The 460,014-nt window shown below is 40.6% G+C and overlaps 2 protein-coding genes and 1 long non-coding RNA gene across 5 annotated transcripts; 2 read left to right on the top strand and 1 right to left on the bottom strand.

The window, feature by feature from the left end:
* The first annotated feature begins 5,764 nt into the window (after window positions 1-5,764).
* On the top strand, window positions 5,765-458,275 carry RELN (reelin). 2 transcript variants are annotated; one of them, XM_008172472.4, is made up of 64 exons: window positions 5,765-6,277; window positions 75,729-75,839; window positions 124,885-125,020; window positions 195,946-196,016; window positions 203,093-203,125; window positions 205,562-205,640; window positions 219,273-219,369; window positions 226,671-226,722; window positions 249,438-249,534; window positions 264,200-264,440; window positions 283,690-283,835; window positions 295,936-296,087; window positions 301,871-301,983; window positions 303,920-304,128; window positions 308,723-308,851; window positions 311,257-311,366; window positions 316,360-316,426; window positions 317,370-317,603; window positions 318,199-318,360; window positions 324,754-324,990; window positions 328,954-329,146; window positions 331,788-331,900; window positions 345,783-345,920; window positions 347,450-347,636; window positions 355,293-355,498; window positions 359,716-359,887; window positions 360,152-360,352; window positions 363,773-364,008; window positions 367,163-367,320; window positions 368,452-368,659; window positions 373,102-373,178; window positions 377,429-377,587; window positions 378,670-378,858; window positions 379,091-379,364; window positions 381,520-381,660; window positions 381,760-381,937; window positions 389,369-389,453; window positions 394,748-394,930; window positions 397,778-397,949; window positions 398,046-398,148; window positions 400,789-401,018; window positions 403,413-403,633; window positions 405,580-405,727; window positions 408,613-408,871; window positions 411,649-411,898; window positions 413,924-414,092; window positions 418,162-418,302; window positions 420,117-420,294; window positions 422,698-422,891; window positions 424,282-424,538; window positions 425,620-425,774; window positions 426,953-427,167; window positions 429,058-429,235; window positions 431,611-431,786; window positions 433,550-433,653; window positions 434,056-434,298; window positions 434,785-434,960; window positions 437,650-437,723; window positions 438,410-438,571; window positions 440,190-440,347; window positions 441,355-441,574; window positions 442,587-442,784; window positions 443,215-443,313; window positions 457,152-458,275. In XM_008172472.4, the coding sequence occupies exons 1-64, from the start codon at window positions 6,034-6,036 to the stop codon at window positions 457,246-457,248; spliced, it is 10,395 nt and encodes a 3,464-aa protein (XP_008170694.3). In that variant the 5' UTR covers window positions 5,765-6,033; the 3' UTR covers window positions 457,249-458,275. The 2 variants fall into 2 exon arrangements, with proteins under 2 accessions (XP_008170694.3, XP_065413799.1); XM_065557727.1 differs by having other exon boundaries at window positions 5,924-6,277; window positions 434,788-434,960.
* Window positions 96,190-96,555, top strand: LOC101940861 (small nuclear ribonucleoprotein F-like). Its single transcript, XM_005305801.3, has one exon. The coding sequence runs from the start codon at window positions 96,205-96,207 to the stop codon at window positions 96,520-96,522; it is 318 nt and encodes a 105-aa protein (XP_005305858.2). The 5' UTR covers window positions 96,190-96,204; the 3' UTR covers window positions 96,523-96,555.
* On the bottom strand, window positions 216,550-243,927 carry LOC135973741 (uncharacterized). 2 transcript variants are annotated; one of them, XR_010590757.1, is made up of 3 exons: window positions 243,806-243,927; window positions 243,312-243,394; window positions 216,550-216,683 (listed from the first exon to the last, which is right to left on the bottom strand). It is a non-coding gene; the product is annotated as an uncharacterized LOC135973741 (long non-coding RNA). The 2 variants fall into 2 exon arrangements; XR_010590766.1 differs by lacking the exon at window positions 216,550-216,683 and adding an exon at window positions 224,878-225,001.
* Window positions 458,276-460,014: the final 1,739 nt, after the last annotated feature.

Here is a 460,014-nt window from a genome sequence, read left to right as displayed (position 1 = left end):
TATATTCATAGGGAGCATCAATGCACTGGATCAGAAACAGAGAAGAATCTATTCTTATGCCTATATATAGTCTCCAGACCATGCACTGAAGGAAATAAAATCTATGAGTTCTCTGAAGTAATTAAAACTACAGAGAACTCAGATCCCAGATTGTTGTGTGTTTGTCTGATGTGCACATCTGCATATACAAGAAATAGTCAGACAGTTTAAAATAAGTTTTAAGGTCAGAATCACACAAAGTACCATTGGTTTGTTTTCTAAACTAAACAGAGGTCGCTTGTAGTAGATTTGAATACTGAACAATATATAGTAGAAAAAAGCAGAATTCAAAACAATATGGCAAAACATAAAAGTTTCATGCACATTAAAATGGTAATGCCTAACATTGCCATTATTAAATCACATAGAGGAATGTTGCTGATGTTATTTTGCTGATTTGAAGGCATTTTTAAATCTTTTTTTGTAAATGGCTACAAGATCAGTGACAAATGTATGGAAGTGGGCTCCAAACTGACCAATTTTGTAACATTAACAGAGTTTGTCACATTAGGAAGATGCGCCAGGTTGTTGTTAAAAGAGAGACTTTATCAATATTCTTTTTTATATTCACAATTCATTAATGTTAACAATTATCAATAAGGAAATGTTCATTTAAAATAATTTGAAGGAAATGCAATGTAAAGGAGAGAGAAGGAGAACATATGATGGTAAATGTTATATTTTCAGATGAAATGGTGAGATTCAGAGCTGCCAGAAAACAAAATACATATTATACCACTCCACTGGAAAATGAAGCAGCCAAACAATTCCCATTGTTCCCATCACAGAAAAATTAAAATCTCGTAATAACTTAGGCATGAAAGTTGCCTACAGTTTCACTTTTAAGGCTTTGTTTAGAAATGACTTGTGCCCCACTTAAGATCAAAGTTCATGTAACTGGCAAGAAAAAATTGCATTGCTGTAGGACCATGACAAGTACCATGCACAGAAAAGGAATTCATCCAGAAGGATTGTTAGGCATGGCAAAGATGCCCCAGCCCTTTCTGGTAAGTAATTGAGGCAGTTGTTGCATAAGTAGGAACAGAGAATAGAAGAATTAATAAACAAAATACTTTGTTTTGAAAGGGAAGGCAAGTTTGACTAGCTACTAACTATTCCTAATGTGCACAGACAGCACTCATATGATAGACACCTCAGCTGAACTTTACAGCAGAAAGGAACAAATTTTGATCTTGTTTAAGACAGCAACAGAATTCCCATTGACCTCAATTAATGGGATCATGATTTGACCCTGTAAGAAGGGGGTAGCTGGAGAAGAACTTGGCTACTTGGAATAGAACTGTCTTGATTGTCCCTAATTTGTATTCTGCAGTGTCGGGATCTCCGTTTTTCATATTTTCTCAGCTGCATTGCTGAGGCAAGAATGGGTGGGATGGAAAATATATTCTGAGTGACTTGATATGACTGTGTCCTGCAATTACAATGGAATTATTTGCTGAATACCTTGTATCCCAATATCTAGACCATCGACTGGTGTGCAGTTAAAAACCAGCCCTACTGTCTGAGCTTAATAACATGCCTGAGCTACAGCTCATGTTAAGCCCAGGGGTAAAACTACCTCTAATAATGTGGTAATATTTTTTCAAGGATGAAGTGTTCATGAGCAATTTTGCCATTGTATCAGGTACAAAGATGGTTTCTCATGAAACCATTTATCTGTATCAAACACACCATTCTTCCTTATCCATCAGTGATTTATCTTCAATGAAACCGTTAAAGAAGTAAGAAGTACAGATGCAGCATATGCACTTGTGCAGTGGTCATGGGTGGAATACATGCATAGAAAATGTAGTTTGTTTGCATTGCTGAGTTTTAAATAGAAATATCCAGTGGAAAGAAGATTTTTCACTTTTAACTTTTCACGCTGTGTCTCCATCTTAAAATCCTTATCAGCTGTGGTGAAATAGAAAGTGTTTCAACTTCCTGTCTTGTTTTTGATTCTCCTTAAAGACTTTGAGTGCTGTGGAACAATGAATGAATGGATCTTTGACATCACTAGTTCCAAACAACACAAGACAGATGTGTAGTCATGTTGTTTAATGCACTGCTGCAAGGCACTTGGATACTATGGTGAGAATATTTCTGTGATTTTCATCTGCATATGTAAAAGTCTAGTCAGTTCCTTTATCTTGGTGCTAGCCGTAAAGAATGTGGAGACGGGATCAGCATCAGAATCATCCAGATGATCAAAATGGCAAAACAGCTCTCTCCTACTCTATTCCATGAAACCGTTTATCTGTATCCAATATGTTCTAATGTTGGTTCTTTCTTTATAGGTCAGTAGTGTTCAACATATACAGCCTACATTGCACCTTGCAAAACCACATACCATAGCCAAATTAATAAAGACACTGCTGTTTACATGCCGTTCAATTTAGCTTTCACAAGTCAGTATGGACTGCAGCCATGCTGTGTTGTGATCTCCCCAATCCTTTACCATATATCACAATGATGCTGGGGTTTTGTGTGGCTTTATTAGATGGCTCATGAGGATCCTTTGATCAAAGACCCTATAAAAATGTAAATTATTTATTACAGCTTTTGTTTTCATTTTGAGATGCACAGGTTGATCTTTAGTCACTTTTCCTATATAAACTGGAGTAATAATAATCTCTCTACTATTAATAAATAGCAGAGGGGTGAATGGAAAATACTGGCCAAAGACATTGGGGCAAACGCATGCTCTTACAAAATGAATCATGGGAGTGTAACTGTCTACACCAGTCAAGGAGTCACTGCACTGGTTGGTAAAATCTCATATGAAAGATTCAACACCCTCACTTTTCTGAAAGCAGACTGCATAAAACACAATGTTTCTAACCTGGAAGGGTGAAGGATGGTTGAGTCCAGTGGTGCTGCTCCTCCTAACCACACAGCTGCAGCTCCCACTGAGTGGAACCAGGTCTGTAAGGCACTCTACTTCCAACATACCCCATGGTCTCTGAGGTCTAACAGGATGCCAAGGTAAAATGCTTTATGCCAACACTCCTGCTAGAGTCTCAGCTAGGTTACTCCAGCCATATCCTGGATCAACCTAGCTGAGACCTAGAGCCAAGGGATGTTTGTAGGTAGAGTCTTCTTGTTTCCCTGGGAAATTCAAACTCCCATTCAGGAACTTATGGAGCACTACCAAAATCAGGAAATTTGATAGGCATGATTATTGAGACATGTGAGAACGCAGAGGAAATGTGCGTGGAAGAGGAAGGAGATGCTGCACTTCAAAGAAAGTAGAGGTGAGAAGACAAGAAAGAGGAATAAGAAATAAAGGAGGAGCTGTGAGATGGAGACAGACAGGTAGGATGGATTGGACATGGGAGGAGAGAATAAAGGATAAAGAAATGGAGGAAGGAAATAAGCAAGGAGAGACACCCAGCTTCTAGGTTAGTACATATAATTTGCTTGCATTCCTTTACCTTATTTCACTTACCTGGTAGGTCTCTGTAAGTTTAGGAAGAAAATGATGGGATGGGCTTTTTTGAGAACCTGCATTAATATTGTTAGCTACAGTGGATTCTAAGCACATGGAAACAAAGAGAAAATGACCTAAAATTTCAAGGATTTTGGTGGCACCTTAAAGACTAACAGATTTATTTGGGCATAAGCTTTCATGGGTAAAAACCTCACTTCTTCAGATGCATAGCTATGCACCAGACTCCTTGTTGTTTTTGTAGATACAGACTAACACGGCTACCCCCTGATACTTGACCTAAAATTTGTGAGAATGGGCCCTATCCAACTCCCAATGAAATCTGTGGAAGTACTCCCATTGACATCAGTGGGAATTAGATCAGGCCCCAAATGCCTCTGGCAGATTACCTACCCACGTTTATTTGGAGAATTGTCCTTTGAAAAAAATTCAGTGTTGGCAACTATACCTACATCCCAGTAGAAACAGCTGAGCTCCACTTTTCCTGCTGCAGTGGAAGCAAGTGATGGCCCAAAGATTCCCTCTTCTCTACCCCTGCCTGTTTTTTAATACATAAAGAAAGTCAGTTATGTTTGGTAACACCCCAAAATGAATTTGTTGGCTCCCCCCAAAATTGTAAATCCAATCTTGCACAAAACTGTACAGCCATGACCACAGTGGTGAAGAGTTAAGTGTGAATATGTTTGGGGAATGGCTCAGATAAGGGGCCTAAATCATTCAACGTTCACTTCATAAAATCACCTTGCATTATTTGGCACAGTTTGGCAATGTTGGAAATCTCTTCCTAGGAAAAAGTGCATATTCCATAGCAAGACTTTGAATGTATTGTATTGGCAGAGGTTTGTGAGAGAGCTTGCAGAGCATTTGCCTCCACAGTGCTTGGCTGTACCAAAAGATATTATTAGCCTATCACTTTCATGAGCACTGAAATTCATGGAGACTCACAAATGTAAAATAAATACATAGATTTTAAAAGGAAGATACAGAGCCAGCTTGAGTCTCATCTGAGACCATCAAGAGGTTCAGTGTCCAAGGCAGTGGCCCAGAATATTAGGCCAGTTGGAATGGGGTTGCAGATTGTCTTCTCCCTTTCATCAAAGGCTACCAATTGTACCCTCTCTTTATGAGGAGTCTCCATGGGAATGAGTGTTTTCATGGTCTGATCCAGGCTTGTCAAAAACAATAATAAAAGTTCCCTCTGCTAGTGAATAGGACTGAATAAAATAAAAAATTGTAACGAAATTTTGCTAGTAGTGGGTTTGCTTCAGTTTGGTGTAGAGCTGGCAGTGCAGCCAGGTACAGCAGATGGTGATGACCTCCCTTGGGTCTAGTATGTAGAATCTACATCAGATGCATGGAGGTGGGCCAGGGAAGCAGGCTGTATGAGGGGAGGAAAGGATGTAGGACAGATGCAAGATATGTTCCATTCTACTTGTTCTTCCTTGAAGGGGGAACCTTTCCCTCTGGCAATGAAATTAATCCAGCAGGGACCCCCTGGACTGTCCCATTTTTGCACTTCAAAAATGCTGGCAGGTACGCTCTTCTTTCCAATTACATCATGTCACTAATGCTCACAGTGGCTGTATCTGGCCATTGGTTGGGATCCAACTGTGGCGTGGGAAGATGCATTAAAGCCTGGCAGGTCTGCTCCCATCTCCTGATGCTGTGGTCCTTCTGCCAACCCATCCTCTGTTAAAAATGTATGTTTTTATGCATTATTCCTGCAGCCAGCGCTTCATGTTCAGCGGCTCATTTTCCCCTGCAGTCCCTGTTGCACTTTCTCCTTTGGCCAGGGCTCCCTCTTTCCTTTCCATTACCTAGGTCAGGGCTGAAATAGACATTAAAACCCAAATGTATCATCCCCATAAACGCTTCTGCTCACAAGAAACGGCTCTTTCCCGCAGATCACAAACTCTCCTTTCTGGGTGATAGTACCAAGGTGCCAACCCCACTTTTTTTTTTTAAATAATTTTAGCAAAGATCACAAGCCCAGGGAACCAGGAGGAGGGAGCAGCCAATACAGACAAAGACAGAGCAAACGGGCTCTGCCTAACTCTCCCAACCAGCCCCCTGCCCGTCTCCTCTTCATTTGCAACAACAACAAAAAGGGGGAGGGATTTCCCCCCTCCCTTCTACCCAGCCACCCGGGGAAATAAATTATTTCCAGCCCGTGCGTTTTCTGCCTCGTCTCCCCCCCTCCCCTGTCACTGACACCCTGAGGGGCAGCCGAGGCAGGCGCTCGCCCGGCTCCCACCAGGTTGCCCTAGAGCGCGAGAGCGGGCAGGGAGCGGCGCGGCGCGGAGAAGGTGTGGAGACTGAGGCGGCGGGCAGAGCGGGGCTGCTTCCCCACCCCTGGCCAAGGGGGAGTCCGCGTAGCTGCCCAGCCGGCCGGCGGCTCCTCCCCAGCTGCCAAACTTCCCGGGCGGCCGCCTCGCAAACTTTTTTTTTTTTGCCGGCTGGGTTTTGGGTCGGCTGCTCCCCGCCTTCGCCGGCTCTGCCCTGCAGGAGCGTGCGGGGCTGGCAGCGGCAGCAGCAGCAGCGGCAGCATGGAGCGGAGGCAGCCGCCGCCGCCGAGTTTCCCTCGCGGGTGGACTGTGCTGGTGGCGGTGCTGGGGCTGATGCTCCCCGGGCGCCAGGGGGCGGCGGGCTACTACCCCCGCTTCTCGCCCTTCTTTTTCCTCTGCACCCACCACGGGGAGCTGGCCGGGGATGGGGAGCAGGGAGAGGTGCTCATGTCCCTCCAGCTCGCGGGGAACCCGACCTTCTACGTACCTGGCCAGGAATATCACGGTAGGTGCCCGCGCCTGTTCCCGCTCCCCCACTCGCCTTCTCCGCTGGGCCGGGGGGCTCCGGGCCCCTGGGGCGGTGGGGGAAAGTTAGGGACTTGTGGCTAGCGAGGGAGCCCGCTGTGCGACTCGCCTCGTCCGCGAAGTTCTCTACGCCCCTGGGCGGGGTGTGTGGGTGAAAGTTGGTTGAAATGTGAATAAGGAATGACTGATTTGGGTTGGGGAAGCCAAAGGAATCTCCTTTCTCCCCACAGATTATCTGCTTCCACCTCTAAATGCTCATTGCTTTTCCCAGACAGATCAAATATATCACCCCCCCCCCCCAGTTCTCTGTTATCTATCAGCTGATAATATTGGGATAGGCTATTTACCTAGCAGAGCTTTTGTGTGGATAGGAATCTCTTTAGAACATCACTGGGACACTTTACATACTTCGTCCTTGAATTTGTAAACTTGCTGTCTTATTTATTTATTTATTTTTTAATATAGTGTTGCTTGCAGGTCCAGCTGCCTGCAATTTCATGGCTTGCTGGAAAAGTTCACATTGTTGAATGACCCACAGTGGTCTCACATTTTCATGCAATATTAGCCCCTCCTATCATAATACTCCTGATGTTCAGTGCTGTTAAACAACTCCATGTACCTATTGGAAAATTGCACTGTTTTCTTGTAGAGATTTATTTTCAAATGTTACTATTTTTTTAGATGTTAACATCAGAACTGTACATTCTATGTTAGACCAAGATGAAATCTTGCAACAGTGTGCTACAGACAAACAAACAAAAAATTAGCTGGTGCCTATATTTCAAACTATCAACCTATTAATTTAATAAAACTGAAAATGTGGGCAGAGGTTATGTATTTTATAGGACATATGTATAAAGACAGAGCCTGCTGGCTAGTTCCCTGCCATAGAGATTTAAGTACTTAACACTAAGCTATTTCATTGATTTAATTAGGACTTCAAGAACATCAAAATATTCTAGACCTATCCTGATAATTTAGTAGGGCCTGCAGGTGTTTTCAGTCTTTGCTATTTGTACTAACTGTGACATAAAAGGAAAATAAGCGATTACTTATAGAGTTTGTATGTCATTTCTGATGTAAATTATGAAGACAAATTAATCCTCGAGGGCTCCCTTCTACTTTGTTCCATTGTCAAAAATATAGTAGCCTAAAGAAGTGAATTTTAGTTTATCTGTATTTGAATACAACTTCTCTGGATTACATCTGGGTTGTAAAACTGCTGGGCTTTCTGGTCCCCATCTCTTAGGAAACACAGCTGCTTTTTAATGGAAATTCTGATTCTGAACATTGATTTAGGTCCTGATCCAGAGCTCTCTGGAATCAGTGAAAGTCTTTCCATTGACTCAAGTGGCCTTTGTGTCAGACCTCTCCTGAACAGAGCTGACACTAGGCATAAGCATGCTGAACAATTGCTTAGGCCCCGAGCATTTCAAGGGGCCCCTCTCCTCTATTCACTTTTTTAGTATGTGTTGGGGGGGGGAGGAGGGACCCCAAAAATATCCCTGCTTAGGGCCTGCAATGGGCTAGAATGATCTCTGCTCCTGAGTAAACTGTAGTCCCTTTTCTTGATATACGTGCACTGAAAGAGCTGATAGGTGCCATTTGGAGGTCACGAGTATCTTTCATCAATTGATCAGCCAATATGATTGTGACACAGGCTTGACATGAGGGGTGATTGAGCTTTGTCACTCAATATGACCCCAGGAAGAGGATTTATCTATAAGAGCCAAAAGTGAGAGTGTTAGGTCAAATGTTCACAGCTTGTCTTGAAGATGGAGCAATCAAGTTTTATTGGGAAATCATGCACTGTAATGATGAATAACTTTATTTTTCTAGCTATCCAAACTGAAGAGAGTTAATACTTAGACTTAAGTAAATTATCCATTAATGCAAAATCTTTACTTCCCTGATTTAATGGATTATGTGTTTATCACCTTGCTGATTTCCCCACCACATATACATGTGTTTTAGCTCCTGTGAAATAGTTTACATGTTTTTGGTTTTGCCCATAAAGTGCCTATGTAAACCAGTAATGGTATAATTTAATGGTATTATAATAATTTCTTTATACAGGAGGCCTGTATGTGTAGAACCTTTATAATCCATAGTCACTGTACATTATTTAAGAGGCACTCACTAAATCTCCTTCTCTCTCTTTGTTTCCTTACCTAGTATTTCACAACTTCAGAACAAAAGCTAATTTTAGAATACATTTTAAAAAGTGAGGAAATTAAAAGTAAAAATTTAAACCACCATATAAAGAAAAAGATATAACAGCACTTGATTAAAGATGGAATTAAACTCTTAACTTTGAATTATCTGATTATTATTCTATCTCAAAAATTTTGTTTTATGTAAGCACTTTTGTCTCAATGTTCTTGGTTTTTTTAAAAACTGGATTAAAAGATGTTATAATTTTTTTTACTTTATTAATTATTAAACCTCCAAGGTAGTTCCAATTTTGCTGTCTATACTTTTTAAGATAGACAATGTACTTTTGATCCAATTGCTAAAAATTTTAGCGCTTTCTTTAAAAAATAGTTTGAGGCCCACATATAGTAAACTGCACGTGTAAAAGATGTAACTTAACCATATTTATATTTTCTCCACAATCTCCAATCTATATTATATATTAAAAATCCAATTTTAGTTTTTAAACATTAATGATAAAACTAGGAGGAAAAAAGCTTAAAAGAACGCATTTGTTTTGGAAACTCTTAAATACTGTTTGCTTTTCTTTCCCCCCCAAAATATATATAATAAAAACTTCTTGTTTCATGGCTAACACCTTATTTTCCAGGTCTCAGCCTGAAGTCAATGTTTAGACCCAAGCATATAACCTTTGAAAAATGTAGTTTATCCTAGACGTGGTGAAAGAGTATGACTGCCTGTTGTGTGGATTCCAAGGCATTAGGTGAACTGGGATTGGATGTGTTATGGAGCTGACAGTTTTAGTCTCCCAGAAAGAGACTTAGGGGAGGTGCGAATTTTGTGCTGCTTTGCTCATGCTCTCTCCATAGATGTCAGTGTAGAGCAGCATCAAAGCCTCAGAGGAGAATGTTAGAAGAACAGGAGGACTTGTGGCACCTTAGAGACTAATGTTGTATCTCTTGCCTTTGGGGCTTGTGCTGCTGTTATTTGTGGTTTGGATTGCTAAAGGACGGGAGAAATTATCATCCAGGAACGAAAAAATCCAAATCAGAGGAGGGTCCTTAAATTAGGCCAGGATGGCTTTGCCTTTGCTGTTTTGAATTAGAAACAATGTAATCTTTATCAACTGCTATAACTGCTTTCTGAACACACCCTTACATGTCATTTTTGCATACCCAGTTTCAGATGTTGCCAAGCTCCCATGAATTTTGGACAATGGCCTGTATTTATCCTGATGAGTGATTGCAGGGACTCAGGAGATGTGTAAGCATTAGATCCTGACCAAAAATAATGCTGTTGGTTCTGATTCTCAACTGCCTTGCACGTTGTGTAGTCATTTGTGTCCAGACTTTCAAAAGTGCTCAGCATCCACAACCAGGGCCCAGTTATCACCAAACACCAATATAAGTGGCTAGATTTTCAACATAGCTCAGTAAGTTATGTGCTTATCCCTTTGAAAACCTGGACGTAGGTGTCACAGTGGGAGCTGCTGGGTGCTGAGCAATTTTGAAAATCTGGCTCTTGCAGTCTGATCCAAAGGCCATTGAAGTCAGTGGGAAGACTCAGATCCGGCCCTTATATATGTGCAGAGGGGATATAAAAGGCTGCTAAATAGGGTTGCCAACCCTCCAGGATTGTCCTGGAGCCCCCAGGAATTAAAATGAACCTTTAATTAAAGATTATGTCATGTGATGAAATCTCCAGGAATACATCCAACCAAAATTGACAACCCTAAATCAGAATGATAATGTTTTACAGTTGCTTTGAACAAGACAATGAGAGTCAGCTCATTGAATATGCCTTTTGTTAGGCCCACTTCAGTTGTATCATCACACATAATTTATTAACTCTGGCTTTATTCTCAATATTTTGATTGAACTGTAAATTGTAGGTTGACTCATTGGATCATATTCAGACCGAGCACAAGCAACTGCTGCTCCTTCTAAGTCAGTCCTTAAAGTTGAAATTTGGTGCAATAATTTTAAATTCACAAAGTATTTTAAAGTATCTTTTTATACTATCATAGTATTGAACAATACATGAATCAGTATTCTAAGAGCTAATCCTATTCTAATGAGTACAGAACAAAGTACATTAAAATGATCTTGAATAAATCATTGGTTTATATAGCAATAGTTCTGAGAAAATTACACCTTTTTGTAAAATTATCTTATACAATATTTCCAACTTGTACAGCTTGGTTTTTCATTTTCGGTACACTAATTCAGTGCTCACTGTTAGGAAAAGAAAGGGAAAGGTACTAATTGCTTTACTATATGTGGTCCCTGTATCACATCTGAAACACTTTTGTGTTATACACAACACATACAAAGACCATTATTTTAATTAATTCTTTTAACAAACACAATACATTAAGAAAATAAATTCATACAATCTGAAGAAATCACGTGGGGCAATTCTGTTTTTAAACAATATGGTTTAATGTTACTGTAAAATGCAAATACGCTGTGGTTCATCATTTGTAATGTAAAAAATATCCTTTAAAAGTTTTCTTGTAAGGAAACAAAAATAGTGAATTTTCAGATGCAGTACTGATGTACAATAAAAAGGGAGTTTTAAATATGTGGCAATTATTAAGTGCAGGTGAATAAAAATAGTTTACTAAAATATCACAAATATGGTAGGCCAAATTCAGAGAGGAGTGTAATCTGGTAAAACCCACATGCCAAGTGACTGGAAGAGAGGAATGTAGCAGGAGAAGCAAGTAATAAAGGGTGTAAGAAAGGGTGTATTTATTAAAGTGACCCATTCTTTTACTTATAGTTCATACTCTTACTGCTTGCTCTGGCTCTTCAGTATGTAAGTAATACCAACTTAGAGTCATGTAGATTCATATACACCTCTACCCCGATACGACGCGACCCGATATAACACGAATTCGGATATAACGCAGTAAAGCAGTACTCTGGGGGAGGGGGCGGGGGGCTGCACACTCCGGTGGATCAAAGCAAGTTCAATATAACGCGGTTTCACCTATAACGCGGTAAGATTTTTTGTCTCCCGAGGACAGTGTTATATCAAGGTAGAGGTGTACCTGCTTTCACCCATTTGCCCATCTCACACCACCTTAAGCATCAAGAGAGGAAAAACAGTCTTGTGATTAAAAAAATGAACTGGCAATCAGGCAATTACAACTGCAGACACAGGCTTCCTGTGTGACCTTGTGGAAATCGCTTGATCACTCTGTGCCTCTGTATCTCATCTGTAAAATGGGAGACAATAATACCTTTCTATCTCACAGGGATGTTTTGAAGCTAAATTCTTTAATGTTTGTGATCTGCTCAGATACTCTGATGATGAGCACTATACAAAAATGCCTCAAAATACATGATTAAAAATCCCTAAAACCCACCTCTGAATATGGCCCTGTCTCAATAAATATATTTTTTAAAGTAATTACTTATTGAATAAAGAAAACTTTAGAATATCTCCTGTTCTTATATGTGATTAAATTTATTTGCTTTGACAGATATTTTTTTCTTTCTTTAGCTTATTTTATGCTTAATTAAGGCCTTGAATTGGCAAGGCACTTAAGCATGTATTTAAGTCCATCCCTACTCAGTAAACCTTGTATGTACTTGCTTAACTTTAAGCACATGCTTACTTCCTTTTGAAACACTGGCACTTAAACATGTGCTTACGTGCTTTGCTGAACCAGGCCCAACTGGCGTGTTGGTAAATGATACTGATCTTTCTTTATATAATTTATATTCCTCATGGGCCTTCCAATGTCATCTGCAAAATGGGATAATATTTCTTCAGCATCTTATTCCGAACATTTAACTTAAATTTAGATCTCTATGGCAGTTCCTATTACCAGTCTATCATATAGTCAATTTCCATTCATCATCATACCAATTTTTGCGCAATTGTATAATGGTGATAGGCAGATGGGTGGAAATACATATATACAATCTGTACCTAAGATAGTTTAATACAATCTTGTTAGCATTATTTATAAAATTACCACTATAAATGTTCATTTTTAGATTTTGTATCTTTAAAAACATTTAATATAATTGTGCAATGAAAGTAACTCTTATTTTTTCACTTGTCAACCAATTTTTTTTGCTGCCCTTATTTTCCCCAATGTTTGCTTCATCTTTAGATCTCTTAAAAGCAGCTTCCAACTGTTTTCCCATGAGTGATGTCAAACTGACATGTGCAAGCTCTAATTCTACTCCTAAATAGTTTTCTTTAATGAGACTTACGTTTCTATTTCACTTTCTATAGTTATTTTTTTTCCAGAGCTGGTCAAACTTCTGAAAATCTCATCTAATGTTATCAGTTTCCATCAATGACTGTTGCTATTCTTAGATGTACTATATATTGTCACGAACTATTCCTTTGATAGGTACTGAAAAACTATGTCCAGTAATAGGTAAGTTCTTATAAAATGTTCCTGAAAATCTGCCCCCTTTCCCCTTCATTGGTCAACCACATTACTTGTAAAAATAAATAATGTGGTTTAGTATCTCTTTATTTCAGCACTCGTTTTATTCTTAAGGGGAATAGATTACCCATTTTGTATAGCGCCTATTCTTATATTAAATTCTTATTTATGTATTTATTTTTGAGATGGGTATAAAAAAGCAAAAATAATATGATGGACTCCATAGCGAGAGGGTAACAGAAAGAAAATGATTGTGGGGAAACAGAGCTATATGAGGTACAAGGGTGTAACAGTGTTACACAGTATCAGTTACAACCACTGTTTTCTATAAGCATATTCAATTATTCAAATGATCTAAAGTGCTCATTGGAAATATCCAGGAATAAAGTGTGAGGTGCAATATCAGTGGGTTTGTTTTGGTGAAAGTGAGGACAGATTTGCTTCCATGTTTTCAAATTTTGACTGTTCTCTTGAGAGCTTCCATTTCACTCACTCGTTTATACCAGTGTTTGGTCTGAGAAAGACTGGAGAGTTCCACCTTTTGGAAGTATCAGTTTCTTCTCAGTGAAAGAGGCATGTAGAATCTATTGGTGTCAGGAGTCCAGTTAGGCACAGGGATGCAAGGGCTAGAGGGTGGTGGCAGAGAAGAGAGAAGTATTAAGAATAAGGAAAATGTTAGTGCTCAGATCTCTTCTCTCTTCCCTACTTTAAAAAAACTCCACAGTAGTGGGACACTTCCACAGGACATATAAAAGGAATTCTTCTGAGCTCAGCATCGGCAAAATACATCCGATTCACCAATGTTCACAGAATGCATCCTCCGAGATTCCATTGTAGTCAGAATATATTCTCTTGAATAAACTGGATATGGCGATATAAAATGATTTCTTAATATTCTGCTCTATTCTCTATATAGTCTATATTATGAGTTTGTCATATTTTAGCTTCAGGACATAGTGTAAGGCCCATCCCTTCTCTTAAGTTTGTGCCTGATTGGGTTGCTATGGTCTTAGTATATAGCTGAATGATGTGTGTCTTTTAATTTTGAAATTATTGTATAACTCCAAGACCAAATGATGGGAGCGTTTTTAAATTAAAAATAAAGATCTGCTTTTGAGATCCAGATGCCAAAATTGAACTTATTTCTATGAAGTTCGTAAGAAAAGCCTAGACAGCATTATTGCTGACAGCCTTTTACAGGCAGTGTTTCACTAGAGGAGATTTAAAACTGTAAGGAGTTCAGCTACCATCATATTTAATTCTGGGTCCAAATATGTGGTCAGCAGATGGCTCAGTTATAGATATTGTCAGACTTGGGTTTCATGGAAGGAGGTTCATGGTCCAAACAGACCCAAGTGATTCATTCTTACAAATTTGCAAGAGAGGCATAATACCCTTTAAATCCTTTCCTCCCATCATCAGAGGGTTGCCTACTCCTGTAAGGAAGGCTGCATTGTCCCACATTACAGAAATCAGAATCAGCATATAGAAATGGATTGTGTATTAAAGCTGGGGTGCCAGAATTATTGCAGGAGAGGAGAATTATTATTGTTTGCATTAAGATAGTGCTTAGTATATACTAGGCACAGTATACACAGAGAGGAAAATATTAGCCTGCCTCAAGGCACTTAGTCAAAGACCCAGATCATGCACTGAGGTTTGTGTGGCTGCAAAGGCCCTCCCACATAGAACTCATTGCATTATTGAAACCTGACACACACCGAAGTGTAGGCGGTGCGACCTAGTGGTCAGAGCAAGAGTCTTACCTGGTGGTAGAAGCAGAATCAGAGGACAGAACTGGAGGTGTGGTCAGTAGGCAAAGCCAATGGTCAGAGCATGGGGAGTCAGGAACCAGAATAGAACCAAAGGGCAGAGCTGGAGTTGTGGTCAGGAGACAAGTCAGTGGTCAGAACTAGGAGTTAGGAATCAGGAGTTCAGAGGTAGGCAGAGATAGGGCTGGAGTGCAGCAGGCGAGGAGGGTGGAGAAAGGGTTGGGCAGTGGAACTCTGGGCATAGAACGTGTTGAACAGCCACCCTGCTGCTCTAGCTACGGGGCTTAAATGGGGACCTGTTGGCCCTTCTGACCAATCAGGGAGCACAGTCAGTTAGTGAGGGTTTATTGGGCTCTACCAAGTTCACTGCGTTGCTAGGCAACGAAGCCCACAGACAGCTGAGTTCTTGATGGTACCTCCCTGCTCCAGGGCTCCTCCCAGGAAACCTCAGTTGAGGAAGGAGTTGTCAATGAGTGGGTTAAGGAGAGAAACATGAAAGATGGGGCACATCTTGAGAGATTCTGGGAGCTGAAGCTTGCAGGCCACTGGGTATATTTGTTCAGTGATCTGAAAAGACCCAGGTATTGGTGGTCAGGTTTGGCTGAAGGATGGTCTGTTCTCTGTTTTTAAGTCAAAAGCCAAACCTTATCCCCAGCTGAAAGGATTGGGGCGACTTGTCACTTTTGATCGGTGTAGTGCTTATGTGGTTGTTGTTGTTTTTTAGCAGCAAGTAAATGTTCTTTGAGTTCCTGGTGTGTTTCCTGAAAATGGTTGACCAGGTTTCTTCATACAGGCACAGAAGTCACATGACCCAACATAGTTTTTAATATGGCCACCAGAAGTACCTAACAATCAGTGTCCAGGTTTTAAATTGGCTGAAATGTCCCACTATGGGCATGTCATGGCACAACCGTAGCGCCTGAAGCTGCCCTTGGAAATGTAGAGATGATCCCCGTGATAAAGGATGTCTTGTTGTAGATGAAACTTTAAATCTGGGGAAGCACTGTTGGCTCTTAGAGTTTGGGGTCAGTGTATATTTGGTGATGTATCTGACATCCTGCTGGAGGGTGCAGAAAGCAACTTCTGCAGAATGTTCTCAATTAGGGCCATCAAAAATGCTTGCGGTTGTCCATACAAAGCTCTTGAAATGTTCAAGGAGAGGACTGGACCATTTAGGAGCAAGGAGGCCCACTTGAGGACCTCTCTGGTGAGTAGGCTAAGTACTTATCCCACTCAGGACTGATCCATGGGGTAAGACTGTGGCTACAACATGAACTGGAGATGACATTGGTTAAGAAAACCATAAAATATGGCATGATCCCCATCAATTTATTGGGTAGGGCCAGCTTGGGTTCACAGACAGTAGATGTGAGAGTTGGGGGGACAGAAGATGCTGTCTGGGCTTGTACCTGGGCCTGGAGTGCTGCATTCTGCTCATGTAGACGTTCCTGCAGGACCTCAGCACTGTCTGAGAAGGTGGGTTGGGCTCCTGGTGGGGCTGTTCTGGAAGGGAGCTCCAGGGCATGGGCAAAGTCCCTACTATCTTCTAGTGGGCTGCTCACACTGTCACACATAAGCTAGTGGTTGTCCTAGTGGTTGGAGCAGAATCAGAGGACAGAACCAGAGGCATAGTCAGGAGGCAAGCCAATGGCTGGAGCCAGGGGGACTGAGCCTGGAGGTAGCTGAGTTTCTGACAAAATCTAGGAAGACATGCAACATTTAAAGGATGGTAGAGAAGGATATAATTAAAATACCCATGCAATTCTTATGTATTTGTTTTTAATATAAATATTTACATACATTTTGTACATCAGATCTATATATTTCAAATTGATAAAAGAACAGATTTTTACACAACATAATTTATCTATGGAACTCATTGCCAGAAGATATCAATGGGACTGAAAGTTTAGCAGGATTAAGAAAGAATCAGACAATTATAAGGATAATGAAAATTGTTACAGTTATGTTAGATACCATAGGATAAAAATATACATATTTAACATGATATAAACCCTTGTGCTTCGGGGCATAAGCCAACTGCTGACTGTCTTGTGGGCAGGTTGTTCTATTATGGTGGTTTTCTTTTTTTTTCTTGTACTTTCCTCTGCAGCATTGTGCATTCTTGGAGACAGTATAACAGACTAGATGGACTACTGGACTGATTTGGTATAGCAAGTCCTATGTTCCTATTATTGTTAGATTTTTGGAAATAAATTGTAGCTATTTATCTCTTTCCCCTTATTTTGTGAAGACTGCTTTATTAATATGCTAGCACTGGGGTAGGCAACCTATGGCATGTGTGCCGAAGGCAGCACACAAGCTGATTTTCATTGGCACTCACACTGCCAGGGTTCTGGCCACCAGTCATAGAATCATAGAATCATAGAATATCAGGGTTGGAAGGGACCTCAGGAGGTCATCTAGTCCCACCCCCTGCTCAAAGCAGGACCAATTCCCAACTAAATCATCCCAGCCAGGGCTTTGTCAAGCCGGGCCTTAAAAACCTCCAAGGAAGGAGACTCCACCACCTCCCTAGGTAACGCATTCCAGTGCTTCACCACCCTCCTAGTGAAATAGTGTTTCCTAATATCCAACCTAGACTTCCCCCACTGCAACTTGAGACCATTGCTCCTTGTTCTGTCATCTGCCACCACTGAGAACAGCCGAGCTCCATCCTCCTTGGAACCCACCTTCAGGTAGTTGAAGGCTGCTATCAAATCCCCCCTCATTCTTCTCTTCTGGAGACTAAACAATCCCAGTTCCCTGAGCCTCTCCTCATAAGTCATATGCTCAGACCCCTAATCATTTTTGTTGCCCTCCGCTCGATAAGTTTATGGAGGGAATGGTTTGATGGGATAACGTGATTTTAGTCAATCAATCAACTGCGTGCCATCATGGGTAAATAGTATCAATGGTCAAAGAGGGTCTGGCTGGAGAATCTTGCCTACATGCTCGGGGTTCTACTGATCGCCATATTTGGGGTCGGGAAGGAATTTTCCTCCAGGGTAGATTGGCAGAGGCCCTGGAGGTTTTTCGCCTTCCTCCGCAGCATGGGGCGGGGGTCGCTAGCTGGAGGATTCTCTGCGACTTGAAGTCCTTAAATCACAGGATTTGAGGACTTCAGCAGCTGAGTCAAGGGAAAGGGGTTGGGTCAGCTTTTGTGGCCTGCATCATTCGGGAGGTCAGACTAGATGATCATACTGGTCCCTTCTGACCTTAAAGTCTATGAGTCTATGACTCTTTCCAATTTTTCCACATCCTTCTTGTAGTGTGGGGCCCAAAACTGGACACAGTACTCCAGATGAGGCCTCACCAATGTCGAATAAAGGGGAACGATCACGTTCCTCGATCTACTGGCAATGCCCCTACTTATACAGCCCAAAATGCCGTTAGCCTTCTTGGCAACAAGAGCACACTGTTGACTCATATCCAGCTTCTCGTCCACTGTGATCCCTAGATTCTTGTCTGCAGAACTGCTACCTAGCCATTCGGTCCCTAGTCTGTAGCAGTGCATGGGATTCTTCCGTCCTAAGTGCAGGACTCTGCACTTGTCCTTGTTGAACCTCATCAGGGTTTTTTTGGCCCAATCCTCTAATTTGTCTAGGTCCCTCTGTATCCGATCCCTACCCTCTAGTGTATCTACCACGCCTCCTAGTTTAGTGTCATCTGCAAACTTGCTGAGAGTGCAGTCCACACCATCTTCCAGATCATTAATAAAGATATTAAACAAAACCGGCCCCAAGACCGACCCTTGGGGCACTCCGCTTGAAACCGGCTGCCAACTAGACATGGAGCCATTGATCACTACCCGTTGAGCCCGATGATCTAGCCAGCTTTCTATCCACCTTACAGTCCATTCATCCAGCCCATACTTCTTTAACTTGCTGGCAAGAATACTGTGGGAGACCGTATCAAAAGCTTTGCTAAAGTCAAGGAATAACACATCCACTGCTTTCCCCTCATCCACAGAGCCAGTTATCTCATCATAGAAGGCAATTAGGTTAGTCAGGCACGACTTCCCTTTGGTGAATCCATGCTGACTGTTCCTGATCACTTTCCTCTCCTCTATGTGCTTCATAATTGATTCCTTGAGGACCTGCTCCATGATTTTTCCAGGGATTGAGGTGAGGCTGACTGGCCTGTAGTTCCCCGGATCCTCCTTCTTCCCTTTTTTAAAGATGGGCACTACATTAGCCTTTTTCCAGTCATCCGGGACCTCCCCCGATTGCCATGAGTTTTCAAAAATAATGGCCAATGGCTCTGCAATCTCACCCGCCAACTCCTTTAGCACCCTCGGATGCAGTGCATCCGGCCCCATGGACTTATGCACGTCCAGTTTTTCTAAATAGTCCCGAACCACTTCTTTCTCCACAGAGGGCTGGTCACCTTCTCCCCATACTGTGCTGCCCAGTGCAGCAGTCTGGGAGCTGACCTTGTTCGCGAAGACAGAGGCAAAAAAATCATTGAGTACATTAGCTTTTTCCACATCCTCGGTCACTAGGTTGCCTCCCTCATTCAGTAAGGGGCCCACGCTTTCCTTGACTTTCTTCTTGTTGCTAGCATACCTGAAGAAACCCTTCTTGTTACTCTTAACATCTCTTGCTAGCTGCAACTCCAAGTGTGATTTGGCCTTCCTGATTTCACTCCTGCATGCCTGAGCAATATTTTTATACTCCTCCCTAGTCATTTGTCCAATCTTTCACTTCTTGTAAGCTTCTTTTTTGCGTTTAAGATCAGCAAGGATTTCACTGTTTAGCCAACCTGGTCGCCTGCCATATTTACTATTCTTTTTACACATGGGGATGGTTTGTTCCTGCAACCGCAATAAGGATTCTTTAATCCAGGGGATTCTGTATTTTAATTTAATTTTAAATGAATTCTTAAACATTTTAAAAACCTTATTTACTTTACATACAACAATAGTTTAGTTATATATTATAGACTTATAGAAAGAGACCTTCTAAAAACATTAAAATGTATTACTGGCACGCGAAACTTTAAATGAGAGTGAATAAATGAAGACTCGGCACACCACCTCTGAAAGGTTGAAAGGTGGCCAACCCCTGTGCTAGCATGTAGAATAGCATCTAATGTGACCACCTTTGAAACACACTAAGTAGTCTAAGGGTTTGTCTACATGGACTAGCAATCCACACTAGGGCTGTGATTTCTAAAGCACACTAACAGGTCATGCTCAGAGTGGTCCATGTAGACTCTGTTAATGTGCAATAAAAGTTCTCTAGTGAGTACCAGCCGGGGCTACATGGACCAAATAATACCAACACATTAATGTGCTTTAGAAACCAAACCCCTGTAATGTACATTATCTCACTATGTAGACAAGCCCTAAGAGGAATCCAAAGACGTGATGCCTACTCCTGAAACACTTTCAGGATTAATTTAGTGGCAGCAAAATCCTAATTTATTTCACCCCCTATTGAAACAGATTCACCAAATTAAGCAGGGATCAGCCGTTGTCAGAATGCCATGTAACTTTCTGTATTTGATCATGTACTTCCTCAGTCTGCATTTTTAAATGCCATGGTTTTGAAATACTGTGTCATTATTTGCATATCACTTATTATCAAATCACTTTAATTCTGAGGTCAAAAATGAGGGATGCTCCCACATTTATCTTTTATTTATTATGTCTGGGTCATGCCCTAGGACTGACCACCAGATTTGTTGTGGCACTGTTAGTTATATAACCAGGAAAGGAAACAATACTATCTTACCTTCTAGAACATACAATCTTCCTTAATGATCCTAGAGTTGCTATGAGAATTTCAATAGCCTCTCATGAAAGTTTCAATCTTTTTTAAATGCTTCCTTTCTTTTGTTAACGTTTCCTGCTTTCTCATAATGCATAAAGGTGTACAGTGTATAAATGTGTATCTGGAATATTTATTTTATTCCAACTTTTTTCAGTTTTCCCTAGCCAGTGGTCTAGGCACATGACAGACACTTACAATGCAACATTTAAAATCTATATAATCACAAAGAATAGACTGCCTGTGAATGAGACCTTCCCAGCCTCCAGGAAGACTCCCTCTCATCAATCCCTCCTCCTGTCCTTTGTCTCCAACCCTTTCCTAGAAAAATCCTAGAAGAACGGGGAAATCTTATAAAGCATCCTGAAGGTCACCAAATCCAGTCTCCTTATAGTAATATCAGTCACCCCTGAATATAGAGAGAATAATATCTCTGAGTCCATAGTTTTCATTTTCCTTAATCATTATCTTCTCCCAGTCTTTTAAAACAGGAACCTATGATGGAGCAGGTCCTTAGCTGGTGTAAACTGGCATAGCAATCATGGGAACTGAAGATCTGGCCCATGATATTTCTGAACAAAAGGAGCCTAATAAATCCATCTGATCCATTCTTCCTCTGAGATAGTAGCTTTACCCTATAATGTTTTTTTCTTAACAGTTGTTTAGCTCCTATATGAAAAATATATTTGCACTACTTCTTTCTATCTCAACTGTATTAATTCAATAGCTCTTACCATCATTTTTTATTTCCTAAAATAATGTCTGTCAAGGTATTTATCACTGATCTTCTTTTAGTGACTCTATGTAGTGTATTCTTAACTCAATTTTAATGTTCTAGGAATTACCCTGTTCTCTACAGATCTGTTACAATGGATAGGTATGTCAGCGGTTTAAAGCTTGGAGTCAGAACCAGACCTGGCAGTAGGAGAATGCCTCCCTCCTCCCTCCAGAATTCCCTTCTGTGTATCTCTGTGCAGCAGAACTTTTCTGAGAGAAATTCCAAACTTTGATTTCAAAATTCTGACAAACAGTTCAGCTCAATGTGTCTGTCCAATTCCCGGCTATTTATTCCTACTCTTTATTTCCTATCCTTTAAACAGTTACTGAACAATAAGAGGACCTTCTTTCTTGTCCCATGACTGACTATTTTACTTAAGAGCCGTTGGTCTGTCAAAGACTTTCTGAAAGTCCAAGTACACTATATCCATTGGATCACCCTTGTCCACCTGTTTGTTGAGCCCATTAAAGAATTCTAGTAGATTGATAAGTCATGATTTCCCTTTACAAAACCATGTTGGCTCTTCCCAACATTGTGTTAATCAATGTCTGAAAATTCTGTTCTTTACTGTAGTTTAAACCAGTTTGCCTGCTACTGAAGTTAGGCTTACCAGCCTGTAGTTGCCAGGATCGCCTCTGGAGCCTTTTTTAAAAATAGGCGTCACATTAGTTATCTGCTAATCATCTGGTACAGAGGCTGATTTAAGTGGCAGATTACATACCATAGTTTGTGGTTCTTCAATTTCATATTTAAGTTCCTTCGGAACTCTTGAGTGAATGCCATCAGGTCCAGGGGACTTATTACTGGTAGTTTATCAATTTGTTCCAAAAACCTCCTCTGTTGACACCTCAATCTGGGACACTTCCTCAGATTTGTCATCTAAAAAGAATGGTTCGGGGGTGGGAAGCTCCCTCACATCCTCAGCATTGAAGACGCAAGCAAAGAATTCATTTAGCTTCTTTTCCACAGCCTTGTCTTCCTTGGGTGCCCCTTTAGCACCTTGATCATCCAGTGGCCCCACCTATCATTTGGCAGACTTCCTGCTTCTGATGAAAATCCAGTGGGATTCCACTGGGGTCAATCCTGGGTCTGGTATGATTCTGTATTTTAATTAATGACTTGGATAATGGAGTGGAGATTATGTTTATAAAATTTGCAGATAACACCAAATTGAAAGGGGTTGCAAGCACTTTGGAGGACAGGATTAGAATTCAAAATGACCTTGACAAATTGGCAAATTGGTCTGAATTCAACAAGATGAAAGTCAATAAAAATAAATGCAAGGTACTTCACTGAGGTAGGAAAAATCAAATATTAAAAAAAAAATATTAATGAAGATATCCCATCTCCTAGAACTAGAAGGGACCTTGTAAGGTCATTGAATCCAGCCCCCTGCCTTCACTAGCAGGACCAAGTACTGATTTTGCCCCAGATCCCTAAGTGGCCCCCTCAAGGATTGAACTCACAACCCTGGGTTTAGCAGGCCAATGCTCAAACCACTGAGCTATCTCTCCCCTGCAAATGCACAACTATAAAATGGGAAATAACTAGGTAGGTGGTAGTGCTGCTGAAAAGGATCTTGGGGTTATAGTGGATCCCAATTGAATATGAGTCAACAATGTGATGCACTTGCAAAAAAGTATATCACTCTGGGGTGCATTAACAGGATTGCCATATGTAAAACATGGGAGGTAATTGTCCCACTGTACTCAGCACTGGTGAGGCCTCAGCTGGAGCACTGTGACCAATTCTGGACACCACACTGTAGTAAAGATGTGGAGAAATAGGAGAGAGTCCAGAGGAGAGCAACAAAAATGATATATGGTTTAGAAAATCTGACCTATGAGAAAAGATTAATAAAACTGGGCATGTTTAGTCCTGAGAAATAAAGACTGAGGGGGAACATGAAAACAGTCTTCAAATACATTAAGGTCTGTTATAAAGAGGACGGTGATGAATTGTTTTCCATGTCCACTGAAGGTAGGACAAAAAGTAATGGGTTTAATCTGCAGCAAGGGAGATTTAGGTTAGATATTAGGAAAAGTTTTCTAACTATAAATGTCGTTAAGCTCTGGAATAGGCCTTCAAGGGAGATTGTGGAATCCCCATCATTGGAGGGTTTAAGAACAGGTTGGACAAACACATGTCAGGGGTGGTCTAAATGAACTTGGTGCTGCCACAGTGCAGGGGGGCTGGACTTGATGTTTTCTCCAGGTCCCTTCCAGCCCTACATTTCTGTATTTTTATGAAATAATGAAAGTATAATTTGACTCCATCTACATGCTTTCACAAGCAATGCTAACATGGGTGGACGCTATTGTAACCCTGAGCCCTCTCAATCCCATATCCAAAAGTTTCTCTCTGAAAAAGGTAGCGACACACAAATCTGTTTCATGCAGGTATATGTGGCACTCATCACTGAGATTAGACACACAGGCAAATCAGTCCTCAGCTTTCTTAGTACTATTGTGGGAAACTTTATGGAAAGCTGAAGCTATTCACGGAGTCACTGGAATAGTAGATTTGCAATACTGGCTCCTGCCAGACCCTATAGAAAGGAAGACAAATCAGATGGGAAGTTGAGACAGTGAAGCAGTCCCTGAAGTACAAGAGAGAATTCCACTTTGCAAATGGAAGTGGAACAAATCCAGGGCACTGAGGTAAGATCAGCAACTTGGCCTCAGTTGCCTCAGAGCTATCTATATGACTCCAAACCAGCCATACCTAGGGTTAACCCCCAATAGGTGCCAGTGTTTCAGTTTGGAAGAAAATGGCTACCTAGAGCATTAGTCAAACTGAGGTGACTGGACATTGGCCAGAGGCGGTACTCTACAGTGCTGTGCAAGAATCCCAGGGACAGTTTTGTCCTATTTCCAGTCTCAAACAGCCCATGGAAATGCCAGTACATAAACGAAACCTACATCATCTACTTCACGTCACAGTGATATAACCCATTTCCTATCAAAGACTCAGAGAATGAGAAACAAACAGAGCAGGGCTCCATTTGAAACATCTGAACACATTCCTAAAGGAAGCTTATCTTCGCATTCCTGTTTTACTATTCCACAGGCCATTTCTCCACTTTGCATAAGTATGGTGGAGTCGTTGTCCTCCCCCCCCCCAATTCTGATCACTACTTTTTGATCTGACAAGTGCTCCCAGGGTCTCTTCCAGCAGAACCTTGGCATTATTAATATTGGCTTTAAGGAAGAAGTACAGATGAAGTGAAAGAGGGTTTAGCTGCAATGAAGAAAGGGAAGGTGGCTGATGGAGATGGTATTCCACCCACCCCCCACCAAATTTCTTCATCATCTGGGCCCCAGGGAACTCCAATAGCTGGTGAAACTGTACACCAAAACCTAGAACCCAGAGGCATCCCAAAAGCCTGGTGGGAGGCGATAGTCGTTGCCATACTCAAACCGGGAAAGCCGACAGATGACCCAGGAAGTTATTATCCGATATCATTCCTGTGCACTACCTAAAAACTCCTGGAACGTATCATTCTCTGGAGAATCAGTCCTCTTGTTGAGTCAGTGATCCCCAAAGAACCATCGGTATTCCAGCCTAAACGCAGTTGGAGTGACCAAGTTTTGGCCCTTGTAACACATATTGAGGCCGGATTCCAGAAGAAATTTTAGACTGGTGCAGCCTTTGTAGACCTGTCATCAGCCTACAATCCAATCTGGATTAAAGGCCTGATGCTGAAGATCACAAGGATCATCCCCTGCCACAAAAGACTATGCCTGCTATGGATGATGCTGAGCAATAGGCAGCTACGTGTCCACTTGGGCAATGAACTCAGTTCGCCCCAGTTCCTTCCAACGGACTGCCACAAGGCTCAGTACTCATGCCAATGCTTGTCAACGAAGTCATGCAAATTTGCATATGTGAATGACCTTGCCCTGGCAACGCAAGCAGCCACCTTCAGCGACATCAAGTCCAAATTGAACAGGGACCTAAACACTGTGGAGGAATATTTCCAGAAATCCTCATAAAGCCAAATCCTCATAAAATAGTCACTGCATTCCATCTTGATAACAGGAATGCTAAGCACACCCTGAAAGTGACCTTCTGCAGCAACACTGTGCGACATGACCCCACTCGATCTATCTTGGAGTGAAGCTGGATCTTACGCTAACCTGCCACAACCCTCTGAAGAAGGTAGCTGCCAAGATGAAGACAAGGGTCAACCTGGTCCAGAAACTGGCAAGCACAAACTGGAGAGCATCAGCATCAGTGTTACAGACATCAGCAGTGGCCCTTGTGTACCCCATAGCTGAGTACTGTGTATGGAACAGAAGTAGCCATACTCGACTTGTTGATGTCCAACCAAACACTGCAATGTGCAGCATCATTGGAACCCGCAAGCTGACCCGAGCACCTTGACTACCAGTGCTGTTGCATACTGCTCCCCCATCCATTCGCTGCCACACTTCAGGAATTCCAGAGGGTCATGGAAAATGAACATCTTCCCATCCACCAAGACCGTAACAATGTCCCTCACCACCACTTGAAGTCACGTAAGCCCTTTTGGACCCACGCATTTAACCTTTAACAATGCAATTTCAACCTTGGAAAGCTAAATGGAGTTCACAAGAAGTAACAAACACACACCTTGTGAAAGATCCAATGCAGAAGATCCCTGGCTTTGATCTCCCATGATGCTCATGGGCCACCCTAAATTGTATCTGCATAAACCATGGGAGATGTGGATCCTTGCTGCACAAATGGAAAATTAAAGTCTCTCCACTATGTGAGTGTGCTCATCCAGAACAGACCATGGAACATATAACAACTCAGTGCCTGATTCACAAATACGAAGGAGACATCACAGCAAATACACTCAGCTACCCCAGACGCAATTATCTGGCTTAACCATCTAAATGTAAAATTATAGTTGTTGCTGTACATTTACATCAGCCATATGAAAAAGAAGGAGGAAGAAGAAAATTGTTTCCTTAAAAATTCTGCTGATCAGGGCTCTGTACATAGATAGAGAGCTGAAGCAAGCTCACAGAGTGATACAGTTTCTGGAGTATCTTTGAACCATGATAGACAGATATATAGTATCAGGGAAGTCCATCTTAGATCTGAGCTGAAGATGAATCCTACTGGGTACAAGGTGTCATCTCGGAAGAATGGTAACAGAAGATGAAGATGGCCACAAAGGAAAACAAGTGGTATGACAGAAACAAAATTCCAGTTCTTAGTGAAATCTGCTGGAAATGCTGATTTAATAAACAGATGTCCTTCAGTGAATTAGAGTTTACACGAGATCAATCCAGTAAATCCTGTTATCCCCACCACATCTCACCCTATCACATTGTTTGGCAGAGGTCAAGGTCCCATTGTCTATTGTCACCTTCTGCAGCTGGTGGATGCAGAAAATCAGATTTTTCAGAGGGATTCATCCATTAGTAAACCAGCTAGAATGAGTCTTATGACAGAAACTAGTTGGTAATAATGAAGGGGACTCATTCAGGTCCCACTTCTGTCCAGGGTATGGATGCTAGTAGGAGAGAGAGCACAGTACCCACTGGGTAGAATACTGTGATTCATTGAGGTTTTGGAGCACTCTTCTTTCTATGGATAACAGACTTGCTCTAGTCATGACAGTCAACATGCCTGATAAGATTTCCCTAAATGTAGGAAGAACACATTCAGCCCAATCTAGAGAGAAACTTGACTTCTGTCTAGGCAAAGTAAAGTTGGCTATCTGTCTGTGCACTGCTCCTTAAGAGGAAGATGAACACTGAATGCTGCATGATGGAAGTTGGATTAAGCAGAGTGAAACTTGCACCGAGAACTATCCTCACTGTGAATTTGATGTTCTTATGATTGACCTCTTTGCACCTGGAAACAGCAGTAAAGCACCCATGTGTCAGGACTGGGGATGCAAGGTAATATATAGTTTCTCATAAATCTGGACAAGGTCTCTGGTATATGCCTTCCCAGATTTCCCACTGCTCCCCAGGACCATACAGAGATAGGAACGAGAGAGCACCAGTGATATTCTTTGTCTTTTTGGCTGAAGAGGCGATGACTCTCAGTCCAGATTAACTTAATTTTGACTCTTCTGATGTGTATATCTCACAGGGGAAGCCTGCTATTACAAAAACCAATCCTCATCCAGCAATAAACAGGTTCAAAATGGATTCTTGGATGAAGTGATTATTATTGTTATGTACCCCAGAAGGAAGTCAACAAATAGAACTGCTTCTACTGACTGAAGCAAAGTCCATGGTTTAACTACCAAATTAATCAAGTGAAATTTAGGGCAAGCCTACACTACAAACTTTTGCTGAGGCAGTTAATAGATCACTTGTGTGTCTTCACACTTGGCTCTTTGCTTCGGTGCTGTGTGTACTCACCAGGAGTGGTTGTTTCGATGCACATTGCGGTGCACTGTTAGATAGTCTAGCAGTAAAAGCTTCTAACAGGTGCTAACTATGTTAACATTTGAAATGGTCATACTTAATTTGAGTTGGCATAAATTCATCTTTTTCTTTGTGCTTTTGTCTAGGTCAAGAATACTGTGCATTAGTGTAACCTGTGATAGTTAACTTTGCAATTAGCTGAAGTAGTATTTTAGAGCCTGATTCCACTGCCTTGTACTTTGTGTAGTCATTTACACCTGGACACACTATGTGCAAAGTGGATGAGAAATGCTACCAAATAAAAATTCATTGGAACAAGCACTCATGGTGTGTACACACAGTACCAAAGCAAAGAGCCAAGCGTGCATACGCATGAGCTCTATACTAACTGCACACATTTTACAACTACTTTGCACAACTGTAAAGGCTACCCAGAGTGTCTTAATTATACATTTAGGGCTAGATTCTGATAACTTTACTCTCATACTTGACTAGCGCTTTGCTCCATGAGCGCTCTTATTGAAGATAATGGGTAATTGTTGAAGTAAACTGCTATTCATTGTGAACAAGGGTGTCAGAAACTAGTCCTTTGATTCTGAAGAGCATATTAAAAAGGAGAGGTACAACAATGGAGTCCTGGTCTATGACTAGGGCTCCTAGGTGCTATGGTAATTTAAATAATAATAAATGGCAATTAGGTGCTTAATTTCCATTAAAAGTCAATAGAAGTTGGCTGCTTAACTGCCATTTGTGCCTTTGAAAATCTCCCCATAATATCTGGGAGGAACACCAGATTTCTATGGATTAGAGTTGGATTTCTGTTACAGATTTGTAGTCTTTTTTGCTGAGGTATATTGATATGCATACAGGAAGATTAAGAAACATTGGGAAAACACACATTATGCTTTTAAAATAATAGTAAAAAAAATCCTGTAATATGCTTCAATATAAAATTACTTAAATTTATCCAAATGACCAAGTATGTAACTCTTAAGGGAAAACTCTATTTTATTTGGGTTTTTTTCCTGGCATGGATATAAAGATATTGAGGGATGTAAACATTGTAATTTAAACATCTGTCATTTGTTCAAAGAGGGAGTATCTTTTGTTGAGCTTATATAGCCTATAAAATATTGTATTAATTAAAAACCTACAAACTGGCATTTTTTCCTGGGAATATGGTAGGGAGGGTAAAAGTGTTTCTCTAAATGAAAGGAGGGTTTTTACATAATAACTATAAATGTCTTGAAAATGTATGATTTGCTTTTAAATAAAGCGGCTTGCTGTTTCTGCAGAAATGAATTGGAGAAAGGGATTTATCCAGAGTAATTCAGTCAGATGAATGGAGAGATATGTCCATCACCACTATAATAATGGTTATTCCTTCTAAATATAAACTGATAATATTATATATTAGAGGCTTGATTATACCGTTAAGAAGATTAGTATATTTAAACTGAAAATAAAGGCTCATGTGCCCTAAATTTGAAACTAAAATGGATGATCTTAGAATATAGTTGTAACACAATATTCAACCCTTTTGAACAAGGTATTTTCCCCTCAAAAATATGTGTGAGGAATAATCAATATATATTGTACCTGTGACTCCACAGGCAGCTGTAAAACTGACCTCTCAAACTGTGATTTAAACAATCTCAAAGTTATTGCAGATATATTTTGTTAAGGAGTCCAAACAATTGCAATATCATGGCCATATAGGGAATTCTGAGATTCATCCATGTTTTCTGTAGTCATCTAGGGACATATTTGTTATTAATCGCACAAAATCTGGAAGGCATGTAAACAAGATGGTGAAAAAGACAGACAAAGATGATGATGATGTTTCTGTGAATAGATCCATAACTGCTATTGAGATATTTCATAACTGCTACCGACTTTGAGGTCTTACAATGCTAAGCTTGACTACTACAGCACAAACTCTAATAAGAACATGATAGTTTGAATCTTTTCATGGTATTGAATTTATGACATTGAGTTTAGGACTTTGTGCTCATATCATGAGGCTTGTTAGGTGGTGTTTAACATGTAGTCTTTTTCACTTTTATTTTTTGAAAGTCTTTATGTCAGGTTATTTCTCATCAATAAAAGATTTTTATTATAGGCATGGGTGGACAGTTGCTTATTTTACAGGCACCTTTTTGATATATAGCACTTTTTGATTTCTCTGTTTTTCTCATTAGACAGTCTACCTAATTCACAGCATCACTTTACTGTCTTTATCTTTTCAATTTATAATCATGATAGTTTTACCCCATCTCAGAGTAGATCCCAGGATATCCTATCTCAGAGGGCTTATCTTCACTGCATAGTTAACTTGAGTTGTAACACTGCTCTACAGCCAAAATGCTTCTGAAATAAATGTAGTCAAACTTTACTAATTCTGGGTCACTGAGAATGAAAATGATGCTTAAAATTGTTGATTGGCTCTAGTTTTCAAGATATGCTATTGGGTCAGTATATACGACCCTTGACTTGGGAATGGCGGCAGGTAAGTGAGTTATAAAGGGAAGGGATCTCAATTTAAACCAGAAATGACTAAAATACATCTTTGACTGGATCTATGAATAAATCTATGACTGGGTTTGGACAGTACTTGCTTTTTAGGTAAAACAATGAATGATGCAATCTGAAGCTGGTATTGCATCATACATGATATGAATTGCATCATGTTATTCCTAGAAGTCATGGATGATGCAATCATAACAAAGCTTACATCACTCTGCTGAGCAAATTGCCCTATATCAGCTCTAGAAATCATACAGTGTCGTGCTCTCTTATTTGTCAGTGTTTGATTTTGCAAAGGGACACATTTCTGTTTAGCCAAAGTGAGCAGAGATGCCTCGTACTTGTGTGAACAGTGCAGATAACTTCTGCTATGTTTGTGGTGAAGTGACTTTTGCATCACAAAAGCGCAGTATAACCACTATGGTTAAGAAAGCCTATCACCTTTATTTTGGCTGCAAAATTGGAGATCAGGACAAGAGGTGGGCCCCACACATATGCTGCAACACTTGTGCAACAAATCTTCGCCAGTGGTTGAACAGGAAAAGGAAATCTATGCCTTTTGCAGTGCCAATGATTTGGAGAGAGCCAACAGATCATACCAGCAATTGTTACTTCTGCATGGTGCCTCCAGTTGGGAAAGGTGTGTCAAAGAAGAAAAAGTGGACTGTGCATTATCCAAACATTCCATCAGCTATACGCCCAGTACCCCTCGGAGAAGGACTGTCGGTTCCTGATGCACCAGAATCATTCTCACTTGAGTCAGATGAGGAAGAGGATGAAACTTCTGGTCCTGAACCATCAATGTCACAGGACCCACATTTTCTCCGGTCCTCCTCCTCTGAACCACACCTCATAACACAAGGTGAACTGAGTGACCTTGTCAGGGATTTGGAACTACCCAAGAGTAAGGCAGAGCTGTAGGGCTCCAGACTACAGCAGTGGAATCTCCTGGCAGGTGATTTTAGGGTTTCCATGTTCCGTGACCATCAAAAGGATCTTGTCCCATTCTTCTTCATGGAAGGTGATCTTGTAGCCTGCAACAACATCGATGGTGTGATGGCAGCCCTCAACATCGTTCACGATCCAGATGAGTGGAGACCGTTCATTGATTCATCGAAGACTAGTCTTAAAGCTGTTTTACTGCATAATGGCAATGTTTTGCCATCAATTCCAGTTGGTCATGCAGTCCATATGAAGGAAACCTATGACAACATGAAACAACTTTTGAGGTGCATAAACTATAACCAACATCAGTGGCAGCTTTGTGGCGATTTGAAGGTTGTTGCTCTCTTGCTTGGTCTGCAGACAGGATACACAAAGTACTGCTGTTTTCTCTGTGAATCGGATAGTCGTGCAAGAGATTCCCACTACATCAAGAAAGATTGGCCACTCCGACAGTCATTGGAGCCTGGGAGGAAAAGTGTTCAGCATCCACCACTTGTTGAATCAAGGAAGATTTTGTTACCACCCTTACACATCAAGCTGGGTCTGATGAAGAACTTTGTCAAGGCCATTGACAAAACACAAGCAGCTTTCAAGTACCTCCGTGGAAAATTTCCAAGGTTAAGTGAAGCTAAGATAAAAGAAGGTGTCTTTGTTGGTCCTCAGATTCGTGAACTTCTTCGAGATGATGCATTTGACCATGCACTGTGTGGCAAGGAAAAGACGGCATGGAAAGCCTTCCAGTTAGTGGCAATAAATTTTCTTGGCAACAACAAGGCAGACAACTACAGGTTGCTGGTGGGAAACCTCCTCAAGGCATACAAAAGCCTTGGTTGCAACATGTCACTAAAGATACATTTTTTGCACTCTCATCTAGATTTTTTTACCACTGAACTGCGGAGCAGTGAGCGACGAGCACGGCGAGCGATTTCACCAGGACATTGCAACAATAGAGAAACGCTATCAGGGCAAATGGAGCCCATCAATGCTTGCAGACTATTGCTGGACAGTGACAAGAGATGCTCCATTTAATGAATACAAGAGACAAGCCAAGAAGCACCGAGTAGACACTGAATAGGACTAAACTATGTGCATAATAGTTTTTTGCCTTTTGTTTCATAATAAATTTTATTTATATAACCCTTTTGCTGATTTTTAAAGTGTTACATAAACAGGACAGGTGAAATATTATCATGTAAAGCAACCATAAACACATGAAAATACCTAGGTTTACAATTTATGATTAAAACTCTACTATCTACACAATATACATAGACATAAAATGTAAAAACTTAAATATCTTAGAAACAGTAGCCAATCAGTTGCTTTAATTGTCATATTTGAATTCAGCACATCAAAATACATAATAAATAGCACATTTTATCTCTGAAGCAGACGACTTCTCAAAAATTGTAGACCAGTGTAATTCAATGTTACCTCCAATTCATGTCCCATCTACACACAAAACCCCTTAACTCAAGGACAGTGGTGATTTTAACTCAAGTTGGCTGGGCTATCAGAGGTTGTAGGCAACAGCACAACTGGTGAGCTGCTAACATGACCACTCTGTAGTATGGATGCAGACTAGCTCCACTCACGTGTGGAGCCATCCCATAATTTCCCATCTGACCAAAAAGGCCAGAAAAGTTCTCCCCCAATTCCCTGTGAAAGAATTAAGTAGCTCAGCATACTGCAGTGTAAAGAACCATGGGATATGCCTTCAGAAGACTCAGAGCCACACATGAGTAACTAGCCACAGCAACTTGAGTGTAATTTCACACTGTGGCCACTCTCAAGTTAGGCTAGCTTTTCTCAAGCCTCTCAAGTTAGGCTGCACTGAAGAACTTAATTCATTGTAGCCTGGTGGACCTGGAAAGTCAGCCTGGGACAAATGATTAGTCAGGCCCAGTTCAGTTTCTAATCCTTGCTTCCAAGCTCTATTTAGTCTTTGTTTTTGTTTTTTTTCCTCAAAAGGCGGAAACGGGAAGCTACAGTCCTGTTCTCAACTGGGATTGTGGGGTCTTCTTGTCTCCAGTAGCGTAATAGCCTGGACCTTCCCTAGCCTCAGGGATCCACAGTGGCTTTTTGTCCTGAAGCCACAGGAAAGCATACTCTTGGCCCTCTCCTCATCCCAGGCTCTCTCCTGGACCTATTGCCCTCATTTATATGCCCCAGCTAGGAAGCATCAGACTCAATCACGAGATGCTATCAAGCTATGTTGGATGATTCTCAGCACCTTCCTGCTGGACTCCTCTCCATAACAGGGCTGGCTGCTCCCCAGCCCTTAAAGGGTCAGACTGCCCTATTACACTCAGATACAGTCAAATAATTTTGAACTCTTCTCACTAGTCTGCTGTAAACAGTATTCTTAAAAAAATGGCCCTTGCTGACTATTACTTGCCTGCTATGGCTCCAATCCTGCAAACATTTAAGCATGTGCTTAATTTTACTCATGTGAATAATCCCATTCCCTTGTAATGACCATAATGTTAAAACCCATTGTGTGCATTTAATGCTTGTTTTCCTGTTATCCTAATGCTTCTTTCATTGGCACATGGAGACATTTTAGATGCTTACCATGAATGTCCTTCAGGTTCCTGTGTTGTGGTTTTCTTACACTGAATGTTTTGTGCTTGAGTCTATATTTTCCAGTAGTTTTTCTAGTTAGGTGCCTCGGAGCACTTTTTGAGCAAGGCACCTATTTTTTAAAAATACCTGTCGATAAGGTCATATACTATAGTTCAGTCATTCTGGCAAGTAGGAAGAAAGCAAGGAGAGTGAATAACACAGAGGAGGAGCAATGGGGAAAACCGAGAGAATGAACTTAAAAGAATGGAGAGGAGAGGAGCAGAATCTGGCCCTGTGTCTAGACTTACCGTGTAAATGTGAAAGGAGAATTTTGCACTTTGGTACCATGTCTGTCATTGCCTACCTTTTTACTACACCTTTTTCTCCTGCTTTGTGGAGAAAGTATACTTCACCGAGAAGTCAGATTTTGGGAAGCTCAGAGAGCTGATAGGTAAGGTCCCATGGGACTCAAGACTGAGGGGAAAAACAACTGAGGAGAGTTGGCAGTTTTTCAAAGGGACACTATTAAGGGCCCAAAAGCAAGCTATTCCGCTGGTTAGGAAAGATAGAAAATGTGGCAAAAGACCACCTTGGCTTAACCACGAGATCTTGCACGATCTAAAAAATAAAAAGGAGTCATATAAAAAATGGAAACTAGGACAGATTACAAAGGATGAATATAGGCAAACAACACAGGAATGCAGGGGCAAGATTAGAAAGGCAAAGGCACAAAATGAGCTCAAACTAGCTACGGGAATACAAGGAAACAAGAAGACTTTTTATCAATACATTAGAAGCAAGAGGAAGACCAAAGACAGGGTAGGCCCACTGCTTAGTGAAGAGGGAGAAACAGTAACAGGAAACTTGGAAATGGCAGAGATGCTTAATGACTTCTTTGTTTCGGTCTTCACCGAGAAGTCTGAAGCAATGCCTAACATAGTGAATGCTAATGGGAAGGGGGTAGGTTTAGCGGATAAAATAAAAAAAGAACAAGTTAAAAATCACTTAGAAAAGTTAGATGCCTGCAAGTCACCCGGGCCTGATGAAATGCATCCTAGAATACTCAAGGAGCTAATAGAGGAGGTATCTGAGCCTCTAGCTATTATCTTTGGAAAGTCATGGGAGACGGGAGAGATTCCAGAAGACTGGAAAAGGGCAAATATAGTGCCCATCTATAAAAAGGGAAATAAAAACAACCCAGGTAACTACAGACCAGTTAGTTTAACTTCTGTGCCAGGGAAGATAATGGAGCAAGTAATTAAGGAAATCATCTGCAAACACTTGGAAGGTGGTAAGGTGATAGGGAACAGCCAGCATGGATTTGTGAAGAACAAATCATGTCAAACCAATCTGATAGCTTTCTTTGATAGAATAACGAGCCTTGTGGATAAGGGTGAAGCGGTGGATGTGGTATACCTAGACTTTAGTAAGGCATTTGATACGGTCTCGCATGATATTCTTATCGATAAACTAGGCAAATACAAATTAGATGGGGCTACTATAAGGTGGGTGCATAACTGGCTGGATAACCATACTCAGAGAGTTGTTATTAATGGTTCCCAATCCTGCTGGAAAGGCGTAACGAGTGGGGTTCCGCAGGGGTCTGTTTTGGGACCGGCTCTGTTCAATATCTTCATCAACGACTTAGATATTGGCATAGAAAGTACGCTTATTAAGTTTGCGGATGATACCAAACTGGGAGGGATTGCAACTACTTTGGAGGACAGGGTCATAATTCAAAATGATCTGGACAAATTGGAGAAATGATCTGAGTTAAACAGGATGAAGTTTAACAAAGACAAATGCAAAGTGCTCCACTTAGGAAGGAAAAATCAATTTCACACATACAGAATGGGAAAAGACTGTCTAGGAAGGAGTACGGCAGAAAGGGATCTAGGGGTTATAGTGGACCACAAGCTAAATATGAGTCAACAGTGTGATGCTGTTGCAAAAAAAGCAAACATGATTCTGGGATGCATTAACAGGTGTGTTGTGAGCAAGACATGAGAAGTCATTCTTCCGCTCTACTCTGCTCTGGTTAGGCCTCAGCTGGAGTATTGTGTCCAGTTCTGGGCGCCGCATTTTAAAAAAGATGTGGAGAAATTGGAAAGGGTCCAAAGAAGGGCAACAAGAATGATTAAAGGTCTTGAGAACATGACCTATGAAGGAAGGCTGAAAGAACTGGGTTTGTTTAGTTTGGAGAAGAGAAGACTGAGAGGGGACATGATAGCAGTTTTCAGGTATCTAAAAGGGTGTCATGAGGAGGAGGGAGAGAACTTGTTCATCTTAGCCTCTAAGGATAGAACCAGAAACAATGGGTTTAAACTGCAGCAAGGGAGGTCTAGGTTGGACATTAGGAAAAAGTTCCTAACTGTCAGGGTGGTTAAACACTGGAACAAATTGCCTAGGGAGGTTGTGGAATCTCCGTCTCTGGAGATATTTAAGAGTAGGTTAGATAAATGTCTATCAGGGATGGTCTAGACAGTAATTGGTCCTGCCATGCGGGCAGGGGACTGGACTCGATGACCTCTCGAGGTCCCTTCCAGTCCTATAATCTATGATTCTATGATTCTATACTCTGATTTTGCAATAACTTATTCTATTTCTTTATTTGACCATTCTCCAGGTTACATTTATCCTTTTATGTATTCCTTAATTTGTTTATTGCTATTTAATGTAGCTCTTCTTTACACTGTCACAGTCTAGTTCAATAACTTACACATTATCAGCTTTTTCCAGTTTGCTGTGGACCTTCTGTAATTTCCTACGTTTGTTTCTCTATGTCTTCAGTGGTATGAACATCTGCATAATGTTTTTAGCAGCCATTCATCTGTCCTGTACACTTACTGAGAAGTACTTCTACTGGATAAAAACATTCTCAGTTAATGTTGCATTATGGATTTAGTTTTCTTAATAATGCTGCTCAGTCATTTTGGATCTCAAACAGTAGATTGTTGGCTTCATAAGTTGATTTAAAGAGACTATTTAAATTCTTGTTAATCCATTTGTTGTTGCAGATGGAACTCGATGTGTTGGGAATAATCTGTCAAACCCTAAATGTCTGTTGACCCATTTATCTATAAAACCACTTCTCCCCTTATGTCCTGTCATGACATTTGTCTCTATCTGGAATATTTCTGCTGCCTGTCTATAAAGCTGAATTTCTGAGGGTAGGCTGTAGGCATTCATTGAGGCAGAGGGCTCCTGGTTCTGGAATTTGTCCCTTACAGCAGTCCTCAGTAGGGAACAATATGGCCCCTGGAACACAGCTCTGATTAAAGGAAGGACATGTTGGGTGATATTCCATACTTGACAGAAGTCTGTAGCCAAAACGTAGACTTTTTTCTCTGTTTGCTTACAAAAATTACAGTAAGTTCAGTTTATTTTGTGCAGCGACTGTCAAGCCAACTGTGTCAAACTATTTTACAGAGTTTAATATTAATAATTGTATTTATTATTTGTATTACCATAGAGCCTGGGAGCCCTAGTCATGGACCAGGATCCCATTGTGCTAGGCACTGTACACAGCTGCAAAGTTAAAATACAGAATAACAGAGGGAGAGAAATTGTGACATATAGGCAAAAGAATAGAGGTGTTTTTAGATGAAAGCTGACAATAGAAAAAGAGATAGGGGAAGAGTGTTTTAAACAACCAGAACTGCAGAGGAGAAGGCTCTCACAGCAAGAGTGGCCAAACAGTGTGAAGAAATAAAGAAGAGGCCAATACTAAACAAACACAGGGAGGAAATATGGATATTGAGAGAGACAAGGTCAGTGAATCAGGATGGAGCTACCCAATTTAGAGTTATAAGAAGGGGAAAAAAGCACTTTCCAAACTGGCGCATGAAGTGTGTGGGATGTCAGTGGAATTGTTTGAGAAAAGGTGACAGTAATGTGCTTCTTCAAAATAATTGTGCCTCAGTTGATGATACATGCGACATTCCCTTGGTAGTATGCTCTTTCCCTCCCTCCAATTGTATCCATCCATGCCATCCCCACTAAAAATATTGATCTTGCAGATACTCTACCCCCCATAATCATACATTCCATACCCTTCTACCTCCCCAAATCTATCAGTTTTTCCAACACTACCCTCCCAGATCCATCAGTCCTTCCTTCTCCTCTGTCTCCACCATATTTTCCCTTCGTAGCACTGCCTGGTAGCTCCTCAGATGGCTGTACTATCTGGCAGCCATCCCTCATAACTATAGTGGTGGTGGCAGCCATGTTGTTTTGTGATTTCCATTAGCAGCAGTGGTGGCTGGTAAGTTATCCTGAGGCCTCTGGCTGTGGGGTGATTGGTCAGATGGGGATTGGTCCCCTCTGGTGTTTGGCTGGGTGTGTGATTGGGGAATTGGATCCCCTTTGGTTCTAGAGTTGGGTGAATCTCCCTAGATTGCTGATGAGGGTTGGAGGGGGGGATGCAGAAGGGGAATTCCCCTTTACTAGGTGCCCAGGCTGCAAGCAATGTTGGGCATACCAGTGGCGTAACAGTGTGCAGCACCTATTCAGTCCAAGCTTAAAGGTGGCTGAAAGTCTTACAAAGCACAGTGGAGCTTTGCATTTTTAGATATGTCTGTGAAACAATGTTTTGCTGACCTCTCAGAAATGTAACTGATTCTTTTCCACCCTGATCAAACCATTCACATACAGTGCTGGTCTGAAGATTTTGAGGTGGGCTGGTGAGATGATTCTTTGAAATACAATCCACATGTACCTAACTTATTTTACATCTAAAAAGTGTGTGTGTCAGAGGGGCATCTTTAGGTCACATCCCAGCTTCTGGCTTCAGAATTGGACCCCGACTGCTTGCTCCTTTCAATCCTGAAGATCATTTTACAACTGTTTATGTTTTCCAGGCTTATTTTAAGGAAAAGGGCTAGAAATTTTTCTCTTAAAATGAAAACTAAAATTCTCTTTTGTGGGAGCACAAAAGTCAGTTCTCTTAATAAGGAGCTTTCCTATATCCTCACAAGTTTCCTCCATCTTGTCTGTGGAAGGTGAGCTTTCAATACATAGTGGATCTGGAGACCTGGGCCTTGAGGAGGACATAGAGAAGGGCGTCAGGATGAGAAGCGATGAAGGGTGATCTCAGCAGAGGTGCAGTAGAGGCAGTGACAAACATGAACATGTTGCAGAGATGGTAAGGACAGTTTTCATCAGAGAAGTAGGAAGGGATTGAGGGTTTTTTGTTTGTTTTGTGCCCACATGTGTGCTAGGTGCCACTTAAAACAAATATTGAGGCAATGTCCCTTCCCTAAAGAGCTTACATTTTTGTTCAGGGACAAGAGTCACACTAAGATTATGGAGTGTGGGTAAATAGGAAGTCTGAGTCAAAAAAGGAACTAGAGGAGATGGAGTTAAATATGTTTTTCTCTTTAGCAAGTAAGTGAATCTAGACGAGTCTGAGCACTTGATTTTTGTGTGAGCATTTTAATAGTTTTAGTTTTAGATGTGCAAGTTTTTGTAATGACTTTAGGGGGCTGGGGCACATGACTTATAAGGAGAGGTTGAGGGAACTGGGCTTATTTAGTCTGCAAGAAGAGAAGAGTGAGGGGGGATTTGATAGCAGCCTTCAACTACCTGAAGAAGGGTTCCAAAGAGGATGGAGCTCGGCTGTTCTCAATGGTGGCAGATGATAGAACAAGGAGTAATGGTCTCAAGTTTCAGTGGGGGAGGTCTAGGTTGGATATTAGGAAACACTATTTCACTAGGAGGGTGGTGAAGCACTGGAATGGGTTACCTAAGGAGGTGGTGGAATCTCCATCTTTAGAGGTTTTAAGACCTGGCTTGACAAAGCCCTGGCTGGGATGATTTAGTTGGGGTTGGTCCTACTTTGAGCATGGGGTTGGACTAGATGACCTCTTGAGGTCTCTTTCAACCCTAATCTACTATGATTCTATGATTCATCCTTCTCCCATTTTTATGCCATTTAACTTTTTTCCTGCCTCACAGCCATGCCCTGCCTGAGTCTCTTATTGCTCTTATTTAATCGGCCTGAGTCTCATATCATTTTTTCTCATCACTGTGCTGCTTTCTGTTCTACTCCTGCGATGACTTAGCCTCTCCTTGCTGCTCAGAACAATTCTGCTATCCTTATGAGCCTAATTGTTTAAGATAGTACCTTAAAATACTCTTTTTCAAAAGAGACACTCTTGGAAAGAGCCCAGAGCTAGTCTGAGTAAAACAGAAAAAATTGAGCTGTAGGTCTAGGCTGGGAGAGAATACACAGCATATATTCAGCAGTGGGTGAAAATTAGTTGGTGGCAATGTGAGATGAGACTCTTCAATTTAATTTTCTTTTTAAAATTTTTATGTACATTTGTCTTTATTGCAGAGGGTCTTTATGAGGATAGTTCAGCTGAAACTGTGTATTTTATGTCTTTTTGTTTTTTAAGCTTTAAAAATAGTTTCCCCAAAATTTCTATAGCAATTTAGAGTAAAAATTGATGGAATCATCAGCACTCTCTTTCAAAGTAATATTAGGTTGCTGATGACCTTAGCACTCGTTAAAATAATTCTTTGAACAAGTCCCTGTGTAATCCAGCAATTTTCTCAGAGTGTATGAGAGTGAAGGGATATAGCCTGATACTCTCTTTTGTCTGTGGAGTCCCACAGAAGCAGATTTGTTCAGCCACTTCCACCTGGTCATTGGCAACCAGAAGTTTCTGTGTCCTTGCTCAGATTCTCATTGTCCTTTCTTTCAGATACTACAGGCCCCAATATTTATTTTGTAACACTGTGGCAACACCTGCTTTAGACCTACACTCCACTCCACTTCTCTCACACCAGTGTAAATAGGAGGCAACTCTACTGGAGTTACACCAGTGCAAATGATAAGAGAATCAGTTCACAAGTCTTTCAATTCCATTGTGCCATGCTACTTGCAGTTATTATTTTTCAGCTTTTAAGACATGTCCCAAAGGCTTTCACAAGGACTTCAGAAATCCCAGTAAATACTGCAGTCCCTGCACTACAGTGCTGTATATTAAAGGTGACTTCTTGCAGTAGAGAAACGGAACCTCTAATTTATATGAGAAATTGCATTAATAAAATAGGAATCCTTTAGTATCTCTTGGGATTTTATTTATTTATTTATTTTAGAAAAACTGGGATAGACTTCTTCACATCCTGTTCTAAATTGTAATGTAATGCCATATGCACTGTAAAATAGTTACCATACTCTACCTTAGTATTTGCATTTCAGTGTCAGGTGATTCATTCATATATCTTTACCTACCTCATGTGAGTGTTGTAAGGACTTACATAACATGTAAAATGCTTTGCGGTTTTCAGATTAGAAAAAGATCTATTAAACTGAAAAGTATTATTATTGTTTCTGACTATGGTTGTTAATATGCTCAAGTATCCTCTGAGTTAAATGAAATGTATCAAGTGAACAAATACTTTATATCTTGCTGGTTTCCGAGATAAAAAGAAAAAAATTAGGCCAAAATTAGGCTATTAGATTTACACACATGCAGAAACTATTTGGAAGCAGGGGGGAGGGAGGCAGAGGGGGAGAGGAGAGCACTGCTTGGCAAATTCATCAGCTGCTGTAATGAGGAGGTGCAGACAACATTGAATCTATTCCAATTCTGAAGCTGGAAGTAGCAGCTCTAATTTCACTCCAGGACCTGGAGGGAGAACTTCTTCACTCCAGTACTGAAGGAGATCCCCCAGCACACAGCTCAGCTACTAGGGCAAGTAAAATGATTAGACGATTTGGAGCCAATAGCTCAAAAATAGCTATGCAAACCTCCAACATGGCATGTGACTTGTTCTCATTGAGGACTGGTTGCTTTGCCAAATTCAATTTTTGTTTTTAAAACAAGGGTTTTAAAAATCCTTCCAAAGTATGCTCAATAACAAAGGTGTTAGCAATCTACAAAGGATTCTCTGATGCACCTATGTGTCTATGACGGTTGGTTCTCCAATATGGTTGCAGTTGCTCAGTGTCTCCTCCTCTGCATTCACCAGCTCAGCTGTTTGTCTGGGAGTGAACATCACTTCTGCTTCCTGCTGGACAGTCATGGCTGGTGAATTTGAAGTGTTGCAGCAGTATTGGAGTTCCGATTGTCTTGGTTGGGATTTGCTCAGCTTCCCCTAGCCAGGCTAATGGGCATGTTTCTTAATGCCTCTTAATGGTTGGGTCAGGAGGAGGGACTAGGAAAAGAGTATCAGGTTGAGAAGAAGGAAGGGAGTCTGGAAAAAGAGATGCTGAGAAGAGAGGAAGATTTTGATTTTTTCTTTCTTCTTTTCTACTTCCTTTGAAAAAAAAAAGCAAAAGTAAATTAAATGCAAAAGCAAAGCCAACAAAACAAACCCATTAATGCAATGCTAAGTTTACAGGTCTAGGACCTGAGTCTGTGATATTTACTCACACAAGGAATCTTTACTTGAGTAGTCTTGTGGATTTCCCTGTAACTATTTGAGGGAAAAGGATTACATGCATGAGTAAGAGTTCATAGAATCAGCACTTGAAACACAAAAAATGCCAGTAAATGCAAAAGTTAAGATTCCCATATGTCTGTAATTATTAATGGTTACACTACTAAATGTATAATGGTTATACAGTATGTGGGCAAGTTAATGTCAATAGGATATTCTTAACTATTGCATTTCCATACATTTGCAATTAAATTTGTAACCTTAATTTTACATTAAAGTAACATTTTTTCATTTAATATAGCACCTATTAATAAAGATAACCCTATACAGGTTATGTTCAGTAACTATCAATTATATATCAAAGATATTTCCCAGAACCCACAGGAAGAAAAAATAAAACTGAGAAAGATGATAGAAACAGTAGATATGAGGATGAGAGGAATCATCAAGTAAAATCATCTATATTTCTATGCGTGTGTCTACAAATTAAATACATTTTAAATATCTTCCTATCTTTTTCCATTTTTTTCTATGTTCTCCTCCTCCAGGTCTGCCAATTCCCTCAATATAAGGTACCTGGGCAGGAAATAATCGTGATGACTATTTGAGTTGGAAGTTAAATTCATCCTTCTTCATGTTCACATTCTATGTTTGCATATATTAAACATCTCTTCGTGATCTTATTCTTCTTTTCCATTGCTTTGTTCTTAGTGTGGGAAATGGTCAGTTGATGTCCTGAGATCAGGCAGTCTTCTCTAGACTGGTCTAAAAACATGGCTTTAAAATTAGTTTTTGGCTCTTGTGCTTATGCTTGGAGTATCTCTCAAAATTCACACAGGATCTTCCAGTCCTTTTAACACAGATAACCACCTGTGTAGCACACTACATTCACTTTCATCAAAACCAAAAACCAAACAATCAACATCAACTTTCTGGGTGATCAAGCCTCCAGACCCTCTAAAATTTACTATTGTCATCAATTTATGGCAGGGGAAACATATGCTATACCAGCACATAAAATGCTCAGATAGATGCTTTGGAGATTTTTTTTTTAAAAAATCCATGCTCACCAACCAAACTATTTATAGCTTCAGACTTAGAGTAGTTTAGTAACTTAAACTCAGTTGTATAAAGAGAAGTGTGATGCATTGGTTAGCAGTAGAGCACTGGGACCCAGAAGCTCCTTAGTTCTAATACTGGCTCTATAGGGTTTGGGCAAACTATTAAACAGAGCAGTCTGGAGGATGACAATTCTGTTTTTCGTCAGCTTTTGAGGTTTCCAAATGTGTTTTTGTTCCACACTGGAACAAAATCAAAACCTTTTGAAAGTTTTCATGAAACGGAATTGTGTTGAAACATCCATTTCCTGATTGAAGTGGTTAGGTTTTCGATTTGGGTCGCCCTCTCTGTTTAGAAGTGTCCAGTGAGCCCTGGAACTCAGAAACCTTCATGTCAAAAACTTCTTGGAAACCAACACATCTCCACAAAACATTTCAGCTTTGATTAAACTGCTTATTTTGATGAAAATACATTTATTTGAAAATGTTCTGACCAGCTCTATTGTTTAACCTCTCTGCCTGTTACCCCATCTTGAAGGGACATTTTGAGAATTAATCAGATAATGTTTGAAAAGCAATATTAAATGTGAAGTATCATAAGCATTAATACCAAGTGGTGTAGATATCTGAAGGCATGTTTTTTAAAGGGTGGTTTTGCAAGCACAAATTGCAACCACAAAATCTGAGCCTGCAAAATTAATTGCAGGTGCAAATCAAAGTACTTACCCTGCTGCTTCATTCCTCAAATCAAGAAATTAGAAGTGCAGATATGTGCCCACAATTCACTTTGAAGACACAAATTTTGCAGCTGCAATTTGTGACCATAAATATGAAACCATCCTTTTGAAAATCTGTCCCTAATTAGTATTCCAAAGTTGTTTGGTTTGGCACTTCTGGGATGCATTTAATAGGTTTAAAATGATGAGAATGCTCAAATAGGAGAATATGATATTATGTATGTGCCTAATATGGTTACATATTAAAAGTTACCATTCAGATCATTCAGTTTTCCCTGTCCCCACACTTGTCCTTGCGTGGGCTCCTTGTGGGACTGCCTGGGGTGGAAAGATCGTAGCCTTCTTTGCTCATGGCTTTATACCTGTGCAGTTACCCACTCTGGATTTTGACTTGCATAGGGTCATTGTTTAATTTCTGTTCAAGGTGCTGTACATTAATTTTTCCCAATAAGACTTTCCAAGACCCAGTCAGCTTATCTTAAATAAAAATAGATTGACTGGCAAATTGCAACAATAGAGAGAAAATAGAGAAATAAAAGATAACTGGAAATAAATACATCTATTCAATAATATTTTTTATTGCAGCAGTGCCCAAAGACTCCAGTCAGGATAGCCATTTGATTGTGCTAGATCAGGGGAGGGCAAACTACGGCCTGCAGGGCTTTCAATCCGGCCCGTGGGATTGCCAGCCCAGTGACACAGCAGAAAGTGGCCGGTACCATGACCCTGGGGGATGGGGCGGCAAAGGACTCCGTGCACTGCCCTCGCCTGCAGGCACTGCCCCCTGTAGCTCCCATTGGCCGGGAATGGAGAACCGTGGCCAATGGGAGCTTCGGGGGTAGTACCCATAGGCAAGGGCAGTGCACCCCACCCCCAGGAGCCACTGCCGGACATGCTGGCCACTTCTGGGAGCGGCGCGGGGCCAGGGCAGGCAGGGAGTCTGCCTTAGCCCCGCTGTGTGCTGCTACCACCCCGGAGCTGCTCGAGGTAAGTGGCGCCGAACCCCTCCTGCACCCCAACCCCTTGACCTGAGCCCCTTTCTGCACACCGCACCCCCTCACTGCACCCCATCCCGCACCCCAACCCCCTGCCCCAGCCCTACATTCATGGCCCTGCATACAATTTCCCCACCCAGATGTGACCCTCGGGCCAAAAAGTTTGCTCACCCCTGTGCTAGATAGTGTACAAACACAAAAGAAGATACTCTCTCCACCTCAAAGAACATACAGTCTAACCTGAAAAGCATTGTTTGGTGAGCACAAAAATTGCCTACAAAATGGCAGAACTGTTTCCACTCTTAGCCACAGCATAAAAGCTCTCTGTCCCAAATTTTCAATTCCATGCCAACCTTGGGTGCTTCATTTTTTGAGTGTCCAACTCTGGACACGTATGTCTGATTTTTAAAGGTATGGAGCACCCAGAACTCCAGTTGAAGTTGATGGGAGATATGGGCGCTCAGCACCTTTGGAAATTCAGACCTTATGTGTATCATGTTGTGGACTCAAAAATCCCAAGTTATTAGACAGTTTACAAAAACTAACTGGTTATATTTCAGTGTTCCTCTCTAATATGCACCATTAAAGTATTTATAACCAAAGCTCTTTCCTTCCCTGTATAAAACCACTTTTCCACTGCTATGACATTTCATGAAAATGACTATAAAGTATGCCCTGTAGTCAGTTTTCATGTTTTTTGTAAAGATAGTAATTCTCCATTCACTTAAATGGGGTTTTTCTACATCTCAGTGGTTTCATAACTATATTATTGCAAGTCTGTGGTGTCTTTTTTCTTAACAATGTCAAGATTATAGCAGAAAGATGTATAGTACATTGAAATTCAAGTCTTGTAGAAATATTACAATGTCAAAAGGAACAAAACGGTGTCACCACAAGTCCGTAGAGATTTTGTTATAATGTCAAAATTAAATTAAAGCACGTTATACTACTGGTTAAAAACCAAAGAAATGAAGCACAAAAAATTTAAAATGAGACAAATCAACCCTAAAAAGATAGGCTACAGTCATGGGTTAGCGTTACTGTACCAGGAATTGCAGTGCCTGTAATAGAGGTCCAGAACACTGAATGATAATTACCATATATACTCATTCATAAGCTGAATTTTTTTAGTAAAAAAGGGAAGCACCAGAGACGGGGGTCGACTTATGAACGGGTATAGAGAGGGAGAGGTGGGGCACAGCTCCTCCCCCGAACAAAGGGAGCAAGGAGAGGCAGCACAGCCAGCAGAGCCAGAAGGGAAGAGGTGGGGCCAGAGTCTCTCCGCTTCTGGCCATGCTGCTCTCCCCCCAGCCTCCGAAGCACCTGCAGCTCAAGGGCTGGCAGGCTGCAGCCGTGCCGCTCAGCCCTGCCCCTCAGAGCAGGCTGTGGCCACGCTGCTCAGTCTGCCGGAGCACACTGCGGCCGTGCCACTCGGCCTAGCCCACTGGAACATGCTGCGGCCGCGCCGCCCGGTCTGGCACGCCGGAGCAGGCTGCGACCGCGCTGCCCAGCCTGCTGAGGCAGCTCCAGCCAGGCCAGAGACATCCTCCCCTGACCCTCCCCAGATAAGGTGGGAAGGGATGGGATGGGGAGAGTGTGGGGGTCCTGGGCTAGGGGTGGGGTCATGTGGGGGCTGGTCAGAGGGGTTACTCCACTGAATCCCAGCTTCTCCCACGCAAAAAAATTTCACCACCAGTTGCTGTCCTGGCCCGTCAGGGTAAGTAGCTGGCGCACCGGGACACTTTGTTTACTTAGGTTTACCTCCGTGCCTGCGGATGCTCGAGGTAAACAAACCATCTCGGCCCACCAGCGGCTTATCCTGATGGCCCGGGAGCCAAAGTTTGCTGACCCCTGAATTATAGGGCCGGTTTATGAACAGGTGATAAATTGTTTCCATTTTTACGTATCCATCTGGGGGGTGGGGGTGGGGGGAGGAGTTGGCTTATCACCGAACTGGCTTATGATCAAGTATATATGGTAAATAGATCTGTGAAAACATTTATTTCACCAATTTGGCCTATGTACTCTACTTCCACTTTCACTGCAATCCGTTTCTAAGGAACCATTTGGGTTATGTAACATCACCTAGAACAGGGGTTCTCAAACTGGGGGTCGGGACCCCTCAGGAGGTCACGAGGTTATTACGTGGGGGGTCGCGAGCTGTCAGACTCCACCCCAACCCTGCTTTGCATCCAGCATTTATAATGGTGTTAAATATATAAAAAAGTGTTTTTAATTTATACGGTCACACTCAGAGGCTTGCTATATGAAAGGGGTCACCAGTACAAAAGTTTGAGAACTACTGACCTAGAATTTGGATGATTTAACTAAACAATAAAGACTCTCTTAATCAGAAATATTTCACTTGAAGTGAGGGATTATAGTAAAGGGAGAGCATAAGTCCCCATCCTCTGTCAAAGGCTTAGGGAGCACTCTCCCCTCCCCCTTATCCAGGGTGACAGAGAGTTCTCCTCTTCTTTCACTGGTTGACTGATAACTTGGCAGGAAGAGGAATGTGACATGGGAGCAGCAGGAAAAGTTCATTCCTGGTTGAGGAATTTCTGGGGCTCCTAGCATTCCCATCAGTGACGGAAGCACCATCAGCATCTGATGAAGGAGAAATCATAGACTGCACTGAGCCCCCAACCCCCTGCCCGAAGCCCCCTGCCACACCCCATACCCCTCCTGCACCCCAACCCCTTGCCCTGAGCCCCTTTCTGCACACCGCACCCCTTCACTGCACCCCGCACTCCCTCCCGCACCCCAACTCCCTGCCCCTACATTCATGGCCCTACATATCCCCGCCCAGATGTGGCCCTTGGACCAAAAAGTTTGCCCATCCCTGTCTAGGGTGCCAGTAGTGTGTCAGGTGCACCATGACTCAGGCAAGTACTGTAGGTGCTTCAGCAACTAAACCTTGTAGGTTCTAGCCCTGGTGGAGCCCAATAACTACTTAGACACATGGCTAAGGGAATGGTTATTTTAATAGGGCTGGCAGGAATGGGGAAGGTTGAAAATGCTCTAGGTACACAAGCGTAACCAGTTACAGTTCAAAATGCGTGACAGTGGTAAATGTTTGGGTCTCTGTCTCTCCAGCCCACAGTGAGGGATCTTCAGGCCCAAGGTTCTTGGGGTGCCCTGTACAATCCAGTCTCTATTCAAGCAAAGAGGGGCTTACATATTGTGACTGGGTGCCTGGGATGGACCACACTGAGAATGCCACACTCAGGGCAGATTGCAAGAAATAGGACAGACAATCCCCCAAACTGGTGGTTTATTCTATAATTAGATTAACGAAGCAGTAAAAAAAGAGCAGTACCACACTGGTTAACCAGAAGCCAAACACAGTCCCCTTTAGGCATTCCAGTCCTTGGTTCCCATTTAGACAAATAGGTGTAATATAATGAGTGGTTATTGAAAACCCATTTCACCATATGTGTGGTTCTTACTAATCCCAAAAGATCACTCACTTACCCCCAGATCAATATGTATCTCAGGGCTGGTCTTCACTACGGAGAGATCGATGCTGCTGCAACTGATACAGCAGGGATCAATTTAGCAGGTCTTCACTAGATGTAAAAGTGAAGACCCGCTAAATCAACGGCAGAGCACTCTCCGATGAACCCAGTACTCCAGCTCTCTGAGAAGAGTAAGGGAAGTCGACCGGAAAGCATCTCCTGTCAACACAGCACAGTGAAGACAGAGGGGTAAGTCGACCTAAGCTACGTTGACTCCAGCTACGTTATTCACGTAGCTGGAGTAGTGTAACATAGGTCGACTTACCCCCGTAGTGAAGACAAGCCCTCAGATCTTACCCAAATACCACCCTATCAGCCAATCTTCAGTAAACTAACTAAAGATTTATTAATAAAAGAAAAGAAGAGAGTTATAAATGGCTAATCGATCATATAATTACAAATGATTGCAAAGTCCTTATATCAGGTTTGTAGTAGTGATGGAATAGACTGCTGGCTTGCAAAAGTCTCTCTGGTAACTTCCAAAAGATTGGATGGTCCTCAGTCCATAGTTCAAAATACTCCTTTTAGTTGTAAATCCACTGTCCAGAGAATTAGAGCAAGTAAGAGGCACAGTGCAGGTTCCTCAGGTGTTTGTTATATCCTTTGCCATGTGCATGGAAATTTAGTGTCCCAAACAAAGCCCACGGTCCCTGTATGTGGAAAGTTACTGGCCCAATTGGAGTTCACATGTGAGAATATCACATGCCCCTACATGTTTTGCTGAATCATAAGGGGTGGTCATTGGTTCCTCCCTGTCTGAGGCATCCATAGGAAAACCTACTGGGAGAGATGAGATTCTTCAATGGCTCATTGTAAGAGCTGAGTGTCCTTAATGGGCCATCAACACACAGCTGGCTAGCCCTGGTGTAAATCTATCTGAGGGGTATCACCCAGGCATACAACACTGGTTTGAGACAATATTCATAACTTCAGATACAAAGATGATACATGTATATAAAAAGGACAATCACACTTAGCAAATCATAACTTTCCTATTAATATCTTACATGACATACTTTGTACAAGACTTATGGAAATTGCGTAATAGTGGTAACAATAGTGATATAAATGTCACTTTTCTTATACACAGCATCACACAGGTTCCAGGCAAGGCTCAGTTAGTGTCTTTCATTGAAGCCCCTCTGTACTGGCTACTGCTACTTCCTCATAAGTTTTGCACAGACTTGCACCCAGCTGCAATGTCCAGCACTCATAGCTTGTTCCACACGGAATTCTGCATCCATTCCTGCCTTCAGCTTCTCTCTAGCTTTCTGCTTGTCACCTGGCCACTGCTTTAGTTTTCCTGCAGCTCCTCACTTCCCTACAGTCGCTGCTCCCAAACAGACCCCAGACATCTCTTCTGGCATGGGAAAAAAGAAGTATAGTGGGAGGGGCTGAAGGCTGAAGTCCTCTGCTTTCCAGATTCCTTACTATAGGTACATTTTGCATAAAAGCTCTTTGAAATACCAATAGTCTTGTAAAATGCAGGGAAATATGAGGGGAAAGATCTGTCTAGATTCTCTGTTATTCTCTGCTTTTACATCAGTACAAAGTCTCCATCCTGGAGAAGTCTAAATGTTGGTGTTTATAAAAGTGAGGATAGCTAGTACCAGGGATGTGCCCCTAACCAGTTTCACACACCCACTAGTTTGTCTGGCTGTGGGCCTGATTGTGACATAAAGTTCTTTCACGTATTTTTCTTTTGTTTCCATTCTCATCCTTTTGCTATAAACCATCACCCCAACATGAGGCAATCCTAATTCATAACATGCCTAGCATTATAGTCACTTATGGATATCTTTACCTAAAGTCTCAGCTAGTGACCTGCCCTTGTCCAAGCAGACCATACTAATACAGATTCAGACACTGAAACACTCTGTTGGTGATAAGTTGATGTCCTTCAATATAATCTGAAACCTGATGGAGAATGGAGCTTCCCAGCTCCATTCCAGGGGGAGACCAACATTTACAAAAGCAATTGATTAAAACTAAGTGTTGTATATTGTTAACAGCAAGGAAAACAGTACACAATCACCAAATAATAATAATAATAATTAATAATAATCTAAACATTGTTTGCTCACTTTCCCTTAAATTCAAGAAAACAGAATATGAGACAAAGAGTGGTTATCAGATTTAAGAAGAATTGCACATGGTTAGATAAATAAAATAGAGTTTGCACATATATGTATGTCTTCTGATGTGATACACAGGAGGCTAATATAAGGCACACACAAGGGAGGAACATAATGTGTGAATTATTGTGAGGCCAATTTTTTTTAAATAAATGAATAGATATTAAAGAAGTTAATGAAAATCTTTGTGTTCAGGATTGTAATATTTACACTGATAATTTGTGCATCTCACAGGAGGAAACTGATTGAATTTGCTGGTATTGCTAAGTAGGCAGATGTCTTGAGAGTATAAAAGGAATAGTAAAGCCAGCTTTGCAAAATTGCCATGAAGATTTACCAGCTCAGGTACAAAATCTGCTTGCCTGCTCTTTACTGTTCTGACTTGAGATAATGAAAAACCTAATAATATTTTACTCAACCATCAAATGCCCCGGGCAAGTGGGCAAGTAGAATTTTACAAGACTAAGTGAAGCATATTGAAAAGGAACTGCTTTCTCATATGAGAAGCAGAACTGTAGTGTTTTTTTTAAAAAGAGAGAGAGAACCTTGGCCATATAAATGGACTGTATATATTTAAATGTGTTTTTTTAGAATGCTATATTTATAGTAATTGTGATTTTACAATATTTTGAGTGAGGCATATGATACTCCTAATATTTGTTGATGGGTTTTTTTAGGATACCTTTTCAAGTCTTAGAAAATGTTTTCCCAACAATGTTTGGATAAACTGTAAATCATTCCTCTGTCTATCAAAACATTCTTTCAATTAATATATTGATGAAACTTTCAAAATGCAGTTTGTTTTTTAAAGTGTCATCAAAATATGTCCACTTGTCTGTCTGTAAAGACATTTCATCCTTAGAAGTAGCTAAACTAATAGCTAGTTAACTGCAGGTGGTTTCATTTACTAATCAGATGGATAATTGTTATACACTGGTAAAAAAGAAGACAGCTGCAATTACTATAGAAGATTGTTAGGAGTTTCTTAGCATAACAATGAACAGCAGCACCTGCCTTTCCAATATGCTTTACAATTGTGCTAGTGGTACTATTTTCATGACCCCCCCACAACACAGAAAGATGCATGTAATACTATAGCTATCTCTGAGAGACATTATCATTTTAAATGTATTTTCATTTGCTTATAACTTTCTGATAATCTACTTTTCAGAAGACTATTGTTTAATATTTCTTTTTTTCAACAACGTGGTGAATTGTTTTGGGGAGTTTTGGAAGTTTCTACTGTAATTTTATATGGCCATTTTAAAGTTATTGGTGAATTTAAAACAAACAAACAATTTTTAATCTGATAAGTGAAAACAATCTGTTTTTTCTCCCTCTTTCAAATAGTTTTCAAATGGTTTAATTTTAAAATGTCAAGCTTGATATAGTCTTTGGACTCAATTCTGCAGTCTTGAAATATGTAGAACTCCTCCTGAAGTCTGCAGTTTCACTCTTGCTCCTTACAGGGCCGGCTCTAGGTTTTTTGCCGTGCCAAGCAAAAAAATTTTTGGATGCCCCCACCCCAGCCCCGGGCTTTCACCGCCCCCTGCCGCCCCAGCTCTGGGCTCTCTTTCCCCCCCCCCCACACCCCCCGCCGCTCCAGCTCTGGGCTCTCTCCCCCCTCCCCGCACTCCCTGCTGCCCCAGCACTGGGCTCTCCCCCCCCACTCCACCCCGCCCCACCCCTTGCCACCCCAGCCCTGGGCTCCCCCCCACCAGTGCTGACTCCGCCCACTCCCCCTCGCCTCCAGCCGGTCCGGCGCTGGCATGGTCGGGATAAGCAGCGGGGCTCCCATTGCCGTGCCTCAGCCCAGGGTTCCTCCAGCCAAGGCTCCTGCCTCCAGGACTGGCCGGGACCTGGGAGGGCAGAGCCAGTGGACCGCCCCGGCAGGGGGCTGAGGAGACAGGGCAGGGTAGCCCCAGAGGGAGCGGAGCCCCGGAGAATGGGACGCGGGCCCCACATGGCAGCGCCCTGCCCTCTATGGCCCTGCTGCTGCTTCTAGCCGCCCTGCCGCAGTCCCTGGGTGGCTCAGGCCGCTTCGCCCAGCCCCGGCTGCGGCACTGGGGGGTGGCTGCCCTGCGGCACCTGCAGGCGGCTCTGTGTGCCCCACGGGGCAGCCCCCAGCCCAAGTGTCCCACGCTCGGAGCCTGCCCGGCTCAGCCACAAGGTGCGGGTGCTGCTCCCCCGCGGTGCAAACCGCAGCGGCCCCAGGGCACCCCCCACACGACTGTGCTGCTGCTGCCAGGGCTGGCTTTAGGCTTCTGCCGCCCAAAGCAAAAAAAAAAAAAAAAAAAAATGGCCGGAATGCTGCCCCTGAAAATGTGCTACCCCAAGCGCGTGCTTGGTTTGCTGGTGCCTAGAGCCGGCCCTGGGCTCCTTAATACATCTTTTGATGTATTTGAAGAAATTTGGTTTACTAGTTAAAAAAAAGTCTTATTTGTCATATTTGTGCATTTATATATCCAGTGTGCTACACATATAGCATTTATTTCAACTGGTGATCATATAAACACATAAGCAATCACTTTTTGTTTTTGATGTTATTGTTTTTTGTTTTAAAACAGAAATTGAATTCCAAAAGCTACTACAAGTGAATGCAATGCTATGGCTGAGAATTTAAATGCACAGAAGTCAGGAAATTCAGAATTATGGTGTACACAGCAATTGTAACTTGGTTATGTTGCACAAAGCTATTAAGACATAAAACTATATAGCAGATGAAATAACAATGCTATGGAATAATTGCACAAAGTGGTCAGCTAACTATTGCTAAGACCATCCTAACTTTACATTTTGTATCACAGATGGGAGGCATTATGGTCTAATGGTTAAGGCTCCAATTCAGCAAACTTCTTAAACATGTGCATAAGGTTAAGCACTTTAAGCACATGAGTAGTGCCACAGAAGGACTTGGAAGTCAGAGTATCTAGGTGCTATTCCTGGGTCTGCCACTTAATCATTTTCAGATACTGGACAAGTCCTTTATCTCTTCTCTGTCTCAGTTTCCCCACCTGTAAAACGAGGAGTGTTTGCTACTTTTATAAAGTGTTTCACAATCATTGGAATGAAAACTAAAAAATAAGTCTTTAAGTGCAAAGTATTTTTTGTTTCAGTTATCAACAATAGCATTGCATTAACAGGGTTGGTTTTTTTTGTTTATTTTGGGTTTTTCATTCAAAAAAGCCTATGCATTTCCAGACAAGATTTTGGTTAAGATACATTTAATACTCACAAAAATATCAGTTAAATTAAACCAATATGATTGGAACATTGTACTATAGCGATTTAAACAAAAAAACACATGGAAAAACCAAATGGTCTTAGCAATTCACTGTCTGGTTTTCAAAAAGAGTGTTTTGAGGTCTGCATGTATTGTAGCCTGCTGGCTCGTTACTGGTACAAAGACAATGGGCCTAGTTTTTAAAAAAGGCCTTTACTTGGCCCATGCTTTTGCACCGACATGTAATTGTGGATGCAGTTTTGTAGGCTCTGGTGAAGACAGAAAAACCTATAACCACCTGTTTTACAGGTTTGTTCATGTAGTTGTATTTCTACGTGCCCTCCTTTAAAATGTCTCTCTCTCTCTTTTTTTTTTTTTTTTAAAGAAGGAGGCAGGCATTGGTTTCTTGTAGGCCTGTGTTAGACAACTACTTTAATAATTCTTATAATTTGTATTGTAAAGTACCAATATTGCCAATAATGCAAAAAGCTTCAGAGATGTTTACTCTTAGCAATGAAAGAATTTGTTAACAGATATTTTTTATTTCCACAGCTGGTGTTTTGGAGAAGATTTACTATACTAACACACTAACACTAATACTCTGTGATATGCAAAATGCCTTTAGCATTCCATTTACACTCATCTAAGAGATTTAATGAAAGCATGATTTTTAGTAAGCCTTCATAAGTAATCCATCATGCATGGGAGACTTAATCAAATACCAGATGTACTTACCTTTCGTTTAACATTGTTATTTTCATTGTTATCCCTATCTCATCTGTGGTGAAAGTGTTGAGAATTTTGGTTGCAGCTGAATACATTATAATTATGCCTTCCACAAAATACAGCCCAGCACAAAATCTATAACCACAATTCAAATATTATGTATGGTAAATCCTCTTGTTATTCATTTTATAAGGGACATACTAAAGTTTAATATTTCTACAGGACTGTAGAAGTAGTATCATTAAATATTAAACATTTAAATATGCAGTTGCTGATTAATTCAGAATATTTCTGAGCATCTCATGAATGTTTAATATCTGTATTTTGCCTGATTGGATATAATTTAAGCTGTGTGTTTCATCTAGTGCTGTTGGTCCAGGTACTCATCTTTTATTTCTTCGTCCAGTTTAAAACATTATCTCTCTTATTGTAGGTTAATATTAATGTTTGAAGCTTTCACTGTTATTGTTCATTGTTTCACAATATCTTTGCAGAATTAATAATTAAAGTCTAGCTGACAGCTGCTGCTTAAAATCCTTTTAAAGTATAACTTCCTTAAAAAAAGTCAAGCTTAAATTTGCACAGACTTAGTATGCCAAAAATTAAGAAGCTGTGATTTACCTTTACTGACATTCTTAGTTATTCTGATCTGTTTATCGTTCACATGATAAATGTGCCTGAACTGAGTCAATGCTGAAATTATACTAGGATTAAGCCCCAGAAGATCATGGAAGAGCCTCTCTATTTCACAATGCACAATGTGGCCTAGGGATTGTCTAGATGGTGAATTGGTATGACTACAGGACACTAGCTTGCTGTGCATTAACTTGCCATGTGGACCCTGCTACAGTACACTAAAAGTGTTCTGAGAGCATCAAAGTGCAGAATGGCATTTTTAGTGCTCTGTGGCAAACTAGTGAGCTGTAGAATCACACCCTGGCTTGTTGCTCAGTAACTTGCCTTGTAGACAAGCCCTAAATGAAAAAGCTCAAGAAGTAGATGAGGTACCTCTCAGGATGGGAGACCAGGACAAATGCAAGGGGGTCTGAGCTAGTTCTGGTGCTGAATTTCAATGCTGAAGTGAGTTCTAAAATGGACTATAATACTGTGGTAGCAGGACTATAGTTATGGCTGGGAAGCACTTTTCTGCTTATAAAATGTTCACAACTTTCTGAAAAGTGACCCTTTTTATGTGGTTACTGTCATCCCAAAGGTGAATATTTTGGAAAGTTTGAAATTGATGCTTTCAGAGTTTCAGGATATTTACATGAAGAGAATCTGTGACCCCAAATAAATAAGAGCCACCTTCAGTGACACAAGAAGCCTATCTTATCAATACTTTGAGAGCAGTACTGGGCCTCCTCCATAGCTTGGGGGGTTAGTGCAGTGGTCTCAGAATGCAGGCGTCGCAGGTTCAAATCTCTTTATTTAGTCTTGCCATGAGTGCAGGGGACGGGGCTAGATGACCTCTTGAGGTGCCTTTCAGTCCTATGATTCTATGATATGGAATTCAGTGTTGGTTTTAACCTTATACAGTTGTAAATAGTTTGCTATCCAGTTCCCTGAAAGGCTGCCACTCTCTCAATACATGCTGCCTTAATTAAAATCAGCAGAGGTGTTGGAGCGCCCTTGATTAAATGAAGGGGCTGCTGGCAGGGAGATCATTGTCAGGGGTCCTCAGTTCTGGAATTTACTTCCCTTCTTCAACTACCTTAGCCTGGATTTATTAACTTCTTCCAATTGTTCCATACTGCATGTTGCATTTGTAAGATTTCTTCAGCAGTGTCATTTTGTCTGCCTACAAAAAATACCTGTTTTCTCAGGAAAAAAGCCTCCTTGGAAGGCTGGCAGCCCAGACAAGCCCACACTCAGCTCTGACTTATAGCATACTCCAAAGAGGAAGGAGAGATAACAATAATTAATCATAATAATGTCATTATTTACTATTTGTACTGCAGTAGTACCCAAAGCAGCAACAGAGGTCCATTGCACTAGGATTTGTACAAACACCTAGTAAGAGCTAGTGCCTGCCCCAAAGAACTTACAGTCTAAGAAGATAAAAAACAGATGGAGGAAAAGGAAGTGGGATATGGCATATCAACAAAGTTGCCAGGGTGATGGTAGCAACATGTCTTGTTAGTTCATTCAGAACAACTGCAAACAGTCCAGTTAGCATACTATGCCGACAACTTATTATTTTCCTGGTTAGCATACTTTAAATTCTATTAATTGCTTTCAGTGCCAAAACATGAGCCCTCTGAGGCCTTTTCTACATTACCGTTTAAGTCGATGAAAGTTACGTTGCTTGGGCGTATGAAAAAAATCACCCCCCCCCCCCCGAGTGACATAACTGACATTGACTTAATGCGGTGTCTACTCTGCGCTGTGTCAGCGGGAGACACTGTCCTGTCTACATAGCTTTTGCCTCTCGTTGAGGTGGATTAAGTACATTGATGGGAAAGTGCTCTCTTGTCGATTTATCATGTCTTCATCAGACCTGCTAAATTGATGCCGCTGCATTGATTGCAGCAGCGCTGATTCAGCGTGGAAGTTGAGACAAGGCCTGAATTTATTGGCCAAAGCCCCACTGATTGCAGCAAGAGTGGTCCTTTAAAAGTGTCTCACATATAATAATAGACTAGCAGATCAATTTACTGTAGTCCAAGGTAGAAATCTTATTCTGGTACAGTTTATGCATTTCCCGAGTGCCCTCTGTCCCTGCTTATCTCTAGTCTTGTCTACACTGCAATTAGATACCCGTGGCTGGTCTGTGCCAGCTGACTTGGGCTTGCAGGGCTCAGGCTGCGGGGCTGTTTAATTGCAGTGCAGATGTTAGGGCTCGGGCTGCAGCTGAGCTCTGGGACCCTCCCACCTCACAGGGTCCTAGAACCTGGGCTCCAGCCCGAGCCTGGAAGTCTACAATACAATTAAACAACCCCTTAGCCCAAGCCCCTTAGCCCACATCAGCTGGCATGGGCCAGCTGTGGGTTTTTAATTGCAGTGTAGACATACGCTCTGACATACTACAAGAGCCTCTGTTTGCCTGTATTAGGCAGTATCTTAGGATCAGTGGCATTATAGGGGGGAAGGCTGAGCACAAAAAATACTGTAGGTTGGTGCTTTTTTATTTTTCCATCCAATAATGTCAGTCCTACTACTTCTTATTTGAATTACAGCCTTTGAGCTCTTACTAAGTTACTTTCTGGGATAGTTAGATAGAATCCGGATTCATTGGCCTATATTTCTTCTTGGCCATTTCAGGGGTGGATAGGGAGGGGGAAGAGAGAGAACCAGGCACCTCTTCTTACACACCCCATGCAAGAACTAGGAACGATCACAGTTCCAGCACTTGGGAGCTGGCCATGTGTGCCTGGAGGAGAAGGCTGTACTATCTAAAGCCTGGTGCAGCTCGCATACTGCTCCAGTGTACCAGGGACCCCAGGGAGAGACTGTTACTCCTTGAACTCCCCACTGGAACCCTGGGGCTTCACACCATCTCTATGCAAGGATGTGGCTAAATAACACAATCTAGCTTTCTATTAGACTGGGTTCTTCTGGATCTGAGTAAATGCCAGGCTCTCACTGTCTTCCTAAGGGGTAATATACACATTATCCAAATGAATATATTGCCTAGACTGCTTTATGTGCTGAACTGGCTCTCAGTTTGATGCTCTTTGTAGGATAATACTGCTTAGTAATGTTTCTTTGGAGGTAAAATATCTCTTGAAAAAATGTATTTTCCTAAGAAAGTTTTAGATTACCTTGCCCCCAAAATATTCTAACATACTGGCTACAAAGTATGTGTGCCATCCTGTACTGGATGAAATCAGAACTGCTCAGCGGTGTGCTACGGACCCTGAACATTACTGCTAGAGCTGGCCAGGAGTGACTTTTTGACAGAAAATGCCATTTCTACAAAATCAGATTTTTCATGGGAAAATTATATTTCAACTTTTCATCCCAATTTGGAATGAAAACAGAAGTAAAATATAATTTCCTGCAGGATAGAAATTCTTAGCTCAGCTCTAATTACTGATTCTTCTTCAGCTCAAGTGTGAGGCCTGGGCTTTTTGAGTAAAAAGGGTCATGGTTTAAGACACAGCCAAAATAGTGAAGTCCTATGCGGCCACTATTTTACTGCAATATATTCTTTTACCTTTATGTTGAGCCAAGAACTCTTTCTAAGTACAGTACTCGTGCAAGTGTGCTGCACTCTACATCGCAGGGGATGTACAGATAGAGCTTATTAACACCCAGTTGTTTCAGCGTATACTAACCTTTGCTACTTATAGGCTGTCGTGATCCTCCCTCCTGTAATGCTGTATGGTGACATTTGGGAGAATTAGACCTCATAGATTCACTCTTTCATTATGATGAATTGATATTATGGGGCAGCCCATAATTTCAGAGCGAAGGGAAGTTGATGATAGTGTACAAGAAAGAATGACTGTATAAAGGGTTTCCAAATTGCACGCCCATGGTATTATTGCCCTTCTCTCATGGAGAGAGCTTCATACAATATCAGCTGCTATAACTAATTTTGGTGTTTTACCATATGTTAATTAGCTTATTTGGATTGGGCAACATTTGATAGTTGCTTCTGAGGGTCCCCTATTGATTATCTTTGTCAAAAAGAATGACTCCTCTAGGGAAGCCATCTTCAGACTATACTGAGACCAGTAAGGACCTACTCAGACTGAATATCAGGTGCTCCTTTTCCAATCTCAAGTTCAGACTTATAACAAAGAAAAAACCTTTTAGTTATACCGGATCCCAGCCAGACTGCTCAGAATTTGCTTCAAAAAATATAGATGCCTGCTGGTGGAGTAGACAAACATCCGAGATCTCTTTAGTCCATATCCTATGGAAATGCTCTGTGGTCTGAGGACTTGGGAACCATGTGTGCATCAAAATTAATCTTCAACTTCAGGTGACTATTCCACCTTCACCTAGTTTAGTAGAATCCCAAAATGAAAGATGAAGTGGCAGTTTGTGATTTTTTTTTTTTTATGCATCTGAGCTGAAGGCTGAAAAAGGAACATCAAAATTCACTCTCAAGTCCTGGCCTCTTGATCAGCTAGAATATTAGTGTTAGTATCCCATACTACATCATTTAGGATTGCCCAATAGCTCTAGAAGGCTTCTTTGGTAGCCCAATATTTATTCAAAGTTGGAAAGTGATATTTCCAAGAATAGAAAGGTGCAACATAATTGGTGATACGGTAACTGGAGAGCTTTGCATATGGTATAAATGACTGGACAGACTCTATATGACTTAATTGAAATTTTCCACATTATGTTGCGTATGTCTGATTATTAATGTTCTCCCTGTATAATCTTTGCTAAGTTTGTCACATTTCGCTTCTTTCTGTTTTTTGTTCTTTATCTCTCATTTACTTTGGTCTGACTCAGGGTCTACACTTAAAAATTTTACCAGCATAGCTATGCCAGCAAAATTGTAGATGCACTTATACCAGAAAAAAAAAGTCATTTTGCCAGTATATGGTATAAACTAATTGTTTGGCGGTATAAGCTACATCTCCACTAGGAGGATTCACTGATATAGCTATAGGCCTTATTCTGTTATGGGAAAGAAACCCCCTCACTTAACATAACTGTATTTTATGCTTTATTTATTTTCACCTGAAGCAATAGAAACCTTTACCATAAATAAGCATTAGTTAATGTAGTTATAGAACTATAGAATATTTGGTATACCTCCAATTTACAACAGCTGCATAGAGCGAACATATCACTCCTCTTCAAGCTCTCTGCCACCCAAGAACATTGCCATTTCTCACACACACTCCTACCTAATCACATAGTCCTTAAGAATGAGGCATGCTGTATTTTCATTCCATCCAGTTTATTCAATGTCTGTGTCTCAGACACACCTGTTTATCGCTGCATAACTACCATAGGAAGGAAAGTTGCACAGCTGACCACCATGACCAACGTGAAAATGATATAGCTTGTGTAGCAGCAAATAACTATCCTGTTCTCTACCCCTGCTGCCATCTTGTAATACATGTTGGCATGCTGAATGTCACCTTCTACTCTGCAAGGTACTTCTTCATATTAATTGTCTCCTGTGGGATATGGAAGACCTCTATGACACAAAGCAGCTGAGCGTAAACTGATGAACTATAGGCATTTTGGAAGTCTAGCCAAACCACTGCAGTATTTTCTTTTCACAGATCCAATGACTGTAACTGTTCTAACAAGCTGTGATTCATACTATGGACATGGCTGGATAGAAACAGTTTTAGTTAGCAGTGAGGAAAGAGGGCATAAAGTACCTGATTAATATGTCAAAGATTTCTTGGTTTTTGTCTTTATTTTTTGCACCATTATTTTAGTTCATAATAGTGAAAGGAGCCATCCTGTTGTCCAGATATTTTGAAGGGGAACATATAAGTAGTGGGAAAAAAAAGACAGTTTAGGAGTGTCCTTTATGTCTCTACATGTAAGACAAAATAAGTAAAATTATGGATTTTTCAAAATTTTAAAACAAAGTTTCTTAGTATTGTGGCTTACTTTCTCTGTATACTATATACATGCTTGTTTGCTTTTTTCTGAATTTTGGGCCTCGTTGAGAGGTGACCTTCCATTCTGAACCAGCCATTTTGCATTGCACAAATAATTGAGGGCATAATTTTGCACCAGAAATCATTTGTGGGCTCAACTGATGTTATTTATATGTCTACTTACCTGATTAGTCCAACAAATCACGTAGTTAGATATCTTAATTGCAACTAATAGGATTGCTAACCCTCCCGGTTTTGCCAGGAGTCTCCCAGAATCAGGCCCTATCTCCCAGAGGCTACTGAAGCCAAACCGGGAGATTTTAGGCACTGAAAGTCGGCGGCACAGCGGGACTAAGACAGGCTCCCTGCCTGCCCTGGCTTCGCGCAGCTCCCAGAAGCAGCCGGCATGTTCCTGTGGCCCCGGGAGGGGGGAGGGAAAGGGGTTTTGCGTGCTGCCCACACCCCCAGCGCCGACTCCGCAGTTCCCATTGGCTGGGAACTGTGGCCAATGGGAGCTGCAGGGGCGGTGCTTGTGGGCTTGAGCAGTGCGCAGAACCCCCTGCCCTCACCATGGGTCCCAGGGATGTGCTGGCCACTTTCAGGAGCTGCGCGGAGCTAGGGCAGGCAGGGAGCCTGTCTTAGCCCCACTGCACCGTCAACCGGGAGCCGCCTGAGGTAAGTGCTGCCCCGCCAGTGCAGCAGGTAAGTGCTGTCCTGCACCCCTCCTGCACCCCAATCCCCTACCCCAACCTGGAGCCCCTTCCTGCACCCAAACTCCCTCCCAGAGCCCACATCCCTCACCCGCACCCCAACCCCCTGCCCTGACCCTGAGCCCCCTCCCACACCCAAACTCCCTCCCATAGCCTGCACCCCGCACCCGCTCTTGCATCCCTACCCCAGCCCAGAGCCCCTTCCTGCACCCAAACTCCCTCCCAGAGCCTGCAAACCTCATGCCTCCTGCACCCAATGCTCTGCCCCAGCCCTGAGCCCCTTTCAGCACCCAAACTGCTTCCCAGAGCTTTCATCCTGCACCCCAACACCCGGCCCCAGGCTCAACCCAGAGCCACCTCCCACACTCCAAACCCCTTAGCCCCATCCCCCAGCCCAGAGCCCGCACCCCTTTCCACACCCCTGCCCCAGCCCCAGCCCAGTGAAAGAGAGTGAAGGTGGGAGAGAGCAAGCAACAGAGGGAGGGGGGATGGAGTGAGTGGGGCGGGGCCTCAGAGAAGGGGTGGGGCGGGGCAAAGGTGTTTGGGTTTGTGTGATTAGACAGTTGGTAACCCTAGCAACTATAGATAACTGCAAAAGTAAAATTGCATCTGGAGCTGCTGGAAGCGGCGCGGGCCGAGGGATGTACTGGCTGCCGCTTCCAGCAGCTCCCATTGGCCTGGAGCAGCAAACCACGGCCAGTGGGAGCCGCGATCGGCCGGACCTGCTGACACTGCAGGTAAACAAACCGGCCCGGCCCGCCAGGGGCTTTCCCTGCACAAGCGGCGTACCAAGTTTGGGAAACACTGCTGTAGGTGAATTTAGTTTTTGTTAATGTGAAAGACTAATACTATCAGATAGAAGCAAGCAAAGTGTGGAGTAGGCACTGTGCAAACATTCACCCGAGCCATGCCAAATCTTCCTTAATCCTGGCCTGCAGTACACCTGCTGCTCTAGTTCTCAGCCTCTCATGCAGACCCTGGCCAAACTGCACTATATTTTTCTGATGTAGATAGATATCTGCTAATGAGTATGATGAGACCATCAAACTCATTTTAAATTAGACTTAATCCAGGATTTGAAACCAGAAAACAAATTTAACACTGTCATAAAGTGATATAGCTACAGTGGTATTGCAGTGCTAATGCCAGCAGTGAATTTGGCCCCAGGTCTCTGAATGAGATGGGTTAGTTTATTAATTCCCTGAGCCACCTTATCTCTACAATCATGCTGTAAAATTAAAATGATGAACATATATACTGTATTTACTATGATTATCTATGCCTCAGAATCATTTAGTAATGTATTTCCTTATAGACACAAGAGACATAGGCACACTTAAGCTGTAATCTCTCATTTTAGAAGTTTTGTTGTTAAAACATATTATTTTGCTTAGTTTCCTTTAAAGATATTAAAAATATCAAAATAATAAAATGAATATCTTTTTGATTCCTTGCCATCTGTTTATGCTCTGACCACTACTACTTTAACAAATTGTTCAGTACTGCACTGAATTGAAGCTTTGATCCATATTTTTTTTCATCGATCAGGACTGAGAATAGATGTGTAATATTAATATACTGTATTATGGTCAAAAGATTAAATATGCTTTTATCCACTATTCAGCTGTTGCACGGATGGCTAAAAATCTGTATAATCACAAATGTATTTCCTTATGGTTATATTGGAGTTTTTTTCTATGTAAATCCACACTTGCTTGCCCCAACCAGCGTGTAAATATTTACAGGGCCAGTTTCTAGGCTATTTTGTAGTACAGTCCCGTGTTATAGACAGAGATGTTTCCCATTTAACTAAAATGGAAAACATAGGTGGTCCTTGTAGTTTGTTGTTACAAATCGCCTGGTGGATTAACTGAGCAACCACTGTGTGCTTTTGGTAGAATTATTTTGTTTATGAATCACACATACAGTTTGCCCTAGGAAAACTGATTGTCATATGCACTTATACAGTGTTTTGCCCTGTTCCTATAATCATTAGCTTCAGATGTGCTAGTCCTGTGCCTTCTGTTCAAGGTTCTCAGTAACTCCCATCTCATTGCAATCTCCACTGTCCTGGCCAGATTACCCACTTCCTTCTCTTTGCTCTCACCTCATTTAGGTTATTCTGCCTCATTCTGGCCCATACTTTCTATTCAGTGTATACCAAGAGACCTCCCAAAAAGAGCTGAAATGGTGTTTTCTCTTCCCTCAAATATTTTCAAGAGTTCAATTTTTTTCCTATTTTTAATTGTGAGAAAAAGTAAAAATCTCAAAAATGTTCACAAAAGGAAAAACTAATTTTTTTTTGGTTAGGGTGAATTTACATGTTTTGTTTTTAAAATTTTGAAATGTTTTGTTTTGATTTCAAACTTTTTCTTGTCTAACCTTTTTTGTCTACTTAGCTTAAATTTCTAAACAAAATTGTTTCAAATCAGAAATTTTTAAACTTTTTTTTAATGTATTTTTGAGTCTGGAGATTTGTCAGAATTGTCCCTGATTTGTCAACAGTTTTGGATTTGATGAATTGGCTTTTTTTTTTTCTCTTCAAAAAACCTTCAGTCGAAAATTTCCAACCAGCTGTACTTCCAAGGTAGCTCTTGGCCCATTGTATTTTAAAAAATACGAAAAAAAGAATTGTAGGACAAAGCTGCAAAGAGTTTCTTTTCCAACTTGTAAATAAGAAAATATACTGTAGAAAAGATAGCACTATTATGTTTATTTGGGGCTATGCCTCATGTTATATATTTTAATTGGTAAATGTTTCCTTATTCTCCAATGTCACTAGAACTCATGCACTCCACTCTATTTGCTTATCATAATCACAGTTCATGTGTCTTTAAGAGGATTTGTATTCTTTTAGCTTGAGATAAACATATTCAAGAGCCTGTGCTTAGCTGACATGCTCTCCTAAGCTAAAAACAAGACCAAAAAAATTCTTGCAAACATTTTGAGATTACAGGGTTATAATAAATTTCCAGCAGACAAGAATATTTATTCTCTTCTAAATTGTCTTTATTTTTTTTAAAGATACTATTATTAGTTATGTAGACAATAGCCGCTTATCTTTTGAGAACAGGAGAATAAAGGGATTTACCACTCTGCTGAAAATCTGAACACTACACTCATATTCATATCTATTTAATAATTTATTGAGAGCATGGCCAACACTATGAAATTTTCATGTATGGGTATCAAGCAACCAACCTCACATAAACTTGAAAGGCTTAAAACACAGAGGTCAGTAACTTTGCACTATTGTTCCTGGGTTTACAGTAATTAAAAGTTAATCACAATAATGATTGATTTTTTTCAAAGAAAAATCAATTTTTTTCATTTAATGGAATCATGGCAAAATTCAAATTTCAGATTCAAACTTAGTATGATATTGGTATTTGCTGGGTACACACACCACCATCACCACCACAAGGTGGAATATAAATAAAGTTTACACACTGAGACTAATTTGCAGTATAAGCATTTTTTGAATCTGACTGTCTGTAAAGCTGCAAGTGTTATCACTTCCAACAGATGTGTCTTGATTAGGGTAGACAGTTGTTATATGCCTGGATACAGCACCAAAATAAATTTCTTGGATTTCAGTACTGCTGTTCCTGCTGTTATCATTAAGGTTCTGTTGGAGTGCCTGTTAGAAATTGTTATTCAAGTATTTATGTGGCTGCCCAAAAATTCATTTTAGATTGAAAACTGGCCAGGTTTCAATATAGGAACATGTTTTTTAAAAAAACAATTTGATTTAAAGTGGTTTAGCTGCCTTTAAATTTTAGGAGAAATAAAATAGAATTTTTCGGAGGGTTTTAGAACACATTATTTTCATTCTGCTAGTGTCCAATCTGAGCTTGTCACTTTGTGTAGTAAAATGAATGTATTAAAATGGTTGTAATACTGAGAATTTTAAAAACAGATAAAGTACCTAAACATTATGGGCCTGATCCACAGCTCCTTGAAGTCACTGATAGTCTTTCCAATGACTTTATGGGGCTTTGGATAAGAGACTATATTATGTGGACAACTTGCTCTGGCTACGTCTTCACTACCCGCCTGAATCGGCGGGTAGAAATCAATCTCTCGGGGATCGAATTATCGCTTCTCGTCGGGACGTAACAATCGATCCCTGAATCGACGCTTGTACTCCACCAGCGCAGGTAGGAGTAAGCGCTGTTGACGGGGGAGCCGTGGAGGTCGATTTGCTGCCGTCCTCACAGCGGGGTAAGTCGGCTCGGATACATCGAATTCAGCTACGCTATTTGCGTAGCTGAATTTGCGTATCTTAAATCGACACCCTCGCCCCCCCCCCCCCCCAGTGAGGACGTAGCCTATGATTGGAAAAGTCTCTTTCTCAATAATCAGTTGATTTGAGATTGTACGTTAGGTCACTTGGAGCTATAGTACAGGCTAATGTCTCGTAGGTGATGTCAATAATTCTCATTAATGGTGTCTGCTAAACTTCTGCTTGGGTATTTTGTCTTCCCTTGGTGGGGTTTAATAAGTGGTATAACATTTTTTGTAATGTACTATCAAAGTGGCTGATTTTAGTATTTTTTGCACTCTATAAATACAAATAATCATTCCACTAATTATTATAGCAAGCAGTATTTCAGTGGTCACTGTTTTGGTTTCAGTATGCAATACAGTTGAATATTTCAATTTTGACTCTTGACAACATCTGCTAGTGGCCATTTGATTTCAGGGCAGCTATTGTTGGATATTTTTGTTGACTAAATTTTGTTTCATGCCCATAGTAATTTGTTTATTCCTCATGCTATTTATAATTTTCAGGGTTCAAAAAGCTGTGAAGGAGCTACAAAATCAAGATCCAGACATTTCGCAACATTCTGTGGAACTTTTCAGGAAATGACGTTATTGTATATAATTTATTAAGCACCGATAATGTTCCTGGCACTGTACAGGACACAAAATAAAGATTGCCCGTGCTCCTAAACCCATTTACTCTGAATAAGATTTACACAGAGCATATATGACGCACTGGAAGGCCTAGAGCAGTGGTTCTCAACCTATTTATCGGCCCACAAAGTGTTACCTGGGCCGCAGTTTGAGAACCATAGTGTCCCCCACGTAACCCTCCCCACAAACCCCTATGCCCAGCGCCCTCCACCCAGAGACCCCTCCACAGAGTGGGGCCAGGAGTGGAGAGCTGGGTGTGGGGAAGGAGACAGGGACCCCAGAACACACTGTGTGAGGCCTAGGACCAGGGGCAGTCAGGACCCCAATCCTAAACCCCACCGCAACCCCAGACGCTGTTGTGCGGGGCCGGGCAGCAGCCAGGACCCCGGACCCTGCTGTGCGGGGCCACGCGGCAGCCCAGACCCTGAGCCTGCCATGCAGGGCAGTGTGGCAGCCAGCAGCCTAGAGCCTGCAGACTTTAGCACACTGCTGGGCTGGGCTGTAGCTGTGTGCTAATTGGGCCGCATGCGGGCTGTGGGTTGAGAACCTCTTCCTAGAGGAAGGAAATTACTGGGTTTTTGTTTTCTTTTTTAACAAATTAATTCTATTTTTCACTAGCTTCTTGTTGGCATCATGGAAATAGAGAGTCTTTGGAAGGTTTTGAATACTAAGGGGATACTGCCTTGGCAAACTGGATCAGGTAGGGAGGTTCCATATATAAGGAGGATTGGGAAAAGGCCTAGATACATTTGTGGAAGAAATGAACAGGGAGGGGGCGTCAAGACTGGTAACAGTGGAGTGGAGGTGATACATGAAGGCCTAATCCAAAGCCCATCAGAGTCAATGGAAAGACTCGCATTTACTTCAGTTGGCTTTGGATCAGGAGAGATTTAGAATTAAGAATTTACAGTCTGAAGTATTCATTAAATTTGTTTTCTAGACAAAGCTTACCAGTCATGTTACTACTGTGCCTGCCTTCAGTCTGGACATTTTTTCCATACGTAACAACGTTGCAATATTTTTTCCTCTGCTTTTTCTTCATCAAACTGGGGAGAATACATACCCAGTATGACTAAGACTCCTCCTATGTTTATTGCTTTTATTTTTGTTGGATGGGTTAGAGGGTTGTGATTCAGACTATCCTTAGGAAGGATCTAGAATTTATATTTGGAATTGATGCATCATGATGGGTTCCTATGTTTTTGGTTTCTCCTGAAAGCAAAATCATTTCTATATGCAGTCAGGTTTAGTTTGCTGTTAGCATATGTGCCACTATTTGTTTTTAAATAACTTTTCCTACAAATGTGGTACTGACTGCAACTACATTTATAGGGCACCTGGGATTCTTCTAACTGCACACACATCACTTTAATTATAAATATTTTAATATCATTTTTATTTGCAGTATTCACGCATGCCTTTAAAACAGAGGTTCTCAAACCAGGGGGCAGGCCCCCCTGAGAGGGCATGGAATATTTTTGGGATGTGTGTGTGTGAGAAGCTTTAGGGAAAAAAACGTACTGCGCACATTTTACCCACAGCAATGAATAACTAGCAAAGCTAATTCCTCCAGACATATCAGGTCCTCAGATGGCGCTGTGCATTTGACTCTAGATGGCACTGTGCATTTTGATGGATTTCTGTTAAGCTTGCATAAGATTATACAAAGTCATTGCTATCTGTACATTAATCCGTTTGCTATGATGCGGTGTGCACATTTAATTGTAAGCATAGACCACACTTGCTGTTTTGCTTTTGCCCTTATTGCAATGAATCGTTGGCTCTGCTTGAATCAATGTCTTACTGTTTTTAATATTTTAGAGAGAGTTGCATGTTGATTATTTTTTTTTATTGGTATATGTTCTTGTGTAGTGAGGTGTGGTGTGAACTACTACAGACACAAAGAAGGGGACGTGGTCAAAGAAGGTCTTTAATCAGGAAGAGAGTCTAAAATGCGGCTGCCCTAGTTCTAACACAAAGGTGTGCCATTTTTCAGTAAGAGATTCTAGTTCTGAAGAGATCGCCTCGGTTATGCCAAATATAGTTTTTACTTGCTCCATGGTATATGAATGTACAGTTCTAGTACTAAGGCAATGTGACTTGATAAACAGTGTATAAGACTTCAAGGACTATTGCCTTGATTAATTCATACTTGAATCCAGTAAAATTTCAGCTCATGTTGTTTTATATGTCAAAGCCTTGTCTCTGCATATAGTCCTTTTTAGTGCCTCAGAGGTTTGTGAAACAATTCTGCCAGACTGTGATCTCTTTTATATCCAAACCAGTGGTGAAATTCAGTAAAATCTTCATATATTTCAATTTGGCTATTGAAGTTATCTCATTCTGCACACATACACCTCCCCACCAGTGTGAATGTTTCTTTGTGCTACACTACAAGGTTGTCAAGTGTCATTCATTTTGCATTACATGCACTTGGCAGCTCTGGCACAGTTTTTTTGCAGTACAGCTGGATTCAAACACATCCAGCCAGGCAGCAGGCAAAAGCTCCTCCTCCTAGAGACCACTGTGGTGCCCAGCTAGCATGAAGCCCTGGGGCAAAGGCAGCAGCAGTAGCAACAGGCAAGGACGGGAAGCAGAATGGAGAAGAGGTGAAGGGGAGAGAATAAGGCAAGGTCTGAAATGCCACGGGATTGGTGTGGGATGGGGGAAGAATGGAGGAGGCTGCCACATCCCTGTCATGTGGGCAGGGATGAGGAACAGATGGAGTCCTGAGTCTGCATTGCGCTAAGCTGGTATGGCGGGGGAAGAATCTGTTGACCAAGGGCTGTTTGTAAATGAGTTCTCTCCAGGAACAAGGGGGAAATCAGTGAACTGTGACTCTCTCAGTCACGGTTCATCTGATCTCTTCCTCGACCACAGCAGGTTGGAATGTTACAAGCTAGTCCATAATAAGTATCCTAGATGAGCTTGATCCTGTGGGATGCTGAATAAGGGTGCTCAAATAATTTGTTGCAGTTCTAGAGGTCAGTGATTCCTGGTAACTGCTGCTGAAAATCTACTGATTTCAGTGACAGCGAAGAGTACTACGTGACTCCCAAAATCATTGGACCCAAAGGGTATCTCAGGCTGCAAAAACAAAATAAAACAAAACAAAACCACCACCACCACAACAGTGAGTTTCAGGACTTGGGTCAACTGACTTGGGCTCATGTTATGGGGCTAAAAATAGCAGTGTAGACAGAGCTCGGGATCTGAAACCCAGTGAGGAGGATGGGTCTCAGGGCCCAGGCTCTGCTATTTTTAACCCCAAAACACAAGCCTGAGTGAGTTGATCCAGGTTCTAAGACTTGCTGCTATGTGTTTTTGTAGTGTAGACACCCAAAGTCATCTCTGTCTTTTGCCTTCAATGTCTAGATTCACTGACTCAGCAATATATTGAATATTACCCAATATACAGTTCTTTTTTAAACAATCAACTCTTTAAAGAAGAATTAAAGGCATGCCTTATCTTTTTCCTTAATTAAATATTGGAAATGCAGATGAAGCATAGCTCCAGTACTACAGTGAGGAGTGCCTTAGAAATGCCTATGAGTAAATACAATTTGAAAATCTGATCTATCTTTTGTGTGATACTATTACATCCAGATGCAGTCTGCTTTCAGGCAGCTTCTTGGCCATCTGATTGTCCCTTGAGATACAACAGTTGCAAGCATTGCTTGAGCTTTCTAGTTGTTAATCCCAAAGGAGACACCAAATTTAGGTCTGATTCCATAAAGCCCAATCATGAGAAGTCATCTTCTAAGCATTTTGAGAGAAGCTGTCAAAAACCCTCTGCTTCCCATTAAGTGTACTCAGCAGCTCTCTAAGGATGTCCAGCATCTTGCAGGATCAGACCTATATGTATACATTTTATTATTTAGTAGATGTTTATTACATGTTTTGAAGATGTAGAGCTCTGCTTAAATGCTGACCATTAGTGTTTGTTTCCTGAACATTCAGATTGCAGGACTCTTTATCAGAAATTTGAACTAATATATTGTATTTACTATAATCCTTTGGAAAAATAGTATGTGATCATGTAATTCTGGCATTTTCTACCTCTTCAAATACTTGACCATACAACCTTAATGTTCATCTAACATTGTTTTTTGTGTGTAACTTCCTAGGTTTTAAAAAAAAGCAAACTGAAAAAACAAATTCAATTGTGTGGCATCATAGTGACACCCATGTGAGTCATCGGCAAGATTGGAACTTTTATATCCACTACACGGAACTCTGGCATTTGAACTAATAGAGTAACTGTTTGCTGTAGTAGGTTGTCTTCCTCTACATGGACTGACACTAGTGGGGATGAGGTACATGCTTTGCCAGTGGGTTTCATGGCTATTTGCTGACAGTAGAGGAATTGGGGAAACTCGGGGATCTTGGGCTAAATGGTTAAAATTTGGCAAAGTTATAGGCAACTGAATACAGGATGTTTGGGAAGTGTAGGGCAACCTTAATAAGCAGCAATTTTACCACTCCTATCTATAATCCTGGCAAACACTATTGCCCTTCCTATGGTCTCTTCAAGATAACTGGGTCAGAGTCATAGGTGCCAACTCTGTGGGTGCTCCAGCCCTGAAGCACCCATGGAAAAAAATTAGTGGGTGCTTAGCACCCACCGGCCACCAGCTCCCCACCTCCCCCCAGCACCTCCCGTTCGTCTGCGGCCCCACTGATCAACTCTTCCCTCTCCCTCCCAGAGCCTCCCGCCCACCATGATCAGCTGTTGCGTGTCGTGCAGGAGGCTCTGGGGGGAGGGGGAGGAGCAGGGACGGGGTATGCTCAGGGGAGGGGGCGGAACTGGGCAGGAAAAGGCAGGGCGGGGCGGGAGTGGGGACAGGAAGAGATGGGGTGGGGATTTAGGAGAAGGAGTGGGGTGGGGGTTGTGGTGGGGCCTGGGTCAGAGTGGGGCAAGAAGAGGCGAGGCGGGAGTGAGGGCTTGAGAGAAGGGGGCAGGTGGATGGAGGAGTTTGGCACCCCTGGAGCCTGGAGGAAGCTGGCACCTCTGGTCAGATTCTCAGGGAAAGATATCCTGATCTCAGTCTGTCACTCCTTTTTTGGTCACTAGGCTATCTGAGGGTAGGTGGGGGCTTCCTGTGTGGAGCTATGGCCTGTTTGCCTATGAGCTTCCTTCTTCCAATGACTTTCTCACATGACTCTCCACATTGCCCTGGTGATCTCTGTGTGTGAAGAGGGAATCAAACCAGCTTCCTGCTCTAGCCCCTGCTGACCTCTGTTTCCCTTCCAGGCAGGCTGCCAGCGGCTTTTGGCAGCCTGTCCGCATTCTCAGTGGCAGCATGTGGTGGCATCCTGCCACTCAGCTGGATTGGTGCCTGCAGCACAGTTCTTGGAAGCAGCCCAGTGGGTCCCCATTCCCCAGCTGCAGATCCATGGCTCCTCACAAAAACAACAAGGAGTCTGGTGGCACCTTAAAGACTAACAGATTTATTTGGGCATAAGCTTTCGTGAGTAAAAACCTCACTTCTTCGGATGCATAGAGTAATGTGGCCAGGGAAGTGAGAGGTACATTTCTTGCTCCCCTGGTTATCCTATGAGGAAGAGTATTTGGGGTGGAAGAGGGGATAAAGTCGAGAGTGAAGTGATTTCGTACACTCTTTGCTAGGTACTCACAATCCCTCTCGTGCCACTGTCTCACAAAACAGCTGCAGCAGTGAGACAGCCACCACTTGCAGGGCTGAGGCCACTCCCTACCTCCACGTAGGCCTTGGTCTAGGCCAGGGGTAGTCAATTATTTTTTGTCAAGGTCCAAATTTCTTGGTCACGATATGATCAAAGTCCAGACTTCAGAGACAATAATAATACTACCTCCCCAAACAATAATGATAATAATAAGTAAATAAAAGATTTTTGGGGTCTGTTTAAAAAATATCTGATGGTTCAAATTTGGCTTGCGGTTTTCCTATTGACTACTCCTGGCCTAGGCTTTAATTCCCACTCCACCCTCCTCCAGGCTGCAAATACATGCTGTTGCCTGTTTAACAAGAAAGCCACTATATGGGCTGAAACAAATGACTGCCAAATGATTATTTTGCTGCTGTTCTGGAGCACAGAAGGAAAAATAACATGTAATAACAAGTCCCTGTCCCTGATATAAAATCATAATCCTGTACTTTGGGCTGTCTTCATGATTGTTAGTACTAATATGTAATACAACATACCTTCTTTCATTTGAAATAAACTATTTGATGTCTTCCCCATTGGCCTGAGATAAGTCCTAAAAGAATGTCACTCTTCTTTTTTTTGTGTGTGTGTGTCATTCACACCTTCTGAGAATGTCACTCTTCTTTTTTTCTCTTATAGAACTAATTCTGAAATTATTCTACAATGTATTGCAAATGTATAACAACAATTTAGTGCTCCATTAAAAAGTGCTTCAAGGCAATCTGCAGTTTCCCACGGGCTTAATGGGGAAACCATACTGTGTTGGATACTATTCAGCAATGAAAATTGATCCATTACATGTACATGTAAATTGGGGATTGGTGATCAAACAGATATGTCCAAAACCAAGTACTGGCATTGTAAAATATCCCTTCTGTCCCAGAGAGAGTGCTCACCGTTTATTCAAGAAAGAATAAGGCTACCCCACAGCGAAACAAAATGGCAGCAGAGAACTGGCCCAGTGCCCTTACTCAATCAATGCTTTTCACCCACTGTTTTTTCTAGTCTTCAAAAATAAAGCTTAAGCATAATTTAGAACATACATTTTCCTTTTTCCAGACTAAAAAGTACAAAGGAAAGAATAAACCCTGCAAAATTCACTAGTTCAACATCAGATGAAGGGAGCATTCATTGTTTTATTTTATTTTCAAAATAATTATTGTACTTTATTGAAGTCTTGTCGCTTTTGTGGTCTGCTTCTCATTTGTTTTTGTTTGTTTGTTTGACATGTATGTTATGAGGGGATGCATTCCAAAATGGAGATTAGGGTTCTGAACTTGCTCTCTTTGCTCAGATGAAACTCCTGTTAAACTTCATGGGAGTTTTTCTTTGTCCTGGAATTATTCATTGTACTATATATTAGATAATTTAAATGTAAATTATTGAGGAGTAAATTAAACATACTGGATGTTAATCCTCTAGTTAAAAACCAAAAAATCCCTTCTCCCTGTTGTTTTTACAGGTCCTATTACTATACAATACTACTAATAACACACCTGTGCCCCTCCCCCCCCAAAAAAACTTGATTGAATGTGTACCACAGATTAACCACTGAATGACTGATGATGGTACAGCCAGAACAACAGACTAGTCCTGCTGCTGAATGTATTAGGAATGTCCTGTCATGGCACTGATTTAAATGGTAACTGGACAGAACCCTGAACCAACACCTCACTGCTTCAGTTACTGAGTCATCCACAGCACATGACATTTCTAGCAGGAGTAAGAGAGGAATAGAGTGGGGTGGAGAGTATGTTTGTCCTATGTGGCCAGATATTTAGAACCAAAAAAAGTTTGGAGGACAAGGGTGTGACGTTGTGCAGTCTATATGGTTTTATAAAAACTTGATAATAAGTGAATATAACGTAACTGGGATATGCTTCATGCAAAAGGTCTCTTGTAAGATATCATTACAAAGCTTATAATCTAGTGAGTGTGATCATCCGATTTGTAGAAATGTACCACTCTTGTATCTAAAACTAGAAATATAAAATATAACTCTGAGGGCCTATTGTAATTATGTAAAGTGTGGGCCATTAATGATGGTTTGGAATCTTGATGACTCCCATTGTCTGCAGATGGCTGTACTTACCTGTGAGTCTTCCTGTATATGTGTGTGCTGGCAAGTGAGTAATGAAGTCTTGCAGTGACATGTGGTCATGTCACCTGAACTGGAATCCATCTTTAACCTGGTGCTTTTCCAGTGAGGGGGGGTGGAAACCCAGAGGGACAAAGGGTTCCCGCCTTATGCAAAAGATATATAAAGGGGTGGAAGAGAACAAAGGAGGGAGAGGAGCCATCATGAAGAATCCCCTAGTTATCACCTGAGCTGGAACAAGAGCTTTACCAGGGGAAAGAATTGTGCCCAGGCCTGGAAGATAGAACATTCAAGCAGATTGTACATAGGGTTTTCTGTTTAAACTGATAACATCTGATAAGACATCGAAGCAAAAAACTGAGGATGAATGTTTACAGAATAAACTGCAAAAATTGTGAATTGTTGGTGTTTTTTCAGTGTTCAATGCCTTCCTAAATAATGTGCATTTTCAGCTGAAAATTGCAAGTGTCAAGAAAATCGGGACAATGGTTTAACTGATATAGCTAAGAATATTTTTTAAAAGTATCCAATGGATTATTTTAATACACTTGGTCTGTAATGACCTATGTGCGCATATGACTTAACTGCTTAATACACTAAAGTGTATTACTATTGTCATGTAGCACACATTTGAAATCCAGAAAGAGCGATACTATAAACCTTAATTCTTTTATTGCTATGTCATTTATTCTGTGGTCTTGACAGCCAGTTGTAAACCACATGTTCTACTGACAGTGATGTTGAAATTTTCTAAAAACCAGTTCATTTAGTTACAGTATAATGGGTTTTTTTGCCTTCTAGGAAAAGGAGCTTATCGGATAGAGATGAGTGACCTTTCCAATGTTAATTTCAAATCCTGGTGCTGTAATTCTCAATTGTGTCCATTTCATGCAACAGATTATTTATGATAAATGATTTATGATTAATTTAGGAGTAAAAAAGTAACAAACACCAATTGTTTTCTTCTAAATACAGTCTCTTTGCTAAAAATAAATCCTAAAAAATATTAAAAATAAATTCCAAAATCAGGAAGCCTGATTAGATATTGAGCAATGATGTTTGTGAAATTTACATTTGCAAACTAATTTACAGTCACTAAATCAATTTATATATTGTGAAAGTATTATTTCAGGACAGTTTCTTACACAGAATTGAAGTTCATTATTTGAGCTCCAAAAGTCTGCTACTCTTATTTATTCAAAGTTGCTCTACTCCATGAGAAGAACCATTATGCGTGCGTGTGTGTGCATGCGTGTGCGTGTGTGTGTGTGTGTGTGTGTGTGTGTGTAGCAAAGTTTTTAGTCAATGAAGTAAGGATGGCAGAATCTTGCCCATAGAATGAGTACAGAACTCAACACACAGTTGAGTGGTACTTACAGAATTTTTATCTTTCATTTCAGTGACTATTTCGACAAGTACATTCTTCGATGGCTTACTGGTAACGGGACTCTATACATCTACCAGCGTTCAGGCTTCACAAAGTATTGGTGGCTCTAGCGCTTTTGGATTTGGTAAGTCTAATGTGATTAACAAACCTAGATGTGTATTTGTTCTATTTCAAAATATTCTGCAACTCAAGATAACAAATAGTTTTGTAGAGAAATTAAGGTCTATTATTTAATTAAATTGAATTGAACACTATTATTTAAATAAATTGATTTTATATTGATGCTGGGACCTGATCCCAAACCTATAGGAGTCAATAACTTCCATGAGCTTTGGATCAGCTCCTTAAACAGTTTAAAAAAAAAAAGGGAAAAACTAATCAGAAAGTCTCCATCCCAAAGACATGCCTCAGATGCACAGAATTGCATGCATTCCAGAGAGAGCCAGTTCCCACAAGAAGACCCTGATTCTCTCACACACATGATACTACAAGAGTGATCACCTTTCCCTTACTGGAAAGTTGACCGGATACTCCTTCCCTCTGGAAATATTGAGTTGCTCTAGAGAGGGAATGATCTCTCCTCTGCTGTCACTGTTTTCACAAACAAACAAATACACACACACACACACACACACAAAAGTGATACATAGCAATGTGATGCATACAAAGCTTGAACCTTAGGAAATGATCGATGGGTTGCCCATGCAACCTTAACTTGGCATTCATGTGCATCCAACCTGTGCACTGAAGGAAGCCAAGATCCTGTTGGAAAAAATCATATGTGATCATGTAATTAAAGACTGTATCATAGAGCCTATGTACAATGGGACAAAATTAAAATAGCATGGGAAGCATGAAGCTAGCATTTCTTAATATTTGAGTGCTTGACTCTGCAACCTAAATAATATTCTTTTAATGTAGCTTTTTATGTAATTTTCTAGGGTTTTGTTACAGGAAAAATGCAGATCAAACTTTTCTTTGCAATTGTAAAAACGTTCCTCCATTGTATATCATCTGCAGAGTTTGAAGTATGAGTCGTCAGCATTGTAGCAAAGACTTTTCCCACTTGAGACATAGGACTAATTACGTTAGCTGGTGGTGGCAAATTAGGCTGCTACCCCAGGCAGGAGAAAACCAGGCTCTGGCACCATGTGCTACATTCATTGGGTAGCCATCCAGGGATTATCCTGGATTTGTTCTTTTTCCCTTGCACCCCACCCGCTAGATGTGGGGGACTCATGCCTCCAGAGTGGGGAATGGGCTGCTGGCACCATGTTTGGGTCCAGGGGAGGGAGTTATGGAGGAAACACAATATTTTTCCCTCCCCGCACCATGAGTTGTAAGAGCTCCTGCCCTATTAGGTGCCCCCCAGAGTTGGGGCCATACATTAGGACCAGGAGATTGCCTGGGGGAGCCCAACTCTTTCCCTGTTTCATTCTCCCCCAGCTGCTCTAGGTTCTCCCAGTGCTGCTGCAGTTTTGGAAGCAGCATGGACCCAGTGTTAGAATTTTTGTGGTCAGTTACTATTTTGGCATGCTACCCGAGGAAGGCAAGTGAAAAAAGGGAAATGGTGATATTTTTAACAGTTTTTATCTCAACAAGGTTTCAGGAGAAATTCGTGAGCCAAAGAAAAGGCACTTTTTTAGCTGGAGGATGTTCTTATGGGTGAATTTTAAAGGCCTGCTGCAAACTATGGAGGTCTGAGAGTTCTTCAAAGAAAAGGTTGCAAGAGTTGTTTGTAATGGAAAGTGTTAGGCAACCTGAATAGAGAAGTCACTAACAGCTGCTCCATTCATATAAAAATAATTTACTTACACACCCACATACCCCAAAATGTGTTCCGAATAAAAACAGTTTTTAGTGATTATTATTGTATCCATGATAATACAAAAGAGACAGGACCGAGTTGTCGTGAATAAAAAGGTTATTCTGTAGTCGGGCCGTTGATACAGCTAGTTGCCAGTCTAGTTATCCATAGCTTTGTAGCTCAAATATTAATTAAATACACTGTCTGCTGCTAATCAACACATCCATTTCTCGTAAGTCCTGGCCTGGAAGGGACTGGTGATTACACTACAAATGTGAGGGATAACTGTAAAAAGTGAACAGTTTTCACATACACTTCACATATGTTTATCTAAGGTGGATGCTTCTATTACTGCTGGAGCAATTCTACTGAATTCTAATGAAATTCTAGCACTTCTAATGAAAGAGAAGCCTCAGCAGAGTAACTGAAGGAAAACAGTCATTTCTATATGGTATAATGTGCAGTATAACTGGAAGCATTTAATTCATAAAGAAACAGATTGGAAAACCAACTCCACTGGGCAATAATGTCAACCACTTTTTCCAATGACTGAACAATAGCCTTCTATTTAAACCAAAACTCCATTCAATATATATTATATGACCGATTGATTATTTTTGTCCAGAGTTTTAGTAAAAGATCGAGGAGGATTTTCAAATGTTCTGAAGGCTTTATCATTGAATTCATTGGTAAAAGTTAGGCCAATGGTAGAAGTAGGCCAACGCAGAGCACTTTTGAAAATCCCACCCTAAGTGCATATGAATAATTTGCAGCCACCTGTTTTTGAAGTTCAACTTTCGGAAGCATCTTCTGCATTAATATAAATTAGATTCTATAAGGAGACTAGGTGAAAATTACAAAGATGTCATATGCAGAGTTGGGAGAAACCCACTACTGGTAAATCCAGTTTGCATGGTTTCATCTCCTGCTGCCAAAATTTTTCACAATACAAGTCCTTTACCTTTGTTTCTTTGTCCGTTTTACAACTTTTATAAACGGCATGTAATACATAAACTCTCGACATTTGTTCAAGACTTGGTGATTTAAAAAAAAAAAAAGAACACTTACTTATTCTCAGATAACAGATGTCTCTGCAGTCATTAACTCCAACCAAGAACATTTTGTACAAAATAGAATGGACATTTTGGGTACTATGATGATTTGTGACCTTTAACTTTATCTGTTCATTGAGATGTAGCTGTTGCATCCAATCTTCTACTTATCTTGATGGTCTTTTACTGACACAGTTTTCTGTAACACTTAACTTTATTATGACCCTTGCTTCTGAAAACAAATAATTGGGGCTAAATTTCCTAAAACAGATGTAAAAGAAGTGCCTGCAGTATAAATATATCTCTGATCCGCTAAATGGGTAATTATGCTGCAGCATATCTGAATGAGAGAAAAATACACATTTTGCATTTGCACTAATCTGTTTGTATGTTTGTGTACATTTTATAGCTAAACTGTAAACACCTTGTTTTTAAGAATCTTTAAATAATGAGAAGGATGTAACACTCTCTGTTACAATGCACATTATTAACATTACTCTTATAACTTCTTTGTAACTTTCATATAGCAAACATACACAGTAGGTTATTATCATTCTTAAACAAAATCATTGAGCCTATGACTTATCTGTTTCACCTCCAAAACATAAAATAATCCAATTTAAAAAAAGGTTTTCACTGATGGTACCTACCAAACAGCACCATTTTCACCCATCCCAACTCCGGTTAGCTTGTGTGGCTTCTTGCTCTGCATAAGAACCATTCAGAGGGAAGCAAAATGCACATATTGCAGGTACTTCCTATGGTGTCTGAAACAGCATGGGAATCACGTACCAAACTCACCAACAGCATGAGCCACTGGAATCTATTTTTGCTGGAAGAAGAAGAAAAGGAGCTTCCCCCATCACTAGTGATACCCAGAAAGGGCTTAGAGGGTAGGATGGAGTGAAAGAGAAAGGAAACAACCTTTCCTTTCAATGGGGAAGGAACATGGCCCCTCCCTGTCAGGGTCCAGAAAAGAAGAGATGGAGGTGAAGAACAATTTCATTGTTTAGAAGAATTGCAGAGCTGAAACCATTGCAAATTGAAGTTAGGGCACAACTAATTTGTATGATGGCTCTTCAGCTCTTGGAGGTTGAGTACCATTGTTGTATAGTATTTTTATACATCCGGATCCATGGTGTGGATGAGTTACCTTCATATTTGATTTAAAAACTGTAAATGATAGGAATTGTACAGGGTTTATGTACATATCTCAAATTTCTGGAATGGCCAATTTACTGTAAGACTATAATCTTTCAGTATGAAATGTTAAGTAGTTTAAATCAAACATCAAAGAATATTAATAATTTCCTAACAACTCAAAAAAGTAAACGGTAAATATTATGTTTAACTAGGTCTAACTAAGAATGATGGTTAAGTAAGATATTTAATATGATCTAAGCAGGATTGGTCATTTACAAAAAAAGCAAACATATTTTCCCCTAAGTTTCTTCATTGGCATTATCGTCCATAAAATGTGTGTGTTATGTTGTGCTCCTCACTGTGCCCAGTATTTATAGAACATACACAACAAAACAAAACATGATCTCTTCTTTATTTGTCAGATATCATTTTCTAAACCTAACTCTTTAAGTGTTAACATATTCTTGGAATAGTAGATGAAAAGACTCAACAACAAGACTTTCTAAAATGTGTGCACTCCTGACCAAAAAGATCTCAAAGCCTAAAGGCCAGAAAAAAATTAAAGCAGAAGATATGCAAAATCAGTCATGCATAGTTTGAAATATCTCATTTTTCTTGTTGATATGAATACTGAAACACGATGCCCTAAGGAAGTCTACTGTTTAATTATGAATATCCCTTTACGCGTTGCAGAAAAAATGTTTCCATCTCTGACCTGTCTTTTGAGCTGTAGCTTAACCATGCAAACTGTAGGGCTCATTGTGTTATCTGAGCAGAGTTGTTTAAATGGCATTTTAGATAAAATCTCATTTAATTTTTAATTGCTGTTTTTCTTTGCTTGCTCTTAAGTTTAAGTATAAATTCAAGAAAGTCATTTGGATGATCATGAAGACCAGATGCTATTGTGCTCTCTCCTAACACTGGCAGTAAAAAAGAACCATGAGAGGAATGGTGATAACAGCTTTTAGTTTTTAGGCTCATTTGGGAACTTACCCTGTGAAGTGGTGAAGGCCTCCCAGATAGCAATCAGTACACTATAGGATCAGATCCTAGAGGAATTAGGTAGTTTTAAAAATGTATTAGCCACAATGTTTAATATATTTCAGGGTCATTGGAAGCAAAGTAACAATAGAGACAATGGCATGCTTTTACTTTTTGAAAGAAACATAAAGAACATTGCTAGGAAGGCTAATAACATTCTGTTTCATTTTTCTTTTTGTTATCAGAGAAGCAGATCCACCTATCTATCAGTCATATGTGGGTGGGATTGTCATAGTACATACAGAACTGAACTTAAAAAAATTGGCTGAAATTGTGTGAGGCCTAAAAACATCAATTTGGACACTTGTGTGGCATTTTGTGGAGAAGAAACTTGACAGAAGTTGGCCCTTACAAGAACTGGAGGGATGAAAATTAGGACACTGGGCTTGGTAGTGTTTATCTGTGTAGTAGGAAAGAATAATTCTCTCTAGTGCATAAATTACTGGGGGAATTTTATGTAGGGGGTCAGACTAGACTATCTTAATGGTCCTGTCTGGCGATAAAATCTATTAAATTTTTCCAATAGATCTATCTTTCATGCTGTCATGATAATTATTTTTTAACTACCTAACTTAGAAAAACATTTGATAGAGACCCAAATGCTGTTAGTTCTTCTCTGCAATAGTTAGCTGAAGTTACTACACTCATGTCACTCCGTTCGAGCTAGCCTAGTTTGAATGAGAGTGACCACACTTCAAGACAACACTGTAGATACACAGAATGACTGGATTAGCAGCTGATGGGTGGTGTAACTCAAGCTGCTGCAACCCCACTGCATTACTGGCTCCAGCATCAGCAGCAGTGGTGCTTCAGCCCATAGCAGCTGACAGGCCAGTTAGCTCAAGCTTAAAGCACCACTTAAAACTAGAGATTTTTGTGTGTGATCAGGTTAGGATCAAAACTCAGGTTGTAGCTCAAGATGGCAATGCAGTGAAGAGAAGCCCTTAGTTAGTTTCCTCTGTTTGGAATCATTATGGGGGGGGGGGGGAAAGATTTATCCTGATAGATTTATTCCAAAGGGGTTAGGTTTCTTTATGTTTATAGGCATAAAAACATATATTCTCTGGCCAAGAGAATGAGTCACTTCTGTTTTCCTGTAGGGACTTTACCATCTTATCAAAATATTAATTTGAATATTCATCTAACAATCGTGTTAGGAAGGAATGAGTGAACTGATTTGGGTAAATTTAATGTAGATCCTAAATATTTGTCCATTGACCCAAACAGAACCTTTGGTCAGACTTAGTTAAACATGAACTGCAAATCTAAAATCAGAACTGAGAGAAGACAGAAATATGTGCTGTATGCCTGACTAACCAGGCTATGAGAATCTTTCAGCACAGAAATAAGCTTTAAACCTTCTTTTTAATATGAATTATTTTCTCCTTGTGAGATCTCCTGGCATATACTAGTTCACTAAAGATATCTCAAACTCCATCTTTCTGGATCATCACTTATTCCATTAGTCCTGTTTGTGTTTCTGGGCTCAGCTCAATTTTCATTTTAGTATTGTATTTATTTTCAAGTCTCCACTCTCCTTCCTTGTCCTTCCCAGGATTCCCTCCTTGTCCCACTCCTCCTCTAGTCCCCAAATACCCTTCCCTATGGACCCATCTTCATCCCTGATTATATTCCTTACCCCCCACTCTACTGCTATCCCTCTCCCCACGTAAAATGAGGACCCAACTGACAATTTTCAAATCAAGGTTGGATGTTTTTCTAAAAGAGATGCCCTAGGAACTATTTTGGGGAAGTTCTACAGCCTGTTATGCAAGGGGTCAGACTAGACCAGTGGTTCTCCAAGTTTTGTACTGGTGACCCCTTTCACATAGCAAGCCTCTGAGTGCGACCCCTCTTAAAAATTAAAAACATTGATTTATATATTTAACGCCATTATAAATGCTGGAGGCAAAGCGGGGTTTGGGATGGAGGCTGATAGCTTGTGACCCCCTATGCAATAACCTTGCGACCTCCTGAGGGATCCTGACCCCCAGTTTGAGAACCCCTGGACTAGATGATCACAATGTTGCCTTCTGGCCTTGGAATCCATGAACAGGCTGATGGCCTCACTGCTACATCTTAATATGTTTGCTTATTGCACCCTTCAGTTTTATGGTTACTTGTACCCCAGGACTGCACACCTCATGCAAAGCAGTAAAGCAGAAAATCCCTCGTTCTGACATTTCCCTTCAAAGAGGTGTTGCACTTTGAGAAGCAAAGAACTGGAAGGCTCCAGCATGCAATGAGTGGCCCTATTGGGAAGCTACAAGACCTTCTGCACTCCTTTTTAAAAGAGAAGGAGGGAGACAGCAAGAGGGGTGAAAATTACAGGTAGGAAGCTGGAGATTTGATGTGGGGTTTGGTGAGAGTGAGGGACTGGGAATTGGACTCAAGTTATATGAGGAACGGGGGGGTGGGGAGTGAGAGGAGGAAGAGAGTGCAGTGCATGAGGTATCTGGAGTGCATGCTGCACCCTGTAAGAGCATGCAGTTGGAGTCATTCTGACTTGTGCTCCCTATAGCCATCATAAGAATTGGGCCCATTTCAATCACAATGCATCTGATACTCCTGAGGGAATTCTGCACCAAAAAAGAAAATATTCTGCGCCAAAAAATTAAATATTCTGCACACATTTTAAAATTCTGCATATTTTATTTGTCAAAATAACACAATATAATCACACCATTTTCAATTATTTGCTGATAAGTATTTTGAAATAAATTACCAAAATAATTGAAAACGGTGTGATTATATTGTTGTTGTGTTTCTGTGTTATTTTGACAATTAAAATATTCAGAACTTTGCAGAATTTAAAATGTTTAAATTTTTCAGTGCAGAATTCCCTCAAGAGTTCCAGGGTTCTGTGTGGCGCAATTAGGGTGACCAGACGTCCCGATAAAATCGGGACCGTCCCGATATTTAGGCATTTGTCCCGCGTCCCGATTGATCTTCGGTCGGGACGCTGCACTCCGCTTTTTTTTTTTTTTTTTTTCTCTGCCGGGCTGCCGGCAGCACTCAGCTGTTCTCGGCTTTTTTTTTTCTTCTCCTCTGACTGCCGGCAGCACTCAGCTGTTCTCTGTTGGTTTCTCTCCCCCCCCCCACTCCTAAAAACCAGAGGCTGAAGGTATGCATACCTAAGAAAGGGTGCATAATCTCCTTTGACTGCCCGCAGCCCTGGGCTGTTCTCAGCTCCCGCCCCCGACTGCCAGCAGCACTGGGTCACAGTAGGGAATTGGGAGAGGGAGCTGTTTGTGTCATTACACCGGCAGCACTCAGTTTTTTGTTTTTTTTTGCTCCGCCAGTGACCCCCCCCTCCCCCCCCCTTGTGTCCCGATATTTTCTTCCTGTCATCTGGTCACCCTAGGCGCAATCTGGGTGTGGGCAGCTCGGGAGGGCTCCATGGGGGTTCTGGGTGTGGCGGGCTCCTGATACAGATGGGGGCTTGGTGGTGGTGGGGTTACAGGTGCGCATGTGGGGGGAGGGATCACTGTACAGGGAGCTGCTCCCTCTGTCCGCCCAACCGCGGTGCATCTGGACCCTCCTTCGTACCAACCCTCCCCCCCCGCTGAGCCTCACCCACCCGCACCTGGAACTCCCCCAAGCTTCAACCGCCCCGCATGCAGACATCCCCTCCCCCTGCGGCGCAGAGCTTCCTGCAGCTAGGGGAAGTTTCTGGGGCTTGATCTGACCCAGCCCCGGCTGCACTATGCAGGGAAGTGGAAGGGGGAAGTCGGTCTCTGTCGCCCTCCCCCCTCCAAAGCTGGGACTGATGACCCTGGGTGGCCAGGGCATCCCCATCCTCCGCCCCCCACAGTGATTTACCTCTCTCCCCCTTACCCCCGGCTGCCAGATCAGATGCCTCTGAGCTGCTGAGCTGCCGGGGAGCCTGAGTGAGTACTGGTGCAGCATTTTCTGCAAGGAAGCAAAGGGATTCTGCAGGGGGGGGGCATTTTTCTACACTGAGCTGTGTATTAGGAGCACTACCTACTTATACTCAAATATAGGTATTTGTGGAGTAATGTTTTAGCTTACAGATCTAGATAAAGGAAAAACATCTCCCGTTACTTTTATAAGAGATGGAAAAAAGCCAGCTGTTGAATTTTATTCATAGGTGAGCCTATGAAGTTTTTTTTCCAGTGGCTATACTCACAGCTTTAAAAAGTAGGGAATATTCTGTGAAATGTTATTAAACTTTTTAACTTTTTAAAAAAGTTTTCAGCTATGCACATAACATTGCTCTTGACGGGCTGCTTTGTAAACTACTGAACTTGCTTCAGATCCCTGGTTTACTTTGTGACAAGCCAAATGGGCTCCAGGACCCTCCCTTCACACCAGAAGTACATGCCAGAAACCAAACAGATGGTAAACTAGGAAGAAATTACCCTCGGCATTCTCATTAGAACAGTTGGGGAAATTTTAATAGGTCCCCATTTGCCTTGTGCTGTATCTAATACCCTTTGAACTGCCACTTTTTTTTTTGTTACAAGTCAACTACTGCCATGTATATTTTAATAGGGATTATCAAACACAATTTGCCCAGAAGATGTACCAGCCGTCCACTGCTAATTAGCCAACTTTAAATAATCACTGAGTTCTGGAATAATTGGAAAGAAACACTGTTTTTCCTGCCAATGCATAATTACTAATTAACAGGAAGAAAAAATATCTGTATAGCAGTCATATCTGGAAGAATCTGTTAACAGTTAATTAAATTGTGAGTTGATGCCAATCTGACATTGGTCAAGAAAGTTTAAATTTGAGTATAGTTTTAAGATTCCCCTCATTGTCAACATTCTGTACCAGAACCATAATGACAGTGAAATCTTTAAAGATAAAATGTCATGGCGTTGTCAATTCCTATTTATTGTACTTATAGCCAGAAGTTGACCCTTCCTACGAAAAGTGCCTGTCTCCTGTCATACGCATTACATATAGAATTTGATTTTTTTTAATCCAGTATATTTTCATAATCATAAAATTGACAATACTTGCCTGGGTTTACCTCATCAGAAATGTACTTTTCTATAGTTTTTATATATCTGCGACTATATCCTTTAATATGTCTTAAGGTAGTGACATCAAAGACAGCAAAATCCTTTCTCAAAATGAGGAATGCATAAAATTGTGTTTATTTGTGATCTTTGTTGTGTTACAGAGTAGCAGGTAAGAGATTAATAGCATCAAGCAACACGTAATGTTTTACAGATAATTTGATCAGCTGGTTGGACAAGTGGGAAGGAGGCAGACTATTTTGTGGGATGATACAGTGTTTATAAAGGAGCCCTAGGGTTTTCAATTGAGAAAGCGTTTACAAGCAGTTTACATAGCCAAAACCAAAGTGGTAAACATTTGTACTGGGGCCAATCCTGGGTCAATTTGGCATGCAAGTTTATTAGATAGTGGTGCTTCTCCAACTATTTGATACATCTGTTGTTCTCCCTGGGGATGCCCAGAATATATTAAGGTGAAAACATAGAGCATTTTTGAAGTTTTATTGCATTTTATTTTTTAATAAAAGCATTTAATAAAGCACTGCTTTAACATTTGGAATGACTGGATAATTCCTTTTGCTGTTATACATCTTGTAAAATGATTACAATAAATTGAGGAATTCAGTAACAGAGGTATTTTACAGTGCTTCATTGTAATGGGTTTGTGACAATGTCATGTTTTGGGGTGCAATCCAGATCAGTAAGCGGCTGTGTCACTGCCTACCCTTTAACCCTGGGTGCCTTTAATGCTCTGCTACTGTGGCTCACAGCATGGACACCAACAGCCAGCAGACTAGCATGCAGTTCCCTGAGTCTGTGTGCTGTCCAGCCATGGTTCAGCACTCTGATCCCAGCAGCCTGCCTGTAACACAGCAGTTCCATCCTGGTTTCCACCAGCTTCTGGTTACTACTTGTAGAGGTGACCCCAAGACACCACTAGTCCCAAACTTCCCCAAAGCCATCTGCCCTGAAGGGTCCCACCCTTTCCTGGAATACTCAGAGAAATAGCAAGGGCCACTTGCTCCTTTAAAAAGACAAAAGCACATTACAGTTTATTAACTTAACTGGGGTAAATACACCCTTCCCTTCAAGCACAGCACTGAATTAGTATATTGTAAAAATAAAACAAGTTTATTAACAAAAGGACATAGGTTAAGTGATACCAAGTAGAAAGAATAAAGTTAGAAAGTTTACAAACAAACAGAAGTAAAAGTATGCTTTCTAGTGGCTAAGACTTGACTCAACAAACTACAGCCTTGGTTCAAGGTAGAGTTCTTACCGGTCTTTTTCTTTCTGGCCATGGCTGATGTTCTCTCAGTCAGGACCTTCCACAGAAGTACAAGGTGCTGGTTTCCATTGTCTTCCTAAGTGAAAGATTCTTGCCTAAGCAGGTTTCTCACATATATTCAGTTCCCAGAGACTTCAACCCTGTTGGTTGAATGACCCATCTTTCTCAGCTTGCAAGAGCTCTGGCCCCTGGCGTCTGTCCAAAGATGGATGCCAAGATGGCTTCTTCTCTCTCCTTATTATAAGATTATTATTATCTTCCCAAACTCACTGTTATGTCCCCAGAGTCAGGATGACCTCATATCGTTCTTACCTTTCTCTTCCTCATGCTGGACTTCTCATTCCCTGCTGATTCATATGTAAATAGGGCTTCAGTTGTTTTGGTTCCACAGTGCTACCTTTCTTCCTGTGTGTGTGTGTGTGTGGGGGGGGTACCTGTTTTTCTCTGTGTTTGGTCACAGACTTTAAAGCATAATACCATTGAGTATCCATATTTCATCATATAGTGTTTATACGTAAATTTCACAATCATTTTCATCACCAGTGTGCCATTAGCTTTCATAAGGTCTTACCTGATATACTTTTATAATACAGTAATATTTTATACAGTCAGTTGATTCAATTACTTATCATTTAAAGTTCAGATCTTATGTTTTTATAGCCCAGATAAAGTTTCTGTCTCCTGCTGAGGTGGAGACACTATGTTAGCTTTGTTTATCTTATGTGCAAATGGCCTTTTGTGGGCTCTGGCTGATGATCAGGCTGTACAGACAAACAAATGTACATTCCTTTGTCTAAGGCACACGGTGCTTATACATTGCTTGCCAAACACATTTTAATAACATAATTCTAGCACATATCCATAACTATTTATACACACCCCATATATGCATCACACAAGTATATTAATAATAAGTTAATTTTCCAGTGATATATTACATGTCACCTTTTGGGTATGTATCATGACAACAGAGTGTTAAGTGTAGTGAGTATGTCAGGCCTGACAAGGGTTGCTGACACAGAGTAGTGAACCATCAATAGGCCTCTGTCACAGATAATGACAAATGGTAGTAGTTAGTTCATTAATCATATGCAACATTATGATTAATGTAAATTATGTAAAAATAAAGAAATCCTGATTTAATAAAAAAGACTTTGTTGTTTAAATGTGTAGTTTACAGTATAATAGCTAGTATAGATGACCAGTATAGATGGCTAGTGTAATGGCTAGTATAGATGACCTGTAGAGACTACTGATAGCTGTTTCACTTTATTGTTTCAGACTGATATATATATATGACACACAACTATGTTAGTAGAATATTAAGGCTGCCAATTCAAGAACTCAAAAGTTAGGAAACACTAGTATTAAGGTTGCCTGCACAACCCTAATTCACACCCTTGTGCATATGCATTATCATGCATTCTTTAATTACATAATCACATACTACTTTTTTCCACAGCAACCTTGCCTCATTCAGTGCACAGAATGGGCAGCATTTACTTAATGAGCAGTTATTCAATATTTTATTTTATCCTCATTGTTAATGTGATAAGCCTTGTTTACTGCATGTTATTCAATAATTCTGCCTTCAGAGCAAAATTTAATTTCCTCCTGGGCTTTTCTGTGCTGCTCATCACTATAATATCCAAATACTTCACAAATATTAATTAATTTATCTTTCTCACACTGATGTGAGGTGAGCCGGTGGTATTATCCCCATTTTTCAGAGTTGAGGTGCAGAAGGATTGAGAAAAAATATTCACTAATTTGGGTGCCCAGTTTTACCAATATATAGCACTTTGTATGTTCAAAGTGCAGTTCCCATTGACTTCAGTTGCAGCTGTAACTGTTTAGTACGTTTGCAAATCACACTCCAGGCTATGAAGTTGGCCATCCGGAAAATGAGGAAGACACAGTTAGTGACCACATGTGAAAAGTATGGTTTAAGTGACTTGCCTAGCATCACACAGGAACGCTGTGGTAGAGGCAGTGATAGAATCCATTCTTTAGGGCAGCATTCAACTGCCTTAACCATAAAACTATCCTTTTTCTTCCTGCAATAGTCCACCTCATTCAATACATACCTTCTAATTTCTGCAACAAATGAGGCATGGATCCAACAGGCAACAGCCTCTTTGGCTGTACAACTCTCATTCATCCCTAGATTAAGACTATCCTGTGCACTGAATGAAGTAGGGGTTCTGGGGAAAATATAGGATGTGATCAGGTAATTAAAGTATGTTTCATTGTGTTTATGCACAAGGGAGCAGAATTAATGTTGGCTTTGGCTGCTTAACTTTGCAACCTGAATGTTCAGTCAATTAATTTCTGCATAATTACCTATCTTTTTTAAAAAAAGCAAATTTAAAAAACAGAAATTCCATCATGTGGCATCAGACTACTATCCCCACGGTTCATCAGCAGAGTTGGAACTCTTAGATCCACTACACAGACCTCTGGCACTTGAACTAACAGAGTAACTGACAGCAATAGTAGGTTGCATCCTCTAGAAGGGGATGAGATACACACTTTGCCAGTGGTTTTCATAGGTATTTGCTGACTGCAGAGGAATGGTGAGTCTCAGGAATCTTGGGTTCTGTTCCATGTTCTGGAGGAGAGCGTGCTGTAGTAGGCACAGACGCTCATGCCTTTTTTCCCCATAAGATTGATCCCTTCTGCCAGATCCCCTCCGAACTGTGTGTGGGCATATCAGGGACACAGCTTGGCTATTCTGAAGATAGTAGTTTACTTAGATCAAGTTCCTGCACTTGCAAATGTAGGCACCCTCAAATATTTTATGGATAGAAGTATGCATTGCAAACAGGCACATGTGCGTATGTAACCCTTCTTCCAGGAGAGAAGGACAGCAACAAGAGCCAGGTTCAGTCTGTTAAGGGGTCAAGTCCAGTCCCACATTTGAACAAAACTTTTAGGAATCTGTCAGGTGTGTTTGCTGGTGTTACTGCACCAAAAGCATATACAGCATTGCCAGGGCCGGCTCCAGCATTTCTGCTGCCCCAAGCAAAAAAAGCAATCGGCGGCGGCAATTGGAAAAAAAAAAAGTCGCGATCGGCAGCGGCAGTTCAATGGCAGGTCCTTCGCTCCTAGAGGGAGTGGGGGACCTGCTGCCCTTGAATTGCCGCAGGTGCCGCCCCTCTCCCTGGGCCGCCCCAAGCACCTGCTTGTTAAGCTGGTGCCTGGAGCCGGCCCTGAGCATTGCAGGGTTACAAGTGGAAGCTGGCATGAGGAAGATCCAGCCGCTATGTTTTTAAAACATAAAAAGTTGCCAAGACTTAAAGTGGGAATGTTGTTCAGTTTATAGTTTATTAGAAATTATAGTAATGTTCATCCTGCTATTTCCTATTCTTGTTAAATCCTTTTTCATAGCCCGTAAACTAAAATTTATTATTACTATATGGCTGTGCATAGTGCTTGTGAAAAGAACAATTGACTACATAGCTTGATGACTCTTAATAAATTGGAGGAGGAAAAACTTGAGTAATAATTTAAGGTATAATTTTTCAACACTATTTTATGCTTAATTTACAAGTTGGTATATAAGAAAGCTGCACTGTAGTTTCTTTAATGTGACAAGGAATATCTTTGTGTAAACCCTTCCTAGAATTTAGTTTTCATTTCCTGTTGAGTAACTGCTGTTGCCAAAGCAGGGCAAGGAACATGAAATCTTTTATTTTAAAACTAATACTTCTCAGCTTTGGAATCAATATATACATATTTTTCATATATTTTAAATGTATGCTGAAATTTGAGAATAGATGAATGAAAAAATATGCTCAAAGATGAAAATAAGAGGTATAAAAATCCAGCTGTCTAGTGGATAAATCTGAAGGTAATCTATATGTCAAAGGCTATTGAATTTATTCAGTGCATGGAATAAACCATATTAGAAATTTTCTTAAATAAAACATTTTTTACTTTTAAAAAATTGATATTAAAATATAAATTTACTTAAAAGATAGGGATTTATGAAACTCAAACCAGGCACCATACTGTAATCCCCATCTGACTTTCAGCAGCAGTGAAAAGTAATGCAGTTATTAAAACCGAAGATGGCCTGTAGCCAAACCGTCTATCTCATGAGTTCATCAGGCTTGGGCTAGGTTAGTGCTTAGACAAGAGAAATCAAGGTGATACAGGAAATCCAATAGTGTTCATTCATCCCAGAAGAGTTGATAAACATACTCCAGTTTTGATCCCTGAAGGAGCACTGTGTCTTGATGGTTGGAGTTATTTTTCAGATGTGATGTAAAACTGAGGACTCAATCCTATTAAGTACCATGAGTATCAAAAGACAGTGGGTGCTGGGCATGGTGTCCTTGCAAAATTCTAACGTGAGTAATTTCACTTGGGTAACTGCTTGCCTAAATCCCCCCCTGTAATTACAACAGTAAAACTTATTCAATTAGAATATCTAGTGAACTAGTGATGGTGGGGAAATTGTTCTTATATCTAGTTTAAAGCTTTTAGATGATTTTGGAACCTTTATAGTGAAAGGTACTATGCAAATGTAAGCAGTTATTAGTAATAGTTTACTAGGAATGGTGGAAAATATAAATAGCATTCTCCAAGACAATAACATTGTATCAGACATATAATATAGGGAGTAATGAAACATTTGACATAACAGATTACTAATAAAGTCAATAGTCTGCTTTTTAAACATACTCATGCTCTTTATATATCTGTCTTTGAATGACTAGCAGACACAAATGTATTGTGACATTACAGACATACTGCAATCAGATGGCATCACGGTCACCTTGACATTCTTTGACTTACTACGAGGGCAGTGTAATTATCAGTAAAATGAATCAATAAATACTGACACTAGCTGCTGGATGAAGACTATAAGTGGTAATGAAGTGTAGGTTAGAAAAGAGCCCGGTCAGCCTTGAGCTAGTGGAGCTGCTCCTTTAGCAAAATGGACAGAAATCGTAGGCCTTGTCTACATGGGTATTTTTTGGGGGGTGGGGGGAGGTAGGGTGGGGTGATAAATTGCCTTTTGTCCACACACAAGTTTTTTTTAAATTATCTGGCATTTTATATCATATTAATTAATCTGCTTTGGGAGTAAAATAATTCTATACTGGAATGAGTTTTTGGGGGGATAATGTTCATATGGATGCATATAGCCGCTGAAATATTTTAGATGAACTGTTTGGCTTCTGGGAATCCTTCCACTGCTACCCCATAATGCATAGCTTCTCATCTGGATCGGCCTGTGTACCTGTTTGCCCTCTATTGTTACAGTGTCATCTTCAACAGATGTCACCTCCCCGTTTAAATGCTGGCATGAAGCCATGTGCGCATCTTTGTGATTCTAGCTCATGGCAAGTATACAGCCATTAGAGCAGCCATGCCCCATGCTGCCACATGAACCTGTAGAACAATGGGTGTAGTGGTTAGAGCAATGGGGCTTGGAATCGGGACAATCATGATAGTTGATCTGTCAGCACCAAACTCGTTAGCTATTGACCGGTAGTAATCAGTGGTGGTAATCTTCCAGTGATGGAAGATGGTGATGGCTGCATTTATCTCCCTTTTGAGAGGCACCCTCATGTTGGATGTTCTATCACGGCAGCACTGGGATGAATTCTGCAGACTTCTAGGAAAGTAGCCTTTGTCCTCCTGAAGCTCTGCCACCACAACTGGTCATTCTAGGTCTGCAGCACTATCCTTTCCCACCAGGCAGTACTTGTTTGCTGAACCCAGAAGCAGCTTTGCATTGAGTGAAGCCGCACCAAGAAAATGGCCTGCAGAAGTAACTGCTTGATTTCATCCCCATCTCCTCCTCTACTCAAATCATCACAGCATTATGGTGGCTGTCTCCTAACCTGCTGGAATTAGTGTCATGGTAATACCCTGCATGAATAATAATGTAATCATAAATTCCTTTATTAAATCCAAAGGCTGAATGGTATTATGCAGTTGCTCTGAACATGCTTAAAAAGCCTAAGTAAGCAATTTACTATAACCAAAGAGTGACAAAACATTTATATGCATTTGATCAAAATACTTACAAATGGGCTAAACCCAGGGTACTTAGGCCCATATTGGTCGGCTCCAACTTGATCAGGCAGGTATTAGCAATGAACCTTTTAAGAGTTTACTTTTTTATACCCTTTAACAAACAAATTATGTCATTGCCAATTATCCAACCTTAGCTAAGGCCAGAGGAAGCAGTTTCTTATATAGCCAATTATTTACTACATCTGGTACCCAATTAACTGTGTTTTATTTCTGTTACTTCAACCCAAATCTTAAATGAGGTAACACTGATATTTCAAAGGGTCACTGCACGTTTAACACCACAACCGCTCTTCTTTCTCATGATCTCATTCTTTTTGGTCACATGTTTTGGGCCTATTGCTCATGAAATATCCCCACACAATTTAATACCAAAGTTCACCAATATCTAATGTGGCCTATTTTCCTCCACAACCCATCCAAAGTCATCCAGCTGCATGAACACTAATGCATGTGGAGGAGCCTATTCATATTAACTATGGTCAGGATCGTGGTGCTCAGCTGTATGGTCTCTATGCTGCGTGACAGCAGTTCAAAAATGGCAATGACTTACAAAACACAGATAAATTATGGAATGCCAGGAGAGGAATCGTGGGAGTAGTTTAATTTGACCCCAAATCCCCGAATTCAAGTCGATTCAGGTAGGCATCTCCCAATGCACTGTGAGAAAAATCCAAGAGTGCACAGAGCCTAGCAGTAGAAAATTGCATCATGTGATATCTGCCTAGAATGCTGGGCAGATGTTTTGAAAAAGTACAGAGCTGTGTGGACGCTATGACTCACAAGCTTAAAGCAGAACAAACAAAGCCTGTGGATGCGCTCTTTTGCCATAGATACTCTGTGTTTGCAGCAGAAAAAAAACATTCAAAAAAGACATTTCCATGTCGACTAGTTAAAAAACAGATCTAAATTTTAAATACTAATTCATATTCAAATGGTAAATATAAAGTATTCCATCTGTGCACTCAGCATATTCAAGTCAGTACTTTACAAGAGGAACGTCATTCTCCCTAGATTCCCCTTAATAGTCTTGGATGGAATTTCTCTGTCAATTACTTTCTTAATTTTATCACTGAACGTGTAACAGTAATATCAGAGCACTCGTAACCAACTAATAGTAATAATTCACTTGTGTGGGACCTTTGGGATACACTTTACTTAAGAAGGGCAAAGATCTAATAAACTCTTACGAAAATCTTCAGTCTTAAGCTGCTAGAGTTCACTTCAACTAAATTTGAATGTACTAAAATGCATGAAAGTTGCTTTCGCTGCAATTTTCTCAACGAATATCAAAGAAATGAAACAGCACTCTGGCGTCTAATTGAAGTTTGGCTAAGGATTTAATTTAAATAGAAATCTCAGATCTGGACCTGGGAATTTGTTTTTTTGTTTTCAAAGCTGACCGTGGGTGGTTCAGCCGTTTGGAAAATTCAGCCTTTGCTCTGGGTGCCCTAGCTTCCTGGATCTTCTGCATAGTCAACTACAGGACTTTTCAAAAGGTAGCTGTTGCATTCAGTTATGATACCCAGCTACATCTGTGTCCAGTTGCTGGTAAATACAAAAAGATTGAGAATATCTTATTGCCATTATATGAATCCATGGTACGCCCACATCTTGAATACTGCATACAGATGTGGTCTCCTCATTTCAAAAAAGGTATACTGGCATTAGAAAAGGTTCAGAGAAGGGCAACTAAAATGATTAGGGGTTTGGAACGGGTCCCATATGAGGAGAGATTAAAGAGGCTAGGACTTTTCAGCTTGGAAAAGAGGAGACTAAGGGGGGCTATGAAAGGGGTATATAAAATCATGAGGGGTGTGGAGAAAGTGAATAAGGAAAAGTTATTTACTTGTTCCCATAATATAATAACTAGGGGCCACCAAATGAAATTAATGGGCAGCAGGTTTAAAACAAATGAAAGGAAGTTCTTCTTCACACAGCGCACAGTCAACTTGTGGAATTCCTTGCCTGAGGAGGTTGTGAAGGCTAAGACTATAACAGGGTTTAAAAGACAACCTCTATGAATTTATCTAGTTAAGTCCATTAATGGCTATTAGCGAGGATGGGTAAGGAATGGTGTCCCTACCCCATGTTTGTCAGAGGGTGGAGATGGATGGCAGGAGAGAGATCACTTGATCATTACCTGTTAGGTTCACTCCCTCTGGGGCACCTGGCATTGGCCACTGTTGGCAGACAGGATACTGGGCTGGATGGACCTTTGATCTGACCCAATATGGCTGTTCTTATGTTCACTATTTTTAGACCTAGCACCTAGCAGGGCTCCACAAAGGCTCTATGTTGTGGTTATTGAGTAATATGAAGAATCATTGGAGGGTCCTGGAACACACAAGATATCAGAACTGCAAGTACTGCTAGGATTAGTATGGACAATTAATCACATCAGTCATTTCCCATCTGAAACTAGTTGCCAGAGACATTTTGCAGAAAAGGAAAGTTACGTTGACAAGGGTAGCAGGAGAAGCAACTAGTAGAGAGGGCATGTTAAAAATGAACGAGAGATATACTGTACTTAACAACAAAGAACATAGTAATGTGTTACTGATCACCACAACTATATAAATAGTTGGGTTAAACTGGATAGCCCATGAGGTTTCATAAGCTTGTGTTCTCATGGCCATGCTTGTTGGGATTCCCTCTGAGACCTCTTTGCCCTAGGTTACCCAAGGACTCAGTTCAACTCCATATTTCATCACTCAGGTAAGTTTATTTGGCATACAGCAAAGCTAGGCTAAGTTGACCAGACTGAAACATAGCGGGTGGGTACATACAAGGTGTACCACACATCCAGCATTACACAGAAAATGTTTTCCTTTATATATATTTACACATTGCATTGCATTTACTATACATTGCATCACACATTTTGGAACTGGCTTGGTTACTTAGTAGGAACCAATCCCTGTACAGCATGCTCCGTCCATGCACTGTTCATGCATAATATGACCTCTACCTAGTATTACATTTAGGCTTGTTTACTAATACCAGGATGCTCCTGCTGATCTTAGCTAGCCATCCTCACTCCATCATACTGCTTGTTATGATAATCTTCCATTCACCTTCCTCATCATGCCTTTCTCTTAGACTCCAGCGGGCGCATGTGCGGCACTGCAAGTAATTTTTTATTTTACCACTGCCTTGTGCCAGGCCGCATTACCCCGAGCTTGCCTCTGAATCCCAAGCCCTTCCTGAACGGGCTGACAGGGAAGCTGGTGATGGTGAAGCTGAAGTGGGGGATGGAGTACAAGGGCTACCTGGTGTCTGTCGACGGCTACATGAACATGCTGCTTGCAAACACAGAAGAATACATAAATGGTGCATTGTCAGGGCACCTTGGTGAAGTTTTGATAAGATGTAACAACGTCCTGTACATCAGAGGAGTAGAAGATGAAGAAGATGGAGAAATGAGAGAATAAGTTTGTATATTTCTGGAAAATAAAGATCAGTTTTTCACAAAAAAAAAAAAAAAGGAAAGAAAGAAAGAGAGAAAAAGAAATTAAACAAGTTACTTATATCAAGCCAGGCCTAGAATGTTTAACTTAAGAAATGTTTCTTAGAACCTACAATCACTAATTTGTACTTAATGAAAATTAGCTAGATCTGATAAACTTTCAGGGATGGACCAGACTGACTGACTAGACTTCTTAAAGTACAATATTGACATGTAGCATTTTGCTTTAATAACAAGCAAGGCAGATGTATACATCTGAGATATTTCACAGACAATTAACCTTTCTTAGTGCTCAAGTCTCAAATGTAGTAATAAGAAACATACGTATCTTGTTACAAATAGTATCTGAAAATAAAGCCTGGAACGAAAAGTCACTCCTTCCTTTTAACAGGTTAGAAGTACACAAAAGATATAAATATAGGCTATGGCACTGTCTCCTCTGTGAAACTACATAGGATTACCTCTATATCTTTCCTAGCAAATTTACTTGTATGCACATCTAAATCTTGAATATACAGGTCAACCAGAAGAGGTGGAATAGTACACTTGTACTTTGAGTAAAAATGTAAAGAAGTTCTTAGAGGCTGAAAAGCCACATCATGTTCTATCCCCAAAGATCATTTTAAAGGCAGTCTGTTTATAGTTGGTTAATTTGCTCTGTTAGTTAACTTTTCATGTGGACTAGCCTTGCTACACTGAATTTTGGTTGTAAAATTTGGCAATTGGTGCTGTATATGTGCAGTGATATTGTAGGTGTTTTGGCATCGTCAAAGCTGAAAGCAGTTTGAATGTAAGCCAAAGATTCAAACACATTTCTAATTCACAAAAGGAAGACTGACTAGCAAAACAATTTCCTGTCCTGTTTGGCTTTGGATTCAAATTGCAGGGGCTCTTCATGGTGAACAAGTCCATTTAGTTGAACTATGAGGCCATGACACTTGTTACAGACTGTGCAGAAGTGTCAGAGTTTTACTGTGATGATGTATTTGCTTAAAAATAGATTGTTTTGAAAAGGATTAAGATTTAATTCAGTCATATTTCCCTCTCCAGTAACATCTGGTGAATAATGCATTAGGGTGTAGGTGGGTCCTTAATTTTGCATGTTTGTTTCAATGGTACAAGGGGTGGGTGAGTCTTGAAAAAAATCACCAAAAAGTGTTATGTAGTTTATAGACAGTCCCTACTATAATTTTTAATAGCCTTTTACATTTGAACTTTGCTTTGCAGTATATCAACTGTTCCATATACAAAAACTATCCCAGTACTTTATCATCCCCCTACCTGGGCTATTCCTGCATAAGGGACATAGAGAACTGCAAGTTTGCACTCTTGGGCTACCTCTTTACTGCAGTGTTAACTTATCTTATCTACACTTGAGTTAATTCCTCTAAAGTGAGAGTGGCTATGCTTCAAAACAACATATGAGCTGCACAGAGTGATTATATTAGTTGCACAGAATGATTGTTATCAGCTGATAAGTTGTGCTAACTCAAGCTGTCGCCCATGCCCCCGATGGGACAGCCAGCTTGAATTAAAAGCACCACTGCTGTTGAGTTGTGTTGCCCCTAACTCAGATGCTGTCCAAACACAACAGCCTTAAGTTACAACTCAAGGTAACTCTGCAGTGAGGACAAGCCCTCAGAATTGCCTTTATTTTTCTCCTGGAGATTTGAGGAGGCTCCATACGACCAAATGTACTACACTCACAGACAGAAGCAGAGAATTTGCTATGGTGCTGATTGTCTTGATTCCTGTGATATGATCATTATTTAATTACATTGTATATGAATAAGGTATCAGATACCAACATGGGAAAAATTTACCTGCTATGAATCAATTTTTTTCTGCAGTTCTATGTTATTCTGCTAGGTCCATTTATTTCTTGTAAGCAGAAATTGGGGTTTTAAGCTAATACTACAGCAATTTCTTTTAATGTACAGTAAGTAATATGTAATTTGATTAACTGAGAGTTCTCCTATTAGTCAGTTGCTTGTGACCAAGAACTAGTCCTTAGTCCTAGCTGTTATATGGTGTTTATGTGATTTTCTCAGGGCTTCCCTGTCATGATTCTCTCACAGAAGATAAATACTGCTCCTTTCCATATGAGAATGCTCTTTCACAAGACTCTAGAGATGTTACAAATGTCAATTAGCTGCTTTGGATTTTGAGAAACATAAACAGCATTATCTATTTCCTATGATGAAACCGAGTATATACATGTCTTTGGAATAACTATCAATTTATGTACTACAACTGTTTTCTTTCAACAAATTACTTATTTTTTCATAATAATATTGCAGAAGTTAGACCTATTCAGTGAATCTCTGTTCAATTAATTTGTTTGAAGAGTTCTTGATGATGCATGACTAGAAAAAAAAGAAGTAGCTATTCTTAAGGTACTGTAGGTTGTTTTAGTATGTGTTGTGGAAATTCACGCTACCTGAAAGCCTCTGAAATGCTCAGGAGGAATGAATCTCAAAATAAAAAGTGGCTTTTCATGTGTTGCCTTATTGAGTTACATTAGGTAGTTTCCCATATGTACTCAAAGGCTGAATTCCACCCTATAGTATGTCTCTAGTGAATGACTCAGAAAGCATTTTATTTTGAATTGGTTCATTTACAATGTCCCACTGCGACTTCAGTTGGGTCAATCGTGAGAGATGGTTTGAGGCTCTTCAGCTTCATTTACCGTAATCTTTCACAAATCCTCACCAATTTTGCAGGAAACACAAGCCTACTACAATTCTCCTTTATTATTGTAATTTAAGGATCTATGCACTCAAGATTGCAACTTGTATAATATTTTGGAGACAATTCCACTGATTTGCTGAGAGTTTACAGAATAATATCTACACTTGTGTTCCTAAAGTTGTGTGCCATAATTAATCTACATGAAAGAGACATCAATTTAACACTTGTATGTATTGGACAATGTCTCAGATATATACAGCCTGCTAACCCTGAGCACACAGTGATGGAAGATGGAGCATGCTGATTCGTTGGTTAGTATTTGAATGGATAATGTTCTGGCCAAAGGCAGGTTGGTAGAAAATACTAATAATTACCGTATGGGCTTTAAAAGAACAATGTTTACTATTTAAGTCCCACAAACATATCCCAACATTTAAGAAATCAATTTAACAAGGGGGTCTTTTTTGTAAATCACTACATAGTATTGTGAACTGTAACAAAATATTCTGCTCTGTTTTGCTGATTTTCATTGTTTAATTGACACTTTCCTGCATGATTTACTAATAAAACAAAATGTGCTCTGGTGTACTTGTCACAGTACAAAACCTCCTGGAGGCAAACAAAGGCACCAGGGAAGAAATATGTCAAATCTGGAGTAGTGCCCCTGATAAAAATGAGATATTGCCCACTGGTAGCATTTCAGAGGTAACAATGCTGAGACATAAGTAAGGTTTTATGTCTTCCACAAACCATAAACAAAGATCAGAGATGTAGTGTTTTTCAAGCACTTAATATAATTTCTAAGTCTAGAAAAATTTGCACTTTAATACATTAAATCTCAGTCCAGTTTATTTGCAAGTTAATTTTCTTAGGGTACTCACTGTTAAAATTTACAATTTGGTCTTGTGTTTTTAACTGTGTTACCATTACGAGGGACTACTTTATTAGAGCAGGTGAATCATTTAGGAAGGCAAGTGTCAACAGTGCAGTAGGTTGTAAATAAGATAGAAATTACAGTCATCAAGACAAAGTAACATGGGTTCTTCACAGACATTGTTTGTATTTTTGTGCCCTAAGGACAAATAACAAATCCCCTAGCTTTTCAGGAAGGCAGTGTAATGAAGTAATTTTTCTTAAAAGTTAAGATTTTTTTTTAAATGGTCAAACTGGGAAATATAACTGGACAGGAAAATAGTGTTATCCTCCTAATGAAGGAGACACATCACTGCATTATATTCAGCAAGAAAGCATCACGAAGAAACATTTATTTCATAAGATCAAATTAGACAATATTTAGGAGAATTATTGTTAATAAGTGTTGTCATTTTGTGGCTGTTGCAATTATATTTGCTTTCCCTCCGTCCCCCCATCAATTATATTCAGACTTAACAATAAAATATACTTTCAGTTCTAAAATAGTTCTTATTTTTGGCTAGTGGTACTTTATATACATATATTAAACATCTGTTGTACAACCCATGTTAACTCTGACATTCTTTGCAGAATTTGAGCTTTTTGTTGGGGAAAAAAAAGTTTTAAGGCCCATGTGATCACAGTGGAAACCTTCTGAATATGAATGGATGACATCTGGATCAACACAGAGCCTGAAACGATAACTCTGAGAGGTGTAAACTAACCCTATTCCTCCTAATGAGGTATTAATGCTGAATCCTGATCATCATTGTTAGCTAGCTGACTGCTGCTAATTTTAACAGACATATCTAGCTAAAATGCAAGTCGGGTATGATTAGTTATCATGGGCCCAACAGATGTACATTTCCTGGGTCAGTATTAGAAAAAGCTATACCCTTGTCACAGGGCTTAGCGATCTACTGATACTACTGCTCTAGTGGCTATTTTGACATCCACTCTGGTGGGAGGCCCCTCTTCCCTGAGCCACGTGAGCTGGGGGAAGAAGAGTTCCAGAGATGAGCCAGGCCTTTGTGCCAAGGAAACCAAAGTTAGCAGAAGAACACAGAAGTAGCAGTTCTGCAGCAAGGACTGATGATGTCAGAGCATTTTCTATGTTTTGATTCTGGACATTTGCGTTCTCTTCCCTGCAATGATTGACTGTTAGCTACAACCTTCTCCAACCCCCTCCCTCACAGTCTCTTCATCTTACCCTCACTCAACCTGCTCTCCATGCTCCTTGACCATCCTTCCCTCCCTCTCTTCTTCCCTATCCTGTCCTCCTCACCCTTCTTTCCTTCAGTGTCCCCTCCCCTTCCTTTGCCTTTCCATTTAGCTAATTCTCTGCTGTAGCCATTTACTGATCACCTGTTCATAGCTAGAGGTCACTTTTCAGGCACCCTGCCCCTTACACAATCTCTCTTATGGCTAACAGCATCCCCACCTAGGGATGGTTTAATAACAGAAATTATTCAAACAGTCCTCAGGGTCCCCAAATAAAGTCCATATCCGTAACACAAACATTCATATTCAGCCCTGGTTCTTCTGCCACACTTGGAACTCTTCCTCTGACCCAGTCTGGTCCACCCAGAACCACCAGTCCCCATCCTTTCTGGCTGGAGCTCTGGGCATAGCTTCCTTTTCCTGTCAGTCACACCCTCCAGCTTCCAAGACTTCCCTGCACGAGCCTTTCTTATGTCCTGCAGTTTCCTGAGCTTTCCTCCTTCACTGCAGCCACCTGTTGCCCTTTATAGGTAATTACCTGATCCAATCCAGTAATCAGGCCCTCCAGCCCCTAAGGGGAAAGTCACTCCTAACAAAACCCAACCTAATTTTATTTTGCTTGGTTGGTTTGTTTTGTTATGTTCCTTTCTTCTCCCCTCTGCCTTGTCTGTCTACATTGTAAGAACTTGGGGACAGGAAGTGTCTACTACTCTGTTGGACAGAGCCTAGCATAGCGGGGTCCCATTTTCACTCAGTCCTTAGGTACTTATTCACTGTAATCAAGACACCTGTCAATCTTCTTTTGATAATCTAAACAGGTTGAGCTCTTTAAGTCTCTCACCATAAGGCATTTTCTCCCACCCTCAAATCATATTTGTGGCTCTTTTCTGTACCCTCTTCAGTTTGTCAACATACTTTGTAAAATATGGCCTTTGGAACTATACACAGTATTCCAGTTTCAGTCTCACCACTGCCATGTACACCGCTACCTCGATATAACGTGACCCGATATAACACAAATTCGGATATAATGCGGTAAAGCAGTGCTCCAGGGGGAGGCGGGGCTGTGCACTCCGGCAGATCAAAGCAAGTTCAATATAATGCAGTTTCACCTATAATGCGCTAAGATTTTTTGGCTCCCGAGGACAGCGTTATATCAAGGTAGAGGTGTATATAAGTAAAATCACCTCCCTGTTCCTACTTACTATTCCTCTGTTTATACATCCAAGGATCGCATTAGCCCTTTTTGCCACCTATTGCACTGGGAGCTCATGTTGAGTTGCTTGTGTACTATGACCCCCAAATCCTTTTCTAAGTTTTGTTTTCCAGGATACAGTTTCCCCATTCTGTAGGTATTGCCTGCATTCCTTGTTCCTAGATATACCACTTTGCATGTGGCTGTACTAAAACACATTTTGTTTGAATGGGCTCAGCTTACCAATCATTCCAGATCACTCTGCATGACTGCCCTACCCTCATCATTATTTATCACTTCTCCAATCTTTGTGCCATCTGCAAATTTTATCAGCAGTGATTTTGTCAGCAGTGACTTCCAGATCATGGATGAAAATGTTGAATAGGATTGGGCCTAGTACCTGTGGAAGCCCAGAAACACCCCTATTCAATGATGGTGCTCTATGGTCAGCTACTTTTTGAGTTCTGTCAGTTAGACATTCCTTAACCCATTTACATTGAACTTTACTGATTTTGTATAGTGCTAATTTTTAATCAGAATATTGTGCAGTACTGATTCAAGTGCCTTGCAAAAGTCTAAAAGGATGATATGGAGCTAAATGAATAGAAATCAAAAGGCAAGAATCAAGACTTTCAGGAGCTGTTGTGCACAGAAGTGTAGTATATCTTGGAAAACAGAGGTTCTGTCACTTTTCTGCTATGTTAAGTAGCGATGGGAAAACAAAAAATGAAGAGTGACTATAATATGAAACAGCCAATGCAGTGAGTATCAAGGTGATTAACACAACTGGAAAAGTGTCTCTCTTATTCACATGCTGTCTTCTTAATAGAATCTGTTAAGAAGGTCAACAGTCAAACCGAAATTGCTACATAGGCCAGTTATGAAACTGCTTAGGTTCAAATTATGGGGATTTCATGAAGCAATGCCCCTCAACTGTTGTCATGATTCAGCTTGGAAGTCTGAAAATTTGACTCTCATTCAAATGTCTGTACAATGTAGAGAAACCGAATTATCTGACATCACATTATACCTCAACAGTATTATCATTATCTATTATTTGTTCTAGTGTAACGTATTTGCCTGGCATATTACTGACATTCATAGAAAAGTTCTTGCTCTAGAGAGCGTACCTGTCTGAAGAGAAAAATTGGGATCCAAGGCTATTTTGCAGGGGACAGCAAAAAGCAATCGGATTAAGCATGTATATTTGTCAGGCATCTTCAGAGTTCTGCTTCTTTTTGAGGAGGATGGAGAAGGTATTAAAATGGTTTGCTCTTCTTTCTTGAAAGGACTAGTGTTTGTAGTCTCATGGAAGAAATGTGCTTTGAGGAGGAACATAAAGGAATATAGAGTTTAGTGGAACAAGTTAGGAAGGGGAAGTTACAGATTCATGGAGGAAGATAAAGTCAAGAGGAAGAGAATGGGGCAAAGAAAGCTGTTAGAGGTGCAGCTTGGGTGAAGTGAAGGCAATGAGGCAGGGAGTAATAAAAATTAGAGCAGAGAAGCTGGATGGAGCTAAATTGTGCAGGATCATGAAAAATAAATTGCTAGTCTTCTTATGACCATTGAATATGCTGATTCTACCAAGAACTTAAATGTTAATTTTTTATTTGTGGGATAACAGAATGTTTATGTACTTCATGAAAGGTTATGGCCTGACCTCAATTTAAGGCCAAAAGCCTGTCAAGAATGTGATGCAAGATGTGATATCTCTGCATTAGCTAAATTTGCTGGCATCGCAACCTCTTGGTGCTTCTTCAGCAGAAGAAGTGAAGAATGGCATGGTTTGCCTTTCTTGGTAGTTGTGAAGAAAAATTAATTCAGTACCACTATAACAGACCTTAGCAAAAGCTGTATGGGAAGGATTTAAATGGCCATCCTTGAAATTAGATCACATGGCCAGAACCACTGCTAGGTAAGGCTTTGTGTGAGGAAATTCTAGCGGAATACAGCTGAATGGCTGTAAGGTTTGATGGCTCAGCAGATGAAAGGTTGTGTAAGATTTGATGAACTTCCAAGATCTGATCCACATACAGTTTTTGTACTGGTATTAATTATTTCGACTTGTGAAAATAGCTATACTGGTACAGTTTCATGTGGATGAAGTTATATGAATATAAAAGTGCCTTATACTGGTATAACTTCCTGTTCTGTGATAGCTATATGGGTATAAAGCATCTTATAGCCATATAACTATGTCCATGCTTGGGGGGTTGTACTGCTTTAGCAGTTGTAGTGGTACAACGTTGTGTGTGTAGACAAGACAGGGCCGGCTCTACTGTTTTTGCCGCCCCAAGCAGCGCGCCGAATTGCCGCCGCAGATGGCGGGGGCAGTCCATGTGCCGTTAGGGCAGCACGCGCGTTTCTGCGGCAGCGGCAATTCGGCGGCAGCTTCTGTCTTCTGCCACCAAATTGCCGCCACGGGACAGCTGAACAGAGAAGCTGCCTCTGAATTGCCGCCGCCACAGAAACGCACGTGCCGCCCTAATGGCACACGGACTGCCCCCGCCGTCTGCGGCGGCAATTTGGTGCGCTGCTTGGGGGCAAAAACACATGGACTGCCACCCCTTGCAGATTGCCCCCCAAGCACCTGATTGGAAGGCTGGTGCCTGGAGCCGGCCTTGGACAAGACACAAGTAAGCCCCTTCTAACTGAAAAGCGTTGATCAGTTGGTATAGCTGAAGACTACAAGAGGCTCAGTGATCTTGCATTTCTGATGGACATCACCTCACAGTGAAATGATTCAAATCACAGCTTTAGAACAAGAATCCACCAGTTAAGATACCTTTCAAGAAAAATTAACAGTCCTCCAAAGAAAGCTGAAATTTATTCATGGACATCTAGGGTTGCCAGGTGTCCGGTTTTCGAACGGAATGCCCTGTCGAAAAGGAACTCTGGCGTCTCTGGTAAGCAGTGCTGACCGGGCTGTTAAAAGTCTGGTTGGTGGTGCAGCTGGACTAAGGCAGGCTCCCTGCCTGCCCTACCTCCGTGAAGCTCCCTGCTTGACCCCTTCTGGCTCCTGTGTGTAAGGGCAGCCAGGGGGCTCCGCATGCTGTCCCCGCCCCAACCGCTAGTTCCGCAGCTCCCATTGGCTGGGAACTGCATCCAATGGGAGCTGCAGAGGTGGCACCTGAGGACAGGGCAGCTCACAGTGCTGCCTGGACACATCACCATGTAGGAGCCAGAGGCGGGAGATGCCGCTACTTCCAGGAGCTGCTTGAGGTAAGCGCCACTCTGAGCTTGCACCGCTGGCCCCCTCCCATGCCCCAGCCCGGAGCCCCTCCTGTACCCCAAATCCCTGATCCCCAGCCCCACACCAGAACCTGCACCCCCAGCTGGAGCCCTCATCCCCCACACAGCCCAACCCCCTGCCCCAGCCATGATTCCCCCTCCCACTCTCTGAACCCCTGTGTCCCAGTCCGGAGCACCCTCTGTAGCAATGCAGCAACTCACCGGTGCGGTGCCTCCTGCTGGTTGTCTCAGGAATTAGCTCCCCAGCCTAAGGAGCTTCCTCTGCAGGCCGGTGTCCCGCTTGCCACTGGCTCCGTGTCCCTCCCAGATCCCAGTGCCCCTTAACCTTGGGTGCTGCCCCCTGGCAGTACCCTCACAGATCTGGGTCTCCCCTCCCCGGGGAACCCCCAACCCTCTATCCCCACCTTGCCTCAGTCTAGGGCTACTGCCAGTCTCCATCTAGCCCCCGCTCACTGGGGCAGACTGCAATGTACAAGCCATTCATCATTGGCAAAGGGGTGTTTCGACCTGCTGCCTTTGCCTAACCATGGGCTGCACCTCTGCAACCCCAGTACCCCTCCCAGCCTTCAGCAAGGCCTGCAGCCTGGGGGTTTTCCAGGCTGAAGCTCCCCAGGCCTTCCCCCAGCCCTGCTCCACTCCAGGTACCCTTTTCTCCCAGGCAGTCAGGTCCTTCTCTCTCCAGCAAGAGAGAGGCTCTGCCTGAGCTCCTGCCCCACTGCCTTTTATAAGGCCAGCTGGGGCCTGATTGGGGCATGGCCCCAGCTGAGGCTGTTTCCCCAATCAGCCCAGCCTTTGGCTCGTACCTCCAGCCCTCTCCCAGGGCTGGTTGTAATCCTTTCAGGCTCGGAGCGGGTGACCATCCCGCTACACCCTCCTAGACCCCAAACCCCTCATCCCTGGCTCCACCCCAGAGCCTGCACCCCCAACCCTCTGAGCCAGCCCGGTGAAAATGACCGAGTGAGGGAGGATGGAGAGTGCGAGCAACAAAGGGAGGTAGGGATGGAGTGAGCAGGGGGCGGGGCCTCTGAGAAGTGGTAGAGCCTTGGAGTGATATGGCAGGGTGCAGGGCAAGGGTGTTTGGTTTTGTGCGAGTAGAAAATTGGCAACCCTATGGACAGCTCATGTGGAATGACATAGCCAGCTTTCCAATTTGCCAACAAATGGTGAAGAAATAGGAGCGTTTAAAGTATCATATTAAGTTCATGAGTTGGACAAAGTTCAGGTTGTTTGCAGACCTGTTTTCAGCAAAACCCAAAGAAGCTGAGGCCAAAGTTCAGAGACAAGTTATTGACTAGGAATTTTCAGATCGACTTTGTTCCAAGTTTCATGTGGGAAACTTATCGAAACTGTTTGTTTTGAAGTTTTAAATCAGTTTTATTTGAAGTCCCCATTGTTAAAAGTGAGGCTCGTAGTGATAGCTGGGAGAGCTGGTAGTTAAGTTTGCCTAACACTTTCTATTATAAGACCTGTTTTCAGTTGCCTATAACCTTACCTAACTTGAACTGTTCAAGCTGAAATTAATCCTCCCCCACCCAATCATCAGTTTGAGAAGCAGAGATTTGAAATTTGAGGGATAGTTCTAGGGTTTGGGGGACGCCTTTTGCTGTCCTCATGAAAACCCACCCAGATATGTCTGTTACAAGTCTCTGAAAATTGCCATTTACACATGTTCATTTTAGGCTAGCTGCTAAATTCTCTGAGCATTCAATCTGCAGTGAGTGTACTCCAGCCTCGTGGAGCTTTTACATGCCAACTGCACAGAGCATGCTCCCATGGCCCAAAATCCCCAAATTCCTGGGACTCTCTAATTTATGGGAGAGGCCTAACTTTTAGATGCAGTTGTGGGGTGAGCTGCCATCTCATATGTACTGATCAGTAGTCACCTAGCTGTGCCTTGTATTTAGAAGAGTATAGGTCAATGAGTTCTGATGGCCCGCTGTTGCAAAGGTCTGTTCCCTCAAGCTTTATTCCTTCTTACAATAAGGATGAGGAAGAAAGATCCATCCTCTCAGTGATGGAACTGGATGTATTCTGCAATAATTTATGAATATTGTATGTTGACAATTGGGATGTTTACGGTGTGAATATATTGGTTTAGTTTAATAGAAGCTTTACGGAAAAACAATCAGGAAGGGAAAAGAACGGCTCAAGTTGAAGCCAGTTGAAGGTTAAGAGACAAGAAATTCCAAGCTTTTTGATCACTATATACACCACTGGTCAGACTCCCGAAGAAAAGAACGGCAGGTGTTGAACACAGTCAGACCTGCTGATTAAGCATGGTTGATATACAGGGTACTATAACCCAGTGCCTGAGTTGGGTGGAAGAGCTGAAGCATTCCAACCCAGAAGAGGGAAATGCATGAGATCTGACACTTGTGGGGGTGCACTCAGAGAGACTAGCAAGGAGATGGATATGCAGCTAGCCCTGTTAAGTGTGACTCTCTCATAACCAGGAGGTGGGATATGTTTGAAACCCCATAGCTAGAAGAATTTTAAACTAGTTTGGATGAAACACTCAAAAATATAATGCCTAAAAATCCTAAACATGTTGGCCATGGAATGGACCTAGCCCACCAAGTCTAATTCTTAAGATTCAGTCATAAAGTGTGCTTTGGAGCACAAAGCTTTCCATTAACAATGGACTTCTTTTTAAATCACTGCCTATACTGTACGATCGTTTACAAAAGGATGTCTGTTCCTGAGAGTTTTATTTTATTTTCCCTTCCCATATCTGATCTGGAATTGCTTTTGCATATTTGGGATTGCTGGTATTAAGTCTTAATATGTTTCTAGCAGAGGTATGAAATGCAGCATGACTTTATTTTCTGCCCTCTTGTTTTCCTTAACTGATTGTGTGCTATGCTGGATGGAAATAGCAGCGTAATACACCTCTACCCCGATATAACGTGACCCGATATAACACGAATTCGGATATAACGCGGTTTCACCTATAATACAGTAAGATTTTTTGGCTCCCGAGGACAGCGTTATATTGTGGTAGAGGTGTACTAAGGTTTTCTGTTTGTAGTAAATGTCCCTTAATATAGATAATACAACCAAAAAGACATTATAGCAGATATATATAGTATTCCTTACTAAGAGAACGTTAGCATCAGTGCTGTGAAATGATGAGGATTTGATTGTTTTTCTACTGGGTTTTGTTTGTTTTTGCTTCCTTTGGTGTGAAGATTTTGTTATTACTTTCAAGTGAGGGGGCGGGAGGTGTCCTATTCTGTGGGTTTTCTCCTTAGTGTTTACTGTTCTATTTTCAGTGATCTGAAAGCCAATCTGATAAGTACCTCAGTATGCATAACCAGTATTCAAACACGGTTTCCTCCAGTAAACTGCTAATTTAAATACTAACAAATACCTAATGCATTATTGATTAATAAAAGTAATACAGTTCAAAGTTAATAAAAGTGTCAGACTTCCAGCTGTGGGTAACCAGAATGCACTGAACTCTGGCCACTCCTCCTTTGGCCCTCCCACATCTTCTGCCCAGTGTGAAAGTCGGAGAGGATAGGTCCACACTGCAATTAGACACACACGGCTGGGTGTCCTAGAGCCTGGGCTTCAGCTCAAGCCTGAACATCTATGTCACAATTCAACAGCCCCTTAGCCCAAGCCCGAGTCAGCTGGCACCAGTCACAGGTTTTTAATTGCAGTGTAGACATACCCCTACAGACTTGAGGAAGGTTTCTGCTCCCACTGTACTGCCTGAGCAATGGAAAATTTGTTGATCAGAGCAGAAAATTACTACATAAACACTGTGAATTTTATAGATTCTCAGTTACAGATAGGGTGACCAGATCACCCAAGTCAAATTATTGGGACGGCGCGGGGGGGGCAAAAAAAAAAATAACACCCTTCCTTCAGAAGCGCTGGAGGGAGGCCCGGGAGACGCAGGGGAAGCGGGGGGCCAGGGTGAGTGAGAGCCGATGGCCAAGCTCGGCGGCTGCGGCTCTGGCGCCGGGGCCCAAACCCCCCGAGCCTGGGCCTGCTGCAGGGACCCAGCAGTGCACACGCTGCGCCCAGCTCCTGGTCAGTCGCATCTGGGTTGCTGCCCAGCTGGTGCTCTCCCGCGGCGGACCCGGGGCGGAGGCATCGGCAGCCCAGGCCCATTCGTTCCCCTGTGGGACCCGAGCAGGACGGGGGGGCTGGGGCCTGCTGCCCCCACTCCAGGGCCGCTGCGGGAGAGCACCAGCTGGGCAGCAGCCCAGACGCGACTGGCCAGGGGCTGGGTGCAGCATGCGCGCTGCTGGGTCCCCGCAGCAGGCCCGGGTTTGTGGGGTTCGGGCACCAGAGCCGCAGCCGCCGAGCTTGGCCATCGGCCGCTTCCTCCCCCCGTGGCAGTGGGAGCTGCAGCAGCAGCTGCTCCCGAGTCCCGCTGCCCAGGGGGGGAGAACAGCCACCGCCTGGCCCCGCGGGCCGCCCCCCTACTCTCCCTACTGCCCGACTGAGTCCTGCCTGCTCGGGGCCAGGCCGGACTCTCACTCACCCCGGCCCCGTGCTCCTCCTGCGTCTCCCGGGCCTCCCTCCAGCACTTGTGGAGGGAGGAGGAATGGTGAGCCTGGGGAAGAGGCAGGGATTCGGGGAGGGAGCCAATGGGGGGGGAGGGGGCGGAGTCGGGGCGGGGCGCGAGCACTTCCGGGCTCCGGAGCATTTCCTTGTTTGACCAGTGTCCCGACCGCACATCGGTCGGGATGCGGGACAAACAAAGAAATATTGGGACAGTCCCGATAAAGTCGGGACGTCTGGTCACCCTAGTTACAGATGGAAAAAAACCAACAATATATTTTAGGCTTATTAAGGCAGAGTAATTACGGCACTTTCACACTGTGTTCTGATCTCTGCTCATCTACAGTAGTTCATGTGAACTGGGCAGTGAAATTGTTTTCTCAACCCATGCTTTGAGGAAGAGAACTCCTGAAAACTGTCAGTTTCAATAGAAGATGCTCCATTGAACCAACCAATACATATTTTCGCTCCACTCTTCCCCCCATCTTTTCCCCCCGCTTTGTCTTAAATACATGGGACCAGATTCACATCTAGAGTAAAGCAGCATGGCAATTTCCCCTCACTGAGAATCTGGTCCTTTGCTGCCAATAGTGGTGCAGATTCAACAGGTTTTCTTTTGGTTTTTAATTTCAATTTTATAAATGTTTGGGAACTTTTAAATATTTTCCCTTTTCTCACAAGGGGAAAAATGTCATATTCATTATTAAACTACACCAGTGTCCATCTTTCAACTGAATTGATGTGAACTACTGTGTAAACTCCTTCTTTTCAGTATGCTTTATGCTATCATGTTAAATCCTTTGTCTTTGAGAATAATCTTATAGAAGTGGTGAACTGTATTTGTGAACTGACCTCGATGTATCTGTAACATATTTGAAGGTACAAAGGATACGGTAGACAAAACTAGAACTCATTTACTGCTAGTAGTAGTCCTGATCCAGCAAGTACTTATATTTAAGCTCTTACACAGCTTTTTTCACCTGTAGATCTCAAACATTAGTAATCTTTACTCATGTGAGTGGTACATTATCTTCAATAGGGCTACTTCTGTGACTAAAGATTACTCACATAAATAAGACTTGTAGGATCAGTCCCAAAATAAATGTTAAATGTTTTCAGCTATCAGCACTGATTTAATTAAAATTATCTTTCAATCACATATTTCAAGTTCTACACTATGTGTTTTGTAAGATTTCGGTCAGGGACAAGGAACACCTTGAAAAGAATAATTTAATTGGAAACAACCAGTGTTGATTTAGGAGAGAGAAGTTCATCTTGGTAACTCTCTAAAGTTCTTTGAAGATATTATTGTGTTAGTAGGTGAGGGATCTGCTGTGGGTATTATATACAGTACATATTTTCAAATTGACTTTTAGACAGGTTGTGATAAGGAATCATGGAATAAGGATAAAGTAACTTGTTGAACAGAAAACTAGCTGCAAAACAAGAAACAAGGAGTGGCTGTAAATGATAAATTCTCTAGTTGGAAAGAGGTTGCCAGAGGGGTACCCCAGGGATTGCTTTTAGGACCTTTTTGTTATAGTGTACATAGTTCATTTAGATGAGAATATTAAAACATCAAAATTAGTGGATTTTATCAAATTTAGAATTATAATAAGGAACAATGCAAGCTCATAAAAGATCACAGTCCCCTCTTAAGCCAGTAATGGTAATGTAGGCAAATACAAAACGTGTCTGTTGGCAAAGGACCAAAATAGAGATGTTACCAGGGGAAACTGCTGCCAGTAACTATTATATTCATTTAAAATAAATTAAAAAGAGACTTAGGGTTTTGTAGGTAAAACCTCGGAGCCATCATCCCAGTTAGTAAGACAAGGCTACATAAAGGGCAAACAGAATAATGGGCTATATCAACAAACAAAATACAACCCAAGAAGTGGTAGTTGCCCTAGTGTTGTGTAGAGAGTAGAGCACAACTAGAATACTGGGTTAAGTTGTGATCATCTTTTTGTAGGATATTATTGCTGTAGCACAAATCAGGATGATTGTAGGGTTTAAGAATACTTGCCATGTGAAAAGGTTAGTGACACTTATCCTCACTGAGGAAAGAAGATTTCCAGCGATTCTCTGCTTACAGCAAAGCAGAAGTTTATTTGGGGTTACTTACTATCAATGTACTGAAAGGTTTGGTTAGATGATTCCCATGCTTAACTGGTGTGGGTCAGTATGATAATGTTAGCCAAGACTACGAGCTGGGGCATAATCTCACTTCGATTAAGATAAATTCAGGGTAAATACACTGGTTTGAATTGAGTTACTTGGATTTACACTAAAGTAAGAAGCAGCAGAATCTGGCTATACTTGCTACTGAGAATGAACCTGCTAGGGGCTTGGCGCATCTGACAGTATAGAGGTTCTTTGTCAAACCTGTCACTGACACAATAACTACCAAATAATATGTCTGATATTTGAGCTTCCAGGAGAAGCTTTAAAACTTACGAAAGGAAAAGATTTAAGCTAATGCTAAGTTTTGAAAAAATTGCACAAAAGCTATTTACACCGATGAAGGGCTTAGGAGCCAGTTACCATAATTATATAAATGGAGAAATTAATATAAACCAGAGATATAATATAAAACAGCCATTTTCCCAAAAGAGAATATACCACTAAGTAAGGCCTGTGAAACCAGCAGTGCAGAATGAAGGTGTCAGTCTAACAGATTTTTATAAAGCGAAAGATATAGTAAAAGCATTAGAAAGCCGGTATGCTAAAGAGAGTAAGGATGCATTTAAAAATAGATAGTGGGTGTAGGGCGGAAAAAATGCAGAAATTGGGCTTGTTTTGGGCTTAATTGGCTTGTGAGTTGCTTGTTGGCTAGTTTTTGGCTTGTAGCTTGTTGCTTGTTTAGCTTGTTGCTTCTTTTTTTTTTATCCCAGCAAGCAGGGGCAAGGGGGGGCAAGCAGGGGCAAGGCGGAGAGAGTCAGGGATGCACAGCGGACCCACCACAGTCCCAGACTGCATGCCGGAGGGACCTAGTTGGGGTTCTTAGAGCTTGGCTTGTTTTGGCCTTGTTTTGAAATAGGATTAACTTGATTTTTGGCTTATTGTGGAAGTCGGGGTGCTTATTTACCGCGTGAAAGTTGGCAACTGTGGTGAAGGGACCTGGGGAAGTCTTTGAAAAGTGAATTTTCTCTTTTATGACTTCAGTAGTAAGGTAGCTTATTAACATTTTCTATTTATATTAACTCCTGGTCTCTGTTTACTGTTGTTAAATCCATTTGCCTTAGAGCATTTTATGTCATATTGTTCTCTAAGGAGCACTTACACATCAGCTGTAAATAATTCTCTCATCCTCAGTGACAGTAAGCACCCTTAAACTGCCAATACATTATGTATCAGCATCCCCACAACCCCATCCTTCAACTCACACAGACATCACACATTACACAACGGATCTCATTTGGTGTTTTGGGGAATTATGCAGATTAGAGGGTATATTCACTTCCCAGTGCACTGGAATTTCTAAATGTGTAACTTCTGTTAAGTTTATCGGGCCTTCTATTCATAAATCTGTGAAATGAAAATAGTACCCTCGAGCAGATTCTAACAATAGGCCCCTGAGAAAATTTTTAACAATCCTTTAAAAGTAGGACATTAAAAAAAGAGATTAAGTAGAATTTTCAAGGTTTTAGAATAAATTTGTTAAATCTGTATATTATGGGCTCATTCTTGCAAACCCTTCCAAGCAAAATTGCTTACTACTGTAGTCAGTGTGCATGGTCATAAAGCACTACATTTGTAAGTGTATTCACAATCTGGCCCAGTCTAGTTCATGTCTGAATCCCAAATCATGTAATGGATCGGGAGCTGAACTCGTAATAAATTATTGTTTTTATATATATTAAAATAATGTTTATAATTTTATATCCAGTAAAAGACTATAAAATAGATATTAAAATTCCTGCAACCTGATTCACATGGATGTAATGGTCCACCTACTGTAGGTTCAGTTACTCTGTCTAGGCCCTGGTTTGTTTCTGGATACCAGAATAGTTAAATGTTTTACTTACAGAGTCAATTAAACTGTTGTCCACTTATTCATCTCTTTCATAAAGTTCATGTTAGCTTATGGGCAATATTTTCCACATTACCACGTGCACTGAAAGGCTTTATTGTTTAATAATGGAGGAGTAATAATAACAGTAAAACAATCCCAAGGCTTCAATGTAAAGCTTGTGTATTGATGGGTAGAAGACTGCATCTGCCAGAATTACTAGTCTATTCTTTTTTCATAATATTTAATAATTTATCAAGTCATGCTGACCCTTAGCTGATTGCAAGAGCCAGGAAGTGCTTTAGAAGTCTGTTACATTCTATCAAACTAGATGTGTGTTTTTTCCCATGAAGCAGCATGTAACCATCCCGAAAAAATCAATCAGCAGCAATGTATTTTAGGTATGAGGGTGCAGTTCACTTAGGGCTGGTCCTGTAACCCTTATTCACTCTGAGTAGCACTTAAGTGAGTAGTTCCATTGATTTTAATGAAAGTACTCACATGCAGAAGGAGGCCCTTATTGTACATTTGGATGTAGTTTTTTAAAAAAATAGTTTTTAATAGTTTAAATGTTTTTTAAAAAAGGCAACTAAATGTTGATGTTTCCTTACACACATCAGTCCTTTTAGTGAGAACTTTATTAACACTGAATTCTTACATTCTTTTTTTAAATGCATATTTATGTAACAAAAAATTACTCAGGAAGGATTTTAATTTCCTTCCTACTGCTTTATAGAATTATAAAGCAAAGGTTTCTGAATCATGAAAAATGGTTGATAATGATCCAAGGTAATGGGCTGAAATAGTCTTCAGTTGCAGTAATAAACTGGAAATAAAACATTACTTCTTCCATCATAGATAAACAGAGGTTGTATTCAATGAAAAGACATATTTTGTAATAAATACTGTTTCTATGCACTTTGTGTGTACGTTTAAATCTACAATGTCTGATTTTCAATAAATAATTTCCAAAAGAGCCAGGAGAGATTTTGAAGAGCAAGACACGTACAGCATCATTTTTCGATATTTTATAGAATTTTTCATTTTTGTGCCTTTGGCTCCCAAATATGTAATTGAGAAGGAGCACATATACCTGATGCCCAAGGTTCCCAGCTCAGAAGTAACAAGAACACCTAGAGTCTTTCGTTTTACATTCTTATCTAATATTAACCTTTTCATTCATTGTCATATTTAGTTTAAATAAAACCAAGTCCTAAGCTTTCTGCTATCTGGTGTAGCATATAAAATGCTATTACAATTTTGATTTATATCTTCAAAATGTTTGGGGAATATGCCAGAAATCTAGGTTTCCAAAGAAATATTTTTTAAAAAATTTGCTTTTTAGAACTTCGTTTCCAATTGATCAGCATTACATAGTTGACACATATGACTCATGACTAATACAAAGACTTTCCTATGACTTTGTAAATTGTGGTAGAAGTGCATGTGAATCTCTGTGGGCTCATTAGTGCTCTTTAGGTACTCCCCAAACTTCTCAGGTCACCAGGGCTTTACTCCTTTATACAGGTCAGCATCCTTCTCCATGTGGGCCACTTGAGGGATTGGGATCCACGCCCTCACTTCCTGCCTTCCCTTTCCTGTTCCTATTAGAATGCTACATAGAGCAGGTCAGAAATGTTCACCAAGCTGTATTGGAAAATGGCAAATCACTGGAGCTAAACGTTTTGACAAAGTGCTCACTTCTAGGATCAATAGCTCTGCATTCAAGAGCCTTGCAGCCCCTGGATCCATATCTACAGCTGGGTTTCTGGGGACTGCTAGACGTGCAGCTTTGCAGCAGGGAACTTGCCAGCCCCCAGAGTCCTGGCTAGAGCTGGGTGGTTGGGGATTGCTAGATTCCCAGCTTTGCAGCAGGGAGCCTGACAGTCCCTGGCGGGGAGGGGGGTAGGGCAGGCTGTTAAGCAATGGTGTAGCTACAAAGGTGGAAGTGGTGCAGTCACACCAGGACCAAAGGTGGAAGTGGTGCAGTCCCCAACCAGCAGAGGATGCTTTACCTGTAGGCAGACTAGCAGCCCCCAGCTGGGCTGCCAGGGAAGTGTTCCCAGCCTCTCCCTTGCGCCAGCAATGGTAAGATCATGGCTATGGCTCAGGCACTAAGAGGCTTGGGGCTGCTCCTGGCCATTGCTGGTGCTTTGGGTCCTGTGTGCCCTGCTGGCCGGACAGCTGTTGGCCCGTGCCCTGGCCATCACCACCACCCTGGACTTGCCTTGCTTCAACAGTGAGAAGCTCATCCAGAAAGGTGTGGGAAAGAGATGCACTGGGGTTTGTGATGTATGCTGGGGGCCGGGCAGTGGGGCCGCGTCGGGGGTACAGAGTGCGGGAAGCCAGGCAGGCAGGGGGTGTCTGGTTGCCACTGTGGTTGAGCTGAGTGGCTCCCAAGGAAGATTGCCGGGGCAAATTGGGTTCAGGTCCCCAGCCCTGGGGGGTGGAGGATAAGGATGCTGGAGGGGGGAGGACCCCAACTTATTCTACCAGGGCCCTTTGGGGCCTTTTTATACCACTGCGATAAGCTCCCAGTCCTGTGGCACAGAGCCTGCCAGTCTGTGGAGCACTGTCTGAAACCAGGGCTTTGTGGGCTGTTAGGCTGCCCGCTCCATGGCAGGGACCAAGCCAGCCCCAGGACTCTCTGCTGGATTCATACTCTCCTTGTCATGATGCTGGAGCCTGGAAGTCCTGGGACTGGCTCACAAAGGTCTGCTGTTCCAGGGCGGACCCTTCAGACTGACTGCCCTGGGACCAGGAACCCCACAGCTTCCAGACTCCCAGGTCGGCTAGCTCCCGGGCTTGCCTGCTCAGGGGAGAAGCTCAGGGAGCTAGCTGGTCCAGGAGTTTGGAAGTCCTGGGGTTCCCAGCCTTGGGACAGTCTGGATGGCAGGGCTGCTTTGGAGCCACAGGCCCTGGGAGCCCTGGCAGCAGCTCAGTGAGACTGACTGGAATGTCAGTTTCACATTTTGTTTCAGAAGCAGCATGTTTCAGCGTTTCCAAAACAACATTTTGGATTCACTGAGAAATTTTGGCAAATTTGGTTTCATTCCACTGTGGAACAAACCAAAATGTCAAAAACCTGAAATTTCCTGTAGGCTGAAAAATGTACATTTTGGCCTGTTGTAATACTATATGCTCCTGGGGCACAGGGAGGAACGCAGGCACTGCAGTTATGCTTGGCCCTTATGTGAACCATCTAAGTAGGGAAAAGAGTCTTTGCATCTTGCTCCTTCCTCCTCCTCTCCCTCCACACCTCCATGCCCATACGTAAAAGTCAGGCACAATATATCAGCTTCTTAAATCCTCGTAAGGGTTTGGATTACAAAGAAGAGAAAATTCCTGATTAAAAAAAGTCAAAGGATCTTCTTTTCATATGACTTTTTAAAAAAGTCTTCTACCTGCTAAGTTGGATTTCTTACTGCATCCCTCTTCTATGTGTCTGCCTTTTAGGATATCAGCTCTTTTGTGCAGTGACTGTATTTTTGTGCATTATACAGGGCCAAGCATACAGTTGGCACAAAATAAATATTTTTTAAAATGAGGGAAATTTATACAGGAAAAACAGCTGTTGGGGCTAGAGGGGTTGAGCACCTGCAGCTCCTATTGATGGCAATGGCAGTTACAGGTGCTAAGCACTGCTGGGATTTGTCCTATTATATTTTGAAGACAATCAAAACTCAGATAAATCTAGAGAGGGGAGAGGGGAACTGGACTGTGGTAGTGTATGAAAATCCTCAACGAAGATTGAGCACACACTGTAACGCAGAAGAGAAAGGGACTTCAGAGAGATGCTAATGACTTTCATGGAAGCAGTACATGTCTTAGAGCTGTGGATGCACAACTGCCACAAACCTTTGAACATTCTTTGATAAACTAGATTCCCTAGGAAACACCTGGTTATTTACAATTCTGGCTGTACAGATTTATACAAGATGGGTGAGGTGACCTGAAGAAGAACTCTGTGAAGCTTGGAAGCTTGTCTCTTCCATCACCAGAAGTTGGTCCTCATTCAGCTTGTTGCTCTCATATCCTGGAACCAACACAGCTACAACACTGCAAACAGATTTATACAGATGGACATACAGATCTTCAACTATTATCTGATGGCTTTTACCTCCTTTGACAATTTTTTTTGGATGGACGGATTTTTGCATCTCAGATACATTCTAGCTGGCCAATAGGACATGCTGAGAATATGGTGAATACACGGTGCTTTGGATCAGAGCCAAACACCTTAAAATAAGGAGTGTTCTGTGTCAGAAGTTGTTTGTGGGATGCATAGAGCCATTCAGTGTTTTTTGAGAACGGTTGTATAAGTTATTTTTATTTCTAATTTATTGTTTGCAGTGGAAGCCTCCTTTATATTTGTGCTTGTTTATTTTCACCCACTGAGCCAGCATTCTGTTTGGGAAGAGGGTTTCCCATCAGGAGGTGAAATGCTGTTGCTTTTCATAGCAGAGGAACACAAGAACATTGGAGGCAAGTGGGAAATATTCACTGTGCCTTTATTTTCATGAATGTTTAAAATATTTTTTCCAATCCTTTCCACCCCATGTTCATTATTTTCACCACAGTGATTTGTTGTTAAGCTGCAGTAAGACATTTAAGGTTTATATATCATTTTGCTAAAGCTGCAACATACTGGTTTTTTTTTTAATGTTCTGAGGATGCTGATCTCCCTAATGGAGTTAATCACAGCACAGATACTGTAAGTAAATAGAATTGGCAATTTATAGAAAGTAGTAGAAATGCTAAAGAATGAATAAAAAATTTTCTGTGGAAAAATTTAATGAGTTGCTTTTTCATTGTTAAGAATTTTTCCAAGTCACTTCAAAGTGGTTCCTTTTAAAAAGAATAAACATAAACTCTGAGGATGTTGTGTGTGCTTGGTGTACTCTGTGCTTTTCCTGACGGCCAAGTGTCTAAAACCCAGGGTCGTCAGTAACCTTCAGGAAGCGTCTACAGAAGGAAAGAAGGGACAGGAGCAGGTTCCCCAAACTGCTGCTCCTCCCCAACTTGTTGAAGGCTGTGCGGTGTTAGATCTTTGTCCTCTCCCACTTTCTGATTGGCTTTCCGGGGTTGCAAGTTTGCTATATGGGGGGGGGGAGATCATGAGCTGTCAGCCTCTGTGCCCAACCCCAGCTTTGCCTCCAGCATTTATAATTTATTTATAATAGTGTTAAATATAAAACAATGTTTTTAATTTCTAAGGGGAGTTACACTCAAAGGTTTGCTGTGTGAAAGGGGTCACCAATACAAAAGTTTGAGAACCAGTGGTCTATAGCTTACTGCCAGTCAGCCAGTAGAGATCTGCTCTACTTCCAACTGTGCAGTCACGGATCACTGTGCATGTGTGCTACCACCTCCCTAACATCAACTCTAAGGGCCCAATCCTGCACCACTGAAGTTAGTGGGAATTTTAACATGGACTTCATGAGAACAGAAGTTGACCCAAAGAGTGTGGGAATGGGTCAGAGACATGGACTCCCACCCCTGGGCAGGAGGCAAGTAGTTGCATGTGCACAACACAGCCACCCCTAGGGGAAGTTGTCCTCTCAGTGCACCTGTAGCACTCTGCCATTACAGATTCAAACTGGGTCCGGTGGCTGAAGTTGGAATTGAGTTAAGCCTAATGCCAATGAAAACCATAACTTCTTATGTGGCACAGATCCTGTTTTAATTAAAAATTGAATTACTCTGGTGGTCAATTTCAGATTCACATATTAAAAACATCTATAGAGAAGAAAGGAAAAACTCCACACAAGGGCCAGGTACTTTTAACGAAGTTTAACCACAAATGTATAAGAGCAAGCGTATGCAGAAAGCTCTAACAGCCTGGATATCTCATCAGTAGTGTAACTGTTCGAAAGAATGAGAGACAAGTTCAAAACTGCCAACCAGACTTTCTTTGAAGCTGCCATCTAGTCAGGGGAAAATGTCTCTCACAGCTTGACATCTAGGCTCCAAGAATGTCCACTAAGGCATGGTCTACATCTAAAACTTTGGTTGACCTAGCTACGTCGCTCAGGGGTGTGAAAAATTCATTGTTGGCTATCCCTTGATACAAGGATGAAGTCTGCCAGAGGGGAAAAGGTCATTGATGAGATTTAAGATGGCTGAGGAGCCCAATCCGTGCTCTATAGGTTTTTCCACATATATGACAGGTGGTTGCTTGGAGAAAGCACAATGCTATCTGGGATGTTGTACGCTTTCCTTCCTCCTCTGCCATTTCTCAGCCTTTAGAGCAAGGCGATTCCCTTCAAAATGAGCTGAGGCTTCATGTATGATGTGATGCCATTGCAGTCTATTGCCAGCCAGCTCTTCCCAATTCGTGGGGTCAGTGCCCCAAAATTCAAACCCCTGAGTGATGTACGTAAGCCATCCTAAGCCTCAATATAGATATCGCAAGGTTGACAGAAGACTTCTTCTGTCAACCTAGCTACCACCACTTGAGGGGTGGATTTACTACAGTGACAGAAAAACCCCTTCCATTCCTCAGTAGCAAGTGTATGTCACAGCACTACAGGTGTATAGCTGCAGCACTGCAGGTGTACCACTGTAGTATCTGTAGTGTAGACATAGCCTCAGAGGATAAGGAGGGCTAGGAAACTGAAATGATGTAATTGGCCCCTCACCAACTTTTAATTACTGGGAGAGAAGTCCAAAGATAACATTTCAAAGAAACCTTTGTTTTGAAAGATGCTTTTATCAAGGTCAGTATGGTGAGGGAGATTTTAATGTAAACAGGAAAGGATTGGGGGAAGGTTAAGTGAGAGGGAGGAGCACAAGACTCCTCCAAAAGTGGATAAAACCATAAAGTCTTTCTATCAAAAAGTGTAATTAGCACTTCTTAAAAATTTTGAGAAAATTGCCCAGGGGTCAAAGCGTGCATGGTGTGTGTGTGTGTGTGTGTGTGTGTGTGTGTGTGTGTGTGTGTGTGTGTGCACAAAAGTGCTAGAATTCTACAGCAAGCCCCATTCATCATACCATTTAACTGAAGATGATCGGAAGTGAATTAAAACCAAATTAGAGCTCAAAAATAATTGTAAATGGGAAATCATCCAATGGAGATTTTTCTAGTGGGATCTCAGAGATCAGTTAAATGTATTTAGCAATGATCGGGAAGAAAAATGTTGCTGGTAAAATTTGCAGATAACACAATTGGTGGAGTGGTAAATAACAATAAAGACAGGTCAGTCCTACAATACAATCTGGGTCATTTGGTAAGCTGAGCTCACTTGAACAGGATGCACTTTAATATAGCCAAATGCAAGATCTTACTTCTAGGAACAAAGAAATTAGGTCACACTTACAGAATGGGAGACTGTATTTTGGAAAGCAATGACTCTGACAGAGATTTAGGGGTCATTGTGGGTAAACCAACTGGATGTGCGCTGCCAGTGCCATGTGGTAGCTAAAAACTAATATGGTCCTTGTGTGAATAAGCAGGGATGGAAATAGGGAGGTGTTATTATCACTGTATACCGCATTAGCAAGATCCATATTGGAATACCATGTCCAGTTCTTGTGTCAACACTTTAAAAGGATGTTTTCAAATTAGAAAGCTCTTAGAAAAGAGCTACAATAATAATTTGAGGTCTGGAAAATCTTTTGTTCAGTGAAAGACTAAAGAAGCTCATTTATTTAGTTTATGTAACAGGTAACCTGATGGTATATAAAGTACCTACCTGGGGAGAAGATTTCTGATAGTTGAGGGTAGAGCTGGTTGAACAACAGATTTTTTGGTTTGCTGGCAGTTCCAAAAAATAAAAATAAAAAATCTGTTCGAGTCTACTCAAAACCAGATTTTTCAAAATTTTCAGTGAATTGAAAAGTAAAAAACAATTTTAAATATTTTGTTCAAACCAAAATGAAAACTTTCATTTAAATTAAAATTCTTATATGTTATTAGATTAAAAAAAAATAAAATGTAAACAACATTTCAAAATAAAAAGCCTTTTCAAATAGACAAAAATGTTTTGTTTAGAAAATGTCTAAATGAAACATTTTTGGTTTTGTTAGAATTTTTATTTGACGGGCAGTTTGTAGGGTTTTCTTTAACTGAAATAATTCAGTGACACTGACACGAATTTGCAAAATGTTCTGATGTCATTAAATCTTCATTTCTTGCCAAAAAAGTTTTGGTTCAAAAATGTCATCCAGCTCTAGTTAAAGGGCTCTTTAACCTTGCAGACAAAGGCACAACAAAATCCAGTGGCTGGAGTCTGAAGTTATAGAAGCTATAGAAGTTCAGGTTGGAAATAAGGTGCACATTTTTAACAGTGAGAATAATTAACCAATGGAACAATTTATATATGTGGATTTTCCATCATTTGAAGTCAGTAGTGGATGTCTCTTTCTAAAAAATATGCTCTAGTTCAACCAGAAGTTATAGGGCTGATTAGGATTTACTGGGTGAAATTCTGTGCCACTTATGGGTAGACTGGATGATTATAATGATGCCTTCTGGCCTTAAAATCTGTGAATCTATGATATGTCAAGCATAATCTGTGCCTCTGTGATTGAGGGTGTGTGTTGAGTATTTAATACTCATGTTCACAATCTGGCAGCCTGGTCAATTCCCTGCTGCTTTTAGATGTTGCAATAATGGCCTAAACGATATGTCCCCCTCATCTGTTTCTGGGTAGAAGGTTGTGATGATTTGTTATGGATATACACTTCACTATGATCATCCATGCCTTAGTGTCACCTCTAGATTACTATTCACGGGTTTATTCCTTGAATTTATCTAGAATTTGAAGCTGGTGCAGAATTTGTCAGCCCACTTGTTAAGCTGTGTATCTCACCCTGAGTCATTGTCCATGATCAGCACTAGCTGCCTGTTGCCTCCTGAGTGGATTTTAAGGTGTTGGTTTTGATGTACAAAGCCCTAAATGATTTACTTGAGAGACCACTTTTCTCTCCGAACAGTAGTTGCAATCTCTGAAGATAGTCAGGTTGGAGCTTCCTTGGTTTAATAAAGACAACGAGGAGTCCGTTGGCACCTTAAAGACTAACAGAGTTATTTGGGCATAAGCTTTCATGGGTAAAAAACTTAGTGGTTTTTTTACCCACGAAAGCTTATGTCCAAATAAATCTGTTAGTCTTTAAAGTGCCACCAGACTCCCAGTTGTTTTTGTGTATACAGACTAACACGGCTACCCCCCTGATACTTGGTTTAATAGAGAGGATGCTGCTGGGTAGTCTTCACCAAGGTCTTCAGCTTTAAAAATTACTCCAACTCTGGTCCCACATAGCTGGAATCGGTAGGGTATGTTGCAAAGGTCATCTGTTTGCTTTTGAGGAAGATCTAGAATTCTCAGGAAAATGGCAGGGGGGATGTTTGTTTATTTTCTATGCTTGGTCATTGTTGGTTGGGTGAGTAAGAGGTTAAGCATAATTGCTAGAGTTGCATTTCATAAGAATTGTACTTCAAAACATTTGTCAAGGAGCCTAGAGCCAGTGGTATCTATTCTTATCAGAACTGAAATAAATAGAACTAAGAATAAATACCAGCTCAGTATAAAAATTTTGAAGTATAATCACGTAAGATCTAACATGAACATTTTTATACATGAATGTACTGCTGCCATTTGCTTTCCTTTTTAATCAGACTCACAATATGCTTAGTCAATGTGACTGTTTTCTGAGTTGAAGGGTCAATATTTGAAGAAAGTAATGAGAAACAAGGTATTTACTTTTGATAACTACATTATAAAGGACAGTTTAAACATTTACTGTTTAATGTACCATGTAGAAAAGATTAAAGATGTAGTAATTCAATTGAATACGAATGCCTTCAGTTTCAGGGCACAATTCCAGTGACTTCAGATAGCAAGCCCAAAGGTGTTAAAAATAATGGAACTGTGCACTAATTTGTAAGCAACAATAAAAGGGATCTGAGTAGAAAAAAGGTTGCTGTCTGCTAGTGCTGTTGCTTTATTTTAGTGATACAATTCTTTTATCTAACGACAAACTACAGTGAATTCCAAAGAGTTATTTATGTAAGACATCCACATTCAAAAATACATAAAAAGTTTTTGCAACAAAATGAAAATGAATTTAAAGGGATAGAACTCTTATAAAAAGTGTTAAATTTGTTGGTAGAGTTTTTTCCATTCTTTCAAAGATTATGGGCCAGATCCTTAATTTGTGCAAATCTGTGAAGATAATGTGCAACATCGATTTATACCATCTAAAGATCTGGCCTCCTCCTTTTGGGGAAAAAAAAAACAAACCAAATTCAGATAGTGTTACAGGGTCATGAAAAATAATGATTGCAAATTGTTTGGGCCACATTCAACGTTGGTGAAAGCAGAGGGCATCTCCATTGACACTAGTGGAGTTAACTTTGACTATACCATGGCCTTTTGGTCTTGATTTCCATATTGCCATTCATGAAAGCAAAATGTTGTAGATGTAGATACAGTACATAACACTATTAAAACATTGCAATGAGTCATTGAAATATGCTGCTTTTTATCATACCTTTTTATCATACCATGTCTTTCTCTTAGGAATTATGTCCGATCGCCAGTTTGGAAATCAGTTTATGTGCAGTGTGGTTGCATCTCATGTGAGTCATCTACCAACGACAAATCTCAGTTTCGTTTGGATTGCTCCACCTGCAGGAACAGGCTGTGTGAATTTCATGTAAGTTCGTGGAACAATTATCAAAAACAATACGGTTGTTTTATTGTTGAGTGGCTAAATAAATATAATAAATACTAGTTCAGTATAAACATTTTGAAGTATAATCACATAAATCTACCATGAACATTTTTATACATGAATATACTATGCTGCCATTCGCTTTCTTTTTAATCAGACTAACAATATGTTTAGTCAATGTGACTGTTGTTTGCAAATAGTTAAACTGTTCAAACTGTCTGCACTATAAACTTGCAAATATAAGGATTATGGGCTCAGTCCTGCAAAGTGTTGAATTCAACAGGAATTAAGAGCACTCAGCATCTTGGAGTTGACCAGCACCTGGCAGAATCAGGCCCTTATTCTTTAAGGACTGAAAGAATTAGGTAAACGTTTTCTCACTTCACTTTTCGATGCCTTTTTCTATGTACACATGGTTGGAGGTACCCACTGTTCTTCACCATTCTTTCCAGTCCATAGCGGCTTTGTAGGTCTTGGGGTTCCGGTCCTTTTCTCTTCTAACTTCTCTTGACAGAGTCTTTCCATCATATCCTCAGTCTTCCACATCCTTTCTTGTTGTTGTCTTTTCCCCACGCTTTCTTTGCTTGTCATTCTTTTCCCATTTATATCACATATGCAGCCCACCTCAAATGTGCACTGTCCAGCCTATCTATCTCTGAGACTCCCAAGTCCATCTTCTCTCTAATTTTTTCCATGCACACTCTGTTTACCCTCCACTTGCCTGCAGTTCTCCTGAGTATATTACGCCTGGAAGAATTCTGTGCCACATGTAGAATTCATTTCCCCCCTGCAGAAAATACATTCTGCCCAAGAAGTGCTGCAATTCTGCCTTTTGCCCACCAGAAGCTGCTATGGCATCAGCAGCATGAATGCAGACGGCTGTTCTGGCACCACAGCAGCCTCTGGTGGGCAAAAGGTGGAACTGCAGCATTTCTGGGGCCAAATGTATTTTCTGAGGAGAAAAAAAAAATTCTGTGCATGTGCAGAATTCTCCCAGGAGTTGAAGTTCATCACAGCACCCTGCCCACAGACACAGGTTAAGACAGCCACAGTGGATCATATGGGGCTGCTGGGCGGGGAGACCACGAGATGCAAAATCTGTGTGGAAGGATGTTCCCTGCTTGATTTTTTCACCTGTGTATGCTCACATGCAGGTTTCCTGTTGTTTCCTTCCTTCCCCTTTCTGCTTGATGACTCTGTTTACTGCGTAAATACAAATTAATGCAAACACACTCCCCTTTGTTAAGAACAAGCCTGTTTGACCGGTTTGGTGCTACATGAGTTTTGAAAATACACTTTTAACGTCATATGGGGGAACTTCACACACAGTGTTGCTATGTATATTTCACCATGATAAGATTGACCAGCAAGTTATGAGTTTTCAAATGATACCTCACAAGGCATACATTCTACAAAGATGAGTATAATAGTGTGTATTGTGCGAATACAAGGATGCATTCTGTCACAAGCATATCATCAGCATACATCAGTTTTCTCTGTCTCCATAGCCTAAGTTATCTTACTGATTAACTCCATAGGTAGGATGAAGAGAAGTGGACTCTGCATACTGCCTTGTCTCAATCTCACGGTCACCTCAAAACTCTCTGAAATTTCATGTATTGTTACCATCTTAGCTCTTGACCCTCAATACAGCTCCTCCATCATCTCCATTTCTTGCAGTCCCTCTCCCATCCAATTCAGTACTCCAGACACCAGCTCATGTAGAACCAAGTCATGCTTTCTCAAGAGCAGTTATGTGCAGTGTAGTTGTAGCTATGTCGGCCCTTGGATATTAGAGAGACAAGCAGGGCCGGCTTTAGGCCGATTCAGCCGATTCGGCTGAATTGGGCCCCGCGCCAAGAGGGCCCCGCGCTGCAGCTATCAACCCCGCCCCCAGCTCACTTCCCCGGCCCCTCCTCCCCTCCCCTGAACGCTCCGCCCCCTCCCCTGCTTCCCGCAAATCAGAGATTCGCGGGAAGTCTGAGACGAAGCAGGGGCGGGCCAGCAACACGAGGTAAGCTGGGGGGGGGGGCGGGAGAAGGGCTTGGGGAGGCACGGCCCATTCCTGCAGGCCCCAGCGGCTCTGGCCCGGCTTGGCTCCAGCCCGGCCCCCGCGGCCCGGCTCCGGCCCGGCTTGGCTCCAGCGCGGCCCGGCTCCGGCCCGGCCCGGTCCCCGTGGCTTGGGTCCCCCCCCCCGCGGCTCGGGTCCCCCCCCCCCATGGCGCGGCTCGGGTCCCCCCGTCCCCGTCCCCCCTGCGGCGCGGCTCGGGTCCCCCCGTCCCCCCCGCGGCGCGGCTCGGGTCCCCCCGTCCCCCCCGCGGCGTGGCTCGGGTCCCGCTCTTGCTAAAGCCGGCCCTGGAGACAAGGTAGGTGAGGTAATATCTTTTATTGGATGAACTTCTGTTGGTGAGAGACAAGCTTTTGCGCCGTAGAGAGCTCTTCTTCAGATCCTGGAGAGATACTCCTATGTATCTCCTAGAACTGGAAGGGATCCCGAAAGGTCATTGAGTCCAGCCCCCTGCCTTTACTAGCAGGACCAAGTACTGATTTTGCCCCAGATCCCTAGGTAGCCCCCTCAAGGACTGAACTCACAACCCTGGGTTTAGCAGGCCAATGCTCAAACCATTGAGCTATCCCTCCCTGCTAGCATCACAGCAAAATGCAAGGTGGAACAGATTGTTTAGCATAAGTAGTTAGCACATATTATAAGGGGACCATTCAAGGTAGAGTGGCCCGTTAATACCTCTGCAGTGAAAGCACAAAAAGAGGGGGTGAGTGGTTATAGATTGTTGTAATAAGCCATAAATCCAGTGTCTCTGTTCAGGCCATGATTTTTAGTGACTAGCAAAGTAATGAATTTAAGCTTCCAGGCTCATCTTTTGAAAGTGTGCAGGTTTCCTTTCAGGATGAGGACTGATAGGTCAGATATAGAGTGATTGCTTTGTGCAAAGTGTTCACCCCTGGGTGATAGGGTGTTATGCTCTCCATTTATCATTCTTTCAAACTTCTATCTTACTGCAAATATTGCATGTATAGTACCCTTCCCTTCTTAAAGCCATGTTGTCCTTTCATATATTTTCCTCCACCTTGCACCTTAACCCTTACCTCCAAAACTCTCTCAAGAACTTTAAGAGGCTGATTTAGCAGGATGATGCCCTGATAGATGCTATGATTCTTTGCACAGCCCTTAATCTTTCAAAGAGGGACCATCAGTCCTGTTCTCCAATCATCTGGTATTGTGATGATCCCAGGAAATGCATAAGTGTCTGTGAAGTCACTTTATTCCAGTATTTCCAACTGCCCTGATCATATCAGCAGTTATCTCATCTTCACCAACTGCTTTACCATTCTTCATCTTATTAAGTGCTTTTTCTACCTCCTATACAGAGATCAATACCATTTGAGGCTTCTCCATAATTGTCGGTGATGCTTGCACTCACAACTCTCTCTTCTTATTTAACAGCCTTTGGAAATACTTTTTCTATACCTCTACCATCTTTTTAGGGTTCATCACCACAGAGTTCCCATCTTCCAGACCTAAAAATTTCTCCATATCTTGTGTTTTGTTGTTCTGTTTTTTTGTCTACCCAAAAACCAATATCCTGTCATCTTTCTCCAGGTAACATTTTCCAGTGAAACAAAAATGGGGTGGGGTTCAATTTGTAGGTTCATCCAGGTTTTTGAAAGCCTGGCATTTGAGTAGGAACTGAGTTCTTCTAGCCATCGATCATATTGTGGATGTAAATGATCAACTGATAATTAGTTATCCAGTGACTGTGTATATCACTTTCATATTTCCACTCACTTTGTGTCTTCTTCTTTGTGTCCTAGGTATTTAGTAAATGACAGTTCTATTTTGATATTGTCCAGATTCCAAGTCTTGACATAAAACAGAATAAACCTATCATACTGAGATATCAGAAAATCTTAATAGCCAACAACTTTATATATTTTTTTCTTTTGGGTAATCCAGTTTGCTTACTACATGCAAAAATCCAGGATATTAATTCTCCAACTGATTCTCTCTGATAATTTTGTTTTAAAAGCCTGAATCATCATTAGGTTATATTGTGCCATATTAAGTGCTGTCAGAGTTGCAAAGCATAACATATCCTCGTATTCTAGCAATGTAATATAATTTTTGTACGTCACCTAAAAAAAATTAGAAAAAGCAATTTCCATTCATCCAGCCTAAAGTTTTGGTAAATTAGGTCTCTGAAGGGAAACACACCTACAGTAGGGTTGGAAATGGAAATATTTCAGGCCTGACTCATTCATAAATCAAATTAAAGCCAGACTGTGCCATAATTATATAGGTGAACAATTCAAACAGTTTGAGGTTTCTAAGGCTTTCTACGTGTATGTCTCTTGTCACTCAGAATAGTGGAATCTGTTATGCTAGTCAAAATGAATTGTGCTGTCTGTGTTTTAGATGAGGATTTTTTTCCTTTCCACCACCATTGACAAGCTGCGGGTATCAAAGTTCCACATACTCTTACTGAAATCTTAAGTTGTTCTTATATTTAAAAAAGTGGGTGGGTTGGTTGTTTGGGAACATAAGTCCAAGTGGGTAATGTAATGACTACTGATAGGCTGCTTTTAAAAGTTTAGCCTTTAATACTATCCTGTACTAACAATGTGGCATTCTTTCTATTCTTAGGGCACAGTGATCATAGATTGGATGTTAATATATCACAAACTGCAGTGACAGTGAAGATATATATCCCTATCCTATTTGTTTAACCTCAAATAGTAAATTGGAATCAGAAAGTAGTTAAGATTAATGATGGTGGCCTTTTTGGAATATATACATGCCTCTTTATTTTCATGATTCAACCAGAGATGTTTCCTATAGCACATAGCATTGCACAGCAGTTGTGCATAGTGACTCAAAGGAAATTTACTTTTACGGTATCATAAGTTATTATTATTATTTATTATTCGTATTATCACAGCTCTTAGGAGCCCTAGTCGTGGATGTGGACCCCATTGTGCGAGGCACTGTACAAACAGAACAAAGAGACAGTCCCTGCCTCAAAGAGTTTATAACCTAAATAGACAAGACAGATGCAGGGTGGGGGAAGGGATAGAACACACAGACAAAGTGAACCAATGTCATCTTAATGTCACAGTTTTATTTATTTTTAATTTCTTTGGTTGGATTTAGTTAGCAGGGGATTGGCTAAATGGAAAAAAAATGAAGGGAAGAGAATGAGGGGGACAGGTGCGGAGTGAAGCTGAGGTGAAGAGACTGTGGAGAAAGGGAGGAGTAGGGGAGGGTTGAAGCAGGCAGCTAATCAGCACAGGGCAGAGAAAGTCCTGTCAAAACTTCAGAAAGATATCCAAGAACCAAAGATTCCAGCTTTGGGTGCTTCTGTCCTAGTGGCTGGAGATGCTGGCTGACTGGCTGGCTGGCTCATCTTTGCAGTTTATGCCCAAGCCCATGTGGCAGGGCAGGGGAGGGGGAGGCACTGCCTGGGTCCTGGTGCCCCCAGAGTAGGGGGTTTCCTCTGTAAGGTTCTGGGTCTGGCAGGGTGCTAGCAGGAGAGGTGGCCTTGACTGGGCCCCATTTTCCTCACTTTTCCCTATTGCAGCAGTCCCTGCTTTGGCTGCTTCTCCCCAACTGGCTAAAGATTCTGGCTACCATTGACAAAATATTGTCACTGCAGTTTTTTGCATTTGTTTAATTTCCATGTTCTGAAAAGTTAACTTAATAAAACACTTCATAACTAACATAACTTTCATAATAGCTGCAGTATTTGTATTGGCCTCACACACATTCTGCAGGTTCTGTAACAAACACAAAGCAAAAAGTAGTAAGTGGGACATACCATGGTTGCTGTGTCTAGCTTTACTGGAGTACTGTACCACAAAATAATAGCTCCTAAAGAATGGCATGATTTTGCTGCTAGTTGCTACCCTGAAAGATACAGTAACAACAAAATGATTCATTTTTCCTTATTTCTCCTCCTCTCTCTTTAAAAAAATTTAAAAGATCAAGTGTTGCAGAAATAAGAACTGAAAATGTTACATCAAATTTTATGACACTCTTGACAAAATAAATAGATGTCAGTATTTACTCAGTTGCAGAAAAGAGTATAAACTCAGATGGCCATATTCAGACAGACATAAGTGAATATGGAACTCTACTGAAATCAATGGATTGCACCCTCTTACACCATATCGGATTTGAAACTAGCTGTGTGAATAATGGATTTTTTTGGTTTACTGGCAATTAAACATAAAAATATTTGGGTCAAAATTTTCAGTGAAACAAAAAGTAAAACATTGTGTTTGATCAGAAAAAAAACACATTTCATTTCAATTTCCAGCATATTTTAAAATAAAAAAAATGTAAAAAAAAGTTTAAGGAAACTTAAAAAGCTATTTTGAATTGAAAAATTAAAATCTTTCTTTTTGAAAATTTCAAAATGAATTTTTTATTATGAATTTTGTCCCCCGCCCTCCAACTGAAATAATTTGGCAAATAGAAAGAAATTGTCAAAATATTTCATTGTCACCGAATCTGCACTTTTCTGTCAAAAAAAAGTTTTGGTCCAAAAATTTACATTTGGAGAGAGATAAGTGGAGGTGGAAAGTTCTATTTTCCAATTCAAAACAACCTTTTGTTTTGAAGGTTCCCTTTGTATAATGATTCCTCCTCCCAGCTAACTGAAAGTATAGAAACTCTTAATCCAGCTCTAGTCCATGCTGGTGTCTATACTTTGAGTTAGCTGGGAGGAAGAGTCATTATACAAAGAAATCCAGAGCAGGATAAGAAGACGTTTTTTCTTCTTTCTACCCCTATTTTATTTTCTTTCCTTCTCAGATGTTTGTTTCTCTTCTTTTAAAGGATTGCTCATGAAATAATTGTTGGTCCTACCCAAGTCTGGGATTTTCAGGTCATTTATAGGAGTGGTGACTTTCCAAAACATGTTTTTGCTAGCATTTTACATTGAATTCCTTTATTCCTGAACCAGTATTTTGTATAATTTTCACTTTCAAGGACAGCTGGAGGACAGGTCTGTGAAAAACTAAAAGTTGCTATAACTGCAGATTTACATTTAAACAAATTTACGGTGGGTTTTCAAAAGCCCTCAGTGCTGGCATAAAACTGTTCCCACTGATACCAATGGGAGTTTTCCCATTGACTTTAATGGGAGCACAGTTAGGCCATCAATGATCACTACTGGAAACCCTACCTTTAATTGTTTATATAAACAGTTAATGTACACACTAGGGAAGGCACCTGTCCAAGGAAAATGTAAGCAATTTATGTTTCTGAATCATCATCAAACATCCATAGTCTACTGAGCACCACGGCACCAGCCAGACCTACGTCGTGTAGTGAAGTTTCCGGATCTGGCTCAACCCTGTGAATCCACGAATCTCTGGGTCAGCCCTATGGACAGCAACATATAGGAACAGTGCATGCACCCCTTTACCTGTTGATGGAGAGCTTGAGAGCATGGTGTATTGGGGCATTTTTGTCCATCCTTGTGACATGGCTGAAGAGCTTACAATGCTGCTTTTTTAATATAATGAGCGATTGAAGGAAGGCCAGATCTCTGCAAGATTATTACATTTCTCGCAAAGTCAAACCGCTGTATGCTCAGGATTTGGTGTTGACCGCACGTATGGAATGTCTCTAACCACTCCAAGTCTGCTTGTAAAAGGGTCCTGGTTTTTGACCAGTATAATGATAGAGATAGTATATAGGTTTGATAGATCTGGAGCTTTGGTTCAGCAAGAAGACATTTGTGCATCCATAAGTGAGATATGGACTTCATGCAAAGGGTGGTAAGATCTATTTGTCAAAGGAAGTCCAGTTTGCTGCAACCACTTGAGCTGTGCTTGGGTTCTGGTGGCCCAACTCTGACATTTTGCACCTTGATCGTCTGCCATGAGATGTTCAATCCCATAGTGTGGGCAATGTCTTAGAGACCTTGGAGGATGCGGATGAAATTCTCTGACTTCTCCACAAGCAAGGTAGTATCACTGGCATAGTCTTGGTTGGTGAACACTTCTTGACCAACCTTGATTCCAAGGTGTGAAGCAGCAAATCCTAATATCCAGTCAATAGCTCAGCAAAATAGTGCCAGGGCAAGAATGCAACTCTGCTGTACATGTGAGGCTGTGCAGAAATGTGGTGAAAGCTGTGATCCAACACACACTCTCACACCATTACCGGTATGAAGATTACGCACCATGCCACTGCTGAAACAATCAGCTTCGGGTGGTCTCTCAAGAAACCTTGGCCTTCTGAAGAGTTCTTGCTATATTAGCAAAAAAGGCAGAAGCACACAAACAGGGAGTTGTCCAAGACCATAAACAGCTGAAAGGCATATTCCAGGCCACGGCAAAACGTGACCATGAGATCTACATCAACTAACTGGCTGACAAAGCCTAAAGTACAACAACCTGCTTCCTGCCTGAATCAATACATACCTGCCTGGTAGCCATAAACAGCCTTCTAACATCCCCCTCACAAAACCAGACAGCTCTCTTTGCTCATCGACAGACGAGGTCCTGAACTGATAGGAAACACATTATGAAAGCTCACTGAACTACACACCTGCTGACAACTGTCCAGAGCTACATGAACCACATGGCTGCAGACCCATGTATAAGCACCGATTCTCTGTCACGTGAGGAATATGCAAGACCATCTAAAAGTTATGAAATGGACATGCTGCTGAACCTGATAGTATTCCACCTCAGCTGCTCAAAGGTGTCTTGGAACCAGTGAACAACTGTTCTTAAAAGAGTGGGCTTCAGGCAAAGTACCAGCATCATATGTCCATGTAAAAGGGCAACTACAAGCTGATCTCATTGCTCTTCGTCATTGTTCTGCTTGGTAGGATGTAGCTGCTCCTTAACAGACATCTTGACAAAATTAACTTTTAAATAACACATGCCACCACCTTTCACTACTAATCTAGTTTAAAAATTAGTGTGAATTTAATACTTATGAAAGATGCCAGAATGAGTTCCCAGGAGACTGTTTATCAACAGAACAGGAACAGCACAGACAGCAGTAATGCAAGCCTCTTCATGCTGTTGCCAGTATGTCTGTCTCAATTCAGCCTCTATAGCCATTCAGTCCTTGACCTCTGCTGAGACTGATAACAAAGTTGCTAATTAGTGCCAGTTATGGGGGTGGATTTTTTGTAATGTTGATACTTCTGCCCTGAGAACTTGACAGAAACCACCAAACCAATCTCTCACAGGCCACCTAATAGCTATCCTATAGTAACTTTTAAACACTACTGACCTGGGGTGGAGTTCACCAGATGTATAGGTGTAGGAAAACAAAAAACACCATGAATTCAAGTTAGTAGCATCCACACTTAGACTGACATGATTTAAAATATTGTAATGTATTTATTTAGAAACAGTTGATAAAGGACTTCAGGAGTGGAATATAGAATTAAATAATCTCCAGTTTAAGATTGAATTTCAACTCATAATTATGTTCTGAATTTTGATCATTCTATTAATCCTACACTCTCTATTATTCATTGGAGCATGGTCTCTCATTTACACTGCCTACCTTCACCTAAAGGTCATCATCCTTTCAATTTAGGACCAATATTGTATCTCTTTGTAGCTCTTAATCTTCTCCATGTTTTACAGTAACCATCATCCCTTAACCCCAGCCAGGCAGGTATGTGAGGAGTATCTTCATTACTGATATGCTTAAATGCCAAGGGCTGGGGAATGGGAATACCAAGGTCATTTCTGAATGTTAGGGACAGATCCACCTCTTACTTAAACTCATGTTCATCAGAAGTAACTTGATTGAAGTCACTGGAGGTATACTATTGTAAAATCAGTGAGAGGAGAACCCAGGCCCTTATAATCAGGACCGGCTCCAGGCACCAGCTGAGCAAGGGGAAGGGGTGGTACGTCAGGCTCTTCGGCGGCAATTTGGCGGAGGGTCCCTGTCCCTCTCGGAGGGAAGGACTGCCGCCGAATTGCCGCCGAAGAAGAAAGCGGCGCAGTGGAGCTGCCGCTGATCGCGAAAGCTTGGAGTCGGCCCTGCTTATAGTGAAATCTTGTCCCTACTGAAGTCCATGGCAAAACTCCCATGGACTTTAGTAGCACCAGGATTTCACCCTTGGTCTCTCTATGCTCTGTTAGAGCTCAATCCTAAAAGGGACTGAGCACACTCAACTCTCATTGCGGTCAACCAGTTGTTCTTTTCTCTTCTTTTCTCAGCCCAGTTCTGTTTATAATTGTATGTAGTCTGATTATTCATATTATGTATGGGATCATGTGAATACACACTTATACTGCAAGTCACATAGGGCTAGATTCTGATACCTTTATTCATGCTCTCTCTTGACTCATGCTTTACTCTCTTTACACTTTATTCCATAGGTAGTCCCATTGAAGTCAGTGGGTATATATATCATGAGTAAAGGTATCAGAATCTGGGCCATAGTGATGACATGCATCAATTTTACAAGATCTGTTCTGTCTCTGTGCAATATCAGATAATGAACTATACTTAGATTGGCAGCATTTGAGCTATTGTTTATTCTTGTTGTCTAAATATCTCAATCAATCAACAATAAATACATAGTGGCACCCTTTTAGAAATACATTGTTTATGAAAATGAAAAGTACAGATATTTCAAAGCAGTAGAAATCTTCTGATAGCTTAATATGATACATTTGAATAGTTCCCTGTCTTCCCACCAGAGATATTTAAAGATGAACTCTGGCAATGTAAATTTAAAAAATATTGAATGTCGAGTAGAGTAGTTTTGTCGGCAAAATTTGGGACTGAGCCTAAGATGTGCTGAGCACCTGTGACTCCCAACCAATGGGAGTTGTAAACGCTGATTACCTTTCAAAATCAGGACCTTTATTTGGCCAATAAGTCATTTTACTGTTTGTATGGAAATTTGCATAACATAATATCTTTCTATTAAAATTTGCTGTTACAATTTGTTCTTTGAGCTCACACTAACCTAGTTAAGCTCCTGCTTGTATTGGCTTGACTCCTTTGCAAGGTGATACATAACATTATAGCTTAGATTGTTAAGACGAGTGCTTTTATAGATAGCTTCACTTACCAGTTTGTGAAAGTGATAAGGATGACCTCAATTGCAAAAGCAATTTGTGCTTTAATCGCTGGAATAATTTACTACAGAAGTCTCTAAATACAATATTATAGAGCGATATTCGGTGTGTTATAGAAAAAATATTCTTTTCTATGTGTTTAGAAGTATATATGTGTCATAGATTTTTATTTTTAATTAGTCACTGAAGAAAATATCATTTTGATTGCTTCTATGAACACATTGCACGTAACTTGTATGCTAACCTGGAGATTAAACCAGTGTATTAACCACCCATCCTGTGGGCTGTTACTGCCTATTTAAGTATTTATCAAGCATCTGTGACAGATTCTGATCGCAAAATGTAAGCTATTATTAACCCCCCCCCCATATTTTTAGACCTTGTGGCCATAAAAAATTCCTTTCAAATATGAACTGAATTTGTTAACTTATACAGAGTTGTTTTCCTGAATCTGTAGGTAGCATATAACAGTGGATCTAAGAGATTTGAACTGCCCCATTCATCTTGATGCATTGTAAATTAAGTCTAATGAAATACTAAAATACTCTTATTTTCTAATACCTTTGTCACCTAATTCGCATAGTTAGTGGAATTGTATGTACATACTGGGTACTTGCATGTGCAAGTGGCCAAAAAAGGCCATAGAAATAGCTGTGGTCCTACAAGTTCCTTACCTCATTTTTTCCTCTAAGTAAAGCTGAATGTAACAGTAACTTACTAAGGGATGGAGCAGCACCCTTATATTCAACCCTGAGGTACATATTGTCTGAGGCAGCATGTAGTAGCATTGCCCAGCAAAAGTGGGGACTGAATAAAAGTGCAGACAACCATACTGTTGAAGGAGAGTAGAATATGACCCTAATTTTGTAATAGACCCAGTCCAAAGGCCATAAATTAAAATGTAATTTGGCTCTCTCCAGAGAAGACGTTTGGCACCCCTGGTTTAAAGTGAAGTTACAGGAAATCAAATATGCTTTTTCCATGTGGTCATGTTACTATAATCCCCTAATAATACAACTCCCTTCTGGGAAATTTTAAGTAATCTCTTCCAGAAATAAAATTTGCATGTCTATGTGTCTGGGACACATGTTGGCAACTATGTTAATACATGAACCTGAAATACATAAAATAAAGGCTGTGATTTAAAAGCCTCGTTACCTATTTAAAACATTTATAGAAACCATGATGAAAATTGTGGAAATATTGAACAAACAGCCAAGAAGATTACCCAGTCTGCTATATTACTCCTTTAACCATGGTGGAAAAGTGACATACTGTCTGAGCGAACCACAATCTTCTGGTAAACCACTTAGCTAAACTGTCATTTAAGATAGTCTGTTTACTAACTTTTTAGTTTGTTAAAAATAATTGACTAAAAGAAATACAGGAAAATACTTTCAAAGTTAAATATGTGATTGTATTTATTGCACACACAAAATAACAACAGAAGAACATTAAAGTAGCAAAGTCAAGTTCTCAAACGGTTGCCCAGGCAAGCTAAATTCAGCCCCCTGGGTATGTAGATATGCATTATAATAGAGTCTTTAATTACATGATCACATACTATTTTTTCCATAGGATCCCTGACTAATTCAATACACAGAATGGATGATACTTAAAGCTACGTTTTAGTCACAGGTATTTTTAGTAAAGGTCATAGACAGGTCACAGGCAGTAAACAAAAATTCATGGCTGGTGACAGGTCCATTTATATATCCCTGACTAAATCTTGGGTGCTGGGAGGGGGCCGTCCCGGGGCACTGTGGGTTCTCTGTGGGCGGCCCGAGGGTGCAGCATGTGCTGTGGGGGTGGCGCTCGGGTGTTTGGGGGGGGGCAATGGTGTGCTGCTTGGAACCCCCACCAGTGCTGGGGAGGTAGGGTCTAGCAGCAGCAGGCAGAGGTCGTGGCAGCCTTGGAGCCAGCCGCACCAGCCACCACAGAAGTCACAGAGGTCCCAGTAAGAATCCGTGACTTCCATGATCTCTGTGACAGACTCACAGCCTTAATGATACTTTGGGGACTGGATCAGAGTTGTGTGTGGAAAAAAGGCTGTTGTCTGTAGGTCCCCTGCCTCAGTTTTTGTTGTGACGTGTGATCATATAATTATAGACTGTATCATAATGCATATGCATAACCTTAAGTCACAAACAATCTTAATTCTGGCATATTCTAACTTTTGGTGCTTGACTTTGCAACTTTACCATTATTTTAATATATTTTAGTGGGTTATTATTTTCTAAGTTTTAAAAAAGCAAACTGAAAACACATTTCAATCATGTTGAATCATTTTGACATGTACATAAAGCATCAATGGGATTGGAACCTTTAGATTCAGAGCACCTATGAGCTAATGGACTAACGGATAGCAGTAGTAGTAGGTTGTCATCCTCTATGTGAAATGACCATTAAAGGGAGATGAAACAAGAATGTTGCCAATGGTTTCAGAACTATTTTTTGATGGCAGAGGAATTCTGAGATTCAGGAAACTTGCGTTCATAGTTTCATAGAGTGTAAAGGCAGAAAGAACCATTAGATCACGTAATCTGATCTCCTGTAGATCACAAGCCATTGAATTTCACCCAGTTTACCTCTATGTTGAGCCCAGTAACTTAGGTTAGATTAAAGCATTTCTGTCCTCAGGAGACTAAACTGTTGTGTGCCACAGGCAGAGAATAGAGGAGACTGGCACCTGTCACAGTTCAGGGCAACTGCACTGGTATTCTCCCTCCATGATCCCATTTGCTTTTATATTCTTGAAATAAGAGAAGAGAAGAACTCAGCTTGATTCCAGAGCCCTGGGTGAGTTTCCAAGACTGGCAGTTAGAAAAAATAGCATTTGACTTATAAACTGAGACTATATTTGGTCTGAACTTATTTAGATACAATGAACATGGCACCCAATGATGCCATTTTTACAGCATCACCATTCAGAGTACAACTACACATCCTTTAGCGTGTCTGCTGTATTGTCAGCTGAGAAATTTCGGTATGTCTACCAGCATGGTTAGACGTTTTTCTCCATGGTTGCCACTAGTCAAACAACCGAGTAGGATAATTCTTATGATCAACAACAGGATATTGGCAGAGTTGGAAAGAGAATTCAGGTTTCCTTAGTCCTACTGCATTTCCCTGTCCACTGGAGGGCACCATGTTGCCTCCTTGAAAAACAAAGGGTTATCAATTCTGGAAATTCTCACCAGCCTTAATTTGTATGAGATGAGAAAGGGCCACTCAGAGTTGGGAGTTTTCCCATATTTTCTCTAGTTTATTTTTCAACAGCTGGGTACATGTTATTACTTGGACTAAGGCTGCGTTTTCAGCACTCACTTTCTTGTTAGAAATTACACAAGGTTACAGGATCGGAAGATGTGTTCCACTATTGTCCATATAGAAAAGTACTCTTTCCACCATTGTTGTGCCGGTTGTATGCAACAATAGCTGCTTTCTGATCAACAATATATTAAATGATGTAGTACATAGAATTCTGGCTCTTCATATCTGGAATGAGCTACTGCAGTATGTATTTTTTCAAGGAAGAGTCTCGTGGTCTTTCAGTAAATAGATAAAGTTGATGCAAATTTTGTGTGGTACACTGTCCAGCTAACACAATCCTTGCCCACAGTTGTTCATCACTGACAAAATGCAGCACGGTAACTGCAGAATTACATTTAAAACATTTGGTGAAACACCAGACATGAATGAACCCAGAATACCTTTCCTTCTGCTGCTGTTTGCAATTAAGAACCATGTGCTAGATCCCAATATTCCGGTTGTTTTATTTTTCTATGTTTTTGATAACATGCTTTTTTTTAAAAATCATGCCTGTTTGCTCCTTCTAGCATTTAAGTTTAGTGGAACTGTGATGAGTCTGATACAAAGCATTCCCCCTTCCCTAGACTCTTCTCTTGAAACAAGCTTTGTTATGCTGCCAATCAACATTATGTGAAGCATTTTTGAAAAAAGCACAGGCCAATAGTTGATTAGGAACTTGGCTCTAAACAGGTCTCACTGTGATGTGGTGCCCAGATTATTTCCTTTATCTTCATTGTTTGTGCATTTTTCAGTGAGCAGTAACTACTAACTACCATACATGCTATTATTATGGCTCTATTGAATATGATCCCCAAACAGCTTAGACCTCGCTGATTCTGCAGAAATTGATCTTGCGTCTCTGGTCCACCAAGGATGCTTATTTTACACTGCCTGAAAACAACTGGAAATGACCAGTGGAGAATTTCCCCAGTCTAGGGCAGTGGTGCCCAAACTTTTCCTGTTGTGCCCCCCTTACCAGAAATGGAATCTGTTCACGTCCCCCCTTCATTACTGCACAGTTGACTCAGCAGATTAGCTTGGGCTGAAGGTGGAGCTGGGGACTGAACTGGGGATGGAGGGAGGAGCTGGGGCTAGAGGCAGAGCTGGCTTGGGGACAGAAAGGGAATGAGGGAAGAGCTAGGCTGGGGGCAGAGCAGGGGATGGAGTGGAGCTGTGGCCGGAATGGAGCTGTGACTGGGGCCAGAGCTGGGCTTGGGGCAGAGCAGGTCTGGGTGGCACTCTCTGACTGCCTCCCATGGGGTCTGACCCAGGCCCTGCTGCACACACCCCCGAATGTTCCTCTGCGCCCACCTATGGGGGGCATGCCCCACAATTTGCAGACCACTGGGGAACTCTGCTAGTGGACATCTTGCATATGAGGAGGGAAGAGCCATATTGGGATGTTCTGAGAGTGCGGTGTGGATGAGATAGGGGTGGGAGGGAACATGGCAAAGCTCCACTACTCCTGATCTTCCACTCGCATAAGGGACCTTATGCCAGTGATGAGAGTTAGGGCTGCTTAGTAGAGGCAAGGTGGCTCAGAATCACGGGAGCTGGCACAGGCTGTGTTCAGCACACCTCCTCAGATGGAGTGGTGAATCAAGCCCATAGACTATGACAATCTAATTTGTGTATAGTCCTGTAAGGTGATAGCAATTCTGGTGCTGACAGAGCATGTGGAAGGGATCTACATGTTTGAATTTTGAGAATCAAAACTTTGGCTTTGTTTGGATCCCTTTCTCTAGATGGTTTTAGCAGTTTGTTTTGCTGATTTGTGGAGCTACTAGGCAACATCAGTATGGAATTCACCACCACTACAGGGCTATTATACAGGCCACATCATCGTCCAGGGCCAACAGCTTCTAAATGAGCAGAGCAGTTGGCAGTTGCAAGCAATAAAGCAGGGCTGGCTGGGAAAACAAGGATTCCATTTTGTGAAAAATGATGAGGTTTCGCCATTTCGTTTCAGACATATTGGGATGAAACCGAGACCTTATGAGACGTTTCATGAAAAAAGAGAGAGACCCAGTGGCGCTGTAACAGTTTTTATAGTGGGGATGCTGAGAGCCATTGAACAAAACTGTAAATCCTGTGTATGATGGAAACCACTTTAAGCCAAGGGGTGCAGGAGCACCCCCAGCACCCTAGTTCCAGCACCCCCGGAGAGACCCCAGAATAGCCTGGGATGTGGGAGACTGAGGTTCAGGCCCCTACTGTGTCTGACTCAGTGCCCTAACCCTGAGCTATAGTCAGTCTCCCTCTGGCCCAATGACTATTTCATTATTTATAAAGTGTAACAGCTTCAACAGAAGAGACTGAGAAGAACCTATCCCAGAATAGCCTGGTGGTCAGGAGACTTACTGGGGATGTGGGAGAGTCAGGTTCAAAGCTCCAAATCAAGCCGAGCAGAGACTCACACATACATGCCAGTTGACAGCTCTAATCACTGAGCTATTGGCTGTTTTTCTCTCACTCTGATGTTTTGACCAACTGTTCTGTTCTGGACCTGAGAAATCTTTCCCAACGGAAGAGTCATCAGAACCGATACATTTCTGTGAAAACTTTCAGTTTGGAAGAATCCACATTTTCCAATTAAAAAATGTCGTCAAAAAATTCCTGATTAGCTCTATGATAAAGGACTGCAAATAAAGGGAAGAGTTGTATGACATCTTACAGCTTATTTTGCCTTTTCTCCTGAGAAAGGAAACTATTCATTTAAGAGTTCACTCTGAGGAGAGGAGGATTGTCCGGTAATTTAATTCTTTCTCAAAGGTCTCACACAAAAAAAGGCCATTTCGTACCATGAAGTGCCTGGTGCTGTCTTGTTTTGGGGGACTGCAGAGTCTGCCAAGTACCTGACGTGACCCAACATGCTCACATCAGCACAAATCAGGAAGAGTGAGCATGTGAAAAATGATTTAAAAGAAAAGGACACGCCAGTTCTTCCAAAAGGTTGTTTGGATTCAGTTCAAATGATAGGCATAAGTTTTCCCTGTCTCTACTGGTAGCAAAGGATAAATTCCTCCTTTCAATTGAGTCACGTAATGCCAAAAATTGTAATTGCAAAAATGTCATGACAATGTTAGCATTACTCTGTTTCCCTCCTCTCTCCTTTGTACAGCTACAACTTTTGTATATAACATACTTGTATTGTACAGTAGCAGGAGGCTATTGTTTAGTGTTGCCTTTGAATGTTTTGTTAAAATTTTGGAATATTTCCATATTGGACCTTGGCACCTTCTGCATGAGAGAAAATGGAAGCTGATCATTTTCTGCTAGTAGAGTCTAAATAATAAATTACTTGCAATGAGAATACTTCCCTTCTCACAAATGTTCATTTGGGAATTTTAGAAGCTGAGATTAGATTTTAATTTCTTCCCCATTGAGAAATGTACCCATTACTTGGGTGGAATATGGTTTGATTGATAATTAGGCTTTGAAGATGAGCCCCTGGAAGAATTATGCTCATTGAGATGGACATGAAGTGGAAATTGCTTGAACTGTTGTGGAAATGCTTGGTGTTTCTAAACAGTGAGGTTTGAACATTGAGTGAGTTGTACTGTGAAATCAGAGAGATGAATAATATATAAAACTATGGTCTGTTCCCTTCCTTCCCCATGACACACACACACACACACACACACACACACACACACAGCCTCAGTTCTACAAAAAAATTTCCACAGCCCGATAGAATGTCTGCACCGAACTCTTTTATAAGGTCTCAGCTTTGGGATGCACCTATAGTCAGTCAAGTGAGTCAGATAATTTTAATGCAATCTCTGGAATGGAGAATACAGCAAATGTTTAATGGATGGATGAGTTTCAGATAAGAGCATTCTGTGTATGCATCTGTGGGAGGCACTGGACTTCTTGCAAGAGAATTTTGTGAAGTACTTTGTTTTTATAGAATTAATATCGTTAGGGGCTCTACCCTGCAAGGTGCTGCAGAGTTTCAATCCAGCAAAGCACTTAAATATGTGATGGTCCTGGTGTAGACACAGACTACCATTTTTTGTGTGTGTTTTTAAAGCTTCAGTTTAGTTTTGTTTGAAATTTGTTTAAACAGTCAGTAGAAAACACATTAGGATGCTCTGTTCCTACTCTTGATGTACACCAGCAAAACTGAATGATATTTCCCTCTCCCTTCTTCTTTGGATGAAGTACAGCAGAGATTAATTTCAAATGTAGTATTCAGCAGGACTTCTTATGTGTGTCTGAGGGCTGGGGACTTTGTGGGAAGCAAGTAATGCTAGTCCAACACAAACAAGAAAATTTGTTTCACCTCAGTCTCTGTTAAAAGGGCATTTCTTTGAAGTTTATGTCCCCCAAATGTCAAGGAATGAAATATAGGCCCCATTGAAGTTAGTGGCAAAACTTAAATTAGCACCAGCTGCATTGGTTCTCCAATCATTGAACCTCTGCCATGTTTCTCATAGACTCATAGACTCATAGACTTTAAGGTCAGAAGGGACCATTATGATCATCTGGTCTGACCCCCTGCATGATGCAGGCCACAAAGCCGTCCCTACCCTTTCCCTTGACTCTGCTGTTGAAGTCCCAAATCCTGTGGCTTAGAGACTTCAATTGGCAGAGAATCCTCCTGCCAGCGATCCCTGCCCCATGCTGCGGAGGAAGGCGAAAAACCTCCAGGGCCTCTGCCAATCTACCCTGGAGGAAAATTCCTTCCCGACCCCAAATATGGCGATCAGTAAAACCCCTAGCATGTAGGCAAGAGTCTCCAGCCTGCCCCTTGTTCGTCATTATACTATTTACCTGCCATGGCACGGTATTCCTTTGACTAAAATCATGTTTTTCCATTAAACCATTCCAACCATAAACTTATCTAGCTTAATCTTAAAACCAGACAGGTCCTTCGCCCCCACCGTTTCCCTCGGAAGGCTGTTCCAATATTTCACCCCTCTGACGGTCAGAAACCTTCGTCTAATTTCAAGCCTAAACTTCCCCATGGCCAGTTTATATCCATTCGTTCTCGTGTCCACATTAGTACTAAGCTGGAATAATTCCTCTCCCTCCCTGGTATTTATCCCTCTGATATATTTAAAGAGAGCAATCATATCCCCCCTCAGCCTTCGTTTGGTCAGGCTAAACAACCCGAGCTCCTCTAGTCTCCTTTCATACGACAGGTTTTCCATTCCTCTGATCATCCTAGTGGCCCTTCTCTGTACCCGTTCCAGTTTGAGTTCATCTTTTTTAAACATGGGAGACCAGAACTGCACACAGTACTCCAAATGAGGTCTCACCAGCGCCTTATACAACGGAAGCAGCACCTCTTTATCCCTACTAGATATACCTTGCCTAATGCATCCCAAGACCGCATTGGCTTTTTTCACCGCCACGTCACATTGTCGACTCATAGTCATCCTGCGGTCTACAAGGACCCTACGGTCTTTCTCCTCCTCAGTTACTTCTAACCGATGCGTCCCCAGCTTGTAACTAAAATTGTTGTTAGTCATCCCTAAATGCATCACCTTACACTTTTCACTATTAAATTTCATCCTATTTCTGATACTCCAATTCACAAGGTCATTCAAGTCTTCCTGCAGAATATCCCTATCCTCCTCCGAATTGGCAATACCACCCAGCTTTGTGTCATCCGCAAACTTTATCAGCCCACTCCTACAATCGGTTCCGAGGTCAGTAATAAATAGATTAAATAAAATGGGTCCCAAAACTGAACCTTGAGGAACTCCACTGGTGACCTCCCTCCAACCTGACAGTTCACCCTTCAATACGACCCGCTGCATTCTCCCCATTAACCAGTTCCTTATCCATCTCTGGATTTTCATATCGATCCCTATCTTTTCCAGTTTAACCAACAATTCCTCATGCGGTACTGTATCAAATGCTTTACTGAAATCAAGGTATATTAGGTCCACCGCATTTCCCTTATCTAATAAGTCCGTTACTTTCTCAAAGCAGGAGATCAGATTGGTTTGGCACGATCTGCCCTTCGTAAAACCATGTTGTAATTTGTCGCAATTGCCATTGACCTCAAGTTCCTCAACTACTTTTTCTTTCAGAATTTTCTCCAGGACCTTGAACACTACAGATGTTAAACTAACAGGCCTGTAGTTACCCGGGTCACTTTTTTTCCCTTTCTTGAAAATAGGAACCACATTTGCTATTCTCCAGTCTAACGGAACCACCCCCGAGTTTACAGATTCATTAAAAATTATCGCTAAGGGGCCTGCTATTTCCCGTGCCAATTCCTTCAATATTCTCGGATGAAGATCATCCGGTCCGCCCGACTTAGTCCCATTAAGGTGTTCAAGTTTGGTTTCTACCTCTGATAATCCCCCCTCCTGTATCCCCCTCTGTCACGCTGTTAGTATTCCTAGTCCCTTCATTGGCTTCATTAAACACCGATGCAAAATATTCGTTAAGATATTGTGCCATGCCTAGATTATCCTTAATCTCCTCTCCAGCTATAGTCTTCAGCGGTCCCACTTCTTCTTTCTTTGCTTTCTTCCTATTTATGTGGCTGTAAAACCTCTTACTATTGCTTTTAATTCCCCTCGCAAGGTCCAACTCTACACGGCTTTTGGCCTTTCTCACTCTATCTCTACATGCTCTGACTTCACTAAGGTAAGTTTCCTTACTGATCCCTCCCCTCTTCCACTCTTTGTACGCTTTTTGTTTTTTCCTAATCGCCCCTTTGAGATGGTCGCTCATCCAACTCGGTCTAAATCTCTTGCTTACTAACCTTTTTTCCTTTTTCGGGATACAGGCCTCCGACAGCTCATGTAGCTTTAACTTAAAGTAATCCCAGGCATCGTCTGCCTTTAGATCCATTAATATGTTTGCCCAATCCACTTCTCTCACCAGTCCTCTTAATTTGTTAAAATTAGCCTTTTTAAAATTATAAACCCTAGTCTTTGATTTAATTCTGTTACTCCTTCCATTTAGTTTAAGCCGAATTAGCTCATGATCACTGGAGCCCAAGTTGTCCCCTACAACCACTTCCTCAACGAGGTCCTCACTACTCACCAAAACCAAATCCAAAATGGCCTCCCCCCTCGTCGGTTCAGCTACTACTTGATGAAGGAATTGATCAGCAAGCACATCTAGGAACATCTGAGCCCTATTATTGCTACTAGCATTTGTTCCCCAATCTATATCTGGAAAGTTAAAGTCCCCCATAATTACACAGTTCCTATTAGTATTTACTTCCTTAAACACATTAAATAGTTCTTTATCCATATCCTGGGTCGATCCCGGCGGTCTATAGCACACCCCAAGCACTATCCCTGGAGAGGCTCTAGTAGTTCTTTTACCCAGTGTGAGTATTGCCCAGACGGACTCTGTCTTGTCTATTCCATCAACTATTATTTCTTTACAGCTTATCTCATTATTGACATACAATGCCACCCCCCCACCTTTACCTTTGTTCCGGTCTTTCCTAAACAGCGCATACCCTTCCATACCTGTATTCCAGTCGTGACTGCCGTTCCACCACGTTTCAGTTATTCCTACGATATCCGGTTTCAATTCTCGGACCAAGAGTTCCAATTCCTCCATTTTGTTACCTAGGCTTCTCACATTGGTGTATAAACATCCTAATGTATGTCGTTTAGCCTGTCTCCCCTTAGTAACGCAATATGTTACAGACCTCTGTGTGTTCGTCCCCCCTCTCCTTCTTATGTCCAATCCCATCTCCCCTGCTATATCTCCTCTTATCTCATCACTCGCCTTTTCAATGTTGGAATCTGGCGTGGAGATTAACTGTACATCTCCCAACCATCTCCCCCAACTTCCTAGTTTAAAGCTCTTTTGATAAGATGAGCCAGCCTCCCTCCCAGAAGTCTATTTCCTTCCCTACTCAGGTGAAGTCCATCCCGTGAGAACAGCTGTCTGTCCCCGAAAGCCTCCCAGTGGCCATACATCCCAAAGCCCTCCTTATAGCACCACTCTCTTAGCCAACTATTTATTCTCACAATCCTATCAGCCCTTTGCTGCCCTTCTCTAGGAACAGGCAGAATCCCACTAAAGATAATCTGAGCCTCTATTTCCTTGAGCGTCTTACCCAGCCTGGCATAATCTCCCTTGATTCTCTCTAACGAGAACCTAGCCGTGTCATTCGTTCCTACATGAAGGATTATCAAGGGGTTCTTACCTGCTCCTTTTAGGATCCTTTTCAACTGCAGGTCCACATCGCGTATCTTTGCGCCCGGTAGACAGCACACCCTTCTGTTCTCCAGGTCTGCCCTGGTCACAGGCCTGTCTAATCTCCTCAGTAAAGAATCCCCAATCACATACACCTGCCGTCGCCTGGCAACAGTGCGATCTACTAATCTAGTCTCTGATCCCTCTAGTCCTAACCTGTGTCTGTTCCTATCTTCTCTCATACTCCCCCTTGTGCCTTCCTGAATCCTCCGGGGGCCCAGAATTGGTGCTGTCTCCATCAACTCCTCCCCTCTCTCTATTGGACTAGCTGCTCTTCTCTTCTTCCTCACTCTCCCACCTTCAGTCACCACCTCCTGCCCCCCCTCCTCGTTATCCAAACACCCAAACCTGTTCCTGAGTTCTATTTCCCCCTCACTAGCCCTCCTTTTCCTTGGCCTGCTTCTCACGGTCACATGCTTCCACTGCCCTTGTTCTCCCTCTAACGTTCCCCCCTCACTGTCCTCTACCTCTGCTTCCACCTGCACCCCTAAGCATTCCCCTTCAGTCCCTCCTTGCCTGTCCTCCATCAGCTGCTCAACCCCCCGTCTAAACTCCACCAGGGTATCTACCTGCATCTGCAACCCCCTAATCTTTTCTTCCAGTAACGCTATAAGGCGGCACTTCATGCAAACTCTAGGACTATATACATACCACAGCTTCCGCAGGCAGCCATCTGCATTCCGTTTGCTGCTGCTTGGCTCATGGCTGCTGCAGTCTCTGCCCACAGCACCTGCGGACACAGAGCACACAACACGCCGCGCCCTCCTGCCTCCCCTTCCACCTCCCCCTGCAAACTCCCACTCAAACTCCCCTGTTAGCCGCCCTGTTTGCTGCCTCCTGTGCCGCTGCCTGGCTGGGCGGCCGCTTTTATGGGCCCCCTACTCAGCCAAGCCCCGCCCCCTCATCAGGGCTCGGCGTCCCTCCCAGCACCCTGCCCCTACAGGCCTCTACAAACACACAAGGACAACAAAGACAGACACAAGTACAGATACCTTCTCCTCCAATGAGAACTCCCTCTCAAACTCCCCTGTTAGCCGCCCTGTTTGCTGCCTCCTGTGCCGCTGCTCGCAGCTGTGCTGCTGCCTGGCTGGGCGGCCGCTATCCTCTTCCCTGAAAAATTGGCTTTGACCCTCCCCTGGGTGACCCTACACTAGCACAGTGGGGGGTGGGGGGAAATGTCAAGAACAATATGGGAAGTATATCCCATCACATGCTTCCTAATTGTTTTTCAAACTGTATGAAGCTCTGAGGTTTGTTCTTCCCATCTCAATTAAGTTTATTTAAAAAAAAAATCTATTATTATTTTAAATAATTCTAACCAATAAAAAATGAAATGTTAGCTAATCTGTTTTGCTGCCTACTATGTAGCTACATTCTGCTACAATCTACATTCTGCCACTATTAATATGTCACCAAAATGGTGTGGTTTCATAATCAAAATAACTGACTGGAGGATTAATTTCAGGGAAAGTCATAAAGTTGTACTGTTGTTAATACTTCTAGCAGAGTGCCAAATCCTAGAGTCCTTAATCAGGGCTTGTCTACATGGAAACTGGAACTCAAATAACTAAATTGGTTGTTAATCACATCTTTAGCTATTTCAGTGCAAGTCTGTATGTGGACACTCTGTTCTGGAATAAGAGCGCTCTATTTCCATATAACTTAAGCTGGTCAATGAGCTATTTCAATATATGACTTAAGGTAAGTTATATCTAAAAAGAGCACTATTATTCCAAATCAAAGAGTGTTCACACACGGACTTGCATCGAAACAGTTAACAGTGTGAATTACAACTATTTTAGTTTTTTCTTTCTAGTTTCCATGTACACAGTTCCTTTGCTCAGTCTTTATTTTGACCAAACCTTCTAGTTATTTCAATGGGATTTTTGACTGAGAAAGATCTGTATAGAAAATGTGCAAAGTCTTTGAGACTTGTCCCAGGATGAACACTATTATTGATATTTGTCATTCACTTGAATAGTTTTCAGTCACCAAGAATGTTAAATTCTTCTGAGACCATTTACAATGCCCTTTTTCATGTATTTCTTCTAGCCAGCTTGTGACATGTACATCCGCACAAATGCTATGGTCCTGATTCAAAGCCCACTAAAATCAATAGAAAAGACTCCATTCTATTAACTGGGCTTTGGATCAGGTCCTAGAAACTGGTTCCAGTCTTGCCCACAGTGGTGACTATAAAAAAAAAGTCATCATTTACCAACAGTGACCATACTAATATCTGAGGCATCACAATATTACCTTATCACTTAGTATTGCTTACTTAGATTGTAAGCTCTTTGGGACAGGAACCATCAGTTGTTCTCTGTTTGCACAGCACGTAGCACAATGGGGTCTTGGCCCATGACTAGGACGCCGACATGCTATAGTGATACAAATAATAAATTATAGTATTTATAAGAAAAAATCAATGCAGTGTCTCCAACACCACTTTGTAGCTACTGTTGATAAGTGCTGATGTCCTAATGGCAACTGCTGTAACAAGTATTTTACAGATACTGTAACAATGTAAGATAATTTTTTCAAACATACTATTACTGTTGGCTGACTTGGATCTTCTACTCCTTAGTGATGCAAAAATCTAACATGGTATGTATAGTCTTCTAAATAGCCAACTTAACTCAGCATAATTCAGTTGAACCAAGTTATAAGATATACGTTATTTAATATATTTTTTGTGAAATACATTTATAATCTCTTGAAAACAAGCAGGTCTCTATTAATCTGTGTTATTTCCCACATAGGCAGGGGAGGGTTTAAAACAATAAGTAGGAAGACATGAATAATACAAGACAGTCAGTCTTCCTTTTCAATGTTTTACTAATTTGAGGTCAAATTTTGGCTACATACAACCCGGGAGTCTTAATCTGGAACCAAAAATGTGCTTCATAAAGCTCACCCAGCACTTATCAGCATTAGTGTTTATGGAAAGGATTATAAGTTATGTGAACAAATTACTTAGCAGAACCTACTTACAGATTTCAAAGAGCAATGTCCTAAGTGTCCTAAAATAGTATACAAAAGATAAACTGGAAAAATGTTTCCAGTTAATGTTGCAGACTATTTTGCAAAGCAGTGAAGATGTTAGGACCATAATTTGAACTATGGCTTTAATTTAAGCAAATATATAGAGAACATGAATGACAACTTAAACTGTATAAAGCCTTTCTTCCAAATCCACATGTAGGCATTAACTCTCATATTTGAGATGGCGTGCTTATTTGCTAAGCGCAAAGATAGTTACAAAAAAGCTTTCCTGACTGAGGATAAAAGCTGAAGTACTCTTTAATTTTGGTTACTGCCAGGCTCATTTCAGCAGCCACAATAGTTATTTGGCTCCATACCAAGAAGTGGCAATGCAGTACTTACATGTCTATGGATCAAAATTAGATGAAAAATTGCTGTTTCTCATCTCCAAAGCCATTTGCTGCACATTTTATAGGCCTCAAGATGCCTTTTGTAATATGTGATAACAGAGCCAACTGAAGCATCTGCCTGGAAAGAGATTACTTTAATTATGGACTCAATGTCCTATTTTCTGCAAGTGATCCCCAGAGAGTATCTTACTGCAGGATGAGAAGTGTTATGATGCACATTAAAACCTACACGTCAAAAACAAAGAGGTTGTAAAAGTGAGACAAGGACACCTATAAACTCTCCATTATTTGGCTGGTTGCTAAAAAACAAACAAACAAACAAACAAATCCCTGAACCCTACAGTAATCACTTTTTAATTATTATAACACCTGTTATAATGAACTTCTATTTATAAAGGGAAAAATGAACCTTTAAAACGAATAAAACCTTATAGTTGTTCCTGATCATTACATATATTGTGAAGACTTATTTTTAAAACACTCATGCTTTTCTCTTAAGTTTTTGAATATATTAATAGTTAGCAATGTAACAGAATAAGGAAGGTGTCTCTAAGTGGCTTTCTTGTCAGTTCCTGTTCTTGGTAACACACAAAGTTTCTCATCATTAAGAATTAATTTGTGATTCACTGTAATAGCACAGATCATAATGAATTCATTTAATATTAATGTGACTATCATGTATGTTTCCATTGAAATTCTGTGTAAATCTGGATTGATTTAGCATTATTTAATGATACTTAAAATGTTTTACCCTGTCCTTATTCATTAAAAAACTAGAGTTGCTTATTAGCAGTTGTTGAGCTGATGAGCTAGAAGTTGTTTACCTGTCATAAAATATGATGGAGCATTTTTTAAAAATGGCTTAAAAGATATCTCCATGGCATGAGAATTTCCCCAAAATGTGCAAGATCACAATTTGGCAAAATGTAAAAAGCAAAATAATACCCTCTGAAGATATGAAAGTTTAAAACAACAATAGCCATGGAAGCGTATTTTAAATCTCAAAAAGTCAAAAGTCTAGACTTTCTAAATCTCATTGTATTTGGCAGTATTGTCTGTGTGATCCAGTATTTTTAGTAGAAAAATGTATTTTCTTCAGATAATGTCGTGAATGTGATGTTCATCCTCTGTAAATATTATCAGCTAGCATTAGTGTTTTGTAAAGTTGATAAATTTATTGTAATTCTCTTTGCTAAAGCAAAAAAGGGGGGGCAGAGAGAGAGAGAGAGAGAAAGTAATATTAAGATGTAAATAATCTAAATGGAGCATGGGGTTTTAATAGCACATAAACCTCTAGCCCCTTATCCAGAGGTAGGGAGCAGGGCTCCACACAGATACTTTGTGATTACTGTTCCAGTCTAACTTTAACCCCTGCACATCAGTGTGTAGAGGCTTAGGGCCCCTGGGTCAGCACAGTATTGTTGTGTGTTATCTATATGGTGATAGCACCTAAAATGTGCTAGTCACTCTGATACTTTGGAGTTCAACTCAGACCAGTAAGAGGTTGTGTCACTGCCTGCCCTGCAATTCTGGGTGCCTTAAATGCGATGCCCCTGTGGCTCTCAGCCCTGACATCAACAGCCAGCATACAAGCATGCAGGCTACACCTGGCTTCTACTGCCCAGTTATCCACTGGCATGGATAGAAATTCCATTCCTGAAAAATAAGAGTATAGTAGTGGGAATATAGTATCAACCACCTGATCAGGATGGTTACAGTGATTGTGAAATGCTTAGTGAGATTAGAGAGGCTACAAAGGCAGAAAACTCAATAATAATGGGGAATTTCAGCTATCCTCATATTAACTGGGTACATGTCACCTCAGGAAGGGATGTAGAGAGAAAATTTCTAGATCCATTAAATGACTGCTTCTTGAAGCAGTTAGTCCTTGAACACACAAGTGAGAGGCAGTTCTTGATTTAGTCCTAAGTGGAACTTAGAGGTGAGAATAGTTGAAGCACTAGGTAATAGAGACCATAATGTAATTAAATTTAAGATACTTGGGGGTGGGAGGAATGCCAAAGAAACCCACCACAGTAGCATTCAACTTCAAACTTCAAAAATGAGGAAGCAAGTTAAATGGAAATGAAAAGGAACAGTCACAAGAGTGAAAACAAAAATGCCACAATGGCTAAGCAGCAGAGTAAAGGAGGTGGATGGAGGCAAAAAGGCATCCTTTAGGAATTGGAAGTCAAATCCTATTGCGGAAAATAGAAAGGAGCATAAATTCTGGCAAGTCAAGTGTAAAAGTGTAGTAAGGCAGGTCAAAAAAGAATTTGAAGAGCAACTATCCAAGGATGCAAAAACTAATAACAAAATTTTTTTAAGTACATCAGAAGCAGGAAGCCTGCCAAACAGTCAGCGGGGCTACTGAACAATTGAGGTGCCAAAGGAGCTCTCATCAAAGACAAGGCAATTGCAGAGAAGCTAAATACATTCTTTGCATTGATCTTCACTGTGGAGGATATGGGGAGATCCCAACACCCAAGTCATTCTTTTTAGGTGACAAATCTGAGAAATTGTCCAGATAGAAGTGTCAATAGAGGAGGTTTTGAAACAAATTGATAATTAAACAGTAATTAGTCACCTGCACCAGATGGTATCCACCCAAGAGTTCTGAAGGAACTCAAATATGAAATGGCAGAACCACTAACTGTGGTATGTTACCTATTGCTTAATCTGTACCAGATGACTGGAGGATAGTTAATGCAATGCCTATTTCTGTAAAAGGCTCAGAAGTGATACTGGCAATTACAAACTAATAAGCCTAACTTCAGTACCAGGAAAATTGGTTGAAACTATAGTAAAGAATAGGATTATCTGACACACAGATAAATATATGTTGGGGAAGAATCAACACAGCTTTTGTAAAGGGGAATCATGCCTCACTAAGCTATTAGAATTCTCTGGGGGAATCAACAAGCATGTGGACAAGGGTTATGCAGTGGATATAGTGTATTGGACTTTCAGAAAGCCTTTGATAAGGTCATTCACCGAAAGCTTTTAAGCAAACTCAGCAGTCACAAGATAAAAGGGAACGTTCTCTCAGGGATCACTAACTGTTAAAAGTTAGGGAAACAAAGGGTAGGAATATATTGTCAGTTTTCACAATGAAGAGAGGTAAATAGCGGGGGTCCCCCACTGTTTGGGACCAGTGGTGTTCAACATATTCATAAATTATCTGGAAAAAGGGGTAAACAGTGAGGTGGCAAAATTTGCTGGGGATATAGAATTACTCAAGGTAGTTAAGTCCAAAGTTGACTGTGAAGAGTTACAAAGGGATCTCACTAAACTGGGTGACTGGAAGACAAAATGGCAGATGAAATTCGATATTGGAAAGTGCAAAGTAATGCACAATGGAAAAAATCACAACTATACATTCAAAATGTTGTGGTCTAAATTAGCTGTTACCATTCTTGGAATCTTTGTGGATAGTTCTCTGAAAACATCTCTTTAATGTGCAGCAACAGTCAAAATACTTAGCAGAATATTAGGAGCCATTAGGAAAGGGACAGAAAATATTATAATGCCACTAAATAAATCTATGGTATGCTCACACCTTAAATATTGCATGCTGTTATGGTTGCCTCATCTCCAAAGAGATATATTAGAATTGGAAAAGGTTCACAGAAGGATATGGAATAGCTTCCATATGAGGAGAGATTAAAAAGACTGGGACTGCTCATCTTAGAAAAGAGACAACTAAGGTGGGGGCTACGATAGAGGTCTATACATCATGAATGGTGTGGAAAAAGTAAATAAGGAAGTGTCGTTTACCCCTTCACATAACACGAAAACTAGGGGTCGCTGGCTTAAATTAATAGGCAGCAGCAAGGAAGTACTTCTTCACACAATGCACAATCAGCCTGTGGAACTCATTGCCAGGGGATGTTGTGAAGGCCAAAAGTATAACTGTGATCAAGAAAGAATTAGATAAGTTAATGGAGGATAGGTCCATTAGTGGCTATTAGATGTCCCCCAACCTCCACCTGCCAGAAGCTGGGACTGGAGAACAGGGGATGTATCACTCTAGTTTACCCTATTTGTTTCATTCCCTCTGAATCATCTGATGCTGGGCACTGTCAGAGACAGGATATTGGGCTAGATGAATCACTGATCTGATCCAGTAGGCCATTCTTATGTCCTTTTTTCAAGGTGACACCAAACCTCTCCCATCCCCAATTTCCCCCAAACGGCCCTCCCTGTAGTCTCCAGCCCTCTCGCTGAATGCTTGCAGATGTTATTAAGTTCCCTGCTCTCTTAAAGAGACAGTACTAACAGCTTATTACCTTAAACAGGGTTACAAACACTGTATTTCAGTCACTGAACTGATTTATAGTAAAAGTAAAACAAGTTTAAGTCATACCAAGTATAAGGAATAAAGATAGAACATGTTATAAACAAACAAAGGTAAAATATGCTTCTAAGACTAAAACTTAATTTCAGCAAGTTACAGTCTTTGTCTACACAAGTTTTTCACCTAAACTCAGTTCCCAGAGACTTCAACCCCCTTGGTTGAAGGATCCAGAGTTCTCTGGTTTCAGGAGCTGCGGCCTCTTTAGTCCCTCAAATCTTGGATGCTAAAATTGATTATTTCCTCTCTCCTTATATCTTCCCAAAGTTCTTTGCCCCTGCTTCAAGAGGCAGGAAAACTTCCCCTCAGCATTGTTAAGTAGTGATCTCTCTCCGCTTGCTCTTCTGGTGGCTTTGTTTACCTTGCATGTAAATGTGCTTTTCATTGCCTTTCGTCACAACTTGCTTAATTTACATTGGAGACACATTCCAGCAGACAGAATCTCATTCCTTGTTCTGGCTTAGGCACTCTTTGCCAAATACATTTTAAAAACATTTCTCCAGCACATATATGTAGTCTTTTGTGGCTTTACCGCACATACATCATGCAAGAATATTAATAATCAGCAAGTTATTAATTTTCCAATGATCTATTACATGCCAACTTTTTGGGTATATATCATGACAACAGTGTGCCAATTGGAATTGAAGTGTTCTTAGGGTCACACACTGTACAGACATATAGAAAGACAAATAGCTCCTCCTCAGAAGTTGAACCTCCAGCCTAAAGTTGAACTAGCATGATTTTAAGGGCAGCCACTGAAACTGTTTTAGGGCCCAATTCTGAGAAGTGCCAAGCACCTTCAACGGCCCTTTAAGCACTAGATTGTTGTGTTTATGCCTGTATGGGAGGCAGTGCAAAGCCACACTACCCAAGGAGAGATTGTGCCTTGGTGAGGCACTATCTGTCACAGTCTGCTCATTGAGCATGGAGATATGCTCTCTGCTCCATCCCTTAGGATAGAGCAGATTGTTTTTCTTGGAGCACCATTCCTTTTCCTCCCCACCGCTACTCAGGTGAGTAGGTTCCTGGGTTGGAGCAGAAGCAAGCTGTGTTTTCCAAAGCAAAAGAACTGCTATGGCAGAAGGCCTTTCTGTGGCAATGCCAATGGAAGAGGCTTCTTTTGCAAGCCTTCATCCACATACACCTCCTCCCTACCACGCACTGCCTGGCTGCTCAAGAGCCATCACAGTCTGGTCCTAAGTCAACAAGAGTTGCAATACTCAGCACCTCTCAAAAGGCATTCAGCGCCTCACAGAATCAGACCCTTAGAGTCACTGTGTTGGATTTTACGCCAGCTGGAGCAGTGAGGCCACTGGCGCTGCAAGGTCTATAATAGATCATGGAGGGATATGCTGATGAATAGTCGTAACTCGTCAGTCATCACCGAACCGGGCAGTTGAAAGGATGTGGAACACCACATGGGAAGAATAGCAGAAGGGGAGCATCCTGCTTGCTTTGTAAGAAAATAGCACTTGGGAATACTATGCCTTGCAGGTGACTATCTATTAGAGGAACTTCTTCCCTACTGGAGTCTGGTGATTAGGGGAGTCCAACCCTCTCTACCTTCCTATGCACACAGTAAACCAGCAACTCACCATGGGAGGCAGAAGGGTCCAAAACAAATCCATGTACTGTACCATTGTTATTGCTGTTTTAGTCCGTTCTTTTAAAGGCTGGGCCCAGACTGAGTCCTCTGATCTTTTCTGAGGTGAAGGGTGGGTGGGGAGTCTCTAGGGCCATTATAATTTCCATGCACTAGTTAGCCCTGTTGGAGAGATGAATGATTGTTTTATCTTGCCCACCACCCTTGCCAGGGAAGTTCTGCCATCCAGGCTGTGGAGCTGGAGACTTGAGGGATTTCCTGCCCTCCATGTGTGGAGTGGCCTGCTTAGGAGCTAGTGTCTCTAGCCTTCCAGGGCTGGCACTGCTGAAAGGTCACTGATATTTTTAGCCAGACCTTTTATTGTGTTTGAAATAGTACAGACTATTAGATCATATTATTACTATCCACTTGTAAATTGTCTTCTATTTTGTTTTAACAAATTAAAGCAATTTTTGAGTGATTCTAGAACAAAAAAATTTCAAACCAGTAAACTCTCAGTATAAGGTAACATTGTGCAGCTATCATTGCATCACACAGTAGTGCTATGTCTGACAATGACCTACAAAATTAGATCGACCTAGCTTTGTCACTCAGGGGGGTGAAAAATTCACTCCCCTGAGTGATGTAGTGAAGCCACCTAAGCCCAAGTGTAGACACCGCTAGGTCAATGGAGTAGTTTCTCTGTCCACCTAGCTACTGCCTCTCAGAGAGGTGAATTTATTACAGAATTTATTACTACATCACTGTAGTAAGTGTCTATACTACAGAGCTACAGCAGCTGCAGCTGTGCCACTGTAGCATTTCTTCGGCAGACATACCCTTTGAGGAGGAACATTGTCACTACATGGAGTTCAGTAGCAGTCCTTAATTTTCTTTTGTTTGATTTGATCTCAGTATAGAAGGGTAAAAGAGCAATCAGGGTCGGAGGTTCTTTCTGAACCTGATTCTGACTGGTACTTTACACTAAGTGTTATACATAAGTTGGTGAGAAATGCAACTTCCTCCCATTTGCTGTTCATTTGAATAATGGGACTTAGAAAAGGATAGATTGTGAGACCAGAGTGAGTAGCGGCATGTAGGTGTGCTGTTGCAGGAGCAAACTGGGCGGGCACTGAATTGTAAGTCACAGTCAGAATTCAGTGCCTGTTTCCCCCTTGCTGTAGGCTTACAACTGGTGCAGCTTACTTTCCTCTCCCTGCCAGCTCAGCTGCAATGGCTGGCACATTGGAGAGTAGAGCCACGGCTCCTCCCATTCCCCCACCTATATCAAAGCTGTAATGCTGAGTCTATGGTGATTGCTCTCTTGCCTGTGCACAGACCAATAATTAAGATAGCCTGTATAAGGGAGCTAAAGGGCACCTAATTCCCTTTCCTCCCCTGCATAAAGCATTTCTTGATTAAGGCCCAATTTTTTAACACAGTAAACATTTGTCCCCGTTGAAAGAAGCCCACGAGTCTCAAGGGATTTCTGTGTCACTTTTGTTTTATGACAAAAAGAGAAGTTCTTCTGAAGACAAAGATGACATTTTATCTTGATTCTGAAGAAAAGATGCAGCTAGCTTTCACATTTCTGGCCCAGACAAGGACTTCAGAGAATGTTTTCAGGATACAATAGTATGTTTTTGCCAACATATTTTTCTTTACAGTTGAGCAGAATTTTTCCTAATATGTTTCTCCATTTTATGTTCATTGAATAATCCAGTTAGAACAGTTTCTATCGTGGCCTTTCCCTTCATTTTGTTAAGGAGTTCAATTGTGGCTCTCAAGCAAAAGCCACACACTGGGAATGATGAGGAATTTCACAGTCCTGGCTGGATTGCAGGAGGCCAGAGGCACAATGCCTCTTGGAGCTTTAGGAACACAGCCATTGTACCAAACTTTCGAAAGGTGCAACATTCACTCCCTATACACACATACTGGGCCGATTCTCCTGACTATTGGCTGGGACTTGGTTCTGTGTATTTTTCATCCCCATAGTGCTCTCTGAGTGCACAAAAGGGTGGGGGAGGAGAGGTTCTCTCTGCTTCCTCCGCTCTGCTCCAGCGTTCCACATCCACACAGTGTGCAGTTGAGTCTGAATGTTTAGCATGCAAAAGTTTACTGCTGCATTCGCTGGTCTTTGTCTCTAAATATTTCCTGTTTAATATAATTTAGACATATGTATTCCTGTTTTCAAATCTGATTCCTCAGGTCTAATTGTAGTAGCAAATGTATATGAATGACTTCTTTCTCCTTTTACACTCCTGTTATAATAAAGAGCCCTAGTTCAGCTACCTTCCCAAGAAACTGATGTATTCGTTATAAATAAGTTACATTTTAGTAATTAATTTTCTATTTTTTTTCTGATTTTATCCTTGAAAATGAATACAGTCCTAGCATATCTACTGAACAAATTGTACATTTATTTGTTTATATAATACCTTTAAGGATATCATTAATACCTTAACATGATATTGAGGCCATTGGTCAAATATTAGGACTTAGGGAAAATTTTACTTCAGCCCATAAGAGTCTAGGAGTTTGCATTTTAATTTGTTAGACTTATACAGAAGATAAGCAGAACTGTATGAAACCCATTAGTTTTAGTAGTTACAAATTACTCTTGGCCTTTTTTCATTATTAAGTTTTTAGAAGTTTATTTTTTAGTACTTTGTAATGATGTACAGACCTTAAGCATTTTCATTTTATGAGCATTTGTAGGGTAATTTTGGGCTTTCCTTGGCTACCAATCTGAAGCCTGACTAATAGCTGAGTAACCTCTTGCCACTGCAGTCAAAGGATTCTGGGATGTTTTGGGCCAAAGAGCACAATGAACTGGAAAGGAAAAGTGAGAACAAGTGGTTTCCTATTACTGTTTCTGCAGGATTTTATGTATTTAGGGGCCACAGTCCATATAAACCAGCCCCTGAAAGATGTCAGAAGGGGTGAATTGCCACTCAGCACCCCAGATGATTTGTGGAAGGACCCAATGAGCCCTCTTCAGTATCATTAGATTGAGGGACTGCAGGAACTGAGTCTCCCCAAACTTCAGAAGTAAGGAGGAGTGTTCCAGGATATGTGTGGGAAAGAGAGAGCTAATAGAGGGAGTGGAGGAGGCTTTCAAAGCAGTATGAAACCCAAAGCTTAGGCCAAGTTAGTGACATTTTGTTGATCTTCATTAGAATTTCAGGTTTAGTAACAACACCCTAAGGTGAGTGAGGCTTTGGAAGTTTTGCAGTGCCTTAATGAATAGTGTTTTGCTAATTCCTTTACATTTTCTTTGAAAAATTAATAAATATAATTTTAATGAGCTTTGTTGCTTTTTTGTTTTGAACTGGCAAAATAATAATGTTATTAGGACTTCTTTTCTGTGTAAGAAGTTTCCCCCCGGAATACATTTCACGGTTGATTTATGAATCCCTTGAAAATAAGATTTATAATGAAATTCTGACAGATCCTTAACTAAATTAGCATAATAAATGGCAACGTAATAATACCTTTCAAGCTTGTGCATTCCCGCAGCTATACTGTCACTAAGAGAGCATTTGCCAAAGGCTGAAAGTACTTTTAACCACAGCTGGGCAGCATGGTACAGAGAATTCACCAGCTGAAAGTTGACTGCCTGCTGCAAATTCTGAAGCTATGCATTTATAGAGTCTATATGAATGGAGTTAAAACAGCAGTAGCATTACCAAAACAGCATCAAACTAAGAATAAAGAATAAATAAACTTTTAAGTTATTGACTATTAACCCCTGTATCAAAGTATGAAAAGTATAGCATTTGCTGTCGTGAGTTCTGTATTTCAGCATTTTATTAGAATTTAATGTCATAACTAGAGTAGCAGCTAGAAAAGAGGTAAGTGACTTTATGTTTTGAACGTTCTAAATTTAGCTTCTTTATATGCTAATGCTTTATTTTGACCAGTTTTACAAACTGTACCAGATTTATATAAGCTAAGGTTCTGGCCCACTGTGTGTATCCATTATTTCCATACTTTGGAGCAGATTCTGCTCTCGGTTACGTTGTGAATGTATCTATTAAAATCAGTGGAATGACAGTGATGTTGAACCTATTTAGCAGTATCAGAATCTGGGTCTTTATTTGGAAAAATCCCGACTGTTACTATCTCTGATCTAGTATACATAAAATCAGTGGCTTACCATTTAGATATTTTTATCTAATATGTTTAAAAGTTATTACACCTAGAGCTGAGTGAAATTGGTCATCTAAAACTTTATTTCAGTGAAAAATTTAGATTCGGCAACACTGAAGTGTTTTGCGAATTCATGTTGGTTTTGCTGAATTGTTCATCTCAAAGAAAAAAAGAAAAAATCTGAAAAGGTCTAAATATTGCATTTTGACATTTTCAAAATGAAACAGTTTTGTTTTTCTGATTTAAAACAACTTTTCACTTTGAATTATACTTCAATTTAATTTTTTTAAAAAATTAAAATACCTTAAAATGCTCAAAATTTAAATGAAATGTTTTGTTTCAGGTTTACCTGAAAAGCATTTTTTTCAGAAATGCCAGCAAACTGAAAAATCAGTTATGTGCACAAATATAATTACACTGCCCTCAATCTGAGTTTGCAACTGGTGAAATTAATCACAGATCAAGGGCAGTATATAGCCTTTAGTATGTAATCAGTCTGGAAATTATTGGGATAAGAAACAGGGCAGAGATCCCAGCAGCTAAACCCAAATATATAATTTCCTTATATTCAAAAATTACAATGTAATCCTTAATCTCATTAATGATGATGCAGGTTTGTGGAAAAATTAAGCCATATTTTTCATATTGGTGTTAATTTATGTGGGATATAATTATATTGATATCCTAACAGCATATTTAAAACAGTGTGAAACTGAATGGTTTGTTCAAAGGGGAAGTTAAATTGGGAGATATATATGTCCTATCTGGACCATTAGAGCAAGCTGTTACTTACATCTTGTAGATTGGTAGATTTATTTTGGAAAACATGAAGATCGGTGGGGGAAGGAAATTTAATCAGGGAAATTTTTAAAAAGGGGTGAAGAGGCAGGACATCTATGTCGTTCAACAAGTCCCAGAGATTTTTTTAGCTTTATTGTGTAATCTGTTGCAGTCAGAGAAGTCCAATCACTAGGGGCTTCAGAGTAAATAAGGGTTTGGAAAAGCTCTATACGGAAAATTAGATCCCTGCCCAGGGACATTAGGGATACAGTTATGGAAAGTTATTTTCATTTTTGTTCCAGTAAGGTTGAAGGACTTTTTGTTCCAATAAGGTTGAAGGACTGCATCTCCCATGATGCAACAAAAATTTTCCTCTGGTTGAACTGCATGGTTCATCATGGGAGTCACATGACTCTAGATGCATGAGGGGAGATGTAGGCCTAACAGAGATCCTGGCTCATAAGGAAGAGAATAGGCATATCAGGCCCCCAAACTACATCTCTCATAGGGAAATACACCACTATGGGAAAGTGCAGGTTAATATTGAGCTGACTTGAAACAAACCATTTCAGGTCACTTCAATAAACTGAAACAAAGCATTTTGATTTGGGGAATATCTAAATATTTCATTCACATCAAAAATATTGAAATATTTCTGAACTAAAATTTTCCAGAATTTTTCCAGAATTTCCATTCTGTGAAAAAATTTGAAATGTCAATTTTTTGTCCCAATTTGGGATGAAAACAGATGTTGAAATGGCAAAATTACCCAAGTTTAAAAATTTGGGCCATAATTCTCTCAATATATACTATGACAAAGTTTTCAGCATCTAAAAATGTAACATTAAGGTTGCACAGTTAAGTATTCAAAAGTGAGGAAGTCTGAAAGTTACAGGTGAATGCACAACTTTAACTCTGTCCTTGTGTGTACACGTTATAATAATGTAGTGATCACATACTCAGGTAATATTTGATTGTATATTTTGCAACATTAGATAAAATGGGTGTCAAAGATAATGTGATCGAGTAATGAATGTATGATGATCTACACGGACAAAGGGACAGAATTAATGTGTATTCAACCTTAATTTTTATGCTTCCTCACTTTCAGTTGCTTACCTGTGCAAAATGTGCTTTGCCTTGACATAGTTAAGAATGCAGCTGATTGTTGCTTTTTACCGTTTTCTATTGAGGAAGTGTGCACCTAGGTGGGATCCTGAGGCAACAGGTTAGGGGGCAGTGTATCGGCTTCACCCAAATTGTAAAGCATTTGAAAATATCAGATTGCTGTGTATTACTAAATATTGTTATAACTGTCCTACAAACACACAAAGAGAGAGATTTAACCTGGACCAAACTCTTGGCCAAGTACCACGACACTCAAGCTGAACAGGCACTGGGCTATTAAACAATTATTGTCATGCTTTCCTGAACAGAGTTGAATCAAATTTTTCAATCAAAATATAAATTCACTGAAAAATGCAGTTTTCAGTCAACTGAAACTATTCATGAATTTGGTGAACTAAAAACTGAGGATTTTTATAAAAAGTCAAACACTTCATTTTGATATTAAATAAACTGTTTTGACATTTCGTTTAAAAAGAAACCTTAGAATTTCAAATCAACATTTTCAAAAAATGTTGATTCAAAATGACATTTTCAAAATGAATTGATATTTTATTTAGAAAAAGTCATTTTGAAATAGCATTGGAAATATTTCATTCAACTCAAACATTTTTTTGGTTTTTGTTTCAGTGATAAAAAAGGGAAAAACAGTTTCAGTTTGAAACTAATTGGTATTTTAGGGTTTGGGGGTTTTGCCCCCCGAATCAAAAAATCAATTATTCGCCCATCCTCTCCTCTTGAGTGCAATTAATGGTCTCTGATTGTGTCGCCCTGGCTTCTAGCCTCGCCAAAACGAAGGAAAGGAAAGAGCCAGCTAACATGGAGGGGAAAGATGCTTGTGCACTATACATTGAGGGAGGCTTCCCCCATTGTGGTCAAATATTGCAAATATGCTACAGCCAGCCTCAGGGAGAAAATAAATTACCATGCAAGTCTAAATAAAACAGAAAGTCCCTTGAACAGAATGCTTTTTAAATTATTTATACTGAGAGTCAGTATGTGTTACTGGATTGACTGAGAGAGAGAAACTCCTGAGTTGTAATTCCATTTCTTTCACTAACTTGCTCTGTGACCTTGATCAATTTATTTAGGCCACAAGTTTCAAGTGTCCACTAATTTTAGGTGCCTCCATTTATGAGTGCCCAACTTGAGACACTTTTGACCTGTTTTTCGAGATTCTGAGCACCCACAATGCCAGTTGACAAGTTTAGGCCTTTCCCTCTTTGTGTCTCCATCCCACTATCTGTAAAATGAGGATAATGTTCTTGATTTACATAGGATTGTGAAAGATATTTACTTAATGCCTGTAAAGTATTTGATAATATAAAACTGCTAAGTATTATTAAATATATTTATAACTGTCCCCAAAACATAGACAGAGAGAGACATTTAATTGGTACCATATAATTATGGAAAACCCAACACTGAAACTAAACTTCACAAAGTACTAGAAATTATACTGTACGTAACAAATTTATCCTGGCAGAGGGTTCAGCTATATGACGTTAACATCTGTCAGCTATCTTTAATATCAGTGATTCTTTGTGTAAGCAAATTTCCTCTATGGTTCCCTGCTGCTTAACTTTAATGTAATGCAATATTTACTATGGATCATATTCTACTATCCTCATTCCAGCAGTAGTCCCACTAAGGTCAGATGGAATCCTTGTGGAGTGAAGTGCTAGTCATGTGACATAGGACCTCTTGTGGAGTAAGGTACTACTGTTACTCAACACGAGTAAGGGTATCAGAATCTGGCCCATTTAGCAAAGTAAAAAGGCTAAAGTAGCTATCCTAATCCTGATTATTTAGATAGATTTCTATTTCAGAAAGTATTTGCAATTTAAATGGTTCTTTACAGAACTGAAAGGATAACTCAGTAATTCAAGCACTGAATAATGGTCCAGTGCAGTTGATTATCTAAGAATTTGAATAACATCAAGGATAGAATTTTTCCACTTTTTCTTTGAGATCTTCCTCTTGTTTTAAGGAGGAAATGAGGAAGAATCCAGAACAGATTAATTGTGAATTCTGGTCTACACAATTTAATTTGATAGAATTTCTTTATGTCAGACGTTGCCTATTTCCATCATTGTACCAGAAATGACAGCTGTTTACAATCAGATACACACATAGTTTAAGGATCTTAGTATAATTTAGAGTGAATTAATGACTTGTTATTTATTGCCTAACTACTCTACAGGAGTGATTTATAAAACCATGCTATGCGCTGCTTGTTACTTTGCATTCTCCAGGCTAGATGTGTCATCAATATCATTAAATGAATTCACAGTGACACTACTCTGCAACTATAGCTTTTGATATAAGGGTAACTGAACATAAATCTGAAATTATGTTTAATTCATAAGATGCACCAATCTCTCACTTAGGTGTGAGTTAGGTTAGAATGTGTCACAAATATGTTTTACAGTACTTCTTTGATTATACTCATGCTCTATCTGCATGTCCTTATGCTCGATGTGAAAATAATATATGGCAATGCAGTGCAGTTTTTCAGTGATTAACATTTGTTTTTTATTTATTTGGGTACAATTGGTTATTGTTTTACCACAGCACGAAAAAGGAATGTATTTACATGAATACACTTAAAGTGATACTTAAGGGATATGTATATTTTGAAAAATAAACTTCCTTGCCCATATTACAAACAGCATCTTTGATGATTAAAATTATTTTGAAAAATCTAATACACTTTTCTCTATTTTATTGTTGTTATACTTTTTCATTTCTCTCAATATAGGCAATTAAAATAGACCTTCTTTTCATTAAAACATTTTTCTACTCCATATCACTTTAAGGTCCTCATGAACTAGCACAATACTGCAATACTTTGGGTTGAAAATAATATAAGGGATTTTTTTAAACTCTTTTCATTGTATCATTTTCTCCTTTTGTTAATTTTATGGAAATATTTCTATACATCTTACGTTTTGTAAAAAAAGATTTTTATAATGCCTAAATTTTGACCTGACAGTGTATCTTAAATTGGATACTCTCAAAAGTGTGTATAAACTCTAATCAAGGGCATTGACTCCGGAGGTGCGCCAGGGTGGGAGTACCCACTGAAAAAAAATAGTAGGTACTCAGCACCCACCAGTCACAGCTGTTTGGCGGCTCAGGGAGAGGTTTGGGGGTGAGGGGGGAGCTTCAGAGAGGGGGTGGAGTTGGGGTGGGAAGAGGTAGAGCAGGGAGGGGCCTTGAAGGAAGGGGGTGGAGAGGGGGCAGGAAGAGGCGGGGGAGGGCGGGGCCTCAGGGGAAGGGGTGGAATGGGAGAGGGGCCTCAGGGTGGAGTAGGGGTGGAGCACCCCTGGGGAAAAGTAGAAGTCGGCACCTATGATTTTAATATGCAGTGTTGTTGTTGTAGCCATGCCAGTCCCAGGTCTATATATGACCTATCAGTTCTCATCCTCAAAGGAAACCTGCACAACACTTTCAAAAGATGAACCTGGGAGCTTAAAATCATAACTTTGCCAGACACTAAAAATCATGGTCTTAGTAAAGACACTGGATTTATGACTAATTACAAAAGTATGTAACCCACTAACCCTCCTTTTTGTCCTATGATATCTGTTCAATCTTATATTTAGCTGTGACACTGAGTACCTTTCCCAGATCTGAAGAAGAGTCTGTGTAGCTTGAAAGCTCATCTCCCTCACCAACAGAAGTTGGTCCAAGAAAAGATATTACCTCACCCACCTTGTCTCTATAAATTCTAATATCATTCATATATATATATATGGTAGTTTTGAATCAACAAGATTTAACTATTCATGCTATAACTATGGATTACTAAAATAAAATATCAGGTTTGTGATAATTATGAAGGAGACTGAGGTTTTTACTCATGTGCATCATTTACTATATGTTTGTCCATTGCCTAGCTGCAGAACTGGGCCACGGTCTGTTTGACACGTCTAGGCACGACCATAACATAAATTTGTTATAGATGACTATCAAGAGTTTCATTCACAGAAGAATGTTAATATTTTCACACAAATCAAAATCAACAAAATTCTGTTTTTAAAAAAAAGAATATTTTTGTGTGCTATTTTAAACTTTATTATTTAGTGAACTGTTATTGTGGCAATGGAAACAATGTTTTAAAAAATGAAATCAAAATAAAATGTCAGAATTCAGAGTCCTTATGTTATGAGGTGATACATCTGATGAACAAGGCTGATTAACCTTCTGAGAAGGAGGTAACATGGCCTTCAGGAAAGAAAATATGAAGAATATGAACACAGGATTCTCAAGAAATGAGAATAATCTGCCTGTTTCAATTTATAAATTTGATAATTCTATTAAGTGTTTTGTTTTGTTTTCACTTTTGCTTTGCAAAACTGTACAGCCAAAGTAACAGCCCATGGGGACAGCTACTGGAAGGGGCTTGGGATCCTAGAAACTCCAGGAAGGATATCTGGTGGAATTTCCTGGAAATTCTTCCCACACGTGTGGGAGGAGCCTGGGAATACACAGGGGAGGCAGTGGCAAGGAAGGAAATCCCTTTCCCCCTCCTGCTGCTACTTCTTCCTCCTCGCCCATGCAGGTTGCATGGCTCCTTTGCGAGCCATGATGTAACTAACAAGGTTATTGCACCTGCACAAAATCCTCTCAGAGAGGCAGATACAGGCATAGGGCCTGAGTTAGTACTGCTTTAAGGCCTGACCCAGGTCCACAGAAATCAATGGGATTCTTTCATTGACTTTTAATGGAAGTTTGATCAGGTCCTAAGCTAATTTCTGCAGAGACACAGATATCCACTGCCTAAGGAGTGGAGAATATCATAGCAACTCTTCCCCTCCTCAGTCAGTACCACCTTCAAAACTGCAGAGCACTCACAGAAGGAATTTGGTAAAACCTGAGGGAAGAGGGAACCTGCTGGAGAACTTACACTCCCATCTTCCGAACCCTGCCAGGCAGCATCCTCGGGGTTCTGCCCATGAAACTGGAGGCACCACACATCCTATCATTTTTTTAAAAGGTGGGTGTGGAACCATTTAAAGAGAACAACTTTAAAACTTCAGGGTCTAAAGAAGAAAAAGATAATAGGGAACAAAAGACAAAAATGGATACGGGGAGAAAGTAAAGGTTATATACCCAAGAAGGTGCAAAGTCGTATGAGGCAGGATGTGCAAGCAGCAGCAGCAACAGAACTGGTGTATGAGGCAAGTGAGACAAGGGTACATGCAGATATAGCATCAATTTAAAAAACAGTTATATTAAACAGACATCAAAGGTAATTTATGGGGCCAGCATTGCCAGGAATACGCATAATGAAACATTGGACTCTGTACCTTCAATATCCTGGTATATTCAGAGAATGAATGTGTGTCTCATTAGAACATTTTATCAAACCAGAGGCCATCCAGAGATATTAAGAATATGAGGCCTTTATTAAGCATAAATTTAGTATAATTAATTTTATTAAATATAAATGTAATATATTATATTATATTATAAATGTTTGTGCTGTAATTCTCTGTAGGATTATTTTCTTTGGTTTTGCTGAGTATGCATATTGTTTGATATTTGTATATAGGTATGTTCTAAGGCATATTTTGCACAATAAGAAAAACATCAATTAACCAAAAGAATAAAATTGCATCCTGTAAAGAATGATGTCAGTTCAGAAATGGTACCGCAGCACAAGCAAGAGTGTGATGAAAAAGGGAATGATAATCCATCTATCTACTGTGCAGATCTACTGCACTCATTGCCATAGTATCAGAGCTCTTATACAGAGGAAGGAAATAGAAATACAGAAATAGCCACAAAGGAGTTGGGTTAGATGCCCGCTGGCTGCACTTAGCACCTTTAGTATTCACCTCTGATCTGTAGGGGTGAAACCTCCCGCAATGTAGCAGCAGCCCTGGAGCCACCAAGACCAGTCTCCCCATTCCATAAGTCAAGTGAATGATTCCATCCCCCTACTACCATACAGACAAACAATGAGATGCAAGGGAGACATGTCAGTGAGACCTTGTGTCCCTGCTGACATCCTTGAATAAAGAACAGGCCTTCTGCAGCTATCACAGATACTGGAGTTGTCGTACATCAGCATTTTGGAGTAGTAAGCCCAAAGCCATGAAATAAAGGAAACCAAGAAATAGAAAAAAGCACACAAGACTCCACCAGCTTTTCTCCACCTCAACCCATTCACAACTCCTTGTGCTTGAGCAGTAGGCTGGTGCCACTGTCTTGAATATCACCATTACCAGAATTATCACCCCTAATGCATTGCTGCTAGGAACATCACAATGAACAATGCCCCTGCATGACTGAATGTATAATTTAATTCCTAAAAGCCCATCTCTTCCTGAACTGAAATAATACATGGCCAAAATTTTTAAAAAGTGGCCATTAATTTTGAAGGTGCACAATTTTTGCCTGCCCATGTTTTGATACATTGAGCCTTCTTTGGGAGTAATGATTGCTCAGCACCTCTGAAAATCAAAGTTCATGGTGTCTCAAGTTGAGCACATAAAATCACTGTTCACTTGTAAAACATTTTATCTAAATGACTTGTGTCTTGGGCACATAAAGCAAATTGCTATCATGTTAGCCAGGGCATCCTATTCACCTACATGGGGATGTAAACATACACAGTACCCCCCCCCCCCATAATCGGTAGGGTCACAGAACTCCTCTGGCACCAGGGCTGTGGTGAGGAGAGAGAGTTGGCCCCAAGGCTGCAGCGGGAGCTGACAGTTCCTCCAGCTTGGGGCCGTGGCAGGGGCACAGAACGTGCCCCTCTAAAAGCAGTGAAATTTAAATTCCTGCACACGCCCCTGAGTAAAGGGTTTTATGCTCCTATTTCATTATATGAATGTGTTCATCTCCATAATTTCTGTTTCATCCTTTAAGATCAGAGGATAACAGCATAATGATTACTTTCAAACTCAAAAGTTCACCTTTTATTACTTCTAAAATATCTATTTATAGAGTAATTTCTCTTCATAACTTCACATGTCATCTGTTTAGGAGAATTATGTTTTAAAAGGGGAAACTACTGTGCATGATGAAGTGGTGATGGAATTCAAATTACTGGGCTACTGTCCAAGTTCTCACTCAGCTGTTATGCTGAAGACAAGTTTGTTATTACCAGCACCAAAAGGTGTTTATATCCATAAAAATAGGAAGATATAAACATACTGTGAAATGTTACACATTTCTAGGGCTTATTGTGCTTTGAAATTCTACTGATTCATTCGGATGTGAATAAGAAGAAACAGAAGTTACGTGCAACAGCTTTGAACTGTTTGAGAAAATGCTGTTCTCCAGTTAATCAATCCTATTGGGTTAATTTCTGAAGCAGCTAGGTCCATCATAAAACCATATAATTCAATATATTCATACATGCATTTTGTATGCGTATTCATCCATGCATTGTAGCTGATTTTGAGAAATCTAAGTGCAAGAAGCTAGTTTTACTATTCACACAGCAGGTTGTGGGAACATATCTGACATCAGGAATATAGGAAACGATTTTTCATGTTATGCTGATTACCAAAAATTTTAAATTGGATTTCTGTTCTTTATGCTGATTTGCAGTTTTGGTAGCCATATTGGTCCTAACATATTAGAGAGACAAGGTGTGTAAGGGTAATATGTTTTATTGAATCAGCTTCTATTGGGGAAAGAGACAAGCTTTCAAGATTACACAGAGCTCTTCTTCAGGTCTGGAAAAAGTACTCAGAGTGTCACAGCTAAATACAAGGTGAGATTGTTTAGCATAAGGAGTTAACATGTTGAAAGAGACCATTCAAGGAAATGGAGCAGCCAACACCTCGGAAGTCATAAGACAAAAGAGGTTCTAATGGGTTATAGATCGTTGTAGTGAGTCATAAATCCAGTGTCTGTATTGGGCGGCCAGTACCATGAGGAGATCTACTTCTCTGGTAGAGTGTCCTTATTTGGTGAAGGCGGTTTTAAGTGTGTTAAGGTGTGTATCCTGGACTTTATGGTGATAACAGTTTAAGTGTTGACTTCTATAATAGCTTTCTGAACATGAGTGGTGTTTTAAAAAAGAACACGCAGTACAATATATTAGTGTGTGTGTTTTGTGTGTGCAGGTCCTTTAAAATAAAAATCAACAGTCAGTATTTTAGTCATGGGAGAATTATCCTCAGTGTTTGAAAAACAAATTTGTTCTGTAATTTAGTGTGTTCTATTGTGCTTAATGTGATGGATGAATTACTCTGTAATAAGAACAATCTTGATAGCCATTTCAGACATCAACTGAACAAAAAAAATGTTAATGTTCATATTGATTGGACAGTAAATACCCATTTCCTAATCTTGAATAGCAACTCCCCAGATCATTTGTGACATTTACAAAATACAATACAAGAAATGGACAGTTTCCCCTTTAACTAGACGATATGAGAATTCTTGGTAACAAGCATGGATGAGAAAAGTCTAGAGTGAAACTGGCTGGGATGAGATCATAGAATCATAGAAGATTAGGGTTGGAAGAGACCTCAGGAGGTCATTTAGTCCAACTCCCTGCTCAAAGCAGGACCAACCCCACTAAATCATCCCAGCCAAGGCTTGGTCAAGCCTGACTTTAAAAACCTCTAAGGAAGGAGATTCCACCACCTCCCTAGGTAACCCATTCCAGTGTTTCACCACCCTCCTAGTGAAATAGTGTTTCCTAATATCCAACCTAGACCTCCCCCACTGCAACTTGAGACCATTGCTCCTTGTTCTGTCATCTGCCACCACTGAGACCAGCTGAGCTCCATCCTCTTTGGAACCTCCCTTAAGGTAGTTGAAGACTGCTATCAAATCCCCCCTCACTCTTCTGCAGACTAAACAAGCCCAGTTCCCTCAGCCTGTCCTCATAAGTTACATGCCCCAGCCCCCTGATCACTTTCATTGCCCTCCTCTGGACTCTCTCCAATTTGTCCACATCTTTTCTGTAGTGGGGGGGGGGAATCAAAACTGGACACAATACTCCAGATGTGGCCTCACCAGTGCCGAATAGAGGGGAATAATCACTTCCCTTGATCTGCTGGCAATGCTCCTACTAATGCAGCCCAATATGCTGTTAGTCTTCTTGGCAACAAAGGCACACTGCTGATTCATATCCGGCTTCTCGTTCACTGTAATCCCAGGTCCTTTTCTGCAGAACTGCTGCTTAGCCAGTCGGTCCCCAGCCTATCGCGGTGAATGGGATTCTTCCGTCCTAAGTGCAGGACTCTGCACTTGTCCTTGTTGAACCTCATCAGATTTCTTTTGGCCGAATCCTCCAATTTGTCTAGGTCACTCTGGACCCTCTCCCTACCCTCCAGCATATCTATCTCTCCCCCCAGTTTAGTATCATCCGCGAACTTGCAGAGGGTGCAATTTATCCCATCATCCAGATCATTAATAAAGATGTTGAACAAAAGCAGCCCCACAACCGACCCCTGGGCCACTTCGCTTGATACCGGCTACCAACTAGACATTGAGCCGTTGATCACTACCCGTTTACCCCAACAATCTAGCCAGCTTTCTATCCACCTTATAGTCCATTTATCCATCCTGTAGTCAACAGACAGAAGCTAGAGATAACTATGATGACTTTTATTTTCCTTTATGTAAGGATCTCGAAGTTGATTTTTCGATATATAGTGTCATACTGTAAGTACCTGAACGCTTGAGTGCAGGCTATCAATTTGTTAAAAAAGAAGTTTCTGGTGCCAGTGTTGCCCCTTTTTGACCCAACGAGCTACACAAAGTTTGAGGCTCTGAGAGCGTTCCTGTTAGGAGTAGAAATTGAGTCTGGTTTTTTTTTTGAGGCAGTCTTGTTTATTTACAAGGAACGTATAAAGTCCCGTGTCTCTGAATGAAGAAGAAACCAAGAACAAAAAAAGAGCAGTTTCTTAGCTTACCAGCCCACCAAGCTCCTTTAGCCAACACTTGACCCCAAAGCTCGCTCTCTAGTGTTTTCCAGTCACACTGTGCTCACAGACTACTGCCTTGATTTGCCTCTTTTTCTCTGTCTCTCTCTCTTTCTCTCTGTTCTTGTATGTCACCTCAGTATCCGTGTGTTCCCTCACACTCCCACACACACTTACCCAAAACAATGCTCAGCCCAAAACCCCCTGGATGGGTTCGCACACACCTTTAGTCTTAGATGGGGCTTACATTTACAGTTATGTTGATTGAAAGATGAGCTCACTCCTATCAACCTCATAACAAGGTTTCACACGGTTCTTTATCTACCTTGATATAACGCTGTCCTCGGGAGCCAAAAAATCCTACCGCGATATAGGTGAAACCGCATTATATCGAACTTGCTTTGATTCACCGGAGTGCGCAGCCCCGCCAGCCCAGAGCACTGCTTTACCGCGTTATATCCAAATCCGTGTTATATCGGGTTGCATTATATCGGGGTAGAGGTGTATATATATATATCCTATGTTAGTTTTGGTAAATTCTGAAGTTAAAAAATGTGTGTCTTTTTAATATTATAAATTAATAATATATGTATCAGGTTTGCAGTTTCAAATGCACAGGGTTAGCCTGAGGTCATAACGTAAGGATCTGTGAATAACAACAACAACAACAACAAAAAGAGGGAGTAGGGGGCTTCATACACTGCATAGGAACATCAGAACGGTACCTATTATAAGCTTTTTCTATTGAGGGATCCCTGGAAAGTGGGTGACCCCTGAGGCTGCAGGGTTCACAGGTCAACAGCTGTGTATTAAGGTGCTTCTTTACTTTTTGTTGTTGACAGATTGTTTTTCACACTCCGTCTGATTTTACAGTATACCAGGGTTAATACTTGCTGCTGAGCGAAATCTGGCTTTGTTCTTGGCATATCCTAAACAAGTGTGTAGTCATTGCTGTTTTTGCAGCTTTGGTGTTAGATGGCATTCACAGATTTTTCTTGTCTACTTCTAAACTGGTAATTGTATCTAGATGCCAGATGCCATTTAAGAGCCGGCTGCTATTCTTTCCGTTTGTTTCAAATCTCTTGTTCAAAATTTGTGATTCTTAGTCATATAAATTCATAATTGGGCAAGGTGCCTTGTTGTGTGGGATGTCATGTGTGCTCTGTAATTTTTCAAGACTTCAGAATGTAGGTCAGGCAAACATGTCAGTTTCTTCATAGAAGGACATTGGATGTGCAAGTATTTAAACCAAAAAATATTTGTGATGCCTTCTTCGGGCAGCCTCCTGGAATTTTACCGAACTCTAGAGTCAGTTTTTGAATCCTTCCATAAGATGAAACGTAGATATCCAGCCAGATTCACTACAGATGCACCACAAGGGAGGCATCACCTTAAGGACAGCAGGTGGTATACTGCTTCCCTTTACTAGAGGATGCTGCCTGGAGACAGCAGCTTTAAAATCCAGTCAGGGCTCTAGAGAAGTGTTTCTCAATGACCAGGCCAGGGACCAGTGCTAGCCCCTGAGATTTCCATGACACAGTTTAGGCAGGTAGCAAGCTGATCCCTGGTATCAAAAAGGTTGAGTATGCTCTGGAGTTCCCCGTTCAAAGGAGAGTGCCTAGGAGCTCCATTGAGTCAAAATATCTTCAGGCCAGCCAGCCCCTGCCCTCTCATTCTTGAGCTTGCCCAGATGGCATAGGGGCTGCGAGCAGCTTGTGCTTTTGCACTCCCTTCCCAGGTGGACTTTCTACTACCAGGGTGATGGAACTTGCGTTCCATCAGTTCATGATGGCAGAACGCCAGGATGAATCTAGCCCACTTTTTCTGGTGTTTCCTTAGTGCATTCTTGTATCTACAGTCCTGAAAGTAAGTAACAACCCGCAAAGCCCATCAGAATTTGAGTGCTAAACAAAAATCAAGTTTTATCATAAAAGTTACCTAGAGTTTATTTTATAACGTAAATCATTACTGTTAGAAATGTAATTACCATAGATTTCCATGAAGAAAATCAGGCAGCTCTTGTATACAGCAACAGATATATACATCTTCCTGTACAATATGTCTCTGATAGATGTCCTCTTCTGAGTACTTAGTATTTGAGGATTTTCAAACAAATTAATTTATGATCATCAACAATATTTCAGATTTAACAGGATGATATTTTTTGTGTGTATATGAAAAGTTCATCTTTTTTGCAGCTTTACTGGACCCAGATTCCCAGTGCATTCCTTGTAGCTAGACGCTGTCATTAGGAAATAAATGAAGAGTGGGAGGCTGACTGCATATTTCCTAACATTGCCAGTTTCTGCTGTTCTGGAAAACAGGACTATGTTGGGTCTGTAATACAGAATCTCATAGCACTACCAACAGGTTTCTCTACAATTTTTTTTTCCAGCATTGTGATCACTCTGCCAAAATATTTTAAAACAAATGTATGCTCAAATAAAATATGAATTCGTAGTAATGAGCTGAAATCAACCATCTATTCTATATGTACATATAATCAGTGTATTCCCTGTTACTTTAATCTATTGTGATTTCTTTCAAGAATAGACTGCTTGTTGAATCTATTCATTAATATTCTAGTATATGCTTAAAAAGAGACCTGAATATTTTGGAGAGAGGGTTTTTTTTTATAGCCCCGGTGAATAGTTAAAACACAGGTTACTGTCAATGTAGCTCATTTGGTAGCTCTCATTTCTGGGTGAGATAGTCATGGGCTCATGTCTCATGGCAGAACTTGGGGTCAAACTCAGTACTGGCAGAACAGCACAGTGTTGATAGGGAAAGGTGCTGTCCAAATGACTGGTGAAATTGTGGCCCTCTCTGCCTCTCTCAGATGGAAGTTAGAGATGACATGGCATTTTTAGTCTAAAATAATCCTGGGTATCCTTGCTAACATTTCCATTATCAAGTAAACACATTCTAATACCCAAATTCCTGCCTGTATGGAAGTGTTATTGCACGCACAGGGCTACATTTTCAAAACACAGCCTCCTTTTTTGCATGTGCAAACACTTGTGGGTGAAATGTAGATAAATTTAGGCATCTGAATGAACAAAACTATGGGTACAAAAAAGAAGACGCAATTACTGCTAGGCTGGAAATCATTTCTACAATATTCTTACTATTTGCCAGCTGTCGGTGAGGTAAAATTTTTAAAAAGTGTGCAGTAATTTGGGACACTTAGGTCCTGAATTTCAGAGGTGCTGAAAATTGTCAGCTTCCATTGACCTATTTTCGGAGTTGTGAGTCAATGGAAGCTGACAATTTTCAGCACTGCAGTGACAGTGAAAGTCATGTCCGGAGAGGTGGGGGGCGTCGTGTGTGTCTCAAGTTGAGCACTTAAAACTTGATTCATCTAAAATTAGTGGTCACTTCTGAAAATTTAAACTGCAGTGTCTCTTTCTGTCAGTTTTCCCATCTTTTAAAATGAGGGTACAAGTTACTTCCAAGGGTATATTTATATATAAATGAACGGTGCACTAATATATAAAAAACATCCCCGGACAAATGTGTTTATTCTTAGTTATTTACTTTATGTGACTTGTTCCTGAAACTAGGATTACACTTCAAACAAGTTGGTAATATATCTTATAAGGAGACAGATAACGACATTAGCATTTTTAGTACCTGATCAAAAGCCGCTGAAGCTAGTGGAATGACTCCCACTGGCTTCAGTGGACTGTGGATCAGGCTCTTAAACATTAGTATACCTGCTAAGTGTTACTCCACAGTTCTATACAGTATAGTCCCTTATTTTAAAAGTTTTCAGGCTCATTGTTTCCTTAAGAGCCTGCCCCTCAGAGCCATGCAATGTCCTACCACTGGAGTCACTGTGCTCAGGAGCAAGTTCTGCACTCTTTTTGAAACTTTTAGAACTTCATTATTGGTATTAAAATGTATCTGTGGCAAGGCAATATTCATATCAGCATTTTATCACATAAACAAAGTTTGAAAAACAGTTCAGGGCTATCCTCTTACCAGATGGATGAAATTCAAAGTAATGGCTGAGTGCAAATCTTCAAGGCTAATTGTAAAGTTTTATCAATTGTTTGTCTTCATTAAATATCTTGCCATTATTTTCCAAACTCAGGTATTCCTCATGAATTAAAAAACCCTTATAATGTTTCAAAAACAGCCATGGAGATTCTCTCCCATCTGGCATGATATGTGAATTGTCGTGGCCACTTTCAGCATTGTCTAGGGATTTAATTGCTTGTTTGAGCATTGGATATACTTCAAAGCAGTCATGGAAAAGTCACTTCTCCACAGAGTTTGTACAAGATGATGGCTACAGGTTTTACATTCTGGATTTTGCAAATTCTGCAGTGCAAAATCTCACTTCTGAAGGAACAGTGTCCCATAGCATATTAATACTTTGGAGCAATATAATACTTAACAAATTTGTTATTCTTTCATTGGCTAATGTAATTAATTTTTCTCCTTGTACAATATGTCACCTCACCAATTCTATTCTTCAGGGTTATATATTTTTCTTCCAGCATATAAACCCATCTGAAATATTAAAAATGGACAAAAAATAACTAACCTTTCTATGATTAGTAACCCTTCATGTTGTCAAGAAATCCACCGTGTTTTCAATATGCTGGAGGCAAATAGGAACTGTAATTTCTTCTTGGAAAAGCAGAGAGTAAAATTTCATCAATAACAACTGTCAGAAGCAGATTGTTCCCTACATTTCTTTTTATTGAATAGTATAAATTTTACAGAACCCAGTAAGTTTTAAATCTAGCTAAACCATATAGAAAGAAGGGAAGAGAACAAAGAAATCTCATACTTTTTAATTAAAGATTAATTTTGCTGATTTTTGTAAGCAGTTATGTAGAAAATGTGTCATGAGTTTGAAATAACCAGAGTGGAACTATGGAAAAGTTCTTAAATGTAGAGAATCCTCCAAACTCTCTCTCAGTTATGACTGACAGCACTATGATAGAATGTATTGGCATAATCTCAACTACATAGTAAAGCCATGTTACAAACAACTACAGTATGTCTGCAGAGTGTCACGTTTAATGAAGTGGTGGATTCTTTTGTATTACATAAAAAGCAGTTGTCAGAATAAGTGTTGATTAACCTAATTAGACACAATTGTATAAGACTTTCTTTCATATATTAATCTGATCTGACACCTAAAATTTTACCAGTTTTGCAAACTTCAGACTACATTATTGGTACACCATTTTAAGTAAAATGTTTTATTTACAGTACAAGCAAATAAAATAGTTATATAATGACAAATCTGTTTAGTTAATGCTTGTACATTGCTTTGAAGATGTCAGGCATTAAGTAAGTGCTTAGTAAGTAGTAATATGCTTATTGCTATGACAGGAAATGCCAAAGATTTTTTCCTGAATGATATGAAAGTATAATCTTAGTATTTACATTAGATCTTAATTAAATGTAGGCTTTGGGAGACTGTCAATCGTGTACCCAGACTCACAATTTAATAAATCTGTTTTTGCTTTTTTAAATATCAAAGAAGTGCAATAGAATCATTAGATTAAAATAAATATAGGTTTTTAATACTCATTAAATTATAAATCTAAACTCTATACTGTATGCAAGTTTATATACAATCAGTATTCCAGATACAGCTCAAAGGGTAAAAGGATAGACTACAGAGCCTACAAACATGATTTCCCCACTGGAAAACGTAAGACCTAGTTGTTGGCACTGTTTCAGCAGAGAGACAATGGATGCTTGTTCTATTATTTATATGAATTGACTCACTTGGAAGATGCCATTATAATAACCCTTTATTTAAAGTATAGAAACATTAGAATTTGCTTTCCTTTAGTCAGACTTACGGCAAAATACTCCAAAATACTAGAATTCCTGTAATTGAGGGGCAAGCTTTGTCAAAAATTGTCTCTCATAATCTGTTTACAGAAAGCAGAAAAGTAGTTTCTAATCAGTTTATTTACATATGATTGTATAGTAGAGAAAAATCATCTTTATGTTATAGGGGATATTGGGGAGAGGGGATATAAGCACCTATGTACAACTTAAATTGTCTGATTTCCACTTTCTTCCTTCCCTCTATTATACTATATATTCACTATTCTATCATACCTCTCCTTTCTGCTCCCATCCCTTCAAAAAAACAACAACGCCATATCTTAAAAGAACATAGTTAAGATTGCAAATTCAAGCACTCATAAATTAGGAAATATGAGAATTAAGGTTGCTGTGCAACCTTTATTCTGTCTCCTTCACTGTATACATTATGATGCAGTCTTTAATTACATATCACATGGTTTTTTTACTTTAGGACTCTTGCCTCATTCAAGTCTTGATTTAGGAAAGCACTTAAACATGTACTTAAATACATCCCTATTCAGGATAGCACTTGAACATGTGTGGGATCTCACTGTAACTTTCTACACCAAACCACAGAAAAACTAGAGCCACTAAACAGAACATAGACAGAAGATATTTAGAATTAGCAAACCTATATATTTTTAATTGACCTTACTCTTAGAAATAGCTGTACCGTTTTTGTTTAAACTTTCCAAACAATTAAACCTGAGGCAGAGATAAAATAGGGAAAATGTCAACCAAAATGGTTAAAGTTAGTCAGAGTCAAAAACAACTGAAAACTACGGGCTATAATGGAAAGGGTTGGGCAACCTTAACTATATGCTTTAATGACAGCATTTCGTACACTAACAAACTTTTGTTAGTATTGCTGGTGGAGCAGTAGCTGCACCCATACTTAAAGTTTCCGAGGTATTTCCTTTCTAAGCCTATATTTTCAGTTGCTCATAACTTTCTAAAACCGTTACCTATTGGACTGACATTTTTATAGGCTTTGTCTTTCTCCAGAGGTGATCTTTGAGTGGACAATTTGAGGAATACTTTTGCCATTTGAGGCTAGGCAAAAAAAACCCAACAACCGACTTTCCCCATTAAAAAAAACAACGAACCTTTTAAAACAACTCCAGTTCCAAAATGGCAGGGGTTGAAAGTTGAAATTAGGCAAGGAAATAGTTGTCATGGAGGAGAAGTACTTTGTAATATAGTGGTGAAAACTGGATTTGATTTAACTCAGTTATGAAAAATCACACTTTGCACCTGCACAATAAATGTTTATTTATATATTTTTAACAATGGTGGCCTAACATCCTGAAGAAATACATTTTTGTTACACATCTATGCATGATAATTTATTCTACACCATTAAAAATTTACTGAAGATTTGTAAGGAATGAGATTGGGGCCCACAGGAACATTGCCCTATTCTCTACAAATCTTGTAAGTGTGCACTGAACCATGTACACATTCTAAAATGTACAAATCAGTCCAGTGCACAGAAGTGTGCGTGAACCAATCCACACTTTAAAAGGGCCTCATTCAGAGTATATTTTAAAGATGTCTGTTTTAAAAATGCATGTTTGCATGTGAGTGCACTGAATGAGACAAGGCTCTGTCTGAACTTGCCCGTACAGGTCATACCTTGTAAGGTATGTAGATTTATGGCCATCTTGTAAAGTGCTCCGTTAATGGGGTTTTTTTTTGTCTCAATCACTCTACCAATAGCTCCTTAATCCCAAGCACAATGGAGGTATTTGCAGTAGAGACCACCATACTGATGCATATTTTGTTAATGCCAACCTAGTCTTGGCTAAAGAAATCTCTACTGCAGTCTCTCTCAGTCTCACCCACACACCAACTCACCCACAACAAGCTTTAAAGGTAGTTTAAAAAAAAATCAAAGCAATTGAACTGGCATCTGTTTTCCATAGTGATGTCTAGGCTTTAAAAAAAAAAGAGTGTGTTTTTCTTCTTTGCAACCGGTAAACACCTTTAGATCCATCCCTAAATGGAAAACAGCTGTTTTAACTTAACCTTTTATGGTAAGAATTTGATTTAAAGTGGAACAGAGCTCTAGACAGATCAAGTCTCTGGCATTGGACCATTGTGATTTTTTTTCTATTGAATATATAAAAAATAAAAATATTAATTTATTTGCATATGAAGCTTGATCGAAAGCCCATTGAAGTCAGTGGGAGTCTATTGACTTCAGTGAGTTTGGGATTAGGCCCATTGATCAGATAGCAGCAGCACACGTATTTGGTAAATTGTTAGGATAGTAGGCTGGAGGGCATCATATCCCAATATGATTGAGAGCAACCTTGGAAGATTTATTACTATTTGTTTGCTGACATGCTGTGCTTAGCTAAGCATTGTGTGAGAAACATGTAGCTGTGTTACAACATATCTTATAGTTAATTTAACTATCAACAATATTTTCGTTACTTTCCCATCTCTGTTAGAGATTTGAAAATATCTCCCTTAATGGATCAATGTGCGTTTAAGACTTGATTCCAATAGAACTTAAGAGTTCTCAGTAGAGCTGGATGAACATTTTTGTGGAAATAATTTTTTTTGCTGAAAAATGCAGATTTGGGTTGACCAAAACAATTACAGAATTTGGGTCAATTTTGGCAAATTGTTTCAATCACGTAAAATTTTTAAAAATTAGAAAGAAATGTCAAAATGGTTCATTTCAGCATTTTCAAAAGAAAACATTTTGACTTTTCATTTGAGAAAGGCATTTCAGAATTTTACTCAATTTAATTTTTAAAAGCTCATAAAACCTGAAAAAAATAAATGAAACACTTCCTTTTGGAGCAAAGAAAACGTTTTGTTTGACCCAAAGAATTTTTTTAAAACTTTGTTTTGCCAGAAAAGTCAAAAAAATCCAAACCTATTTTTGTTCTTGTTATATATATTTCAATTTAGTCACCAAAGAGAAAAATCAGTTATTCACACAGGTCCAATGTTCAGCACTTTGCAGGATCAAGGCCCCAGTGCAGCTATGTAGGAAAGCATGAACATTCTGATGATTCAGGTAACATTTCCGATGATTTATTAGTGATGAATACATACCTCCCAACATTCCCAGTGGCTAAAGCAGGATGGATCCTGCCCTGCAGGCCGGGGGGAGTTGCAGAGAAAGCCCACCCCGCACTCACCCCTCAGAGGTGGCTCCTGTGGCTTCTGTCCCGCCAGACTGGCTGGGCTCAGCTCCAATATTCTGAGCATGTGCCAGGCTCAAGGAGGGGCTAGGAAAGGGTCTCAGGGAGGCGGGGCTGGGAGGAAGGAGCGAATGAGAGAGAGCTGGGACTGGGAGAGGGGCGGGGCTGGAAGCAAGGAGACGGGGGAGCAGGAAACAAAGCCTAGAGCAGGGAGCCAAGCCCAGCCAGCCTTGCAGGACAGGAGCTGATTCAACCAGGTCAGCAGGCTTTGCAGGTCAAAGCAGGACAAAAACTCGGGACTGTTGAGAGGTCTGTGAATATGACTCTCTAACTTTGAATTCCACCGAATCATCATCTGCTTAATTTTTCTTCTTTCTTGGTGGTAATTTAGGTAAAAGAGTGTTGTGTGTAATTATTTCTAAAGGTAATGATTAAAAAGAAATTTACCTGCATAACTAGTGAACGTTGGGACACCTCCATATCTCAATCATGTGCACCAGCACAAAAACTGGGCAGGGGAGAAAACATAACTGCTTCAGAAAATGTAGCTGAGGATTCAGTAGATGGTGCACTTTCCTTTGCCATATTGTTGAACCAATGCCCCAGCATGAGACTAGGGCACACAGCTGCTGAAGATAGCACTTGTCAGATGAGACATAAAAGAAAGCTCCTATGCCGCTTTCATAGGAATATCTTATAAACATAGAGGTTAGAGCTGAAAAAGACCTACAAGGTCATTCAGTCTACCTATCTGGCATTGTAGGATTGGTCCCTACAGTCAATTTTTAGAATTTTGTCTAATTTTGTTTTATAAGTCTCAAATAAAGGGGCTTTTACTGCTTCCCATCAAGTTTTTCTTGATATTCAGCCTAAATTTCCCCCTTCTCAACTTCCTCTCATTTACTCTGGGTTATACTTTTGTGAATCACACCAAATAAATTTCTCTATCCCTGGGTTCAAATTATAGTAACTTTATTCAAGTGAGTCATCCCACTCGGACAAATTCAGAAGTAATACATAAAGTGGTGTAATTAATATACACTCTTACATTCACTTGGACCCACTCTACTTATGTGTAAAGAAGTCTAAGTAAATGCAAGGGAGTCTAAGTCACACCATCTTACATCTTATTTGTAATTTGGCCCACTGACTTCAGTGGGACTGCTCCCATGCGTGAGTTGGTTCTTGGTGTCACAATTTGGTCCTTGATGTTTGCAGCTATCAAATATTTATAGACCGCTTTAATGCCTACCTAAATCCATTTTCATCTTTTATACAAGCTTTATGAATAGGGGGTTAATCCCAGTTTCCTAGCCAAATTCCCATACGGGGTAATTACATTTTGCTTGCCAAATTTCCTTCTGCAATTTCAGCTGAATGTTGTTAACACTGATAGTTTTTCATGATAAATCATGTGAAAAGACAGTCATGGGGGAGGGGGGGGAGGGAAGACCAAAGTCACAAATTGATATTTAAAATGCCTGAAGTTTATCTTCAAGTAGAAACTGATTAGAACAATTTAAGTAAGTAATAGTTTAAAACCTTTTAATAGTGCTATCCCAGTGCCTTCAGGTTCAGCCCTGCAGCAGTGCATAAATGTGGATGTGGAAAAAAACACTGCTGCTTATTCTTCAGAGCTGCTTTCCTACCTCAGCCTCTGCTAAAGCAACAAGAGCAGCAGCTCTGCACACATGCCTTTTTTACCCTGACAATGGCCAGAAATATCACAGAATCCATTACCTCCCCTTCTCCGACGAAATACCACTGGCCCTAATTATGAAGTTCTAAGTGTTCCTTCTCTCTCTTATCTACCAAGCAGCACAGGTTTTAACTTGGCAACTCTCAATGAACCAATTTCATTTAGAACATCTCTCAGAAATGTTTCTTTTTTTAAACATGAAAAATCTGGGAACCCATCATTTTTCTCACTAACATACACTGTTAGATATGGCATTCATCTTTGTTTTCTGCTCCAAATTGTTGTATAGTGCTGGGATGTGATTATTCCATTACTTTGGAGGCAGAAATGATACTTATCAGCCTAAGTAACTTAGGAGACTGTTGTCTCATTTTCAAGACACTTAGGTGAATAGGATGTAAATCTCTAGTCACTTTTACTTAGGCATATTTGAAAATTTTCCCTGGCTGACCCAAACTAATCAGTTTAATTCATTGAATACAGTTAAGCCCTCTTGTTCCTTTAATAAATCATGTAGCTGTAAATGTAATGTAAATGTAAATCATGTTTTGATAAGAGAAATTTCTGTATCCAAAACATTTAGGGTTGTTTAGTTTAATAAAAATAAATTTCATATGTTGTTTTGTGTGTTTAATTAAATTCCAGTTACCATCCTAATGCAGTTTGACACAAATCATGAGCAAAAAGTTTATTTAGTAAATAAGCAATATAACACTCACCATTTTCCAACATACTAAAAATGTACAATTAATGAGAAGCTGAAAATATTAAACTATATAATTGCTCAAATAAATATAGTTATACTTTACCCTCCTGGGTAGCAAAAAGGTGTACTAAATCTAGTGTAAAAGCTCTATTTTGTTGTAAGTCAACATGTTTTAATGGTTATAACCAATGAAAATGCACCTTTCTTTAGAAAATAACTAAAGTACAAACAGAAAAGTTGATTAAAATCAATTATTTAAATCAAGGTTTTCCACTTGGTAATTTAAATCAGTCAACCCTGATCCTGGTCCAGTCAGGGACCAAAACAGCTCCTGTCATAACTTAGAACAACCTAAGGGCTGCTCTAAATTATGCCACTTGCCATAGTCTTATAGGAATTGTGCTGGCTGAGGGTCAGTCAAAGTGCCAAACACTCTGGTAACCCCCTCCAATACCTTCTTGATAAAATGCGGGTGGGAGGCAAGAACAAGTGACACAGAGCTGCCATTGCAACCAATCCCTGACTTCAAAAGAGTCTCAGGCCTGATTCTCTATTGTCACCTTTAGTATTGCTATTGTGGTAGGCACAATACAAATGCACAATAAAAGAGTCTCTGCCCTAAAGAGCGTACAGTCTAGTGCAAAACATGGCAGTGAATTTGTGACCTGGGAGCGGGAACTGGGATGCACCAAGCTAATCTTATTTAGGGCTACCAAAGTTCCATTAGATGGGAACAACTTTTAATTTCTAATGAATTGGGCAGCATTCAAACTAGTGATCCACAGGTGAAAGGCTCTAAATGCTTCAGCGTGTTCTCAATGAGCTATAATCTCGACAAGGCCTGGTCTACACACAGTTTTTAACTGATTTAACTATATCCATTACATGTGATAATATAGGCCTGTCATCCTGACATCTATCCTGGACACGATAATAGAGTGGCTTATATAGGGCTCAATAAAGAATTACAGAGGGTAATGTAATTCATACAATCAACATGAGTTTATAGAAAATAGATCCTGTCAAAGTAACCTGATATCTTTTTTTGATGAGATTACAAGTTTGGTTGATAAAGGTAATAGTGTTGATGTAATATACTTAGACTTCTGTAAGGTGTTTGACTTGGTACCACAAAACTGGAACAATATAAAATTAACATGCCACATATTAAATGAATTAAAAACTAGCTAGCTGACTAGCTAGGTCTCAAAATGTAATTGTGAATGGCAAATCATCATCGAGTGGGTGTGTTTCCAGTTAGGTCCCACAGGGATAGTTTCTTGCCCCTACAATATTTAACATTTTTATCAGTGACGTGGAAAAAGACATAAAATCGTCACTGATAAAGTTTGCAGATGACTCAAAATTGGGGCAGTGGTAAATAATGTAGATGATAGATCTCTGATACAGAGCAATGTGGCTCACTTGGTAAACTGGGCACAAAGAAACAATATGCATTTTAATATCACCAAATGTAAATATATACAACTAGGAACAAAAAATATACGCCATACTTACAGGATGGGGGACTCTATCCTGACTCTGAAAAAAAGCTAGTGTTCGTGGTGGATAATCAGCTGAACATGCGCTCCCAGTGTGACACTGCTGCCAAAAGAGCAAATGTGATCTTGGGATGCATAAATAGGGAAGAGAAGAACAGAAGAATGCCACACTGGGTCAGACCAATCTACGCCAGTATTGTGTCTTCTGACAGTGGCCAATCCCAGATGCTTTGTAGGGAATGAACAAGAACAGGGCAATTATCAAGTGATCCATCCTCTGTCATCCCAGCATCTGGCAGTCAGAGGCTTATGGACACCCAGAGCATGGCTTGCATCCCTGGCCATCTTGACTAATATTCATTGATGTATCTATCCTCCATAAACTTATCTACCGTATACACTCATTCATAAGCTGAATTTTTTAGTAAAAAAGGGAAGCACCAGAGATGGAGGTCGATTTATGAATGGGTATAGAGAGGGTGAGGTAGGACACAGCCCCTCCCCCCCAACAGAGGGAGCAAGGAGAGGCAGCACAGCCAGCAGAGACAGAAGGGAAGAGGTGGGGCCAGAGTCTCTCCACTTCTGGCCACACTCCTCTCCCCCCAGCCTCCAAAGCAGCTGCAGCTCCGGGGCCGGCAGGCTGCAGCCGTGCCGCTTGGCCCCACCCCCCCAGAGCAGGCTGTGGCTGCGCCGCCCGGGCGCCAGAGCATGCTGCGGCCATGCTGCCTGGCCCAGCCCGTTGGAATACACTGCGGCCACGCCACCCGGTCTGGCCCGCCGGAGCAGTCTGCGGCTGTGCTGTCAGCGACATCCTCCCCTGGCCCCAGATAAGGTGGGAAGGGATGGGATGGGGAGAGTATGGGGGTCCCGGGCTAGGGGTGGGGTCATGTGGGGGGTGGTCGTGGGGGTTACTCCCCTGACTCCCAGCTTCTCCCCCCCCAAAAAATTTCCCCACCAGTTGCTGTCCCGGCCCATCAGGGTAAGCAGCTGGCGCACCGGGACACTTTGTTTACTTAGGTTTACCTCCGTGCCTGCGGATGCTCGAGGTAAACAAACCATCTCGGCCCGCCAGCGGCTTATCCTGATGGCCCGGGAGCCAAAGTTTGCTGACCCCTGAGTTATAGGGTCGGCTTATGAACGGGTCCATTTTTACTTATCCATCTTGCGGGGATCGGCTTATAAATGAACCGGCTTATGATTGAACCCCATTACGGTTTTGGCCTTCACAGCATCCCCCAGCAACAAGTTCCACAGGCTGACTGTGTGTTGTGTGAAGAAGTTCTTCCTTTTGTTTGTTTTAAATGTGCTGCCTATTAAATTCATTGGGTGCCCCATAGTTTTTGTGTTATGTGAAAGGGTAAATAAAACTTCCTTATTCACTTTCTCCACACCAGTCATGATTTATTAGATATCTATCAGATCACCACTCAGCCATCTCTTTTCAAAGCTGAAAAGTCCCAGTCTTTTTAATCTCTTCTCATATGGACGCTGTTCCACACCCTTAATCTTTTTATTCCCCTTCACTGTACTTTTTCCAATGCTAATATATATTTTTTGAGATGGGGTGACCAGAACTGCACACAGTATTCAAGATATGGCTGTACCATGGATTTATATAGTGGCATTATGATAATTACTCTCTTATTAGTTATCCCTTTCCTAATGGTTCCTAAGAATCTGTTAGCTTTTTTGAGTGCTGCTGCACATTGAGTGGATGTTTTCAGAAAACTATCCACAGTGACTCCAAGATCTTTCTTGAATGGGAACAGCTAATATAGACTGTCTCATTTGTATGTATCGTTGGGATTATGTTTTCCAATATGCGTTACTTTGCATTTATCAACATTAAATTTTATCTGCCATTTTGTTACCAAGTCAGCCAGTTTTAGGAGATCTCTTTGTAAATCTTCGCAATCTGCTTTGGACCTAACTATCTTGAGTAGTTTTGTATCGTCTGCAAACTTTGCCACCTCACTGTTTACCGCTGTTTCCAGACCATTTATGAATATGTTGAACAGCACTGGTCCCAATACAGATCCCTGGGGGACACTACTATTTACCTCTCTCTAGCCTGAAAATGGACCATTTATTCCTACCCTTTGTTTTCCTGTCTTTTCACCAGTTACTGATCCATAAGAAGATCCCTCTTATCCCATGACTGCCTAATTCGCTTAAGAGCCTTTGGTGAGGGACCTTGTCAAAGGCTTTCTGAAAGTCCAAGAACACTATATCCATTGGATCACCCTTGTCCACATGCTTGTTGACCCCATCAAAGAATTCTAATAGATTGGTGAGGCATGATTTCCCTTTACAAAAACCATGTTGACTATTCCCGAACATATGATGTTCATCTATGTGTCTGACAATTCAGTTCTTTACTATAGTTTCCACCAATGTGCCTGGTACTGAAGTTAGGGCTCCCGGTCTGTAATTGCCAGGATTGCCTCTGGAGCCTTTTTTTAAAAAAATTGGTGTCACATTAGCTACCCTCCAGTTATCTGATACAGAAGTTGATTTAAGTGACAGGTTACATACTACAGTTAGTACTTCTGCAGTTCCGTATTGAGTTTCTTCAGAATTCTTGAGTGAATACTATCTGGTCCTGATGACTTATTGCTGTTTATCAATTTGTTCCAAACCTCCTCTATTGACATCTCAATCTAGGACAGTTCCTCAGATTTGTCACCTAAAAATAATGGCTCGGGTGTGGGAATCTCCGTCACATTCTTTGCAATGAAGACCAATGCAAAGAATGAATTTAGCTTCTCATCAATGGCCTTGTCTTCCTGGAATGCTCCTTTATCACCTTGATTGTTCAATGGTCCCACTGATGTTTGACAGCTTTCTTGCTTCTGATGTACTTACAAAATATTTGTCTTAGTTTTTGAGTTTTTTGCTAATTGCTCTTCAAATTATTTTTAGCCGGCCTAATTATACTTTTACACTTGACTTTCCAGAGTTTATGCTCTTTTCTATTTTCCTCAGTAGGATTTTACTTCCAATTCTTAAAGGCTGCCTTTTTGCAACTAACCACCTCCTTTACTCTGTTCTTTAGCCCTGGTGGCACTTTTTTGGTACTCTTACTATTTTTTTAAATTGGGGTATAAATTTAATTTAAGCCTCTATTATGGTGTTTTTTAAAAGTTTCCATGCAACCTGCAGACATTTCACTCTTGTGACTGTACCTATTAATTTCCATTTAACTAACTTCCTCATTTTTGTGTAGTTCCCCTTTCCGAAGTTAAATGCCACTGTGGTGGGCTTCTTTGGTATTTTCCCTCCACAAGGATATTCAATTTAATTATATTCTGGTCACTATTACCGAATGGTTCAGCTATATTCACCTCTTGGACCAGATCCTGTGCTTCACTTAGGACTAAATCAAGAATTGCCTCTCCCCTTGTGGGTTCCAGGACTAGCTGCTCCAAGAAGCAGTCATTAATGGTGTCTAGAAATTTTATCTCTGCATCCTGTTCTGAGGTGACATGTACCTAGTCAATATGGGGATAATTGAAATCCCCCCTTATTATTGAGTTTTCTACTTTTATAGGCTCTCTAATCTCTTGGAGCATTTCACAGTCACCCTCACCATCATGGTCAGGTGGCCAGTATTCTATTCCTACTTCTATACTCTTATTATTCAAGCATAGGGAATCTCAGGTAGGAGGAGAGAGGTTATTTTATCTCTGTTTTGGCACTGGTGTGACTGCTGCTAGAATACTATGTCCGGTTCTGCAGCCCGCAATTCAAGAAGGATGTTGATAAACTAAAGAAGGTTCAGAGAAGAACCACAAGACTGATACAAGGATTAGAAGATTTGCCTTAGAGTGATAGACTCAAAGAGCTCACTCTATTTAGCTTAACAAAGAGGTCAAGGGGTGACATGATTACAGTCTTTAAGTATCTACATGGGAAACAAATACTTAATAATGGATTCTTCAATCTACAGAGAAAATAACACAATCTAATGGCTGGAAATTGAAGCTGGACATATTCAGAGAGGAAATAAGGTGTAAATTTTTAACAGTGAGGGTAATTAACCATTGGAACAGTTTGTCAAGAATCATGGTGAATTCTCCATCACTGACAATTTTTAAATCAAGATTGGATGTTTTTCTAAAATTCTAGGAATTATTCTGGGGAGGTTCTATGGTCTATGGAGATAGACTTAGATGATCACTATGGTTCCTTCTGGCCTGGACTCAATGAATATGAATAGTTGTGAGGTTTTTTTACTGAAATAGTTAAACTAGTGTGGACACAGTTATACTAGGATAATGTATCGTATAGCTTATTCCCCTAAATTTATGGCAATAAGCTAAACCAGTATAGCTATGTCTGTACTAGTGTGTTATACTACAATACCAGTATCAAACTAATATAGTTAAAGCACTACAAAAACTGTTCATAGATTAAACCTGATGTATTAATTTTATACCTTTGGAAATAAAGCTTGCTTTGTGAAAAGATAGTTTATTAAATAAAGGTCTGACCTTCTTGGAGTTTACAGAGACAGGATCTTCCATACTATGGACACCCAGGCAAAATCTCCCATACCTGGCTCTCAGTCTGCCATGTTCTTCCTAAAGGGACAGCTCCCTAGAACCAAAATACTAAGAAAAAATGCAACAGTAAAACAAATATTAACACAACATTCAAACTCAATTTTACATACAATGTTTTGCAATATAAAATCATTCCAACTCTTACACCATTCTCCATTGTATATATTTCCCATCCCTCCAGGGTCATTACCAGAGTTTAAACCCAGACTGTTTAGATCCACAGGAGAAACATCCTCCATTATGGCTATAGGAGTAAATAGAGAGAGGAAAAATATGCCGTTATCTACTATGTGGGCCAGCCCATAAGGGGAGACATAAGACATATATTGCTGGTAGACTACAGGAGTTTTGTAAGACAATTATAGAACTCTGGGTATCAGGGTGAAAACCTGCTCAATAGGATCTTTGCCAGGCTGTCATCTCAGTTCTCTTTGCACAGGAGAGTAGCAATCATAAACCCCTATATGGAGTGTAGCTGCTAAAGGGTGACACAGTGGTAGTGTGGATTATAGACGCGCCTAATTTGCTATGTTCCTTTTGAAAGACCATGTGGCAAAGTAGATGAGATGTGGCTCTATTATACCAGCTACCTGGGTCTAACTCCCATCTCTGCCTGAAATAACCTAATGCAAACTCTGTTATCTTCTCTGTGAAATGGGTGAATGGTATTTACCCCCAAAAGCAGCAGTTTGAGATGTTGGCTTGTAATAAGTCTTGTGAAGGGCAAAAAAATATTAACAGCAGTCATTAGAAGAGCCGTGACTAGTATTTTTTGTCTCTGGGATTCTAGTTTAAGAACATAAGAACATAAGAACGGCCATACTGGGTCACATCAAAGGTTCATCTAGCCCAGTATCCTGTTTTCTGACAGTGGCCAATGCCAGGTGCCCCAGAGGGAATGAACAGAACAGGTAATCATGAAGTGATCCATCCCCGGTCGCCCATTCCCAGCTTCTGGCAAACAGAGGTTAGGGACCCCATCCCTGCCCATCTTGGCTAATAGCCATTAATGGACCTATCCTCCATGAATTTATCTAGTTCTTTTTTGAACCCTGTTATAGTCTTGGCCTTCACAACATCTTCTAGCAAGGAGTTCCAGAGGTTGACTGTGCATTCTGCGAAAAAATACTTCCTTTTGTTTGTTTTAAACCTGCTGCCTATTAATTTCATTTGGTGACCCCTAGTTCTTGTGTTATGAGGAGTAAATAACACTTCCTTATTTACTTTCTCCACACTAGTCATGATTTTATAGACCTCAATCATATCCCCACCTTAGTTGTCTCTCTTCCAAGCTGAAAAATCACAGTCTTATTCATCTCTCCTCTTATGGCAGACGTTCCATACCCCTAATAATTTTTGTTGCCTTTTCTGAACCTTTTCCAATTCCAATATACCTTTTTCGAGATGGGGCGACCACATCTGCACGCAGTATTCAAAATGTGGGCATACCATGGATTTATATAGAGGCAATATGATATTTTCTGTCTTATTATCAATTCCTTTCCTAATGGTTCCTAAGAATCTGTTAGCTTTTTTGAGTGCCGCTACACATTGAGTGGATGTTTTCAGAGAACTATCCACAATGACTCCCAGATCTCTTTCTTGAGTGGTAACAGCTAATATAGACTGTCTCATTTTATACGTATAGTTGGGATTATATTTTCCAATGTGCATTACTTTGCATTTATCAACATTGAATTTCATCTGCCATTTTGTTGTCCAGTCACCCACTTCTGAGAGATCCTTTTGTAGCTCTTCAGAGTCTGCCTGAGACTTAACTATCTTGAGTAGTTTTGTATCATCTGCAAATTTTGCCACCTCACTGTTTACCCCTTTTTTCAGATCATTTATGAATATGTTGAATAGGACTGGGCCCACTACAGACCCCTAGGGGACACCACTATTTACCTCTCTCCATTCTGAAAACTGACCATTTATTCCTTCCCTTTGTTTCCTATCTTTTAACCAGTTACCATCCATGAGAAGACCTTCCCTCTTATCCCATGACAGCTTACTTTGCTTAATAGCCTTTGGTGAGGGACCTTGTCAAAGGCTTTCTGAAAATCTACCCCAGAATGTCCCTCAGTGGTTCTGTTATCCCTTTTGAGCTGCACACTTAGCCAATTTTCAGGGTCTTGTGGGTTGTTTCCATTAAGGAAAGAAATAAATGATGGAGTCAGGTATTTCTATGATGCAATCCTGTTTATTTACAAAGAATATAGATAAAGTCCTGTTTCCCTGAACAGAGTAAGAATCAAACAATAGGAGACAGTTTCTTTGCTCACAGTTTCAAGATTCTTTTTAGCCAATGTGCTACCCAAAAAGTCTCTTAGCTTTTTCTTTTTTTATAAGTGTTCCTTTGGCAGTCTCTTGGGCTTCCTTGCTGTTTTCTTTGTCTGTGTCTGCGATATTTCAGCAGCTTCTCGCTGTCTCGCACTCATATGCATCCATCACTACCTCCAGTACCCAGCACCCTGCGTTTGCATTCAAATGTCAGGGAAAAATCCCTCAAACTGTATAGGCGAGCTCCTACTCCAACCTTGTCATGTGCCTATGTTTTGACTGGCATCATTTGGCTGGTTTTAAATTTATCCTGAATGAAGGCAGCTGTTGTGCCCACCAGCTTCACAGAGGTTTCACCCAACCCCCAGCATAACAATTTCCATTCTAGAGGATCTGTGAAGAGGCCTCTCCATGTGTTGGTTTGATTGAGGAACAGAATCAAGAGGGAAAATGTCTGCTCCGCTTCTCTTGTGGCATTTTCCTATGTGTGCACAGGAGCACAAGGAGCCTGATTTTGTCACATATACAACACACAACTAACTATATATGTAACATCTTTATTTTGGATTTCTAGTAACAGCTGGCTTTGGAATGTTCTGGTATTTAGTCTATTGTCTACATTCACTATATCTGGTCCTTTCAAGAAGTCTAGCCAATTGCTCCTGTGGATTGCAGAGCATATGTTCTCCAATTTGGAGAATATTTTTTTGGTACCATTCTAAACTCTGTACCCATTTTTTCACGGTGAGGGTAAGTGTATAAATGTAATAGAAATAATAAAAAATCTCCCTGAATATCCATAAGCTCAGAACTGTGCGCACTTAAAAACAATGTGTGAGTTCTGTACGCAGGATGGTGCTTTAAGAATTTTGAAAGCTTGCTGTATTTTAGCTCAAGTTTTTAAAGGAGTCTGTAAAGTTTTCAGAATTCTTTGCTGTCTTCATGTGCCAAAATGTATTTCTTCTTCTTCTTCTTCTTCTTTTTCTTTTATACTACATGGCCACTGGGTCACAATAACACAGACAGCATGTTCTAATAAAGAAATGTTATAAGTTATGGCCATATTTCACACAACTGTAAAAAGTGTTTGAAATCCAAAGAGTGTCCACATGAAGATTTCTTGGGACTTATTTTTTTATTGCATTTGCATTTTAAAAATGTGGTGTACAGCTCACACTTATTGTTCCAGACACTGCAGGAAGACAGACAAGACACCAGGAATGTGGTTTCATTAAGCTGCAGCTTTATTAACACATCTGGGAACTATCCAGCAATAACTCTCATCTAGTGCAGATCATCCCTCTCTTGTAATCCATTCCACCTCGTGAAGGCCTGCTCTCAGCCCCCCATCCCATTAGCCTGGTCCTAGTACCAGAGCTGGGACCTCACCGTTCTCCCCTCATAAAGGACTAAAGGAGATGGAAAGGGAGGCTTTCTCCTCACTGTACCAGATATTAGGAGCCCCAACCCCATTCCCCACCTTCTTTAGGTGATGCCTTCTCCTAATCCGCTTCCAGTTCTGGTTTATCAGGGAATTGGACCCCCCCCCCCCACTGAACAATTAACTGCATTGGGCACCTGACAAGTTGTGACAAAGAATTTTATAACCTAAGCTACCCATTGGCTCCCTGGGCTGCTGAGAGGAAGATGAAAAAATGTATCCAACCTGACCAGTTTGGTAGTGAAGGAAACACTCCTTCCCGCCCCCAAAAGGCAACCAGTAGGAAGCCCACAGGAAGGCCCAAAAACTAAGCCCTGCTCTAATTCAAAGGGAAGAAGTGCTGGGGAGGGGCTTTTCTTAGCACACAATAGTGCACTTGGGCAGGCGGAAGGCTTTATAATTGTTGCATGGAAGCAAATAGGCTTATGCTGCACTCTTCTGTCCAACCAATCAGAATCAGCCACATAGCTTCCCTCTTACCTTCTTCCAGCCCATAAGGAGAGAAGGGAGGATGCATTCCTTAAAGGAGCCAAGGATTTTCTTTCCCCAGCTGGTCTAGACAAAGAAACTGAGGGTGCACTCTCATTTTCTAATGATCAAACACTGACTCCTAACTAATTTGCCTTTTTAGTGATCAAATACTGTGGCCAATCCTCTTCAAAACTTGATGAAAACAATTTAGTTTATTAATTAAATTTAGTTTTTTTTTTCTTTTAATTCTATTGATCAGTTCACTTCATAAAGATGCCATTGTGACTAAGAGGAACAGAATGAAATGCATTTGTCCTAAATACAATGTGTTGCTTTTATGGGGAAAAAGGACATTTTTAGACATTATTTTTCAAAACAAATAAAATTATACATTGTAGCCCCAGTTCTGCAAACTAGTCCTTGCAGATGAGAGCCGGAGTTCCAGTCTAAGCCCCAATGTGTACACAGCTATATTTAGCACACTAGCATGAGCCTCACTGGCACATGTCTGTGGACTCAGGCAGGGACGTTCAAACACCGATGCAGTGTAGACATGCCCTCTGAGACCATTATCAACATTAGCTGGAGTTTTTCCATTAAAGTCAATGAGAGCATGATATAGCCCCAGGTTTGCAACACTGATATAAAATCCCTAATATCTGCAACGTATATGGACATTTTCTATTATATCTACCAAGATGACAAGCTCGATATGCATGTGTAACTCCAGTTAGTGTCAATGGGACTTACATGCATGATCAAAAGGCAAATTAAAGCTTCTGAGGAAGGAGCTTTTTTACTGATGGACATCAATACTATGGCATCCCTAGGTGGGCTTTGCTTTGTGAACCCATTGCATCTAAAAGACTGAATTTTACATTTATTCCTTTTTGTTCTGGCAGATACATTACTTTTGAAGAGTAGTGCAAATAAATGTCACTTTCTCCAGAACTAATATCACTGTTGCTCCCTGGATCAGCTGATAGGGATTTTATAGGGGCTGCTTTGTGAACATCTCTCCTATGTTCCTCTTATCTTCCACAACAGCCCTTCTCAGGCAAAGCACATCAATTTTGTAACATGCTTAGTCTTATCCAGGTGGTGACCTAAAATCTAATGTCCTCTGCTGAGCTCTGTGCTTGTGAATAGCATATCATGGTGCCTTTTTACTATTAGATGAATCACTTTGGTTCAGGTATGTCTTAATTTTATTTAAACAAGTTATTCTTCCAAAAGCAGGACTGGGGAAGAGGGAAAAAAAACAGAAGCTCATCTTTGATTTGACCATCCATTTATGTAAATAAGTTTGCCACATTATTTATTGTTGTCTCTTTTTATATTTCCAGGGCTACAGCTACTCACAGAGGCCAAGTTATATTCAAGGATGCCTTAGCACAGCAGTTGTGTGAACAGGGAGGTGAGAGCTACTGCATTTTAAAATTTAATGCCAAATGTGCTTTCTACATTTTTATTCATATCAGTATAATTCATCATGGAAGGAGGCTATTTCATCGATCAGAGAAAATCTGGAGTTAGGATCTCTTTATATCCTCAAGTCAGTTACCTTTTTACATTTGCACCCTCTAATGAGTGATCAGGATTTCATAGGTAGGTCCCAATTGTTAAACAAAAAGGAACATAAATAAATTGAAATAAATCATATTCTAAAATATTCTGAAACTTTTAAAACATGCTAACCTCTATTTTTGTCAAACACAGGTTGAATAACTATGAAGGTATTAAGTGTAAAAAAATGCAATACACCTAAGGCTAAAGTTTCATTTACCATTGATCTGGATGGTATTTTGTAGAGAAGCTGCTTTCCCATTTTGCAGAAGTAGGTCATCAGATTTCTGCTAGTCAGCTACAACATTTGATCATTTTTAAAGCTAAACAGGAGTGTTTGAAGTATACTAACTTCTTCAAAAATCAAATTGTTGCTACAGGTTATCATATAAATCCTTTTGATGGATGATCTGATAATAAATCTTATATTGTGAAAGTATGTCTACAAACAGGGCATACTATACTGAACACCCTTCATTAAAATACTTGGTGCTGAAGTGGGTATTCATCACTTATGGTGGAAAAGCAAAGGAATTTCTGCATTTACACTGACTCAGAGTTTTATGTATACACTCCCAACAATCCCATTTTCATGCTAGAAGAGACAGTGGAAAACTGGCCAAAAAGTATGTCTGTGGTCAATCCAAAAGAAATATTCCAAAATCAGAGCTGCATCATGCAGATTCATAAATAAGGGGAAATCCCATGAGATAAGCCCCTTTAAGCATCAGACAGAACTGCAGATACTTTTGATGAGTTTGGGAATGTTTTTATGTTCAGCTTTTTATAGGAAGATGCAGCTGAATATTTGATCAAGAGAATGAAACAAACAGAATGGAGCTGTGAGTGGTAGAGTTATGTAGAGCCTTGAAGGTGAGGACAAGAAACTTCAATTTGTTGGGGAGTAGAAAATAGGAAGCAACTAGAGGGATTCAAAGAGGAGGCTGACATTGTCAGAATGATGAGCTGGGAAGATGGTATTAGTAGCTGAGTTTTGAGTGAACTAGAAGAACATAATTGGAGATGTTGGGGAAGCCATAATGAGTTGTTGTTGTGGTGTGTGTGTGTGTGTTGTTGTTGTAACACCTAGGAGCCCTAGTCATGAACCAGAAGCCTATTATGCTAGGCGCTGTACAAAGGTTACAATAATCAAGATGGGAGATGAAGGCCTGGATCAGTATTTTCATTATGTGAACAGAAAGAAAAGTTTGGATTTTGGAAATGTAGGGAAGAATTGACAAGATCTAGACATGGCCTTCATGTGCAGGGCAAGAGAGGGGGAGTTGCAGGGGCCTGGGAAGATGGTATTGCTGTGAACAGTGGCGGAATTTCAAGAGTGTAGCACTGGAGTACAGTTCTGGATATGTTAAGTTTGCGCTGACAGTGCAACTTCTAGGTGAAGACTCAGAGATGTGGGCTGAGATCTGAAATTGGATGGTGTCACCAGGCCTAGCTTCTTCCCAGCTCCAAAACATTTGCCGCCACACCCCAGCTTTTGCAGAAGGTTTATTTCTTTAACAGAAGTTAGCCAAAAAAACATGTTTTCTTGTTTAGGGTGGAGTAAAACTAATACATTAATAAACACTTGCTGAAGTAAAATCATGCTGGCAAAGCATTAGACCTGCTGAATTACATTACATAGCTCTAGATGGGGTAGGATAGTACTGTATAGAAATAGTAAAGCTTTTGTAAAGATAGCTAATAGTATAGTACTCTGGAATAAGGCGAGTATCAGTGGATTAGAGGGGTGGCTAATGTAGTTGCAGCTAACTAGAGAAGTGTCATAGGTAAGGCTATGTTTTAGTCAGGGGTATTTTTAGTAAAAGTCATGGACAGGTCACAGGCAGTAAACAAAAATTCACAGCCCATGACCTGTCCATGACTTGTACTATATACCCCTGAGTAAATTTTGAGGTGGAGAGGCAGTCCATGGGTGCCGTGGGTGCTGCAGGGGAGCGGGGGTTGGCAGGGCTGACAGGCTCCCTACCAGGCTCCGGGCCTCCTCGGAAGTGGTGACATCCCTCATATCCTAGGTGGAGGCGCAGCCAGGCAGCTCTGTGTGCTGGCTCCACCCCAAGTGCCAGCTCCGCAGCTCCCATTGGCCAGGAACCACAGCCAATGGGAGCTGTAGGGGCGATGCCTGCAGGCAGAGGCAGCGTGCAGAGCCACCGAAGTAAACGCTGGAGGAGAGGGGCATAGTGGCCCAAGACTGCCCCAGGATTTGTCAGTGCAGCTGGCCCAGGGGCTGCCTAAGCTGCTCAGATGGCCCCTGAGCCAGCCGCACTGGCCACTGCAGAAGTCACGGAGGTCACGGAAAGTTACGGAATGCGTGATTTCCATGACCTCCATGACAAACTCGCAGCCTTAGTCATAGGACCATAGAAATTAGAGGTGGAAACAGATTATTCCCTGCCAAAGCAGAATTGTCCCTTTGATGCATAATTTCTAGCTTTGTCCAATCTAGTGTTAAATGTCACACGTTATGGGGTTTCCACTGATTCCTTAAGCAGACTACTCCACAGTCTTAGAGATATCACTGTAGGGAAGTTTTATCCTGAGATTCAGCCCAAATTCTTTTTTTTTTTTTTAATTTTCTTCATCACTTTCTACGATAGTTACGCAAGATGTGCTTGATAGGCTTATTTTTTTTGTACATTGAAACATAAATTGGAGGCTTTTCTAGGCACACTTTGAACAACAAATAAAAAACAGAATATAGGCTCTGAGGCTTGACCACAATAGTATTTTATAAAACTACACGGAGGGCTTGAGTTCAGAAATGACACAGTTCCTTGACTTGTGTGTCCATGCTAGTAAAGCAATCCTAAGGCAACATACTCTGAAGGGAAAGGTTCAACCTCAGTGTTTGAACAGTTGTTTATAGTAAATAGAAAGTATTGGCTGCAGTCTGAAAAAAATTTTTTATTTTGTTCTTCCTCAGGATGCTAGGGGAAAAAAAGAGGGAGATTAGCATCTTACATATTCTTCACAACATACCATGAGAATCTATTCATATGCCCCTTTGTGAGGAACTGATGTGCTATAGCTAACAGTCCCTGGATCTGAAATTCTGGGCAAGACTCTTTCCTAGAAGAGCTGATGACCCAGTAACTCACTTCCCCTTTTGATCTAACAGAGTCTAAATTTGTTAGCTATCAGAGCTCAGCACAAAGTCAATTTGTTTACTAAGGATTTTGCTTGTAAAAGCGAGGATTATTGGCGGCTCCTTATGGTAGGCTTTGACTAGCCTGTTTTGAGTTATATACACTCTGATGTTTACTTGCTGCTGTAGACAGGCTCTGAACCCTCCTGTACATGTCATTTTTACCTACCCACTTTCAGGTGTCTCTAGTCTGCACTGGCATTGGTGTGTGTTAAAACACATTTATTTTGTGTTATGGTAGCAATTCAGTTCTGGGTAGTGCTGACTTGTATTTAGCTAACACGTCAGCTACTGCAGTTTCTCACTATCTTATTTCCCCTTTCCCATTTCTCTCCTCTCCTGTTCATCCAAAACACTGCTTCCTTTCCTGATGATGTAATAACATCTTCCCCTTACTTGTGTCTTTGTGCTGGCTTCCACTTGTGGTCCACATAAAATTCAAACTGTTAATTCAAAGGACTCAGTAATTCTGCCCTCTCTTATATATTTGACTTCATTGGCTCCACCACTCCCTTTTATTCCTTTCGTGTTGCTCATGATTGCAGCACGGCTTCCTTTCTCTCCTTCAATCACTCCTTACTATGTGCCTTTTGCAATGCTGCCCCCTACACTTGGAAAAGATTACCAATCATTGTATAGCAAGCCTCCTCCTTTTCCTTGTATTGTACCTGCTCATGCCTAAGCACTTTTGGAAAGTGTGACTCTATTCTTTGCATGGCACAATTCATGTGTGGTAAAGTACTGTCTAGGCACTAACTATTTATTATTTATATTAATTGTTATTTAAATAACGTATAATCAACTCATTTACATAGTTTTTTTAAAAAGAGAATGTCATCCCCATCGAAGCTCTATGCATTTTTAATCCACACACATATGCCATATACATTTCAAGCTACCCACATGTGTGTCTGAGGGGGATTTGTTAACTGAGAATCATAATTTTAAATAAATATTAAATACTCTTTTTCCCCCTATCATTTGTCAAGTTTATTATAAAAAATAAGTAGGAATTTTTCATGGTTCTATATTACTTTGTTTTGGAGCATATGCTATTTTGTTGAACTTTAGTGAAATAACTTGAGGAGACTTAATTTCCCTCTCCGCTGTGCAGTATCAGCCTGCATATAATTTATGTTGCTTTAAAATAAGTAATCCTTTGGACTGATAAAAAGGGAAGATTTGAGAATAGTTAGAAAACCACTATAATCAATTTTGTGTGATGCTCCAAATGTATAACATTTTGGGACCTTAATTATAATACCTGAAGGTCAAAACAGTGCTGTATTGCAATAAAATATAAAATGTAATAAAGAAATTATTCCTGGGGAGATGAAAGTCTAGGTTCATCACTCATTAAATGGTAAATTCATAGCCCTTGTGTAATTTGTCATCTTTAGCTGAGGCATTTGAATGACAAATTAGGTGAGGGGATACCTGAGGCAAAAATACATCGGCATTTGGATACAGTAGAGATGTGGGAAATGTAGTCCCCCTCAACAATGTTTATTTGTCACAAAAGTATTTTGTTCTACATTTAGTGTTTGTCTAACTCCACATTTTGTTTTTTAAATTAATAATTAGTTGTGCTAATATAAATATGCATAATTATCATCAGTTTGGTTTAATGGGCAGGCCATTGTTACAACTAGATTTGTTTTGCAGTGTGTTGTGTATATAATTGAAAAGCCTGTGCTTTTATTTTATTTTATTGAGCCTCTTAGGAACCTAATCCTGAATTCCTTGTCCACACACAGAGACACACCGAAGTCAATGGGATTTGTGTGTTTAAGGCTTTGTTTACACTTGGAGCATGATTCCCAGTTCGAGTAGACATATTTGTGATAGCTCTCATCAAGCTAGTGCGCTAAGAACAGTAATGTAGCTGCAGATAATGCAGGCACCAGCGAGCAGTGGCATGGGCTAGCTGCCCTGAGTATGTTCCAATGGGGTCCAGTCAACTAGCCCACGACACCACTCACCGCTGGCCATGCTACCTTGACTACATTGCTATTTTTAGACACTACCTTGATGAGAGATTGCACAAGTATGGGCATTTGAGCTGGGAATCACATTCCCAGCTTCAAGTGTAGATGTAGCCTTGGGGTTGCAGGATTGAGCCCTAGGCTACCTATTTACTATTTACATAGTAATTTAAGATAGCATCTTTTTTTTTAAAATACATCATTTTTCAAGACATCATGGGCTGCATTCTCATTTACAATAAGGCTCATTAACAGGAGGTTTAGAGTATGTCTACACTGCAAAGGGTCCCTGGAGGGCTTGTTAGTCTGGTTTTTAGCTCGTGTGGAAACCTGTACCACCACATCCACTGTTATTACCCAGGCTAGCTAAATTAAAGTTAACATGGGTAAGCCTATCCATGTTACAATCACACCTTCACTTTGCAGTGTAGACATAGCCGAAGAGTGAATGAGAATTAGACCTCCTATCTTCATTTTCAGTTCAGGGTGTATCTCTCTACTTGGAGCACAGAACCTATTTTATTGGTTTGCTCTCAGTAGCTAATGACCTGTTTAAATTCAGATGACACTGGGGAGAAATCCTGCTCAGCCAATTGATCGCTACATCAATGGCCTAATACTACATTATCATAATCTTGTGTCAATGACCAGCAATACAGTGGCTTCTAAACATCCGCTTCCCCAGCTCTATCCTCACAGGTATTTATTGTCTACTGATGATCTGCATCTAATGATGTGGGAAAGAAAATGGCTACAATGTCAGTGACAGAAGTCTTGTTCTGAGTCTAACCATTTATAGCATAAAGTGTTTTTTTAACCCTATACCATATCTGTACAGCAAATGAAGAAAGATTGATTTTCCTCTACCATCGTATCAGCAAAGTCCCAATCCCCAAAATTTTTCCATGTGGTGAACAACTTGGTTAATTCAGGATGTTTCTATCTAGTAAGAGTCAAGCTCTTCCTCTCTGCAAGGAGTTTTCTGGATAAGAATGCTCAGATTCAGCTGCCTAGTCTGTCTCTGTGGTAGGAGGAACAAATGCCGAATCTTCTCTGGTTTACTTTCGGATTATTACATAGTGTTAGTAAAAGATGAAAATCTCATAAGATTTTTAAATTTCACACAGGCCACAACCATGCACTGGATTTTTAAAATATATTTTATTCTATCATGGAATAATGGAAATCACAGATGGAAAAGAGCTATCAAGGACCTAATTCTGCAAAGCACTTAAGCACTTGCTTAATGTTAAACATATGATTACGTGTTTTGCTGAATCGGGGCCTCAGTCAGCCCTTATAATATTATTTTGCAATTCTTTGTACAATATAGTGAAGTTTAAATGACCCAAGTGTGTGTTCTTTTGCTTCTTATCATGGGCAACTATTCCATAATCCTAACAGATTTCAATCTCAGGAATTTTTTGCTGATATTCAACTTAATTTTTTCCTGTATTAATATCTTCCAATTATTTCTAGTTATGTCTCCTGGCCCCACTTTAAAAATGTTCTCTCTGTCTACAGGTAAAATTTCTTGTCATTGTTATTTAGTGTACTTATTGACTTTTAAGTAGAGAACAATCCTACCATCATTTTCTAGATGTTTGTTTTTATCATAATTAATTTATACCCTGTTCTTCATAAATTAAAACTTCAGTATAATTGACTTAATAATATGTATGCTATTACAAGATAGTTTACATTGTACAGAATTTAAATACAGTATTTAATTCCTATTTTAGTCAAAATTCACATATTATGTGTCTTTATTTTCCACAGCTCCGACAGAAGCCTCATTGCATCCTCATCTAGGTATGTGCTAAAAGTGTTTACTATTATTGTCATAACATGAAATCACTAGTTTTTTATACATAAATAACCTGCAAAGTCATATAGAAATTGTTGCTTTGGGGAAATTCAAATAAATATGAGACTCATTTAAAAGGGATAATCTAGTTCTGGTTGGTTTGCTATTTATCATGATTTTTTCATTGCCACTTGCTTATTGGCTCTGAGTTCTTGCAGCATGAATACATGGTGTCTCATAACTTTCCTTTCTAATTATAGTCTAGATTATCAGTTTGTGATTTAACCTGTAGTAAGAGATACTGTGCTCGTGCACCATCCCTGGAGCAGCCTAGTAGGAAGATTGTGCACCTGTTCTTCCTGCTGCTTCAGGGAGGGAGCAAACTACAAAAGATCTATACCTGAGGAAGCGTACAACTCCTGACCTACTGCATTAACTGTGTTGCTGGGTAAATTGTGGGAAGGGTTGTCAAGACTCCGTCCACTCCCACTCCTTCCAATCCATGTGGCATGACACACTGGCGCAAGGGAGTAAGGGGCACATTAGCCTGCTTATTACTCTTTAATGTCAGCGCAGGAGCAATAGGCCACTGTCTGGCTTTATGTGCTATGAAAATAGAAAAAGATACAATTGTTCTGTGTTCTGGTTGAATTCCTGATCTGACTGAATATCATAACAGATTGTTTTCTGGCTAGTTTTGTGTGTTCTGTTTAACACAGTTGAGAGATGGACCTAACAGGTGTCACTCTGTGTAGGTACCTCTGAATACGGACACAGTTGAGGATCTGGTCCATTGTTTGCAGTCCATTTTGCCTTATATAGCTGTGCTGGAGTGCCTAGACAATCCACTGAAAGAGTGGCCTGTCAAGTCCTAAAATAGAGCTTAAAAAAGAGAGACCTCCATGACTGTAAGGCTGTGTGTCCCAATGTTCAGTACTCTCCAGTGATCGTACTTATTTGTTGCTGGCTTTAAAATATTATTTTTGGATATGCCCACAGAGTCTAATTATGATCTCATTTGCGCAAATGTTAATCAGGAGTAATACCGCTGAAGTGATTGGAGTTATACTGATGTAAAACCATGTGAGGTCAGGATCAGGCTTATCATTTCCAAAATGTTTAAAATGTGGGAATGCATTGAAAGCTTTTCCATCATGTGTTTATCAGTTTGGGCCAGATTCTGATACCCTTGCTCCCGCTTAGTAGTACTGTTCTCCACTGTGGTCTCATTCACTTCAGTGGAACTATCTATGGATTACTACACTATTCAGCATGACAAAAGGTATCAAGGATATCTGTCCATTTATGTCAGCAGAACTTTTCCAGAATGACAAAAGAGAAAAGGTAAACATAAAGGCTGAAAACCACAGAGTTTGATCTTGGCAGAAATATACTGTATTTGGTCCACAAAGCAAATCTAGGGAAAAAACTGGTGTTTGATGCTTAGAGCAATATGTAGAAAAAAAAATTTACATCACTAACTATTAATAGTCTCCTGTGAAGGTACTTAGGAGTATAAGAATCATGGGTTCTGATTCAGATTTTACTTACTCTGATGTAAGCCAGAGTAACTCCATTGAACTCAGTGGATTTACACTGTTGAATAACTTGTCATACCAGAGTCAAGTCCATGGACATTAGAGATGTAAAACACCTGTTAGATCGGGGTGGTCAACCTGTGGCTCTGGAGCCGCATGCGGCTCTTCAGAAGTTAATATGCGGCTCCTTGCATAGGTGCTGACTCCGGGGCTGGAGCTACAGGTGCCAACTTTCCATTGCTCAACCCCAGGCCCTGCCCCCACTCCACCCCTTACCCCTTCCTGCCCCCTCCCCTGAGCCTCCTGCACCCTTGCTCCTCCCCCCTCCATCACAGAGCCACCTGTACACTGCAAAACAGTTGATTGAAGCAGGCAGGAGAGGGAAGTGCTGATTGGCAGGGCTGCCGGTGTGCAGGAGGTGGTGGTGGTGGGAGGGAGAGGCTGATGGGGGCTGCTGACATATTACTGTGGCTCTTTGGCAATGTACGCTGGTAAATTCTAGCTTCTTCTCAGGCTCAGGTTGGCCACCCCGGTGTTAGATCATCTAGTCCATCTCTCTGTCAGTGCAGGAATTTTTCTGACTCTGTATTTAGAAACAAGATTCAGTGCGAAGGGGAGTTTGCAGCACAGTCCCTTAAAACATTTGTTTTGAATCCTATATAATGTTTATGTTACATCCAGAGTGAATGAATTGAGAGCAGACCTCTACCGTAAGAAACTTTTCCCCAGAAAATCCTGCATTACAACTTATGTGCTTAAAGCTGATGTTTGATTTATTAGGTTTGTTCTTTTTACATTAGTTTTGAAATACTTTTGCTCTAGGTAAGGCATTGTCAGGGTTGGTTAGCAAAATGGACCATTACACTGGAATTCTTTCCTACAGTGTTTTATTTCTTTTTTTAGCTGAAATTCATAGTGACAGCATTATCCTACGAGATGACTTTGACTCTTATCATCAGCTAGAATTGAATCCCAGTATGTGGTAAGTTTCAGTTCTCTCCTTCCCTTTACATTTGTTTTAGGAAGTGAATATGCTTTTATTATTATGGTTATGTATTTGTATTATGGTAGCACCTAGGTGACTTCAGAGGGACTATTCAAAGTATGCAAAGTTAAATAAGTGTGGTGGTCTTTGCAGGATCACAACCTATATAAACTAAACAGACAAAAGGTGAAATCTTAACCCCATAGAAATCAATGGCAAATTAACATTGACTTCAACAGTCAGAATTTCACCCAAACGGTGGGAGAGAGGCTGTACAATCCCCATTATACAGATGTGGAACTCAGGTATTGAGAGATTAAGTGACTTACCAAAGACATCTGTGGCAGAGCTGCAAACTGAACCCTGCTCTCCTGAGTCATAGCCCAGTGCCTTAGCCACCAAATCATTCTTCCTTTGAGTGGTGTCACTGTATCCTTTGTAATTTAAAGTTCAATTTATATTTTGCATGAAATAAAAACCATAATTTTAAACAGATGCAACATCATTACCCATAATCGAGCAAATCCTTCTCCCACTGAAGTCAATAGGAGTTTTTCCGATTACCTTCAGTGGGACCAGAATTTGTCTAGATGTGTATGCATAATGTTATGCATTGTAGCTGAAGCTGTGTCGATCCCAGGATATTAGAGACAAGGTGGGTGAGGTAATATCTTTTTAGGACCAACTTCTGAGGGAGTGTCTAAGTGTGTAACTTCTATTGGTCCAGTAGAAGATATTACCTCACCCACCTTGTCTCTCTATCCATAATGATGACATTTATGTGAAGATAAATGTGAGATGGATGACATTGAAATGATTCACACTGTAACTTCAAATGAGGTAAGTAATTATAACAATTATAACAATTGTATATCTACCTTATAACTGGGAACAAATCAGCAATTATTAATAAAGCTCTCTTTTACAAGTGTATCCCAGAGATACTGCTACTGCACTTTGGCTCTTAAAGCCACAAGACTCCATTATAAATTCCCATTTTACAGTACACCATAGGCACTAACATGCAAATGTTCTTAGATTGCAAGATCACTCTTGACAAGGGCAAGTTACTGTATTGATATATATATATATATATAAAATTTTGTTATATCTATATAAAATAGTCTCATGTGTCCCTCATCCCTCAACCTCTACAGGTACAAACACAGCTTCACCAAGCCATTGTAATGTCACCGTTCTGTCACTTAATAATGACTTGTTAAAGGGATGTCTTTCATGTAATGTCACAAACCCACTATCTGGTAAACGGGTATTTATATGGAACCAGGAGAGGAAGATTGGGAGTAGCATTACCACACTATCAGGGCCACACTATGATACCAAAGGGAATCGTGGCACTAGCACAACCCAGTAAACTATAATTCTCCTGGGTACCAGCTAATACCCTATATTATAATATCAGTCTTAGGAGAGAGATTTTAAGTATGAACATTGTCCAGCTATACCGAAATAAAGACCGGATACGTTGGATGTGGTTTAATTAGGCGTTAACTTTATTAGATGTCTGCAACTACCTGTCAGATAAAAGTGTACAGTGCGGGTAACTCCATGATCATTTCAATAGCTACCTGGGGGCTTCCGTCAGCCTCCCCTGATTTTTTTTTCCATCCTGGTCCCCAGCCAACCCACTGCTGGGACCTTACCATCCCCCCTCAAATGAGGGTTAAAGTGGGCTATAAAGGGAGGGAGGGCAGGTTGGTTCCCGGCCATGCCAGTCGTAGGCACTCCAACCCACCCATCCCAATTCCGCTTCTTTAACAAAGACCTCCTTTAAATCCTTTACCAAACCACTTATCTGATCACTGTATCCCTTCCCTATGGGGTACTTGCATTGGACATCCGCCACAAGGGGGCACCAGCAATTAGCTTGGCTGCTTCCCCCACCCAGTCCTTTAATCCCATCCAAATATTAATAATGGTCCCTGCCCCATTCAATTAATACTACTCACCTTATAGGTTGTGTATCCTTCAAGACAGAGAACTATTTTGGTGGGTTAACTTGTTTTGTTCAATGAAACTCTTGAAAAATGCAAAGCTTCTTTCATGCAATTCAAATTCTGCTCTTTTATCTGATGAACAGTGATTGCTTTAGTTCTGTTTGTGTATATGGCTCGTTCTGAAGTATATTTTCCCTGTTGGAGATCTGACTTAATTTTTCTTTTATTACAGTCTGCTATGTGTTGTTTTCCTCCTGTCGACATCTTTCAGAGTTTCACCTTTTTTTATGTATCCAGATTGTAGTTTATAAGAATTTCACAGATATTTGTCCATTGCATATATTTTTTTCTAATGCTATTTTTTTCTTTTTGTTATATTTTGTATGTTCTCCTTTAGAATTCTGGGCAGATGCAATGAGAATCTGGAATCTCAAAATATAAATATCTCATTTTTCATGGGAATGGATAGATCAAGGGCTTTATAATGGGATACAGAGTAGCAGGCAATGAAGATAATTTTAGCTTCAGTGTGTTAAATAGACTTAAAGGAAAGAAATGAGAGAAGGCATTATTTCCCCAACAGACGTTTCATCACTCACAGAAGGCCTAGCTACTGTGAGCTTCCATAACTTATTTATTCACTGGGCCCTATTCATAAATCCATCCTTGCTTCTTAGAAGTCTCAACAGAGAGGTCATGGACTGAATTCCTGTCCCCTAGATTTGGTCCCTCTAATAACCTTGAGACATATTGGCGTGGCAGCGTGTAGGGACTTTGCACTAGTGCCATACCTGTTATTTGGATAAAGGACTCTAGTCTTCATTGTGATGTCTATCTCATACAATACATCTGTCCAATGGGCCCTGATCCTCACAGGTCTTTTGGTACCACTACAAATAAAAATAATAAGCCTGACACCTTTCAGCAACAATAAATTAAGTTAGAAAAAATTTAAGGGGAAAAGAGTAATTCTTGTAAGATATCCTGCACTTTGCTGCATAGAAGATTTCTCCAGAGACACTCCCTTCAGTGAAGACCTGGTTAATTCGGAAAGCTCATTCTTCCTTGACTGTGTAGCTGGAGTTAAGTCAGGGATTACTAACCGTTTATGCCAACTTTCCTAAAATTGCATTTTTCCCCTGGCAGCTGGTGAGATCCTCTTTATCACACACAATTGCTGTAACTGCAACTGCAGTATTTCCAGTCCTATTCTTTCCCTGACTTGCTCTGCTCAGAATGTAGTAGCAGCTGCCTTGCATGCACAGGATACTCTAGTGGCGGCTGGTCACTAGGGGCTAGTGAGACTAAGCCCCACTAATAATTAGTTGTAGCCATTATTTGTGTAAAGATGAAAAGAGGTTTACCATGCTTTCTATTGTCTATTCTTCCCAAATCCCTAAATAGCAACTCTGACTTGGATGCGCTTGATGCTGCCCCAGCCATCCAGAGTGCCTTCGTGGCATGTACAACTGAAGTCAGGGATGCACAGTACAAGTGCACAGCTAGGCCATTTCATGGCTATATGTGTCTAATTTTATGAGACCCTATAGACACTGAGCATGTCACTTCCTCACTTGTAGAAGCCTCACATGAAATAACTGTATTTTTGTCCTGAAGCATTGTACTGATCTGGCTGTTACTGCCTATTGATTTATAACTCCTCACATGTGTTGGAAAGGGATAGTGCAAGTAAGATTAATTTCTATACGCACACCAAGACTAAATAAGGGACGTTACAACTAGTATTTGTGTACTCTTTATAGCCGTGATAGTGACCCTATGGCACAACATTCGAACTTTCCCTGAGGAGAATGTTATAGCAAAGTGCTAAATAACCAGAACAGACTACCAAGTTAGAAAGCAGATCCAGAAAAACATTTTTTGTTAACTTAAGAGCAGTGCTTTAACTTCAACACAAGAAAACTGGCGCGAGGAAAAACCTCTAAGATCTATAAATTAGTCAAGAACACCTGCTGTCAGTGATCTATCCTGTGCTGTACAAAAGTTCTCATTCAAACAGTAGGCTGCTCAAGATAAGCAGCATACTCATGGGTACATTCAGTACATTTTAAAAATGGTTTAAAATAAAAGCTGCTACTGGCTTAAGTCCAGCAGCTCTCATTACCAGCATGAAACTGTTTCATCTCAAATCCCATCAATACTCATAACAGCAATCACTTACCAAAAAAAAAAAAACCCCTCTTAGAAGATGACATGAAGAAAAGCTGAGCATATAAAATCAATCACTAAGAAACAGACTCCAACTCTTATTCATAGCCTATGAGAAATGAAGTGTTCAGATTTATAGTGATCTTTCCAGTGGCGAAGAGGTGGATGAAAGTTCTGTAAAAGGAGACTACGGTCCTAAAACGATCTCCAAATTGCAGTAAAGCCAAGAATGAAACTTCAAAAAGATTTATGTGGCTGTTTGAGATGTTTATCCCTGTTACATTTCTAGGATCATAGAAGACATCGGGCAATATAATGTCAGCAATCTAGTGTATTCTAGAGGGGAAACAAGGAGCTGGTAGAAAACAAGATGACAAATGAGGACAAGGTAACAACAGATGTTTGTCCTTCAGCACAACGAGAAAAGAGTAGAAATGAACAGAGGTGGTATTTGTAGAGAGCAGAGGAAAGCAATGGGAGCTCTGCAGAAAAGACATCTAGATGAACATGTTATCAATAGTGACACCAAGCAAAAGAAATGAAGAGAAAGTTGAATGAAGACATAAGGCAAGGAAGTGGCTAAGACTATGCAAAGGGACACTCCTAGCTAGGACAGTTAATACTACTCTCCTGCAGTACAAATGGTATAAGGAAGAAGAAATGAAGCACAGCAAATTGGAGTGTTCTTATTTCTAGACATGCAAGAGGATAACGATGATCTAGGGAAATACACATCAATTATTTTACTGTCCATATATTTCTCTCAAGCTACTGAGCAATTAACTCTGGAGCAATACATTTCAAATGGAACATGAAGATTTGGGATCAGGATTACTCATACTTCTTATGAGAAAATAATCCTCAAGAAGATGAATGATCAGATTATTAGAAGGACAGCTATCCAGAGCTCTTCACAATATATTTCACAGATGAGATTATGGAAGAAAAGTATTTGAGCAGCTGAACCACTTTATATTCATAGTATCTTAGAAATTAGAGAGAGAAAAGACCGGTTAGGTCATCTAGCTTATCCCCTTACTAGTGCATGAGTATTCCTTACACTATATTTATAGACAATGCTGCCCTGCTATACATAAATAGCAAGGGTTCATGCAGGATCTGGGCTATGAAAAACACAAATATGGGGACAGAAAATAAAAATGCTTATAATCAAGCAGAATAATTATATCAGCAACATAGTTGAGCAAAAATGGCATAATACATCTACTTTGCTGAGGTTACATGAAGTCGATATAAAAGGAAATGATTTTGTTATTTAAAACAAGTTGTCTACAGAAGAACTTTGTGTCACAATATCTGTCAGTTTGTCAAAATTGTACATAAATATATTTAGTATGTGATCAGCAGTGACTGAGTGATGGCTTTTCTTGGTAATCTGGATGCAGTCAGAAATGAAGTGACTTTAACTGAGAAGGGTAATACTACTTTTCTCTTTTATAGTAAATCTCTTATGAGAATTTTGAAATACTTGATTGATATTCATTAAGTCTCAAGATAACCCTCTAAGTCAGGTTAGTATTAACCCAGTCATAGAAATGTGTGAAACTGAGCCACAAGAGATGTGTAAGCCAAAATTTTCAGAAGTGTCTGCTAATTCTGGATGCACTAATTTTGGGAGCTTAAACTTGAAACACTTAGAATCTGACTTGCAGAGATACTGAGCACCTGTAGCTTTCACTGACTTCAAATGGAGCTGTGGGTGCTTAGTACCTGGATAATGAGCCCCTATATGTTTTAATTTGGGCACCCAGAAATCAAGAAACTCAACATTAGTGGACACTTGAGGGAAATTTTGGCTTTAGTGACTTACCCAAGGTCATACAACAGTAAAGCGTAAGGAAAATGTATCAGGATTCCTGACTCCCAGTCTGGCTTCTATTAATTTCTCAAATATACTGATAGCTTCTGGATTGTCTTATTTTTATTATGAAATGGAATAATGAAACGCACAAATAAAGAAAACAGTTTGATCTGTGTATTTTCTGGACATTAATGTACCATTATTATAGATATGACACCACTCCGAGCTGGTCAGAAATGTCCAAAAGTCCCCTGAAATTGATTTTTTTCTTATTGCTATCTTCTACGCATGCTGAAATCCATAGACATGATGCATTCTTTTTCAGAAGAATCATTGGAAAGACACAAAACAAATATTCTCTACCTTCCCTTCCTATGCCTTTCTCCTGATAATATTCTGACTTCCCCTCATACACTCCTTCCCTGCATTGTAAAGAAAAATAAAATTCAGCCCTGGTGTAAGTGGACAGAAATCATAATGAAGTCAATAGGCGTTGCACCAGCTTACATAACTATTCCTTCATAATGATTTACTAAGCTGCAGCAATATGAATTGCTAAGAGTACCTTAATGTAATTGTATAGAGGAAAAATGACTTTCTTGTATAATATTTCACATTGTTTTGGAAAATAGAACTGAACCTGACCTTAAGGAGAGACGAGGTCATCTTTGACTCCTGTAATGGACTTTGGTGAAAGAAAGTCAGCCCTACAATGAACTGACCGAGGGCCAAATATGAAAAGACTGAGAATAACCAATCCAATCAATAATTCACCACATCTAGAAAAAGCATGTGAAAATCTAACATCGATCACTCAGTACATCTTAACGCTCATAAATCTGCAGGGCATTGTGTTCTCACAAAGTTGTTCTGTTCTGCAGAAAGTTAGCTATAATAAAGAACCCTATTTCAGTTATCTCAGGAGAGTTCTAATAGGAAGCCAGAAGAACTGATAAATGACAATGCACGGCTGCATGAAACACTAACCACCAATTCACCAGGACTCAGAACTGTCTTCATGTGGATGATCAAGCATTTAAAAAAATAAATTAAATATATATATATATATAGGAAGTGAATCCATCCAATAGCCGGATAGCTTATTTTCACTGGCCCATAACTCAGAACAGCCATTTGAATGTCTTAACTACTGTGCCATAAACAACTCCATGTGGTGCTCATGGATAGTCTTTTTACCGACTGTGCTTATAGCCATCTGTTGGGACAGCATTATGCCTGCTCACAAGTTGATCCAGGCTGGAGCACTTGCGATAATGATGCATATGAGAAATCATCAGTCTATGCAAAATGAGTTGGGAAGGAGAATTGTACCATGATGAACATAGGATAATGACATCAAGAAAAGAAAATGGTAGATGCCAGGACAGAGTTGCATTGGTTCTAAAGCTGAAGGTAAGCCAGGCTCGTGGCATTTAACCCATTATCTCCTCATATGTTGAAGGTGAGATTCAGTATCCAATCCAATGCAGCTACAATAGTACAAGTATATGTGCAGTCCTCAGCAAATCTCTGTTGAAAGAAGAAATGACTGTTGACGAGACATGTATATAAAATGGGATTACGAGAGTGACTAAACAAGTATTGGACTACAAAGAAACCAATTGGATAATGGTTGAAGTGCTGCAGTTGCGTGACAAGCGTAGGATGATGAAGGCGAATAGGAGGAGGGTGTAAGTCTAAGAGATGAGTACAAAAGGTTGACCAGAGAGAAAACAGAATGCAGAGAAAGACAAACACCTGGATACGCGAAGCAGAAAATTGTGTGAAGAGAAGTACAACACAGTTGTATCACAAGATAAGAGAACTGAATGAGACATGAGTTGAAGATGTCAGCGATGCAAGACAGTCATGGACAAGTAATTGAAGATGAACAAGCAAAGAATAAGCAATGGAACGAAATGTTGAACAGCTGTACAATGTGCAGAACCAGAGTATATTGAAGTGGTCCTGGAGAAACTTCCCAGCACAAGTGAGGGACAGCAGATATCAAAATTCTTAGAAGAAATAAAGATCCTGATAGAAAATTTGAAAAAGAAAAAGGTGCTGGGAATTGACAACCACAGAGCTGCTGCAAGCAGGTGAGGAACATATGGTAAAGGTGATGCACAAGCTGTCCAGCAAGATTTACGAACAAGAGCAAATGCCAAGTGAATTGAGGAAAGTGATAATAGAACCAGTCTATAAAAAAGGAGATATGAGTGAATGCAAAAACTACAAAGGAATCAGATTACTGAGTGTGCTTGGAGAAGCATTCACCAAGACATTGCTGAGGAGAATGAAGAGATATGTAGATGTGGCCGTTACAGAGGAACAGGCAGGATATAGACCAGGATGGAAGTACAACAGATCAGTTATTTGTGATAATACAGATATCGGAGAAGTACATAGAACACAACTGAACCTGTTGCAATTACTTTATGGACTTCAAGATGGCTTTCAATAGCATTGGCAGAAAGAGTTGTAGCAAGTAATAAAAATGTATGGCATGCCCAAAAAACTGATCAAGCTGACAGAAAACATATACAAGACAGTGTATAAGGTGAGAGTACACAAGAAATGGATGGAATGGTTCAGGATGACCATTGCAGTTAGACAAGGATGCATGCTATCACCAGATTTGTTTAACTGAGTACTGGAAGCAGAATGGCTGTAGCATTGAGAGATGAAACAGGAGGAGTCATATTATGTGGTAGGACAGAGCATAACTTTAGATTCGCAGGTGATATTGACCTCACTGCATTGACCAAGGGGGATTTACAGAGAGTAAATGACAAGGTAGATGGGGAAAGCAGAAAATTTGGCTTGAAGATAGAGAGACAAAAAATATGACAATTGGAAGACAAGAGACAGAGGTAAAGATCAAACTCTGAGACAAAGAACTAGAACCTGGCAGAAGAGAATACTTGAGAGTTTAAAGACTACAAAAATAAAAAATGAAGAGAGGAAAAAATGGCTAGGGCAAGAAATAAAGCGGTTACAGAAGAATCAAGAAAGACGACTGCGATGGTTTGGACAGATGTCAGAAATTTCACTATCTTTCATATCTCTTTGACTTATGCTCACCAGGTAAAATAATCTATTTCTCCACGGGGTCTGGGTGAATTACCCAAAAAACATTTCAGTTTAAATTCCACATCAGTCACAGTTCCATTGGTAGATTTCAGCACCTGGTCTAACAAAGATGTTGCATGTCCAGAGGGAGACTCACAGCAGGGGTAGAGACTCCTACTGGACCTCCGTCCATAACAGGCGTAGCATCTGTTAACCACCTAGTCTATCTATCACCCACATGTGTAACCACACCCCGTGTCCCAGTCTTGAACCCTCTGTCAAAATACAGAGAATGTCCCTGATCCCTGCACGGAGGTACTCTGGGCACAGAACCAGTGGATATAAATGGAAAACCTCAAAATAAATACGAGTCTCATCCCATTTCTGCTCTAGCTTCTGCAACACACAGTTCCTCCCTATATGTATCACAGAAACAGGGTCTTCAAATTCACAAAATAGCATATCTTTTTGTTCATCTGCCTCATATTAGTCACATGACCAAAATTTCTAACAGCCCTCTTAATATCTGCTGTACAATAAGGGGACACCTCACTGATCAAAATGGTCCTATAGGGATCTAACCCAAATTGTGCACAAGTTTCCATTGTCTTAACAATTTTAATACAGTGTACAAATTCAATAACAATATTCAATAACACTCAATTCTTTCATAAGTAACTGCTGCAATATTCCTCACAAGGAAATCAGAGGTGAGCTCTGAGCAATCCTCAAGTCCCTGTCTGTTCAGGTGCCAATTTGTAACCTTTGGGTGGTCTAGAATTTACTTCACTGCCTTTCTCCTACTGCCTAAAACCAACTCCCATAGTAATGCACATGGAGACCCAGAATTCAGTCAATGAGGATTTTCAGCAAGGATTGCACAGGGTCAGCCTCCCTACAATCAAGTCCAAAAAGAACAAAAGGAATTACCGTAACTTAATTCTTAAGTACCAATGTCATAATCTTATAATGATAAAGAAACAGAATAATAACAACTTAATTTCTACAACATGAGGCTACTTTATAATCCACATATATTAACTCCTCAGTTATATGTAAACATAAATAAAGAAAACAAATTAAATCTAAACAGGTCAGTTGCTAGAGAAACACAGTGCGAAGTAACTGAGTTCCCAAAAGCTTAGGTTGAGTTCACCTGAGTCTCAGTTACAGTCTTGGATCACCAAAATCTATACAATCTGTTCAGTCAAAAGCACTGCAACAATCTCTTCTCTTCTCTTGTCTTCCATTCTCTTCTAGAAACTTCCAACTGGAATCCATGCAGACTCTTCTTCCTCCTCTGCTGAAATCATTCAGTTAACTAGTCAGCTTACTAATTAACCAACCACTCAGTTAAAGTATATAGGGGGGGAAAAAAACTGTTACAAGAAAAGTACAAACTGAGAATAGCAATATGTAAGTGATTCTTTCCCCATCATCATATTTAAATAAGAGAAGAGTTGGTGAATCACACTGAGACAATTTAACTAAATTAGTTTGGCTAAAATCAAATAACCTTCCAAGTATAAAAGTAAAATAAGAAATTTTTCCCTTCCCAATTTTCCTTTTCCATAATTACCCCTGCAGGGGCTTCCCTTTTGTAGGGTTAATATCATTAACCTGCTGCAAAATGCTTCAGAGTTAGGGGGGAAAACCGCCTGCTCTCTGCTCCTGTGGCTCAGCTTCTCCCAACCCCCACAGTGCACGTGGCCTTTTGCAAAGCATCTGCCCTGACCGCTTGCCTCATGGAATTTGAGTCCAGCAACAGGGAACCTATTGAGCATACCCAAAACTGCCTCACCCAATTCCAGAAACTTCTGAGTGTGGAGAGCTAATTGTGCATCTGCCTAGCAACAATGATCCAGACACAACTCATACCTACCCTCTCCTATAGAGCTCTTCAAGATATATCTCCCTGTTAGGCATGTGGGTTACCCTTGCACTCCAGATTCTCAAAGGACAATCAGCACCTCCCAGAAGGAGCTCAGAGTCTCATAGGATCAGGCCCAATTTGAAGTCCTAGGATTAAAACAACAAATCTCAGAGGTAGGGAGATGTGTGATTAATTGGCCAAGATGCACTTTATTAGACCTATTTCAGATTTTCTTTATGCTTATTTTTGTTCTAATATTTAAGAACAGCCACACTGGGTCAGATCAATGGTCCATCTAGCAGTGGCCAATGCCAGGTACTTCAGCAGGAATGAACAGAACAAGCAATCATCAAGTGATCCATCCCCTGTTGTCCAATACCAGCTTCTGGCAATCAACGTGTAGGGACCAGAGCATGGGTTTGCATCCCTGACCATCTTGGCTAATAACCATTGATGGACCTATCCTCCAGGACCTTTTCTAGTTCTTTTTTGAACCCAGTTATAGTTCTGACATTCACAACATCCCCTGGCAACTGGCTTCACAGGTTGACGGTATCCATAGTGTGAAGAAGTATTTCCTTTTGTTTGTTTTAAACCTGCTGTCTATTAGTTTTCTTGAGTGACCGCTGGTGCTTGTGTTATGCGAAGGAGTAAATATCCAGTGGGTATGGAAAACAAAGTATAAGTTATACAACAATTCTACAATTGGCTCTGAGCAGGTGAACACAGACTTTTATTCACTTTTTTGCCACACTAGTCATGATTTTATAGACCTCTATCATATCCCCTCTTAGTCATCTCTTTTCCAAGCTGAAAAGTCCCAATCTTTTTAATCTCGCCTCATACAGAAACTGTTCCATACCCTTAATCATTGTTGTTTCCCTTCTCTCTACCTTTTACAATTCTAATATATCTTTTTTTGAGATGGGGTGACTAGAATTGCACACAGAATTCAAGATGTGGGCATACCAGGGATGTATATAGGGGCATTATGATATTTTCTGTCTGATTATCTATCCCTTTCCTAATGATTCCTAACATTCTGTTAGCTGTTTTGAGTGATACTGCGCATTGAACAGATGTTTTCAGATAACTATCCACATTGACTCCAAGATCTTTCTTGAATGGTAACAGCTAAGTTAGACCCCATCATTTTGTATGTGTAGTTGGTATTGTTTTTCAAAGTACATTACTTTGAAATTACCTGCCGTTTTGTCACCCAATCACCTAGTTTAGTGGGATTACTTTGTAACATTTCACAGTCAACCTTGGGCTTAACTATCTTGAGTAATTTTGTATCATCTGCAAATGCCATCTCACTGCTTATCCCTTTTTCCAGATCATTTATGAATATGTTGAACAGCACAGGTCACTGTACAGATCCCTGGAGGACACCACTAGCTACCTCTTTGCAATCTGAAAACTGACTATTTAATCCTACCTTTTGTTTTCTGTCTTTTAACCAGTTACTGGTCCATGAGAGGACCATTCCTCTTACCTTATGACTGGTTAGTTTGCTTAAGAGCCTTTGGTGAGGGACCTTAAAGGCTTTCTGAAAGTCCCAGTACACTATATCCACTTGATCACCCTCGTCCACATGTTTGTTGACCCCCCACAAAGAATTCTAATAGATTGGTGAGGCATGATTTTCCTTTGCACAAGCCATGTTGACTCTTGCCCAACAAATCATATTCATCTATGTGTCTGATAATTCTGTTCTTTACTATAGTTTCAATCAATTTGCCTAGTACTGAATTTAGGCTTATTGGCCTGTAATTGCCAGGGTTGCCTTTTTTTTAAAATGGGTAAAAGCACTTAAAATGAGTAACAGCGTATTGTTAGCAAGAATATCGAATATTTAAATAAGATCTATTATAGTCTATGACTAAATGAGTCCAGTGTTACAAAACAACTCCAGGAAACATGTTTAAAATGGTCTATAGATAGTATGGTGATGTTTAAATATATGTGACCTTAGTTGTTTCCTTTTGTCACATCGTTTATGACCAAGGCAATTGCCTAGAAACACCATAAATAAGCCCCATGCTTTTAGTCTTTGAAAAAATGCTACATAATAGCTGGAAAAAATTTCTGTTAAAGATTATGTTTCATTTAACCCAACTGTTTGGGTTCATCCAAAAACTGTTTTTGGTCAACCTGAAATTATTTTTTTCAGTTTTTCAGTTTGGCAAGCAAAGCAAAAAATCAGTTAGCTCTAGACCTAAGAGGTATCGGTATCCACATAATCTTTAATAACTCACAATGACACCACCTGACATACACAGCCTATCCAATGTTAACAGTTCTCCATTGGTTTGTTCTGCAATGGAAATAAGTTGATTGTATGATGTTGGGTTTGTATATAGTTTATTAAGTGAGTTGTGAATATTATGAAACGAATATAGCCCCAGAGAAAATTAAGTTGGAAAACCATAATTATGGGCACATTTGAAAATAAAGTAGGGGCACTTCTTTCAAATCTGTCAGAGCTTTTTTGAGGGACAGTAGTGGGGTGGGGAAGTAAACATTTTTCCGAAATTTAGGTTTTGTCCCTCCTAAAAAGAGACATCTATCATGTATGATTATCCTTTAAATTCAGTGTTGGGATAACTAAATAGTCCCATTTGTCTGAGTGTCAAAATCAAACGTTCTTCTTTTAGCAGTTTAGCAGGTTCTTAAAGCACCAGATGTATGATTTATAATTTTCAGCTTGATGTGTTCTGATTTTCCTGCAGGTTTGAATGTAGTAACTGTGAGGTTGGAGAGCAGTGCGGTGTAATTATGCATGGCAATGCTGTCACTTTCTGTGAGCCATATGGTCCAAGAGAATTGGTAAGTGGATGTTTGCTAATTAGCATGGGTCATGGGACTTCAGGTTTTGAATTCAGACCTCATCAGCCACAGTGATGCTGGTGTGCTTTGAAAGCTCGGTGTTCAGCAAAGAAGTTCTTAAGCAGTTCAATAATGCATAGGACAGTAAGGTTAAATGTTTAAAATTCCTCACATTTTTTCTAAATATTTTGCATGCTTTTTGTACATGGCCAGGAAACCTTTTGAGTGAACTTTCATGAAAGTTATTTCCATGTTTAGAAAAGACTGGAAGGCCAGAATATAGAACCAAATTTGGGGCCTGGGATGCTTTCTTCATTTTAGACAAACAGGAAAAATTAAGTCTTTATTTTGTCTTATTTTATTTGGCTGTGTCTTATTTTCTTTATAGTCAAAAAATGTTAATTTGTTTGTGTAAAATATCACGGGGGAATAATGCACTCTGTGGCTTTAAAGCAGTCACATACAGTCTATATTTCAGAGTAGCAGCCGTGTTAGTCTGTATCCGGAAAAAGAACAGGAGTACTTGTGGCACCTTAGAGACTAACAAATTTATTAGAGCATAAGCTTTCGTGGGCTACAGCCCACTTCTTTGGATGCATATAGAGTGGAACATATATTGAGGAGATATATATATACACACATACAGAGAGCATGAACAGAACAACTCCCACCTGTTCATGCTCTCTGTATGTGTGTGTATATATATCTCCTCAATATATGTTCCACTCTATATGCATCCAAAGAAGTGGGCTGTAGCCCACGAAAGCTTATGCTCTAATAAATTTGTTAGTCTCTAAGGTGCCACAAGTACTCCTGTTTTTTACAGTCTATATTAATTATCTGCCTGTCCCGTAGAAGTCTCTGTGCCAAAATCAGTGGTGAGGTAAATGATGTCACAGTTTCAGGATAACTGCACCTCTATCTGCCACCTCTCTGGTCTGCTCCAGGACTGTCAAGTCAGGTCTCTCTGGTTTCCAGCTATCACTTGCCTCTGGGCAGGGACCCCCCTTCTAAGTGCGGGTTTCAAGGTTGCATGACTCCCTGCCTTCCACTGTGATATCCCCAGCAAGCCAGTCTGCCTAAAGGTCAGTGCCTGTGCATTGCTTTCTCTCCAAGAGCTATGAACAGTGTATTGCCAGCAATTCCAAGTTACCACGCAGCTCTTTCTAAGTAAGCACATTTATTCTTAAGGTAAAAGCAAAGAAAAGTTATTGAAACATTGAAAAGGTTTAAACACACACTAAACATACCAAGACTCATCCTTCAGTCATATAGGGCCCCAGTAACCCACAAGGGTTGGGGCCCCCCTTGGACAGAAGATCCTATCTATCTGCCTGATCAGAAACACCATGAGTCAGTTCAAGCTCATCCTTTTATACCCCAAGCCCTTTGTTTCTTAGTCTCTGGAAAACCCAGTTTTAACCAGAACCAGTATATGCAAACTACCCCAGTGGGTGTAACATCTCTGGATTTGTTTAGTCTCAGTGACTCACCTTAATCCCCTCTCCCCCGCCCAACCCCAGCTATTTTTAGTTCCTGTAGGAGCTATGGTAAGCCTCCCTCATGGAGTAGAACATAATCATATGTAAACCATTTATAAATTTAATACAGTGGACCTCAAAGATACTGCATGGGATTACAGTATCTGTCACTGTAAATATTACACCTGGGGTGTAAATTGGGTGTAAAATAGATGTCAGTATCAAAGTAGTGTGATTTGCATTAATGTGGGATCCAGTGGGTATGGAAAACAAAGTATAAGTTATACAACAATCCTACAATTGGCTCTGAGCAGGTGACCACAGACACGTGTGGAAAGGAGGCAGGATGCTTTCTGTAAGGAGTTTGGTAGTTAGAAATTCAACTCAAAATGTAGGCAATTTTAAAGTAATATTCATGATTTTTAAGATTAAGATTTTCTTGTTTGGGGAGTGGTTGTCTTGTGATTTTTGAAGACAGGGAGTTTTAGTAATATTGTATCTTACACAATACTCCTGAGACCAAATTTAACCCTGGCCTTAGCAGGCCCAACTCCCCTTGAATCACTCGTGGCCATTTATGCCAGGGTACTGACAAAATACTGACAAAATATGTGTAAACTACATTCATTTTGCAAAACCACTAAATGACACATTGGTGACAGTAATACAACCTTGCCAAATATGCACACATTTGAATAGCATATTTCTGTTACCATTTGTGCATGCTAAATTTGATCAGATTATGTTCTGTTAACATTTGCATTGTCTTGTGGTGTTTGACAAACACAATACAAATGCATGTGCTGTGGTGATGGGAGAACTCATTTAAAACTATTTCACAAATTTCATGGATATAGTGGAACCTCACTGTTTCTCATTTCACTTATGCACAGACCTTGTGGGAGAATCCAGACATTGATGCTGAACTGCCTCTGCCTGCTATTTTAAATATTATTTGCATGTACTGTGTCTCATTTAATGCCTTGATATACTTGTGCAGAAAGAAATTCCATTTTGTGTCCATTCCAAAATTGAAGTCACATGTTTCGGATACTTGTACCACATTTTGTTACTCATTGCTGGTTAGGGTGCTTGAAATTCAGTCCACAGATATTGAGCAAATAGACCTAGATGCCATGCTTTTCATTATAATTAATTTATGATGCTCCACTAAATACGTATAATTTAGACTACACTCAGCAATTATAAAATTGGGTTTAAAATCCTGGACTGCGATTGGCTAAAGTGGTCACATGACCTGGTGATTAACTGGCACTACCATACCATACCCTTTGAAACTGAAAATATTGATCTTTATGCCTAACAGATGTGAAAAAATCAATCTTACAAGTCATCATCCTAGCATAATTATTAGTGCACCTTATAAAAGCATTTCTATACCTCACTACCCCTGTGAAACAGGTAAATGTTATCCCATTTTACGTAGAGGGAAACTGAGCTACAAAGAGGTTAAATGACTTATCCAAGGTCACTGAGAGAATCATGCTAGAGCCAAGACTAGAACCAATTTGTTACTTTTTCCCAGTCCGGTGCCTAGGTCACTGGACAGTGCATCTCTGTCTCACAGATGATGAATTTCAATACTCATATATAATATTTTATTTTTCCTCTAACTCTCTTCCATTTTTTTTTATTCCATCCCCCTGCTACCACCTAACTCTCACTTACCTTCCTCCTGCAGTTCAGGGCTCTGTTTTTCATCCCTGATGTTCAAGTCTCTTCCTCCCTAAATAATCAGATTTCCTTTCTTCATCCTAAACCAGTCCTTTATCTTGTTGTCCTTACACATGGTTACTGAAATCCCTGCTCACATCTCAGGCTCAGGGTGCTTGTACGTTTTATTTTTGCTTTGAAATACTTAAGCAAGATGAGAAGAATTTGCTAAATTAAATTAATTAGATGGTTTGTTTCCTTGACCGCCGCATCCTCCCACTGCTGCTTTCAATTGCTGCACAGAGGAATCAGTCTAGTACTCCTGATAGAGAGGTTTTTAATGCCAAACCACACGTGGTTTGGTTGGGATATCACAAGTACAGGAATCATAGGAAAACCAATAGCTGCTGATATGCTGCAAGCAAAATAATATATGTTCATTTAAAATTTCTCACCATTCTGGAAAATGCAGGTTCCTCTTTATCTGCAGCCCCCAATCCCTACCATCTTGATTAGTATAATTAATGTAAACAGTCCCTAACAACCTGTATTTACATCATTTTCTAAAGGGATAAAGCAATTAAAAGAAGATTTTAATTATCAAAAAGTACAGGCCAATTAATTTTTGGTAACTGTTTAATTTAATTCTACAAGAATACCTTTTCCATGGTAATTGATACATTTAATCTATTGAAGATAGGAGCCACAGAACATTGATAAATTGAAGGCTTTCTTGTTGAAATTAGAACCCACACAACAGAATTAACTGAATGTAAATTAAAATAGCTGCTCATACCTCAAGTCAGAAAGCACTTTATTATTTGGCAGGATAAATGTAATACCAGTGTTGAACCTATCCTAACTAAAAGGACACGAATGAAGAGTTAAATGTTTCTTTAAAGGGTTTTTAATTATTTAAGCAAAGCTTCATTATATCTGTTGAGAGGCTAATACTGTTTATTCAGAAGACGTTTAAATTGTTAGAGGTATAGTTTCAGCACAGGGCACATACACATAGGTCCAGGTTTTTAGATGCATTTCTAAAAAGTGGATGCTTCACATGACGTGAAAAGCTTTTAAAATATATCTCAAGTCCTTCTTAGTTCACAGATTATTACCAACCATAAGAAATTTTCCCTTTTTTTTTTTTTTTTTTACTATCTATAAGAAATTTCCCCTCTGAATGTAGCATGCATACATGTGCATGTTCAAAAGCCAGTTCTCAAACATCAGTCATTGTTTCTAAGTCTCCCTGGTACCATCCTGCTAATCACTGCTGTAGCACTTCCCTGTTTGGGCAGTCTTAACATGTGATCTTCTTTGATACTGACATTAATTGCATTTCAGGTGGCAGATGGTCTCAAGTACAGATAAGTTGTGTGGCCAAATCTGTACCAAAAACACTGACCTATCTATCTTTCATATCAAATCAGACTCCTGTTATTTGTCCGGTATAGATGTCCAAATCCAAACTTTTAAAACCCTCAACCCTTTAGAAAAGGGGTGAGCAAATTTTTTGGCCTGAGGGCCACATTGGGGTTGCAAAACTGTATGGAGGGCCAGGTAGGGAAGGTTGTGCCTCCCCAAACAGCCTGGCCCCTGCCCCCTATCCGACCCCTCCCACTTTCCGCCCCCTAACTGCCCCCCTCAGAACCCCTGACCCATCCAGTCCCCCCTGCTCCTTGTCCCTTAATCGCCCCCTCACGGGACCACCCTCTCCTAACCACCCCTGGGACCCCACCCCCACCCAACCCCCCTGATCCCAGTCCCCTGACTGCACTGACCCCTATCCACACCCCCGCCCCTTGACAGGCCCCCCAGGACCCCACGTCTATCCAACCCCCCCGGTTCCCCATCCCCTGACCCCTATCCACACCCCTGCCCCCTGACTGGCCCCCCTGGGATTCCCACTCTTGACCGCCCCCGGAACCTCTGCCTCATCCAACCGCCCCGTCCCCTGACTGCCCCCTGGGACCCCCCCACCCCTTATCCAACCCCCTGGCCCCGGCCCCCTTATCATGCCGCTCAGAGCAGCATGTCTGGCAGCCACGCTGCACAGCCGGAGCCAGACACGCTGCCGCGCTGCTCAGCAGGAGCACGCAATCCCGCCACTCAGAGCACTGCCTGCGCAGCGGCGTAGCTGCGGGGGAGAGGCCGGGGGCTAGCCTCTCTGGCCGGGAGCTCACAGGCCGGGCAGGACGGTCCCGCAGGCCACATGTGGCCTGCAGGCTGTAATTTGGCCACCTCTGCTATAGAACTTTAAAAAAAAATGTTGTGGAATTCATCAACAAAGAGGCAGTAGGATTTGTTTTGGTTTCAAGGTATCTGGAGAGAAATCCCTCAGGACATTCTTTCTTCACCTTTAATACATCTAAATCTGTTGTCTCCATTCTCAGCTGCTGGCGTTGTTGCAAGTTCTGATGTGATAGGGCAGAGTGCACTCTTGGGATATCCACTTGCCAAGATGAGGAAATCTACTGAAATTCCCAAAAGACAGAAATACCAATGCATATTACTAAGCACTACCAGTTGTTCTGTGGCATTGAAGTCCTGAAAAAGAATCAAAAAGCCTCTAAATTTAGAACAAGCTTCTGTTCTGCATCTTTACCCTAATATGCTGTCAGCGGGAAATGTGGAAACTTGGACATAAATGAGAAATAGGATTTACCTTATATATTTTTGAAGAAATATTAGTTAATAAAAGAAGGCAGGTATGCCTGATAATGCCTGATAATGAAAGAGATCATGTGTACACCTCATGCCTCAGGTAAATTGTACAGAAATTACATAGTTTTAGTTTGTAATGATGAACAATCTTTGTAATACTGCCAAGGCCACTTAAGTGATCGTGACATAAATTCAGATTGCTCAGCAAAGCTGGCTTTTATTTGTGCACTTGACTTTTTCAGTAAATGTGTTTATAAACTGCCATTCTTGTTCCCATTGTTGATTTCTACTCTTCCTTTGTTCACGCCGCTTATTTGATTCCCCCTATCCCCACTCATATGAAAAGAGTTTCTTGTCACATGGCACACGCTGCTTTGTTGTGGAATATCAATTGCTGTGAATTTGATGGAAGAGTCTTGGTCCTTGAGTTTTTTATGATGCACAGGGACCATTTTTTTGTTTGTTTTTTTTGTTCTGTGTTTGTACAGAGCCTAGTATAATGGGGTTCTGGTCCATGAGTAGGGTTCCCAGGCACTATGGTAATACAAACAATAAACAGTTATAATCAAATAAGAAATTATGTGAACATGACACTGCAGAGTCATTGCCCTCCCATGAAAAACCGGATTGAGGTTAACTTTCATCTTGTTACACATTGATCTCTGTAAACAATCACAATGCTAATTTAGCTCTTTTCCCCCTCTCCCCAGTGTTCCAGTCAAGGAGCCTTTTTAAGCAATTATAAGATTCAAAATGAGCCAGAATGGACTGGAACTTCATTCTGGTACTTCTTGGGTGATACTACCACTTTCAGCAAATATTAAAGTTTTTAGCTCTTAATAGCTTTCAAGAAAACCTTCCCAACATGGACTGATGAGGTTTTGTGTGGGAGCCATCAGAGGAGGGGCATGTTGAGTGAGGCATGAGTAAAGTTTCTGAACTTATTCTTCCCACTTCAATCCCTGATTATATACGCTTCATATCAAACAGTATTTAGCTATAAGTACAAAACCTAGTTGGTTTATATTATGCTATATATGTGAAATTTTGAATTTAGCGGTTAAGCACTTAGATTTTATTATTCCATTTTACAGTTTTAGGCCCTGGTTCTACATTAGGATCTGCTAGTGCATATCCTTGAGCCTATGTAGAGTCCCATTGAAGATATGAATTCATTTTTAAAAATCTTTCTGATCACTGATCAAGCACTAATACATGGAAAAATTTACTGGAGCGATAGAAAATTTGAACTGCCACAAACAAAGAGTTTCTCGTTGTGACATATGATCAGATACCAAGAATCCGAATGACGTAACAGAAATGTCCGTGATCTGTCAATCTGAAAGGTTTAGAAATGAATGATTTATACATGGGAGATCTGGGCATCCACAGGACTCCCATATTTTTTAAATGGTTATAAATATATTGTTTTGCTGGTTTAATGCAATGCTTCTATTTTTCATGTTTTTCCTCCTCTAGACCACCACTAGCCTTAACACAACCACAGCTTCTGTCCTTCAATTTTCCATTGGTAAGTTTATATAGCAATTTTACTTTAAAAAGTATTAAAAGGTCATTGTTAAAATGGAAAACACTAAATTTTTAATTTTACATTTTTGGCCAGCATTTCCATCTGCCATGAGGGATTAAATCAATCTTAAAAAATTACAACATTTCTTGACCCCCGATATTTAGAGCTGCTAACCGAAATATGGAAAGAAACAATTTTAGCAGTTTATCTAACCTTGTATAATTATTGGTTTATCCTTTCATGCTTATTTCAATATCTAGTAGATAGTCAGCATTGTGTAGGGTTACCGTATGTCACGTTTTGACTGGGACAGTCCCTTTTTTAAGCCCTGTCCTACCCACCAGTTGGCAAGAGCAAACTGGACAAATGCAGTTTTGCCAAAAAAGTGGAGTGCGACCCCTAGCTGGGCATGGAGGAATGTGCAGGGGGGGGAGGAGGGTGAGCGGCAACACCAGCCCTGCATGGGGTGGAGGGATCAGGCAAGTGGCTCGGGTCTGGCCAGCCCTGCGCAGGTGGTTGGCAGGGGGTCTTGGGCCAGCCCTATGTGCGCGGAGGAGAGGGGGGGCCTCATGCTGGTGGCAGGGGGGTTTGGACTGGCCTGCCCGGCAGGGTGTTCGGGCCACCCCTGTGGGTGGGCGGGTGGCAGGGGGGCTCCGGCCGGACCTGCATGTGGGGAGAGTGAGAGGGGAGCCTCAGGCCGGCCCCACACAAATGGATGGCAGGGAAGGCTGGGGGATGGTGGGACCTCAGGCCAGCTCCGTGTGGTGTCCCATTTTCCCTTTGGGAAAATATGATCACCCTAGCATTATGACAATGATTGCCCATTCTTTAAAATGGGTTAAGAAAAAATGACTAAGTAAAAATGGATCCTCTCTCTCTCAATATATTAAAACTTAATGTGTCTTCAAATCATATCTGCTTCATTTAGTGCCAAAAGGAAGTTTTTGCTACTATTAATGCTGCTGTGTCAATAATATACTACCTATTATAAATTACTACAGTTTGGTACTGTAGAGTATAGGCAGCAGTGTTTTGTGCTGTGAGACTGATTTGGAAGAAACTTAATTTTTTAAGGCAAGATTCATTACAAAATGTGGAGAGAAAATGTTCTTATGGTGAAGATAATTCAGTAAGAATAAACAGGCAAGGAATGTTGACTGTTTCTTCTGTGGACTCCTAGAAATTTATTTCCAAATTATATTCTCATTCTAAAAAAACTAATTCTCCTAGCTGAGTGTACATCAGCAGGGTTGTGATTAAACTGTGGAAATCGCTCCTGGAAATGAGAACTATGAGTTAGAATGATGTATCTCAAGTGATTTGGATTTAAAACAGTTCTAAGACCAAATTCCAATGGGCCCTAAACTACCTGTCAGTAAGATTAATTTTTATATTATTTTAAATTGTTCATTTGGGTTTTTATTTTATCTCATAATTACTTACCACTATACAAGTAACTGTACTGTAGTTAATCTCTAGTGAGGGAGTCACTATTACTATTTGGGGGTGGGGGGTATTTTATTTTAAACTATTGTTTTTACAAAACCAGTCACATGTGCACATGCATAAGCTGAGCGACTGTGTAATCATATGGCTATATCCCTAATCCTTCCTCATCCCATCCCTTCTGGTATCTATCACCCTCACCCATTGTTTCATATCTGCAATTTTAGGCTTTGATCCTATAACTGATAAGAGGTGGGTATGCCTGTGCACTGTGAAGACTACCGTTGAGGTCAATGGAGTTTGGTTTTAGAACTGTTTGCAACCGGAAATACTACATGTTTTCTTCTCCAACTGATTGTTCTTCTTGCCATGAGAAGTTTTCATAGTTTAATCAAAACCCCACTGGGAGACTCATCTAGGAGAATTACTTTAAAAAAAAAATGAACATAGCAGTCTGATCACACACTATCAATTGCAGGATTGAGGCTTTAGGTTGTATGCTTTTGGGGATAAAGACAATGTCTTCTGTGAAGCATCTAGTATACTGTTGGGAACTATGAAATAAATAATACAGGTGGGAAAAGTCTGTAAAGAGAAATTTATAAATGGGGGGGGGGGGATGTAGATGGAGAGAAGGAAGAAGGTACTTTACCTAGAGGGCTCAATGAGATTAACTGGCCCTGTATGTTTGCATATTAGAAATGTAAAAGAGTTCAAAATACTTGTCAACAAATATGTTAACAATACAGACAACAACAAAAAAGATTCCCCCTGGAGTAGAGAGTTAAAGAAACCCCTACATCAAACCAGTTTCAGTTGGGGAGTGCTGGAGGAGACTGTGTGGGACCCTCTAGAGCCCAGGCACCCGTAACCCCCTCCCCCCAGAGCCCAGCTTGGGTGAATCCCCCGGCTCAGATACCTGCACCCCCAAGAGCCTTTACTCCCTCCAGCTTCTTTACTGTTCCGCTGAGGGATGCGGTGTGGTGAGGCCCTGCCCTTCCTCACCCTTTGCCAGAGCCTGGTCTCCCGGGCCCTCTCCCATTCTCAGGAGCATGAGGATCAAGCCAGGCAGCCAGAGTGTGCAGGGTCTCCAACTTTGCCAGGCTGGGTACTCCACTCACTGCGAGCTGAAGATCTGGCCTCCGCAGAGTCCAGGTCCCCTAATGGCCACCAGCAGCTCTCCAGCCCCAATTCTGCGGGGAAAACATGGAATTCTGCGCAGAACATTAATTCAGCATAAATTCTGCATTGCACAATAGAATCATAGAATATTAGGGTTGGAAGAGACCTCAGGAGGTCATCTAGTCCAATCCCCTGCTCAAAGCAGGACCAACACCAACTAAATCACCCCAGCCAGGGCTTTGTGAAGCTGGGCCTTAAAAACCTCTAAGGATGGAGATTCCACCACCTCTCTAGGTAACCCATTCCAGTGCTTCACCACCCTCCTAGTGAAATAGTGTTTCCTAATATCCAACCTAGATCTCCCCCCACTGCAACTTGAGACCATTGCTTCTTGTTCTGCAGTGGCGCAGAGTTCCCCCAGGAGTAAAAAGGATCCTAAAGCTTGTTATATTAGATTAGTACTACAGTGTACATTCAAACCCCTAAGCAACAATTAAGTGTAGTCTTTTAACCAGTCCTCTTCCACTGCCAACCACCAGGTGTTAATCTGGTGGGTTTTAATAATTTGAGTTAGAGAAACGGATAATGACAAATGAATTAAGCACAAAATGGCCCAGATTTCATCATAAATCCCAAAGCTTCTTAAATCATGTGTACAGGAAGGATAATTTCCCAGTGACATTTTCATTAACCGAGCTTCTAACTAGTGTCCCTAAAGTGCCACATATTCAATAGCCATGAGTTCTTTTAAAGGCAACAGTGTCAAACTGCAGAAGGTTTGTATTACCTTCTTATTGAGACAGTGAATAATTACTTGGAAGAGTTACTTAGTAAGACATGCACTTATTGATATACAGCCCCTGTGACATCCTCCCAGGGTTTACAGCCTTTTCAAATGTGGACGATTTGCCTGCTGTGCTGAGTTGTGTTTGAACTGTTCAGAACCATTAGCGTTGGTTTTGATCTAAATGTTGGGATGGTGTTTACATTAGCCCACTATCTGCCCAAGCATTTACTTCAGATTTCCTCATCATCCTTGACTGCATTTCTCGAAGACCAAATGCTTCTGTTCCTGATACATGAAAGACAAATTCTAACATTTACTTTAATGTGCAGTGGGATTGCTCTTAATTAAGATATTTAAAGTAATACCTTTGGGCTCTCTCAAACCAGAATTTCTAATTCCACAGTTTGAGGCCATGGAGAATCACACACGAGCTTCCAAACCCCGCTGCCATAAAGCATTAGCGTGATTCATTAGCTGAAGTATTCCCTGCATCTCACTCACAAACTCAGACTTCCCCCTTAGATACATCTCTGAACTGCCACAGAACATGATCTGCCATCCCCATAGGCCAGTATGAGGAAGGTGACTCATATTAATGATAGACTGATGACTGAACTGAGCATACACAGAGGCCTATAAGATAGCTGTAAGAAGGAAGAGTGATGAGAGGAAAGTCTCGAGGTGGAGCAACCCTGAGGCATGAGTTTTGTAGACAGGCATCGCTTCACTCCTGATGGTTGCAGATTGCTGTGTGTATGTTCTTTTTGAAAGGTGTGTACTCCAAAGCTTCACTGAATGTGTGTTTTTTTCATCCTGTAACAGTGCATTAAGCATTAGCAGACTATTTAATTTTTTCTCTGTGGTGTTCATGAGACAAGTATAAAGCAATAGCATAAGACTCTGTGGTGAGTCCAAACACACACAGATCCCCCCCTCGCCCCCCCTGTACTGGAGATGGATGCTACTGGAACTGACCAACTACATGTAAATCTCAATATGAAAATACTTAACATAAAAACTTTATTTTGGAAAAATCAGTTACCCAATCTTACTCAACTTATTATTAATGCTGGATCATCTGTTGTACAGCTAGTTATTTGAAAGATGGGTAGGTAGCTTGGAAAGTACAAACTACACTTTCTTCACTTTTGCTTATACAAAACTTGTGAACACCTCTAATTTGTTATGTGACTAACATGACTGTAGGCAACCAACAGGTCAAATACTGGCTAAATAGGAAATGTTTGCTGAAGGCAGGATTCGAATATAATAATTTTGTTTCATCTTGAGTTTCTATGCTGTGATTAAGCAGATCCTCTGTCATTATCCCAGTTCTAACCTAAATTACTTGGGCTGATCTAGGGTTTCCCATAGAAGCATGGCCATTTTGTCTGAGTTAAATTTGTTTTGATTTAATTCAAAAGAAAAATAGAAATGAAACTCAAAAAGTCCCAAGTCATGTGAAGTTTAACCAGAAAGACAAATTGCATGAACACCTGCAAATGAAACCTCTGAGCTGCTCACTGTTCTGCTACTGTGCAACATTTCTGATAAATACTAATGGAAAATGATCACAAAGATAATCTGTTTTCATGTAACCTATGTTGTCAGGTGCTGTTTCAAAACAGTCCTGTTGGTTTTTATCAGCTGTGTTGCTGTTTGCCCTGCTAAAAAAAAAAAGAGAAAGAAAAATGGTACAACAGTGAAACAACAATTTGGAAGAGGAGGCTTGAGTTTTGTTTTAATCTGCCAGGCAAAACTGTGTCTGTAGTGTGGGGGGCATTGGAAGGGCTTATGTTTTACAGTCCAGAGAAAGTCCACCACTTCCTTAATACACAGTTTAAAGAAAGTGAGGAAGGGATAGGTAGCCAAGGAAGAGGAAGATGAAAATTAAAACACGGAGGCCACTGAATTTGCAGTGTGCAGTACAACTGAATATGCATTCATCCAGTTAGAGTTTAATTTGTTTAGTGTAGTTGTTTAATACCTGGTTTGAGTTTTATAACTTTTACATATAAATGTTCATTTGAGTCTACTTGGCTCTCTTTTCTTTTTTGGATTACATAAATTACTCAATTCAAATAAATAAATAAAATCAATCTGAATAGATATAATTATTTATTTATATACTTATTAATGTCCCACAAGAGTCTAGGAATGTGGATGGAAGCACATGTGAAAGTTCTGTCTGGATAGCTAAGGAAATGCAATTGACTTTTGCCACCTACAATTTTTTCATAGTATAATTGTGCCTTTCATGGTACTTCTAAATGTTCTTAATATTTTTCTATTTCTTATAGTGACTAGGTACTTATGCCCTTGGGAATGTTCTCATGAGGCTTTTTGGCCCTTGCCACTGGTGTGAAAAACCGTTGGCACAGATTATATAAGAGATGTGTGGTGTAGTGTCTGCATGTTAGCCTGGAGCCAGGAACTCCTTGTTTCTAATCATAGGTTGGAAAATGACCTTTTTACTACTGCTACTTCTTTCCCCATCTGCCTTCCTGGTTCTCTACTGCTTCTCCCTATCCCACCTTATTCAACTGCTCTTATCACATGCTGCTGTTGCTCCCTATGTTGTTCCAGCTTTTCCTGCCCAAACGTCCCTCAGATGATCACCCTTATTGAAAAGTCTTATGGAATTAAATAGCAATGAAACCTGTAGTGTTCTACAAAAATGTAATAGGGGTTTATAGAGTAATTTATATAAAAACTATCATTCTCTATTTATTAAATTTATTCTACTGATATTTTAGCCTCTCTGTATAATTCTCTGGCATGAATAAAATTATCTATTAAATTCAAGAGGATTGCTTAAAAAAAAAAGCTAAAGAAAAGTTATCAATTTCTATCAAACTCTGTTGAAACTGTCATACGGACAGGACCCCGCTCCTTGTTTTTTCAGCTGCCAATGGTCCTTCCCCACTTAGGAACTCCCTCTGCTTTCTTCTTATTGCCACTCACCTGAATGTCCTCTCCCCTCAAAAAAGTTTCAGGATGCAGGATTAAAATAAAATGTAAAAGGACACACTTTACATGTTATACTTAATATAAAGTGTGACTGCAAAAAAATTAAGCGAGCAGTTTGATCATTCAATTTTTACCTCCCATTGTTGTGGCTTTTTCTTTTCTCTAATGAAATGAGTCAAGGCAAAATCATCTCAGCCTTCACTTTGAATTTTCTGACTTTTGTAAGGTTATAAGACCCTTGACTTTTCTTAAATATAGTAATATAATTATTTTGAGCTTGATGGCTTTTATTTTTATAGAAGCACTTTTTTGAAAAGAAAAAGGTGTGTGTGTGTGTGTGTGTGTATATATATATAAACTACATGTAATGAAATCTCCTCTATTACGCTATGTATATTTATTCAATCTTCCACAATGCTTGTTTGTTTTACAGTCCTACTGCATAAGTATGTGTAGAAGACAATTTTAATATGCCTTTAATTAGCACGTAGGTAGGAATAATTAATTTGTATGTGGATCCTTGACATGAGAGACTATAATGACTGCAAAAGGCTCTCGTGTCAGAGATGTTGAGTTAATGAATCATTGACCTAATAGTCTTTCTTACTCTTCCTGAACCATTAAGGTTGATAGGGTCAATGTGAGGACCCTTCTTGCTCAGCAAGACCACACACCAAGAATCCATCTGACATTTCTCAGGAGAGAATGCACTGAGCTTGTCTAATATCTGTAGTAAAGCCAGGCAACTCGCTTGACTTTTATTTATTATTTCATTTTTACAGTGGCAATTGGTTTTATTACCATTGAGTCCTGCAGAATTGTATTTTAAAACATAACTTGTTATATATGTGATAGAAACACTTTTTTTTGCACTGTCATAAATTTACACTATCCAAATGATTTTTTGTTTTTTTTTTAAACAAAATCCTCAAATGTGCCCTAAGGATGAAGCCTTATATGCAAAGTTTTTATACTTGGCTCTTCTATTAACTTCAGTACATGAGAGATCATAATGGACAAATGTGATCTTAAAGAGAGAGACACAAGCTGAATGTTCTTTTTCGAGTAGATGCAGCCACCAGGGCCGGCTCTAGGATTTTTGCCGCCCCAAGCAAAAACAATTTTGGCCGCCCCCCCTCATTTTTTTTTCTTACCCCACCCCTGGCCCCACCTCAACTCCACCCCTTCCCCAAATCCCCAGCCCTGCCTCCTCCCTCCAGGCTCTCAAGCCTGGGAGGGAGGGAGGGGGAGAAGCAGCGCACGCGCCGCGGCCACTCGGGGTCTCCCCCTCCCTCCCAGGTTTGAGAGCCTGGGAGGGAGGGGCGAGCAGCAGCACGCGAATCAGCTGTTTCGCGCGCGGTGGCACACAAGTGGCAGCAGCAGAGGTGAGCTAGGGCGGCCTGGGGCACATTTTTAGGGGCGGCATGGCCGGCGCCAGAATGCCACCCCTAGAAATGTGCCGCCCCAAGCACCAGCTTGTTTTGCTGGTGCCTAGAGCCGGCCCTGGCAGCCACGGATTCTACTTAGGTGTGTGCACACCCAGCGCACTGGAGTTGGATAATTTTGCCTAGCAGTTCCCGTAGAGGGCCGCCTTGCACCTTGTGACCATAACCACTCCCATGGCTAAAGGGGGCGCTGCCACTCCGAACCCTCCTCAGCTCCTTCTTACTGCTGGTGGCTGGAATCAGAGCTCTGCATGGCTTTTACCTCACATTCCTGTAGTGATTTTGTTCTCTAATTGTATATAGCTAAGTAGTACCACTAATATAGTCAGACATAGTGTTAGTTAGTTATTGTTTAAGTTTCCCTACTGATGCCCTCACCAGGATTTAAACATTGTCAGTCATTTGGGAGGGCGATCCCAAACAATGATCCCCACATGCAGTGCTTGCTGTGTCTAGAAGCCTGCATCAAGGATCGGTGTTCGATTTGCAGTTCATCATGAAACAGATGCAAATGGTGAGAGATCTTCATATGAAGCAGCACCTGGTCAAACAGGTCACATGGCCTGCTTCGGCACCAAGGCCCTTGTCAGATCGAAGATCAGCATGGAGAGTGCTGCTGCTTCATGTCCTGGTGCTGGCATCTCTCCAAAGAGACAGATGAATCATTCCCCACCGAGTGCACCAAGGAAGAGATCTTATAAGATTGACCAAGGCTGTTGGGACTCGTCTTCTTCCCCAAGAGAAAGTGTGGATAAGCATGTGATGAATGCTGATGCACGGGATGGAGCAGGTCTTGTCAACTGCTCTCCAGCACTGTGCAGGGATGTCAGAGACCCCATACCACTGACTCCAGTTCTGACCTTGGGGTGTCAGTTGAGTCTGGTACCAACAAGGGAGATGCCGGCACTGGCTGCTTCCACGCCAGCAGCATATCAAGCAGCAACAGACCACCTCTGCTTCCCTGTCATGACCTCTCCCTTGGTCCAGATCTTTGCCAGGGCTGTGTCGTTTGTAGCCACACTGGCTGGCTGGGATCCTGAACCTGTCGGGTCTGTCGGCGCCACACCCCAATGATTCCCTTTCATTCACATTCAGTGGAAATGGGGCCAGTGCACAGGGGACCTCCTTGGCACCAGGAACTTTGGTACCCCTATTACCAGCGCTGCAATGTTGCCATGGTGGCAGTGACCAACTTCCACTTTGGAACCTTCGGTTACTTTGTTACCGATGCTGATTTCAGGGTCAACACCACTCCTGGCACCCGAAACAAAGGAGATATACTCGGTGCCAGCAGTACCATTTCCACCTCTGGTGCCAGCCCCTTTGTCATTTAGGGCTATGAACAAGTAGGACCGGCTGGGTGCACCCTCCGGGCTGGACAGACCACTATCTCCCAAAGGCCTGGACCCCTCGGTGTCTGAGTCGGAATCTTCCTCTTCCCGCTCCCCATCACCTGAGTGAGGGCCGTTCATGCAGCGCTATGGGTACCAGGTTTAGTGCTCGTTTTGCCCCTGGCCTGGCACCTACTGGCCACCAATGCCCTATCCAGACCAGTGGCCCCCAGCGGACATTCCTCAGTCATGAAGGTCCCACTCCCCATCCCACTCAAAGTCAAGATTGCTGGCCAGGTCTGTGGTGGTGACCGTCAATCCACCACAGATCCAGGTACCAGTGATGCTGCTCCTCGAGGAGCCTCCAGATCCCTTCCAGATCTGCCAGGCACTTCCTCCGCTTTGGTACCAGAGGATTTCAAGGCATACCAGGATCTGTTGCGGCATATGGATATTCAAGCTGAGTTCCTGCTGGAGAACACCTACAAGTATGACTTTGTCAACTGGACAGCTATGTTCAAGGCATCGAGGGAGCAATTTCGGATGTTCATCACCAAAGACTGCTTGGTGACTAAGACAGCTTTGCAGTCTGCGCTGGATGTCATGGATACATCAGCCAGAGTGATGGCCTCTGCAGTGACCATGAGGAGGTCTTGGCTGCAGAATTCAGGCATTGCCCCTGTTTTCCAGCAGCCGTTGAGGATTCGCCCTTCGATGGCAGGCACTGTTCTTGGATAAAACCGATGAGACTCTGCACTCCTTTAAGGACTGTAGAGCTACCCTTCGATCCTTGTGGGTGTAAACATTAGCACTGTAGAGACACCAATTTGGCTTTCAACAGCAAAAGCATCTGCAGTATTGTCTGCAGCACATGTTTGGGCATCCTTTCTCTCCCCCAAGATAGCAGGAAAGGGCCATAGATCCCATCACACGAGGAAGCAGTCTGATTCAGGGTTCAGACAGTCCACATGTCATCCTCTGGAACTCCCCAAGCTTCCATTTTGACTTCTTGGTCCAGAGCAATGTTCCAGTTCTCACTTTCTCTCTCATCCCCTTCATTTGGGGACAGGCTGGTCTGCTTTCACAATGCTTGGGGCTCGATCACAACTGACAGCTGGGTCCTAAGCACGATCAGATGGGGCTATGCCATTCAGTTCTTCTCCAACCCTATTCCCCCCCCCTCCCTCCTCATCCATCTTCGGGACCAGTCTTACGAGATTCTGCTCCTCAAGCAGGTTTGCTCTCTGCTGGCACTGGGATTGGTGAAGAAGGTTCTGCCAGATCACCAGGGTCAGGCTTTGCTTTTTCAAGTACTTTCTGGTACCCAAATCCAAAAGAGGGATAAGGCCCAATCTCGACCTTCACAGCTTCAACAAATATATCAGGTATATGAGGTTCTGCATGGTCACCCTATCGACTATTCTCCCCATGTTGTCTCAGAACAGCTGATTTGATGTCATGGACCTTTAGGACACGTACATTCATGTGGCGATTTTGCCAAGCCACAGAAAATTCCTTTGATTTGTCAAGGCAGAGCGCCATTTCCAGTAGATGGTGCTTCCCTTCGGCTTCTTTTCTGCCCCTCAGGTTTTTACCAAATGCATGGCCATCATCATGGCATATCTCAGAAAGAAAGGAAACCACATCTTGCCATATCTGGACCACTGGTAACTGAGGGGCAGATTTAGAGAGGAAGCTCTTTCTCACATCAACACTACACTGTGCTTGCTTCATCGTCTCTGTCTTATCCTAAAGATCGGGAAGTCTACTTTGGTTCCCACACAAAAAAATAGAGTTCATTAGGGGCCCTAATAGACTCTACGAGTTCGAGAGTGTTTTTGCTGACTGACCATTTTCAGGTGATTTGCCTCTTTTTTTCCTCAGTCTGCAGTCTCAGCCTTCCACAACAGTTCAGATGTGCCAGGGGCTCTTGGGCCACATCTCTGCTTGCACACAGGTGGTTCAGTTTGCAAGATGGTGCCTTTGCCCCCTTCAAATGTGGCTCAGGAGAGTTTACCATCTGACTCTTTGCTCCTTGGACAAATTGCTCCATCTTCCTCCACTGGTCCTCCTTAGTGTTGGACACTCCTCGCGAATGTTTGCCAAAAATGTCATCTGTTCTGCTCTTGCGGGGCCCTAATCCAGGTGCCAGGTCCAATGCTTTCCATCTCCGCTGGCAAGCTGCTCTCTTCTATACCTTCCCCAATTCCAATCATTCCATAGGTCATCTTCAATCTGAAGGGGGATTGGGCAAAGCTCATCCTCATTGCCCTGGTCTGGCTTTCTGACATTCTTGTGTGTTGCCACTTGTGCCTAGTTCACTGAAAGTGCATCTGGCAGTGAGACTGCCATTTCATCCCCCCATCCAAGGAAGATCAGTCATCTCCAATCCCATAGTAGCAAGGTTCTTAAAAGGGCTTCTTTGCCTACATTCTCCAGTCCGAGAGCCAGTTCCTCTGTGGGACTGTGACACAGTCCTAGCAGAGTTGATGGGTCCTCCATTCAAGCCCTAGCATCTTGTCCCTTTCCACTCTTGTGTCAGAAAAGTGTGCTCCTGATCGTGATTACATCCACAAGGAGAGTGTGTGAGTTGCAGATTCTGATGGCAAAGCGTCCTTACACACAATTCTCCAAAGACAAGGTGACTTTATGACCATGCCCAATTTTTTTGTCTAAAGTGCTCTGTTTCATTTGAACCAGGAAGTATACTTACCCATTTTCTTTCATAAGCTCGTCTCTGGGGGAACACCGTCTCCATACATTAGCCTTCTACCTGGATAGGACTAAACTGTTTCATGTATCACCTCGCCTGTTTGTGTCATATGCAGATCACATGAAGGGGCAAGCGGTCTCTTTGCAGACCATCTCTAAATAGATAACATCCTATATCAAGACTGCATATGATATACCTTAGCAACACCCCCTTAGCGAATAACTAGCTACGCCCTCTTAGCAAATGCAAGCTCATTTGATGAGAGCACAAACAATGTCAATAGCATTCCTCAGTGATATTTCCATATTGGACATTTGTAGGACTGCTACATGGTCATCCATATGTGTATTTATGAACCATTATGCCACCACTGCATCTTCCAGGATGGATGCAAGTTTTGGAAGGGCGGTCCTGCAATCCTTGTTCTGAGTCCTGCCTCCTGGGAGGGGTATGGCTTGTGAGTCACCTGAGTGGAATACACCTCTGCATCTATTCAAAGAAGAAGAAAGAGTTACTTCCAGTAACTGTGGTTCTCCCAGATTTGATGCAGATGTGTATTCCATGACCCACCGTTCTGTCCTCTCTGTATCGGAGTCTCATCTCATGGGCATTTGGTGCGAAGGAACTGAGGGGGGGTCAGGGCGGTGCCACCTCATGTAACCAGGGGAGGAGCTACCACCACAAGACGTGAGCACTGCCCCTCTTACAGGTACTGCTGGCAAAATTCTCTGACTTCGGCACACTGGACACACACACACCGAAGTGGAATAAACATCTGCATCACATCTCAAAGAATGACAGTTACAGGAAGTAACCATTTCATTTTGTTGCATCATCAGTGCTGCTATAATAATTAGCTTTTTCACTCACCTTTGCTGAAAGAACTTGCTCCATGTATTTCTTTAGAGGAAAGGATGACTTGGGGGCTTTGAAAATTTCTCCAGCCACTAAGGAGTAGCATCTAGAGTGGTTCCATGGAGCAGCTGTGTGGGAAAAGGATTCCTCCTCTTTCCCATTCTGCATCCCCATAACATCTAGTTCAACCGGTTGGCCTCTGAGTGAATTTGGCCCTTATTTGTAGCAATTTGTAGATTTTTTTTTGTGGTTTTTCTTTATTGTTTGTTTGTGTAATATAATTCTGGTGACAGGTATCATATTGACTGTACTGCACTGAAATTATCCATTTATCTACTAGTCATGGACAGACCAGTTATTCAGAGGGTTAACTTCCACATACTGTCCAGCTTTGACCTGGAGGAGCTGCCCTCAGTGCTTAGATTATTCAGTCTCTCTCTCTCTCCATTTGGTTTTGTTCACTTTTTAGACCGTCAACAAAGGATGACAATTATGGTGGTTTTATGTGGACATTGGACACATCCATATGCAACTGGACTCAGACAAGCTATTTGTTTCAGATATGTTGCCAAACAGTCACTATACAATGTTCACTGTAGCTAAAATGAAAAACAGACCCCTGCTGAAGGGAATTTGGGAAACTCACCTTTTTGCCAGAAAAGTCTTTAGTGGAAATATATAACTTGTAAATTACATCTAATGTGAAAGATAAGATGGGTAAGTAATATCATTTGACACACTTCACATAACATAAATGGAAATGTTAGATGTTGTTTATTGATTTTGCTGAATTATACAAGGGACGCTTGCTCGGATACCTAGAGTTAAAAGATACCAGGGTTAAAAGTTAATGCCTTATTTGAAAGACATTTTCATGGAGTTGTAATAAATTATTTGTATGGCTTGTTGGTTATTCTAAATACCATATTTATTACTTTTACACCAGTGCTTCTCTGCCATTGTTGAGAAATAAACTGTAATTGTTGGAGATTTAGCAAAAGGGGAAAAAGCAGAAAAAACAAACGGGGACAAATCCTAGCATTCTGTTTTAGGGCACCGAGTCTGAATCGCTTCCTTGTGTTAAAATGGATCATCTTGAAGCAGAAGCAAATGCCATTATGGAATTAGTTGTTTGAAATAGTAAAGGCTGGATTATAGGCAGACTTTAAACTTAATCCCGCTTGCTGCATTGTATTAAGATAACACTTTTGTATGATTAAAATTGTCCATTTTTATTAGATCATAACTGCTTTGGTCAATATAACTTAAAAACAAGTTTCCACTTCTGAACAGTGTGCTGTAGATTTTACAAAGCAATACTATAGAAAACTGCAGTTTAAAAATGTGCTGGAGTAAATAAGCCTTTTCCATTCAATCCAGAAACAGGACAGGAGAAAGCTCATTACGCAAATGTGGATCCCACACATGACCAATGTGTTTCATTCTCATTAGACCACCAGGATAGCCCTAACCTTTAGAATATGTGGAGCACACAGAGACACCTATTGTAAAGTTGCACAAGTGTTTCGATTCTAAAGGGTCATTTTCACATGCTTTGTCAAATATTTACATTTTGGGCTGAAATTTTGCTCATTTGTTTTCAGCCTAAGAGTGAATCTTTAACAAACAAACAACAACAAAAATGGGAGGACAAAACAGTTAAGCTATTTTAAAAAAACAAAGTTTAAAAAAAAAAACACTTTTGCCAGTATAAAAAAATGTTGCCACTTTTTTCTCTTGTACAGTTCTAGCACCTCAGCAAGATGTGGTAGAAAACTGAAATTTGGCAGAGGTGCCTTTCAGTGGGCTGATAAAAATCATTTTTGATTTGGCAGAGTTATAAGTGTTTTAAAATTGTACAACATCCATAAACACTGGGATTTCTTTGTCCTAAACCAGCACTTCTCAAACTGTGGGTCGGGGCCCCAAAGTAGTTTTTAAATCCATCACCAGGGCTGGCTTAGACTTGGTGGAGCCTGGGGCTGAAGCTGAAGCCTGAGCCTCACCGCCTGAGGCCAAAGCCTGAGGGCTTAGGCGCTAGGTGGTGGGGCTTAGGTTACAGGCCCCCTGCCTGGGGCTGAAGTCCTTGGGCTTTGGCCCCCCACCCAAGGCGGTGGGGCTTGGGCGGGCTCAGACTTTGGTTCCCCCTCCTGGGGTCATGGAGTAATTTTTGTTGTCAGAAAGAGGTCACAGTGTAATAAAGTTTGAGAACCCCTGTTCTAAACTAATACCCTGCCAAGGTTCCACTTGAATTTCATGTGTGCGTCTGTAAATTGAGTTAAAATTCTCACTTGGTATGTGATTTTTTTATGGTATTCTATAGGCTCTGTGCATATGTGTGTGTCAAAAAACAGAGTGGAATTTTATTTTTAATGTGTAGGTGTTTCCAAGCAGGGGTGCTGGAACAGGGGGGCCAAGGGCCATGGCCCTTCCACTTTTGAAAGTGAACGGGCCTGGACCCCCCACTTTTCAACATGGGCCTGGCCCCCTGCCCCTCCACTTCCCCCTAAGGCCCTGCCTAGGCTGGAAGCTGGAGCCCGGCCTGGGTAAGAACATCCCAGGGAGCCCAGGCAACTGTGGGGAGCCAGGGACCCTCAACCTGCCTGGGGTGGGAGGGCCCAAGACCAGCCCTCAGGCTGTGTCCCTTCCCCCAGGGACTCTCACCCAGGGCAGATGGAGGGTCTGCAGCTTCCCACAGCTGCCTGAGCAGCTCTTACCATGGCCTGGCTGTGGCTTTTTGGTCCTTGAAACCCTGCCCCCAGGCCATCCCAGAAGCTGGGGCAGGGCAAGAGCCACGCGGGCAGCTGTGGGGAGCTGTGGACCCTCCACCTGCCCTGAGCAAGAGGTCCAGGTGGTAGGGACATGGGCTGGGGGCTGCTCTCAGCCCCCCTCTTCCCCCTGCCTCAGACAGGGGTGAAGGGGCCCAGGCTACCCAGCCCAACTCCAGTTTCTGGCTTTGCCGAGGCGGGCCTTTGGGGGGGAAGAGGAAGGATGGGGTGGGGCCATGGAGGGGGCAGGGCCTCATGGCATTCCCCACTTTTAGGAAGAATCCATCACCCGAGTGGAAATTCTCACTCAGTATGTGATTTTATGGTATTCTATAGGCTCTGTGCCTATTTCTCCCTCGAAAGCTAGTATAACCAGACATCTTAAAAAAAGGTAAAAATCCAAAGATTGTATGTCATAACAGCCAATATCATTCATCAATTTGGAGAATAAAAACAAGCAGAAGTATTACCAAACTAGCTATTATTATTCTGATTCATACTAATTCACACTACCCAATATGGCCTTATTCCATGGAAAGCCACAAACTGTAATACTCAGCAAACATTAATCATCATTCATCACATTAACCAGCTGAAATAAAGCAGTCTAGCATTAGATACAGAGAAGGCATGTGAAGGGTTCTTTTGGAGCCTCACTTATTTTTCAGACATCAGTTTTAACCATCAATCTGCTCTACAATTTTCCATGTGCATTCCTTTATTTGAACAGCACCCCATTAGAAAATTTTTTCTTGAAGACTAGCACAAGATACCTCTTCTGTTTGCTCTATCCATTGAGCCACTTGCAAGTGGCTATCAAGGGATTCTCTAGAGGTTCAAGGCACCACAATCCATGACAAAGCACAAAATATTGATCTCCTCACAGTTGACATCTTGCTTTATCTCTGTGAAACACAAGCTTCCAATCAATGCTGTGAAGAAGTCTTAGAGGCCAACAGCACTGTATCTGGATTTTGTATAAATTTGACACACTCCAAAGCAATGGCCTAAGAAGACATTAATTCTTTTTTTCCCTGCCAGTTATCCACTGGGGGAGTCAAATAGCTGGAGGTGAAAATCTCACAAAGTTTCACTAAATTAACAATGCTAAATCTGCAACTTCTCAAGAACTTCAAAAATGGCATAACTTACCATCATCTGTGTTTGACTGAGTCACCTTGATAACAATTAACATTCTTCACCGAGTGCTGTACTTTCTTCGAGTCCTCCCAGTACTTTATCCACAGCAATTTCATATGGCATTGGAAGAAACCAAATTCGCATTATTCAAGCTCCAGACACGAAGACCAAGGGTGGTATTTAACTTTCCCCATCCCCAGTTGGAAACTCTATAACAGGATAGTTCTAGTTTGATATGTTTGGTTACATTTTACAAAAACCCCAAAACAGCCCCATGTGACAAAACATGGAAGCAGATTGAAAAAAGGGGGAGAGAGCATTCTTTCCAGTCTGATTTAGGGAGAACACATGTTGCTATTTTGTTCCCCCAGGAGATCAAACAACATCCTTTCCTAAGAATCAGTCTACAAATAAGGCAACTGGGCACTTGGGGTAGTGCCAATATTTTCATTGCCTCTTGGATATGTAGACTACTAGGTTTTCCTCTAGGACAGGAAGACACTAACTTTAAAAGATAGGATGCAAACCAACTGTCCACCACAGGAGACTTTTTCAAGGGCATAACTTGCTAAATACATGGATAGTTCTGTAGTGGAATAAACTTCCAAGGGAAGTGGTGGAATCCCTGTCATTGGAGGTTTTTAAGAATAGATTAGACAAACACCTGTCAGGGATGGTCTAGTTATACTTGATTTGCCTCAAGGCATGGGGCTGGACTTAATGACTTCTCAAACGTCCTTTACAGCTCTACGTTTCTAAGATATGATTGCTGAACTTTGAACAGCTCAAAATTAAATTTAATCTACCTTCTCAGGATTTCTATATGTGCCTATATGTTTAGATATTTCCTGTACACTGTTACAAAAGGAAAGACTCCACAATTGGGGAAGAACCAATTAGAAGAAACAAATGGTATCCTAATTTAATTAAATACATATCTCTGCTGTGCAAAGTCTTAGATGATGAATACTTGCAAGTGTATGCCCTAATTTCTATATCCAGGACCTTGAGATATTACAGTTCTTCTCACAAATAATCCATGGAAGAAAGAATTTAAATATTCCCTTGAAGTCAATGGATCAGATCCCTTCTCCAACCCCCACTTGTTTTTGTGCTGCTTTAGTAGACAAAGCTGCTTGAAGGCAAAATAGCTACCTGGGGATTTCCCTGATTTAAGAGGCATGGTGCTAACATAGCTGGCTCAGTCCCTGCCTGCAGTGTAGGAGGTATGTTGAAGGCATGCTCAAAGGAAAGGAAGCCTGATTGGAATATGGCTGCATTTCCATGACCTCCAGCTATCAGAATGGGCCCTTGGTAGCCATTGCAGCTGGGTTCCGCTTAGAGCAGCCCTTCTTTCCAAGAAATTTATCTTTGGGTAGAAATTGAGCATAGAAAATTGCAGCCCAAAAATGAGCATTTCTGTGTGTGTGTGTGTGTGTGTGTGTGTGTGTGTGTGTGTGTAAATGAGGTTTTTAATGGAAACTGTTTGGCAGCTATCCACTACCAGTAATCAATTTAATATTATAATCTTAAATATTTTTGTAGAATGAGCTACTTCAGCCTCAATCAATAACAATAATAACAATTTATTAAACATATTTGCAGGACTGGGGAATGGTTTTAAGGTCAAATTAAAAAAAAAAGTACCAAAAACAAAACAGTGACCTTCTTAAAACCAAACCCGATATCAGTAATTTGTTTTGTTTTTTTTATAAGCCAAGTCAAATTTAAAAAAAAGTTATGTTAAAACTCTTAAGGGTAATTTTCAATCTGGGTTAGGCTTCTTTACTTATCCGTGAAGCTTGACCTCCATTGCAGCCAGTGATAGTTGCACCATTTTGAAAATATCTCTGTGAGGATTGTTTCTCTTCACTGCAGTTTTTTTAATGCATTTTACAAATCTACGGATTTCGGATAAAAACACATGGTAAGTACATTGTTGTAAAGAAAGAAAAATATAGTATAAGGAAAGCCTAGGGGAAAGGTTGGTTATGTATCTGAGGGGAATAGAGACGCTAGTATTCATTTGTGGACAAACGGATAATTATTTCCAGTTGATCAGAGGAAGCTATCAGCCATTGGAATTGAAAAATAAAATACTTGCTATTAGAAAGTCAGTTTTTGCTATCAGTAACCACACCATAGTATCAGAGATTCTGCAAAACTATACTTGATTAGGAAATAACTGGTGTCTTACATCCTGTAGTGTGGTAATTTGGTTAATGTTGGCTTTTTTAAAACAACCACTGTATATGGTTTATTACTGTTTGCATGGCTTATAAAAACAGGGTATTTTTGAATTAAATTGTACAATTTCCAGAGTCCTTTAGTAAATGACATCATTCAGTAGATTTTACCTAGTCCTCTAGATTCTCTACTATAGAGGGCACTGGGACTGAAGATTTATAGTGTTATATCCTGCCCCTTCTTCTCTACTTGAAACTGACAAACTGTTTATTACCATCTCTGGAAGCAGTCTGAAGGACATTTTCATTCCCCCTTCCTCCAGAGATTCTGCCTTCAATCTCTGTTTCTCTATTACTTGAATAAAAATTCTCATATATGTTTAAGCAAAGTCAAAATATATTTTTTGTATCTAGATAAATAAATGCAGATATCAAACTTACAGGTTTCCAAAAGTGTCTTCAGTAATCCTGAATAGCTTGCTTTATCAATTGACTTTTCATAATATTTAAATGAACACAGTTGTGTGCAATTGTGTTCAGCACTTCAAGACTATGCCAAGAATAGCAAATAACTAGTATTTCAGATATCCTGTATGGTAATTGTTGATAATCTACTTTTAAATTTTAAAGTTAATTTAATAGGACCTAAACCATGGGTTCTCAAAATGGGGGTCGTGACCCCTCAGGAGGACAACAGTGTATTTTGTGGGGGGTTGTGAGCTGTCAGCCTCCACCCCCAAACCCTGCTTTGCCTCCAACATTTATAATAGTGTTAAATATTTAAAAATTTGTTTTTAATTTATGGGGGTGGGGGGTCGCACGCATAAGCTTGCTGTGTGAAAGGGGTCACCAATACAAAAGTTTGAGAACTATTGACCTAAACCTTCAAGATGTTGAGCACTCTCAGCTCCCATTCATACCAACAAATTATTAATATATGCAAGGGTTATGGCTGAAAGTCACTTCTGTGTAGAGGGCGAGCGCAAGGTCCATGTGCCATTTAGTAAACAATAAACAAAGCTCAATAACGCCTGGGCCTTGTGCTGACCTTCTTCACAGGAATTAATATCACCCTACCTTTCAGTACAATCTACACAGCAAAAACAAAAATACCCCCGCAGCAATGAGTCTCAGAGCCCAGGTCAACTGACTAGGGCTCATGCCCTGGGGCTAAAAATAGCGGTGTTGACATTTGGGCTGAAGCTGGATTCTGGGCTCTGAGGGGTGATAAATAGCAGTTTTAGAGTCGGGGCTCCAGCCTGAGCCCAAACATCTATAATGCTATTTTTAGGCCATATCACAAGCCCTGCATGCCCAGTTGGCCCCAGGCTCTGAAGGTATATCTGCACTGCAATAAAACACCCGTGGCTGGTCCGGGTCAGCTCACTTGGGGTCGCAGGGCTTAGGTTGTGGGGCTATACAATTGAAGTGTTCATGTTTGAGTTCAGGCTGAAGCCAAGCCTGAAGGGCTACACTGCAATTTTATCGCCTGGTAGCCTGAGCCCTGTGACCCTGAGTCAGCTGACCCAGGCCAGCTGCAGGTGTTTTATTGCAATGTAGACATACCTTGAAATGTGCTGCCACAGGGTTTTTGTTGTTGTTGTTGTTGTTTTTCTCCGTAAATGTACCCTTTGTGAGTAAGGGTTTGCAGAACAGGGCCCTTAAGTTATAAAGGATCTGATTTTCTTATTTGGGGTTTGAGAAGAGAATGTATATAAAAAGAAGTTCAACATTAATGAAAGCATAATTATTGGTCATCAAAACATCTTTGCTGCATATGCTGGTCTTGTTGACTTTCCCAGTCTTAATTTGTCCTGTCCTGTTTATTAGAACCGAAAAACCTCTCTCTTTTCCTTATCACCCCTCCTCTATGGCTCTCTTTTTACAATCACAAAAGTGAAGCACCTTATCTGCCTTGCACAGACCCTTCCCAATGCTTCCATTTCTTTCGGGAATTAAGTAATTTATTTGTTATTTTTGAATATCATCAGACAGCTACATGACATATGCAGGTGTCTCAGGTAACATTTTCATTTTTACAGAATTGTTAGACAACCTACATTTCCTGCAGTGACCCTTCCCACTTCGATTTATTTTTATGAAACAGAATCTTTTCCACTTGCATTTTTTTCAGTGGTATAGTTTGATTTGTTTTGTTTTTTTAAAAGTCCAACACATAAAGCAGACTTTAACAATAGTTGAAATTACACAAAAATCATTTCCTTAGGTCTATCTTACTGGATATTTTTATCATGTATGCACTTCTTCCTTCTTCCTTTTCTACCACATCAAACTCAATAACACTGCAGTTTGGCCTGTCAGCCTCTTGTCAGCTTTGGTGATTATAAACTAGTTGAAGTTCATTGGTTTTGAACTGAATTCCTCTGAAATAAAATAAATGACTATGATTAATGTTTTGAACCCTAAGTGGTACAAATGTAAGAGCCAACAACAGATGCCCATTCAGTAAAGCAGACTATCCCAGCAGATGGGTACAAATTAAAATTTTTTTTTACTTAATTTGTTTTTAAAACAGTAGGGGAAAATTGTCATGTCAGTCAAAATAAACAACAGACAATTGCTTTCTAGTCATTTTGGAGTACAAGGTTGGCAACTTGGCTCTACCACATTAATTATTTTGAGCCTTGTTGCAGTAGTACCCATACCAAGCTGACTGAACATGTTCAACATAGTTGTAGTGGTTTAAAACTTTATTATGGTTTTCATAGTAATGATTTAACAATTTAAAAAAAAATATTGGTATGAGAGAGGAATACAGTGGATAATTTCAAAGAGACTCAAAAGAGTCTGGGAGAAATCCTGGCCCCCTGGAAGTTGATGGCAAAATTCCCATTGACTTCCGTGGAGCTAGGACTTCACCCTCTGATGTCCCTTCTGGAATGGAGCGTGGTCTAGGTCTTAAGATATAGTCCAGATTTGAAAATCAAGATACTTTGGATTCTATGTTCCCAGTTCTTTTTCGTTTTGCTTTGTTTTTGTTGTTTTTTGGGGGAAGGGGGAGGGATGATTGTAGTTAGTTAAGTTGTACATCATAATTGTGTTCTGGAGAAGGTGACATGTTTTTGTTGAATTTGATTACCTGGCTGGATGTTTATTGCATTATGTTGGTTGAATTTTTGGGTTCGATTTTTGTTATTTTCATTGTCCTGTAATAAATTGTTATATTTATTTTTGTGTCAGCTCCTAGAGATGCCCATTGAGAAATCATAAACAAATAAATATATTAACCTACCTTGCAGGACTGTCATAGGACTTAATTCATATTTTTAAAGTATTTTTGATTCCCAGATCAGTGACAAAAGTTTATTTGTAAGCTTTAGTGAGCTTACACTATGATTTCTCATTTTAATTTTCCTTGTATAGACTTAAAAATCTCCCTTTAATATAACAATACTACAGAGTTGCTTTTAGGATTGGTTTTTAATTTTTCTTGACATTCTGCAGCATTTTTATTCTTTATAGTTGTTATAGTACATTTCCCTCTTAGAGAACTCAAGGAATTTTGCATATATTTTTCTAACATTTAGTATATTTTGTTTCATGTATTATTCTTTGGGTCTAAAGCAGCCTTTTAATGTTCCCCCTTAAAAAGTGATGCGTGAATTAGTCTCTAATATTTAGGTTTTGTTTCAACATAACACATGCACTTTTTTTTGCAAGGGGGCTGTTCGGTAATTTATTTTGGGTTCCCATGGGAAATTTACAGCAGATTACACTGCAGTGTTGTGCTTTATCATTTCTGCGTTATTTCTGACTCAAAGCATGCTTTATTTTCAGCAACAGATCACAGGACATTTTTTCATCAATCAAAGAATTTAAAATATGGAAAAGTGATAATGGTGACAAGGGCTTAGTTAGAAGCTGCTGTTATTGAAGGATAATGTATCGCTCAGTTGTGTTATAACACATCTAATTGTATTGCTCTTCACAGGGTCAGGTTCATGTCGCTTTAGTTACACAGATCCCAGCATCGTTGTGTCCTATACCAAGAATAACTCTGCAGATTGGATTCAGCTGGAGAAAATTAGGTTGGTAATATTTAAAAAAAAAAGAAAAACTAACATTTTCATTCATTTTGACCCAGCAGACATTTTCTTACTCACCATTTTGTTTTCTCTAAATTTTTACTTAATATTTTTATCTATCGATTTGGGTTGTTAACATGTCTGTTCTCCCTATTTTAGATGTGTTTAAAAACAAGGGGTGAAATCCTGGCCCCACTGAAAACAAGGACAAAACTCCACTGACTACAATGGGGCAGGATTTCACCCAAGGACTCTTAAAAGAATGGGTTTCTTTCTGAGGGAGAATGGATTAACTTGTGGTTACAGGCTTGGGAATCAGGCTATCTGGGTTCTATTCCTGGTTCTGTTGAAGACTTTCTGTGTGCCCCTAAGTAAATAATTTAACTTCTCTGTTCCTCAGAAAGAGTCTGATCCAAAGCTGGCTGAATGGGTAACCAAAATCAGTGTGCTTTGGATCAGGCCCTAGAATGTGAGTAACACTTCCTTCATGCACAGGTGTGTTGTGAGGCTTAATACTGTACCTGTGTCTAAATACTACATTGAGGAGAATGCAGTAGAAATTCCCATAGAGATTTGTTCTTTAATGTTAAAAAGCCAATATGTTCCACTTTTTCAGTGTTTTTATCTATATTAATGCATTCATTCAAAAGTTAGTGAAAATAATGAAATATTTAAAGCAAAGTATAAATTGATTAAAGCAAAAATGAAATAGGTTCTCTATTACATTCACTGACACTTTTACCAGTGCTCCACCAAAGAATGAAAAATGGTCTTTTCATGGCTGTTTTATTACAAACCAAAATAAGCACTGGTTTGCATTTTAGCACCACTTTAATCTCAGCAGGAACAATAATTTTCAGCATGGCAGGTTAGTACTTCACTAGGATAAAATGTTCAATAAAAATATTTTATGGTTTGATATGAAGACTTGGCTTCTAACATTGTTATAATACCAAAATTATGGTAAATTATGCCATGTTTTTAAATAAATAGGTTTACATTAAAGTATAAAGGGTTTTGAATAAGTATTTCAAAATATTGTATTGTAATATCCATACCTTTAAATTGAGAATCAATATAAGCTTTGAATTTTTGCAAGAGGCAGAGCAAGCACTTTATAAAGTAGTATTGGGAAATGTACTGTATATATTAACTCCTGCCTTGTTCATTTCAATAGTACTGCTGGGGAAACAAGATACAAGATTTTGCAGCTTGTCTATTGTGTCCTCCCTAGGGCCAGAATCTTCCACCCTTACCTATCTTGAGTAGTACCTTTACTACACAAGTAGTCCACTTGGGCAAAGTTTCAGTCCCTTGTGATTACTCAGAGTAAGGTGGTATTCAGCAGTGGTGAGTGTGCCAGAGTCTGTTCCTAAGATAGCTGACATCAGCTCCACATGCTCCTGTGCCTGATGGGCAAGATTCTTATCTCATTGGCAGCAGAGTCACTCCAATGAGACCAGTAGGTCTGATTCCCATCTGAGACAGGTGTGAATCATTCATTGAGGTCACTCATGTTACTCCAGATTAACTGCTCAAAAACATTGCTAATGCAGTTATGATTGCCAGACCCCAGGCCCCTTCAGAATGTTAAATTCAGCTACACTCAAACCTCTGAAAACCAGGAAACACAAAGTTAAAATATACCCTACTTTGGCAATGCTACCTGAACTGTGCCCCCTGGCACTGTCAATAGCTATTGGGAATAGTTCAGTAAGGGTGGTGCCATAATAATTAGACATGAAGAGGATTATGAGCTGGTGTTTGTATTGTGTTCCAGATTTGAATTGCAGCATTTATCTCCATGCTGCCTTCACTGTGGTGGGTGTACCTGTGCCTAAGGTGGAGGGATCAGTTGGGGTCGGTTAGCAGAGTTGTCTTTGTGATTGAGGAGAAGCACGTGTAACTTGAGGGATCAAGTATACCTCATTTCAGCACTGAATTCTGTAGGTTGTCTCAGTGCAGGTGCATAAGAGTGTCCGCTTGCCTTGGGCACTGTCAGCAGTCTAGCGGAATACATGGCAATGGTCTCCAGGGCTTAGTGAGGAGTAAAGTGAAGGCAATCTCTCAGAAGGAATCCTCAAGGAAGGATGAAGTGGTGGTAATATTTTGCAAGTCTGGGGTGGCATGTGTGGAGTAGGCGGAGTGTTTGGGTGTAGGCCAGGTGTAGGCAGCTCCTGTGCACTATGCCTGATCTAAGCCTGAGTTTTGCCATAGCAAAGAGAAGTACTTAGACTTAGTCCTACGGTGCTCATGCATTTAATTCCCAAAGTATTCTGTAGCATCTGTAAAGGAAGAGTGCTAGTATATGTGTTACTGGCACGTTTGCTGGTTTTCAGAGGTTTATGTTTCTGTTATCTCAGTTCTTCACTTCCTGGTTTTCAGAGGTTTGAGTGTAGCTCAACTAGACATTCTGAAAGAGCATGAGGCACCACCAGCCAAACTAAACTCTGCATTAACAAAGTTTTGGGACAGCCAATTTTCTTGTATTTTAAACAATAATTTCTCAGCATCCTTATATTCTACTGCCCCAGCTCTCCCCTGCCACTGCCTTTGGATCCTTGGCAATGATTAAACCAGCCACAGAAAACACTGGATGCATGTCAGTCTCTTCAGTACCCCAACATCATCACCTTGCCTCCTCTCTCTCTCTCTGCCTACCCAGGACAGCCTGCTCCTCCCATGCTACCTCTCCTTTCCCCAGAAGGGCAGACTTTGGTGGAAGCCCCACAGGTTGAGGAGCTGGGCAGAGGATTCAGGAACAGTGTGCAGGGATTGACATGGAGTCAGTGGAACCATGTTTTGTAGGAGGGAAAGAAATGGAGGGTATGGATGTTGGGAGCTGAGCTGAAGCACCCCTACACCTCTCACTACACACCTCTGACCTCCTCTTTTCCTCTTCACACTCTCCTCTGACCTTCCCTTTTGCCATAGAAGTATCATCATCAAGGGAAAGCATGAGTCTGGAGGCAGCATGGGGAGGGGGAGGAGTTCTGAGTTCCTTCCCTTGAACAGGGAGCAGTGAAGGGAAGGAAAATCACTGAGCCCCCTCCTTTGACCTGGTGGAGCACCTATAGGGAGGAATTATTGAGGGATGGGGGGAATTTGTAGGAAAGTGGGGCAGGAACTGAGCAAAGCACACATGACTCCACTTCCTCTCCTCTCTAAGTATGTCACTGGAGGGGAAGGTGCCCAACTTTTCGCCCTTACATTTCTGCTCCATCAAGGCTTCTGAGTTACCAGAGAACAAAGGTTCCTTTGCTAACAATCCCTTATTTGTCAAGGGATCTTAGAAAAATTACACTTTTGGAAACTCATTTCTCTGTCCAAGAGCTAGCCATTGACTGGGTTTTTCAAAAACATAACAAAAACTATTACCATAGTACCTAGGAGACCTAGTCATGGACCAAGCATACTAGGTATACTCGTCATGGACCAAGTATACGAGGTAAAGTACAAACACAGAACAGACAGTCCCAGCCCCAAGGAGTTTATAATCTAAGCACAAGACAAGATAAAGTTGGATACAGACAGAAGGGGGGAAACAAGAAGTCACCATGGTAGGCAATGGTCACAGTATATCAACAGTCTAATCGTTGTCAAGGTTTTTTGTAGGCATCATGGCAAAGGGAAGTTTTGAGGAGGGATTTGAAGGTGGATAATCAGGTATCTTTGCAGATGTTTACGGGAAGTTCCTTATCTATTAACCTTTCACAGAAGTGAGCCTCTCAGCCCACCTGCCTAGGTCCCCAGGTCCAGTGCTGACCACTAATATATCCCAGAAGCATAGACACTCTCTCTCCCAGAATCCCACTCAAGACATAAGCCTTCTGGGTTATAGTTTAACTCTCTCAGGAAGCATGCGATAGGTAGAGTACTTAACACAGAGACACTGTTAGTCATGCAAAAATGCACTGATCCATACAAAAATAATAAACCTTACAAGCATTGCCCCTCACACTAGCCCATCCTTCCCTTGGGAGTCCTTGAAGGACCATCAGTATTCACATAGGCAGGGTCCCCCCCATCCCCTTTACCTCATCCAGCTCCTGCAGAAGCTTCCAACATCTCAAGCTGGTGAAAATTGTCCAAAAAGAGAGCACAAATGGAGCAGTTTCTGCCTCTTATAAAATTCCAGTCCCTCAGTTAAGTGACTCCCTGGTCAGCCTCCACAAGTGACCAGAGAGTCCTACCACAGAGTCTTACCTAGTGATTTCATTGTTAGGTGATGTCTCCCCTGCCAGCCTTTTGTCTAGAAAGATTTCAGTGGAGGACAATCCAGATTTAACGACCCCCTATTGTCAGTGCTGTACCACTACCCTGTTGGAATTTCAGTCCAACATGAAGGTAAAGAGGTAACAAAGAAGGTAAAGAACCCCACATCCAAAATGGAGTCTGCAGTCTGACACAGATGCATATAAAAAGCCTCTAATATCTCACAGTTCATAAGACATACCAACAAATTCCCCAAATCTTCACTGGTGTAACTTAGATCAAAATCTATCCCTTTGTTTCCTATTCACACCCAGGTGCTCACATACTATGGTGATGAGCACAGTGTAAGACTAGACTAGAATGGCTTTGTGCTGTTGACTTCCAGGAGCTGCTAGAGGGATAGTGGCTGCATAACTTTACAGCTCCCTTCCCCACCTCCTAAAATCCGTAACCATCAGCTTCCCCCCCTCCCATTTTATAGTCATGAGATATTTTTCTACAACTCTGTTCTTTTATTGTAATATCATTATGGATGCTTCTCCATCTCCAGACTTTCTACAAAATCCTAAAAAACAGAAGCTGTCAGTCCTCTGACCAGGGAAAGGCTATTCCTCTGAGACTAGATGAAATTGTGGACTGGCTACAACAGTGTGGTCACTTGAGATTGGGATCTTGAGAAAAATATTTTAAGATAAAACGGAGATAAAAAATATTACTAGCACACATGAAGCTAATTTGCAAGGATTAGCATCAGGACTAGAGGAAGCCGAGAACAGAATCTTCTCACTACAAAACACAGTGATTACTATACATATAACCTCAGAGCAACAGGAAATGACTATTAAAGCACTGTAGGAGAAGGTTAATGATCTTGAGGGAAGATCAAGAAGAAACAATCTGAAAATTGTAGGTCTCCCAGAGGGGTTGGAGAAAGGGAGGTGTGTGCAATTTTTATGCACCATTCTGTCGGTGCTGTCAGTCTCTCCCTCCTGATCAGAACTTAGATATTGAGAGAGCCCACTGCGCCCTTGCCCCAAAAGCCTCTCCAAAGGCAAAGGCTTGGCCATAATTGTAAGATTTTTAAAATACAATATTAAGAAACTCATTCTTAAAAAAAACAGTGAACTTAAAAACCTAACATGGAAGGAACACAGGCTGATGATTTTTGCAGATTTTTTACACCAAGAACATGACGGACAGGTGGGACAAATTCATTACATCAAGAGCCTTATCAAAGGGTTGAGCCCTATCAAACAAACTACTCTGTTTACTTCCCTGCTACTTTCAAAGTGAAAAAGGAAGGCAAGATGCTTAGTTTTATGACAGCAGAAGAAGCTGGCAGGTATCTGATCTCACTACAGTAAAAGCCCTCCGCAGAAGACATAGACAGGATTCATTAAAACAACTCTACCAGATCAGTCACTGCAATGTTGGAAGTCAATTCTCAGTCTAGCAACCAACTGTACAGGGCAAATCCACCATTTTGTCTCCTCCCTACCCCTTAGTTTCATTTCTTTGAACTTCCCTGGTTACACGTTCAGAGGGAGCTAGCTGGGGAGAAGGATCTCATCTTGACCCTCCATCCAGACTCAGGAAGCAGCCATGAGCTCCGGGGCTCAAGCACCCATCAAAAAAATAGGGAGTGGTCAGCACCCCCAGGACTGACTGGATTAATCTTTTGTGGGTCCTGGTGCCCAGACCATGGCCCCACTCCCTGCTCTGCCCTGAGGCCCCGCTCGCCACTCCACCCTGAGGCCCGCCCCTACTCAGCCTCTTCTCCCCTAGGCGCCACCCATGCTCCACCTTGAGGCCCCACCCCCATTTGGCCTCTTCCCTCTCCCTCCCCCCCCCCCCAAGGCCTCGTTCACTGCTAACACGGTGGGGCAGGAGCGGAGAGGAGCACCCACTGGCAGAAACAAAAGTCAGCACCTGTGCACCCATGGATCAGCAAGGTTCACCAGAGAAGTGTGATTTTGTTTTCTATCTGAGGCACTCTCCCTCCTGGTATCTTTTCCAACCCCTCCACCGCCTTTTTCTTTAATCTATCACTCCTCCTCCCACTGATTTTACTTCGTTTCATACCCATCTAATTTCCTAGGTTTCTGGTTTTTCTGGAAATATTCAGTCAATTTGCCCTAAATGTGCACTTATAAGAGATACCAGATCTAAACATTGTAATGAAGAATCTTTTCAATTCCCCAACTGTAAAGAAATCTGATCTTCTAAAATCCTATCCACAAATAATTATTTTGGTTATGAGTCCCCAAAATGCCTGAGAATGTGTTGTATGTATGATACTGTTAATTGTTTTTTTCAATAATAGTTCAGGTTCTTTAGTTTTTATTTTTGTTCAGTTAGTTGAAAAAAATGTTATGCTGATTTACATTGCTGATCTAACTATGAGGCAGTACAGTCACCCTATAATCCAGCCTGGACAAGGCTCTGGTAGGAGGGAGGTGAAATTTCGGCAGAATTGTTCTGCTAGTGCACCCTTATTTGCAAATAACCTTATTCCAATATAACTGAATTATTTAAACAATTTGTACATCTTTTTCATATCTCCACCCTAGACTTGCTCTTAAGTTGAGATGCTAGCCATCTTCCTCCTTTTTTGTTGTGAATAGTGCAGAAACCATGGCCTCCATTGGCATGAGACTATTTCCTCTTTATAAACTTAATGGGACTCTAGCTATATCCCAGTTGGGTATTTTGGGGGAAGAAAGTGATGAGTCCATCCCCTTGCAAGTTTCCTAGACATTCGATCCTATTTCAGTTTGGGTAACAGATATGTATATTTTAAGTAATCCTTGGTCAATTTTGATCATTTCTGTTTCTCATGTTATACCTATCTTCTACCTTTCCTGGTCTGTCTTCCTCTGTTCCCTTTTGACTCCCCTTCATAACTCAGTGCAGTGAGGGGGTCCCAGATATACCTTTACTAAATCTGGAACTAACAATGGCCCAAGCAATGACACTATTCAGGTGCCTGATAAAGAGATATTTTACCTCAGCACTCCTTATGGATAATATTATAAATTTTGTTTCCTGGAACATAGAAGGGGTGAGTTAACAAATAAAAAGAAAGTATTATCACTTATCTAAAAATACTGAAAGCAGATGTTCTCTTCCTACAGGAAACTCATCTTAATGACTTGGAGGCAGAGAAATTTAGGAAGGAGTGGATGGAGAAAGGTGTGTTTAACAATTTCTCCTCCTCCTCACCAAAGACGTAACAATAGTGTTTCACAAGAGACTCAATTTCACAAATTCTAGATGTAAATAAAGATGAGGAAGGTAGATTTTTGCTGGAGAATGCTAAGATCTTTGACTTTATGTATACCCTAACTAAATGTACATAGACCCAACAAAGATGATCCAAGTTTTTTTAACATTTTTTTTCCAAATTAATATTCCACTATAATCAATCATCATAGCAGGAGATTTAATGAGGTGTTGCTTTTTAGATAAGTCAGGCCAAGCCCTATGTGCACAATCACATGCAAGAAACATTTATTAAAGGTTCTATGGAAGAATCAGGGTTGAAAGATGTATGGTGGTTGCAGACCCCCTACAATGAGGGATTTTACATTTTTTTCCTCCCCACATTACTATTAATGAATAGATTTCTGCCTGATTTCTTACAAATCTGGTGGACTTGGTGCTTAATAATAAAATTGTCTATCATGATCTCTGACCATGTGTAATGCTGACACATCCCAGTTATCAGCAGGCAGGATTGAACCTGGGAGCTCTGGAGCTAAATGCATGACCCTCTACTGCATGACCTAAAAGCCACATGACTCTCAGTTAAGGCTGTAGCAGCCTCATTAATCTCTAAAAGTGGTCTCAGTGCCACTAGAGGGGGACAGAGCACCACACCCAGGAAGTGTGTGAGTTACACATGCACCAGTGATACTACAATTCCCCCCCCCACCCTGAGACAAATTGGATCTGTAAAAGGTCAAGACTGAACTCCTCTGTTGAAAGATAAACATTTTCAGAACTATGCCACAGAAGAAATTCCAGTTTTCTTTTAAACAAATGACATACTAGGGTTTCAGAGTAGCAGCCGTGTTAGTCTGTATCTGTCCGGTTTGGCCAATGTACATGGCAGAGGGGCATTGCTGGCACATGATTGGATACACTAAAAGCCTTTGTTAGGTGCAGGGTCATTTCCTACTCAGTGTGTAGGAAGAGGGCTAGCCAGGCTCAGCTCCTGGAATTAACCAAACAATTTAAAGCTATGGATTTAGAATGTGCACACTCCCCCTCCCAAGAAAATCTTTAAAAAATTAATCAATCTTTGGCATGATGTAAATAGGCTGACTTCAGCACAAGCAGAATTTGCCCTTTTTAGACTCAAACAAAGGTACAGGGAGTCGAGGGAGAGAATGGGGAAAATTCTTACAAACAGATTCATAGTGGGAGGTCAAAGGTCCCAAAAAGCATCACCCAAATCAGAACAAGGGAAGTTTATTAGTAGTCAAAAGGAGATCAATGATCAATTTTTGAAATTTTACCAAGCTATTTACAATAATTATTCCACACCTAAAGAACTGAATAATTTTGTTAAAATTCTTAATGTCTCACAAATCTCAGAAAAGCAGGACACCAAGCTGGCCTCTCCCTTGCAATCAGAAGAAATAATCAATGTCTTGGAGGAAATGAGTCCAAGAAGACCCCCAGCTCTAATGGCCTACCAATAGAATTGTATCAAACTTTAAAAGAAATTCTGGCCCCTAAACTGTTTTCATTTATGAAGATGCCTTAAAGAAAGGTAGGTTACCTCCTATTCTGAGGGAAACCCTAATTTCTGTACTAAAACTGGGTAAGGATGCACAAAAGTGTAACAGCTATAGCCCCATCACTTTAATCAATACTGATATAAAAATTCTCTCAAAAATATTGGCCAAAAAACGTGAAAAAGTAATAAGTAATATGGTTCAGTCCTACCAGGTGGGATTTATTTTGAAAAGGTATGGTTCAGATAACACCCATCAGCTGATTAATGTTATGGCATTCCATCAAAAATCTGGCAGTTTCCATACAATGATTTCAACTGATGCAGCAAGAACTTTTGACAGAGTGAATTGCAGATACACCTCTACCCCGATATAACGCGACCCGATATAACACTAATTCGGATATAACGCAGTAAAGCAGTGCTCCGGGGGGGCAGGGCTGCTCACTCCGTGGATCAAAGCAAGTTTGATATAACGCGGTTTCACCTATAACGCGGTAAGATTTTTTGGCTCCCACGGACAGCGTTATATCAGGGTAGAGGTGTATCTGTTTCTTACCCTGGATAAAATGTGAGTTGGGGAAATCCTTAATTTCATGGATAAAGTTATGTTCCAATCCTACCTCTTATATCCTAACAAACAATAGGTAACTTTGGTAAATTCTCTGGCTACAAGTTAAATTGGGATAAGAAGGAAACCATGAAGATCTCATTGAGTTTAGTTGGAAGTGGCTCTCCTGGACTCAGATTACTACCAGTTCCCTGAATGAACAATTACCAGCTATTATGGAAGCCAAAAATACTTGGTGTAACATGTCTACTTTAATTTAAAAATCACCCCCTTCTATATAGTGAGGCCTCTATCTAGGATAATTTGAAACTCTATATAGCAGGCAACATATTCATCTGGCCAGATTGGATCAGGAAAGGGATTTTGACCATCAGTCAATTTATTGAAAATAACTTCCTCTCTTTTACAAATATTAAAAGAAAGGTTCAATCTAGAAAATAAGAAGGAGTGGCAATATATCCAGCCTAAACATGCCATCTCCCATCTGTTTGGCCCAATGCCTGCACTGGCTTGACCCACCTGAATTGCTTTCATTTCTCCAAATATTACTCAGGTTGCCAAGACCTATGACATTATATGCAAACTTAGCCAACAAATTTAAATTAAACACAGATTCTCTAAAAAATGGGAACAGGAACTAGGACAATTATTCTCTGCTAACCAATGGAAACAAATTTTAGCCAGTGCACCAAACCATTTCTTGGACCTCCATTTAAGATTAACCCCATAGAATATCATATGGAGGATGCATTGGATCCATCCCCAAATCTTCAAAATAGCTGCTAAATTAAATAAGTGTTGGCAATGTGATTCAGCTGGTGCTAACTTAACCTGGATGGTCTGGGAATGCTCTTATACCTGTATGTTTTGGAAATAACATAATTGCAGAGTTAATGTTTTCCAATCAAATACAATTGTGTTACAAACTAAACATATTTTTAAACATAATGGATGTTTAAAATCCTGAGCCGGCTTTTGTAGGTGACAAATCTGAGGAATTGTCACAGATTGAAGTGTCACTAGAGGAGATTTTGGAATTAATTGATTAACTTAACAGTAACAAGTCACCGGGACCAGCTGGCATTCACCCAAGAGTTCTGAAAGAACTCAAATGTGAAATTGCAGAACTATTAACTAGGGTTTGTAACCTGTCCTTTAAATCGGCTTCTGTACCCAACAACTGGAAGATAGCTAATGTAACGCCAATATTTAAAAAGGCTCTAGAGGTGATCCTTGCAATTACAGACCAGTAAGTCTAATGTCAGTACTGGGAAAATTAGTTGAAACAATAGTAAAGAATAAAATTGTCAGACACATAGAGGAACATAAATTGTTGGGCAAAAGTCAACATGGTTTCTGTAAAAGGAAATCGTACCTTACTAATCTATTAGAGTTCTTTGAAGGAGTCAACATACATGTGGACAAGGGGGATCCAGTGGACATAGTGTACTTAGATTTCCAGAAAGCCTTTGACAATGTCCCTCACCAAAGGCTCTTACGTAAACTAAGTTGTCATGGGATAAAAGGGAAGGTCCTTTCATGGATTGAGAACTGGTTAAAAGACCGGGAACAAAGGATAGGAATAAATGGTAAATTCTCAGAATGGAGAGGGGTAAATAGTGGTGTCCCCCAAGGGTCAGTCCTAGGACCAATCCTATTTAACTTATTCATAAATGATCTGGAGAAAGCGGTAAAAGATGAGGTGGCAAAGTTTGCAGATGATACTAAACTGCTCAAGATAGTTAAGACCAAAGCAGACTGTGAAGAACTTCAAAAAGATCTCACAAAGTGATTGGGCAACAAAATGGCAACTGAAATTTAATGTGGATAAATGTAAAGTAATGCACATTAGAAAAAATAACCCCAACTATACATACAATATGATGGGGGGCTAATTTAGCTACAACAAATCAGGAAAAAGTTCTTGGGGTCATCGTGGATACTTCTCTGAAGACATCCACGCAGTGAGCAGCGGGAGTCAAAAAAAGCAAACAGGATGTTAGGAATAATTAAAAAGGGGATAGAGAATAAGATGGAGAATATCTTATTGCCCTTATATAAATCGATGGTACGCCCACATCTTGAATACTGCGTACAGATGTGGTCTCCTCATCTCAAAAAAGATATACTGGCATTAGAAAAGGTTCAGAGAAGGGCAACTAAAATGATTAGGGGTTTGGAACGGGTCCCATATGAGGAGAGATTAAAGAGGCTAGGACTTTTCAGCTTGGAAAAGGAGACTAAGGGGGGATATGATGGAGGTATATAAAATCATGAGTGATGTGGAGAAAGTAAATAAGGGAAAGTTATTTACTTGGTCCCATAATACAAGAACTAGGGGCCACCAAATGAAATTAATAGGCAGCAGGTTTAAAACAAATAAAAGGAAGTTCTTCTTCACACAGCGCACAGTCCTTGGCTGAGGAGGTTGTGAAGGCTAGGACTATAACAGCGTTTAAAAGAGAACTGGATAAATTCATGAAGGTTAAGTCCATTAATGGCTATTAGCGAGGATGGGTATGGAATGGTGTCCCTAGCCTCTGTTTGTCAGAGGGTGGAGATGGATGGCAGGAGAGAGATCACTTGATCATTACCTGTTAGGTTCACTCCCTCTGGGGCACCTGACATTGACCACTGTTAGTAGACAGGATACTGGGCTAGATGGACCCTTGGTCTGACACAGTATGGCCATTCTTATGTATGTTCTTATGTTCTAATTGGAAGCTGAATACATCTGAAAAACTTTGGCTTAGAAGAGCACTAATAATTGCTAAAAAAGACTAGTACTACAAAATTGGAAATCCAACAATTGAAGACTGGAGTATAGGCATCATAAGCTTGGCCACCATGGAAAGAATTGTATACTGTAACAGAAAAAAAACAAGAAAAATTCTCAGACATATGGGCTGTCTCCCTGGAAGTGTCTGAATGATCCTATTAAATGCATGGGTTCCCTCCCTCCCTTGCTGCCCCCCCTCGCTACTTCCTTCCTTCCCTCCCTCATCTTTATCCCCTCCTTTGAATTTTGCTTCTGTTCTTTATCTTATTTTAATAATATAACTAGTTGGATTTTTATAAACCAATTTTGTTTGCGAATTGTGCAATACAAATAATTGATTTATATTTTAACAATTCATATTATATGTGTGACGGGTTAGATTACAGAAACCCCCTTGGGGCTGCCAACTGATGTGCCAGGACTACTTCTGCCTCTGCTTTCCCTGCCAGCTTGGGACTCCAGCACCCTGTCTTGTTGAGCCAGACATGCCCATCTGAAAGCAACTTAAGAAGTGTTCCTGTCTTTAGCACTCAGATGCCCAACTCCCAATGGGGTCCAAACCCCAAATAAATCCATTTTACCCTGTATAAAGCTTATACAGGGTAAACTCATAAATTGTTTGCCCTCTATAATACTGATAGAGAGGTATACACAGCTGTTTGCCCCCTCCCCCCCCGGTATTAATACATACTCTGGGTTAATTAATAATTAAAAAGTGATTTTATTAAATACAGAAGGTAGGATTTAAGTGGTTCCAAGTAGTAACAGACAGAACAAAGTGAATTACCAGGTAAAATAAAATGAAACAGGCAAGTCTTAGGCTAATACAGTAAACTGAGTACAGATAAAAACCTCACCCTTAGAGGAATTCCAGTAAGCTTCCTTTTACAGACTAGTCTCCTTCTAGTCTAGGTCCAGCAATCACTCACACTCCCTGTAGTTACTGTCCTTTGTTCCGGTTTCTTTCAGGTATCCTTGGGGGTGGAGAGGCTCTCTCTTTAGCCAGCTGAAGACAAAATGGAGGGGTCTCCCACGGGCTTAAATAGACTTTCTCTTGTGGGTGGATACTCTCTCCTATGCAAAGTCCAGCTCCAAGATGGAGTTTTGGAGTCACATGGGCAAATCACATGTCCATGCATGACTCAGTTTTTACAGGCAGCAGCCATTGCTTACCTGCTACCTTGAACGTCCTCATGTAAATTTCTTATGTGGATTAGAGCCTTCTAAGATCCATTGTCCCTTAAGTGCTTCTTAACTGGGCACTTAATTTGCACATTCCTTTCTCAAGAAGCTGACCAAATGCTTTACAAAGGCTACTTAAAAATCAAGCAAGTACACAGCCAATATTCATAACTTTGAATACAAAAATGACATGCATACAAATAGGATTAATAGATTCAGTAGATCATAACCTTTACAGAGGTTACATGGCATATGTAGCATAAAACATATTCCAGTTATGTCATATATACATTCATAAGCATATTCCCATAAAGCCTTATGGGGGCACTGTCACAATATGTAATTAAATGTTTCAAGTATAGTTAAGTCTAGGTTGTAAATGGTTAATATGTTATGAGAAGTTTATGTATTATGACAAATTTATGTATAGTTTGTTTTTCTGTGTATATGTTTTAAAAATGTAATAAACGTTTATAGAAAAAATAGTTTTGTACCTTCTTTTAGCTTCCTCCTGCATTTGAAACAGCCTCTCCTTTCTAGCTCATTAGGCATCCCTCATCTGTCTTTCAAAACCCTTTTCTTCCATGAGTCCCTCTTTCTATGGGCTCCATGCCCTCTTACACCTATTGCTCTCTGTTTGTTTGTTTGAGCTAATTGTAAATTCTGGTGCAGGGCCTGTGCCTTAGACTGTGGCTTATAAAGCAGCATGTTCCTTTATAATCAGATATTCAGTGGTTGCTGTTAAAATGTCAAAATTTGTAAGAGATACCATATGGTTACCACAATTATTTTCTATTCTAAGCAGAGGCTGAAACTGTAAAATGTCAGATCCCACCATGTAAAATCTGTTGGCAAATTCTGACTTTAATGGTGTCCATTGTAAATAATTCATAGTAAAATCAATTTGGTTTTCCTAGAACATTATGTAACATTCCATTAAAGTACCATTAGATTTTTAATGAATGTTTATTTCTCTTCATTTTCTCATGTATTTTGGACAGGATTATCTTGATTTATTCTTGAACTCCATGCTCATTAAAACTATTTTCTATTGTGCACAGAAAATCTATGGACATGTTAGGACATGGGTGTAACTATATCCCATCTGGTAAATCACTTTGATCAGACAAACCTCCACTGGCTTGATATTGATCTGATTCTGTATCTTGATGTTCTACAGAGCCCCTTCCAATGTCAGCACCGTCATCCACATCCTGTACCTTCCTGAAGATGCCAAAGGAGAGAATGTTCAATTTCAGTGGAAACAGGAGTATGTACATGCTGGCGAAGTGTATGAAGCCTGCTGGGCATTGGATAACATTCTGATCATAAATGCTGCTCACAGACAAATTGTCTTAGAAGATAATCTTGATCCTGTGGACACTGGCAACTGGCTTTTCTTCCCTGGGGCCACAGTTAAGGTTTGCTTAATTTTGTTTTGTACTTTAAAAAAAATCAATGCATGTAGTAATAGAAAAATCACTTTCAGGGAAATTCTGATTGAAGAAGTGTATTTTGAGCTACCACCACCCCTTGCAGAATTTGGCTCTTTTTTTCTTTAATCCTCTTTGAAGTAGCATTTGACTTCTTGTCCATCTCATCTAACTCAAACTTTTCTGCAATTTACCAAAATTAAACAGGGGTTTGTAACAGTTGTCATGTCAAAGATCATGTAGCAGAAAACATATAACCATTTCCTTTTAGCAAAACAGTACAAAACTGTTGAAATGAATACAAGTCTCTCCACTAAGTGTTTTCCAGTCATTGTATTTGTCAGCCAAAGTGTAGTATTGCTGCCAATTATATCTGCTCCATCACCTACCCATGCAATTCCCTTCAGTTTTATATCATTATGACCGAAATGATGATGGTGAAGATGAATGTGACATCTCTCATAGAATCATTGTAAACAATATTTCTTGAAGTCAGTGAATTTGTAACAAAAATACTCAATTTACACAAATGTATAGTCCCCTCCCCCCCAATTTTTCTAAATGTGACTTAGGTGAGCATAATGTATCCATTGCAGAATACATATAGATGTAGTGGGTGCAAGCTACTCCATAAACATATGGCATGAAGAACAGATGTCTATATCTTCTGTTCTAAAAATACCGACTTCTGCCACTGGAATTAAATGAGAATCTCCATTAGCTGTCAAGTTTTATTATCTGAGACAACCTCCTAGAGGGTGACATAATTACAAGGATTTCAGCAGGTCTGATGCCATCCAGGACAGGGCACTTGTACAAAAATCCTGAAATATCTCATCATATTTATAGAAATATTTGTGGTGTACACCAAGAGTGCTATCTACTAAATCATCATCAATACTTCCTGTAGCACCAAATAGCTCCTCAGAAATCTTCCATTCCCATCATGAGCCTGCTTAGTGTATGAGATCTGCCAAGATCAGAGTACCTGATAGAAAGGCTGCAGGCTGTTTGGTAGATACATGAGCATGCTCTCCATTGGCCTGATTCTACAACCCCTCCATGCACAGAACTCCCATTGACTTCAATGAGATCTCTTTGTGTGGAAAGCTGATAGAATCCTCCCCTTCATGCTGCAAAATATATGAAAGCTTGAATAACAAGTGACTTGCTGTTAACATCTTATTGCTCATTCACAAAAAGCAGTTGTGTCGTCAAAGTTCACTAATGATATTGGTAGTGTTTTGGCAAGTGCACAGGAAACAGATGTGGAATTCAGGGCAGTAAGGTAGTGTTTATGGCTTCATTCTTTCCCCCCATAATAAGACTTGTATGGCCTCTGATAAGCCTTTGTAGAAATAAATGCTGTTTCTACTGTACATTGCAATCTACTCATAGTACATGATAAAGTGCAATCATCTTTTTTGCTTCAGTAAAGTAATTTACATTAAATTGAAAAATTCTGCATATGGGATTTTGGAATGTAATCCTGTGCTGCTTGTTTAGTGTATTTAGTCAAGTCATTTCCTATAGTGGTTTTTATCGTTATTGTGCTTTCAATCTCATCACTGATGTTTTAAGAATACATAACCCCAGTTCACCAGTTAAGAAGATGTTGAAGTAAAGGAAGGACTGATGTGCGTCAGATACTGCTCCTATCAGCTGATGGGGACTAGTGTTTTTTAAGTCCAGTGGCCAGATTGTAATGTCCTCACTGATGTTGAATAGTACCTCACTCCATAAGAAGTCTCACTGAAGACAACTGCTCAAGAGTATGGGTATCAGAGTCAGGCAACAAGATTTCTATTTAAGAATACAGTTAATTTTCTTTTATCAGGAGCTAAAGATTCCTTTTCACATATCAATTTAAGCAGTTGCAAAGTTTCTGTTTAAAGGAATTGAACATGGAAAAGATGTGGCCCATAGGCTTAGGATTTTAGAAGGGGAAAAAAGAGCAAAAAAAAAAATAGTTGGACGCACACTATCAGTAATTTTTGTTGCAAAAACTCATCACTTACTATACCTGAAAGACACATAACCAGCACATACATGTTTAGCAAGCAGCGCTATATGTTGTTGTTTTTTTTAAATTACACTTGTGTAGCACCAGCACACAACTATGATTAAACTTCATGCAAAAACTGGGTAATTTAGCAAATGTGGGTAATTTAGCAAATGAAAAGTTATATATCATAGAATCATAGGACTGGAAGGGAACTCAAGAGGTCATCTTGTCCAGCCCCCTGCACTCATGGCAAGACTAAGTATTATCTAGACCATCCCTGACAGGTGTTTGTCTAACCTGTTCTTAAAAAGCTCCAATAATGGAGATTTCACAACCTCCCTGGGCAATTTATTCCAGTGCTTAACCACCTTGACTGTTAGGAAGTTTTTCCTAACATCCAACCTAAACCACCCTTGCTGCAATTTAAGCCCCTTGCTTCTTATCTTATCCTCAGAAGTTAAAGAGAACATTTTTTCTCCACCCTCCTTGTAACAACTTTTTATGTACTTCAAAACTATTATCATGTCCCCTCTCAGTCTTCTCTTCTCCAGACTAAACAAATCCAATTTTTTCAGTCACCTTTAATCATTTTTGTTGCGTCTCTGAACTTTCTCCAATTTGTCCACATCTTTCCTGAAATGTATTGCCCAGAACTGGACCCAATACTCCAGTTGAGGCCTAATCAACACGGAGTAGAGCGGAAGAATTATTTCTCGCGTCTTGCTTACAACACCCCTGCTAATACATCCCAGAATGATGTTTCCTTTTTTTGCAATAGTGTTAAATTGTTTACTCATATTTAGCTTGTGATTTACTCTCACCCCCAGATCCCTTTCCGCAGTACTCCTTCCTAGGCAGTCATTTCCAATTTTGTATGTGTGCAATTGATTATTCCTTCCTAAATGGAGTACTTTTCATCTGTCCTTATTGAATTTCATCCTATTTATTTCAGATAATTTCTCCAGTTTGTCCAGATCACTTGAATTTTAATCTTATCCTCCAAAGCACTTGCAACTCCTACCAGCGTGGTCTGCAAATTTTATGAGTATATTCTCTGTGCCATTATCTAAATCATTGATGACGATATTGAACAGAACGGATCCAGAATTGATCCCTGTGGGACCCCACTTGATATGCCCTTCCAGCTTGACTGTGAACCACTGATAATTACTCTCTGGGAATGGTTTTCCAACCAGTTATGTACCCACCTTAAAGTACCTCCATATAGGTTGTATTTCCCTAGTTTGTTTAAGAGGAGGTCATGAGAGACAGTATCAAAAGCCTTACTAAAGTCATGATATACCACGTCTACCGCTTCTTCCCTATCCACAAGGCTTGCTGCCCTAATAGTTTTGTTTGACACAATCTGTTCTTGACACATCCATGTTACTTGTCACCTTATTATCTTCTGCAAAGGTGTCTGCAAATTGATTGCCTAATTATTTGCTCCATTATCTTTCCAGGTACTGAAGTTAAGGTGACTGGTTTGTAATTCTCAGGGTTGTCCTTATTTCCCTTTTTATAGATTGACACTATATTTACCCTTTTACAGTCATCTGGAATCTCTCCTGTCTTCCATGACTTTTCAAAGATAATTGCTAATGGCTCAGATATCTCCTTAGTCAGCTCCTTGAGTATTCTAGGATGTATTTCATCAAGCCCTGGTGACTTGAAGACATCTAACTTGTCGAAATAATTTTTAATTTGTTCTTTCCCTATTTTAGCCTCTGATCCTACCTCATTTTCACTGACATTCACTGTTAGTCGTCCCATCACTACTAACCATTTTGGTGAAAACTAAAACAAAAGGGTCACTTAGCATTTCTGCCATTTCCCCATTTTCTGTTATTGTTTTTCACATAATGCTTCTTGTCAAAAATCCCTTTTAAAACCAACGTTGCATCTGCCAGAGAAGAGAGTGGATTAGTTCACTAACTTTCCATTTTTCTAAGCCTGTACTCTGTTTTAGGTGATAAATTAAATGAGTTTGTCAATCTAATCACCAGGTGACATTTGTTCCCATGCGATTAGAAGCTTGAAAGTCTGGGTGGTGTAGTGGCTAGTGGAGCTTGGTAAAGATACCGGCGCCCACCAGATCCCAGCCAAGAGCCCTGTGGGAAGTAACATTGGCAGGTTCCTCCCCGTAGAAAGCCTAGATCTGCCACCCTGGGCTTCTTCCAGTGGGGAGCTGGAGCCGGTTCGCACCGGTTCGCGAGAACCGGTTGCTAAATTTAGAAGCCATTTTAGAACCGGTTGTCCTGTGCGGAACAACCGGTTCTAAAAGGGCTTCTACATTTAACCAGTAAGTTGAAGTGACCCAGGAGCACATTATCCAAATGTAGCACCTTAGGCATAGATCCTGTGGGTGCTCTAGCTCCCCGCCCCGCCCCCCAGCCCCAGCTCACCTCCACTCTGCCTCTGCCTCCTCCCCTGAATGCTCTGCCCTGCTTCTCCCACACCCTTCCCCCCGCTTCCCACGAATCAGCTGTTTGCACTGAAGCCTGGGAGGGTGGAGAAGCAAGCGGCAGCTTCGCACTTAGGCCCAGGGAGGCGGAGACAGAGCGGAGGTGAGCTGGGGTGGCGGGGCTGCCCGCACCAGGGTGGAGGGGGCGCGCACAGGGGAACCACTCCCTGCCCCAGCTTACCTCCACTCCATCTCCCTGGGCCTGAGCGCGAAGCCACCGCTTGCTTCTCAGCTCTCCCAGGCTTCCCACGTGAACAGCTGATTCGCGGGAACCAGGCTGCGAGCTTGGCCTGACCTGGTGCTCCAGGTGCTGTGTGGCGGCAGCGTGGCCTGGCTCCAGCCGAGCGGCGCGGCTGTAGCACCACCAGCCACCTCCAGACTAGAGTAGTGCGGTAAGGGGGCAGGGAGCGGGGGAGGAGGCAGTGCGGTAAGGGGGCAGGGAGCGGGGAAGGAGGGGTTGGATAGAGGGCAAGGGAGTTCGGGGGGGGGGTGGATAGGGGTCGGGCGGTCAGAGGGCGGGGAACGGGGGGGTTGAATGAGGGCAAGGGGTCCCGGGGGAGCAGTCAGGAAGAAGGGGGGGTTGGATGGGATTGCAGGGGGCAGTCGGGGCAGGGGTTCCAGGGGCGGTCAGGGGACAGGGAGAAGGGGTGGTTGGATGGGGCAGGGGTCCCGGGGGTGGGGGGCATCAAGGAACGTGGGGGGTTGGATGGGGCAGGAGTCCCAGGGGGCAGGGGTGGGCCACGACCCCATTGTGGGATGAGGAGGGAACTGGTTGTTCAGATTTTGGCAGCTCATCACTGGCTACTTCCTACCTATATGCCCCTTCTGTTTGGGGCATGGCTCCTGTAGTCCAATCAGTCAATAGCTTCACAAACAAACTCCCAAATGAGCAGAGCACTGCAACACCTGCTGCTTTTTAAAGTGGGTGATGGTTGGGGAAGGTGCTGCAGAGGGCCTTACCTGCTATGTGGTCCCCTCTCAGGCTCCACCTTCTGTCTGACCTCCTTGGAGAAGGATTCTTCTCTCCTGCAGTCTTCCCACCACCCATTGTCTGGCATTCAGAGTACTTTTAACCCACTCCTCCAACTCTAGCATGCTCAGCAGGCTAGTAAGAGCAAGGCTACCTGGCCCCAGTGTGGGGTTTGTATACCCCATCACACCCCCTCTCCCTCAGACCCAGAGCTGTGGTGCCATATTGCTGCTCTGGGTCTCCATGAAAATAAATCCACATTTTTATCTTCCACACCTGCATAGTCGGACACCTGGAAGCAATACAGCTGCAGCGAGAGGTACCATTGCATGATGCATGGGTTCTGATTGTTCATGAAGTTCAGCCATTGGATTGGTGCATGGTCAGTTATATGCCCCCATAAGTAATATCACAGGACATTGGAATTTCAGTACCAGGGGCTGCCTCCTCAATCCTGAGTATGCAACCTCCTGTGGGAACAACTTTCTACTGAGGAAAAAGGTGGGATGTTCTTCTCCTCTGAGTTCTGAGCCTGACATTGGATGCATTTGTTTCTAAGACAAACAGCTTTGTGAAATCTAGATGGAACAGTACGGGTTCCTGGCTCAACTGGCTTTTCAGTGTTCTGAATGCCTCATTGCAGTTTGTCATCCAATCGATCCTTTTGGGTGCAGAATTTTGATCAGATCTGTTAAGGGAGCAGCAAGGGTGGTGACGTTTGGGATGAATCGCCAATAGGAATGAATGAACTTGCTTCTCAGTGGAAAGGGTGGAGCAGTCCACTACGGCTTGGACTTTGTCCATTAGAGGGCATAACGGTCACCCTCCCACTGCATATCCCAGGTAGGTGAATTCCTGGGTGGCCAGTCGGCACTTGGCTGGGTTGGCTGTCAATCCTGCCTCCTTAAGAGTACTGTTGTCTGAGCTCATCCTGGAGGTGTTGCGGCCATTCACATGACTACCCCCTCTGCTCTGGACTGGATAAGAGACCTTAAGATCTAACTGTAGTCATGCTGTTGCTTTCACTGTTCCACTATTGCCATACAAAAGAAGTAGTAGTACTGCTGTAAAGTGCCTTATGGTCGGCCCACCCTTCACTGTAGATGGCAATATCTTTGATGTAGGGTACTGCACGTGATCCAGACAGCTGCAACACTCTATCCGTCAACCGCTGAAAGGTGTCCACAGCCCCATGCAGCCCAAAGAGCATAGTCTTAAATTGATATAATCCAAATGGAGTGAAGAAGGCGGTCTTCTCGTTTGCCTCAGGCATCAAGAGGATCTGCCAATACTACTTCATTAAGTTGAGGGTGGATATACACTTGTTGCCCCGATGCGAAACAGGCCCCCCCAGTAGAATGTGGTTTGGTCCTTAATTCTCCCAAGGAGACTGGCCCCTTTGGTTGAGGTCGCTCTGCCAGGCCTAGATCCCTCCTTACCAGTTGAGGGTGGGCTTCTGGGTTCCTCTCTAGGTCTTTGTACTTCTTTCTATTGGGTTGGGTGTCCAAGTTCCCCAGGACACCTTCGGCTGGGTTTGAGGCTCCGTAGTGTATGGGCCCTGGGGATGTGCTGAATTGATCTTTGGTGTCTCTACTTCGGACCCATGGGACATCAGATAATTCTCTGCCAGAGCGATGGTCTCTGCCAAAGTTTTGGGACTGTCTCTCACCACCCATTCTCACACCTTTGTGGGGAGGATCTGCATGAACAGCTCCATGATGATCTTCTCCTCCACCTGAACCCTCGTGCATTTCTCTGGCTGGATCCGCCACCAGCAATGTTCCTCCAGACTTTGGGCAATGGCCTGGGGCCTAGCCCCAAACAGGAATTCTCACTGCAGAACCTCTGCTGGTAGGTTTCAGGCGAGATGTTCAGGGCATCAACATTATCTACCTGAGGATAGTGTGAGCACCCTGTTGTGGGATACTCTCCCGGTGTGCATGTCCCCTATGTTGTTAATTATGAAACAGTTTTGTACATACATTGCATGCTTTTCCGAATATTTCTGCCATGTGTGCCCAGGCATGGTGTGTACAATGAAGATTGACTTCATTCACTCCAATCTAAATTCTTAAAAAATGTGCCAGTTCAAGGGGGGCGGGGATCAAAGTTTGCACTCAGAAAAATACCTTGGAAGTACATCTGTAAATCACAATTTCTTCCTTAATTGAGCAGGCATCTGCCATGTATGACAAAGATATGCCAGTTACTGTGCCACATGTGGCTGGCTAGACTCACGTTCTCGCCCCCAACTCATCGAGCTTTAGTGATTTGTACAATCCTAGATCTGGGATTTTTCCACATCTTTTTCCTGAATGTGCATTGCTGGGTGTCAGCTAGTGGAGAAGTCATGCATGCAAATTCACAAGACACTGGCAAAAAGACTGGCTAAACTACTCCACAATAGCAAATCCAGATCAGAATTCCAAATTTTCATTAAGCCCTCAATTAAGCAGTGTGAGTGACACATTTTTTTCATCATGTGATCTTTTTCACCACCAACATTCTGGCATTGACCTTTTTAATATATTTTTACCATTGTGAACTGATTACACTCTATTTATTTATTTCAAATTAACAATGTTGTATATTTCCTTTGTAGTTTTTAAAAATATCAAACAGTAGGTTGAGGAACCAAGTCTCTGATCTGTATTAGCTGTGTTTGCTTGCAAGAAAAGAGCGAAAGAGACAACGTTGACTGAATCTACCTTTGTGCCTCCTGTATTCTCAACCCCCCAAGAGAAATCAGAGCAGCCTCAGGACTGCTCTAACTACGGGCTTGTCCACACACAGTTTTTGTACTGCTTTAACTATATCAATTTGAAAGTGGTGCAAGTCCCTAGTGTGGATGCAGTTATACAGGTGTTAAGGTGCTTATACCTGTATATCTTATTTATGTGAATAAGCTGTACCAGTATAAGGTACCTTAATACCTGTATAACTGTGTTCACATGACGGGTTCTACTAATTTAACTATTTGGGTAAAAAAATCAGTACCTTGACCAAAATAGTTAAATTGGTACAATAACTATGTGTAAACCAGGCCTTACAATTGGCTGTCTATGACTCCTTGGGCCATTCTGACAGCTGAGAATAATTAGAGTGCAGCATAGTCCAGCCCACACCATGTACACTAGAACTGTGAGGGTGAATGGCATAGACTTGATATTCCAGTTCTGAGTCAATCCCTTTTCACTGGGGATATCTCCAGTGGCTGGATTCATTAGCTTTACAGCCCCTAGGTAGGGCTTCTCAGGACAAATGTTTTGGTGACGTCAGAGTGCAGCCACCAACTCTGGCTGGTGGCCACTCTCACACTTTTTCCTAAAATACTTAATTAGCTTTAGGAAAAACAAATAAATATGCACATAGACACATCCATTTATTTATTGCTATCTAATAAGTCTGTTGTGAAAAGTGATATTAACAAACATACAAGTATCCCTTTTCACAGCAGACTTACTCAGCCCCACAAACCTGGGGACAAATTAAGCCCTGGATGTGTGGTAGGGGGAGTCAACGTCGGGGGAGGGGGAGCGGAGCCTAATGGGACAGGGCCTGGGGACAAAGCCTGAAGCCGCGCAGTCAGAGCCTGGGGCCTGCTGCTTCGCAGCTGGAACCTGGTGCTGGAGACCAAAGCCCTGAGGCCAGAGTCTACCGCCTCAGGGCTGAAGCCCAGACCCTGAGCCCCACCACCCCTGGGAAGGTGGGGAACTCATTGGCTGCCTGTTTCTCCAGCGTTGTGCCCCAAGTGTCTACAGAGGGGGGCAGCCCCAGCAACCATCACCAAGGTGGTGCATCCAGGAGCAACAGGGAGGGGGAGGGGCTCTACTTTGCCCCCTTCCCAGTCATAGTCCAGGAGTCTGTGGCCACAAGAAAACCCCCTGGTGGCCACATGCGGCCACGGTGGCCGCATTTGAGAAACGCTGAGTTAGTCACTGTAAACAACAAAGGATCTGGCCTTCACAGTTCACTGTCTGATACAGCATAATATAAGCAATATGAAGTAACACTGGTGAAATGTAAAAGAGATCAAACTACTGAGATTGATTCTCCTTTCACATCATTTTATGCTGGCTTCCATAAAGTTACTTCTGATTTTTACCCGGGTAAGCGAGATCAGAATCAGGCTCTCTACTGTAGAATAACACTTTTGGAATACTAAAACATCAGTGGTTCTAACACATCTGCACACATACCATTTAAATAACCATTCAAACCATTGCTGAAAATAGTTTTAATCCCAAATTTGCAATGTATTAGTTGTACAGTCAATTTATACATGCATCATAAAATACTCCACATAAAGAATTAATGTTGCTTGATTCATAAAAAGGCAAATTGTTTCTAGTGCTACCATTTGAATGACAATCTGTAACAGGAAATGATGAGCAAAATCACACTTTATAAACTGCCTCTCATCACATTACAGAGCAAGTTTCAACCTATTGTTTTGGAAGGGGAAAGTGCACTGTAACCCTGCTTGCACCTGGTCTGCTTTCTTAGCCTAGTTTTCAGTTTTGTAACTTGCTGTAAATTATCTAAAAATCTAACATGTGGAAAATGTTAGAATCTTTATTTACCTAATGGGGAAATCTGTCCAATCCTATAGTAATATTTCCTTTAGATGTAAGAAGGACTTCAACCCGGAAGTCCTCATAGTCAATATCATATAACTGCTTAGTTCTGAATGATGGCAATTATACCTTTAAATATGTTAGCAGAGCAAGACATTTTATGTGAATTAGAATTGTATTAACATCAGTTCAATCCACCTACCTGCTATCACATTTAAAATCTTGAAGTTCCAAATCCAACATAACTCATTCCCAGCAAGACACAATGTCTAATTTATGACTCTGCCAATAACGCAGCTTTAATTAATTTTCTTCATTCCATTTCTCTTTCCTCTGCTTCTCAAATCTCATCTGTTTGCACTGCCTAGATTTTAATTAAAAAAACCTCTCGTCTCTAAGGAGCAATCTGAAGTGGCAAAAATAATCACTTAAAATATTACAGTCATTAAAAAATTGGCTGCGGTCAAAGTAATGCATTGTCAGTTGGCCTACAAACAATATTTTAGTTTCCTTTTAAAGTGCATTTTGTATTTGAATTGTGTACCACCAGCCAGCCTGGTTATCCGGAATGTTCTTCCAGCTGGGTGGGCCGAGTGACAACTCCTTAATGGAGGAAATTGATGACTCTTCTCATGGAAAGGTGAGGCATACTGGGCAGATTTCTTTCCATCTGCCACCAGCCCTTTGCAAGCTGGCATTGCCCAAATGCCCAGTATATTCATTCCACTGTAAGCAATATTGCCAAACATTTAATTGTGAGGCTACAGCTGTCTGAAAGAATCATCAGGGCCATTAGGCCCCAGAGAGATATTACGAAGAGGTGCATCAGTGCTCAGCTTTAATAAAAACCTAATTAAATAATGGTAAAGGTGACTTAGAATACTTTAAAAGCACAGAGGTGAAGCCACTAACATTTACATCGGCATATGGGGATCAACCTCAGGAAGATGTTATCCACAACTGAGGCCAAAAATCTGTTACACTGGGGAATGTAGCACTGATGTTTCCTGTTGATGCTTTCTGAATGGCAAAATTGTATCACTTAGTTACACTGTGTTCTTTTCAAGCAAAAGAAAGCCATACAATCAGGGAAATAGGATAATATTTGTTGAGTCACAATTTTTGACATGAACAAATAGGAAAGAAGCCTGATTTTTATGAACCCCAAATTTTAATCCAAATTTGTGTCTCTCCATTCCCCTGCCAGTCTTGTAATGGGTTCCTGCACAACCCCCCAGTTTTACTGATCTCTTATTTTATGAAAGTTTCATATGTCCCTGCAGACCTATGTAAACCGGAGTGTTACTGTACCACACTTATAAAACTGAAATCAAATATTTTTATCTTGCGAGGCAGCATGATCCAGTAACTTGGCCACTGGACTCAAAGTTAGAAGATCTGGGTTCTGTCCTCTGATCTGCTGTGTAACTTCTTTGTACTTCTGTTTCCACTCCCACCCTTTGTCTATTTAGACTGTAAACTCTTCTGGGCAGGAACTCTTTATGCAAATATGTATATGTCATATAGTGTCGCACTAGGATTAGGAAGAAGGACACAGTGATAGCAAAAATCTGGGGATATTTCTTAAATTAGGTTCTGAGCCTTGATCCAATCAGGGCCGGCTCTGGCTTTTTTGCCGCCCCAAGCAACAACAACAACAACAACAAAAAACGGGGCAGCAAAAAACGGCAAAGCAGAAAAAAAAAAACAACTCTGCAGCATGGCCGGAGCCAGGGGACTCCCTGCAATGCAGATGTGCTAGTGGGGGGGAAAGAGGGGGGAGCGGGAGAGAGAGAAGGGGGGCGGCCAGGGCTTCAGCGGGGTGCTGCCTCGCGGCCCCAACCGCCATGCCGCCTGCCGGGAGGGCTCCGCGCCACTCCAGTCGGCTGGGAGGGAAGGACGCGGGCTGCCCTGCCGGGCTTGCTGCAGGGTGCTCCCTTCCTCCACGCCACCGCCCCCTACAGGGCGGCTGGAGCAGAACAAAAAAAAGCGGCCGTGCCGTCCTAGGATTGGGTGGAATGCCGCCTCGTACAATCTGCCGCCCCAAGCACGAGCTTGCTCGGCTGGTGCCTGGAGTCGGCCCTGGATCCAATCCATAGTTATACAAAAACAATTATTAGAATAACCACATGTGTTTTTAGTCATTTGCCTCTGAAATCCAACAGATTTGAACAGTTGAAACTTTTCGAACCTTCAGAAAATCAGTAGGTTTTCCTGGAGAGATCTTCCTAAATTAGGTGAAAGACATTGATATAATATCTAAAAACTGTAACTTATAGAGTAACACAGGATTGATCAAACACAGATTCTTCTCAAAAGCTGGATTCTGAAACCATTCTGTGCTCTTTCCCATAGTCACTATCTTCAAATGATTATCTAAGGTCCTCATATTGTGCTTTGGAAGATTTTTTTTATTCCTGGATTTGAAACACCCATGGATAATTCAAGTTATAAGCTTTTAGAGGGATGCCTAGTCTATTGATAATATGCCAAAAAGTGGGCTAGTATTTGCTAGACAAACTAATAGTTGTATCCACTCCAAAAAGGTGTTGTTCATTTAGATTTTAGCCATTGCATATTGCATCACCATGTGATACAACATAACACACTTAACATAATACCACAGCTGCAATTTAAAGGACTGATTTAATGGAGCAACTTATGTACCAAAAAAAAAAAAATTCTCAGACAAAACCTTGGTTAAACTGGAGTCAAGATTGAATACAGGCCAGTAACTTTAGCACTAAAGCATTACAGGGATGTTGTAATTAACTAAAAATCATGCATAAGAAACTTAGGAAATTCAGAGTTAAGGTTAAACTGAAAAGGAATCCATGTATGTTGAGGTATGAGAATGCACAGCTAAGACACCCAAGCAACCTTAATTTTGACTTTATGGTATGCAATAGCCATACAGTTGCAGTTAGTATGTAATGGGTATTTATAGTACCAGATTAAATTAAATTGATTTTTAAACATATATTCAATTTTTTTTCATTTTTCATTTTCTTGGGGCTGCCATCTTCCCTGAGGACAGCATGGCTTCCTTATTGGCAACCATGGGAGGCAAAGGCCATTCTGAAATCCACAATTTTGCTAATGGCAGCGCGGTAACCGCACTTCCATTGAGAACAATAGGAGGTGGCCGGTTTATTAAAAGAGGTGATGGAATTTTCTGTAGAAGAACATTAAATTGTCAGCCTCTGCTGAAGAAAAACTTTCAGTTATGAAGAATAACAAAAAATGACCATTAATCCTAAAACAAAATTTTCAGAAGTAGCCTAGGCACATAACTTCAGTGAGTTTGAACTATATGGGAATAATTATTCTATTATTAAGATAATTTGGAAGAAAACTATGGAATGACACAGGTTTTAAATTTCTTAAAGTATCCATTTTCTAAATTAATTTTAACTCATAAACTAAGCCATATACTTGTAAATTATCAGAAAATTGATTTTGTACTCAGTGAATGCTGTAATTTGGGGGATGATATGGTGTATGCTTCGTATGTGATTGAATCCCTGCTTTAAATGCTAAATTCAACTCAGCCTTAACTATGGAACTGCAACTGGTGCTTCCATAACAACAGAGGGAAATATTCTGATGTCATATGATATCTTGAATTACAAATATTATTTAGCAATTTAATCTAATGTTGCATACACATTCAAAAAAGTATAAATCAAAATGTAACTGAGAACGTTGACTCTTAAATTGATAATTTAGATAAAAGACGTCCAGTATCATAAACGCAAGGCCAAATTAACTTCTGTAAAAAGCAGGTGCAACTCCATTGACATCAGTGGAATTATGCCTTCCCATTATACCAGTTATGGATTTGGCTCATAATACCTTAATTGCTGACATTTTAGTACTTTTCTTTCTTTAATATAAAACCCATTAGAACTAGATTTAAATACTGCAAATAATTACAACCTGACAAGGAATATGTACTTTGGGAATGAGGTGACATTGAATATTAGTAAAAACAGTAACTGTTCACTCCTAGAGGCCTGGATTCAAATCCTATTTTGATCAAAAGAGAAAATGAGTTTCATGGTCTTTAGTCCCCAGAGTACACAGTGAGCACTATCACAAATGCACACTGTAATTCAGCACAGTCAGCAGTCTGTTAGATGATTGAACAAACTGACATTGTTGGGGGGATGGTGCAGGTCAGAACTGAAGTGTGTTGGTAGAGTTTTGCTTGATTGAAAATTTAGTTGAGTGTTTTTGTAAGGCTCAAAATGCTATGAATTGAATATAACAGAAACAAAAATGAGCAATACCAAGCACTAAGAGTAATAACTTGAAAGATAAAAGAAAAAGAAAAACTTTACATGTAAATCAGAAATAAAGCACAAACTGAGGATGATTATATAAGGAAAACAAATCTCACAGATAACATGGCAGGTCAGAATGAGGCTCTTGAAGGCTCAGATCAAGACCAAAAATCAGTAAATCAATGGAGTTCACATCTTTCTCTGAACAGAATACACACACGCTGAGCTGATTTTCAAAGGTGCTGATTAGCACCCACTGCTCCCATTGTGACTAATAGAAACTATGGGAGTTCAGTGCCTTAAAAACCAGGCCACGTATATTTAGGTACCCCAGTATGGATTTCTAGGTACCCAACTTTAGACACTCAGATAGGGATTTTAATGGCATAGGGGTACCTGACTCCTTTAGATTCTGTTAAAAATCCAAGCCTCAATTTTGAACATCTTTGCCACTCCCTTTCATGGGCATTGGCTTCATTGGTAACTCAAATAACAATAACCCATAAGCCTCAGTTTAAACTTTCTCTCCCATGTAGCTGTCTCACAGGTGAAAAAGTTGACTACAGCCAAAGTTAACCTGAACAAAGGTCAATTTGAGTTGTGTAGTAAATTAACACCTAAAATAAGTATGGAATACACACACACACACCACTGACACAACATAGCTTTATCTAAAAGTAAAAATATAGTTTTATAGACCTAATTAGATAAGTTATAGCTTTGTGTCCTGTTGAATTTTGCAACGTTTCCACACACAGCTGCAGTACATCACAATATAAATGACTTTTTTTTGACCCTGTAGTCAAAATGACTATTTACTTATCCAGACTACTTTAATGGAAACTCCGCCACACTTACCATAATAAATATTACTGTAGACTGCAGAAGGACATACTAGCCATTAAATGGTAATGTGGTTACATCTGTTTGAGGTAGATTTTAATTGCTGGCTTTCATCAAGTAAGTAATTACAAATGGTATAGTCAGCTATCAAATGAATGCTTGGTTGTAACTTGCCAACTGAGAAATATACTAGATCTATAAATGATGCTCCAGTGTCTATATGCAACTATAGTAGATAATTCTCTCTACTTTAAGTTCTCTGTTTAGTAAAAGATAAAATAAGACCGTACAAACTTGAAAAGTTGGATCCTGCAGCCTAAGGATTAATTTTCATTCTGTAAAAAGAAGAACAGGAGTACTTGTGGCACCTTAGAGACTAACAAATTTATTAGAGCATAAACTTTCGTGGACTACAGCCCACTTCTTCGGATGCATATAGAATGGAACATATATTGAGGAGATATATATACACACATACAGAGAGCATAAACAGGTGGGAGTTGTCTTACCAACTCTGAGAGGCCAATTAATTAAGTGAAAAAAAACTTTTGAAGTGATAATCAAGATAGCCCAGTACAGACAGTTTGATAAGAAGTGTGAGCATACTTACAAAGGGAGATAGAATCAATGTTTGTAATGGCTCAGCCATTCCCAGTCCTTATTCAAACCGGAGTTGATTGTGTCTAGTTTGCATATCAATTCTAGCTCAGCAGTCTCTCGTTGGAGTCTGTTTTTGAAGTTTTTCTGTTGTAATATAGCCACCCGCAGGTCTGTCACTGAATAACCAGACAGGTTAAAGTGTTCTCCCACTGGTTTTTGAGTATTTTGATTCCTGATGTCAGATTTGTGTCCATTAATTCTTTTGCGTAGAGACTGTCCGGTTTGGCCAATGTACATGGCAGAGGGGCATTGCTGGCACATGATGGCATATATCACATTGGTAGATGTGCAGGTGAACGAGCCCCTGATGGTATGGCTGATGTGATTAGGTCCTATGATGATGTCACTTGAATAGATATGTGGACAGAGTTGGCATCGGGGTTTGTTACAAGGATAGGTTCCTGGGTTAGTGGTTTTGTTCAGTGATGTGTGGTTGCTGGTGAGTATTTGCTTTAGGTTGGGGGGTTGTCTGTAAGCGAGGACAGGTCTGTCTCCCAAGATCTGTGAGAGTAAAGGATCATCTTTCAGGATAGGTTGTAGATTTCTGATGATGCGCTGGAGAGGTTTTAGTTGGGGGCTGAAGGTGACAGCTAGTGGTGTTCTGTTATTTTCTTTGTTGGGCCTGTCTTGTAGGAGGTGATTTCTGGGTACTCGTCTGGCTCTGTCAATCTGTTTTTTCACTTCAGCAGGTGGGTATTGTAGTTTTAAGAATGCTTGATAGAGATCTTGTAGGTGCTTGTCTCTATCCGAGGGGTTGGAGCAAATGCAGTTATATCTTAGAGCTTGGTTGTAGACAATGGATCGTGTGGTGTGTCTTGGATGGAAGCTGGAGGCATGTAGGTAAGTGTAGCGGTCAGTAGGTTTCCGGTATAGGGTGGTATTTATGTGACCATCGCTTATTAGCACAGTAGTGTCCAGGAAATGGACCGCTTGTGTGGATTGATCTAGGCTGAGGTTGATGGTGGGATGGAAATTATTGAAATCATGGTGAAATTCATTCTGTATATTCATTTTCACTATTCCTGAGCATAAAAAAAGAATTTTGTGGCAGATTGAATGACAGATAAATGGCCAGCTTCCTCCCCATTCTGCAAATGGATATACTGAAAATCAAGTAACAAAATAAACAAATGAATTTTACTCTTAAGTCTCAAGTGAGCAATATATGCAAACATAAAAGGTATTAAAATAGACGAGCAAAATACATTTCATAACAATGTAGTATATAATAACAATGTAGTACAAGGGATGCTTTTTCAGAGAGGTATGTGTTCAGGTAATAGTTGCTATCAATACATACTTTGTGTCACAACCCAGTGAAAATAATTTTTTTCTTTCAGTTGTAAGTATATTGGGTTGTCCCATATTTAAAGTGTTGTGGTATTTTTTTGACTGTTTCAAGCATTATTGTGTATTTATGGTAGAATTCTTGTTATTTCTAGAGTAAACATAGCTCATGGCTTATCAGCATTTCTAAATCTCATAATTGCTTTGACCTCTATTTGGGGCTAAATATATTCACAGAAGTTTACTTATTTCAACTGCTGAAATTCTCTTTATATCTTTATACCATGTTTTGTTCTCTACATGAAGTTGAGTAGTTCTTATTTTGCACTGAATCTGACTGTCTGTCATCCCAACATAAATATAGCAAGAATCTGCATGCCCTTAGACCAAAAAGTCAGTGGGCTAAATTCAGATATGGTTACTTCTCTAGTAATGAAAGCTGCAGGTACTCTACACCTCTGAGTATTGGGTCTCTTATTTACAAGCCTAAATATGAATTAAACTGCCTAACTTTAGGTACCCAAGTTTGAAAATCATTGGCAAACTCTCTTCAATTTAAATTTGCTCTCAATTTAAACTGAAGATGAGCTGTGGAATGCTACAAAGCATCATCATTTTTACTTTGTTCTTATGAAATTATTTAAAAAAATATTGTGCAGTTTTCCATTGCTTTCCACATCCTATATCTTATATAAGTTATGGAATTACCCTGGCACTACCTTGACCTTTTTTCATTCTTATTAGTTTATTGGGCATCATACTCATCCCCCTTTACAGACACAGTCACCAGTTATGAAGGGTTTGAGTTAGAGGAGCCAGCATAGATTATACTGAAAAGGTCAATGTGATTTCGCATCCAGCAATAATTCCCAGAGTATGAAATCTCATTATTGTATCTCATTCTTATGAATTGTGATAAGAATGGAAAATTATTCTAATTAACCAATTCTTGTTTCATCCTTCAGTTTTTAATATACCCAAGGCTCTCTTGAAAAGTGTTTTAAACTAATTATTTTAATAACAGAAATTATATGCTACTAAATTCCTTGATCAACTTTCTCGCATTTTGAAAATTTACCCGCTTTCATCCAGTCACTAGAAATGGGGAAATTTTAGCCACCAGCAAAACTGGGATTTCAGAAAGAAGAAAAGATATATTGTTTTGCTCTGAATTTTTAATGCAGATGAAAGGCATCTTTCACAGACCAAGAGTATTTTGTAGAAAGGGAATATTAAAAAGATTGGAGAAAGGATGTTCTTTCAGACTGGGATTCAGGAGATCTGTGTTCATTTCATAGCTCTGCTACCTACCAATTTCATGTGTCAACTTGAGCAACTCACTTAATTTCTCTGTGCCTCAGTTCCCATCCGGGAATAATAATGTTTCCTTTTTCTCCCCACCCTTTCCTTCCCCCAGTCTCTTTAGACTGCAAGCTCTTCAGGGCAGAGACTGCTTCCTGCTTTGCGTTTATACAGAGCTCAACCCAGAGGGCCCCCATCTCAGTTCAGCTTGTGTGTGTTACTGGAATAAAAAATAATAATAATAGACTCTCAGGAACATGGTGCTGACAGAAAATAATACATTTGAATTAAACATATGCAATATTTTTTTCATTCATAAATGTCAAAAGTCCAAAAGTTATGTTATTTAAATCTAATTTATTTATTTAATATCATTAATACTACTAATAATAACAAATCACAATACTCCGTTGGCAGATATTCAGGCAAAGAAGATCTGGAATTTGTCTCAAGACATGTCTCTGAACCTCTAAACAGGCAAAACATCCACCCTAGATTTAATATACAACTAAGTTACTTGAACATAGGAATGTGATTTTTGCATCTATCTCAGACCAATGTAATGCTTTAAAATTGTTATTGTTATGAAAACAAAGTTATACACTTTACAGAGGACTGAAATTGAAGAAAATAGAAAATATGATCTTAAGAGGCAGTAATAACTGGGAATTGTTCAAGAAAGATAAAGAAGAATGAACAAACTATTTTTTGTTTTGTTTCAGGTGTCCATGCTAAATAATTTAACGACTTCCTCTGAGCTCTGATTGTATATGAGCAAGACAGCTGCCATTAAAAACAAAAAACATTAAACAACCATCTCTTGCATTTTCCTTTTATCTATAGCATAGCTGTCAATCAGATGGAAACTCCATTTATTTCCATGGAACTGAAGGCAGCGAGTTCAATTTTGCCACAACCCGAGATGTGGATCTTTCCACTGAGAATACCCAGGAGCAGTGGGCAGAGGAGTTTGAGAGCCAGCCTAAAGGGTAAGTGCTTGTCATCTCCAGTGCGATAAGTGTGCATGCAACATTACTCCAGGAGATAAGGAAACTTCAACTGAGAATTGCATTTGCTCTCTGCAGCGTATTTGTAATATGTCTGTTGCTAAAATAAAAAGCAGTAAAAAAATGTTGGTAATTATAGTTTTAGAGATGAAGAAGTCAAGGAGGGTCATTAGGTCCTGTCTGGTTCCAGACTATTTTGTCTCTAGATATCTAAATAGACAAAAGTTGTGTGAATGAACTTCGCAGTGTTACATTAGAAACTTTCAGTGTTGCAATGTTTTCCACTTCTGCCACAAATTAGCATTAAAAATACACAGTTGGACAAAATCAAATCCGTTGAAAAACTCAACATTTCCCTGGAGCATAACATAATCTTGTTATTATCAGTGTTGGACAAAATGGTCCCCATACTGAGCCATACTCTGGCTGCTCTAGCACAAACCAGTCCTAAATCTTGGGGAAATAGGGAGAATCACTTCTGCATGGCAGGAGGCAGAGGTGTTATAGAGCAGCTGTCACCCCTCCTCTTCGCTGCAAGCATAGGAGGCATGGCCAGGACTTTGCCCTGCCCTAGTAAAAGCTGGCAACTGTTATGTTCCCTTGTAGCTAGTGGAGGTTACTGCAGCCCCAGATTTAGGGAGATTAACCTGGTGAAGAGCAGTTTCTGTACTGGTGGAATGGAAAGGGTACTTTTGTACTCCTCCTCAGCTGTATTTAAGATTCTATGGCCATAAATGAGAATCTGGCTCAGTATTTTTTCTTTAAATATACAGATAGTGAGTGAGTGAGTGTTTGGACCTGAAACAGGGTCCACAGGACCTGTTCCAGTGCCCATGAAGTCAACAGGACTCTTTTCATTGATAACAATGGGCTTTGGATCAAGTCCTTGGTTTTGTAAAGAGTGTAGAGTAGTGGTTACAGACGGGGAATTGGAAGCTTAAGATACACAGTCAGATTTTCTAATTTGGCATGGATACTTGCATACAATTGTGTTCAGCGAAGTTATACATGAATATCATAAGTCCAAAATGTTCAGAAGATATTTGAAGTCAGGCACCCAAATCCATTTTTGGGCACCTGCCATAAATGAATGGCCTGATTGACAGCATTGAGTACCCACAGATCCCATTGACTTCCCAGTCATTAAAATTAACCAATTATTTATGTCAAAAATGACTTTGGGTGCCTGACTTTAGACCAATTTCTTTGAACATTTTGACCTGTGTGCGTGAGCACGTTGGGCATGTGTATACACAAATATCTCGTGTGTATATGTGCATTGGGTATTTCTATGCATAACAAGCACATGCAGTTATTTGCATACACTTGCACATGCCTAAGTTGAAAATAGATGCCATACTATTTAATGGTAGCAACTGGCCTAAGAGCTTCTTCCCAGCACTCCCAGCAAAACTGCGTCATAATTTAGCCCCAGCTTGGGGGAAATTTAGTTTAACTAGCTATAGGAAAGAATGGTTTTACATTATACAGAATATAAAAATAAAAGAAGTTTAGATAGAAAGACAAAAAGATTCATCTTGACTTATCCCTCTTGCACCTCAGTAAATATAACAAGCTGTGATTTTTCTATCCCAAGTATCTACTTTTTTTGTTTTGCCAAGCAACTTTATCTTAGTATCTTTATACTGTCTGTTCCCACATTCTATTAACTCACTATGAGAATAATAATAATACTTAGCTCCTATACAGCATTTTTCATCAAACGAACTCAAAGTGCTTTACAAAGCAAAAAGCAACAGAGAGTCCTGTGGCACCTTTAAGACTAACAGATGTATTGGAGCATAAGCTTTCGTGGGTGAACAAAGTGGGCATTCACCCACGAAAGCTTATGCTTCAATACATCTGTTAGTCTTAAAGGTGCCACAGGACTCTCTGATGCTTTTTACAGATCCAGACTAACACAGCTACCCCTCTGATACAAAGCAAAGTAAGTATCACATTATCTCCATTGTACAGATAGGGAAACTGAGACATAGTAAAACTACATGAAGCCATGAAATGGGACAAAAGAGATAAATTCTGGGTAAAAAGAAAAACAAACCAGAACAACAACAAATTGGATGCGCTTAGTAAAATGACTTTTTCTGTTTAAAAAAAAGTGAGGATTATATTAGTTACTGCAGCCCCAGGGTAGCTGTAAAACAGACTGATAATTTATGTCATTTCTTCTGAACACTGGTTTCAACTTATAAGACACATAATTTCATTAGCAGCTACCAAATCACATGCTGCTTATGCTGTGTCTGAGATAAAGATCGCCATGTAAGTAATATATGCAAATATGTTATGTGAACTCTTGAGCTTACTTTTGAGTTTAGGCAAAAAAACAAAACAAAATGGTAAACTTATTCCCAGTTTAAATAACTAACTCTTGATCTGTTTTGTCTTGTGCTCTTTGCTGTTATCCTTTTCATTTCAGAAAAAGGTTTTATACAACAACAAAACATGAGTATGTGTGGGAAGGGTTGCTAAGTGAACCATATGTCTGATGCCCTTTTGGCCTTTATTTTCTTCTTCTTTCAGAGAACAGGAAAATGGTGGCTTGGAGTGCACATCTGTTTTTTTTCTGTAGATAGAGTACTTACTAGGCCATATTCTTAGCTGGTGTAAACCAGCATAGGTCCATTTAAGTCAATTGTTTTGATATGGATGCCATCTTAAGTAGAAAAAGTGCCTAATTTTCAAACATATTTAGAAGTGACTTACAATAAAAAAAAATACAGCAGGGAGTACAAATATAGAAATAAAATGCTGTTCACTATGTGCTAGTATCACTCTGAGCCAGGGACTATGGGTCTTGAACCATTATCTAGATGGCTCTTAGGAGCCAGTAAGTGCCAACCTGCCCACAAGCACCAGAACAAGAAGTTTGACTCCAGCAAAGGATTCCAGTCCTGAGATCTGACTGGTGGAACTCTGGGGGTCCTGACTGGTTCTCTGCTGCCAGTGAATATAAGATTTAGCAGTTTGTGTCTTGTAATAAACACAAAACAGCAAAATAACAGTTTTGATTTTAAATTAGCAGACTTAGTTAAGGGGCTTTCTGGTATATGTAACCACGGAGCAATGGCATTCACGTGTCAAAACTATTGGGAAATGTATTGAAGCAAATAGCTTACGCTAGCAGTTGAACCACTAATTATGGTCCCCCAAAATAGCAAACATGGGCAAAAGGCTGAGACCTAATCCAATATGGTTCTGGATGTGTGGGAATGTAAGGGGAAAGGGTTGTAAAAGATTCTGACCAACCCTACTTGGGTTATCGGGATGACAGGAGAGTGGAAATCTTATTATTGCCATTTACAGTGCTTCTCCATATCCTGCTCTTTCCATCTTCACTTCTGATGGTCTCCCTAAAATTGTATGTGCAATGCTAAAGGTTGTTTTGCTATAGTTATATTGCTTTTCTATGGTTGCAGTTATATTTGTTTGTATGTGGGTACTAAATGAAGTCTTCATGTCTCTATAAATGTGACTCACCAATCTGATTTCCTATAAAAAATTCCAAGTAGCTGCCTAAGTAAAAACAAAACAAAAGCCCTATTGTTAATGACTTGTGAATTTTGCACCCTAAATACCATTTTAATATTATGATTTTCCTTAGTGCTGCTACTTTGGAAGAATGTATCTTTTGATTCCTTAAAAATACTTCAGTTAAAAATTCATCCACCAAAGTGTCTGAAGTTACACAAGGAAGAATATGACCCATTAACTTCCTATTAGTTTTCTACTTCTAATGAAATTCTGTATTCAGAAAAGTGTTCATTTTGGTAGGAAGTTTCATTAAGGGATCATAATCTTTAATATACAGGATTTTAAGGCTTCTTTTATTATGTAATCAGTAAAAGTATTAAGTATCAATTTTGCAGTTCCTTGGGATAAGAAATTTCATACATATCACTGAGGACATATTAACTGCATAATTTCCCCACAAATTACCTTGATTTCCTGACACATTCTGAATATGTTCAAATTAATTATTCAAGGTGGAATAAAAAGAGCTCTCATACATGCAATTTTCCATGGCTTCCAAATGCAAAGTCCTAGAGATATACTGTATAGAGTCTACTTAATCAGGATTGCTATTTTATTGTGATGCCTCACAGGAAACCCATTTAGCTGAATGACAGTGAATGGTAATGACTGATGTTTAATGGGAACAGTATTAGTAAGAATTTTGCTTAATGGGGATTTTGCAGTGTTAAGGATGTTTAACCAGGAATCAAGTTTTATGTAATTTTCAACTTCAGTCCTTTAATTAGTAAGCTGCTATACAAAGATTAAAAGAAAAGAGAAATACTAAATATAGGGAGTGTCGCATGGTAGGTGCGCCCCGTCACCGGGTGTCTGGTCACAAGAGAGGGAAGAGGCTGTACTGCAGCTGATTAGGTCCTATGCGGAAACCCTACTGTGGAACTTGGTATTAAGGCCTAATGGCTGGAGTCAGCAGAGCGGCCCTTCCACTCAGGGCAGTGTGGCCTAATGGACAGAATCAATACCGAAGCCCCTTACAGTCAGGGGCCCAATGGCCAGAGTTGATAAAGCAACCCTCACTGTAAGGGCAGGGTGGCCTAATGGTAAGAATCAATATACAAGCCCCCTACGATCAGGGTAGTGTAGCCTAATGGTCCTAGTCAGTACAAAAGCCCCTCTCAGTCAGGGCAGTGAGGCCTAATGGCCAGAGGCAATAAAATTGCACCACTCTGTGGAGTTGCATGACCTATTGGCCCAATGGGGAAGTAGGGTGCCACTCAGAGGGGTGTGGCACCCCAATTAGGGAGACTTGGGCCGCCCAGTTACCCTGAGCCCCAGCCCAGGGCCCTGGTGGTGGCGGGATTACTCAACACCAAGTCAGCAGGGATCCTTCAAAAACACGCTGACTTGTTCTCTGGTTCATCCACCGGAACCAAGGCTAAGTCCCTGGGCTGCTTCCTACCCTGTCTTCACCGGCGATGGGCCACTTGTTCCCACGGTCTCGGGGGTCTTCAGGCTGTGTAGCACCTGATGGCGCAGCCTCCTCTCTGGTTTGGTCAGGCTGCCTGGAATCCGTCTGGGGCTCGGCAGGCCTTGCTTCTGGGGTCAGGTCCTGTAGCAGCTCCTTGGAGAGAGCCTGCAGTCTGCGTCCTCTCCCTTCAGAAGCCTGCCCAGACTGAGCTTGACTGCTTCCTTTTATATCTTGCCTTCAGGCTGAGCATGCCCAGCAGAGACGAAGGGGCATGGCTTCCTCAGTCCGCAATGCACAGTTAACCCCTGCAGAGCCAGGGTGGGGTAGGTGTACCCCATCACACACCCTACCCCTCAAGATAGTACTCAGCGGGGGTCTTTCCCCATTGTCCTTCCCTCCCGCCTGGGAGAAAGAGTCTGTGTTAGGGTGGGCCCTACCTGGATGGTGCGACACACTGGGAGAATCCTGTTGAGACTTGGGGGACCTCATGCACTGCAAATAGCAGTGAGAGGAGTAGTTTGTCCCAATTTGTGGGTTGTCATCCACGAACTTCCTGAGCATGGTCTTCAGAGTTCTGTTAAATTTTTCCACTAGGCCATCAATCTGTGGATGGTATACTGATGTCTTGAGGGCATATGTTTAATAGACGACACAATTCAACCATCAATTTGTAAGAGACGTTCGTTCCACGGTCAGTCAATATTTCCCTGGGTAGCCTGACCCTGGCAAAAATGTTCAGAAGCTCTGCGGCTATGGCAGGAGCTGTGATGGTCTGTAGCAGGATGGCCTCCGGGTAGCGGGTCGCGTAGTCGACTATCACTAGGATATACTGGAACCCGGCACTCTTTTCTCTAAGGGTCCCACTAGATCTAGGCCGATCTGTTTGAAGGGTACACTCACTACCGGGAGTGGAATCAGAGGCGCCCACTGTATCCCCTTTGGGCCTGTGTGCTGACATTCTGGGCACGAAGTCCCGCACTTCCTGGTGTATGCCAGGCCAGAAGAACCTCAGTGATACATGTTGCAGGGTCTTCTCTCATCCCATGTGGCCAGCCCAGGGCACTGCTTGGGCCAATCATAACAGCTCTCAACGGAACTTCTTGGGAACCAGCAGTTGGCAGAGTTCCTCTCCGGTCTGCAGAACTTGGGACACCCAATAGAGGCGATCATTGTGGATCTCAAAGTGTGGTCCCTGGGGTCGTCTTAGGCCGATGCCCACCTGGTCTCCCACCTCCTGAACTTGTTCCCAGGCTCAGTTCAAGGTCAGGTCTTCCCTCTGTTCCTGAAGGAAATCCCCATCTAGCTCCAGCCACTCTTGGCTGACTTGCTCCGTTGTCTAGGGCTTCGTAGGGCCCGGTGTGGGGTTTCTAGTCTGGCTGGAGAGACCCTCATCCAGGTCATCCTGCCACCCTTGGCCCAGGAACTCCTTCCTTATAGACCCTGACTTCGCCTGCTCCAAAGTCCAGTCCCCCCCATGCTCGCAGGATTTCACTGAACCAAGGCCAAGCACATCCTAAGCCCACCACGTACACCAAAGTTGGAGCATACCTTGGTGGTGCGATACGGTCGCACCTCCCCCTCGATGCACTGCATATATAATCGGTGCCACCTCTAGATCTGGGGAGTCCACCAGGCTGGCCTGGACCAGTATCTGATTTCAGCCTGAGTCAATGAGGGCCATCACCCGGGTACCATCCACCCGCTCGGCCACTAGGAGTTTGGTTGGGCGCTTTTTCTGGCCTGGTGGTCTGTTGTCCACACCTGACCATAGGCACAGTCTGTAAATGGAGAGTCCCACCAAAAGTGCCTCTCTTGTCCACACTCATAGCAATGCCCTTTGGGGACTTGTGCTGTGTCCTGGAGTTCCCGATGTGCCTGGAGAAGTTCCTTCACCCCACAGGTTTAAGTGTACGGCCCGGCTCCCGCCAGTGATCCATGGGGACCCCACTAAGCTGGGTTTACTGTGAGGTCTCCTCATTTCAGGTCTTGGTTGCCGAGCCTCAGGGTTCGGCTTCACCCCGCCGGTCCTTCTGGTTTGGGGGGTTGACGTTCGGGTCCTTCGGTGGCCAGGTAATCCTCCATCAAAGAGACGGCTTCAATCAGGGCCATTGGGTGGTGGCTTTGTACCCACTCCTTTGCCCCCGCCGGGAGGATCTGTGTGAATTGTTCCAACACTATGGGCTCCGCCACCTGGGGCCTGGTGGCGGAATTCTCCAGATTCAACCATCTCCAGCAATAGTCCGCAAGCGTTGGGCCACAGCTCGTGGTCAAGCTCCCGGAGGCTACCGATCTTTGCAGAACCACTGTTGGAAGGTCTCCAGGCTAATACTGGTATGGTCTAATATGGCGGCTTTCACACGGGAGTAATCCAAGGCCCCACGAGGAGCCAGGTTGCGGTAGGCGATTTGCGCCTGGTTAGTCAAATAGGGGGCCAGTAGGGTGGCCCAGTCTTCAGGAGGCCAACAGACATCTGTAGAGATCCGTTCAAAAGTAACAAGGGAAGCCTCGGAATCAGGGCCGGCTCCAGGCACCAGCTTCTCAAGCAGGTGCTTGGGGCGGCCGTTCCGGACAGGGGCGGCAGTTCCAGGTATTCGGCGGCAATTTGGCGGAGGGGCCGTCACTCCGCCTGGGAGTGAAGGACCTCCCGCCGAATTGCCGCCGCAGATCGCGATCGCGGCTTTTTTTTTGGTTTTGGCTGCTTGGGGCGGCCAAAACCCTGGAGCCGGCCCTGCTCGGGATCATCACCAGGCCCCATCTTGGTGAGGCACATGGGTAGTCCCACCAGGGTATTCCCTGGCCCTACCCTTGACAGACCTCGACGGTCCTGCCAGCTGTAGCCATGTCGCCACCTGTTGGACTAGGCATTCCTGCTGGGTCTGGTGCTGGGCTGCCAACTCTTGCAGCAGCTGCTGTTGTTGCTCCTGATGCTGGGTCATATGGAGCTGGTGCTGACTGGCGATCTGCTGCATCAGCTGTGCCATAAAGTAACCCTCACTGTCAGGGCAAGGTGGCCTAATGGCCAGAGTCAGTACAAGAACAATCAGGGTAGTGTGGCCTAATGGCCAGAGTCAATACAAGGACCCCCTAAAGTCAGGTCAGTGAGGCCTAATGGCCAGAGGCAATAAAGTCTCACTCCTCAGTGGGGTTGCATGGCCTATTGACCCATTGGGGAAGTAGCGCACCACTCCTCCGAGCTCCAGCCCAGTGCTCTAGCAGTGAGGGGATTACTCACCACCGAGTCAATAGGGATCCTTCCAAAACTGACTGGTTCTCTAGTTCATCCACAGGAGCAAAGGCTAAGTCCCCTGGGCTGCTTCCTACCCTGTCTTTACCAGTGATGGGCCACTGTTCCCACGGGTGTCTCGGGTCTTCAGGCAGCATAGCTCCTGACGGTGTGGCCTCCTCTTTGGGTTGGTCAGGCTGCCTGGAATCCATCTGGGGCTCGGCAGGCCTTGCTTCTGGGGTTGGGTTCTGTAGCAGCTCCCTGGAGAGAGCCTGCAGTCTGCGTCCTCTCCCTTCAGAAGCCTGCCCAGACTGAGCTTGGCTGCTTCCTTTTATATCTTGCCTTCAGGCTGAGCATGCCCAGCAGAGGCAAAGGGGTGTGGCTTCCTCAGCCTGCAATGCACAGTTAACCCCTGCAGAGCCAGGGCAGGGTAGGTGCACTCCGTCACAAGGAGAAATTTACTCCTCCCTGTATAAAGCCGTTGGATTCATAGATTCCAAGCCCAGAAGGGACCACTTGGATAATATAGTCCAACCTTCTGTATAACACAAACCATAGAACTTCCCCAAAAGAATTCCGAGAGCATATCTTTTAGAAAGACATCCAATTTGATTTTAAAATTGCCAGTGATAGAGAATACACCATGACCCTTGGTAAATTGTTTCAATGGTTAATTACCCACACTGTTAAAACTTTACGCTTTATTTCTAGTCTGAATTTGTTTAGCTTCAACTTCCAGCCATTGGGTTATACCAGGGGGTATACCTTTCCGAAGTGGTGTGCCGAGGCTTCATTTATTCACTCTAATGTAAGGTTTTGTGTGCCAGTAATACATTTTAACATTTTTAGAAGGGCTCTTTCTATAAGTCTATAATATAGAACTAAACTACTGTTGTTTGTAAAGTAAATAAGGTTTTTAAAATGTTTAAAAAGCTTCATTTAAAATTAAATTAAAATGCAGAGCCACCCGGACCAGTGGCCAGGACCACGGCAGTGTGAGTGCCACTGAAAATCAGCTCACGTGCCGCCTTTGGCACACGTGCCATAGGTTGCCTACTCCTGGGTTATACTTTTTTCTGCTAGATTGAAAAGCCCATTATCAAATATTTGTTCCCCATATATGCACTTACAAACTGTGGTCAAGTCACCTCTTGCCCCCTTTTTTAAAGCTAAATAGATTGAGTGCCTTGACACTATCACTGTAAGGAATGTTTTCTAATCCTTTAATCACTTTCATGGCTCTTCTCTGAATCCTCTCCAGTTTATCAGCATCCTTCTTAAATTGTGGACACCAGAACTTAGCTTCAACTTCCAGCATTGGGTTATACCAGGGGGTATACCTTTCCGAAGTGGTGTGCCGAGGCTTCCATTTATCACTCTAATGTAAGGTTTTGTGTGCCAGTAATACATTTTAACATTTTTAGAAGGGCTCTTTCTATAAGTCTATAATATAGAACTAAACTACTGTTGTTTGTAAAGTAAATAAGGTTTTTAAAATGTTTTAAAAAGCTTCATTTAAAATTAAATTAAAATTAAAATTTACTATTGTCTTTAGTGGGAGCAAAGTAAGGTCAATGCTCAGTACTTCTGAAATTCCTCAAAGTGTATTTACAATAACCTAAGTTTATAGTAGAATTAATCTTCTCATTCACAAAGGATTGTTATCCCATTTCTCTTTTATAACACAGATTAGGGACTCAATCCTGCAACTGGATCCCTGTGAGCAGACTGTTACAGAGTCCTGTTTACTTCCCACAAAGATCTACTTGCAGGACTGGGTCTTATGTTTCCATCTGACATAAAGTGTAAACATTTAGATTGATAAACCATCTTACCATTTTTGCACAACATTTATCATTCATCAGTGAAAGAATGACGACTATAGACTGATTTGGGGGATAAATGTATCCCAAAGTTACGTTTAACAAAGATTTTCTACATTTATAATATGATAATAGATGCAGTTAATCCCATTCCTTCTCTATTTATCATTACAGAGAGAATTTGGACTTATTTTTACAAAAATGCCAGAGTCATTTTACATTCTTAAACTTTCTGTTTTTCATTTTGAATGTTCCCTAAAAGGAAGTTATCCCTAGAAACAGCCATGATCTGCATCATTCATGACCCCAAGTTGTTTTGTGGGTCAGTAAAGAGAGTGTTTTAATTGGGCTAAATGGAGCATATAAAAAGACCAATGAACCATTGTGAGATTTCTTTGTATAAATCAAAACAGGCTCAACTGTTTAATTCTGCAATTGTCTTGGTCCCCAAAGACCCATCTTCAAAAATGGTAACTATTTTTTATCATATCACGTGTTATTTTTTTAAACGTCTGAACCACAAAAGTTCTTTCATCAGAATTAGATGTACATCAAACAAAAATGCTTTGCTACAGAATGTTTAAATTTATTGAAATGTAAACTAACCATACTTTTGCAGCCAAACAGATTAAATTCTTATGGAGCTCTTTGTTCTTCAGATGACACATTTATGTTTGTACCATAAAAGTATTTCAATAAATATTAATTTGGTAGATTTTCAAATATTTCTTTGTAATCTACTATAAGATATAAAGTGGGTTTTTCAAATACACTCAGTATAGGCCTAACTCTGAGGCCATTGAAGTTAATGTTTGAACTCCAATTGACTTAAGTGGTAGCAGCACTGAGCACTTAAAAAAAATCACACCTGTACATTTGGAAATAGTTTGAGGGGTTAAAAAAAAGTATCAAATATAAACAAGATCAGCAATTGCGGTGGGGGTTACTGACAATTGTTTATTACTGGAAAGAAACAGTACTTAGAAATTAGAAAAGGAGACCTTAGGTAGTTGTTAGGTTCTGTTCACTCACTTCTCATTGCTAGAGCTGAGCAGGAAATGGTTTTCTCATCCTGTGAGTGTTTTTGAAATTCTGAATTATTTTGCCATCACAAATCACAATGAAAATTTTCACAAATCAATCATTCAAAGATCTTTTCAGATAGGGCCAACCAAGCATTTCATTTTGATCATTTTCAAACATTCCATCTTATTTTGACCTTTTTTATGTTTAAAACTTTTTTTAGTATAAATTAACTAAAACTTTGAAATGAAAAGTAATTTCAAATTGAAAAATGAAAGTTTTCATTTCTAAAATGTCAAAACAGGATTTTTACCAACCTGTTTTTCAATCAGGAGATTTGGAAACCAACCCTTGCCTGTGAACAGTTTTAATTTCAACAAACACCATTTTCTGATGAAAATGTTTCCTTGGAAAATTCCCGACCAACTATATTCACTGCCACTAGCTGGAGAAACAAAAACATGTTTTATATGAAATGTGAGAAAAAGAGGGATCAGATTACATTTTTTGAGAAGCATAGTATCTCTTTTTTCCTCTATTCAAGCACTGAATTAAAACTGTTACTCAAAAATGTTCAAATGCTACTCAAAAAGTTAAATAGAGGGCATGTTCAATGACTGCATAGCAGTCTGCCTTTTAAAGTTTCAGTGATGTGTAAATGTCTTCTAAATTAACCAAAATGAAAATACAATGGAGGTTGCATTTACATTACATGTTATTTATTTATATAACACCAAAGTACTGAGAAAGGGTAATATTCAACAGCCAAAATAAATATCTCAACAACTTAAATAACTTTGTACAATTCTGCCAATTATTGTATTTTAAATAATATAATCTACAACTTTGCTGACATACATTAATTGTATGCTATTTAAGTTGACTGAATTTAAGGAACTGTTATTTTGTGGTGACTAGCATGTTTGAACAAACTGCTTTTCATTATACCACATGAGGTTTGAAGAAGTTTTTCTTTATAAAATAAACTGTTAGAAACATACAGGCTTACCCCTACCAGGACTCTCAACACATTGTTGATGTATTTAGATGGGACATATCTGGAGCTGTCATTGGTACTGAATGTGGAACACTGGAGTCAGGTTCATCTATGGTATTCCTCAGAGATGGAGAGAGAAAACTATGTACTCCATATATGGACACTACAGGTTATGGGAACCTGAGATTTTACTTCAGCATGGGTGAGTATGTACTTTTAACATATTTGGGACATGCAAAACATATCAGACTCGAATTTGAGAATAAATTTGAAATCCTACAATCTGAACCAAAAGACGCTAAATATCTTCTAAAGATGATAGTTTTGAGTCACTCCACCTCTACACCAGTGTGACTTCATTGATTTCAATAGAGTCACACCAGTGTGAGAGGAGAGTAACACAGTGGAGAATCAGGCCCAATTTGTTCTGTCTGAAGTGGGAGCTGTTGTGTTAATTTTAGAGAGAGAAAATGGGGTCCATAGAGTCATAGGTGTTAACATAACTCACTCACTGTCCAGCATTAAACAGTTTTAAACAAGGTTCAGGGTTTGGTATACAGAGACCTCAGCCTGCTTAATACCATGGCAAAAAAAAATTCCTTTTAATCTTTTATTAAAAATACAGAAAAGAAGGAAAAACAGTTAATGCAATTGAAATGTAAAGTATTAAATAAGGCTTTCATTTTAACAAATCCCTTGTTCTCTTTTCCTGTAGCTGGAGAGAGTCTTTACCAGGAATAAAGCCCATGTTTGACAGTCTCTTAGGTGGCAATAACTGTCCTTTTGGGGAAAAGTGAAGTTAGCTGAGATAGGCTGAAGCTGTTGTTGTTGCTTTGTTATTAATCCCATTTTCTAGAAGACAAAACAAGACAAACACACATGAATGGGAAAGGAAAGAACAGCAAAGATAAAAATGCAACTTTTTCTGTCTCTGATGTTGACTTTCACTTGCAACCTCACTGCTGGAAAAATACAGGCCCAGCACATGGGCTTATCAGCCACTCTGAGACCTGGCAAATATACATCGGCCTGTTTAGGGCATTGCTTTAAGCTGCCTCTTTCTGGTCCCGGGCTTACAACAGTGTTGCAAAATATATAATCCTGGCCAGCTGAGCCAGACTCTGCTTAGACAGAAGGCAAAAGAAGAGGAATAAGAAAGATAAGAAATAAGGTGGGGAAGGAAAAGGACACATGAGATGGGGGAGAATAGAGCTTCACATCCTAGATGACATTTGGGATTCAGCCAGAGCTGGTGGAGGTGACAATGTCATCTGGGTCCCTCTCTCTGGCTTGGTCTCATTAGGACAGGATCAGAATGAAAAAGACCCAGGTTCCCAGGAAACATTGGGGTGGCAGCCATAATCGTGAATCTCCTGCAGTCACCAATTTTTCTCACAAAGTCTGTTTCTTTAAAAAAACCCAAAAGGGAGTGATGGGCGGAATAGGCCATCCTCTCATTATTTTGTTCATCATTCTCACCTAACTCCTGACTTGCCACATTTAATCCATTGATTTCTGATTCCACATCTGCGTTGTTGCCACATATGATCTCAACACAGTGCTTCAGTTATATCGGTAACACCTTTTTGTTTAGACTAACTCAGTCATTCTGTATTTCACTTTTAATAATTTTTTACAAACAACCTTATGTAACATTCTGGGTTGGACTTCTGTTACCTTTTTCACATCAAAGTTTGCAAACATTTGTTATTCCAGGTAACCTAACAATATTACAAACTTCCATCCACTTTCCCACAGTTAGGCTCACAGCTGAGGAAGGCCTTCTAGGCCTCAATTATTACAACAGACCATCTCTCTGTTAACTAACCCACAAAATGGTTTCTGCTCCTGAGCTACTAAGCCATCACCAGACACATGAATAGCTACCACAATAATATCGTCCCTGAGGGTGAAATTCAACCCCAGAGCACAAGGTACACACAAGAACTCCACAATACTGAAAAACTATATTAAATACTTAAGTAGTGCTGAGGATTATGTGCAGACCTTTCACAATGGGATGAATTTCACCCTGAATGGTTTTCTTGGGGGGCAAAAGTAAACTAGCAAGAATAAAAGATGAAGTAAAGCAGGACGTTTCCTCTCCAAATAAGAAGGCTGTTGTTAGTACAACTGTATTAGGCATTCGCTCTAACAAATCCAAATTCATACAAATGTTTGTTGGGTGTGGGGAAATCATCCAATATTTTGTTGTATTTTTCCAGGAATTTAATGTGTACATGTATAAATAAAGGAAATTCCACATGAAATTTATTCTCTTAACACAATATTTAGTTTTTAGAAAATAGGGAAGAAAATAATGGGATGATAAAGGAGGAAGCATGGATTAAATTAGTGACCTTCCAAAGCCACCTTTTGAGTCAACAAGAAAAAAACCCTTAATTCATTGATTTAAAGTCCTGCTGTAGTTTCTCTGAATTGTCACGCATCTCCCCTGTGTTACATGATTTACCAATAAAGCACAGGAAAGGGAGGTTGCCTTATTTCCAGGTCTTCCAGGCATTACAACACCTGCAAGAGAAACAGGAAAGAAACTTTGTCAACCTTCTGAACTTACAGGAGAGGCTGTCAGTTCAGCAAGAGTGGTGGAGAAATTGGGTGATCGCATTGAAAACATAAGCTATGCCTGTTTGTAGCTAAATGCATAATAGTGTAAATATTCAGGGATACAAATAAAGCCTCACAGAAGCAAGTAGAGCTTTCATAGTCCAATGTAAGTCACAGCAAAGATGTAAGCCTTATAAGGCTTTTCAGAACACCCTTTGCTTATTCCACCCCATAATTGGCCATCTTTGCTTGACAAAGCAATTGAAGTGTTTTATATCTGAAATCTTACAGACTATTTAAAAGAGTTTCCTCATCCTGTTTTTTAAACCAACCTGCAATGTCAGCCTGATACAGGAAAGCGTGAAACTTCCTTTTTTCACTTACAGATACCTTGTTTTAATATTCATTATCCAGGTTACCAAATGGAGCTATGCCAATAAAATATACTACCATTAGCGTCCATGTTGTTTAAAGCCATTCTATCTCTACTGCAGCATTTAAAGAATATGTCCAGCTCAGATTTGCCTCCACCAGGGCCGGCTCCAGGCACCAGCCAACCAAGCACGTGCTTGTGGCGGTACCTTAGAAGGGGGGGCCAACGTTGGGGTGTCGGGGGGCGCTCGCGGTGTTTTTGTTTTTTGTTTGGCAGGGCGGCGCTCGAGGGGGTTTGTTTCGGTCGGGCAGCGTGGGGGGTGTTTGTTTCAGCGGCACGCGTGGGGGGGGAGTCAGGGGCTTCAGCGGTACAGCCCGGCGCTCGGTTGGGCGGCGCGGTGCTCCAGGGGTTTGGCCAGCCTGGTGAGGCACTCGGGGCGGGGGTTTGGGCGGCCCGGCCTGGCCCAGCCGGCGCTCGGGGGGGGGCAGGGGTTTGACCGGCCCGGCGAGGTGCTCCGGGGGTTTGGGCGGCCCGGTGCGGCGCTTGGGGCGGGGGTTTGGGCAGCGCAGTGCTCCGGGGGTTTCGGCGGCACGGCGCTCGGGGGGTGGGCAGGGGTTTGGGTGGCAAGGCAAGGCGCTCAGGGGTTTGGGTGGCCCAGCGCGGCGCACGGGGGGCGGGGGTTTGAGCGGCCCGGCACTCCAGGGGTTTGGGCGGCCCGGGCCAACGCTCTGGGGGGGTTGGGCGGCCCGGCGAGGCACACCTTGGCAGTCAGGGGGAGGGCGGGGGTTGGCCAGCACGGCACTCGGGGGGTTTAGGCGGCCCAGCGCTCCGCTCCGGGGGGGTTGGCGGCCCGGCGCTCCGGGGGTTTGGCTGGCCCGGCGAGGCGCGGCGCTCGAGGGGGGCAGGGGTTTGGCCGGCGCGGCGCTCGGGGGGGGTTGGGCGGCCCGGCGAGGCACACCTTGGCAGTCAGGGGGAGGGCGGGGGTTGGCCAGCACGGCACTCGGGGGGTTTAGGCGGCCCAGCGCTCCGCTCCGGGGGGGTTGGCGGCCCGGCGCTCCGGGAGTTTGGCCGGCCTGGCGAGGTGCTTGGGGGGGGGGCGGGGGTTTGGCTGGCACGGTGAGGCACTCGGGGGGAGGGGCGGGGGGTTGGGAGGCCTGGCGAGGCGCTCCGGGGGTTTCAGTGGCCCTGCGCGGCACAGCACTGGGGGGGGGTCGTGGCGCTGGGGGGGAGTGTTACCGCGGGGCGGTGGTCGTCTTTTTTGCCTGGGGCAGCAAAACAGTTAGAGCCGGCCCTGGCCTCCACAGCTGCTACCACATGAAAGCTTTACAAGTCTCTTGAGCTCTACAGATATGGAGATGCTGCCCCAGCTGAAACCCTGTTCCTTTGCAGGGGGGAAAAACAAGTCACAAACTCTACCATTTCTAACTCCCTTTGAGCCCATGTAAATGACATTAGGGAACAGGGGCACACTGAGCAAGATGTACTGTGCATTTCCCCAAGCAAATTCTTGCCTGCCTGCCTGCTGGCCAGCTCATTGTTAGCAGAGAGGAAGTAGATGAATAGATTCATGGAGTTTAAGGCTAGAAGGGACCATTATATCATCTCATCTGACCTATGTGTTCCATGCCATTAAATTTCACTGTTCCCCTATATTCAGCCCAATAACTTGTGTATGACTAAAGTATAACTCATGCTTAGCTAACTGTGCTTCCCAAAGTTTCTGGGAAGTGCCACAACTATGGATAAATGGGGAAAGGGAGGAAGAAGGGGATGAGGGAATCTTTCCATACCCAACTGGGGGTCCACTTCTTGAGGCAGAACTGCTTAGGACCTCACTGCCATAACAAGGCTTTGGGACACCGGACTAGCACCCTCTTCACATCCATGAATGCCAAGTGTATTGGGAGAGCCAGCAATAAGGTTGCTATGTTAATACTAGTATTTTTAATTTATATAGCACCTTTCATTCAGAGATCTCAAAGCAACTAACACATTCTAATTAGTCCTGCCAGCAATCCTATGGATTACATAAACATTATTCTCATTATACAGGTGCGCACAGAGAGTCTTGCTGAACTTGCCCAGAGTTACACACCAAGTCTGTGTAAAACGAAAATAACCCAGAAATCCTCCTGACTCCTAATCCCATTCTTAAACCACTACACCATGCTCCCTTCCATTGAGCAATGGGAGTTTGGCTGAGTAAAGACTCTCTCTCTTATTCCCTACTGAAAGTACTGTAAATCACAATTACCACTGGCATATCTTTTACTTCTCCACAATATTCACTAAGGGCTCTATTGTGCTAATATGTATCAGAAACTATGTAGCACCACCCCAGTGGTACCTCAAAGGGAGGCACAGAAAGTATGGCTGCAACCACACCCATGAAGACAGTGCCTGGCATGCACCTAGTTAGCTTAGGAGTGAGGAAGAAGAAGTAGAAACTATGGTCCCACAGGCTCTCTGAACCTCCCTCTGTATCTCTTGGAGAGGCTAGCCCTGAACAGCCCTGCCACTGCCTGCTTGCAAGGACTACTCTTGTGCCCAGGACCCAGTACAATCTTGCTATATGGAATCTGTGTTTGCACAGCACCAAACATGATGGAGCCCTGAACCTGACAGAGGCCTTTGACTCTAACCAGGATGTAAATACTAAATAATAACAATTCACTGATTTCTACCAGAAACATAGGAAATCAAGCACTGAAAAAAAGCAGCGCACTTCCATGTGAATAGGGTGTAAAATGCACAGATACAAACACCACTTGTGATATAACATTGTTTTTATTAAAATTTATTTAAATAAACTGATAAAAATAGTTACTTAGGCTTTTCTGTCAAGGCCTTGATCTCCAGCATGGCCTATCTGATCGAATGGTTCTTATACATTATTCCATTGGGGCTTGTGTTCTTTTGTTTCAGATCTTAGTTTAAATAATATCTAGGTGTAATTGTTTTCATTATTATGGGAATTTAATGTGATTGTACTTTTAAATAACACATGCTTCAATTATTTTGTTTCTCAAATATGTATTGTAAAGGGGGAACTTGTGATTCTGGAGAAGCCCATGAAAATGATGTCCTCCTCTATGCAAAGATAGAAGGAAAGAAAGAGCACATAGCTCTTGATACACTGACCTATGCTTCTTATAAGGTAGGTGTTATAGACAAAGACAGACAGACAACCTACATTTTAAGCCAATTTGACCATGCTGAGTGTGGCATTCTACTGGGGTAATTCAACAAGAGCTTTTCAAGCAACTAACATATACGGATCACTCTGTTAGAAAGCATCTGAGCATCAAAATTCTGCAATGCTCACTACTTAACTCATTTGGTGCCAGGATAATAGACTAATAAGAAGGTAGCAGATAAAGAGGTTGGAAGCTTATAATTATTATAGCTATTTTTGAGCATGAGAGCATGCAGCAGCTAGATTGGGGCAATGGGAGTGTCAATAAAGGAGAGGTTTGTACTGTCCGTGTGGTCTGGTAAGCAGTCAGGTAGGCATGGTAGGTTTGTGAAGCTAGCATTGGGCAATAATTTTGCAGTCCTACTGTGATAGCAGATGTATCCTTTAAAAAGAACGTGCTGTTTTTGTTGTCTCAGAAAATATAGGGCTTTCATACGCGATTTCCAAAGAGTTCTCTATTGTGAAAGGAACACTTGAGCAAAATTCACCCTGGGTTTTGTCAAGCTTATACAACACCAATCAAAATATGAGAAGTCTAGATGAAAGTTAAAATTAGAGCTGAGCGAATAATGGATTTTTCGGTTCGCTGGCAATTGTGTGACCTCGCAGTCTCCTTTTTGGTTGTTTAGCACAAGCAGACAGACTCCCTGGTATGATGACACAGGCATGAGCTCAGTAAACAACAGACAATGTATTTATTACTAAAAAAGGATACAGAGACAGCTCCATTCCTATTGCTGGAAAACACTTTTGCCTTCTCACCCAGGCAACAAGAATATTCACCCCTCAATTTCTTCTCAGGATTGTTTCCTGAATCTGGGTTCCTCCTGCTATGAAGAGCCATATGCTTTAGTGGCTGTCTGTGGATGTGCCATACACAGAGCCCTAGCCAGCACAGTAACTCTGGTACAATATTTTTATTGTGCTGTATAAAAGGAAGAAGAAAAGAAAGGAGTTACATATATACATATGCACACAACATTGTTACAAACTAAACTACAGCATGTTTATACCTTACAGTACGTAGAGGATATTGTATTAAAGGTCTAGTCTACTTAAAAAGCACTTTTATCACTTTCTTTTGTTAACACCTAAGATTACTATAACTATAAAATTTAGAGAAAAATATCTTTTTTCAGTCTGTTTACTTTATGTATTTGAAAGCACTTTGGGCCGAGTCAGTTTTGTTGTTTCACTGTAGTAAAGTTTCTCCTGTTTTTTGCATGGCAATAGGAAACAACCCACTTTAAAAAAAGGAAATTATTATTGACAACTGAAGAAAATAATAGGGTGACTCAGAGGCAGGGGTAGTCTCTACAACTACATTTGACATGGGTTTTTTTTCAAATCGACTACATTTACAGCTGAAAATGTCCCTTTAATATATTTTAAAAAACTAGTCATGTAGCTCCAGACACATGAGCTAAATTTCATCAAAAGAACATTTCCTTATATTTCAAACATGATATCCTCTCCAAATGATTCCATTCTATTTAAACCAGAGGTGCACTTCCATTGCATTTGCTAATGTGAACTGGAAGAGTTGAGAGGCAATACCCTTTTCTAACGCACCATCACTGCTAAGCAATCAAGCTTAATTAGTATTTTTCAGAACACAGAAGACAGTCCCTTCAAGGTATTTACAATCAAATACTCTGATTATTGTAGGTGCTGAGCACCCCTGATTCCCAGAGTAGTGATGGCCATGCAGTGAGTTAAATGAGTTTGTGTCTGGGTTCTTTTGTGGGGAGATGGTTAATTTAATAGCCAACATGAAAGAAGCAACATGGTGGGCTAGTATTGTTTGGCCCCTTTGAAATTATTGCTGCTATTTTATAAACAGTCCTTCTCTGTGTAATTTTTTATATAAATCTAATTAGTTTAATTTCTTTTGAAGGTTCCATCTTTGGCTTCTGTTGTCATTAGTCCGGAGCTGCAGACTCCTGCTACCAAGTTCTGTCTTAAGCAAAAGAATCATCAAGGGCATAACAAGAATGTCTGGGCTGTCGATTACTTCCATGTCCTGCCGGTACTCCCCTCCACCATAACTCACATGATCCAGTTTTCCATTAATCTGGGCTGTGGAACTCATCAACCTGGTAACAGGTACAACAGGCTAGATTTATCTTGCAACTAACCTGCTTTCTTATACTTTTTATATTATAGCATCTCTGAAATGATTTGGATATTTTTTCTAGAAAGAAAGCAGGCAATTAAAAACAACAAATGTAAACAGGTTTGAGGCTTGCATGCAGCATCTCACTTAGCACCAGTCCAATCTTGTTCTCATTGAAGCCAGCAGAAGGGTGGTTATTGACTTCAGGAGGAAGGACAACTGTATGGTTAAGGCACTGGACTAGTTCTCAGGAAATGTGCGGTCACTTCCTGGCTCTGCAGTAGATGCCTTGTGTGACTGTGGACAAACCACGTAGGGCTTGATCCTGTAGCAGTTGAAAGTCAATGGCAAAACTATCATTGATTTCACCAAAAAGAAGAACAGGAGGACTTGTGGCACCTTAGAGACTAACAAATTTATTAGAGCATAAGCTTTCGTGGATTTCACTGGTCACAGAGTGAGGGCTCAGTTGCTATTCCGTACAATCGAGATATTATTGTCTCCCTACCTCACTGGTCAAATCATGAAGTTCTTATTCAGGTCATATTCTGACACAACTCCAGTGATATTAATGGGATTTTTGCTGAACTAAGCATTAAGGACTACAGGATTTGGCTCTTCATGCTTTGTTGGGTGAAGATATTGGGTGCAGGGCTGGGTCCAGGCATCAGCGAACAAAGCAGGTGCTTTGGGGGGCAATGGAAAGGACCCGCTACCGAATTGCCGCCGAGAAATGAAGCGGCATGGTTGAGCTGCCGCCGAAGTACCGCGATCGCGGCTTTTTTTTTTTTTTTTTTTACCCTTCGCCGCTTGGGGTGGCAAAAAAGCCTGAGCCGGCCCTGATTGGGTGCAGGCAAGAACCTTCTTGTATCTTATAAAAATAAATGTCAGCACATCATGGATTTCTCAAGGGATCAAGGTGTGGAAAAGAATAGTTTCCAAAATAGGCTTGCACACACCTCCGTGCTGAAGAAAGAGCAATGATGTATGCCTAGAAGTGTGCTATTGGCAACCCTGTTTACTAATCTTCCATAGATTATTGCTGCCAATAGCATGAATAATCCACACTGGAATGGTGCAAAGTGTCCATTGTCAGATCAGAGCTGTGTGGGCATAAACATGAGGACCTCACATCTAGGCCCAAATCCAGAACATTCCCCTCTGGCTTTTCTTCTAGAGGGGCTGCAAAGAGGTTTCTCCATGGAATCAGGGGAGGAACTTGGATAGAGAAAGGAGGCCAACAGCTGCGCCATGTTTCCACTGCTTCGGGTGGATTTTCTGGTAGTCATCTACATGCAATGACTGCTAGAATTTGTCCTGTCATATTTAATGGGTTATATTAGCAGTTGTAAGTATTTTAACCATATGTGCCCAGGAATTTGAGAGCTAAATATAAAATGAGCCTTTAAAGGAAAGGCTTCTTTTAAAAACCATAATATTTATTATATCATCTGAATCACAAATTTTCTAGTGGAGTTTTTTTGTAGTGTTTATGTTTTCAGATTAATTTTCTTCCCACTCACATAGCATTTCTAAGACAGGCATGAGCTCCTTCACAACAAAAGAAACACTAGGTCTCCATAAGCCTGATTTGCATTTCACAAATAATTTGGAAGTGCAGATCTCCTGGCCTACAGTATTATTCATAATGTTTTCATTACTGGGAATGCAAGAGAATATGTTATGTTAATACAACCCTCCAAAGTATCAATATAGGTAAATCTGAAATGAATTGGCTGAAACCTCATAAACCATTTTAATATATGTTTATAATATGACAATAGTTGTATAGTAAGACACTCTTTAAATAAAATCATATTCTCAGTAAATTATTCTAAATAGAAAAGTCATAGCCCAGTAATGTGGTGTCAGGATGATGAACTGTGATTTTTAATCCTTCATTTGTGTTATTTAAAAGAGTGTTAGAAACAAATTATGCTACGTGAATATTTCAATAATGCAGCAAAGTTCAAATAAATGAAATGCTTTCTACATTACCTGTTGAAGGTTCGCAGAATGTTAGAAATCTAAAGCCATTCACGGACTCATGTATTAAACACTTTATTTAAAAAAAAATAAGCTGCAGTGAACTGCAATGGGGGGGGGGGGGGAACATGCCATCAGGAGCTTCATGGGAGTTGAAGTCCTCAAGGAACATTTGTGGATATATTGCAGGGAATGACACTGCATTGCCAGGGGCTTGACTATATCATCTAACACAGTGATACTGAAACTCGGGAGCCACAAATGGCTCTTTAATGTGCCTCCTGTGGCTCTTTGCAGCACATGATATTAAAACACTGTGTGATTTAATTATAAACCAATCTAAGTTATTAACCAATCAGGATGCTTTTACTATGTTATTAGCCAATTGTAGAATACGTGGTCAGTCATTTTGCTGTGAGAATAATATATATATATATATATATGAGACAATGAATTCATACTACTGTGGCTCTTTTGGATAATGTAGATCTCTAATTTGGCTCCTGGACCACTGAGGTCTGAGTATCACTGATCTAATGGGTCTTCTCCTAGTCTGATTTCCATCTATCTGTATTCACTGGTACATTTCAGCAGCTATGTGCAGCTTTGGAGATACACAGTTTATGGCTCTGTTGTGTCACTAGAGCAGCTCTAAACATCTGGGGTGCTGAGTCCAGGTGAGCTTTACCTGCTGTGTCACAGTCATGTGATACCAATTGGGTAATGCTGTTCTCAGAGATGGCTGTAGTGATGTCTCTCCATCCAGCTGCTACGTAGATAGACAGATGCACTGAGCAGTCCCCCCAATACCTAATGCGAGGCATTGGTTATTCTTTTTATGACTGGCATTCAGTCATTGAGGGAAAGACTGTAATGACAGTTGGATCTGATAACTATCATAGAGTGAAAAGAAAAAAGGAGCATTAGGTGGATGACTAATATTGTCTCCCCTGTCTTCTAAATATATACCTATCTGGGGATTGATAGTAGCAGAGGTGGTATCAATACCACACTTGATATTTAAAGAAAAATAGAAAGAAGGAAAACTAGTCAGTCTCTTCAACAGTGAGACAACTCATTGGAGTTATTCTGACCCTAAGATTACTGCCAGTGTGCTACTCCCATGAGCAGTGTAGCCTCAGGTGGGGATGGAGGGACAGATCAAAGACAAAGGGTTTCCTCAACAGGAGCACAGCTGAAATATCCCAATACCTGGGGGGGTTGTCTTCTGTAGGTGTATGGAGACATTCTTTCCTCCGACAGGTTGGCCTGCTATAGAGCTAGTATCCACAGCCTTATGCAGGATGCATGGATTAGAGAGTCCTGGATATTTTGAGCTATAAAGGGTTTTATATAATTTCCTAATCAAAGCACCTATTGTATGCCAAAAATATTTCAGTAGTGCTGTGCTACATGCTTGGGCAGTCAATCACTTGGCATTTTAGTCCAGATAGCGCTGAGTGAAGGAAATGTAAATAACATAACTCATTTGCTTTCTCAATCTAGTGACTCTCCCAAGGAAGTAATTAATAAAATCTATTAGCAGTCAGATCAGTCAGACTCTCCTTCTTAATATTTTTCTTCAGTACTGCACTCTGACTGGTTCTTACTAACAGGTAATACTCCTGGGGGAATTCTACACCAAAAAATTAAAAATTCTGCACACAATATTTTAAAATTCTGCAAATTTTATTTGACAAAAATAACACTACATAATCATGCCAGTTTCAATTATTTTGGTAATTTATTTCAAAATATGTGTCAGCAAGTTTGTCTGTAACAACAGACACAAAATTTCCCCCAGAAGTAGAGTTAAAGAAACCCCTCTGACAACACAGTTCCTGTTTCTCTGCCTCCTCACCCCCCACAAACCCCAACCATGGTCCCCCCATCCAATTCACCGCACACCCTACCCTCCAGAGTCCAGCCACAGGGCCCCCCCAGCTCAGATACCCACTCCCTACCCCTCAGAGCCCAGGGATCCTGAGGGAGAAACAGCCTGTTGCTCGGTCACAGGCTTGTGTGAAGTTTCCTGTATGCCGCCCTCTCCTTCCCTCAGGGGATGCTGGGAACTGCATCTGCCAGGAACCCTCTAGCTCCCTCCCGCTTCCCCTGGCAGGGTCTTCTATGTGTGAGCTGTACTCTGCCAGGTCCAGTGGCCCCTAGTGGCAGCCAGCAGCACTGCAGCCCATTTCTGTGGGGGAAAGGAAATTCTGCGCTAAAACCATTAATATCTGCAAAATTCTGCATTGGGCAGTGGTGCAGAATTCCACCAGGAATAATGTAAGAGTAACATCAATCCCATTTAAATACAACATAAAAATAAACGTGTAATGGCCAAATAAGGACTGCAATAATTGCTTTCACCTCTATCAGTTAAAAGTGTTCGTATATGGTTTACATTTTGTTGTCTTTAAAATACTGAGCTTGCTTCATGTTTTCATTTTCAGTGTTTTGCCCTCAAAGGCATTTCATATTTCAACATCCGAGGTATCAATTATTTAGCAACCAATGAGTTTTAAAGCTTTTATATGTTGGTGCTACAAATGCTGATGTATTATATTTAGTCTGAGGTGAATACTCTGTTTATGTTGTTAGTGTCTACTTGGAGTTTTCAACCAATCATGGCCGTTCCTGGTCCTTACTTCACACTGAGTGCTTGCCTGAGATATGTGCTGGGTCTCATCTTCCTCACAGTACCATCTATGCCTCTGAAAACTACAGTGGGTAAGAGAATTCTGTGCAAAACTAGCAGAGATTCAAGACTACAAAAGGAAGCAAATCCTTTATGACACTGGAAAGCAGTAAAGAAGGTGTCCCCATGCAATCTTTCATTTCTGATTAACTGGGGATGGCAAGCAAAGGAGCTTTTTTTTCTGGCTACCCAGAAATGAAACGTTATATACCTCAGATTACACTATACAACAAAAACAGAGAGGCGGACTCACCCCTGCGGCGCCTCCTGCTGGTCGTCTCAGGAATTAGCTCTTCCAGCATCCTGGAGCACCCCCTGCAGGCCGGTGATCTGCCTGTCCTCTGGCCCCCGTGTCTCTCCCGGACCCCGGTGCCCTTGTATCTGGGGTGCTGCCCCCTGGCAGTACACCCCTCAGTACTAGGGTCTCCCCTCCCTGGGGAACCCCCACCCACTATCCCTACCTCACCTCAGAATAAGGCCACTGCCAGTCACCAACTAGCTCCCGCTCCCTGGAGCAGACTGCAGTATAGGCCACTCATCACAGGCAAGGTTGGGTTTGGACCTGCTGCCTTAGCCTACCCATGGACTGCCCTCTGCAAGCCCTAGTACCCCTTGGCCTTCTAGTAGGCCGCAGCCTGGGGCTATCCAGGGTGGAGCTCCCCAGCTACTCAGCCTGTCCCCAGCCCCGCTCCACTCAGGTACTCTGTCTCTAGCTCACTGCAGCCAGGCCCTTCTCCCTTGGCTCCCAGCCTTCTTATACAGGCCAGCTGGGGCCTGATTGGGGCGTGGCCCAGCAGTGGCTACTTCCCCAATCAGCCCAGTAGCTTTTCCCTTTGCCCCAGCCCTCTGCCAGGGTTGTTTTAAACCCCTCAGGCAGGAGCGGGGTAACCACCCCGCTACATATAGCAATATTATTTGTCTGATGCTACAGGCAAAAATTACATACATACATACACAAAATGAGGAAAATTTTACTTGAGTTTTTGTTTTGATTAATCTATTAAATTATAATAACAAAGGTCTCTTCCACCTATGGCCATGTTTTACATGATCCACATCTTTTACTAATTTAGAATTATGACATTTGGAATACAATGTACCTCCGGATTTCAGTAGCCAAAAATTGTGATCATAAATATTTTGTTGGGTATAACAACATATAGAGGTTCAGCAAGAAAAAAATAGCCATTGACTGGGTGAAATGTGCTAATCATGCATTAATCTAAAAGAAGAAAAATAAAGGGCCAGATCCTGTTCCCAATTAAGTATGCTTGATGCTACTCTGGCAGTGCAACATGGACTTAAGTGACCATCTGTGGATTCCTCTTGCATAGGGCAATCCCATGATGGCACAGAGCTGACGTAACTGCCTGTATCCCACCTCCCAGCTTCCTTGTAGCCCTCAGAATAGAGAGCAAGTCAGAGGCATGACCATGGAAGGGAACATAGTTGGAGTGCCTTGACGACCATTACAATTGATCATAACTTACAGCAGACATGAGATGCTCAGATAATTATAAGGATGACAGCCATACAACTACCTAGATGGGTAGAAGTTGCACTAGTGGCCAGAGCCATCCCCTGCCTGCCCGCCCCAGGATTGGGTGGCTGTAAAGGTGGCAAATAGCAGTCTTGATCCCCTCTTCAGGTCCTGCTCCAAGTGGAGCTCAGCCAGATCCAAAGACTTAATGTAGCTTTAGAGAGGTCCACTGTCAGGGAAAGGTTCATTATATTAAGCAGTTCAAGGGCAGTATTAACTTTGATCATTTGAATAGAAACCACAACATATTTTTGTTTGTTTCATTTTAAATGCTTTAAATGACATATATTGTAATGTATTAAAATACCATGGGCCAAATTCTCCTTGGGTAGCTGTGAAGTGGGAAAGCGATTGGGGCACTAGCCTGGGACTTGGAATTAACGAGTAAGATTTTTTTTTCAGGAACAAATATTTAATATTGGGCTCTTCAATCTATCAGAGAACGGTATAACACAATCCAATAAATGAAAGTTGAAGCTAGACAATTTCAGACTAGAAATAAGGTGTACATTTTCCATGGTGAAAGTAATTAACCATTGGAACAATTGACTAGAATCATGGTGGATTCTCCATCACTGACAATTTTTAAATCAAGATATTTTTCTAAAAAGGGATTATTTCTGCTTTAGGGATTATTTTGGGGAAGTTCTATGGTCTGTGTTATACAGGAGGTCAGACTGGATGATCACAGTGGTCCCATCTGGCCTTGGAACCTATGAATCATTTACAGCATATAAATCTGTAGTAACTGCATTGACTTGTGAAAGCAGAATTTAGGTCTATATAAGTATAAAGTTCTTAAAACTCTTCAGTGTAAAATAAATGTCAGCAATGTATACTAATATTTAACAACTACCATTTAAAAATGTGAGAATTTATGTGTGAAATGTATTTCAGGTGGAACCGAATAACTATTCCCCTTCCCAGTGCAGCATTAACCAGAAATACCAGGATTCGATGGAGACAAACAGGACCAATCCATGGAAATATGTGGGCGATTGATAATAGTTAGTATTCATACCTGTTATCATCATGTACCATTCAGGTACAATTTCCATACACAGTTCCCAGTAGACACATATTTCCCAATGTCATAAGGTAGGGATTTGCAGATTGTTAAACATCCATCTTATGTGCACTTGGTCACCAGTCTTTAATGAAGCTAGAGGAGAATTATATAATCTGAAAAGGCAGTGGAATCAGAAGATAAAATGATGTAGAGTGGCAGCGGGCAAAATGTAGATTATCTTTTTTTTTTAATTGAAAGCTTTCTAAAAGTAGAATATTCGTGATGAAGGGCTAATATAACATTTCCTCTGACTGCTTAGATCCAGTTAACATAAGTAGGTACTAAATTGTGCTATTAAGAATGTGTACTGTACTTCCCTAAGTAACAACTGCAATATCTGGGATATATTATACCTGCTAGACCCAGAAGACCTTAATAAAGAAACACTACCACCAGCACATGGATGACAGCTTTTGCATTGTGTACACTATTTGATAGGGAGAAGTATCTTCTATGATAGTACATTTCTCTAGTTCCATTTTAGAGGCTTATTTTTACCTAAATTATTTTCTAATACCTATAAATACATCTTTTTTTTAAATTGTGCATTTATTTTGAAAAAAACAAGGCGACAATAGGAGTCTTGCAGTGAATCACATAGTAATAAATCTTACAGTCATGGAAAGGCAGGCTCAGTCAGGATAGGAATATTTAAAACAGAAACAAGTACTTTGTGAATGCAAGATTTGTATATCCCTGGATTTATACCTCATATATAACAATGACCATATATAAGGATGATACTGAGCAGGCCACAGCTAATTAAAGGAAAGACGTTCTGCAACAAACCAAGGTGCAGATATGTTTGTGGAGCACAGGAATTTGTTTTTCTAGGTATGTAGATAAAAATGCATTATATTATGAATGCATATTTTATAGTCTGAAACTTCTGATTAAATTGTGGGGCGCCACAATTCTTAAGACACTTTGACATGATATTAGGGACCAGCAAGATACAGCACATTTTAATTTTAATTTTAAACAAGCTATGCTCCCAACATCACTACATTTTAAGTGTTACAAAGAAGCCCTTTGGCATTTTGAAAAAAGAAAAGCCTTTTGAAACTGCCAGGATATTGAAATGTAAAAAAAAAAAATATTGAGCTAATGAAGTAGTTAATTTCCATCACGTTTTTGGAAATGCTATTTCCTTATTCCCATTAGTGTGATTTAGTATCATCTCAATATTCCCAAGGCAGTATTAATTCTTGTCTTGAATATAGCGACATTATCTCAAAAATTAAGCAAAATGAAGGGTAAGTCAAAACACTGATGTCTATGAAAGGTGAGAATATATAAGGAATTACAAAATGTAGCTGTCAATGCAAGTTTCTGGAAACAACAGAATGATTCAGTCAATGCAAGTCTACAGAAATTTTACAATAGGAAGAAAAATACAGGATTTGGATTGTTAATTCAAAAATATAATTATCACTCAGTATTACATCATGGGGATTTTTCTTCTTTTAAAAACTAGCCTTCACAGCATATCAGACCTTTAAGGGGAAAGCTCCTGTCTAAAATTTATCTCCATGAGTCACCAATAAATCCTGATCATGAACTAACATCATAGGTTTGGGTAGTCAGGAGTCTTGTTAAATCCTCTGCAGAATTCCTGCAGTTCTCTTTTGACTTTCTTTAAACTTCTTGCACTGCCAAAGAGTGCAGTCTTTTGGAGGTCAATGACAGTGATGTCTTCCACTCCTAATGTGTTCTTGAGCTGCTCATCCATACCCTTAGGGATTGCTCCAAATGCTTCACAGATCAATGGATCACTTTTGTTCTAATTTTTCATAATTGTTCCACTTCATGGCATAGCTCTTCATATTTAACTATCTTCTCTTTTTGTTTCCTTTTTATGTTTGTCTGCTGGCACGGCAATGCCAATTAACACCGTCTTGTTTGTTTTCTTTTCTACAGCCACTATGTCTGGCCTGTTGGCCTGCACTGTTTAGTCTGTGACAATTGCCAGATCCTGTAAAATCTTCATTCTCTAGAGCACTTTCAAATTGGTGGGTCATCATTTTGCATGTTTTGTTTAAATCCATATTTGCCACAGAAGCTCCAATTCAGACAGTTGGCAATCTCATTGTGTCTCTTCATAAATTCTTTTCCAGTCAGGCTCCTGCAGGCACTCAACAAAAGTTCCACCGTCTCTTCTTTTTCAGAACACATTCTGCAGTTCGGAGAGCAGTTCTGTTGGCCAGTTTTGTTTAGAATGTAATCAACCCTTAATGATTGCTCTTGTGCAGTCATAATGAGGCTCTCTGACTCTCTTTTGAGGTATCCTTCTACAAGTCATAAGTTTGTTAATCTTTGATCACTAATGACTTTGATCTCTCTCCATCGCATTGATTTCTCTGTAAATCTTTCTAGTTTTTCTTTGGTATTTGCGTTCTCCTTTTTTATGTTTTCTTGGACTGGAATGCATGCTTGTCCAGCACTTGGTATAGCGACCACATGATCTTTTATTTTGGCTGACTCCTCATATTTTTGGATGTTATATTTTTCATTGTCAATTGCTTCCTCCACAGATAGCAGACCTTTTCTTCCATCATGTTGTCTGATGTACATCCTGGCCGTGTCCTGATTGATATCCATTACTCTAAGTCTATGCATTTTCAGGAGCTTTCTTGTTTAGTTGTGAAATTTTTCTTCTCCTCTTGATTCCACTTGTTAACTCCGGCAGTGTACCATAATACTTTTATCACGCAATGGCTCAGCTCAAATTCCTTGAGATGAGTTGTGTCTTTAGATTAGTTCTTATTCATCTGTAATACTGTTTCCCCACTTCTTCTTTGAGTTCCTAATGTTGTAACTCTGTCAGTTCCGTGAGGTATATGTAGGGGCCATGATGAGAGGTATCTCCTCAGCAGTGCTAGGGCTGAGTAGTGAGACCTTATGCAGGCCAGACTCCCATTGAGAGTTTTGCCTGTGTACGGACTACAGTATCAAGACCATGTTAAATATAGATATCCTACTTAATATTTGCCCTTGATACTATGGAGCTAGAAATAAAAAAAGAGTGCAGATCGTGCCAATGGTCTAAGCCCATTTTTCACATGCTTCTCATCATGTTCCCCCAAATCTCTGCATTTTTCTGTTCTGTAAAGCCAGGAATAAAAAATATATATGAAATGATTAAGGGTGTAGTCCTGCCCCTTTTGAGGTCAATAGCAAACCCCCCATTGATTTCAGTGGTGTCAGGATTTCACCATAAATCCATTAAACTATCGTTATTTTTAGAACAAAATATGCTGAATTAATAGTTATGCAGTAAATGTAGTTCTGTCAAAGGATTTTAAACACTGAGCACTGTAGCATGCAGGCAAACTTATCAGCAACCTATCCACTAAGTACCCAATCCAAAACCTGTTGAAGTCTTTCCTTTGGCATCAATGGACTTTGGACCAGGCCTGGAAAGCCTGGTCTTCCTAGCTGCTGAGTGCTCTCAACTTGAATAGATGTCAGTGGAATTGAAGGCATTCAGCACTTAGTAAGATCCGACCCGTGTATGTTGACAAATCACCCACATTCACAGCACAGCTTGCCAGTTAAAAATGTAGGATGGAGAGAGAGAAGAATTTCAAAGATTCAATACACTGACCTTTTAGCTCTCCAGACCTCTTTTCAAATATGTATTAAGTCACACAAAATCCAGAGTCCGACCCTCTTTAGAAAATGTTGCGAACCTTCAACTTCGATAAAGCTTTTCTGACATGATAAAAATGACATTCACAGCACAGCACAGCTAAGTAAAATAAATGACTCAAACAAGCAGATAACATAACCCTATCAAGAGCAGAGTTTTTACATCCAAAAAGGGAGAAAAGCTAGAGAGACTCCATGAAGTCTGCAGGGAAGATTGCTATTGCCGTCTATTTTACGTGAAAAGAGCTCATACACTGCCATGAAGGGCAAAAGTTTAAGAAAGAAAGAAGGAATTGATCCTCTCAATTTGGTGTCAGGTGGGTTTTGATAACATTCCAAAAGTCACTATACAAGTGCCACAGCTCTATGTAGTTGGTAATCTGCGCAGGAAAGTCTTTGTGTCCATTCAGGATTATGCTGCATTTACAGAGGTATGGCATAAGGGGATATTCCCTATGTACTTGCACTGTCCCTGGCTCCAGTTAATGCTAATAGTTTCTCAACTTCAGGCTTACAAAAATTTACTCCCAAGATAGTTAGCAAATGTATTCATTTGGATTATCTCATAAAAACCACACAGTGATGATCCCAACTAATCTTTCCTACCCTCTTATTGTATCACTGAATATGAAAGTTGTCTTGCAAATAGAAAAGCTACTCTTACAGGAGAAAGGTGAGATATAGTAGTATGTTGTCAGGTGCCTGGACTGGTTATTCAGTGCATATGATTTTCATTTTTGTTTAATGCAAATGAAATATTAATACAGTTCTCTTACTAAAAATGCATGATATTAATATTTCCCTGTCAGAAGTTGGGGCCAGATCCCAGTGCCACTGAGTCCTACAGGAGTGTTGCCATTAATTTCAGTCAGAGAAGGAATAACCTTCAAGATTTTGCAGCAATGCTAATGGGAGGCCTACATGCCCAAAATAGGGTGGAGAAAGGAGAAGGATAAGAAATGCCCAGACAAGCCAGCTACATCTATTCTCCTCTTTAGAAATCTTTAAACAATATAGTTGCATATATTAAAACATCTCCAGCATCTCAAACTTATCCATGGGTCTCCCTGATCTAAGTCAATATTTATTTACTCAATCCTGCAGAGAGGTACCACAGAGTGCATCATTACTCCCTCAGGTAGTCCCATTCCTGTCATGGTACTACAGAGAAACACTAATATCTGTTTGCAAGATCAGACTCACATGCTCAACAAGGTGTTGGTTATCTTTCTTTGTCACATAATATAACCTTTAATTTAACCTATTTCTTTTCTCTGCAGTTTATATTGGTCCATCTTGCCTCAGATTCTGCTCAGGGCGAGGACAATGTACTAGAAATGGCTGCAAGTAAGGGCTATAATACTGGAGTTGATGTGTTCACTTTTTGTCATGCAATTTACTTTGTAAACTGAAAATTGAAATTTTCATTTCAGCCCTTGTAATTTTATAAAGGCTAAATGTAAAATCAGTTAATGTAGCATCTGAAATGTATCAAATTAGTAATACAACATAAGTTTAATAGTAAATTTCTAAATGACTTTATCTAATAATTTTATTTTATATTAAACCTGGAGAGATTTGGACCACCTATTCATTTTGAAATGTACTGTATTACATGCTAGAAATTACAATGATGCTTTTTATATTTTCTTATTGGTAAATTGTGGGTTTTCCATTTTCCATTAAACTGTGCCACTTTTGAACAGATTAGAATATTTATATTAAGACCAAAAACAGCCTGGTTTTCAGAGGAGCAGTGCTTTTTGAAAGTCAGGCTCCTTCAGGGTGTCTCGCTAAAACTCAAGGCACTCAAAATCATTAGCCACTTTTGAAGATATTGTTCTAAATATTTTCTGGGTTCTCTTGTATTGTGTGGCGTTAGCTCTAATCAGATTTGATCTGTTACAGTTACGTAGTAGCAAACTAATTATTTGATATGTGGCAGTAGCAGTAGGATCTTCGTGCCACAAACAAGAAGTAGACTATCTCTATATTTTTATTTTACAATATGTAGATATTGACTTCTATTTAGATGAATAGCAAATTTTTTTGAACCAAAGCGTAAATATTGAAAAAAACAAATACATCATCCATAAGAATATTTTGAATACAGTATGACTTATTTTGAAGAGTCTCTCACTTTAGGTTCGAGAGAATCAATGGACTTTATTTTTAAGGTTTTAAAAGTTTACAACAGTTATGTTTGGTTGCAAAACTGTATCTTTTGCAGAAAAAATGTTTAAAACACTTATTTGGGATTAATTATATTTTTAATATATTTTTCTTATAGGTGTGACCCTGGGTACTCAGGACCTGCATGTGAAATGGCTTCCCAGACGTTCCCTGTGTTTATTTCAGAAAGCTTTGGCAGCTCCAGGCTCTCATCCTATCACAATTTTTACTCTATCCGTGGTGCTGAAGTCAGCTTTGGCTGTGGAGTCCTAGCAAGTGGCAAGGCCTTGGTTTTTAACAAAGATGGAAGACGTCAACTGATCACTTCTTTTCTTGACAGCTCACAGTCCAGGTGAATAAGAACGAATAGTAATGTGCTATTAACAAATCTTGAGACTATATTTGTAATAGAATTTACTGGTCCTTTCATCTTCACTTTTTGTTTTGTTTAATCTCTCTCGTGGTATGAGGAAAATTATAGAACATTTTGTTTCATATTTTAATTTTGATTGTGTAGAATAAGCTATAGTCCTTTCATTTCCCCTGTTTTGTAAATAGCATGAGTATTAAACAGATGTGGGGGCAGTTATTATATAGCCAGGCTAAAAATATGAAATGTTAATATCAAAACTGAATGTCAGAGCCAAGTGCTAATTCATTATGTATAAGGTTGTATTTATTTGACAGCTTGTGGCAGCTGATTAGATCCATTCAGTATCTCCTCCTCCCCTCCAGTGCCTAATAAATAATTAAATGTTGTAATGATTGGCATTTTAAAAATATATATGCCACATTGCATTACTTGATTGTAAAAACCATTTCAGCTACAAACAACTCATAACTGCAGTTTCTCAAAATTTGTCTAGATTTTTAAGATCAGAAAATGTGATTAGGAAAAAATGCTATATAAATGGTACCCTACCAATATTTATATAATTCTGATCTAGGTTCCTCCAGTTCACTCTGCGCTTGGGAAGCAAGTCTGTGCTGAGTACATGCAAAGCACCTGATCAGCCAGGAGAAGGAGTGTTACTACACTATTCATATGACAATGGGATTACATGGAAACTACTGGAACATTATTCTTATCTCAACTATCATGAGCCAAGGTATATGGATTATAATTATGAAAAGGGATATCTAAAGACAGCTAATATTGTGAGCAGTAATTTACAGCAGTATAGAGTGTAAATACATTTGTACTGAGATGTAGGGGAACTAATTTATACAATCTACCCTCACCAATTTATTGTGTTACAGAAAATCAGAGTATTCTGAGCACTGTATGTATCTGAGTCTTAGACGTTGGCAAGGAAATTCCGCCTTAGTGTAAGCACGTTGGCTTCAAGGTGGTTGCATCTGCTTACACCAGGGTTCAGTTTAGCCCAAGATTGCTTATCCCAAACAGAACTGAAGTTGTTTCCAGTGTATTGGAAAGCTGAGCTAAGGAAAAATGAGGAGCAGATGAGCATCAGTGATTTTTCCTTCATACAATAAGCCCTTGCCACTTTTCTGTTGTTAATACAACAATAAAATATTAAAGTCTATATCATTCCCTCCTTGGACAAGTTCAAACTGTGCTGGCAAACTTGCAGGGGGTCCAGGTATAGTTTGAAATGTGGGTTACTCCTTGCTAACTGAGCATTCTGTGCCTTCATCTCCATCCACAAACATATGCACCAATTCTGAACACATTCCTTTTTTGCCTATTCATATAAAAATAGATATTTAGGAACAATCTTTCAGCGTACATGGCAGAACAAATTGGAGCAGTTGTGGAAGAGAAGGAAGAAAGTTTCACAGTGAATCTCTAGCCTTGCAGCAGATTAAAGGAGGAGGGGAATAATGGCCTCAAAGAAGACCTCAGATTTGCTTGAGCCAACGCTATCCCCTCCCATGGAAACAGTCACGGGAAGGGAAAGGTTAAGATAAAATATGCACAGCGTTAAAGCCACAGACATACTACCACATCATTCGCTTGGGCTAGGAGTTTGTGAGCCTAAGAAGGAGGCGAGGGCACGGTCTAACCATGAGGATGTCTCAAGTTCTTCAGGGAAATCCTGAAAATCCTGAGCCATCAAAACAGAAAGACGCCTCTTCTTTTTCAGCCCAGTTTATTGTATAGCCATGCTGCCATTGACTGACCACTCATGTTTGGCTACAGTTCAGGAAAGCACTTAAGCACATGCTTAACATTAAGCTCATGAGAAGCCCCATTGAACTCACTTAAACACATGCCTGAGTGCTTTTCGGAATCAGAAACTTTTGGGCCTTTCCACCCTGCATCCTAGCTAAGCACTAAATAAAAATTGCTGCTTTGGGTTCTTACACATCTATATATTTTTCCCTAGTTGCTGACTATTGTTAAATTGTAATTAAAATGTACATTTATCAAACACAGATGAGCCTATATCAAGGAAAGATTTGATTCACTCTTCCCACTAATGTAATAACTAGACAATAGAAAAGATTATTAAGCACATTACAATGTAAACAATTCTGTAACATTAAAAATATTTATTTTGAGTAATAAATAGTATACCCCATAAAATGAGGGCAATAACTGTCTTTGATCGGATCTTCTTTATGTAGGCTTTAATTTCTGAAGTTTTAAATATGTACTACAGAGTGATTGTATAAACTCTAATACTAATAATCCTCTTTCAAAATTTTCTTTTACTTCCTTTATTACGGTCACATATATATTTTATATGGTTTCTAATTTTTAGATCCAAAATTAAAACTGTAGGATTTATATTTCCTCAAGGTTTTTAATATACAGTGTTATTAATTTTTTACAATAAAAAGGGAAATGCACATACCGGTAACTGATTTTTATCAAGTTTCTTATATAAATGTAGTAATTTACATTGGTGCTGTCACCCTTTTTTCTATTTGATCATCAGTATAAGCAGTTTCGTTTCTGTTGTTCTGGTGGCACTAAGGACTAAGCTCAACATAGACCCAATATATGATTGAAACATGCATAATAATAATAAATGGAGATATACCTATCTCATAGAACTGGAAGGGACCCTGAAAAGTCATCCAGTCCAGCCCCCTGCCTTCACTAGCAGGACCAAATACTGATTTTGCCCCACATCCCTAAGTGGCCCCCTCAAGGATTGAGCTTACAACCCTGGGTTTAGCAGACCAATGCTCAAACCACTGAGCTATCCCACCTCCAAATGCATGTTATGCATCTTATAAAGGTTTTCCCAAGTTTTTACTAGATTATGGGAAGATGGAACAAATGAACAGACATGCAAACCTGAAGGTAATACTGACAATTATTATGATTAAGAACATGAAAAAAGCTTCACCTTTGTATGTTAAGTTGTCTAAAAATAACTACTTTTGGGTAACAGATGGACTGCTGTAAAGTTTGGCAGTCCATCTGTATCCAGAAATTTAATTAATCTTCAGTCATATGAAAAAATTACATATTTAATGTTCTGCTGGAAAGTGCATGTAATCTACTGCTATTTGACAGCAACATTTTTCTTCTAAGAAGAACAGCGGTGGTTTTTCAATATTAGGTATGTGCATAGCTTGAAAGAATGAGATCAGAGCAAAGGTCTCTCAGCTGGTTTTACAAAAATCCTAGTGGTATGTGGTAATAGTACTAAGAACACTTTTCTTCTCTGCAGTGGAAAAGTCAACAGTAAGAATTTCCCTCCTTTTTTATCTATCTCTTGCAAATCAAAGTCAAACAAGAGAAGCTGTTGTAAACGTAAATACACCCGGGTTCTGCATGTTAACATATGCACTGCACAGCCTTTGTGTTCCCTGTTCTATTTGCCCCCTGTCGTGGAGGTGAGTCATTTATTTTCACAGGCAAGTAATTAGTTAATGTTTCCATTATCATCAATATATTAGTGATGAGTGTAGTGACTACTTTTAGGATTTTCAGTTACTGTTACTGCCAGCTAGGAATAGCAACTACTTATGTGAGTTTAAGAGATGCAAAAGGAATTAAATAGCAGACATCAGAGTCAGCCACTAAAAGAGAAATGTCTCCAGGGTTCTAAGAAAGACCTACTTCTTGCAGGCAGCTGCTCAGTGCTTCATGTTGTGTGCTGAGCAGAGTGTTCTTTAATGGCCCATGAGTGCAATCTCTCCTCAGCTTACTTCATTTTTATTGGCTTGTGAGAAACAAAGTATTATGCTCAATAACTCTTTCGGCTTTCAGTGGAAGGTCAACCCCTAACTACCATCTATGCCTTGAAAACTCTACTCTGAAGGTTGTAGGTTTAATACTCCTTGTGAACAAGGATTTCTTTGGGGGAAAGGGTTGGTTTTGTGGTTAATGTACATGAGAGTTAGGAGATCTGGGTCTTATTCGTGTCACAGACTTCCTGTGTGACCTTGGGCAAGTCACTTAATCTCTTTGTGCTTCAGTCTCCTCATTTGTAAAATGGGGATAACTGTTTAGATTGAACGTTGTCTTTAAAGTAGAAAATATGTATTTTCTGCACCCCTAACTTTAAAATGATTGAATAGATTTTTCGCAGACTTTCTCAAAAACGTATCTTTGGTTTGAAACCAAGGAGAGGAAGGTGAGCTGAACTTAATTCCTTATTAGTAGGACCCATTTAGTGCCTCTCCAGCCTTATTTAGAAAGTTACAAACTGAAAAAAGGGGGTTTGGAATAGGATACCCATCTCAGCCATTGAAGGGGCAGAACTGGCATGGTTCTATTGTAAGAGGTTAGAGCGAGTCCTAGCAAAGAGGCCACGCAGAGAGATTTTATTCCTCCTGCATGTTCAAGTGCTATGAAGTGGCTAGGTCCTAAAATCCACTACACCAGGGGCGGGTAAACTTTTTGGCCTGAGGGCCACATCAGGTTTCATAAATTGTATGGAGGGCCGGTTAGGGGAGGGGGTCGTGGCCCAGCCCCCACCTCCTATCTGCCCCCCCCCCCTCGGGACTCCTGCCCCATCCAACCCCCCCACCTTCCCTGACGGCCCCTCTGGGACTCCTGCCCCATCCACACACACCCGCTCCCTGTCCCCTGACTGCCCCCGGAACCCTGCCATCCCATCCAACCCCTCCTCTCATTCCTGATGGCCCCCCTGGGATCCCTGCCCCATCCAATCACCCCTTCTCCCTGTCCCCTCACTGCCCCTGGAACCCCTGCCCCTGACTGCCCCCTGCAGCCCCATCCAACCCCCCCTTCTTCCTGACTGCCGCCCCCGGGACCCTTGCCCCCATTCAACCCCCTGTTCCCTCCCCCGACCACCCCGCCCCCTATCCACACCCCCGCGCCCTGACCACCACCCCAAACTTCCCTGCCCTCTATCCAACTCCCTCTGCTCCCTGCCCCCTTACCACGCTGCCTGGTGCACTGGTGGCTGGCAGCACTACAGCCACGCCACCCAGCTGGAGCCAGGCCACGCTGCCGCCACCACACAGCACAGAGCACTGTGCTGCCCCAGGAGCTCACAGCCCCACCGCCCAGAGCATTGCGCCAGCGGTGGAGCGAGCAAGCTGAGGCTGAGGGGAAGAGGAGACAACAGGGGAGACCTGGGGCTAGCCTCCCGGGCCAGGAGCTCAGGGGCTGGGCAGGACAGTCCCACGGGCTGGATGTGGCCCGCGGGCTGTAGTTTGCCCACCTCTGCACTACACAGATCCCCAAGAAAAAAGTTCCTCTCTCAGAGGGAATGTAGTGTCCATAGACACTATCACTACCTTGAGTAGTAGCTGTGGAATAGTTCCACTGGTGCTCTTAAAGCCTGAGAACACTGTTTCATCTTCCTACGTCCCATCATAAAAGAACATGTGCAGAACCTGTTCAATCAGCCTTTGAGCAGATTCTACAGCATCACTTGACCACTCAGTGATAGCAACCCAGTTGATGTTGCTGTCTTATTTAAATATCCATCCATGTTTATAACTGAGCTATTTTTTCAGTGTACCTCTTTCACAAAGTGTTTGTGCTTGCTGATCCTGGATGCCATCTCATGAGCCTAGAACCTCAATAAAGCTTTTCTTGCAAGTGTTTATCCTGACTCTGTGGTCAACATTTATTTCCCAGTGCTTCCCAAAAGTCCCTTGTTTAGTCACACAATTTGATTTTTCCTGCCAATCAATTAACATGTTATTTCTTTAAAATAAACGTGACACTGCACAGCTGTTTTAATGCATAAATTAGGCTTCACAAAAACAATTTAGCAAGTGGTTTTCACTGTGTGGTTTTGTGCAAAGATATCTAAAGGTACAAGACAATTTCACACATCACAGGGAACAAAAGATTATCCCACAAACCTTGAATAATCATAAAATCTGGAAAAATAATAGTGCTAAGAGTATAAAATGATGTTTCCACTTTATCTGGCTTGTTATTGTATTTAAATTTCCTCTTAAAAATAAAGAAAAAACATGAGCCTCAGAATAAATTTACTGAAAACCCCTTTGCCAGCAATTAATAGTACACTGATGGAGACAAATGTCCATTTTGCCATTCCGCTTCACATCTCACCTTATATGTTGTACATGGGCAGCATGGTACTAGTGATTTATGGAACTTTCAAGAAGGTGTCATTGCTGTGGCAATTAATGTATGTTTCCTGCTGCTGTATACGATAATTGCTCCTGGAAATTAGATATTATTCTTAATTTTCTTCACAGTTTGTCAAGTACAGGTTTGTTGTCATAGCTGCCATGACAAATCAAGTGACCTTGCACAGCACAATAAGCTCATGGGACTGACCTACAATAAAATTTCTACACAGCCATAAAAGAAATCTGTATACCACACAAGACTACACATAATCTCTCTGCCTGACAAGATTAATCTTGATTGGTCCTCAAGCTGAGAATTTGCTAGGGTCAGTTCTTCTAAGTGAATGCACAACTTCATTGTATGCTGCAATGAAAATAAATTTGAAATTTAAAGTATTCCTACACTACAGAGTAGAGCACAGAAACCATGTGTATCTTATCAGATCAAAACAAAATACATAGGGATTGAGGCATTGAAGCTGATGGTGGGAGATATATATTGCCCCTCCTTGTGCCAATATGAACCATTGTGTTGTAGCTCAAATCTCAGTTCTAGTGAAACAAGAGCTGTTGCATTCACTTGCCCTCCCTCCAGGTTTCTCACATCACATGGAAGGGAAGCTTTAAAATCTTCCTGGAACTCTTTAGTAGCAGTATGGCAGAAGCTACTGTGGGGCTGTTCTGAATCAATGGAATCTTTGGCCTCTTTTGCTGCACCTGCTGCATCTAGTGTTAGGAATGTGTGGGTCTCCTGCAGGTCCAAGGTCTCATGGCAGAGTAGATGTTATGGCTGTTTTTCTAACTCCAACTCGCTACCCCTGACTTTTTCTGCCTTTAGTCCATCTACAGCAGTAGAAACCAGTGTAGGCCTCTGGCTGAATTTAGCACATAATTTTTAGATTCTGTATGTGCTTTAAAAAAAAATGAACCATTTTGGATTCCCACAAAATTATTATGTATAATGACAGTGTGAATAAGAACTTGCGTTTGTTTTTCAGAATAATTTCTGTGGAGCTACCAGAAGATGCAAGACAATTTGGTATTCAGTTCAGATGGTGGCAACCGTATCATTCTTCCCAGGGAGAAGATGTATGGGCTATCGATGAGATCATCATGACCTCAGTGCTTTTCAACAGCATTAGTCTAGACTTCACCAATCTAGTAGAAGTCACTCAGTCTCTGGGATTCTACTTGGGAAACGTTCAACCATGCTGTGGTCATGACTGGACCCTTTGGTGAGAACATAGATCATTTGTGTTGTATTTAAGTAGTTAATTTTAATATAATAAGCAAGTAATGTACAAAGTGATTGTTTTCCTTGTACTAGTAAGAGCTAATTGATTTCTGCATATTAATCTTTCTGGTAACTGTTCATTGTAATTTTCCCCCATGTACACATCACTAACAACAATAGAACCGATGACCTTTTCATAATGAGTAAATTTTACACTGCATTACACAGAGATTTACATTTGATGAGAACTATGCACATACAATACACTTCCTGCGCAATATATTGAAAGTTGAGCCCAAAATGACCACAAGTGATAATATAAATGCACCTGTTGTTATCACTTTACCTCCATAATACAGAATAACCAGTAAAGGACAAATAATTATATTTCTACATTTGTTTGCATGGACATTACAATTATTCTCTGGAACAGGAAAAAGGTCTGCAATGTTGCAAGTAATTTTGTTGGCATTACTGTTTATCTAGGCATCTATACTGTGCTTGGCATTGATATAAGAATTGCAGTCAGGGCTAGCCCTACATGCTTTCTTGCCAAGGGTGCCCCCCAGAAATTTTTCAGGTGATATGCCCAGAAACACATGAAGGCTAGGGAAGGAGAAACATCATATGGATTTTTATAAACTGATCCCCACTCTTTCCTTTACTATCCATCCATTATCAGTTAGGTAATTTCTTGTAGTCACCATAGCAGAAGTTAATCTTAGGGAGGGATTTGAATGAGCAGAAGGTACTGTAGCAGCCTTTCAGACAAGCTCAGGTAAGGGATTAATGCAGAAGGGAAGGCATGAAAGAGTTTAAAGTTTACTTCTTAGCTGTTGTTTCTACCTTTAAGTAATTTTCAGATCCAGCAGCTTGGTAAGATCTTGTCATCTCTGCTGGTATGGTATAGATATACCAGTGAAACAAGTCTAATTGATAGCAATGTGACTTGAATAGAATCATTTTTTTTAACTGAACAGTTTTTTAAATACTCTTTCAAATTTAATTTTACAATACATATTTTTATGCAATACTGAACAACGTTCTTTTTGTAAATCGTTAATATCTGTTCAAATAAAGTTGTGGAGTGTCTTAATATAATACATAGGTTAATGTAAGATAACAGTAGTTTAATTTCTGTGCTTTGATCAAACCCCAAGCAACATAGTTTCATCTCAATCTGAGCAACATTTTTAACCTACTATGGCTTTAATTGGTATAGATTCATTTACTTTGAGAAAGTACAATCATAGTAATTATAAGAACCCTCAAGGAAATATAAATAATTGTAGAATCCCCACGGACACCTAGAACAGCACCATAGGAGTTTTATTAACAAGTAAATTTGAGCAATCTGATTTGACTTTCTGATCATCTCTCAAACTATAAGGAGTTGACTTGGTTGTGGTAACAACACACAATGTGCTCTGGCAGTGATAATGAGACTTTATAAGCAGCATTAACTACTTTAATAAGGATGAGGAAGGTATTCACTGCTCATTAAAATGGAACAACATGGCAGGACTCAAATTGTTTGCATGTTCTTAGTCAAAGAGTTAGCACGAAAGCCCTCTAATGACATTGTTCTCCCTCTCTTATCATTAGACATATGTAACATATGTGATTTTCAAGATTAGATGGGAAAGCAAAAGTTCTGCTTTATTTTCCTCTAAGACCACATCAAAATTTTTAAATTACAGTACTGAATTCAGTGTCTTATTTACAGCCATGTCAGTAATTTTCTGTAGTGGTAAAAATGTTGATCTTTTCTTGTACCAAATAAATAAGTAAAGCTTTTGGAATACCAACATTTTATTGCTGGATAAGTATTCTTCAGGCTCATTGTAAGACATGAACTATGCCCTCCACTGACCTTGTTTCTCTCGAGGGAAATTTTTAAACTTATAACAGGTCTGTACAAATGGCTGGTAGTTAAATTAATTATTGTTGGCTTTTCCCAGCTGAAAGTCCATTTGGTTCTCATTTTCTAACTCATGACTTTCCATGAGCATGGGTAGCTGTAGCACTGAGAGTGTTCTCCTGAGAATACTCTGACAATTGCTTTTTCATTAGAACAACTATAGTCAATATGAAATAAATCATTTTACAGCATGTCATCCTAAAGCCCATTTTCAGTGGCGAGAAGATTGCCTCTAATTGTCTGTGTTGCTTTCATTTCTGGCTTGGAATCTGTAAATCTGGAACTATTTCTGCGTACAGTTTTGGGAAAGTTTCCCCAATAATCCCTGATTTTATTTTAAGAATATTTGCTTTATTGTTTGAGTTTTTTGTGATTATATATAACCAACAATCTAAATTTGCTGTTTATAATCTATTTGACATCTGAGTCATATACTTTATAATAGTAAGTAGATTCAACATACAGAAGGGATCCAGGACACACTGAGTGCAGAGAGTTTCACATTCAAAAACAAATAAGTTGCACACTTCTTTTTTGCAGAATGGTCATATACAGGCATGATTAATCCCATGTTTTTTGCATTATAGTGGGAGCATAATATGAACTGTAATATTTATTCACCTCTGTTTGTTTAACTGGAGTTAGTTATCAAACTTAACTTAAAGCCTTTTCTTTGGGATACTCCCATAGGTGTAAATTAAACTAGCTGCATATGAATAAATCATATTGGGCCAGATCATGACACTATTATTTAGCCCATAAGGAAGAGCAAATGGTTATGCTGTGCTGGGAGGGAAATTGTTTATAATGGGCCAGATTCACAATCAGTAAGGAGTAAAATTGACAGGACAAAACCTTACAATGTTGAGTGCATTGCACACAATTGAGGTTTTGCTTGTATTTCATTGGAGACTATTCCTTTTATTTTAAGCATCAACTTGTGACATAAAGCATATTGTTTTCATGCAATACACATAATTAAAATATAATATGATGATATAGTTAGGGATTATCTATGTGTATCAGACACAAGGAGATGTAAAATGCTCACACTTCTGCTATCTTCAGTTGCAGCAAGATTGGCCCCAATATGAGAGTTTGGAATCTGGCTGTTATGTTAATATTCTAGGTCAGTTTAGCCTTATCACTCAGTTATATCCATGTGGCTTTCTATTATTCCTGGAAGTACTGGCCTTGAAGGTGTAGTAAATCTGCAAATCCCATCACAGTTTACAAAGACGACTGGCTGACATTCGTTGTGATATCATTCCCAGAAGTACCAATTAGTTCAGAGTGCTTGCAGGTAGAATGATTATTTTGAGGGTACATGTGGGTATTGGCTATTTCTCTGCCTGCTCATGTGTAATTATGTACATAACTAGAAATCAGTTCACAACTAATATTTATAATACAGTTTTTTAAACACACTTCATGTATGTCTCTTTCTATTTATTTTTGTACCAGGTACATTAGTCTATCTTTCTATAACATCTTCAAATGTATTCCAACTGAATGTTTCCCCACACAAAGGACGCATTAAATATACTAGCAGTAGAGTCCAGCAGTAAACAGGTACACTGGAGAATTGTAGGGAAAAGTAGTGGGAAAGGAGGTAGAGATCATATCTTTAATGCTACTGTTGTTAAGCTGGAGGCAATTTGTGGGTGATAAAGGACTCCATGAGTCCATATTGAAACTTCCTCCAAGTGGAAAAAAAGCTTTGCTTGGAATATCATAGACATAGACTATCCTCCTTTCCTTTAGGACACTTCTTTTGGAATTTCATTTTAGTAATGGCCTGCGAGTTAGATAAACCAGGATTATAATAATAATTAATGGAGATATCCCATCTCCTAGAATTGGAGGAGACCTTGAAAGGTCATCGAGTCCAGCCCCCTACCTTCACTAGCAGGACCAAGTACTGATTTTGCCCCAGATCCCTAAGTAGCCCCCTCAAGGGTTGAACTCATAACCCTGGGTTTAGCAGGCCAACGCTCAAACCACTGAGCTATCCCTATTCTGATTCTCTATCTTGTTTCTCAGTTTTACAGGAGATTCTAAATTAACCTCTAGCATGCGTTATGTGGAAACACAGTCCATGCAAATTGGAGCTTCATATATGATACAATTCAACTTGGTGATGGGCTGTGGACAGCAGTTTACTCCTCACATGGACAACCAGGTGAAATTGGAATACTCCACCAACCACGGTCTGACTTGGCACCTTGTTCAGGAGGTAAGGCAGATTGGCTAGTAACTTTTGTGTTTGGTGACATCCTGCTTTTCATAACATTGTCTGGAACATTGTCTGGAAGTCTGAAATACAAAATTGGGGAAGAAAGGGATTAATTTATAGAGGAAAAAAATGGGAATGCTTACAACCACTACAGCACAGTGGGTCACACGTTTCCCATGCTACTATTGTAGTAAGATATAGCTGCTATTTGCTGGAATGTGGTTTTGCATAAATTCTTTCTGCCGTAAAGCTCAATCATTCCGTAGACCCAAAGTACATCCCTTCTGGGAACTAGTAATGATATATGAAGCCTCTTGCCTCAAGTCACTGGTTCAAATCAAGCCCAGGGTAATAGTGACCAACAAGTACCATCTCTGGCTTGTTATTTGCCTATGTGAATTGATGTCTCAATCCTTTTCTTATAACAAATGAGTGATTATTACATTGGTCTTAATTTGCATCCTTGTTGTCCATGTCAACAGAGAGACCAAACTCTGACTAGCCAAGAGAGTAAACTAACATCTTATCCTTGAGTTCCCTAGATGGCAGTTATAAAGGAGTTGTAGAGAAGCATGTACTGTGCAGTACCAATCCTGCAGATATGCAGGGAGGATTTCAGTGCCCAGGACTCCAATCCAGCACTTTTCATGAGTAATATAAAAGTTTTTCTGTGTCATGTTGTGTCTTAGTACTTTATTTGGGGGGGCAGAGTAGATAAATGGCAGTAGCCTAAGGTTTAAACATTGCATTATTCTCCCTTCCGTAATGCTTCATTGATTGAAATAGTATTCAGAGCAAAGCAATACATACTGTACTTAAATGGTGTTCATGTCACTTCTACTTGGAAAGCGCTGTAATAGTCTCTACAAATAGATCCTACTGGCGGGTGTTTGGAGTTTGTCCTTGTCATTAAGGAGAGATCAATTCCCTTTAGTTTTCAACGTCCTTGTCCTATCTCAATTGAGTTGAGTTCAGAGGAAAAGCCTGCAGCTGAATCATTTTTCCCACCTCACCAGGTGTTACCATGATGAAAGGATAAGAGTGGAGGTTATTTGTAGTATGCTGCAAGGAGGTAATCTAGCCAGTAAACAAAGCACTAATTAATTAAAATGTCTGAAAGTTCTGTTTGCTTCTCACTAAATGATCAGACTGCGTTTATCAGACCTTTTATGAGAGATGAAACAGAGAAAATGTTTGGAAAATTGCTAGAAGGAACCGCTTTCTTCAGAAGAAATATTCAAAATCACATAGAGCTATGAGAGCTTTGGTCAGTATTTTAATATTTTTAATGGATGGCTGGGGTGATTTTAGATTCTCTGATTCCTCTAAAGATTATTGCAAAACATTAATATATATTGAGCTTCTTTAAACTTCAAATATAAATATTCTCAGTCACTAAAAGTACTTTAGAGTTATGATTCTAGTGTTAGCTATATAGCAAGATGTGCTAGGTGCTTTCCATTTAAGTCAGGTCCCTGTCTCAAAGAACTCACAGTCTGAGAGTCCATACTGTAATGAGCTCCATGCAGGTGGACCCCTGCACCTGGGCAAAGTTCATTGCAGGATTGGGATCTACAGATGAAATGAAGACAAAATATGATTAATTCTTTCTTAATTTAGCTTTTAAACACAAATATCATTACCAAAAACAAACCAAGTTTTTACTCCTACTACAGAGTTACAAATAAATATCTGAGTGTTATTTATATAAAATAGTCTTCAAGCCTGTGATGTACTTGTAAAGTAGAAATGTATTATACCCATTTTACATATAAATTAACTGAGGCACAACAACATTGACTACCTTGGCCAAGATTACACAGCAAATCAGAGGCAGAGCTGGGAAAAGAACCAAGGAGTACTAACTCCCAGTTTCCTACTCTTTCTACTAAGAGTAGTACTACAGAATAGTGAGGATAGGACTGAAAAATAGAAAAAGGGGTTATGCTGAAAAACAGTGAATAGTAAAAGGTTCTCAGAGAGATGATAATAGGCAGAAAGTTAAACCAATTAGGTGAATTTTCAACAGCAGTAGAATTAAAAATAAACAATTTAGAAGATATAGTTTTAGTGCTGTACTATAATAGTGACACTAAAACCACACCCAAGAGTTTTGGACACTGGTGTGGTCAACAACTACAGGAATGATACAGAAGAACCAGAAAAGATAATGAACTTGCATTTATTTTCACTATAAAAAGAGGTGAGATGATAGAAGTGCATAACATTGTAAAAAGGAGGCTGTGTCTAAACTGCCTGAGAATGTGAAGGAATCACATACAGGAAGACAGCAAAAGGACACTAAAGGGTTTTTGTAGAATTATACCAAAGGCATCTGTGAACATATTGAAAAATATAATTAGACATCCACATGAAGGAGAAAACATCACATGGTAATAATGCTAGACAGACCTGCTGTAAATGGGCCATATGGTCTCTTCTGTCCTAAACTGTTACTATTATGAGGTTACCAAAGAAAGCCTTTGGCTTGTCTTAGGATCCTTCTGGCTCTCAGTTCTTTGCTCTGACATCTGGACCACACAACCTCCAGATTCACTGAATGTGATTCACCTTCCAGAAAGAATTCAGTTCCTAATGTTGCCTCCAGATTAAACCTGATTATGAAATGTTTTACTTTAAGGAATGCCTTCCAAGTATGCCTAGCTGTCAGGAGTTTACGTCCGCAAGTATCTACCATTCCAGTGAATTCATGCAGTGGAGGAGAATTACAGCCCTGTTACCACAGAAAACTTGGTAAGAGACTACATATTTTGATGTAATTATTCACTTAACCTTATATTTATATCACAAGGAATAAACGAAATCCTGCTGCCCTTGCTCAAGCCAGTGGATGTATTGTCTGAGTAACAGCTGCGGGATTTGGCCCAGATACAATACTTTATCATTGACCATCTTCCTAACATGATTAGATTGTGAAGTATTGGTAAGAACACCAAGTGTTTTTTCAAAGGACACAATACACACTAAGACTCTGATCCTTTAATGAGCTCTGCATTGGCATAGGGATCTGCCTGCATGGAGCTCACTGTAGGAACAACACCCACATTATTTTGAAGGGGCCACCAACAAAATGATTCATTAGTAACAATAATTTGTTCTTTTATAGCAGTTTACTTTGAAGTGCTGTACAAACATTAACTAATCATTCATTTCCAGGAATTGTCACCCCTGTTCCTCTTTTACTCCAGACGTTTTCAAGACTAGCATTCCCTCTTGCAAAAGAAAAATGACCAGAAAGTCGTACCCTGTTCCTTTTTCTTGTAATAGTAATTGTTTTGCCTTCTTTCATATTTTTATTTACTTAACTAGAAGATGTCTTACATTAGTTATTATGACTTTATTATAATATTCAAATAATAGATTATTATATGTCTGATTAATCTTCACTGATTCCTTCATTTAAGAATTCAATTACGCCATCATTCCAGTTAGAATTACTCCTTGCTTATCTTCAAACCCAATGTATAGTAGCAGCTGGAATTAAAGCCAGTGTAGATCAATTTTTCATTGTTTTTTCTGTCCTTTGTAATTTTTCTGTACTCTCCATAGGCTGGCTGCAAATCATTTCATTTGCATGTCTCCACATATTTTGTATAAAGTATCGGTCAGAAAATACTAAACATCACCATTCAAAGGCCAATGAACAAATAGTTAGATTATAATAGTCCCAATCCTGCAGGGTGCTGAATGGCCTCAGATGTCAAATCTGGGAGGCCCAAGGGCACTCAGTAGCTTGCAAGAGGCTTTTCGCACTTTTTAGGATTCAGGTCCGAAATAAGTTGTTTTTAAACTAAGTACTAAGACATACACAGTACCTAAAGTTATAATGCAAAATGTGCAAGTGGTGTTATTACAGGCATTTTTTCATTTTAGGTTTTCTAGACATATGTGATGACAGAAAATGATTCCATTTTCCATTTAGGAGACTTGTTTAAAGGGAAGAGTTGCAGTGAAATAATAGTCAAGTTACTAGTTTATGCCATGGACAAAAAATTAATATATTCCATTTTATCTTGTGTCTGAAGGGATTTCCTTCTGTTAGTAGAGTTTTGTATGTAATTAAGGTACAAATAATCACTGTGTAATGTAGACAGACTCCAATCGGCGGTGACCGGCATCAAACCTGGGACCTCTGAAGCTTGAGTTAAAAGACCTGTCTTTCTTAGCCAAGGCTGTAGCCGACTCATCAATCTCCAGCCGGTCTAGTTACCATTAAAGGGAGATAGAGTGTTACATGCAGCAGGCATGGGGGCTGCACTTTACTTCCTGTTCCTAAAAATATTATTTCAGGAAACTATGACATAATATTGAGTATTCCCGTTGAGGGGAAAGGGGGGAGTGATGGCATGCCCTCCACCAGAAGGTATTGTGATACTCTGTACAATTTTCAGCTGATATTATTTTTTCCTTCGTTTTCATCAGTGAGGAGTGGGGATAGGACACAACTAACACTGATGAGATTAATAGTAGTTTTTTGTTTGTTTGGGCACTTGCTAGTAGAAAGGAAATTTCTGCCCTTGCAAGTGTGAGGTGTGCTGTGGGTTGGTACTGGATATGCAGAGGACCCCTGAGCCATCTGGACTGTACAGCTTTATTGTGTCCTGAGATCCTGTATAAGCTGCACAGCCCAGGGAGGAGCCCTGGGAGGAACTGTACCAAGCCCTTCTTCTTCTAGAGGATGGGAGAATATGCTTTCTAAGACGCAGCATACAGGGGGTAGATGAGCCATCTCCTACTCCAGGCCCCTTTGATCTCTTCCCACCCACTTGTTCACCCCCTAGCTGCACTGAGGACCTGGACCCAAGCTCTGGGTAGCCCTAATGCAGCCAGGTGGGGAGGTACCCTTACTCCCCTGTATAGCCATGTTAGTATTTGAGAGCACAATTTAGCCTTTGATTAATCCAAATTTAAATAAATCAGCAGTTCTTTTTCTTATCTGTTCAGAAATCATTTGACCTCATGTACATATATTTTTATTATTGTAACTGTTAATTCTGTAGGTTTTCTGAGATGAAAATGTATCAGTAAGTCCATTCCGTCACTCTAGTGTCTCTATTACTCACTTGGGACCAAATCCTTAAATCTGCTCGGAGGCCACAGAAACACAGTTCCACTGGTGTTGGCCATTGGCTCAGTGAACTGCATGAATCCTCTGAATCAGAGCCTTTTGTAGATAGGAGCCACAACCTCTGCTAAGGCCCAAAGCCAAAGGTGATAGTCAGAGCTGTAGCCAGGGTGTGCAGGGATGCTCTGAGTTCTGCCTCTAGTTTCTGAGAGAGGAGTTTTTCCTGTAATGCAAAGTCCTTTTGCTCAGGTCTCGAACAAGGAACTAGACTTGGTGCATATTCACTATGGGACTGGATGATTTTTCTTTTCATATGAGTCATTAAACAATGCCTCTCCTTGGCATAAATCTATTTTAATCTTCTGGTATTTTTATACTGACATATGCATCTGTAAATGTAGTGCATCCAAGTAATCATGGTTTTACAAGGTCCCTGTTTTAGCTGAGATCTGTTGAATTAGAAAATCTGTTATAAGGAATCTAATTGCATTGGAAAAATCAAATGTATGCACCTGTTCTCTGAAATTGTATTGTAAGTGAATTGAACATTTCTAACACTGATGAAAATTTATTTCAATTTTATGAAAGACATTTACATAAGAACAGGCCTAATGAGAAACAAACAGCTGTCAGTTTGCTGACTTCATAAACAAATCAACACCTAATGACTGAATGAGAGTTTCAGGATAATGGAGTAAATGTAATTACAGTATCTCAGAAGGTAGCAAATATAATTTTTATCAGCCTCAAATTTGCATTGGCTCCTCAAGTTTCCTTAATACCAGGAGAGAATGCAGCATTATTTTAAATTACATATCACAAAAATTCTGTAAGAAAGAGGAGAGTGTTTTGCTTGCAGTACCTTTTTCTGCATTTGGGAATCAGTATGATTTCTTTCATTTTTCTAAATGTAATGCCATAACAATAACTTAAATTTGACATCAACCTGACTCAAATGTAATATCATCAGGAAGCCAAACACAGATTTTGAGCCATACAAAAAGTATAAAATTTGAGAAACAGTTGTGACATTTTGAAGGTGCTTTTCCCCTGTAATTCTTTTTATATAAATCTTTGATATTACGCTGTTTGTTTTAGTAGGAGACCAAATGGTGATTGACCAGACAGCCAATTTTTTATCACTGAAAATGCAGCTGACACTCTGCCTTTTATTCTTTTTTCCTTAATTAACACGGCCTTTTTAAAATCTTGATTGCCATTTTAAATAGAGTAATCCTCTTAAACCGGTTGTTACCTTGAGCTGCAGTATAGCTTTGGAGAGCTTTCAAAAAGTATGGGAGGGACTGGTTTTTCCTGAACACTGCTATTGCAACCAAGAGTTTAGTCTAAATACATTTTCTTTAACTCAGACAGACACCTAGATATGTAACAGCTCTTATTATTCAGAGCCATGTGACAATCATGTTCATTTTCATAGGGTTCCTTCCAATCACTTCTATCCAATTTACCCCAGTGCTGTGGTAAGGAAGCAATCTGCGCCATTTTCCTTGATACAGATCATATTTGCATTACAATGGTAGAGCTGGCTTGTTGAGACTCCAGCATAATGGCTGAGAAGCTTTTTAATTTTTTTTTCTTTTTTAACAAAAAGACAAAAAAAAAACCACCCCACATTCTGTTCTAGTCCTAGTCAGTGTAATGAGTCATCTCGGAGCCTGATGAGTGCTGCTGAGCTGATGACTCATCCCTCAGCCTAAACCTGATGATTCATCCCTGAGCATGATTACCTGAGGGCTCCACATCAATCAGCCAGGGCTCAGCCAATCCACAGGTGCAGGTCTAACCAGGTGACCCCAGGCCCAGGATATAGGCAATGAGAGCTCTCACTCCAGTCTGCTTAACATCACTACCTTGCTGGGAATATCCCCTGCCACTTGGTGGTTCTGACACACTGCTCCTACTCCTGCTCCTGCTTCTGCTCCAGCTCCAGCCTTGTTCCAACCCCATTCTTAATTCCTGCTCTGACCCCTGGTTTAAGTCCCCAGCATGACCACTAGTCCTGACTGCCACAGTTCCAACCACTAGTCATGACTGCTGCTGCTTTAACTACGAGGAATGATCATCCATCAGTTTCTGACCGTTTGAGTAGGCTGCCTCCTTTTGTGCCCAGCTGCAGAAGCTGAGATGGAAACCCCTGGAGTGATATCTATCTCTGAGATCACAGAGATGGTCCAGAGTCTTCAGGATCAAGGTGCCCAATTGCATCTGGAGAATGCCTTCCTCCACTCACAGATCCCCACAGCCACAGATAACCCCAGTACCGTCAGCCATGGTACCTTTGGAACCCAGCCCTAAGGTTTCACTGCCAGACAGATTTGATGGGAACCACCAGTGCTGCCTTTTATTCCTGATGAGTCCTGTGATGTATCCTGATGATCAGACCAAGGTGGGCCTTATTATCAATGTACTGACTGGTGAAACCCTGAACTGGAGCTAGCCACTCCTGGAACAGGCCAGCCTGATTCTCACTAACTTTGACAAGTTCATCCACACCTTCTCTGTAATATTTGATTATCTGAATTGCACCTTAACCATCTAAGCCACGCTGCAGTTTCTCCAGCAAGACTGTCAGCCTGTGTCTACCTATGCTGCCCATTTTCAGCATCTGGTTGCTGACAAGAGTGGAATAAGGTGGCACAGATTCAGTATTTACTCCAGGGTCTGAACAATGACAGGAAAAATGAATTGGTACAGGTCAAACCTCCCATTAGTTTGGATTTGTATATTGAATGGCGGCTCCAGATTAAGAGTCATTTCTTCGAACGATGCCAAGAAAAGAAGAGGTCATGCACACAACTCCAGCCTTGTCCTGTTTCATTCCAGCCATCCCGTTGAGCTGTCCTAGAACTGGAGCCTATGCAGACTAGTGTGAAGGGAAAGAGAAGACATCTCATTGATCAAGGGAAGGAGTATTGGCATCAGAACAGCTTTTTTGTACTGGGGGGCAGGGCTATTTTGCCATTGAGTGACCCCTTAAATCCAGACTTTCAGCAGACCCAGGGAAACAATCATGTCCAGCCCCATTAGAGGGTTTGCAGCTGGATGTAACCTCATAGTTGAGTTCTCCAACGAAGCCCCCTCTTCTGCCCATATGTATCTTGGCAGCTGTGAACTGTAATCCTCTGCACCTGCAGGTCTTTCTCCATCTCTGGGTCTCAACTACACCTGAGGTGAATTGAACCCAGCATGCACTAATGAATTCTGGTGCCTCTAGCAATTTCTTGGATACTGGATTCACTAAGATTAATCAGCTTCCAGTGCAAAGGAAGCCCACCCCAGATCTAATGGTAATGATTGATGGTAGCATGCTGTCCTTTCCTTCAGTTGTCCAATAAGCCTTGCCCTTCCAGGCTGAAATCCAAGATCACCAAGAGACTCTGCATTTTAATTTAATTAAGTCACCACACTTTCTGACCATGCTCAATATTCCATGGCTCTCAGTACATGATCCACACATCTTATGAAATATGCTCAAACTATGATTTCAGTTGAGCTATTGCTGAGAATCCCGTTTAACAGAGTCCGGGCCAATGAAACAAGAACCAGCACTGAGAAGCCCACTGCCTTCTGTGACCAGCAGATTAAAGGAGTTAATGGCACATTAATCCCTGCAAAATATCAAGAGTTTGCTGATGTATTTGATAAAAGGAATGCTGATACTTTACTCCCATGTAGACCCTAAAATTGCCCCATCGATCTCCAGTAACAGGCTAGATTTCCATTTGGACAAATGTATTCCTTATCAGAACCAGAAATACCTTGATGCAAATCTTGCAGAGAACATCAATCATCCATCCATATCTTCTGCTGAGGCGCTAATTTTGTTTATGAAAAAAGAATGGCTCCTTTTACCTTTGCAGGGACTATCGCGTCTTGGACAAATCACCATCAAGAGCAAGTACGCTTTGTTTTTGGTAAACAAACTGTTGGAAAGAATCAGTTCCACCAAGATATTTACCACGTTCAATCTTCATGAGGCTTACAGTCTAGTCTGTATTTGGGAGGGTAACAAATGGAAGACAGCATTGCACTGTTACGACGATTTTGAATATCTGGTTATGCCTTTTGGTCTCTCCAATGCCCCAGCCACATTCTAGCTCTTTGTCAAGGACATTTTCAGGGATGTTTTAGGCCAGTTCGTGGGATCTATCTAGATGACATCCTCATCTTCTCAGAAAAGTGCATGTTTCCAGATCCAGGTATATACAGACCATAAGAACCTGGAGTACCTACAAACAGGAAGGGCTCTCAACCAGCATCAGATCTGGTGGTCCTTTTTTTCTCCAGGTTCGATTTCACTATGACCTGTTCCCTGGAATGGTAAACCCAATGCACTGTCCCCAAGGGTGAGTAGCTGGAGAAGAAAAATATGGCACCTGAACCTGCCATAGTCTTTAAGCCTGTAATTTCTTCAGTGTGATGGTGAACAATGGCTTGCTTTCTCATGTGAAGCCTCTCCTACCCTATGTTCCATTTGCAATAAACCTTATGTCAACTGGCATGACTTAGTTCCTAACCCAAAATTCTCTGTCAAGAATGGGATTCTTATGTTAAAGGACCAGATCTATATCCCCAGTGGTGAACCACATTTAGCAATACTCCAGCTATGCCATGACGCATCCCTGGCTGGCCATTTCAGCCACTGGAAAATGTTGAAGCTGGTCTCTTGATATTTCTCGTGTCCAAAACTACATGCATCCATTGAGTCCTACATTGAATCCTGTGATGTCTGTGCTCAAACAGAGACCCCTTGGTGCGCTGATTCCACTGCCCAGGGATCACAGTTTGTTTCACACTTCTGACAGGAATTGTTCCAGTTCCTGGATGTTAAATTGTATGCTTTCTCAGTTTATCACTCACAGACTGATAGGCAGACTGAACGAGTGAACCAAATTCTGGAGCAGTACCTCCATTGCTTTGTGAATTATCATCACCATGACTGGGTTTCCCTCCTTCCCTTCACCAAATTTTGTTGTTACGTTGCTGATCAATTAGGAAACATGCTCGTTTAAAGTTGTGCAATGCTCCCTTCTAACATCGTTTGGCAGCCACCTGCTTTATCCATTGCTTGCAGGAAGAGCAGCCTGTTGCAGCTGGCTGGTAGGGACTTGTAGCCAGGGTGGACCAGCAGCCCCCCTATCAGCTCCCCATATCAGCTCCCCGCTCCCCTAGGTTCCCTGTGCTGCAGCGGCCCAGCAGGCTATCAATTGCCAGGTAGGTCAGCTGTCCCTCCCCCCACTGCCATGTGCTGCTCCTGCCCTCTGCCTTGGAGCTGCTTCCCGAGCCTCCTGCTTGCTGTGCAGGGGGGGAGGGGAGGAAGAGGGAGGCCTAATGTCAGGGTGTCCCCCTCCCCCATGCTCCTGCACCCCACTTACCCCTTCTCCATATAGAGCAGGGACGGGACATGAGAGACAGAGAGAGCCTGGGGCAGCAGTTGCTGTCTCAACTTCCCGATCCACTTAAAAAGACAATGCACTTAAGAGTGGGTCAGCTTACTTAAAGGTGCAGTGTGCATCTCTCTCTCTCTCTCCCACACACAAGGTGTGTCTGTCTGTGTCTGCTATGCTGTCTCCCCTCCTCGTGTTCATGCTGCCTTGTGTGAGAGGCTACATCAACAACGTGTTAACCCTTGAGGGCTCAGCTGAGTGCTAGTTCATCATTTAGCAGCAAGGCATTCCCTGGGAAATATCCCTCCCTCTTCCACCCTCTAACTTCATCACCTCAACCAAGCTTCACAATCATCATAGCTGTGAACAGTATTAAATTGTTTGTTTAAAATGTATACTGTGTGTATATCTGTATAATATATAGTTCTTTGTCTGGTGAAAAAAATTTCCCTGGAACGTAACCCCCCCCATTTACATTAATTCTTATTTTACATTAATTCTTATGGGGAAATTGGATTCTCTTAACATCGTTTTGCTTAAAGTCGCATTTTTCAGGAACATAACTACAACGTTAAGTGAGGAGTTACTGTACAGTAATTCCAACTACCGATCAACCCCCAGACTCACTTTTATGCCAACTGTGATTTCTACATTCGTTTTCACCTGTCCATGCCACAAGCCTCCTATGTACCTGCAGCCTTTAACCTAGTCAAACACCATCACTGCATCTAGGAAAAATTGAAAGCCCATCTAGATTCAGCCCAAAAATATTACAAGTGTTACGCTGACCTTCATGAGTGAGCAACCGCTCCAATCACAGTTGGAGATAAATTATGGCTCTCAACACAATACCTTGATTCTACTTGGCCTTCAAGGAAGTTGGATTATCGATATTTTAGCTCATTCCGAGTCACCCAGCAGATCAATCCTGTGGCCTTCAAACTCCAGCTGTCTAGGGTGATGAAAATGCAGCCAGTATTCCACATCTCTTTGCTGAAAAAGCACACCAACAACTCCTTCCCCAGATGAGTACAACCATCACTTCCACCCATCATGGTCCAGGGGTATGAGGAGTATCTGGTGAAGCAAATTTTGGATTCCAAGCTATGTACCTTGTCGATTGGGAGGGTGATGGTCCAGCTGATCGTTTGTGGGAGCCCATTGAAAACATACATGCACCCAACCCACTTTGAGAATTCCATCAATTACACCCTTATAAGCCTGGTCAAAAGACCCCTGATAGGCATCTTTTGAATGGGGGGAGGGAAGGAAATGTAATGAGTTATCTCTGAGCCTGATGAGTACTCTCAGCCTGAACCCAATAAGTGCTGTTGGGCTGATTAGTCATCCCTGAGCCTGATTACCTGAGGGTTCCACATCAATCAACTGGGGCTCAGGCAGTCCACAGGTGCAGGTCTAACCAGGTGATCCGAAAGCCAGGGATATAGGCTCCCAATGAGAGCAGCCACTCAGTCTGTTCAATATCACTGTCTCACTGGGAGTATCCCCTGCCACTTCGTGGTTCTGACAAACTACTCCTGCTCCTGCTCCAGCCTTGTACCAACCCCATTCTTGATTCCTGCTCTGACTCTGTCTCAGGTCCCCGGCCCAACCACTAGGCCTGACCACTGCTGCTTCAACCACTAGGCCTGACCATCCACTTCTCAGTTTCTGACAAAGTGATCAAGTTGTTTTCACGTAAGCTCTTTATAAGAAGATTTTGGCCACATTTCTATTGGTCTAAAAAGTTCAACTCAATACACTTACCACCTGTAAATATGAGAAACAAATCTCATGCCATTGCTAAATTAAAGGACTTCCTTTCAAGTCAATGCACCAAGTTTTAGCCACAACACTCTTTAATAGTAATTGGAGTTGCAGCTATAGCCTCGCACACCAAGTTAAGACTAGAGAATATGTACTCACTTCCATTACTCTTGCTCAGTACTCAAACTCCACATTGCAGTTGGCATAAATCCTACTCCACATTCAGAATCACAGGGCAGGTCACTGAAACAGTTCCATATCCAGGAAGATATGTCTGGAGGAGAGGCTGCTTTTTGTGGGAACGGTCACCTCTGTTTGCAGGCACTGCAGTGGCACCTATTGGTCTGTCACTGTTGGCAAGTTGCGAAGCATCTCCTGGACAGTCCATTAGTCCCGGCTACCGTACTGTGTAATGCATGGCCAGATGCAGCATCTCTCAAGTGCTGCCACATAAAATGTGGATGAACTTTTAAATTCCACATCCCATATGTTGCACAACATTTTGCACAAAAAGAGGTGTAAATTGTTACCAATGGGACTGCTGGTTCTGTCACTTGTGCAGAGCAGTTAAGAGCCTGATGGTGTAAAATCTCTTTGCTTTCACCTCTGAGCCCTGTGTGTCCTGGCATCCCCTGAGCTGTGCACCATGGGCAGCCAGTCGGGGCAACTGGGGGAAATCAGGGAAATGCCGTTTATACTATATCTACTCGACTTCTTTGCTACAGGAAACTGTGCATAGGACTCATGCTTACTACTTACACAATAAAAAACATTCAGTGGAAGTTAGGTGCCTAATTGTCCTTTATGCCTTTGAAAATGTCCCCCACAGGTCCTAGTGCTGCATAATTGAGTTTTGTGAAGCTATGATCATCATTTAAAAGCAAGGGAATACAGAGATAATGCTTCCACTCCAGTAACTTGGAACAACAATATGAGTTAAATAATCTGTCAGTGCATTGTTTTTTAAAAACAGTCTTTTACAAAAATATTTCTCCTTGTGGTCAGTGGCTTTTTTGTTTCCTTGAACCCAATAAGAGCAAATACCGATTGTTATGGTTCTTCTTGTGGGATTACAAATTGTGATCTCAATGAAGTGAAAATGATTAAGGTGCCTTGAGGAGCACCATTGTTCAGTGAGCTTTAGTGTTCCTTGATATACTTCAATGAATTTTAGAAACACAGTTCTAAGAATTTAAAGGATTTTGGGGGGGGATGCAGGGAGTCAATGGCACATTATCTTCAGGTCACTGACAAAATAAACAGTAAAAGCTAACTCTGAATGTTTATGGTCAGTTGTTTCTGTGTGTACTTAGGGAGTCCTTATTCTGTGGATTAAATGATGATATAGGCATTAATGGATCATTCATAGCTTTTATGATCTAACTTGTCAATACATCATATCCTGAAGGAATATTTAATCTGCAAACCTGCCCAGGCATGTTAACTCTATATACCAGGGGTCGGCAATGTTCGGCACGCAGCTCGCCAGGGTAAGCACCCTAGCGGGCTGGGCCAGTTTATTTACCCGCTGACGCGGCAGGTTTGGCTGTTCGTGACCCCCACTCGCCACGGTTCGCCGTCCCGGGCCAATGGGGGCGGCGGGAACCTGCGGCCAGCACATCCCTCAGCCCGCGCCACTTCCCGCCGCCCCTATGGGCCTGGGACGGTGAACCGCGGCGAGTGGGGTCTGCGAATGGCCGAACCTGCCACGTCAGCAGGTAAATAAACTGGCCCGACCCGCCAGGGTGCTTACCCTGGGGAGCCGCGTGCCGAATGTTGCCGACCCCTGCTATATACTGTAAAACTCTTACTATATTTTTGATGAAAAGTAATTACTAAGAATGGGGGGAAATGGTTCATTTGGGTGAAAAAGCAGTGCCTACAGCATTAAAGGTGAACAGAAGCCTAATTTAGTTGACGGCTTTAAACAAAATTCTAACTATCACTTAAATCAGGGGTGGGCAAACTTTTTGGCCCAAGGGCCACATCTGGGTATGGAAATTGTATGGCGGGCCATGAATGCTTATGAAATTGGGAGTTGGGGTATGGGAGGGGGTGAGGGCTCTGGCTGGGGGTGTGGGCTCTGGGGTGGGGTCAGAAATGAGGAGTTCAGGGTGCAGGAGGGGACTCGGGGCAGGGGGTTGGGGGCAGGGTGGGCAAACTACCCAAGACCTCAGGACCCGATACTCAAAAAATGAACAAAGCAACAAGATTAGACAATTCAAAATTGGGAATTTTAGTACATTCTGGGAGTTTTTGAATTGTCTAGCTTTGTTGCTTTGTTCATTTTTTGAGTATCGGGATACATGCATGCTTAGGCATCTTGATATGTCTGGTTATAGCTCTATCACCTTTAAACATCTTTAAGAAAGTGAGGTCTTCCTATGCAAAAGAAGTTAACCTTTTTGTTCAGTTGTGGGTGGATTTCAGTGGTTCTCACTATTATATATCAAATCAAACTAAAAAGATGTTAAAACAACATTATTGAGCTAGCAAAGTCAAGCACTCAAAAGTTAAGAAATGCCAAAATTAACGATGCCTAAGCAATCTTACTTTAGCTCCCCTACGCATATACATTATGAGGCAGTCTTTAATTAGATAATCACATATTATTTTTCCACAGATGCCCTGCTTCACTCAGTGTTCAAGAAGCACGGTGCTCAATTAATAAGCAGCTATTCAATATTTTGTTTTAGCCTCATTGTTCAATATGTGCCCTCTGTCTTATTTATGGCACACTATTCAGACCCTACTATGAAGACACAGTTGTTAATTTCCTCAGAGACTTTGCTGTGGAGCTCATCAGTATAGTATCCAAGGGCTTCACAAACATTAATTAATTTATTTTCACAAACCCCTCCTTTGAGGTGGTGGGGTATTAGCACCATTTTACAGATTGAGAGCTCAAACACACAGAGATGATGGTAAAATATATCCATTAATTTTGGGTGTCCCATTTGAGATGCCTGGGACCTGACTTTTCAGAGTACTTAGCATCATATAGTACTTTTTATATTCAAGCACAACTCTCTGCTCAGCACTTCTACAAATCAGGCCCAGGGTCTCAGGTCATCACCTACAAAATGAGGAACTCACACTTAGTGACCACCTGGGAAAAGTTTGGTATAGTGATTTGCTTAACATTACACAGGAATTCTTTGGCAGAAGTAGAGGTAGAATCCAATTCTCTAGGACAGTATTCAGCCATGAGACCCTCCTTTCTCTCCCTATAGTCCCCTGCCTCATTCACTCCACATCTACCAGCTTCTGCAACAAATGAGCTAGGGGTCCTGTGAACAACAGCTTGCTTTAACATAATCCTGATTCATCCCCAAGGGAGGTCCATCCTGTGCACTAAATGAGGCAGGGGTCCTGAGGGAAAAATAGTATATGATCATATTGTTAAAGATGATATCATAATGCATCCATGCATACTTAGTTCTGGCATTTCTGCTTTTTAATACTTGGCTTGGCAACCTTAATAACATTCTTTTAACGTTTTTTGTTTTGTTTTGTTTTAACATGGCCAAAGCTATGTATTTTTCTCTAGCCTTGTTTTCAGAAATGGCTGAAGTGGAGAAGTCAAATTACCAGCAGGACAGAAACTACAACAACCACAAAACCTTGGTTAGGGGTGGGGAATGTTACACCTTTAACATATAGCATGAAATTACAGGGTTTGGATTTCATTTGAGTGCCTAGCCAACAATGGGTCATTTAAAAAATATTAAAATAAAAGCAAAAATGTATTATGTAAAACATATATGCCTCTAAAAACTGATTAAAATGTCAAACCAGATAATAAATTCTTGTAATATTGTCTCAACAAAGTGAAACTTTTGTATTCAGTAAAAATGACACAACTGTTAGTGACTGGAAATAACATACAGAAAAATTGTTTTCTAAAATGACTTGTTTTAAATAATACAGTACCCGACAGGCAGTCTTATCATGCAAGGTACAACCTATTAACTCACAAGCTTGACATGTAAAATCTCTTAAATTCAGTCTCCAGCCATTCTTTTCTAGCTTTATGTCTTATCATCCTCACAGAATGCTACTGAATAGAAGTTTGCTCCTCTTCATGAAGTTTTTAAACGTCATATTTCTGTTAAGCATAAAGCGTTTGAAGCACCTCTGTAACAGTCCTCAGAAATGTCATGAATAATTGGATTGTCCCTCATTTTATCCTGCACATAAAGGTGCTTCTATCTAGCAAATTAGTTTATCAAAATCTATCTTCAGTTGTGTCAATCTCTTACAAGTAGAACTGTAGAACTAGTTTATTCTGTATTTCTGCTTTGTTGCATTCTAGCCTCTTGCAGAGAGTTGTGTAAAGCATTATAAATAAAACAATTTTGTTATTAATTTTAAGGTCCAGTGCTACACGTTTCCGTTGGAGTCAGTGCTACTACACAGTCCAAGATGAATGGGCTTTAGACAACATCTACATTGGACAGCAATGTCCAAATATGTGTAATGGACATGGCTGGTGCGACCATGGCGTATGCAGGTATTGCATGTTTGCCAGTTCCTCCAGAAATGGTGACTCTGAATGCTGCTGGGATTTTATGTATTGTGTTATAAGGATGTTAGGGCACCTAGAGCTTTGGAGATGTATCTTTTGATCATTTAAAATCTAAATAAATAAATGAAATAATGTGTTGGTTAAACCATTATGGCCAGAACAAAAGCCAACAGGTGCTCCAGTCCCCAAAAGCAAAGCAGCCATATACCTGGTGGATCCAGGCTGTGGAGAGATCCTTCAGTGGGGTACAGCCATCATAACTGCATCTACTCCAGCATCACCATCCTGTCCCAGGCATAGGGAATATGACCAGGGCACTGCTGTGACCAGCTGATCCCATGTTGTCAGAGTGGACCCCTGGGTGGGTACTATTTGGCAGCCAATATCACACTGAACTGTATTTAGGCTTCTGTGACTTATACCAGGGACTTGGCTAGTGCCTACTGGCCTCAAGATCATCTAGATACCACAGTGACTGGCATGTTTTTAAATAGCTAGAGAGAGAAAAAATATGATGGTATTTTTTAAAAATATAGAGGTCGTGGATATAGAAAAAACATAACCAATTAATGTTTATTCGCATTGTAAAAACATAGAAAAGCGTAGTAGACTAACAAATTTCAAGACCTCTTGGACACTGCAAAGTAGTCAATGTGCTCCACACCGTGGCCAGAACTTTACAGGGACAGCAGGGATACAACTAAGATCCATCTACACCAAAAGCAAATGTCCCTGCCATGTGAGCAGGAGGAAAACCTCTGATAACTATTAATATTCTAGAACCTAAGACACAGAATTGAGCTGTGGTACATGTCCACACAAGATAGGTCATTACAGGAGAGATTTTCTAAGTCACAAATGGAAGTCAGTAACCCAAATGCCATTGACTTTCTCTCCCCATAGTATCATTCATTTACCTTCCATCCCAAAAGATCAGAGTGTTTTGACTATATAAATGCAGATATAACTAACCACTAAAATGTAGCCATCTCAGGGGGGAGAGAGACAGCAACACTATGTAACTGTAAGTGGAGGAGAAGTTTTGATCATGGTCACTAGGACAAGCCCCTGTTCTTAAATATCCCATGAAACTTTTTGTAAGGACAGATTTTTAACAGTTCATGGGCCCTTCTGTGTGTGGCCAACTTGTATATGCTCTAATTCCAGTTTGCTAATACTCCCTCCAAATCAGGGATTGTGCAATACACAGGTCAGAAGATGTGCAGCAGTGTGCAGGCCTGTTTGGAAATTTGGCCGTTAATACCCCTGTGAACAGAATAGCCATTACATTTTTTGTCTCATTGGAAACATCTACCTACATAGTAGCTTCTGTGTATCTGTTTCAGAAGGGCTGAACTGACCATGCCAGGACCTGAACTTGTGATTCCAGGGAGTCTGATTATTTCACAACTAACTTAGAAGGGCTGCTGCATTGCTTTAAAGTAATTGTGGAGAACATCAAGTAGAATATATATGTATCTTTAGGAACATGGTGTCTTTATGCTTCTCTCCAGGTGTGATCCAGGATACCAGGGCACTGAATGTCACCCTGAGACTTCCCTCCCTTCAACTGTAATGTCTGATTTTGAGAACCCAAATAGTTTGAAGACTGAATGGCAGGAAGTTATTGGGGGAGAAATTGTAAAACCTGAACAAGGCTGTGGGGTCATTTCTTCTGGATCATCCCTCTACTTCACCAAGGTACGACCAAGAGTTGGATAAATTAGAAACACTTTACATACATCTTTTAAGTGGAACCTAATGTCATTGTACATCAACAAAGAAGGAGATTGGTGTGTGTGTTAGGAAGAGATACAAGACTAGATGACATGCAGTACCTAAATGCAAAACAGACAAAAATATGGATATGTGTGCAGAACAATGCCAAGTTAGTCTTTTTACAGACAAAAAGGATGGGAATGCAGAAGTTGATTGTTCACCTAAAAAAACCCATGTGTAATGGGAGGAAGTAAAGGATCAGTGATGTACCTGAGAAATTTGCATATTAATCTGCTATTGTTTATAATAGGATTTGTATATATACTGTATTTTCTTTCAAGTAACTTACAACTCCCATTAGTGACTATTCTTTAATTCTTTTTCCTAAGAAAGGGCAGTAGTCTTTCTTTCAGAGGCTAGTTCTTTCCCTAGACCCTCAAGGCATTCAACTTTTTGTGAAGTCAAAGAACTGGAACTGGTGAAAATACAGATATGTTACTCCTCCAGCCTTCTGTAAAATGCCTGGTTAGCTCTTATGAGATACTTTGTTTGCATGACTCAGTTGGCTCACACACAAAAATAACATGAAACAAAGAGAAAATTAGGAAATGTGCAGATCAATAATATATAATCAGATGAAAGCAAAAAGATACTTTTAGAACCAAATTAGGAGAAGTGCTTTGTGGTCACAGATTTACTTTTCTTCTTACATTATCTCGGCTGTAATATCTGATTTTCATTACAGAAAGGAAAACTATACACCTAGTTATGTGGATTCCTTTTACAAGCCTGATCCAACTGCCACTGCAGTCAATAGAAGTTGGATCAGACTCCTAGAGGAATAAATTAATATGTTAAGCTGTGTAATTGTACGTCGTTTATCTCATGTACAAAAATCTATCCCATCAAATAATTTTCAGAACTTCTATATACATGCAAGGGTGCTGGAACAATTTTTATAGGGGGGGTGCTGAGAGCCATTGAACCAAAGTGTAAACCCTGCCTATAATGGAAAACACTTCAAGCCAGGGGGTGTGGCAGCATCCCTAGTACTCCCAATTCCAGCACCTATGTATATGTATACAGCCAAGTCTCCTGGAAATGCAATGCTGTTCTGCAAGTTTCATAACAGACCAATCAGTCTAACTAGCTAATTGTGATAATTGGATTTTTGATATAATTGTCTTCTCTATTAGATGTTCCTCCTTCTGGCTCATTTTCTCAAGCCAAGTTTCTCAAAGTAATTTGCTAAATTAGAATTAACCTGCTATGATCTGGGGTTCTCTTTTATTATTTTTCTTCTTATTTCTGCTTAGGAAGAGTGAAAATCTCATTTAGAAATTCTTGGCTTCTTTCTATTGATCTCTAAGGGTTAGTTTAGCATTTATTTTTTCAGTAGCAGCAGTCTGAGTGCCATAATTGAAGGTGGCTTATTTAATTTGTGTTTAGATGTTCTGTGTTCAATGCACCTCGCTGCCATGGTGATAGATGTTATAATAAATTATTTGTAATCATTGGCTGACATTTGTGTGTTGTTTTCGGAGCACGTACACATGTGTTGCTATTTCTTTGTATTTGTTCAAATAGCCACTTTGTATTTGAACTTCTAATGTTTACTGCCATTATCAGTCTCTCATTTCAGGATTAATTTTGGCTTTGTTCTGCTGAGTCCTGATTTATCTTTTATATCTCATTTTAATCAGTTGTAGGTGTGTTTGCATCACGGTACTCTTTCAATTAGCCCCCTGCATTTCCTTTGTGATTTTGCAAAACTGGAGGCCTGTTTTAATTAACCAAATTCTGTAGCTGATTATTCTATTGGTAGAATGGATTTTGTGTTATATGTTTGAGAAGTACTGCAAACCTATCTGAAATAGTATCTCAGTTCTTCACATGAAGCTTGATTCACCCCGGCTAGTTCAGGGGATGAAGTACATTGCACAAAGACCCTGAGTTATCCAGGACTGGTACACGCTCAGAAGATTGTGTGTTTACATGTCTTCCCCTCTCAGAAGTTCAGCTTGATCAGGACAGCTTTCAATTCCAGCTTAGTTGCTGAAGGAAGTTACCATGGAGGCTCCCAGGGGAATATCAGCCCTGCACTCTGGCCATGCTCCCTCCCTGGCTAGTGTAACCCATTTTTGGTACCATGCTAGCCAGTTTTGGACCCCACAGTAGAGTTGCTGTTGCAATCATCTTACCCCACCACCTTCTCATTCCAGGTAGACTTTCCTCATGCGGGGGCCCCATATTATTTCAGAAAAGCTTATATAACTCAAAGTGAAACAATACCATTGGGTTTTAATTTAATTTCATGAGGCTCAAGGGATTTTTTGCATATTAAAAAAAGTTTTAAACCAATAAAATCTGCAATTGGCTGCAGAATTTCAAGAACTTAATTTGGTTCGTAAATTAATTTACAAAAGATTATAATGCTCTAGACATGTAAAGGGATTGATACTTTGATATACTGCATATACAGTGTATTGTACAGTCTAACTATGGAACTAGATGTATAATATTATGCATGTAATTCCAAAACAAAATGGAAGGATGCAGCAAGTTTTGGGCTAGAATGCTGTAGACATTTGTGTGTTCTGATTTTTCCATGAACTGAAGGAAAGGTTTAAATCCATCTCACTATTTGCTTGTAAAGTGTGGCTGGCGTTTTAAACCCCAACACTGAACCCTTGTCATTTATGTCCAGTTAGATCACATCAGTTGCCTATCATCGGGACTTGAAGTCTGAAGACAATCATAGGGGAAGACATGATAAAAAATTCAAAATTATAAATGTGGTTTGAAACATCTAAACCATCTTTGTAAACTCAACCAAGCTTCCTATTTTTAATGCTACTTTGTACTTGGAAATGGAGGAGAAATCCATGATTCTGTAGAAAATTAAAGAAAACATGAGTGCCCACTACTCTGTTCCACTGAGATCCTAAGTCTTATGTTTGTTTAGTGTACTCTGGAACCCAGAGTTCAACTTTGTTGCTGTTGTGGCAGATCAGTTAATATGATGTTGGGGGGTGGAACAAACAATCCATAAATTCAGGTTCAGAGGGTTGATCCATTTTGTAGCCATAATCCAAAAAACAAAAGACTCTTCACAGCGAGAGCCTTGTCTTGATGGATCTGGTTCCGTGCTTACTCCAACCCAGTGAGACAGTGACTCCCGTAACACTCTTTTTTATAAAAAAGTTTTTAACCCAAACTGAGCTCAGCTCTCTTCCCTCCTGGCTGAATTCTTTGGTGAAGGCAAATCCCTCGGGGGAAATGGTAGGAGTTTTGGTACTTACTTCAGTTGAAACCTATTGAAGATTCACTGCTCCAGGAACGGGCTTTAATCACCTCCCTTCCAACTGTTGGGCAGTCAATACATCAGGTTACAGCTCTCAGTAAAGTTTATTCAGGTGCTTACCATAATGTCAGTGACTCTTACTGCCAAAATATGCCAAGTTACGGCTATTTTTAGAGCACAAAAAAGGTGAAATCAGTGTTCTCTCTCCACCTGCACAGATATTCTTGGGTGATGGTTTTTCCTATCACCATCTTACCTATAGTAATGTATGGCAGTGCAGGATTGGTCAATCCTTGAGCCTGATATCAGGTGATGAGCTCAACTTCATCTCCTTTTTGCTTCTCTAAATCTTCCTCTAAGATTTTTGTTCTTTTCTGATAATTCCTTGTAGTTTCTCCATTATCCTTCCCCCAGTCCAACCCCATTTCCTCTCTAGGTCTCTAGTTCAGTTTCCCTGTGTATCTCTGGACCTGTAATTCTGCTCTTCAAGTATCTTCATTTCCATAAACATGACTGAGACATATTAGAAATCCCTCCATATCTTATAGCACATAATTACAGTAGCACCAAATCCATCCCCAATGCACATCTTTACTAGATTGGCTGAGCTCTTGAAATTGCCTTGGAAGCTAGGGGCCAAAGACTCCGCCCATCACACCATAGGGCAGCCATGAAGCCACTCCGTGGCTGATAGTCCAGCATCATGGCTGGAGTAGCCTCCATGCAGAATGCAAAGTGTTGATAAATGCAAAGTAATGCACACTGGAAAACATAATCCCAACTATACATATAAAATGATGGGATCTAAATTAGCTGTTACCATCAAGAAAGAGATCTTGGAGTCACTGTGGATAGTTATCTGAAAATATCCATTCAATATACAGCAGCAGTCAAGAAAGCTAACACAATGTTAGGAACCATTAGGAAAGGGATAGATAATAAGACAGAAAATATCATGGTGCCACTATACAAATCCATGGTACGCCCACACCTTAAATACTGGGTGCAATTCTGTTCACCACTTCTCGAAAAAAGATATATTAGAATTGGAAAAGGTACAGAAAAGGGCAGCAAAAATAATTATGATATGGAACAGCTACTGTATGAGGAGAGATTTAAAAGACTGGGATTTTTCAGCTTGGAAAAGAGATGACTAAGTGAGGATATGATAGAGGTCTACAGAAACGTGACTGGTGTGGAGAAAGTGAATAAGGAAGTATTATTTACTCCTTCACATAACACAAAAACCAGGGGTCACCCAAGGAAATTAATAGGCAGCAGGTTTAAAACAAAAGGAAGTACTTCTTCACACAGTGCAGTCAACCTGTAGAACTCATTGCCAGGGGATGTTGTGAAAGTGAAAACTATAGTGGGGTTCAAAAGAGAACTAGATAAGTTCCTGGAGGATAGGTTGATGAATAGCTATTAGCCAAGATGGTCAGGGATACAACCCCTTGCTCTGGGTGTCCCGAGCCTCTGATTGCCAGAGGCTGGGAGTGAACAACAGGGGATAGATCACTCAATGATTGCTAGTTCTGTTTATTCCCTCTGAAGCATCTGGCATTGGCCACTGTTAGAAGACAGGATACTGGGCTAGATGGACCATTGGTCTGACCCAGTATGGCCCCTTTTATGTGCTTAAACCACCTCTATAGAGGGGGAAGTTTGGTGGACCTACATAGTGTCAAAGCCACTGGTCTCACCCTCAAATCCTTGCTGCACAGAGGGGTGTTTTGGGGGTAGGACCCTACAACTCCTGCTCCCATCCCAGCACAACAGTACTGCACTGGTTCTGTTGCAGGCATGGCCCTCCATATAAAAGAGGGGTCATGTATTCAGAGTGGAAATACACTACTCTATAAAACCATTGTTGAACTTGATTCTGCACTCCCCTAAGTTGATAACAAGGCAGACAATGATCACTTAAATAGTTCAATGTAGAGAAAGATGGTAAGTGTCCTTTGCTGGTACTCAAAGATACAGATAGCAAAACAGACTTCTAAATACTACCAGACCAGTTCTGCTTTCTGCTGGCATAAATCCAGAGTAATTCATCATCAAACATACATAGTCTAATAAGGCTCATTGTGCCAACCAGAGTAATCATGATTGATGGCATCACACCAGAAGTCATGTAGTGAAGTTCCCAGATCTGGCTCAATCCTGCAAATCCAGGAAACTCGGGGGCAGTCTGTGAAGAGTGCCTGGTCTGGTCAGGATGTCATGTCCACCTCTTTGTACGTCAATGGAAAGTTTGAGAGCATGATGTACTGGGCTGGTTTTGTCCATCCTGGTGAAATGGCTGAAGAGCATGTAGTGCTGCTTTTGAATATAATGAGCAGATAAAGGAAGGCCACATCCTTGGGAGATGGTGACATTTTGCATGTAGTCAAACCACTTTATGCTCAGGATTTGGCTCTGACAGTGATTTCACAGAGTAATTCCACTGACTTGAAATGAGCAAACCCTGATCTACACCAGTGTAACTGTGAGCAGAACATATACGTATGTTCAAGTGAAACATACTTACATGAGAATTGAAGGTAAAATGCCTCTCTTTTATCCCGTTGCAAGAGTCGACTTTATCCATTTTAGTGAATGCTACCAGGAACTGTCCCCATAAGGAGGTAATAGGAAGCAGAGATATCAAACATACTGATTCTAAAGTGTAGAGGAGGACTTGTAATTTGACTCTGCTACTCTGATCATTGGATCCTTGATAGTTGCCATGATGATGATGATGATGATTTAGGTAGCTGGGTGCCTCAGAAAAATGTGAAGCCTTCAATTCAGATTCTTTTAAAAGATTAGGCTTGCATGGAGGAAAATGAATGAAAAACAATAGGGGAGAGGATCGGATGGCTATGGCTATGCTGAATGCTGTGAATGTGAAAAAGTTTGTGAGTATGAGGTGAACGTATGCATCCGTGGTAAGAAAGTATCTTGGACCATGGAAACAACCCAGAAGAAAGAAGATATTTCATGGATAGGTGAAAAAGAGAGTGAATGAGACAAGTATTCAGTCAGTGCTGCTCTGTGAGAGTAGATCCTGGACAAAAATGGTCCTAGGTTTTTTTTAAGATGCAATATGGAAGGAAAATGCAGGAAATCAACAAGGATACTATGATAGGGTGTTAGTGTGTGCCAGCCCAGACCCTCGCATCCCTTTAAAGTCTGTGGGAATTGACAATGGGTGAAGGGGGTCATTCACTGCTGGTGCTGCCTGGTGACTGGATGTTGCATAGCAGCTCTTTCCCCTCTGCCTGCTACTGATGGCCACATGGCCTCTATGGTGCCCAGCCTCTTCCTATGACTTGGCCCTCCAGCCAGGTCACTTTAAAATCAGTCCTCTTCTGGGGTAGTCCACGAACAAAAAGCAAAGGGAATTAATGCAAATAAACTAAGTTCATAGGAAATGGAGGGTAATGATTTCCGCTTAGGGTGCATCAAAATCTAGGCCACCCTTCCCTCAGGGCGGGGCCTTCATGGAGTGGTCATCTGAGAGGCTCCTGCCTTCAGTCAGCCCTTTCCTCGGGAGCTAAGGGCCTTTCTTCTCTGGTCTGCCAACAAAGGAGATGCTCTGCTACCCTTTTAAGCTCCTCCTCCAACATTTGCATGTCTTGCAGATGGGGGAGGAGGGGTGGAGTTACCTGAGCCCAGAGCAGCTCCTTAACCCTTTATTGTCCAGTGCGGGGTTTGTATATCCCATCACACAGTGCTAAACAATTTGCAGGATCTAGCCCTCAGACAAAGTGATAGTACAAGATTTGACTGGGAAAATAAGATGTTAAGGGCCAGGTTTTCAAAACACTTTAGTGCAGTTCCATATGTGTCACAATGGCAGTTGCTAGGTGCTGGACACTTGAAAATCTGGCCCTAAACGGTTCAGGGTATACAGGGTCTGTTCCCTCCTGGCTCCCTTGAGGGTGCAAGACACCAGAAACCATAGGGAGGAACACAGAAGAGAGAGGGTCATTTTCAAAATTTACAAATGTGTGTTTAAAGCCTTGCATGCCTAGTGCTAAATAAATAATTAAAAAAACCATGGAATGCTGGGTTTATGATGATAAAAGTGTGTGCAGGATAGAAGTAGTGATACAGTCAAAAGTGATTACAGTGTAAAGAATGGCCAAAGTAGGGACTGTGTCTTAAAGCCCGATAAGGGGAGAATCACACTTGCACAAAATGGAACTCCTTTGCATTGCAGTATATTGTACATAATTTTCCATATACAACTGTGTTTGACATTTAGACATTTTCAGTAAAAGTGTCTTAGTGTGATGATTAACAATCTGAGTACATTAATTTTTTTCTCATATGCCTCTGTACTACAGGATGGAAAAAGGCAATTGGTGAGCTGGGATTTGGACACCACCTGGGCAGATTTCGTCCAGTTTTACATTCAGATAGGTGGGGAGAGCTCTTCATGCAATAAACCAGACAACAGAGAGGAAGGTGTGCTTTTGCAGTACAGCAACAATGGAGGTATCAATTGGCACCTACTAGCAGAAATGTACTTCTCTGACTTCAGCAAACCTAGGTAAGGTATGGGGTCAAACTAAAGCCATATCATATCAGACTTTTAAAAAAATCTATCTCTGTTTATTAAAAGTCAAAACAAAAACATTGCAAGGCATAATGCTTAAAATCTATTACAAGGAAACTCTTCCAGGCTTCAGTAGTAAAGTACTATGACTAGGAATGGAAAAAATCTAATAAAGCTGGACCTTAAAGAAAAACTGTAGTGAAAAAGTTAAGTGTCCAGTTAGTCAATCCAATGTGCAACATGACCAAATCACTAATGTATACATATACAAAATTAACAGGAAAATATAGAACTTGCCCAAAATGAGGTGCAGAAATTTGTTGTTTCCTTTTATCTCTGGTTTCCAAAATTAGGAAATGCCAGAATTAAGGTTGCTTTAATTGCATCTATCTATCTTAGGTACTTTTATGGCTTCTATTACCATAAAAAATCTTCACAGTCTTTAATGTATTTAGTTTCACAACACCCTTGATGTGGTAGGAAAATACAATTATCCCATTTCTACAGATGGGAAACTGAGGCACAGAAGAACTGAGGGTAAAATTTTCAAAAGGCCCTAAGTAACTTAGGACCAGAACTGGTCAAGAATTTTTTGTCAGAATCATTTTCCCATGGAAAATGCCCTTTTTGCAAAATTGAAAATTTCCATGGGAAAATTTTAATTTTACTGAAAATTTTTCATTTTCCATAGAAAATGTCAAAATGACAGCTCCTCAGCTGCCCGCCTGGAAGGCTCTTATCAAAGCCTTCCAGAAGGACTGTGAGGCTGAGTGCCATGACTGCCTCTCTCGCTCCGAGAGATGGTGGTGAGAGGCGGAAAGGCTGAGTGCTTCATGTGTTCTGCTTCTTTGGCTATGGAGCTGGAGAGCAGCTGACCACCCTGGCTTGTCTGCCACTCCGGCAGCTTGGCTGGAAGGCTTTTGTCAATTTCACTACAGTGAAAACAAGAGCAATCAAAGTGGGCAACAAGGAAGCTAAAAATTCCCATGAAAAATGTCACCATTTTGACTTTTTGTCATGATTCAGGTGAAAATATTTTTTAAAAATGCAAAATTTTGCATGGGAAGGGATTTCCATTTCCCAGCCAGCAGTGCTTAGGTTTCAGGTTCTGGAGGGGAATGTGCTCTAGTAGTTACATGCACTTCTGCCCCTGTATTTTCTCCTCCATCCCATCTGTCCCCTTCTGGCCCAGTCACCTCCTGCTCCTATCACCCTCTGCTCCAGTCTCCCACCCTCATTCTGTCCCTGTCCCGAGGGCCGGCTCTGGCTTTTTTGCCGCCCCAAGCAAAAAAAAAAATAAATTCCAGGGGGGGCCGGAGTGGCGAAGCAAAAAAAAAAAAAACACCTGCGGGACGGCTGGAGCAGCAAAGCACACACACACACACACACACACACAAAACACCTGCAGGGTGGCCAGAGCGGCACGCACACACACCCACACAAAAAAAACACCTGCGGGCAAAGCACACACACAGACACACACAAAAAACACCTGCGGGGTGGCCGGAGCAGCAAAGCAGGAAGAAAAAAAAAACCCACGGGGCGGCTGGAGCAGCAAAGCACGCACACACACACACAGACACACACACACAAAACACCTGTGGGGTGGCCGGAGCGGAAAAGGACACACACATACACAAAAACCACCTGTGGGGTGGCCGGAGCGGCAAAGCACACACACACATAAAAGAAACACCTGCAGGGTGGCCAGAGCGGCAAAGAACACACACACACATACACACACAAAAAAAACACCTGCGGGGTGTCTGGAGCGGCAAAGCAGGAAGAAAAAAAAAACCCCACAGGGTGGCCGGAACAGCAAAGCACACACACACAAAACACCTGCGGGGTGGCCAGAGCGGCAAAGCACACACACACACACACACACACACACACGTACAAAACACCTGCTGGGCGGCTGGAGCGGCACGCACACACACACACACACACAAAAAAAACACCTGCGGGCAAAGCACACACACACACACACACAAAACACCTGTGGGGTGGCCGGAGCAGCAAAGTAGGAAGAAAAAAAAAAACGCTGGGCGGCCAGAGTGGCAAAGCACACACACACACACACACGTACAAAACACCTGCGGGGCGGCTGGAGCGGCAAAGCAGGAAGAAAAAAAATAAAACCCCACGGGGTGGCTGGAGCAGCAAAGCAGGAAGAAAAGGGAAAAAACCCCGCGGGGCGGCCGGAGCGGCAAAGCAAAGCAAAAAAACAAAAAAAAACCTGCAGGGCGGCCAGAGCCAGGGTGCAGGGGGACTCCCTGTGCTGCAGATGTGCAGCGGAGTGCGCACCTGGTCTAGCAGGGAGTGGGAGGGGAAGGGAGCGTGGGGGAGAGAGAAAAGGGGGGCGGCCAGGGCTTCAGCGGGGCGCCCGCCACACAGCCCCTCCCACCGCACCGCCTGCTGGGAGGGCTCTGCGCCGCTCCGGTTGGCTGGGCGGGAAGGACGCGGGCTGCCCTGCTGAGTTTGCTGCAGGGCGCTCCCCTCCTCTGCGCCGCCGCCCCCTACAGGGCGGCCGGAGCAGCAAACCAAAAAGAAGAAGAAAAAAAAGGGCGTCCAGAATGCTGCCCCTTGGAATCTGCTGCCCCAAGCACGAGCTTGCTCGGCTGGAGCCAGCCCTGCCTGTCCCCTACCCCCTGAACCTTTCTATTCAAGTCAGGTTGCTTCTTGCTTCTTCTCCATGCTTCCTGGGCAACAGCAAAGGGAGCACTGAGTCTCACCATTGTCAGGTCTGGTGCCACAGCAGCCCATAGCAGGCAGGAGGAGCAGTTGCAGGGAAAGCTTGGTTGGCATGTGCACGGTGCAGAGTGAATGTACACAGAATTTAGCTGCCAGCCTCTACTGAGCATATTTGAATGGTGATTTTCAAAGTGTTATAAGTCAGCAAAATTTAGTTGGATTTTCAAACATCCCTCTGATTCTTGGCTTCTCTGGCTTGTTGCCAAATTTCAAGTTTCTGCTCCAAAGCATGGAGGTGCTTGAGCTGCTCATCGAAATAGTTATAAGGATATTTAACATATGCGAAAATGTATTTCCCTAAACTCATTCTCAGAAATGTCTGAACCATTTTCGCTGAAATTTTCCCCAAAATGTTCAGTTTGAGGCAGTCACCCAGCATGGAAAATTTCAGTCTGAATGGTTAAAGTTTAGCAAAGTTATATGCACCTGAAAATTGGGTCTTATAATGGAAAATGCCGGGCATCCTTAACTATAGGCATCACAACCAGCTCTACCTGAAATGTTACAAATAGTTAATATGGAAGAATAGATTAAATGCCATTTATATCAGTAAGTAACTCTGATAACCCTATTTAGGTCACATGACATCAAGTATTATTGTTGTATTACTTATTGTATTGACATTTATACCTGCTATCACCATAGAAGTTAGGGGCTTACTAATAAAAAAAAAAACACAATAAATTACAGAACACACACAGTGGGTAATGTGTGGGAGGATTTCCTGAGTTGCCTAAAGAGAGACCATTAAAACTTATGTATTTCTAATTTAGATTACAATTAATGTGTTAAAAATAACTCACAACATAGGAGCCATTCCTTTAATATGTGCTAAACAGAGAACATTTGAAAATCCTGTTGTATTCAATGAAGAACCAGCCAAAATGTGTATCCTAATTAATTAGTTCAAAGTATGACATTGTTTGGACTAAAATAGTCTCTGTTTACACATAAGACATAGTTCTAATATGTCCAAGTCAATGGTACTGAATGAAGTTTATTCAAGTAGGACATAAAATAACTCTTTGTGTTACTGTTATTCTTATTCCTATACTTATCAGAAAGATACTTGCCCTAAGGATGTCACCAAAAAGGGAATGCCTAATTTGCTGGAATCGTCTTCTGATATTGCTATGGAGAATTATTATGAAACAGAGTCCTGCTTTCAATGATAGCTTTCTAGATTAATGTTATTTATTGTTTTTATTACAGTAGCTTCTTACAAGCCCTTCTGAAATCAAGGCCCCATTGTGCTAGGCAAGACAGACAAAGGATGTATCATTATCCCCATTTTACAGATCGGGAGCTGATTTCCAAGGATTTGGAAGATTTCTAAGGCTTCCCACCTGTAAAACAGATTTTACCTTTTCTGGCCTCCACCCTCTGTTCTACAGTATTTCATATGTCTCTTTAAGAACTGAGTGTTTATATAGTTCTGCTAAAATCTTGTCTTTTAGATTTGTCTATCTTGAGCTTCCTGCTGCTGCAAAGACTCCTTGTACTAGATTCCGCTGGTGGCAGCCAGTATTTTCGGGGGAAGGCTATGACCAGTGGGCCATTGATGATATCATCATTTTGTCAGAAAAGCAGAAGCAGATCATTCCTGTCATTAACCCAACATTACCACAGGTAATAAGCAATGTCAGTAAATAGGTACCTTAATGAGTTTTCTTTGAATTTACTGACTGCTTTTAAAGAAAACTGAAGTATTTGCAGGTATATCCTTGTCTGTCTAGGTATTTGTATCACCCTTATCATAATAGATGTGGAGCACCTAATCCTGGTGCTAAGTGATTTACACGCGTAACTCCCCGTTCATCGAGATAGAAAAGAGTGTTTGAAAGTTTCTTCATTGTGTGGTGGGATGTTTGATGTCTCTTTCATTTCTGCCAGAACTTTTATGAGAAACCAGCATTTGATTACCCTATGAACCAGCTCAGTGTGTGGCTGATGTTGGCTAATGAAGGGATGACCAAAAATGAAAGTTTCTGCTCTGCCACTCCCTCAGCAATGATATTTGGTAAATCAGATGGAGATCGATTTGCTGTGACTCGGGATTTAACACTGAAACCTGGATATGTCCTGCAGTTCAAGGTATTCTTTTCTTTCAGATCTCTCCAGTTCAGGTTGAGGTGTCGAGCATTGATCCTGCAACCCTTTCTCATGTAAATATTTCTTACTCACCCAAGCAATCATAGTGATCTTAACAGGACTGCTCATATGAATAAGAACTACTTGTGAGATTAAAGGTGGAAAAACATCCTTCCCATTTCTGCCTGTGTAAAAGATGCAAAGGACATAAATACATTGTCGTACTCTATTAACTAAGACCCTGCTTTCTGAAAGAAAAAGATAACAACCATAGAACAGGAAAGCTTTGTTTGTTTCACCAAAATAAATTTTAAAAACGTGTTATATTTTTAATAAGCCTCTGAAGTGTCATTATATTCCATTCAGTATCAGGAAATGCTACTGCAATGGGGTGTGGGGTGTGGAGAGAGATTGTATCCCATTTGGGACCCAGTGACTACAAAGCTTCCATGTGGCATGAGTACATTTTTTTATACTTGAAAGTATTTAAGAATTTACAAGCTGTTCTATACACCAATGTGGATTTTTTAAATAATTAACTTTTATTGTGGCAGTGAATATAGGCTCCAATTAGCATTCTCTTCTTTAAAGGGCTTACAAAATTTTCTTTGCTGTGACAATACATCAGAATATAAACTCAAAAGGAAGTGAATTTGCTTTGACAAGCTGTTGTTTCTGAACCCTAATCAAAATTTTATTGAGTTTATAATGAAATCCCATTGGTGAATTCTGGGGGTCGGTTGCAATGCAATTTTAATGAGCTAGCCACAAATACATGGTCCTTACATAATTGGTGGATACAGATACTGAATAATTTACAAACAGAATTATTAAAGAGATCAGATGTTTACAGGCAGCTTTTCAATATAATTCCCACAGTTATATAAATATAGGCTGACCAGATAGCAAGCGTGAGAAATCGGGATAGGGGGTGGGAGGTAATAGGAGACTATATAAGAAAAAGCCCCAAATATTGGGACTGTCCCTATAAAATCGGGACATCTGGTCACCCTATATAAATAGGAAGTTGGCTAGAGTAAGGGAATTTGTAGAATAATCTCATTCCATTTAGAAGTTATGATGATAAAATACTATACCATCTGAGGACTACAGTACATTACATAAATCAGTGTTCATTGTGTTGTGCCTAAGACAGTTTTGCAAAACAAAAAACACTTAACTATGTAAATACCATTTCACCAGAAAAATATGCTAATCACATTTTGACACTTTTTCTACTTGAGTGACAAAATCATCATTCTGTAGGTGTTATACTCAGCAGGGATCCAAGCATGATGTATAGTCTAAATAAAGCAGACATTATTTAAAATGCTTTCCATTCTTGAAACTTTTAGCAAAGTAACAAACTAACAAACAAAAAAGTATCTATTGAAGCAATAATAACTCTTTCCTTTGTGTGTATTGATTAGGGTCTCAAGTTAGGACAGTACTTGAGCAGGTGTTTAAGTCTCTCTCTGGTCAGGAATCCACTTAAGCGGGTGATTAACTTCAACCTGCTTATGTTCCATTGCCATTCTTAACTTTAATCATATGTTTAAGTGCTTTCCTGAATCAGGTCCTAAATGTTGTGTTTTACACAGTATTAAAATTAACCATAGAAGTTATTCATGCTCTTTTTGTTATAAGGGAAATAGAGACAGTAATAATTACAGTCTGGATATGGTATGTATTACTACCTGCTTGCCAGTAGATTGTCAGATATTTACAGTGGAGTATTAAATGTAAGATGAGCACTCCATCATAGACTTTGCTTAGATTGGGCACGGTGATTTTAACTGTCTGTGATCACTTGCAATCCAAAAGTTATTGATATATAGGTAAAACTGTACATCTTCCCCCCATGCTTAATAATTATACATCCTTGTGAAATAGTTGAATGATTTCTGCTTAGCATAATTCAACCTCTTTTTCTTTTTGGATTTAGTATTTCTTGCTCCAGCAAAAATTAGAAACCTATTCTCTCCATTTGCCATCACCTATGAATGGTCGGGGTAGAATTGGTGAGATAATGAAACATCTTATTTGGGCATAATTCCCTTATTGCATAAGCATATAGAATATAATAGAGAACCATATCCCTTCTATAGAATTCTATACAGGATGGTTCACAAATCTACAGAAGGGATAGCATTTTCTGTTTTGTAGACTCTAGAGTAATTTCTACAGGACCTTATTAATGTTATCCCTGTTACATTTTATAGGACTTTTCTATATGGCCTTATTTGATAAAAATGGCAAAATTTCACAGAATTTTTCTTGCAATGAATAATTTAACTAGCTATAGCTAGGAACTCCTCTTCTTGATAACTCCTTTGTTGCGAAAGGGTGTTCTGCTCCATCACTGGCATGTTCTAGAGGTCTCCTGCCCTCCACTTATTATTTTGGAAGGAGAGGTGAGATTCATACACCTTCCTTCCTATCCCTGACTGACCTTCAGAATGAAATTCCTCTCCATTAGTTCCCCAACATCCCCATTGCCAATGTATTGCCCAGACTTTACAAAGGAGGTACTTCATAAAACAAGGAGTGTTCTTTGTAACTGAGGTGCCTGGAGAACTTGTTTCCATTGTGAATACCAGTGTAGGGGATAATTTTGCCTAGTAAACCCAAGCATAGTCACATTTATCATAATTTGTCATAAATGTTTTGGCATTGTTTTACAAATATTTCATAGTAATGTAGAATTTCTACAGGTCAATAATAAAAGCTAATATCAGTTTTTCAAATATTACACTTGTAATAATTTGAAAACTGAAAGTGGTAGTTGACGTTTGTCTAATGTACGTTCTTATTTCTGAGAGCTGGTGGTACTGTTTGAATTTAATCAAGCTGCCTATATATTGGGGACTAGTCCTGTACCTCTTGCTCACATACATAATCCAGCTGGAATCAATGGACTAAATTGTGGTATGTGGCCAAATCCCTAAGCATTGGGTTGTATTTGGAATGTTGGGACGGATTGTGTCTCAGGGGACACAAATCCTCCTGGTGCAGGTGTAATGTGCAGGCTGCATTTTGCTTTCATTTATGAAGAGAGGAATAGAACACAAGCAACAGAATACTAGTCCAATAATAGTTGGGGTCTGTGTCCTTTATTGCAGAAATACAAGTACAGTGTTATACCTAATATGTTTTATGTGCATAAAATCCACTTTCAAGCATCACATTTTATGTGCCCAGCAACCTCAACAAAGATGCAGCAAAGATTTTTATTGGGGAATGCCTCAGGTATGAAATAGAGACCATTATGTTTTGGGATCTGTCTTTGGGTTTCCATATTTGATAGGAACTCTGCCTCACAAATTTTAAAATTACAGATTAGGTGCAGCTGATAACCAAAGACAAAACTGCAGGTCTCTACACCTCATCAACTCTACTCTGCTTTTATCATATTTCTTACAGCTGAACATCGGTTGCACTAATCAGTACAGTAGTTCTGCTCCAGTTCTCCTTCAATATTCCCATGATGCTGGTCTGTTCTGGTCACTTGTGAAAGAGGGCTGTTATCCTGCATCTCCTGGAATCAAAGGATGTGAAGGAAGTTCCCGGGAGCTGAGTGAGCCATCCATGTATTACACAGGAGACTTTGAGGAGTGGACAAGAATTACTATTATCATTCCAAGATCTCTTGCAGCCAGGTACTGTAGGTCTTTAATTCTGTGAATTATATTATGCAGTAGAACCTCAGAGTTATGAACACCTCGGGAACGGAGGTTGTCGTAACTCTGAAATGTTCGTAACTGAACAAAATGTTATGGTTGTTCTTTCAAAAGTTTACAACCCCACATTGATTTAATACAGCTTTGAAACTTTACTATGCAGAAGAAAAATGCTGCTTTTAACCATCTTAAGGTAAATGAAACGAACACAGAAAGAGTTTTCTTACCTTTGTCAAATCTTTTTTTTAAACATTCCCTTTATTTTTTTAGTAGTTTACATTTAACACAGTACTGTACAGTATTTGCTTTTGGTGGGGGGAAGTTGGGTCTCTGCTGCCTGATTGTGTACTTCCAGTTCCAAATAAGGTATGTGGTTGAAGAGAGGAATAGAACACAAGCAACAGAATACTAGTCCAATAATAGTTGGGGTCTGTGTCCTTTATTGCAGAAATACAAGTACAGTGTTATACCTAATATGTTGTATTGTATGTTGTAACTCTGGTGTTTATAACTGAGGTTCTACTGTACATGTGAATTTGATTTCTGTACTTTGAGCCAATACTACATGATCCAGAAAGAATATATTCATTTCTCATACAAAACAGGGAAAAGCTTTTCATTTTAAAGGTGTCAGAACAGTCTATAAAATTAAATTACAAGGCAACAGGCAACAATAATAAAAATCGCATTTTAATTTGACATAAATCTTTTCATAATAGTGCTACTTTTCTTAACGCTTATCAGTTAGGTCAGCAACACCAGCAAGAGAGTGATAGGTCATATGAATCAAATAAGCTGTCTCAACAGGATTACTTTTGCAAACAGTTGCTACTGGATGACGAAAAAAACGGAAGGGTATTTGAGCAGCTATGTAATGTGTCATGTCATCGGATAATGATAAACATTATAAAGACTCCACTATGGAGTAGTGCCAATCAGTCAAATTGTATTCATAGCCAGAAAACCCCAAAACAAAAGAGGTAACTTTATCAGATGGCTTTAAGTCTAAGTTATAGTCCATTGCAAATGCAGGTGAAAAATCAGTGCTCTTAGATTTTTCAGTAGTTCCCATCAGTCACACTACCCACATAGAAACTTGATGAGTGGTCTATATAAATGAGAAAACCTCAAAGGTTTAGAAAGATTCTAACAAGCCCCAAAAGAGAGAGCCTTGTCTGAATCCTACTTGAACTTATTTAAATTTTCTCATTTCCATTTCCAGCCTTCCCACATCCTCAAATAAAAACTCTGAAGTCTGGCATACCCCTAGTTCTCCACATAGAAATATCCCTCCTGCTTCTCTCCAAAGCTACCATGCAATTATACACCTGTCTGTCCATATACCACCCACCGATTGAGATCATCTGCTCTCTTGTCTAACTCTCTCTCAGTGCAGCCATGCTATTGCTATCTGCAGTTTTCTGCCCTGTCAGACTGCCAGTCACTCCTTATGCTTCTTCCACTGCAAAGATTTTCCGTATATGGCATGTCATGTAGCAGAGGGAGTCTGTGTCTTTACTGTGAGGAGTTGAATTATCAGTGTGTACCGTAACAAGTTTTTTCAGTAATTAGCCAAGAAAACCAGGTGCCAAGTCACACAAATCTGACACTAGCTGATTTGATTTACCCAAAACAAGCAGTACAGAATCAATAGCAGCAATCTGTTTGGCATTATGTTCAGTAGCATGATCAGAAAAAAAACCCAGCACAACTGAAAGAAAAAAGTTACCACCAGTATCATAAATTCAGCAGATTAGCATTACGGATGGGAGAGTATTATGTGATTCCTAAAGTGTCAACATTGCATTGGTTTTGTACCAATTGGGAATTTGTGCTTCTGGGGTTATTTCTGGAATATGCTGTGTGGTTAGTTGGTGGAATGTGGTGGAGAGCTGACAAATTAAAATATGCCTCTTGTTCCTCGCTCAGATACCATGGTCATGGATAGTAGAAAAAAAACAATAGATACATTAGAAAGGGTAAAAAGGATGGTCATGTTGTTAATGCACTGAAGTGGGAAACAAGAGATCTTGATTCAGTTCCTAGCTCTGCCACAGACTTCCTGTGTGACCTTGGGTAAATCAGTTAACCTCTGATCCCTGTGACCATTACTCACAGCTTTTCCAAGCCAACTTCCAATCCTATAGGAGAGTCAGGAACTTGTAATGGTTCACATGATGAGCACATTTTGGATGTTAGAACTAGCTGGGACCAGCATCAGACAGGAGACAAACCATCTGGAAACCTTCCTGATCCTTTAACTAGCAACTGTAAAACCACTGACAAGGCAAATTCCCAGATGTCATCCTCCTACAAATTGATCATTATTATAAGGATTAAAAGAAAAATTATTTTTCTATATAGACACCTTTTTCATTGACAAATTTCTTGAGCAATGGGCCAGACCCTGAGCTGGTGTAAATTAGTATAGGTCCACTGAAGATAATGGAAGTGTACCAATTTACACTGGTTGAGGATTTGGCCCATTGTTTTTAAGGAATAGTTTTTTGGCCATAATATGACCCAGGACTAAGACACTTACTATTCTGGTTAGGTGCACAAAGTACTTTAAGATTCTTTACCTACAATTATTTGCAGATATTAGCTAATTCTTGTAATAACTGAATATTCATTTCTATATGCATTTTACACATAAATACACTGTACCATCAGTTACGTTCTGCATCCTTGTCAATACTAGATTCTTTTATTAAGTACTGTAACAAATGGGTTTCAGCAATTTAAAAACTACCCGCTCAGCAGTGACTAAAGCTATTTGCAGAACTAAAAGGAGCCAAATCACAAAGACAGCATCTATTCAGTTCACTCCTGCCTACTGATAAGCCACGTCAGGCACAGTGCACGACATTGGGCATTGTGCTGCCAGAGAAATAAAGGAGGTCACAATACATAGAAGAAACTGTCTGGAAGGAAAATCCATAAGGAAATTTCACAAAAATATAGGGATGTAAAGAAAATGGTCAGTGTTTTCCAAGCACACATTTGTATCTCATTTATAAAGGCTCTTCTAGCAACGCTTCTTTTAGTTTTCAGCATGAGATAGCAGATGAAATATAAAAGGGATATTAAAGCAATCAGCAATGCTGTGCCTTTGGTTATCATTTCTTCACAGTAAGACTAGATTCCGCTGGATCCAGGAGAGCAGTTCTCACAAGAACGTGCCCCCTTTTGGCTTAGATGGGGTTTACATCTCAGAGCCTTGTCCCAATTACTGCAGTGGTCATGGGGACTGTGTCTCTGGAGTCTGTTTCTGTGACTTGGGCTATACAGGTAAGGCTACATTATTTATATGTGACTGCTGTAAACATGTTTATGACGAACTAATGTTTAAAATGTATCATCTCATTATTTTTCTCTGCTATAGAGGGAAAACATGATGTCATAAATTTCACAAGTCTGGAGTGAGAATCTTTTTTTTTTTTTAATTCCGTAAAAGCACATTTCATGAGCTAGTAAATCCAACACTGCCAAAATGGAACATTACAAGCGCACATACACTAGTGATGTTTTCTGACCATTACGACCTTTGAATGTTGCCATCCATATAAATGGGGAGAGAGAGAGAGAGAAAGAGATAAAAGAGAACACTGGAGAAAATATTATAAACTAAAAAGTCTGCTTTGAATTTTTTTGGCCAATCTTCAAAAGAATTCCTTCTGTTTTCAGTCCCCTGGCCTCGAGATGGCATGTGATCAGGAATGAACATATGTTATGACAGACCTTCTGTGGAAAATTCTGTTCACTTGTGGTTTCAAGTGTTTTTATAAAGAAAAAAAAAACTGTGATTGACACAACCAGTTGCATATACAACTTTTCTGAACCTCTACAACAGCAAAGCAACAAACTAACATGTTTTGCACTTAAACAGAAGCAATAGGATAACACCTTTTCTGTTTGCAAAAACTGTGTTTGATCAACGTAAAAAGTTGCAACATTCACTGGAAAAATTAAACATCCTGCTACTCTGAGAAGGGAGGTTAGGGGCAGGGCCGGCTCCAGGCACCAACTTGCCAAGCAGGTGCTTGGGGCGGCCACTCCGGAGAGGCCACGTCCAGCTATTCGGCGGCAATTCGGCGGACAGTCCCTCACTCCCGCTTGGAGCAAAGAACCTCCCCCCTAATTGCCGCCGCAGATCGCAATCGCAGCTTTTTTTTTTTTTGCACCGCTTGGGGCGGCAAAAACCCTGGAGCCGGCCCTGGTTAGGGGAGGGAGGCTTATTTTGACTAGAAAGGGTGTTTGTAAAGAGGATTAAATGGAGGTGCAATCGTTTCATCATGAAGCTGTCTCATAAGAGTCTAATATGTGGAAGTAATAATACCGTTTGCCAATTTACTGCATCTGACCTTTACTGTTCAGCACTATTTCAACAAAGCATCTCCTATATATTTTTTTCTTCTGAAGCCGCACATGGAACCTGTGTGTCTAATGTACCTAATCACAGTGAGATGTTCGACAGGTTTGAGAGGAAGCTGAGCCCTCTCTGGTACAAGATAACTGGAGGTCAGGTTGGAACAGGCTGTGGAACACTCAGTGATGGGAAATCTCTTTACTTCGATGGTCCCGGCAAAAGGGAAGCAAGAACTGTCCCTCTGGACACCACAAATATCAGGTCAATAGTAAATACTGCTTCTTGGAAAATGTATGTATATTAGCATTGTGTCCCCTGTATTGTTATAGTGGTAAAGCGAGAGAGGGTATGAACCATTCTTGTTTTTACTGCAACCAATACATTATTAAGGCGCATCTTAGAGAGAAAATGCAGCATGCTCCAGCAGAAATTACTCTTTTTGAAAACTCTTGGCAAAATCCTTCCCTTCCTTGAAAAAAAAAAAACTCAGAAGGGAGAAAGTTAAGATATGCAAGGGAATGGCAGCCTAGAAAATATGATCCATTCACGCCTCTGGAAGGATGGCTTAGCAGCGGGCTCTAGATGGAACAGGCAGGAAGTATGGCCTTGAAATTGTACAAAACCAGAGAATCCATAAAGAATCTATGCCTCAAACATGCAGAAAGCCTCCTTCTTCACATGCTGTCCTGTACATCCTGACAGCATAGCCACAGAGCCGTTGTCTGCCCGCCTGCTGCTGTATACTATCTCCATTTATAAGGGGTGCAGAAATTGGAGTGGGAGTTAATCCTGTAGGGTCAGGAATAAGTAATGCAACAATTTGCCCCATCATTTTTGGGTGATTTCTATGGGATCATACTACATAGAGTGGGCAGTCCCTAACGCCACTATTTTTCAGCCCATTCACTGCCCCAAAGAACCCTACATATTGTATTGTGTGTGCAGGGGCTTCAGCGAGATTGCTGACATCTTGGAGGGGGGCAGCATGCAACATAACTCAGCTGCCTTTTTTGTGTGTTCCACTCATGTTTGGCTGGTATTTGTGTGCAGTTGCTACTCCGTGAACCATGTGACTGAGGAGATCACCTAGTTCTGTGTCCTGATGGGTCATATCAGATTTTTGGAATCTTATGCAGTTAATAACAGAGCATAATGTCTGAAGTAAACACATCATAGTAAAACTTATATGCAAGTTGCACTTATAATTACTTCTCCTGTCACACAGAAAACCTATTGTAAAGCCCAGGGAGTATCTTCACATTAGTACTAAGCCATTTTTAATTCCAGACGTTCACATGGATAGCTTTCTGGTTTTAAAAGAGTTTGAAACCGTTTTAATTTTTTTAAATATTTCAAACTTTACAGAGTTGGAGTTGAAGCTCCTTCTTGACGCTTTTAAACTATTATCATTCCTGGTTTGCATGAAAAAGTTGTCATGCGTTTCAAAATTGCCCCAGTAATTTTAATTGCCTATAGTGACACCTACTGTTAAAACTAGTAAAGAGCCCTATTCTCAAAACATGGCTCACTATAGCAAGGACACTGTTTCACCTGCAGTATTTACATCCATTAGGCGGCCAATATGATACCTGGATGCTATTTTATCACTGATTAGTCACTGCCTCCTGCTCTTAATCTTTTTCCCCTGTGGCTTCCTTCACTATCAGCTCAGTGAATGTAGTCACACATGGGGCCTGCCTGGCAGCTGCAGAAGCTAGATAAAAACTGTGGAATATATTTTTTTTCCAAGTGATGACATCTGGCTCATTGGTTGATTTGGCTCCCATCTGTGTTGCAGACTCTGTTGTTAATGGCTGTGGAATAGTCTCAGAGACTTGTTTTGGGCCAAACCCTTAAAGATTGGTTGGGCAGGCTGGTCCTACTGCATAACATTTTCATCTTCCTAGTCTGTCTTCATGAGAAACTACTAGTCATAAAAAAAGGGATTTTACAATAGAACTGTATTTTTTTCAAATCTGTCACCAGCTAGTGTTTAACTACCCGAGTACTGTATTATACAGACATATACAGGTCTGGTAGTGGCTTTCAAAACCAAGGCATGGGGCAGAGGGTCTACATTGGTTCACTTTGGGGCATATGGGATTAGATCCAGAATAAGGCTCAGATGGACATGACCTTGCTAGTGTCATCCTAGTTCCTGTAGACATACAGTACATAACACACACAACACACAGTTTGAGACAACTGAGCATGAGTACAAACTGTGGTTTAGAGAAGTCAAGAAACAGGGCTAGAGGATTATGGTGATATTCATGCACAACTGTGCAAGTGAAACTTGTGCAGCACCTGCACTACATTATGCTTGGCTATAGTCCTACTCCCTGATTTTGAGCTCACTGGTAGCAGTGCAAATCAGGTGTACCTCCTGTGAAGAGAATGGAGTTAAACACTGGTATGAAATCAGCGTGAGTGGAGGATCGAGCCCATGGTCTTTCATTTTCATAACCCACAAATTCACCCACTAAAATAAGTATATTTAAAATAACAAAGTAAAATGTTTAAATAGGTTATGTAAGTGCTTTTCAAAAGGCACTTTATAAGCTCCCACACAAGCTAATTAGTCATGGGGGGAGAGGCAAAGTATTGTCATGGATCAAAACTGGCTAGGAGACAGAAAGCAAAGAATAGGCATCATGGCAAAAGGTTAGCAGTAGGGCACCTCATGGTTTTTCACTACGTCCCACTGTTGCTTAATATATTTATTAATGGTCTGGAAAAGGAAGCGGGGGAGAAATGAGTAGTGAGGTAACAACATTTACAGATGACATAAAGTTATTTAGGTTGGTCATGGCCTGAGAGGACTGTGAAGAACTTCGGAGACACCGCCCAGGTCTACACTAGTGGTGGGGGTTGACCTAAGATACGCAACTTCAGCTATGCGAATAGCGTAGCTGAAGTCAGCGTATCTTAGGTCGACTTCCCTGGCTATGAGGATGGCGGCGAGTCAACCGCTGCCACTCCCCCGTTGACTCCGCTTCCGCCTCTCATGAGCTGGAGTTCCAGAGTCGACGGGGAGCGCAATTGGGGATCGATTTTATCGTATCTACACTAGACATGATAAATCGACCCCCGATAGATCGATACTGGTGGATAGTGAAGACCTGCCCCTAAACAAGCTATGCAAATGGGAAACATAACACCAAATCTAACATGACACCAGAATCCAATACTGATAACTGCAAAACAAAAGCACATTGGAGAGGAAAAGTTAAACTGCTCTTTCACCATACAGGGTTCAGATCAACTGTATAAACTCAAGAAAGGGACCTGGACATCAGTGTAGACAGCTCAGTGAAAACCTCTGCTCAATATGTAATTGCAGTAAGAAAAGCTAACAAAATGGTAGAGTGAATAAGAAAAGGGATGGAGAATAATACTGAAAATATTATAATGCCATCTTATACCTCAAGGGTGTGGCTTCACCTGGAATACTGAGTGCAGCACTGGTCACCTCATCTCAAAAAGGATATTGCAGAATTAGAGGGGGTGCAGAGAAGGGTGATGAGAATGATCAAAAGCATGGGAAAACTCTAATAGGAAGAGAGATTGAAAAGATTGGGGTTGTTTATTTTAGAAAGGAGATAATTAAAGGGGGACAGGATAAAAGTATATAAAAGAATGTATGGTCTAGGGAAAGTAGATTAGGAACTTCTGTTTTCCCTGCCTCATAATATTCAATTAAATGAGAAGGTGGGAAATTCAAAATTGATCAAAGGAAATATTTTTTCACAAAACATATAATTAACCTGCGGAACATGTTACCACAGGAAGTCATTGAGGCCAAACACTTAAGATTCAAAAAGGGACTGGACATTTATATGGATATCAGGAATATCCAGTTATAAATAATAATAATAAAAACTTTAGCAGGGATGTTAACCTCATACTTCAGGGTTTAAGCCAATCTCTAACTATTAGGGATCAAGATCAGCGCTAATGTGTGGAGCAGATTTTCCCACAACTATTACCAGATTCTTACACATTCATCTGAAGCCTCAGGGACTAACTACTGTCAGTGAAAGGATACTGGAGTAGGCGGACCTTGGCTCTGAACTAGTATGGTAATTCCTATGTTCCAATCTGTGCATAAACATTGCACTAGGATTACTAGGATTTTAATTTTATTGCTAAAATTTCAAAAAATAATACATGTGTCTGTCTTTCTCCCATATCATTCTCACAAGAGCTACCAAATCTCCACAAATGCAGTAGTATGAACCCATCCTTCAAGAAAGCCCAGTATTATGCTGTTAGACAGTAGTTTCACAAGGATAGAAATCCAGGTGGTTTTATTGCCACAATAATGAAACCACATTAAACTGCTTCAGAATGATTTTTTTAATTCTATTAAAGTTTTTTCAATGTTAGTGAATAGATACATTTCATTGTACAAGCAGTGCATTTGTTAAGCATGGTATCAGCTGTCTATACAAACACTGTTTGCTCTACAGACCCCATACTACTCCTTACTTGGGAAAAACTTCCCTAGACCTATTAGGTTGTTGATTTTGGTGGAAATTTTACCTAAATTAAGAAGCGCTGAATAGTGACCTAAATCTTCGTGATTTAGAGAAAATAGTTGTTTATACTGCATTTGTGTTTTGACATTTCAACAACAACAACAAAAACTAACAGTATTATATTTCTCTTGTAAGAACACTTTTTTTTATTTTTTTAAACAGACTAGTTCAGTTTTATTTACAAATTGGAAGCAAAACAGCTGGTACTCTCTGCAACAAACCAAGAGCCAGGAATGAAGGTAATGTCCCTTTTCATTTGAAACCAGCTTTTAGCAGAGTTTTTGTTCATTGGATCTATTTTACAGAATTAATAAGATCATTACATAGTGTGACAAAGTTCCTCCTCTGCCTTGGTGGGTCCTGCGCTTATTGGCAGATTTGCTCGCCTCAGAGATTCACGGCAGCCCTCAGTTTGGCCACTTTTGCTAATGGCTCAAGCCTGCTGTTCACTCAGCTAACCTCATCACTGGCCAACATGGGGAAAGAGAGGAGAATAATCCCCACAGTCTCTGCTGATCCACCTAGTGGGTCTGGGGACAGGCCAGGGACCTTCCCTTCTGGTGGGACCCACAGTCCAGGTCAACTCCTCTTGTATCCAATAGCGAGTTGGGAGGATGGGGGGAAACCAGGCCCACTCTCTACTCCGGGTTCCAGCTCAGGGCCCTGTGGATTGCAGCTGTGTACAGTGTTTCCTGTAACAGCTGCATGACAGCTACAAATCCCTGGACTACTTCCCCATGGCCTCCTCCCAAAACCTTCTTTATCTTCACCGCAGGACCTTCCTCCTGATGCCTGATAACACTTGTACTCCTCAGTTCTCCAGCAGCACGCCTTCGCCTTCTCACTCTCAGCTCCTTGTGTGCCTCTTGCTCCCAGCTCCTCGCACATGCCTCACTAACTGAAGTGAGGTCCTTTTTAAACCGGGTGCCCTGATTAGCCTGCCTGTTCTAATTTATTCTAGTAGCTTCTTAATTGGCTCCAGGTGTCCTAATTAGCCTGCCTGCCATAATTGGTCCCAGCAACTTCCTGATTGTTCTGGAACAGCCCATTATCTTACTCAGGAAAAAGGGACCTGCTTAATCTGGGGCTAATGTATCTACCTTCTATTACTTTCCTGTAGCCCTCTGCCCTGACCCTGTCACAATAATTAATACAAATCAACTAACTGACCCCCTTTTATGAAGGGTACAGAAGTCTTTTTTAAATAAAAAAACAAGCAATCTATTCCTAATTATTGTTCCACATTTTGAACTCCTATTTACCTCCAAGCCACACAAACCTGATGTTAACCTTATTATACGTTATTCACCTCATGAATGCAGAATTATGAAACTGAATCTGAAGAAAATATTATTTAGGCCAAACAAATTAATCTTTCCCATCTGCTTGTACTCTTATTTTTCTCGTGTCCCTAGGTTGTTTTTTGGGGGGGAGGGGTGAAATTTGAGCTTTGTAAGAATGAGGGAGTTACTCGGGGCAGATCCTCAGCTGGTGTAAACTGATCTAGTTCCACAAGAGACACTAGAGCTGTGACCATTTATGCCAGCTAAGAATCTGGCCCTATGTGTTATAATTTTTATTGTGTAAGGGCAGCTGGGAACATTATGTAATTATTTTATTGGCATTACATGCAGATGAACTCAGCTTCCCATGGAAATGTAAGATACAGTGGTAATCAGAGGTGTTTTTTAAAGCTAACTTGTCCTGCATTGTTATGGTACTATTCTGCCAATTGAACTGGGTATGAAGCAGGGGGAGTGATGACTACATGCTGTTTAAAAAATAACATTGAAAGTGAATCAAAATTAATTGTTTGTGTATTTCCTGAATGCTTTCTAATTTTCCTCCCAGAGTGTAACAACAGGACTGCCACATGATTTGTCAGTTCGTTCTACAGCAGTTTGAAAATATGTCTAGGCTTATGCATATGACTATGTACTGATTCCAAGTATAACTGTGTATGAGCTCAAATAATATGCATTGTAGCAAATTACCTCTGCGTGGTTCTATACTCAGTACAAGGGCTAACCTCAGTTCATATAGGGATGCTATCAGCACCATGGGGACACTGCTGGACAGGATAGGTACAGAAACAAATAACATCATTTCTGCACCATTCGAAAAACTTAATGTACAAAAGATCTTACTCCCCATGTGATTTGCATCCCACAGACAGTTCTCAGGCTTAGTATAATACTGGCAGTTTAAATGTAAATCTCTCTAAATCCTTGCACAAAGTTCTTAAAGCAATGAAAATAAAGATTCTGGCATAGTCAAGGTGATGTCTTAATTTTCATAGTTGGTTTTAAAATCAGAAATATACAATTTTCATTTAGGCAGAAAACCAGTAATGAAAGAGATGAAGAAGGATGATCCAGTGGTCAGGGCCCTGGGTTAAGCTGTGGGAGACTCACGTTCAAGTCCCAGTTCCATAGATTTCCACTGTGACATTGGGCAAGTCACTTAACCTCTCTGTGCCTCAATTCCCTATCATTAAAATGGGGCTAATAAAGCTACCTCACAGGGATATTATGAAGATAAATTGAGGCTAAGGTTTAGTCATGGGTATTTTTGGTAAAAGTCATGGACAGGTCACGGGCAAAAAATAAAAATTCATGGCATGTGACCTGTCCATGACTTTTACCAAAAATACCCCTAACTAAATCTCTACTTCTGGGGCCCTGCTGCTCCGGGACCACTGCTGCTTGGGCGGTCCCCAGGGTGCCCCCAAGACTGCTGCTTGGGCACTCCCTGGACCCAGCCACACCGGCCACTACTCGGGCGATCCCGAGAGCCAGCTGCACGGGGCTGCCTGACCAGTGGCCGGTGCGGCTGACCCTGGGGCAGCCCCCAGGGCTGCTGCTCAGGTTCTCCCCGGGGCCACCCGAGCAGCAGCCAGTGCAGCTGGCCCCCGGGGACTGCCCGAGCAGTTGGCCCCAGGGCCAGTCCAGCAATGGCTGGTGTGGCTGGCTCTCGGGTGGCCCCAAGACCCTTGCTCAGGCGCTCCCCGGGGCTGCCCCCAGGACTGCAGCTCGAGCAGTCCGCAGGACCAGCTGCCTGGGGCCTCCCAAGCAGCGGCCGGTGCAGTAGGCACCGGGACCACCCGAGCAGCTCACCCAGGGTTGCTCCAGCAGCAGCCAATGTGGCTAGCCGTGGGGCACCAAAGCAGCTGGCCCTGGAGTCAGCCACACCAGCTGCTGCGGAAGTTACGAAGGTCACGGAAAGTCACGGAATCCGTGACTTCTGCGGCCTCCAGTGAGAGAATCACAGCCTTAAAATAAATGCATTAGAGATTGTGAATCACTCTGTGATCTAATGATAAGAAAGTTACATTATTATCATACAAGTATTCTAAAAAAAGTGTGACCCCAGTTGAAAGTCAAGTTAAAAGTGTTTGTTAACGTTGGGGCTTGAGTCAGTTCTCATTTACACTGTATAATTTATTCAGCTAAGAAGTTAAAAAAGGATGAGAAAATTAGAATAAAATAGGAATATGGAGGGAGGGCCTGACTCTCCCTTTATATACACTGGTCTAAATCAAGAGTAAATCCATTGGATTAAATGGAATTTCTCCAGTTTAAATTGAGGGTAAGTGAAATGAGAAGCAAGTCAAGGAAGTTCATTACCTTCTACACAGGAGAGCCTCTTTCTCCTCTCACTGCAGTTTGATACCATTGTCGTCAGTGGACTTTCTGATTTATACTAGTATAAATAAGATCAGAATCAGGGCCAGAGTCTCTTTTCTTACATTACATTCACGGGGCTTGATACTCCTCGCACTTACAATGGTGTAAGTCAAGAGTAAATCTGTTGACCTTGATGGAGTTACAGCAGTGTAAAACTGCTGTGAGAGGAGACTCAAACCCAGAGTATCTTAGTGGTGTTTCTTTCATTCTCCTATATGATGGGTAGTGCCAATAAATGACTTCTGTCCCCCATGGCTGTACTGTGTTCTAATATCTACTGTACTAAATCTAAGATAATGGAGATAATGTAACTTTTAAGGATGTAGTATATATAGTAAGGGTGAAATCACAGTCAGGCGCCATCTTCAGAAAGGACTGGGTTTACAGCCTGCAAAAAAACAGCCTCTTAGTGACCGAAACAAGCCACAAGGATTAATTATATGAAATATATATTAAATGTATTAAAAGATGTGAGTCAAATTCTTCCCACAGTTTCAGTGGTGCAGTCTCTCTAGCTTCAATGCTGCACCTGTATAACCAAAGGGAGAATCTGGCCCTGTCAGTTTACTGCTAATCCAAGCAACATATGACAACCAGTAATCCTGACAACAGTAATAACATCCTGCCAACAAAGGGCTCTCTTCACAAAAAAGTATGTGCTACATGAAAAAAACAAACCATTTGCCCATGTCATGTAGCGTACATTAAACTGATATGGGGATTTGACAGAAAAGAGACTGAAGGATTGGCCTTATTTTTTCTGTGTGGTTTAAATAAATGGATTTTGTTCATTTTTAATACAGGGCTTGTAGTTCAATACACAAATAACAATGGAATAACCTGGCATTTGCTGCGAGAGCTGGATTACATGTCTTACTTAGAACCACAGATTGTTTCAATAGATCTACCCCGTGAAGCTAAAACATCTGCAACTGCTTTCCGATGGTGGCAACCCCAACATGGTAACCAATGCTTTACTAAAAATTTAATAAGCAGCTTCCAATAAAACAAACATCCAGCCTTCCAGCGCTTGGAAATAAGGTTAAGAGCTATGGACATTTTATTTTAGGAAAAACAAACTAAAAATGTATTATGCCTATACAGCTACCACAGGATAGTTTTGGCTCTTAGCCTATTCATAGCTTACTGCTAAACAAGGCTTTTCTCAGTCATATTATTATTCTTGTTATTGTTTATATAGCACCGTAAATGTGCATCGTGCATTACAGAGCAAATAACTACACAGTTCACACGCCAAACTGTTCACATTCTAAGTTTAAATCAAACTTTATGATTGATAACAGACATGGGGGAATGAGAAAAGGAAGGCAGCCCAAGTAAGTTTATACGGTTACTTAGATATGCTCTTTATCATCTTGATGTATGTTTTGCCTACAATTTATAAGCTGAAGTTAGTTGTCAATTTTCTCTTCCTCTCCTCCTGCTTCTCAGTTGATAGCATTAAAGGGGGGTACAGTAGGAGGACATCCAGTATGAGAGTGTAGAGGGAAATGGATTGATGGGATTGTTGGGCTGGCTCAGGCAAGAAGATGAGAACAGAGATGAGGTAGGGAGAAGGCGAGGAACAACTCCATGAATATCATCTGTACGAGAGGTTTTCAACCTTTTCCTCACCACAACTCCCTTTTCCAGACCAGAACCCCCATCTTATCTAGTCAGGACCCCCTTCCCATTTAGCAATAGAAAGAGCAGGTTGAGAAGCCCAATCTGCATAACAGAGGCTCAGGGAGTACTTCATTTAAAAATAGGAAAAGATTATGATGGCACTAGTATTCCAGCTTGAAAAATAAAGAGGAGGAAATATCTGTGTTTCCCAGAAATAGAGCCACCGATAGGTGGTGGATTATGTCTTGAGTAACTTGTCAGATATGGTTAGCAAGAAGATTTTAATTGATTGAACTCTATCCTCACAAAAAGGTGGTATTGGAATTGTGAAACAATTAAGCTAGTCTGCATGAATAGTACAGACATGATTAAATATCTTACTGGGGTTCCACTAACCTTCCTGTCTTTCTGTTTGTAGGGAAACTTTCAGCACAGTGGGCCTTGGATGATGTCCTTATAGGAATGAATGACAGCTCTCAGACTGGTTTTCAAGATAAATTTGATGGATCTGCAGATTTACAAGCAAGTTGGTACAGGATCCAAGGGGGTCAAGTAGATATTGACTGTCTCTCTATGGATACAGCTCTGATGTTCAGTGAAGATACTGGTATGTGTCACCAAAGGAAGGTCTGAATGGGCCTATTTTTTAGGCTACAGGGGGCTTAGGTCTTTATAGGATCCATTTAAAAAATGGGGGATATCTGTATAATAGTCTGTTGGGGAAAGGAGAAATGCTTTCAGGCTATAAAGTTGAAAATGCTGAGCCCAAGGAAAAAGCAAACATTACATAATATTAAAATATTACATAATAAGAAAGTATTTTTGTTCTCTTTTCTTAGGAAAACCTCGTTATGCTGAGACTTGGGATTTCCATGTGTCAGCCTCCACTTTCCTGCAGTTTGAGCTGAGCATGGGTTGCAGTAAGCCATTCAGCGATTCCCATGGCATTCACTTGCAGTATTCCTTAAATAATGGGAGAGACTGGCACCTGGTGACTGAAGAGTGTGTTCCTCCAAGCATCGGTTGTCAGCATTACACTGAGAGTTCAATTTACAGATCAGAAAGATTCCAGAACTGGAAGCGAATTACTGTCTACCTTCCACTTGCAACCATGTGAGAATTGTTGTGTTGGCTATATATCAAAATATAGGCTTTTCTGAACTAATCTGAACAAATATGCCTCAGCTTGGGAATTTTCTGAATACTTCTTAATAATTAAATATGAAATGTGCCAGAAAATAAATACATCATCCCTATAAACTGCACTTTAAAATATTTCAACAGATGTAATATGAGCTGTGAAAGTATCAAATTTAGCTGAGTCAATTCCTGAGTCTTGCCTATGACCTGACCATAACAAGGGCTGTAAATCTACTATAGGGTTTTAAAGATACACCAAATGAAGTGTCAGAAATTAATGCACTCACACATTTCAGAAGAAAAACACCTTAAAATAAAGGCATTTTGCCATGTGCACAGATAGATACGATGCCATTTCAGACCAAGATTTATGCACTTACACTTTTACAATGATAGGACCCCACATGTGCTTCCTTTGTCAGATTTAATTAAGCCATCATCACATCAGTATAGGAATGATAAAAGTTATATCTTACATAGCATAACCACATAACACCCACTAAGGCAGAATTAATCATGACATTATAGAAAAACAGAATCTGCTGCTGCTGAACCTGCGAATCTCAGCATCTCTGATAGGGAATAAAATTCCATTTTTAGGAAGAATTAAAACCCTGCTCCTTAAAATGAATAAGATACAGTGGTAACCAAACATGGCAGATGTGCTGAGTTCTGCTTTCTTAATGAACCCATTCTCCAAGTCTAGGAATAGCATTAAACTGTGTAATTCATAGATTCATAGATTCTAGGACTGGAAGGGACCTCGAGAGGTCATCGAGTCCAGTCCCCTGCCCACATGGCAGGACCAAATGCTAAGTATTATCACACTAATGATAATAAGAACAGGAGTACTTGTGGCACCTTAGAGACTAACAAATTTATTAGAGCATAAGCATCCGAAAAAGTGGGCTGTAGTCCACGAAAGCTTATGCTCTAATAAATGTGTTAGTCTCTAAGGTGCCACAAGTACTCCTGTTCTTTTTGCGGATACAGACTAACACGGCTGCTACTCTGAAACTAATGATAATAATACTTAGCATTACACAGCTTAGTGCTTTACCTCACCAAAACCCTCTACAAGTATTAACTAATTAAGCCTTGCACCCTTACGGTAAATGCTGTTACTCCCTTTTACAGAAAAACAAACAAACAGGTACATAGTAGTGAGTGTGACATATCCAAGGTCACACAGGAAGTCAACATCAGAATGGAGGCTAGAACTCAACTCATGGCTCCAAATCCCACTGCGCAGTCCACTATGCCATGCCTCTGTTCCCAAATAGTCTTCTTCATACATTGGGCCCCATCCTGATCCTATTGAAGTTAATGGGATTTTTGCATTCAGTGGTATAGATGGTATGGTATGCAATGCATTCCAGTCCACTGCATGTTACCTGCCTGAACAAATCCAAGATCATCTAACCAATAGCATCTTTGTTTAGATTTTTCAACTTTTTTCCTCCAGCTAACCATAATGTACTGCAGGATGAGCAACAGTTATAGAAATATATATTTTCATTCCTTCTTCCTTACATGATACTAGACAAGATCTTTCATCTGCCTTCTTATTCTAATGAAATTATGATTTTTTAAAAGCCCTGATAATACACAGGACCCAATCCTGCTTCCGTGTTAATGAGCACAGGATAGGACTCTTCTGTCTTGTGAATTTTAGCCTGACATATCATAGTTTATAACAAACTGATTCATACAGATAAACTGCTAGCTGCATTGAAAAGTTATTTGTGTGTGCAACAGGCTATTGAATACTAATATATTTAATGTCTCTTGCTCAACTACATTGTGTTAAACAGTGCACATATCTGAACCATAAATCTAAGCAATGAATTCAGCATCATACATGCCCCATTGCAAAGTACTATGTGTACAGTATTGAAAAATGGAGACTCAGAGAGTTAGAGAAATAGACACAATAATCCTAAAATCCTTAATCAGTTTTCACTTAGGCTATACTCCTGTTAGAGTCAGTTAGAATTTTGCCTGAGAAGGACTTCAGGATAGGGTTCCGTTTCAGCTGGAATACATTTAAGATATCTCTGCTGCCTTTCCCAAATGCAGACTAGAATGCTGTTTTTCAAACTGAGTTCTGTTTGTTCTGTTTTGCTAGCTCTCCCAGAACACGTTTCAGATGGATTCAATATGATTACACTCCTGGAGCAGATTCTTGGGCTATTGATAATGTAGTCTTGGGTACGGGATGTCCCTGGATGTGCTCCGGCCATGGAATCTGTGACTCGGGTCACTGTGTGTAAGTAGACAAACCTGACATCATGTGCTGTTTTCATAGTAAAGTTGTATTTTTATTACCCCAGATAGATAATCCCTTTTTCTACCAATATGTTGTCAGGTGTGACAGAGGCTTTGGAGGTCCATATTGTGTCCCTGTTGCTCCTCTGCCTTCTGTTCTGAAAGATGACTTCAACGGTAACTTGCATCCTGATCTTTGGCCTGAAGTCTACGGTGCCGAGAGGGGAAACCTGAACAGTGACACAATCAAATCTGGAACCACTCTCATTTTTAAAGGGGTTAGATATTATTTAAATTCAAGCATTTAATACAATATCAATACTCTTAATAATAGCAAGTATATTTTCCTTTCTTTGTTTCCTGCAAATGATTATTTTAATAATTTTAGACAAGAGGTTATTTTTCACCTTTGATACTATTTTCTGGCCTGAGTTATATTCACTGTGTTCAGCACATTTCCTTTTTTTGAACATTTAACATATTATTTTTCCAATTTCTACTTTAGCTTCTGCTGTCATTTTAATAAAGCTGAAAGATGAGAATAAAACTCCACAATTGAGATTTTTTCCAAGCCAATTATAGGGTTTGGGCACCCAACTTCCATATTTGGCTTGGAAAAATTAATGGGAGTTGTCTCTAAATCCCCTACTAGTTTTGTAAATCCCATTGCTAATTTAATAAATCTCAACCCACGTGTTTATTTTTGCAAATTTTGTATGATGTGGATTATTTAGCATTATTTTATATTTAATTATGTGTTTAATGTATATTCTTACATTTTATTTTTATGAAGTTCGATAGATAGATAGAGTAAAAAATCAAATATGTAAGACAGAATAGAGCTTACTTTCCAAACCTTGCACTTCCTTTATAACCTTAAGATATGTCTTTGTTCACACAAGCACTCTAGTTTTTAGCTGACATGCAAGCCATTTTCAGTTAGAGTGCAAATCCACAGCTATACTGTCACACCATTAGTTTAGTGCTTCTCAAAAATAAAGTGTAAATATTAATTTAGGTGTAATCAATTAAATCTTTAAAAATATTTCTTTGGACAACTTCTATTCCTTTCCAGTTAAGCAACTTCAGATAATCAAAATCATACTAAGAATATTAACTGTCTTAAAACTGGATTGATACTTCTTGAAGAAATACCTAAGGAAGGAAACCCTGGAGGAGGGGAAAACTCTGTGAGGAACCCCATGCAGAGGCTGGGTTTGCCAAATCCCATCCAAATGACCAGTGGTTCTGCTCCCCAGATCCACGCAAAGTCAGGGCAATCCACTTACGGCTTGTCTATATGAACAACTAGTTCACAGCAAGCTGGGGTGTGACTCTACCTTAAACTAGCCTGCCGCGGACTAAGGCCTTGGCTACACTGGCGCTGTACAGCGCTGCAACTTGCTGCGCTCAGGGGTATGAAAACGCCTCCCCCCCCAAGCGCAGCGAGTGCAGCGCTGTAAAGCGCCAGTGTAATCAGCGCCTGCAGCGCTGCACGCTCACTCGCAGCGCTGCAAGCTATTCCCCTCGGAGAGGTGGAGTACTTGCAGCGCTGCAAGAGAGCTCTCGCAGCGCTGGCGGCGCGACTACACTCATGCTTCACAGCGCTGCCATGGCAGCGCTGCCGTGGCAGCGCTGTGAATCCCCAAGTGTAGCCAAGATGGTGGATCCTGCTGACACACATTAACAGTACGTTAATGTGCTTTGATCTATTCCCATTTTAAAAGGATTGTGTAACAATATTTACCTCCTTTGTAAAGCTCTTTGGGATCTATATAAAAGCTTATATAGTGGTGACAATGTTGTTGTTAATATGCCAGTATTCCCACAAAGCTCCAGCAAATAGTCAGAGCTGAGTAGTATAGCAGTTGAACAGAAAGACCTAAAAGAGAATATGGGTTCAAATTAAAACTGGTGTAGAGAAAGGTTACCAGGATGATCAGGGGAATGGAGAGCCTATCTTATCAGTGGAGTCTAAAAGAGCTTGGATTGTTTAAGCTTGCAAATCAAAGGCTGAGCATGGATATGACTCCTCTTTATAAATACATCAGGGAGGTATTAGGGTCTGTAGGTGGAGAAGAGCTATTTAAACTAAAGTACAATTTTGGCACAAGAACAAATGGTTATAAAATGGCCATGAATAAATTTAGGCTGAAAATTAGAAGAACCACCAGAGGAATGAGGTTCTGGAACAGCGTTCCAATAGGAGTAGTGGGGGCAAGCAACCTAAAATAGATCTTAATAAATTTATAAATGGGATTATATGATGGGTTTGCCTGCAATAGGAGACTGGATTCGATGACCAAGGAGGTCCTTTCCAGATCTGTGTTCTATGGATTCAAGGATGTGTCAATCTGATTGTATTGTACGCCCTATCACCAGTACAAGCATCCTTTAGCAAAACTTGACAATGTGTGATTAAAAATTCAATTGCTTGCTTTTTGGTTTCTGCAGCCATCTGTCTCCCACAATTTGGGACATCTGGGCTGCTCTCCTCTCTCTGCAGCTCACAGAGGCAGAGTTTTGTTGCTGCATGGCCTGGCCAAACTCCCTCTGTTCCTGCGTGGTGACAGACTCTGTGCCTCTGCAGCAGCAGACGGTGATGGTTCTTTTGCTTCCGCTCTTCCGCCTCCTATTTTAACTTTTCTGCCTATTTTTGGGGCAGTGGGGAGCAGCACTCTCCCTCCTTGACATTCCTCCTCCTCCTTCCTGGGTCTGTCAACCTTTCGGGGGTTTAACCCTCCCTGAGCCTGCCCTGCAGCATCTTCCTGCTAGCTCCTCTGCCCCTTACAGGCCTAGCAGAGCAGCCAAGAAAGCACCAGGTCAAAGCCAAGTGGTGCTCTATCTGAGGCAGCTTTGCCAGACCCAGCAGATGGTGAGGTGTGCCCAGCCTGCACCCAGCCTTTTGTCCCTAACTCTGTTAGATCCTGAGTTGGAGAGGCAGGTGGGCTCCCCTACCCACAGAGGCAGCTGCGACTCCAAATGGGAAAAATGGACTGGAAAACCCAGTGCAGACCAGGGAGAGGCTCCAAAAGCAAGGAGGGCCTGACCACTTGACTCATGGGATAAGAACAAAGAGGGGAGGTTGCAGGGCCACAAATCTCCCTCCCCCTCCCCAGGAAGTGAGACAGTCCTCTAAAGAGGGCTCTAGGTCGTAAGGAAGGCAAGTCACAAAAGGCATCACCAAGGCACAGCAGAGCTCCTACACTCCCAAAGCACACTAACAAGCTAAAAAGGAGAAAAAAAAGGCACACAAAAAAACAAAAGATAAGAATCCTCTGACTCCTTTTTCTCCTCCTGAGGAAGCTGAGCTATCTGGCTGTGAAACCTGAGCATGCTCTTGAGAGTAAACCTCAGAGTAAATTTCTCCTCTCAAAATCCTCCCCTGAGGCTGCAATAGCCTTTCACTCCTCCTTCAAGGAAGCGATGAGGGATTAATGGAACAAGCCTGATAAGGGCAAGCATGTTAACAAGAGCGACCTCGGGCTCTATAACATTCAAGTATCAAAGGGCTCTATTGCTGAGATATCAAAGGGTGACATGCTGTAGCGACCCTCCCCAGGAATATGTTTATTCCTTAAGAGGGGGAGATCGATCCTAAGGAACCCATGGATAGAAAGATGAAGGCCACTCTCAAAAAGGGCTTTGAAGCCTCTTCTGTCAACCTCTGAGCATCCCTGGCAGCTACCTGCTTTGAAAGAGCATCTCCTTCCTGGCTGGAAGATCTCAAAGCCCTTAAAGACAGAGATCACCCTGACTTTGGCTCCACTTTAAAGAAATTCTCCCTAGCAACAATGTTTGTAGCTGACATCTCAATGGATGCAATGAGGTCCTCACCCCGAGCCGTGGCTTCCAGCTCAGTAGCCAGGCACCCACTATGGCTCCAATCCTGGAAGGTGGATACTCACTGTAAGCAGTTTCTATGCTCAACCAAGTTTACATGATCCCTCCTTTTTGGAAAAAAGTTGGTTATGATGATGGCTGACAGTGCAGCAAATCCAAACTGTCTCTCCTTTCACCACTAAGTGCCCTCAGGAGGTGATATAGCCCAGCCTTTACAGTCAGAGGTGCTTCTTTCACTCCTCATCCTCACAGAGGTAGCAGCAAAGGGACAATAGATTCCCCAGTGGAAAACAGTGGATTCGAAGTCTAGGGGGGTGGGTGGAAATCCAAATGGAGCTCTACCCTCCTCCCAAAATGCACTTTATGACAAAGATCACATACGCCTCCATCCAGAGTTGAAGTTAGGGTGCAGGATTTTCCATTTCCTAAAGAAATGGGTTGCATCAACTACAGACAAGTGCATCAGGAAAATAGTAAGCCAGGGATACTCCCTCGCGCTGTGGGCTCCACCCATTCCATTTTTCCTCCAGTCATCCAGCTCCCATGACCCCAGAAAACACAATCTGATCCAGAACAAAATATTTCATCAACTGGATATGGGAGTAAAAGAGAGATGAAAGAAGAAGAAAGGTTATCTGGGTTCTGCTCCATCATCTTCATTGTACAGAAGTACGTGTATTGGAGCCATTCTTAACCTCAAAAGATCGACAAGTGAATGAAGAAAATGAAGGTTTGGATGTAGACCGTGGCCTCTACAGTTTCATTCCTGACCCGCAGGGGGAGTTCTTGATTTCAGTAGTTCTAGTGGACACATTTCCATATCCTCCTCAGACAGTGCCACTGCAAACATCTGAGGTTTGCCTACATCAGGAAATATTAGCAGTACCAAACATTCCCATTTAGTCTGTCCTCGACCCCAGAGTTGTTACAAAGATGGCGGTGGTGATAATAGCCAGACTCAGATTGCAGGGAACTGACCAGTAACCATATCTGGATGACATCGTGATCAGAGCTCCATCACAGTCAGCAGCGCACAGGGACACATCTTGGACATTGAATCTCCTTCAGGAGCATGGCTTCATCATCAGTGCCAAGAAAAGTTCCCTGTTTCCATCCAGGAATTTATTTCCTTGATCCAGAGCCACAAGAGGCCCACCCTAGTACTATGCCTCCAACTCCTAGGACTTCTGTGTCCTGGATAGGATCACTGCAAGGGCACAGTCACACATTAGATGTCTTCAAGCCTTCTTTCTGAAGTGTGAGACCATGCCCTGTAAGGCATCAAAGATCAAGGACAGGTTCTGATAGTGCTCAACTCCTTATATTGGTGGTCAGCCCAAGACAATGTCCACAAAGGCATGCCCATCGCTCTTCCAGATCCTTTAGTCCTCACAATCGATGCTCACTTGGAGACCCAAACAGCTCAGGGCCAGTGGAGACAGGAGGAAAAGGCTCACAGTATAAACCGTCTAGAGCAGAAAGTAGTCAAGTTAGCTCTGTGAAGATTCCAGCCTACCCTGAAGGGGATCAGTGCCCTGTTTCAACCAGACAGTACTACTATGGTTATATATTTAAACAACCCTGCACTATACGCAGAATCAATGGAAATAATGCGGTGGGCAGAACAGTCCCTTCTTTCCCTGAGATTGATTCACATCAAAGGGGACCTGAACTAACAGACAGACTGGCTCAGCAGGCACAGAGTCAAAACTCTGAGTGGTGCCTGAATCAGGAGGTTTTTGATCTCATAGTTCAGACTGTCAACCTCTCTCCAACCAGCCTGTTCTCGGATTGTACAAACACAAGGAGGCCAAAATACTTCACAATGGAGGCAGACCCCAGATCCATGGGAACAGATGCCTTATCACACAGCTGGCTGCAGGGCCTACTCTATACATTTCTACCCTTTCAACTACTGGGGAAGGTGGTCCTGAAAATAGAAAGAGAACAGGCAATGGTAAATACTGATAACTCCTCACTGACTGAGGAGACCTTGGATCTCAGACCTAATGGAGCTTCCATAGAGACCAGACATCCTCTCGCAAGGCCCTCTTCTTCATCCAGACCCAAAATGACTTCAACAGCCTGCCTATTGGGAGGAAAGCTTAGAAAGTCTTGATCTATCTCCCAGTGTTATTAAGACATTGCTTTCACCTAGGAGAGCACTAAAAGCATACTCCTCTCTCTGGCCCAGATTCAACAACTGGTGCCAAGAGCATAGCGCAAATCCCAGAAATCCAACCATTCCAGACTTCCTCCAAGAGAATGTAGACCAAGGCCTTCAACCCAGGACCATGATGTGTCAGATGTCTGCTTTTATTAGTGTGCTATTCACAGGGTCCTTCAGCTCCCTGGCAGACAGTCCACAGCTAGCCAGACGCCTTCAAGCAGTTTGATTAGCCGGACCAGTTGTCAGGCCACTCTTCAAAAAATGGGACCTTTCTGTAGTTTTCTGGTCCATGGCAATCCATGCCTTCAAGCCTCTAACTTCAGTATTGGCCTTTTATTGTACATTAAGACTTGTTTCTTAGTAGCTGTCAGTTACACCAGGAAAGTATCAGAGCTGGCAGCCTTATCTATACAGGAAAATTACTGCATGTTACACGAAAACAAGGTGGTGTTCAGGACCTTTCTTCCTAATGTAAAATCCTCCTTGCACAGTTGCCAAGAGTTTGTGCTTCCTTTGTTCTGTCCAAAATCACAAAAGCCAACTAAAAAGGTGTGGCACCTTTGATGTCAAGAGAACATCTCAAGTATACAGAATCCATAAGAAGATTGGGCTCTATATTCATATCCTTACACCCCAAATGCCAGGGACTCAGAACTTCCAAGTCCTCCATCACAAAGTGGATTAGACTGTGTAATGTGGAAGCCTACAGATCATCAGAGGTTCCTGTCCCAGAAGGGCTCAAGGTACACTCCACGACATCCTTAACAACATCATGGGTGGAACAAACACCTGATTCCACTTTAGAAATTTGCAAAGCGCTCATTGGTCTACAGCTAACACCTTCATTAAGTGCTGCAAAGTGGAGCTTCTGTTTTCTGGAGAGGCCTCCTTTGCCAGGGAGGTGCTTCAGAAATGATATGGACTTTTGAGAGAGCGCACAAAAAGTGGGGTACTTCTTTCCTATGATACTTGTTTCATAACTCACCCTGCATCTGTTCACTAGTCGCTACTTTCCAGACATCAAGAATTATGGGAGATGCTGAGTTGCAGAATGGAAAATTTCTTGGTGTTAATTTCCTTTCTGCTAGCAACATCTCCCAACCAGATCATGCAGCGCCAAAAGGCTGATCTGCCTCTGTGAGCTGCAGAGAGAGGCGAGCAGCCCAGACATCCAGAATTGTGGGTGATGGTGCTAGCAAAAAGGAAATTATCAGTAAGAAATTGTCCATTCTCTCTCTCTTTCTGTTTTTTCCCCAGCATTCTTCCCTCCATGCAGCTCTTATCCTATCTATCACAACAAAATATTGCATAGAGATTTCATGAGTTTTTGTGAAATATTAAGATCATCATTGATCCATGCTATGTTATTCTTCTCACATTGTGCTATTTAAAATGAGATCATATTAAAATATGCTACTATGAAACGGAAAGTTCAAGATCAGTGTAAACTCTGTTTAGAAACTCAGAAAACAGCTATAATAATGCAGATTGTATAATGCAGCTTACTGTCAAGAGTTAGATATTTCTGTAAAAGTATATATGAATTCTGGAAAAATTGTTTTATCAGTTCTGTTTCTTGATTTTTAAATAAGCCTTTACAGTACTTATTTAGAACTATGTAGTAAGACTGAAATATAGACACACTAATGTAACATATGGGAAACAGTAATTTTCTGTGTATGTTCTGTATTTACAGGAAGGGCTGAGAATGCTTGTTTCAAGAGATCTGGATTGTACAAATACTATATACATCCAGTTTTCATTTAAATTTATAGCAAAAGGTAGGTTCACTCTTTATTTGTGTTTTTTTTCAGTAGCTTTACTCATATATTATAACATTACAGAGAAGTATGTGGGTTTAAATTTACAACATTAATTTAAATGGCCATTAGTTAATGCTAAATAACATTGAAACTTTTATGGGATTTTTTATCATGCTCATTTTAATACCGAATAGGTTCACCATACTTACTCTAACTAAGAAAAAACATCAAACTAATGATAGATGTGCTGTTATCTTTACTCTCATTAAAGCTCTCACCCCTTCTGTTCCTACTTCTTTTATCCAGGGGTTTATAACTTGGCCTTAAAATGAAATCCATCTCTAGCTCATTCTGTCATATGCAGTCTCAACCTAGAGATTTGTGCTGCCCAGAAACATGCCATTTGAGTACTCTCTACATGCATAAAAGAAAAATTATTATTTAAAGATTTTTGGAATTTCATAGGTCCAAATTATTTGAAATGGTTTTTAGCAATTGATTAATTAATAACATGATCTTTATACTGTATGATTTAGGGGATTGGTAACAAACTCTGGAGATTTCATGTGCTCTTTGATGATTTAAATCTAACCCAGCTTGACAGAGATCAAAAGTTCCCCCATCTGACTTCCAAGCATACATAATATAAATGAGCATAGGAATTATGTTTAATACAATGTGAAGAATAATCAGTGTTCACCAGAAATAACAAGCGCCAAACAGTTTATCCAATATAGGTATGATCAAGCTGGTGATGGAGTCTGATCCTCATTTCCAAATTACCTGACCGTTGTTTTTTTTTGTGCTTGTGTCATAACGTCATTATGAAAAGGAGGTATGTGGGTGTGGACCACAGGAGGTGCATGGGGCCCCAGTAACTTATGTGGAGCTCCACACAGGCACCGGGATCCACTTGCACAGAGCTTGCATTCCTGCAATTCTTGTGCATGCAAAATTCCTATTAACTTAATGGGGAGTTACATGCAGCTAAGGGCTGCACAATTGCACCCAAGTTACTAGTTTCTTTGCCAAAGAACAAGGCCAAAATAGTTCGGAACCACAATGGTTATTTTTTAAACAAAAGTCTTAAGTCAATTTCTGTTTGGGCAATTTAAAAAAAAAAACATGTGGATTCAGCTTGGATCCTTCCAGTCTGTCATTTAATAATATAATTGTCCTCTTGCTCCTATTATTAAACATCCTTATGAAAATAAGAGGATAACTATTATGACCATGCCCAAATAGCCCATGTTAAAAGCAAAATCTTGGCTGATGACTTCTTGTTTTTTAAAATTCCCCCTTCAAAAATAATAATAAAAAAAGATGTGACCATTGCCAAGGTGCTTGAAAGTGCAGCTCAGTATACTTATCATTCCAATAGCATGCATACTCATGGGGGAAGGAATAGCTCAGTGGTTTGAGCATTGGCCTGCTAAACCCAGGGTTGTAAGCTCAGTCCTTGAGGGGGTCACTTAGGGGGTCTAGGGCAAAATCAGTATTGGATCCTGCTTGTGAAGGCAGGGGGCTGGACTCAATGATCTTTTTCTAGGTCCCTTCTAGCTCTAGGAGATAGGATATCTCCATTAATTTAATTAAAAAAAAAACATTATGGGTCAGATTCTGAAGCAGGGCTGTAGACTCCCTGTACGATCTACTTTTGGAGCAAGGTGCTAGTCAGCATTAGTAAGAGTTTCAGAATCTGACCTTGTGTTAATAACTAGGTATTACAGAGAGTTTTTTAAGCTTGGTAACATAGGACAGAAAACCCAATAATAATGGGGGGTTTCAACATCCTCTTACTGACTGGGAACATGTCACCTCAGGATGGTATGCAGAGATAACATTGCTAGACATTATTAATGACTGCTTCTTGGAGCAGTTTGTCCTGGAACACACAAGTGGAGAGGCACAGGATCTGGTCGAAGAGGTGAATATAGCAGACCCACTTGGTAATAGTGACCACAATGTAATTACATTTAACATCCTTGTAGGGGGGGAAATTCCAAAGAAACCCATCACTGTAGCATTTAAGTTGACAAAAGGGGAACTACATAAAAATGAGGAGACTAGTAAAACAGAAATTAGAAGGAACAATCCCAAAAGTGAAATGGCTACAAGCTGCATGGAAACTTTTTTAAAAAACTGTATGCATACTCCAAATAAAAAAACAAGTAAGAGGACCAAAAAAACTCCACCACCCTGTCTAAACAACAAAAGGCAGTTAGAGACCCAAAAAATCTTTTTAAATTTGGAAGTCAAATCCTAGTGAGGAAAATAGAAAGAAGCATAAACTCTGGCAAGTCAAGTGTAAAAGTATAATTCGGCAGGCCAAAAAAGAATTTGAAAAGTAACTAGCAAAAGACAAAAAAACTAAGTGCAAAATTTTTTGTAAGTACATCAGACACAGGAAGCCTGCCAAACAATCAGTGGGGCCACAGGACAATCAAGGTGCTAAGGAAGCACTCCAGGAAGACAATGCCCTTGCAGAGAGGCTGAATGAATTCTTTGCATCATCTTCATTGCAGAGAATGAGAGGGAGATTCCCACACCTGAGCCATTCTTTTTAGGTGACAGATCTGAGGAACTGTCCCAGACTGAGGTATCAAAAGAGGAGGTTTTGGAACAAATTGATAAATTAAACAGTAATTAGTCCCCAGCACCAGATGATATTCACCCAAGAGTTTTGCAGGACCTCAAATACAAAACTGCAGAACTACTAACTGTGGTATGCAACTTATCACCTAAATCAGCCTCCATGCAAGATGACTGCTGATATCTAATGTAACACCAATTTTTTTAAAAAGGCTCCAGAGGTAAGTCTAAATTTCATACCAGGCAAATTGGTTGAATCTATAGTAAAGAACAGAATTATCAGACACATAGATGAACATGATATGTTGGGGAAGAGTCAACATGACTTTTGTAAAGGGAAATCATGCCTCACCAATTTGTTAGAATTCTTTGGGGAGTCAACAAACAGGTGGACAAGAATAATCCAGTGGATATAGTATATTTGGACTTTTAGAAAGCCTTTGACAAGGTCCCTTACCAAAGGCTCTTAAGAAAAGTAAGGATCGTAGGATAAGAGGGAAGGTCCTCTCATAGATCAGCCTCAGGTTAAAAGAGGAAACAAAGGGTGGGAATAAATGGTCAATTTTCACAATAGAGAGAGGTAAATAGCAGGATCCTCAATTATCTGTACTGGGACTAGTGCTGTTCAACATATCCATAAATGATCTGGGAAAAGGGGTAAACAATGAGGTGGCATAGTTAGCAGATGATTCAAATGTATAGAAGATAGTTAAGTACAAAGCAGACTGTGAAGAGTTACAAAGGGATCTCACAAACCTGGGTGACTGGGCAACAAAATGGCAGATGAAATTCAGTGTTGATAAATGCAAAGTAATGCACATTTGAAAACATAATTCCAACTATACATACGGAAAGGTGGGGTCTAAATTTACAGTTACCGCTCAAGAAAGATAGCTTGGAGACATCATGGATTCTTCTCTGACAACATCTGCTCAATGTGTAGCAGCAGTCAAAAAAGCTAACACAATGTTAGGAGCCATTAGGAAAGGGCTAGATAATAAGACAGAAAATATCATAATACCACTGTATAAATCCAGAGTATACCTACACCTGGAATACTGCATGCAGTTCTGGTCATGCCATCTCAAAAAACATATGTTAGAATTGGAAAAAGTACAGAGAAGGGCAACAAAAATTATTAGGGGTATGGAACAGCCTCCATTTGAGGAAAGATTAAAAAAACTAGAACCGCTCAACCTGGAAAAGAGATGACTGAGGAGAGATATGACAAAGGTCTATAAAAACATGAATGGTGTGGAAAAAGCGAATAAGGAAATGTTATTTACCCCTTTATGTAACATAGGAACCAGAGGTCATGCAATGAAATTCACAGGCAGCAGGTTTGGAACAAACATAAGAAAGTACTTCTTCACATAACACACAGTCAACATGTGGAACTCATTGCCAGGGGATGTTGTGAAGGCCAAAACTATGACTTGGTTCAAAAAAGAATTAGATAAGTTCCTAAAGGATAGATCCATCAATGGCTATTAGCCAAGATGGTCAGGGATACAGCCTGGTGCTCAGGGCCGGCTCCAGGGTTTTTGCTGCCCCAAGCAGCAGAAAGAAAAAAAAGAAAAAAAGGCGCGATCGCTATCGGCAGCATTTCAGTGGCGGTTCCACTGCGCCACTTTCTTCTTTGGCGGCACTTTGGCAGCAGGTCCTTCCCTCCAAGAAGGACCGAGGGACCTGCCGCTGAATTGCCGCCGAAGAGTCCGACGTGCCGCCCCTTCCCCTTGGCCGCCCCAAGCACCTGCTTGCTGAGCTGGTGCCTGGAGCCGGCCCTGCTGATGCTCTGGGTGTCTCTAAACCTCTGACTGTCAGAAGCTGAAACTGGAAGATAGCGAGTAGATCACTCAATAAATTGCCCTGTTCTGTTCACTACCTCAAAAACATCTGATACTGGCCACTGTCAGGAGACAGGATACTGGGCTAGTTGAACCATTGGTCTGACCCATTATGGCCATTCTTACGTTCTTATGAAGGAAGGATGGTCTTGTGTTTAAGGGTCAGGTCTGGTAGTCAAGAGACTTGAGTTTTACTCTTGGTTCAGCCACAGAATTCCTGGCCTAGATTGAAGGTGCAAAGCATTATTATTTTTTCATTAAAACTTATAAGTAAATACGTACAGATCATTCAATCAGTAAAACAACTCACATGAATAAAGTTGCTGACATGAGTGCTTGTAGAATTAGCTTGTAAATTCTTGAGGATGAGGACTGTCTGCCCAAAAGGTGTGGATGTTGTGGGTACTACTGTAACACAGGTTATAATACTAATAATTTGTGATACTATGATACTGTATTGTTATAATTTGTGATACTATAAACAAATATTGATTTACTGAAAAATGGTTGTTGTTTTGTAGGAAAGGAAATGGTTTGCCTGAAATAAAAAATGATAATGCTGAGATTGCTTTGGGTCTAAATAAATTAACTATTATTATGTATATCATTAATATTCATGCAAATATAACCCTTACATCAGTAGGATTTTCCAGAGTCCCATCCAGTTGACTGCTTAGGAGGATGCATACGTACAATATGTGTATTGCCTGCCAACACTTAAAATTGTTATAAAAAAACAATGATGCATAGTGTAAAAATCTGTAATAAAAGTATGAGTAGCCTAATTACATTTAAATATGAATATATGTTTATAAAGTAGTGTTTCTTGCAAATCAGATTATAATGAACGTAAATATATTCACTTTGCTGTAGGTACCCCAGAGAGGTCTCATTCCATTCTGCTACAATACTCCATCAACGGTGGCATCACTTGGCATTTAATAGATGAGTTTTACTTCACTCAAACTACTGATGTTCTCTTCATTAACGTTCCACTACCATACACTGCGCAAACCAATGCGACACGTTTCAGGCTCTGGCAACCTTACAACAATGGTAAAGATGTATTCTAAATACATGCTTACAGAGTTATATTTCTGAAGTTGTTTTGTCTAAATAATAATCAGGACTTTCAATCTTGTACAGTATTCTGTTGTAATTCTATACAGTTTGTTTAATACTCAAATTTCAAGTTTTTTGGACTTGATTTGCTAGACATTATAATACCATCACATTTGTACTTTTTATGCATGCACTTTCCATATTACTGGTGGATGTTTTAAAATAAAAGTATGTAATTTAATATCACTGGGACTATTTGCATAAAATTAGCAGGTCCTTAGGGGAGTTTAGAAATGTAATGTATAAAATTAAATTTGTTAAGGTCTGTCTCATTATTCTTAATGGGCCTGATTGCATCCTTTACCTGACTCTGGGTATGTAGACAGGGTCATTGGTGTAAATGAGAATCAGGCCCTATATGCCCTAGAAGGCATTAAAAGCAGATTAAGAAAAATATACTTAGTGCATAATCTGCTAGTTAAAGTAGAAAGGTAAACTTCAAAGCAGTATATAAATCCAAAGGGATGTTGTCTGTTCCTACGGAGTTTAGGATATACATCCGATGAAGAAGAAATATCTTAGTGACCCCACAAAGGATTCATAGTGTGATGTTGACATTGAAGCACTGAAAAATTCTAGTGATAATTTAAACACAACAATACAACACTTGTTTTATTTCAGGTGGTTTGGTTTCTTGTTTATATACTTGGTTTTTTGTTGTTTCTAACTCACCATTGGTTAGCTTAACTATCTAAAAGCCAATTCAGACCAAGTCCTAATAGTCCTCCCCCAGTTCATCTTTCTGGTGGACTTTCCGCAAATGTTTAATTACATCCTCCCTTTCAGACAGTATCCTTAAATAGGAAACATCCTAGAGAGAAGGCCCTGCAGCCTCCTCTCTGATAACATGAAGCTCACTTTGTGGATTATCTAGAAAGAGGCAATTATGCAGAAGAGCCATCCTACCCAGCTCAAAAGCATGGGAATGTATACAGCAAGCAACCAAGAAAGTAGGCCATACTTACAGAATGGGGGACTCTATCCTGGGAAACAGTGACTCTGAAAAAGATTTGGGGGTCATGATGGATAATCAGTTGAACACAAGCTTCCAGTGCAACATGATGGTCTAAAGGCTAATTCAGTCCTTGGATGCATAAATGGGAATTTCAAGTAGGAGTAGAGACATTATTTTTCCTCTGTATTTGCCAAGGGTGTGACTGATGCTGGAATACTGTGTTCAGTTGTGCTGTCCATGGTTCAAGAAGGATGCTGATAAATTGGAGAGGGTTCAGAAAAGAGCACAAGAATGATTAGATTAGAAAACATGCCTTAAAGTAACAGTGGCAAGGAACTCAATTTATTTAGTTTAACAAAAAGAAGATTAAGAGGTGACTTGATTATATCTGTAAGTACCTGCATCAGGAACAAATATTTAATAATGGGCTCTGCAATCTAGCAGAGAAAGGTATAATGCAATCCAACGGCTGGAAGTTGAAGCTAGACAAATTCAAACTGGAAATAAGGCATACATTTTTAACAGTGAGAGTAATTAACCAGTGGAACAATTTATCAAAGGTTGTGGTATTTTAAATCAAGATTGGGTGTTTTTTGTAAAAGATAAGCTCTAGGAATTCTTTTGGAGAAGTTCTGTGGTCTGTGTTATACAGGAAGTCACATTAGATGATCACAATGATACCCTCCAGCCTAACCCTAACCCTAACCCTAAGGCTGCAAGTCTTTCATGGGGTCACGGAAGTCATGGATTTATGACTTTTGCAGCTGCAGCACTGATGCGGCTGACCCCAGGGCCCAGGCATCTGGTCCTGGTCACTGCCCTGGAGCAGCAGTCTGGGAGCAGCAGTGGCGCCACGGGCTGCCTCCCCACCCCAGCACCCTGGGCCACCCTCCCCCCACTCCCCCAGCAGCAGCAGCAGCAGTGGGACCCCGGGCCACCCCCAGCCTGGAGCAGCAGTGGTGGCGGTGGGGCTTTGGGCCGCCCCTCCACCCAGGAGCAGCGGCTGGGCCCCAGGCCTCCCCCCTCCTCAGAAGCAGTGGCGGGGTCCCTGGCTGCCCCCTCCCAGGAGCAGCAGAGACCGCCAGAGTATACCCCCCCACAAAAGCAGCAACATCCACTAGAGCACCCCCCCTTCCCCAGCATCTAAGATTTAGTTAGGGGTATTTTTAGTAAAAGTCATGGACAGGTCATTGGCCATGACTTTTTGTTTATTGCCCGTGACCTGTCCATGACTTTTACTAAAAATACCCGTGACTAAATCATAGCCTTAACCATAACCTTTGTGACATATCTGAGTTCCACCGCTTATCTGGGAGTCTGGAGACTGCCACCAAAGTTTTCTTTCTCTCAGATGTGTGTTTATCCCACTAGGACTGAAGAGCTCTTAGTTGGCCCAGGGAGATTATTAAGTTCAAGTCATTTGTGACCCATCCACAAATTATACCGTTTAATCATCAGTTTTGACTTTTTGGACAATTAGCTCAATTAATTTTTTATTATAGCTTACTTTGCAAAGTAAATATGACTTTATTGAAAGATACTTGCAAAACCGTTTTTCACACTTCAGTTGGTCATTACTTTTGTGCAGGTTTCTTATTTTGGAAGAATATTCTATGCTTACAGGCAGATAGGGCCAGATCGTGGTGCCCTGATGCACCCTGATGAGTACTTTATCATGCATATGGCCCAGTGAAGTCTGTGGGACAGACTACTCATGAAAGCAGCTGTTCACCAATACAGTGAGACTTTTGCACTCTAACCCATTGTTATTTGTTCTCACTCTCTTCTGTAAGAGTTAACACAATACATTCTCCCTTTCTTCTTAGGCAAGAAAGAAGAAATCTGGATTATAGATAACTTCATTATTAATGGAAACAACCTAAAGAATTCTGTTATACTTCTGGATACGTTTGACTTTGGACCTAAAGAAGATAACTGGCTTTTCTACCCTGGTGGTAATATTGGGCTTTATTGTCCGTATTCATCAAAGGGAGCCCCGTACGTATTAAAAGAATCTACCTCTCAGCAATAAATTGGAAATAAATAGCCATCAAATAAATCAGACCTAAAATACCTCTTTCCTTTTTGTGGTAGGGAGGAAGATTCTGCTATGGTATTTGTTTCAAATGAAGTTGGAGAACATTCCATTACAACAAGGGAATTGAATGTGAATGAGAACACCATAATCCAATTTGAGGTACTTATCCCCACAATGTAGCCTTTCTGTTTTCTTACATGCGGAGTTTTAATCTTTCTTGATCTCATTGTGGTATTTTGTTTCCTCTCTGGTGTTTGCCCAAATATAGAGATCTGTATAATTTCCCATAATTGTAAACTGTTTTATATGGTTTAACAGCTGCTAGCCATTCTTGTTGTAGATGTGGCTAGAAGGCTTTTATCTTATAGCTATGGAAAATTTCTCTCTCCAATTTTTCTGTTTTCTTGCAATTCTTTTAACTACTTCTACATATATATTTATACTAAATAGTATAAATCAGTAGTGGGAAACCTGTAGCCCACAGGCCACACGTGGCCCGTCAGGGTAATCTGCTGGCAGGCCACAAGGCAGTTTGTTTGTATTGACCGTTCGCAGGCATGGCTGCCCGCAGCTCCCAGTGGGCGCGGTTTGCTGTTCCTGGCCAATGAGAGCTGCAGGAAGCTATGTAATACAATATAATATGTATATAGCATTTAACTAAGTCATAGCACATTCCATCATTAAACAACAAATGATTTTGGATTATAAACTGTTGCTGAAATGATATTTAGAGTATTCTAAGAAAATTAAATTTGGTTGTGTACTAATGCACATTTCAGTTTGTCATGCAAGCACTTAATAAAATATGGAACACAAATTGTTTTCTGTTTTAAGAAATGGATTGAAAGCCTGTACAACAAAAAAATGAGTTCACATTAAGATACTGCAAATCTTCAGAGTGTTAATCTCAAAAGACCTACATGCATATTTTGGATCTGGTACAGGCATTGTTTGAAAAAAGTTAAATGCCTTCAGCTAAGGTTTTTGAGGACATTAGTATAAATGAAGCTATTATACATAATGCAGTAACGTTTCAGTCTGTGTCTCAAGAGTACAAGAACTAGATCTGGTCAAGCATTTCTCTTAATTTCCAGATGGGTGGATTCTCTAGTTATAATAGGTTGACAAGTCTCGTGCACTGTGGAGCAATAAGGGAAGCTTTATCTTATATGGTGTGTTTTCAACATTTATATATAGTGCTGTATGTCACTGGCTTTTGGAAATAATTTGTTTTAAGTTAAGGATCAGTACATTAGAAATAAAACTACTATCCCTAAAAACATAAGTGGAAACAAAGGATTTAAATGGTTTCATCTGTGCTTTGTATTTTGTCCATAACATGAGTTTTTACTTACGATATGGTAAATACAACACAATATATTTTACTCTTGAGGGCTTCCTCATCTTACAAGTGTACTAACAACCCTGGTTCCATCCAGTCTATTATGTCTTTATAACTGTCACCATGGCATAAAAGATTTCAAGCTGCAAGCATATTTTTGTACAAACACATGGGAGACAGGAAATCAGATTATTTTACGTTATGGGCATGCCAAAATATGTCTTAGGGTTTGTCTACACAGGGACACTTAGGAAGATTAATCTGAATTAAAATTCACTCCCAAAAAGTGAATTAAACGAAACCACATTAAAGCCACTTTAATTCTAAATGAGAGCATCCACACAAGGGTTTAATGCAGTTAAACTAACCCACTTTAAAGTCACACCTTTACTTAATTCAGATTAATTTGCCTAAGTGTCCTATGTAGACAAGCCCTTAAGGTTTCAGATGTTTCACAAAACTATACATTACAATTTTTCAGGATATTAGTAGGACTGCTGATTATATACAATTTCTATTGTTCACTATGTCAGCGGGATCTCACCAGAACAGCGTGAAAGATTCTGGCACCGCCAGACTCAAATTACATCTCTGGTTTGGCCTCAAATCCAAAACCTGCCCTATCTGTAGGTGTTTTGGACACTTCCTCCTAGGCCCCACTGCTTTATATAAGCAAAAAAGAGAATACCGACTCTGAACAAAAGACTCGAATGATATAGTAAATACCTTTAGGGATAATTCCTATGGTATAAATCTGTTCTGATAGTATAATTCCCTGGGACTATGAGAGTAAAGAGAACCACAGTTAGGTTAAGGATCCTTTAATCAACAATGAATGTTTGCATATTATGTTTGTTTTATTATCATTTCTATTTTTTTTTTAATTCACATTTCTCTGTCGCCGTGTCTGGGGGTGCGGGGTGCATTCTCTAAGTACTGCCGGAGATGTTGCAAATTACTACAGCCATACTGCTAGGGACAGCAGGTCTATTGTTTTTGCTTTTGCTTACTCAGAAACATGTTTTTGCCCTTGTAGAAATATTTAATGCATCTAATTAATTTTTTATTAGTAGTAGCAGTTGAATTTTTTTAAGATAGCCTGGACTGTGGCATGCCCTTCGATAGGTGGATGGTAGGGGAATGCACAAGAAACTTTCACCTTTTGTACACCCCACACAAGGGCAATCTCTGCCCTGAGGAGTTGGGACCACACACACACACAAGCATACAGAGTATTACGAGAAGGAGCAGGCTACAATATCTTAGAACATTGTACAGCCTGCAACGTGCCCCAGCACACTGGGCTGCTTAAGGAGGGATTATATCTCCCTGAGATGCAATCCCTCCTTGAGCTTCCCCTGGGCAATGAAGCCCTGCACCACACAAAATGCGGGTCAGCAGCTAAATGCCACATTTTGACCCTGTGTAATCTTCGTGATTTTATTTTTCTACTCTAGATCAATATTGGCTGCACCACTGATAGCTCATCTGCAGACCCAGTGAAACTTGAATTCTCACGAGATCTAGGGGCAACCTGGCACCTGCTTCTTCCACTGTGCTACAGTAGTAGCAGCTATCTCAGCTCCTTATGCTCCACTGAGCATCATCCAAGCAGCACTTACTATGCTGGTACAGCTCAGGGCTGGAGAAGAGAGGTCATCCACTTTGGAAAACTGCACCTGTGTGGGTAAGTGTCTGGCTTCTAGTTCTAATAAGGTTTTTTCTGTATTTGAATTTGCTTTATTGAAACAGTAACCATCTTATAGCAGAAATGGAGATGTTATGTCTCACCCTGAGTCACGGTTCTTTCCCTAGCTCACCCTTTTCTCCAAGTGTAAAGTAAAGTGTGCCAGCTCTTTTTCTGGCACAGATTACTTCTGCCACTATGCTGGTTCAGATCTCGTGGTTGGCGTGTTGCACAGGGAAAAAAACTTCCACTATAGCTGCTGCCTGACCTTCTCTGCCCACTTATGCAAGGTGGGGTGGGGGAAGTAGCATGCTTGTGAAGCCTACCGTCCCTCCTGTTACTCCCGGGGGAATTCTGTGCCAAAAAATTAAAAATTCTGCACACAGTATTTTAAAATTCTGCAAAATTCTGCATATTTTATTTGTCAAAATAACTCAATATAATCATGCCAGTTTCAATTATTTTGGTAGTTTATTTCAAAATACCTGTCAGCAATACAGACAACAAATTTTTTTTCCCCAGGAATAGAGAGTTAAAGAAACCCCTATGACAACCCAGTTTCTCTGTTATGCTTTTGTTGGGTGCCTCTGTATGTTACAGGCCAGCTGGGCATATCTTGGGGGAAAACTCTGCCTCTCTGGTCTGAGACACCCACACCCACTCCTCCCCCCCAGAGACCAGCCATGGGGCGCCCCCAGCCCAGACATCCACACCCCCTAACCCCCAGAGCCCAGGAATCCAGAAAATTGGAATCTCCTTCCTCAGAGGTTTTTAAGGTCAGGCTTGACAAAGCCCTGGCTGGGATGATTTAGTTGGGGATTGGTCCTGCTTTGAGCAGGGGATCGGACAGATGACCTCCTGAGGTCCCTTCCAACCCTGATATTCTATGATACTATGAAAAAGAAACAGCCTGATTGACCCACCTGTTTTACTCTAAAACAGACGTTCTCTCATCCACCTGCACTTTCTAGAGGTTAAACCAATATTAAAACAATTTGAAGACATTTTTAGTTTCTTACGTTAGGCTCCCTCTGTCAGAAATTAATGTGCTTTCTCAGCAGATGGGCACCTCTAGCAGTAAACTAAGAATAGCCAGTTGCAGTTGCATACTCTGGGTGAAATCCGGGCCCCAGCGAAGTGAATTGGAAAACTCCCATTGACTTCAGTGGGGCCAGAATTTCACCCTCTGTTTCAAACATATGTCACATTTTATTCATAGTGAGAAGTATGCCTGGTCTTTTTGAATTTTCATGTTGGTGGGTTGAGCACAATGGATGGAATTTTCATTTTAAAAATTAGTCTCTAAAACACTCCCTGGACACTCTGTGGTTGTGTCTCAGAAAATAACTGAGGAGACAATAAAGTCAATTCATTTTACTGACTACAAGAGGAATGATTATTGGCACCTTTTCTATGAATCAGTTGTTGGTAATTTCACCATCAACCAGCCATCTATTATTCTCTGAGTCACTCCCCAAAATTGCTATTAAATGGCAAATAAAAGCCAAAGTACCTGTGCACCAGACATGTACTACTGTTTATGCAGCTGATTCAGCAGCTGAATTTAGAAATAGTTTAGAAGGGTATGTATTAAAGAAAGTCCACAACATAGTTAAATGCTTCTTCCTTATCCTACTTCTTCTGTTTTCTCTCTCCTTTTCAAGGTTTTCTCATTTTTGAGGGAAGGGGCAGGGAGTGATTTTAAATTATTCTCTGCAGAGCAGTTTTCTGCTTGTTTAATTTGTTCCCTCTCCTTCCCTTGGTCTGTTATTATTTATATGCAGCACAGATGTGCATAGCACTTAGAAGACAAATTAAAAATGACAGGTCTACACCCCCAAGGAGTTTACAATTTAAATTAACATCTCGCAACATGCTTTTTTTTTTTTTTTAGGATTAAATAGTATAAAGCCAAGTTGACTATCTGTTGACATGTCATATCATTTATTCTTTCCATCTAATTTAGGGCAAGATTATGCCACCTTTATCCCATAACTAGTCTCATTGAAATCAGTGTGACTAATTGTGAAGTAAGATACTGTCCAACATGAGCAAGGGTGGTACAATCTGGTCCTAAGTCTGTAAATTAAAGGTAAAGGAAAACCATCCAAGTCCAGCCCCTCACCCCACAAAAAATTGGTGGTCTGAGGGATGATTTTAGTCCATAACTAAGTTTTTAAAGTAATGTAACTGGTGGATCAAGCCCTTCTGTTTTCCTGTAAATATATTTGTGTTGACTGAGTAGCGGGATTTATTGGATATTGAAGGTAGTGACTATATCTTTCCATGTTTAGGACAAACTTAGTAAGAATATTAATTCTAGCAAAAAGCACATTGTAATTTCATATGCAACTAATTATTGTTTGACCTGGATATACTATGTACCTGTTTCAGATCAGTAAGATTCAGATGGTACCAGGGATTTTATCCTGCTGGGTCCCAACCCGTGACTTGGGCCATTGATAATGTATACATTGGCCCACAATGTGAAGAGATGTGTAATGGACATGGCAGCTGTCTCAATGGAACTAAGTGTATCTGTGATCCAGGGTATTCTGGGCCAACCTGTAAAATAAGCACCATGAATTCAGACTTTCTCAAGGACGATTTTGAAGGTATCTCTTTTTTATATGAACTCTTCATAGTGATTTTTAGCTACCATCCTTCATAGAACCTATGGTTAAAGAGATCAGACTTCTTACAGCCAAATCCTGCTGACCTTCCTCATGCATAGAGTGGCCAGATGCAGGGCTGGCTCCAGCGTTTTTGCTGCCCCAAACGGCGGGGAAAAAAAAAAAAAGTCTCGATCGGCAGCACTTCGGCGGCAGCTCTACCGCCGCCACTTCATTCTTCAGCGGCAATTCAGCAGCCGGTCCTTCCCTCCGAGAGGGACTGAGGGACCCGCCGCTGAAGAGCCAGACATGCCGCCCCTTTCCGTTGGCCGCCCCAAGCACCTGCTTGCTGCGCTGGTGGCAGGAGCCGGCCCTGACCAGATGTCCCGATTTTATAGGGACAGTCCCAATATTTGGGGCTTTTTTTTATATGGGCTCCTATTACCCCCCACCCCCGTCCCAATTTTTCACACTTGCTATCTGGTCACCCTACTTGTGCATGTTAGTCCCAATTACATCAGTGTGACTGTTCACATGAGTGAAGTGATCAGGATTTGAGCCTTAAACAATATTAATGATCATTTGATGATTCCTACAGTATTTATCTAGACACCTTTTTCTATTTACTGACCTACGACGGAAACATACATTCTGCACCAGAACGGATGCATGATTCTATGATTCCAAAACTCTACATCTAGAGAAGCACTTCATTTTATCATAGTAATGAGCACATGGAATTTCTGACAAGGAATAGCTCTTAAATTAAATCACTGAAAGTTGTGAATAAATTAATATTTTGTCTGGTTTTGAAGTAATTTTACTTTTAGTTCATCCTCTCAGATAAATAGAATAATAGAGAATGGGATGAACAGTATGCCTACTGCCAGGGCCGGCTCCAGGCACCAGCTTAACAAGCAAGTGCTTGGGACGGCCAAGGGAGAGGGGCGGCACCTGTGGCAATTCGGGGGCAATCCTCCCTCTAGGAGCGAAGGACCTGCCGCTGAACTGCTGCTGCCGATCGCGGCTTTTTTTTTTTTTTTTTTTTTTTGCTTGGGACGGCAGAAATGCTGGAGCCGGCCCTGCCTACTGCAGAGGATTGGTCTGCCGCACAGGAATCTGAAGGAAAGTCCTAAGTATTTCGAAGTTCCTCAGCCTTTGAAAACCAGACCATACCTCTCAGCTTTCTGACACTGATAGGAGAGCACAAAACTTACAGATGGGAGGCTCCAACCCCTGAAATGAGGGGCACAAAGCAACACTTTCAATACATTGGAACCCTCCATTGCTACCCACACTACTTCCATTTCCACCCATGTCACTGTACTGCCACCCAGTCTCCCTTGTATGCCAGCTTCCTCTGACACACAAATGGTGGTGAGTGAGGGCTGCAGCTGAGCAGACACAGCAGACTAAGGAGCCATGGTGGATAGAGCAGCAGGAGAAAGAAATTCATGTCACATTCCTCAAAGCCCCTCACTCCCCACAACAAAAAGTAAAGTATAAGCTACTCTGTAAACAAACATAACTGAAAGTACTAATTTTGGACAAAATAGTGTCTTAGAGTCAAATTCCTCCCATAATCCTTGTAGTTATTTATTTCAAACTGAACTAACTGCTAACTGCAACTTGGACATAACACTGAGCTGTTTCCTTATATAGTTGGGTATTTTTATGTAATCCAAATAAAAGCATAGGAAAGTAATCAGAATCTCCTTTGAATGAATAGAGAAGAAAACCTTAAGCTTCAGAGTTATGTTTTTATATTTTAGTAAGTTTTGTTCCGTAGCAGTTTTCCAGGAAACATGGTGGGGGTCAAAAAATTCTGGTACAAATATTTGTTCACTCTGAACATAATGATTTATATAGCTTACTTCTTTTGGAAATAATACTGTTGTAACAGGAGTGCTTCAGGGCAAATCCTAAAAATATATGTACTGTGCACTCAGGTCAGCTAGAGTCTGATAGATTCTTGATGGTGAGTGGTGGAAAACCATCTAGGAAATGTGGTATCCTGTCTGGAGGAAACAATCTCTTCTTTAATGAAGAAGGCTTGCGTATGCTGATGACTCGAGATCTGGATTTATCACAGGCAAGGTAATACAGTTTTAAAACACTTTCAAGATTCCATTGAGAGAATAGGTAAAATATTCTTTATATTATACTTCTGTGGTGAAAGCAAATGTGTATAACTATGTTGGGGCATATCCTGCAATCCTTACTCAGGCAAAACTCCTATTTAAGTCAATGGGAATTCCCATTTAAGTCAGGGGTCATTTTCCAAGAGTGAGGACTGCAGGATCTGAAACATCACGTGTAGTTTATTCATGTGGACAATAATATGTTCATTTCTCATATGCATAACGTGAAATTCGTTGTATATCAGACACTCTGCTTCTCTTACAGTTTTGTTGCATCATGAATCGTTATTGAAGTAGGAGTATCTGTTACCATTATAGCCATTGTATTCATCATCATATAACGCCTTAATTTTCTGAAGCTTAATTTCTTCTTATTGCACACATTTTTTCCAATAATTCACTGACAAATTCCTGTCAAGCTTGTCACCAGCTACACTGATCACAGTTATATTAAAAAAAACATTTTTAATGTATTTAGCGATTATGTCTTGTCATTATGGCCTGCAGAAGACATATTTGATAGCAGGACATGTCTAAAATATTAAGCAAGGGGGGGGGACGTTAAACCAATGCAAAATGAAGCTGTGTCCTAATTGTTTGCAAACCATTGAACAGTCATTGTCTATTGACTTATTCATTATCGTAGCCTATTATCTTTAATACTATTTTACCTCTGAAATGTTGTATTTTTCCACAGATTTGTTCACTGACCCTTAGTAAACAGAAAACTCCTAATGCAAGACTTATTTAACACTACATAAAGCATGTTTTAACATGCACGTTAGCTCTTTTTGGCTTGTAGTCCTCATTAACATAAAGGATTAAAATGATGATTTCATTGCCCATCTTAGTCTACAATGATGCTTAATTTATACATTTTTCAGAGAAAGAATAACCCATGTCTGTAGACAAACCATCACTAAAGTGTCATCACATTTATATTTATATTCCAAGGTTCCTCAAACCAAGACAAATTGGGTTTTACAGCTTGGTAACCAAAGACATCAGTACTTTTTCAGTAATTTGATTTTCTAGGCTGTTCTAAAATTAACAACACTATTTCACAAAAGATACAAGAGTCCTTGTATGATGCTCCATTAGACTAATCCACAATGTGTTTTCCTTCTCTCTTGTGTTCAAAGCATTGTCATTTATCTCTTCTCTGTGGTAAGCTGTAGCTGGATTTGCATACATTGACCTCAAGGTGTTATATGTAAAATCCCAATTTTCTCCAAGACTGAAGATAAATGAATGCCATGCTGACAAAAAAAGAAAGAAAAAACAGGCCCTCATATTTAATTTCTTGTGTCTGCAGTAGGAAAAGTCAGCAAATAACTATCTTTTCTTCTTTTCTGTGGATAAAACAACATTTTGGATGACTATTCTCTAGCATTCCACTACTATTGTAGTTCATTAATTTCCAAGTTAGCTTCATAGGCCTCCTGCTAAACTCTGGACCAAATTCATCCCTGATATAACTGAGCCAAGTCCCATTGAAGTCATTAGGTGCTGTGTCCACTTACGTCAGGCATTAATTTTGCCCTCTGAGATTAGGAATCACCAATAGATCTTATAAAAGGAACTATCGAGTGTAAATGTAGGAGCAGTGGGGTCAGTAACCATGCTAAAAGCCATGTACTTTCTCATGAGGGATTCTCTGAAAAAAATAGACTAGTAATGCTGACTGTGCTAGCCTACAATACACAGCAGTTAGGAATTGTAGAAATTGCCATACCAGATCAAATCAACAATCCATGTAGCTCAGTATACTATCTCCAGATGTTAAATTCCATATGCTAAAAAAGTTCATGTGCATATATCCCATTTTATGTGGGTACCAAAAAACCTGAAACTCTACTAAATAAAACAATAGTAGATGGAGCATAATGGTGTGGATTAATGAATATAAAATATTATAGGATCATAACTGAATAAGTCCTTGACAATTCTTTGTGTACTACATGGAGTTGGTGTAGCTGTTCAAACATCGCTGTGGTACCTCAAAAGGAAGGATTCCCTAATTTCATACAAATTTCATACAGGCCATTAGAAGGTGTGTGAAATACTGCATCCATTGAGGTCAATGGGAGTTTTGCTATTGACTTCAAAGGGACAAGGATTTCCCCCCAGTATGTGTAAAGCAGTGTGAAGTTTAGACTAAATTTTCATATCTGATTAAATGGACAAAAACATACCTTTTTTCATCAGCTCAGAAGTTAAACATTTTTTGTTTTCACTGCCAGTTTTTCTCTGTTTTTGTCAAAATAACAAGACTTAGTGAATTTTTGCCCTAGAGCAAATTCATAAAAAAAATCATACTCTCTCCCTAGAGCCATCGGTTGCTATTTTGACCATTAAACTCTATGCCAACAGGCTGAAAGGGTAAAATTTCACTCCAGGTCAAATTTGCTGATATTTGCAAAAATATCAGTTTTGCACACAAATGCGTGAAGGGTACATGAATACCTTTGTTTAACTTCCTATACCTAACACCTCTCCACACACAAATCAGATGTATTACCACCACTACTGTCTGCTTTAGTCTCCATGACCTGTGGAGAGGGAGACGGAAAATCTCTCCTAAAGTGGAGTCTTCCTTCTACCAAGAATACACCGGGCTAGAAAAGAAACAAAAAATGTGATCATTTGCTTTATGGAGGAGCTGGCAGATATTTTTGTATGTACAGACACTGTCTCTGTAATTAGAATATTTGTTAAATAGTATTCCCTGCAATAAAAACCAAAACTGATTGGATAAGCGCTGAGTTTCCTCTAGTCCTCAACTGATTATACAGGGTTTTCTGTGAAGAAATGTTTTACAGTAATTGTTACTGATGTTAGATTTGTGCAGTTCTTCATGAGACTGGGATGCGGTAAGGGAGTTCCAGACCCCAGAAGCCAACCTGTGCTTTTGCAATATTCACTCAATGGGGGCCTCACATGGAGCCTGCTGCAGGAATTCCTCTTCAGTAATTCGAGCAATGTAGGCCGATACATTGCTCTGGAAATTCCCTTGAAGGCCCGTTCCAGCTCCACTCGTCTCCGCTGGTGGCAACCATCTGAGAATGGGCATTTTTACAGCCCATGGGTAATTGATCAGGTAATTTATCTTTTGTGCTTTACAGTATTACCTCACATTGCCATCAATCTTAATATTTCCACTGTGTTTTATAGCTGTTCCTTTACCAGCTGTACCTAGAAAACTGTTAGGATGATCAAACCTAATATTTAAGAGCTTTTCCATTTCTAATATGCAGTTCTCGTGTTGGGTGAGGGATATCCGTATCAGAGTTAGATAGGGCCTTGACATATGGATAATGTCAATTTGTAAAAAAAAAAATAGGTGAAGATTAGAGACGGGCTTAATGTGGAAAATACGTATCTGGATCTAAACTGGGAAACTCAGAAACTCAAGAGGTACAGATATGACGTTTGGTTTGGCACATAAAGAGATGAGTTACTTGCAAAACTTAGATCTGGATCCATCTTCCAATTTTGAACATATTGAAAGTTTGGGAGTATTCAGGATTGGGGTTTCCCTCTATACATTATTCTACACTAGTTATCAAAAATATTCTTTACATGAACATTGGTATAAATCTGGAGTAACTCTCCTAAAGTCACTGGTGTCACAGTGATGTAAAACAAGTGTAAGTGGAGGAGACTCTGGCTCTATGTCTAACAGTGATGTTATTGCATTGTTTGGGGCCAATATTGTAAAATATTTGTGTACATTTTTTATAATTGTTAGCTCAGGTCATCTCTGAAATTCCCAGATATTGAATTTTCAGCCTTGTCAAATATCAATATTGCAAAAATTCTTTCCTTTCCTTCGTTTAAAGGAGAGAACAACTTTTAATTCCTAGGTCCTCACAATTATTTAACCATTGTCAAAACACACAATTTTGAACTGAATTCAGAAAAACAGATAAATAATAAATTTCATGCTGACTGGAAACCAACAGTGAAATTCTGACCCTACTGAACTCAATGACAAAACTCCCACTGACTTCAGCAGAGTCAGAATTCCATTCAAAATGCATAAAGTTATACTGCACTTAAACAGTCAACAAGAAAATAATTGTTGTGGGCAGGACCCTGCAGACACTTACGCATGTGAGTAATTTTACTTCATGAGTCAGTAGTTCAGTGGCCTATTTATGTGAATATAGTTACCCATGTGTGCAAATGTTTACAAGATCAAGCCCCATGTCTGCATTTATTTTTTTCCTCTCCTCCTTTTGCGTGGCTGCTTTTCCAACATGGACTCCTTTGAGTTACTCCCTTTTCTTATAACCTGTCTGTACAATGTAAATTTTGATCCCTTTTTTGAAAATTCAGATAAAATCAAGCACTGGGGAATATGGAATAATCCTATATTAGCAGAGCATGGACTAGACTATCAAGATAGTTAAGATACCATCAAGATAGTAAGTCCAAAGCAGACTGTGAAGAGCTACAAAGGGATCTCACAAAACTAAGAAACTGGGCAACAAAATGGCAGATGAAATTCAGAGTTGATCAATGCTAAGTAATGTACATTGGAAAACATAATCCCAGCTATACATACAAAATGATGGGTTCTAAATCAGCTGTTATCACTCAAGTAAGAGATCTTGGAGTCATTGTGGATAGTTCTCTGAAAACATCTGCTCAATGTGCAGCAGCAATCAAAAAAGCTGACGGAAAGTTAGGAACCATTAGGAAAGGGATAGATAATAAGACAGAAAATATCATAATGCCACTATACAAAGCCATGGTAGACCCATATCTTGAATACTGCATGCAGTTCTAGTTGCATCATCTCTAAAAAAATATATCAGAATTGAAAAGGTACAAAGAAGAACAACAAACATGATTAAAGGTATGAACCAGCTTCCATGTAAGGTGAGATTAAAAAGACTGGGACTTTTCAGCTTGGATGAGAGATGACTATGGGGGGATATGATTGAGGTCTATAAAATCATGACTAGTGTGGAGAAAGTAAATAAGGAAGTGTTATTTACTCCTTCTCATAACACAAGAACCAGGGGTCACCCATGGAAATCAATAGGGGGCGGGTCTAAAACAAACAAAAGGAAATACTTCTTCACACAACACACAGTCAACCTGTGGAACTCTTTGTCATGGGATGTTGTAAAAGCCAAAACTATAACTGGGTTCAAAAAAGAATTAGATAATTTCCTGGAGGATAGGTCTATTAATGGCTATTAGCCAGATGGTCAGGAATGCAACCCTATTCTCTAGGTCAGAGGTTCTAAACCTTTTTCTTTCTGAGGGGCCCCCAATATGCTATAAAAACTCCACAGCCCATCTGTGCCACAGTCACTGGTTTTCTGCATATAAAAGCCAGGGCCAATTTAGGGGCTAGCAAGCAAGGCAATAGCCTGGGTCCCCATACCAAAGCTACATTGCTCAGGCTTTGGCTTCAGCCCCAGGTGGCGGGGCTCAGGGCCCTGGACTTCAGCCCCATGCAGTCGGACTTCATCTTTCTACCCTGGGCCCCAGCAATTCTAATGCTGCCCCTGCTTGGTGGCCCCCCTGAAACCTACCCAAGGTCCCCAAGGGGGCCCCAGACCTTTCATTGAGAACCACTGCTCCAGGTGTCCCTAGCCTCTGATTGCCAGAATCTGGGAGTGGATGACAGGGATGGATCACTCAATGATTGTCTGTTCTGTTCATTTTCTCTGAAGCATCTGGCATTGTCCACTGTTAGAAGACAGGATACTGAGCTAGATGGACCATTGGTCTGACCCACTATGGCTGTTCTTATGTTCCAGCTCTAGGATTCTATGAAATTCCTATGAGTCTGTAAAAACTTCTGAACTTTATATTTTCGTTACATAAAATAAACAAACTCCTATTTTCATGTTTCAGATTCTTATTGGTGGAAATATTTCTGGTAACACAGTAATAGAAGATGATTTTACCACACTGGATAGCAGGAAGTGGCTGCTCCATCCAGGTGGAACAAAGATGCCAGTCTGTGGTTCTACTGGGGATGCACTGGTTTTCATCGAGAAAGCTAGCACCCGTTATGTTGTAACCACTGACATTGTGGTTAATGAGGATTCTTTCATACAAATAGACTTTGCAGCATCCTGCTCTGTCACTGACTCCTGTTATGGTGAGGTCTTCTTCATAAATCATATACTTTCTGTTCTCCTTTTATATATAGGAAAGTATTGCTACTTATTTTCTGTTTCAGCTGTCTACTATACCAAAGTACAGAAACAAAACAGGGAAAATAGTTTTTCTATAAGGAAATTGCAATTTCGGCATTTATTGTTGGTGTCTGGAGGCTGAGACAAACCAAAAGATTTACAATGTGCATGAATGTATGCACTGAGTTTTTGCCTTGTGTGCTGTACAAGCATTTAAGATGTAGTTTATAAGAATTCAAGTTTCAGTTTAATTCATTTAGACAGGTTAATAGATCCCAAATGTAGATGCAGTCTAATAGTTTGGCACATCCATTTCTTGTGGTTACATTGCTCTCAACTCTAGATAATACATGTCTAATGCCAAGTAGCTTGATGTTTCCAGCATAAATCTCTTGTTTCGTAGCTTCACATCCTCCACAATTGCACAATAGACAATGCTTAAAACTGATGTGCTTAGTGCAAATGCAGAGAACAAAGTCGTAATTCTGATCTCACTTGCACCAATGTAAATCAGGAATAGTTTACACTGATATAAACCTGATGCAAATTAGATCATAATCAGGCACAAAGGGTTTTTTATTATCATCATTTACATGAAATCCTGAACATGTTTTAGAGCTTTCATACCTGTATAATTCTATGCAGTGAATGAGGTAGGGGTCCTATGGAAAAAAGAGTGTGACTGCATAATTAAAAACTGTGTCAATGCATATGCACAACAAAGAATTAAATACTGGCATTTTATAACTTTTGTGTGTTTGACTTTGCAACCTACATAACATTCTTTTAATTTAGTTTTATTAATGTAATATATATAATTTCATTGAGCTTCTGGCAATTCCTTTGGGATTCTGCATAAAAATGGAAATTGGGTTTCCAGTAAATCCCGAAAGTAGATTAACTGATTTTGTTATTCTGAAATTTATGGAAGTAACCAAGATATCTAAACCTAGAAATTAGCTACTGCCCCATGCATAATAATTTCTTTCCATATGGTGTTAAAGCCACTACAGCATCCCCGTTAAGAGTAAGAGTGTTTCAACAGATTAGTTATATCTTGCCAGGTAAGAATTTCCTTTGTTTTGTTGTTTTGCCCTTAACATTATTTTAATTGAATATCCAGTTAGGCAGGACTCTAACTAATCATGTGCTTCTAGTCCTGATAGAGGAAGGACTTCATTTTGATGAAAAATTAATGTTAAAAACTACTTGTACAAACTTATCCTTTTATTTATATAATGCTCAGTTCTGATCTCAGACATTGAGTGGGACGGATTGTGTGATTGAGGGTTATTCAGAATTATTAAGGGTAGCAGAATCAAAAAAGATAAGCCGAATTACCACTAATGTAACTGTAACCATCAATCACTCAGTGTTTCATACAGCCAGAATGCCTGGCAGCTGGAACATTTATTTAAAGTTTACGGTCTGTGCTTATTGTTACTTAAACTTTTTTGCAGCCATTATGAGGAAATAAACTGAAGTTTATATCCAGTTTGATTACCCATTATTCTTATTATGAAAGTTTATAAGCAATAAGCTTAAAATAAGTTTAATTGCTGATTTTTGCTGTGTTTGAATGTCTTTGTTGATTTGATATGGCTAGATAATGAAATATATAACTGAAAACAAGATCACTAGGTGAAAAACTCAGTTGAAAAGAGTTTTATGTAAGATATTCTAATGAAGTGGCTAGTGTAGAGATGCTCTTCTGCCTTCTACTGCATAGAATAAGAACTGATCAACTGTGTCATAGGTCCTGTAATGCTACCAGCTAATAGAGGTTCCTCCTTAGCTCAAGAGCAAGCCTGTGTTTTTGGTGTCAGAGAATCTGGAAACTTCCCCTGCTGCAACTGTAAACTTCTGAGTTGTCAAGATATATATAGGGACAACAAGGAAGTCTTCTGGGGTCACCAGTTTGGTACAACATATTCACTTAAAGCATACAAGTTTCTGTATTAACTAATTTATTATCTTTCAATTTTTAGCTATTGAGCTGGAGTATTCAGTGAATCTCGGATTGACATGGCACCCAATACTGAAAGACTGCCTGCCCACTAACGTAGAATGCAACAAGTACCATCTCCAAAGGATTCTGGTATCAGACACATTCAACAAATGGACCAGGATTACTTTGCCCCTGCCTCATTATACTAGGTAGATACATTTTGAATAGAGAAAATCTTAGTGCACAAATCTGACAAGACCTAATGTAATACAATCTTGAACTAAAATGTATTGCTGTTTTTGTGCTGATTGTGTGGGTACAGATGAGCAAATGAAAATGCCATTATGCTCTGAGTAAGACGTACAGAATTACTATGTGCATTTACCAGTTATTTAGAAATGGGGAGGTTAGGTTTCCTGCTTAGCATATTTTAAATAGCCAGGATTGATGGGAGCAGACAAAAGACAATTGACTCTCACACATCTATCCTCTCTACAGTATCCATCCATTTGTCCCTTTAGTGCAAGCATGGCAGAGGTCCAATTTGAGAGGAGAGAGCAATACGCAGATATGCAGCAATAGGCAGAATCACTCTGTCCTTTGGGCCCTCATGGGAACATGCCCTTGGTTACATCCCTTTGGTGTGTGTTGCACTACTCTTCCCGCCCCCCACCCCCATCCCCTGCAGGCTCTGACACCTCCACTGGGCAGTGTTGAGGGTGCAGTGGAGCCCTGGCCCTGACCTCTCCCCATCCTCTCTGGGGTATCTTGTGCCCCAAAGGGTGCTAGATTGAAGTAATTCCTATGCTCTGGAAAGCACAGCAAATGCACTTATCCCCAGTTTGTGGGATGCAAGAGAGGAGGAGGCTACTTGTGCCCCTTAGTGCACCCAGTGGGCAGCTAGGCATAATGTGGTCTTTAGTAGATTAAATATACCTATGATTTAAGAAGAGCCTCTGTCAGTTTGGACTTTGATAAGAATTGCAATGTTATGGTTACCGTCATTACACTGTGTAGCTCTATGCTACCGTCAGTGGTTTTGGAGGTTGTTGGTTAATTCTATTGTCTAAATCCCCACCTGCTTCCTGTACTTGCTGTTATTGGCTGCAAATTTATATTATTAAGTAATATTTTGATGCTTCTTGTTTTTCTGTTTTACTTGTCACATATGACTCTTCTTTCACATATTGTTCATTGTTTTAAAAAAGTCCCATTATCACCTTCACTTCCTTTTAGTACATTCTTTTAAAAAAAAAAACTTGTTTTCACTTTGGGGTTGAATTTTGTGTGTGAAAGAAGATGTTCTGTACTGACAATGCTAGAGACAGAAGTTCTCTATCTGTTCACAAAAAAGGTTCAGCAGGGCATTGTCAGAACCAGTTTCCCCATAATGCCCTGCCAACATACCTCAACTTTGACTTGCAAGGCCCAGCTAGGGGCAAGAAGGTAGTTTAGACTCCAATTTTATTTCATTTTTACTCTGATAAGATTGCCGTGAAGATCAGCATAGTGCCAGTTGTGGTTTCTGTCACATGGACCTCTGTTTACTAGGAATTACATTATTTTCTATTACCCTAACCTGGATTAGAACTAGCAAACTACTACTGAAAAACTCCATGTCCCATTATTAAACAAGTGAGGCATCCAGTCCCTTTAAGTATCTTCATAAGGCAGTGTTATTTGTATATCTCACTGTCTGTTGGCCTCATCTAGTCTGGCTACCCTTTTCTATTGCTTTACATATATATTTTGCATAATCAATTGGTCGCATTGTTAAATGTTTAAAGTTCACACTTTTTGTGAGAAAGGAGTTCTCTGGGGTTGAATCAAGATAATGGGTTCCATGGACATTCTAACCCAATTTAATCTGGATCTGAAAGGAACCTCCAAGAATCCTAGGATTAAGTCAGACTCTCTTTGACTGACCCCACAGCTACCATTGCTCCGCTTAGACCAATAGCTTTGCCTCTTGCCGTATGCTACAGTCAGTGGTAGGAGGCCTCCCACCACAATCACACACCACAAAGTTATCTTTATTATTTAAGACAAGGGTTGGGTGAGAGAAGGGTTACTACAGCCCTAGGATCCCAGCAGGAAGAGGGTCTGGGATTTAGAATAGGAACTAGTACTGCTAGGAGGGGGAGGCATCTCATTTACAAAGGCACTCTGTTCTTTGAGCTGCTTTGCTCCTCTCCGTGGTTTATTAGCTCATTTTTGTGGGCATTTTATGCAACTTGCCAGTCATTCTATCCAATAATTTGGCCTAGAGAACAGTATCCATACGTGGCCTTCTGGGGTTTATGTACTCCAGAGTGCTACGTAACTTGTGGCCTAGATGAGACTGTGAATAGTTATTTCTTATGTCTCAGATTTGATTTTAAAATATAAATCAGAATATAAAGGTTCTCCCAGGAGAACCATTGATTTGCTAGATTCCATAAAAAGTCATAGAAGTTGCCAAACCTGAGACTCAGGGTTTGTGTTTTTTCCACAAGATCTTCCTCATGATTAAAAAAAAGAAGAAGAAACTCAAACATTCTACATGGGTGAGCTAATCTGTGAGCTTTCTCTGAGAAAGCCCATGTTGGGTCTAAATTACAGATCATCGCAGTAGTTAAAACCTCTGAATGTTGTGATTTTACTCATGAGAGAGTAACTGTTATTTTGGATTATCTAATTCCTTTCCAGTTCCACCACATATGTTACAACAAGTTATTAAATAACTAACATAAAAAAGTTAAAATAGTAGAGATTCAGAAAAATAAAACATTTTCTTGCATGTGTAAACAATGCATTTCTTCATAGATAAGGGATTATACTGAAAAATGGAAGAGTCGGGAAATAAAACAGCCTTTATCTTAGATTTAGTGAATATCAGACAGAACTATAGATTGGAAACAGAATAGACTTAATTTTCTGAAATTGTGGATGATTTCAAGAGTCTATTGATTATGATTCGTGAGACCTTGATAACTCCATATTGAGCTCATCCTCTACAATCTCCAGACTGATATTGGTGAATTCAGAAACTAAATTTGTTTAATTTTTGAACTGGGAAATTACCAGTACCAGTTCCCATTAAAATGTTTAATTACTTTCTTTAAAAAGTTAGGATAAAACTGATATCAATCACTGACCCAGCCAAAAAAGAGTTTTTTCTTCTGCACAAACCTTCTTCTGTTACTTGTTAATAGGTGGTTTATTTTTGTGCTCAGAGTAAAGCAACATGTAGTTTGATGCTGCCATCTACTGCCTAAGTACAGCAAAACATATACTAAATCAGACTGGAAACTACACTGATGAGAAGTCACAAAAAATGTCTTTATTTTTTAGCATGCATATTGTGTTCAGATTACTTTCAAGCAGGCTGTGCCTAACTAAGGATGAAATCCTAGCCCCATTAAGGTCAATTAAGGTCACTCTCATTGCCTTCACAATTTTCCTCTTGATGTGGATCTAGATCCAGACTTCTCTCAAAGTTAAGATTGTATTTGGCATTTTGGTTTGGACAGTTCAGACAATGCTGCTAAACATACAGCATACAGGACCCCACTCCACCAGGAACTGATTACAGTTTCAGTGTGAAATTCTTTGCGTATCCCTTCGGCCATGTCATACCTCCATTTTCTCCCCCTTCTGCACTGAATTAAACTCAAACTACTTGTCTTCATTTTTAAGGACCTTTGTGGCCTATCCCTGCTGTACCTTTTGTCTCTAAGATGCTCTTGATACGTTGACCCCCACCTTTATTCTACTAATGATGCCAGTCTTGATTATCCATTTTAAAATTTTTCAGCAAGCATCTTCATACTTTATGTCATGCTGCCCCTTATGCATGGGACGAGCTCCTTGTAAACATCCTCCACATTATTCTCCTTCAGATCCCTCCTTAAATCTCCCCTCTGCCGTAATGCACACAAAAACTTGACAGTGATCAGACAGCGGCTGTCATGAGACCATTGCTCATTATGATGACCTGTATCATCTCATGGTTTCCTTGGGACTAACTCCCTTTGTCCTCCAGGCACAGCAGAGCAGCTTTGCAAGGGTGGGAAGAGAAGCTGCATAGTGAACATTTGGCCTTACAAGCAGAGGGCCCTATTAAGTGGCCCGGTAATTCACTTGAGCCAGCCCTTGTTTGTTCAGTTAGTAAATAAATCATCTTTATAAATATGGTCCAGGTTTGGGTGAACATACACAGTTGTATTTCCTTTTAATCAAAACATGGTTTAGCACAGCTGGAAGAGTTACGTTTGTATTTTTTTTTCTTTCCCAAAGGTCTCAAGCAACTCGTTTCCGCTGGCACCAGCCTGCTCCATTTGACAAGCAGCAAACATGGGCTATAGACAATGTCTACATTGGGGATGGCTGTATAGATATGTGCAGTGGCCACGGGAGGTGCACACAAGGGAACTGTGTGTAAGTATAGCTGTTTCCCTCTGGCAAGTAGTGATGTAGATTTTTCATTCCCATTTTAGTGTGTGATTTCAAGGAAATTGCTTGGAAGAGGTATTATTTTTAAAGAAAAGCAGAATTTCTTCTTTGAAACAGAGAGAGGCACCAGCATCACTTGGGGAAATAAAATTCTAAGAGGAGGATAGGTGGGCATATTGGAGTGTGTGAGTGAATCCCCTCTGACTTCCTGCGGGCCAGATTTTCCTTAGAGATACATGGCCATGCTGATGACAATGTGGTTTGGGACTGCACCAAGGAGAATTTAGACAGAGATGGTGCTAATCCTTCCACCAGTTCCCTGGTGCCCAAAGGCAGTGTACAAGCTGTTCTATCCTCTAGGTCAGGGATCGGCAACCTTTGGCAAGCGGCTCCCACTGGCCGCAGTTTGCTGCTCCAGGCCAATGGGGGCTGCGGGAAGCAGTGCGGGACGGGGGATGTGCTGGCTGCCACTTCCCGCCACCCCCATTGGCCTGGAGCAGCAAACCACAGCCAGTGGGAGCCGTGATCGGCCAAACCTGTGGATGCGGCAAGTAAACAAACCGGCCTGGCCCGCCAGGGTGCTTACCCTGGCGGGCCGCATACCAAAGGTTGCCGATCCCTGCTCTAGGTTGATGTCATTTACTTCCCTCTCAGCACTTAAATGTGTACATGAGCCATTGCCTGGGTGGGGCACAGTCGCTTTGGGATGATTTGCATCCTCAGGAGTGCAGAGAGAGCAGTTCCTGGACTCCCCTGAACAAAGGGACAAAGATTATCCCTGGAATTACATGGGGCTTTCACTCCAGTTCACTATGCCCCAAATCCTGTTCCTTGCACTCAGCCCAAGCAACTGACTGGATGCTGGATATCTCTTCACCAAGCCAGTTTGCAGCTACTTCAGCCTCAGGACTGGTGTAGGCTCAATGATCTAATGCCAAGCTACGTGCTGGCAGCTTCCAATGGAACCCTGCTGTCCCTTCCCCAAAAAACTTCTTGTGTGACAGTCCACATCAAGCCCCAAAGAGCTAGACACACAGCTTCACAGGCTTCCAAAATTCTTCCCCCTGGCAGCAGAATAATACCCATTCTGCTGTATTTGGGACTCTTTCCAGCCACAAATGGCAGCAGAAATTGCTCCTAGCTGAATGATTTTACCATGTTCATTAGAAGGAAAATCCACTGAGCCAAGTGCAACATAGACACTTTCTGTACAGTATCTGCCTCCCTGCTTAAGGCACTAAAGAACCAAAGTACATCTCTCTGTTGAGGTACGTTTATATAATATCAGGCTATGTCTTTATGTTTGTCTACATTTTTGAAACACTGACTGAAAGCTATATTGTGGAAAGGTGTTACAGATCAGCAAGAATCTAGGATTGTGAAACAAGGTACAGTAAAAGTATCTGTCCTCTATAAATCTGACTAGAAAATGATATACAGTTCTAGCACCAAAAGATGCTTAAACTTATTTGCTTAGGCTCGGCATGTTATCTTGATTAGATTTGTCTACCAAAATACCATTTCTTTTAATGATAAAGCTCGGTGTTAGACATGTCTTATGTACCTGGTGTATTATCAGCTTGAATTAAAACCGTGCACATGCAGGTCTTTACACAATTAACATATCCTGTTAAACAGTAACAGCTTCAGAAGGAGGCAGCAGGGCGACTCCTCCAAGCATGTGCTTGTAGGTGAGACAAATGGTCTCTTGATCCCCTAGGCTGGAATAAAATGATTTTAAGTCTTGGTGTAGAAAATGTTTCCAAATGAGTTTACTCTGTGTTTGTTTTCCTTTGCAGCTGTGATGAACACTGGGGTGGGCTCTACTGTGATGAGCCAGAGGCATCCCTTCCAACACAACTTAAGGACAACTTCAATCGAGCTCCATCTAATCAGAACTGGCTAACAGTAAATGGAGGGAAACTGAGCACAGTCTGTGGAGCTGTGGCATCTGGAATGGCGCTTCATTTCAGCGGGGTTGGTGTTTAACTCTGTGGTTAACTCTTCAATGTGATTGATTTAGAAAACTGAATAAATAAGTAACCTAAAAAAGGTATTAGAAATAAATGGAAAACGTATATTTACTTTCCTGATGGGGGTCAAGTTCTGGCAGACTCCGCACTGGTGCCTGCCAGAAACACTACAGAGAACTGGATACATCTCTTTCAGCTCATCCCATCTCCATCAGCCAAGGAAAGGTCAATGTGCAGGCTCTCTGAAACAAGCCATAGAGGGGGCCCCCAGAATTGAGCCTATAGACCAAGGCACAGTCCATGTTATTGAAGTGTTTATATCCACTCATTCATCAATGGCTTGCTCATACAGATTATTTGTACTTCTGGCAAGAATATTTCTACAGGGTCTGGTGCTGGTGCTATCTAGACTGCATGTACATATTAATACTGCTTTAAAAAGTCTAAAATACTTGTTTGGGGGGCTATTTAATGTATATTTAAAACTGAGTCCCAGACCTATCTTATTGCCTAAAAACTGAAAGCAGTAACTTTTCACTGCTTTTTCCCATTAAGAGTTAGTTGACACCACATGAATGCACCGGGCAGCCTGAGTGATTCATAAAATACAGTTTGTATTACAGAAGGTGTAAAAATAATCTATTAAAATTGTTCCGTCTCCTGAGGGTCTACACACACCAGACTGTTGACTTTCATGTTAATTGAAGTGTTTTATTCCAGCCAGTGTTGAAAAGATGGGGATAAGGATTTTTATAATCTAGATTTAAGAAAAGAAAGATACAGTGGATCCTGAATATTGCAAACATATAAATATAGATAGTAATTTATGACAGTAAATCCACATCTTTCAAGATGAAAATTAATTGAAATTATGTTTGCAGATCAGGTCATTAATTATTCTGTTTTAGCATTAATTATTGTGGTGTTACATGGGACTTCAAATTGAATTGTAGACTTGTAATATTTTAAAGCTTTTTACAAGGTAGAATTAGCCTATTTATCACTATGTAGTCTAGCCCTTTTCATGTCCATAGAGCTTTGACAAATATTAACTAATTAAGAATTACTGATCTAAAGCAAAACCATTTTTGTTTTAAAAGAGCAATGAATGACATTATGGTCCTAATTTTCTAAGAGCCTCAAACTGGTCTCTAATTTTCTTGCCTGAAATTTTTCAGCCACAATCAGTTTTGGGCATAAGTAATAGAGAGATGGCATCTAACAACCTTTGCAGCCTGCAATTCAGGTAGTGAGACATGCAAAGCTGCAGGTGCAAAATTAGATCCCATTTTTGGAAATTTTGCTCCGTGTATATGTACATAAAATCAGATCTCCTTCACAAGTTAAAAAAAATCTTACATATGACACTTGCGATTTTAAAAAAAGGATATGGTATGTTCCATTCTTCTGGCAAAATTGTTAAATTGTAAATAATCATTTACATTTTAAAAGAGAGAAAAATTGGAGAAAGTACATAGGAGAGCAACAAAAATGATTAAAGGTCAGGAAAACCTGATCTATGAGGGGAAGATTGAAAAAATTGGATTTGTTTAGTCTGGAGAAGAGAAGACTGAGTGGGGACATGATAACAGTTTTCAAGCACATAAAATATTATTATAAAGAAGAGGGTGATAAATTGTTCTCCTTATCCCCTGAGGACAAGATAAGAAGTATTGGACTTAAATTGCAGCAAGAGAGATTTAGATTAAATGTAAGGAAAAACTCAGTAACTATAAGGGTAATTAAGCACTGGAACAAATTACCTAGGAAGGCTGTGGAATTTTCATCCACAGGTTAGAACAGGTTAGACAAACACCTGTCAGAGATGGTCTAGATAATACTTGGGGCTTGTCTACACTTACCGGGGGATCAACGAACAGTGATCGATGCATCAGCGATCGATTTAGCGGGTCTTCACCCACTAAATCGACCACAGATCGCTCTCCGGTCGACTCCTGTACTCGACCGGATTGAGAAGAGTAGGAGGAGTCGACATCGCATAGTGTGGACCCCGCGGTAAGTAGATCTAAGTAGATCTAAGCTAAGTCAATTTGAGTTACGCTATTCACGTAATTCAAATTGCATAGCTTAGATCGAATTTCCCCTGTAGTGTAGCCAAGGTCTTAGTCCTGCCTCAGTGCAGAGGAGTGGATGTCCTATCGAGGTCCCTTCCAGTATTACATTTCTGTGGTCCTATGATTCTGAGATTATTGGTTCAGTCTTATGAAGCCTTTCCATTAAAAGGATTGGCCTTTTAAAATACCACTTAATTCCCATAAAACAACTGAGTAATGAAATAATTAAATGTATTTTTCAGGAATATATTCATTGAAAGCATCAGAGCCTTGGTGATTGTCTTAACTGAACAGCCACACCAACAAAAATATGTTTTCTTTTCTTTTTTTAGGGATGCAGCCGTTTATTAGTGACAGTGGATTTAAACCTGACTAATGCAGAATTCATCCAGTTTTATTTCATGTATGGATGTCTGATAACTCCTAACAATCGGAACCAAGGAGTTCTCCTGGAGTACTCCGTGAATGGTGGCATTACTTGGAACCTCTTAATGGAAATTTTCTATGACCAGTTCAGCAAACCCGGGTTTGTAAATATATACTTCTACTAATTGGTTCTTTGGGATTTTTCATAAAGAATCTGCCCTGATTGCTAATATTGCTGTGTGTAAATAATCTTGCAAACATTTATATACCTGATTAACTTGCGTGCTTACAGTTAAGCATGTGTAAAAAGAACAGGAGTATTTGTGGCACCTTAGAGACTAACAAATTTATTAGAGCATAAGCTTTCGTGGGCTACAGCCCACTTCTTCGGATGCATATAGCATATATATATATATAGCATATATAGCTATATGCATCCGAAGAAGTGGGCTGTAGCCCACGAAAGCTTATGCTCTAATAAATTTGTTAGTCTCTAAGGTGCCACAAGTACTCCTGTTCTTTTTGCGGATACAGACTAACACAGCTGCTACTCTTAAGCATGTGTGTAAGTGTTGGCAGGATGGGGCTTCAAACATTAGAGCAGTATACCATCAGTTTAATCAGATCGAGTCTGTGACAGCCAGTTATACTGGTGCATGGTTGACCATTATTCAGAAGTAAATGTTAAAGTAAAACTATAGCTAGTCAGAAGAGTTAATTTGATTTATAAAAGTCCATACTATTTTTAACATACATTTATTTATCATCTGATTTCTGATTTGCTAAAGCACAAAGCAGATCTGTTGTCTAAACAGAAGGTCTCTGCCACATTTAAGTCTTATTTTAATGCTGAAGTGGGACTTAAGTGATGCACAGGCCTTGGACTGGCCCTCTGTGCACTGATGAATTACTTCCTAATACTACAAGGAATCAGTGCCATTTTAACCCATGTCTGCATTAGTCATTTGCTATAAAGGAAATAAGGTAATTGCAATAAAACATTGTTATATGATCAGTGTCTCCAGCTTTGAAAATAAACATCTTGATTCACGTTAATATCAAATTAATATCTTGATTCCACTTCAGCATATAATTTCTTGAAATGGTTATGGCTCCCTGATTCTCTGCCTGCCTCTGGAGCAAGTTAGAGCAGCTATGGGGCTACGCTAAACCTGCATCACTGGCAGAGTTCCCTAAAGGGATTGTCCACTTAAGCATACCCAGTACACACCATACTCTGGCTACTCTTCCTCCCTGTCCCTCTCCACTCATAATACATCTCCTGTGTCAGATGCTGCTGAGACAATGAAATAGGAACCAGTCTTAAAGGCTCTGTGTCCATTGAAGAGTCTACTACAGTGAGGAGAGCTAGGGTTAGATTCCGCCCCTTTGCATCCTAGGGCAAATAGGATGGACTTGGTCAAAGAATCTGGCCTAGTGTTGTTAAAAGCCCCATTCAGCTGCTTATTTAAAACTTCGTTTTTTCTTTTCAAAATTCAAGAGATTGAGATGTGGCTGTCACATGACTTATCTCCATTATTACATTTTAGCTTTGTGAACATTCTCCTTCCTCATGAGGCCAAAGCTCTCGGAACCCGTTTCCGCTGGTGGCAACCTAAACATGACGGCTTAGATCAGAATGACTGGGCTATTGACAATGTGCTGATATCTGGCTCTGCTGATCAGAGGACAGTGATGTTAGACACTTTTAGCAGTGCTCCACTCCCACAACACGAACGCTCTCCTGCAGATGCAGGACCCATTGGGAGGATCGCTTTTGACATGTTTACAGAAGACAAAACGACAGGTAAAAGTTTGATATCGATCAGAGCCAAAGAGCAGGAAGTCAGTACAGCTACTTCTAAATCTGATCTTGTTGGTCTCACCACAATGGATGTCAGAGCCAGTCCCTTTACTGTTCTTTTTTTTAACCAACAACATGTAACAAACTGCTTTTAAATCTACAAACTGTGCATGGAGGGAAAGGGGGAAGTAAATATGGGGGGAAAGGAAATACAAATTTTAAAGAAATCTTGCAGTCAGTTTTTCAAATAACCAATATTTTATACAAAATGGTTTCTTACTAGTGAAATCACTTATGAGACATTTCTCTGCAAAGAAAAAGAATTGTCTAGATTTTTTTTTCTTATTTCTGTACCATGTAGCACAGCAGAATTTTCTGTTATTGTTTCCAGGAACAAATATTATTTGACTGAATGCCACATTATTCTAAAAGGATTTCCTACATTGAGTATTTGTTTCCTATTTTGCAGACATTTGCTAGCAATGATTTTTAAAATAGTTACCCAGGGGATTAAGTTGTTGAGTTACAGCTAGTAAAATATAAATAAGGAAATATTTGCGCATGCTAGTGGGACTAATTAGTTGAAGATACTGTGGTATTGCTTTGGTCACACGTGCTCTGATTCTTCAATTGACTCCACATTTGCAGACTTCTGCATTCACAGATCTCCATTCAACTTACCGGGGTTTGCCCACACAGAGTCAATTGCAGGATCTTCACTTTGTTTTAAGAAGAGAATATTATTTAGTACAGTATTATTATATAATAAGACAGCAATGGTATGTATGCCACATAATTGCAAAACATTATGAGCAATTCTCAAGTCCTTAATTCTTATGCATTGAAAATTATGTGAACAGGTTTATGGTCAGAGAATTGCATGGGCTGTTCTGAATGTTAAGTATAGACATATGGGAATGGTGGATACTAAAGTACTCTGGAATTTTTCAAAGAACAATACTAAATAGTTTGTATATAGTTAAAGATTTAATCCATTGCTCATCTTTATTGGTAAACACCGTTTGCTGTTTTCTTTAGGTAATGTTGTGGTTATACAATATTGACTTTCATATTTGTTTTCAAGTGAATGAACATTGGCTGTTCCATGATGATTGCGCAATTGAAAGATTCTGTGACTCTCCTGATGGTGTTATGATCTGCGGTAGCCATGATGGCAGAGAAGTTTATGCGGTCACCCATGACCTAACTCCTACAGAAGGCTGGATTATGCAGTTCAAGGTAAAATCTTTATCATCTAAATATTCTGCGTAATTATTCTAAAACAGCCTGTTTTCCTCAGAGCAGGACAGATTTACAGGAAACAGCCTGATATGTGTTGCATAGACCAGGATGTCTGCACCACTTCCCCCTACTGAAAGGAGTGGCACTGTTCACGTATTGTTATTATGTTACCCTCCAGTGGTGATCTACAAGCAGGCTGTCAGTGTTAATGTGACTGACAGGGTACAAAGATAATCCTGAGTTCTGTTTCCGATGGTGTAGGTGTGAGAACATGATGCAGCTATGGGATTTGTTACAGATACACCAAGTGTGTTTTGTCATTTATGATTAGTGAAGTGACAACTAACCAAAATTTACACATCAGATAATTCACTTGTCACCACACAAAGTCGGAGTAATTGAGCTTCATGTTGTTTGCTCCTTGGGGGTTGGGTGAGCCCACCAACAGGCTACAGGGCTAGAATATAGCTACGCTTCCTTTGTGGTCACTGTTCCAGCATGCGGGTTGAAAAAGTAGCCACTTTCCTTCCACATCCTTTTAATGAGGATTTGGAGCTACTGAATCACTGTAAGTACAGTTCCAGTGCACGAACATCAAACCTGCCCCCATATGGCCTCCTCTATACCAGACTATCTGAACCCAGCATAGAGAGAGAGGCTCTACCAACATACAGAAGTTGCTGAGGAGCCCTCTGCAACTTCTCTGCCCATGTTTCCCACATAGAACATTCACAAGGGTTAAGTGATGTGAGGGACCTTGCACAGGACTTTTCACTAAGAGGGAAATGTCACCCTTTATTAAACATTCCCCTGTGGAATATTGGTATCTTAACTTTTGCTGTAGTGGGATAGTAATAGGATGAGTGCAGCTTGCGTGGGAGGTACTATGATTTGGTGGATAATGCACCAGGCTTGGGAGTCATGAGATCAGGGTCCATTGATTTGTAGTAGGGTTTTGGATTCAGTTTCCCTATTTGCACATTGGGATTAATGATGAAATCTATGGATGACAAGTGCTATACGAGTGCTGCTAACTGTTACTACTGTAACTTAAAGCATAATCTCCAATCAACTTTCTTGCTGAAAAATCTTTAAACTGTAATCATCCCTCCAGCTCTTTATTGATAGTAACAACTGTTATAATACCAACTTACATATGCTTTTATCTATATTAGATTTCTGTTGGATGTAAAACTTCAGAAAAAATTGCACAGAATCAAGTCCATGTGCAATATTCCACTGACTTTGGTGTGAGTTGGAGCTATTTAGTTCCTCAGTGCTTACCTGCAGATCCAAAATGCTCTGGGAGTATTTCACAGCCCTCTGTCTTCTTTCCAACAAAAGGATGGAAAAGGATAACTTATTCACTGCCTGCAAACCTAGTGGGCAAGTAAGTATGAAACAACTACTCACATTACCTTGGGTTCAGTGCAGAATTAAAGGGGGACTAAATAGTCTGAAAACCATGGCAATGTGCACTTCCTTACGCAAAAGATCTGCTCCATGGCCTCAGTTCAGCAAGGTACGTAAGCATAGACCTAATTTTAAGTACCTGAGTAGTCCTATTAATGTCAATAGAACTATTCATGTGCTTAAAGTAAGGCATGTGCTTAAGAATCTTGCTGAATTGGGGCCCCTTTGTCTATTTGGAGTCCTAAGTGCTGACTGATTTTAAAAAGGGGTTTATTCATTTATGCTCCTGTTCGCTATACAGGGTCAACATTGCTCTATGAGAATGGGCTGGATTCTATTCTGACTTGTGCAATACCAATGGAATTTTTAACTAGATTCTAATTGCATATGTTTTTAGGCAATAGAGATGCACAGCTGTAACTAAGGGCAGAATTTGGCCCACTGAGCCAGAAAGAGCACAATTTTGGTTTAAGATACTTAGTTGAGTTTACAGAGCTAGAAATTGAAGGGGGAAGTTTATTTACTTGTAAAATGAGTAAACATGAACATGGACTCTTATGATGCAACATTTACAGTCCCTTTTCAAGGTTGAACCACTCTTCAGATTGACTGGGTATTTATGTTCCTACTGACATCATTTTTTTCCTAGGGTGTCCTCTGAAGTTCAAGAATTCCCCCCCTCCCCATTTTTTTCCTGTTCTTTTTTTCAATATGCCCATATCACAGCAACTTTCTCTCTTACAAAAAGGGTTGGAAGAGGTTCTCTTCAAAGTTCCACTCCAGAAGAGTTTGCTGGAAAGCACTGCAAAATTCTTCCTTCCCAGCAACCGAGTAATCTGCTTTTGCAGCACTCCAGCCCATGCCACCCTAGAAACAAGAGAGCCATATCAGATTTCATGTTTCTTTGTGGCTTCTCTCTTCTCCTTAATGCAGTTTTGCAGGATGATGCACTTCCATACTTTCAAAGGGCAGCTCCATACCTTCAAAGGAAAGATAGAAGAGATTTGGCTTTCTATAAACATAGGGCAATAGAGTGATAATGAAAATCACCTGGGGGAGAGGGGTTCTATCAAACTTAAGAATGATTCATGGTCTGAACAAATTGCAAAATTATCCTTTCTTGTCTGCAGTCCAGAGCTGTACTGCATATTCCAATCTCTCCAGAAACCCAAACTGAATTAGAGGGGGAATTTTGATTTTAGAAAGTGAAAAATGCTACCCAAATTATCTGTGCATATTGCAACAATATATTTTTTCTAGTATTAGGATCTATTAATTGCATTATTTGAATAATCCTTTTAAAATTAAATCATCTCAGAAGAAACTAGAGTACAATATTTTTTCCTGTCACCTGTTGACAGTGGCTCTCACAGATCTAGCCCACATATTCTATGTGATCTCCTATGCACGACATAAAATGGATTTCTATGAAGAATGCTAGACATCATTTTAAAAGACCCTGATCCTATGCCATGAATAGTCCCATTGTGTTTAGTGGGGCTACTCACAGGATTAGGGCCTAAATCAGAAGATTTATACTGGAGTTCAGATGAAACATCTCTTTCTGTTTTAAAAGAAAATAAAACTTCTTTAAACTGAAAACAAGAAATGTGCATTTTATTTAGTTATAATCTAGTATAGTTTAAATAACAACATGTTAAAATGGAATGATCAGAGTCAATTAGAGGAATGACTAATATGCCCTATAGAAACATTTTAATTAACATATCTCCTGTTACTAAAGTGTCTTATGATTTGTTACCCCATGCAGTGCTGTTCATAAGCATATGTATATAGTGTACATTTTTCATTTGTGTAAAGTTATCTTTTTATCTTTATCTGTTTTTCTTCATTCTTGTATGTATAGTCCAGTGAGGTTTAGGTTCTATCAGAAGTACTCAGATATTCAATGGGCCATTGATAATTTCTATCTGGGACCTGGTTGTTTGGACAACTGTAGAGGCCATGGAGACTGCCTGAAAAAACAGTGCATCTGTGATCCCGGGTACTCTGGTCCAAACTGCTACTTAACCCAAACTTTAAAGGTAACTTAAATGCATTTGGTAGTACTGCAAAAGTTTGTTACAGAGAAATTGAATCAGTGGAGCTTTAAAAAAACAGAGATGCGCCCAAACTGGAACGTCGGGTTTGACGTCTCTCAGACTTTGGAGATCCTCAAATCTACATTCAGATCTGAACTGTACAGCTCTGGATCATATATTTAAAAAGATATCATTTCTGTATTGGTATCTAAAGAAATATCACCTGATCACTAACACCAATAATTACACTATATTTTCCTTCTGAAGTAAAAAAAACCATAAAACTGCTATTTAACAATTGCAGTACATTGCAATGTGTAAATGAACAAAACAGTTCTCAAATACAATACTAATAAACCTGATGTAGTTCCTGGACACAACTGCTGTTGCAAATACCAATAAATTTACCAAGACCAAGTGTAGAAAATTCATCTTTATAATAAAGAGGGAGACACAAGTAAACAAGGCACTGAACTCCAGATCATATGAAATTAATTTAAGTAACTTATAAAGTTTCATATAGTTTTAATTTTCCACAGTTGTACTCTACATCCCAGGTTAATAAATTACTGCAACAAAAGGTGGAATGGTATTTGTGTGGCTGAAGAAATTTAGATTTGAGATGATGCTGTGTAACATGCACAGACATACAGCAAAAGAGTACAGTGTAGGCAAAAATATAGTTTTAGGACTTTAGTATATTTCTCCAATTTAAAATACTGTTTATATTTTGAGGAAAAAACTTTAAGAATTCCCAAACTGTATTAAAATTACAGTATTCACCTTGTTCAGGCTTTCTGAACCATATTTATACATGATAATGTATGTACATAATCTACAGAAGAGATATGTTGGTTGAACCAATTTTTTCCAAAGGAAATGCAAACTACACAAGAATTGAATTTAAGTGTTATTTGAATTATTAATATTATAATTAATTATTATTGGTGGTAGTAGTAGTATATTAAGGTACTAGTTACATAAATGTAAATTAGTACCACATCTTTATAGGAAATTATCAATTTCCCTCCTCTCCACTAAGATTAAAGCCATTTACTTTTCATATATTCAATTTAAAGATTTACTTGCAGAGCATTATTGGTATGGACACTTTACGGGCCATTACTTTTGTTATCCTGCCAGAAGAGGTGACTCTTGCAACACACCCAGCTAACATGGTGGGATGTAGAAACAGGAGCAGCTTTAGATCATTTAAGGGTTGCGTGTAAACTAATTCCTTCATCTGTGTCTTCATGTATTTGTTATTTTTTATTGATGATGTGTGACTGGTATTTAATATAGGGGGAAGTCAATGGGAGTTCTGCCATTGACTTCACTGAGGCCAGGATTTCATCCCTGATATTATTTCAGCTTCCTGATTAACTGACTAAAACTTTTATAAATAGGAACATGGAACTTAGAGAGATTCCCAACTGGGCTTTGTACAAATACCTGTGGCACAAACCATTGCATAAACATATATTCACAAGTAGTCCAAGACTTTCACTTTCCACATTCTCTCTTGTGGCCAGCACATCACTTGTACAAGTACTTGTGGGAAAAATATAAAAAGGGTCAAGAATTGCATCAAAATAAATAATCTTTTATTCAAAGTAATGTTTGTGAAGATATATATTTTAGTAGCTGCACAGCACTGGTCAGTATATATCTATTTTTAAATATTTAGGGCTCAGTTTCTCTCTCAGTAGAGCCTCAACCTGGCCTCCTTCAGTGTTGCAGGTGGTAATAATGTCAAGCACAATTGTGCACTGATACAGTCAATGTCATTTTAGATATCTGACTACATGCTTATATGCTCTGCAAGGCTGGGACCATGTGTCACTGTATATTTGTACAGCATCTAGCACAATGGAGCCCTGATCCTAATTGTGTGTCTGGGTATTACCATAAAGCAAATAATTGCAAATAGTAATTGCTCCCATATATCAGGCATTTGAACATCTAAATGACCCTATTTGTGCCCACAAAGCTACTGTGTCTGTAAAAGGCTGGTGACCCTTAACTCACACACAAAAAAGGCAAAAAACATGTTACAGTTTACATGAGTATTTTAAACAAACTTATGTTTGCAGTGTTATTGTAACCATGTTGAAGAGAGACAAGGTGGGTGAGCTAACATCTTTTACTAGACCAACTTCTGTTGGAGAAAGAGACAAGCTTTTGAGTTGCATGAACCTGAAGAAGCGCTCTGTGTAGCTTGAAAACTTGTCTCTCTCACCAACAGAGGATATTACCTCACCCAACTTGTCTCTCTTAAACATACTTAGAAAGTCAGTTCCAGCTGGGTTCATTAGAAAAGCTAAAGAGTATGATGCCTCTTCATGGTTGTTCCTCAGATGTCACATTCCTTCCTGCAGACTTTCCTAAAGGAGCGCTTTGACAATGAAGAAATTAAACCAGATTTATGGATGTCCTTGGAAGGTGGAAACACCTGTACTGAATGTGGGATTCTAGCAGAGGATACAGCTTTGTATTTTGGAGGGGATACCGTGAGGCAAGCTGTCACTCAAGACCTGGACTTGAGGGGTGCCAAGTATGTCATGTTACCTAGTAGAATTTGACATAGCTAATAAGTTGTAATGGAGGGCTTCATTAAATAATAACAGAGCAGGAGATGAGACAGTTCAGTGGATTGATTATAGGTAATGGAGATTTTTTATGCCCGGGCCACCACCAGAGTAGAGTCAGCTCAGGTAGGCAGTGACAAATAGTTCTTATTCTTATGGTCAATAGGGGACTTTTCACTGACTGTATGAAATGAGTTATGTTGTTAATATATTATTTGTGTAACACCCGCAGTACACTTGCTGCTTTGTAGATATATAAGAGAAGGTCCTTAACCTACCGAGTTTACAATCTAAATAGACAATTTACAGACAAAGGTGTGGGAGAGTGGTGAGGAATTGGTGGTCTCCGTATAGTTTTTAGTGGACGGGTAACTACATCACAACCTCACCACCACAATTGGCACTAGTTAGCACATGGGTTGCTAGTCTCAGCAAAAAGGCTCAGAACTAAAGGGAGGGGGGAACAGCACCTGCAGAAGATTTTGGTCTCCAGGAGTGTATCACCAGCACATTTCACAAGCACTAAAAAAGTGGTTTTTTTAAATAGCCAAGCAAAGTCGTTTACCTCAAAAATACAAATTGTGTTTAATAATGCTGGACTACAGGGGAACTGGATGTAATCCCATACATTGTTGTAGCTGGGAGGGGTATGCATTGTGTTGAAGGAAGACAAATATTCAAAAATAACTCTAGAGACTCACTCCTTTGCATCAAGGTGTGGTACATAGCATCTAATTCAAGCCTATTATGAGGCTTCTGTAAAGTGAATATGAAGCATTTAACACTTCAACATGGCCCAGGGAACCTCCTCCTGAGGTCTCTCCTCACCCCAAATCAGGGGAGTATGGGAAAGCATTGGATTTGCCAGATATTTAAAGGAACAATTCTCAGTGGTAATTGGTAACAAAGAGCCCAGTCCTGGCAACATTTACACACATGACTGGCTTTTCCTGGATAGGTAGTCCTACTGAAATATGGGAACATATAAAAAATAATGTGCTTAAAATGCTTGCAGGATTGGATGTTTAAAATGTTGCGCGGGGGGTTGGCTTTAAACAGTTCATATTTCTCAGCAGTTTATTTATTGTGATAACATTTAGTTGTCCGGTGGCAAGACAATATAACCTCTTGTTCACTAGCTAAAAAGGTTTTACCTTATTTGTTTAACATACACAAGCTAGATATATTAGGTGTGCAGCTTGTGTACACATGTATGTCCACAACTTTAGCTCCATTAAAGTAGGAGAAGCTCTGTCAATTTATGGCAGCTAAAATATGGCCCATAAGATATAGGAGACAATGCATATTAGTTTCATCTGCCCACCTCAGTCTATCACTTTAAATAAGGTCTCACTCCTTCTGCTGATTTTTTTTATTTTTGTATATAGCTCTTCACCTCCCTTCCTTGTGTTTTGCTGAAATCACTTCTTATTTTCATTCAGTTCCCTGGTTTCCCTGCTTAATTGTACACACAAATATTTTTGTGCACACGATTGCCTATTTGCACCTACAGATGCATATTGTGCAGGATTTATTCAGACACTTATTTTTGAAAATTTTGCCCTAACTAAACATAACTTTTCTTTAATAAAACATTTTAGTATATTGAGCATTTTCAATCTATTTGTTGGCAGAAAACAAATCTCTTGAACTGTGTTTGGCAACAAATCTTCCATATCGTTAGGATACACGGTATTCTGTGAGTAACGATCAACATTTTTTCCTTCAGATTTCTACAGTACTGGGGAAGAATTGGAAGTGAAAACATGACAACATGCCACAGACCAACATGCAGGAAGGAGGGAGTTCTGTTAGATTATTCAATTGATGGAGGCAAGTCAACATTTTAGTTGCATCTGAACAAACTTTTTGTGTATATTCAAACACCCTCATGTTTGAGAAATGTGCAGAATTAGATCTAACTTAAATATTTTAGGGTTAATTATTCAGAGCCATAATCTACAGTTATTAAACTTATACCTTGTGTGTTTTCCCCTCAAATAAAATTGTCTTCGTTTCAAAAGAAACTAGACCCAATCCTGGTACTTATACTCACATAAATAATCCCATTGATTTTAGATTGACTGATCACATGAGTAGCAATATTATTAGGAGTTAAGGTTTTCCTATCAGAAGATCGTAGATATTATCTTATGACTTTCTATTACCTTCCATTAATCTTTAGACAGTTTCTACCTCATGTTGCTTTACTAATCCTGAATCCTTTCATTATAGGCATATCTTGGATTTTGCTTCATGAGATGGATTATCAGAAATACATCTCGGTCAGACATGACTACATACTTCTCCCAGAACACGCTCTGACCAATACAACTCGCCTGCGCTGGTGGCAGCCTTTTGTGATTAGCAATGGAATTGTGGTTTCCGGCTCTGACCGTGCTCAGTGGGCACTAGATGACATACTAGTTGGAGGTGCTGAGATCAATCCCAGTCAACTAGTAGATACATTTGATGATGGTAAGGGAGGATGTAGCAAGCATTCTATTATCATCTGATTTAAGAAGCCTGTGTCCGCCTTTTTATTGAACTAAGTAATTGTTAACTGAAGGTCTTTCAAATGCACATTTTAATTTATTTTTCAACTGTACGTTGTTTATAAAAAAAAACAATTACAAGGTTGATATTTATTGATTATGTTAGTTTTAAGGATTTTTTTTTATTTCACTATGATTTTTTTAAAATCCAAACATTTATAGGACAGTTCAGTTTATTTCATCTAACTGCCTGAATTTGGAAATTCCCACTATGCCATATATTTTTTAAAATACTAGTATTGAAACCAATTTAAATTATCTGACTAGGGCTGACACTTTAACTAAGCCTCTTGGTTACTTATTTAGCATATATCATTAAAATGTTATACATAATGACTCTGTGGATTCAATACTAAGCCTACATATTTACTGAGACATTCCAGTAATTGTATGTAACTCATGTTAATAGAAGGCACTTCCCATGAAGAAAACTGGAGTTTTTACCCTAATGCAGTCAGGACTGCTGGATTCTGTGGAAACCCCTCATTTCACCTCTACTGGCCAAATAAAAAAAAGGACAACACACACAATATCCTGTCCTCCAGGGAGCTCATTATACAGCCAGGATACATGATGCAATTTAAAGTAAGGAAAACCTTTTCTTTATCCAAAGTAAAACATACAATAAAAATTCACCTAATTTGTCTGTGGAATTTATTACAGTTTCAAGTAGAATATAAAATTCAGTAATCTGTTAAATATTTAATAATAACTTGTTTGTTGGAATGCAGGGAAATACAGTAATAGAAACAATAACATGATTCAGAATGATTGCATAAATGTATGCAGTGTGGTAGCCACGTTGTTTCCAGGGTATTAGAGAGACAATATGAGTGAGGTAATATCTTTTGTTGGACCAACTTTTGTTGGTAAGAGAGACAAGCTGTAGAGCTTACGCAGACCTGAAGAAGACCTCTGTGTAAGCTCAAAAGCTTGTCTCACTTACCAAGAGAAGCTGGTCCAACAAAAAAGATATTATCTCACCCACCTTGTCTCTGCATAAATGGTATTTCAAGCCAGGATGGAATGACTGTCCCTGTACTAGGGGTTGCTAGAGGTGTTGATTGCCTGATTGCTCTCTATTGAAGTGAGTGGCAACTGGGTCTTATGCAGAACAACTACTCTTATTCTCATATCTAAGTGAGATGTTATTATAATAGCAGCTGCTGGGTGGTGGGGACAGGGAGATAAAGACTGGCTGAAACTGAACATTAAGGCAAGATTAGTAAATCCAGTAAGATGGAGATCTGGGGTATGTGCATGCCATTGCCTATCAAAATGAGCATTGAGAAGAAAAAAACAATTCCTACCAAGGAACAGGCAGAAAAGGAGAGACAGAATCAGAGTTGGGCAGAAAAATAACTAATGGGATATATTGAAAATCTGAAGGTGCTAAAAGTAATAGCCCTTTTTGTTACTTGGTCATCTATCATGGAAAAATGGCCCAGATAATCAGCAAAGCACCACTTGATGTTACGCTTGATTTTTAGCTGGACTTTTGAATGAGGTCAACACATTTTATAATCAATACAATGTAGCTATTAAATTATTATTGCTGTTATTTATTTGTATTGCAGTAGTGCTCAAAATCTGCTAGGCATTTTCCAAACAAAAGGGAAGATCCTGACCCAAAGAGCACACAGGCTTAAAAAACAAAGACAGGATGTAACATATGAGCAAAGCGATAGGCTGATAGGCATATATGTCTGCCTAGTTATATTTGCTTCTTGATCTTTTGTTGTTGTTTTTACGTTAAACACCCTGTTTTCCCTTTCTGCCACAAATTAACACCTTCATCTTCTCGCACAGCCATTGCCAGTTTTAGGGCAAGTCTACACTACAGCGCTATATCGGCACAGCTGCACTGATGCAGTTGCACTACTGTAGCACATCTGGTGAAGAATGCACTATGCCAATGAGAGAGCGCGCTCCTGTCGACATTATTACTCCACCTCAGCAAGAAGCGGAGGCTATGTTGGCAGGAGAGCATCTCCCACCGACATAGTGCTGGTGTGGATAGCACGAAACTTCCATTGCTCGGGTTGGGGTGAGGCATTTTCATACCCCTGAGCTACGTAAGTTAGATCAACATAAGTGGTAGTGTAGACCTGATCTTAGATTCAATGTCTGTAATCCATTCCCTCACAGCATTTGACCCACACACACAATCCACCACCTATGAAGTTACCCCAGGAATGAATTTCACCTACTGTTACTATTGTATACAAACGGTGTAGAAACGCCTTGTATATCAGCTTCACAGGTGGTCAGCTTACCCAATCAGCCATCTTTTACTTAGATTTTAGTGGGTGTGATCTGCGTTGATCCAGAGGAAATGGTACGTTCATATTATTAAGTTTGCTTCCCTTGGCTAAATTTTGCTCCTGACTTTCCTATATTTTCTGTGCCCTCCTTACTGCTACAGATTTTATTTCTAAAGTAAGGATTCAGTTCTCCTGTATAGCTGCAGTGAGGGCACAGGTTTTGAAGCTGCTCAAATTCAGATGTTTCTGTTTGTTAGCCATTCAGTAATATGTCTAGTGTATTGAAGTCTCTGAACTTGAGCATCACATAATGTCAAGATGAGTCATCTGTTTATTTCCTCAGACATAGGGCATATTTCTGTTTGCAAAGCCTTTTTAAATGATTTAATCTGATTAACCTGAGTATACCCCAAACTGTGCAGGACAAGATTTTCATAAACAGTTACCTAAAGTTGAGTTCTTAAATCCATATTTAGGCACTTAAATAAGTGACCTGACTTTCTAAAGTTCTGAGCATCCAGCAGTTTACATTGACTTTCATAAGAGCTGCAGGGTGCCCAGAACTTTTAAAATCTAACTATTCATTTAAATGTCTACATGATTTAGGAGCCTAATGTTAGGCACCTGGTGTTGAAAATCCTTGCTCCCAGTTCCAAATGCATTCTAATCTCTAGTACCTAGAATGGCACTTCCCTTTCTATTATTGTACATTAGAATACAAAAGGTGGACACTAGTCTCAGGTTACATGGTATAAAAAGGCCCTGATGTCATTATTCATATTTCCAGTCTTATGCAAAGATCCACAAAGGCAGCAATGTTTGAAGTGGTGCACACTTTGGTTAAAGTGTGTTTTTGTTGTGGTGTGGGGGTTTTTAGATCTAAGTTTGCAGTCTTCTAATTCTGTATCTTTAGAAAGAAAGGACAACTGACAGTTCATTATGTATTAAATTAAATGTCCTTTTGATCTCCCTGATCTAGCAGTAACTGACACATTTTATTTGTGTTTCAGATTGTGGTTGGCTGTGAGGCAACTTCTTGCGGTGACCTGCACTCTGTAATGCTGGAATACACTAAGGATACCAGGTAAGCTCTCTCGATAATTTACCCCAGGACATTGCAAGACCAATGACAGTGTACCTGTTAAATCTAATGAGCATATTGCTGGTACACACACACACACATACACAAATGTCTTCAAAGTATCTCTTGTTTTACTATGTCATAGTCTTTGATACTGGACTATAAATTTTGGGCTAAAGCTATGCTGTACTAGAAGTCATGTGATGCTAATTTGTGGTTTAACTGGTGACATTGTCTCCTGCAATGTAGTATAATAGGATATATGAATTACTTCAAAAAGTGGGGCTGTATTTTGAACTTAGATGCCTTTTGCGTGAAAACAAGACCATGGAGCAAAGCCAGTATAAAAGGGCTCTTCTCTGACCTCTAAAGGAAAGGACTAAAAGAAAAGAATTCCCAGTCATAACCTATAATACCAGGTCACAGGGGCTCCTGGTCTCTGCTTCCCAAACCCTCTTACCTGCACAGATGTATCACAGCATTTCCACCCTGTGGGAGATTACCATGGCTACACAAAGTTTGTAGACTTTCACACTCTATTTGTGATTACATTGCATGGAAATTATTGCTGAAGACCATTTATGTTTTTTTTTTAAAGAAATATTGCCATGACCTCTAGTAGGTTGCTAACTTCCCTTTCATTATTATTTTCAGTTGTTCTAACAACATATTTTCTTTGCTTCCTACAGGACAGATTCATGGCAACTTGTCCAGACGCAATGTCTTCCTTCCTCATCTAATAGCATTGGCTGCTCCCCATTTCAATTCCATGAAGCTACCATCTATAACTCTGTCAACAGCTCCGCATGGAAAAGAATAACTATCCAGCTGCCTGATCATGTCTCCTCCAGGTAGGTTACCAAAAGGTCAGCTCACTTTGGAGATATCAAACTTCATCTGTCTAGCTGGCACTGTTAGTATGGAACAACTGGTGAATTTAAAGTGTCTCTTTTTTGTCTGGACTTGGAAATGATACATAATGGACACCTTTGGGATTGCTTTTCTTTAATAAAAACTGCTACTGCCAAGGATTAAATAGTAATGACATTCAGGCTAAAGATTGCCATTGTGACACAATCATAAGGCCTCATCCTGCAAATACTTATTACATTGAAGCCAATCGGGGTAGTAATGTTAGCAAGCACTATTATTAGTAGTAAGTGTTTTCCAGGTTGGGATTTATAATTGTAGACCAATGTAAATCTTTAGACCAGGGGTTCTCAAACTTCATTGCACCATGACCCGCTTTTGACAACAAACATTACTTCACGACCCCAGGAGGGGGGACCGAAGCCTGAGCCCGCCCGAGCCCCACTACCCCAGGTTGGGGGGCCAAAGCCCCAGCCTCATCGCTCTGAGCAAGGGGGCCAAAGCTGAAGCTCAAGGGCTTCAGCCCCAAGCAGGGGGCCTGCAACTTGAGCCCTGCCGCCCAGGGCCGAAGCCCTCCGGCTTTGGCCTTTGGCAGTGGGGCTCTGGCTTTGGCCCCGGGCCCCAGGAAGTCCAAGCCAGTCCTGGCGACCCCATTCAAAGGGGGTCTGGACCCACAGTTTGAGAACTGCTGCTTTAGACCCAGGGCAGTATTTTCAGAAATAGAAATCTGAAATTAGGCTTCTAAACCCATATCCTGGCAACTGATTTTTGAAAGTGCTGAGCACTCAACAGCTCCAGTTTATCTTCCTAGGAGCTGTTGGGTTCACAAAGCTTTTGAAAAGCACAAAAGTGTCTAAGTGTGCATTTCGGAGCGTAACTTCTATTTTTGAAGATCTTAGCCAGAGGCTCTGTCTATGGCACAAGCTGGGGTGTGATTCCCCTGGTTGTGTACACATATTTGCACTGGGTCTCATCGAGCTAGCGCAAGTATAAATAGCAGTAGAAAGGGTAGCAGCAGCGGAGGCAGAGCAGAGTTCAAACCTCATTGAAACCGGTAGATACGTACTCAGCACAGCTAAGCCATACCTCCGCTGTCGATACCTGTGCTACCGTGCTACTTGATGTGAGCTAGCACAAGCATGTGTACACAAGTAGGGGAATCACAGTCCCATCTCAGAGTGTAGACTAGCCAGAGTCTGCTATCTATTTAATCCTAAAGCTGCTTAACTGAAGGCAATGGGACTACTTACAGAAGTGTGCCCTAGAATGAGTAGTAAATGTTTGCAGGATGAGGCCTATCAATATAAAATTCCACTTCAATGGAATAAAGTGTGCTGGTCTTTAGCGCGGTGTGGCCCTCTGGTGAAAGCTGGGAACTGGGAGCCTGGACTTCTGGGTACTATTCTATGAGCTCTTCCGCTGACTCAGTGTGCGACATTGAGCAAGTCACTTCAGTCTCCTCTGTGCCTCACCCCAAAATGTTCTTACTATGCATTTTTTCTGTTTCAACTTGTGTCCATATGGTTGAATGTTTCTGTACAGAAATGTTGAAGTGCTGTCTGCAACATAATATGATATTGTGTTGTTTGGTATTTGTAGTGCAACTCAGTTCAGGTGGATTCAAAAAGGAGAGGAAACAGAGAAGCAAAGCTGGGCAATAGATCATGTGTACATTGGAGAAGCGTGCCCTAAACTCTGCAGTGGTCATGGATATTGCACTACTGGAGCCATTTGCATTTGTGATGAAAGATACCAAGGTTTTATTTCTTATATTCCTTTATATGTATATTATCTATATGTTTGTATGTATATATGTTAACCTGGCTCAAAATGAAACAAATAAAATAGAGACACAGCCAAACATACTAACTTAGCACTGGAGTGCCTCAGTAACCAGTGACAAGATATAAATTCATAAATAGAAAGACTTTTCACCTTTGAATAAGAGCTATCCCTGCCCTTTTTTACCTCCAGATTGAATTACTGTAATTTATTCTATGTGGAGCTACACTTAAAGGCCACTCAGACCTCACCAAGTGCAGAATGTGGCTGGCTGCTTACTCTGTTACTCCACACAGAGACCATGTTACACCTGTGTTCGTTTCACAGAGTACACAGGCTTCCAGTTTGTATTCAAGTTTTTTATTTTGACCTGTAAGAGCTCAGTCCTGCAAGTACAGCACTTGGGTCCTGAGCCATCGAATCAATTAAGCGTGTGCTTATAAGTGCATGAGAGGTCCCACTAAACTGCTTAAGTGCTTTGTTGGATCAGGGCCAGATTGCTCACCACCTTGCAGGATTGAGCCCCATAACGTTGAATCCTGGCTATCTTAGAGATATTTCCATTAAAGCAATTGTTTCAAGCCTGCTGCAGACTTAGGCAGCCATCTCTGCATTGGTTTATACTAGGTTCACATTTTGAAGGTTTTCATTGCAAACAGGAAGACTAGAGACTTAGGTCCTGATTTTCCTCTCCCTGTTACTGTGCAAATCCTACTGGAGTCAATGTAGTTACACTGCGGTAATTGAGAAGAGAATCATGTCCTTATTTTTTTAAATGAAATCTTAGATTCTCATGCACAGTTATACAACAGTTTGAGCATAATCTGCAATTAGGAAGCAATGTATGCCACTGTGCAGTCATATTATACACAGGGCCCTGCCTGTGGCAGTAACTACAAGTTGAATCTGCAATTGAATTCAGTCATTTTTTCTCAATGTTTCAATACTTGTCTGTATTATAACTTCGCCTTGTCCTTTTTAGGTGATGACTGCTCTGTTTTCAGCCATGATCTTCCCAGTTACATTAAAGATAACTTTGAATCTGAAAGAGTCACTGAAATAAACTGGGAAACTATTCAGGGTGGAGTTATAGGGAATGGGTGTGGACAGCTGGCACCATATGCCCATGGAGATTCACTGTACTTTAACGGATGTCAAATAAGGCAAGCTATTACTAAACCTCTGGATCTCACCCGAGCAAGGTAACAACACTTTACTATTAATTTGAAAAACCACCTTAACTGCTCATGACAGAAGTAACTATTTATAAAAATGAAATGGCATGTAGAGTTCTAATGATAACGATGAACAAGGATGGCTCTACCAGGTTGGCATACACCTTTCAGCAGCAAAAAATTAAGGGCAGCAAAATGTTTAGCAACTGTCTGTCAGCTGGGAGTTTATCAGAGAATAGGAAGTGACTGTTGGCTGGAAAGGTCAGATGGTTTTAGCACACCCAAGAGAGCACTGTATGCGCAGCCAGCACTGAAGATGAGGCCATTGGCAGAGACTGGACACCAGACTGTTTGGACCGTTAGTGAGTGAGGATGCTAACAGTAATTACAGACCCACTTCCGGTATTACTGGTAAACTACAATTACATTCACCTACCAGCTAACAAGAATACCTTTTTCATTTCTGCTGTTTCTCTGGCTATAGAGTACAAAATGAAATCTGTCAAGGTTGGTACTTAATAGAAGGAATGCTTACAGGACACTGTATTTACCACTGAGGCCAATTGTAAAAGGCAAAATTAAGATTAGGCCCTTTCCACAAATTTGCCAAAATATTATCCATAAAGTTAAGCTTTTAACTTCTTATTTCAGTACCTAAACAAGGATTTAGAAGGCACTTATTGTTTTTTGTCCTTTGTTTTTTCCCTTTTTATTTTTTTGTACATGTTCCTATTTGACTTTTTGGCATTGTTGATACACCTGACTTTTGAGCAGTTACATTGTAATCATGGATTGATTGCCTCCAATTACACAGATGGATGTTAAAATTATACTTAAACAGAAAACTGTTAAAAAGCATATTATTACTGAGAAAAGGGGTTGTGTTTTACAGATATTACAGTAGTTTATTTGTTTGCTAATAGTAATTATTCTTGAAGTTCTGTATTTTTAAAAAAGGATAATTACAAGTTGGAAATGTTTTCACTCCTACTTTAACACATTGCATATATTAAAAATCATTGTTCCCTGTGTTTTACAGCAAAATAATGTTTGTTTTACAAATTGGAAGCATTTCACAAACAGAGAGTTGCAATACCAACCTGAGTGATCCTAATACTGTGGACAAGGCAGTTCTACTCCAGTACAGTGTAAATAATGGAATTACATGGCAAGTAATAGCACAGCATCAGCCAAAGGACTTTATACAAGCCCAAAGAGTGTCTTACAATGTTCCGCTGTAAGTACCCATTCATACTACATTACTTCTAAATGCATACTATACATTTCCTGCAGGAAGGAATCTGTGCGGGAAAAGAGAGGAGACAAGGGAATGTGGAGGAAAAGGATGATAATTATAGCTATAATTAAAAACATAGCCTGCAGTCCTTTGGTATAATTAAAATAAGTGCAAACTCTTTACTTTAAATTTAAAATATAAAAGAATAAGCCATCAAAACCTTGTTTTCGTTTCCTGGATCAATTCAGTTTAAGTGAAAAGTATTTATATTGTTTCCCCTTAACTCTTTATGAATGCTGTATATTGTGGTTTAGGAGCACATGGATAATATTTTGGTTTTACTTTTTGTATTTTGGGGGGTGGATAGGCAGGCTGGAAAGGGTCCTTCTTAGTATGGAGGTCTAGCTGGTATTTCTATTTGCAACCATAGGGAGGCACGAATGAAAGGAGTCTTACTGCGCTGGTGGCAGCCCCGTCACAATGGAACAGGTCATGATCAGTGGGCTTTGGACCATGTAGAAGTCGTCCTGTGAGTATCAGATTCACCTCATAACATCTCCATCTCAAAAAGCATGGCATGAATGTTAAACTCAGTAAGAAATGTTCTCTGAAAATCATTCTTTGCTTATGTTCTCCACTGACTGCAAAGGTCAGCATTTAAGGCAACCAGGAAATAAAGTTACAGACTAGGGGAGCATATTGTGCATCATGGAGAAATGCAGAAGGGAAAGCATGGACTTTAGCATCTTTAAATATTGGTGTATTCATATAAATCATCAAGGTCTTTGAAATATTTTATGATGTGATAACTGAAAAGATGTGTGTGTTCAGCAACTATGCTGCCATATAAAGTTGATTTACATCCTTTCAAAGATACAAAATTGTCTATTGTATTGCTCTTTGTACAGAGTAATGTTGTTGAATCAGGCTCTGAAAAATTGCATTAGCAACTAATGCTGTATTCATTTCCTTTTTTTAGTAAGAAGGATACTGTTCAGAAACAGGGTTCACTATATCAGGTTCCTATGATCCGAGCTCTATATTCATCCCCCGTCAAGATTTTACCAAGTAAAGTGTCTTCACCATATTGATTTCCCCATTAATAAAATGGGTCTCACTCTCAATATTAACCCGTTTTTACTGTATTACATCACAGAGAGATTATCTGCTTTTTCTTTAACAATTTAGTTCCAGTAGAGCTGAAATGCTAGTGCCTTGACGGGCTGGGACTCATCGCTGACAGTGGTTGGCAGAGAGAAGCGTGTCTTCCCGATAGATAGGTTCAAATGTTCATTTTTATTGAAAAAACTTTAAAAAATCAGCATAGAAATTAGATTTGGATAACATCCAGATTTAGTAATTATAAAAATGAAGTTTCTGTCTTTAAATTCAAACTAGTAGAGGCACCACAAGTATTGTTTTGTAACAGTAGCAAATTGGATTACTTGATCTCTAGTTAGCCCTGTTCTGCTTTCCACTGAGGCGCACCAGCTTGCATGGCATTCATATCAACCCCAAACAAAAGCCATACTGCCCCCAACACTAATTAGCTGTATACGCTCCACTGCTTTTACACACCTTGCTGGGCTCTGCCTTCATAACATTAACCTTAAGTTTGAAGGAACAGAGGGATGGACATGGTTCTTGGCATCTCCCAATAACTAAGGATGTAAACACCCAAGGCTAATTATTTAGGGCAGTGTTTGAGCTGAGGAAAGGTACAGATGCTTATGCAACATTCCCACTTCTCTCTGCTTTAAGGTGTGGGGGTTTTTTTAAGTTGGAAAAAAAAAGGAGAAAAGCAGTTGAGAAAAAAATTTAAGCAATCTAAACATTGATTATATTGAAATTGAGTATAATTCGGAAAAATGAGATAGAATTTGGAAGAAGAACATTTAGGCTGAATACCAGGAGAACCTCTCTGACAATGTGATCTATCATGCTATAGGAGAGTCACCCAAGAAAAGTAGTGGAAGCCCCATCACTTGAGATACTTTAAAACTAGACTGGAGAAAGCAATAGAAAATATACTGTAGGAATAGTATATCTGCTTTGTCCAGAAGTAGAATTAGATATGCAGACGATTCCCCATTGCTCCTGTTGAGGACTTTTTGAGGGCTCTCTCCGAGTTTTGGGCAAAGCCAGAACAGAGAGAACAACCTTTGCTCCCTGCATTGGATAGTGGATATAGGTTTTCAGGTGAGCTCCTATATGCCTGTCAGAATTTAGCTCACAATCTCTCAAGGTAGACAGACCATTACAAATAAACTGTTTACTTCCACAGCAGATATTGGTACATACAGAGCTATAGCAGTATGTTAATAAAAGGCCAGATGTGGAATCAAAAACCCTGCTAATCACAATACTGTAAGATATGCTGCTCTCAGGAATTTAAAAATGATACACAATGGCACATATGGCAGGTACTAATTAGTAGTTAATTAGTTCTGACCTCTTTGTATCTCCCTGTACCTGCACTGGTTAGAACTGTAGTTAATCTGAATATTCTCTATATTACATAATAATAATTTATTTTAAATAACATTCAGCTATAGCACAAACTCAGAACACTCAAAATCCCAACTCTTGCTTAGACACTGCCAGGGTGGGGGGCAATAACATGCAATGGATACAAGATACAGGATTAGGTGCTGGGAGACCTGGGTTGTCTTCCTAGCTCTGCTGGTACCTCACTGTGTCATCTTGGGCTGGTCACTTTACCTCTCTGCACCTCAGTTCCCCCGTTTTCAAAATGAGGATAATGATACATAATCACTTTTGTAAAGTGCTTCGAGAAGTATAGATGAAAAGCTCTATATAAATGTTAATTATTACTATTAATGCTGGATGGTCGTACATCCACACATTAAGCATCACAATTCGTATTATGAACGCAGTTTATCTTTAATTCTTAATTCTCCTTGATTCTCTAGACATATACTGTTTGTAATATCTGAGTTTCCTTGGGATTTTCAATAACTGAGAGAAAAAGAGAGAGGATAAGGAAGAAAATGGGTCCTGGAAGCATAGGAAAGTTGATATGATGGGTCAGATTCGCAGCTCCAGAACATGGTGGTGTAAGTTATTTGTCAATAAATCAGCATAAGCAAGCATTAATTGGGGTAGCATATGCCAAGGAGGTAGAGGGGCAGAGCTGTACCAACCAAAAGGTGCAATTTTATGCCGTATTTTATTTCTGAAAGGGTTAAATAAAATATTTTAATTAAAAGTAATGGAGGAGCAGCTTTACCCTAAACCTTCGTCCACTTCTCCATAGATTGCTTGTCTTGCTACAGCCCTGCCTTTCCATCTCAACTTGTCACTTACACCACCATCTATGTCATCTCGTAATTTGGCTTTACAAACTAAATTCTGCACACAAAAATACCCCATGCCAGGGGCATCCACTGGAGCTAAGTTGTCAGGAAATCACAGGGAGTGGTAGAGTTGCGTCCTGTATTGATCCATGGATTATGGGCACAGAATCGCTGCCCACTCTGCAAGGGAACAAAACCTACCTCCACAATGGATTGATCCAAGGAAAACGCCAAGAGGCAATCTTCTCATAATTTTCCACCCCACCCCAGTCCCCTTACTAGTGTTTTCTGGGAGGGTATTATGTGAGTATTAGTCAGCAAATAACTAATGATTCATATGAAGGGTGACCATATGTCCCAGAAAACCAGGAATATCCCTGTTTTCAGGGCCCCTCTGATGGTCCCTGTCTGTTTAATACAATTTGAGTTTCGCCCCATTTTTGTAACCCCTGCAGATTGGCCACCTGAAAGAGACACCAGTTAGCTGAGCTGGTGACAGTGTTCACAGGCCAGCTGAGTGCACCTCAAGGACTAGCCCTGGCCAGGCCTGTCATATGTTGACAACCTGTCCTGCTCCCAAGGAGACCTCCCAGGGAGTCCCCTCTTGCTCAAGTTTTCAAACTACCCCTCCTCAACACATAGAGCCAGAGGCACAGTGTGGTGAAGGAGAGGGAGAGGCATTGCATGGCTGAGGCACAAATCAAGGAATGGACACACTCTTCTCTCTCACCATTCTGTGTACACCTCCCTGCCCCACACCAAAATCATCCTCTCCCCTGCCTTCTTTTGCTCTACCCCCAGGAGACAGACGTCCTGATTTTTCATTTTAAAAATCTAGACATCCGTGTTGTCAATGTGTATTGAGGGGCTCCCACATACATCTCAAACATCCCAGGGGGAGATGGTATAAACACTATATACACCATCTGATTATAAACCTTACTACTCCAGCCATAATATTAAACCATACTATGATCATAGTTTGTATTCCTTTTTCTCTGGCAGGCTGCAAATTAAAGACCAGCTCCTCATCTCCCAGTCCAACTCCTTTGTTCTGCCATGGCACAAAGGGGCTGGAAAGCCACGCAGGATTCCTCTTGCATAGGGAACTCTCTTGCTGGTGTAGAGCAGGCTATTCAAGCTATATGCACCATATTCCTTGTCCAGAACAGGAGGCATGTTGGAGAATTGAGACCATGACCAGAGCACCTTGAACTCCGGCAGTCCTGTGCTAGCAGAATGGCCACAGCCACAGGAGGGCCATTGTAGCCAGTGTGGGTTAGAGCTTGATGTCAGGAACAGAAACAGTACTTAGCTTTCCACAGGACTAGGGGAGCACAAAGGAAGGATTAAGTAATCTCTGACTCCTGCCCCATGTTCTGCACTGGATGTGACTCAGTGAGACCTAAGTATCTGGATCTTAAGTTATTAAATTCAAACTGTTTTAAAGCTATAAAAGTATCTTAGTAAGCATCTTAATCCTTAGGCTGCTGAGGATGACAATACTTCTTCTCTTGTCGTATGCAATGCAGTCATAGCCGTGTTGGCCCCAGAATATTACAGAGACAAGTTGGGTGAGGTAATGTCTTTTATTGGACCAGCTTTCGAGCCATGCAAAGCTCTTCTTCGGGTCCTTCAGGTCAGCTTGTCTCTCTCGCCAACAGAAGTTGGTCCAATAAAAGATATTACCTCACCCATCTTGTTTCTCTAAACTTCTCAGCATTCTGTACTGAGGTGCCCCCTTCTTACCACAACTCCCCGTCTCCTCTCTCTAACCCTCCCTTGCTTTCACTACTTTTCCTCCCTAAGCATGCAGACAGCCAGATTCTCCCAGCCCACCTCTAATCACTGCCAGTTGGCCTACATGCACTGAGCGACTGTAGGTTCCATGCCAGCTTCTCCTCACCCCCAGCATCTGCTGCTGGTATGCACTCCCTGTCCCCTGAAGATTCCCACCTTCAAGATGAGTGAGGGACATAGAGGGCAGGCTGGGAGTAGTGGCACCCTCCAGGGATGTTGTGGCCTGTAGGAACTCATTGGAAGCAAGAGTGCAGGTCTGATTCTGCTTTCCAGCAATTTACCAATGTTCCCTACTCCCTCCTACAGTGCCCTCTAGTGGCCACTTAATCCCTTAGAAATAGAGCAGTTTCTAGAGTTACATTTATGAATATTTTTATACTTACATGACCTTAAAATTTCTATGTTGATGCTTTGGCTCTTCTCATCCCTACAAATATTTAAAATTAATTTTCTCCTGAGACTCCATGCCAATTTAGCATCCAGAACATAGTTTATAGCTGAGTTATAAAGAGGATTATTATATATTGTTCATTCTGATTGACTCCTGATTCTGATAACACAAACATACCACTAGCCTGTGACCGGCAGAAACGGTATGGGCTACATTTCCAGAAGCTTAGCCTCTCCTTTTGTGAAGGCAATTTTTTTTTCTTCTCCCAAGATAGATTGCACAAACAAATATGCCAATATTTAGAACGGCAGTTAATTTGCACATGCAAAACCTGTGTGTGCAATAAGGAAGGCTGGAAACAAGGGCCTATCTGTAATACTTCTTTGAATCATTCAATTAATATAACAGAAATATTCCTAATCCTGTAATGCAGCTGCAAATAGTGCTCAGAGTGAATATAGAAGCTATTATGAATATAGTATATATTGGTATGATCTTGCCAGCTAATCATTTGTAAAACTATTTTAATAGTGGTGGACCTATAAAGTGGGGGTGAAACTGCTATCAAGTCATCTTGTCCCTTTAAACCGAGTTTGCTTTTGATTCATTTGTTAATACAGCATACTTGCTCTCTGCACTTTTGAAGAAAGTTTTGGGCAGATTCCTTAATGATCAAGGAATGTGGCCTTTCTTAGGATAAAAAAGTAATTCTCCCTCACCTTCCATTCCCCGCCTTCCACTCCTACAAGAAGAATGCTTATTCTGTGCCCAAGTACCTCTACCCTAAAAACGGCCTGCGTCCAGCTCTGCAGTGCATTTGCACTTCAGTTTTTCTCTACATATAATTCACAGTCTGTCTGCTGCACAATAAAACCACACACCTTTTTTGCATGTGCTTCTTGAAAAACCATTTCTTTGTAAACAGGGTGGGCCCTTAATAACTTATAAAGAAATAGTGAGCTCTGATCAAATGCATTCAGAACTGAAGGGGAATAAACTGCAAACTAAGGGTCTGATCCTTCATTCTTTAAGCACCCAAAACTCCCAGTGACATCCTTGGGAATTTTAGTTGTGCAAGAAATGTAGGATATGGCCCCATTCTTGTGTGTTTGTGTGTTTAACTTTGCAATAATAATCACAGAAATAATCCCTCCATAAACCATCACTTCATGCTATTCATTATCGAGATAATCTTACATTTTTGGCACAAATGATTTGTTGAGGATTTTGTGTTGCATTTGTTGCAAAGAATTTTTATGCTTTTTTGCAATATTCAAATACAAATTATATCTTCTAGCCATAACAAAACATATTCAAGTGGGAAAACATTTTCATTTGCTTCATTTCTTTAGCAGAAAGCAATGCTTTGAAACATTTCACTGAAGATTATTAAAAATATTTGTAATAAAGAAAAGGAACAATTAAAATGTTAGGGCATTATCTTTGTATTCACAAGATTTATGCCAAATTTCGTATGTGCTTTTAAGACTGTCTTTTACTATGTTTCTAAAAAAAATTGCATGATGAATTTTTATAGAAAATATAAATGTTGATTTTAAAAATCAGGAAATAATTTGTTCAATTTTTATTTTCAAAAGAGATGAAAAGTCCTATATTGCCTCTAAACCTCATCAGGCTTTTATGACTAGTCACAGTGCTGCATGCATTGAAAGGCATTTTCTAATTTGTGTTGTATTTCATTATTTGCTGTCACTGATTTTACACTAGAGTAAGGTAAGTACTTTCCCTGAATTAATATCAAATATATGTTGGTAGTACAGCTATGGTACTTTTAAAGACTCTAACCCTGTATTTCGTCAATGATGATATTTTGTGGGAAAGGGATCGGCCTCATTTGTACTCTCAAAGAAGTGAGCATGCATTGCTGTCTCATAAAGGCCCAAAGCCTGCAGCTGTTCCTCACAGACTGATTCTGCGGGGTTCTCAGTGCCCTGAGGAGTTAAAGTTTGCAGGATATGTTCAGCACCTCACTCAAGCAAACTTTCAATTAAGACAGTGGGCGTTGTCACTAAGGATTCAGAGCCCTGCTCATGGTAGGTGCTGGGCCCCACCTGAGAGTTCCTGAGTGCTCCCAACAATCCTTGAAGTAGTCGGAACTGAGGATGCTCAACGACTTGCAGGATCTGGCTCTTAGACCTGATGTAAAATTCTCACTATTTTCAGTAAATTAAAATTACTGAATTAAGGCCAAAATTATCTACTGTGTGTCAGTAAACATGTACAATAAATATATGCAGTGATGCATGCGCATGTAACTAAAACAAGCAATAAGTATTTATTTGGGTGGGTTTTTTGCTTATTATAACATCATCACTTTGTACGGCCATAGTTATGCAGCTAGGCATTTCTAATCACCATAGTAGCTAGAGACATAGGTTTTAATACTGATCCTATTGGAGTTTTGCCATTGACTTCAGCGGGGCCAGGGTTTTGCCTGGAGTCTGTCACCATTCTTAGGGGGTTTGTAACTCAGCTGCATGCTAAACACTGTTATATTTATTTATCAGACCATGTTGCCTTTCATTTTTTCAAAGGCTTGATTTAGGTTAAAGTTTGGTTTGGCACCCAGAAGCCTTTGTTTCCGATGTGCCATTTCAGTTAAAAATATAAATAACAAATAAAAATAATTCATGGTCTTAGAATAGGTACATATTATTTACCAAATGTTCTTATTCGCTTGGCCATGTTTGATTTAAAACAAAACAAAAAAAAGCAGGATAATAGTCCAATAGGTACTTTAAGAAATTTATATTTTAAAAAATCTTGTTAAATTGCTGAGGCTTAAAAGGCACATACAGAGTAACTCCTCATAAATTGCTTTATTATTCATGTTTACTGAGCATCCCCAACATGGCTCTTCATTATACTAGATCTGCCTGATCTGCTCTCGTTTACAGTGGTGTGACTCCAGTGACTTCGTTGGAATTACTTAGAATTTACTAGTGTAAGTGAGAGCAGTATTTCAGCCCCCATATTTTTTTTTTAAATACAAGCAGATTGCCCTAAAAAGGTGACAGATTGGATTGTGCAATAATTGCTTCCTAGGTTTTGTTACTATTCATTCTGTCAAATGATCCACAGATAACTAGTCTTTGGGAGATTTTTTTTCATCTGTGCTCTTCATCCAATGATCTGGTAAGTGCACCGAAGATGCACCAAAGGATCAGTGCATGCTGATGAACCTTGGAAAGTTTATTGTGCACTGTCACTGAAATTTTAATGGTGTCTAAGTTCCCTTTGCAGTTGAAATGATTCCATTCAGATCCCATAATATTTGAGGTAGGGATTGTTTCTCCCCATATATCTTTGAAGTGCCTCGCACATTGTGGATACTGTTACAATATAAATAATAACAACAGCATCTCTATACAGTCTTAATGACAAATCTGTTTATTTCTAAAAAAAAGAAATAAAGTTCCGTACTGCTATATAAAACATTAAAGGGCTTCTTTAGACACTAAATCCAATAAATGCAGAATTATCTTTTCTGCAATGGCTTTATGATATAGCTATTAAGGTGATCTTATAAAGTACTATTGGACTTTGTTCTCTTATCAGTGTATGATGTTAACTTCCATTATAGTTAATAAAATTATATGCATATACCTCCACCCCAGCCCACAGATGGCTGAATATACTCTTATATGCTGCACTAAAGGTCAGATCCAACTTCTATGAAGGCAATGAGAATTTTTCCATTGACTTCACTGGGCTTTGAATCAACCCTTCAAGCCCTAACCAACTCTTACCAAAGTCAGTGGGAAGACTACCACAGACTTCAGTGGGAGTGAGATTGGGTCCTATCAGCACGACTGAAGGACTGAGCATTAGCTAAATTGTTGTTTTGTGGGTTTGGTTTGGTTTTCAGACCTTTTTTTTTTCTTGTACTGCACAGTTTTGATTTAACCTAGTAAAACATGTGAACTCTTTCCTTGGGGCACACAACAAATACATTTCACCACCTTGTAAAATACCACTAATAGATTGAACTTAAGTCAAAGACTAAGCAGCTGCTTCTGGCCTATAACTCACGTGATCATCTTTTCTAAATGTCTTCATTTATTTCCTTAAAATGTCTGCAGCATAATTATTGTTGCTTAAGTCTTGTTAGTGTCATTACATTTAAGGTGGTAAGCAGTGTTAGACAGAGATGATAGTGTATTAATAAGACTTGTTAAAGAACATTTTGAGCTATTTGTTCTTCTTAAAAACATATTTGATTTGCCTTAGATTATAAGGTGGCAGGAAAATAAAGGTGCACAGGAAATATTAGCTTTGCTAATCACTGTCAGTCTCACACAAAGCTATAATAAATTATTGTAGTGCAGAACTTCCCTTTCTGGGTAAAAGCCAGGTGACATCAAGCTCAAATGTTAAACAAAAACCACCTCTTAAATGAAAGGTGCTCTGGCATAATGGCTACTGTAACAATGCAAGAGTTTGTATTGTATCCATTCCCACCAGAAGCTGCATGGCTTGAAAAACTGGGCGGGCAGGGTAATAGCATCAATTATTGTAGTGTACTGTAGTCTAGTAAATTAAGTTCTCAGTTAGTTGTTGGAAAGGGGATAATTTTGAAGTCAATTTTATACAGGTGGTTTCTTTATACAACAGTAAAAGCTATTCTTGCCTATGGAGGTTCATGCTTATTTTGAGAAACGTGTATTTAATCTTTTTCCTTAGGGGTCATATTCACTACAAATAAGCTTATGCACTTGGAAGGGAGAGGGTAATTGATTGCAAGCTGAGCATTTACTTTTCATTCACAATGAAAACTCACCACCCTGGCCTAGCTCCCCAAATAGAGAGTTAATTGTGACACCTGCTGCCAGTTTTTTGTTTCATGCATCACCTTTATAACAAAACTTAGGACTTGCTGAACTCCCTGGGTTGTGGACCTCCAGCAACAGAGGCCCACAGTCCACCTGAAGCAGAGGTGGATAGGCCAACCTGCCAGCATCCTGTTCACCACTGGGGGACCAAAACCAACCCCCACTACCTCCAAAGCAGGCTGATCAGCCCTGGAGGGGCAGAGCCAAGCCAGCCAGAAGCTGCATGGACTCCACCAGAACGTATTGCTGTCTTTCCATGGAATCACACCAGGGAATTATGGTGGCATTCCTTGGACTGAATCTCCCTCACTCTGGTGCAGTCAGTGTTCCCCTCATGGATGCATAGGGCTGAAAATTGCATCCCACCTCTTGCATCCAGAAGGGTGAATCTGACCTTGAGACTTGATCTTTATAGGCCTGATCCTGCATCCATTGAAACCAGAAAAGATAGGATCAGGTCCTGTGACAGTTCATCTTATGGTGGGTAGCAGTTGTTCTGCTGAATCACTGAGTTTTCTCACGCTGGCAACCATCAGTATTGTTGGTTGCACATAGGATCTGATTGTGGATGTTGGACTAAGATGGCTTCCAGCTTAGCCTTGAGGGAATATTAATATTTTTTGCAAATAGTGTCCAGAAGGGATAGTGCAGCGGCATTAAGCATCAGGATTATAATACTTGGGCTTCCTAGAACAGTGTCAAAGCCTGATAGAGTCAACACTGCCCTTTATTATTCTGAGATAAATTCGTTCTGTGCAGTTTCTTGTGTGGGACCTCTCTGATGAGACTTTACAGATTAGGCCCTTGCTGCAAAGTATGGACATTAAATTCCCCATGTACCTTTTCATTTTTAAAAGCAGGGGTTTCACCCCAGGTTCTGACCAATGTATCTGTCCCCTCTCCTCCCAGTGTTGTGCCATAGTGGTTGCCACGCTCCCCACCCAGAACTGGTTGCTTTCAAGTGATGTGTGTATATGGATAGTGAAGTGGTTTGTGATCAATAGGCATGAAAGGCGCTGTAGTAATGTCAGATAGTCGCATTCTGTGCTACATGTATTTTTTCATTCTCATAACTCTGGATGGATTTTGCTTGTAACTTTAAATGAGACTTGTATTCACCAGTGTGCTAATGAGAATTACAAGCAAACAAAGTTAAACCAAATGGAGCTGTTCAGAGTTCCACTCCACCAGCACAGATGGTAGAGCTTAGAATTGCCATATAGCCTCAAAAGTGAGTCTCTTCAGGGTTATGTGCAAGTTTGCATTTAGGAGCAGAACTGTATTGAATCGTCATAAAAGTTATGAGTTTCTTCTCCAGAGCCTGTGGCATTCCTACCAGTTAGGAATTAAGCTGCCAGGAGAAATATGGAGAGACATCTCTGACGCAAGTGCATTTAGTCAGTGGCGCCGCACCAGGAATATATTGGCTTGGTTTTATAACTTTTGGCCAGATATTACAAGGCACACTGTTCAGAAACCAGCCTATCGGCAGGAAACACTGAAGAGACCTCTCTTTTTTCCCAGTTCATTCTTTCCAGACTGGTAGCTCTGAAAGTGGCCTCTCCTGACACCCAACCTAAGTGAGGGCTTGAACATAGGGGAAAAGGCTTCTTCAGCAAATATTAGCTGTTTATATGTATTACAACTGTTTCAATGTAGATTATTTTAACTATGTTTATATTTAAATACAGCTCAGCCTTTTTATGGAATTTATACATAATATGCACCAAAATTCTTGCACCATCTTCTGGCCATTCTATATGCTAGGACTGGTGTAGCCAAAGGGCCAAAAATAGCAACAGCCATGTCCCTCTCCCTTAAAGGAAGTTGAAGTCTAGTTGGTGGTGCTAGTCTCTAGTGATTAGATACAACAGCCTCCACCCATTCAGTTGTAGTGTATATTAGGCCCCCATAGGGTGACCAGACAGCAAATGTGAAAAATCGGGACGGGGGTGGAGGGTAATAGGAGCCTATATAAGAAAAATACCCAAAAATCAGGACTGTCCCTATAAAATCAGGACATCTGGTCACCCTAGGCCCCCAAATACTCCTATCCTATTCAGCAATAAGGAAATTTACTTTTCATGGACTTTTCATGGTACTTCCCACAATTTTCCATTTGTTTCCCTTGTGCTCTGGGATTTCCCTTTGTTTTGTTTTATTAGGGTGACCAGATGACCCGATTTTATAGGGACAGTCCCGATTTTTGGGTCTTTTTCTTATATAGGCTTCTATTACCTCCCACCCCGTGTCCCGATTTTTCACATTTGCTGTCTGGTCACCCTGTTTTATTAAGCCTTACCGTCTTCAAAGAAAGAGCCCTATTTGGAAATGGAAAACTGTCTTGATTTCTCATTTAAAATCGGGTCACTCTATTTCATGTGTTTCTTTGATCCTCTTCTAAAGATTTTTGGGTTGTTGGGGTTTTTTAAGAAAACTTCACTCAGTCAAAGTCATTTAGTTCAAAGGTTTGCTGCTTAGCAAATCTTAAAGTTTGGGAGGTGGAGCAGTGTTTTTATTTTATTCTCAAAAGGAAGTGGCTACTCACCAGACCCTGTAAGGGATCCCACTCTGGATTCCATGTGCTTTAAGCTCTAGAGTCTGAACAGAGTTCAGGCACTGCCCCGGCTTGAGGTCTCTGGGCACACTCTTGGGGTGCAAATCCTCTGTTTAGCATCCCCTCCTGAAAGCTTAGACCCGTAGTCCAACTGCCTAGTTGGGACTAGTGCTAACCCCTCACTCTCCTGTAGTTTAACACACCCTTTCCCAGCACACCAGCCAGGTACGCACTCTGGGGTCAGAGGGTTAACGCTTTAAGGGCATATAATAGGTTTCTCTCTCTCTCTCTCTCTCTCTCTCTCACACACACACACACACACACACACACACACACACACACACACACACACACACACACTGCAGAGCAGAGCATTCTTTGGGTTGGGGTCAGAATCCTCTGTGGGTTTTCCCAGGGTTCTTCTTCTGCATTCATGGATTGTCTTCTCAATCATGGAGCGCCTATCTTTCCCTCCCCAGGTCAGTTTGCTTTGATTTTGGTTGGTCCTGCAGCTAAACTGGGCCCTGTTTGCTATGAAAATCGCTTGTCTTTTCCCCCTTGCCTGCTCAAAACTTCTTGTGTGGTTCTCACATATGAGCCCTTTTCAAAACCCTGCTTTGTCATCTCTGTCCCTTTATTCTGGCTGAGGATTTTCCACTCTCTCCCCTTCACCATCCTCCTGCAGAGAGGTAGGATAAAATTGATTCTTCTAGGCTTCAGCTAAACTATTGTCCCATGGTACGTTCGCTCGAATAAGTAGTTGTGGCATTCTAATGACCCCCCACCACCACTGTGCCTGGTGAGAGAGGGATGTGACACACCCCTTGTCAGCAAGGGTGGAACCACATTCATATAGAGGTATTCAATGATACAGAAATTTTCATAACAACTGAGTAACATTGGCCTGAATTCACAAGTTCTACAAACAGATTCCCCAAATCGTCACAATAGCAAAGCCAGACGTTAGGGAGGTGGAGCGGTATTTTTCTGCTGCACTCAAGAGGAAAGGGGTTAACAGCATCTCTCCCATTTAGGAATCTGTAAATGAGAGAGACAAGGATTTTTGGAGTATAAATCAGGCTTGGAGAAATGCCCTATGTTGGGAGGGGATAGAGTGCATACAGCTTGAGTGAATCTGGCCCTAAGCCCCCATCAGTAATAATTAATTTAAACTCTTGCTCTAGTTCTGAAATACTGAATTGTAAGCAAAATCAAAGTGGGCCCGAGTCTCAACTGCCTTGCACCTTGTACAGTCCTTGTCACTGTTCGAACATGCTATCAGACGCGAATGGTAATATTTTACATCACTTTGCAGAGGCAGAAAAGACTGTGCAAGGCACAAGAGGGTGGAGAATCTGGCCCCCCAGCTTACATGTCAGAAGGCAATGTCAAAATGGATGCAAAGAGATTGACATTCTTTTCCTCCTCCCTACCCTTTGATTTTAACAGCACTCGCAAACAAAATTACATGATGAATTTTTCACGGCAACATGGGCTCAGGCATTTCTACAACAGAAGACGAAGGTCACTTAGACGATACCCATGAAGAAACGAGAAATTTATATTTTCCTCCCAACATGTGATGTGTTGCTTTCCATTCTTTAAATCTTAGCACTGCATCTGGTATCAGGACTTTTCTGCAACTGGCTTGGTGAATAACGAAAAGCCTTTCTCAAGACAGAGTGTACACCACTTTTTCGCACTGTGAACTAATGAGAAGTGACTTATTTTCTCATAGATAAATGTTTTAATGTTGACGTGTCTGTGAAAATTGTGATCTGTTGTAATATCAGTTACAGTGGCAGTATGGGAAGTAAGCAACTAATCTGTTTAACAGGAAAAAAAGTTTAAGCACAAAGACTTTTTCAGATTTTATGTTTAAAAAACTACATATTAAGTACAGTATTTAACATTCTTTGTCACATAGCTATTTAAATGCACTTGTATTTCAGCTCTGTATCATATTTTATATGATTAAGTTATCATTGTCTTCTTTGTATTCTCTTCTACAACATGACACATTGGCACTGTATTTACTTGTTATGTTGTTGTAATATTTTGCTGCTGATTTTCGGGCTATTTACACTCTGATAACATGCATAAAGCAAATTGCAATACCTACTCAAGAAGATAATTGCAAAAGTAGTTGTAAAGACGTTGATCTCCTTCAGTCTTACTCTTTGATATGTCTGTTGGTTAGCATTGTTTTGTGGATAAGAAGAATGCTTGACATTTAAACTTTTTTACTAAGCAGCTGTGGATAAAACCCCAAACAGAAGTTCCCATTTCCTTGTCTAAAGGTAAAACAGTTCTCTGAGACTGATTTACTTACAATAACTGCCATTTGATGTCTGTAGTAATGGAGTGATTTGTAAAGTGAAAGTTTCATCGTGTTCTATTTGGTGTTTGTTTCTATTGCGGGTCATGTTTGTATCTTCTGATAAAGTTGTACCTACACCAGCAACATTACAATGCCCCTATAGCCCTAAGCTGTCTATTATCATAAATAAAATGTTTCACTATATGGTGAACCAAGCTAAAGATCCATGCTTCAATAAAGTAAAGTTGATAAACAAGTTTGTTATTAGATTTTTCAGGCCATTGTGTCCTAAATTAAATTATTTGGTAAGGGATTTGGTTTGCTCACTCCGATTTTAACAATAGCACACAGATGAACCCTGTTTAATATTTTTTAATATTTAGTACATGGTGCTTCAATAGTGTCTTTCCTTTGGGAATCTCAACGTGCTTTACAGACATTAATTGAGGAAGCTTCATAACACCTCTGAGAGATATAAGTATTTTACAAGTGGCAAAGCTGAGGGCAGGTGAGTAAGAACAAACATTTGCAAGCTTGGATACCTAAAGTTAGGCACCTAAATTCATATTTACGCTGATCCCATACAATTTCATGGAAAATGTGGGTGTTGAACACTTCTGAAAATCAGGCCATTAGGGGCTAACTCTAGGACCTATAATTGAAAACGTTGACTTAGCCAGAGTTACATAATGCATCATTGGCAGAACTGGGAACAAAACCCAGAAGTTCAAACTTCCAGTGTCCTTCACTATGGACTGGACCATTCCTTTTTAAGACAATTACTTTACTCTCAATCTTGTCAATCTGTTTAAAAAAATATAAAAGATCTATTCAAAGGAAAGAGTTTTGAGACCCTAACCAAACTAATATTAAATTGTATAATAATTTAATGGTTTTTTATTATAAGACTGAAAATATTATAATACAAAGTCCCAGCTCCTTCCTTCTGAACAAAGATCCAAGATATTAAAACTCTTTTCTTTAAGATAATTTTATTTGGCATAGCATGTCAACAGATGGTCATCTGTCATCTGTCACCACTGAGAACAGTCTAGCTCCATTCTCTTTGGAACCCCCACTTCAGATAGTTGAGGCTATCAAATCCCCCCTTAATCTTCTTTTCTGCAAACTAAATAAGACCAGTTCCCTCAGCCTCCCCTCATAAGTCATGTGCCCTAGCCCCCTAATCATTTTAATTGCCCTCCGCTGGACTTTCTCCAATTTGTCCACATCCTTTCTGTAGTGTGGGTCCCAAAACTGGATTCAATACTCCAGAGGTGGCCTCACCAGTGCCGAATAGAGGGGAATAATCACTTCCCTCAATCTGCTGGCAATGCTCCTATTAATGCAGCCCAATATGCCGTTAGCCTTCTTGGCAACAAGGCCACACTGTTGACTCATATCCAGCTTCTCGTCCACTGTAATCCCCAGGTCCTTTTCTGCAGAATTGCCGCTTAGCCAGTCGGTCCCCAGCCTGCAGCAGTGCATGGGATTCTTCCATCCTAAGTGCAGGACTCTGCACTCATCCTTGTTGAACCTCATCAGATTTCTTTTGGCCCAATCCTCCAATTTGTCTAGGTCATTCTGGACCCTATCCCTACCCTCCAGCATATCTACCTCTCCCCCCCATTTTAGTGTCATCCATGAACTTGCTGAGGGTGCAATCCATCCCATCATCCAGATCATTAATGAAGATGTTGAACAAAACCAGCCCCAGGACTGTCCCCTGGGGCACTCCGCTTGATATCAGCTGCCAACTAGACATCGAGCCATTGATCACTACCCATTGAACCCGACAATCCAGCTTGGATTCAACAGTCCAAGTAAAATCTATTATTCTAATTAGCATATATATGCTTGTTCCCCAATTTGCTTTAGCTTTTAAGAAACAACTACTTAGTCAGCAGCCCTCACTTACAACCATGAAATGATACAATACAGCATTGATAATGAAGCAGTCATGTTGTCTTTATAAGATGCTCTTTTACAGGA

This window comes from Chrysemys picta, chromosome 1 (genome assembly GCF_011386835.1).
Source record: "Chrysemys picta bellii isolate R12L10 chromosome 1, ASM1138683v2, whole genome shotgun sequence".
NCBI lineage: Eukaryota > Metazoa > Chordata > Testudines > Emydidae > Chrysemys > Chrysemys picta.
Note: the sequence above shows the minus strand (reverse complement) of the source record. Positions and strands in the feature narration are given on the sequence as shown.

What these genes read in the sequence shown, in the direction of transcription:
- LOC101940861 (XM_005305801.3), top strand. Translation starts at nt 96,205, where the DNA reads ATGTGCGGCACTGCAAGTAATTTTTTATTTTACCACTGCCTTGTGCCA.
- RELN (XM_008172472.4), top strand. Translation starts at nt 6,034, where the DNA reads ATGGAGCGGAGGCAGCCGCCGCCGCCGAGTTTCCCTCGCGGGTGGACT. An exon ending in CTTGGCACCTTGTTCAGGAG is followed by an intron (nt 329,147 to 331,787) that starts GTAAGGCAGATT and finishes TTTTACTTTAAG; the next exon opens with GAATGCCTTCCAAGTATGCC. An exon ending in CTGTTACCACAGAAAACTTG is followed by an intron (nt 331,901 to 345,782) that starts GTAAGAGACTAC and finishes ATTAATTTTAAG; the next exon opens with GTCCAGTGCTACACGTTTCC.